This window comes from Microcaecilia unicolor, chromosome 10, assembly GCF_901765095.1.
Source record: "Microcaecilia unicolor chromosome 10, aMicUni1.1, whole genome shotgun sequence".
Lineage (NCBI taxonomy): Eukaryota > Metazoa > Chordata > Amphibia > Gymnophiona > Siphonopidae > Microcaecilia > Microcaecilia unicolor.
This window is the reverse complement of record NC_044040.1, coordinates 168,163,516-168,740,231: the sequence shown is the minus strand read 5'-3', so window position 1 is coordinate 168,740,231 and position 576,716 is coordinate 168,163,516. Positions and strand designations below refer to the sequence as shown.

Genomic DNA, 576,716 nt, shown 5'->3' with positions numbered 1-576,716 from the left:
TTAACTCAAGTTTTTTCATCTAAAGTAACTTTTCCTCATTTCCCTCTCCCCAGTTTCTCTCAATGTCTAAGCAACAGCTCTCCAAGCTTCTCTATCTTAGAGAAGGTAGCTCCAATATCAGTTTTTATAGCAGACATTGCCATTTTGAGGTTAGTGTCCATAGTTCTAATAATCTGCCAAACAGCCTCTAAATCCACATGGCTGGTCTCTTAATTTCCCTGAACAGTAAACTGTTACCTCCATAGGCTCCAAACTCTTCTACTCCACCCTGCAGCACAGCTCTTCCAACAGTCATGCGTGGCTGTCCCTCCTTGGAGGGGAACTCCACCAACCTCTTGGGATACAGAATCCCCATCGCATCTGGGCTAAGTGATGCTCAATCTGCACTGAGGTCTGGAGATTCATTCAGCACTGCTCCTGAAGCAGGTTCCGTCATCCCAGCAGGGTGTGAAACAGCTCCCATCAGCGTGGTCTGGATCAAACGCCATGGAGGAACCAGAGCCGGAGGGTACGTTCTGGCGGACCCTTTTGCCTCCCCATGCCAAACCACTGGTAGAAGCATCAGCATCCCAGCACCAAGCAGCAAGAAGGAGCAATGTGTTCACGAGTCTGCTCCTGATGCCATCTTGATTCCCCACGATTTTCAAAAGTTGTTTAGTTTCACACATTCTTAATATATTTTTAAATGTATGTTAGTACTTTTTACTGTGTGCAAATGATTCTGTGCACATTAATTTGAAGGTTAATGTACATTACATCAATTTCTCACACACTTAGGGGCCCTTTTACTAAGCTGCACTAAACAATGACCTGTGCATGGGTTTCCAGCGAGCTGAAGCCACTTACAGTGCAGCTGTAAAATGGCTGCATTTCTAATTTCCTCAATTAATGGCCACATGCTAATTTCTCAATGTGGAAGCCTTTACAGACACCTATTTTCTAGGCAGAAAGGTCTCCCATGCTAACCACGTGATAATCGGTTAGCATGTGGTGATGTAGCTGCGCTGATTAGCATTGGGCATGCATAACTACTCTCCATCCCCAAATGCACCCCTGCGTGGGAAGTGCATGTAGATCCAAAAACTACCCCACGGTAGTGGATTATAACCTGCAGGAAGCATGCGTTGATGCATACTGCAGCTTAATAAAAGGGCCCATGAAGCTCTTTAAAGCATGCTAAGAAATCAAATGTGTGCTAATAAATCCAAATCCCTTGCAACCACTGAAAATTCCCCAAACAAGAATGATTGGACTTTGCTTAAGTTTGTTCAACTATATCTGTGGTTTTCAATCCAGTCATCGAGACACACACGGTCAGTGAGATTTTCAGGACATCCACAATGAATATGCATGAGACAGATATGCATACAATGGAGATAAATTTATCTCGGGCATATTCATTGTGGATAACTTGAAAATCAGACTAGCTTTTTGTGTCCCAATGAGCTAGATTTATAGCAGTCTAGTTTTAGCATAAGCAAATCCAAGAGTAGGGGTGAACCAAAAAGACTTTCACAGTCAAAAGGGTAGTATATAAATCTTTAATAGGCATCACTCTTGCAGCAGACCTGACATGGGGCCATGTTTCAATGGGAAATACCCTTCTGCCCCAAGGATCATACACTCTGGAAGAGCAAAAATGGTATGGGTTTCTGCAGAAACAAAACAGTGAAATACCAAAAGTCTATACCACTATAAATACTATGGTATCTACAAAGATGCCATCAAGCCCACTAAATTTGAAATACAATAAGATATCACAGTGATGAAAGCCACGGGAAACATTTTTGGAAAACAGATTAGTCCTTCACTAACTTCTTAACCAAGAATTTACGTAACTATTTTAAAATGACCTTGGAAAGAAAACAAAACAAAAAAAATATTTAAACTCAATATGATCAGACTCTTGAGGGACAGTTCAATGGACTCAGACTTTTAAAAACACATTCCCAAAAACCAAATGTACTACAGAATTGTTCAACTATAGGCTAGATACAGTATTTATATTATTCTTGTAAAGTAAAGGCCTAATGTGATGGCTTGTTCTTAGAATTCCTTAGGTGGGAAGGGGAGGGACTCCTTCTTCAAGAATGGTTGGTTTCTAAAAGGGAAGTGGTTACATGACCCAACATGAACTTGACCCTGGTCAATGATTGGTAGATAAAAGGCAAGGGATAATAGGGTAAAACTGTGCACTCATAAATAATGGCCTGTAGTACCTCTGTCACATTTCTCTATTGTATGAGAAGAGTGTGGGGTTAGAAGTCACAAACATATTCTGCAAGAAATAAAGAAAGAGAATGTGATTAAAGAACCGTGCAATTGCACTAAGGACTCAAGGAAAGGGGATGGGACTTAGGGGACTGTGATTAGACCCTTTTTCCAGGCTAGAAAGCGCAATATAAAATGTAATATGTAACTGTCGCATTCCTACCATCTAAGAGCAAGTTTTAAGTCCAGTTTAAAACAAGAATCTCCCCTTCCCCCCAGTACTTTCTAATACAAAGAGAGAACAATTTTCAAAGAGGTTCTTTCTTGGTAAATGAGACTTTACCCATGGAAAAGGCTCTTTAAATTTGCTCTAGATCCTCTGCAAGGAGATGTGTGTGTGTGTGTATGTGTGTGTGTGTGTATGTATGTGTATGTGTGTATCCCTTTCTCTGAGACAAAACAATGTGGTGCTGAGGATGGGTCCAGGATGGGCCTTAGAAAATGAACATTTTATTTTGAAATAACCATGCCTGGTTTTCACAACTTTTAACCTGCATAATTTGCACCTGTAACATATGCAAACTATACATTTCCTGCTTATTCTGGCTAATGTGGACTTTCAAAGGGAAGCTGAAAATTTGCCTCCCAAGGACCAATGAGCTAAAACATAGAGGTCTAATGTGCTTTTTTAACATGCGCATTAAGACCCTCTTATGCCTTAGCATAGTAACATAGTAACATAGTAGATGACGGCAGAAAAAGACCTGCACTGTCCATCAAGTCTGCCCAACAAGATAACTCATATTTGCTGCTTTTTGTGTATACCCTACTTTGATTTGTACCTATGCTCTTCAGGGCACAGACCGTATAAGTCTGCCCCGCACTATCCCTGCCTCCCAACCACCAACCCCACCTCCCAACTACCAGCTCTGGCACAGGCACAGACCGTATAAGTCTGCCTAGCACTATCCTCACCTCTCCAGCCCTGCCTCCCAACCCCGGCTCTGGCACAGACCGTACAAGTCTGTCCAGCACTATCCCCGCCTCCCAACCACCAGTCCCGCTTCCCACCACCGGCTCTGGCACAGACCGTATAAGTCTGCCCAGCCCTATCCCCGCCTCCCAACCTCCAGCCCCGCCTCCCGATCTTGACTAAGCTCCTGAGGATCCATTCCTTCGGCACAGGATTCCTTTATGCTTATCCCACGCATGTTTGAATTCCGTTACCGTTTTCATTTCCACCACCTCCCGCGGGAGGGCATTCCAAGCATCCACTACTCTCTCCGTGAAAAAATACTTCCTGACATTTTTCTTGAGTCTGCCCCCCTCTTATGCCTTAGCATACAAGTTAAAGTGGTCTTAAGGTACTAAAATGAGTGTGTTTGCATATGTAAATGAGAGAACATCATATGTAAATGAGGCTTTAGTCTGTGAAAGGTAAATAGTGTTGTGTATTTATCCCTCATACTACCTAGCAAAGGCTTACAGTCAGTGTTAATTGATCCTTGCCCGAATTTGCTAGTGTTTGTCTAAGATAAGCTTCCTCACTAACTGCATGAATGAATGAATCATGAGCTCATATCTAGTCATCCAGTTGCCTAACAGATCATGAATCTTGGATCGGGTCGCCACTAACAGACTAGTATTATCATTTTATGCGTTGAACTTGTTTTGTGTAGTAATCTGTTAAATACCAGGAAATAACGTGAGAAAGTACATAATTTTGAGAGCACCAGCTACAGAAGAGGGCCTGAAAATGAAGGTTATGTACATGATGAATACATTTGAACAAATTTCTTTTAACCAAAACCAGACAACATATATATTGAAAATATTTCTTGCACCCAAACCCTCAAATTCTATAAAAGTCACTAAAATTTGCATGCAAACATCTGGTCATACACCCAACTTGCGCACACAACCGAATAATGAGCCAATTAGCACCGTTAATTGAGAGATATTAACAAGCAATTATTGGTGCTAATTGGATTTAATTAAAATTTGCATGTGTAAATTTAGGTATGGGTCCAGAAAGGGGGTACTATCAGGGGCATTCCTTTAATTTATATGCATTGTTAAAGGGGTTCTGCACCTAATTTGCCCCAAAGTTGTGCTGGTCTAAATGGTTGTGCCTAAATGTAGTCATGGTTCCCAGCGCTAAACACTATTCTATAAATGGTGCCTAACTTTAAGGATAGTACAGACAGAGAGGGTGATACAGTATACAATAAGAGAAACAAAAAAGAAAAAGCAACACTGGGCCTTCAAGAGTGGGACAACAGGAGTACTTTATTAGCCAAAGACCCGACACGGGCCGTGTTTCGGCGCCAAAAAGGCGCCTGCCTCAGGGGTCTATTAATAAAAACATATAAATACATCAATAAAATATATCAAATAGATAGTAAAAGTATCAAAGCATAAATGATATATAAAGAATAATAATAATAATAAAATATTGATATTACAAGTTTATTGAAACTGTACACATAAATACTATATGATTGTTGGAACAATATAACTTTACGCATTTTATTAAGTCAATATAATTGCTTGTAATATCAATATTTTATTATTATTATTCTTTATATATCATTTATGCTTTGATACTTTTACTATCTATTTGATATATTTTATTGATGTATTTATGTTTTTATTAATAGACCCCTGAGGCAGGCGCCTTTTTGGCGCCGAAACACGGCCCGTGTCGGGTCTTTGGCTAATAAAGTACTCCTGTTGTCCCACTCTTGAAGGCCCAGTGTTGCTTTTTCTTTTTTGTTTGCCTAACTTTAAGGGCCATTTATAGAATAGAGCTAAGTGCTATTTTTTTGGTGCCATTTATAAAATTTAGAGCCCTGTTTACTAAGCTGCGCTAGAGACGCATTAGTGTTTTTAGTGCACGCTAACCATTAGTGTGTGCTGTGTAGGCATCCACAATATTCCTATGGGCACCTACACAGTGTATGCTAATTTTGTGCATGTGCTAAAAAATGCTGGTGCACCTTAGTAAACAGGGCCCTTAGTCCAAAGAGCAATGCTATAAAGGATGCTAAGTTAGGCACCCAAAATCTAGGTGCTAAGCTAGTATTTGATAACAGCCTTTTCTGCTCCTGTGGTGATTTTTTTAAAATGGCCGAACGCTAATGGTAACATTAGTACAGAGCCGTTAATGAAAAAATAAAAAGTCAAGCTTTTTATTGTCACAGTAAAAATGGCCTTAGCGCATGGGAATGACCCTTGTTAGGATATGCGAAGGGCCACCTTTACCGCAGTTTAGTAAAATGATCTCTGAGAAATTATTCCCCTTTTTCAATGTCATAAATACATAAAAAAAAAAAATTGTACTAAAACTTGTGATAAATGCTGCTGAACTTGTTTTGCAGCTTGTGGGATTTTATCAAGAAGGTTCATATTCTTAATGAAAACTTTTACATTTGAGAAAAATAAACACCACCATTGATATCTCCCATGACCTTGATAACAAATTCCTGCCTGCACTGATCAGTGATAGGAAAGTATGAACAAGGTTTTATCATACCATCTTTTATCACTCTGCCTTATTAAATTTGAAGTGACAGAGAATATAAAAAGTTTTGCCTTTTAATAACACTCATGTGCACCTCCTTTCTTTCAATAAACTGTTTTATTTTAATACTCCCATTCAACACTTGACACTTTAATAGCATTTTACTTAACTATTTTTGTAATGGCCTGTAAACAGTAAAAAATGAATGGAGAATGGACATTGAATGCATGGTAGCATGCAGTTTAATACCACCTGAATAGGTATAAAGCACCATTTTAGAAAGGTCATTCAAATCAGAATTGAGGCATCTAGGTTAGGATGTCTCAAGTTCTGCTAGTAGTTTAGAGCGGAATCTGTTCTCATACAGCTTGTTATAAAACACATGAAGGAATCAGTGTTTAAGGGCCAGTTATGTACGGCATGATCATCCATTTTTAGACCAATAAATGTCTAAAATATGAACAGGTCAAAACAGCCACATAAGTGTTTGTATCTGTACATAATCAATCATTCATGTTATGGAACAGCAACATGAACATTTATGTGATTGAACTTAAATGTTTATCTTAAATATTTTTGAACCATAAATGTTTATTTTCCCCAAACTGTCACAATGCCCAGTATCCCTTGCCAGTTTCACTTTTATGGGTGACACCAAACATTGAGGGCATCATCCCCTAATCATTCCAGTGGAACTGGTAAAAAGGATGTCCTAGGTAGCTGGTGTAAATCTGACATTGATCTGTTAGGACATTGACGTTCATTTGCTTTCTGAAATAGGGAATAAATGTTCAATTTTTAGGCTCGCTCTAATTCCTCCCATAACATGTCGCCCTGCCATTTGCACATTCTTCAGTTTTAGATGTGTGTATCCTAGTTTGGCAAAATTATGTCTTAGGCATTTATGCAAAATGAAGTCCAGGTTTATGCAAAACACAAATGATGCTTCTAAAACAGTCAACATAACTTACTGCACTGTATTATCTGCAATGCAGTTAACACATGGTAAAAACAGTTCCTCTGTGCCAACTGGATGGAAAGATCAATGCAGAAGTTTTACAGTTACCATATTTAAATTTTGGCGATTAGGACACGGTAAATGCAAAACCTTACCTCACTTTAGTAAATTGATCCCAGAATTTTCTATGGAATGGCAAGCTCAAGAACAAAGAGTCATCATATGGAACTCAAGGCATGGAGGGAGGGAGAATAGAAGTTCAAAAGCAGGCTGAACACCTGAAGCGGATTTCTGTTTGTGGTCGTAGGAGTCGATTCAGTTCCGGCATTCAGCTTTTTGTTTTTTGAAATGCTGCTGTTCAACTCAATGTGAAAGTGGTTTACAATTTAAAGAACAATAATTAACTTTCCCAGATTCTATATAATGGTTGCTAAAGTTGTGCATGCAAATTAGCATGCGTAGCCAATTTGCATGTGCAACTTAATTACTTAACAAACCAATACGTGCCAATAATTGGCTGCTAACAACCAATTATTGATATTAATTGGCCATAGTAAAATTACAGAAATAAATACATCTCAAGACTGTCGTATACCCATAAAACCCTCCCTAGCCTGCCCCTACAGCGTGCATATGGGACTATACGCTGGCATTTATTTCCTCTTTAACAGCAAGAAACTCTTCTAGTTGCTTGGGCTCAAAAAATTGAAATGGTTTAGCCTGAAATATCACAAAACATAAGGAAATTTAAGCACAAAATTGGCATCCAGTGCCAATATCCTCAGCCAAAGGGCAAGGAAGGCCTTACGCCTAACCTGTGTCTCTCTTGAAAAAATCAGGAAATACGTGAACTTTTGAACCCAAGAACTGTGTGTCCAAATGTCTAAAGGAAAGTTTCAAAACAGCATTGTGATCCATTTCCAGAGCAAAGGATACCCCCATAGTAGTTCTCTGTGTAATTACTTCCAAAGAGGATTCCAAAAAGGATGCGAGATTCATATTATCCCCCTCTTGGACTTGAGGGGCCTCACCAACAGTTCTCTCCTGAGACCATTATATACTGGGCTCATGTGATAGGTGTCATGAATCGCCAGCCACCCCCAGAACCTCAGTTAAATATTTCTTGACCATATCTACAGGTGCAATAAGAGGAGACCTGAGAAGAGAATTAGGATTTATGCTCAGATTGTATTCTGTAACGATCTCTGCATAAATCCTAAAGCATGTACATTTTGGGATATGTGGCTAGGGTCATTTCAGGGGTGTTCGTAGGTGTTCTAAACTTTTATGTGTGAAAATACAGAATCCAGCCAAACCACGCTTAATTTAGTTGCCGGCATTTACACCTGCTTTTAGCAGGCGCAATTTGCTGGCACCTAAAGTTAGGCACGATTTATGCTCTAAGTGCTACTCTATAAAGGATATGTACCCTTTATAGAAAAAGCTCTCAGCACTGATTTTGTAGGTGTCACTTACAGAATTTACTCCTAAGTGGGCAATTAGGAGTAAATTAAGTGGCACCTAAAAATCTGCAATTCTATCAAAGGCGCCAATGGCTAGGTGCCAGCATGCAACACGCTATGCACTCTCCCCTAAATTCAATGTATGGTGTGTTAAGTTGTGCACACTAATTTGGCTGCATGGCCAAATTGTGTGCACAATTTAATTGCTTAACAAGCCAGTCAGCAATTAGTGGCACTATTTGGCTTTAATTAGAATTGACACACACAACTTTGGCACAGTTGAAAAAGGGGTGTGGTCATGGGTGTGGAATGGGTGGGTTGTGGGCATTTCAAAAAAACTATGCACAGTAAATACCCCCAATCTGCGCCTAACTTAGGCATAGGTATTTAGGCCCGGTTTTAGATGGCCTAAATGGGTGCGCCTACATTTTAGGTGCAAGAATGGCACTCGCTCATGTCTAACTTTAGGTTTAGTTTATAGAATTACACTAACCGTGTGGTTTTATGGCGCCGATTTTTAAGGCGCCATATATAGAATTTCCCCCTTATTCTATAACAACAGCATCTGGGTATCGAGTTTCCATTATAGAATACTGGCATAAGTCGGCATTTACATGCAAACATTTAAGTGTGCTTACATATGCTATGTCAACATTGTGTAAATGTTTGTACCTAAATGCAGCACTTTAATGCATGAGTTACAGAAGTTTGTAAGGTATGCATGCAAAAGTGGGACCTGACCACATTTATGTGCTAAACAGGTGATGCACTTATGTTATAGAATACTGCTGAAGATACGACTCAAATTTACTACTACTACTAATTATCTCTATAGTGCTACTAGACATGATTGGGCAGCAACGCATGCTACCCGGTTACCGCTTGGTTAGTGTGGGAGCCCTTACCAGCATCTCAGTGGGTGGCAATAAGTGCTACCCCCCTTGCATGGCCACGTGGAAAGAGCAATCTTACCGCATGGCCATGTCTTTTTTTCAGCCTTTAACCCTGCTGCGGTAAAAAGGACCTTAGCGTGTGGCAAAAATGGCCCTGCAGCTTGGTAAAAGGACTTCTGAGTAAGGTCTGTGGCACACTAGGCAAGTACACCAAGTGAAAGGAGTAGAGCAACGAAACTTCTCACAGATGGTGTTCAAATCAGCGTTTATTCAAACTTCTTCTGAAACATTGGGTCGTCACCAATGTTTTAGAAGAATTTTGGATTAATGCTGATTTGAACACCATCTGTGAGATGTTTTGTTGCTCTACTCCTTCCACTTGGTGCTCTTTTTCCAGTAGAGTATTTTGCCTTCTGTTTGTGACATGCTAGTCAAGTACAAATGGGTGAACCGAATGGTCTATACCTGCTAACTATGCTTGTAAATCTATCTTTTTTAAAAAATAACTGAAGCATTAACTCAAAATTAATATACTGTAACATACTTTTTCTAAAAGGAGAAAAAGGAGGGAAGTTATCAATGTTGGCGTATTTTACTGTTAACCCCAGTTATTAGTAGCTAGATCTCGTTGCATAAAATGGGACCTGTGCTAAAATAGTACGAGTTAGTGGTGAAATAACGCAGGTTAATGGTAGCCTATGTTGATAACTATGCACCTAACTCCCTTTCGGAAAACATTGAAAAAAAAATCACATGGTATTTTACAGAAATCCTGCTATAAACGAACAAAATCCATAGCAAAGCAAGACTTGTCAACTTATGCATGTCTCTTTGTATTTTGCATGAAAAACTACCTTAGCTACTCCCACACAATTCACAAAGGTTCACAAATGTGTCAAATTTAATTTTGATTCTTTTCTCAGTCTGACAATGATAGGTGTAAAGAAGGAAGGAGTAGCATACTGTTTTCAGTTTATTTAGTGGTATAGTGAAATGTGACAGAAAAACACAGTGGAAATAACCAAATATAAAAAAAGCGGATGATCCAAGAATTTCCAAGATAAAAACTTTTATTGTAAGGTGATGGTGCCTCTTTGAGGATCATTTCCACAGCCACTGCAGAGGTTCATTACTCAGTGATACATCTGTTGCCATATAGAGGACAATTGCTTTTATAACCATGTTGGCTTTATCATCTTCATTGGCTGATTACTGGGCTCCCGAGGAACACGACTGTGCCAAACATACCTCCCAACCCTCTGTACATCAGGTGTTTTACAATAAAAGTTTTTATCTTGAAAATTCTTGGATCATTAGCATTTTATATCTGGTCATTCCCACTGTGTTTTTCTGTCACTTGTTGTGTCTTGTGGGAATTGTATGGTTTTCTCCCTATAATGAAATACGAGACTCAAAGTTCTATTCATAAATTCTTGATGTCCAGCTACATTAAACATAAAGAAATAGTGAAACTTATCTGATATGCTAGTAACAGGTATTACGCTATTTTGTATAGATGTCTCTCTTTTTTTTTTTTTATTTAGGGTACATCATGTTAGTGAAACACGTGTGCAATTATTTTAGAAGCCCTATTGATGATATACATGTACATAAGTTGAATAAACCTAGGAAAAGCCAATTTTAGAAAGCTGGGATTTGTATGTTGAAATTCAAACAATGAACAATGTGCAAATTGTGTGTGTGTGGGGGGGGGGGGGGGGGGTGAGATTTAAACTTGCTCCTGGGTATATTTATATTTTATAAAGATGCCCATTTTGGTAGAACTCAGTATTCCCCCCCCCCCCCCCCTCAAAACTGACAGTGCCAAATGATTGCAAGATCTATAACTAATTGGGAAAACATAGATATGTAAGGTCTGATTTCTCAAATAGTAGACATACAGGTCTAAGTTTATTTATTTTTCAGCACTTAATATACCGCAAATGATCCCTGGGTGACACGTGGCTTAAAATTTCTATTACAGGTACTTTGCACTGTACCTGATGTGCTCACAATCTTAAGTTTTACCTGGGGCAATGGAGGGCTGATGTCCAGGGTCACACGGAGCTGCAGAGGGAATTGAACTTGCTTCCCTAAGATCTTAACCCACTGGGAATCGATTCTAATTCCCCAGGTCCACAATGCACTGCACTAACCATTTGGCCACTCCTCTATACATATGTACGTGTCAATATTTATATTTATATTTATACATGTATGTTTCTTCATTGTCAATGTTGATATTGTAGATGTTGACAATTGCAACATGGGTACTGCTTCCACACATAGCAAGCAGAAACATGGGCATTCCTGCATGTATTTTAGAAAAGACTTTACATCAGCACAATCGTTTCTAAAATGCTACTGGAATTTGACATGTCCCAAACTGGACATCTCAATTCTGTTTTCTACATTCTTTCTAAAATCTGCCGTTATGGTGTCAATGACCTTGGAGTTCACACTTTTACTTCTGGGGTGGTCTGCTGTTAATTTTGAATGTTACTTAATTAACCATGGAATACTGTTTGCTATGAGATAACCTACACATTTTATCTACATGAAGGCTCATGTTCAAAGCACATAGACTTACAAAGCTACATTGGTTACTATGGGGCTCATTTTTGAAAGAAAAAAACATCCAAAAAGTGTCTTAAAGCCCCACTTGGATGGATTTATTCTGAAAATGTCCAAATTGGTATTTCCGAAACCTGTTTTGAAGATGTCAATCTATGCATTTTGTCTGCAGTGTGTCCACAAGGAGGCATGTGCTTAGAGTGTGTCTACAGCCATAATGGATTAAAACAAAAACATCTAGGGTGAAAACTGCATCATTTTGGTCTAGACCTGTTGTCAGAATGAATAAGGCACAAACAGGTGCCCTAAATTACTAGATGACCACTGGAGAGAATGATGGATGACCTCCTCCCACTCTCAAAAAATGTTAATAAAAATAGCACTCACGAGCCTCTGTGACAGCCTTAAATGTTATAGCCAGGTCCATTAGAGCAGCATTCAGGCCTCTGGAATAGTGTAGTGGTGGGTGCAATGCACTGCAGACAGGTGACCCCAGTCCCATACCTCCCCTTGTGGTGAAAATTATGAGTCCTCCAAAACTGACCAGAAACCCACTGTATCTACATATAGGTTCCCCTTCACTCATAAAGGCTATTGAAGTGGTGCACAGTTGGGGGTAGAGGGTTTTGGAGAGCTCAGCAGACAAGGTATGGGAGCAACAGTAAGATGTGTACCTGGGAGTATTTATATGAAGTCCACAGCAGTGCTCCCAAGGTGGCCCCATTGGTCTCCTGGGATGTCTGGGGGACCAGTCTGCTAAAAATGCTGGCTCCCTCCTACATCCCAATGGCTTGATTTTCTACGTTTTGCACTTGTGCATTTTCTTTTTCCCAAAAATGGCCTGAAAAGATAACTGCACAGAGCATAAAACCCTGTTACAAATGGTATTTTCAAAAATAAAGACTTTGCTTTTTTTGAAAATGGTTATATTTGCTATTCGGATTTGGGACGTTTAGTCATTTAGTGCAAAACAATCTGTCTCATGCTTGCTCCCAAGACAAGGTGTACACCAGAAAATCATCAGAGCCTTTGCTGGTATGTATTGGACATGTCTGGGGATGATTTGTAAACATTTTCAATCATTCACACTATAAAAGAAACAAAACAACAACTGTGGTGCTTTATTGTAACAAAATACTTATTTGTCTCCTTAAGTGCTTGTCTGTAATTCAGTTTAACGATGCTGCACTTTTCTGTGGTCTCCTAGTGCCTAGAGAGCACTTTATATTGATTTAGCCATTGTGTTAGTCTCAGTAACAAACAGCCACATAAAACGTAGACTGGGAAGAATAGAAAGTTTCTCCAGGTAGAAAAATAGATTTATCAGTGTGATGGAAACTTTTGATGGATAACATTTAGGAAAATGAAGACTGCCAAAAATGACTTTCAGGGAAACGAAGAGCTTAAATTGGCAACCTCTTTCTAGGCAGCACACCCTATGGGCCCGTTTACAAAGCAGCGGTAAGGGTTATCCTGTGTATAGTGTGGGCCAAATCGACACTACCACGCAGTTAGCATGCCCACCTGGTGGTAATATCAAATTGGCGCATGCTGTTTTCCACAGTAGAAAATATTTATTTTCTACCACATGGGTGTTCCCGGTGGTAATCAGCAGTTCAGCCACATTGGCGTGCGCTGCATGAGTACTGCGCGTGAACCCTTACTGCTAGGTCAATGTGTGGTGGTAAGGGCTCAGGCAGTAAATAGCTGTGCACTACCTTTAATTCTAGTGAACAGCCATTAACTCTGAGCAAGTCACTTAACCCTCCATTGCCCCATGTAAGCCGCATTGAGCCTGTCATGAGTGAGAAAGCACGGGGTACAAATGTAACAAAAAAAAAAAATTACTGCCGCATTAAAAAAAAAAGCCTTTATTTCCAGCCATAGTAAATGGCCCAGTGCGTACCAAAACCTCGTGCCCACATTACCACAGGCCACTTTTTACCAAGGCTTAGTAAAATGACCCCCTTAATGCTTAAACCATTATACAATATTAATGTAAAGCTCCAGTTGGGAACTGAGTGAGTTAGGCACACTGTTTATACTATTGGATTCTATATAGCATGCCAGGCATATTCTATAACAATGCATGTAACTTAATTAGCTTAACAAGTACCAATTAGAATTTACACGCACAACTCACTAAGCGTATTCTGTAATAAACTGTGCCTAAATTCTGAAGCACACAGTTAAAAAGAGGCATGACTATGGGTGAGGAAATGGGCATTCCAAAATGTATGCATGTAGTTATAAGCATATTCTATATACCATACCTAAGTCTAGGCACCGCTTATAGATTACACTTAGGCAGAAATGTTTACCACATGGAATTTTTAGGCGCCTTATATAGAATCTGGCCCATAGCCCCTAATTCTATAAAAGTCACCAAAAATTGCATGCACAAATTTGCATGCAAAATTTTAATTGAATAATGAGCTAATTAGCACCAATAATTGGCTTGTTAACAAGCAATTATTGACATTAATTAGATTTAATTTAATCTTGCATGCATAAATTTAGGCATGGGATCCACACCTAAATTTTATGTGTTATTAAGAAAAAAAAAGGAGTGCAGAAATGGGAGGGTCAAGAGTGGAACGGGGGGTGGGGGGCAATTCTTGCTGATGTCTAATGCGTGGGTGGAGCCTAACGAGCTTTTCCAGTAGAGGGGATAAAATAGAATTCTAAAAACTGATACCCAGATAACCAAAGTGCATACAATTCACAGGTAGACTCGATGTTTCACAGGGTGACTTTATATAAGTAATGATAAGTAATCATGATATAAAATACTTTTAATTACACTTCCCTACTTCTAGAAGCTTGATATTATCTCTGATATTCTGCAGAGACAGCTCAGTCAACTTCATCTTTTCTTCTATTCCTATATTCAAAAAAAAGGGAGGGGGGAGCTTTTTTTTTTTTTTTTAATAAGACTTTTGACTTTGGTAATTTTATGAGTCAATTTGTTTGCCTTTACACTTTGGAGACTGAAACAAATAGGGGAGAGATTATTGGTAACTTGCTTCCGGGTTGTGTATTTTAACACGTAGCTTATAGTTTCCAAAAAATGATATCAGTGTATCAATGGTACCATTGATTTAAAACTGAATGCATTTCTAAATGCTCTGGGTATATATATACACAATTCTTTATTGCTCAGAAGTTGAGGTAATTGTGGCTTGCTGCCAGGGTTGCCATGATGTCTTTTACATGACTTCATTGACTTCAGTGAAACTAATTGTTTGACATGTTGCCACTGTTCCAAAGTATATCAATGTGTTATATGATCGTTTCACAATGTTTACAATGCAAGCCCTCTGGGGACAGGAAAATGCTTAACTCTACTTGATTGTAACTCACCTTGAGCTACCATGAAAAGGTATGAGCTAAATACTAAAATCAACATAAATTATAACAATACAAGAAAAATTTGTAATGCAAGCTGTAATGGCAAAACCTCATGCCAGGCAAAAATAAATTGTACTTTAGTATTTGCATTAAAATATTGTATTTGAGCTATGAAAGTTGCACTTAATACCCATGACTAGGTAAGAGCAGAGACGGGGAGACTTAGAAACAGAATGAGAACTGAAACAGAATGAGGACTGAAACTGTAAAGCCAAAACAAAGTGATTCTATAAGCTGGCACCTAAATTAAAGTAACTACTACTGAAATGCAACTAAACACAAATAATCAACTGTAAATGTGTTGCCAGATAAACCACACACTTGTTACTACTGTGATATTTTGCCCCACTACTGTTGCTTTTCTGAGGAGAAAAGACTTCTAGAGATCTCTACTGGGTGACGCTAGAGATGCATTGGCAGCACAACTGCATCTTCATAAGCAGCCAACTTTCAATCATTGGTCATAAAAGTCCTCATTTTTTAATTGTTTTTTTCCACTCCATTTAAATTTGTTTTGTGCAATTAGGCAACATCAAGACAAAGCAACACTTACCTTTTAAAGAGCCCGGCAGGGCAGTGCAGGTTACTACAGTGTCATAGAGTTATACAAAGACTCTGCTCCTGTTTCATCAGCCATGGGTTGGTAAGCATGGATGCAGGCAGGCTGTTTATACTTGTAAAAATATGCATGAAAAGTAATTATATAAATGGGCATGTGCAGTTACAAGCACCTTGCAAATGTAAGTACACAGATAAGCACTTACATATGGTTTTCAATGATGGTGATGCAGAGGAACTGAAAGAAATCATGGTGAACCTGGAAGACATGCTGAGTCAAATCGACAAAGCAGTAAATCACCTGGACTGGATGGCATACACCCTAGGGTACTGAAAGAACTCACACATAAAATTGCTGATCTACTGTTACTGATCTATAGCCTGTTATTAAAATTGTCTGTAGTACCTAAAGATTGGAAGGTAACACCATTAACAAAAAAAAAAAAGGTTTCCAGGTTGATCTGCGAAATTACAGACTGATAAGCCTGACTTCAGTGCTGGACAAAATAGTGAAAACTATTATAAAGAATAAAATTACAGAACACATAGACAAACATAATTTAATGTGAGAGAGTCAGCATGGAATCAGCCAAGGGTAGTCTTGCCTCACTAAGGTCCCCTTTTAATAAGCTCCGTAAGCATCTATGTGCACCCAACGCATGTCAAAATGAACTTACTGCCTGACTACTGTGTGGATCTTGTGGTAATTTCATTTTTGGCATGTGTCCGCTGCGCGCGTCTGAAAAATATTATTTTTTATTTTCTGGTGCGTGTAGTTGATGCGTGCCAAGTGGCATCTGATCTGCGTAGGTCATTACTGCACAAGTTCTTTACTGCTAGGTCTATGGCTGGTGGTAAGGTCAGAGACCCAAAATGGACACGTGGCAATTTTGATTTTGCCGCATGTCCATCTTCAGGAAAAAAAAGAGGGCTTTTTTACAGGTGCACTGAAAAATAATTCTGCCCACACCCAAAACCCGCACCTACACTACCGCAGGTCACTTTTACCGTGGCTTAGTAAAAGGACACCTAATTTGCTTCATTTCTTTGAAGGCATGAGAAAACATGTCTATAAAGGTGAGCCAGTTGATGTGGTGTATCTAGATTTTCAGAACGCTTTTAACAAAGGCCCTCATATGAGAAAATTACAGAGTCATGGAATAGAAGGTAATGTTCTGTAGTGGATTAGGAATTGGTTATTGGACAGAAAACAAAGGGTGGGATTAAATGGCTATTTTTCTCAATGGAAGAGGGTGAATAGTGGAGTGCAACAGGGAGCTATACTGGGACTGGACTATTTAACATATGGAAATCAGAACAAGTGAGGTGATTACATTTACAGATGAGACAAAACTATTCACGGCTGTTAAAACACATGTTGACTATGAAAAATCACAGGAAAATCTTAGCAAATTGGAAGACTGGCAGATGGAATCTTAATGTGGTCAAATGCAAGTGATGCACATGTCTAAATCATAGTTATCTGATGCTAGGGTCCACCTTGGGAGACAGCAACTAAGAAAAAGATCTAGGTGTCATGTAGACAATATTTTATTTATTTATTAATGTATTTATACTCCACATTATCCCCACAGACATGAAGGCTCAATGTGGCTTACAGAACCGGAGAGAGAGAGAGATAACTGAAAGCTTTTGCCCAGTGTGTGGCAGTGGCCCAAAAATGCAAATAGGATGCTAGGAATTATTAGGAAAGGGATGGTAAATAAGACCAAGAATACTATAATGCCTCTTTATCGCTCCATGGTTTGACTTCACCATGAGTTTTGTGTTCAATTCTGGTCACTGTATTTCAAAAAACGTATGGTGGAATTGGAAAAGGGTCAAAGAATGACCAAAATGATGGAACTCCTCTCATAAGAGGAAAAGCTAAAGAGGTTGACCTAGGAGTAAAAGGGGTGATCAGGGAAGACAAAGCCATAGCGGAGAGATTAAATGAATTCTTTGCTTCGGTCTTCACCGAGGAAGATTTGGGTGGGATACCGGTGCCAGAAATGGTATTCGAAGCTGAATCGGAGAAACTTAATTTTTTTTGTTACATTTGTACCCCACGCTTTCCCACTCATGGCAGGCTCAATGCGGCTTACATGGGGCAATGGAGGGTTATGTGACTTGCCCAGAGTCACAAGGAGCTGCCTGTGCCTGATGAATTTTCTGTAAACCTGGAGGATGTAATGGGGCAGTTCTACAAACTGAAAAGTAGCAAATCTCCTGGACCGGATGGTATTCATCCCAGACTACTGACAGAACTGAAAAATGAGCTTACGGAGCTATTGCTGGTAATATGTAATTTATCCTTAAAATCGAGTGTGGTGCCGGAAGATTGGTGGGTGGCCAATGTAACGCCGATTTTTAAAAAAGGTTCCAGAGGAGGTCCGGGAAATTATAGACCGGTGAGTCTGACGTCGATGCCGGGCAAAATGGTAGAGGCTATTATTAAGAACAAAATTACAGAGCATATTCAAAAGCATGGATTAATGAGACAAAGTCAACATTGATTTAGTGAAGGGAAATCTTGCCTCACCAATCTACTACATTTCTTTGAAGGGGTGAACAAACATGTGGATAAAGGTGAGCCGATTGATATTGTGTATTATTATTATTATTATTATTTGTATAGTGCTACCAGTGCTGAACACCTGATACAAAGAGACAGTCCCTGCTCAAAAGAGCTTACAATCTAAGTATCTGGATTTTCAGAAGGCGTTTGACAAAGTATCTCCTGGAAGACTCCAGAGGAAATTGGAGAGTCATGGGATAGGAGGTAGTGTTCTATTGTGGATTAAAAACTGGTTAAAAGAAAACAGAGAGTAGGGTTAAATGGTCAATATTCTCAATGGAGAAGGGAAGTTAGTGGGGTTCCCCAGGGGTCTGTGCTGGGACCGCTGCTTTTTAACATATTTATAAATGACCTAGAGATAGGAGTAACTAGTGAGGTAATTAAATTTGCTGATGACACAAAGTTATTCAAAGTCGTTAAATCGTGGGAGGATTGTGAAAAATTACAAGAGGACCTTATGAGACTGGGAATCTAAATGGCTGATGACGTTTAATGTGAGCAAGTACAAAGTGATGCATGTGGGAAAGAGAAACCCGAATTATAGCTACGTCATGCAAGGTTCCACGATAGTAGTCACAGTCCAAGAAAGGAATCTAGGTGTCGTCGTTGATGATACGTTGAAACCTTCTGCTCAGTGTGCTGCTGTGGCTAAGAAAGCAAATAGAATGTTAGGTATTATTAGGAAAGGAATGGAAAACAAAAATGAGGATGTTACCTTTGTATCACTCCATGGTGCGACTGCACCTCGAATATTGTGTTCAATTCTGGTCGCCGCATCTCATAAAAGATATAGTGGAATTAGAAAAGGTGCAGAGAAGGGCAACAAAAATGATAAATGGGATGGGATGACTTCCCTATGAGGAAAGGCTAAACCGGCTAGGGCTCTTCAGCTTGGAGAAAAGGCGGCTGAGGGGAGATATGATAGAGGTCTATAAAATAATGAGTGGAGTTGCACGGGTAGATGTGAAGCGTCTGTTTTTTTTTTTTTTAAATACTAGGACTAGGGGGCGTGCGATGAAGCTACAATGTAGTAAATTTAAAACTAATTAGAGAAAATCTTTCTTCACTCAACATATAATTAAACTCTGGAATTCGTTACCAGAGAATGTGGTAAAGGCGGTTAGCTTAGCAGAGTTTAAAAAAGGTTTGGACGGCTTCCTAAAGAAAAAGTCCATAGACCATTATTAAATAGACTTGGAGAAAATCCACTATTTCTGAGATAAGCAGTATAAAATGTTTTGTACTTTTTTGGGAACTTGCCAGGTATTTGTGACCTGGATTGGCCACTGTTGGAAACAGGATGCTGGGCTTGATGGATCTTTGGTCTTTCCCAGTATGGCAATACTTATGTGCTTACGTAGGTTAGGGCTCTTCAGCTTGAAAAAGAGACTGCTGAGGGGAGATATGATTGAGGTCTACAACATCCTGAGTGGTGTAGAATGGGTAAAAGTGAATTAAAGTTCTTTACTCTTTCCAAAAGTACAAGGACTAGGAAACACTCAAAATTACATGGAAATACTTTTAAAACAAATAGGAGGAAATATTTTTTAACTCAATGAATAATTAAGCTCTGGAACTCCTTGTCAGATGATGCGGTAGCAGTGATTAAGCATATCTAGGTTTATAAAAGGTTTGTAAACATTCCTGGAGAAAAAGTCCATAGTCTGCAATTGAGATAGACATGGGGGAAGCCACTGCTTGCCCTGGGATTGGTAGCATGAAATCTTACTACTGTTTGGGTTTTGCCAGGTACTTGTGACCAGGATTGGAAACGGGATCCTATGCTGGATGGACCATTGGTCTGACCCATTATCGCTATTCTTATGTAAGTGCACAACGCTCTGTTCTATAAGATAGATGTAAGTGTTATAGCCTGTAACAGCAAGGGGAGCACAAATAGGGTAAGTATGGACCATTCTTCCTTGCCCCATGTTCTCCTCTCCCCCCTCCCCCAACAGCCCAATTGAAACAAATTGAATGAGACTAGAACCTTCTGAAATGAATTTATTAACAATTGGCTGAAGCAAAGTTACAATATAATTAATCTAACATTACCACAACTAAACATAACATTTTACAACATGAGTACCTTTAACTTGCTAACACTTTCCACTGACATACTTAAGTGTCTTTGCACGAGGGAGCTATTGCCTCTGACGCTGGACCACGACTTGAATCATGCGGGTACTGCTGTTAAAGCAGGTTACCGCTCCATTGTATGCCTGGGCTGCCATATTAAACTCACCCAGTTCCATAGACCTGTTTGCCATCTTTTCCCTACCCGACTGTCCAAGTTAGGTGGGGTGGCAGTCCGCTGCCACATGGTGACTCATTTGGGCTTGAACAATTGGGCCCCATCCCTAGAAGACAGGTGCCACCCACATATTGTCAAGCCAGCAAGAAGACCCCCACTCTTACCTGTGATTAAGTGGCCAATGCAGTAGTTGAAAATTAAGCCAGTGCTGGGCAGTCATCTACAGTCTGTGCCCTGAAAATGGCAAGCTCAAGATTAAGTATGCTTATGTTGGGCAGACTGGATGGACCATGCAGGTCTTTATCTGCCATTACCTATGTAAGGCCTTGCAACTAAAATATAGGTACATATTTGACCAGTTATACTAGTATCCTATAAAGAAAAGGTGGTGTCTACTTTTACTTTGGGCTCCAAATAGGTGCATTCTTAGTAACTAAAAATAGACACACTGTTATAGAATTACCCTCCAACTGCATTGTGCAAATTATACTGTCTATTGAGATGGCATCAAATGATCTATGTTATCTGCTACAGTAATAAAACTCAGTAAGTTACCATGCGTTAACAGCAAGGCACTATCTGTGCCCATCCCTGCCTTTATACATGCTATGCATTTACCCCTGAATTCCATATATGGCACTCTCGTTATTCAATTGAGCACATGGTATTTACAATATTCTCTAACGTTGCACCTAACTTCTGGGAATGCCCCCTAATCCGGCCATCCTCTCATAGCCACATTCTGTTGGAGTAGCATACTATGAAATATAGGCATGCATTTTATAGAATAACACCTAGGGCAGATGCACACACAGTATTGCCCATTAACCACAATAATTGATTGTTATCACCTCATTAAGTAGTTTTGCTGTGGCTCTGGCCTCTGTGCCCGAAACTGCACACCCAACTTTGGGTGACCTATATAGAATCTGGGGGCAAGTGCCAAGCCACCACAGTAACTGCATGTACTTATTTGTATGTTAACTGCACAATGCACATTAGTAAAAGGGTCCCCCAGCTTTAAATGTATTAACTTGAAATGAAAGTTATGGTAATTTTATGGGCAATCATTTTCTGTACTTTGTACTAATATTTTTGCCTTTAGGTATAATTAACTTTTGTTCTAATATGCTCACAGTTAAATAACGTGACAACCATAATAAGGCATAGTAAAAATATTAGTTCCACAACTGACCAAACAGATCTCTAATTGTATTACTAGTAACAGGTAGGCACTGGCAGTCATTATCAAAGACAAGAAATGCCAATGATGTTTCCTCTCTTGTTTCTTGTCAGAAAACAAAACTGAATAGAAAAAAATTAGATATTATTTTTGTTTGTGAGTGCCAGGCTCAAACCTCCTCTGCAATCCAGGCCCTCCCCCAGCCTACCTGTATGTCCTTGGTGATCTGGGTGGGGGCTTGTTGGGGGAAAAACTGACACTCATTCACTCCTGCCCATGGCTGCACAGAAACCAATATGGTAGCTGTGACTTGTCACTATAGTATTGTGATACTGCTAGACGTCACAGTAGTATTGTATTGTAACATTTATACCCCACACTTTCCCACTTAATAGCAGGCTCAATTTGGCTTACATAATATATAATAGGTTTACAAGAAAACACAAAAAGGATAAAACATCTAAATATAGTAAATAAAGAGGTGAACAATAAAAGTGGGTAAGATGGGAAAGAGAGGAAGGTGGTAGAGGAGGAAGTGGGAAGAGTGTGTAAATTGGGATAGTGTGTTGTAAATTAAAGAAGAATGAATAATGATTTTTGAGAGAGGGATGAATTCAAAAGGATAAATGAGGAAGCATATTACAAGTTCTGTCATAAAAAATCATATCCGGATAATGCAGAAGGATTCCTAATTTAAGTTGTAATTTGAGTAGGCTTGCTTGAAAAGGTGAGTTTTTAGCAGCTTCCGGAAGGGTAAATGGTTATTGACTATTCAAATCGAATCGATCTTGGTAAGGCGTTCCAGAGCTTGCTGCCCAAAACGGAGACATTGGATGCATAATATGTTTTGTACTTGATTCCTTTACAGTTGTACAGTTCCTTTACATAGTACTGAGAGACTATGGTGAGAGCTTGTAGCTGCCATATTGGATATAGTATGGCTAGGGGCAGGAGTAAGTTAGCATTTCTCCTGCACCAAAAGACCATCAGGAATATTCAGGTAGGACCAGGGAACTACAGGAAGGGGTTGCCGTGGGAAGGGAAGGATTTGTCTGCTCTTAGAAAAGGGATGGAGGCCACTGGAAGGGAGGGTTGCCTGCTTTTGCAGGAGGGGAACCCAAAATGATATAGCACCCTTGAGAATAGAAGGGGAAAGCACTAAAGAAAATTTTCTGTAGATGGCATAGGAAATGAAAATTTTCTAGCTGCCCATCCCTAGTAACATGTAGTGCATAGTTCAATGGAGAGCCCCCCCCCCCCCCCCCAAAAGGATCTTGAGTCTTCATTTGAATTTTAACTCACTTCTTAAAATAATAAATAAATAATATATTACCAAGTTGTTTCAGTTCTATAAACTATTGTGGCTATATTTCTCAGTTAATGAAATGACACCCAAGGTAAACATATTTCTCCTCCAGCAAGAAATGGTACTCTACGAGGCTCAGAATGGAAGACATAAGGCTGATGTAGCTAACATTTTTCTTCCTTGTTTTGCTGTTGTGCAAAACATGTATTAGATGTATCAGTGAACAAAGTCTGATACATTCAAAGTGGGAAAGATTGGTGCAAAAACCACTTGTGCACTTTTTAATAAATTGGCCCCACCGTCTTTGCAACATAATTTGTCTTAGCAAAACACTAAAGACAAAAGTGAAAAGAACTCACATAATGGGTGGCAAAGGAGAAGGAAGGAGAGAACATTTTCTAAGTTAAGTGCAATTGCAAAAAAAATACAAACTTCAATTCAATCCCAAGATTTCAGATGATTGGAAATAAAATGCAATTTGAGGAAATGCAATGAGCGTGATCTGCCACAATTTTCTCTTTCTGTGCATATGTATGCGAAAGAGCATGATTTGATTTTAGAGATACTGCCTGAGGCATATTAATATAGCAAAAATATTCTCTCTTTCATCAGTTCAAATACATTTTATTGACATAACCAATGTCCATATGTTGCTAAAGATTATATTTACCAGGTACTGAAAGAGAAAAGAAAATGTTCGGGATGGTCTTTGATCATATCAGATATCTCTTCTGCAGTTGTAGCAACATAGGTATCTTTTTACTAAAATGCATTAAAAATGAGCTTAGCATGTTTTTAACATGGGACTTTCTTGTACATTAAGCCCATTTTAATTTTTGCAGGTCCCATGCTAGTTTTTCAATTAGTGCATAAGACCTGTAACAATATTAATGCAGGAAAACTTTGTCGTTCAGTCTGCACATTAGGTCTGCATTATCCAGTTAACACATGCTATTGCAAATACGCTACCTGGACAATGCTTCCACGCACATCCCCCACCCATGACATTCCTACCCCCCCCCCCCCAAATGACAAAAAAGCACAGGATTAGTTCTCACTGACAGGCAAATTATCATAAAACACTTAAACATGTTTTGTGGTAAGCTTTTGTTCCTGCGCTAAGATGTATTTTCTGGATCTGGATTTTCAAAAGATTTGACTAAGTGCCTCATGAAAGACTCCTGAGGAAATTAGAAAGTTATGGGCTATGTGACAATGTCCTATTCTAGATTAAAAACTGGTTAAAAGATAGAAAAAAGAGAGTACGGTTAAATGGTCAGTATTCTCAATGAAGAAGGGTAGATAGTGGGGTTCCCCAGGGGTCTGTGCTGGGACTGCTCCTTTTTAACATATTTATAAATGATCTAGAGGTGGGAATAACTAGTGAGGTAATTAAATTTGCTGATGACACAAAGTTATTCAAAGTTGTTAAATCGCAAGAGGATTGTGAAAAATGACAAGATGACCTTATGAGACTGGGAGACTGGGCTTCCAAATGGCAGATGACGTTTAATGTGAGCAAGTGTAAAGTGATGCATGTGGGAAAAAGGAATCCAAACCATAGTTATGTGATGCAAGGTTTCACATTAGGAATCACAGTCCAGGAAAAGGATCTAGATGTTATCATTAATGATACATTGAAACCCTCTGCTCAATGTGCAGTGGTGGCTAAGAAAGCAAATATTATATTAGGAATTATTAGGAAAGGAATGGAAAACAAAACTGAGAATGTTATAATACCTTTATATTGCTCCATGGAGCAATATAAAGGTATTATGGAGGAGTGGCCTAGTGGTTAGGGTGGTGGACTTTGGTCCTGGGGAACTGAGGAACTGAGCTCAATTCCCACTTCAGGCACAGGCAGCTCCTTGTGACTCTGGGCAAGTCACTTAACCCTCCATTGCCCCATGTAAGCCGCATTGAGCCTGCCATGAATGGGAAAGCGCGGGGTACAAATGTAACAAAAATAAAATAAAATATTGCTCCATGGTGCAACTGCATCTTGAATACTGTGTGCAGTTCTGGTCACTGCATCTCAAAAAAGATATAGTGGAATCAGAAAAGGGTGGTAAAAATGATTAAGGAGATGGGATGACTTCTCTATGAGGAAAGGCTAAAGCAGCTAGGGCTCTTCAGCTTGGAGAAGAGATGGCTGAGGGGAGACTGTTTTGGACTCCTATCAGGTACTTGTGACCTGGATTGGCCACTGTTGGAAACAGGATGCTTTGCTTGATGGACCTTTGGTCTGTCCCAGTATGGCAATGCTTATGTTCTTAACATGGTTTATTTATTTATTTATTTATTGCATTTGTATCCCACATTTTCCCACCTATTTGCGGGTTCAGTGTGGCTTACAATACATTGTATTGATGGAAGTACAGTTTGTTACAACTCGATTATGGTTACATTGTGAGGAGTAAAGTGAAAACAAAGTCTTTGTATCGCAAGGGGAATAGGACAATGGAACAGAACAATGGAATAGTGGAAGAACAATGGATACTGATAGGATTACAGAACAATAGCTAGAGAACGTTTGGTTGTTACATTATTACTTGTAGGTTAAGGTTTGAGTGTATTGGAATTTCGGGGGATAAGAGTATAAATGAGTATGTATTGATGCAGTATTAACAGTATGCGTGGGCTTCATGTGTTTTAATCCTTTCGATAGATTTCTTCGAAGAGATAAGTCTTCAACGATTTGCGGAAGTCGGTCAGCTCGTAAGTCGTCTTCAGGTTGCGTGGTAGTTTATTCCAGAATTGCGTGCTCATATAAGAGAAGGTTGATGCGTGTAGCACTTTGTATTTTATGCCTTTGCAATTTGGGAAGTGGAGGTTAAGGAAAGTTCGGGATGATCTTTTAGCATTTCTGGGTGGTATGTCTATTAAGTCAGACATGTAGGCTGGGGCTTCACCGTGAATAATTTTATGAACTAGTGTGCATACTTTAAAAGTAATTCGTTCCTTGAGTGGGAGCCAGTGTAGCATCTTTCGTAAGGGTTTCGCACTTTCGTATTTTGGTTTCCCAAAGATGAGTCTGGCAGCTGTGTTCTGAGCTGTTTGAAGTTTCCTCAGTATTTATTATTTACAACCTGCGTACAGTGAGTTGCAGTAATCCAGATGGCTGAGTACAAGTGATTGCACTAGGCTGCGGAAGACGGATCTTGGGAAGAATGGTCTTATTCTTTTCAGTTTCCACATGCTGTAGAACATCTTTTTGGTTGTGTTGTTTGGTGTTAGGTGGCGGTCAACAGTCGAGTGTTAGGTGGCGGTCAACAGTAACTCCAAGGATTTTTAGAGTATCTGAAACAGGAAGAGTTAGTTTCGGTGTGTTTATAGCGGTGAATTCATTCTTGTTGTATTGGGAGGTGAGTATCAGGCATTGAGTTTTTTCTGCATTCAGTTTCAATCGAAATGCATCTGCCCAGGTGTTCATGATGTGTAAGCTTTGGTTGATTTCGTTGAAGATTTCTTTAATGTCTTGTTTGAAAGGGATATATATTGTTACATTGTCGGCGTATATATACAGTATGGGTTGAGGTTATGGCTTGATAAAGGTTTTGCCAAGGGAATCATCATTAGGTTGAAAATGGTTGGTGATAGGGGTGATCCTTGCCGTATTCCACATTCTGGTGTCCATGCTGCAGACGTAGTTGAATTTGATGTAACCTGGTAGGAGCGCAGGGTTATGTGTAAAATGTTTTTACACATATGTTTAGTAAAAAGGCCCCCTACCAAATAAATAGCACATGATTAATGCATTCTGACAGCAAATTTCCAGAAAACGCTTTAACACACTTTGTGGTAAGCCTTTTTTCCTGCAATATATGCAAGTTAGCGCATAATACAGTTTATTTATTTATTTATTTTGATGCATTTGCACCCCACATTTTCCCACAAGAGCAGGCGCAATGTGGCTTACATGAATTCAAGAGGCTACAATACAATATATAGATGGCTCAGATACAGAATGTGACAGGAGGGGAAGGAACATGGGATAACACAAGGTGAATGACAGGAGGTGAAGCAACCGGCGAATAACCTATTCAGTCTACAGGAGAGAGATGTTAAACAGTGGAATTGCCAGTGCAATAAGTCTTATCGAATAAGTATGTTTTTAAGGACTTCTTGAACAGTTGATGGTCGACCAGTTGTTTTAGTTGTTTCGGCAGAACATTCCAGGTTTTTGGACTGATATAGGGGAAGGACGAAGCAAAAAGGGTCTTGTATTTAACATTCCTGCAGTTTAGTGAAAAGACCCCATATTTTATTGCTGCGGCTCTAATTCTAACTTTCCCATACGTTGAACAAAGTTTTCCCCTCATCATTCTATTGTGAAAAGTCTTTGATTTTATTTTTCAACTCAAGGACCTGTTATTGTTTTTGTATCTTGCACAGAGAAGACACCTTTTCTGGGGTTTCATTTGTCTGCAAGTTTCAAATTTACTAGTTTGTGATCACTCATTTTATAGCTAGAGATATTTTTTCTGTGGTTTGAAGTACTCAGTCTTTTTGTGTATGGTGTACAGCGCTGCGTATGCCTTGTAGCGCTATAGAAGTGTTAAGTAGTAGTAGTAGTAGTACTCAGTCAGGATAAGGATTTTTTTTTCCAGTAGAGTAACTAAGGTGTCCTTTTACTAGGGTGTACTGAAAAATGGCCTGCAGTAGTGTAGACACGTGTTTTGGGCGCACACAGAATCATTTTTCAGTTCACCTGCAAAAAATGCCTTTTAAAACTTTTTACCGAAAATGGACATGCGGCAAAATGAAAATTGCTGCGCGTCCATTTTTGGTCTGGGACCTTACTGCCAGCCATTGACCTAGTGGTAAAGTCTCACGTAGTAACCGGGTGGTAATAATCTATGTGCATCAAATGCCACTTGGCACACATAGCTGATGCACACCAGAAAATAAAAATGATTTTTCGGACACACACAGTGGACGCGCACCAAAAATTAAATTACTGCAAGGGCTACATGATAGCCGGACAGTAACTTGGGATTGGCACACTTTGGGCATGTGTAGGTGCTTATGTGGCTTAGTAAAAGGACCCCTTAGCTTGTTTTTGAATTTCAGTAAAGGGTTAAATGTTTCCCCAAGTTCTGTCTGGTAATGCCATTTGCTTTCCCAGTTACCAGAAAGAACCCTTAGAAGGCTAACTATATGATTATCTGACTCCATATTCATATGAGAGTGTGGACCTTATCCCTAATACCCACTCAAACCAAAAGGTTAGTTACAGAGTGAAATAAGGAGGAGAGAAAAGATTAGGTTCAAAGATACATAGCTTTATTTGTCAACTTACCAAAGTAATACAGGATGATTAGATACACGAGCAGGTGTGGAGGACCGACGGGCAGCATGGCACGCCTATGGCGTTCTCCACCTTGCTTACATTTGCTGTCAGTTTTTATACCCTTCTGCTTGCATTCAAATCAATAGGCTCTCATGCACTCCTATGATAACCTTGTTTATGCAGATGACCCCCCCCCCTTTTCACACCTAACGCAGATGCTCCTCAGGAAGATCTCCCTTCCTTTCAGACAGATGGTTCGACTCTGTCTCTAACCACAACCTTTCCACATTTCCCTGTTCTGTCCTCAACACCTTGTGATTTTGGGTACTTTCCAATTCTTTTTGTTTTTGAGTTAGGGACATTTCACAATTTATCAACTTTTTCCAATTAGGCCTCAGTCTAGGCTTTAGGCTGGGCCTTGCTTTTCCAGCAGGCTTCCGGCTGTACCAGCCATTTGATTTTTAGCTTGGCCTAAGTTTACAAAAGGCCTGGTCCTTTAAGCTTGGGCTCCCACCATTCCAGTAGTGGCCCTTAGCTGCACCATATTTCTACATTTTGTAAGCTGCACTCTGTGACAGGAGGTATATCAAAGCTTCCTGTAATGTTTAAAGTGCTATAGTTTCATATGTGGTGTTGAGTCCTTGCACCATTAAGACAAGGTACAGTTACTTTGATGTGCACTGCATTCAAACATGTGCTTGGCTTGCTGTTTTTTTTTTTTCATTTTTATTTTTTTACAAGTCTTTTATTCCACTAATTCTACAAACATAATCAATGTGGATTATAAAATCAATAAACAGAACAACATATTCAAGACCAATACAAAAAAAAATATTCAAACTCGTGAACAAACTACTGAAAACCCAGAACATATTGGCAACAATTGAAACACCACCAACCGCAGACGAGCTTGCACAATACTTCAAAACCAAAATAATAAACACAAGTTCAAAGCTAGAAGAAGTTAGGCATCACGTTTCGTGCCTTACTTTTGGCACATTATGCAGAATTAAGGGGAGCGTGCACATTAAAACTCTAGTGTGCATTAAAATATTTCTACTAACACAAACGTATGAAATAAACTGAGAAAAAAAACTCACCCTGACATTAGGAACAATTCATTAAAATGTAAACAAATCACCTTTTTTTTTTGCCTTTGCACATCCCTAATCAAAACCCCAGGTATGAATGGCATGATTGTGGGAGAAAAGTTCTGTCTAGCGAAATGGGTGACCTCTGATTTCCCTGGGTCTCCACAAAAGGGATGTGACATCTGAGACTGGGAAGCACAGAGAAAGTTCCAAGGGTGGAGGATCATTTCCTTTTTAAATGTTACTAGTGTTTTTTTTTTTCATATTTCCAAAACAAAAAGAGAAGAAAAGTAGAGGAATTTCAGATGCTTTTTAAATTTTATTTTCTAACAAAAGAAATCAAGGATTTTCACTGCGGCTTTTTTTAAAAATTTCATTATTTAAAAAAATGTTCCTAGCTACAAATCAGTAGCAGTTCGCTGACAACTGCGAATGGACTAATTTTTGCATGCAGCGACAGTAATGACCTCACTTTGAAGCTGGATGTGTTGGATATGATCTCCATCTCTCAAATTTACTAATAATGCTCCCCTTCATATTGGCAACCTGCCAAAGAGATCATCATTCTGGAGTTCATAAGATGCAATTTACATAGGTAACTTATCAAGGTTTTGTGTGCTTGGAAATTGCTTTGAATTAGACCTGTTTCGCTCAGCGTGATGGAACGTATTTCTATATCTTTCTGGCATATTTTCATGGTCTCTGGTTGCATTACAAGATGCTTTTTTTCTCTACATAATACATAGAATAGTCACGTGGCACTGACATTTCTATTATTTTTTAAAATTTATTACATTTTATCAATGTACAAACACTTAATCATGCATAAGAAATAAAGCTATGTTAGACACATAAAAGAAATAAGAGAATAACATTCTCAAAGTTATACACAAAAACAAATGAACAAGCTCCCTATTAATCTACAAAATAGGAGGAGGGACCTCATTAAGAAAAAGAGGCAGAAAACACAATTGTACAAAAATAAAGAAAAGGAAAATGCAAAAGGTGCCCAGCAGGTTACATGTAAAATATATAAGATTTCCCACATACATTTTTAACCCTCGCTTCCCCTAACTCCTAGGAAGTTGAACAGAGCGTACCATCATAGAAATGAATCGCACTCTTAAGTCAGGGTATGTAGAATATGATCTCTGTTTCTCACAGTTACTGCTAATGCATGCCATAGTACTTGCAGTGTGCCTAAAAGCTTCCTTCTGGACTTCATACGATGAACCATGTATAGCAGGGCTTGAAATTTCTGTTTAATCAAGCTTGTGGCACCAAAATCAATGAGGAACCCATGGCAGAATGTTTATGTTTAGTCCACATTTGATATACCACCTCTCTGTAAATACAGTCAAAGCTGTTTACATATACTATTTTTGCAGGTACTTTTCTGTCCTTAATGGGCTCACAATCTAAACGCTTTTCATAGCTTTTGCGAGGTATCCTGTTCGTGAGCAGCTGAGTACGTACTGTAATACAAAGAGATTGCTTTATGTGCCTTCACACTGTTTAATACGTGGTGTTTGTATCTTTATTTATTGGGATTTATTAACCACCTTTTATGAAGAGATTCACCCAAGGCGGTGTAACACAAAACTTACAATTTTATTAACAGCATAACAATACTAAAATAACCAAGAATAAACATAAATACAACAAACGAAGTAAACTCGAAAACAGTAAATTGAGACCTAATAATAGAACTACCATGAAACAATATCAAAAATATTGATATCGTTTCTCCAAACGGTCATCTTTTCTTTCGATAATACGGTTTGGCCCGGCCAAATGCCAGAGTTTACCGGGTTTGAGATGGCCGGTTTTGTTTTTCAGCGATAATGGAAAAAAATACCGGCGATCTCAAACCCGGCGAAATCCAAGGCATTTGGTCGTGGGAGGAGCCAGCATTTGTAGTGCAGTGGTCCCCCTGACATGCCAGGACAGCAACCGGGCACCCTAGGGGGCACTTCTAAAATTTTTTTTTAAATATACAAATACCTCCCAGGTGCATAGCTCCCTTACCTTTTTTTTTTTTTGTTATTATTTGTACCCCACGCTGTCTCACTCGTGGCAGGCTCAGTGCGGCTTACAAGGGGCAATGGAGGGTTAAGTGACTTGCCCAGAGTCACAAGGAGCTGCCGGTGCCTGAAGTGGGAATCAAACTCAGGTCCTCAGGACCAAAGTCCACCACCCTAACCACTAGGCCACTCCTCCACCATTGGGTGCTGAGCCCCCCAAATCCCCCCAAAACCCACTCCCCACATCTCTACACCACTACCATAGTCCTTATGGGTGAAGGGGGGCACCTATATGTGAGTACAGTGGGTTTTGGGGGGGGGTGGAGGGCTCAACACTTACCACCACAAGTGTAACAGGTAGGGGGGATGGGCCTGGATCCGCCTGCCTGAAGTTCACTGCAACCAACAAAAACTGTTCCAGGGACCTGCATACTGCTGTCAGGGAGCTGGGTATGACATTTGAGGCTGGCATACAGGCTGGCAAAAAAGGTTTTTATTTTTATTTTTTTAGTGTGGGAGGGGGTTGGTGACCACTGGGGGAGTACGGGGAGGTCATCTCCCATTCCCTCCGGTGGTCATCTGGTGAGTTGGAGCACCTTTTTGAGGCTTGGTCGTGAAAATAAAAGGACCAAGTAAACCCGGCAAAATACTCATTAACGCCACTTTTTTCTTCCATTATCTGCAAAAGTCGGCCATCTGGTAGCCACGTCCATACCTGCCCATGTCCTGCCTTCGCTACACTGCCGACATGCCCCCTTGAACTTTCACCGGCTTGGCGATGGGAAAGTGGCGATGGTGTCAAAAAAGCAGCTTTCGATTATACCGATTTCACCGCTTTTGAGAGATCACCGGCCATCTCCCGATTTGTGTCGGAAAATTGATGGCGATCACTTTCAAAAATAAGCCCGATAGTTGGCTATGGAGCTCATTTTCGAAAGAGAAAAATGTTTAAAAAGTGGCATAAAACAGAATTTGGGCATTTTTGCTTGCCAAAACATTCAAATTGCTATTTTCAAAACCTATTTTGCAGATGTGTATCTATTCAGTTCATCTGCAATGCATCAAAATCACAAGGATGGATGCCAGGAGTGTGTTGGAGGTAGAATTAGGATGTTCTTAACATGGATGTTTTTCTGTCATAATGGAACAAATCCAATGCATCCAGGGCTACAATTTCAATATTTTGGTCTAGACCTCTTTTATCACAATTAATTCAGAAAAGGACACTCTAAATAACATGATGATTACTGGAAGGATTAAGGCATCACCCTCCCCTCCATTCCCTCAGTGGTCACTGACCTCCTCCCACCCCACAAAGATGTGAAAGAACCAGTACAAACCAGCCTGTATGACAGCCTCAGATGTTATAGACAGTCCTATTAGAGCAGCAAGCAGGTCCCTGGAGTATCCTAGTTGTCGGTGCAGTGCATTGTAGAGAGGAGAAACTAGGTCCATATCCCACTTTAACTGGTGGTGGAAAGTGTGAGTTCTCCCAAACCCACCAAAAACCTACTGTACTCACATATAGATGACACCTGCAGCAGTAAGGGCTATTGTAATCGTGTACAGTTGGGTATAGCAGATTTTTGGTGGGTTTTGGAAGGTTCACCACACAATATAAGAGGGTAATGTTGAGAGGTGTACCTGGGAGCTTTTATGTGAAGTCCATTGCAGTGCCCCATTGCTCTGCTGCGATGTCTCTGTGGTTAGTCTACTAAGAATGCTAGCCCCTACACCTCAATGGCTTGATTTTTGTGAATGTTTTACTTGGACTTTTTGATTTTCCAAAAATGGACTAAAAAGATAAATGCACAGAGCACACAAACAAGTGGCCATTTTTGAAAAAACGTTTTGCTGTTTCAAAAATTGCTATATTCACTACTTGGATTCTGGATGTTTTGAGCAAAATATGCAAAGTCAGACTTAAACGTCAAATCAAAACTGCCCCTCCATGTGTTCCTATAAAATTATACCTAAGTAGGCACCTACTTGCCCTGTTATAAATTACCATCCACATGTACAGCCTTCATAGATGGCATCATCCAGGTGTTTCTGCCCCAAAGCAACTGGGTCTTTGTAGAGCATGAATTGTCACATGATGATGCCTTCTGGATACAGGGCTAGGGCATCATCAAAAGAATGTTTTTTTCTGTGGCTGGAAAAGGAAATATCTAATCCAATTCTTTCTCTTTGTAGGCTCTCTTGACTTGGTGTAATTTGAGGGTAAGGGTCAGCTATTCTCAATGCACACATCACAAGCTCCAGAATCATGACATTTTCTCTTTCCATTTATTTCTTTCACTTTGTGGCAGCTGTTGCATCAAGACGCATGGGTCATGTGCATGCAACACTATAGCGGGACCTCTGCAAATCAACTGGAACAACAAAAAGAAATACGGATGAGTAAGCTTTAGTGCTGGAACACAGTCATCCTGTTAAGCTCCAACCAAAAAGTTAGAAACTTATCCTGCAACTCTTCTGTTCTGAAGTACGTTAAGTGTCCTACCATATCTCCAGCTTTCCTTAGAGATCCTTTCCCAGGTTTGTCCCTACCCCTCCCAAATAGTACTAGCACAGTGAGCATGATAAAAAGAAACAGACTAACATTTTCTGTTGTTCTAGGGGAATCTTGTTTGCAAATATGCACATTGTCTATCATTATAATGTCTCCATTTGGAATCTGTATTAACACAGAACATTCCATTTCCATCAGAAAAAAGGAACTAGGCTAGATCTCTAAGGGTTCATGGAGTTTTGAAATCCAGACTGACAACAAACATACTTTTATGCTTCAAATTTGAGATTTTCGAATAATTTGAAGAACTGATTGTCTCAGTAACTTCATTTGTCATTTATGTGGAGAAAATCAATAATAAAATGACATTATTATCACTGTGAAAACCATCCCTCGTGCTACCATAAAGATGACACCTGGTAGCTGTTTGCTACAATCAAACAGCACATCTTCCTGAAATATTGAGATATGATGTATGATGACAAATACCATCTTAGCTCATGATTGCCAACTCCTTTATTTACTTCTGTTAATCCATTCCACCTTGCTTCTGGAAAACACAAGAAAAAAATTATTGGATGAATTTATTTACTCAGTTATAAGCAATGGACATGGTTAACTCATTCTAGCTGGTGATGCAAGGCATTATAACATGTTTTGTAATGAAACACTGAGGATGCTTTTTTTTTTTTTATTTTGGCACAAGTGTGGAACTGAATTGGCAGATCCAGGTGAGACATCTAGAGGCAGCTGTGGGAAATTATTTGCTGATATGACTTTTAATAAATGCTGCTTCTCTTTATTATCAAAGGACCAATGAGTGTGTGTGTGTGTGTTTTATTATCTCCACTGTGTTGTACTTATAAATTTTCTTTGTAAACACAATAAAAATGTTCTATCTTTCACTGCATTTTGCAGATGGGAGCTATATTTTACTTATGTATTCATTTTGCTTTTCATGAACACCATTTTTCTGTTCTAATTGTAGCTCAAGGCGAGTTACATTCTAGAACAGTATGTATTTTCATGCCACCAAAGGACTTACAGTCTAGGGGTCCTGTTTACTAAGGTGTGCTAGCGTTTTTAGCACATACTAAAATTTAGTGCGTGCTAACCATGTAGACACCATATTATGGACATCTACATGGTAAGCACGTGTTAATGCTTAGCACATGCTAAAAACACTACCATGCCTCTAGCATGGCTTAGTAAACAGGGCCCTAAATTTATACCTGAGGCAATGGAAAGTTAAGTACCAAACGTCACAAGCTAACACTTCTTACATCATTTAGGGCCCTGTTTACTAAGCTTATAGGCATGCTACAAAAATTAGCACACGATAAATGCTAGAGACACTCATAGGAATATATGGGTGTCTCTAGTGTTTAGCGCATGCTAAAAACACTAGCACACCTTAGTAAACAGGACCCTTAATATTTATCTTCAGAAGACACTAGTCATTTAACAAAAACTGATATCACAATGAGAGATACTGGGAAAGTATTATCTTAACATGGTACAATCTTTATGGAGCTTTGTGATCACAGCAATAGGTGGGTTAAAGTGAGATGGGATAATCTTGTATGTTTCAGTAATTTAGTAGACGATTAACAAAGACAGTATATTGATAAATCATGCAGTTTCCCTCTTGGGTGAACATGTTTACCTTTCCTTTTTTTTAACAATTCCTTTTTGCTCTAATTTTGCTAATTCCACAATATGGACTGAGCACATGAGCTTTCTACACAGTGTACCTAGGCCTGGATATCACAGATTACTTTAACAGTAATGAAAATTGCTAATCTCTTGCACTGATGAACAACATCTAACTACTGATTCCCTTTAATTGCAAAATATTCCAGGGTTTTAGTCTGCATTTTAACAGCAAAAGTGAGAAACGGGCCTGAGATGCAGTATTTTTAAAAAAGTTTGGTATGAATTTTGCTTCTAGTGTGTACTGCCTGGCTTTGGCAAAGCACAATTGTGCCCAGCGTTGTGAAGGAGGATTTAAATTATTCATATGGCCCTTGTCAAAGCTCCATATGGGTGTTAAAATCCCTGGTATCTGAATTAGTTTAAGAAACACTCCCCCCCCCCTCCCAATCTCCACCCCTAGAAAATATCTACTTGTATCCCCTCCTAAGAAGCTCTTTTCCATTTTGAGCTATTCCTGTTCAAAACAAATTGACCAGAAAAGCCCACCAGGCGTCTCATGCCAATCCTATCCCCCAAGATTACCTAAAGTTAGGAAAGTAATAATATATTGCATTGCTTTAGTAGCTTCTTGTCTAATACAAGGTATAGTGTTCAGAAAAGTGGTAATCTCTCCAATAGTTGGCATTCTGGCTGTGGAGTGCCACAGGGCTCCCCCTTGTCACCATCCTTATTCAATGTACTTCTGCAGCCCTTGGGCACAGTACTTGAAAAGTTTAAAGTGCCATTTTAATTTATGCGGATGACATCACCATTGTTTCCTATGTCCAATGACTGGGCAATGACATTGAAGGATATTACTGCCTGCGTCTTGCTAATTGGCCTATAGACTTAAACTGAACTGTGAACAGTTTCTGAGGTTGGGTCTATCTGACTTGCCTGGGTTTCCTCAGTATTTTACTGTTGGAACCAATGTTTTCATTTTTGAATCCTGTTCTAGGATTCTGGGGGTGGAGATTGATAATCTTTTGACCTGTACTCCCCATATTAATTTATTAATAAAAATATTTTGTATACTGAGGAAGGTGAGGGTGATTCACAAGTATTTTGTACCTCAAACATCTTGAATCTGGATGTTTGAGGCTTTAATCCTATCTAAAATGGATTATTGTAACATAGTCTATGTTGGCTGCTCTGAAGCCTTGATTGAGAGATTGCAACTCATTCAGAATGCAGCTGCACAGCTGATTTTTTTCAGTCAATAAGTTCAACTCAGCCATTCCATTTTTTAAGAATTGCATTGGCTTCCCATAAGGGCTAGAGCCCAGTTTAAACTGTTGTATTATCTTTAAAATTATGTATGGGGAAGCCCTGTCATATTTAGGTGACTGGTATATATTATTGCAAGGCAATGAGATGGGCTTTTCCCTCAGTAATATTAAGTCACGGAGAGTATTTGACTCTTTGTATTATCAAGTCGCTTCAGTTTGGAATCACTTGCCTTTATTTATTTGAGCTCTTCCAAATTACTGGGAATTCTGGAAAGCACTTAATATGTTATATTAGAGGAATAGAGTATTTCAAAGTACTTAACAGTATTTCAAATTACTTAACATTGCATTGATTAACAAATATGTTTGACTTGAGAGGTAGAAGATTCTTAGTTTTGTGATGTTTGTAATTCCTGGAATATTGTTTCCAGTCTCCTGGTAGCATTGTAACCCTCATTGACCAATGTTGGTAGTTGTGGGCTAGAAGACTTGTGTAGCAACAGTCAAAAGTGGCAAGAAAAAAATAGCACTGATTGACCTCAGCAACAGGAGCCAGTGGGAACTGGGTCAGACCCCTTCTGTTCTACCCATCTTTCACATAAACATAGAGATAAGGGTAACACAGAGATTTCTAAGGGACTTTCTCAGCCAATTTATTTTGAGAGGGTGGGATGAGGATACTTTCAGACAATTTCTGGCTGGGGAATGCAATGTGGTAGGAGGAAGGGCTTGTGACTAGGCAAGGAGGAGGACATCCTTTATGTCCATTGGCCATTAGGAATTTGCCCACCTGACGATGGCTATCACTGGTTAAATGCAGTCTCTTGATCAATGGTCTTTGTATATAAAGAAGAACTCTGGGGATGTCCAAAACCTTGACACTAGCACAGCATCCAAGTATTCTGCACCAAACCCTTAAAACCCAATGATTCACATGACAACTGTGGTGTTGGCCCTTGTCACGTCTGAATCTTCTGACCATAAAATAAATGGCCCTTTTTCTTAAACTATTCCTTCAAGCCTCATAACTTATCTCTAGTATGAGCAAAAGTTACCAATACAATAGCCCTAGAAGAAATAACATCATTAACGTTTTCAAGAACTTCAGTCAAGTTAAAACTTGCTCTACTATAATAACAAAAACAGCTTCCACCTCATTAATGACGAGATTTCACAGGAACATAGAAAAAACTTCAAATCACAATCTCTTCACACTTGGAGATATTCAACACCTCCCTAAAATATTTCAACAGGAGATGTTTAATTGTAAGTAATCTAGTGTAAAGAAAATTTAACAAATGTAGACTCTTACTTCTAAGGGAATTTTCATGCATCTCAAACTTTTGATGAACAATTTAAACTATTTTTAATTGCTGAAATACCTGATGACTGTAGGGAAAGAAATATTCTTTCAATTTCGTGGACACACCCATCAAAGGAAGAAAACTTCTTATCTATATCTTGAAGCTTAGAGACATCTAATAATGCCACTTCCCGGGGGAAGTCCCACTTCCAAATGAAATAGAATCAGGAGAAGAAACTGGTTCAGGCATCAAACATCCAGCCTCTTCTCCTAAAGGCTTCAGTACAACTGGAACATCAGTCACAGTCTATATGCCAAAAGCAGAATAATTTGAGGAGATAAGAGAGGTCCCAGCTGGAAGTGTGTGTGTGTGTACTTTACAGAATAAGCCTGAATTTCCATGCAGTTTATAGAATACACCGAGCGTGCGCCCACCCGCCATGGGTAGTTATGCTAAGTAAAACTTGGTGTAAATGCCAATACTGAAATTATGCGCAGACTAGTTGTATTCTATAACCATGCGTATAGATTTTAAAAATGTCCATGACCCATCCATGGCCATGCCCTCTTTTCAACTATGCGACTTAGAATTTACATGCATCATGTGATAGAATATGCTTAGACAGCTCTGCACATAAATTCTAATTAATACCTATTAGCATCAGTAAGCGCTTGTTAATTGGCAATTATCGGTGCTGGCCTGTTACTTAAGTTGAGCACGCAAATCCAGAATACGACTGGATCTGCATACACAACTTAAGTCATGCTACATAGAATTCAGGGGCAAAGGCCTTAAAACAATCGCTGGCAAAAAATCTGCTTAAAACAAATAATGGACCCCCCCCCCACCCCCCCCCCCCCCCCCACACACACACTTATCTCAAAACTGTGTCAAACTGTTATCTAGGTCCAGTGGTGGCCATTGTTTCACCAAGCTGCTTCAAGGACCAAAAGAATATGAGGTCAACGGTGCTCCCAGCTACCAAATTGTGTTTATACTTCACATTGTTCATTTTTTTTATTATTATAAGGTGCATTCTAAAAGGGATAGCATTTAAGGCTTCTTCTTCTCTCCCTTCACCTGAAGCTCCTCCAAAAACATCTGCCTTCCTGAAGACTTCCCAAACATAGCCCCTCTCACAAAGACCCCTTATCTCAAGCCCCAGCTCCCAAAGCCCCCCCCCCCCCCACAAATCACCCCTGAAAGCCCCCTCCCCTCCATCAAAGACTTTAATCATTAATAGGTCTCCTCAAGGTCCATCTGTCAAAATCTCTGGTGTCTAGGGGTTCCCCTGTCATTCCTGCCTCTAATGGTGCCGGGTTCAAATTGACACTGGCAACCCCTACCACTAGGGGTCAAATTACCATATATTATGTAAGAACTAATGCTAGCACTATTCAGTGTGCATAAAGAGGCAAATAAGTGTGTTATGGCTGAAATGCATCTTAGTAGCTACCCTCCTTAAAGGCGGTGGGGAGGGGGGTCAGCATTCTCCTTGTGCCATACTGTGCATTAATGAAGCATGTACATAAGTACATAAGTAATGCCACACTGGGAAAAGACCAAGGGTCCATCGAGCCCAGCATCCTGTCCACGACAGCGGCCAATCCAGGCCAAGGGCACCTGGCAAGCTTCCCAAATGTACAAACACTCTACACATATTATTCCCAGAATTGTGGATTTTTCCCAAGTCCATTTAGTAGTGGTTTATGGACTTGTCCTTTAGGAAACCGTCTAACAACTTTTTAAACTCTGCCAAGCTAATTGCCTTCACCACATTCTCTGGCAATGAATTCCAGAGTTTAATTATGCATTGGGTGAAGAAAACTTTTTTTCTCCGATTTGTTTTAAATTTACTACACTGTAGTTTCATCACATGCCTCCTAGTCCTAGTATATTTGGAAAGCGTGAACAGACACTTCACATCCACCTGTTCCACTCCACTCATTATTTTATATACCTCTATCATGTCTCCCCTCAGCCGTCTCTTCTCCATGCTGAAAAGCCCTAGCCTCCTTAGACTTTCTTCTGCATGATTAATGTAGAGTCACCTAATGCCACTTCTTGGAGTTAAATACATCCATGCTAGTTGCACATGTGACACTAATTACTGTATGCTTACTGCAATATACACTCCATAACCAATCTCTTTCCATGTCCTGTCCAGTCACCACCCAATCCCATGTTAAGGAGTTAGCACGGGATTTTATTGCACTGGCTATTACTAGTGCATGGCTATGCACTAATGATTAGTGTGTGTTAAAACCTGGACTAACTGCTTAGTGCATTTTAGTTAAAGAGCACCAATATTCTTCATTGTGCTGTTCCATATTAGTATAGCCTAGTTCTTATCTGTACCCTTGCAATAGGTACTCCTCTGAAGTGTGCAGTTCATCTGTTCTCACAGCACTTGGGGTGTAATTTCTTATCAGAAAGGACTAGCATTTTTTGCTTATTGGTATCATAAGGTCTCCTTTCCTGTCAGCACATCTAAAAAAAAAACTCCACGGTTGAAGTCTAGGTCTATTTAAACTATCAGGTGTTGTGGGATACTGTCAAGTGCTATGCATCAAACTGAGCTATATTAACTTTTGATAGTGTAGTGCTAACATTAGTTCTTACACCCAGGAAAAGGATCTAAGTGTCATTGTTGATGATACATTGGAATCCTCTGGTCAGGGTACAGCGGCAGCCAAGAAAGCAAATAGAATGTTGGAAATTATTAGGAAGGAATGGAGAATAAAACAGAGAATATTTATGTATTTATTTATTGGGATTTATGAACTGCCTTTATGAAGAGATTCACCCAAGGCGGTGTACAGCAGGTACAGTTTAACGCATTTGTGTTAACAGCTTAACAATAGTAAAATGACCAAGTATAAACCTAAATACAATGAATGAGTTAAACTTGAAAACAGCAGATTGAAACCTAATAAAAGGACTACCATGAAACAGGATCAAAAATACAGATCTAATAGCACTGAAATTCATGTACTAATGAAATACCCAATAAGCACTCAATTAGAACATTCAAATAACATTGCTATGATACTAATGCTTTTTGTATTATATTTTTGTATCACTCCATGGTGCAACTGCATCTCGAATACAAATATTGTGTGCATTTCTGGTCTCCACATATCAAAAATTATATACCTCAAGTAGAAAAGGTACCATCCAAAATGACTCTTCTATGAAAAAAAGGCTAAAGAGGCTAGGGCTGTTCAGCTTGGAGAAGAAAAAGCTAAGAGGAGATATGATAGAAAACTATAAAATCATGATTGGAGTGGAACAGGTAGAAGTGAATCACTCATTTACTTTTTTTCAAAAGTACAAAGATTAGGGGCCCCTGTTAAAGTTAAAATACTAAATAGTACATTTAGAACAAATCAGAGGAAATATTTCTCCATTCGATATGCAATTATGCTATGAAATTGGTTGCTAGAGAATGTGGTAAAGGCTGTTAGCATAGCAGGGTTTATAAAAGGTTTAGACACATCTCTACAAGAAAGGCCCATTAACCATTATTAGGGTGGATTTAGGAATATTAACTGTTTATTTCTGGTAGAATCAGCATGAAATCTATTTTACTCTTTTGGGATCATCAGGTTCTTGTGACCTGGATTGGCCACTGTTAGAAATAGGATACTGTGCTTGATGGACCTTTGGCCTGTCCCAGGATGGTAATACTTGTATACTTATATATATATCATACCCTTTAATGTTTCATCATAGTGTTTATCCTCAGAAGATACTAGTTATTTAACAAAATGTGACATCACAATGAAGGATATTGGGAAAACATTCTAAGATGATACATTATTTTATGGAGGTTTGTAATCGTGCTAAAGTGAGAGGGAAATACGTTGCAAATTGTCACAGTAATTTTAAAGATGACTCAAAAGACTGTAACTTGACAAATCATGCAGTTTCCTTTTCTGGTAAAAATGTTTACCTTTATTTTTCTTTTAACAATTCTCCTTTGCATTAACATTGCTAATGTTACAATTTGCTCTGAGCACTTGTGCTTTCTATACAGTATAACCAGGCTTGGCTTTCACAGATAACTTTATCAATAATAAAGAAAGCTTAACTCTCATACTAAATGAAAAGCACCTAACATACTGATTACCTTAAGTACCAAAACATTCCTAGATTTTTGTCTGCGTTCTATCAGCGAGTGTGTGGCTAAAAAAAAATCCACAGTAGTTAAAGCCTTATAGGAAAATCTTTCCATGCACTATGCAGGAAAAAAATCATTAACATATTTCGGATGCCATCTCTTGTGAGCTCTCATCACTGACAGGATCTAAGGACAGCTCATGCCTTCACTTCTGTTCTTACTTGTATGGGTTTGATGCTTCTTGCCTTAAAGAGTGTTCCATTGCAAGTCAGCCTTCATGTTGAATCCTGACACAATCCATATGTTACATTCCAAACCCATTAGCATTAAGGCCATGCTTTCCTGTTCATCAGTAGTTACACTGCCTTTTAAGACAATTTATTGAAGCCAGCTTAATATCGCTATTATGCATTTTTTTTGTGGCAGCCACAGGTGAGAATCAAGCTAATAATGTTATTGCTTACAATGGATTATTTCCTGACTCCTTAGTTTATTAACTACGCAAAGGTATTTCTTTAAGTAATCTCTGCAGGAACTGTCTAGGTTCCTTACCACTCTATCCCTTACCCTTCCACCCCAGCCTATAGTAGTGAGGTAGAGTTCTGATTTTTGCAGCTTTCTCCAACCGCATTGAATGGTTCCTATCCTCACGCAAACTACATCTAATTGTGAACTGCGTCTAGCTGCAGAGTTTAACTCATCCCACTAACAGTTTTATATAACCTTCTAGGAGTCCTCATTCCTTGCAATGTCACACATCTTAAGCAGCCCTTATCTTGATTAATCCTACCTATAACCCATTGGGTTTAATTCTTCCCTATCAGTTTCCCAGCTATCCCTGTCTCTTATTTATATATGTCTGTATTTACTTATTTCAATTTATTTGAGCTACTGCTTTTCAATAGCCATATCAAAGTGGATGTCTTCTCAGTCTGTCTAGACTAGACTGTAAACTCTAAAGAGCAGGTATCTGTCTGTAAAGCACTGAATTATTATGGTAGTGTTATACAAATGACAATAGCAGTAATAATATAAAAGCCCTTGCATCATTAACATTTCAGATTATTTAATTGCCTAGTGAACCATTTATTATCTAATATCCTGATAATTCCCAAGGAAGCACATGTCTTTAGGCAGGCTGTTTCAAAGCTTGTATGTCACACTTAAAAATGCTCGCTGACTAGAATATACACATTGGAGCTAGATTTACTGAAGTGTGGTACACATTATCATTCTCTAGTGTCGTTAAAATGCATCATTTGTCCGTTAGGGCCATTACATAAAATAAGACCTGTGGTTAAAACAAAACACACATTAGTGCATGATTACTAGGGGTGGGCATTTAGTGCACTATTAATAACTACAATTAAAATTTTTAATCATTAGCAAAAATTTTAATTCCTGTCTGTTGTCCAGCATTGCTTTTTTTTTTTTTCTCATTCCTATCCTATTTCACCTTGCCATAGTGTAGCAGAGGGAAGGCATCAGCGTCGGTTACAAATGGCATGTGGGAATCATTGCCGGAAAACCTATGAAGATCCAGATATGTGTTAAAATACATGCCGGGGGGGGGGGGGGGGGGGGAGATGCTGGACCTGTGTGCTGGAGGGGGGTCAGCAGCAGGAGGGGAGAGAAATAGGTGTTTATGTGTTAGGGGTAACAGGTTTAATAGCAGAAGGGGAGACACTTGGGTATATGTACAGGGGAAGGACGCAGCAGGAGAGGAGAAAGATAGGTACCTATATAGAGGGGAGGGTGAACAATGTGCTGTGGGAAGGAAATGTGTGAGCATGTGCAACTTTTCATTATATTCAGCAGGTTTGAAAGAATTCCGTTCAGTGGGAATTTATTAGTACCAAGTGATCCAGCCCAGAGGTATGACTAATCATATGATTAAAATTAACGTTGACCCATACACCTTTTTGAACAGATGCTCAGCATGGCTGATTATCCTTCACAACATGCTATTCAACTAGGGGTGGGCAACGATGAAAAGTTTGAATACCTAGCAGTATCATTAGTGCCAACATGGGTGAGCAGCACTGGATAGTGGTCAATAGGCTTGATGAGTCTTGGCAATCTTGGCAGTCAGACAGCACACCTCCCTGGACATCATGTCTGGTCAGCAGATGGGCACCTGAGTACCTCTCAGAAGAGAATTGCTAACAACCACTACCTTCCGTTTAGGTATGTCAATAGATATGATGCTAATGATTTTCTAAAATACAGCTTACTATACAGTTGAGCGGCCACGTGCAGGTATATAGATGGGGACAAGATGCATGGTTCAGAGTCAGTCGAGCTAGACTCAAGGAAGAGTTAAGGAACTGAGCTAAGTTACATTGTGTATAGCAAAATAGTCCAGGTGTTAGATGAACAGAGGTGATGGTACAGAATTTCATCACTGCTGAGATTTTAACTGGAACTACAAAAAAAAAAAAAAAAAAAAAAAGGTGAATGAGCATTTGTTCCATGAATAGATTCAGTGCTAACTGCAAAATAATTTACTTTTTGCATTGAGAAGACAATTTCTTATAATTGCAGCTTCCATGGTAGTGGTGAATAAATCAAGGTTTAGATCCTGTAGGGATAGTGTATGTTTGCCAGAAGCACTATTTGTTCAATTGTCAATTGTAAAAAGACAATGACACAGAAACCAGCTTTTAAAGGTATTAGATTTTACTGTACAGTATATATCTTAGGCATCTAAATCCAGCAGTAATATTAATCCTTTGTTTTTATTGCTTCTTTATACTACTGATTAACAGTTTCTAGCATTATATTTAACACTGAGATTTAACTTATCAAGAAAGAAATATAACTAGTCCTTCACAGTAGTAAAAACAAACTCATATTGTTTTTTTTCACAGTTGAAAAATCTAATTATTTCTTATTATGGACTTATAGTTCATATTAATTCATGATGATTTATTGGGGTTTAAGAAGGCCATCAAAACTGTACTTTTTACACTAAATTTTAATCTGTATTTACTAGGATTATTTTATTTATCAAACTGTTAAACTACTTCTATGTGCTGTGGGTTTCTTACAGTTTTATAATTTTATGTTATTAGTTTGTTTATTTTATCATATTTGTGTGGCAACTGATTGTATATGTTTGATTTTGTAACTTGTTCTGGGCTTAATTGGGAGGACAGACTAAATAGTGAAATAAATAAATAAATAAATAAGTGTCTTCCTCCATTTAGGTGCTTTGATGCCACATGGTTAGAGGGCCCAGATTCCATTATAATATAATAGCATAGACTTGGCATAATTCTGAATTAATAATACAGCAGGAACGTATATAACATTACAGTATTCCATGTGCTACATGTATTAGTGGAAGCCCCACCCATGTTCTACCCATGATCCACCTGTTTGTACCTTCCTTACATTTTGTGCTATGCTACTGATTTGACACCCTTCTGGCATTTCACAGGTAAGTGTAAACTTACACGTAGGAGTACTAGTATTTGTACATTTATATGCACATAAAGCCTTGGTTATAGAAATGCCCTTTAGGTGATTAATGAAACAATTAGCATATGCTAACAGTTAGTGCATTAATTCCCATAGTGGGAAAGACCAAAGGTCTATCAAGCCCAGCATCCTGTTTCCAACAGTGGCCAATCCAGGTCACAAATACCTGGCAAGATCCCAAAAAAGTACAAAAAAGTACAAAACATTCTATACTGTTTATCCCAGAAATAGTACATTTTCTCCAAGTCCATATAATAATGGTCTATGGACTTTTTCTTTAGGAAGCCGACAAAACCTTTTTTAAACTCCGCTAAGCTAACCGCCTTTACCACATTCTCTGGCAACGAATTCCAGAATTTAATTACACGTTGAGTGAAGAAAATTTTTCTCTGATTTGTTTTAAATTTACTACATTGTAGCTTCATCGCATGCCCCCTAGTCCTAGTATTTTTGGAAAGCGTAAACAGACGCTTCACATCTACCCGTTCTACTCCACTCATTATTTTATAGACCTCTATCATATCTCCCCTCAGCTGCCTTTTCTCCAAACTTAAGAGCCCTAGCCGCTTTAGCCCTTCCTCATAGGGAAGTCATCCCATCCCCTTTATCATTTTCATCGCCCTTCTCTGCACCTTTTCTAATTCCACTGTATCTTTTTTTAGATTCAATTATGCAGTGTAGTAAGAGGTTCCTAATCTAAAATAACTTAATAGCATCCCCTCCCTCCAAACCTATTATTTTAATAAAAAGGCATTTTAGAATCTCTTTTCTGCTGCTTTAAAATTCTTGTATTGTTTGTGAACAGATCCTTCCTACTTCATCCTCTCTCACCTCAGTGTATGGGAAACCCATGCACTCAAAATAGCGCAGGCCACTTTTTAGCACTGTTTAGTAAAAGGGTCTCATTATTTCTTAGAAGTTCGTATTTCTGGATGCAAATTACATTTCTTCCTACTTCATGCACCATGATATGAAATTCTAATTTTTTTATGAGAAATGAAAATCATAGCACAGACAGTAATTCTATAATCTTAATTCTGTAAAATCCCTCCATGTTCCTCATGGTTGTAAAATCCCTGAACTCTGTAAATGACTGAGTGTCTGAAGATAATTAGCTTTTGGTGCATTTTTTCTCATTCTGCAAAATAGATATTCTGAAAAGTGCATTCATTTGAAACAACATGAGAATGTGTATGACAGGTCTGCTGTTGTTCATGTCATTTTTAGGATAAGATGTGGAAAAACAAAAACCTGCTGGTTGATATTCAACATTATTTGACTGGCCAGAAACGACCGCTGACTGGTTAAGTTACTTGTTCAGGGCTATCTGCTAATTCTCAGCGGCACTTAATCAGTTATCTCTGCTGAAAATTAGTGGTTAACACCTAAGTGAAAACCCGATATTTTGGGGGGCATTCTGAGGGCGGAGTCAGCACTTGGCTGGTTAAGTGCTTGTCTTCAGTACTTAACTGTCCATGGTAACCACATAAATGGAACTGTATAAAACACAGTCCTATATTTATGCAGCAACCCATGGACGGTTAAGTTCTGAATATCGACTTAACTGTCTAAGTGTTAATCAGTGCCATATGAACTGGATATTCAATGCTGAAGCCCGGATGTGGCCCAACATTGAATATCTGAGAATAATGCTGGCAGCGGTCAGCAAAATGCTCACTGCCACTGGTTGAATATTTATCCCCTGAGGTTTTTTCTGTCAGAAACAATGCACATGCTTTGGAAAAACTGTTCACTATTCTGAAATAGTGTACCCTCTTCAGAAAGGATGTGCACTCTTCACTAATAGTGTACCCTTTTCAGAAAGGACACACACTATTCACTAATAGTGTACTTTCTTCAGAAAGGATGAGCACTCCTCACTAATAGTGTACCCTCTTCAGAAAGGACTTGCACTCTTCACTAATAGTACACATTTTTTTCCTGATAGTGTACTCATCACCCCTTGCAAAAAAAACCCCTGAAAATTCCCAAAAACAACATATGAAATTAAATGAAATTAACATTTTTAGGCTGCACACCACTGAGGGGGGTAGTTATCAAACTGCATTGCAGTTTCCTTCTTATCACATGTTAAAGGACACTAATAAAAGTTTTATTACCATAATGTATGTTTTTAAGTTGCTGTGGGTTGCGTATTAATGAGATGCAAAACATGTAAATACATGTAGAACAGCTCAGTGGTATATAAATCTAAAATATTATAAGATGTATTATTACCGGAAAAATCACAACAGCAAAACATTGGTGTTATTTCATCATGTGCAGCAAAGCCATGGTCCAATATTCCAGGTTAGCATCAAAGGAGCCATCCATGCTGTCCCATTCTCTCAATCAAGCCTCCCCCAATCAAACCTCCCTTGATCAACGACCCCATGATCAATGCCTCACTGATCAAGGCCCCTAATCCGGTCCCCCCCCCCCCCCCCCACAGAACCTCCTGGAGACCTCCATTTCCAGAGAAACCACCGATCAGGCTTCCCCAAGCATTCTTCCCCCTTGCCCTCTGACCCCCCTAGACCTACCTTCATTCTCCATGGTTGTCTATTGGGTCCCAGGCCAGGAGCAATCCCCAGTCGCTCCTGTCCTTCCCGGTGCCAGGTACAAAATGGCACCAGTGACCCCTAGCAATATTCTCATTGTACTACTACTAGGGGTCAAGTTGCTGTCTAAGGACCTTTTGCCCTTATACAGCAACTTGATCTCTAGTAGTAGTAATGAGTGAACCTGGCACGGGCAAGGGCAAGGGCAAGGAAAGCTGGGGATCATTCCTGCCCTGAGATCCATTGGACCACCAAGAACAAGTGAATATATACCTAGGGAGTGAGTAGGGGGTAAGGGAAAATGCCTGGGTGGTCTGATTTGGGTCACATCTGGAGTGGGGGTCATTGGGGAGATCTGTTGGATGGGTCCTAATTGGGGGGTTGATGGGATAGTTCTTAATAAGGAGGGCTTGATCAGGATGGGGCTTGATTAAGAGGGATCTTGATCAGGAAATAGGACAGCATAGATAGTCCCTTTAAGATGTCATCTGAGAACATTGGGCTATGACTTTGTGGCTCAGTGGTCCTGGGATAGAAGAATAATGTTGTTGTGAAGCTGCTCACAAGCAGAGTTATTCGTATACTACGGAAGTCAGTAACTTGCAGTACTATGCTGCTGCCAGTTTGTGTCTTCAGTGGTACATTAAGGTGCAGTAAAAGCTCAAATTTACTGCATCTTGATAACTACTCCCCTAATTCTGAATGGGTCAAGGGATATTCAACTTTGCAGTTCTGGCTTCACAGAACAGAGACCATTGTGGTTTTCCTGAAACATTAGAGTTCATACTCTCAGCAGCAAGAAAATATATGTGACCTGCTGAGCAAAAAGATAGCAAAAGTGGGGCATGTGACTTAATTATACCATAAGATAGAAGGATATCACTTGCCTAATTATGCAAAATTTCAGCCTCAGGTATGGACTAATTACGTGTGTAAAAAAATGAAGTATGTTGTTAGGGAAAAACGCATTTGAAAAACAGCAAACATCTTTATTTCTGTAATCCATAGGAAGTTACAGATACAATTTTGACCTTATAGCACACAAAACATTCAAATATGAAAGTTTCCCAAATTTATTCTCCAAACTTTAATAGCCTTTATCTCTGTTATTTGTAACTCCACTTTTGGTACCTTTTCACTCAACAGGTCACATATTATGGGCAGTTAAGTTTAAGTAAGTCAGAACTGTACCTTAACCAGCTAGATTCTCCCATTCCAACCCAGTAGGGACACCCATTTGTTTTTAAATAACATGAAATGCCAAGATTTCGTATGTTGTGTTGTGTCATTTTAAAAACAAAAGGACAGAACCCCCCCCCACCACAAAAAAGGATGGTTTTATCATGTTACCAGTAGCCTGCACTATTTTTCAATAGTGAATGTTCTATCAAAGTGGGCATACAATCACTATATACAAACATACCACAGGATGAAGCCTGTACTGACAAAAGAGCGCTTCTGTCAACATATTCCAGTAGAATCCATAGTTCAACTGGCAGCCATTGCTTTGCAAAGGAATTTCTTTTGTTATGTTGGTACCTTCTACCAACAAACAAGAGGCATCACGATGGGAGCAACCGTGGCCCTATCAGTGGCAAACCTTTATGTGGCAGCTTTTGAAGAAGAATTTTTCAAACAACCACAATGGAGTGAGCAAATTTTATTATGGTGACGCTACATTGATGACATCATCATGATCTGGAAAGGAACATGTTTTTATGCAACATTGAATGATTTTAATAATAATCTTAAATTTAAGAAGTCTTTTAATAAAAATGCATTCCATTCCAGGATATGAATATTATATATGAATATGGAACATTCCATAATGACATATACAGGAAACAAACAGATGCAAACAAGTACTTGGATTTTAACAATTGTCATAATCGTACTTTTACGATAAATCTTCCATACAGCCAATTCCTGAGATGTAAACGGCTATGTTCTAAGGACTCCTTCTTTAAAGAACAGGCTAATAAGATGACAAGGAGATTTTGGTTGAAAGGACATCCCATTGAAGCCATCGCAAAAGAGACTCACTACTGCAACCTAGAAAAAGAGAACCAAACAACCATGTTGCCATTCACATATCTCTCGAGAGGCATCATTAACATTCTACAGAAACATTGGCATATCATCCAAGGGATAGATCATTTTCAAAATTGAGGCATTATGATTGATCACAAAAAAGGGAAAAACTTGAAAGATATCTTAATTCATTCAGCACTCCCGCAATACACTAACTCAGGAAGCCAGAGACCTATGAGAAAATTGTCGCACGTCCATTTTCGGCAAAAATTTTAAAAAAGGCATTTTTTTTGTAGGTGAGTTAAAAAAGAATTCTGTGTGTGCCCAAAACATGCGTCTACACTACCACAGCCCATTTTTCAGCGCACTTTAGTAAAAGGACCCCACATTAAGGAGCAGATTCAGTAAGTGGCACCCAAATTTGAGCACGAAGCAGCTAGTAAATAAATTTAACTCCACTGACTATTTTTTTAAAATATAAAAAACAGTAGAAATAGATTTCAGATGCTCAGTTACCTGTACAATATGGACCCCTTTTACAAAGCGGCAGTAAGCCCAATGTAGGCTTGCCACTCGTTAAAAAGGAAGTACCGCCAGACCACCGCAGTAGCCCGGTGGTAGTTCCCACCCCAGCACACATTATATCCAGTGCTACCAAAAGGTTTTTATTTTTGTAGCACCAGTGTGGACCTGAATGTAATCGGACAGTGCCGCGCACTGCCCAGTTTATCGTTTATTGTTTATTTATTTACTAGACCGTCACTTATTACAAATGCAAATCAGAACGGTTTACAATATAAAATAACATTAAAATAAGTAGACATACTCTGAAATACATTTATGATAGAAAGCACTGCAAAAAGTCAACACACATACAGATTTCACAAGCTATAATCATAAAAACATTAATAAAAGTCGAAAAACTAAAAGTTTTTTCCCCCTTTGTTTCTATTTTAAGCGTTTATTTCAAATGACTCTCGAAAGAAATGTGTTTTTAAAGCTTTATGAAAATGAGTATAAGAATCTTCAAGTTTAAGTTCTTTAGGAAGACAATTCCAAAGTGAGGGAGCTAAGAAAAAAAATGCCGATGTTCGCGTTGATTCCCATCTAGATTTAGATGGAGATGGAATTACAAGTCTATTGTCTGTCAATGACCGAAGTGTCCAAGTTGGTGTATAGGGGATAGTAAGGTTAATAAACAGATATGATGGACTAGATAAATAAAACGTTTTGTGTGTCAATGTCAGAACTTTGAATTTTATCCTTAGCGCCACTTGAATGGGTGGTAGTAAGAGTCCCCCCCCCCCCCTGAAATGGCCAAGCAGCAAGTGCTTCACTTGCTGCAGGTCCATTTCCTGAAAAAAAAGAAAGACTTACCTTTACCCGCTGCAGTAAAAGAGGTCTTCAATGCCCGTCAAAAACACACGCCGTCACCTGCGCAGGCCCCCTTTTGCCACAGCTTGGTATAAGGGGCCCTATATGCACTATTTCACTGAGCTTCTTCATAAACCTAAAAAATCCCCTATTTAGTTTTATTATAATCGTATTTCAATCCAATCCTTTCTCCATATTGCTTTATATTTCCATTCCACATCAAATATTGAATTTTATACAGCTTAGAACACAGTCATTTATCTGGCAAAAACATGCTTTTATATAGAAGACCACTTATCCAGCAAAGACGTGCTCAACAGAGCATCCAAAGTGGACTTCTTATCCACATACGTATCTTGCAATTTCACTGCTTCCTACAATGGAAAAAGATTAATCACTCAGTGGCTTGTGAATTCCAATTATCGCTCCTTATATGCAGTACTTATGCATTTCAGCCCCAGAACAAGAAGACATTCACATCATGAAGAAAATGCTACAACATGAAGAAATCAATTTACCTTCAAAAACAAAGCAGCTGACATATTCTTCGCTGCATTTTCACTGCTGCTCAGTTAACACTTTCAAAATGGCGCCCACATTTTGTAATAGAAGCCATCACAGAGAGAGCCAGTCTTAGCACTGATAAGTGAATGCTTCCTAAGCTGTATAAAATTTAATATTTGACGTGCAATGGAAATATAAAGCAATATTGAGAAAGGACTGGATTTGACATATATTTATAATAAAATTAAATAGGAGGTTTTCTGGACTTATGAAGAAGTTCCTCAGTGAAATAGTGCTTATATTGCACAAGTAACTGAGGGCTCCTTTTACTTACTACTCGCTATACAGGATGTACTGCCGGGCTGCTGCGGTAACCCAGCGGTACTTCCCACACCTAGCATGCCGTCATTTCTGGCGCTACAATAATTTTTTTATTTTTGTAGTGCCAGGTTAATGTGGGAGCACTTACTGCCTCCTCAATGGGAGGCGATAAGGGCTCCCCCCCAAAATGACCGCACGGCAAGTGCTTTACTTCCCACACGGCCATTTCCTGCAGGAAGGTGAGACTTCCCTTTTACCAGCTGTGGTAAAAAGGGGCCTCAGCATGCAGCCCCCTTTTGCCGCAGTTTGGTAAAAGGGGCCCTGAGCATCTGAAGTCTTTTCCTCCTATTTTTTATGTATTTAAAAAAAATACTCAGTGAAGTTAAATGTATTTGTTTGCTGCATTGTGCCTTGATATTATTATATTGGCAAGTATTATGCCTTTTGTCTCTTAGACCCAAATTTGGGCACCAGAAAAAATTAGCGCAAAGCGCTATTCCCTAAAGAACGCTCAGAGTTGAGCGCTCTTTATAGAATAGTGCTTTAAGAGCTCATTTGCATGCCAAATTTGGGCACCGGTATGTACGCACTTGGCATTTGGGCACGGGAATGTTATTATTGTATACGTTTGTGCATACATTTTTGGAACCCTCCTACCACATCTCTGGCCACACTCTCTTTTGAGTTGCGCACTAGGGGTTATAGAATATCATGGAGGAAGATGCATGCACAAAATATAATGCCAATTAACTGCAATAATTGATGGTTGACATCAATTTATTGCTAGTTAATGGCTTGTGTGCACATCTTCGATCCTTATGCAAATTTCTGTGTCCAAATTTGGGTGCCATATATATAGAATCTGGGGGTAACTGTATATTGTAGAATAAGATGAAGGATGGGTATAAATGAAAGTGGACTGTGCTTTCCAGTTAGCATGCAGTAACTTAGGGACTTTGTTACCAGGCTGCGGGAAAAAGGGCCCTGCGCTGGTGGCGGAGGCAATTTTTCCTACTCACCAGGGCCCTTTTTACTGTAGCGGGTAAAAAAGCTCCCAGCACACATGACTATGCGGTAAAAGAACTCTTACTGCACGACCATGCAATGGGGAGCCCTTACCGCCACCCATTGTGGTGATGATAAGGGTTCCTGCTCTAACCTGGCAGTAACTGGGCAACACACAGCGATGCCCAATTACCGCCAGGTTACTGCTACACAAGCCATTTCCAGGGTTTTTGTTTTTCACCAGGAAATGGCACGGGCTCGGGGCGGGACTACCACTGGCGGGTTGGGCCGGTGGTAGTCCCAAAAGAGTGAGTGGTAAGCCCATGTTGGGCTTACCGCCACTCTGTTAAAGGGCCCCTTCTGCACACTGTTATGCGACAGATAGTGAAGATCACTTAATGCCACCCAGTAGGAGGTGGTAAATACATCAGTACTATCTGTCATTACTGTTAATATGGTAAAGATTTTGCCTCTGCAATAACTGCATGGGCAGCTGTTAAGAACATCCACAACACTTTATTCTTTTATGACTTAATAATTTTCAAACTTTGAAGTTCAGTTTACTATAAAGATAGATAGATAGATAGATATTCTATAAGGTGTCATTATCTCTCTACCACTATAATATATTATTTTCTTTATCATTTATAATCATTAATCTAAATCTCTAAACAAAAATTGTAAGCCACATTGAACTTGAACATACGAACATACTTTCATGATAATGTGGGATATAAATGTCATAATAATAACACCATGGGACTTTACGGTTTTTGTGTAGTAATTTGGTTTATGGTTTACGTGTGCATATATGGAGATAAATGACAATAATCTGTCCATGTGCTATTCTAAAGGTATGTGAGGGAAGGCTGTAGCAAAAAGAAGTCCCAAGTGAGTATCTAGATTGTAACTATAATATGGAGAGTTGCCACAATTTGGGTTCCTGCCAGGTACTTGTGACCTGGTTTGGCCACGGTTTGGAAAACAGGATACTGGGCTAGATGGACCATTGATCTGACCCAGTATGACTACCCTTATGTTCTTACTCCGATTTGATATTCTGGGTCAAAAGGTGTGAGAGAGGTTTTTTGTTGCATATTATTTCCCACCTATCTGAAAATCTTCTATTAAATGTCATAAAATAGATATCTGCTATTTATTAACTGAGAACTGTCTGCACCTTTAGCTGCAAGATATTGATCTCCTTGACTACAAACTCATGTTGTAAAAGAAAATATTCTTTGCTTTGGAGTGTGCTTTTCATTTTTTATGTAATTATCCTGTACAATATGAGCTACTTCAGTGGAGAGGAGGAAGAAAGGAGAAACAGGATTCCATATGAAGATGGTGCCAACCCAAGAGGAAATTCTACATATGTTGTTAAAAATTTCATCATAAATCTTCCAGATCTTGCATAGCAGAATAAAGCTGTTCCAGTGAGTGGGAGAAGAATTTCAGATCATTACTCTTTCAGAAACCTCATCCATTTGTTCTTTCTCTGGTTTAACATTTGCTGGAAAAATGCATAACTTGCTATGAATGGGGTGGGCAAAATGGAAATAGGAAACTGTGCTTTAGGCAAGGCTGGCTCAAGGAGTTGTAGTGTCTTGAACCAGCTTATGCTTTTGCAACCCCACCTTTGGACAACTGAGCCTCACAGATAGGGGTACATTTTCAGTCATCCCAGTCACCAGTTTAAGCAGTACCAGTAGTTATACAGGTAGACTTGCTGAATATATAGATACACCCAGATTCTGTATATGCCCTTATGCTTAGCTCCATAGGCGCCTATGTGCGCTCAACGTGCGCTCAATGTGTGCTAAAATTGAGTTACTGCTCAGTTACCGTGTGGCCCTTGCGGTAATTTCATTTTTGGCGCTTTCAATATGCGTGTTTAAAAAATATCTTTTATTTTTGGGCGCACGTAACGCATGCGCTCCAAGTGGCATTTGGTGCACGTAGGTCATTACCGCCCAGTTACCGCATGAGTCTTTACTGCTAGGTCAATGGCTGGCGGTAAGGTCTCAGACCCAAAATGGACACGTGGCAATTTTCGTTTTGCCACACGTCCATTTTCAGAAAAAAGGGCCTTTTTTACAGGCACGCTAAAAAATGGATTGGTGCACGCCCAAAACCTGTGCCTACACTACCGCAAGCCATTTTCAGCGCACCTTTGTAAAAGGACCCCTCAAATTTGAGCATGGATCCCTCGGTCATTAGTTGACCATGAGCATTTACACCAGCCTTTGGTAGGCATTAATATTAAAATTAGGCGTGAAATGTGTGCTAAGCTAGTATTCTCTAATGGATGCTCTGTGTAGAACACCTTTACAGAATACAAGCTTAGCATGGACCATCCTAGGGCCTAATTTTGGGCACCATTTGCTAAATCTACTCCATAGTGCAGTGATTGTGCAGGCACTAACAGGGCAATTCTATAACTAGGCACAAATAAGTGTAGAGAAATGTATCACTTACTGCACATGAGCACCCCAAGTACTATTCTACAAGGACACACCTAACTCCTATAGCACTAGATTCTATATATGACACCTAAAAAAACAGTGCCAAAATGAAATACGCCTAAGCATATTCTGCAAAGTACACCTAAATTTAGACATACTTTACAGAATAAGCCTAAATTTCCATGCAGCTTATTAAATATGCCAGTGCCCATCACACGACTAAATTCAGTCACTGGCAGTTACGCCAAGTAAAACTTGGTTTAAATGCTGATGCCTAAATTACATGTGGACCAGGTGTATTCTATAACCACACACATAGATTTTAGAAATACCCACAATCCACCCATTCCATGCCCATGGCCATGCCCTATTTTCAACTATGCGACTTAGAATTTACACGCATCACATTATAGAATATGCTTAGACAGTTCTATGCATAAATATACAATGTGGTTGATACAGAAGTGAATGGTCAGTTGAATATAAACCAGGCAGTTAACCCTCCATCGCCCAATGTACCATGAAAAACTCTTCTAGTTGTACCTTAGAAAGGTGGCATATCAAGTGCATTACGTTTATAAAATAGACTACAAGATATCATGTTGTACATACCTAACTGTTGGTGCCCCTTTATTGCCAGCTCAGTCACAGCCCTATTTCTAATCAGCTGGAAGAACGAAGGAACAGAAGGCAACCAACTTGCTCCTCCAAATTTCCTAAAGACATCATATTAACTACTATTACTACTAATCATTTCTATAGCGCTACTAGATGTACGCAGCACTGTACACATTATGGACAGGATTTCTACATATGATGCCTAGAAAATCTGTGCAGAAAATATTTCCGCCTAAGTGTAAAACTATACACCTCCATTTGCACTAACAAAAATGTGGCATAAATCCAGGCACATACATTTACGCACAGAAGACCACATTCTATAACAACGTGTGTAAATTTTGAAACACCCATTTCACCTCCCATAACCATGCCTCTTTTTGCCTGCATGCATTAAAATTTAGGTGCAATGCATTGCAGAATACGTTTAGGGAGTTGTATGTGTAAAATTCTAATTAATGCCAATTAGTGCTCATTATTGTGTGTTAAGTGCTGTTAACAAAAACTGATTGGTTTGTTAAGCCAATTAAGTTGCACATATTGTTACAGAATATGTTGGATTTCGGTGCAGGTCTCTAGGTGTGCTGTATAGAATCTGGGGATATGTGCAGGTACTTTCTCTGTCCCTAGAGGGCTCACAATCTTAGGACCCTGTTTACTAAAATGCACTATAGGTACGCTAACATTTTATGTGTGCACTAAAAATGAGCATACACTAACACTAGAGACAACCAGTGCTTTTTTTGTGCCGGTACGCAGCGGTACGGCGTACCGGCACCTTTTTTTTCAGGTCCCGCTCCCGTCCATTTAATTTTTCCAGTCATGATTCCCCTATCTCCCCTGCCCTCCCCTCCATGCCAGCAACTCTCTCTCCCCTGCCCTGCATGTCCGACATGTCCCCTTTCTCCCCTACCCTCCCCTCTCCAAGTCGCGACGAACCAGCCAGCGGTGAAGACAGTGGTACTCACTGATGCAGGCACGCAGAAAACGCAGGGCGTGCACAAGCAGGTTCGTCTTCTCCTCTGATCTCGCGTTGCTTCCCTCTCAGCCTTCGAGGGCAGGACACACTGAGAGGGAAGCAACGCGAGATCAGAGGAGAAGACGAACCTGCTTGCGCGCGCCCTGCGTCTTCTGCATGCCTTCGTCAGTGAGTACCGCTGTCTTCACTGCCGGCCGGTTCGTCATGATTTGGAGAGGGGAGGGGAGGGCAGAGGAGAGAGGGGACGTGTCGGACATGCAGGACAGGGGAGAGAGAATTGCTGGCATGGAGGGGAGGGCAGGGGAGAGAGGGGACATGTCGGACATGCAGGGCAGGGGAGAGAGAATTGCTGGCATGGAGGGCAGGGGAGGGCAGGGGAGGGCAGGGGAGAGAGGGGACATGTCGGACATGCAGGGCAGGGGAGAGAGAATTGCTGGCATGGAGGGCAGGGGAGAGAGGGGATATGTCGGACATGCAGGGCAGGGGAGAGAGAATTGCTGGCATGGAGGGCAGGGGAGGGCAGGGGAGAGAGGGGACATGTCGGACATGCAGGGCAGGGGAGAGAAAATTGCTGGCATGGAGGGCAGGGGAGAGAGGGGACATGTCGGACATGCAGGGCAGGGGAGAGAGAATTGCTGGCATGGAGGGCAGGGGAGGGCAGGGGAGAGAGGAGAATTGCTGGGCATGGATGAGGGGATGGAGGTGACATGCTGGGCATGGAGGGCAGGGGAGGGGAGAGAGAAATGCTGGACATGGAGGGGAGGGCATGGGGTAGAGGAGAATTGCTGGGCATGGATGAAGGGAGGGCAGGGGGAGGGCAGAATCGCTGGACATGGAAGGGAGGGCAGGGGGAGAGGAGACATGCTGACATGGGCAGGGGAGAGAAGAGAATTGCTGGGCATGGATGAGGGGAGGGCAGGGGAGGGAGGCGACATGTTGGGCATGGAGGGCAGGGGAGGGGAGAGAGAATTGCTGGATGTGGAGGGGAGGGCAGGGGGAGAGGATACATGCTGGACATGGGCAGGGGAGGGAGGAGAATCACTGGGCATGGCATGGGTGGCTGGAGGGGGGCAGGGGGAGAGGAGGGTTGCTGGACATGGGTGGATGGAGTGGAGGGCAGGGGGAGAAAAGAAATGCTGGACATGGATGGAGGCGAGGGAAGAGAGTGAGGAAGGAGATGAGATGAGGGAAAAGGAAGAGAGGAGAAAATCTGCACATGGATGTAGAAAATAGGCAGAAGCTGGATCCACTGGACAGTCAAGTCTGTGGAGGACCCAGCTTTTACATACGGATGTAGGGCAAGAAATGAAGAAGAAAGGCGAAAAGTAAAGAACTAAATAGAAAGGAAGCCCTGGAAACGGAGTTAAGAGGACAGATAGCAGCAGAATCAGATACTGAGCCAGCATGATCAGAAAAACAAAGTCACCAGACAACAAAGGTAGAAAAAATCATTTTATTTTCATTTTAGTGTCTGGAATATGTCCAATTTGAGAATTTACATCTGCTGTCTTATTTTGCACTGGGTATACTGGAACTGTAACAGCTTACAGAAATTATTTATAATGAAAAAAAAATCACATTATTGTTTTCTTCTATACTAGTATAATATTTTCAATGATGTCACAGTCTGTGCCCTGAAGAGCACAGGTACAAATCAAAGTAGGGTATACACAAAAAGTAGCACATATGAGTTATCTTGTTGGGCAGACTGGATGGACCGTGCAGGTCTTTTTCTGCCGTCATCTACCATGTTACTATGTTTATATGCGCTATGGCTGGTATAAGGGTGTGACTAATGTGGGTGTGGTTATAATATGGGTGGGGTCATATGTGGTGACTCCGCCCACAATGAGTACTGGCACCTATTTTTCTACAAAAAAAGCACTGGAGACAACCATAGGAATATATTGATGTCTCTGGCATTGGAGCATGCTAAAAATGCTAGCACACCTTAGTAAATAGGGCCCTAGGTATTTTGTACCTGGGGCAATGGAGGGTTAAGTGACTTGTCCAAGATCACAAGGAGCTGCAATGGGAATTGCTGTCAGTACTACCCTTAGCGTGTAAGGACCTCCAAGACAGTGACCACCTTGTAGCTCTCTGGTGCTACATCAGATATCTAGTGTTTTGAACTACATGGAGTTGGTAGATCCAGTAAAACTGATTTCCAGCACAGTTCAAACAATGAAAAGTCTGGAATGGAAATACAAATAATGTGAAGGAGTGTAAAATCTAACTCAATGGACTGCTCCATTTTCAGATTATAGTGCTATGTGTTCAGGAGATTTGGGTTCAGAGCCTTCATTCATTGAGACTGACTGAATCATAATGTCTGAGAGGGGTTAAAAATGGCTGCCTGATGGTGAGAGTGATGCTCAAGGTTTGCTTTAGAAGAAGCACTCCACCATCCTGCAGTCCATACAGGTTAATTAGAATCACATGCCTTACACATTAAAATAAATTTATGCCTTCCTACACTACTCTTTGCTGGTATCAACAATAGGACATGCTCATTATTATCCCTCTGCCCTTTTTTGCAGAAGGAACATTCATGGACAAAACAATATAAATGCAGGAAGGACTAAAATGAATTTCCTTCAAGACTGAGTGGTGTACATAAAGATGGCGCAAACCCACCTTATACCAAATTAATGGAGTGTAGGTTATCCTTCTGTCTCTAGGTTTAACTTGAAACACATATTTTTATATATTGTACACAAATCAATCCCCCCATCCCTGTGCAAGGTCTTTTACACACCTCTAATTTGCATTCTTTGTATAACTCCCAGCAAATCCTTAGGATAAGAAGAATCCTTCATGAATAGAGAGCAGATTTTACTGAAGTAAAGTAAAGTAGTAATAGGTTTAGTTCATCTTTTATTGAAATATTAGGATAATGACTAAGTGCATCATCCAAAGCAGTATAATTTTGATAAAAATTAACTGATAACTGGAAAGTTTTCTGCACAGTAAGAAAAGAAATATTATTATTGTTAAAGAAAAAGCTCAGAAGTGTGGGTAATAATATATGGTAAGTATAAAGAAGAAAGCCTTGTGGTGTCTATAAGTTGCAGAATAAATTAGACTGTAATTATCTAACTATTATAGAGAACAGTTGCATTATATCATAAAGGACTTAGAGTTCATTCTGTTTGTGAAGTATAAGAATAATTAAAGAACTTTAAATATAAATTAAAATTCTATTTTAGAAGACGATACAAACAGAATTAGTATCAACTGAATCATAAATGACTAATTAAATGTATTCAGTACAGGCAATTATTATAAAGGAACTAACACTAGAAATGACTCATTTATGTTATTAAATTAGCTCAGCATTAATGTCTCTAGTCATATTGCTATCCCATTTTATGTTTGGATTTCCAATTTTTTGCTATTTCATTAATATGTCTTGAGGTGCAGTTGGTTGAAATCTCCTGGTGCAGATGTTGCTGTACCTCTGGGTAATGCCATTTGTGAACTGGGGAAAATGACTGTTAAGGAGTGGCATTTTCGATAAGTCCAACTTTGGACGTTTTGCACAAAACGTCAATTTTGAAAAAAGAAAAACATCTCATTTCCCCCCCCCCCCCCCCCAAAAAAAAAAAATACTATTTCAAACAAGGTTTTGTGCTTTGGATGTTTTGTTTTTTGGTCCATTTTTGAAAACAAAAACAAAAACCCCGAATAAGTGTAAAACGTTGAGATTCATGCCATTGAGATGTAGGAGGAGCCAGCATTTTTAGTAAACTGGTCCTCCACCGACATCCCAGGATAGCAATGGGGCACCCTAGAAGGCACTTCTGTGTACTTCATGAAAATGTTCTCAGATGCATATCTCACTTTTGCTCCCTTATCTTGTCCCCTGAGCCCTCCAAAACCCACCCAAAACATGCTGTCCCTCACCGTACACCACTACAATAGCCCTTATGGGTGAAGGGGTTACCTATATGTGGGTACAGTAGGGTTTGGGTGACTTTTGGAGGGGTCATAGTTTCTATCACAAGTGTGACAGGTAGAGGGCGATAGGGATCTGGGTCCCCCACTGTGAACCACATTGCCAGAGAATGTAGTAAAGGCGGTTAGCTTAGCGGGGTTTAAAAAAGGGTTGGACAGCTTCCTAATGGAAAAGCCCATAGACCATTATTAAAATGGACTTGGGGAAACTCCACTGCTTAATTCTGGGAAAAGCAACAAAAAATGTTTTGTACTTTTTGGGATCTTGCCAGTTATATGTGACCTGGATTGGTCACTGTTGGAAACAGGATGCTGGGCTTGATGGACCTATGGTCTGTCCCAGTATGGCAATACTTATGTACTTATGACCACTACACTACTCCAGGGACCTGCATGCTGCTCTAATAGACCTGACTTTAACATCTGCAGCTGTCATTGAGGCTGGTAAGTCATATTTTTATTCATGTGTTTTTGGGGTGAGAGGGGTTCAGTGACCACTGGGGGGTATTGGGGGTCACTTCTGATTCCCTCCAGTGGCCATCTGGTCATTTAGAGCACCTTTTTGTGCCGTATTCATTCTGAAAACAGGTCTAGACCAAAATATTTTATTTTTATTCTTGGACATTTTTGTTTTATTCCATTATCTCTGTAAAGTGTTAGATATGTCCTAATTCCACCTTTTAAAATGTCCCCAACATGCTCCCTTGTGATTTGGGCACACTGCAGACAAATTGAACAGATAAATATCTGCAAAGTAGGTTTCAAAAATACAGATTTGGATGTTTTGAGAAAAGAAAATGTCCAAATGGTGCTATATGACACTTTTTGGACATTTTTCTCTTTTAAAAATGAGCCCCAAAGTCATGCAAAAACGTTTCACTTCATTTTCTTCTTTATTTGATATTTATTAAGTTGTAATTTTGTTTTGTTTCACTTAAGGTGTGGTAAATGCAAAAACTTACCACACTTTAGTAAAAGAGCCCCCATAGGTTTCTATTTTTATAAGGGTGAGACTGTAGGTTTCCTGCAGCTCATAAATGGCGTCTTATTCTAGCACTAAGAGAAACTGTTGTACTGAGTTTTTTTTTTTTTCCTGAGATACACAAAACAATTTATGCTTTTTAATCTACTCTGTTTCTGTGGATATAATAAATTATCCATATTTTTAATTCATTGGCATTTTATCCCTTCAGGTGAACACTGTTTTTCACTTTTTTTTAGTATCTGCAGCGGTTTCTAGGGGGTGTCTGACTCCAGGGCTGCTATTGGGGGAGAGGGCAACCAGGGCAATTTTTGTGCCCCCCCCCCCCCCCTATCTGAAGCAGAAAGAATTACAGCCTACTTTGGGCTTTGGGATTTCCTCTCAAATTTAAGCCCTGGGCTACTGAATGTCAAATCCTGGTCCTTCTATCTCCCAGTTTTTTTCTCTGTTTTATGTCCTGTACTTTGCTGGTTTTTATTTTGACTGAAAGTGTTGGGTACACACTGATGTGTGAAAGTTCACTGAGGAAATACTGTCAGCCTTGTAAACTGGTACACTGCATTTCAAGTCAGTCTTTGTATGAAAGATTTTGGTGTATGTCATGTGCTTCACCTCTACTTATTCCACTGGTTAAGTACCTTGGAATCTTGCTACATTTTAGGACTTTGACCAGTCATTGTTGGAAACAAGATACTGGGCTAGCTGAACCCTTGGTTTAAACCAGTGGGGCAATTCTTATGTTTTAACGTTCTTATGTGTGGAAGATATGAAGTCATGTCTTCAATAGGTTGTGTATAAACTGTAACACCCCAAGTTGTTGTTTTGGTAAATACTTTTTCTTTTCCACTTAATATTTTTTGTCTTCTATCAAACATATAAATGGCGAGTGACCGTACTCACTCGCAAATGCGCAGTAGAGACTTCCCTCTCTGTCCCGCCCCTGTTTCAAAACGTGATGACGGAGGGCAGGACAGAGAGGGAAACTGCGCGAAGGGGAGGGAATCGCCGAGGTCACCACCGCTCCCCCCCCCCCGAGGTTGCCGCTACTGGTGCCCCCCAGAGTCGCCGCTGCTGCCACCCCTCCATCCGGCCCGTCTCTTCGCTATTCAACTTACATCTCCGCAGCAGGCAGGTCAGCTGAGCTGCTGTTGGCCTTCCTTCCCTGCCTGTGTCCCACCCTCGCCGACGTTATGTCACACGAGGGCGGGACACAGGCAGAGGATCTGCCTGCTGCGGAGATAGAAGTTGAATAGCGAACATACGGCCGGGTGGAGGGGTGGCGGCGGCGGCAGCGACGGTGACTCGGGGGGGGGGGTACTGGCAGCGGCAAACTCGGGGGGGAGGGGGCAGTGGCGACCCACTAGCCCGTTTTAACGGGCTCAACGGCTAGTGTAAATATAAGAAAAAAGGTGTCTTTCACATAAGTGATTTCCAGGGATGTTTGTTTAGTCAGAAAGCAGGTATTCATTAATTATTTTATAGAGTGATGATGCAGACTCTTCAATAAAGGGCACAATTAGAATTAACATCTGAGTAGTCATTCGTAGCACCTTGCCTTTACATTGTGCTAATATTGCAGTCTGAGTATGCTTGCTATTGCCGTTCTGCCCCATTCCAGATATGCATTTAATATACCTTCTGGTGGAAATTCGAATCAGAAAAGGAGAAAGTGAGGCCAAAGTACTATATGAATCAGAACATGGAGCTAAGGATGGTTTAAACACAATTTATGAGAATCACATCCTCGCTGACCTGCTTATAAAATGCATTTGTTTTACTTCAGCCTTTTAGAGGAATGCTTTTTGGCTAAAATTTTTCCCAACTCACAATTTGGGTGAAACCCTGTTTTATAAGGTGCTTTATCTTCAGAGAGATCTGGCTCTCCTGATCTAAAATCTAAAGGTTTCTCCATTAGTATCTGTTTGACATACTTTTGTTTAACTGGGGAAGAACAGGGCAGTAACACTCAACCTTTTGAACCCAGCTCTTCAATGTTTGATTGTATAGTTGGTCTTTCAAGACAGCTTGTCAAGCAAGTCTGAGGGTCTTAACTGTATACATTTTAAAAGCTGTAATTGTACTTGAATCATTACAATTGATAAGCAGAGTTGCTCCAAACCGAAGAGAGCTGTTCAAAGGAAGACTCTCAGAGTTTATGATCTGAGCTAGAAGGAAATCTTTCTTCATCTGCCTTTTCACGAGATTTGCCTATATTAAGACCTATTCTGCATGATTTTTTAAAAACCAGGTACTATTAACCTTACTTTCGATTTTGTTGATTTCTATCAGTCTTATTAGTTAAGGAAGAGCAGATAACCAGTTCATGAGTTATTACATTGTAATCACTTGTTAGATGTTATCTGCCTAAAATTCTTCATTCGGGGGTCTTTTTACTAAGCTGTGGTAAAAGGGAGCCTGCACAAGCATCAACAACTGTTTTTGATATGCTCTGAGGCCTCCTTTTACCGCAGCGGGTAAAAGGCTGTCTCTTTTTTTTGAAGAAATGGCCATGCAGTAAGTGAACCACTTACCACATGTCCATTTCAGGGGGGAGAACTTACCACCACCCATTGAGATGGTAGTAAGGGCTCCTGTATTATTAGGAAAGGAATGGAAAACAAAAATGAGGATGTTATAATACCTTTGTATCGCTCCATGGTACGACCGCACCTCGAATATTGTGTTCAATTCTGGTCGCCGCATCTCAAGAAAGTGGAATTAGAAAAGGTGCAGAGAAGGGCAATGGAAATGATAAAGGGGATGGGACGACTTCCCTATGAAGAAAGGCTAAAGCAGCTAGGGCTCTTCAGCTTGGAGAAAAGGCGGCTGAGGGGAGATATGATAGAGGTCTATAAAATAATGAGTGGAGTTCAATGGGTAGATGTGAAGCGTCTGTTTATGCTTTCCAAAAATACTAGGATTAGGGGGCATGCGATGAAGCTACAAAGTAGTAAATTTGAAACAAATCGGAGAAAATGTTTCTTCACTCAACGTGTAATTAAACTCTGGACTTCGTTGCCAGAGAATATGGTAAAGGCGGTTAGTTTAGCAGAGTTTAAAAAAGGTTTGGACGGCTTCCTAAAGGAAAAGTCCATAGACCATTATTAAATTGGACTTGGGGAAAATCCACTATTTCTGGGATAAGCAGTATAAAATGAATTGTACTTTTTGGGATCTTGCCACGTATTTGTGATCTGGATTGGCCACTGTTGGAAACAGGATGCTGGACTTGATAGACCTTTGGTCTATCCTAGTATGGCAGTACTTATGTACTTATGCTATCTGGGCAGCGCATGGCACTGCCTGATTATCACCAGGTAAACACCAGTGCTATAAAAATATAAAATATTTTTGTAGCACTGGAAATGCTGCGCACTGGAGGTGGAAACTACTGCTAGGCTGCTGTGGTAGCCCAGCAATAGTACTTGTTTGGTGCACGGTAAGCCCACAGTGCGCTTACCGCGGCTTAGTAAAAGGGCCCCTCAAGAAGCTTTTTCTGGTAGACTGAAAATATAAGTTAAGTTTGGAAAGCATTATAAAACATCACTCAGGGAATAAAACAATCAGTGCAATAATTGATTGATGGGCTCATAAATTCCAACTAAGCTTGTTTTTCAAGCATAAAACCACAAGAAATGCATCTTAAAGGGAAATATACAGTAGCAAGTACATGAATTGACTGTACAGCAAGTTTTTATGAGCTTAGGCAGAAACATAGGAACATTCTTTATTTAGTCTATAGAGAGAAAGCCAATTATAATATCAAGGGGTCCAAGATGTATTTAATAATCTGCAGTAAATCAGTATGATTCATTACTAAGGGTACTGAAAACGCATCTGTTTCTCATATGTATAAACTTTTAGGGTATCAGTGGACCTAACCAAGCCTTTGTTTTCAGATAATAGGCCTCTAAAATATGACCAAGGTTTTGAGAAGAATATTTTTTTAAATTCTCTTTCATTCCTGCAGCAAGCTGTGAATGGTATAATGGTTTCAATGGCGGGTTTTAAATGGGGTGAGGTTGCCAGCACCACCCTAAAATAACAGAGGGTTAAATGGTTTGTCCAAGGCCACAAGGAACTGCTGTTGGAATTGACCCTGGGCCACCTGGTTTTCTAGCCTGCTGCTCTAAATATTAACCAGAGAGCAACCAAAGAGAGGGTCCAAAAGTACACAGAGTAAAGCAGCACAAAAAAAAAAGCACTAAAGGGCATCCAGAACTGGAACAATGGTACAATCTTTAATAAAATGGACCTGACAAGGGTGTTTCGGCGCTCAACCGCACCTGCTTCAGGGGTCAACTGCAATGAGTCTTTGCAGGTTTTAAAGCAAATTGTACCAAGCACCTTACAATCGCTGTCACCGGTCTTCTGAAAAAAAACGCCAAAAGAAGACATTCTGCCACGTTTCGAGAATCTCACAATGCTCTAAATACAATATCACTGGCTACCAATCAATTACCATATCAAGTTCAAAATGTTAATTCTGACACTCAAGGCCCTACACTCTGGGCTTCCCCCTATCTGTCTGCCCTCAATAATCCATATGTGCCACCCCGAATTCTCAGGTCTTTGAATGACCGTTGACTAAGCATGCCTCTGCCTTTTTTTCTGTATAGTGCCCCAATTTGATTAGAATTATCCTACCTGAAATTCCGTTCGGCTTTACAGATACATCTTTTTACTACAGCTTTTGATGGACGGTCGATCAGAAGTGATGCAGTGCCAAGAATACATAAAGCCAGTCTCCTTTTTCTTTCTCTTTAGTCTCCACTATGTTACCTTTCCTATTATCCAGGAGGAGTAACCTGGGGAAGTGAGTTTGATTCCCACTGCAGTTCCTTGTGACTCTGGGCAAGTCACTAAACCTTCTATTGCTTCAGATACAAATAAGTACCTGTATACCATGTAAACCACTTTGAATGTAGTTACAAAAACTACAGAAAGGCAGCATATCAAGTCCCTTTCCCTATTATTTAATAGCATTTATTTCCATTTTATTGGTTGTAAACTGCCATGAAATGCTATGCAGGAAAGGTGGTACATCGAAATGACTAATCAACCATAAACCATAAGCCATATGTTTCCTGTTGACAGGGACATACGATGATTCCCACATACATGTCATCATATTTTAAAAGCATAGACATTTATCTGCATGTTCACACCTGCTCTTCTGTAATAATGTCCTCGTTATGCACATTTTTTATACAGATGTTTATTTGGCCACATATACACCCTTTCTAAAATCCCACTCAATCTAGGCTTCTTCATATAAAATTACCTCCAAAAAGAATAGCAATGAAGCAGTATTAAATACGTGTTTGACTGTGAGAAAAATTAAGGAGATGCAAATTATATGTGTTTTGGTGGGCAATGGCCAGTAATGAACAAGTGGACATCTACAAGCATTTGTGATCATGATTTTTTTTTTCCAGTTTTGTCCTTCCTCGGTTTCTGCCAGGACCATAACAAGCTATAGCTGTGACTTGAACAATTTGCCTTCTGGTGCCCCTCCCCCCACAACCACTTCACCACTACCAAAGAGAAGAAATGGTTGACTGGGGAGCAATTTTTGCACCAGTCACACACCTTCGGTATTGCAAAGGGATGTCCAGCTGTGTACTCCTTATTTCCTCTTGTGTCTCAGGGAGGGGGTCATTGTTTGTCATTTTTTGGGACGTGGGGAGGGATTTCCAGAGCAGTGCCTGCTACCTACAAAACAGGGGCATTTATTAAAAACACATTTTTGGATGGTGTTACCTGTTTTATGAAAACACTAACGTATAATGAAACTATACCTTTCACTAAGTGTAAATGCATCTGGCCCTTAAAGCACACCTTTCCACATAATGGTCAAGGAAGCTTACAACATTCTTATAATTCACATACAGAAATTCCTATGCCAAAAAGTTTGAAATCTAAGGAGTCAATATTTAAAGTGATTAAACCAGCCAGAAACCGCTCCTGACCTGTTAAATGACTTGTTTGGGGCTGTCCGCTGATATTCAGTGTCAGTTAACCAGTTAGTTAACTCAAAGCTAACTATTTTGTAGGCAGTTTCAGCACTTATACAGTTAAGTTCTGATATTCAGTACTTCATGCCTAAGTGTAACAGTCAAATTGGACCTCATAAAAGTAAGTCCTATCTTTATGCAGAGTCACTTAAGTATAATATTCAGGTGTCCTTTTACTAAGGTGCACCGAAAAGTGGCCTGCGCTGGTGTAGACACGTGTATTGGACGTGCACAGGTTCATTTTTCAGCACACCTGCAAAAAAGGCTTTTTCTTGGCCGAAAATGGACATGCGGCAAAATGAAAATTGGCACGTGTCCATTTTGGGCCTCCGAACTTACCGCCACCCACTGACTTAGTGGTAAGGTCTCATGCAGTGATCGGGCGGTAATCAACGCGCGTACAATGCCGATTACCGCCCAGTTAGTGCCATGCACTGGAAAATTTCCGGCACGTCTACTTGATGCACGTACAAAATGTAATTACTGCCTTAGTAAAAGGGCCCATCAGCACTTAACCACATAACTGCATAAGAGATAGCTGGCCACATAAAACTGAATATTCAGTGTTGGTGCCTGGATGTAGCCTGGCATTGAATATCCAGAAGTAATATCATCAGCGACTAAAAGAATGCTCATTGCCACCGGTTGAATATTGACCCATAACAGGAAATAACTTGCCCAAGGTTAAATAAAAAAGCAGTAGTAATGGAGAAAGTAGAATTTGACTTTGGTGCAGTCTGGATTTTGGCCCATTGTGTTAACCACTGAACTACTTCTTCTCTCTTTTTTTTTTAAGTTCAACGTGACAGACAGCATAAATAAAACAGAACACTCGGAACTATACATTTCAGCAACGTAATTGTTACCACTATAAAGAAATCCTTTCAGAAGTCTGTTATTCTTTTAATTTTTATTATTATCCTGTAATCCAATACTGTGGGATAAAATAGAAAACATTTATGAAGGATAAGATCATGGGTTTTAGTTCCATTTAAAGTGCACGTTTTGTGTGTGATGATTTATTGCTGAAGGAATTAATGACATGATAAATTGTACATAGGGGTGTGTGTGTTAAGTGGGAACATTTTGCTGTCTAGGTCATCAAACAAGTAACTTGCAGATACCACAGGGACTTTCTAGTTAAGTTCATTTATTTCAAAGAGCTGTAAATAACCAAAAACAACTGAGAAACTTTTGACATCTGTTTAAATTGGCAGTTTTAAAACTAGCCTGATCAGCGCACCCTCCCAAACACATAGAAGAAAAATGCATAACTAGCCTCAAACCCTACATTCTTAAGTTCTGGATTGCTTCTTGTGTTATTAGCACAATACACCACGAGGCTGATATAAAAAAATACAGTAAAGTTAGCACACCTTACTACTTTTGCTTTAGAACACATTTCTAGTGTGCTAAAAGTACTTCTAATACAGGTAGGATTTTAGCACACCAAACGTGTATCCAGAATTTAGAACAGTGGTTCTCAAACCTGTCCTGGGGGATCACCAGCCAGTTAGGTTTTCAGGATATCCCTAATTTCCAGCGTTTGGAGAGCAGAGTGCCATTGTTCCTGGTACCGGATTGCGGCCCGCTTTGTTTGTGAAATGAAAATCATGTTAGAATCTTCAACAAGTTAAATCCCTGATGACACACTTGGTGAAATGCAGCAACTGCGTTGGGTTTGATGCCAGCCTTAATCAATGGTAGACTCAAAACAGAAGCCGAAAAGAGTGCTGTAATGTTGCATTATGACAGCAATGGATACAAGTTTATGGGTGTAAGTTTATCACGCAACCACTGAAGGAACTGATGATTACTGGACTCTTAATGTACAAGAATGTTATCATGAACTTGGTATTTGGACAAGTCAGTCACCATCAATTTCTAGGTAGTTTGTTGTTAAAGCTAGCAATTTATGTTTATGTCAGTTGTGGATGGTCTATAAATGGTGTTCATATATGAAAAGTAGAAGATAAGGTGTGAAGTTGCAGAAGAAAATCTTCCATAGATATATTGAGTGCAGCTTGCATTTGTGTATACATCATCACTTCAGGAGAACGAGTGAGATATCATTTTAGTATTAGTATGGTGTGTGAATGGTTAACGTGAGTGTGCATAAGTTTATATGGTATAATTAGCAAGGTGAAATATACTTATAGGATTTTTCAAAATATTTTGTAAGTAAATAAAGAAAATAGCTTATGTAGTTACTTTTGGGGGGAGGTAATGAATATGCATGAGAGAGATTTGCATGCCTATCACTTCCATTTTATTCAAATCTCTCTCATGAATATTCTTTAAGGATAACCAGAAAACTCAACTGGCTGGTGGTCCCCCAGTTTGAGAAAAACTGAATTAGAACACGTGATGATATCAGGCTGTCTAACGTCAAGGTGGTCTTCCTGCCACCAAACACTACCTCTCTGATCCAACCTCTGGATCAGGGCATAATAGCCAATTTCAAACAACATTATCGGGCTCTTGTGTTACGTCGTCTGATGAGCGTTATGGATGACCAGACTGGGAAGGATAAACGTGCTGTTGAACTGGCTCGTGATCTATCACTGTTGGATTCCCTACATATGCAGAAAGAAGCCTGGAATCATGTTACACAGGCAACCATTGTGAACTGCTACAAGTGGGCAAGCTTTGTTAAGGATGTGGAGAGGGACGAAACAGGTGCACCTGTTGCAAACGCGTCAGATGAAGAGGTTATTGACATCCCAGCCGGTTTTACTGAAGAGGAGTTCCATCACTATGTAGCTGTTGATTACGATCTACAAACAGCTGAAGACAGCACTGATGTTGAGATATGCTCCTACATGCAGGCAACAATGGCTGATGATGGAACAGATGAAGAAATGAGCAGCGAGGCACATGCTGATGAAATTCAACAACCTCCTCCTGTCACTTTTGCAAGAGCGCTGGAGAGTCTCAACACCATGCGGGAACTTACAGACCCAAGAGTGTACAGAGGACTATAACTGATTACTTCAAGCCAGCCTAATGTTAGTTAACTGAGACTGTATACTGTATGTATAATAATAAATAGTACTGTATATATGTTTATCAGATGTCAAGCTTCTTTGGGTCACAACGGTTAAGTGCACGCTCTGGTTAACTGCATGCATTTCTTTGGTCCCAGACCCTTGCACTTGAGCGGATTGCACTGTATTGTTACCACTAGAGCAAGAAGGCATGCTATTTTACTTCACATTTAGCACGGAATCTTTACTACAATGATGGAGATAAAGTAACTTCCATTTGCTTCTATGGAAAGTATATAGAATTTAAAAATCAAGGACCCATAGACTTGGGTTATCCCATGATAGAGATCCCTAGATGCAAGATCAATGGTTTTAAATTACTGTACCTGAGAACCCTTAAATCTGGGTCACCCACACCAGGAAAAGCAAAAATACAGAAGGCCTACACTCTACGAGTATCATACAGAAAAAAATCAAACAGCAGAGGTGACGAAACAAAAAAAGGGGGCAGTCCATACCAAAGCTGTTGCAAAGTTTTTATTGATCCAAAGAGGTGGATGCTGTTTGCAGCAATTTTAGATGAGTAACCTTGTGATTTCCTGTGGACATTTTTGTGAGTAGTTTGCCAATAGTTTATACAGGTCCAATGATACAAGGCACAGTGGGCTCATTTACAAACTTCTGTTAGGTCTTCAGACTCCTGATGCAGGCCTCTTATTGGGCTGAAACACAATCTGTATTGAGTCTTTTGAAGATCAATAAAAACTTTGCAGTACCTTTTCCTGGGTGATGATTCCTGATGTGGAACCTTACATCTTGTATCAATAGTTTGGATTCCTCTTTCCTATATACATCACTTTGCACTTGCTCACATCTGCCGTTTGGATTCCCAGACTCCTAATCTCATATGATCCTCTTGCAATTTTTCACAATCCTGTTGTGATCTAGCAACACTGAATACCTTTGTGTCATCAGCAAATTTAATCACCTCACTCATTATTCCCATTTCTAGATATGTTAAAAGCAGTGGTCCCAGCACAAACCCCTGGGGAACCCCACTATTTACCTTTCTCCATTGAGAATATTGACCATTTAACCCTACTCTCTGTTTTCTATCTTTTAGCCAGTTCTTTATCCACAATAGGACACTACCTCCTATCTCATGACTTTCTAATTTCTTCAGGAGTCATTCATGAGGTAGTTTATCAAGGGGTCCTTTTACTGGGCTGTGGCAAAAGGGGGCCTAAACATGTTTTTGACATGCGCTGAGACCCCCTTTTAATGCAGAGGATTAAAGGCTGTTTTTTTTTAAAGAAATGGCCATGCAACAAGTGAAGCACTTGCCATGTGACCATTTAAGGGGGCAACACTGCTCAATTACTGATGAGTAAACACCTGCACTACAAATATAGAAATATGTTTGTAGCACTGGAAATGGCATGTGCTGGGGGTGGGAACTACTGACGGGCTGCTGAAGTATCCCAGTGGTACTTCCTGTTTAGCAAGCAGTAAGCCCACATTGGGCTTACCGCCGCTTAGTAAAACACGCCCCCAAATGCCTTCTGAAGATCCAGATACACAATATCATCTAGCTTACTTTTATCCATATGTTTGTTCATCCCTTCAAAACTTCAGAGCTTACACTCTATGGGCTAGATTTACTAACATGGTATTGAAATTTATTATTTATTATATATTTAATGCAGGTTCTATTAGTGAGAATGAAACATATCTCACCTGAACAAATATAGCCCTAACTTTGTATTCTAGCCATACAGCCATAGTTTAATGGTTAAAATAACAAAGAACCTCAGGTGATGGGTTCAAGTCTCATTTTAGGCAAGATACATAGGAGCTGGATTGGCCACTGGTGGGAAACAGGATACTGGGCTTGATGGACCGTCAATCTGTCCCAGTATGGCAATTCTTATGTAATGGAGGATGAAGTGACATACACTCAAAGCCATACAGAGTATCAGTGGGAAAAATCAACACAGACTGCTTCCCTCATTCTCAGTTAACTAGTCCTGCACTCTTAAGTGCTGCACTTGGAACCATCTCAGTATCACTAACACTTATTTTCTAGATAAAGTTCACTGGGAAGATCATGGGACACCTACGATCTGGTTAGCATTATAGCATAGATTGTAACACAGGCCATTGTTTTGTTATTAAAATGAAAGTGATACCAATGAAGTTTCAAATAGCTAGGTATAACCATCTAAGAATTAATATGCATTGTAGAAACCTTCAAAGTAAGCATCTTAGGTCTAATTTAGCCAGCAGCCAGCTGAATATTGACCTGTTAATATATATATATATATATATATATATATATATATATATATATATATATATATATATATATATATATATATATATATAAGAAACCCACAGACAGATGCAGCTACCTCCACAACTCCAGCTTCCACCCTTCACATACAAAAAGATCCATTATTGACAGTATTTACAGTCAAGCCACAAGATACCACCATATCTGCTCGGACCCAGAGGATAGAGACAGACACCTTGAAACCCTGACTGCATCCTTCAAACAGAAAGGCTACAACCCCAAAATAATCTCCAAGAATATTGCCTCCTCCCTCAAAACACCCAGGGAAAATCTGCTACAGTACAAAGAAAAAAAAGCCACAGACAGAATTCTCCTTGTAGTGACATACAACCCAGAGCTGGAGAAACTGAGGAAAATCATAAGAGACCTACAGCCACTACTTCAGGAAGATGAATTTCTGAAAGAGATATTCCCATCCCCACCAGTGCTGGCCTTCCGACAGCCACCAAATTTAAAACACAAGCTGATCAGAAGTAAACTTCCAACACAGACGGAAAAAGAAAAGGGCACATTTCCGTGTAACACAGCCAGCTGCAAACTATGCCAAAACATTTCACAAGACCCCACAGTCATTCACAAAGGAAAAATATTCAACATAAAGGACTATTTTACATGCTCATCTTCCAATGTGGTATATATCATTCAGTGTAAAAAATGTAACGAAGGATGCTATATTGGAGAAACAGGCCAGATGCTTAAGACAAGATTCAATCTGCGCAGACATCACATGAAAATAGCCGGTCCCAGTCAGGCCCCCACCCCTGTGGGCCAACACTTCACAAGACCAGAACACGGCACCAGTGATTTCACAGTAAGAATACTGAAAGATAATTTTAAAACAATACAGGAACGTAAGACCTTTGAAATAAGAATGATTGAATATTTTGACACCCAACAAACAGGACTTAATAAGGATCTGGGTTTTCTAACTCATTATAAAACATAAAGCTGTATTTCTCTGTTTATAACCCTCCTCTCACCTACCAACACCCATTCTGTTAGAATATCAATGAAATGCTTTGATGTCCCCGTGCATACCCCCACCCTCCCACTCTGTCAGACTGTCAAAGTAATGCTTTGATGTTTCTCTCATATATACTATCTGCTACCACATTTGCTTATTTCCGATCTGAGGAAGAAGGGCAACCTTCGAAAAGCTAATCAAGAAATGTATTAAGTTATCTCCAATAAAAAAGGTATCATCTTATTTTCTTTTCCATGTTTTATTTTGTTTGATTTCTATTGATAATAAATAAATAAATAAAGAAAGAAAGAAAGAAAGAAAGAAAGAAAGAAAGAAAGAAAGAAAGAAAGAAAGAAAAGATCCCCAAATACCAATAAATGAAATCAGACCAATAATGTGTGGCAGAAAAATTAAAAAAAAATATTCCCCATTAGTATTGGGTGCCAGAAGCCTGATTAAAAGCAATTTCCAAGCACACCTTGATAAGCTGCCTATATAAATTATATCTTGTGAAATCCAGAAAGAAGTTCTCTTTGGCACAATGTGAGTGTGATTGATTTGAGAGACTGAGATCATAATCTACATACCCTGGCTTAGGAGTGAGGTTCATTATGGTCATCATAAGTGCTAACCTCTCCCATTTGAAGACATTGCCCCTGAGACAGACCAGGCTCCTTCATAGCTATGACAGCTCTGTAACCACAACAGCATCAGCTGAGCTCATACAGGGTAGAGTTGCAGCTCTCACTCCCTGTTAATCACAGTGACTGGAATGCAAATTAGTTTACATACACCCTGAAGCATTATCACACTTTAGACCAATTTAAAGTCTGCTTCATCCACACAGCTGCAATATGCAGCCACTTACAGCAAGATAGTTCAAACTTTGTTGTTCAGAGGTTATTTCTGCCATCTGTTATGGTTCTTTAACTACAGCAGCTGAAGCGCCACTGTGAAAAGCCAGAACACAGTACCTCGAATTTTTGAATCACAGCATGAATGAAATGTCTCAATTTCACTTAAAGTGACAAACTGATTCCAGTTTAAAATAAACATCGCACCTACGTACTAGTCAAATATAAAATTAGTTTGGGTCAAGAATTACATCAAAGAAATCATTTTTTTTGGACTTTTCTCATATTTACATTCTCAACAATTACTGTATTTTGGCTTTTCACGGCAGTAGGTTTCCCGTGTTCTAGTAATAAATAAATATATGTATATATTTTACAAATATAAACTGGTCAATATTCAACCTGCAGCAGTCAGCAGGTTTTTAAACATGGAATGCCATAGCATGATTTAGAACTGGATATTCAGGGCTGGACCAGCCTCAGATACTGTCGCTGAATACCTGGTTCATTGGTGGCCACTGGACATTATCAGGATACCACAAAAATTCAGCTCCAGCCCCCGGATACCTGGTGAGCTACTAGGACAACTTGCCCAGATAGTTACCTAGAAACTGGTGCTGAATATTGGCGCTGGTGCCCCACCTTAGCTTCACCCAGTGCATTTTTTCTAGCAAAAAAGGTGCGGGTACTCAATGTTAGGCCACCCTTCAAGGGTGGAGAGATCAATGAGGGACCCACCCCACAATAGCCAGGCCCCCTGCAACCAGTCACAGAATCTATGATAAGGCAGAATTGGTGTGTAGAGCCTGAGCTCTTTCATTAAAACTTGGGGTCCATGGGTCAATTTTAGCAGACAATGGAAAAGGTGTCGGTTCTCAGTACCCCCAAGTACCCCCTCAAGAAAAGCCCTGGCTTCACCCCTAGACTGCTCTGTCACCAAGAAGGTTTTGTGACTGGAGTTGACATAAGCCTATCTGGCCCATTCTGTAGGCTGAAGCCAGTGAGCACACCTAGCCACCATATTCTGCCACCCTCAAACATTCGCAGATGCTAATGAAAACAATAGCAAACTTGTGAGGTTTATGACTGTCTATATGTGGTTTGTTTTTTTTAATTTGGAAGCTTCCCATACATAATCTGAGGGGTTTTTAAACCTTTGGGGGGTCCAGATGCAGGTGTTCCAGAATAACAGATTTTTTTGGAGCCACGGGAGGCTCAAATTTTGTAGAGAGCATCATTAAGAAAAGCCCTGGCTCTGCCTGAGTTGTGGGGACCCCCCCCCCCCCCCCCAGGTAAAAAAAAAAAAAAAAGCCTCAGGTTACATATGAGAAGCTTTCAAATAAATAAAAAAGTGGTCACATTAAAAGAAAACACACACATGCATAGACAGTCATAAACCTCACATTTGCTATTGTTTTCAATAGTGTCTGTAAATGATGGTGTAACATAGTAACATAGTAGATGACGGCAGAAAAAGACCTGCACGGTCCATCTAGTCTGCCCACGATAAACTCATATGTGTATACCTTACCTTGATTTGTACCTGTCTTTTTCAGGGCACAGACCGTATAAGTCTGTCCAGCAGTATTTCCCGCCTGCCAACCACCAATCCCGCCTCCCATCACCGGCTCTGGCACAGACCCCGTATAAGTCTGCCCTCCCCTATCCTAGCCTCTCAACCACCAACCCCTCTTCCCCCCGCCACCCAATTTCAGCTAAGCTTCTGTGGATCCATTCCTTCTGCACAGGATTCCTTTATGCCTATCCCACGCATGTTTGAATTCCGTTACCGTTTTCATCTCCACCACCTCCCGCGGGAGGGCATTCCAAGCGTTCACCACCCTCTCTGTGAAGAAATACTTCCTGACATCTTTCCTGAGTCTGCCCCCCTTCAATCTCATTTCATGTCCTCTCGTTCTACCACCTTCCCATCTCCGGAAAAGATTCGTTTGCGGATTAATACCTTTCAAATATTTGAACGTCTGTATCATATCACCCCTGTTCCTCCTTTCCTCCAGAGTATACATGTTCAGGTCAGTAAGTCTCTCTTCATACGTCTTGGAGCGCAACTCCCATACCATCCTTGTAGCTTTTCTTTGTACCGCTTCCATTTTTTTAACATCCTTCGCAAGGTACGGCCTTCAAAACTGAACACAATATTCCAGGTGGGGCCTCACCAACGTCTTATACAGGGGCATTAAAACCTCCTTTCTTCTGCTGGTCACACCTCTTTCTATACAGCCTAGCAACCTTCTTGCTACGGCCACTGCCTTGTCGCACTGTTTCAGCGCCTTCAGGTCCTCAGATACTATCACCCCAAGATCCCTCTCCCCGTCCGTGTCTATCAGGCTCTCCCCACCTAACACATACGCCTCCCTTGGATTTCTACTCCCTAAGTGCATCACTTTGCATTTCTTCGCATTGAATTTTAATTGCCAAATGTTAGACCATTCTTCCAGCTTCTTCAGATCTTTTTTCATGTTTTCCACTCCCTCCGGGGTGTCCACTCTGTTGCAAATCTTGGTGTCATCCGCAAAAAGGCAAACTTTACCTTGTAACCCTTCAGCAATGTCACTCACAAATATATCGAACAGAATGGGCCCCAGCACCGATCCCTGAGGCACTCCACTACTCACCTTTCCCTCCTCCAAGCGAACTCCATTTACCACCACCCTCTGGCGTCTGCCCATCAACCAGTTCCTAATCCAGTTCACCACTTCGGGTCCTATCTTCAGCCCTTCTAGTTTATTCAAGAGCCTCCTGTGGGGAACCGTGTCAAAAGCCTTGCTGAAATCTAAGTAGATGACGTCCATAGCACATCCTTGATTTAATTCTCCTGTCACCCAGTCAAAGAATTCAATGAGATTCGTTTGGCATGATTTCCCTTTGGTGAAACCATGTTGTCTCGGATCTTGCAACTTATTGGCTTCCAGGAAATTCACTATCCTTTCCTTCAGCATGGCTTCCATTACTTTTCCAATAACCGAAGTGAGGCTTACCGGCCTGTAGTTTCCAGCTTCTTCCCTATCACCACTTTTGTGAAGAGGGACCACCTCCGCCATTCTCCAATCCCTCGGAACCTCTCCCGTCTCCAAGGATTTATTAAACAAATCTTTAAGAGGACCCGCCAGAACCTCTCTGAGCTCCCTCAGTATTCTGGGGTGGATCCCGTCCGGCCCCATGGCTTTGTCCACCTTTAGCTTTCCAAGTTGTTCATATACACTCTCTTCCGTGCTCTATCCACTTCATTCTCAGGTGTACTTTTGCCAGTCCCTCTCAGTCCTTCCCCAGGATTTTCTTCAGTGAAAACAGAACAAAAGTATCTATTTAGCAAATTGGCTTTTTCTTCATCATTTTCTACATAGTGTTTTGCTGTATCTTTTAGTCTCACAATCCCATTTTTAGTCTTTCTCCTTTCACTAATATACCTGAAGAAGTTTTTGTCTCCCCTCCGTACATTTCTAGCCATTTGTTCTTCCGCTTGCGCCTTCGCCAGACGTACCTCTCTCTTGGCTTCTTTCAGTTTCATCCGGTATTCCTCCCCGTGTTCCTCTACTTGAGACTTTTTGTATTTCTGGAACGCTAACTCTTTAGCCTTTATTTTCTCAGCCACTTGCTTTGAAAACCATATCGGTTTCCATTTTCTCTTGCTTTTATTTACTCTCCTTACATAAAGGTCTGTGGCCCTGTTTATTACTTCTTTCAGCTTGGACCACTGTCCTTCCACATGTTGTGCGTTCTCGCAGCCCATCAGCTCCTTCCTCAGGTATTCCCCCATTTTGTTAAAGTCAGTTCGTTTGAAGTCCAGGACTTTGAGTTTAGAGTGGCCGCTAACCACATGAGCCGTTATATCAAAACAAACCGTTTGATGGTCACTGCTTCCCAGGTGCGCAGCCACTCGGACATTTGACACACTATCTCCATTTGTGAGCACCAGATCCAGCATCGCTCCCTCCCTTGTGGGTTCCGTCACCATTTGTCTGAGCAGAGCACTTTGGAAAGCATCCACAATCTCTCTACTTCTTTCCGATTTCGCAGAAGGAACCTTCCAATCTACATCCGGCAGATTAAAATCTCCCAACAACAGCACCTCTCTTTTCTTCCCCAACTTTTGAATATCAGCGATCAGATCTTTATCCAGTTCCTCCAATTGTGTCGGAGGTCTGTAGACAACACCCACGTGGACCAAGGTTCTATCTTCTCTTGTTAAGGTGATCCATATCACTTCTTCCTTTCCCCACTTCCCTGTCATTTCAGTTGCTGCGATATCATTTCTCACATACAGAGCTACTCCTCCACCTTTACGTCCCTCTCTATCCTTCCTAAAAAGATTATAGCCTGGTATGTTTACATCCCATTCATGGGAACCATTGAGCTATGTCTCTGTGACTGCAACTATGTCCAAGTCAGTCTCCAACATCAGGGCTTGAAGGTCATGAATTTTATTGCTTAGACTGTGAGCATTTGTGGTCATTGCTTTCCAACTACATTTGGTTACTCAATATGGCAGCTGCACAGGGGAGATGATGTCATGCTGGTCTCCTGTTATAAAATGTCCTTACCTAGCACTACCCAGAGGGTGCTGAGGCATTCATACTTGATATTCAGTAGCACTCTCCGATTAAGTGCCAATGAATATCAGCCTAGTACCTATGACTTAACTAGGTAGGACCCCTTCCTACCTAGTTAACTCACACTGAAAATTAACCTCAAAGTACTCAAAATGAAATCAGATCACAAGAAATAAATGGTCATGCTCTGATAACAAGAAAACAAACAGAAAGTAAAAATAAAAAGAGGCCATATTAAAAATCTTATATGGCTTTTATGTGTGCAAAAAGTAGCATTTATATATGTAAGCACCCTAGATATGTAGATCCACAGAATGAAGCTTTCAAAGGGTCATCCTATAGGTGTGGTTTTAGTGGGTCAAAAAATACAGGGTAAATCTGTAAACTGGTGCCTAGAGGTAGGTGTCACTGGTGTCAAAGGCACAATAATTTGACAATTATTTTCTAACAGGGGCCATTACAGGTCACAAGGACTTGGGAGAATCCCCCAAAGTAGCTCGATTCTATGCTACCTACCCCTGGAATAAGCAGTAGCTTTCCCCAGGTCGACCTTAGTAACAGTTTATAGATTTTCCCTCCAGAAACATGTCCAATCCTTTTTTAAACACAGCTACATTAACTGGTTCTACCAAACTCTCTGGCAATGAGTTTCACAGCTTAACTATGCATTGAATGGAAAAAATATTATCTCCTATTTTTTAATATATTACTGTGTAGAGCCCTGACTTCTATAACTAGTTTTATAAAAGATAGGTAGTGGAGTTCACTTCAAAATAATACACAATCCTCACACTTAAATATCAAATAGAGGAAAACACAAAGAGGAAAAAGCCTCAGCTGGCCCAGACCATACTCCCATCTATAAGGTCTTTAAAAAGGGCCTCCTCCAGTGTCTATCACTGTCGTAAAACACCTCTTGTGTAATCTTATTTTTTATTTTATTTTAAACAAATGCTTTATATATAAATTGTACTTAGCTTAACCCACAGTGCTTCGCTCCTTGTCCACGGTGGCCAGCATTTTGTAGGCTGCTTCAGGGACTTGTGGTAAAAATTACTTATGGGTTAATCTACAAAAAAATAACAAAGTTTTCATAATATCAGAAGAACCAATATCAAAGCATTATTCAAGGACAAGGAGCGGAGCACTGAGGGTTAAGCTAAGTACATCTTATCTTCATGACATTTTATATGTAAAGCATTTGTTTCAAATAAAATAAAAGATTACACAAGAGGTTTTTTATGCCGATGATAGACACTGGAGGCCCTTTTTAAAGACCTTATAGAACACAGTATGTTCTGGACCAGTTGAGGCTTTTTCCTCAATAACCTTTACCCATGTGAGAATCATTCCATCTCTTTAATCATTTTGGTCATCTTGTCTGTACCTTTTCTAATTCCACTGTGGGGACAATTGCCTCCTTTTGGGCACCCCGATGCAGCATGGGTAATGCCAATTCTATAACAGAATCAAGGCACCCTGATTCCATTACAGAATACTAATGGAAACCTACATCAGCATATCCAAAAGGAAGGTGTGCCTGTTTAGGCTAAGTTAATGGGAGGTGTAAGTAGGAGTGCCTAAATGCACCACTCAACATGATCATCTGATCGTATTCTATAAGATGCACATGTTGATGGTGGACATGCCTATGGCCTACACAGGCCCCACCCAAATATACAACCTTTTTGCAGGTGTCTTTTTACAGAATAGTGCATAGTACATTAGACACATACTACTACTACTACTACTTATCATGTCTATAGCGCTACAAGGCATACACAAAAAGACAGTCCCTGCTCAAAGAGCTTACAATCTAGATAAGACAGGAGACAGACAGAACAATTAAGGGTAGGGGAATAAAGAGGTGAGGATAGATGCCCCTTTGCCCCCTGCTGTGAACCACTTATAGAACTGCCTTTTATATCTTTTTTTGAGATGCAGCAAACAGAATTGCACACAATATTCAAGATGTGGTAACATCATGGAGCGATACAGAGGCATTGTAATATTCTTTGGTTTATTCTCTATTCCTTTTCTAGAAATTCCTAAGATTTTGTTTGCGTTTTTTGGCTACCACTGTACATTGAGCAGAAAATGCCAATGTATTGGTCCATGATAACTACATGAATATTGCTGGCTACTCTCAGAGTTTATTGGATTGCCCATTCTCTATTCTACTCCAGCACTATCTGGATAGCACTCAAGCATTTAGTAAGAATTTTCAGCAACACCATCTGAATAGCGCAACTGAAAATGCATTTATTTATTTTATTTTATTTCATTTGATATACCGCCAATCACCATAAGCAAGCTAAGCAGTTAACAATAAAAGCTCAAGAGGAACAAAAATTGAAAATGATCTAAATTAGGAAGGAAAAGTTGAGTAAAAAGTCAAGGTTTTAAAAGTTTTGAAAGGCCGGTTCAGATTTAATGTGACGTGGCAAAGTGTTCCAGAGTTTTGGACCAGCATTGGCCCGAATACTGCCCAGTCTTATAGCGGTGGAAGAAGAAAGATGAAGAAGGGACTGCTGAGAGAAGCGTAGAAGACGGGGAGAGGAATGTGGATTGAGAAGTTTGTAAGGTTCTGCATTCAATGAGTCTTTGGTAAAATACTTGGGGAATTGTGCACATTCCAAACCTAGATGTCCCAGTTCTTACCTGGAAAACCTTTGTGAAATGAGGCTTCAAATGACATACTTAAAGACATATGTCTCACATTGCCATGTGCTGGAATTGTACATCATTTAATTCTCATTCCCTTGAAATGTCTAATATGATTCACATGATCTGACATTTTTATCACCAAGGATTTCGAAGATGATGATTTATTACTCTTCTGCATGAGAATTATTGAAGGAAAAGCCTGCCTGTATTGAAGTAGGCTTTCCGATTCATTTTCCCCAGTGGCTTTGTAGTGACTTGATGTTCCAAAATTTACTCCTCACTCTTTATCCATGGCATTTGACAAAAAAACATTAGGGCCGATATTCAAATATCATGGTCAGTGATTTGTTAAAATGCTGACTGTGGCATTTAAATCTAATCTGTATATTAAGTGCCACTGTATGGATAGTAATTAGTGTTGAATTCATGTGTACAGTAGTGACTGCCACTGGCTCTATGGTTAACAGCAATAGTTAGTCCTTATCCCCTAAATTTTATATAAGGCGTGGCAAGTTACTCACATTAAACTGGGTGCATGCCCAGTTTATATGTGCACTTTAACTGAGTAATGAGCCAATTAGTGATGATATTTGGCCAATAATTGGAATTTACGCACGTTTCTTTTTAGGCATATTATAAAAAGAGGCACATGTGAATTCTAACGTGTGTTGTTGAAAAGAGGGCATGGCTATGGAAGGAGTGTGGGAGTGTCAGGGACATTACTCAAATTTACATATGTTGTAAAATTCGAGGGAATGTGCCTACATTTAGGCACAGGTATTTACATCGGGTTTTCAGTGGCATAAATGGTCGTGCCTAAATGTAGGCATATTCCCTGGTCCTATGTGCTATTTTATAAGCCATGCTAACTTTAGGTGCAGTTTATAGAATAGTGCTAAGTGCTTTCCTTTGACGCGTCTATATTTTATATGCCATTACAGAATCTAGCCCTATTTGTGCAACTATGTTGTTTAACTTAGTGCAGCCTTCTTGCTGGCCTAAATTTATTCATACAGGCAAACAGTAAGGCTGATGGATGGGATTTCCAACACAATCACACTAATGAAAGAAGATACTAAATGGTGTGGCTTTATTGGTGATCAAAATGACCTGACACAGGACCATGTTTCAGCTAAAAAGCCTGCCTTAGGGATCTCTTGTAGATAACCAAATTAGAGTAATGTTCTTCATAAGTACATAAGTATTGCCACACTAGGACAGACCAAAGGTCCGTCAAGCCCAGCATCCTGTTTCCAACAGTGGCCAATCCAGGTCACAAATACCTGTCAAGATCACAAAAAAGTTCAACACATTTTATGCTGCTTATCCCAGAAATAAGCAGTGGATTTTTCCCAAGTCATTTTAATAATGGTCTATGGACTTTTCCTTTAAGAAGCCGTCCAAACCTTTTTTAAACCCCGCTAGTCTAACCGCCTTTACCACATTCTCTGGCAATGAATTCCATAGTTTAGTTACACATTGAGTGAAAAAACATTTTCTCCGATTCGTTTTAAATTTACTACATTGTAGCTTCATCGCATGCCCCCTAGTCCTAGTATTTTTGGAGAGAGTAAACAAACGATTCACATCTACCCGTTCCACTCCACTCATTATTTTATAGATCTCAATCATATCTCCCTTCAGCCGTCTTTTCTCCAAGCTGAAGAGCCCTAGCCACTTCAGCCTTTCCTCATAGGGAAGTCGTCCCATCCCCTTTATCATTTTCGTCGCCCTTCCAAAATGCAAAGGTACAAAACCACAAAGTAAACCAATAAGCAGTATCAGGAAAACACTCATGACACAGCTTATGAACTTTTGCCAGATCAAGCTGCATCTTGGCACCAATTAAGATTTACATGCACATCTGGCTGCGTGCTATTCTACAACAAAGGGCACTGGAATCCCACAGTACATAACCCAAAAAGGGGATGTGGCCATGGGAAGGGCATGGGAGGGTCAGGGGCATCCTGAAACGTTGTATGCCGTGTTTTAGAATTCCGGGAATTTGTGATCAACTTGCATGCCAGGATTTACACCGGATTTCTGCTGGTGTAAGTCCTTGCATTCAAAGTTGGGTGTGGGAATCAGTGCTAAACGCTATTTTTCAAAGAGTGCTCTTTATAGAATAGCATTGAGCGCCAATTTTTCCTGGAACCTAATTTTTGGTGCCATTTTCTGAATCCGGCCCTTAGAGGGCAATTCTATTACTGGGCACCTAGAATTAGGCATCTGGAGGGCATGCGGTAGAAGCTTATTCTATAAAAGAAGCTAGGCACCTACAATCCTCTCTAGAATATTAGCATGACCCGGTATTAATGCATCTAACATTTAGGTACTACTACTACTACTTAACATTTCTAGAGTGCTACTAGGGTTACGCAGCGCTGTACAATTTAACAAAGAGAGACAGTCCCTGCTCAAAGAGCTTACAATCTAATAGACAAAATCACTTACGCCAGCCATAAAGCTGGTGTACGTGTGAGCACCTAAGTGCAGCAGGTACCCATATAACTTACAGTATTCTGTAAACTACCTGCATAAATGGGAGCCCCACTTATGTCCTGCCCATACTCTGCCACTGTCTATGCCCCCTTGCAAATACACGTTATGTAAGTTAAACGGGTTTTTGCAGAATTGCACTTCAGGTGGCATACTGGCATAAATGCACATATGCTAGTATTCTAAACACTGTAACTAATCGCTAAGCCTCAAATGCCAGCTCAACAATGTTATTTCAATCAAAAGTTGCTAGAGTTGACACACTCGCAAATACGCACACTGCATGTTGCACATGCCATTTGCAGAATAATGCTTAGCCCCGGATTCTATATATGATGTCTAGATTTGGGCATGCTTCTGCAATATGCACGCAACCTAATTGTCTAATGAGTTGTTAGCCATCAATAATTGGGTGCAAACTATTATTGATGTTAATTGACACCTATTACGATTTGTGCGTGTATCTGGCTGTGCGCTATTCTATAATGCTGGGCACCTAAATCTCATAGTACGCAACCCAAAAGGGAGCATGGCCATGGAAGTGGTATGGGTGAGGCAGGGGCATTCCAAAAAGTTGCGAGCAATGTTATAGAATAATGGGTCTCCGTGGATATTCAGCGCCAAACCAGCTATGTTTAGCGGTTAAAATAGGCTACATAAATAGCCCATTCCCACGCCCAGATTTGGTTGCTGATATTTATGCCAGCTGAAACCTGGTATAAATGCCAGCACCCAACTCTTGGCAATTGGGCGCAAGAATGGCAGTATTCTATAACTCCACATGCAAACTTTTGGAATACCCCTACCACAACCCATTTTGAGTCGAATGCTAGGGGTTTTAGGCATGCAGGATCTATATAATGGTGCACAGGAAGATGAACACGCAAAATCTAGTTAATGCCAATTGACTGCAATAATTGTTTGTTAGCTAAATAATTTTCATATGCATCTTTGACCCATATGCAAATTTCAATGCCCAAATTTGAGTGCCATATATGAAATCTGGGGGTATACCACTTGCATGCACCTTTACAAAATAGATTGTGAGCCCTCCTAGGGACAGAGAAAGTACCAGTATATAATGTGTACAGCGCTGCGCATGTCTAGTAGCACTATAGAAATGATTAGTAGTAGTAATACGAATAAGTGCTGGTTTTCTCTACATAAATGCCTCCTGTATGTGCCCTCTTTTAGAATTGCTCTTCATGTAATTGGTTGCCGGAGAATCCTAATTCCCACTGCTATGCTCCAATTAGATCATTATTTATTCCATTCTACCTGATGTCATTTTAAAGCTCTACTGAGCATTAGTTATAAATTAGAGACTGTATTAGACTACATTGTAATATACATAAAATGGCTTTTTCAAGAAAAAAAAGCACAGTAAAATGCCCAAGAAAATGGTTTTCTGATTGAAGTGACTATTTCAGTGTTTTACATGCAATTAGGTAACTTTCTTGTTGGAGCTGCTGAGTTTCTGTTCAAACATTTACTCTCAGCTTTATCGAAGAGGCAGTTCAACCTGCATTATTTCTGAGATATTATCTCCCAGGGGCATTCTGTACCTAACTGACACATACAAGAAAGTTTTAATTACATCTAATAAGATTCAGATTGTAATTTTGAACAGCTTAATGTCAAAGTTGGCATGGTGTGCTGAGGAGTCTGCACAATAGACATTTTGGTAATTCATTCCGACTGCTTTGCTAATGTCAGTTTGACCCTATAGAGAACACATTGTCCTTTGAGATTTTAAAAAGCATAATCTAGGCCAGCACTCAGAACTGCAGCAAACTTTAACTTCAGCCTGCACAAACTATTTTTACCTTCCCTAAGATGTAATTTTAGCTTGTACAAACCAGCTGCACCTTATGGCAGGAATTAAAGAGATCTCTTTCCCCATTAGCTTTTTTTTCTGTGCCATCTAACTTTGCAGCTTAAGCATCTGATTTACTTCTTTGCACTTGGCAAATAATATGGAGTCGGCATTTGTGTCTTTAGGATCTCCCTAATGAATATGCATGAACTAGATTTGTATGCACACTTCTTCAACTCCATGCAAACCTACCTCACACATATTCATTAGTGATAGCCTGAAAACCAAAGCAAATTGGAGTCCATAGGGACTGGAAACTGCCTACGCTATGAAATGATTAAGGAACAATTTTCAAATCTGTTTCCATGTGGAAAACAGTGGCTTATGTATAAGAACAACTTATTCTTAAATTGCCTGGACTATATAAGAATACCGGGCTTAAAATCCACCAACTGAACCATGACTCCTGACCAAGCCACAATCTTCTCCATTGATTCAGTCGATGCACTGGATAGTCTAGTGGCCTTTCTCTCACTCCCTCCACTCCAAACATGAAGATCCTGGTTCCCACTTCTCTGGAACCTGTGTATGATTATGATCTTGGTTCTTTAGCAGCAGGAGGGGCTTGATCTTCCTTCTGTCCAGTGAATCGCACTGAATGATGTCATTCAGTATTGGTCAGCAGTGCATCCAGGAAGGAAAGCATGCTCCTCTCCTTGCTAAAGAACTAAGGGGTCCTTTTACTAAGCCGCGTAAGCATCTATGCACGTCCAACGGGCGTCAAAATGGAGTTACCGCCCGATTACTGTGCGGCTCTTACGATAATTTCATTTTTGGTGTGCATCTGATACGCGTGTCTAAAAAATATGTTTTATTTACAGAAGTGCGCAAAGTTGCATTTGATGTGCATAGGTCAATACCGCCCAGATTCCTTACCACTAGGTCAATGGCTGGCGGTAAGGTCTCAGACCCAAAATGGATTCGCGGCAATTTTGATTTTGCCGCACGTCCATTTTCAGCAAAAAAAGAGAGGCCTTTTTCACAGGTGTGCTGAAAAATGGATCGGTGCATGCCCAAGACCCACACCTACACTACCACAAGCCATTTTTCAGCGCGCCTTTGTAGAAGGACCCCTAAGGCTCTTCACCATTGTATTTGAAGATTCCAGAAGGATGGTGGAAGTTGGGGTTAGACTAGGATCTTTGTGGAAAGAGGGGGGGAGTCTTGCTTTAATCCCTCCAGTGGACAGCTGCTCAATAAGAGCACTTTACTGTAATCTGGACATTCCTTAACCAGGTCTAAATAAGGACATCCTTCTTTTTAGACATGGACGTTTCTTCCCCTTTGGTGCCATTAGATGTTCAGATTTCAGGCTCTCCCTAGTCCCGTTGAAAACATACCCAGAACATGCCTCCTTGCTATTTAGATATACTGCAGTGTTGGACGTCCCTATCCTGCCTTTTCAAAATTGGGATTTGGACATTTCTATCACATGGATGTCTGTCTATTTCAGCCTTTTCAGATGTCCATATGCTTTGAAAATGAGCACCATAGTTTGTTTATGCTGCTTTTGATGTAGAGAGTTGTACCTTAGACAAAACACTTTAAAACATTACAAGTTCTGCAGATTAAAGTGTACATTTTCTAATATCTGTCTTACTGACTGCTCAGCAGCTGTCTGTCTGCCGTGCCATGCTTCAGCAGATGCCAAGCCAGTAAATGAGGCGAGGGGCTGGGCAGTGAAAGAGCCAGGTCTGGAACTCATTGAGGTAAAATCTTTCTCCTAGCTAACATGCATCTTATAATTTTGCCCGGCTTGAAAAATGGAACCACAGGAGAAAGAAACAAAAGAAAACCTATGCACAAATTGTTTTCCTCTGAACTAACATAGCAGTAGGCACAGGGTTCATACTGAGGACATAAAACAGAAATATTTAAAAGATAGTTGTAGCCACTAGCAAATATAGGGGACCTTTTACTAAGCTGAGGTAAAAGTGGCCTACGGTAGTTTGGACACGTGAAACTGGCGCATGCTGGGCCATTTTTTACCATGGTTGGAAAAAAATACTTTTTTAATGGGACAGTAAATGGCCATGTGGTAAAATTAAAAGTAACAGGCAGCAGCTATTTACTGTCTGAGCCCTTACTGCCACCCATTGAACTAGCAGTAAGGAAATTGTGCATGCCAGTTTCGGAATTACCATCAGGTGCCCACGCTACCACAGCGGTAGAACCAATTTGGTGCACACTACCCACGCATTAACCCTACTGCTGCTTAGTAGAAGGACCCGTGGTGAGTGAAAAGGCATGGATTTAATTGAGTCTATAGAAAAGTGTTGATCTACTAACCTACATTAAAAAATATATTGTTACTTCATTATGGATGTAGAAGTCTTTTGTTAGACTATACAACTGTTAAGGATTCAAACAGATTGAAATAAATATACTCAAAGACCTAAGACAAGAAGGGTATGTGCCCTGAAACCACACATAAAACTGTGTGATGGTGACTAATGACTGTCTCTGGGTTTACCTCTGAAGGTCCGAAGAAATATAGCATTCAGTAATAACTAATTGAACTGTGCATTTTTCACGTTAATAATGACTAAGCCACAAAAAAATGCCTAAATAACCAGATGACCACTGGAGGAATAAAGGAATGATACTTTCTTACTTCCCCAGTGGTCACTGACCCCATCCCATCCCCCAAAGATGTGAATGGAACAGTACATACTAACCTCTATGACAGCTTCAGATGTTATGGCCAAACCTATTAGAGCAGCAAGCAGGTTTTCAGCAAAATGTCCAAAATTGGATTTAGGGAGTGGAGGAGTGGCCTAGTGGTTAGGGTGGTGGACTTTGGTCCTGAGGGACTGAGTTCAATTCCCACTTCAGGCACAGGCAGCTCCTTGTGACTCTGGGCAAGTCACTTAACCCTCCATTGCCCCATGTAAGCCACATTGAGCCTGCCATGAGTGGGAAAGCATTGGGTACAAAAATAAATACAATTAAAAAATTAAATTAATATTGAAAATTATCCTCCGGGTAACTTTGTAAGTCTATGTGCTTTGAAAATGAGCACCATAGTTGCACTGAGAGGAGGCATCCCAATGTCCATGTTTAGGACAAAGGAGGAAAACTACTGTACACAAATAGGTAGCATTTTCAAATGTATGCATGTTCTTTCTCTGCACAAATTTATCTGCAGAAAAAGCTGGCACAAGTAGTGACACATATTTTGTAATTGCAAAAGGTTTGTTAACAAATATACACGCATGCTTTTGTTTTGAGAGGTGGTGCAAGGTTCCTGGGTAAGAGATATGCCCCATCCTTTATCCCAATACAGACAATTTGAAAATTGCTCCTGTATGTAATACCTTCTTAGGAGCATCCATGGGTTTGGGACCCAAAATGGCAGGAGCCCCCTGGCCTTTCTCTTTGTATAGTCCTTGCATGTGTGGTGCCTGGTGCCTCCACCTGAGGTAGAAGGGTTTTACTGGTGAGATTTCCCTCCCTTCCCTTCAGGAAAATTCCAACAAATATTTCTGTAAATGTAGCTCTCAGGATTTTCTAATCCTTTGTGATCTGTGACCTGTACTATTCTGACAGGATTCACTCAGTATTCACTCTATTGGAACCTCAGCCCTCTTTTGGCCAAATCCTGTAACTGCAATTATGTTAGCTCTGAGGGAAACCCCTTCCCTCCTCTTGAGTACAGATAGAAAGAGAGACACCGAGGGGCTCTTTTACTAAGCCTCGTAAACGTCTACGCGTGCCTGTGTGTCAAAATGGAGCTACCGCCAGACTACCACGTGGCTCTTGCGGTAATTTCATTTTTGGCACGTGTCCGATATGCGCATCTGAAAAATATTTTTTATTTTCAGGCGCCCGTAATGGATGCGCGCCAAGTGGCATTTGGCGTATGTAGGTCATTATCACCCGGTTACTGCGTGAGTCTTTACCGCCAGGTCAATGGTTGGCGGTAAGGTCTCAGACCCAAAATGGACGCACGGCAATTTTCATTTTGCTGCACGTCCTTTTTTGGCACAAAAAAGGCCTTTTTTACAGGCGCGCTAAAAAATGGATTGGCATGCACCCAAAACCCACGCCTACACTACTGCAAGCCATTTTTCAGCGCACCTTTGTAAAAGGACCCCTAATATTTTTCCTGTATTTTAGCTCCTTTAGAATGCCAGCTCTCTTTCTCTGTGGGCTAAGCTCTACAATTGCAGCCTTTATGCAAACTGTTTATCCTATCCAATGTGATCCACACTCTACTTTCCTTGTTTTCAACTCCCACACCACATCACTGACACTCGCACGGCTCTCCTACCACCACTTTACTAGCTGCCTCTAGATATCAGTATAAGGCATTTGCCTGACACCAAAACCACTTGTGTTACACCTGCAAAGTTTGTGTATTTTTAAAAACATACTCTAATCATTTACTTTTAGCAGTTATACTCATTTTTATATGCAAAATTTGATTGCAGCTAATGATCCCTTTTCACACAGTCAGTAATTTGCATATAACTGTGACCCTTCTATCACACACACACACACAGAGATCAAATGAAGTTGCTAGAAAAAACAAGGGAAGACACATTTCAATGGCAACCTGTCCCAGCACTCAAATTATGTCCTATTGAGAACCTCTTTATAGAGGGGGTTTCATATAAGCATTTTATATAAGGTTCTCCTGAATACAACCAGGGAGCTGCCCTGGGCTTCCATTGCACAGGGGTCCCAACTCTGTCCAAAGTTGAAGGAGACAGTGAGCTTCAGGGCTCCCAAGCTACTGCCCTGGGTCCTGGCATATCTAACACCATCCCTCTGTAAAACATGTAGAATGATGCCAACAAATACACCTGTATGTACCACCAGGTCCAGTGGAAACATCAACTTATTAGTCTGAATTGCTCTAAAGGCAGAAAATCAAATGTCATAGAAATAAAATATGCAAATAAATAAAAAATAAAAACATATGTGGAATAAAGAGTGGCATCACATAGCAGCTTCCATATGTAAAACAGGCACTTACAAGGAGAAGGAAAGAAAAAGACTGTATCTGAATTTAAAAAAAAAAACATGGGACAAGGAAATGGGAACTCTTGGAGAGGAGATGATAATGGATAGGCTGACAGGATGGGACATTTGCTGTCATGTTTCTATGTTTCTATGTTTCTATTTTGCAATTTTAAGGAAAAATAATACACAGGGGATTAAGGGCATTAACCAATTAATCTCTTATATTAAGCCCTGGAACTTTTAAAAATGTTATATGCACTTCAAAGCAGGAACATAACCCAATGAGAATATATCTACACGGTGTCTTGAAAAAAAGGAACCCCTCCTCACCAACATTTTCCAAAATAACCCAAAAATGTCCTATTGTAGCAGAAACTTCTGCCTGAAATGCGAGACATTTCTGAGTATTTTATCATTTAACACAATGGAGCTCCAGCATATCAAGGGGGTCTTTTACTAAGCCATGGTAGCATTTTTAGCTTGCGGTAGAAATCAGCTGGTGGTAAACGCCATGGCTTTGTAAAAGACCCTCCCCCACAAGCTCACAAAACAGTTGAGCTCTTAATTAATGGAATCCCAGAATTCAATGAGCCAACAGCTCTGTGATGTCGAAGACTTCGTGAACGTGTCAAGGTTGAAGGAGGACACTTTGAACACAAATTATAAATTAATTAAGAAAAAAATCTCCATTATAGTAATGTGTTTTCAAAGTCATAGTAAGGGCCCTGTTTACAAAGGTGCGTTGGCGTTTTTAGTGTGCACTATAAATTAGTGTACACTAACCATGTAGATGTCCATAATATTCCTTTGGGCGTCTACATGGTTAGAACGCACTCATTTTTAGCACAGGCTAAAAACGCTAGTCCTAAGGGCCCCTTTTACTAAGTGGCGGTAAGCTCAACTCAGGCTTACCACACGCTATACAGAAAGTACCACCAAGCCACCGCAGCAGCCTGGCAGTACTTCCCACCCCTAGAGTACCATAATTTCCGGTGCTACAAAAAGTTATCTATTTTTGTTGCGCCAGACTGTACCCAGCGATAATTGGGCAGTGCTCTGCTTGGTTACCGCTGGGTTAAAGCAGGAGCCCTTACCGCCACCTCAAACAGTGGTGGTGGTAAGGGCTCCCCCCAAAATGGCCGTGAAGCAAGTGCTTTACTTGCCACTCGGCCATTTCCTGTCAGAAAGCGAGACTTCCCTTTTACCAACTGCGGTAAAAGGGGGCTTCAGCGCGCATGTAGAACATGTGCTGATGTCAGCACCGGCCCCCTTTTGCTGCAGCTTGGTAAAAGGGGCCCTAAATGTTTAAACAATTGCAAAGTATTTTGAAACTATGTAAGGAGTTCTGTTTTTTTTTTCAGACTCTGTGTATATTCTTTCTATAAAATAGGAAACCATGCAGAAACCAGACCTCCTTGAAAACCCTGGGGATGTGGAAGTATAAATAGCAGCTTTGTGAACTTGCTTTCTACTTGTGTAGCCAGTCTAAATGGACAGATACAGGTATTTGCCTGTCTAGGTGTTTCTAAAATGGCCTTCAAAGAGGGTGGGTTTTTGTTTTCTCATTCAAATGTATACAGTACAAATGACCTTGCTCTGTCCATATGTGCAGTAAATTTCCCTTTCATACTTCTTCCCTGAATTGCCTTTGTTTCTGTTTCTAGTGTTAGACTATAACACACCTGTTGAGCACAGCAGATTCAGTCTTATTTACACGTTTCATTATTTGGTTTTGTTTCTGGAAATAATGGGTAAAAACAGGAACAACATAGTTTTTGAAGACAAAAGCAATTTGAAAAAACAGCTCTCAGAATGAGAGATCTTTCAGTTAAAGTTAAATAAATCAATGTGTCCAATTACTTTTTGTCAGGGTGAACAAAGAGTTCTAAAAAGATGCTGTCAATATACACTTATTTACCCAGGACTGACTTGGATATGAGGAGAAATGGTACCAGAGTGCACGTGAAAGAGAGATAGCATCAGAAAGAGCCTGTCTGGCATACTCAGACTTTAATAAAGAACAGTGATATGATACTAAAAGTGTGCTGGAAAGATAAGTACCTTATAACATTTCCTTTTGACCAAAGTTCATTGTGCAATGGGAAGGGGCCTCTGTCTCCATTGGGGAAAATAAATAAAATTTTTTAAAGCATAGCCAAAATTAAAAAAAACAAAACAGGTCAGGCCATGCATAGACCAAATCTGTTTCAGTAAGAAATTATAATCAATTGAATCCTAAGTGCTGGCTTTTTGATATCAGACACAAAAATAAATGAAACTCAAGGCAGAAATAAGAACAGTAAATCATCCATATTAATGTGGACCAAAAGGGGGTAATTCTATAAGGATCCACTTGGTTTTAGGCAGCACGAAACAGTGTGTCTGTATTCTAGTCATCTATTTGAGCAGGTGGACACATAGGGGTGTAAATGACCATCTTTCATCTATGCAGTATTCTATAAATACACACCAAAATAAGATAGTGTACACTTTGCAGGTGAGCTTTCACATTGGTGGAGTTTGGACAGAGTGTGAGTGAGGCGCATACTTACACAGGTGGATTATAAAATCTTAGGGCCCGATATCCAGCTGGCGGCGATCAGCGTTTTGCTAATCACTGCTGGTGCTAAACTTGACAAATTCAATACCAGGCTACATCCGGGCACCGGCATTGAATTTCTGGATTTCCAGAGCTGGCTAACTGCAACGTTCATCACTTAGCCAGTTATAGGTTACTGCATATGTCGTCCTATTTATGTGGTTAGCCTGGCTTTTTAAGTGCTGAATAGTGGCACTTAAGTACTCAAATGCCGACTCCAACCCCAGAAAGCCACTAAAATAGCCAGTTTCCAGTTTGACACTAACCAGTTATTTTTAGTAGCACTAACCGGGTAAATGCCACTGAAAATTAGTGGTTAGTTCTGAACAGACAATTAACCAGCCAGGAGCCATTTTTTACCAGTTAAGGGGCCCTTTTACTAAGGGGCGTAGACACCTACGCACATCCAACACATGTCATATTGGAACTACCGCTCAGCTACTACATTCCCCGCGCGGTAATTCCATTTTTGATGCATGTCCAAAGCACGCGGTAGAACTTTTCTACCAAATGGCGTTTACTCGGCAGTAATCAGCAGTGTATGTGCACTGACGATTACCATCCGGTTAACGCGTGAGACCTTACCGCTAAGTCAATGTGTGGCGGTAAGGTCTCAGGCCGAAAATGAGTGCGTGCTTGATTAAATTTTGCTGCATGTCCATTTTTGGCCTCAAAAAAAGGCCCTTGCACAAGTCCAAAACACATGCCTACACCAGTGCAGGCCATTTTTCAGCATGCCTTAGTAAAAGGGCCCCTAAATTGCTTTGAATATAGACCTCTGAGAATCTGTATGCATTCTTTTGCAATCTATGCACAAATATTTACTCCAACTCTATAGCTAGTGTAAAGCAGGTTATGCTAGTTTTCTATAAAGAACAGTAACCTCCTAATTCAGTAAAAGTCACCACACATTGTGCATGCAATTTAATTAAAATATGAGTCAATTAGTGCCAATAATTGACTTTATGTCAAGCAATTATTGGTGCTAATTGAAATCAATGAATATGTACGCTTGTAAATTTAGGCGTGTGATCCGTGCCTAACTTTTACACATGTGCTGGAAAAGGGGGTGTGGAAATGGGAGGATCATGGGGGTTTTGGGGCAGAGCATGGGTGTGGATTTGAATTATATGTGCAATTTTAGAATACAGGGGTTCTGCACGTAAATTTAGGTAGGGGCATTTGTACCACATTTTCATTGGTGCAAATGGACATGCCTAAATTTACCTGGGACCTCTGCGCTTAAGTGTTATTCTATAAGCTGCACCTAACTTTAGATTATTTGCTGATTAACTCCTCAATAATTTGTCCTGGCGGTATGGGCACACATCAAATCTGGAATTACCACCAAGGGGTACGCTAGGCTGCCTGTAGTCTAATTTTGTTACATGCTGCACTTGCATAGAGCCTACCATGCTTTTGTAAAAGGGCCCCTAAGTTAATGGCGGTTAAAGATAGGCCTGCTGTTTAAGTGGCCTATCTTAACTGCTCAGCTTAACCAGTTTAGTGCTGAATATTTGTGCTTAGCTGGCAAACTGGCTTATTTTCGAAAGTGATCGCCGGGCATCTTCCGACATAAATCGGGAGATGGCCGGAGGTCTCTCAAAAGCGGCAAAATCCGTATAATAGAAAGCTGCTTTTTTGACAGCATCGCCGCTTTCCCGTTGCCGAGCCGGTGAAAGTTCAAGGGGGGCGTGTTGGTGGCGTAGCGAAGGCGGGACATGGGCGGGCATGGATGTGGCTACTAGATGGCCGGCTTTCGCGGATAATGGAAATAAAAGTGGCGTTAATCAGTATTTTGTCGGGTTTACTTGGTCCTTTTATTTTCACGACCAAGCTCAAAAAGGTGCCCCAACTCACCAGATGACCACCGGAGGAAATGGGGGATGACCTCCACATACTCCCCCAGTGGTCACCAACCCCCTACCACACTAAAAAAATAAAAATAAAAACCTTTTTTTCCCAGCCTGTATGCCAGCCTCAAATGTCATACCCAGCTCCCTGACAGCAGTATGCAAGTCCCTGGAGCAGTTTTTAATGGGTGCAATGCACTCCAGGCAGGCAGACCCAGGTCCATCCCCCCCTAAGTGTTTAGCCCTCCAACCCCCCCCCCCCAGACCCACTGTACTCACATGAAGGTGCCCCCCTTCACCCATAAGGAGTATGGAAGTGGTGTAAAGTTGTGGGGGAGTGGGTTTTGGGGGGATTTGGGGGGGCTCAGCACCCAAGGTACGGGAGCTATGCACCTGGGAGGTATTTGTATATTTTTTAAACATTTTTAGAAGTGCCCCCTAGGGTGCCCGGTTGCTGTCCTGGCATGTCAGGGGGACCAGTGCACTACAAATGCTGGATCATCCCATGACCAAATGCCTTGGATTTCGCCGGGTTTGAGATCACCGGCATTTTTTTTCCATTATCGTTGAAAAACAAAACCGGCCATCTCAAACCCGGCGAACTCTGGCATTTGGCCGGGCTAAACCGTATTATCGAAAAAAAAGATGGCCGGCCATCTTTTTCAAAAATACGGTTCCGGCCAGCTGTTGCGCCACCGCCAAAATAGATCACGGGCGATCTATTTCGCCAGTGATATTCGATTATGCCTCTCAAAGGGGCCCTTTTACTAAGCCGCAGTAAAAAGTGGCCTGCGGTAGTGTAGGCTCATGTATTGGTTGCGTGCTGGGCCAGTTTTTACCGCATCTACAAAAAAATGGCTGTTTTTAATGAGATAGGAAAAGGTCCTGCGCTAAAAATGAAACCAGTGTTTGCCCCAAACCGGCACCGATCTCTAGGCGCGCTATATATAATCCTTGGCAATGTGCAAACAATAATTCAAAGTATAATTAAAAGAGGTAACTGGAATGACTTACTTGATTCTGCCAAATTTAAAATTTGTTTTGTTTCTTGCCAACATACCATCTGTTCAGATAACAGTAAGAACACAGAGAACTGTGATCCTGACACCTGCAGCTATGAGAGCTATTTGAAAGTTCCCTATATTGTTTTATATTTTTATTATTTAAAGCTGTAGCCTTTTCTCTAATAGCTTAGAGGTAAAATGAGCCATGTACAAATGTGAATTCCTTCATGTACAATTTTTGGTATTCTTGCAACTATGAAATTACTTTATAAATGTGTTGGTATTGCAAATATATTTTGATTGATGAATTTAGTTGTATTAGTGGAATAACTTATTGCTTGATTTTACATAAATCCTGAAAATTAAGTAGGGGAAACACATGTCTGCCCCTAGAACATCATGTTTCCTCTCATCAGTCTGAAACAGCCAGATGCTGACTTGCATATACTTGAATCTACATAACCACAATGAGTAGACTGCTGGCATCTCAAACAGGTTTACAGTGCATTCCTTCCAGGTCCAGGATATCAATAACCCACTTACATTAAACCGGGGGTGGTGAATTTAATGCGAGCTCAGCATGATGTCTGGGTTTTAAGTCTGCTATGTCTGGGCAAACCTTACTAGGCATAAATCATTTGCAACAACAGTGTTTACAACAACCTCCAATCCAATCTGTGTTCTTCCCAAATCTAATTACTCTATAATCGAGCCTCCCCCTAGAAGCACTGGGAACAATTAAAATAGGGTTGTATTGCTTGTTTCTGCAAATTCATGTACATGTTACACTGTAGCAGTGTAGCATGCTATTCCTTTATTTGAGATGAAAAAAAAAAATCCTATATGATAGACAGTACCATTTGCAGATATTATTTCTTAGTGTTGCATAAATGAAGCCCATGTCCAGGTTGGGATGAGGAGAATTCCCATAGTATTTTACAAGATGTTTTGTCAAAGGTGGAGCCTGTTTTAAAATAGGTGCAGGACTGCATGTGTATCATGGAAGGACCCTCAACATATGCATGGAACTAGCTTTATAAAATTGTTGTTCTTGCTCTAAATGTGCACACCAGGGCAGCACCATTAAGGTTCCTCCAATCCCCACTCCCAACAGTGATCATTCTTTCATTCCTCCCCCCCCAACAGCGATCCCTTCCTGATCAGCCCCCTGATATTTGATCTCTCCTGAGTCATCAAAAGATACCCATACCCACCATAACAGCCAACCCTGCCTTAAAGTATCCAGTCCTCACATTGAAACCCCTCCTATCTGACCCCTCTGCGATATAAACAACCCTCCCCCAATGGATCTCCCACAAGACCCCTGACTCCCTGATCCCCCATCCCAGACTTTATCAGCACTCTCTGGTGACTAGGAGGAACATAAGCAATTTCCAGCCACTCCTGTTTTTTTGGTCTGAGTTCAGAAATTGTAACCGTGGCCATAAGCAATAATCTTATGGTATTGCCATTAGAAGTCGGGTTCCCAAATAAGGGCAGATCCTCTGGAAGAGGGCTTGTTGGTGGGGTATTTCGATCAGGGGTGTTTTTGTTGGGAGGGAATCAGGGATGATTGGGAGAATAAGGTACCCCTGTCTATTTAAAAAGATCAGGCCTGAGCTGGGGCATGATATCTGTATTACTGCAGCCAGGAATGTGTGATGCTCCAGGATAAAGCAAAACAGTTATAATTATTGTAGGAGTCATCTGCAGCTGAGGTTAGGGGCGTCCATGGTAAATATCACTGAGGTAAAATGTGTTATTATATTGCACTCTAGTAACATGTACTAGCTGTTAGTGCTTGAACACACTATGCAGTGTGAATGACTCCCAGGTCTACCTCTCCATACCAGAAATTTAACCAGGTATCCAGGCTGAAGTCTCAGCCTGCTTGTCTGACATTGCAAACTGGATGTACCACCACCATCTGAAACTGGACATGGCCAAAACTAAAGGCTTCTTTTACAAAGCCACGCTAGAGATTCCCATGAGGCAAATGAGAGGAAGCCCATAGGAATTGAATGGGCTTCCTCTCATTTGCCGCACCGAGAATCGGTAGAGTGGCTTTGTAAAAGAGGCCCTAAGCTTCTTATCTTTCCTCCTAAACCCATCTCTTATCTTCCCTCATTCTTTATTTCTGTCATCCTTCCCACTCCTCAGTTTGTAACCTTGATGTCATCTTTGACTCCTCTCTATCTCTTTCTCTACTCACTTGCAACAGATTGCTAAAACCTGTTGTTTCTTTCTCTATAGCGTCACTAAAATTAAAATTAATCCTTCCATTTTTTTAGCACACTACCAAAACCTTTATCCGCACTGTCTCCTGCTTAGATTACTGTGACTTGCTCCTCACAGTTCTCCCAGTAAACCAATTCTCTTCCCTTCAATCTGCTCAAAAGTCTGCTGCACAACTTATCTTCCACCCATGTTATTATGCTCACATACTCCCTCTCTTGAAGTCACTTCATTGGCTCCCTATCCATTTCCATATGCAGCTTAAACTTCTCTTAGGGGCCCTTTTACTAAGCTGCATAGGCGCGTCCTAAACTTCTCAATTTTGAACTACCGCCCAGCTACCACATGGCCTGGGTGCTAATTTAATTTTTTATGTGTGTCGACTAAGCGTGTCAGAAATTTTACGGCGCACAGCGCTAACAAGACAGTACTACTACTACTACTATTTAGCATTTCTATAGCGCTACAAGGCATACGCAGCGCTGCACAAACATAGAAGAAAGACAGTCCCTGCTCAAAGAGCTTACAATCTAATAGACAAAAAATAAATAAAGTAAGCAAATCAAATCAATTAATGTGAACGGGAAGGAAGAGAGGAGGGTAGGTGGAGGCGAGTGGTTACAAGTGGTTACGAGTCAAAAGCAATGTTAAAGAGGTGGGCTTTCAGTCTAGATTTAAAGGTGGCCAAGGATGGGCAAGACGTAATCAGCATTGTAAGCGTATAGACCATTACTTCCCGGTTATCATGTGAGACTTTACCACTAGGTCAATGGGTGCTGGTAAGGTCTCAGACCCAAAATGGACACACACCAATTTTTATGTTGATGCGCGTCCATTTTCCACCAAAAAAGAGGCCTTTTTTGCAGGCGCACTGAAAAATGGACCTGCGCGTATGTAATACACACATCTACACCAGCGCAGGCCATTTTTTGGTGCACTTTCGTAAAAAAGGACCCTCTTATTGACTACATGAATCTGTATTCTGCAGCTCCTCAGTCTCTCTTCTCTCTCACTACACCACTCCCTGGGAATTCCATTCATTAAGGGGGTCTTTTACTAAGCAGTGGTAAGCCAAATGCAGGCTTTCTGCTTGCTAATCCAGAACTATCGGCCCAACGTGGCTGCCTGCGGTAGTTCTGGCTAGAGCGCATGCTATTTTCGGCGCTACAGGAATTTTTTTTCCTAGCATGGCATTAACTAGGTGGTTATCGGGCATCACTGGGTTACCACAGGAGCCCCTGCCACCACCTCAATGGGTGTTGGTAAGTTCTCCCTGCCGCATGGCCATGTGGTAAGGGTTATCTTACCACTTGCCCATTTTTTGGGACTTTTTACCCACTGCAGTAAAAAGGGCCCTGGAGCGTGGGAAAAATGACCCTTGCTGCTATCTCAGGGCCCTTTTCCCTGCACCTTAGTAAAAGGACCCCTAAGTAAATTACACTTGCCTGTACCCTTCTCCTCCACCACCAACTCCAGACTCCATTCCTTGTATCTTGCAGCACTGTACACCTGGAATAGACTTCCTGAGTGGCTGATTCATGTTCTGTCCCTAGCCCAATTCAAAACAAGGCTAAAAGCCCATCTTTTTGAGGCTGCTTGTAATTCTTAATTCCTTATCCACCTGTTCATTTATCTGTCCTGTTTGTGTGTCTTGAATAGATTGAAAGTTCTCTTGAACAAAGACTGTCTTTTACATCTTTGTGTACAGTTCTGTGTATGTCTTAATGTGCTATAGAAATGAAAAGTAGTAGTAGAGCATGGGGTGAGGAATAGGCATAAAGGGCCAGATACTATAAATGATGCCAAAAATTCAGTCTGAATAAAATTTGGTGCTGGACACTATTCTACAAAGGACACTCTGGGATAAGAATAGTGTAGAGCACCAAATTTGGTGCATACACCAGCTGAAAACTGGTGTAAATCCTGACATGCAAACTGGGTACATATTCTTGCTATTTTGTAATACTGCATGCATCTTTTGTGAATGCCCATGCCTCTCCTATGGCCACACCCTCTTCTGAGTCACACGCAATCCGATATAGGTGCTCATTGTTATAGAATAGCGTATAACCAGATCGACACTGAAATCAAGATTCATGCCAGTTAAGTGTTTGATTAAATCATTGGAACCCATTAACTAATTATTTTGATGCTGATCCAGGATCTGTGCACAATTTTATATGTCCAATTATGGACGACCTTTATAAAATCTGGGGAAGAATGTGTCTTGCATTTAACATACAGTATTATAGAAGTTAACACCACCTCAGCAGTAAGTTCATGCATGGGTGTATTGTCTGTCTGTTAACTGTATGAGAAGATGCTAGCTGCACCGCCAACAGTTTAAACAGAGGCTTGGTATTTGGCATGCATTACATTTTGCAATTAACATGCTTCGACTGCAAAATGTTAACATATTTTAATAGGCAAAACATGTGGGGAGAGGTATGTTTGCACTGTTTCCTAATAATAGAGACGAGTGGTATATTTTTTTTACCTAAAGTGATGATACCCAAAAAGAGAAATTAAGGAAAAAAGCAATTGCTTGTGCGCTCCACAGGGGTGGCTTATTCATTAGGCACTGCACATTTTTACCCACAATAAGAGTGGGCAATTTTTGCATAACCCATTTACCCAGGCAAATAGACAATTACCCAAGTAAATGTTGTTCTGTCCTCCATTTGCATGGAGGCAGGGAATTGGGTCAGACCCTTCCACTTCAAATCCCTGAAATCCTGTAGATTCCTGTGATAAGCTCTTTCAGAGCACATGCCCAGCTCCATGTATCTTTTGAGACTCTTTCCATTTGTTTGCCTTGTTCTCTGTGCATGCTGGGCAAGTTACCCCCCTTCTCTCTCCATTAGGACTGGAAGAGTTAGTCTGAAGTATATCTTCTCTGTGAACTGCTTCTGCTGTATTTTGCTCTATGACCCTCTTGAAGCTACTGTAGTACTATCAAGATTCTAGCAGTGTAAAAGTATAAACAGCATTACTCTAAGCATGTTGTTGAATTACTCCTAGCTTCTCTCTTGAATGGAGAGAGAGCTGGTGGAGAACAGACTCACAGTCTGCAAGGCAAAAACTCTTGTCCACCAATCTGAACTGTAAGGTTTTTTTTATTTGTTTTTGTTTGGTTACTGCATTAGGGAGCCCTTTTACTAAAGGGTTGCCACATGGCAACCTGGAACTACCGCCAGCCTAACGCAGGTGCTGTTGTAGTTCCACTCCCAGGGCACACCATTTCCAGTGCTAGCAGAAATACTAAAAAAACATTTCCCCAGCGGGTTACTTGACAGTAATCAGACAGCATCATGTGCTGCCTGGTTACCGCTGGGTTAGTGCGGGAGCCCTTACCGCCACCTCGATGAGTAGCGGTAAGTGCTCCCCTTCCCCAAAATGGTTGTGCGGCAAGTGTGAACTTACTGCATGACCATTTATTTTTTTGACCTTTATACCCACTGCGGTTAAAGGGGCCCTGGCATGCAGTAAAAATGGCCACCGCTGCTAGTTCAGGGCCTCTTTTACGGCAGCGTAGTAAAAGGTCCCCTAAAGAAGATTTTGGTTTGAGAGTTCCGAGTCTTCTTATAGCGATGTTCTATACTCTGGTTTAAGCTGCATGACAATCGCACCCAGTGAGAGGGCAGAACAAATGTTTTTGGAATATTATCCACACCATACATTTATGAATGAAAGTTTAATATTTAAAATCTGAGGATCGACATTCAAAATTTACTTGGCCACAATACAGCTAAATATTGAACATGTAAGTCAATGATGGTCAAACCTTCTCTGTACATCAAAAGGTAAAGCAAGGAGTACTCTGAAGGCGAAGCTTAAAATTTTACAGATATCAGCAATATTTGATAGCAATCCATATAACTTTATGTGAACCACACAAATAGCAGTTCTAACTTTTATTTATTTGTTACATTTGTATCCCACCTTTCCCCACTTATTAGTAGGCTCGAAATGGCTTACATAGTTCCGGAGAGGTGGTTACAGACTCCGGTGTGAACAAATACAGTATAGGGGTACTATTACAGTGACAAGTACAGTAAAGAAGTATCGGTAAATAGGTTGGGGTGATTCAGACAAAACGTTAGGGTGTGATCATGTGTCGGGGTTGAAAACTGTCCGTTTCCTGATAAAAATGCCATACTTCATCAGGAAACGGACAGTTTTCAACCCCGACGCATGATCACACCCTAACAATTTGGCTGAATCACCTCAACCTATTTACCGATACTTTTAATGAATAACATATCCAGAGGAAGTTTATAGCATTTTCAGTAGTCCAACTTAAAAAATTCTATGAAAACTCTATGGCAGGCAGCAATAGGATGACTAAGTTGATTAACAGCTGGTCTATCTGGCATGCTGCAAGTACAGTAATAGTACGAAGGGAAATTTTCAAAGCTTTTGCTCTTTTCATGGGAATGACCCTTGGAAACAGGATGCTGGGCATGATGGACCTTCGGTCTGTCCCAGTATGGCAATACTTATGTATTAACCAAATCAGCAGCCCTATATGAAAGTAAAAGCATAAGCATAATAGAATTTCATGAACACTTATGTACAGTGAATGAGGCATTCCCTGATGAGGGTTCTGCATTTGTGCATAGATGTTCATGCACACAAATTTTCTCCAAAAATGCTCTTCACACAAATTAGTGGTGGGATAATTTATGAAAGCAAAGAGCTTCTCTGGAAATTGATATAGAGTACACATCTTAGGGGCCTCAAATCTATGTAGGCTATTACAAAATTAGCCTGTAGAAGTTCTAGCAGAAGTGCAGGCACCCATGTAGTCAGGTCTGTCTGGCAGGCTCCACAGGTGACCTAAGAGGTTAGATATTTGAGCAACAGTCATGCTGGTATTGGTAGCTATTTATACACTACTAGTGGAACCAAGCCCGTTTCATCAACAATGAAACGGGCCCTAGGAAGGCTCTTGTGTAAGCGTTTTTTTCTCTCCCCCCTGCCCTCCCCTCCATGTCCAGCGATTCTTCCCTCCCCTCCCATTCCATCCCATGCCCTCCATGTCCAGCGATTCTTCTCTTCCCTGCCTTCCCATCTGTGTCCCGTGATTCTCTCCTCTCCTCCCAACCATGTCCATCGATTCTCCTCTGCCCTGCCCTCCTCTCCCCTCGATGTCCCGTGAGTCTCTCCTCCCCTCCATGTCCATTGATTTGTACCTGAATGTTCTCTGGCTGGCTGGCTGGCTGGCTTCTGTTCCATTCGTAGCATCTTGACGTCAGCTCGCCTCCAGCGTTCCCTTCCATCTCACTGTTCTGCCCTCCTCTGACGTCATTACGTTGTTACGCAAGGGCGGGACAGTGAGAGGGAAGGGAACACTAGAGGCTTGCTGACATCAGGAGATGTTGCAAACCCAGCCAGCCAGCCAGAGAATGTTGGAGGTACAAATTACTATATAGGATTATGAACTGGAATTTCTGTACGAGTCTCCTTAAAAACACAAGAGTCAGTATTCAGTCGGCAACAGTCAATTTATTTTTGAATGATGACCATTGTCAGCTAAATTAGATTTGGATATTTAGTGTCGGGCAATATCCAGGCAGTTCTATTATTCAATGTTAATGTTCAGTGCTATTATTTATGTGGTCCAAAATGCCTGGTCAGCTGTGTGGGCACTGGCTCTGGCTATTGCCGGTGCCTGCCTAACTCTCAGCTCTGGTCTGACTCTGATCCTGAACAGTCCTTTTACAAAGCTGCGGCAAAAGGGGGCCTGTGCTGGTGTCAGCGCATGTTTTTCACATGCACTGAGGCCCCCTTTTACCGCAGCGGGTAAAAGGGAAGTCTCTCTCTTTCCTGCAGGAAATGGCTGTGCAGCACGTAAAGCACTTGCCGCATGGACATTTCGGGGGGGGGGGGGGGGGGGGAGCCCTTACTGCCACCCATTGAGGTGGCGGTAAGGGCTTCCGCTCTAACCCAGCAGTAAACGGGCAGAATGCAGCACTGCCTGATTACTGCCGGGTACACTCCAGCACTACAAGAATAAATATATTTTTGTAGGGTCTGATATGTTGGCGTGCTAGGGGTGGGAAGTACAGCTGGGCTGCTGCGGTAGCCCGGCAGGATTTCCTGTTTAGCGAGTGGTAAGCCCATATTGGGCTTACTGCCACTTAGTAAAAGAGGCCATAACTGAGCAGTGCCACAGCAGTCAGGTCCCGATGCTCAATAGTATACGTGGGCGTGAGAGGTTATTATCACTGGACTATTGCATTTATTTATTGTTCATTTGTATCCCACATTTTCCCACTCATGCAGGCACAATGTGGCTTACAGCAAAATTAGGACAAATTACAAATTGTGAGAATACAGTTAAAGTTCACAAGGATAGACAAGGGGAGCAGTAGCTAACAATGGGGAACTAAGCAGGATGGGGGAGTGCGGTGGGAATATTAATCAGCAGAGGGGAGTACGTTTTAACAAAGAAGTTTTCAGCAATTTTTTGAAGAGGATGTGGTCCACTTGCGTTTTGAGATGCAGCAGAAGAGCATTCCAGTATTTAGGCCTCCAGTAGCGGAAGGAAGAGGTGAAAATCAGCTTATATTTGACGCCCTTGCAGTTCGGGAAGTGTAGTTGGAGATTTGACCGTGCTGCAGGCGTGGCATTCCTTGGTGAAAGATCAATCAAGTTGAGCATATAGTTCGGAGCAAGGCCATAGATGATTTTGTGGGTTAAGCAGCAGATTTTAAAGATAATACGTTCCTTTACAGGTAGCCAATGCAGGTTGTAGCGCAGAGGCTGAGCATGCGCAAATCGCTGTTTCCCTAGAATGCACAGAAGCCCTTACCGTGGGAAAGAAGGAGCTCACAAAGGAACAGCTAATGTAGTCAAAAGGACACAAATAGGGGCATTTCCTATTCCCTCTGATGCTCAGAGAACAGCACTCTTCACAAGGGCGCCCTTACCACTTGAAACCTTATACCAGCTTAGAGCTGGTGTTAGGTGACTAGACAACAGCAAACCAGCAGCTTAAGTCAGAAGCAGTAGATTGGGAGTAAGTGGGGGATCTACCAGACCTGGACTGAAGTCTGGTGATTGTTGACTCACTCTCCTCCTCCTCCTCGGGGAAACTTTCCTGCCTCTTCTCTTTCACTCCTATTCACTCTTTCTCTGCCAACTCTAGGATGGGGAGGGATATTAAATCTTACCGCAGGTCAGGAGGGGTTTCTTCCTCTACAGCCAGGCTAGATCTCAGTCTTCTGTGCAAGAAGGATGTGAAGTTGCTAGGGTAGCAGTAGCCTAATGGTTAGTGCAGTGGGCTTTGAGCCTGGCAAATTGGGTTCAGTTCCCACTGTGGCTCCTTGTGACCTTGGGCAAGTCACGTAGGGGTCCTTTACTAAGGTGTGCCAAAAAATGGCCTGCGCTGCTGTAGACACATGTATTGTACACACACAGGTCCATTTTTCAGCACAACTGTAAAAAAGGACTTTAATCGGACAAAAATGGATGTGCAGCAAAATGAATATTGGCGCACATCCATTTTGGGCCTGAGAACTTACCGCCACTCATTGACGTAGCGGTAAGGTCTCATGCGTTAACCGGGCAGTAATCGTCAGTGTGTGTACAATGCTACAATGCCGGAAAACTTTCTGGCATGCGTAGCGGATGTGCATAAAAAATGAAATTACCACCTGGGCAATGCGGTAGCCGGGCGGTAGTTCAAAATTGACATGTGTAGGATGCGCGTACGTGTCCACGCAGCTTAGTAAAAGGCCCCTATACCCTCCATTGCCCCAGGTACAAAAACTTGGGGCTAGGTTTACAAAGCGGCGCTACAGGCGCATTAGCATTTTTAACACGCCTAAATGGTTTACGCACGTTAAACACTAATGTGCCCATAGAAATGTAGAGGCACTAGTGGCGTAGGAAGGGGGGGCGGTGGGGCGGTCCGCCCCGGGTGCACGCCGCTGGGGGGGTGTCGGCTTCGCTGGTTCCCTGCTGCCTCTGCCCCGGAACAGGTTACTTCCTGTTCCAGGGCAGAGAGAGCAGGGAACCAGCGGAGCCGGCGCAGCTCCCAGCGACGTGCACTCGGGGCGGATCACCCCCTCACCGCTTCCCTATGCAAGTACAAATGCGCTCCGGAGGGTGCTCACCGAGGGGGGGGTGTGCAGTGGCGACCCACCCCAGGTGTCAGCCGCCCTCGCTACGGCACTGATAGGCACGTTAGCGTTTAACGTGCCTTAAACTTACAGGCGTGTTAAAAACGCTAACACACCTTAGTAAACATACCCCTTAGATTTTGAGCCCTCTAGGTACAGAGAAAGTACCTGCATATAATGTGTACAGCACTGCGTATGTCTAGTAGTGCTATAGAAATCATTAGCAGTAGCCTTTTCCCCCTGGCCAGGGCTCCCCAGTTTGACTGCACATGTGCTGGGCATGTTTCCCCCTCATTATTATTAGCATTTGTATAGCGCTACCAGACGCACGCAGTGCTGAACAGCTGACACAAAGAGACAGTCCCTGCTCAAACGAGCTTACAATCTAAATAATACAGACAGACAAGACAGTTACTTACTAACAGTGTGCCTATATTTGCATATATTGAGCATTAGGAAGCTGATCTGGTGTTATTTTTCTGGTGCTGTTCTGTATAGCACCAGAGTTTTGATCATAGGGGTCTCAGAATGGATGTTCAGCAGCCCTGTCTGGGTTAGTGACACTGAATACCTGCTTCTGGGCCAGACAGCACAATTTCAGCAGAAAGGAATCTGTCCTGTCCAGTCAAATCGCTTTGACTTTCGACCCTGCAATGTGTCTCTTAAAAGTTTTGACAGGTCAAATGTTTCAAAAGGTTTAGAGATCTCTTCTGAACTTCTTTGCAATAGACACAGAATAGAAGCAGGGTAACAGAAGCCCCGGGGAGTCTCCCTAGAAAAAGATTTGCAACCATTTCCGATGTCTTGATAGTTCATTCCCACAGAATTTGGAATGCTAAATATTAGATAGATCCATTCAATTAGTCACTCGGTGGAATGACATTTTACTCACTTGGGCTACATCATTTTCAGAATAAAAAGAAAAAAAATGTATTTCCCATCTGTTGAGAAGCTCTCATATTTAAAAACCAAATGTGCTGTTTACTCACACTAAGAACAAAAAACAGCAGTGTTCAGTTGTGCTCAAACATTTTGCCTGTCTGTAAATTTATGATGTGTTTGAACCCATCTTTGAGTTTGTAAGAAGTTTGAATATAAAATAAAGTATTGTTTAGGACATTGTCTCAAACAGAATCAGTATTGAGAGTGGCTATAGTTTTTTTTTTTTTTCGGGGAGGGGGGTATATGAGAGCATGTTTCATTCTGGAGCACATTGGGTAAATTTGTCCCCTGTGGGGTTTTGAAATTTTAACTTGTCTATGCTATATATTGGAAGTTTTTTGCAAGATGCCTTAGAAGGAATAGAAAAATACAGTGTGAGCAACGTAGATTAGGCTTTATAAAGCAGCAGTGAGGTGAACCAGAAGAAATTAAAGAATTCAATTGATGAAAAACCCATTCAAAAGTATGGACATGAATTTTCAGTGGCATGCTGACTGCATAAAATTAAACAGAGGTTATGTGGATTTTCATGGATCCTGTCCATTCAAGTAGGCTCACTAAAAATACATGTATAATTGTTTGTAAATGGATGACCAAAATCTGCAAGATTCCCACTGACTGTAGCAGTGATAATTAACATGTAAGTGGTGGAGGCAGTGGTGTAGGCACAGGTGTGCTTGGGTGGGCCACCCAACAGAAGCACATGTTTAGTGGTAACTGGTGGGAATCCCAAGCTCTGCCAGCTGAAGATTTCCCCCTGATGGTAACAAAAACGCTACTCTCCACAACACCAGCACCTGCACATGCTCAGTTTTCAGTGCATTCCTGCTGCCAAGATGGAAAGAAGCGTTTTCCCACCAGATGAGATTTTTTTTTTGGAGGGGGGGGGGGGGGGGGGGGGGGGGGAACACTTGGTGCTCACCCAATTCTTGCATAGGCCCACCCAAAATCTGTTATCTGGCTACGCCCCTGGGTTGAGGCGCATGCCATGGGGTGTTACTGCTTCCCTTTGGACCTCCTTAACCTAGCTATGGCCTCAGCTTATATATGTCCTACACCAAGCCCTCCTGGCCCCACCCCTACCATGTCACTCCCCCTTTGGTTGGGACTATGGAGTTTAAGGTGGCTCTGATGCTGTGAGGGAGTGCTGTTAAGGGAGAGGGGCAGCATCCTATACACTCCCTCACATTTTGGCATAATTAGCTAAACTCTTTCTATTTAGAACTGGAAAAAATTCCTTAGTAAATCAGGTTTAATTTGTATCCATCAGAAAATGCTTTGAACATCTGTCCTATGATCCCCAAATCTATTTGTATCTCTCCTACTTAAATGTACAATTCATTTTCTCCAGATCTCCTTATTCATCATGTCTTCCAGGACAGTTAAACTTTAAACTAGAAATGACCTTTATAAATCTGAAAATTACCCAGACGTTTATGACTTACTTGCAATAGTAAAGGAATTACATCTGCACTACCCACTCACTCAAGTATGTAGGTCCTTCCCAAACTCCCAAATAAACTAGGAGGAAATTCTCATGTAGCTTCGGTAATGTAATTAACAGCACAAATGTTCAGGGGTAAAATACAGGAGGTTTGTAAAGCTGAAAGATGGAGGCATGCCAGCAGCAGACTATCCCAAGATATTTCTCCTATGAGAGTTAATACTATCAATTGTATCTACTTTTTTGGCTACAACTTCTCATCTGGGAGTTTGTAGTAGAAGAGAAACACACTGATTATATCCAAATGTATTTTTTGACCATAATAAGTTAAGTATTTTGTTTCATATTTTACTGCATATTGTCCTAATTCTTAATGAGCTCCTTTTTTTTGGTAGGACAACAACACAGTGTGAATCTTAAGAGGTATGCTGCATTAAAAAAATACTTATTAATTCTTTATTTCAATGAGAAAAAAGAATAACTAATATGGAGGGGCATAATCGAATGGCGCCGGCGAAATAGATCGCCGGCGATCTATTTTGATGGCGGCGCAACAGCTGGCCGTAACCGTATTATCGAAAAAGATGGCCGGCCATCTTTTGTTTCGATAATACGGTTCGAACCGGCCAAATGCCTTGGATTTAGCCGGGTTTGAGATGGCCGCTTTTGTTTTTCAGCGATAATGGAAGCTAAAAGCGGCCATCTCAACCCCGGGCATTTGGTTGTGGGAGGAGCCAGCATTTGTAGTGCACTGGTCCCCATGACATGCCAGGACACCAACCGGGCACCCTAGGGAGCACTTCTAAAAATTTTTTAAAAATACACAAATAGTTCCCAGGTGCATAGCTCCCTTACCTTGGGTGCTGAGCCCCCCAAATCCCCCCAAAACCCACTTCCCCACAACTCTACACCATTACCATAGCCCTTATAGGTGAAGGGGGGCACCTACATGTGGGTACAGTGGGTTTTGGGGGGGGGGGTTGGAGGGCTCAACACTTAGCACCACAAGTGTAACAGGTAGGGGGGGGGGTGGACCTGGGTCTGCCTGCCTGAAGTGCACTGCACCCATTAAAAACTGCTCCAGGGACTTGCATACTGCTGTCACGGAGCTGGGTATGACATTTGAGGCTGGCATACAGGCTGGCAAAAAAGGTTTTTATTTTTATTTTTTTAGTGTGGGAGGGGGTTGGTGACCACTGGGGGAGTATGGAGAGGCCATCCCCCATTCCCTCCGGTGGTCATCTGGTGAGTTGGGGCACCTTTTTGAGGCTTGGTTGTGAAAATAAAAGGACCAAATAAACCCGGCGAAATACTGATTAACGCCGTTTTTTTTCCATTATCCGCGAAAGCCGGCCATCTGGTAGCCACGCCCATGCCCGCCCATGTCCCGCCTTCACTACACCGCCGACACGCCCCCTTGAACGTTCGCTGGCTCTGCTATGGGAAAGCGGCGATGGTGTCAAAAAAGCAGCTTTCGATTATACCGATTTCGCCGCTTTTGAGATCGCCGGCCATCTCCCGATTTATGTCAGAAGATGCCCAGCGATCACTTTCGAAAATAAGCCTGATTGTGTCACAGAAGCAAAACAGCAAACCATCATCATATTTTCATATATTCAGTGTGTTTTGTTTTATGTTTTTTTAAATTAAACTCATGCCTTTTCAATTGTTGCTTGAGGTGAGCAACATTGTTGTACAGTAAGGTACTCCTTCCCTGCCACAAAGGTCTTACAAGCTATGGGGGGTCTTTTACTAATCTGCAGTAGCATTTTTAGCTCCTAGTAGAAATCAGCTGACGGTAAATGCCAAATCGCCCATTTGTCCTCTGAGCTCTAGGCCCCCGCTTCCTTTAAGTTTTTTTGTTTCTGGGGGCCAACTTTGTTAACAGTGTGTACTCTTCACAAGTAATGCACATTATTCATAAAAGATGAATTGTAATGAAATGTTGGGATTCTACTGTGTTTCTTTAAGAAATGATATGAAATGACAGAAAATGTTGATATTTCCTATGTCATTCAAATGACTGCGTATCCATACTAAATTCCAGGGCAGTTTTTGCCTCTACCACCTTCCCGGTGAAGCAGTTCTGTGCTTCTACCAACCTTTCTGTTAAGAAGTGGGGGGTTTTATGCTATCAGTTTTTAATGATTATATTAATTTGTGCTGTGGGGGTGCAGCCTTTGGGGATGTGAAGGGATGTAGGATCATGGCAGACATTCATTTCAGTGCCTCATTTGCATAAGTCAGTAAGGGCTGAAAGGCAAGGCAAGTAAAACAGGGCTATGTGCAAACTACATAGTCACTCCCAAATTCTGTGAAGATGGGTGCCCAACTTTACACTTACCCCGATTCTATAAAGGCTGCCAAAAATTACATGTGCAAATGTAGGTGCATTCCCGATTTGCGTATGTAATTTAACTGAATAATGACCAATTAGTGCCAATAATTGGCTTTTTAACAAGTAATTATTGGCACTAATTAGATTTAATTGGGGCTAATGTGTGTAAATGTAAGTGCGGGATCAATGCCTAAAATTTACCTGGGATTCAAAAAAGGGAGGTGTAGAAATGGGTGTTTTGAGGTGGATCTGGGTGTCGTGTTGAGTTACGCATGTAATTACAGAATAATGATGCTCCATAGACACTTTTCAGCGAAACCTCTTATCTCAAACTTAGTCCACAGCTGAAAACCTTGATGATCCTGTCTCTGCCCTTTGCTGGGAAGGAGGAAAAGACCTCAAAATTCCTCGCTCAGCAGCAAGCATAGAAAACTTAATGTCGGCTCATTGTGGACTGGGATCATATCATAGGTCGATGCATGACAAACCCACATGCCAATGCCATTGTAGGACCCTTTTTACCACCATTTGGTAAAAGGAGCCCTTAATTTTGAAAACTACATGAAAAAAATGAACATAATATTAATTTCTCATTTCACATAAAATAGCATTAGCATTTGCCCCTACTGAAAATCTAAAAAGAAAAAGGCCATGCTGGGGGGTCATTTATTCATCTGCCTCAGTCCCCTCACCTTACAGCCTACCCCATCCCTTGGTCTTCAGGAGTAGGAGCAATCCCCTGTCAGTCTGCATAATACAAGGGTGCTGGGTCAGCTGTGCCTTTATCAAATAGAGTGTCTGCTCAGTAAGAACACCTGGAGATTATTCCTGCTCTGAAGACTGAGGGATGAGGTAAGACATGAGGTGGAGCAGGACCTGGGTGTCTGGATTGGATCACATTAGGACTGGAGGGCCTTTGTTGTTATAACTGCATGCCAGAAGTGCATTTAGTTGGGAAGGCTGGTAGCTAATTAGTGGCTGTCATTGAAAAATAGCATTAACAAAGCTAAAACAAAATGAAAAAATAAAAGAAAAGAAAATCCATCAAATAAAAACAGATTAAAAAAAACAAACAAACCCTCTATAACTCTATTTTTTACCCATAGTCTTTGCACTAACTTTCAAGTATTCCCAAGGGCGTTCACTTTGAAAACTGCTATTTGCACCTGTAGCCAGGACATTTGCACCTTCTTTTTCTGCTGGTACTTTTCTAATGAAAAATAATATGCACAGCTTTGAAAATGAAGTTTATGGGTCCATGTTGCTTACTGTAACCTAAACATACCTCTGGTAATGTCATTCAGGGGCCCTTTTACTAAACCGCGTAGGCACCTGCACGCACCCGAGTGCCAATTCAGAGCTACTGTCCAGCAACCGTGTGGCTCGGGTAGTAATTTCAATTTTTATGTGCGCCCACTACGCGCACTGGAAAATTTGTGGTCTAGGCGCTAACCGGGCGGTAATTGGCATTGTACACGCGCTGACGATTACCGCCTGGTTAATGCATGAGACCTTACCATGAAGTCAATGGGTGGCGGTAAGGTCTCAGACCCAAAATGGACATGCACCAATTTTCATTTTGCCGCATGTCCATTTTCGACCAAAACAAAGGCCCTTTTTGCAGGTGTGCTGGAAAATGAACCTGCGCGCATCCAATACATGCGTCTACATCAGTGCAGGCCACTTTTCAGCACACCTTAGTAAACGGACCCCTCAATGAGGCCATAATCTATGTTGTGGAAGCCAGGTTAAAAGTGGGCAGTTTTCAGACAACCATTTTAACCATGTAGATCAATACTTATGGGGTAAATGGCTTTTACAAATTGCCCTCTTAAAGAAATTTCCATGGTATCCTACAATTTCACAGTCAGTTTATTCATATTGCACAGTATAATTCCTTCTGTGGTTACTGTCTTGCTAATGAAACTGACAAATGGCTGTGCTGTCACCCAGCCCTGGCAAATTAAGCTGTACTGTAAGGTCATCCACAAACCATATGCTCTGTGTTGATTTCTTCCTAATTGTAAGTCTGCAGCACAGCTGTAGGCAGATTTCAATAAACTACCTCTACTAGAAAAAAAAATATCTGAACCAAGTTATGAAAAATAAGCAAAAAGGAATGTTAGAAGGAAATATTTTCTATGTAATTGTCTTGCCGACCATTTTCGAGATGGAGGAAGGACCCTCAACATGAATGAACTGTTCAACCAGAAACCTGAAAATAAACAATGCAACATTAAATTCAAACAAGTGATAAAAATCCTTCTCTCTATAAATTCTTCAGAAAGCATTCAATTGCACATCGAAGAGGCCAAGAGGAAGTGGTAAACAAATGAAGTAAAATGGATAGACACCCTCTCTAGTGGACCAGGATTAGATGCCAAGTAATAAGTGACAGTCATGCTGTAAGGTAATTTTAAAGGTTAGCAAATCTAAGTGGGTCCTTTTACTAAGTTGCAGTAAAAGGGGGCCTGCGCTAGCATCAGCGTGTGTTTTTGATGTGAGCTGAGGCCTCCTTTTACTGCAGCGGGTAACGGGCTGTCCATTTTGGGGAAAAAGAAATGGCCATGCAGTGAGTGAACCACTTACCGCATTGCTATTTTGGTGGGGAGCCCTTACCGCCACTAATTGAGATGGCGGTAAGGGCTCCCGTGCTAACCACACCGACTATGGCCAAAGTTTTGCCCGTAGCTGTTTTATTCCTATGATTGGAACCACCCTATAATTCCTGCTATCAGGCAAAATAACTACTACTACTACAAATAATTTCTATAGTGCTACCAGTCGTACGCAGCGCTTCACAATTGAACATGAATAAAAGACATTCCCTGCTCAAAAGAGCTTACAATCTAAATCAGGACAGACAGACAGGACAAATAAGGGATAAGGGAAGGACAGACAGATAGGACACATAGGAAAAAGGGACTATTGAAGAGAGGGAGACAAGATAAAGGTTATGAGCAGGTGACAGGTTAGGAATTGAAAGCAGCATCAAACAGGTAGGCCTTTAGCCCGGATTTAAAGGCGGCCAGGGATGGAGCCTGACGTAATGGCTCAGGAAGTTTATTCCAGGCATAAGGTACGGCGAGATAAAAGGAACGGAGTCTGGAGTTAGCGATGGAGGAGAAGGGTGCAATTAGGAGAGATTTGCCTAGTGAACGGAGTTCCTGGGAAGGAGTGTAGGGAGAGATGAGGGTGGAGAGGTAGTGAGGGGCAGCAGAGTGAATGCACTTATAGGTTAATAAGAGGAGCTTGAATTGTATATGGAAATGGATAGGGAGCCAGTGAAGTGACTTCAGAAGAGGGCTGATATGGGCATAGCGACTTTGGCAAAATATTAATCGTGCAGCAGAATTTTGAACAGATCGAAGAGGAGAGAGATGGCTGAGTGGAAGACCTGTGAGAAGCAAGTTGCAGTAGTCCAAGTGAGAGGTGATGAGAGTGTGGATGAGGGTTCTGGTAGCTTGCTCAGAAAGGAGATAAGTGGGCAGGTTGGGTTCTGAGGCTTTTCCCCCTTTATTTTACTCATACTATGCTGCTGTATAATAGCTACATAGAACTATGAGTGTTATTTGTCAGCCTAAAGAAGAGTGTTTTGGAAATATTGGATAGTTCTCTTCTTTCCTCTTTTACGTGATTTTATAGACTATCCAGTTAACTGCCATTGCATATGTCTGGTAGCCAGGAGCTTTTTCTGACCATTTAAATTTTATTTATTATTAGGATTTATTTACCGCCTTTTTGAAGGAATTCACTCAATTCACTCAAATTGCTTTGAATGTTTAGCCCTATACTCCTGGGGTCCTGTTTACTAAGGTGCACTAGCGTTTTTAGTCCATGCTAATTTTTAGTGTGCGCTAACGCTAGACACCCATAAAAATTTATGGGTATCTCTAGATTTAGCGCGTGCTAAAAATGCTAGCGTGCATTCAGTGTACCTTAGTAAATAGGGCCCCTAAAAATTTAGGAGCATAAAAAGCGTAATAGGGGCAGATTTAGGGTTGGGAAAAAATTAAACCCCCTGTTTACTAAGCCGCACTAGTGGCTGCTATGCGGCAACACCTACACAGCCCATTCAAAGAGAATAAGTTGTGTCAGTATTAATGCACCACCATCTGCTAGAGCTGCCTAGTAAACAGGGGAGTAAGAGTTTAGCAATGATTTTCAGTTCTAGGCTCATAAATTGGATTCATAAATCGAGGCAAATGTATGGCAGGCCTAAATTTGTAAGCATAACTTTTAGACTCCTAAATTAAGATGAAGTTTCAGCTGAAAAGTTATGCTCCTAATTTGGCTGCAAATAGGGCATAAATTTAGGAGGCTACCTTAGGAGCATAAATTAGGAGGCCAGCATTTTCTGATTATTGACTCATAATTTTTTGTACCCGTCCAAATTTTGCCTAATAGAGGCAATAGACCTAGGATGGTTACCATGGCTAGCCTTCTCTCAGGCATCTTAAGCACACAACTTTGACAGCAAGCTGAAATAATCTCTGTTATGCTAAGAAAACAATACCCCCTGAAAAAATGTTAAGAATTCTTGCCTATTTTTAAGGGATTCTACCATGTGATACAGAAATAAACTGCAATTTTGCTACCCAAGCAGATAAGATATAACTGTAATAACCCTAATTTTAGTTATAACCCACAGATGTTCCCCTGTTTTTCCCTCTCCAGACAGACTCCTCTCACCTCCTCAAGATTCACTGAATCTTATTGTGGACACACTAACCAGTTCCTTGGACTGCACCACAATGGTCACTCCTTGGGGGGGGGGGGGGGAGAGTACTACAGTACATTGTTTTGTTCTTATCACTCCACTAGGAGGTGCAATTGGGGGAGGGGTGCAGACCCCTATATAGGTCAATACTGAGAAGCACTTATATGGATGGCAGCTCCTGCTATTTTTTTTTTTGGTTACATTTGTATCCCGCGCTTTCCCACTTATGGCAGGCTCAATGCGGCTTACATGGGGCAATGGAGGGTTAAGTGACTTGCCCAGAGTGACAAGGAGCTGCCTGTGCCTGAACTGGAAATTGAAATCAGTTCCTCAGGATCAAAGTCCACCACCCTAACCACTAGGCCGCTCCTCCACTCCAAATAAGTGTCACTGGCAGAGTCATCTGGTGATTTTCAGCAGTGCTATCTAGATAGTGCAGCTGAAAATCATTATTGACTGCCTTGGCACTAGCCAGATGGTACCAGGGCAGCATGTGAGTAGAGCATAGACATACTCAGCAGTTATTTGGTTAGCTCTGAATATCTGGATTGTTTTCTATCAAGCACTTAGTCAATCATATCTTTTAAATCCACACTTGTTCTTTACACCTTTTGATAGCGTACATTAATTTTTTGATATTGTTGATCAAATGGGTAATATTACTACAAAAATATGTTTGCAAAAAAAAGAAAAGAAGAAAGAAAAAAGCTTCTAAGTCCTTGCTTCATCTTTCTAGTTGTCATCCCTAGTCATTGATTCAGAGCATACCAATTGGTTGGTTTCTCAGTCATAGGAGAAACCATTTAAGCATGGCAGATTTTAATGAAACAATGACAGAACTCATAGGTTTATGGAATGAGAAAATTTAGTGATGGATATCGACGAAGCAAAGAACTGAGCAATAAAATCAAAAAGGCTAAAGTTAAGAGAAAGAACTCACTGAGAAGGTCTTGGATTTCAACAGGCCGATGCTCAATACCCTGGCACTGTACGGAACAGCACCGGGAAAATAGCGCTAGAACAGCGCAGCAAAACAACTTCCTAATGCTCAACACTAATGATATGCAAATACTGGTGTGCTGCTAGCATTGAGCATTAGGAGGTTAAGGGGGGGGGGGGGGGGAGAATCATGTCAGGGGCATGCGTACAAGAGCTGTGCAGTAAGCAAAGCTCTTGTGTACATGCCCAGTCAAAGAGGGGAGAGGAAGTGTGTCCATAGATGGGCAGAGCTTCAGGTAAAACATAAACGGGGGGGGGGGGGGGGGGGGGGGGATTACTTCTTTTTAGTTGTGCCATAGCAAAAGGAATTAGAAAGCACAATGTAAAACTATTGCAGGCAGGGGATCAAGCCACTAAAAAGATTAATTAAAAAAATAGAAAAAACCCTGCTGAAAACTCTCTGCCCAACTGTGACCAGCCATCATGCTGGTCCAGAAAAGTAACGGAGTGGCCTAGTGGTTAGAGCACCGGTCTTGCAATCCAGAGGTGGCTGGTTCAAATCCTGCTGCTGCTCCTTGTGATCTTGGGTAAGTCACTTAACCCTCCATCACCTCCAGTACAAACTTAGATTGTGAGCCCTCCTGGGACAGAGAAATATCCAGAGTACCTGAATGTAACTCACCTTGAGCTACTACTGAAAAAGGTGTGAGCAATCTAAATTAATAAATAAACCTTGCCAGAGACAGCTTCAGCAGTGAAGGAATGGTGGGAATCCTCTTTTTCAAAAACCCTACCTGCTGTAGGGTTTACAGCGGTAAGGGCAGTGGCGATCCTAGCCGGCATGACACCTGGGGCGGATCGCCAATGCGCCCCCCCCCCAGTGCAGCGCGGCCCCCCCGGCCAAATGACACCCTACCCGGGTGCACGCCGCTGGGGGGGGGGGGTGCCGCGGCGCGTGCCTGTCAGCTGAGTTCGCTAACTTCGCTGCAGCTCCCTCTGCCCCGGCCGGAACAGGAAGTAACCTGTTCTGGGGCAGAGGGAGCTGCAGCGAAGTTAGCGAAGTCAGCGAACTCAGCTGACAGGCGTGTGCTGCGGCACCCCCCCCCCCAGCGGCGTGCACCCGGGGCGGACCGCCCCCACCGCCCCCCCCTTGGTACGCCACCGGGTAAGGGTGCCCTTGTGAAGCATGCTGTTCTCTGAGCATCCCTGGGAATAAGAGATGACTTCATTTACATGCCTCTGTCTACATTAGCATACTATTTGTGGTGGTCTTTCCTGCGCTCATTGTTTTCTGCTGGTAAATTCAGGTACTAGTCCAGTGCTAATGGACACTAGCACCCGTGTTTACTTGTTGGCATTGGCCTGTAATAGCAAAGCAACGGTTGCAAAAACATCCATAAAGTACAGCTATATAAAGAAAAAACTGAAAGGTGTTGACATAAAATCTAGTGTTACTTTAAAGTGATTCAATCCAAGGTTAAATTTAGGCAAAATAAAACATTTGAGCATCTGGCAAAGACTATGGGTCATCAGCACTACAGGTTAGCGCACATCTTAAAGCCTTTGAGAGGGGGGATTCTATAAATGATGTTCAAAAATGGGCTTCAAAAAAGATAGACACTAAGGCCCAGAATTGATTAACAAGCCAATCGGCGCTGATAATTGGCCAATGAAAAGCAATTATCGGCACTAATTGGCACTAATTAGAATTTAAACGTGCAATTTTCTATGTGCATTCTGTAAAGTGTGTGTAAATTCTAATGAGTGGATCTCAAAAGGGGGTGTGGCCATGGGAGGGTCATGGGCATTCCTAAAAATTTAATGCAGTTGTAGAATATGCCCAATCTGTGGCTAAGTTAAGCATGGGCTTTATAGGTTTTAGTTGGGAGGCAGGGATAGTGCTGGGCAGACTTATACGGTCTATACCCTGAAAATGACAGATACAAATCAAGGTAAGGTATACACAAAAAGTAGCACATATGAGTTTATCTTGTTGGGCAGACTGGATAGACCATGCAGGTCTTTTTCTGCCGTCATCTACTATGTTTTTTAGGTGCTCGTATACACTATAAACCATGCTGCAAGGTTTATAGAATATTGCTAAGTGCATTTCAGTGATGATTTTTTTCAGTGCCACATATAGAATCTGGCCCTAAGCATGCTTCTATAAAGAGTGCACACCCTACATAGAATCAAACTTAGTGCCGATTCTTGTGCCCAAATGTTAGGTGCCAGACTTACATCCACGGAAATCTGGTCTAAATTCCGTCACCCAAGTCGGGCATAACTTTTTGGAACACCCCTGACATGCCCATGTCCCTCCCATGGCCTCACCCCCTTTTGAGATTTCTGTTAAGGGAGTTAGGTGCTCTATCTTATAGAACAGCACGCAGCCAGATGCACGCATACATTTTATCGGGTGCCAATTAACATCAACAGTTGGATGTTAGCACCAAATTATTGATGGTTATAAGGTCATTTGTCAATTAATTTGCATGCGCATCTCAGAAGCATGTGCAAATTGGACACACAAATCTGGGTGCCATGTATAGAATCTATGTCAAAGTAGTAACATACTATGCATTTATGGTCCTACCATCCATGCTAAACTAGGCTAAGATGACATTAGTATGTTCTTGCTGAATTCAATGTATACCTGCATGTAAATGAAAGAGTATCATGTGGAAATTATGCTTTAGCAGTGTCTTGAAAGGATATTTCAATCAACTCTAGGAACCACATAAATCTTAATGAGTATCAATTAACTTCAATAATTGGTTGTTAGCACCCAGTGTTAAGGGCACATTACTCAAAACGTCCATACAGCTTGGATACACAAATCCGGGTGCTATATTATTATTATTATTACTATTTGTTGCATTTGTATCCCATATTTTCCCACCTATTTGCAGGCTCAATGTGGCTTACATAGTACCGTGATGGCGAAAGCCAATTCCGGTGTCAGAAATACAGAGTGGTAAATTGTGTTAAAGTTCATGGGTTACAGAGTGTCTTAGGTAGATGGGGAGGAAGAATTAAGTGTCCTGTCCTGGTACAAGTTTCGTTGTGTTGCAGGGTTCGGGTGTTTAGGTTGGATCGTTGTGGTAAGCCTTCTTGAACAGATTGGTCTTTAATGATTTCCGAAAGGTTGTTAGGTCATGAATTGTTTTCGTGATGATTGGTAGTGCATTCCATATTTGTGTACGTATATAGGAGAAGCTGGATGCATATGTTGATTTGTATTTTAGTCCTTTGCAGCTTGGGTAGTGGAGATTTAGGAATGTGCGTGCTGACCTGTTTGTGTTTCTGGTTGGTAAGTCTATGAGGTCTGCCATGTAGATCGTGGCCTCGCCGTGAACCAGGGTGCAGATTTTGAACGAGATTCATTCTTTGATTTGGAGCCAATACAGTTTTTCACGTAGGGGTTTGGCGCTTTCGTATCTCGTTTTTCCAAATATGAGTCTGGCTGCGGTGTTTTGGGCAGTTTGAAGTTTCTTCATAATTTGTTCTTTACATCCGGCATAGATTGCATTGCAGTAGCCTAGGTGACTTAGCACCATTGATTGTACCAGGCTGCGGAATATTTCTCTCGGGAAGAAAGGTTTTATTTGTTTGAGTTTCCACATTGAGTGGAACATTTTCTTTGTTGTATTTTTCGCTTGGTTTTCTAGCGTAAGGTTTCGGTCAATGGTGACTCCAAGAATTTTCAGGTTGTCTGAGACAGGAAGAGTGTAATCTGGGGTGTTTATACTGGTGGGTTTGTATGTATTGTATTGTGATGATATGATGAGACAATGTGTTTTTTCTGCGTTTGAGTTTTAGTTGAAATGCATCTGCCCATGAGTTCATGATTTGCAGGCTGAGTTCGATTTTGTTTGTGATTTCTGTTAGATCGTGTTTAAACGGGATGTATATTGTCACATCATCTGCGTAGATGTAGGGGTTGAGGCCTTGGTTGGATAGGGATTTGGCTAGTGGGGTCATCATTAGGTTAAAGAGGGTCGGTGATAAACCATGCTTAACTTTAGGCACTGGCAATTAAGCCTCCTAAGACCAGGTGTAAATGCTGGTGCCTAAAATAGGTGTGGTTCAGCCGAATTCTGTATGTACGCAGGTAAAATTTTGGAACACCCTGAAATGCCCCTATCCACACACCCCAAATTTACGTATGTTAGGATTTACAGGTGGATCGTTATAGAACATGATCTGCACGTAGATCCTAATTAATGCCAATTAACCCCATTAATTGTTAGCAGCCAATTGCAGCACTGATTAGCTTGTTAATCAATTAAGTTTCATGCACAAATCAGCTCTGTTTACTGATTTGCATGCCAACTTTAGTTGCTGTTTATAGAATCCGGGGGCAATTGGAAATTCAATTTGGTGTCGAAACAGGAATATCAGAGGGAATAATAACACACAAGGTCGTTGAATGAGAACAGAATGCTTTGAAGTGTGAAGGGAGAGATGTTGGACTCGGGGGGGGGGGGGGGGATGACTGGGGGCACCATTTCATCCTTCGCTTCAGGCGGCTGATTGCCTTGGGCTGCCCCTGGTGTGCACCCTTTAAAGAATCATGTTTAGCAATGATTTTTTTCTGCCACCCATTTTGAATGTCATTTATAGAATTTGACCCTAACTGCATAGCCTGTTATGGGGTGGCAAATGGGCAGATTATTAGTTGAGAATGGGTTGAAGTATTTTATCATGTGTTGTCACTGTTGCTGTTAATATGGATGCGTTTACATTCTCCCTTTTATCCATGTTAACCGTGTATACATACCATGCAGTGAAGAACACTTCTTAGTGGTAATTGCATGGGAAGATGCCCCCAACAGTGGCACCCAGGTTCTGCATTTTCAGGGCATTAATTTTTGCATCTATCATGCAGTAACTGCAAAACTTTACCACACTTCAGTAAAAGGGTCTTTAGTGTGTTAACATTATTTTAATAAGAAAAAGTTATAATGCACCACTGAGCAAAGCATTAGAATATAATACAGATACACAGTTCTCACACTTTACAGAGGTGGAGATTCAGTGACAAAAATAAACCTAATTGACTATGCATAGTCTTCCGATCACAACTTTCCACTGATTTAAGCATTTGTAATTAAAAAAACACTATGCAAGTTCTTTCTGGAAACAACAGAAAAAGGCACGGTGTTCTGTAGAATTTGCAAAGAGGGTGAATCTATTAAAATGAAGAAAAGTAATTTCAAATCTACAATGCCAAGCTGAGATGTTTTTAGAAGTGTCAGTTGAAATGCCATGGAACTGTGTGTGCTGTATAAGCAGGTGTTATACACTGTGAGCACAGTGAAATGTGTTTACTCTGTACATAAAGGTACCACTCACACTCAGTCTGGAAACTAATAACGAGAGAAAGTGAAATTCTAGCTTCAGATGGATCAAGCTCTATTTTTTCTTTAACCTGTAAGCTGAAATAAGATTTATAGGGATCAATATTCAGAGGATTTAGGTTCCTAGCTTTGATGTCAGGCATCTAAATTGGTTAGGGCTGAACACCTGATTTAACGATCCTAATTTCACTAGGCATCTAAATTTCAGTACAATTTGCCAGACGCACACAGGTGCTAGTTTGATTCTATCATCAGAGCCTCAACTAAGTACTTATCATTATTACTGAGCCTCCTATGTCCCCTATATAACTTGCTAGAAAAACCTGACTATGGGGCTCATTTTCAAAGCACAGACTTAGAAAGTTCCATAGGTTGCTTTGAAAATATAAACACCTGATCATTAGGACATTTAGGGGCTCCTTTTCAAAAGAGAAAAATCTCAAAAATGGCATAAAGTGGCCAGAAGTGTAGCCAGGTTGTGACACCAGGGGGAGTGGAGCATGGAATACATAGGCGTGCAAGCGCACTGCATAGGCATGCCGGACCACCTGAAAAATAGGCACCGGCACTGTCAGAAAATAATTTGGGGGAGCGGTCACTCCCCTGGCAGCCCACCTAGCTATGCCTCTGAAAGTGGCATTCAGATGTTTTCTCAAAAAAACATCCATAATCAAAACTCAGATTTCAGACTTTTTCTCGGCAGTGCATCCAAACCACAAGGAGGCAGGATTTGGACATTGCCAAAACTTTTATGTTTTTCTGCTGTAATGGAACAAAGCAAAAATGTCCAGGGCTAAAAGTTACATGTTTTGGTCAAGACCTGGTTCAGTCACTCCTAAGTCACAAAAAGGTGCCCTAAATGACCAGATGACCACGGAAGGGATTAAGGCATGACTCCCCCAGTGGTCAATGACTCCCTTCCACTCCCAAGCCTCTATGTCAGCTTCAGATGTTATGGTCAGTCATATTAGAGCTGCAAGCAGGTCACTGGAGTAGCCTAGTGCCCTGTGCAGTGACCTGTAGAGAAGGGGATCCAGGCCCATAACCCTAACTGGTACAGGAAGTGTAATCCCTCCACAACCCACCAAAGGCCTACTGTACCAACATATAGGCGACACTTAAAGATATAAAGCCTATTATCATGGTGTACATTTGGGTACAGTAGGTTTTTGGTGGGTTTTGGAGGGATCACCATACAATATAAGGGGGTAACAGTGAGATGTGTACCTGGGACGTGCAGGACGTCAGTCTCACAGAAACAGAAAAAAGCCTTGCGCCAGAAGAAGAGGACCTCGGCTGGCGGGGGTTGGGGTCCCCCGCCAGCAAAGGTAGGCGATGGCGGCGGCGGGAGGGGGGTCAAAGTTGTTGGTGGTGGTGGCAGCGGCGGTCGGCAATGGCAGGGGAGGGGGTCGGCGGCGCCGGGGGAAGCTAAAATGTGTCCCCTCACCTCAGGCTGTGGACCCCCTACCGCCGAAGTCTGGCTACGCCCCTGATTGACACTCATTAATATTTGCACATGAATCTAGCTGCTCGCTATCTATGTGGAATGGTGCCTAACTCAAAAGAGGGCAAGGCCATAGGCATGTCAGGGGCATTCCCAGGACAGTGCCCAGGGTCTCTGGCGCCCCCTGCAGACTATCAGTTGGCGCGAGTGCATGCGCGCCCCACCCCCACTTTTAAATTTACCTCCCTCCGACGTCTGCGCAGCGTCAGTGAAAGCGCTGCCTGTCTGACGTCGCTCCACCAGCCCAGCCTTCCCTTCGATCATTCGTTCCCTCTGTGTCCCGCCTTCTTCTGACGACAGAGGTGGAGCGAGGTAAATTTAAAGCGCTGGGGAATTGTGGATGGAGGGGAGCGGAGGAGTAAGGCTTTTTTTTAAAAAATACAACGCGACAGCGCGGCGCCCTTGAAGGCAGGTGCCCCCCTGCAGCGCTTACCGCGCTTATCGTGTTGGCACGGCCCTGGGCATTCCTAAATGTTGTGCATGTAGTTACAAAATACGGCTTCAGTGTACCTAACTTGGGCACCAGCATTTATATCAGGTTTCAGCTGGCATAAGTCTGGTGCCTAATGCTGGGCATGGGAATCTGTGCTATGCGCTATTTTATAACTCTATTAATGGGCCCTGGCTGAATATTGGCCAGGCCCGCATAAGCTCCAGAAGCCTGCTCACCCACATTTAGCCTCCAAAATTCAGTGCCGGTGCCCGGACATGGCCCGGCACGAAATATTGGGGGGCTAATTCAGCCGGCACCAGTAAGCATTTATAAAAACGCTGACCGCCGCTAACTGAATATCAGGGGGAATATTCTTTAGGTTGGAGACCCCTTAATCATCTGCCCTGCATGTTCCTGCAATTGTCTAGTTATTACGTTACAGAAAAGATAATAACAGGAGGAACCCAATAATGTTGTTTTAAGTGCTTTGGTCATGGAAGAGCAACCTGAGATTGAAGGGAAAAAAAGCAAACCCTCTGTTTCAATGAACATTCAATCACTGATAACAAGGCAGTATGCACATAAAGATGAACTGATAGAAAGAATATTTAAAGCCCCAATTAGATTCACTAGTGCTCAATGCCACCCAGAGGAGCTTTTAAGAAACATCACTAGCAGTAAGTTTCACAATTCACTGCAAATCTGCATTAATAGACCAAACATAGCATGTGATTAACTTAATATATATACAGAAAAAAAAAATAAAAAAGAGAGAAAAAAAACCTAAATGCTTCCAAAACTGATGTAAAGATAATTGATGTTTCTCTGCACACAAATTTTACAGGAGAACAAAAAAAAAAGCAAAGTATAAGAATGGGCTCTTAGCTCTCTTTCACACACACTTGTTTAAAGTATGGTTCAGTGCAGTGTATTAGCACTATATTAATATTGTCATTGGATTTCGATTAGATTTATTATTTATAACCCGCCCTTCTTCAGAGCGGGATCTAAAAACTACATAAAAAATAAATACAAAATAGAAAACATACACAGCAATATCATACTCAAACAATAATTTGAAAAACAACAATCTATTCAACACATTTCAATGACATCCGTTGTGTCCCACAATAAAGAATGCAAGTGTCCCAAACAGTGAGTTATACATGTTCACCAGAGACATAATAAGCCAAACACAATAAATGTGCCTTCAATTGACATTTAAATGTCAATAAGTCAGGCTCATTTTTCAGTTCCGAAAGCTGCTTGGTCCATTCAGTTGGACCAGTAATTTCTTCATTCTTGTATGCTTTTAAACTGTACCTTTCTTAGGGCGTCTTTTACTGAGCTGCAGTAATTATTAGCACATGTTTACCGCTGCTTAAAAGGTCTTATTGTGGGATGCGCTGAGGCGTCCCACAGTAATTGTGCAATGTGCATACAAACCATGCACTCGCATAGGGGCATGTCTGGGGGTGGAGAGTGGGCATTTCTGTGCTAATCTAACAAGCCCCTCTGGTGCTCAGGTATTATAATGTGATTCCTGAAATCAGGTGGTTGTAGTCGGGCCAGTTTTCAGAACTCACTGTGTAACACCGGAGAAGTTGTAGACTCACCAACCTCGTTTTCCATCTTCATAAGGCGGAAGAGAAAAATTAATCTAATTCAGGATAAGAATGTTAGACTTCCCAGAATTCAGTGGCTCCAGAAACGAAGTGCTGAATATTTTCTTGTGCACTTTATTCAATATAACAAATAATTTAAGATAGAATGCGCATTACAACAGAAATTTGATTAAGAAAAATTTACTATATAAACTTTCAAAAACTACAATAGCATTAACTCAGGTTTTCTTTCTTTGCAGGTTAACCCAACATAACTTCAAACTCTTATGCATCAGATAAGTATTTTATAGTTATTACCCTTAAAACTCTATTCTAAATTAATATATTTAAGTAAGTGTCAATTGATATGTTTAATTAGAACCAATGCAAGAATTTGATTCTTTCTGTGTATTTTTTTCTTTTAGGATTCTCCCCACTGATGAAACCCAGGTTCTCAGGTAAGTATGTGTATTTAAATTGTTTTGTTTCCCAAGTCACTTAGCTGAAATCCAAACAGCTCTGCAGCTCTGAAGACTGTCTTGCGTTGGGGCCCAGCTGTATTCTCCGCACTCCGTCCAGACGTCTCTCTCTTCACCCTAAACCCACCTTAATAACTAAAAGGGTAAGAAACCCTTTCTCCCCACTGGAATTTTCCTAAAGATCTTCTAGGTGTTATTAGGAAAATACTTTGGCCATTTATATTTTCAAAAATAAAATAAATTAAATACCCCTACTCTTCCGGACCTGTTCTATTTTTTCATTTCCTGCACTAGAGGAGCACTAACGTCTTCCACTCATACCTCACTCCCACATCAGTCAATCCACTCTAATTCCTATTAACCCCCAATCCAACCTCTTTAAAATTTAACTTACATTTCCTATGACACTCACCTTTCACACAATTCCCCCCTTTCATTACCAGCATTCAAACAATTTTTATTTTTTCCTCAATTACACCATCCAATCACTTTAAGCACCTGTACCCTCTCTCAATACCCGACACACTGCAGAACACACCCTCTCTCCTCGGTGTCTTCAGCTCCTCTGATCAAGTGTCCACAGCCCCGTTGCCTAAGCAACGGAACTGTGGCCAGAGTTCCGGAGACCCCTCAGCCAATCAGTTGTACTCCCCAAGATTCCGTGCCTTCTCGCTGACCAACGGAACCTTGGGCAGCACAACTGAATCTCCATTTTATTTTATTTTTTCCCATAGGAAATAATGGAAAAAATATTTAAACCCAAATTAAAAAGTCCCAATTTACCCAAATTTCGCCAAAATCACTCCCAAATACTAAACATTACCTCCTCTTTTAAACCCTGTTTTTAAAATTTAAATCTAACATTTTTATCACGTCTGCCCTAATTTTTCCCCAAAAACACCCCCTTAAAAATCCCAAAATTATGTTAAAAATACCCCAAAAATTCACTCACCTCTCCCTAAATCTACCCTGTCGAATTTAAAAATGTAACCCTTTCATAACCACCTAAAACCAAACCCCTCCAAAAGACCCCTTAAAAATATCAAAATTCAAAAATTAACCCGGCAGAAAAATCAACAAAAATTCCCCGAACCTAAATCTGGAAACAGAATTTAAATTAAACAAATCCCTGATTTTTAAAAAATAAAAAAAACGCATTTCTACAATTTAAAAATAAATAAATTAAAATTTTGGGTCAACAGACCCCTTACCTTAATCAGGATTTTCTGCACACTCGACCTCTGTCCTTGGTTCTGGTCTCCGACGTCCGTAGGTGAAAACGGAGCCCAAAATAAAAAAGCTCCGAAGCCGGTCTAAAATTTAGGCCCCGGCTTCGGCCTAAACGGGAAACGCGCGCCGATGATTCGTGCATGAGGCGGCTCGCATGGCTCTCCCTCAACGTCTTCTCTTCACCGGAGCAAGCCTCACCTCAGCTTTCCCGCTGCTGGAACACCTCAGACTTTGGCGTCCCGCTCGATCGCGGTAAACGCCGGCGCTCCTCTCTCCCTCTTCGCCGCCCACTGCCCTGGACCCAGGACGGCCCCAAAAATGCCGGGAAGGTCTTTGCTCCTTCCTGGTACAGCGCCCTCGTTCTGGCGCTTAACTCTCCTGTTCCGCACTTTCCTGACGCCGCCTCATCCCTAAAGACGGCCCGAAACAGCCCAAAAACGGCCCCGAAAACCTCCAGAACCACGATGCCGCTTCCTCCAGTGTGGCGCCGCGCATCCAGCACTCCGATCCCCTCTTCAGGCCTGGGAACGTGCTCCATCGCTCCCGGGCCTCAAAAACCACAGTGCAGCCTTCCACCACTTCGCCCCGGATCCAAACAGCTCCCCTCTTACAAATATCAGCCCAGAAGCGGACCCTAAACCCCGAAGAAGTCCTGGACTCCACTGCCTCAGCCTATTGTCCGGCACCCTCTCCCAGCCAGCCTGCCCTGCCTCCCCAGGTAAACAAAAATATATTTATTATTATTTTTCCCTTTTTTTAACCCCCAGGTTACACTAATCAGCGTACTACATTGCTGCATATTAACTGGTAAGTGTAAGATTAGGGGGTGAGCCCTTACCGCCTACAAATAAGGGCTCATACACTAAGTTTTGTTAATGGCCACATGCTAATGGCAATATTATCACACGGCCATTAACTCAGAATATAGAAAATTGGCTATTTTCCAGCTGCGCTAAAAGTGGCCTTAGCACGTGGGAAAGACTTGAGTAAGGGTGTGATAAGGGCACGTTTTCTCACAGTTTTGTAAAAGGAACTCTTAGGCTTTGCAGACCCTGAATAGATTTAGTGTATCATTAATGTTCGCACTGATTGCTGGGTCAGGAGTTAAATATTATTATAAGAGAGCATTGGTGTGACATATGGACAAATATATGGAATTTGGAGCAGGAGATTATCAAAATTACTAAATGCTGATTAACAGCTGGACTCACTAATTTGCACGTGAAACCCCAAGCAGGGGTTGGGTATGGCCAGAGAAAATAATACAGCTCGACAAAAGGTACAATGGAAAGGTAAGTATTTATTTACAACAGTAGGAATTCCCAAGCCTGTTTCTTCACAGGGCCTGAGTTGTAGCGAGGGTAAACCTCTGCAGTTCAAGAACAGTTATTAGCAGGGCTTTTTTTGAGGGGGTACTTGGGGGTACTGAGTACCGGCACTTTTTCCACTGTCTGCTAAACTTGACCAATGGTTCTCGTATTTTAATGAAAGAGCTCAGGTTCTACATACAAATTCTGCCTTGTCATAGATTCTATGACTGGTTGCAGGGGTCCTGGCTATTGTAGGGTGGGTCCCTCAATGATCTCTCCACCCTGAAGGGTGGCCTGGCATTTGAGTACCGGCACCTTTTTTGCTAGACAAAATGCACTGGTTATTAGTATTTATGTTCATGTTCCCTCAGGCCTGTTTCTTCACAGAGCCCAAGGCATAGATTCAGTTTCGTCAAACAGCAGTAATCCGCCTCTGGCAGTAGTTTCAAACATAGTCCGCGGTTGCGGGTGTGCCATACTCCGAACACAGCCTTTCAGTTCTATTTTACTTGTCAGGTCTGGCTCCAGCCAGACCTCCAGAAAATTTGCAAAGTTCAAACAGCAACAAGTGCTTACCTCAGACTGATCACAGCATTGGGATGTCTTCAGTCAAGGCATATGCTGGGGCTTCTCCTCTTTCTCCCCTGGGCCTTCTCAACTTCTGCTTGGCCCTGTCTTTTAAACTCCCTTGTTGTGTCTCCGCCCCTTCTAGCTTGCTTCCTCCTGGGGCGGGATCTGCTTTCTTAAGGTGACCCGGGCTTATTAGTGATGGACTTCTCTTAAGGGTGAGAGACATTATCCTACACACCCCATCACAATGCACTACCCCCAGTGGTGTAGGAAGGGGGGGCGGTGGGGCGGTCCGCCCCGGGTGCACGCCGCTGGGGGGGGGGGTGTCGGCTCCGCTGGTTCCCTGCTCTCTCTGCCCTGGAACAGGTTACTTCCTGTTCCGGGGCAGAGAGAGCAGGGAACCAGCGAAGCCGACGCAGCTCCCAGCAAAGTGCACTCGGGGCTGACCGGCCCTCCCGCCCACCCCCTTTCCTACTCTAGTGGTAAGAATGCACTCCGGGGGGGGGGGGGGTGTGCGTCGTGCACCCCGGGGGGGGGGGGGGGGGGGGTGCGCAGCGGCAAACTGCCCCGAGTGTCAGCTGCCCTCGCTACGGCACTGACTACCCCATAATAAGCCTGTATTGGCATTATTAACAAGCACAATGGGATCTACTTACTAAAAAGGCAATTCTATAATAGACAGCATTCAGTTATGGGTGCCTTATATGTTTAAGTGCATAGAAAAGTGTCACATATAGGTAAATTCTATAAAAGATTAATATTTTGGCATTGTAAAAAATTGGTGCTAAGCGTGATTCTATAAAGGGCATGTACCCTTTCTAGAATCACGTTTAGCATCAATTCCCATGCCTAACTTTAGACACCAGACTTATGCTTGCTGAAACCTGGTGTAAATGCTGACACCCAAGTTAGGTGCACTGAGGCAGTATGGTGTAATAACGCACATAACGTTTTGGAAAGCCCCTCCCATGGTCACACCCCTTTTTGAATTACTTGCAGTTAGTTAGGCACCATTCCTTATAGAATAGAACACAGATAGATATGTGTGTAAATTTTAATGAGCACCAATTAACAAATACTTGGTTGTTAGAACCCAATTATTGATGTCAATTGGCTCATTAAACAATAAATTTGCACCCATATCTTGGGAATGCTCCCAAATTTTGGTGTACGAATCTAGGTAAAGCAAAGCAGACCAAAGGGAGGCAGCAACACAAACCAAACGGGAAGCAAAACATTGAAGTGGGTCGCAGATGGAGCAGCAGAGTCAAACATTGGAGGAAGTCGATTTTATTAAAGGACCCAACACGGCTCGTGTTTCAGCAAGTGCCTGTGTCAGGGATCTATATACATAAAAATACACAAAAATACACAAACATATTAAAAATATTTTAAAATTAAGAAGTAATTCCCAAAGCTAAACCTTGAAACATCAAAAAACAATACATACGAATCAAAAGTAAATACAATGTAATGTCAAAGACATCAAAAAAATAAATACCCAAACGATATGTTTCAATAGCATGTATTTGCATGTTTAGAATGTATTTGCATGCTTGTTGTGATCAGAGCCAGTGAGCTCATTATTTCTTTGCTTAGTTCATATAGAGATCCCTTTTTGCTATTGTCCTTCTTTTTTGGGGTACCATCAAAATAATGGGATGTAGGGGGTTGAAAATCCTGAGATGCATGTTTTTAAATGGTACTGGAGACATTTCAGCTGCGGTCACTTAGACATTTGGAAGATGGATGTTTCTTTTTTTGATTATGACCCACACATGGAAACATTTTGGGAAGAATGACAGCTAAAGCCTATCATTAAGACACCATTTTCAAACCTTAATGTTGGCTTACTGTTCATAAAGGGGAGTTGACTTCTCATCTGCTTGGAATCTTCCACACCTGGGAAACTAACTCATTTGCTCTCCATTCTGTCTCTGCAGCATCAGGCAGTTGAACCCTGGAAGCCATGAGCCAAATGGAGACCCCCTTTGCCACTGTCTCCAGGTAAACTGAGACCTCTGATCTTACCCTTCCCCTTCTGCTAGGGAGATGACCTAAGACCTGGTATGCCTTAAGCCTCTGCTAACAAAGAACTCCTTGCTTTTTGCAGGACCTGACTGCTGGACATGATACCGCAAGACATTGGTCAGTAGGAACACAAGGGACAGCAGTGGACTGTGATATAAACTGCATTCATGCTATTTACCTATTTATTGTTGACAAACTGATGTGATAGGACTGTGGGGATATGTGTATCTGTGAATGTCATGGAGACACTATTACACTATTTATGGCTGCCTGGTCAGCAGGAGAGGGGGAAGGAGGAGGTCCTGGGAATGGGTGTGTGCACCATGTTATCCATAGGCCTGAGGTTTGCGAGGTCCACATCTGGTAGCTTCTCTCCAGCCTTGCGCTTCACGTCTCTTTTCAGCAGGCTCCTACTTTTAGTGCCAGTCCTCCACATCTCTATTTATGTGGTAAACCCCATTCAGCTTTGCCCGTTCCCAAGGTTGAGGGGTGCCATTTTATTTATATATTGTAATTCCTAAAAGGTTCACTCACACCAACAAGCATCAGAATTCCAGCTTCTTTTAACATTATCCCTGACCTGCCCCTCATGTTCAGCAACCCAGAGGTAGGGTCCCTCATCTTCTAAAGGGCCGTCTGCAAAATCCACAGGGGGGGTTGTGGGTTCCTCCAGTTCCTGCTCTTCTTCCCCTGCAAGAGGCTCCTGGTTTGTACCTACACTATGCTCCCAAGCCTGCTGAACACTCTAGTCTCTTCTATGGTCAAGAAGACCTGCTGCTTACTACCTGAGTGGTTCCTATTGTGAGAGAGAACCCCGTGCATATATTCCTCATAGTTGTGTCTAGTTTGTTTCTCTTCCCTCATCTCCAATATCTACCGTTGCTGTAAATATATCAATATATGGTCACCGCATCTCAAAAAACATGTGGTGAAATTAGAAAAGTTACAGAGATGGGCGAAGAAAATGATAAAGGGGATGGGACGTAGGGCATCTGGAAATGGGGACAGGCTGAGTCCAGAGGCCAGATATTTCCCTGCCAGGTCCTGGGGCAGGCCGGCCCCTCAGTTTGTGAGGAGCTGGCCCAGGAATCTGTCAGAGTGACATATGTATGCACTGGCCACATTCCCTGCACATATCTCTCAGACGTTTGTCTTGACCATCTCTTTGCCAACTGAGAGACTGGCCTAACTTCAGAACCTAGCATGGCAATATCTGGCCTCATGAGTCAGTTGGAGAACGGCCCACTCCCAGATGCCCTACAGCCATGATCTGGAAGAAGGGAGTGGAAAGTGGGACTGCAGTCCTGCATGTTCCCCCCACCCCTCAGGCAACTAGGTAACTTCTTGCATAGACCTTACATGTGTGTCAAATGCTATGGTGGACAGCCTCAGTTCCACCTTTATAGCTGGCCTTGGCAGACCCTAAGACATTTGCCGTCACCTAATTTTGGCCTACTAGAGGCACAGCATGACAGTTTTGGGTGCGACCTGGGATCCGGTGGGGAGGGGGGGGGGGGGCGCAAGGGATAGGTTTCAGTCTCATAGGACCTTCTTCTACAGCAGGGCATATTAGATCCCTCTCCATTAGTGCAGCCCTCTGGTTGAGCACTTGACATTCAGGGGGAGCTGCTCTGATTAAGCAGTTTCCCTTTCCCAGGGCTTGCCTAGTCATGTTCTAACCACAGCACCTGTCAGCCTTGCATATTAGGAAATCAACAGACTTTTTACAGAGTGGAGACACAGACATTTGTATGCTAAAAACTGTGAACATTGTATTTGTAACAAATAAGCACTAAAATCTATATACATGCTGGTTACTGTTTATTGCCCTTATTGTGGCTAGCATTGCTCCTAATAGAGCATCCTGAGCTCTGCCACAATCTGGCCCAGTGTTTCCCATTGGGCCCCCAACTCCTGCAGCAAGTCTCTATGCATGGCTGAGTGTCTGGTTGGGTTGACCCACCAGCATTCATGGCAATCATTTCAGGGTGAAGGGGGCTGATCCTGTACCCCTTCTTCCCCCTCCAGTAGGGGTATGTTCCTCCAGGAGCCCTCCCCCCTTCTCAGCCTCCAGCTGTTGTAGAGGGATTGACACCTCCCAGGGTCCATTGTGACTTCTTCCCACAGTGTCTCACTGGCAGGCTGGCCCTTTGCAGGCTGTTCTGGGGCGTACTATTCCTGGATGCCCTGATCTGGGCCAGGTTAATCCTGGGCAGGCTGTTCCGCACATGGAGGGTGCCCTGTGTGTGTAAAAGGTTTGCAATTGACATCAAGACATCCTACATGGCTTGCACAATGGTGCAGCTGGCTATCTGGATGCAGGGACAGGGACAACTGTGGACAGTTGTTACCCAGGAGACATGTCTAAGGAGTAGCACCAATGAGATGACATAGCAGGAAACCCCAGCGGCAATGATAACAGAGGTGTTTGTCCCCTGACAGGGTGGTCTGCCTATGGGCATGCAGGATGGGCTCTAGACCTGGTAGAGGGCCTTGGGTGAGCAGGCACTGCCTGGGAGATGGCACTGCATGGATGAGGCCATTGTTACTGTATTTGTCAGGGATGTGGGTTTGTGTATGTCCCCATGTCTATGTGTCCTACAGCTGGTTGGGAGATGGCAGGGGACCCTGATAGAGCTGCCCATCCTTCTGGCCACCTTTGTTGGGACCCCCAAGAGAAAGGCAGATTCCAGACATCAAGGCAGGAAAGTTAGGTTTGAGAGTACCTATCTGTGGGGTATTGATGCTTGTGGGGTATTGATGCTAGCTGTTTTAAAGCCCTCACTGATGGCAGTGACTGCACACCATCCTATAAATAATGCCTATACTTTTGGGGTGCTGGGGGGAAAGGGGAGTTTTCACATAGGTGGGAGTTTCCATAGCGCCCAGGGTTGGGGACCCCACTATAATTTGGAGATTTCAGCAGCCCCCAACTTGGGTCTTGAAGATTGTGTCACAGGGCAGCATATTGACCTTTGGAGCAGACATTAGTATATCCAATGAGTATGGGTTTAGGGGCATGACAGACCATCCATTTGGGGAGGCAACTGATGCTATGACAGCCCTCTGTAGTCAGTGTACTGTCCTCCTTGAGCACTGCTTTGTCAAATGCCTGTTTGGTTTAGGGGTTAAGGCTGTGCGCCCTGAATGCAGCAGATGTGGATTTGATTCCCACAGTAGGTGTTTGGGGTTACTCTTTTATTTCCACTGCCATAGTGGCTGCAATGTGCTAGGTACGTGTGTGTGGCACGCTGAGCACTTTTCTATTGGTCGCTGGAGATGATGACCAAAGGCTTTCCCCCCTCATCCTTCCTTTCCATTGTCATCTCATAGGTTGGGGGTGGCTGCAACACGGTAGATATGAGGGTTTGGGGCACACTGTAATGAGGGAAGCTGCATACTCAGGCCTTGATTGAGGACAGAGCTATGTCTGTGGTACTTATGTTGGCGCTGAGGCATTTCCACATGCGCCAGATTAGGGCAGGGTCTTTTTGTGGACATTCCTGTACCAGTGTCAAAGCGACTCAAGTCCCGGTGTATTCCAAAGTGTCTGCAAAACAGAAATTGTCGGAGAAAGGATTCAGGTGATGGCCCTTCTTGGCATCATATACATTATTATTTTTGGCAACATTTTGTTCAATGCTCCTCACATAGCCTGTGACAGATGGCAACAGGCAGATGGGGGTAGGGGTGGGGGTTAAGGGGTTAGATATGCATTACACAGGCACAGGTACTGTGTGAGCTGAGGTAGACATGGGGAAAGAGGGTAGCCTTTCTGTAGAGCATGTGCACTGTTGCCAGGAGGTGGGGACGGGCAATGGGGCAAAGCAGGTATGCCTTTGGGAAGCTCAATATACTTTAGTGAGCTGCTGCCAATATTTCCATCAGTATGTAGGCATGGCCCAGGAAGCTGGGTAGAGGGAGGGGGAGGGAGATAGATGGTCAAGATATGTTCAGCTCCTCATTTTAGCATTAAATGGTTAGTGCAGTGGGGAGCATAATTAGTTGTCAATGGATAATCTGTATATTCTGGGTTCAGCAATTTTTTTTCTTTATTATGAAAAAAAAAGTAATATATATTGCAACCCTGCCTATGTATGGTGCTTGCACGTGAGTGGTGCTGTGATCCTGGGGGGCACTGCTTCACACTCACCTTTCCAAGCTGCTCCTTACTGATCTCCATGTTCGCATGGAGACATTGTGTGTGGGGGCAGGTGATGGTGGTGCTTCATGATTTGTCAGAGAACCAGGAGCTCTGTCTCCTCCACAGAGAAATTTGGCTCTCTTCTCAGAGATACAGATGGGCACTCTGAGGGATCATCCTGCCATTGCCGTGGATGTTTTCTCGACATAGGGACAAGTAACACCATTGCACATTTTGCATAGTGTATTTTTGATTGGCAGAAACGATTATCTCCGAACATCTATAACATTATTGGTAGGTCCTCTTTCATAATGTTTTATTTGTGTGTGTGTGTGTATTTTCAAATATCGGAAACCTTTTAGTTTTTTTTCCATTATGAACTTCAGATTTTAAATGTTTTCTGATAACATTTATTTCATTACTTCAACATCATATCAAAAATGCCCCTCTTTATAGCTTTCCAATTAGCATAAACAAAGAAAACATTAAACTCTGACTTGGATAAGAAACATTATCCTACTAGCTGTCAAATTTCTGTGGCTGAAAATTGGAGTGTACTGTTCCCTTAGCAGTCTAGATCAGAATTACTGAGTAGACTAAACAAGCCAATTGGTCTTTATCTGATATCTTCTATTGTGCTATTTGTAATAAAACTAGTCAAGCATTTCATTTTGTATTATAATCCAAATATTTGTTCCTAGGGTTGGGTTTTGCCAATCATGCTCCAAAATCGCAAACAAATCTCAACCCAAAGAAGTAAAAGAAAAATAACATCATTTTAAATTATTTTTCCGTGATTTTTGTGATAACTAGACCACACCATAGGGGGAAGCTCCTGTTAGTTTGGTGTTAGTTTGACATTGTCTTATCCATCTCTATGATTTATGTTACATATCATATTTCTGTACATATGCTGTTTTTGTCATTTTGTTTCTTTTGGAATACAGGACTCTCCAGCTCAACATAAAACATACATTAATTCTAAAATAGTTGAGAAGCTTTCCAAAATAATATTTTACAGAGTAGAAACAAACTATTCTACTAATAAAGCTTTACTCTTGGCAAATTATTACAAGAATCTACAGAGATTTCTGCCATTTTTGGTTTTATTAATCAACAATTGCACTTGTACAACACTGTAACATTGGTGTTAGTATTAATGAAATTAAATACAGATAAAACAATTTGAACACCTTTGTTCTTCATAAAGACTACAGTATATTATAAAAGGTCTAATCTGTATTAAGTGAGCTAGCGCACATTCCTTCATATAGAGGTGATGGAACAAATAATTGAACAATTGACTTGGCAGGTGACTCTATCTAGCATAGAAATACCCTCTTTTCCAGATTGATGAGTTGAATTAGATCTCTAGTTTATGAGGATTAACTTTCATGCTAAGTCACAAGTCTGCAAGGACCTAAAGGATAATGCACTGAGACATGTCTTTTCATATTTTACCCTGCATTCCTTCCTGTTTCCTGTATTTCTCAATTGAATACTGTGCAATTACATTCCTTCCTATTATGGGCACAATAGTCTTTGTGGTATTGTCAATACCTGTTGCCTGCTGGTCTTTGTTAATCCGCTGTTTATCACTGGTTATTGTAAACTGCTCTAATATTAACTTGAACAGTGATATATCAAATTCTTAAACAAACAAATGAATAAATATATAAACTACCTCATACAGCCAGTATATTACTGTTCATATACAATAGGGCAGGAGTGAGTTGTCTTGCTCCTCCTCCTCCTCCATTATAGACATGGAAGGCAGGGTGCAGGCTAATGGGAGGTAGGTAGGTAGGTAGGTAGGAGAGATGGGATACAAGGGGTACATTTTTGGGTTTGGGGAAGGGTGGGGACTGTGATGTGCGTAGGTGTGGGGGGGGGAGGGAGATGCTGTAACTTTGCTAAAGGGATCAAATAGGTATAGCTATCCTTTTGCTATTTGAAGGCCAGGAGTGGCCAGGAACACATACATTTTGTTTTGCCACTGGTAGTTTCCACTGCAGTATCCACTAAACTGTGGTATTCATCAATTTAGTGAATACTACAGTAATTAAAATCACATATCAAAAGTGTATTTTAAATCATTTCTGTAAATTGATCCCTAGATTTGCAGCTTATTAGAGGGTTACCTACATTCAATGGTTGTTATCTTTTGAATATCAAGTTCTCTGTTTAGGAGATTCTATTTGCATGTGTGCATGTCATTGTATGCATCTATGTAGGTAGGTGTATATATGTATCACCATAGTGAAATCTTGGGAATCATTTTAAAAATTATTATTATAACAATACTGTGGTTCTAACATAAATGAGCAAAATGATTCTATGAACATTCCGGAAGAAGGGCACTGGGAAGCATACTTGAAAGAGGCACATAGAAAGAAGAGGCACTTGAAGGGCAGAGGTGAAGGGTGAAGAATGTTCCATTAAGATGAGGCACAGAGATCGCTAAGGAGGCTTGAAAGGGAAGGCAACATTAAGATAAAAAACAATACATGATGGGTAATTACATAGCATATGAACAAAGATTGTAGAAAGAAGTGATTCAGGGACTGAGCCATGGAAAGTATAACCAGTAAAAATTCTGTGTCCTGTCATTTCCTGTGCCATTTTTGGGAATGCTCTTTTTTTTTTTTCATTTTGTCATCATGGGAGCAATGTCTTCCAAAGACATGCTCCCTTTTCCAAAGAGTGCATGTTAATCACAAAGATTGTGCACTCTTTTCTAATAGTCCAAACATGCACAATGGCACAATCTCAAGAGTGAATGCTCTTTCTGAAGACTGTACATTCTTAATTGCAGGTGGATAAAAAAACACAAAATGCTGTGTATTTCCTGCTTGTGTTTGTTTGTCAAAGATAGGAAATAACATTGCAAATGTCATTGAGATTTCCTGTGTCAAACAAATGCACATCCTTGTAATCAAATGGGATAGTGGAAGAGGCATGGAGGACTGGGAATAGTGCAGTCATGGTGGGACTAAGCAAGGAGGAAGCAGAGGAGGCAATGCATGAAAAGCAGAGGTACAAGTAAGAAGATACAAAGTCAAGGGATGAGGAAGTGTAACACACAAATAGGAAGGAGAGAGGCAGATTAGGATCAAGGCACAAGAGATCTATCTCAGATATCTATATTTTAGATGGAAAACATTTCTAATTTTACTATATGCCACATATGTGCAAATAATGCCATTTGTGATGTAAGGGCAATGCAAAACGATGCTGAATTATTGGTCATTGGAAATGTGTTATTTCAAAAGTGCATTGCATATTTGTAGTATTCGAATAGTATTGCTCCCTCAGTATGAATTTATAATTTTTTAAGGTTAAATTATTTATTTTGAAATGCTTTTAAGCAACTTTTGCTGAGCTTTGAAACAGTGATGTTAGCAAGAGTTTCACAAATCCCCTCACATTCATATCTTCTGAATGGTTCCGATTGACTTTATAAAGGCGAGCCACACAGCACTGAGCACGCTTGCTTCATACCACTTAACCCAGAACAATCTATCCTGTTGAGGAGTGCATAATTATTTACACACAGTCTTTAAAGACCACACTTACATTTGTCTACACAGCTTCAAAGGCCCTACTTTTTGCAGAAAAATTCTAAATAAACTCCCGAGGCAGGCATTTCTGTGTCGAAACAAGGTGCCATGTTGAGTCTTATGTATTGCAGCAATAAAATCAGTTTGCTTATCCCATTGTTGTTCAGCCTGCTTCCCTTTCCCACTTTTTGGTCTGTTCCTATTGCTGTAACATACACAGATCATCACACAAATCTCAGTCCATCAGGCAACTCGTGCCACTCTTCTAGACTGGGTAGGTTCCCAGGGAGAGTGAGTAGTTGCAAGTGAGCTGCTTAAAAGCATTCGAAAATGAAAACAAGAAGACATCTAAATGATGCAGCATGAATATGAACGTCCACTGAGGACCAAGTTCTATAAATGGTGTTGATTAATTGGCGCTGATAAAGATAACACTAAGCTGTTCTATAAACAGTGCTCAAAACTATAGAATAGTGCTTAGCACCAGGATCCACAACTAACTTTACGCACAAGGATTTATACCAACTGAACACTGGAGTAAATCTTCATACCTAAATTAGGTGCAGATTCCCCTTATTCTATAACAGTGTACATAGGGGCCCTTATACTAAGGTGCATCTAAAAGTGGCCTGCGCTGGTGTAGGTGAGTGCAGGTCCATTTACTCAGCGTGCCTGGAAGAAAGGCATATTTTTTGGGCAGGAAAATGGACAGGCAACAAAATTAAAACCAGCGCGTGTCAATTTTCGGGCTGAGACCTTACCTCCACCCATTGACTTAGCAGTAAGGTCTGATGCGCTAGCCAAGCACTGTGGCCAGCACACGTAAACTGCTGATTACCACCAGGTAAGCACCATATGGTAGAAAATAGAAAATATTTTCTACCAAGTGTTTTGGGCATGCATCAAAAATGGAATTACCGCCCAGGACATGCCAATTTGATGCATGTTGGACGCACATAGGTATCTACGAGCTGTCGTAAAAGGGGCCCCATAAATTGCAAGAACACCCCTGATTTGTCCATGACCCTTCAATGGCTGCACCCCCTTTTTGGAACCATGTGTAAATATGTACATTTAAATTAATCCCAATTAGTACAGATAATTGATCATTAGGGCCCAATTATCAGCACTAATTGTCTCATTGTTTAATTAAGTTGTGTGTGTGTGTGTGTGTATGTGTGTGAATTCTGAATGCCATATATAGAATTTAAGTGGCCATATATAGAATTTGTGCTTATATGGTACAAACTAGAACACTGTTTTCTTCTCCACCCTGTTTTTTTTGAATATTCACACAAAAGCTTGTGCCAAGAGCATGTGACAAATTTGTTCCTGCTTGGGCACTGGGGTTTTGTGGTACTATTGCATTTCCTTCTCAAAATATGATTTTATAAACTTCTGAAGAGATAAGTAGGCAAAGGTATATTAATGTGGTTATTTTGGGGTTACTCGTGCCAGTATTTATACAAGTAAAGCTGCAATGTATGCAGAGGCCAAGGAGGAGAGGTTTGGGCAGGGCCTAGATGGGATCAAAATCTACACTCGGGCATCTTAATTTATTAAGATCTACAGCTGCTTCCAGGCACCTAGAGTTTTCTAAAAGTGCTTCTCTTGATCAGCCTTGTAATGCAGGGTTAACAGCGTCTTCTCTTTAATCCCCCACTGGTTTCCCCTCCCCCCCAACCCCCCCCCCCCCCCCCCTGAAAGTATAGAAAGATTGCAGCTTCTGTACATAATTAGGAACATTACACAGGTAGGATTCTAAAATGGCTGACTTACACTTACACATGATGTCTTCCATGACAATTATAAACTGGATGCTACAATATACATGTGCATTCCTGCGTGTATTTTAGAAATATTCTAATTCAACAGGCTCCTTTCCTAAAATCCTACTGGAATTGTACTTGCACCGATCTGGATGTAACAACAGAAGGGCTTATTTCCAAAACCCTCTAAGTCCAAAGCAACTAGTGGGTTTTGGAAATAAGTCCTTCAGTTCCATTTCTGTTTTTTTTTTATTTTTATTTTATTTTATTTTATCATTTTGGACTAAGCATGAAAGTTTATTAATAGTATTTTGATAACTGGGGCATAATTGTACAACCTGTCTTCATGGTGATTGCTTAACTCTTTACTTCACTTTGTGGTGAGTTCATCTAAGTCACAGTGAACCTTGGTCTCCTTTAGCTTGCCAGGTGATAGAAGGAAGAGTGTCTCCTGTAGACAGTTTTATAGCAAATGTATTTTACATGAATGAGGAAATAAATTATAATAGTCACTGAACTAACTGCTTCTGAGGCAACAATTCAGACAGTGAATTCACAAGCTAGCATCACTGTAGTAAAACTCACAGTGTTAGCTCATTTTCTTAACAAAACCTTTCCTTTGCTATATTATGTTTACGTGCTTCATGAAAACTGAAATCACAAGGTGCTTGCAATGAACATTATTTCTTTCTATTATTCTAGTGTCAGATTTTTGTTGATGTACAAAAACGTAACATCCTTTTATTTTGTAAAGAAGCCCTAATCTAGGGAGATAAAATAAATAATGACAAAACTATTGATATTACGTATAAAATAGTTAATAAAACAGTAATTACATTAGATAGCAAATATGTTTTCATAAATGTGAGCTATATATTTTTATAATGTACTTCGCTATTGGTTCATAAAGTCATTAAATATTTACATTTACATATAGATTACAGCAAAAAAAATCCGTAATAAATATTTGTGTCTTCATTCTGTGAGCAATATTTGCTTTCTTTGATTCGTTCCAACTTAGAGACAGACCAGTGTTATGTTTTTCTAGCTTAGCTTTGCTAGAGCTATCACCCTAGTCATATAATTAAACAGTTATGTCTACCTGTATAATCGAAACCTTACAACCATGTAATTTGATCCTCGTTTCAAAGTCCTCTCATATGGCGGTATCCAGAAAACAGTTTGTTGCTTGGAGCAAGGAGTAGGGCTGTGTTTCTTGGACCCTGTATTTTTGTTCCAGCTTGGCAGGATAGGCATGCTCTCCTGCTTGCAAAGTCCTTTTTCTGTTTTTTGACGGGCCTTGATTTCTATGCACAAACTACGCTTTTTCTCGATTGTCTCCATCATCGTGTGGTCTCCATACAGCCACTGCATACCTGTCACCTGGCAAAAGAAAATGGAAGATGCACTTTAGCAGAGAGTTGCTTCCTTTCGGGTCTGTTAAGAAACGCAACAAGAGCCAATATTCAAAAACATGTACCCGGTTAATTACGCCTGCTGTCTGGATAGATGCAATTGACTGGGATACTCAGTGGCACTATCCGGATATTGTCTCTGAATATTCTTACAGACCGCCTTTGCACTATACCTCGGATTCTATATAGCATGCCTAGAGATTGGCGCCAAAATCGGCGCAGATTCTATAACAATGTGCGTAACTTAACAAGCTAATGAGCGCTGATAATAGCACTTAACAAGCAATAATGAGCACTAATTGGCACTGATTAGAATTTAGGTGCACAACTCGTTAAGCGTATGCAGGCAAAAAGGGGCGTGGTTATAGGTGGGGAAATAGGCATTTCATGGGCGTTCCAAAATGTACATGCCCAGTTATAGAATATGGCCCAGTGCGCCTAAATCTACGTGCTGGGATTTACACTACATTTCCATTGCTGTAAATGGATGCATGTAGGTTTTGGCGCTGAAATATAAGACTAAGCATATTCTATAACTGGCATCTAAATCTAGGTTCTAATTACAGAATGCACTTTGTCGGCACTGATTTTAGCGGCAATGTTTTAGGCATCATACATAGAACCTCCCCCTACATTAGTACTGGGGTGGAGCGTGGGGCAGATCCAGGGTGGTTTGGGGACGTTATCTGACTATTCACAATATTCAATCTGCTATCCAGATGACTTTACTCTGATACCATAGGACATAAGTTATCTGAATAATTTATCCAGCAGGAGGAATAAATATTACACCACTCAGATAAGTCCTGACACAGACCATCGTATCCAGATATTCAGCTCTTGACACTACCAGAGAGTGGTGTTCAATATCAAAATACATATTGACTGCTGTAGCTGGTGTTTACAAAAAAATGATGATCACGGTGGCATCAGAACAAAAGAGCTAGCATCTTGCATTGCACCATGGGATAACAATTCTTTTTGAGTGACATATTTCATTTCAGTGTTTCTCAAAACAAGGTTCTCAAATAATGACTGCTTGCCTTTCACATTGCCTGTATATCTCCACTACGATTTCTATAGCATGTGATTGGGTACTATTGTTTTACTTTTTTTCCTGCTTAATCTGCACACTATGACTAGAATAATTCAGAGAGAGAGAGAGACGAGAGGAGAGAGAGAGGAGCGAGAGGGAGAGAGAGCGAGAGGGAGAGAGAGAGAGAGAGAGTAGCAGAGAGTAATGCAATGAGGACTCAATGTATAATATAGAGACAGGCATTTTGCAGAATGGAAGGATTTGATTCCCATAAACAGAAGGGAATTTTAAGACAGTCCATGAAACACACACAACTAATTAAGTTTTCAGGATATTCACAACAATTATGGAGGAAATAGATTTGCAGACACTGTCTCCATTGTATATAAATCTCTCCTGCATATTCATTATGAATATCCTGAAAACCTGACTGGTTGGAGCTTGGATGTCAGAATGAACAATACCATTATTTAGCACAAAAGAATTAAAAAAAAAAAAAAAAACAGAAACAGTTTAATCAAGATGGCAGACCCACTGTTTTGGGGACTCTGGAGCCCTTTTACTAAGGCATGACTAAAAGTGGCCTGTGCTGGTATAGCCATGTATTTTGGACGCGCACAGGCCCATTTGCTCAGTGCACTTGGAAAAAAGGCATTTTTTTGTGTGCCGGAAAATGGACGTGTGACAAAATTATAACCAGCGTGCGTCCATTTTTGGGCTGAGACCTTACCATCACCCATTGACTTAGTGGTAAGGACTCATGTGCTAAATGGGCTGTAAGCGGCCAGTGTGTGTAAACTGCCGATTATCGTCGGATGAGCACCATGCAGTAGAAAATATTTTCTACTGCATGTTTTGGGCACGCATCAAAACTGGAATTACCGCTTGGGGCATGCGGTGATCAGGTGGTAGTGCCAATTTGACACGTGCTGAACATGCGTAGACACCTACGTGCCTTTGTAAAATAGCATTGGAGACAATGCGCCATTTTGAAATTGATTGACTCCAGTTTCAGCTTACTCTTATCACCGGGGTTCCTGAAGAAGATGACGAAATGGAGCTCTGTAGAACCATTGGTTGGAGAGTTTTGCATATCAATCTTTTGAACTTTCAGATAAGTGATTTTGACTTATCATCATTGAATGACTATTATGTTACACTGTATTCGTATTATTTTTCGAGTCATTTTTAGTTTGCTTGTTTTTTGGGGACATTTTTTCTATTTGGGGATGTTTTCACTGATTTCACATTTGCACACATATGGAAAGGTGAACTTAAGGATGTATCTGGGCACCAAAATACAGCATGAAATTGATGGCTCAAAGTTCTTGTTGCCTTAGAGGGGCATAATCGAACAAAAGCGTCTATCTCCATGGGCGTTTATCTCCGAGAACGGGTCCGTGAAGGGGCGGACCGAACCGTATTTTCAAAAAAAATAGACGTCCATGTTTTATTCGACAATTTGTGAGCTGGGCGTTTTTGCTTTTCAGTGATAATGGAAAATGAAAGCGCCCGGCTCAAAAACAAATAAATCCAAGGCATTTGTTCGTGGGAGGGGCCAGGATTCGTAGTGCACTGGTCCCCCTCACATGCCAGGACACCAACCGCGCACCCTAGGGGGCACTTTTACAAAAACAAAAAAAAAAAGGTAAAAGAGCTCCCAGGTGCATAGCACCCTTCCCTTGTGTGTTGAGCCCCCCAAATCCCCCTCAAAACCCACTGCCACAAGTCTACACCATTACTATAGCCCTAAGGGGTGAAGGGGGCACCTACATGTGGGTACAGTGGGTTTGGGGGGTTGGATGACTAAGCATTAAGCAGCACAATTGTAATAGGTAGGGGGGGGATGGGCCTGGGTCCACCTGCCTGAAGTCCACTGCACCAGGGACCTGCATACTGCTGCCAGGGAGGTGGGTATGACATTTGAGGGTGAAAATAAAAAGTTGTGAAACATCATTTTTTGTGGTGGGAGGGGGTTAGTGACCACTGAGGGAGTCAGGGGAGGTCATCCCCGATTCCCTCTGGTGGTAATCTGGTCATTTAGGGCACTTTTTGGGGCCTTATTCGTGAAAAAACAGGGTCCAGAAAAAGTGCCCTAAATTCTAGCTACAAACACATACTTTTTTTTCCACTATCGGCGAAAGGCGCCCATCTCTGTTCGGGTGATAAACATGCCCCAGTCCCGCCTTCACCACGCCTCCGACACGCCCCCGTCAACTTTGTACGCTTCCGCAATGAAGTGCAGTTGAAAACATCCAAGTTCGGCTTTCGATTATACCCTGTTATTCGTTTTTATGAGATAAATGTCCATCTCCCGATTTAGGTCGGAACTTGGGCGTTTTTCTCGTTCGATTATAAGCAGGATAGTAAGCTTTAGACGCTGGGTGCGTCATAGCTTAGATAACTGAGAGTCACCATCTTCTTCACATTATATTATATTTTAATTGTAATTGTATTTTCATCCCTATTTTGTTTGTGGGATATTTTCCATTTGCTATAGTTTATGTATTCCCTTACTTTGGTTTTGGTTTTTTGAATTTATCATTCATTAGAAGTAACATGGAAAATGTCAACAATATTTCCCATGTCATTTCACATTGTTCGTAACCTAAAACAGGTAAAACCTTGAAATTTGGTGGGGTTTCCTGTGCCTGTAATAGTTCACACAATTGCTCAATAGTGCATATTGTTGTGAGGTAGTGTTTAGCAGGCACCTATTGCTAAAAAGGTGGCTGTTGAAGTCTCCAGTGGATGCCTATTGAAGAATACTGTATATTATTAAGCGATTGAATGCACTGTTGATGATAGTGTGCATTATTAACAAAATTGCCCAGAAACAATAAAAACTGAAATAAATAATAATAGCAAATCAACAAGAACAAAAATACCATCTTCAAATGGTATGAAAAACTAAATAAAATGAAATCTTTTTGTTTGTACACCTCTAGTATTTATTCAATCTGAGAAGACCAAATCAGAGCGTATATGCGGTGCTCCTTTCCTCCTACTGAGCCATTTGGGTGAAAGAAGGGTAGATAACATTGGCCTACATGGGAGAAGGATGATTGGATCATAAAGAGATGAAAGAAATATAGAACTAAATCCCAGCCCCCCAAGAGTGCCTGTGTCCAGGAATTTCTTGGCTTTTGATGTCTTCTGTTGTGAGATACTAAGCTAAGAGGTATAGTTATTAACGTGGGCTACTGTTAAGATATGTTATTTTACTACTAACTCATGCTATTTTATGCAATGAGACCTAGGGGGCCTAAATAAGACTACCATCAGGCTACCGCTCACCCCTTGCAGTAATTTTACATTTGATGCAAGCTTATAATGCCTGGATCATTTATTTATTTATTTCCTCCCACACATGTTGTTTTCAGCGGTAATCAGCAGTTGGTGTGCAGTGACCGGTCACTGGATGTGTAGAGCATGAGCCCTTACCGCTAGATCAGTGAGTGGTGTTAAAGGGCTCAGGCTAGTTTTGGACGTGCGCCAGTTTCAGTTTTACCGCATGCCCTTTTCATGTCCCATTAAAAAAGCCCTTTTTTGCAGATGCAGTAAAAACTGGCCCGGCGAGCACTCAATACACGCGCATACACTACCATGGCTTAGTTAAAGGACCCCCTAGTTACTAATAACTGGGATTAACAGTAAAATAATATGTCTTAATGGTAGCCCATGTTGATAACTTCCTCCCTAAGATGCTTATTTTAGAAGCACTGATCGGGTTTTAGATGTCCATAAACTGGCATTTCGATATCCATATTGCATGGATGTCTAAATCCCAATTTTACAAAGCCTGGATGTGGACATCTAAAACTGAAGAATGTCCATATGACAAGAGGCCATGGACTGGGTGTGTTTTGGGCAAGACTAAAGTGAGCTCAAATTATAGACATCTATTCCCCATTTCAAAAAGGGTTATGTCTACATCCAAACAGATGGACATCAGCATTAGCTTGGGACATCTGGGTGTCAGAAAAATGCTCCCATTGAATAATGTTCCACTGAAGGGATTAAGGGAGGTCACACCTTAATTCTCCAGTGGTAGGATACATTACATTACAATATTTGATGACACGCCTCACCCAGAAAGTTTGAGGTGAGGTACAGAAACAATAATTTGCCTATCATACACCCTAATCACAGGCGCAATATTAATCTAAACCCCCCTTGAAAGCACTACCGCCAGGATAACGAGTGCGGCTGGTGGTAATTATGAGTTTGGTATGTGCCAAATCCATAGGCGGTCGGTGGCCCAACTGTTTGGGGAGGCTAAAGGGGGCGGGGTTAGGGGTGGGGCCAGGGGTGGAGCTTAAATCCATAATTGTCTGATCACACACAGAAAAAAAAAAAATAAATGTCACAATTAATACCTTTTATTAAATTTAGATATTAGTTATGTATCATATGTCAAAGAATAAAGTGGTTGCTCAAAGCATATACTAACCACATTCGCTCAACTGCAAAACACTATGCACAACTTTGTGCAAAAACACACTCTGAACCTTACTGTACCATAAATATTACACTGGGCAGAACCTAATACACCAATATACCACCCATACGGAAAATGCAGACCGTCAACAATATTGAAACAAGGGATCATAATATCACAATTCTCATGTAGAGCCACAAAACATCCTAATTCATGTTTAATGTGGGATAAAATGTCATAAATAAGTAAATAAACTTTTAATGTTGAACACCTAATTCTCAAAGTGGACATATTCCAAACACTATAATGAAAATAAAATGATCTTTTCTACCTTTGTTGTCTGGTGACTTTGTTTTTCTGATTGTGCTGGCCCAGTATCCAATTCTGCTGCTATCTGTCCTCTTAGCTCCATTTCCAGGGCTTCCTTTCCATTTATTTGTTTACTTTCCGCCTTTCTTCTTCATTTCTTGTCCTACATCCGTAAGTAAAAGCTGGGTCCTCCGCAAACTTGACTGTCCAGTGGATCCAGCTTTTGCCTATTTTCTTCATCCATGTGCAGTTTTTCTACTCTCTTCCTTTTCCGTCATCTCATCTCCTTCCTCACTCCACCCTCCCCTCCATCCACCCATGTCCAGCAACTCTGCTCTCCCCTTCATCCACCATGTGCAGCAACCCTCCTCTCCCCTTCCCTCCATCCACCCATGTCCAGCAACCCTCCTCTCCCCTGCCCTCTCCTCTCCCCTTCATCCACCATGTGCAGCAACACTCCTCTCCCCTCCCCTCCATCCACCCATGTCCAGCAACCCTCCTCTCCCCATGTCCAGCAACCCTCCTCTCCCCTGCCCTCTCCTCTCCCCTTCTTCCACCATGTGCAGCAACCCTCCTCTCCCCTTCCCTCCATCCACCCATGTCCAGCTACCCTCCTCTCCCCTGCCCTCTCCTCTCCCCTTCATCCACCATGTGCAGCAACCCTCCTCTCCTGTCTGCCCTCGTTTCCTTCCTGCCCCCCCGCCATACCTTTAAATATTATATTTTTGCTGGAGTCGCGGGCAGCGCCGGCATTGAAGGCATCAGCAGGCTCATCGCGCTTCCAGCAGCCTTCCCTCGCAAGTCGGATGATGGCTCCGCCCTCTTCTGACGTATTTCCTGTTTCTACGAGGGCGGAGCCATCATCCGACTTGCGAGGGAAGGCTGCTGGAAGCGCGATGAGCCTGCTGATGCCTTCAATGCTGGCGCTGCCCGCGACTCCAGCAAAATATAATATTTAAAGGTATGGTGGCGGCGGGGGGGGGGGGGGCAGGGCAGTGGCGGGCTGGGGAGGCTTAGCCTCCCCAAGCCTCTTATAAGGGGCGCCTATGTCCAAATCCCGTAGTAGAAAATATTTTTCTATTTTCTACCGCAGGGGCGTTCCTGGTGGTAATCAGCAGTGCGGCCACGTTGGCGCATGATGCATGGTTACTGAGTGTGTAGCGCCATAAATAGATGCACACTAGTTTTCAAAAATGGCGTTTTCCCCAGCAGCAGTAAAAAGTGGCCCAGTGCATGCCTACATTATCGCAGGCCACTTTTTACCATTGCTTTGTAAAAGGACCACTAAATGAACTATAGAAATGTAGATGTCCCCCGTGAAAGCAAAACTAGCAAAGAATATTGGGCTCTGTGACAATTTTGGGAAAAATGAACACTTAGGTTTCTAAAATGACTCACACAGACATTTATGTTGCTGCACATAAATGTCTATGTTACCATTTCATAAGGCATTCATGTGCTCCCACATAGACATTCATGTACCTGTTTAGACATCTATTTTTCTAAAATGGATGTCCATGCTGCTTGTAACCAGTGCACAGACATCCATTTCTCTATTTATTTTTGAATAGACTCTTTCGGTGGCGTAGCCAGGCCCACCCATTCTTGCTTCAGACCCACCCAGCAGCGGCACCCAACATCAACATCTCTCCTCCTTTGCGCCATCCTGGCATCTACCTGCCCATCGCTGAACCCCGTCCCTTCCTGGTGTGCCTTAAAGGCGTCCCCAGAACCTGCAGTAATTCAATTCACCGGGGTCAAGCTGGTTTTATTAAAGGTTGCAATGGTTCAGGTAACACTCGATTGTTTTGCCACAATCAATAACCTCCCCTATTCTAGATGCAGAAAAGGCCTTTGATCGGGTAGAGTGGAATTATTTGTTATTTGTTTTGTGTCAATATGGTTTTCCTGAATACTTCATTGATGCAGTAAAATTATTGTATTCCTCTCCTACAGCAAACATTGTAGCAAATTTTGTTCCTCCTCTTTTTTTTTTTTTTACAAAGATGCACCTGGCAAGGTTGCCCTATGACCCCCTTATTATTTAACAATCAGTCAGTCTGGGATTAATTTGGCTGGGAATCCTATAAAATTATCAGCATATGCCAACGATGCGCTCTTATATCTTTCAAATCCTCATCAGTCACTCACAGAGTTAATCAATATAATGAACATTTTTTTAACCTCTTCTGGCAACAAGGTTAACTGGGGGAAAAAACCAAACATGCCCCTCAATGATCAATGCATTCCATTTACTATACCACAATTAAATTTGCAATGGATTACTACTACTACTACTACTACTACTTAACATTTCTAAAGCGCTACCAGGGTTACGCAGCGCTGTACAATTTAACATAGAGGGACAGTCCCTGCTCAAAGAGCTTACAATCTAAAAGACAAGTGAACGATCAGTCCGATAGGGGCAGTCAAATTGGGGCCATCTGGATTTGCTGAACGGTAGGAGTTAGGTGCCGAACGCAGCATTGAAGAGGTGGGTTTTAAGCAAAGACTTGAAGATGGGCAGGGAGGGGGCTTGGCGTATGGGCTCAGGAAGGTTGTTCCAAGCATAGGGTGAGGCGAGGCAGAATGAGCGGAGCCTGGAGTTGGCAGTGGTGGAGAAGGATTACATCGGAAATATCTAGGGACATTTTTTATAGAGACCTCATGATATAATCTATACTTAATTTAACCAAGATATCTCAATAGGTTAAAACTCTCCTCCAATCATGGTCTCCCCTTTACCTATCCTGGTGGTGGGAGGCTTGATACCATTAAAATGATGGATATTCCTAAAACAACATATATTCTAAATATGTTTCCTATTCTTTTTCCAAAGAAATGTTATCACTCCATGGAGAGCTTGTTGGTAAAATTTTTATAGTCTAATAAATCTGCTAGAATAGCCCTTAACAAACTAAAGGGTCCTTTTACTAAGTGGCAGGAAAAAGCAGCCTGCAGTAGTGTGGGTTCATGTTTTGGGCGCACGCTGGGCCATTTTTAACTGTGTCTGGTAAAAAGGGCTTTTTTTAATGGGCCAGGAAATGGGTGCATGCTGAAATTAAAACTAGCGTGCGCTTATTTACGGCCTGAGCCATAAGCGGTAAGAGCTCATGCATTACCCTTGTGGTAACCATGCAGAGCACGCCAACTGCTGATTACCACCGGGAATGTCCCCATGGTAGAAAATAGAAAATTATCTTCTCCAGGGGTTTTGGCGCACGTCAAACTCAGAATTACCACCAGTTGCATGTGTTAGCCCAGCGATAGTGCCGATTAGGTATGTGCTACCCATGCGATAGCCCTCCCACTCCTTAGTATAAGGGCCCCTAAAGCTGACCAAGTTAGATGATGGAGTTAACTTCCTGGATTTATTGAGTTATCATAAGGCATTTATTTTAAGACAAGTTGCAACTTGGATGTCTTTACCAATATCCAATTATACTTCTAGATGGCTGCAGGTTGATGCAGCTGCATTACATCCTTATCCTCCTGATGAACTATTAGGTGTTACATTACCTTCACAAGTTTTGCATAAACCCATAATATTTCATTCTATTAAACTTTTGTCTTCAACTGAAAGAGAGCTACATTACTCATGGTTAAATACATATTATACTCATATTTGGAATAATAATAAGATTAGAATTGATTTAAAAAAAAGTTGTTCACTGGCCTTCTTAGTATAGATCCGGTATATGGGATTTAAAATCACTATTGAATGATAGCAGATCTTCTTGGTTAACCTTTTCAGAATTGCAAGTTAAGTTTCATTTAGCTGACTCTCAATTTCTCAGAAGGTTACAATTGAAATCAGCAGTGAAAAAAGGTATTAATCTTTCTTCTTTAAATTATAATGTACTTTCTTTATTGTCAATTTGTCATCTTTTCCTTACTGCAGGTCATATGGCGTCCAAATTTTACCTTATTCTTAAACAACTTTCTCCTAATAGTGTAATGTCCTTAAAAAATACATGGGAAAGCAATTTAAATTGTAATATCCTTAACGTGGAATGGAAGTCCTTTTGGTATAATACATTTCATACATCTCATTCAACCTCAATTTCTCAATCCTTATTTTTTATTCATCATAGGGCCAATTGGACTCCATTAAAATCTCATTCTATTGATTCCAATATATCTAAAGTGCTGGACCTGCACTGAAGCAATTGTTAATATTGTTAATATTAAACATTTACTATTGGACTGCAAATTTGTAAAAGCTTTCTGGAATGGCATATGGGCTACTATCACATGAGCTATTTTTCATTAAGATATACCAATTAGCTATAAAATAAAAGATTCTGCAATTCAACATTTTTTTTCCTCTGAGGATTCCTCAATTTTTGTTTCACTTGCTATTAAGATCAATGTTACACACTGGAAAGACTTGAAGGCAGCTGTGTATGACAAACGGTGGAATCTGATTTTACAAACCTACAAATTTGAGGCATATCTAGCGAACTGACAGAATAGATTACATTCTTTCTCTAATAAATGGCATTCTCTTAAAACTTATGTAGACCATTCTTATTCTACATTTCACCAGTGAATTGATGGTGTTTGTTATATTTGATGTTTGTTCTCTCTGACAATCGTAACTGTTTTATACTGGTTCATTTTCTTGATGTATTCTCATTAGTATGATATCAAGAAACAATATTGTACATGATTGATTATATGTTTTATATTCATTTTGCTTATGCAACCTTGATATGACTATTCTCTATAAACTAAAGACTTAAAAAAATGTTGGTTTATGTTTGCCAGAAATTATCTTCTCTAAAAGTGACAATATTTTTACAATGGTAACTAAGTAATACAAATCGTTTAATCGGTTTGTCAGTACTTGATATTTACCATCACAATATAATAGAAAAGCTGGTGGCAATTCCTAGTTGAACAGATTTATTGAGGAATAAACATTTGAGGACAAGAATCCAACCTTGGTCAGATGCATCTGATGAAGTGACCTCTTGTTCTCTGAAGCTCACGCCTCAATAAATCTGTTAGTCTATAAAGTGCCACTAGCCTCACACTGCTAGCCCTCTGAAAGTTTTAGGACCATAAAAAGTGAGGAAATGCCTTTAACAGTTTTAAAGCATCTGAACGTTAATAAACTTTGTTTTTCTCAAGCCTGCCTTACTTGGAAACCATAACAATGTCTTAGAAGAAATAAGACCAGAGAAAAAGGAACATCCATTTATTTTAAGGGTCAGTTTGAGCATTACAAATATACAATTTCTGGTGCCTTCTTTATCACATTTTGTTTGATGATATTAATATGGGATTACTATTATAGAACTAATGTAGTTTTTTACTTTGTTACTTAAACAGTGAGATTAGCTTTTTGCTCTCTTCTTTTAAATATAATAGATTTCAATTTAGAGGCTTTCATTCCCTCTCCCCCTTTTATAACATTTTTGAGCTTTGTATCAATTTTTTGTCCCCCTCCCTTTTTTATAGGACAAGTTTGAAATATTAGAAGCCCTATATAAACCCTATTGGCAGGAGCTTGACTCTCAGCTGGAAAAGAACACATGTTGGTCTTAGGCAGGGATGATAGGTGCAGCTGCAATCCTAGGGGCCCTACAGCCCCAGCATTTCCCCCTGTTTCAGAACCCCTCTGCCCCGTACCTTAACGTGCATCCCAATTTCTACATAGAGAATGTCGGACAGCAGCAATGATTTGCATAACCTGTTGGCCACTGGAGCCTGCTCTCTACTGCACCTCACCCCTTTTGATGTCACTTCTTCATTCCACAAGGGTGAGATGCTGCAGAGAACAGGCTTCAGGCTTGGTGGCCGATAGGCTATGCAAATTGCTGCTGCTGCTGCCCATCGCAGAAATGCAAATGTACGTTAAGGTATGGGGTAGGGTGGGGGTGCCAAGACAGAGGGACATGCTGTAGGAGTGAGATTATGGCAGAGTAGGTTAAGGGGGTGGGGGGCCCACAGAACTGGTCTGCACAGGGCCACACAATTGCTAAGATAAACCCTGAAAGGATACATCGGTCAGTATGTTTGCCTGTAAATCTTCTCTGTGCAGGATGTGTACTAGCAACAAGCAACTGAATCGAGCTGTGGGAAAGTATTTCAGAGTTTAACGTAAAAAAAATTGAAGGCATTTGAAACTTCTTGCCCAAGCAATGGCTTGCTCAACAACTGCATCCTGCAAGTGAATGATAGGCTTTGATTAATACTGTTTTTAGTCCCACAATAGAGCTGGGAAAAGGGATCATGATTGTCAATAGTGCAATGCATTAAGTTGCTTTATCATTTCCAAAGAGATTAATTTTAGCTCAGGGAAACAGTAGAAGAACTTGATGCTACTTACAATCATCGCTCTTAGATTTTTTCCAAGGAAGCAAAGCCAATTTGGCAGTGGAAAATGTTAGAAATATTTTTTCTTATAAATGTACATTTCTTTGTTTCATTAAACTGGGTCTCATAAATGGGGGTCTGTGAATTAAAAATGAAATATAGCCTTTATGCTACAGAGACTAATGTATTTATAGTAACATGCTACAATCATTTGTACTCTGAGAATCACCAAATTAATGCAAAGAAGACCTTTCAAAAATATATACATGCTGTATTATGAAATATTTTTTTTATCAGTACCTTTAAGTTTAGGTATGCTAAAATATACAGGGCAAAGTGCTCTTCTCAGTCTTCTAATATTGCATAGTTCATCAAATCTGGAATGCAATGAGAACTGTCATTCTTGATTGTGTTTATATAAGCCTAATACATATTATCTGGGGGTGGGGGGATTTTAGGGGGAATATATGAGGTCAATTATAAGTGGTGCAGCTGTCAGTTAACCTTAAATATAGAATTTGTTCAGTCAATATTCAGCCACCAGTTGAATGATATATGGATATTCAGCTCTGGACCTATCTAAGCACTGGCATGGAGTATCTGAGTACTAAGTTAACTAGATCGTTATCCAGTACCGCTGCTGAATAACAGCAGTGCCTAGGTAACTCCCAGTTAAATTGCTTTGAGTATTGATTGCTATGGGTCCGATATTCAGCCAGCAGTGATGAGCTTTTTGCTCGTTGCCGACGGTGTTATTCCCAGATATTGAAAGCTGTGACCTGTGTGACCTTTGGCTTTGAATATCTGGTTATTGTTAAGCCAACTAACACATAGCTGCTTAAATCGACATTCAGCATTTAAGCGGCCATGGGTTACCACATAAAAATAGGACAGACATTTATATGGTCCCATGTATGTGGTAAACCCGGCCGCTTAAGGGCTGCAGCTGATGTGTCTCATGTTTGTTTTTGCAGGTGGGGTTCAGGTGCCAGCGGTCCTTGTCAGCTGCAGATCTGTTTCACTATTGAAGAGAGAAAATCATGAAAGATAAGAAAAAATAGGAGGTAAACGTATTGGAGAGGTGGTAATTTTGATTTGTACTTGTTTCAAGAAAAACAAAAGTGTATTACTCATATTTCAACCAACTAGAATTGTGAATATTGTTATCTGCAATCATCCATTTCAACATTGTTGACTCCTGAAGCAGGTGCTCTTGCACCGAAACGCAGATCTACATTGAGTCCCATTTTAAGATTCTGTTTCGATAAACTTTTTAAATATACCCTCGTGTTGGAATTTGATTGGTCTTTCCCCACTTTTTCTTCTTCTTTTGTAGATATATGTTCAGCCACCTGAAATTTTTTTTAAAGCATCCATACCATTGGTGCCACCATCAACTATATGAGTGGTTTTCAAATATCAACCTTTCTGCCAAGTTAATGTACTGAATGATGCTACATTTTGGGCTTAATGCACTATTATACTGAATTTTAATTCATGGCAAGCCCAGAATTAATGCTGTATGAAGAAGGGGCGAGCTCCCAATTTTTTTTCACGTCTCATATCAACATTTGGAATAACACTTGGAGGGGCATAATAAAAAGGGGCACCCAAGTTTTCCTGAGGAAGTCCTCGCAGGACGTCCTGGTGAAGGGGCAGGGAAACCCGTATTATCGAAACAAGATGGGCGTCCATCTTTCATTTTGATAATACGGCCGGGGACGCCCAAATCACAAAATTTAGGTCAACCTTAGAGATGGTCGTCCGTAGAAATGGTCGTCCCCAATTTTCGGTGAAAATGGAAACCGAGGACGCCCATCTCAGAAACAACCAAATCCAAGCCATTTGGTCATGGGAGGAGCCAGCATCATAGTACACTGGTCCCCCTGACATGCCAAGACACCAACCGGGCACCCTAGGGGGCACTGCAGTGAACTTCACAAATTGCTCCCAGGTGCATAACTCCCTTACCTTGTGTGCTGAGCCCCCCCCCCCCCAAACCACTCCCCACAACTGTACACCACTACCATAGCCCTTATGGGTGAAGAGGGCACCCAGTAAAACTGTTCCAGGGACCTGCATACTGCTGTCATGGAGCTGGGTATGATATTTGAGGCTAGCATAGAGGCTGGAAAAAATATTTTAAAATTTTTTTGAGGGTGGGAGGGGGTTAGTGACCACTGGGGGAGTAAGGGGAGGTCATCCCCGATTCCCTCTGGTGGTCATCTGGTCATTTAGGGCACATTTTTGTGGCTTGGTCATAAGAAAAAAAGGACCAGGTAAAGCAGTGGTGTGCTGGTAAATGTTTAACAACAGGCTCTCTCCCCGGTCCCCCTCTGCGCCCCCCCCCCCCGTCCCCCTCTGCACCCCTCGTCCCCCTCTGCGCCCCCCCCCCCAGATTGCAGAGCTGGCTATAGCCGGGGAGAGAGCCTGGGGGGGGGGGGAACAATGCATTACTCCAGGAAAAAAAAATTAAATGATCCCAGGTTCCAATCTAATTCATGTTTAATGTGCGATAAAATGCCATAAATAAGTAAATAAATATAAACTTTTAATGTTGAGCACCTGATTCTCAAAGTGAACATATTCCAAACACTATAATGAAAATAAAATGATTTTTTTTCTACCTTTGTTGTCTGGTGACTGTTTTTCTGATCATGCTGGCCCAGTATCCGATTCTGCTGCTATCTGTCCTCTTAACTCCGTTTCCAGGGCTTCCTTTCCATTTATTTCTTTCCTTTCCTTTCCTCCTTTCTTCTTCATTTCTGGTCCTCAGCTTCTGCCTATTTTCTTCACCCATGTGCAGTTTTTCTCCTCTCTTTCTTTTCCCTCATCTCATCTCCTTCCTCACTCTTCCCTCCCCTCCATTCACGTTCAGCATTTCTTCTCTCTCCCCCCCTCTCCATCCACCCATATCCAGTGACCCTTCTCTCCCCCTGCCCTGCATGCACCCAGCGACCCTCCTCTCCCCTGCTCTCCATGCACCCATACCCAGTGACCCTCCATCCACCCATGTCCAGTGACCCTGCATGCACCCATGCCCAGCAACCCTCCTCTCCCCTGCCCTGCATGCACCCATACCCAGTGACCCTCCTTTCCCCTGCCCTCCATCCACCCATGTCCAGCAGTGACCCTCCTGCCTCCTCTCCCCTGCCCTGCATGCACCCATGTCCAGAAGTGACCCTCCTCTCCCCTGCCCTGCATGCACCCATGTCCAGTAGTGACCCTCCTGCCTCCTCTCCCCTGCCCTGCATGCACCCATGTCCAGAAGTGACCCTCCTCTCCCCTGCCCTGCATACACCCATACCCAGTGACCCTCCTCTCCCCTGCCCTCCATCCACCCATGTCCAGTAGTGACCCTCCTGCCTCCTCTCCCCTGCCCTGCATGCACCCAGCCAAACTCAGTGACCCTCCTTTCCCCCCCATCCACAAATGCCCAGCGACTCCCTTCTCTCCCCTGCCATCCCCTCCTGAGTTGTTGGCGAATTCTCCTCTCCGCTCCCTCCCTCCCGATCCCTCACGTCACCGACCCGACCTGTCTCTTCGCATTCTTCGGGGCAGGCAGTCTTGCCTGCCCGCTGCCAGAACTGACTCTCCCCCACTGGCGCTGCCGCTGCCGGCCGGTTCGCGCTTCAAAATGGCCGCCGAGACTTCAACAGAAGTCCCGCGAGGCCACCTCTGGAAGTCTCGGCGGCCATTTTTAAAGTGCGAACCGGCAGCGGCAGCGGGGAAGAGTCAGTTCTGGCAGCGGGTGCCCCGAAGAATGCGGAGAGTCAGGTCGGGTCGGTGACGTGAGGGATCGGGAGGGAGAGACAGGACCGGATCGGGAGGGAGGAGAAGAGCCGGCTCGCGTGTTTCAACAACCGGCTCGCAAGAGCCGAGCAAAGTTAACAACCGGCTCTTGCGAGCCGGTGCGAGCCGGCTCCAGCACACCACTGAGGTAAAGTCATCCAAATGTTCATCAGGGACGCCCTTCTTTTTTCCATTATCAGTCAAGGATGCCCATGTGTTAGGCATGCCCCAGTCCCGCCTTTGCTATGCCTCCGACATGCCCCCCTGAACTTTGGTTGTCCCCGCGATGGAAAACAGTTGAGGATGCCCAAAATCAGCTTTTGATTATGCCGATTTGGGCGACCCTGTGAGAAGGACGCCCTCCGATTTGTGTCAAAAATGGGCGTCCTCTTTCAAAAATAAGCCTGATAGTCTGATGGATTCTACATAGCGTGCCTAGAGATCCGTGCCGAAATCCAGGCATATTCTATAACAATGTGCGTAACTTATTTGGATTAACAAGCCAGTCAGCACTGATAACAGCACTTAACAGCAATAATGAGCATTAATTGGCAAAAATTAGAATTTACATGCACAATTCGCTAAACGTATTCTGTAATGAACTGCACCTAAATTCTAATGCGTGCAGTTCAAAGGGGGCATGGCTATGGGTGGGGAAATGGGCATTCCCAAATTTATGCTCATAGTTATAGAATGTGACGGGATTTATGCCACATTTTCATTGGTGTAAATGGAGGCACATAGTTTTAGGCACTGGGATATCAACTAAGTGTATTCTATATACTGCGCCTAAATGTAGGTGCTGCTTATAGAATACGCTTAGGTGGAAATGTTTACCGCACAGATTTTTTAAGCACCATATATAGAATCTGGCCCAGTATCTGCTCACAATTACTTCCAGAATCTGTATAGGTCATCCAAATCCTGATCCGAGCATAATATAGTCAATTAGGTTCTAACAATCAAATTATTGGTGTTAACAAGCACTTATTTGGCAGTAATTAGGAGTTACGTGCAGATCTGCCTTACACCCTGCTCTATAAAATGCATGCCTAACTTTCATAATGCACTAATCAAAAGGGAACATGGCCTTTGGACGTTCCCAGAAATTAGGTGTGATGTTGTAGAATATCTGTCATCAGTTAGGAATGAGCATTCACACCAGCTTTTGGCAGGTCTAAGCGTTTGTGCCCACAGTTAGGTGCAAGAAGCCTTTTACAGAATACTCTCTTATCACAGATCATAGTGGTACCTAACATTGGGGGCCATTTGCTGAATCTGCCTCTCAATGTGGAAGCACTTAGGACCAAATTCTATAAATAGTGCCTTTAAAAAACTGGCAATGAAAAAACCACATGTGTTAAGTGATTCTATAAACTACGCCTACAGTTAGGTGTAGTTTATAGAATATGCTCACGTGCTGTTCTTGCAACTAAAATTTAGGCGCACCGATTTAGGCCACCTAAACCAGGCCATATACCTGCGCCGAACTTAGATCGGATGTATTCCATAATAGTGCGCATAGTTTTTTGAAATGCCCACAACTTGCCCATTCCACGCCCACGGCCATGCCCCCTTTTCAGCTGCATGCATTAGAATTTACACACACCATGTTGTAGAATACAGCTAGAAAGTTGTGTGTGTAAATTCTAATTGAAGCCAATTAGTGCTGCCTGATAGAAAATTTTCAAAAAAATTCATGCTGCGCTCCTAGTGACCCGCTACGGACAAGCTTACCACGAAAGGTCTTTTTCAAGACCACTTTTGTAATATAGCCAATCACTTTACGTTTGGTTCGTCACACGGACCAAATCGTGTTTCAGGCATTTCAGATTCATATACGCTACGTCATAGCGGGAGACTCCTGATGCAGGCCTGTAGGCCGAAACACAACAGTTGTGTCGCGTCTTTTTTTCAATAAAGAAGTTTTTATGATATTGTCTCCAGGATTTGTATTTCCGTGGTCAAACATCCCACTTTTTACCTATTTCTGTGTTTTCCCGTGGGGCATTCGAGTTCTCCGCTTGATTGCGGATTTTTTTTAGAATTTACACACACCATGTTGTAGAATACAGCTAGAAAGTTGTGTGTGTAAATTCTAATTGAAGCCAATTAGTGCTGCCTGATAGAAAAATTTCAAAAAAATTCAATAATGAACGGTTTAATACTCAGAAACAAGCAAACTATTGTAAAACCTCTTAACGTGGTCATGCGGTAGCGTCTTTCTGTGTGTTAAACACACAATTCCTGGATTCTATAAATGGCACCCAAAATCTATGTGTAAATAAATGATTGCTAATGAGCCATTAACAATCAATAACATAATTATGGACTTGAAAATAAAGATTGGCAAAAATTATTTCTCATAGCTTTAGAATACCTACTAAATATTACTATAAATAGACCAGAGTCTTTTCTGCACTTGCTGTATAGAAACCCTTGACATTAAGCATGTTTATTTTTGGATTTAACTCACAGTTTTCAAGTAGTATTTCAAGGTGAGTTACATTTAGGAACAGTAGCCATTTCCCAGTTATCAGGAGGCTTTTAGGCACTGAGAAAAATTCATGCTGTGCGCTATTCTATAAAGGCACTCTGGGTAGGGCACTGATTATAGAATAGCATATAGTGCAGATTCCAGCACCTAACTTTCGATGCGAGAACTTACACCAACTGAAACCTGGTGTCATAAGTACATAAGTAATGCCACATTGGGAAAAGACCAAGGGTCCATCGAGCCCAGCATCCCGTCCCTGACAGCGGCCAATCCAGGCCAAGGGCACCTGGCGAGCTTCCCAAACGTACAAACATTCTTTACATGTTATTCCTGGAATTGTGGATTTTTCCCAAGTCCATTTAGTAGTGGTTTATGGACTTGTCCTTTAGGAAACCGTCTAACCCCTTTTTAGACTCTGCCAAGCTAACCGCCTTCACCACGTTCTCCGGCAATGAATTCCAGAGTTTAATTATGTGTTGGGTGAAGAAATATTTTCTCCGATTTGTTTTCAATTTACTACACTGTAGTTTCATCGCATGCCCCCTAGTCCTAGTATTTTTGGAAAGCGTGAACAGACGCTTCACATCCACCTGTTCCACTCCACTCATTATTTTATATACCCCTATCATGTCTCCCCTCAGCCGTCTCTTTTCCAAACTGAAAAGCCCTAGCCTCCTTAGTCTTTCTTCATAGGGAAGTCATCCCATCCCCGCTATCAATTTAGTTGCCTTTCGCTGCACCGTTTCCAATTCTACTATATCTTTCTTGAGATGCGACGACCAGAATTGAACACAATACTCAAGGTGCAGTCGCACCATGGAGCGATACAATGGCATTATAACATCCTCACACCTGTTTCCATACCTTTCCTAATAATACCCAACATTCTATTTGCTTTCCTAGCCGCAGCAGCACACTGAGCAGAAGGTTTCAGTGTATTATCAACGATGACACCCAGATCCCTTTCTTGGTCCGTAACTCCTAATGTGGAACCTTGCATGACGTAGCTATAATTCGGGTTCTTTTTTCCCACATGCATCACCTTACATTTGCTCACATTAAACGTCATCTGCCATTTAGCCGCCCAGTCTCCCAGTCTCGTAAGGTCCTTCTGTAATTTTTCACAATCTTCTTGCGAATTAACGACTTTGAATAACTTTGTGTCATCAGCAAATTTAATTACCTCGCTAGTTACTCCCATCTCTAAATCACTTATAAATATATTAAAAAGCAGCGGTCCTAGCACAGACCCCTGAGGAACCCCATTAACTACCCTTCTCCATTGTGAATACTGCCCATTTAACCCCACTCTCTGTTTCCTATCCTTCAACCAGTTTTTAATCCACAATAGGATGTTTCCTCCTATCCCACAACCCTCCAATTTCCTCTGTAGTCTTTCATGAGGTACCTTGTCAAACGCCTTTTGAAAATCCAGATACACAATATCAACCGGCTCCCCTTTGTCAATCCTGTGCACCAAAACATGGCCCATGTTATTTGGCTATAATTCAGATTTGTCTGTGATCTGACTGCACACAATTCTATAAATATCCACATGCAAATCCTCTCATGTTCAACCTAAAAGGGTCCATGGCTACAGCAGGGGCATTACAAAGATTTATGCGCAGTGTTATAGAATTTGGGGGCTGTGTGCCCAAGTTGCATGCCAGGATTTACACCAGGTTTCAGTTGGAGTAAGTTCTCGCATCCAAAGTTGGGTGCTGTTATCTGCGCTATGCGCTATTCTATAATCAGTGCCCTACCCAGAGTGCCTTTATAGAATAGCGCACAGCATGAATTTTTCTCAGTGCCTAAAAGTCCCCTGATAACTGGGAAATAACTACTGTTCCTAAATGTAACTCACCTTGAAATGCTACTTGAAAACTGTGAGTTAAATCCAAAAATATACATGCTTAATGTCAAGGGTTTCTATACAGCGAGTGCAGAAAAGACTCTGGTCTATTTATAGTAATATATAGTAGGTGTTCTAGAGCTATGAGAAATAATTTCTGCCAACCTTTATTTTCAAGTCAAACCTGTTAATTGCCTTTCTAGTCTGTTGCCACTAGAGGGTAGCAAAGTCACATGAAAGATACGACATACGTGTTAGCTTCCAAAGTATTGGGATACAGTCCTAGGGGGGAAATTAGGCAGATAATCTGTGAGATAAGTAGTGTCATATCCACAAAAACTAAACACGAAGTTTTCAATGCTGGGGTAAAAATGTATAAGCCAACTATTAGTGTTGGTATAATGGGAATCTCAAAACAACAGAAAGAGGGTTCAAACTCAAAGCACAGAACAAAGTCCCACGCAGAAAAAAAGTACCAAGAGCTTTTGAAAATGGGACAAGTCATTTTATTCCACAGTGTAGATCAATCTTGTATATCAAAGGCTCATTATTAAGTGCACATCAATGACCCAGCATGGGCCATGTTTTGGCGCACAGTGCCTGTGTCAGGGGTCATTTGATTTCAAAGGACCAATATGAGCATGCCCAGCATCTCAGCTGAAGGTAAAAAATAGGAATCTTGTCCTCCGAAATTTCCAGCTCTGCATCCGATCACCTTAGGCAATGAGGAAAAACCTATTTAAAGTAATTTCTATTGACCACCAACCTACATCTCCTGCTAACACCTCTTAAATGGGTCCCTAATGATGTTAGCTGGTATATACTAGAAGTGGAATGTATCAACATGTAAATAAACAAACATCATATGCAACTTATATCTATTAAGTGCTTCGTTGGTATTATGAACGAGGAAGGTGTTTGCATGGATAGGACGAGAGCTGATTGGAGGACCAGGATTGGGATTAATGTCCCCAGCGGAGAGCATACCCAATACAGTTAAATAAAGGAAACCTCAAACCTTGGTAGCTGCTTGTAAATAGCTGACACTCCCTTCAATTGAGCTTATCACCAGTTTCATTAGCCAAGGGGAAATCCACACAGCAAAAAAATCACAAAAACTTAGGCATTCTAAATTTACTTCATACTTCACATGTCACTATCAAAAATAGTCCCAAAATTTAAATGTCAAATATAAACACAGAGCTGAACAGAGAAAGGGGACCTTCAGTCTGCCCCAGTATGGCAATGCTTATGTTCTTATGTACTGCTATTCCTACCTCACTGTTGTGATAAGTAGTTTTGCAATTACTTTGCCATACCAAGATATGTAATTTTTTTTATTACCAAAACCTTGTAGTATATATTTTCATAACTTGTAATAATCTTATTATTTTTAGTTTTGGGACCACATAAGGGCAAAATCATACGCCAGACTAGATAAGCCACAGACTCATTAGCTAATTACCTCACCCCCCCCCCCCCCCCAAAGCCCTACACTGCAAGCCCTTCCTTTAACACATCAGAGCCTCAGTACAGTGCACAGTGGTCCTGATGGCTGCTCTGATGTCCAGGAAAATCCAGGTTGTGAGTACACAGTACTTTATCTCCTGCCTCTGGAAATAATCGACTCAATTAGCTCATGAGAAACAATTAGCTCTGAAGGGTAGAAACTGTGCCTGTGTCTCTATCTGCCTTTGTCTCTCTCTATCTATGTGTCTCCCTAACCTCATCTGTGTCTGTGTCAGGCTATCACGTCTCATTCCATCTGTATCTCTTCTCTGATATTTTCAGTCGTGTGTGTGCCCCTGTCTGTGCGTGTTCCTTCTATGTTTTTCTTGAGGGGGGGGGGATAGTGTCTGGTGGGTTGCACTGCCAGCTGCAGTTTTGGAAGTATTGAAGCTCTGCATTTCATTCTATTCAGTGATTGATTAAAGCTAATGAATACATCTTCTACATAAACTATTTCATTGCATACATTATTCATTACATATGTACATTTAGAATATGCGTACCTGTCTCTGAAGCAGATGTATACTGCCGTGTTGAGCAGTTTATCAGTTAAGTGTTCTTCACCACACTGCTACATATTTCTGATGCCCAGTTCTTTGTTTTGGCCTTTCATTTATTGGATCCTTGATCCTCTGTTCATGGGGACTATGTCCTATAAATACATCAGTTGATATTCAGCTCGTGGCGGTCAGCATTTTTAAAAATGCTGACCACGGTGTACAGAATTAGCTCTGAATATTCATTGGCACTGAATATATGGTGCTAATTCACACTACCCTGGCTGCCAGAGCTTATGTGGGTCTTGACCAGTATTCAGACAGGACTCATATAAGACACTTATGCGAGTTCAGGCTGACTATTTGCTAGGTCTCGCGTAAAAAAATTATTGGCCAGATCTGATCCCTCACTCCATCCCAATTCCCCTTCCACCCCCCTGGAATATAAAACATCCTTCAAGTTCCAATCCCCCCTCCTACCATCGCCTGAAGATTGAGCAATATAGGCACTGCCCCCTCCCCACCCCTGCTGGCCCCCTGGGTCTACCTTAATGAATTCCTGATGGTCCAGTGGTAAATGAGCAGGATCAATGCCCAATAACTTCAACCCACATAGGAGGTCACTTAAAATGGCTGCCGTGAATTCTGGTGGAACTTTAAGTACCGCAAGTACTTCAGGTATTTCTGTCAGCCATTTTGAAGCAACCTCCAACATTGGCAGTAGTGAGTGGGCATCACTCTTACCCATCTACCACTGGACCACCAGGGATTTGTGATGATAGGCCCCGTGGTGGCCCTGATCCATTTTTTCCTAGAGATGAGCAGCCAGAAAATTTTTTTGTTTCATGTTGTTTTCCATGCTTCCACAAATGTTTATTTTATTCATTTTTGTTTGCCCATTTTTTCATCACAGGAGCAAAGCTGTTGAGGTGCACTCTTTTGAAAGAGGCACACTATCTAGCTTATTTTCGAAAGGGAAGGACGCCCATCTTCCGACACAAATCGGGAGATGGGCGTCCTTCTCACGAGGTCGCCCAAATCGGCATAATCGAAAACCAATTTTTTTGTGTCCTCAACTGCTTTCCGTCGCGGGGACGACCAAGGTTCCCAGAGGCGTGTCAGCAGTGTACCGAAAGCGGGACGGGGGCATGGTTAAGAGATGGGCGTCCTCGTCCGATAATGGAAAAAAGAAGGGCGTCCCTGACGAGCATTTGGTCGACTTTACTTGGTCCCTTTTTTTCACGAGCAAGCCTCGAAAAGGTGCCCAAACTGACCAGATGACCACCGGAGGGAATCGAGGATGACCTTCCCTTACTCCCCCAGTGGTCACCAACCCCTCCCACCCTAAAAAAATTTAAAAAACATTTTTTTTTCAGCCTCCATGCCAGCCTCAAATGTCATACCCAGCTCCTTCACAGCAGTATGCAGGTCCCTGGAGCAGTTTTAGTGGGTGCAATGCACTTCAGGCAGGCAGACCCAGGCCCACCCCCCCACTCCATCTGTTACACTTGTAGTGGTAAATGTGAGCCCTCCAAAACCCACCTGAAACCCACTGTACCCACATGTAGGTGCCCCCCTTCATCCATAAGGGCTATGGTTGTGATGTACAGTTGTGGGGTGTGGGTTTTAGGGGGGGTGGGGGACTCAGCACCCAAGGTAAGGGAGCTATTCACCTGGGAGCAATTTGTGAAGTCCACTGCAGTGCCCCCTAGGGTGCCCGGTTGGTGTCCTGGCATGTCAGGGGGACCAGTGCACTATGAATGCTGGCTCCTCCCATGACCAAAGGGCTTGGATTTGGTCGTTTTTGAGATGGGCGTCCTCGGTTTCCATTATGGCCAAAAACCGGGGACGACATCTCTAAGGTCGACCATCTCAACATTTAGGTCGATCATCTCTAAGGTCGACCTAAATGTTGAAATTTGGGCATCCCCGACCGTATTATTGAAATGAAAGATGGATGTCCATCTTGTTTCAATAATGCGGGTTTCCCCGCCCCTTTGCCAGAACGTCCTTAGAGATGGACGCCCTTACAGATGGTCATCCCCGTTCAATTATGCCCCTCCATGTGCTAAGTGGGCACACTCTTTCAGAAAGAGCAGGTACTATCCTCAGGATTCTATATAGCGTGACTTAAGTTGAATGCGCAAATCCAATCATATTCTGGATTTGTGCGTACAAATTAGGGGTCCTTTTACTAAGGTGCACTGAAAAATGGACTGCACTAGTGTAGGTGCGTGTTTTGAGTGAATGCAGATCCAATTTTCAGCACACCTGTAAAAAAGGCCTTTTAAAATTTTTGCCAAAATGAAAGTATGGCAAAATAAAAATTGGCGTGCATCCATTTTGGGTCTGAGACCTTACCGCCACCCATTGACTTAGTGGTAAGGTGGCCTCCCTCCTCTTCCATCGGTGCTGCCTCAAAAATGGCAGTGCCCAGTCCTGCCCAGTGCATTCAATGAAGGTAGGGGGGTGGGGAAGAGGGCCACTAGACCACTAAGTCGGGGGCGGGGGGAGGTTGACTTGCTGCACACTGGGCCACTAGGGCTCTATTTGAGGGGATGCTAGGGAGGTTAGGGGGGCTGGAGACCAAGCGGATCTCCAGCCCCTCCTGAACTTGTGTTGATGGAGTCAGGGGACTGGAAATCTACTACCGTGTCGCTGGAGGGGTCGTGTCAAGGCTCCTGTTCCTGCGGAGGGGGCTGCTGCATTGGGGGAATGGGAAGCCTGCTAGCATACAAATGCATGGTGGACAGGGCTCACCATTCCTCCTCTATGGTCTGCAAGCCCTAACGCCAGCTCCAAGCTGGCATAGGGTTTGTCGCGGACAGCGTGCCGGTGTTTGGTGCGCTACTCATGGATCATTGGGGAGAAATACATTTAGCATGCATTTGCATGCTACTTGCATTAAGAGCCCTGCTTTGCATGCATTTGCATGCTAGTTGCATTCAGAGCTCACGAGCGTGGTGTTTCATGCACTCGGGGGCTCTGATCATGGGGTGGTAGCATGACGTTAACAGCCTCTAGCACCTGCATTTGTTTCTGATCATTGGCCCATGAGAACTGAATTCTACTGAATGAAGGCACATACATAGCACCACTCATTGATGGCATTCCAATCTCTCAATGCCAGAAGTAGGTGTAAGAGGGGGTTGGGAGTTTGGAGAGAATTCATCTGAGTCTGAGGGCATTTAAAACTTTGAGGCTGAGGAGGTGGTAGTGGGAAAGAAACTAGACTCCTAAGGACTTGCTGTAATGTTTGGGGTTTCATGAATGAGGATGGGAGGGAAGGGAAATGTTGGCTTTGGGGAAGTGGGTTCTTTGAGAGAACTTAGCTGCTTAGTACTGATTTTCAGTTCTATCTGGCTATTTTTCAGAGCTCAAGTTTGAGCAGCCTGGAGAAGCCTATTTGTCTTTATATGCTGTCACCTCCTGTGTTATTGTGAGACCAATGTATTAAAGTATTCTAAAACTGAATAGTAATGTGAATAAACACTATTTATCACAAGTACAGATGGCAGACGTTATATTCTGTAACATAATGTAATGTACTAAGTTTTTCTGCATTAGATTTGCATCTCATTGCTTTTCTAACATTGTGCATGCTGATTTACATGCATTAATAGTGGATTCAATGCCTATTAACACTTCTAATTAACACTTTGTACATTGGCCCTTGTTTGCAACAACCATGAAGTCAGTAAAATTTTCCTTAGAAATGAGTTGAAATGTAGGTTAGGAGCTCCCTCTTCTGGAACTCAAAAAGAATGAAGAAATATATAACAGTAACAGATTCTAAAAAATATATATAATCTTGTAAAATTTACTAATGGTCTAGTATGTAGAGTATTATATGTGAGTGATTTTCAACTTCTTCAAGCCAAGTACCCTCTAAGTCAAACAAATTTCGACCAAGTACCTTCGAGCTTCAATCAGCTCTTGCAGATGCACATTCCAAAAATTGTTATATTCTAATCATAAAATAGAAAATAAAATTACTTTTTCAACCTTTGTTGTCTGGTCATTTTATTTTTCCAATCATGTTGGTCCCAGTATCTAGTTTTCGCTTTCCTCTGGCTTTTCTGATTTCTCTTGCCAGGGTCTCCTGTCCATTTGATATTTATTGCTTCCATGTGTCCCTCATCCATCTCCTTTATCTGTGTCCCTATCTTTCCCCCATGTCTAGCCTCTCTCCTCTCTGTGTCACTATATTTCTACCTTGCCCAGTATCTCCCTTCTGTATCCCAATCCCTCCATGTGTCCAGAATCTCCTCTCTTTCTTTCCTTCCACCCCAACCTGCTCCAGCATCTCTCCCTCCTGCCTCCACCCTAAATCCAGTATCTCTCTGTCCTTCCATAGGTCCAGAATCTCTCTCTTCCTCTACACTCCAGTTTCAGCTTCTCTATCTTCCCTTCCCTCACCCCCAGGGTTAAGCATTTCCCCCACCATGCAACCATCTCCTCTCTCTCTCTCGCACACAAACACTCTCCTCTTCTGTTATGAAGCCATCTCTTCTCTCTCTCTCTTACACATAGCCAACTCCTTTCTCAGTCTCTCCTTCCTTCCATCCAATACAACATCATCCCTTCTCTGTCTATCTTCTCCCATTTAGCATCACCCTTTCTCCCCTCCCCCACTCACTTTCTTGCAGCTTCCTAAGTCATGAGCAGGCCAGCAGTGGTATCAGTAGTAAAATCAATGTGAAGATGTTCAGGACCATTTTCCTGCATGTGCCACTGCCAGCTTTGCCAGTCACACCCCTCCAACACAGCAAGTTACATAAGAGGAGAGAGGGTTCAGAAGAAGGCAACAAAAATGGTACAGAGTTCACACCAAAAGACATATGAGAAGAGACTGGAAGACCTGAATATGCATACCTTAGAGGAAAAGAAGGAGAGGGGAAATATATAATGCAGATACTTAAATAATTGAAATGGTAGACTTAGGAGCAACAACAGAAAATACTTTCTCATGGAAAGGGTGGTGGATACCTAGAATGCCCTTCCAGTGAAGATAGTGAGGCCAATAACACTGAAAGAATTAAAAAAACATGTCAGATAAGCACAGAGGATCCCTATATAGAAAGATGGTGGAATCAAAGCAATACTTAAGAAATCTTCACACTTTAAACTGACATAGAGGGGTGTAACCTGCATACAGTTGGGCAAACTGAAAGGACTATATAGGTTTTTTCTATACAGTGCCTTATAAGTACATAAGTAATGCCACACTGGGAAAAGACCAAGGGTCCATCGAGCCCAGCATCCTGTCCATGACAGCAGCCAATCCAGTATTTACACCCTTTTATAATTTTCTTCATTCTGCTATTTAAAAAAAAATGCAATTCAAATTGCATTGTATTAGGAGCTTGTTTCACTAATTGACACAACACACTCTATACCTCAGTGTGAAAGAACCAAAAAGTATTGATTGCATAGGTTTACACACCCCATTTTCAGCCACATATGTTTTTGTTTAATTAGGGCTAAATTTAAAATATGGCACCTATACGTACTGTGTGAGGAGGGAATCCCAGGAGATGGGAGTATCTGCAAAAGGATCCTGCACAGATACTCCCATCTCCTGGGATCTGCAAAAGGATCCCTGCACAGATCCCTTCACTTTTCTCTTTCCTCTCAAGGAAATTTTCAGCCAATAACCCCCGGATTCTATATAGTGTGCCCAGAGATCTGTGTCGACATCTAGGTGTATTCTATAATAATGTGTGTAACTTAATTGGTTTAACAAGCTAATCAGCATTGATAACAGCAGTTAAGTAAAAATGAGCACTAATTGGCAATAATTCAAATTTACACACACAACTTGCTAAGCGTATTATGTAATTAAATGTGCATAAATTCTAATGTGCGCAGTTAAAAAACGGCATGGCTATGGGTGGAGAAATGGGCATTTCATAAGCATTCCTAAATTTACAAACCTAGTTGGCCCAGTGCATGTAAGAATTTAGGCACACTGTCTTTGACTTAAATGGACGTGTGTTGTTTTAGGTGCTAGGATTTCTGCCTAAGCGTATTCTATGTACCGTATCTAAATCTAGGCACCACTTATAGAATACATTTAGGTAGAAATCTTTACCATGTGGATTTTTTAGGTGCCCTAAATGTCTTCTAGCTTTGCCCAGTCTTCTGGGCAGATAGCTCAAAGTCAGGGGCAGCTGCAGAACATCTGTTTGGTTGGAGGGGTGAAATAAGCAATCTTTAGCCCCCCCCCCCCCCCAACTCTTTAGTTGTTTTGCAAAATTTGGTGGCCCACTCCATTCCGCTGCTTATGGCTCAAGTTCTTTCAGATTGGCTGGGGATTGGCTATGGACCACTGCATTTAATTAATGCAAGAGATATTCTATTGGATTCAGATCTGTTCTTTGACTGACCCAATTAAGGATGTTCACTTTCTTCAAGGCTTCTTGATTCATCTCCCAAGTCTTGGGTCCATGGCAGACTGGAACAGATTTTTCCCCCAAACTCTGCCTGTACTTTGTACCACCCACCTTTCCCTTGATCTTTAAAAATCTCCTTCTTAGTAAGCTGCCAATATGTGTAACAATCTAGCTTATTTTCGAAAGGGAAGGACGCCCATCTTCCGACACAAATCGGGAGATGGGCATCCTTCTCTCAGGGTCACCCAAACTGGCATAATCGAAAGCTATCCATTTTCCCTTTCCCATTCAGGCCCACCAGCCCCAGCTCCCATTGCCGGCCACTGCTGCTTTTCCTGATGAGCAGCAGGGCCGGCGCTACAAAAAGAAGAAGCGCTCAGCTGACTGAGCTGAGCGCCAACGCTAACCCAATGAGAAAAAATGTTTTTAAAAAAATGCGGCACTGCAGGCAGCCTTGAAGCATTGGCTGCTGGCTCTGCAGGCTCCTTCCGTCTCTTACGTCACTGCCCCTGCTTCGCTCCAGGGGCTGTGATGTAAGAGACGGGAGGAGCCTGCAGAGCCAGCAGCCAATGCTTCGAGGCTGCCTGTGGTGCCGCATTTTTTAAAAAACATTTTTTCTCGTCCTTAGCGACGCGTTGGCGCTCAGCTCAGTCAACTGAGCGCTTCTTCTTTTTGTAGCGCCGGCCCTGCTGCTCATCAGGAAAAGCAGCAGTGGCCGGCAATGGGAGCTGGTGCTGGCGCTGGTGCTGGGCGGGCCTGGGCTGAAATTGGGTGGGCCTGCGCCCACCCAGGCCCACCCGTAGCTACGCCCCCAATCAAGACTGATATTTGTCAGCATTGCTGGGACTGTTACGTACTTAAAATTAAGAAAGTAGCACACCTGGCGGAGGTTCCATATATGGGGCCTAAAAAATCCACGTGGAAAATATTTTCATCTAAGTGTATTTTATAAGTGGTGCTCAGTGCCTACAACTATGCGCATCTATGGATGTGCATAGAGTTAGGTGCAGAGAGCCACATTCTATAACTACTCATGTAAAGTTTTGAATGCCTATGAAATGCCTATTTTCCCGACCATAACCACACACATTTTTGCCTGCTCATGTTAGAAGTTTGGTGCACTGTGTTACAGAATGCGATTAGTGAGTTGTGCATGTAAAGTCTAATTATTGCTAATTAGTGCTCATTATTGCTTGTTAATGCTGTTATCAACACTAACTAGTTTGTCAAGCTTGTAAAATTACTCACATTGTCATAGAATCCGCCTGGATTTTGGTGCAGGTCTCTAGAAGTGTTTTATAGAATCCGGGGGCTATTGTATAACAATCCTTATGTGCTTAATTGGCACTATACAATGCTAGTGTAAATCAGCATAAACATGCCTACATCTAGGTGTTATGGCTGGTGTACATGTTAGTGCATTAATGTGATAATTCATAAACTTCTGTTAGTTAAATATGCAAATGTTGGCCCCCACCTATGCCCTACTCATGCTCCACCCATGTGAAAGTCCCTCTGACAATTACAAACTATAGCATTTTAGCACATAATTACAGAATAGTGGTTAAGCACACTACTATCATTTATGCACATGAGTGTACACTTATAACGTAAAAGCTAGTATTTTATGCATTTAAATGTGCAACAGACACTTACATTTAGAGGCTCAGTTATAGAAAGAGGGGGATTATGGAACTATCCTGCTTATTTTCGAAAGAGAAGGGCGGCCATCTTCCGACACAAATCTGGAGATGGCCGCCCATCTCCCAAGGCTGGCAAAATCGGCATAATCGAAAGCCGATTTTCACCAGCCTCAACTGCAGTCCGTCGCAGGGGCGGCTAAAGTGTCACGGGGTGTGTTGGAGGTGTAGTGAAGGTGGGATGGGGGCGCGCTTAACACATGGCCGCCCTCGGCCGATAATGGAAAAAAAAGGCTGGCTCTGACAAGCATTTGGCCGTCTTTACTTGGTCCATTTATTTTTAGGACCAAGCCACAAAAAGGTGCTCTAAATGACCAGATGACCACCGGAGGGAATCAGGGATGACCTCCCCGTACTCCCCCGGTGGTCACCAACCCCCTCCCACCCAAAAAAAAACAAAACACATTTTTTTGTCAGCCTGTATGCCAGCCTCAAATGTCATACCCAGCTCCTTGACAGCAGTAAGCAGGTCCCTTGAGCAGTTTTAGGGGGTACTGCAGTGCACTTCAGGCAGGCGGACCCAGGCCCATCCCCCCTACCTGTTACACTTGTGGTGGTAAATGGGAGCCCTCCAAAACCCACCCCAAACCCACTGTACCCACATGTAGGTGCCCCCCTTCACCCATAAGGGCTATGATAGTGGTGTACAGTTGTGGGGAATGAGTTTTGGGGGGATTTGGGGGGCTCAGCACCCAAGGGAAGGGAGCTATGTACCTGGGAGCAATTAATGAAGTCCACTGCAGTGCCCCTAGGGTGCCCAGTTGGTGTCCTGGCATGTGAGGGGGGGCACTGCACTCCGAATGCTGGCCCCTCCCACGACCAAATGCCTTGGATTTGGCCGGGTTTGAGATGGCCGCTCTCGATGCCGGCCATCTCAAACCCAGCCAAATCCAATGCATTTGGCCGGCCCCAATCGTATTATTGAAACGAAAGATGGCCGCCCATCTTTTTCGATAATACGGTTCAAGACCGCTCTTTACGGCGCCAGCCAAATAGGTGGCCGCCCATATAGATGACCAGCGCCATTCAATTATGCCTCTCCACGTGTTCTATTACTTGCAAACAGGATTAGCAATTTTAAGAGAGCTAATGTACACTACTACTACTACTACTATTTAGCATTTCTATAGCGCTACAAGGCATACGCAGCGCTGCACAAACATAGAAGAAAGACAGTCCCTGCTCAAAGAGCTTACAATCTAATAGACAAAAAATAAATAAAGTAAGCAAATCAAATCAATTAATGTGAACGGGAAGGAAGAGAGGAGGGTAGGTGGAGGCGAGTGGTTACAAGTAGTTACGAGTCAAAAGCAATGTTAAAGAGGTGGGCTTTCAGTCTAGATTTAAAGGTGGCCAAGGATGGGGCAAGACGTAGGGGCTCAGGAAGTTTATTCCAGGCGTAGGGTGCAGCGAGACAGAAGGCGCGAAGTCTGGAGTTGGCAGTAGTGGAGAAGGGAACAGATAAGAAGGATTTATCCATGGAGCGGAGTGCACGGGAAGGGGTGTAGGGAAGGACGAGTGTGGAGAGATACTGGGGAGCAGACTGGGGAGCAGATACTGGGGAAAAGACTTTTTCCTTGTAAAAATGACTGTGGAAATTGCCTTCCCCACTAATAAAATTGAAGCAAGCAACAGGGCTACAGTGTCGGTCTTCTCTATGGTTTTGCATTTACCTCACTAAGAGTTCCATTGATTTAATTAAGATTCTGCTGCCAGTTTTGTGATGTACTGGATGTGTTTTGAATGCTGAATCTATCAATATCCCCCTTCTCTGATTATTTTTAGTGGTATTCAATGCAAGCTTCTTTCCAAGTTTCTGCAACACATCATGATTGTGGAGAATTGTTGAATATATATGAGAGAAAGGTCTTAACCCTGCAAGGTTTTAGTAGGTTGGCTGTAGACATCATCCCCCTAGTTCTTTAAAATTGTGCTCTCAACTTTATGCTAGCATGCTAAGTTGCACACACAAATTATAAAATTTGGTCAATTGCATGTAAAACTTAATGTAATAATGAGCTGATAACCGATGTTAACTAGCAGTAATTGGCAGAGCTACCAAGAGACAGAGCCGGGCCTGGGGCAGGGCCGCCACAGCTGCCACCTGCTGCCTCCTCCCACTCGGGACGCAGCCATTGCCCCCCCCCCCCACTCAGGACGAAGCTTCCGGCTCTGCCACCTCTTGCTGACTCGCTCAGGCTACCACCTCCTGTGGTGGCCTGAGAGAGTGAGCCCCCTCCTGTGTCAGTGCGTCTATATATATAGAAGGCCTTTAAGGCCTGTATTTTTATGACTCCCTGACTGTTGTGTATACATCCAGGGCCAGATTCAGTAAATGGCACCATTAAGGTCTGTGTTAAGCACCAATTTTACAAAAGGTTGCTTAGCACTAAGCAACCTTTCTAGAATAGCTCTGAGCCCCCTCCTGTGTCAGTGTGTCTGCTCCTCCACAGTCTCCAAGGGGGCCCAGCACCAGGGTCTGTCTCTCTCCAGCTCTTGTGTGCCAGGACCGGGTTATCACTTTAATGCAATTACCCGGCTCCTGACAGGAGCAGGAGAGACAGACTCTGGCCCCCCCTTAGAGGCCAGGCCTGATGAATTCCCCCCCCCCCCTTGGTGGCCTTGATAATTGGCAGTAAGTAGTGTTAATTGGCACTAGTTGGCACCAATTTACAGTAATGCACACAATTGACCATAGTCAGTATTCTGTAAAATGTCTGCACAAAATCCATAGCACGCAACTGCAAAGGGGCGTGGACTGGGAAGGGACATGGGCAGGTCAGGGGTGTGCCCAGGACTGGCACGCATATTTTATAGAATACATGCAGTTACATACCCAACTGTAGGAAGTTAGCCACAAGCACTTATATCAGCCTGTAAGATGGTGTGAGTGCCCATACCTAAAGTTTTGTGAATAAATGCAGACAACGCAAATATTCTATAATGAGATTTCCAGTTGGAAATGCCAACATAGAATTGATGCTTAGTGTATAAATATTTGGAGTCTAACTTTAGGCAACCTTTCTTGAATTTACGTCAAACTGTAGTATATTATTACTGATCAACACAAGAATGCAGATTGGTCACCTAGGGCACTGAGGGGCCCTTTTATTAAGCTGCAGTAAAAAGTAGCCTGTGGTAGTGTGGGTGGGTGTTTTTTGCATGTATTGGGACATTTTTTACCACAGCTGGGGAAAAAGGGGTTTTTTGTGGTGCGGAAAATGGCCATGCACTAAAAATAAAAGTAGTGAGGAGCTATTTACTGCCTAATCCCTTACCACTACCACCCATTGCGTGGATTTTGGTGCAGAATGCTTGGTGCGCTATATAGAATCCAGGGGTAAATCCTAATGTAGTAACTAAAGGACGCAGAACTTCACCACTCACAGCTCTATAAATCTGTTTGACAGGACCTAGGCCTAGGTCATTTCAAATAGATAAGTGCTAAATAAATCATTATTTTTTTTAAGTAAAAAAAAGAAATTTGGTAAAAATACTGATGATGATGATTAAAGCAAATCACAAGTTGCTACTAAATTCTGGTGCAATTGAGAGAGGAAGTAAAAGTATACTAGTGTTTATTTACCAACAGTGTCAGATAAACCAACACTTATTAAAACACTTCTGATTTTAATCATTTCACTATTTCTACAGAGCAAACATCCAAATAATTTGTAGACTTATTTACACATCCAATTGCTTTTTCTACTTGTTTCTGGGAGACTGGAGTAAAATCCCCCCTTCCCTCCCCATTTATTACCATTCTCAACATGACACAAAATCTCTCTTGGGAGTGAACCATTCTCAAACGTTTTTAAAATATTTTCTGTCTTCTCAAAGAATTTGTCTTGAAATGTCCTTATCAATATGATTTTCTCTTTGTTCCACTCTAGTCTTAGCTGAACTACTGAAAAAAGCTCTTTAGATGATGAATCAGCCCTTTCAATAACCTGATCATAATACAATTTACAATAACTCAACAAATATCCAGTGTACCTGAATGTAACTCACCTTGAGCTACTTTTGAAAAAGGTGCGAACAAAATCTAAATAAATAAACAAACAAACATTCATTATAACTCAACTGTGCAAAAAAACCTGGGTATTTTCACCAAGCCCTTTCTTTTCTTCGTAAAAGTTGTTTTTGCTCATTCAATTCACTAGAAAACCATGGAGCAACAGAATGTCTCCTAAGAACCTTCTTCTCCCAAGAAGCTATATCATCCAGACAGTCTCTCACTGATATAAACCAATTATCTGTTAACTTCTTAGCTGTCTTTAACTCTGAAGAATCATCCAGCATATGTAACAAAGCCATTGTAAATTTAGTAAAATCAGTCTCAGGTCTTCTTAAAACAATTTTTTTTTTCTTCATCCTATCAATCTTGCCTACACAAGAAAACCAACAATAGACCAGTGCATGATCTGTTCAAGGGGCCATTTTAACCTTATAAATCACATGATTCTCCCTTATAAAAAGTTATTAAAATATAATAAATCAAACGTATGACCAGCCACATGAGTTCGACCTACTACAATTGTGTCCATCCTAAAGATTCAAAAACTTCTAAAAAAAAAAAAAGCAACTCTATAATCTTCACCACTTTTATCCACATTAATATTAAAATCCCCTTAAAAAAGGCTATACTTACCTAATAAATCAGACATGAATAACAATTCAAATAGAGGTAAAGCAGAATTATATAACATACCTGGGCTACAGATCCAAAATCGATAATATGACCATTTTTGAAACTGCAAAACATCTATCTTTTATTTATTTATGTTTTTCAAAAATGCCATTTGTAACAAGGTTTTGTGCTCTGTGCATTTATTTTTACAAGCCATTTTCGGAAAAAACATGTACAAGTGAAAAATGGAGAAAATCAAGCCATTGAGATGTAGATGTAGGAGAAGCCAGCACTTTTAGCAGTCCAGTCCCCTAGACATATCAGGAGAGCAATGGGGCACCCTAGAGGGCACTGCTGTGGGCTTTAACAGTTTCCATCACAAGTATATCATGTAGGGGGATATATTGACCTGGGTCCACTTGTCTACAGTCCACTGCATCCACCACTAAACTACTCCAGGGACCTGCATGCTGCTCTAATGGACCTGGCTATATCTTCTGAGGCTGTCATAGAGACTAGTGAATACTATTTTTATTCACATTTTTGGGAGGTGGGAGTGGGTCAGTGACCACTGGGGGAGTAAGGGGATCATCCCTGATTCTCTCCAGTAGTTATCTAGTCATTTAGGGCGCCATTTTGTACCTTATTCATTATAAAAACAGGCGGACCAAAACGTTGAATTTTCATGCTAGACATTTTTGTTTTGTATTATGGCTGTAATACATCCAAGTGTTAGGCATGCCCTAAGTCCGCCCTAATCTCACCCTCAAATAAAATAAAACCAATAAGCACCAGAACTCCTCCTAATTCTGCATATTTAAATTTGAGATGGATGGAAATAAGCGAAACTGCTGCTACTTAGTCGAGGAAGAATTGCCAGCTATGGATAGAGTACACAAAGGAGTGTCACAAACTAAAATTTCGAAGGACATTCAAATTTCTGAATCAACACTCTGAAGTTGGCTTGGAAATGATGCTAAATTACATGTCTTCATTAAAAACATTAAGACTTCATAAGGAACAATAATTCAGTCACCTAAATAGATCTAAATGGAATGTAATTTATAAAAGCAGCAAAAATTCATGGATGACCAGTGCCTTGTTTGGCAAATGCTTTCACAAGTCAATTGTTCCATCTGTTCAAAAGCATTTGGGTTTAAAGAAGCCTAAGGAAAATACACTCCTGTTACTTGATAACTGCCTTGCACACCCTCCAGTGGAGTCTTTGATCTCTAGAGACAGGAAATTTTGAGTTCTTTACCTTCCCTTGAACACTACATCCAAAATCCAATCTCTAGACAAAGAAATAATTGAGAATTTCAAACACAGTTACAGACGAGAAGTAATTTCTGCCATTGTTTCATCAGAAAATCCGAACATTCCTGAATTTCTGAAAAAGTCAAATTTGAAAGAAATTATGTATATCATTAAGAATGCATGGGATGATGTTGGATGAGAGGCCTTGGCAATGCCTTTGTCAAAAGCAGTTTCATCCAGTGACTCTGGGAGGGATTGTGACTTTAAGGGCTTCACTGAAACAGATATCATCAATATGCTTAATGAACAAAAAGCTGCCTATATCTACAATATGTTAAAATACTTTGATAGAGAAAACTCTGCTGAAATGATTAGTGACCGGTTAGAGTAGGATGAAAATAATGATGCAGGCATTCCTAATACAGAATTTATGGCAGAGGAGGGCATTATACAGTCTGTTCAACCACAGCATGATATCCTAGAGAACAGTTCCAGTGACAACAAGGATGACGACAACGACGACGATGACGTGCCAACTATGAAAATTTTGCCTGTTGAAGCAATTATTGCTCTTGATCAAGTTATCAGATTTATGGAGGAACATGGAGCAAAACCTTTAGAAATCATGTACCTTAGGCAAATGACAGATTTTCTGAGAAAACAAAAACACCATATCATTAACTTAAAACTGCTAAAGATTACTGTCTTTAAAAAATAAGCAATAGCCTACATTTAGTTTTGAACTCAGACTTTATAATACTGTACAGTACTTTTATTTTTTGTTTTGTTTTGCAAATGTGGTTTGATGCAGAATTGACCCTTTCCTTTGTAAACGATTCTTGCGGAAATACTGTATATCATCTCTGTCAATACATACAGTAGTGTAAATAAACATTTTCACACTTGGTCTTTGATGCTATTTTATTGTTGTTCTGGTTATAAGTGCTCCATTTAAACGTGATTACATAATATTCACCCAACTAATGCAACCAAAATTTAGGCACAGTCATTTATGCCAAAGAAAGCTTGGTGAAAATGCCCACGCCTAACTTTAGGCATGGAGGAGGAGATTCTATATATGGCTCTAAAACGTTGGTGCTGAAATCAGTGCTGACAAAGCGTATTCTATAATCAGTGCTTAGATTTAGGCGCTGATTATAGAATACCCTTAGTTCATATTTCAGTGCCTAAATCTATGCACATCCATTTACACCAATGAAAACTCAGTGTAAATCCCTTGGAATGCCCACAAAACACCCAACCAAACTCTTCAAAAAGGCCTACCCCAACGACCGCACGTAACCCTCTTCACCTACCAACACAGCATGACTATGATCGCACAGGACAACACCCAATCTTCATCCATTTCGACCCTCCACTTATACCTCATACGATCACTATTCAACTTTGTATTTGTTATCCACCAACTGGGCAAACACCTTTGAAGGTACTATGTAAGCCACATTCAGCCTGCAAATAGGTGGGAAAATGTGGGGTACAGATGCAATAAATAAATAAATAAATAAATTTCCCCAGCCATAACCATGCCCCCTTTTGCCTGCATGCATTAGAAGTGCTCATTATTGCTTGTTAAGTGCTATTATCAGTGCTCATTAGCTTGTGAAGCTTGTTAAATTATGTGAATTGTTATAGAATTCATGCCGATTTAGGTGCTGATCTTTAGACGCACTATATAGAATCAGAGGGGGGGGGGGACGGGTTATTCTATAATGCTGTGCATACATTTTATGAATGCCCATGATCAGCCCATGCTTCTCCCATGGCCATGCCCCCACTTTGAGATCCAAGCAATGGAATTTATGTGAACTTTATAGAATATGCTTAGCGAGTAGTGCACATGTTAACTTCCAATTATCAGCGCTGATTGGTTAACCAATTGAGTTGCACGCACACATCAGAATACGCTCAGATTTGCATGTAAAACAAGTCAAACTATATAGAATTTGGAGGATAAGGGGTAGACATACAAGGTAAACTTCTGACTGCCCATATTAATATGGATTTGTACAGAGCTATTTATTCTTGGCACTTTTATAATATCACAATAATATCAAGCTCTGAAGATAATTTCCTTTCTGCATATATTTCCAAGGTTTTGACTTTTCTATCTCAATTACCGCATCAAAATTTTTCCAGTGTTCCTTTTCATTCCTTTTCAAATCATAAGCTTTTTGTCAAAAAAGGCATAAAAAAAGCATTGTTTTGTTTGTTTTTTTGCATTGCAGTTTGAGAGAGGCAAGTTGTCACTTGCTGTAAATGGCATGGATCAAAGGATCAGACTAATGATCTTTAAGTTCTTTGGTTTTCAAAGCTCAGTAATAGATTAATTAAAGATAATCATATTTACAGATTCATAGATGCATTTTTATCAAAGTATGCTGAATGTTACATTAAATCAGAAGTGCTATCAAAATCGATGTTTGTTTGCAAGTAAATTCAAATCCATTAACATCACTCATCATTCTTTTTATAACTGAGAATAATCAAAACCAGCTGAATGCCAGTTGAACCTAGAAATGTCTGTCTGTATCTCTAGATAGATAGATAGATAGATAGATAGACACGACTGATATTTTTTTTCTTTTACATGCCAAGAGGAGGGAGGTTGGGTCAACAGGGGCAGTGATGCCACTAGACACCAGAGACTGATGCAGAAATAATCGGGATGGGGAGGGGGGAGGATCTGGCAAAAAACATTCTCGTGTTGTGTGCACATCAGAAGTCATAATTTTTTCTGTGCATTATGGGGGACTAGGTAATGACCATATCACCATTCACTTTACTGCAGTATGCAGCCATGTTTACTGCGAGTTAACCACTGCACTCAACTGCTTTATGCATTGTTCAGACAGTAGCCATCAAGTAGAATGTTCATCAACCACAGGCTTCTGCCATTGGTAGCTTTCTGCATTGGTCTCCATTGATAGCAGCAAGACAGGCTGTTACTGCAGAAATTTAACTCCATCTCCAGGAGTGCTTAACTGCTTCTGTGGTAACTGCCACTGCATCAACAAGGGGTAAAGCACCTTAATATCCCATCTGTTTCCTGCCAAATGACAACCACACCCCTTTTAAACAGAAAACATTAACACAGAGGTTATTACTGTTAAACATTAACACAGAGGTTGCTGCTGATAACACATGTTAAGTATTGCAAGTAATGTGTGTTAATGGCTAAATATCGCCACAGTTTATTAAAGAGGCCCTTTAAACCAGAGACAAGCACATTCCTTTCTGTCACTTAGCTTCATTTATGCAGATATAGTTTTTGAACATATCGAATTGGTTTCCATGCCTGCAAGTCAATTGTAGGCTCATGTGCCTATTTTTGCCTTCTTAATAAGGACACAATCGTCTTTATAAAATAATAGCACAAATTCTGCAGATACAGTGGATAGATTTAAGCCACATGTATACCTGCTTGGGCTCAAGAGTGAATGTTATCATGTAGTAGAGTTAACACTGGAGTGGAAGAGAAGCCTAATGGTTAGTGCAGTGGGTTGAGGCTCTAGGGAACCAGGCTTGATTCCCAGGACAGCTCCTCGTGACCCTGGGCAGGTCATTTAACTCTCCATTGCCATGGGTATAAAAACTTAAGGGCCCTTTTACAAAGCTGTGGTAAGTAATAATGTGTGCTTACCGCAGGTTAAAAAGGTGCATCCCACGGTAGTTTTGGAATCAGTGTGTTCTACCCATGGGGGGCATGTTTGCAGGCAGAGAGCAGGCCTGCCCTGCGCTAATTGAGTAGTACAGGTATAGGGCCCTTTTACAAAGGCGTGCTGAAAATTGGCCCTCGGTAGTGTAGACTCATGTTTTGGGCATGCGCAGAATAATTTTTCAGCACACCTGTAAAAAAATGCCTTCTTAAAATTTTTGCCGAAAATGGACGTGCGGTAAAATTACTGCGCATCCATTTTGGGTCTGAGACTTTACCACCAGCCATTGACCTAGCAGTAAATTCTCATGTGGTAACCGGGCAGTAATGACCTACGTGTGTCAAATGCCACTTGGGATGCACCCAATACGCTCATTGAAAAATAAAAATTATTTTTTGAACGTCTGTATTGGACATGCACCAAAAATGAAATTAGCACAAGAGCCACATGGTAGCCGGGCAGTAACTCCATTTTGGCTCGTGTTGAGTACGCATAGACACTTACGCGGCTTAGTAAAAAGGCCCCTATGTGCTGCCTGATTAGTGCAGGGTTAGTGCAGGACCCCTCACTGCCTAGTAAATAGGTGTTGGTAAGGGCGCAAGTGCTAATGACCATGTGCTAATTGGGAAATTAGTGCATGACCTTTAATGGGAAATAGAAATTACAGCCATTTTAGAGCCATGATAAAAGTGACCTCAGCATGCGGGAAACCCACACATTAATAATAGCACAGGCCACTTTTGAGTGCAGCTTTGTAAAAGCGTCCCTTAAATTGTGAGCCTCCTAAGGGGAGTGAAAGTATCAGCCTATAATAAATGCAAACTATTTTGGATGTACCACAGAAAGTCAGTATATCAAGCACATGAGTTTCTATGTATAGTAAATGCATAAATTGTGACTCCGCCCACAATCATGTGTTCTCTAATGTTACATACACATGTACTTAACTTTTACACATGAGGTAGTGAAAGAAGACTTTTCCATGAGTATTCTAGCATTTATGCATAAAAGTTTCCTCCATAATGAAAGAAAAAAAATGAGTGAAGAGAAAAGCAAAACCAAATGAAAACACCGAGGACTAGGTGGGGTCTTGGATCATGATCTGAGATTTCAATTTTCAATTTCAACGTGACCATTTCCACAGGACCCTAATTAAAACAATGAATATTCTCAGTGCTTGACATTCAGGCTTTCCGTGGACTCAGCTCCTTTTTAAAGACACTCTCTCTCTTACTCATGGCAGATGTCATGAAGTGAACATATAAGGAATATACATATTTTATTATTTTAGAAACAGAAATTATGCTATGTGTCAACAATTTTCAAATCTGTGTGGTCGAATAAAAAGACTGGAGGCTGATCACAGTCTAGGCAGAATCTAGTTTTGTATTCCTATTCAAATGACTAATAAGGAAGGTGACCTCATTTTGACTCTTCATTTTCAATTTCTCTAATGGAGTGCTGTTTATTAGACCAGCCTACCGTGGCACATGACTTCTGTACGAATAACAAGTCACAGTCAATAAGTGAATAAGAAGACTGGATTTATCAATAAGAGCCCAGCTTTACAAACTTCTATATTCTAGCCATATTATTTACTTACCAATGAAACATATGTATTGTTAAACCACTAATGTGCTGTGGAAAAGGCTTCACTTTCAAGCAAACTACTTATAAGTTATTGATGGGTGACTTAATAGGTGAATTACAAACCTAGTATACCCCAAATAAGCTGTTTAAGTGATGGGAATCAATCAAATGAAAATATCCACTTGATATTTGTTGCTTACCTACGATGGCCCTCACTTCATACAAACAATTCACAATTGCTGTAGCTCAGCCCAGCTCTTTCAGTGCTGAAATATGTCTATTACTTTAAAGGACCTTTATGTCTAAGGCTGATGGCTATTGATTCGCCTAAGTGCCTTTGTTATAATCATCAGTCTCAAGTTCAAAATGTCTATTGTTTACAAAAAATTAATTGAATTTTAAATATGAGCTATTCTAGGCTACTCTGAACATGTTACCTAACTCCTAGTGTTTATTATTCCTCACAGGTCTCGCATTTTGGTGATATGTCTGCATCAAGGGTATATTCACACTCTTTCTGTAGCAGGGCTGCGTATTTCAGCATCATCATGAGGTGAGAGCCAGCAGGGCTAAAGCTACCCCCCATATTCTATGAAAAGCATCAAAACATATGTGCACAAATTTGTGTGCATGTCCAATTTGCGTGCATATTTTAATTGAATAATGAGCTAATTAGTGCCAATAATTGTCTTTTTAACAAGCAATTTTTGGCACCAATTGGAATCAATTAAAATGTACATGTTGTAAGGAATATGCCGAAAGGAAGAGGGACCCCAGCTCCCCACCAGAGAAAAGAGAGCCGGAGGGTAGGAGGGAAGACCCTAAGGTTGCTCAGCTTTTGCCCAAGAGGGACATACCAATAAGAAACTACAACTCCCAGGAAGCCCCAGGAGAACCCAGGGTAAGGAGAAATAGGGTGCAGAACCAAGAAGCTCCAGAAGGGGGCTACCAGAAAAGGGGAAAAGCTGAGTCACCACCCTGGTGGAGGAGGTGGCTGAACCGGTGGCAGGAGAAGGAAAAGCAGCCTATCAGAGTTAATGAAGAAAAGTGTAATCAGCTGGAAAAGGGGTGGGGAGAGGAGAAAATGGACTGGGCTCCTGAAGGAGAAAAGGAGAATGAACCAGAGGCAATGGAGCAAGAGGAGGCAGAGCTGGTCTTAGACGAACCCATGGAGCTCTTGGCTATGGCTCAGCCAGCACTCAAGGTATAGGGTGGAAGTCCTGGGTCAAGCGGGAGGAGGTCAGGAGAATAGAGACTGACCTAGAGGGTGGGACCCAAGGCTTTGAGCCCGCGCAAAGCCTGACTTAATTGAACTGTGCTGAGAGAAGCCTGGCTGTACTTGGACTGTGGTTAAAACAGCCTGACTTAATTGAACTGTGCTGGGAGAAGCCTGGCGGTACTTGGACTGTGTTTAAAACAGCCTGACTTAATTGAACTGTGCTGAGAGAAGCCTGGATGGACTTGGACTGTGTTTAAAACCGCCGGGGAGCTGTGGAGGAAAGGGGGTCGGGTTGCAAATCCCAAAAAACAGGCCCAAGAAAAAAAGAAGAAACACCTAAAGGAGGAAAACAGAGAGCTCCGGGCTGGTGGTGAGGAGGCTGCTCGGACTTAGCCAGTAGGAGCCTTGTTTACAAGTGGTGGCAGTGGTGGGATCTTTCTGCAGGACCTGTCGCTAGAGGAGGCCGTGACCCGACTGGACGAGAAGCCCCACGAGAGGGCCAACGCTGAGAAAGGCGCAGACCCATCTTGGGTTCCGGTAAGCGGGCCTAACTGGGGGGGGGGAGGTGTTAGAGGGATCAGAGAAAGAGTCCAACGTAAGTGAGGTAATCGCACTTGGAGGTGGTTCTCTGTTGTTTTTGTCCCTCCCCCAGGTGGCAGTGCCCGTGCCGTGATGGACCCCAAGGAGATCTTCGGGTGGATGACTCTCCAGTTCCAAAAACAGCAGGAGCTGACGGCCAAGATAGTCGAGGACTCTCTGATGGCGGCCCGGGATCAGCAGCAACCAGTACTAAACATGCTACAGGACTTCTTCCAGAGAGGGGCTACTGCTCCTCGAGATGGGGAACCCGGAGAAAATGGACAAGGGCCCGGAGGAAGCGGTGCGGTAGGACCTGTATCCATGAATGCACTTAATTGGGGAAAGTTGTCAGAGCAGGATAATGTGGACGATTTTTTGACTGCATTTGAGAGGGTGGCTGGGGCTGCTGGGTGGCCACAAGAGCAATGGGCCATGCGATTGGTGCCTTCCTTGTCAGGGGAGGCGTTGGCAGCCTTTAGGGATTTGTCTCCTGAGGAGGCTGCCAACTATGGAAGGTTGAGAGAGGCTATTAAGGACAGATATGGACTCAGTACCCAAGCTTACAGACGTAAGTTTAGAGCCACTAAATGGGAAAAGGGGACCCCCCCTAAAGCGGTAGCCCATAAGCTAATGGATTTAGTGAAAAAATGGTTGGAGCCTGAACACCACAACCTGAACGAGATACTGCAAGAACTGGTAGTGGAGCAATTCCTCCAGGGGCTGCCTGAGGAGACTAGGGCCGAGTTGATAAAGAGGGGATGTAAGACGGTAGAGGGAGTGACCGCGGGGTTGGAGTGTTACCTAGAAGCCCAGCAGTGGGGTGGACCCGATAGGGAGGGAGGAAAGGCTCGGGTGGTAGAAAAGGGGGGGCCAAAAGTTTCCCTAGTTAAGCCTGAGGCTCCCGCGGGGAGTAAAAAGACCGAGCTGGACGCCGGCCCAAGTAGAAAGGCTACTCCTTTTGGGGGCAAGGTGTGCTTTAAGTGTGGTAAAGCGGGACATTTCAAAAGGGACTGCCAGGGGCGAGAGGGGTGGATCTCTCAGGTGAACCAAGGGTGCAGGCCCCGGTACCTTACGCAGGTTAAGGTGGAGGGAGTACCCATCACAGCCATGTTAGACTCGGGGGCTGACCAATCCATGATCTCTAAGCGGCTGTGGCAACAGATACGAAAGCGGGGGACCCCGGGAAGGGAGACCTATGATGGAGGCGTGTCCATACAATGTATACATGGGGCCCGGACACGGTATGCGCTCCACAGGGTCAACTTAAAGGGGCCCACCGGGGAGCTAGAGATGGCCGTGGCAGTGCTGCCCAGATTACCCAATGATATGATTTTAGGGAGGGATTGGCCACCGTTTATAGAGTGTATGGGGGAGAAACAAGTGTTGGTTATGTTGGAATAATGTATTGTATTTTACATGCATTGCCTGTCAACAATGTTTTTCTCTGTGATTACTCTGTGACCTCTGATGTGAATTGCCTAGAGAGATCACACCCATGCAACTTCCTGTGGGGGTTAGGCACAGCACATGGAGCTCATGATCTCTCCTAAGCTGAGGATCTATGGTGTGAGCATCCATTACCATCTAAGCACATGGAAAGAGCTGATAATCCAAATGTATAGTATTATGTATATATATGCCTGTCTAATTATAAATCAAACTACAAACTGTGAGTAAACAGATGTTTTGTTACTTCAACTTTAAAGTGACTCAGCAGTGAATTATTCTGGGGTGTATGTGAGAGAGATGAAGAAAAGAAATTAACATTTCTAAAGCTGAAGCTGTGTGTATAAAATCTGCTAATTATTTACTACAAATAATCCAACAAAAGGGTTATGGGCCCAGCCCAGGAATTGAAAAGGAAGAGAAATATTACCAGGCAGTGAAAAAGCCACATTTTTTCTCTTAAGTTTTAAAAGAAAGATTCAGTCTGTCTCTCTCTCCCCCCACACACCAAACAGGCTAAGAAATGGCTGAGGGAGGAAATTCACCATTTTTCTACTCTCTCAAGGTGCCTAAATTAACTGAATTTAATTATCAGCAGTGGGAACTAAGATTCAGATGTCTCCTTCAAGCAAAGAAATTAAGTATATGTTTAGACCAAAACAGAACAGCTGAAAATATGGCTGAATGGGACAATGCAAACTATTATGTGAAGTGCATGTTTTTTGAAGCTCTCTCAGAGAAACAAGCCATATTAGTGGAGGCAAAAGATACAGCAAACGAAATTTTATATAAACTGAGAACTATGTATGCAACTACATATGCAAAACAGCAACCAATTTGGTTAGCAGAGTTGAATGAGACCAAATTAAGGGATAAAAGTAAATGTAATGATCACATTATGCATCTTATGTCTTCATTTCAAAAGTTAGAACTTTCTGGAATTCCCATGTGTGATGCATTGAAAAGAGCATTTCTTTTTACCTCACTATCAAAGAAGTTTGATGTTTTTAGGTCTGTAAATGAAGCCATTGAAGGGCAATCTTTTGAACAGGCAGCATCAAAACTGAGGCAGGAATGCATAATTAATGATTCTGAGGAGATGTGTTCTCAAAGACAGTCAGAGAGAAATGAAACAAATCTCTTGGCAAAGAATAGAGGAAGGCGGAGCTATGGGAAAACTCCACCCAAGGGCAAGCTGATTTGCTATTCATGTGGAAAGGAGGGACATGTATCTAAATGGTGTAAGGAAACACAAAACACCCCCTCTAGCTCACCTAAGCCAATGGAACAAAAGAATTTTCCAAGCAGAAGATGTATGAAAGACAATGATAAACATAAGGGCTTTCTAATGGCAGAAAAATCTTTGACTATGGTAAATAATAATTCAAATGAAAGTACTTGGATTTTGGATTTGGGGAGCACATGCCATTTAACCAATTGTAAGGATTTCTTTCAGGAAATGAGTCCAGAAGAAGGTATACTTCAAACTGCAAATGCAGGGACTACTCAGATCCAAGCAAAAGGCATTGGATTCTTAAAATGCAAAGTGTCTAATGAAGTTAAAGAAATTCCTGTAAGTGATGTCTTGTATATTCCCCAAGCAGTTTGCAATATGCTTAGTGTATCTACATTAGATAAGAAGGGATTTGCGATTCATTTTGAAAACAGTAAGTGCACAATCTCTAAAAATGATGAAGTGTATGCTGAAGCTTTTATGCATAATGATGTTTATAAACTGCGCATTTCAGGTGAAGCCTCACATCTGGCGCAAGTAAGGAAGAATGATGGTAAATGTAGTCTGGAAATCTGGCACCGCCGCCTGGGACATCGTGATTTTAAGGTGATCCAGGATCTTCACAGTGGGCAACTAGCCACAGGCATTCAAATCAGTGCAGATACTGGTAAAATGGAGAAATGCATAGACTGTGTTACTCAAAAGGGTGTGAGACCTTCATTTCCTGCATACACAGGAAATAGGAGTAATAAAGTACTGGACTTAATACACAGTGACTTATGTGGACCGTTTAATATCCCATCATTGGGAAATAACAGATTTGTGCTAATATTCTTGGATGATTTCTCTAGATATTGTGTGGCCTATTTGCTGAAAGAAAAAAGTCAAGTCACAGACATGCTGAAGAAATACGTAGCCATGGTGAGCAATAAATTTGAAAGAAAACCAAAGGTTCTTCAGACCGACAATGGTGGTGAGTTCACTTCACAAAGCATGCGCACATTTCTAGAACAAGAAGGCATTCAGCATATCACAACAGTAGCTTATACACCAGAGCAAAATTCTGTTGCAGAGAGAAAATTTAGGTCACTTGTGGAAATGACCAGGTGTATGCTGTCAGATAGCAATCTCCCTAAAAGACTATGGGGGGAAGCCATTCTCACAGCAGTGTACCTACAAAACAGAATGCCAACTAAAGGCGCTGAGCGCACACCACATGAGACATGGCATGGTAGGAAGCCAAACCTGTCACACATAAGAACATTTGGAAGTACAGCATATGCTCATGTACCAAAGCAAAGAAGGCATAAGCTGGATTCCATAACAGAAAGGGGCATTTTAGTTGGCTATGCTCCAGGACACAAAGGATATAGAATTTTGAATCTGAAAACTGGCATTGTTGGCATAAGACATGTTACATATTTTGATGAAAACAAAAGGGTTGATAAAGGCTGGATTATCCCAGATGAGCCTTATCATCCAGAATATGAAACTAGAACCATAATAGACATGCCAGTGTATATAAATGCCATACCAAGGCAGATGTCTGAAAGCAACTCATCTGTATCTAATGAGGAACAGGCAGAGGAAGCAGACACAGAAAGGATCATTGCAGAAGACAGTACAGTTGGAGAAGGGGAATCAATTGGAGAAGGACTCTCAGATTTAGAGGATGCGGAAAGGTCGGACCAACCTGTTGTCAGACGCTCATCCAGGGAAAACAAAGGTGTTCCACCCCCAAGACTGTCTTACCTAACAAAGTCAGCAGAAGCTCAAGAGCCCTTAACATGGGATGAGATTGAGAAAATGCCAGCAGAAGAAGCTGCTGAATGGCGTAAAGCTGCACAAGAAGAAATTGATGCATTGCATAAAAATAAGACTTGGATTCTTACAAAATTACCTCCTGGCAAGAAAGCTATAGGATGCAAATGGGTATTCAAGTTAAAAAGGAATGCACAAGGAAAAGTGGAAAGGTATAAAGCCAGATTAGTCGCAAAGGGATATCTTCAAAAATATGGAGAAGATTTTGATGAAGTGTTTGCACCTGTAGTGAAACACACGACAATTAGAACACTTCTGAGCATTGCAGTCTCAAAAGGCATGCAAGTCAACCACATTGATGTGAAAACAGCATTTCTTCATGGAGATATAACTGAAGACTTGTACATGGAACAGCCAACAGGTTTCACAAATACAAAACAAAGACAGCTAGTGTGTAAATTAAACAAAGGTCTTTATGGATTAAAGCAAAGTGCAAAATGTTGGAATGACAAATTGCATGAAATATTGACAAATTTAGGATTTAAGCAAGGTGAAGCAGATAAATGTTTGTACACTAGGAGGCAGATGCAGCAACCAAACGTAAAAAAATCTAAATCGTTAAAGTCCCTAACGATTTTAAAATAACGAAAAATGCACCAAAAAAAAAAGTCACACATGCTGAGATCGGTATTGAAACGTACAATGTATCAAAGAATCACAATACACATCGTTAATCGGCCCCCAAATCATGCGCAGAGCAGCCAAGCGTTATGTTAGCTGCTCTGCGCATGCCACAAACAGTCAAAACACAGTCAAATCACAAGCACATGGCTCCCAAATCAAAATAAAAATAAAAAAAAGGATCGGGAGGGGGCAAGGGCGCTCATCAGGAGCGTCCTGTACGGACGGCCTTGCCCCCCCCCCCCCGCTGCTCCCCACTTTCCGCCACTCCCCCCACCCCGAAAAAGCAAAATTCAAGCAGCCCCTGCCCCCCTCCCTTCCTCACTACTCTCACCTCAGCTCCGCCTCCCGACATCCTCCGTCCTGTGCCCCGCCCCCTTTTGGGGTCGTCGCCGCCATTCCCCTCCTCCATCGGGCCCCCCTCCCTCTTACCGGGCCCGTGCAGCGCCTCTCTCCTCTGTCCGAAGGCGCTGCACGGGCAAGAAGAAAGCCTGATGCCTGCCTTTGCCCAGCTTCGATGGCGCGTCTTTCTCCTGCTGGGCCCGCCCCTTTCTGATGTCGGTAACCTACGTAGGTTACTGACGTCAGACAGGGGCGGGCGCAGCAGGAGAAAGACGCGCCATCGCGAAGGCAGGCATCAGCTGATTCAGCTTTCTTCTTGCCCGTGCAGCGCCTTCGGACAGAGGAGAGAGGCGCTGCATGGGCCCGGTAAGAGGAAGGGGGGCCCGATGGAGGAGGGGAATGGCGGCGACGACCCCAAAAGGGGGCGGGGCACGGACGGAGGATGTCGGGAGGCGGAGCTGAGGTGAGAGAGTAGTGAGGAAGGGAGGGGGGCAGGGGCTTCTAGAAGTTTGCTTTTTCGGGGTGGGGGGAGCGGCGGAAAGTGGGGAGCAGCGGGGGGGGGGCAAGGCCGTCCGTACAGGACGCTCCTGATGAGCGCCCTTGCCCCCTCCCGATCCTTTTTTTATTTTTATTTTTTTATGTGTTTTCTGAGGTCCTTTGGACCAATCACAGCGCTTTTAGCTCTGCTAATGCGCTGGGATTGGCTCAAAGTTTGTTTATTTTTTCACTTAACACTTTTTCCTGGCACAGAGCTGTCCTAACGAGAGGTCCAGACCTCTCGTTAGTTTTCCTGCCTTTTTCCTGCGTAAAGGCAATCGGAAAAGGTTAGTGCATGTCGTTTCAATGGGGTTTTCACACTAATTGCTCATCTCCATTCCGTTTTCGTTAGCTGCTACTGTCGTCGGAAAATAGGCTTACGTGCATGGAAAGGATAGGAAATTCTTCCCTGAGGGCTCATTTAACGATGAAAAACATTTAGTGCATCTACCTCTTGGTGCAGAAATGGACAATATGCATACATTTTAGCTTTTGTTGATGATCTGCTCATTGCAAGCGAAAGTGAGCAAGAGTACAAGGACATTGTAAAATATTTAAACCTGAATGTTGAGATAAAAGAACTTGGTAATGTGTCATACTATCTTGGTATAGAAATTGAGAAACAAAATGATGGTTCTTATCTTCTAAGCCAGAAGCAGAAAATAAATGAGCTTATTGAAAGTTTAGGTATGCAAGATGCCCAAGTTGTAAGCACTCCCATGATCACTGATTTTCTGAAGGATGAAACAGTAAGAGAACCTTTACCAGATAACATCCAATATAGATCAGCCATAGGTAAGCTTTTATATCTGACTACCACATACAGGGCTGATATAGCAAATGCAGTAGGAATTTTGAGCAGAAGGGTCAGCTCACCTACCAAATCAGATTGGACTGCAGTTAAAAGGATGGTAAGGTATTTAAAAGGTACCATTGATTGTAAATTAAAGATTTCAGCCAATAGTAATCCAAAACTAATATGTTACTGTGATTCAGATTGGGCAGGGGATCATTCTGATTATAAATCCACAAGTGGATATGTGTTTATGTATGGAAATGTACAAATTTCTTGGGCCAGTCATAAACAAAGTATTGTGAGTCTGTCTTCTACAGAAGCTGAATATGTGGCTGTATCAGAAGCATGCAGAGAACTGATGTGGATTGAAAAACTTTTGCTGGATTTTGGAATAGCTGAACAGAGACCAATACAGATAATGGAAGATAATCAGAGCTGCATCAGACTGTCACAGAATGACAAGGTTCAGTCACGCACCAAGCACATCGCAACGAAATATCACAACGTGCGAGAGCTGGCGAAAGAAGGGGTCATCAGTCTACACTATTGTCACACCAGTGAGATGACAGCTGACATCATGACCAAACCGTTACCCAGAGAACGTTTTGAGAATCTGCGTATAAAGCTTGGACTTTGTATGAATTAATAATTGCATGACAGTTATGCATGAGAAGGGGTTTGTTGGAATAATGTATTGTATTTTACATGCATTGCCTGTCAACAATGTTTTTCTCTGTGATTACTCTGTGACCTCTGATGTGAATTGCCTAGAGAGGTCACACCCATGCAACTTCCTGTTGGGGTTAGGCACAGCACATGGAGCTCATGATCTCTCCTAAGCTGAGGATCTATGGTGTGAGCATCCATTACCATCTAAGCACATGGAAAGAGCTGATAATCCAAATGTATAGTATTATGTATATATATGCCTGTCTAATTATAAATCAAACTACAAACTGTGAGTAAACAGATGTTTTGTTACTTCAACTTTAAAGTGACTCAGCAGTGAATTATTCTGGGGTGTATGTGAGAGAGATGAAGAAAAGAAATTAACAATTCTAAAGCTGAAGCTGTGTGTATAAAATCTGCTAATTATTTACTACAAATAATCCAACAGGTTACTACCAGAGCTCAGTCACGCCGTGGGGCGGACGGGGAAGAGGAAGGCCTAGGGGGTGTTTTTCCTTTTCAGGGGGAGGTTTTGGGCGAGCCGGGCCGGGAGAAAAAAAGAAAGGCCGTGAAAAAAAAAGAACAGAAGGATAGAAGGGAGGCTTTTCAGCGGGTACAGAGGGAGAGTTACCTGCCGGTGGCTCCGGAAGAATTAAGAGAGCAGTTTCCCCAATTTCATAGGGAGCAGGCCACTGACCCAACTTTAGAGTATGCCTGGGAAAGGGCGAGCCAGGGAGAAGGCCAGGTAGCCCCGGGGTTCCTGATAGAAGGGAACATATTATATCGAAGGGTGCCTAGCTGGGAAAACTCGGGAGGAGGGAGACAGCTGGTGGTACCTCGGGCTTTTCGTCCGTTGGTGGTAAGGCTGGCTCATGATCATCCTCTGGGCGGACATAAGGGCTCCCAGGCTACCCTGACTCAAATATTGGCAAGGTTTTATTGGCCCGGTGTTTATGGGGAAGTGGAGAAATACTGTAAGTCCTGCCCCAACTGTCAAAAGGTATCAGACAGATTCCCTCCTAAAGCCCCGTTACAGCCTCTGCCGAGGGTAGAACAACCGGGGAGGAGAATAGCCATGGATATTGTGGGGCCCGTAACTAAATCACAGAGAGGGTTCCTCTATGTGTTAGTGATTATGGACATGGCCACCAGGTATCCATGGGCCCTGCCATTAAGGAACATTTCGGCGAAGGGTATTGCAAGGGAACTCATAAAAATTTTTTGTGAGATAGGTTTTCCCCAAGAAGTCCTGACAGATAGGGGGTCCAACTTTATGTCACATACCTTAAGGCAAGTATGGGAGGCATTTGGGATAAAACATGTACGTACGGCAGCTTACCATCCGCAAACCAATGGGATGGTGGAACGCTTTAACAGGACCTTGAAGGGTATGCTAAAAAAAGCCTTAGGGGAGGATAGGACCGGGTGGGACCAACTTTTACCATTTGTGCTATATGCATACCGGGAGAAGGTGCAAGACTCCCTAGGAGTTTCACCTTATGAGTTAATGTTTGGCAGGAGACCCAGGGGTATGTTGGATATCTTACAGGAACACTGGGTACCTCCGGAAACAGCCGATCAGTCTGTAGTTGAATATTTACATGATCTGAGGGGCAGATTGGATAGGATGCAGGAATATGCCCAGGACCGGCTAGAACAAAGCCAAGAACAACAAAAGGGCTATTACGATCGAGGGACTAGGGAAAGGGAGTTTGCATCTGGGGATAGGGTTCTTATCTTAATATCGGAGGATCCACATAGGTTCGCCTCTAGGTGGAAAGGACCTTGGGTGGTGAGGAGGAGACTGGGCCCCCTCACGTATGAGGTGGCGAATGAGAGGGGGCGGGTTCAGACTTTTCACGTTAATCTTATGAAACCTTGGGTAGCTAGGGTAGGGTTCCAAACTCGGGAGGAAGAAAAGGAAGGGGAGGAGTTGGGGCCGCAAATACGAGAGATTTTCAAGCCCTGCGAGCCCGGGGTTAACCCACAATTACCCCAGGGACAGAAAAAGGAGATACGAAGGCTCTTGGAGCGCTTTAAAGATGTTTTGACGGCATGCCCAGGGAATACCCATCTAGTCGAGCATGAGATTGTAACCGAACAAGGTAAGGTTGTCCGGCAAAAGCCCTATAGACTCTCCCCAATGAAAAGGAGGGAAGTCATTAAACAAGTGCAGGAAATGTTGGAGTTTGGGGTAATTGAGGAGTCCCATAGCCCCTGGTCTAGCCCCGTGGTATTAGTTCCCAAACCTGAAGGGGAGTGAAGATTTTGTATTGATTTCCGCCAGCTTAATGCTATCTCTCAAACGGATGCTTATCCTATGCCTTATATTGAGGAGCTGGTGGACCGGTTGGGATCAGCACAGTATCTTACGACCCTAGATTTAACAAAAGGGTATTGGCAGATTCCCCTTTCTTCGGGAGCCCAAGCTAAGACAGCTTTTAGTACCCCCATAGGCTTGTACCAATTTAAAAGGCTGCCCTTTGGCCTTAATTCGGCGGCAGCAAGCTGCCAGCGATTGCTTGACCGGGTCCTCAGACCACATCAGACATATGCCGCGGCACATATGGATGATGTGGTAATACACAGTGAGGACTGGAATACCCATTTGAAGCAGGTAGGGGCGGTGCTGCAAGCTTTTAGGGAGGCCGGCCTGACCCTGAACCCGAAGAAATGTTACTGTGCACAGTATAGGGTGAAATATTTAGGGTATAACGTAGGAAGGGGGGAGGTGCAACTCTTACTGAATAAAGTTAAAAGCATCCAAGAATTTCCCAGACCCAACAGAAAAAAACAATTGCGTAGCTTCCTGGGTATGGTGGGGTATTACAGGAGATTCATCCCTCACTTTTCCGAAATGGCCACTCCCTTAACGGACATGTTGAAGGGTAAGAGCCCGGACCATCTGAGATGGGGGGAGGCGGAGTTGCGAGCGTTACAGCAGATGCAGCAGGCCCTGTGCCATGAACCGGTGCTGAAGGCCGTAGCTTTCGAAAAACCCTTTATCCTACAAACGGATGCTTCGGGGAGGGGGCTAGGGGCAGTGCTGTCTCAGGAACATGAAGGGGCAGAACATCCCGTGCTGTATCTAAGCCGTAAACTCCTACCGCATGAGAACCATTACTCCACCATAGAGAAGGAATGTTTAGCTATTAGGTGGGCAGTACAAGAGTGTACGGTCTATCTAGAAGGGAGGCAATTTAAGCTAGTAACGGACCATGCCCCACTGAAGTGGCTAAACTTAATGAAAAATAACAACGGAAGGCTAATGCGGTGGTATTTAGCACTGCAACCCTTCCAATACACAGTGGAGCATCGTCCGGGGAGATGTTTGGGAAATGTGGATGCCCTATCCCGGGTAGGCGAGGATAAGGAAGAAAAGGGGGAAGAGTTGGGGAGTAAAAGCTTAAGGGAGGGGGTATGTAAGGAATATGCCGAAAGGAAGAGGGACCCCAGCTCCCCACCGGAGAAAAGAGAGCCGGAGGGTAGGAGGGAAGACCCTAAGGTTGCTCAGCTTTTGCCCAAGAGGGACATACCAATAAGAAACTACAACTCCCAGGAAGCCCCAGGAGAACCCAGGGTAAGGAGAAATAGGGTGCAGAACCAAGAAGCTCCAGAAGGGGGCTACCAGAAAAGGGGAAAAGCTGAGTCACCACCCTGGTGGAGGAGGTGGCTGAACCGGTGGCAGGAGAAGGAAAAGCAGCCTATCAGAGTTAATGAAGAAAAGTGTAATCAGCTGGAAAAGGGGTGGGGAGAGGAGAAAATGGACTGGGCTCCTGAAGGAGAAAAGGAGAATGAACCAGAGGCAATGGAGCAAGAGGAGGCAGAGCTGGTCTTAGACGAACCCATGGAGCTCTTGGCTATGGCTCAGCCAGCACTCAAGGTATAGGGTGGAAGTCCTGGGTCAAGCGGGAGGAGGTCAGGAGAATAGAGACTGACCTAGAGGGTGGGACCCAAGGCTTTGAGCCCGCGCAAAGCCTGACTTAATTGAACTGTGCTGAGAGAAGCCTGGCTGTACTTGGACTGTGTTTAAAAACAGCCTGACTTAATTGAACTGTGCTGAGAGAAGCCTGGCTGTACTTGGACTGTGTTTAAAAACAGCCTGATTTAATTGAACTGTGCTGAGAGAAGTCTGGCTGTACTTGGACTGTGTTTAAAACAGCCTGACTTAATTGAACTGTGCTGAGAGAAGCCTGGATGTACTTGGACTGGGTTTAAAAACAGCCTGACTTAATTGAACTGTGCTGGGAGAAGCCTGGCGGTACTTGGACTGTGTTTAAAACAGCCTGACTTAATTGAACTGTGCTGAGAGAAGCCTGGATGGACTTGGACTGTGTTTAAAACCGCCGGGGAGCTGTGGAGGAAAGGGGGTCGGGTTGCAAATCCCAAAAAACAGGCCCAAGAAAAAAAGAAGAAACACAAAGGAGGAAAACAGAGAGCTCCGGGCTGGTGGTGAGGAGGCTGCTCGGACTTAGCCAGTAGGAGCCTTGTTTACAATGTGTAAATTTAGGCATGGGATCCGCACCTAAATTTTATGTGTGAGTTGGAAAGGGGGGGGCATGGGTGGATCAGGGGCGTGACTTTTATTTACATGTGCATTTATAGAATAAGCGGCCTCCGTGCCTAAATACAGGCATGGGCATTTGCATCACGTTTTCGTTGGTGCAGATGGCTACGCCTAAATGTAGGTGTGATCCCTGGGCTTAAGCTCTGTTCTATAAATTGCTCCTAACTGTAGGTGTGGTTATAGAATTCTGCTATGCATTTTTTTCAGCAACAAATTTTTAGGCACCATTTATAGAATTTCTCCCCCTGTGAGGGCAGTTCTATAACTGGGTGCCTCTATTTAGGCATCCTGAGGATGTGTAGTGAGGGACTATTCCATAACGGCATCTGTGCACCCATATTCTGTTACAAAATACTCACGCAATCCAGTGTGAGCGGGCCTAACATTTACAAGCCTACAGTTACACCAACCGTGGACTGGCCTTCAAAGTTCCTAAGCTATGGAACTCCTTGCCATCTCGCTTTCATCAAATAACCTCACTATCTCTCTTTAAAACAGAACTCAAGACTTTCTTATTTCATGATGCACATACCTAATTTTATTGCAGAAAAGGCCACTCCATATCATTTGTCCCCCTTTCTCCATCTTTCCTATTAATATTGTAGTTCTACCCAGATTCCTTTTGTTTCAAGTAAATTGTGTATGTTGTTTTTTTCTTCTTGTCCTTTCTCCTGCTTTTAGACTTCTCTTGCTTTTACGCCACCAAGATAGCTTGCTCTGTTAGGCGGGATAGAAAGTTTTTAATAAATTTGAAACTTGAAACTAGATTCGAGCACCTAAATATGGCAGAGACACATGGAACTTTCAATAATCTTTTTATTGGCAGGGAAGGTGAGCAGACTGGTCAAATAGAGGACAAGAAGCCCAAACTGTAGTCCAAGCAATTAATTTATTTATTTATGTATTCTTGTATCCCAGTGTTATCCTTTTCAGTTCAAAGTGACTTACAATTTACAGTTAGGTGAAGTTCAAAGTGGCTTACAATTTACAGTTAGGTGAAATGACAAAAGTTAGGTAAAATTTCAATAGTGCTCTTCATTAAGGCCATAAATGAGGTTATTGGTATCTTAATTGGTTAGCTATACAGTTTTTTGTAGAGGTAGGTTTTCAGTTATTTTCTGAATTGAAGGTAGTTGGTGATACTTCTTTTAGCTTTTGGTATTGAGTTCCACCATTTGGAATCCAGATAGCTAAATCCTGCTATATAGATGAGTTTGTAAGTTTCTGCAGTTGGATAGGTATAGAAGTAGATAACCTCTGGTTTATGGGCTTGTATTTCTTAGAGATAATTCAGTCATGACTTACATGTATTCAGGTGCCATTCCAAATAGTATCTTGTAGATGAGAGTGCTAGCTTTGAAAAATAATCTTGCCTTGATTGGTAGCCAATGTAGTGTTTCGAGAAGTGAAGTAGCTCTTTCATATTTTGAATTTTTGAATATCAATCTTGCTGCTGTGTTTTGGACTGTTTGCAACAATTTTAGTGTGTTTTCCTTGCACCCTACGTACGCTGCATTGCAGTAGTCTAACTGTAATAGTATCATCAATTGTACCATTATTTGGAATGATTTTCTAGGAAAATAGTCTATCCTTCTTAGTTTCCATAGTGTTAATTGCTGATATTTGACTGTCCAGTGATAGATGTTTATCTACAATAATTTCCAGTATTTTTAGTTGTGTTTTGATTTGGTATGTTTGATGGTTGATAGTGAAAGTTTGGTGAGATGTGGGGTTGTGCGGCTGGATAGAACCGGCAATTTGATTTTGTCTCTGTTTAATTTGAGTTTGAAAGTTGTTGCCCAGTTTTCCATAAGGTCCAGGTCTATTTTGACTTTATCCAATATTTCTGTGATGCTTTTGTTAAAAGGTATGTTGATAGTGACATTATCTGCGTATATGAATGGGTTGAAGCCCACTGATTCCAGTTTTTTTCCAAGTGGTGCTATCATTACATTGCATAGTATTGGTGATCCCTGTGGTACCCCACATTATTAGCAACAATAGCAGCAAAAGGAGTAAAAACTGTGCCCGACTTAGCCAAGTTTCGCCCTAAGAGATTGTCCCATAGGTTAAAAAATGGCTTGAACCCAGTCGGTTAAAATGTTTCAAGCCGTTTGTTAACCTATCTGGTATTATAAGTCCAAAGTTCTCTTTACGTGAAATGTGGCCAAGTCAGACCCAGTTTTTACCTCTTATGCTGCTCTTTGTGCTAATACATTGTTTGGACTACAGTTTGGGCTTCTTGTCCCTGTTTTGCCAGTCTGCTCACCTTCCCTGCTGATCTACTACTACTACTTGGCATTTTTCTGGCCCTTGTAGACTGCCTGCCTGTTTGCTTTCTGGGACCTTTTTTTTTTTTTTTTTTACAGCTATGCCACTTATGTATGTCATTACAGAATAGCACTTAGGCACACTGCTAGGACTTTTTGCAGGTAAGTATACCCTTTTGAGTAAATGCTAAAATTCCAGAAATTAATACACACAAAGGGGCACATAAATCCAGGAGTCCAGCTACATAATTGCCCTTTAATACAACGAAATGACATACATTTGTGATTGTAGTAATACATACCACTTGATTAACTTAATACTTACATAATTATGATTATATTGATATATACCATTTCAAAATGTATGCTTTTATTTCCTTCATTAGATTCCTTGAACTTTTAAATGTATGTGCAGTGTGTGTGTGTGGGATGACTAATTACTAGGGATCTGCAATCATTTGAAACAACAAAGGAAAATTCAGCATTTCCCATGTCATTTGTTTTTGCTTGAAATGACAGGGGAAAACCAAAATGTCAATTTTTTTCCCTGTCATTTTTAAAGAGTGCACACTTTTGGGGAATGGGGTGCACTCTACAAATAATGGGGCCCTTTTACAAAAGGGTTGGCATATGGCAACAGGCTTGCTGTGTGCCAATCTGGAACTACCGCTGGGCTACCGTTCCCACCCCCAGTGTGCGCCATTTCCGGCGCTACAAAATTATTTTCAATTTTTGTAGCACTGGTGCTTACTTGGTTGTAATTCGGTAGCACCATGCCCTGCCTGATTACCACCAGGTTAGTGTGGGAGTCCTTACCTCCACCTGAATGGGTGGAGGTCAGTGTTCTCCTTAAAATGGCCACACGGCAAGTGGTTCACTTACCGCATGGCCATTTCTTTTTGAGGAAAAAAGACAGCCTTTTACCTGCTGCGGTAAAAGGGAGCCTCAGCGTGCATCAAAAACATGTGCATGTTTATACTATCCTTTTAAGTAAATCTCCCATCACATGTCTGGGCCTGCGTAGGTGTTGGGAAGAGGATATTCAGCAGCCCATTTCCGATAGCAGCTGGAGACAGGTATGGAACTCAATGTTTAAGTGCTCCAGGTCTGCGGCCATAACACAGTCCCTCTATTTTTTCATGCACAGATCACTATGGACGCCCCTCAGGTCGCATTCAATCAACCCTTCCGTTCCCAGCTTATGTTGGTCTTGTCATGATCAACTGGGCACTATCAAACATCTTATTTTTGAGTGTGTATGTATTAAACCATTTTGGGATGATGTATGGCTCACTTTAACAGATGTGTTTCATTTCACTGGTCCTATGTTATACAAATATGTGTTGCTTCGAGACCAGTGTTTTCAATCTATGTTAAGTCAGAATGGTTGCTTGCTTGTTAATACTTTACTTGCTTTAGCCTTGAAAATTGTATTCTGCCACTGAAAGACTCTGGATCAAGCCACACATCAAGGCTGGTGGAATTTAGTATTTCAGACTTATAAGTATGAATCATTCCTTGCTAAAAAGTCACGTCGCTATATTTCTTATAAGGAGAAGTGGTCTTTGTTGCTCACGTACTTTAGAGATGCATGTTGAGAAGTCCTTTCCCTCCTAGGTGGTTTTTTTTTTTAATTGCTTCTTTTTCTCTCTTTTCCCTCCCTCACGCTTTTTGGCATTTGTATGATGTTATATGCTTTCTAATATGCTATTCTGTTCTTAAATCAATAAAAATACTAAGACTTTAAAAAAAAAACCACGCGCTGACAATAGCACAGGCCCCATTTTACCGCAGATTAGTAAAAGAACACCAATGTGCCCTATATTTAGGCTGCACACTTCTAGTAATTGCGTCTGCTTGGATGATGAAAATACAGTGTGTGTGTGTGTGTGTGTGTGTGTGTGTGTATATATATATATATATATATATATATATATATATATACCTGTATATATATATATCATGTATATATTCTAAAAACTCAGTAGAAAAATATATGTCTTGCTGATAAACTGTACACAATGTGGCAATCTGAATTAGCAAATTATTTTTGGATGTATGAATTTCTCAGTTTTAAACTGGTAACACATTTTGGTCTGTTTTTATTACTTTGATCATGAATTATGGGGCTCTTTCATTAAGCCGTGTGTCTACGCGCACCCAACGCTCGCCAAAATGGAGTTGCCGCACGGCTATCGTGTGGCCCTTGCGGTAATTTCATTTTTGGTGCACAAAGTGGCATTTGGCGCACGTAGGTCATTACTGCCCGGTTACCGCGTGAGATTTTACCGCTAGGTCAATGACTGGTGGTAAGATCTCAGACCCAAAATGGACGCACGGAAATTTTGATTTTGCCGCACGTCCATTTTCAGCAACAATTTTAAAAAAGGGCTTTTTTTTACAGGCGCACTGAAAAATGGATTGGTGCGCACCCCAAATCCGCACCTACACTACCGCAAGCCATTTTTCAGCACACCTTAGTAAAAGGACCCCTTATGATATCTATACCTAGATCTATTTCTAGTTGCATTGTCCTGCAAATTAAAAAATGGAACATGAGCAAGGAAAGGCTGAGAGCGAGAGCACTATTGTGAATGTTTTTTTGTGGCATCCAGAATATATACATTTTACAAAAATAATTGTGCTAGGCTTTGGTTCATGCATACCCTGTATTTCAGGAACGAAAAATCCCTGAATGTGGCTGGGTCTGTTGAAATTAAATAGGGCCAACAAATGTGTAATATAGAAAATATCTGTTTTTGCTATATTTCCTCTTAGTGCTAGAGCCACAGAGGAATAATTAGTTATTCTATTGTTTCTTTGAGTTTTAAATGAATCACAGTGGTTGGAAGGAAAGGGAAACCACAGAAAAGTGAAAAGTATCTTCAACATATGTGAAATAAAACACACATTTACATGAACGAGTTTCCAAAAGGAAGAGTGATATGAGCACTAGGAATAATAAGATACAATATTGACTTCTGTTCTACAAATCAGTTATAAAACAACATATTGTTTCACAAATGTGCTTTAAATCATTCTTTTAAAAGAAGGCAGGATGGCTGATGATCAGACTAAGCACAGAAATCCTCCACACACAGAGCTCAATTCATAAGAGGATGTGTGTGTTAAAAATCCTAAAAGGTACTTATTTCATAAAGGCTACATACAATAGGTGCCTATGGGCCCCTTTTACCATGCTGCGGCAAAAGGGGGCCTGTGCTGGTGTCATTGCATGTTTTTTCTGCGTGTCAAGGCCCCCTTTTACTGCATGGGTAAAAGGTAGGTCTTTCTTTTTTCAAGAAATGGCTCTGCGGCAAGTGAAGCACTTGCTGCGCGATCATTTCAGGTGGGGGAGCCCTTACCACCTCTCACTGAGGTGGAGATAGCGGCTCCCAAGCTAACCTGGCGGTAACTGGGTACACATCAGCGTGTATATATTTTTGTAGTGCCAGATATGATGGTGCACTGGCAGTAGTTCCTTTTTAAGTGAGTGTTAAGCCCGCGTTGGGCTTACCGCCGCTCTGTAAAAGGGGCCCTTTGTGCTTTTATAAAATATGCTCCTAAATATAGCCATGAGAACGAAAAACAAAAGCAGAAGGAGCCTTCAAGGGTGGGAGTGTCACTTTTGAAAGGTTACTCTGTCACTTTCCCAGTAGGGTTCTTTTGTGCAGGATGCTACAGTGGTGGAAATAAGTATTTGATCCCTTGCTGATTTTGTAAGTTTGCCCACTGACAAAGACATGAGCAGCCCATAATTGAAGGGTAGGTTATTGGTAACAGTGAGAGATAGCACATCACAAATTAAATCCGGAAAATCACATTGTGGAAAGTATATGAATTTATTTGCATTCTGCAGAGGGAAATAAGTATTTAATCCCTCTGGCAAACAAGACCTAATACTTGGTGGCAAAACCCTTGTTGGCAAGCACAGCGGTCAGACGTCTTCTGTAGTTGATGATGAGGTTTGCACACATGTCAGGAGGAATTTTGGTCCACTCCTCTTTGCAGATCATCTCTAAATCATTAAGAGTTCTGGGCTGTCGCTTGGCAACTCGCAGCTTCAGCTCCCTCCATAAGTTTTCAATGGGATTAAGGTCTGGTGACTGGCTAGGCCACTCCATGACCCTAATGTGCTTCTTCCTGAGCCACTCCTTTGTTGCCTTGGCTGTATGTTTTGGGTCATTGTCGTGCTGGAAGACCCAGCCACGACCCATTTTTAAGGCCCTGGCGGAGGGAAGGAGGTTGTCACTCAGAATTGTACGGTACATGGCCCCATCCATTCTCCCATTGATGCGGTGAAGTAGTCCTGTGCCCTTAGCAGAGAAACACCCCCAAAACATAACATTTCCACCTCCATGCTTGACAGTGGGGACGGTGTTCTTTGGGTCATAGGCAGCATTTCTCTTCCTCCAAACACGGCGAGTTGAGTTCATGCCAAAGAGCTCAATTTTTGTCTCATCTGACCACAGCACCTTCTCCCAATCACTCTCGGCATCATCCAGGTGTTCACTGGCAAACTTCAGACGGGCCGTCACATGTGCCTTCCGGAGCAGGGGGACCTTGCGGGCACTGCAGGATTGCAATCCGTTATGTCGTAATGTGTTACCAATGGTTTTTGTGGTGACAGTGGTCCCAGCTGCCTTGAGATCATTGACAAGTTCCCCCCTTGTAGTTGTAGGCTGATTTCTAACCTTCCTCATGATCAAGGATACCCCACGAGGTGAGATTTTGCGTGGAGCCCCAGATCTTTGTCGATTGACAGTCATTTTGTACTTCTTCCATTTTCTTACTATGGCACCAACAGTTGTCTCCTTCTCGCCCAGCGTCTTACTGATGGTTTTGTAGCCCATTCCAGCCTTGTGCAGGTGTATGATCTTGTCCCTGACATCCTTAGACAGCTCCTTGCTCTTGGCCATTTTGTAGAGGTTAGAGTCTGACTGATTCACTGAGTCTGTGGACAGGTGTCTTTCATACAGGTGACCATTGCCGACAGCTGTCTGTCATGCAGGTAACGAGTTGATTTGGAGCATCTACCTGGTCTGTAGGGGCCAGATCTCTTACTGGTTGGTGGGGGATCAAATACTTATTTCCCTCTGCAGAATGCAAATAAATTCATATACTTTCCACAATGTGATTTTCCGGATTTAATTTGTGATGTGCTATCTCTCACTGTTACCAATAACCTACCCTTCAATTATGGGCTGCTCATGTCTTTGTCAGTGGGCAAACTTACAAAATCAGCAAGGGATCAAATACTTATTTCCACCACTGTACTTATCAAGTTTCTTATCACACCCGCGCTTTTTCAGCATCCTCTCAGCATTTTTGAGACTAAACTCTCCTGACCGATTTGACAATGTTGACCCCACATCTGTACTGATAGACCCTTGACACAGGCAGTTTCGCCGAAACATGGACCATGTCGGATCTGATTAATAAATATATTTTGCGTTGACGCTCCCACCCTTCAAGACTCCTTGTGCTTTCGTTTTTTTGCTCCTGTATTGGGTGTACTTTGGACTCCCTCGCCTGCATTCCCAAATGCAGCCACAACAGCAAACAAATGATGGCATATGCATGTACGTTTGCTTGAAGGTGTTAATGTATTTGTGCCCTTTATGCATGTACACTCATACGTCATAAATAGACCTTGCAACTTTACCTCTACTCTGCCCAAACTGTGTCCCTGGGAATGCCTACAATTGCATAAAAGTAGGTGAACATTTTCCGTGCATGTTTTTTTTGTGATCAAATGTGGTCACCCATTTTATAAAAATTATTTGTGGGGAAAGCAATGTTGCAAACCTGTAAAAGGAGTTTTTCATAGGCAGCTAGATTGATAAAGCACACAAGTGAGGTGATGTTATCTGACAACAATGTGATGGAACTTCTCTTCCAAAGCTCAGAACTTGACATTAGATTCTGATTATGCTCAGCACTTCTCACATGCAATGGTCCGCTCAACTCAGTTAGTTCCCTACATTTCAGACAATTCTAAGGGAAGTGGGAGGGACTCAGGGGTCCTACATAAGCGTCTACACGCGCCCAACATGCGCCAAAATGGAAATATCGCCCGACTACTGCATGTCTCTTGTGGTAATTTCATTTTTGGCGCATGTCTGCTATGTGCATCAGAAAAATATTTTTTTATTTTCTGGCAAACATAACGGATGCGCCAAGTGGCATTTGGCACACATAGGTCATTACGTGGAGGAGTGGCCTAGTGGTTAGGTTGGTGGACTTTGGTCCTGGGGAACTGAGGAAGTGAGTTCAATTCCTGGCACAGGCAGCTCCTTGTGACTCTGGGCAAGTCACTTAACCCTCCATTGCCTGCCGCATTGAGTCTGCCATGAGTGGGAAAGTGCAGGGTACAAATGTAACAAAAAAAAAAAATTACCGCCTGGTAACTGTGTAAATCTTTACCGCTAGGTCAATGGCTGGCGGTAAGGTCTCAGACCCAAATAGATGTGCGGCAATTTTCATTTTGCAGCACGTCCATTTTCGGCAAAAAAGGCTTTTTAATATAGGTGCGCTAAAAAATGGATCAGCATTCCCAAAATCCATGCCTACACTATCACAAGCCATTTTTTTAGCATGCCTTTGTAAAAGGACCCCCTTGTGCCTTATCAATTCTGTTGTCCAAAGAAAATACCTATTACATGTGAGCAAAATTGCTTTTTCCATCAGCAAACGGGACTGAGTAAGGCACACAAGTGTTTGACTCCGAAGCTTAGGGCTGCTCAGTCTTTGGATTGTCCTACTGTTTTGAGCAGTACACACAGGGGGTCTTTTACTTAGGTGCCCTGGTGTTTTTAGCGCATGTTAAAAATAGGTGCATGCTAAAGGCTAAAGACGCCCATAGAAATGCATTAGCGCGCGCCTATTTTTAATGTGCGCTAAAAACGCCAGCGTGCCTAAGTAAAAGACCCCCGCAGTTAGTTGCAAGAGTTGTTAGCTCATAGAGACAGCTTGGAATACCTGACTATATACTATTTTGCCTGCAACATAGTTAGTACATAAGTACATATAAGTAATGAAGATCGCTGCTATTTCCATTTGGGATGGATGTTAATCTTCTGAGTGAATGTCTACTTTTCTATATTTTTTAATGGAGTTCCTTTTCTTTATTTGCATTTATTTTATTGTTCATCACTTTGATTTATGTTTTATTAAAAGCAAGTTTAGCAAATGTTATTAAACAAACATATAGGCATTCTCCTATACTGAAGCTTGGTCCAAGCAATGATACACAGTGAAAGTATGAATAGATGACCATATAGCTGCTTTACTGATGGTAATTAGCAAGGTGTACTTCAAGAGGGCCACTATCCTGCTTATTATCGAAAGAGAAAAACTCCTATATTGCGACCCAAATCGGGAGATGGGCGTTTTTCTCCCATGTGCGCCCAAATCGGTATAATTGAAAGCCAATTTTTGGTGTTTCCAACTGCAATTCGTCGCGGAAACGGGTAAAGTTGACGGGGGCGTGTCAGAGGCGTGGTGAAGGCGAAACTGGGGCGTGGTTATCAGCCGAGGTGAGATGGGCGTCTTTAGCTGATAATCGAAAAAAAGGTGTTTTACCCGCGATTTTGGGTCACTTTTTGTGGACCCTTTTTTTTCCACGAACAAGTCCCAAAAAAGTGCCCCAACTGACCAGATGACCACTGGAGGGAATTGGGGATGACCTCCATGGACTCCCCCAGTGGTCACTAACCCCCTCCCACCAAAAATAAAACACTTAAAAAACTTCCAGCCTCTATGCCAGCCTCAAATGCCAGCTTCAAATGCCGTACCCACCTCCTTGACAGCAGAATGTGTTCTATCCTCTGACAGCCTTTCCTTGGTTCTAATGTGGCTCTCGGGTGAGTGTGACACCTTTTCTGTTATGCGCACTGCAGAGTCACATCAGCAATGCATTGTGGTGGGTGTAGGGTATTGGGCTCCGTGATTCCAGTAGCTTGTGGCAAATGCTCACGATGTTGGTAGTTGGTAGGCTCTACTCCCATGGTGCTTTTCCCCCTGCTTACTGGGTCAGAGTGTGCCCTGTTTTGTTTCCGGTAGTCCATGAGGTAGTGGCCATTTTTGTAAGCCAGTTTTAGATCCCTTTCACGTGTTAGCCACGTTACAGAACTTAGTTCTTACCTTGAATGTGGCTGAAAGAGGGCATTGTACACCATTCTGCCAGCTCTGACCTACTGCTCATCTCAGTACCAGCGAGACTCGTTGCCAGTGGGGCACAACCTCTGATCTGCAGTTAACTGTGAGTAAGCGTGCTTATTCCAATAAAGGACGTTTTCGAAGAGATTAGTCTTTAGGTGTCAACTGGTGTGCCAATGTTATATAGTAGCAACAAGTCCTAGAGGCCTGTGTGTACGCAGGTCTCTGGAGCACTTTTAGTGGGTACCGCAGTGCACTTCAGCCAGGTGGACCCAGGCCCATCCCCCCTACCTGTAACACTTGTGCTGGTAAATGGGAGTTCTCCAAAACCCACTGTACCCACATGTAGGTGCCCCCTTCACCCCTAAGAGCTATGGTAGTGTTGTACATTTGTGGGTAGTGGGTTTTGGGGGAGGGGGGCTGGGGGCTCAGCACCCGTGGTAAGGGAGCTATGCATGTGGGAGCATTGTCTGAAGTCCACCACACCGCACCGCACCGCACTGACCTCTAGGGTGCCCAGTTGGTGTTCTGGCCCCTCCCATGACCAAAGGGCTCGGATTAGGACGTTTTTGAGCTGGGCGTTTTTAGTTTCTATTATCGCTAAAAAAAACAAATGCCCAGCTGAAAAACGTCCATTTTTTCGAAAATGGGAAAATGCGGTCTGTTCCACCTCTTCACGTTCCCGTTTTCGGACATAGACGCCCATGGAGATAGGCTTTCGCATTCAATTATGCCCCGCCACGGCTACAATAGCTCTAATCTGATGAGATTTGACCTTGGGGCTGAGAGGAATATTTATTTGCTCATAGTAGAATGAATCTAGCCAATTTGCTAGAGCTCTTTTTTGCAGCTAACATACTAGTTCTATTTGTGTCAAATGAGACAAAATATTGAGTGGATTTTCTAAAGAATTTTGTCCTAGTAGAAGGTGAGAGCTTGTTTACAGTCTAAGGTTTGGAGGGCTTTCTCTCAAGCATTTGAATGGGGTTTTGGACAGAAAGTAGGAAGTACTATTTCTTGATTCAGCTGAAAAAATGATTAATGCATTAGACTTTTTGCTACTGGCCCCATGACCTGGAATTTCTCTTTCCTCCTCCTCCCTTGGTTTGTAATCTCTCACTCTTCCTCCTTCCAGCATTTCTTCCTCTCTTGCCACCTCTTCCCCCAGCATGTAGGCTCTGGCATTTCTCATGCTCTGTCTCACTCCCCTTGGTGGCCCTCTGCACTAGCCTTTAAGTCAAGCAGCACTAAATACACATTGCTTTCATCTGACCCAGAGCCCTCCTTCTATAGAATCCCACCTGTCAGAAACAGGAAGTTCTGTCAGAGGAGGTAGAGCACTACAGAGGGAGAGCTCCAGGCTAGACAGAAGCAGCATGTTTTTAATGTTGCTGGACTTAAAGGCAAGTTTGGAGGGTTGTAAGGGAAAGGAGAGTGAGATGCAGAGTGAAGTAGGAGGGGAAGGGAGAGGCAGGTAGGCAGAGATGCTCAGACCTAAGGGAAGAAGAGGAAGAGAGAGAGAGAGAGAGAGAGAGAGAGAGAGAGAGAGAGAGAGAGAGATGCAGGACCTTTGGGGAAGGGGCAGGAGTAGAGGTAAAGGGGAAAGGAGACTGAGAGATGCTGGAGTTTGGGAAGGAGGGGAGAGGCAGGCAGACAGAGATGCCAGGACCTGAGGGAGAAGATGGAAGACAGAGAGATGTGGGACCACAGGGGAAGGGTTGGGCCTGAGAGAGATAGATGATGGAAATAGGTGATAAAATTAAAAAAGAAGGGATATGCTAGACATTAATAGAGGAGAGGAGAAGAGAAAGGGGAAATGTACATGGATGGCAGGGAAGGGGAAAGAGAGGGAAGAAATGCTGGCACATGGATGGTAGGGAAGAAAAGATAAAGAAATGCTGCCCATGGATAGAGGAGAGGAGAAGAGAAGGGAGGAAATTGATGCCCAAAGATGGAGGGTAAGGAAAGGGAAGAGATGGAAACAGATAGATATGAGAAGCAGGCAGAAAAATGGATGAAAGTTGAATGTTAAATATGGATATAGGGCAGGAAGTGAAGAAGAAAGGAGGAGAGAAAATAAATAGTAAAATGGACAGGAGGCCCTGGAAACAGAGTTCAGAGAAAGTCAGACCCAGAGAGAGGGAACAAGTTGATTAGAAAAATAACATCATCAAACAACAAAGGTAAGAAAAATGATTTTATTTTCAGTTTAGTAATTGAAATATGTCACTTTTGAGAAATTGCACCTGCTTGTCTACATTCTGCACTGTGCAGGAGAAAATGTGAGGGGGATGCTTTATGCAATTAATCATGTGATTAAATATTTTAATCATGATTAACCAGGGGACTAAAATTTGTAATTGATGTGCAGCCCTACATAATGGTAAAGGTATGCAGCTGCTGTCACAAAGCACTTTGAGGGCTGAAGAGGGCTGAAGAAAGGCCAATAATAAGGACTTTGTACTGAAATGATTGGTTTTAAGGCTAATCTTAAGGTATATTTTATAGTAAGGGTGGATTGGAATGATTGTGTATGCATTCTTTAGATGAAGGTTATACATCCAATCCCCTTTGATGTGCAGAGGAAGAATGAAGGGAATGGTGGTCATCCTAAATTTCTTCTTGAGAAGAAATCCACTGAGAAATTGTTTTGAGTAGAAACCTTGGGCCTGATTTTCAGCTGGCAGCGGGCAGAGCTTTTAATATCCACCGCCAGCATTAAACCCAGATTTTCAATGCTGGGCATTTCTGGCAACAGGCATTGAGTATCCGGGGTTTTTGTAACCACTAAAAAGTTAACTGGTTATGTCAATATTCAGCGCTAATTGGTCAACTTTTTTAGCGGTCAAAGATAGAAAAAAAATTTATTCAGTCCTATTTGACTGCTAAACATGTCTGGATAGGTGCTGAATATCTGTGCCTAACCAGATAACTTGCGCAATGTAGCCTGTTATTCGCTAGGCGCTAAGTGGGCAATATTCAGTGGAGATAAATGGTTATCTCACACTGTATATTAATGGTTAGGCACCGATATGCTATTTAACCAGTCAGCAGCCATGTCTGGCCAGTTAAATAGCTTTGAATATTGGGGATGGGAGGGGGGTGGGGTTGCTTGATTCTTCTTCTATGGTTCTATGGCTTTGGCTTAGAGGACAAGGTGGCTTTCTTTTGGCAAAAAACAGAGGTGATTGGAAAGCGGTTTTGATTCCTGGTAAAGGATGATCCAGGGGACGACTGATGAATCAGAGATAATATCCATTTTCAATTGTAGATAGGACCCGTGTGTCCTCCTGACACACTGATAGGAAGAGTTGAACGCTGGTCTTTTCTTGTTATATAATTTAGATGGTCATTTTAGATACCTTGCATGAAATTTATATGTGTAAGCAGATGCATGCTCATATGTAAATGCTGATTTTACAATACCACTATTTACTTCAGTAAGGGGCCCTTTTACTAAGCCGCATAAGTGTCTAAATGCGCCCAACACACGCCAAAATGGAGTTACTGCACAGCTACCATGTGGCTTTTGCAGTAAATTCATTTTTGCCTTGAATCCGATACACACAACCAAAATTATTTTCTGCTCTGCGTATCGGACATGTGCCAAGTGGCATTTGGCACGCATAGGTCATTATCACCTGGTTACAGCGTGAGACTTTATCACTAGGTCAATGGCTGGCAGTAAGGTCTCAGACTCAAAATAGACGTGCAACAATTTTCATTTTGCCACACGTCCATTTTTGGGAAAAATATTATAAAGGCCATTTTTACAGGTGTGCTGAAAAATGATTCTGCATGCGCCCAAAACACATGCCTACACTACAGCAGGCCATTTTCAGTGCACCTTAGTAAAAGTACCCCTAAATGACAAATGATAGACAGGGAACTTGTTTTAGGCATGGTTTGGGGGGATCCAAAAACTTATATGCATAGTGCCAATTTTGCACAGGAATACACACATATATATTTTTTTTAATTTCCCCATTGGCTTTTGCATGTACTCTGGGTCTTGCATAATTGTGCTTAACCCCATGTAGCTACTGAAATCCAATGTCTACACATACAAGTGCCAGTAGATACATATGTGGTGGGCAATTTATTAAGTGGCATCTATTTTTACACACCAAGAAGGCAACTATTTGGAGCATATTCTATAAAGAAAAGTAGATATATGCTCATAGCAGCAAATGATAGTCATTTAAAATGACAGCCCATCCCTAGCCTCATCTCTGATTTTTGATGACATCAACCTGCATTTGACCATAGAGGTCCTAAGTGGACATAATAAAGCCAAACAGAAGATGTCTTTTGTAAATGCTCAAAGCGGAACAAAAGAACAAACCCCACACTCCAAAAGCAGACACAACACAGTGGAGACGACAACAAATCAGTGGAAATGTTCCTACTTTTGAAGAAGATTTGTATAAAATATGGGTTCCCAATTATAGTCAGACCAACTACTTATTAAATACATACAGTTCATTTTCATTATACTGATAGTCTCGTGAATGAACAAAGAAACACAATTTATGCAGTGAAATGATTAAGACATTGACATAACGCACACAACACAAACAAGTTGAATGTATTTTGGCTATGTCTTTATTTCTCATCTCTTTCCTCAAGATGATTATATAAATATGTTTTTACATGCACAAACACAATATTGTTTTGAGTGTATTCCAGCATTTGAGATGAGTTGCTCTTTTTAAAGCAGGTTTGTTACAATTTATATAAGCATAGCTGACTACCTAATAGTACCATGTGTCCTTTATGTCATAAGGATGAAGGAAACTAACTGCCATGTTGAAATAATATAATGCACTGGCACTTATAAGGACTAGGATAAATCACAAAGTAATACAATCATGCACCTAGTCCAGAAAGAATGTGAAAACTGACAAATATTACAGTACAACAAGAAGTTAAAATATATGTACATGTCATTAGGAAACAGTGATGCATATGTTTAGACAAGACATGAAAATCTACACCAAGACAAAATATAGAAATTTATCAAAATGTGATAAATTTTTAGGCCAGTAGAAAAATACACAAAACATGAAAAAAAAAAAATAAACCAGACAGTACAACCTTACAACATTTATATTACAGAATGAAGTCAGTCTGAGGCAGAAATAATTCTTTTTTTTTTCCCTGTTTGTTTTAAAATGAAGGCAAAGAAAGTTCCCCTAAGATCAGAGAATCAACTTTCATTGCTGATGACAGATACAAAAATCAAAACTAAACACAGTTAGATTACTGCAGGAAATGACAGAGAGAGACAGAGGTGAGAAATATTTGGCAAGTTGCATCATATGGAGTCATTCACGATTGGCTAACGATGGTACCTGGCTCTGTTGTACTTTGCTGGCTTGCTTGTGAGGAGCAACTGAAGGTGGAGGCACACCTGACGTGGAGGCTGAACGGCCTAGTCTGCAACTTACTTTTGTTTCTGCAGGAAGAAAGCAAAATGGAAACATATCAATAATTGTAACCTTATTGATCCTGGAGAAAACTAGATTCCTATCAAGCTGTCATAATTCTTATTTTAATCCAATAAAAGATATATGTGAACTTAGAGAACCAAGGTTATTTCTTTAGAAGTCGTATGAAGCTTTAAAAGTTCAAGGGTATCATCATCTTTAGATAATCCATATGTTTGTCCAATAAAAGGTGTTATGATCCAGGGCTTAATTCTTCAGGAAATAGCTAGTTCTGCTATTTCTTTTCATACTGCGGAGTAGTAGGGGTTTTCTGCTTCAACCCATTCCTTCTATGCAGCTTGTAGGGAAGAGCCAGGAAAGAGAAAAGCTTGGAGAATAGAGAACAATCACTTTACTCCATAATCCAGTACTTATTATCCTGTTGTTCCCCCCCCCCCCCCCCCCCCCACCACACACACACACCCTTCTTCCTCTGCAGGGACTGGGAAGAGAGAGTGAGCCCAAAGCAGATACTGCAAAGCAGAGATAATAAAGTCATTTTAGTATGTGTGGTAATATATGCAGCAATATAGTTCTTATAAAATGGTGCCATGCATACTGGTGGCATGCATAGAAACAGAGAAAAAATGTAAGTAGATAAAGACCATATGGCCTATCCAGTCTGCTCATTCATGCCATCTATTCTCACTATTACTCCCTTAAAGATCCTATGTACTTGTCCCAAACTCTCTGGAATTCAGATACTGTTTTTGTCTCCTAAGGCTGTTACACAAACTAACCACCCTTTCCATGAATAAGTATTTCCTCAGGTTACTTCTGAGTCTATCCCCTTTCACCTTCATCCTATGCCCCCTCGTACCAGAGCTTCCTTTCAATTGAGACTTACCTCCTGTGCATTTATGCTGTATAAGTATTTCAATGCTCTATCATATCTCCCCTCTCCCACCTTTGTTCCACAGTATACATATTGAGATTTTTAAGACTGTCCTCATATTCTTTATGCGAAGACTGCTGACCATTTTAGTAGCTGCCTTCTGGACCAGCTTCATCCATGTTTATATCTTTTTGAAAGTGCATTCTCCAGAATTGTACACAATATTCTAAACGAGGTCTCACAAGAGTCTTATAAAGGGGCATTATCACCTCAATGCATATGCATTCTTTTTACTGTAGGCATTACCAGGGGCAAGGTCTGAGCAGAGGACAGGCAGAGTCATAGTATACTCATGTAGATTATAAACCTTAACTTATGAATGTACTTCAATAACCCACCTGTGAACATTTACAGCTGCTCTCAAGCAGGCATAATATCCACACGTTCAATGTAGGCACAATCTCTGCAGCATTTATGCTATTATTTTATAAAGACAAATAGGCACCTATTTATCTTTGTAAAATAGATGTATAATAGCCACCTTCCAACCAACCTAACCTCCTTTGCTATAAAATTACCTTCAAAAGAGTTGTGAATTATTGCAAGTCTGAAACTTGTGAGGAGTATGAGAATCTTCAAAGCATCAATATGGGATGTAAGTTTAAAAACACAACTGTCCAAAATCTCCAGCCTGGGATTGGGTAACTTGGCACCTCTGGCCAATCTGACCTCCCTACCCTGACCATCTCCTAGGAATGCAAGCAAATTATCTATAACCCCCAACCAGTGTTCAACCCACAGCCATCCTTTGCCCACCAATACTCTTTGTGGACAAGGAGGAGGAAGACTATGAAGAATGTGTCTGTGTTATTTGCATGACTTTTTTTTAGAGTGCGACAGTTAATGTCCAGCCCTGGCCCCTCCCTCTTTCCTCCTCACTCTCCACAATTCCACTTCCTTTGTCGTGCACTGCCCAGTTACTGCTGGGGTAGCATGGGAGATCTTACCGCCACCTCAATGGGTGGCGGTAAGTGTTCCCATCTGAAATGGGCACACGGTAAGTGCTTCACTTGCTGCACATCCATTTCTTTAAAAATAACCCTGCCTTTTACCCAGGGGCCCTTTTACTAAGCCAGGTAGGCACCTACATGCACCCAATGCATGCCAATTTGGATTTACTGCCTGGCTACCACGTGGCCCTTGTAGTAATTTCATTTTTGGTGTATGTCCGTTATGCGCGTCCAAAAAATAATTTTTATTATCTGACACCCATCAGCTATGCGTGTCAAGTGGCATTCTACACACGTAGGTCATTACCGCCCAGTTAACAAGTGAGACTTTACCACTAAGTCAAAGGCTGGCGGTAAGGTCTCAGACCCAAAATGGAAGCACGGCAATTTTTATTTTGCCACGAAACCAGTTTTGGCAAAAATATTAAAAAGTCATTTTTTGCAGGCACGCTGAAAAATGGATCTGTGCGTGCCCAAAACCCGCACCTACACTACCACAGGCCATCTTTCAGCGCACCTTAGTAAAAGGACCCCCCACTGCTGTAAAAGGTGGCCTCGATGCCCATGACACCCATATATTCCATATGCATTCAGTTTGTTAGCCCATATTCATGTCATTAGCAGGCCTTAAAAATTATGTACCTATAATCTATAAATTAATGCATGTTTGATCTGCATGTGTTTAAAAGTGCTACATGAATTATTTATTTTATTAACAGGAATGCATAAAATGAATTAAAAAAGTCTGAAAAAAAAGTAAAAAATCTAAAAAAGAACCAATTTTTTTTCTCTTGTGCACATCTCCAATAAGTCCTGGTATGACCTGCCAAGAATATGTAGCAATGAAATGAATCTAGTACGTGTCAATTGTATGACCTGTCGGTTGAATGCTATGGCAGGTAATATATGAGAAACCTTGTGACCTGTGAAGAAATGCATTCCACTAAGGCAATGACTGGCAAGAAGCCAAATTGATGTCATTATTGAAGGCCTTCCTTTGCTTGAGGTTAAGTTTTACCACTATCCTTCATGCTGGTACATTTTAATTTTCTTTGAAAAAGAAAGAAGTTGTTGAACTTTGGAAGAACGTAAGCAATGGGGTCAATATTCAAAAGTATTTAACCAGGTAGGAGAGGCTCCTGCTCAATTAAACCCCTCTGAGCTGGCCATTTCCAGATATTTAGTAGTACTTAACTGGATAGTGCTGCTGAATACTTCCTCTGACCGCCAAAGCACTGACCGGCCAATATTCAAAGGGATTTAGCTGGCCGCTGACAGGTTAACTTGCTTGACTGGAGCTAGCTGCTAATTTTCAGAAGCTCTTCACTGGCTACTTGCTGGTGAAATTCATGGTTAATGCCTAACTCAAAGCTGGCTATGTTGGGGGTGTTCTTGGGGAAGGGGGAGCAGAGTCGGCCCTTGGTTGCTTAAGTGCTGATAATTCTAGATTTGATATAATGCACCTTCAGTGTTCTGCACCAAAATCCAAGCGTATTCTGTAACAACATGTGTAACTTAATTGGTTTAACAAGTCAGTCAGCGTTGTTAACAGCACTTAACAAGCAATAATGAGCACTAATTGGAAATAATTGGAATTTACACGCAAAACTTTCTAAACATATTCTGTAATGCACTGCGCCTAGATTCTAATGCGCGCAGGCAAAAAAGGGCATGGTTATAGGCGGAGAAATGGGTGTTTGTGGGTGTCCTGAAATTTGCACGCATAGTTATAGAATATGGCCCAATCTGCCTTAATCTACATGTCGGGATTTATACCACATTTTCATTGGTGTAAATGGAGGCATGTAGTTTTAGGCACTAGGATATCAATTAAGTGTATTCTATATACCGCGTCTAAATATAGGCGCCCCTTATAGTGGAAAAGGTACAGAGAAGGGTGACGAAAATGACAAAGGGAATGAGAAGACTTCCCTATGAGGATAGGCTGAGACGGTTTGGGCTCTTCACCTTCAATAAAAGATGGCTGAGGGGAGATATGATAGAGGTATATAAAATACTGAGTGGAGTGGAATGGGTAGACGTGAATGCTTGTTTACTCTTTCTAAAAACTGCTAGGACTAGGGAGCATGCAATGAAGCTACAAAGTAGTACATTTAAAACAAATCAGAGAAAATATTTCTTCACTCAACGTATAATTAAACTCTGGAATTCATTATTATTATTATTTGTTGCATTTGTATCCCACATTTTGCCACCTTTTTGCAGGGTCAATGTGGCTTACATATTACCGTTAATGGCGTTAGCCGGTATCGGTCTGAACAAATACAAGGTATGAATGAGTACAAGGTGATATTATGGTAGATAAGGTTAATTGGGGGTAGGTAATTGGGGGAGTTTATAGAGGGAGAGGGGGAGGAAGAGTCAGGTAATGTCCATTACGGTCTTTGGTTATATTGTGTCGCAGGTGTCCAGGTATTTTTTATGTTGGGTCGGTGGGGTATGCTCTTCTGAACAGGACTGTCTTTAGTGCTTTCTGGAAATTTAGGTGGTCTAGCGTAGTTTTTACTGCTTTTGGCAGTGCGTTCCATAGTTGTGCGCTTAAGTAGGAAAAGCTGGATGCATAGGTGGATTTGTATTTGAATCCTTTGTTGGATGGGTAGTGGAGGTTTAGGTAAGATCGTGCAGATCTTGTGGTATTTCTGGTTGACAGGTCGATAAGGTCTGTCATGTAACCAGGTGCCTCGCCTTAAATAATTTTATGAACAGTCGTGCAGATTTTGAAAGTGATATGTTCTTTGATTGGTAGCCAGTGCAGTTTTTCTTGGAGTGGTTTGGCACTGTCAAAACACGTTTTTCCAAATATAAGCCTGGCTGCTGTGTTTTGAGCGGTCTGGAGTTTTTTTTATGATTTGATCCTTGCATCTCGCATAGATTCCATTACAATAGTCTGCGTGGCTTAGTACCATTGATTGTATCAGATTACGAAATATTTCCCTCGGGAAGAATTGTTTCAGGCGTTTGAGTTTCCACATTGAGAAAAACATTGTCTTTATGGTGGATTTCGCTTGGGTCTCTAGTGAGAGGTTATAGTTGATTGTTACTCTGAGAATTTTCAGGCTGTCTGAGATAGGGAGGGTATATCCTGGGATGTTAATATTTGTGGGTTTGTATGTATTGTATTGGGATGAGATGATGAGGCAGTGTGTTTTTTCTGTATTGAGTTTTAATTGGAATGCATTTGCTCATGAGTTCATGATGTTTAAACTGAGCTCAATTTGGTTGCTGATTTCTGCTAAATCATGTTTGTAGGGGATATATAATGTAACATCATCAGCGTAGACAAATGGGTTAAGGCCTTGGGTTGATAAGGTCTTGGCTAGTGGAGTTATCATAAGGTTGAAAAGGATCAGTTATAGTGGTGATCCTTGCGGTACTCCGCAATCAGGTTGCTAGAGAATGAGGTAAAAGCAGTTAGCTTAGCGGGGTTTAAAAAAGGTTTGGCTAGCTTCCTAAAAGAAAAGTCCATAAGCCATTATTAAAATGGACTTGGGAAAATCCACTGCTTATTTCTGGGATAAGCAGCATAAAATGTATTGTACTGTTTTGGGATCTTGCCAGATACTTGTGACCCGGATTGGCCACTGTTGGAAACAGGATACTGGGCTTGATGGACCTTTGATCTGTCCCAGTATGGTAACACTTATGTACTTATACAATATGCTTAGGTGGAAATGTTTTTCTTTGTGGATTCTCAAGGTGCCATATGTAGAATCTGACCCTAAGCAGCCAGGTTTAGTGCATAGATGGGACCACAGAAAAGTGTGCCCTATTTTCATGAAGTACCCCATGATGACTTAAGCGGTTATACGTTAGTGGGCTTAAAAATAACTAGATATTCAAATTAAATGCTACAAAGACACAAATTCTGCTATTGGCCAGTTACTCATGTACCGATAAACCTGCTATATTTAAATTTGAATCTGATTCTATGCCAAACAAGATTCGGAATTTAAGTGTAATGATTGAAAAGTGGCAGGTCCAGAAGGTAATTAAAGATTTCTTTTTTAAATTACGCTTATTGAGAAGATTGAAGGATTTGTTAACACAGGGAAACTTCAGGAAGGTGATTAAAAGTAGTATAACACCATGCTTTGCTTATTGCAACAGCCTGCTATTTGGGATAAGAAAGAATCAATTAAGGACTCTGCAAGTGGCTCAAAATGCAACTGCTAGGGTACTAATGACCATTATAATCATATTTCCTCTGTCATGATGACACTTCATTGGTTTACCAGTAGATTTAGAGGATAAAATTTTAAATTTGTTGTTTAATTTTTTTAGGTATTGACTGGTCAGGCATCTGATGTTTTGGCAGCAAGACTCCATGACGCCCATTTTCAAAGCACATACACTTACAACATTTCTATAATAAAATATGTAACTTTGTAAGTTTATGTGCTTTGAAAATGAGCATCTATTAATTGAGGTGATGCTTAAAATCTGCAACTAAGGCTTTACAGGATGTATGATTTTTTAAAATATTGCAGGTCCAGTATTATAGAACTCCTTACCTTTGCGTTTGAGAGAGATTCAACGGTTAAGTGAGTTCAAGAAAGAACTTAAAACATTTCTATTCCAACAAACTTATAAAGGAATATGAACTCGTTGATAGGCAATGCAGAATACTACAATTTGATGTAACAGTCCTAAAGTCAGCTGTAGAGGTTTGAAGGTATTTGTAAAGAAACGCAAATGATATGAACTATTTGTGATTAGCTGGATTAATGTAATGTAATATGTTTTATGTCTGTTTTAATTGATATTGTGGATGTTAGATTTGTAAGCCGCTTAGAACTTTCAGGATAGTGTGGCATAGACATTTTTAAATAAATAAGTGGTTAACATCAATATTCAGTCCAGTTAGGTGAGCGGATAAAACTGTCCTAATATCCAAATAGCAGATGAAATTTAATGTGGACAAATGCAAAGAGATGCACGTTGGGAAGAATAATCTGAATCTCAGTTAACTGATGCTAGCGTCCACCTTAGGAGTCAGCACTCAAGAAAAAGATCTAGGTGTCATTGTAGACAATATGCTGAAATCTTCTGCCCAGTGTGCGGCAGCGGCCAAAAAAAGCAAACAAGATGCTAGGAATTATTAGGAAAGGGATGCAAAGTAAGACCAAGAATATTATAATGCCTCTGTATCACTCCATGGTATGACCTCACCTTGAGTATTGCATTCAGTTCTGGTCACTGAATCTCAAAAAAAATGTAGTGAAATTAGAAAAGGTTCAAAGAAGAGCGACCAAATGATAAAGGGGATGGCACTCCTTTTGTATGAGGAAAGGCTAAAGAGGTTAGGGCTCTTCTGCTTGGAAAAGAGATGGCTGAGGGGGATATGATGGAAGTCTATAAAATCCTGAGTGGTGCAGAACGGGTAGAAGTGAATCAAATTTTCACTCATTCAAAAAAATACAAAGATCAGGGGACATTCAATAAAATTACATGGAAATACTTTTAAAACAAATAGGAGGATTTTTTTTTTCATTCAAAGAATAGTTAAGCCCTGGAACTCACTGCCGGAAGATGTGGCATATCTGGGTTTAAAACAAGGTTTGGACAAATACCTAGAGGAGAAGTCCATAGTCTGTTATTGAGATGGACGTGGGGGAAGCTACTGCTTGCCCCGGGATTGGTAGCATGGAATGTGCTACTAATTTGGGTTTTGCCAGGTACTGCATATACAGTAAGTCTGTCCTGTCTTTATATGGTTCTTCATGGCCAGTTAAATGCCGAATACCGCACTTAACCAGCTATGGTTTTCGCTGGCTCCGTAAACCTGAAAATTCAATTCCAGTACCCGGATGTGGCCCAGCATTGTATTTCTGGGGTTAATGCCAGTAGCGGTCAGCAAAACCCTGATTGCTGCTGGCTGAATATCGGGCCCTTGAAAGCTAAGTCAGCTGAAGTATAATAGCAATAAAGAACATATATGGGGTGCAGATTTAAAGCAGAGAACAAACGTGAGTTATGAGCTGAAATCTGCTCCCACTTTACATATGTGCATGCTAAATGTTTTATGTTTATAATCCAGTTGAACTGTGAACTACCAGTTTGACAAACTTCCTGTAAGCAATACTCAGTAGAAGCAGATGGTGGCAGTGCTTGCCAATTTTCAGTAAGCCTTAGCTCTACTGAAGGGTCTCTATCTCGACCAAATAGTTTATGTATATTTTCCTTTTTGACCTCTGTGATAGTTCTTGGAACTATTAAGTCTGTTGAAGTCTACATGCTAAGAAAGGCTGGAAGTACAGAAGAATATCACTCTGCCTAATTAATACTACCAACCAATATGTACACATATTTTATTTCTACATTCGCCCAATAATGAATTTGAACAGAACAAATTTAGCAGTACAATAACTTACTTAGGGGTCCTTTTACAAAATGGCAGTAAGCCCAACTCGGGCTTATCGCTCACTAAAAGAGAAGTACTGCCGGGCTACCGCAGCAGCCTAGTGGTAGTTCCCACCCCCATTGCGCTGCCCAGTTACCACCGGATTAGCACGGGAGTCCTTACCGCCACTTCAATGGGTGAAGGTAAGTGCTCCCCACAAAATGGTCACGAGACAAGTGCTTCAATTGCGAAATGGCCATTTCCTGAAAAAAAACCCAAAGACCTGCCCTTTACCCACTGCGGTAAATGGGGGCCTTAGCATGCATCAAAACGTGCGCCGATGACAGCACAGGCCCCCTTTTGCTGCAGCTTTGTAAAAGGGGACCTTAAAGACATGTCCCATAATAGACTGCAATACCTGAAGGAGAGGGAAGCTATGGTTTCACTGGCTTCATAAACCTGAAATTTCAAAGATGAAATTCTGACATTTACAAGTATAACGCCGGCAGTGGTCAGCAAAATGCTGATCACTGCTGGCTGAATATTGGGCCTGAAAAAGAAAGAAAGAAAGAAAGAAAGAAAGAAAGAAAGAAAGAAAGAAAGAAAGAAAGAAACCTAGGAATGCCAAACAGAAAGTTTATTATAATAAAAAGTAGACCCCAAAACAGTTGAAGTTCAGAAGGACTTGACACAGTGCCATGTTTTGGGGTTCAATAATCTTCAAAAAGGAAAATATCTATGTAAATTCATTTATGGTTGTTTTGTATATGTTGTTGAACATATTTATAATTTTATTCATGGTTTGCAGTGTTTCCTGGTTCCGATGACATCATTTGCATCATTGGAACACATACAATATGGCTGCCTAGAACATTTAAAATTTTAAGATATTTTTAGCATTTCTGAGCTTTTTAAGTGGCATTTTTGTTCTAAAATTAGTGATTCCAGGTTGGCAGACACTGCTTTATTGATAATCATCGTCTTTTCAGCAAAATATGCTTTCAAAAAATGATCTGCTTTAAATTGGAATGGCTTGTAGATGCATTTTTTGAAAGTTTTGAGCATTAAACAGCACATTATTATGATCTGTTAAAGGGTCTGTTTACTAAGCCATGCTAGTGGCTTCTGTGCATCATTGCCGGCACAGCCCATAGAAAATGATTGGTCTGTGTCAGCACTGGCGGTTTAGTACTTTTCTTGCCAGGTATTTGTGATCTGATTGGCCACTGTTGAAAACAGGATGCTGGACTTGATGGACCTTTGATCTTTCCCAGTATGGCAATACTTATGTACTTATGTAGTAAACCTCAGGTATGTTTGTTATATGCAAGTTTTACAATTTTTACTATGGTTATAGTATTTTAAAAGTTTTTCTTAAGATTAGAACCTTTGACCTTTGGTGCAATGCATATAAAGGGAAAGAGGAGCTCTGATTCCCCTATAGATATGCTTTCTTTCCACTCTGTTTTATTCGCTTGTATTATATAAAGTTGTGCATGATTCCTTAGACTTTGAGCACGTTCCATTTTACCTCACAGAAGGCTTCTTTTACTAAGGTGTGCTCACGTTTTAGAACACACTAAAATTGTGGGCATGCTAAACATTAGAGATGCTCCTAGGAATGCATTGACGTTTCTAACGTTTAGTGTGCCCACAATTTTAGCGCACGCCAAAAACGTGAGCGCACCTTAGTAAAAGGCCCTCAGAAAGAAAAAAAAAATATATATATATATATATAAGGTAGTAGATTCAGGATCAGGCGACCCTCAGGGGGAGGAATGCTGTCTTCGGCCTAACCCCTGGTAAGCCTTTCCTCAGCTGAGAGGTGCCCAGCTCTACCACCGGCTGCCTTTCAGGTGCAGTGGAGGACTTGCAGCTCATCTGCATATCCTTACAGCCTTCTCCGAGGTGACACCCAGGTCTACTCCGATCCACTCAGGGCCTCCGCTCTAGGTGCCTAACGGCGAGTGGGGCATTTTTCTCTTTACATCTAATCTTCTTCCCAGTTGCTAAAGTACCTCAGTCATTTATGGCCCCTATTCACATTCTCTTCCTAGCCCTGTCCCTTCCTAATCTTTCCCTCACCCCCCTACCTCTCTCCGCTACAGGAACTCACTGCCCATCCATCGACTTCATCACCTCACCTTCTCTCCTACCCTCTTCCTCCCTCTTGGCTTTTAATCTCCGCCTCTTTCTTCCCTCCATTTTGCCTTCCCCATTCCACCTAAATACCTCTCTCCTTCGACGCCTTTGTGGCTACACCTCTCCTACTCTCCTCCGCTCTCTTTTACTCCTTCTCTTACTCTCAGCCGGTGACATCAATCCCAATCCTGGCCTCCCTCACCAACTATTATCCTAACTCTACAGATCTCACTGCGACCTCTCTAACCTCATCTCTATTTCTCTACTCCCCTCCTCTTCTCTGCCCTTCTCTTGCGCCCTATGGAATGCCCGCTCTATCTGTAACAAACTTGCCTATATCCAGGACCTCTTTATCTCGCGTCATCTCCATCTGCTCGCCATAACAGAAACCTGGCTCTGCCCTGATGACTCTGCTTCAGTCGCAGCCCTGTGCCAATGCAGTTATCTATTTTCACATACTCCTCGCCCTGCTGGCCGTGGGGGCGGTGTTGGACTACTTCTCTCTCCCTCCTCCAGATTTCAACCCCTTCTTCCACCTCAATCTCACTGTTTTTCCTCCTTTGAAGTCCACTCTATCCGCCTTTTCTCTCCTCTGCCTCTTCGAATAGCGGTCATTTATCGTCCCCCTGATAAGTCCCTTTCATCCTTTCTCAGTGACTTTGATGCCTGGCTTGCCTTCTTCCATGATCCTTCCTCCCCCTCTCTCATCCTTGGTGACTTCACGATATGGACCCTTCATCTCTATCCTCCCATGTTTCAAACCTCCTCTCTACTGTGGCACCATCCACGTCTGTCAACGAGGCTGTTTCTTCTTACAACAATACTCTATCCTCTGCCTTAGACACTCTTGCACCTTTGATGACCCGCCCTGTAAGGCGTACAAAACCCCAACCTTGGCTGACTTCTAATATCCGCTACCTACGTTCCTGTACCCACTCCACCGAATGCCTCTGGCGGAAATCTCGGGTCCTTGCTGATTTCTTACACTTTAAGTTCATGCTGACCTCCTTCCAATCTGCTCTTTTACGTGCCAAACAGGGTTATTATATCCAACTGACCAACTCTCTTGGCTCTAAACCTCGACTTCTCTTCACCACATTGAACTCTCTCCTCAAGGTGCCCCCTCCCCCAACACCCCCTTCATTATCTCCTCAGACCCTTGCTGAATTCTTTCACAACAAGGTTCAAAAGATAAACCTTGCTTTCTCTACCTCAACACCTCTCCCTCCACTAGTCCGTTCCCCTCTCTCTCCTTCCCCTCATTCCCTTTCCTCCTTTCCTGAAGTTACTATTGAGGAAACTACACTTCTCCTTTCTTCCTCAAAATGTACCACCTGTTCCTCTGATCCCATTCCCACCCACCTTCTTAATGCCATCTCTCCTGCTCTTATTCCTTTTATCTGTTACATTCTCAACCTCTCACTTTCCACTGCGACTGTCCCTGCTGCCTTTAAACATGCTGTGGTCACACCTCTCCCTAAGAAGCCTTCACTCGACCCTACTTGTCCCTCTAATTACCGACCCATCTCCCTCCTTCCTTTTCTCTCCAAATTACTTGAGCGTGCTGTTCACCGCCGCTCCCTTGATTTTCTCTCCTCACATGCTATTCTTGACACACTACAATCTGGTTTTCACCCTCTCCATTCAACCGAAACTGCGCTTACTAAAGTCTCCAATGACCTATTACTGTCTAAATCCAGAGGTCAATATTCCATCCTCATTCTTCTTGATCTTTCCGCTGCTTTTGACACTGTCGATCACAGCATACTTCTCGATACCCTGTCCTCACTTGGATTCCAGGGCTCTGTCCTTTCCTGGTTCTCTTCCTACCTCTCCCTCCACACCTTTAGTGTTCACTCTGGTGGATCCTCTTCTACTTCTATCCCTCTGCCTGTCGGTGTACCTCAGGGTTCTGTTCTTGGTCCCCTCCTCTTTTCTATCTACACTTCTTCCCTTGGTTCATTAATCTCATCCCATGGCTTTTCCTACCATCTCTATGCTGATGACTCCCAAATCTACCTTTCTACCCCTGATATCTCACCTTGCATCCAAACCAAAGTTTCAGCGTGCTTGTCTGACATTGCTGTCTGGATGTCTCAACGCCACCTGAAATTAAATATGACCAAAACCGAGCTTCTCATTTTCCCCCCCCAAACCCACCTCCCCGCTCCCCCCGTTTTCTATTTCTGTTGATGGCTCTCTCATTCTCCCTGTCTCCTCAGCTCGAAACCTTGGGGTCATCTTTGACTCTTCTCTCTCCTTCTCTGCTCATATCCAGCAGATTGCCAAGACCTGTCGTTTCTTTCTTCACAACATCCGTAAAATCCGCCCCTTTCTTTCTGAGCACTCTACCAAAACCCTCATCCACACCCTTGTCACCTCTCGTTTAGACTACTGCAATCTGCTTCTTGCTGGCCTCCCACTTAGTCACCTCTCCCCCTTCCAGTCGGTTCAAAATTCTGCTGCCCGTCTCGTCTTCCGCCAGGGTCACTTTACTCATACTACCCCTCTCCTCAAGACCCTTCACTGGCTCCCTATCCATTTTCGCATCCTGTTCAAACTTCTTCTACTAACCTATAAATGTACTCACTCTGCTGCTCCCCAATATCTCTCCACACTCGTCCTTCCCTACACCCCTTCCCGTGCACTCCGCTCCATGGATAAATCCTTCTTATCTGTTCCCTTCTCCACTACTGCCAACTCCAGACTTCGTGCCTTCTGTCTCGCTGCACCTTACTCCTGGAATAAACTTCCTGAGCCCCTACGTCTTGCCCCATCCTTGGCCACCTTTAAATCTAGACTGAAAGCCCACCTCTTTAACATTGCTTTTGACCCGTAACCACTTGTAACCACTCGCCTCCACCTACCCTCCTCTCTTCCTTCCCGTTCACATTAATTGATTTGATTTGCTTACTTTATTTATTTTTTTTGTCTATTAGATTGTAAGCTCTTTGAGCAGGGACTGTCTTTCTTCTATGTTTGTGCAGCACTGCGTACGCCTTGTAGCGCTATAGAAATGCTAAATAGTAGTAGTAGTAGTAGATTCAAGTGTAATATTGAATACACCACTGACTTTGCACCTTTTGTAGTTTCCTGATTTCTGTTTCATTATTTAGGTGAATAGCATTTTGCATGTGTTTTATTGATTTTATTATTATTTTATTATCATTTATAACTATGTGGAAATAGTTTTATATAAACTATTTATTGGTTTGTTTTTAAGTTGTGTCTAAATTGACAGCCTCTGAGGCAGCCTTTCTAAAGCAAAACGTGGCTACAATGAGCTTTGTGTTTAATAAAATCCTTATTCCTGCAATTTGTTGGTCTGCTTTGTTCATTTTCTGCTCGAGCATCTGCAGATCGCTGTCTCCCTTTGCTTATAATATTTAATTTCTATTTAATACATGCATGAACTAGTAATATCATGCATTAAAATATAGTAAATCTAGCCCTAAATATAGTATAGAAACAACTTTAGCCCTGGTTTTCAAACCTATATTCGTTCAAATTATTTTGATGTTACGGTTTCATTTCTATAAATACAATTTTACAGAACTCCTGTATTTTTCTGCAGCTGCTGACACACAGTTGTTTTCAATTCATAGTCAGCTTCATAAACAAAATACAGTTTTTAAATTTAAGGGACTATCAACCTACTAATTACAAAATTATATGGTTGTCATCCTGGAGAATGCTTATCATGTCCTAATTTCTCCAAGACAGATTAAAGAGAAAAAAAGGAGCTTATGTGCTCCTGTCTAGACACAAAATTAAGCATTCATAAATCTTCTGGACTAGGAAGCCATGAAGTGGTTAAAATGTTTTCACCATAAAGAAACAGAAAAAGCGTAATTTTCTAAGAGATCAGCTATGCGGGGAAGAAAAGTGGGAGATTACATTGGGCCTATTTTATGCAGACATATACTACCTATGGGGTCCTTTTACTAAGCTGTGCAAAAAATGGCCCTGCAGTAGCAACAGGGGCCATTTTCCCTATGTTTCAGTGCTTTTTTACCGCAGTGGGTAAAAAGCCCCTAAAAAATGGCCATGCGGTAAGAGTACTCTTACCGCATGGCATGCGGGAGGGGGGGAGCATATACCACCACCCACTGAGGTGGCAGTAAGGGCTCCTGTGGTAACCTGGCAGTAAATGGGCAGCACATGGTGATGCCCGATTACTGCCAGGTTAATGCTGTCATACTAAATTAAAAAATATTTTCTGGTGCGCCAGAAGTGGTGCATGCTTGAGCCAGAACTACTGCCAATGGCTGTGTTGGGCAAACGGTAGTCAGGGCTGGTCTTAGCAATTGCGAGGCACTGTGCAGACCAGTTCAGTGGGGCCCCCATGCCCCGTGCCCTTCCCTTTGTCCCACACCCGCACATCCTGCTCCCCACCTGCACACCCCCACCTGCCCCTGCCACCATAAGCCATAATTTATCAGAGTTTAATAGGAGGCTTAGAGCTCTCGGAACCCCATCTCACCCCATACCTTGATGTGCATCCACCACGTCTCAGTACAGAGTGGCAGACAGCAGCAGAGCGGCAGCGATTTTCATATCCGATCAGCTGCCGAGCCTAGAGCCTGTTCGCTGCTGCATCCTGCCCTTGTGGAAGCAGGAAGTGATATCAAAAGGGGGCGGGACACAGCAGTGAGGCTCTGGGCTTGGCAGCTGACGGGATATGAAAATCGCTGCCACTGCCTGATGCTCTCTACTGAAATGTGGATGCGCATTAAGGTACGGAGCAGGGAGCTCTTCTGAGACAAGAGGACAGACGTGCCATAGATGTGGGGCCCCATGGGGGTCCTGTTGTCCCTGCCTAAGACCAGCCCTGGCGGTAGTTCCGGTTTAGCATGTGGTAAGCCCGCGTTGGGCTTACTGACTCTTTGTGAAAGGGCCCCTATGTGTTTTCATCAAACTGCCAAGCAAAACATATACATTTACATGAGCTCAGAAGATGGTATAAGTGTACACACAAACTCCCTAATTCTGTAAAGGTCACCAAAAATTGTGCATGCAATTTTAGGCACATTCCTGATTTGTGCGTGTAATTTAATTGAATAACATGCAAATTAGTGCCAATAATGTTTTTACAAGCAATTATTGGCACTAATTAGATTTAATTGGGATCAACACATGTAAAGTTAGGTGCGGGATTCATGCCTAACATTTATGCGTGTTCCAAAGAAGGGGGCATGGAAATGCGAGTGTCATGGGCGTTTTGGGGTAGAATGGGGGTGTGGCTTTGAGTTACACTTGCAATTACAGAATAGTGGTGCTCCACACGTTTGGAGGCGGGATTTAGATGATTAGAATAGATATTCAGCCACCAACCAGGTAAGTACCTGGATAAAATTTGAATAGCAAAAAGGCTGACTTAACTTAATCCTGCCACTTAACCCAGTACCCGTCTGAATATCACTGGTATCCAGGTAAGTGTGGGCAACTGCCTATGACCCACTTATTCAATTTTGGTGCCCAGGATTCAATATTTGGGTCAAATACAGCTAGTGACAATTAGTACCTTCAAAAACACTGAGTGCTGCTGGCTGAATATTGGGGGAATTATTAACTATAAAAGTAACAAGCAAAATAATAAATAATAAATAAGCCAGTGTTGTGTGTTAATTTATGCAAATTGTTAAACAAAGGGAATCTATGGAGTAAACATCAGATTCTTCTTCTGGCCACAGATTCTTCAACCAGTGCATGCTTTAATTAATTCCTTTCCTCTTAGACACAAATTTATTTTTGAAAAAATATTGATTCCTTAGTACAATATTGTGATTGATGTAACAAAAATAAATCTTTTCATTGAATTGCTTCCAAAAGAAGATAGTTCTAACATTAAGAAATGTAATTCGCCAAACTGCAAGGTGTTATTCATGCAGTATTAGAACCGTTATCAATTTTCACTGATAAATTTCTACGTCCTCTGGTTCATAAAATTCCTTCCTATACACGTGATTCGTCCGATATTATCAATATGTTGAATAAAATCACACCAAGTAAAGATATGTTACTGGTGACTTTTGACGTAGAGAGTCTGTACACCAATATCCCACAGAAAGAATCAATAGAGATTATTAAGGAAAAACTGGTAAATCAGAATGTAAGACCTAGGATACCGACTCAACTCATTGTTGAACTTGCCACAATAGCACTTACAAAACATTTTTTTGCATTTGATGGTAAATATTACCAACAGATTAAAGGTACAGCGATGGGTGCTACATTCGCACCATCAATTGCTAATCTATATGTAGCCCAATTTGAAGAAAAATTTATTGTAAGGAATAAATATATAGATCATATATACATTTGGAAAAGATATATTGATGATATCTTTATGATATGGAAGGGCACAGAAGAGGAGCTTAAAGATTTCTACAATTGGTTAAATACTCTGGATACCAATTTAAAATTTAAAATGCATTTTGATGGAAGAAAAATCCCTTTCCTGGACATTAATATAAACATAATGGAAAACAAGTTCACTACTGACATTTACCGCAAACCCACGGATGTGAATAAATTTCTGCATTATGAAAGTTGCCACAGTAGAAGTTTGAAAGCTAATCTACCATATAGCCAATTTTTACGTCTAAGACGGTTATGTTCAGAACAAAGAACATATACACTTCGCTCTCAGGATATGTCCAGACGGTTTAAAGAAAAAGGGTACCCCTTAAAATGCATCAAAGAGGGATTCTATAAAGCATCCAATAATTCGAGAGAAACACTGCTCAATCCAATCCAGAGAACAAATGAGAATAAGATAGTCTGCACATTGCCATTTACCGGTATGTCTAGCTCCATAGTCAATATTATTAAAAAACATTGGCACTTGTAAGAGAGTAATAGTTGCATACAAACGAGAACGTAATTTAAGGGACCTTTTAGTTCCCTCTGCATTACCTGATGTTTCTACTACACTGAACAAATTGCCAACCGGCCATTTCCCTTGTGGTAAATGTTCGGTTTGTAAAGTTAATATTAAGACCAAGAATCTCTATGTACCATCAGCAAATAGAGACATTCATCTCCGACATTTTTCAAATTGCCAAACTAGTAATGTGATATATATTGCTATGTGTCCCTGCAAATTGACGTACGTGGGAAAAACAAAAAGGAAACTTAATACTAGAATTATTGAACACAGAAGTGCAATTAAACGAAAATTAATAGATAAACCATTAGTACAACACTCAATATCATTAGGTCATAAATTTGATGACTATAGGTTTTGTGCAATTTTTGTATATAAAAGCAAATGGAGAGGTGGACCGACTGATATGTATTTATTACGGAAAGAACAAGAATTTATCTTTGAATTAAATACCCTCCATCCACATGGTTTAAATGGTGAAACGGACTACTCTGTATTTTTATGATCATGTATGCACATTAGACATCCATCTTTATAATATATAATATATAATATTTATTTTTTATCTTTTTACTTTTTATTTTTGATCTTTTATCTCTAACTATGGCACCTCTTTTAGTGCCCCTCGGTTTATTTTTATTTTTATTCTCTATTTATTTATTTTTTCATTATCCATCAAATTCCATTGACTCTATACACATTACTCATCAATATAGTGATGTTACTCCGCTCTTACACTCATTATATTGCTTTTGGTTGAAGTGAACATGCGCAAGTGAGCAAGTGTCTGTTTAAACTAAGATGACCTTTGACCCTTATCTCCGTGGTTAACACACCACCCCCCCTTTTTTTCATTATTTTTTCATTAACTATTTCACTACATAAGGTTTCCATCATCTAATACACTTATTTCAGTTTATATATGGTTTTTTTCGGTCCATATAATGATTTGTTTGTTAGAGTTGTTTGCTTGTTTCGCCCATCCCGATTGGCTATTTTTCGAGCCTGTCTATACGTTCACATTCGCACGTTTTTATAATACAAGAACTTTCTATAATACAAGTACATTTTAACATTCTCATTCATTGATGATCATTATCCATCATTTGCATTGGAAATAATATATATCTCTGTGATAAACATGATATTTTGACTTTTGACCTCTACCTTCCTTTAAATAACTTCCGGTTTTTCGACATAGTTTTTTCGGCATACTCGGAGATTAGAGGCTGCTCATATGACCTCAGGTAAGTTTCGAGCCAAATTGATTGAATGTTTTATCTTCTCCACTATGTTGTCCTTTAATATAGTACGGTATTCACACCTTCCGATATTGAGCCCGAATCAAATAGAGTAACGCGTAATCGCGTCCTTATAACGGTCACCGTTTCAGAACAGGCTTTTTTACTACGTTCGTTTTTTACTTAGTATAGTCATTATACTCTCCGATAGTAGACGCTGTGATACAACCATAGAGGACTACGGCTTGGGATATATTTCCTTCCTTTCCATTCAAGTAGGTAGACCTATGTCCAATGATATAGCCTTTCATGTCATTCCTCTGGAGGAGTTGTTGTCCGTTTTTCATCAGATTTTCTTCCTCACATTTAAGTTTTACTTATATATAAATATAATTTTATGCAGGTCCATAACCTTTCGTTTTTGTATCTCTGGATGAGCCGTTTTTTTCAGGATATTGTCCATACACGTGAGTCTTTTTATATATATATATATATATAATTTTTTCATGATATCTTTTTACCATATGTTTTCCATATTTTTTCTTTTTATTTCTTTTTAATTATTTTTATTTCTTTTGTATCTGTAGTTGCTTTCACCAAGCATATCCTTTGCTTGGTAGTGAAGAACCACTTTTTAGGTGGGTGTCTTTTACAATATATTATTGAAGATGGCTGTCTGGTGTCTAGTGAACTTCTGTGTTCATAATCAGAATTATCTCTATGTATTTTCCATGTGTCCTCTCTAGATGTTTGTACAACATGTTTCAGGATTTCTGTAATATATATGTGTAATATGTGTATATATGTTGCAGATATATTAGCCACTTTTTAAATTTGAATACTGTGGGATTTTGATATTATACATTTTAATGCCATAGCTTTATTAATATTTGGCTCTCAATAATACAAGTTTACCTTTGACTGTATTTTAATGTTGTCTTTATAAATTTATATAATTTTTATGATATCCTTTTACAAAATTACTGTTATATGATTTTTATTTAGATGTTCAGATTTGTTATTATTTATTTATTATTATTTTCTTAGCCCCTGAAGCAGCCCAGTTGGGCGAAACACGGCCTGTGTCGGGCTATTCTATGTATACAGACTATTGTATGCATATTTTACTTTTATCATATTAATAAAATATCTCTTTGGTTTATCTACGATCTGCTTTGTACAGTTTCCTATTTATGAGGGGTATCCTGAAAACCTGGCTGGATGTGTCCCAATCATTGGGTTGAGAAGGCTGGTTCTGGACATTTCCATGCCACATTCTCTGCATGAGCATCTTTTGTTTTAAAAATTCTTTTTTGGCATTTTCTCTTCTCTTATAACTAACAAAGTTGCATGGCATACATCAAAAAGTAATTTTTTAATACAGGGCATTCACATTTACACCAGTGTGTAAATGTATAGAATACTAAAACAACAGTAATGGTTGCTATTTGCTCTGTATGACACATTACACAGCTTATGTATTCAAATAAGCATTTTGCTTTGAATTTGATACCAGCTTGCAGTTTTGTATTTATGTCACTCTTGACAGGTCCCTTGATGAAGGCTTATGTGCTGAAACATGGCCTCTATTTAGATTTATGTCAAGTACATCCTGTATACTGAATGCAAATATTGTATTTGATTTTAAGAATTAGACTTTGAAAACCTTGGACTTTCACTCATGTATTTTTTAATGTATAGAATACTGTCACTTATGTGCATAAGTGTGCACTTACCCGTGAAAGTGGCAGCGGAGCAACTAAGTGCTATTCTGTAAAACAGGAGTTCTCAACCCAGTCCTCGGGACACACCTAACCAGTCAGGTTTTCAGGATATATAGAATGAATATGCATGAGATAAATTTGCATGCAGTACCTCCATTCTGTGCAGACCTGTCTAATGCATCTTCATTGTAGGTATCTTAAAAATCTGACTGACTAGATATGTCCACAGGACAGGATTGCGAACACCTGCTGTAAAGGCATGCCTAACCTAGGGATCCTTTTACTAAGCCACGACAAAAGGTGGCCTGCGGCATGTTTTGGATGCACACCAGGCCAGTTTTTACTGAGTCTGCAAAAAAAGAGCTTTTTTTAATGGGCTGGGAACAGGGTATACGGTAAAACTGAAACAAGCACGTGCCTAAAACCGGCCTGAGCCCTTAACGCCACCCTTTGATCTAGCGGTAAGGGCTCATACGCTCCGCGCGCGGTCGGCACGTGCCAACTGCTGATTACCACAGGAAAGGCCGCACGTGGGAGGAAATAAATAAACCATCCAGGCATTATGGGCGCATGGCAAATCTGAAATTACCACCAGGGGCACGGTAGCATGTCGGTAGTATCATTTTGGCGCTTGCTGCACACGCGTAGAGCCTAATGTGCCTTTGTAAAAAAAGCCCCTGACATAGCATGTAAAAGAATGGGGTGAGTATACATAAGAAGAATATGGGCAGGGTTGTCACTTACATATTTAAGTTACAGAAAACTGCCAGTTACATGGGTCACTACCACATCTAAATGACTGCAATTATACCAGATTTATGGCTGCTGCAGCTTTAGGTGTAAGGTGTACCCAATACTGGGCTACTCTAGTATCCTATAATGAAATCTGGGCAGCCAGATGCCATTATAGAATAGGTTTCACCATGCAGCATTGGGGCAACTAAACGGAGGTGCCCACCTTAGAATTGTCTCCCAAATGACCAACGAGTCAATCTTCTTTTGATTGGTTTGTCCCAGGCCACTAATCCATATTTCACCCAGTATTTAAAACCATTTAACCATCTAGGAGCCATTCCTGGCCAGTTAAATGGCACTTAATTGGCTATCCAGCAACATTCATTGGGATATAGCCGTTATCTCCTGCTGAATCTTGCCAGTTAGCGCTTAGGAGATCACCAGTTATATCGTATCATATAACCAGCTAACCATCGATATTCCGCACATCACCAGCTGTTTGGTGGCCAAATTAGGCTGCCAAAATTACAGGCCTATCTTTGGCTGGTTTCAACTTAACTGGACAGCACTGAATATCAGCTTGGCTGATTAAGTTGTAACTGGCCAAAAAACAGCCGTATATTGAATGCCGGTCACTGGAAATTGCCTCTGGCACTGAATATCTGGACTCAGCGCCGACCATAGGAGTCAGCCCAACTGACTCCCGTGGTCTGAATATCTGAATATTGACTATTCAGCATTTTTCTGGAAATCAGTGTAAGTGCTGAGAAATATTTCAACTCTTACGCTGGTTGCCAGACTCCGCATTTTGTAGGACTTCATTTTAAATGTTATTTGTGTTGGCAAAGCATCATCTATGCCCATTTCTTTTCAAATTCAGAACTGAGTGCAGTATCTCTAACAAGCAGTAGATGGTGCAAAAATGACCTTGCTATGCTTCCTCTTTGCCCTTGAAAATTTCTCAGTGCAAGAAATACTTTCCGAAGTCTCTGTTGGGGTAAATAATCTTTAACATGCAGTGTGCTTTGGAAAGCTGTTAAAGAACTCCTTCAAAAAAACAGCAAATCAGTGTTTGATGCCTGGGGTACTATAAAGTGACGGTATTGCCCAGGAATTTAAAAGTTTAAAATGCATAGAAATAAAACAAATAAATTGCAGGGGATACCCTGTTAAATAAAAATGTAAGCACTTAACTGTGAGACCCACCCATGTCTCTGCCCATGTTCCACCTACTGTATATCCCTCTTGCATTTACTCACAATCCCTGGAATTCTTAATTTCTGCTCGGAAATCGAAGCATATTCTCTAACAATGTGTGTAACTTAATTGGTAAACTAGCTAATCAGTGCTGTTAATTGGATGGTGAGCAATTATCAGCACTAATTGGCATTAATTAAGATTTATGCACATAACTCACTAAGGGCCACTTTTACCAAGCTGCGGCAAAAGGAGGCCTGCACTGGCTTCGGTACTGAGGCCCCCCTTTTATTGCAGCTGGTAAAAGGGTAGTCTTTCTTTTCTGGAGGAAATGGTCGTGCAGCAAATAAAGCACTTGCCGCATGGCCATTTCTTGGGGGGGGAGCATTGAGGTGGCGGTAAGGGTTCCTGCTCTAACCCAGCAGTAACTGGGCAACATGCAGCACTGCCTGATTACTGCCGGGTACACCCTGGCACTACAAAAATAAATATATTTTTGAAGTACCGGATATGATGGGGTACAGGGGGTGGGAAGTACTGACGAGCTGCTGCTGTAGCCGGGCAGTACTTCCTGTTTAGCAAGCAGTAAAAGAAGCCCTGAACATATGCTGTAACGTGGTGTGCTTAAATTCTAAATCGCATAGTTAAAAATGGGGCATGGCCATGGGTGGGGCGTGGGCATTTCTAAAATCTATGCGAGTTGTTATAGAATACATTCGCTCTGCACCTAATTTTGGCATCGAGATTTATACCAAGTAAAACATGGCGTAAGTGGCGGAGACTAAGTTTGGTCACTTGGAAAGTTGCTCGGTGTATTCTATATACTGCATAGAAATTTAAGGCTAGTCTATAAAATATAGGCATACTTCATTGAATACGCCTAGGCGTTTTTTTTCTGCATGGAATTTTCAGGCTCCCTTTGGGCTAGATTCTATATATGGCACCTAAAAATCGGCACCAAAAAATGCTTAAGCGATATTCTATAAGCCTTGCCTAAAATGTGGCGCAATTTATAGAATAAAGCTTAAGTGGCGAGGTCGAATTGTAGTACTAATACGTTTTGTCCTTGGCATATCATGCTTCTGAATTTTGTTATCAGGGTGGTTATGACCATTTCAGTGCTGTGCTGTGGTCTGAAATCTGATTGGCATATATGAAGAATTGAGAATTTTGTCAAGTATTCAGTTAGCTGTTCCCATCCAATTAACTCTTCCTTAAGATATTCCCCCATCTATATTATAGTGTGTACTGTTATTAGAATGGCTCTTACTGCCTTAATCGCCTGTAGCCTGTATGAGGTTACTTTTGCTGTAGATTGCCATGAACGAAGTTCTTCTAAACAGGGGGTAAATAAATCCTAATTAAAAAAATGAAAATAACTAACTGTCACCAGTAAATGACACTTATTCAGGTAGGAGCCATACCTCTCTGATAAGTGTGCTGAATATCAGGGCCTTAGGTGATAACACCTTCAGGGACAGGCAAATATCTACTATACCTGCTGTTTGAATGGCCATAGGGTGACTTGTTTGTTTTTAGAGTCTTGGGTCTAATCTTATATATTAGGGGGTCCTTTTACTAAGGTGCGCGTGAAAAATGGCCTGCGCTAGTGTAGGTGTGTGTTTTGGATATGCGCAGATCCATTTTTCAGCGTGCCTGCAAAAAAGGCCTTTTTTTAGCTGAAAATGGACGTGCAGCAAAATAAAAATTGGCGCGTGTCCATTTTGGGTCTGAGACCTTACCGCCACCCATTCACTAAGCGGTAAGGTCTCAGGCGTTAACTGGGCGGTAATCGTCAGCGTGTGTACAATGTCGATTACCACCTGGTTAGCACCGCACGTATTTTCCGATGCACGTAAAAAATGAAATTACCACCCAGGCCACACGGTAGATGGGTGGTAGTTCCAAATTGATGAACGTTGTACGCGCGCAGGTGCCTACACACCTTAGTAAAAAGGCAACTATGTCTTCTCAGTTCAAGCTATTAATTGCTTCATGTTAGTTTAACTGCAGTATTCCTTGATGTTGTTTTTCTATTAAGGAGATAGAACTTCTGTTGATAATTAATAAGCATTCGGTTCAAGTTGTGCCTTCTATCTTTTCACAGTCACGGTTGGGTCTCATATATTTATGGGTCACCTTAATTTTGATTTTTCTGATGGAATGTTAATGATTATAAATATAACCAAATTGTGTGAACTGAGTATAATCCTGCAGCTAAGCTGGGTACTTCTGTTCTTTTATCTTTGTTTACTATCAATATTAGTACAACCTGATTGAATATCATTTTGAAAATAGTGAAAGTAAGATATTAAAAGAAAAAGCACAGGTATTGCATTCTCCTTTATCTCTGTGCATTACACAGCTCACTTCACATACAGTATATGGAAGTTTGACCCTTACTGGAAATACTGCAATACTATTGCTAGAAGTCTGGGCAGCCATTTTGGATGGCTTAAGCCTCAACCCCAGGGGCTGCCAGTAAGGAGTAGGTTGCTGGTGAGGCTGTGACTTGGATGGCGTGGGGGGAGGGGTTGGCCTAGGGGGAGGCTGGGGGGCTCAAATGGAGGGGGCTGTTTATGTGCTGCAGGTGCCTTCATTCCAGGCAGGTGCCTTCATTCCAGGCAGGTGCTTGTACCAGGGGAGGGTTAGATTTTGGGGGGAGAGTTTCCATCAGAAGTGGCTAGGTCAGGGGTGGTGTTCCAGCTGGATCAGGGAGTGTCTGTGACATGGAGGATGTCACCTGAAAAGGTGGTTAATGCTGGGATCAGAGCCCTCTAGTGATGGAATAATGGTTTTATAAAGCTGGTCCCGGGGGGGGGGGGGGGGGGGGGGTTCTACATTGGTTTTCACCACAGGCAGCTTTCTAACATTGCTGCTCCCTCTGTACGTGGTGGGACTTTAATTTGCTGCCCATCATCTAATTTTATGAGAGGCTTTACATTTTGCAGAGCCTCTTGTAAAATACTATGGGAATTTATCATGCATTTTTTTCTTGCTTTGTTTGCAAGTGTGCTGCACCATGCCTTTATTTTGCTTCCTTTATAAAATATACAACAAATTGGTGACTTTTTTCTCGCTCAACTGATGCAACCTATTATAAAATCACCCTACTGAAAATAATTGTGAAGTTTCCATGAAGAAACTTATCTCAGGTTTTCAAATTTTATCTCCATCACTATCATGATGAGTGACCTTGTTCAAGTCACATGATTTCAACAGAGCTCATTGACTGTAGCTCACATTCACAGTCTGATAAATGAAAGTGTTGTAGAGAAAAATTGAATTTTTATTCTAATTTCTGAAAATACAAATAACATTCCAATTTGTTTAAGTGGATTATATGGTTTTTGAGAGTATATCTCCAGCTTAATCATATTCCTACTTACCAGAGCCATTATTTCCTGCAAGCATTGTTGGACTGACAGACGATCTTCCCATCCTATTGGACACCATGGGTGGTCCTGGTGTTCCATCCCATTCCTGAGCTTTTATTGGCTCTCTGCAGGACATTGTCCCAGAATGACCTCCTCTTTCTTTGCTGTCCAGCTTTGGTAGTGGTTCAGAACTGTGGCTTCTAACTTTCATTTCATCTGTTGGTTCAACAAAATAATTAGGTAGTTAGTCCTGTTGTCATATCAGTCTATTAAATTCATCCTTTGTGATATTAGTCTAATGAGTTCAACCTTCAAGCTTAGTTTGGGTTAATATTTTCCACTGTGTCTCAAAGTCAGAAAAGAAAAAATGGGGTTCTTTAGCCAATTATGTTTCACAGCTCATAAAAATACTTCTTGACCTAAGAAAATATGCAGGACAATTTCCTTTTATTGGAACTAGGACTAAGCTGTTTAACAAGCATCTTTAAGGCTCCAGATCATTAGAGCACACCACCGAGCAATAGTGTACACAATCGCACAATAGAATGTACTATTGACAACATAGGGGGAAAAAACAAAAATTGCAGATTTTTCTGTTTTGTGTCGAAAATGATACAACACAGAACAGTTAAATATCTCTCCAGAGGTATCATTTGCTGCATTCTGTATTACTGGCTGTTCTTGAACATGCAGTAATGATCACTGATCTGTTTCAGTGGCACTGCTGCTCTCCCCTTAGGGTTTGGAAAGTTCCCTACGTTTACGATGGAGGGCTTGCACTTAACACACTTTAACACTGGCTGCTAACATATATTAATGATGGGATTCAGTAAATGGTGTTTAGAGTTAGGCACCCGGAAGATCTGTGCTAACACAGTATTCTGCAAAGGGCACTTCACTCTGAGTGTCCTTTGCAGAATACTATCTTAGAATAGATCTCATACCTAACTTTGGGCATGGCACTTATGCTTACTGAAACCTGGTGTAAATGCTGGTGCACTATTAATGGCAGTTGAGCATGTAAATGACCCTACTCTATAACATAGAGCCTAATTTCTGGAATCACCCCTGAACTACCCATTCCCCTCCCATGGCCTCGCCTCCTTGGTGTGCATATCTCACACTGCTCACAGAAAAATGTGTTTATGAACAACTTAAAAAGCTAAAAGTGAACAAAGCCATTGACCAGATGAGATCCATCCCAGGATATTGAGTGAGCTCAGGGAGATTCTGACAGGTCCTCTCAAAGATTTCTTTAATAAATCCATGGAGGTGGGAGAAGTTCCATGGAACTGGAGAAGAGTTAATGTGGTTCCTCTTCACAAAAGTGGTAACAGAGAAGTTGGAGGATACAGACCAGTAAGCCTCACTTTGGTGGTAGGAAAAATAATGGAGGCCCTGCTGAAGAAAAGAATAGTGAACTACCTAAAATCCAATGGGTTACAAGATCCAAGGCAACATGGGTTTATCAAAGGAAAACCATGCCAAACAAATCTGATTGATTTCTTTGACTGGGTAACCAGAGATTGAGGACATGCACTAGATGTAGTCTACCTGGATTACAGTAAAGCCTTTGACACAGTTCTTTATAGGAGGCTCATCAATAAACTTAGCAGAATGAAGTTAATACATAAAGTGGTGAACTTGATTAGAAACTGGTTGACTGACAGACGACAGAGGGAGGTGGTAAATGGAATTTGCTCGGGGGAAATAAAGATGAATAGTGGAGTGCTTCAGGGATTGGTACTGAGGTCAATTCTGTTCAATATATTTGTGAGAGACATTACTGAAGGGTTAGTGGGAAAAGTGTGTTTTTTCACAGATGACACAACGATTTGCAACAGAGTAGACACCCCAGAGGGAATAGAATATATAAGAAGAGATCTATGAACTTTAGAAGAATGGTCTAATATTTGGCAGTTAAAATTTAATATGAAGAAGTGAAGAGTGATGCACTTGGGGAGTAAAAATCCAAAAGGAGCTATATGCGCTAGGGAACGAGAAGTTGATATGCATGGACCAAGAAAGGAACCTTGTGGTGATACTGTCTGAGGATCTCAGGGCTGTGAAACAATGTGTCAAGAAGGTGACCATAGTCAGAAGGATGCTGTGTTGCATAGAGAGAGCAATCATCAATAGAAAAAGAGAGGTGTTAATGCTGCCCTTGTATAAGTCATTAGTGAGGCCCCACTTGGAATACTCTGTTCAATTCTGGAGGCTGTATCTTGCTAAGGACATAAGACTTGAAGCAGTCCAGAGGAAGGCATAAAAAATGATATCAGGATTACACCAAGAGACATATAAGAAGATATTTGAAGACCTGAATATGTATACCCTAGAGGAAAGAAGGGATAGAGGAGATATGATACAGTTAAATACTTGAATAGTATCAGTCTAAAAACAAATATTTTCAGACATAGAAGTAGTAAAACTAGAGGACATATCATTTGAAGTTGTAGGGTGATAGACTTAGGAGTAACATTAGAAAATACTTTTTCACAGTGAGGGTGGTGGATGCCTAGAACGCCCTCTCTGTGGAGGTGGCGGAGACAAAAACAGTGATGGGATTTTAAAAATGCATTGGATAGACAAAAAAGATCTCTTAATAGAAAGAGGATAGTATCAAAACAAAACTTAAAACATCAACATCTATAAGTTCATTTATGATGAGCAGGAGTGGTGCTTAGATGGCAGCTCCAGCTGTGTGGAAGTGCGGCCAATGCTGGACGGACTTCTACAGTCTGTGTCCCATATTTGGCAAGACAGATCAGGATGGGCTGGAGTGGGTTTTGATGGCAACTCCAGTAGTTGGAAAGTAGGGCCAATGCAGGGCAAACACCTAAAATGGCAAGGATGGATTAGGATGAAGTATGCATATTTTATACCAGACACATCGTATGCATTGAGTGCAGGAGCTGTATTTTTTAGGTTGGGGGAAGGGAAGAGATCATAAAATGGAACTTAGCAAGTAACATATTGTAGTAATACTATTGGATATTGGTTCAATCATAACTTGATAATGAATGTGACTGTTGGGCAGACTGGATGGACCATGCAGGTCTTTGTCTGCTGTTATTTACTACGTTAGTGTACATAGAATCTTGAAGTAAGTGCAAAACCTTCAGGTTGGTGATACAGAAATATATATCTGGTAAAACAAACACATTTGTGTCAAGTCTCTGATAGGGCTCTCCAATGAACCACAGGGAGCGCTCACTCTATAAAGACATCTGGGCTCCCTGGTTCTGTTATAAAATACGAGCATAAACTCCTATTGATGTAATTGGTTGTGCCTAAGTGCAACAGCCATCGGACATAACTTGCAGTACTCTGCAAGTTGCATGTGTAAATGACAACCCCTTCCTTGCCCTGTTCATGCTATGCCCACCTGAGGGCCCCTTGTAGCAACACACTATGGGGTCCTTCTACTAAGCTGCAGTAGCAGCAGGGGCCATTTTTCCCACTCACTAGGGCCTTTTTTACCGCAGCAGGTAAAAACCCCTAAAACAAATGGCCATGTGGTAAGGTTACTCTTACCATGTGGCCATGTGGGGAGGAGCACTTACTGCCACCCACTGAGGTGACGGTAAGGGCTTCTGTGGTAACACAGTGGTAAATGGGCAGCACATGGCAATGCCTGATTACAGCCTGGTTAGTGCCATGCTATAAAAAAAATTTTTCCAGCACACTGGAAATGACACATGCTTGAGGCAGAAATACCGCTGGTAGCTGCGTTGGGCCATAAGCCCACGTTGGGCTTGCTGACGCTTTGTAAAAGGGCACTTATAGCACTTATGTGTTATCTTATAGAACAGTGTGTAGAGCACTTATGTGCATAAGTGGCCCTTTTCTGTGCACCTCCTTGCACAAGACATGCATAACTGCACACACTTAGTTATAGAATTGCCTTGTACATCTACAAAAAAGGCAAAATTAATGAAAGAATAATATTTGAAAATACAGTAAAAAAATAAATCTTCAATGCAAAGAATTTCACAGGAAGAATCAACTTACTTATTTCCACAAGGAAAAGATCACTTCATTCTCACCCAATTTGAACTTTGCTCCACATGACTTGTTTTCCTAAGCCACATACTACAGCCTAGTTACACTCCCCTCCCCATTCTGTCGGAACACTGCAATGGGCTGCTTGGGTGGACAATGATGGAAAGAAACTTCAAGAAGTTTTTAGGAGGGGAAATCTCTGTGGTATACTTTGCTCACAAGGAACTAAATGAGAAGGTTAAATAATAAAGCCAAATAAATAATCATTGACAAAATGGTTGATTATTAATATATAAATAAATCATATCAGAAATTTAATTGGGCTTCATCTGTACATTCGAGCGTTCACATTTCAGTTTCACAAAAGAATGCCAAACTATAACAGAGGCTGAAATGATTTCTTTCAAAATCACAAGTCCTTTGGGCTTCTGTGCCAGTATGCCATTTTTTTGTGAAGCCGAAATGTGCACAGTTGACTGGACAAGTAAAGCCAGATAATAAATGGTTTCCCCTGAAGCAGCCTAATTAGGCAATGTGCGGTCTGTTGTGGGAGGTTATGTCAGCTGGGACCAACTTTGGCCACTTTGCTTGATTAAAAGGAGCAGATAAAGGATTGTTCAGCAGCTGTGTGATTTTAAGAGTCTGTTCTTGATTGCAAAGTTCATTCAATGCACTTTTTCAGTGACTAATGTAAAGTTTTCCCGTCTGCCAAATGAATTTGACAAATTTGAATGGACTTTCAGTTTCTACATTAAGGGATTTTGATTTTTTAATGTTTTGTAGGTATTATTGATGCATTTTTTTGTCTTTTGTAGTATCTATTTAGCTGTGTTTTGCTACAATGATAGTGCTTGTTATTTATTTATTTAGATGCAGGGTCTGTCCATCCATTAGGTCATATGAAGTTTTTACTTCAGAAATGTACATGTAATATTCATAATAACAATAATAAAAAATAATAATAATAACAAAACTTCAGGTAGTGTATAATTTGTAGGTATACCACTTTGATGTGTCTTTGACCTTGAAGGGTGGTATAGTAAATATGACATGGAAATAGAAATGGACTATATTATATGTACTGGTATTCCCTGTTCTCAGTGATAGAGGATAGGAGCATATGCATGACTTTGCCTTGCTCCCGGGTTATGGAAACAGCTAGAACCTAAACTGCATTTCACAATGCAAACATTTCATCAAAAAATGTAGAATAGATTATAGAATAGAATTCCTTTTCTTCTCAGGCTGTGACCTTCCTCATTCCTATCTGCAACATCAATCTTTTTCACTTCATTTTCATTTATTTTTCTTATTCACCCTTCTGGAAGTTTCTCAGAACATAAAAATAAAAAATACAAAAATAGACGTAATTCACAACAATAATTACAAACAATACTCTCCCCAAACTACAAACTGTCAAATAAATATCATGGAATAAATCTCCTTATGTCCCTTAATTCCACCCTTCCTACATTTCTAAAGGGCCCTTCCCACAGAAATAATTATTTTTCAAACCCTAAATCCTGAAAGTTATTTAACATTTTTAATAGTTTGTTTTTCCCTGTTTCGAAATTTGTATTTTTGTCATTTTTTCTGATCATCTTGGTCTAAGGAGGATTTTCTGGAATCTTAAGAGAAAAGTCATTCTAAATTTTGATTACTGCCTCTGTGATAGGAAAATACTCTTATGGAGGGTGTCAGAACAGATTCTGTCTCTACTGATGTACAAATTGTTATTTAGCAAAGATTTTTCCTATAGGCACAAAATGTTAGAAAAACTGGACAATCGAAAAGTCATGTTTATCAGTGTCATTCTGCAGAAATTATTATTAAGAAACTCTAATTGGTGCATGCTCCAACAGATACGTCAGTATCGGGAGAAAAGGAAATCAGAAGTTACAACCTATTCTGAGCAGCTTGGTATTTAAATGTGTAAACATAATTACAAATGCCCTGTATTAAGGAGATCCAAAGATATAATTGTCTACTCCATCAATGCTATGTAACATTACCCATTTAATACGGCAGATATACATGCAAACAAATAATGTTTGCTATCTAGAAAGGTCATGTCTCTGGAGACAGCATAACAGCTACTGTGAAAGCCTTGGCAATTAATAATGATAGAGAAATTCTAGTGATAAAGGGGGACCTATTTTTAGGAGCCATGGAGGCACCTCTCTGGAGCCTGTTCTACAAATGTTCACAAATAATTAGGCACAGCCGCTTACAACAGCTATAGAGCTTGTCTAAATGTTTGTGCCTAGATTGCTAGAAATCCTGCACAAATGACAGCATTCTATAATTTACTAAGGGGACCTTTTACTAAGCCATGTAAGCATCTATATGCACCCAATGTGCGCCAAAATGGAGTTACCGCACGGCTACCACATGGCCCTTGCGGTAATTTCATTTTGGGCGTGCGTCCGCTATGTGCGCCCAAAAATATTTTTTATTTTCTGGTGCGCGTCAGCTACACAGGCCAAGTGGCATTTGGCATGCGTAGGTCATTACTGCCCAGTTACCGCATGAGACTTTACCACTAGGTCAATGGCTGGCGGTAAGGTTTCAGACCCAAAATGGACGCGTGGCATTTTCATTTTGCCACACATCCATTTTCAGCAACAATTTAAAAAAGGCATTTTTTACATGTGCACTGAAAAATGATTCTGCACGTGCGCAAAACATGCGTGTACACTACGGCCATTTTTCAGCGCACCTTAGTAAAAGGACCCCTAATGTTGCTGTGAGTCCTGCCCATTCTTCACTCAGACTCCGCCCATGTGTACACTCACCTTCAAATTATGCAGAGTTGCCTTTAGGTACCTTTTTATAGAATAGCATAGATCCAGAATATTGGCATTTGCGTTCCTATGTGCACATATACACACATATACAGTGCAATCCGCTTAAGTGCAAGGGTCTGGGACCAAAGAAATGCATGCAGTTAACCGGAGCGTGCACTTAACCGTTGTGACCCAAAGAAGCTTGACATCTGATAAACATATGTACAGTACTGTTTATTATTATACGTATAGTTACAGTCTCCGTTAACTTGAAGTAATCAATTATAGTCCTCTGTACACTATTGGGTCTGTGAGTTCCATAGACTACGTCTGCCAGATGGTAAAAACTGTCATAGCACTGACATCCAGTGGCCTCCAGATAGGCCCGCACAGTGTTGAGACTCTCCAACGTTCTTGCAAAAGTGACAGGAGGAGGTTGTTGAATTTCTTCAGCATGTGCCTCGCTGCTTATTTCTACATCTGTTTCATCATCAGCCGTCGTTGCCTGCGTTTAGGCGCATATCTCGACATCAGTGTTGTCGGCAGCTGTTTGTATATCATAATCAACGTAGCGATGAAATTCCTCTTCAGTAACACCGGCTGGGATGTCAATAACCTGTTAATCTGACGCGTTTGCAAAAGTTGCATCTGTTTCGTCCCTCTCCACATCCTTAACAAAGCTTGTCCGCTTGTAGCAGTTCACAATGGTTGCTTGTGTAACATGATTCCAGACTTCTTTCTGCATATGTAGAGAATCCAACAGTGATAGATTACAAGCCAGTTCAACAGCACGTTTATCCTTGCCAGTCTGGTCATCCATAACGCTCATCAGACGACGTAGCACAAGAGCCCGATAATGTTTTTTTTTAATTGGCTATTATGCCCTGATCCATAGGTTGGATCAGAGAGGTAGTGTTTGGTGGCAGGAAGACCACCTTGACGTTAGACAGCCTGATATCATCAATGTGTGCAGCACAATTATCACAAAGCAACAAAATCTGACGCCTTTGTGCCCGAATTCTAGTGTCTAACTTCTTTAGCCACTGCTTCCAAATTTCCCCAGTCATCCATGAATTTGCATTAGCCTCGTATGACACAGGAAGTCACCTAACTTTCTTGAAGCAACGGGGCTGTTTGCTCTTTCCAATGATGAGGGGTTCCAACTTCTCACTCCCATCCGTATTGCAGCAAAGGAGGATCGTCAGTCGGTCCTTCGACATTTTACCTCCAGTAGTTTCGGCATGTTTGAATGCAAGTGTTCCATCAGGAATCACTCACCAGTAGAGACCGTTTTCATCAGCATTGAAAATGTCACGAGGTGCAAACTCGTTCAAGATGGTAGGAAGAACTGAAACAACCAAATTTTCAGCACGAAAGTCATCAGCGTCTTGTCTCTCACCATGCTGTTTCTTGAATTTTATGTTGTTCCTCTCCTTCCATCTTTCCAACCATTCAACAGTGACTTTGAATTCAGTTAGTCCAAGACTTTCAGCTAGATGATTAGCTTTCTCCATAAGCAGTGGACCACTGACAGGAAACTGTCTGCTCCTGACTCGAGAAAACCACCGAAGAGCATCTTCTACCTCCTCGACTTTCCTGCCTTTTTTAGTTTCCGTTGTGGATTTGTATTGTTTTTGCCAGTCTTCCAGAAGCTGGTCTTTCTGCTTCAAGACACGTGAAATTTGACTGGGATTGATACCAAATTCCTTAGCAATAGATGTTTTCTAATTTTTTAAGAACTCCTATTCGTTAAGCCAGTGTTAAAGTCTTACAGTTCCGCCATGACGACGACCCCAGTGTACACTCTAACAACATTCTTTCACTTATTCTGCCTGTGGCAGTTAAAGGGGTGGTAAATTTGAAATCTCGGTAGTTGTCAGGCACCAATCGGCTTCCATATTCCGTGCGCGTGCTTAGGCGGAGTCTTTCCTGCAGAGGAGCGGTCTTAAACCATGCATATAAGTGAATCTTGCACTTATCAGTGGTGCGCTAAACCAAAGTTTGTCCCCATAGAAATTGATGGCGCCAAAAACAGGACCGAAGTACGGCATGCAGTTAAACAGAGCATGCGCTTATCCGACGTACACTTAAATGGAGTGCACTATATAACCATATTCTGGCTATTTATGAGCACTCTTGGCACCTTAAATCAGAGCTTCCCAAAATGTGGAATGGGACCCCAAGTAGGGTCACAAAACCCACATTTGAGGTCACAACCCAGGTGGACTATCCATTCTGTGCCGCCAGGGGTCACACAGTTTTATTTGGCTGCTGTAATGGAGTCACAGCTACAAAATGATTGAGAAACACTGACCTAAATGTTGGCGCCCTTTTATAGAATTAACCTTATATTGCTTATGGTAAGAAGGTCATATGGATGGAATGGTTTGCCACTCTTCTTTCACTGCAGCTTTACAAAACATTGATGAGCTATGTTCTTTTATTTATTTTGCTTACACATTTTTCAGTAGTAGCTCAAGGTGAGTTATATTCAGGTACACTGGGTATTTCTCTCTCCCTTTATGGCTCACAATCTAAGCTCCCTGTTTACTAAGTCAAGCTGTAGGCACACTACCTTTTTAGTGTGTGTTAAAAGTTAGCATGGGCTCTTGATAGAGACACCCATTACATTCCTATAATGCACTAAAAGTTTGGGGCCTTTAGTAAACAGGGCCCCTAAGTTTGTACCTGAGGCAATAGAGGGTTCAGGGCCCCTTTTACCAAGCTGCAGCAAAAAGGGGCCTGCGCTGGCATTAGTGCACTGATGCCCCCTTTTACCGCAGCGAGTAAAAGGGAACTCTCTCTTTCCCGCAGGAAATGTATGATTACCATATGGCTCTAGAAAAAGGAGGACAGATTGAGCCAGTCTGGGTTTTACTTCCATTGTTTTCAATGGAAGCAAAACCTGGACTGGATCAATGTGGATCAATGTGTCCTCCTTTTTCTGGAGCCGTACAGTAACTCTAAGGAAATGGCCATGTTGCAAGGAAAAAACTTGCCACGTGGCCATTTCAGGGGGATCCCTTACTGCCACCCATTAAGGTGGTGGTAAGGGCTACCACACTAACCTGGCAGTAACTGGGCAGCATGTGGCACTACCCGTTTACCACCAGGTACACTCCAGCACTACCAAAATAAATATAAGGGCCTCTAAGTGACTTGCCCAAGATCACAAGGAGCAGCAGTGGGATTTGAACTAGGCACCTGTGGATCTCAAGACCAGTACTCTAACCATTAGGTCACTCCTCCGTCACTATGTAGCTTTCCCAGTTCTATCCTTGGCTGGAATAAAATCAAGTTTCATACAGCCGTTCTCTAGCTAACAATAGCATTTATACTGTTGATGGTCTTTGTAAAAGCATTTGGGCTTATATTATTTCACACAGTAAGTGATTCCTAACCAATAAGAGCAGTGCATTTAAAACAAAAGATCACATGCTTCAGATTAAATGTTCCCCAAGAAGTGCAATTACCCTCATAAGTTGCAAAGTCTGGAGAGTTTTATAGTAGCGGTTTTGCAGAATGACTGTAAGGAAAGAGTAATGATGTCATTATCTGGCACTTTCTGCTTTATATTAGCATGAATGAGCTCAAAGTTAGCCAGATCCATGGATTCCTGCTTTGAGTTTCAATGATATTTTTCATTGGGATGTGGGGTGATAAGCACTCATGCATTATGAGATATGAAGGCTGATTTCACGTTTCAACTTTATTTGATACACCACAAATAATGAAGAAAATATCTAAGCAGTTTACAATAAAATCATAATACAGGGCAGAAAAAGGATGCCAGATGAGGAAACATAAGATACCTTCAATTCATAATAAAATTTGAAGGGAAAAGATAAGCAAAAGGGATAAACATTACTCTAAGACACAATATGAAGAGAGTTAGTGAAAAAGAATACAAGACTGTGGAAGAAAAGTATCTGCAGTGTGAGGATATTGTAGTACATGGGCAATACTGAGGGACTTAGTCAGTGGCGTACCAAGGGGGGGGCGGTGGGGGCGGTCCACCCTGGGTGCCAGTGGGTGGGGGGGTGCTCCGCTCCCGCCGCCTCCCGTGGCCGTTCCCGCGGCGCCGCACATTTAAAAAACCGGCGAAGCAGCGTCGCAGGCAGCGCCTCGTGCCCTGCTTGTAAAAAAAAATCAAATCTCCTTCCCTCCTTCTAATCTCCTCCTCGTCTTGACGTCTTGACGTCGACTCGGGCCTTCCAATTGATTGGAAGGCCCGAGTCGACGTCAAGACGTCAAGACGAGGAGAAGGAAGGAGATTTGATTTTTTTTTACAAGTAGGGCACGAGGCGCTGCCTGCGATGCTGCTTCGCCGGTTTTAACGGGACTGAGGTGGGGAAGGAGAGGGGCGAAAGGGATTCGGGTGGGGGTGTTCAGAGGGGAGAAGGGGACTGGGGTGGGGATCTCAGAGGGGAGAAGGGGACTGGGGTGGGGATCTCAGAGGGAGAAGGGAAGGGGAGGGGAGAAGGGGACTGGGGTGGGGGTGTTCAGAGGGGAGAAGGGGACTGGGGTGGGGGCCTCAGAGGGGAAAAGGGGAGGGGAGAAGGGGACTGGATGGGGATCTCAGAGGGGAGAAGGGGACTGGGGTGGGGATCTCAGAGGGGAGAAGGGGACTGGGATGGGGGTGTTCAGAGGAGAGAAGGGGACTGGGGTGGGGGTCTCAGACAGGGGAGGGGAGAAGGGGACTGTGGTGGGAGTCTCAGACAGGAGAAGGGGAGGGGAGAAGGGGACTGGGGTAGGGGTGTTCAGAGGGGAGAAGGGGGCTGGAACTGGGGGCTGAAAAAAGGGGCAGAGAGAGAGAGGGGACAGATCCTAGATGGAAGGGGGAGCGAGAGGGAGGGAAGATCCTGGATGGATGGGAGAGGGAGGGCAAATGGTGGATTGAAGGGGCAGAGAGAAAGGGCAGGCAGTGGATGGAAGGGACGGCAGAGAGGGCAGACACTGGATGGCAGAGAGAGAGAGAGAGAGAGTGAAGACAGATGCTGGATGGAAGGAAGACGGTGAAAAGAAGATGAGGAAAGCAGAAACCAGAGACAACAAACTGTAAATAAAATATATTTTTTTATTTTTTTTGCTTTAGGATAAAGTATTGTAGATGTGTTAAATGTTTATAATAGAACATGTAAATAAGGTAATCTTTTTATTGGACTAATTTTAATACATTTTGACTAACTTTCGGAGAACAAAACCCCCTTCCTCAGGTCAGGATAGGATACTGTAACAGCACTATACTGAACTGACCCGAGGACGGAGGTTTTGGCCTCTGAAAGCTAAATGTATTAGTCCAATAAAATGGTATTATTTTACTTTCTATATTTGTTTTATTTCTATTTGTTAATTTGTAAAGTGGTGATTGGTACTTGTTAGGTTTTTTTTTCAAATTTACATCTGCTGTCTTTATATTTTGCACAGTACTAGGGGACAGTTTCTGTTTCTGTGGTGTTGCATTGTATGCAGAGTCTGGCATTGGGGGTTCAGTTTAATTTTTGTCTAAATAGAAAGTTTATGATTATTTATTCTATAGTGGATTAGGGTGTATCTGTGTTTGTGAAAAAGACATGGCTTTCAGTTGGCATTGACTGTGCAGGATCTACGATCTGTACTATTCTGTCTGGTTTTGTTTTACAATAGGTGAATTGATGTTCTAGTGCTCACTGTAGTGTTTAAGATGCTTTCCTTTTCCTTGTGTGACTCGTAGAAATGACTGCTTATGGTATGGTAGAATTGCTCTATAGGTCCTGAGTGTTTTGTATTCTCGGCATGCCTAGTACTGGATTTGGGGGAGGGGGGGTGTTAAAAAATGACCGGCCCCGGGTGATAGTTTTTGTTATACTGTAAGGAGTTTTCATTAAGGGAAATTAATAGTTTTAGATCTTATTCTATTCAGGTCTGTAAATTTTTTTATTCTTATCCAATTTTCATTCATACAAAAAATGATAATTTTCATTCTAGTTCTCCAGAACTAATGACCTAAAATTTTTGTTCTTATTCTTATTCTCATTAATGAAAACATCCCTGGTGCCTTAGGAAGCAGCATTACCTCTTCTTACCTCAGACATTCACTTAGGTTGTGAACTTTTTGTGACAGAGCCATATTATTCCTGAATATTTATTAGCACTGTACAGCGCAGCATATATACAGTAATGTGATAAAAAATAATTATTATTCTAAAGACATTTTTTACCTGCATAAAGGACAGCCAATTAATTAAAAAAAACTTTCCTTTTCTTGATTTGTTTTAACATGTAAAGTGTTAAATAATTATTTTGATTGAACATGTAAAGAATTAAGGGGCCCTTTTACTACAGTGTGTTGAGATTTGTTGTTAACTGCAAATCTAACATTGCACTTTTTAACATTTTTATTTCATTTTTATTTTGCTAACGGTGTGCTAAAATTCTTGTTTGTGTGAAGTACCTGCCTACAACCTCCTATTTAGGAGGCCCTAAGTACTCTCACATTAACTAAGTATAATATGCACAAGCACATGCTAAGTATAACATAATAATGCATTCATGCACAATCTTCTCCCATATCACGCCCTCTCCCAGAATTATGTTAGAAAATTCACTAACACATTGTTTACCACGTTCAAGCAAGCCAACATATTCATGTAGTAGCCTGTTTTCTATCACTAGATATGTGTTAAGGGCTTAGGACTAGATTCTATATCTGGCGCCTGAAAAATCAGCACCAAAAAAATTTCCACCTAGGCGTATTCTATAAACCAAGCCTAAATCTAGGAGCAGTTTATAGAATATGCCTAGCTAGTTTAAAGAATATACCTAGTGGTCATGCTAGTGCCTAACATTAGGTACATATATTTACGCCAAGTAAAACTTGTTGTAAATATCCGGCGTCTACACTATTTGGGTTTCTGCCAAGTATGTGTGAACTGGCTTGGCCACTGTTGGAAACAGGATACTGGGCTACATGGACCATTAGTCTGAACCAATATGGCTATTCTTATGTTCTTATGTAATATTTGATAAACTGTTGAATTCTCATTGCCTGATCAAACATCATCAAATTAAAACTTGATCTATTTTTACAACACAATTAGAAATGTATTGTTGTTTCTGGGATACGTGGAGGGGCATAATTGAACGGGGCACCCAAGTTGCCATGAGGTCGTCCTCGCAGGGTGGCCCCGTAAAGCGGCGGGGCAACCCGTATTATCGAATCAAGATGGGCGTCCATCTTTCGTTTTGATAATAGGGTCGGGGACGCCCAAATCATGAAATTTAGGTCGACCTTAGAGATGGTCATCCTTAGGTCATTTTTGAGATGGTCATCCCCAGTTTTCGGCAATAATGGAAACCGAGGACGCTCATCTCAAAAACAACCAAATCCAAGCTATTTGGTCATGGGAGGAGCCAGCATTCATAGTGTACTGGCCCACCTCACATGCCAGGACACCAACCGGGCACCCTAAGGGGCACTGCAGTGGACTTCACAAATTGCTCCCAGGTGCATAGCTCCCTTATCTTGGGTGCTGAGCCCCCCAAACCCCACTCCCCACAACTGTACAGCACTACCATAGCCCTAAGGGGTGAAGGGGGGCACCTACATGTGGGTACAGTGGGTTTTGTGGGGGTTTGGAGGAATCAACATTTACCACCACCAGTGTAACAGGTGGGGGGGATGGGCCTGGGTTCGCCTGCCTGAAGTGCACTGCACCCACTATAAACTGCTCCAGGGACCTGCATACTGCTGTGATGGAGCTGGGTATGACATCTGAGGCTGGCATAGAAGCTGACAAAAAATGTTTTTACATTTTTTGGGGGGTGGGAGGGGGTTGGTGACCACTGGGGGAGTAAGGGGAGGTCATTCCCGATTCCCTCCAGTGGTCATCTAGTCAGTTCGGGCACCTTTTCGAGGCTTGGTCGTGAAAAAAAAGGGACCAAGTAAAGTCGTCCAAATGCTCATCAGGGACGCCCTTCTTCTAAATCACGCCCCAGTCCCACCTTTGGTACAGTGCCAACACCCCCCCCTCCCCCTGTGAATTTTGGTTGTCCCCACGACGGAGAGCAGTTCAGGATGCCCAAAATCGGCTTTCCATTATGCCAATTTGGGCGACCCTGAGAGAAGGACGCCCATCTCCCGATTTGTGTCGGAAGATGGGCGTCCTTCTCTTTTGAAAATTCACCTGCTAGGCAGCTCAGATCTAGAACCTACAACATTCCAAACAGAACATAAAAAATACATTTTTTTCTGTATCATCATTAAAAAGCAGGCACTGAATTTCTGTAATATTAACTAGAATTTCAATGGAAGAAATTTTGTCAACTGTAAAGAACGTTAGCACTGATTCATAATATAGTATCATAAAGAAGAATAAAGTAATTTAAAAGACAATGTAGAAAGTGAAATAACTTTGGACTTTTCAATGTCAGTTCACAAGAATTAAATTCCATAGAACCGTTTCCACTAATGAGTTTCATCTCATGGCCTGTAGTCAATTGTAAGAAAACTAATAAAACCAAAAACTAGACAACTGATTGGATCAGGCTGTAATATCCTGAAGTACATTGTTCATACAACAGTCTCTATTATTATGAGATTGTTATCATCAATGGAGGCACCATGTATGAAAACAAATAATATGAAAGTATGAGGATATTTCCCAAGGCTTTCTGGGATATTTAGCTAGGAAGCACAAAGAACTCATCTAAACTGACACTAAAGCTGGCTAATTTTATATTATTCATCTGACTAATGGTTGATAAAAAAATAAAGTTCATTGACATGTACTCTAAATTATAGCATGATTATTTTAATTTTGTTGTGTGTGTGTGTTAAGAGAGGCATGCATAGTTGAATTATTTCCCTGGAAAGTATTCATTGAGAAGATTGCATATCTAGCAAATTGCTATCATGTGTCCATGGAAAACAAGAGGCGCCATCCAAAACTACTTCCAGAAGACACACATGTATGTGAATATTCAGGGATTACAAGATCCCCCAACACAGAGACTTTCCGCCTTATTTTCGGCCAATAATCAAAAAAAGAAAGGCATTTTTTAGCGCGAATTTGGGTCACTTTTTTTGGACCCTTTTTTTCACGAACAAGTCCCAAAAAAGTGCCCTAAATGACCAGATGACCACCGGAGGGAATCGGGGATAACCACCCCTGACTCCCCCAGTGGTCACTAACCCCCTCCCACCCCAAAAAAACAACTTTAAAAACTTTTTTTTCCAGCATGTATGGCAGCCTCAAATGTCATACCCAGCTCCATCACAGCAGTATGCAGGTCCCTGGAGCAGTTGTTAGTTGGTGCAGTGGACTTCAGCCAGGTGGACCCAGGCCCACTCCCCCCCTACCTGTTACACTTGTGGTGGTAAATGGGAGCCCTTCAAACCGCTCCCAAAACCCACTGTACCCACATCTAGGTGCCCCCCTTCAGCCATAAGGGCTATGGTAATGGTGTAGAGTTGTGGGGAGTGGGTTTTGGGGGTGATATGGGGGGCTCAACACCCAAGGGAAGGGAGCTATGGACTTCAGAGGTAGTTAACTTTAGTTTTTTAATTGTTACAAGTGCCCCCTAGGGTGCCCGGTTAGTGTCCTGGCATGTGAGGGGGACCAGTGCACTACGAATCCTGGCCCCTCCCACGACCCAATGCCTTGGATTTGTTCATTTTTGAGCTGGGCGCCTTTGGTTTCCATTATCGCTGAAAACGATACTGCCCAGCTCAAATCCACACAAATCCGATGCATTTGGCTGGCACAAACTGTATTATCGGAAAAAAGTTGGACACCCATTTTTTTCGAAAATATGGTTTGTCCCGCCCCTTCACGTACCCGTTCTCGGAGATAGATACCCATGGAGATGGGCGTTCACATTCAATTATGCCCCTCTTTGTATCCCTCCTGTTTTTCCTGAAAATTTGGTGTGGATTGGACACCAATGCCAAAAATATTATTAGGGACTCCCTTTCACTCTTTCTCTCAGGCCTACCCCTAAAAATACACAGATGGCAATTCTTTAAATTAACACCAAGCTTTAGGAGTCCCAATGCTATGCAATTAGCAACAATTTTCTAATGTTATATTGGTGGCAAGAGTCTGCTCTAGAATACTAGTGTAAGCTAGCATTGGTGCATCTAAAGTTAGGCGCCAACTCAATGGCAGTTGTAACTGTTGGTGCCTAATTGTGTCTGAAGCACATGTAACTTGTAGCATTTTGTAAGTTATGCGTGTATCTCAGAGACACGCCCATGACCCACCCATACTCTGCCGATATGTACATCCCTTTTAAACTGATGTGTTAAGTGATTTTTGACACATATGTTATTGAAGAGTTCCTAGAACTTATGCATGTAATTGCCAATTAGTGGCACCTATCACACATGTAAGTGCTATGATTCTGTAAGTTACATGTATCTTCCAAGAATTCTCAGTTAAGTACTTAAAAAAAATCTTTATCACAGTCCACAAGAAACAGCAAAGGCGTCGAAAGTGGCTAAAGATCTTTAATGACAATTCCACAATGACAATTTCTCTATCTGATGACACAGCCATTTTTCGGCGATACAGCCTACATCAGAAATCTGCTACTGTCATGAAGAGAATACAGATCAAAGATTGGGGAAGTCCTTTATCAACCAAAATGATTACGGGGTTGGAACTCCTTTTGCATGAGGAAAGGCTAAAGAGGTTAGGGCTCTTCAGCTTGGAAAAGAGATGGATGAGGGGATCCTGAGTGGTGTAGAATGACTAGAAGTAAATCGATTTTTTACTCGTTCCAAAAGTACAAAGACTAGTGGACAAGGAAGTTACAAGGAAATACTTTCAAAACAAATAGGAGGAAATATTTATTCACTCAACAAATAGTTAAGCTCTAGACCTCTTTTCCTGAGGATGGGATAACAGCAGTTAGCGTATTGGGGTTTAAAAAAGGTTTGGACAAGTTCCTGGAGGAAAAAGTCCATAGTTTGCTATTGAGACAGACACGGAGAGGCCAGTGGCGTAGCCAGACAACCAATTTTGGGTGGGCCTGAGCACAAAGTGGGTGGGCACAAAATTTTCTCTCTCCCCAACTCAAAATATAAATACTTTAGCTGATGAGGATCCCCAATCTCCGTCAGCTGGGGACCTCCACCAGAGATGGCCAGAACTCCTCCACGCCAAGCCTAGCAGGCAGTAGCAACTGCTCGAGCCACTGATGCCAGCATGCTTAGTTGTCAGTGGCTCCAGGATGCTGCCCCCATCTGCCAAGCTCAGCGGAAAGCAGCCTCGGAAGAGATCCCCAGCTGGCAGGGCTTGGGGATCCCCACAAGCTTGGCAGCGTACACTCTTCTCCACTATGCAAATTCTCCAGCTGACTTCTGGGGCCACTAAAGAGCAACTAGGCCTAAGGAGCTCAATGGAACATGTCTTCCAGGTCAGGTGGTGGTCTCATCTCTGAGTCAGGAGACTCGCCCATCAGTAAGGGCTGCAGGAATGGTATTTGCTGCCTTATTTGGGATGGTTTGCCTTGGCAGGGGGTTCCTTTACTCTCCCTTTGCACTTGGGCATATGCAGAAAATTCTCAAGGATAATGATCAAGGAGAGAGAGCTCCAAAATCACCAAGCTCCACACATTAAAAATGCTAGATTCCCCCCCCCCCCCACACCACCACAAGAATTTTTTGCTAGTTTTAAATAGTATGAAACTAGTTTAAAAAAATATATTGAGAGTTCTGCTGTCCTCCCCCCCCCCCCATCGCCATGCTGCACCTTTTTCCCCCTCCCCCGCCATGCTGCACCTTTTTCCCCTGCCCCCGCCATGCTGCACACACCTTTTTCCCCTCTCTCACCAGCCAGCCAGCCAGTCCAGCTCTTCTCTGCAACGGCGCCGCGTCTGTCAGCAGCAGCATGCTGCTATACGACAACTGCTTCCTTCCCGCTGCTACACGATGACTGCTTCCTTCTGGCTGGCCTCACCTCCGATACTCTTTCTGAAGAGGCGGGGCCAGTGCAGAGGAAGCACTCGTAGCGGATGGCGCCGCGCGGCTCGAGCTAGCTGGCACCGCTGCCGGAGTCCAGATGGGGATAACAGGGGAGGAAGGAGGGAGAAGGAGGGAACAAAACTTGCGGTGCACCAGCGGTTTGGGCATCTAGGTGCACCGTTGCTGGGTTAATTGCGGGGTCCTGCTAAGCTGTGGTAAAAGGGGGCCCTATCAGTTTCATGGAGTCAGCAATGGAAAGGATGAATGTGGAATATTGTCTAGAGGCATCTGTCTTGAAAAGAGTCCCGCTACTGAATTATTTGTTTTATTTATTAAGATCTATTAACTGCCTATAATGAAGAGATCCAACCAAGGTGCAATACTATTTTAATATGACTAATTGGATCCCGACAGATAGACTACAGAAATTCTTGTAATATTCCTGACTATTTAGAATCCTGCTTCAGCTTTCACGCAATACTGGTTTCCATCCCAGATATAGAAAAGTATGTCAGCCCCATGCAATCAATAATGTTTTAATGCTATTAGTAGGGTACTTAGAGTTGAAGAGACATTTAAGCATTTTTATGCTAACATTGTAGTGTTATTTTGGGGTTTGTTTTTTTTAGACGGGATTAGCTAAGTATTCCATCCAAATAACATTAAACAAAAAGTATGAAGTGGTCTAAATCTTTAAAACAAACAATACCACTCAACAGTCCTGTCCTCTTGACAGCAGTGAGCAGGGCAGTGACAGGCAGCCCAGCTGATTCCAATGTGCTAAAGCTGGAGCTGTTTCCATGGCTACCTACTTGTTTTAAATGGATGGAACTCTGTTTCTCTGTGGAGGGCTCTATTTTAACTTCCCCCCCCCCCCCCCCCCCACATTGCCATTTAGAAAAGAACATATGATGGATTTGATACAAATGAAAAAATAATCATGGCTGTCTTGTACAATAAATAATCTTGGTTTATTTTATTTGCAGCACAGATCCCACTGAAATGTCAAACGATTTCCACTGCTGGCTGTTGGATCTTTGCTCCCATTTTGCTGTTCTTTGGAGGCTTTCGCATGTGGTCAGCACATAAAAGGCAGCTTATCTCCTAAAACTGATGACTTCCTACTGTATTGCTAACAAACTCAGGGGACATTTTACCAAACTGTGATAAAACAAAAGGCCCTGCGGTAGCAGCAGGGGCCATTTTTCAGGTGCACCAGGGCCCTTTTTCCCACAATGGGTAAAAATCCCCTACAAAATTGGCCATGCAGTAAGGTTACACTTACTGCGTGACCATGCGGTAGGGATCATTTAATGCCATTCACTGAAGTGGTGATAAGGCCTCTCGTGGTAACCCAGCAGTAACCGGGCAGCGCCATTACTGTCGGGTTAGCACCGCAGTAAAAATTAAAAAAATATATTTTTCATTGCGCCAGAAATGGCATGCGCTCAAGGCAGAACTTCCGCCGGAGGCCGCATTGGGCTGACAGGAGTTCCAGGTTGCCAAGCAGCAACCCTTTGGTAAAAGGGCCTCTTAAATAAAAGTTCCTTAAGAGCTGAATAAGACATCAAATCACATGGATCTTTGGACATGCAACTTCGAGCAGCCTAAAGTATACAGTGGAGTGCATTTAGTTTAGTGCTCTGATACTTTGCAGTAGAAACTTCAATCACCACTGAACAAGCAGTTCTTGTACCAAGCTATATTTGTCTCTCAGAAATTTAAATTCCAAAGCAAAGCTCAGAAGGTACCAAATGTCTATACTTAAAACTAATTTGCCTTTCAATGAACATAAGTTGAATGACTGCATAAAAAAGGTTTATATTCTGAAATAATGTTTATCTGAATTAAAGACTGGAAATTAGTTAGCAATAAATTTTTAAGAGTATACATACTTCTTAGTTATTTACTCCATTATGGTCAAGGTTGCCTGTTACAAGTTCTAACGTGCTATAAGATGCAGCAGTGGCTTTATAGAGTATGGCTTTATAGAGCATGGACTTTTTTGGTTGCCATGTCAGAGAAGCAGAATATCTTTTTCTCCTCTTAGTTACAGTAGGAGATTAGACGGGGGGGGGGGGGGGGGGGGGATAAGGCCTCAGGTTTTTGAGATGCTGGATTTATGTAATGTAGTAGGATGGTTAGGTGCAGAGGTCTCGTTCTCTTCTTTGTCCTGAGTTATGTGTTTTTAGGTTTTGTATGTTAACATGCTTTTTGAAATTTTATTTTTATTGTAGGTTGTTCCTTAAACCACTACGACCATCCTTGGAGGATCAGGAAGCTGGATCAGGAAGTTAGGCACCAGGAGTATTCTATAAAGAGTGATCTGCTTGGACCATACTTTATAGAACAGAAGCTTAGCCCACATTTTCCCCCTGGATTCTCTATAGTGCGACTTAAGTTGCATGCATAAATTCAGGTCGTATTCTGTATTATGCATGCAACTTAATTATCTTAACAAGCCAATCAGCACAAATAATTGCCAATTAACAGGCAATTATTGATACAAATTGGCTTCAATTAGAATTTACACACACAAATTGCTAAGCGTATTCTATAAAGTGATATGCGTAAATTCTAAGGCACGCTGTCAAAAAGGGGCATAGCCATGGGCCTGGAATGGGTGGATCATGGGCATTACTAAAAATTATGCACGTTGTTATAGAATACACCCGCTCCATGCCTAACTTAGTTCCCAGCATTAACACCAATGGATGGGCCCTAGGCATATTCTTTTTTGGCACTAATTTTTATGGACCAATATATGTAGAGTCTAGCCCATAATGTGTAAATGCAAGGGGGCATATACATGGGTGGAGCATGGACGGAACATGGGAGGGGTTGCTACTAATGCAAGTAATGTAGGGGTCCTTTTACTAAGGTGTGCCGAAAAGTGATCTGCGCTAGTGTAGATGCGTATATTGGATGTGTACAGGTCCGTTTTTCAGTGCACCTGCAAAAAAGGCCTCTTTTTTTGGCCGAAAATGGACATGTGGTAAAATGAAAATTGGCACGTGTCCATTTTTGGCCTGAGACCTTACCAACACCCATTCACTTAGCGGTAAGGTCTCACGCATTAACCAGGCGGTAATCATCAGCATACATACAATGGCAATTACTACCTGGTTAGCTCTGTGCGCCGGAAAATAAAATATATTTTCTGGTGTGCATAGTGGATGCGTGTAAAATTACCACCTGGGCCACGCTGTAGCCAAGTGGTAGTTCTGAATGTGTGCTTACACGACTTAGTAAAAGGGTCCTTAACTGAATACTGTAAAATACACATGTCCTTGCTGCATTTAGGCGACTGCATGCACATAAATGTAAGGCATTCTTATACTAGGATATGCTTGTATTCTATAATGGAATCTGGGCACCTAGAAGCCATTATAGAATAGACTCTCACTGTATGACATTGGTGTATCTAAATGGATGCGCCTAATTGCATAATGAGCCAATTAGAGGTGATAATTGGGCACTAACAATCAATTATTAGCATTAATTGGCAATAACTGGAATTTACACATGCATCTTTATGGTCTCTATCCTATAAAGATGAACGTGTACATTTTTTCACGTGGATCCAAAAAGGGGACATGGTCATGGGAAGAGCATGAGTGGGTCAGGGGCATTTCAAAATTTGTGTACAGTGTTATAGATTGGCCGCTGTCGTGGACAGGATGCTGGGCTCGATGGACCCTTGGTCTTTTCCCAGTGTGGCATTACTTATGTACTTATGTACATATGGGGCTCTGCATCTAATTTAGGCACGGGGATTTACAGCAGGGTTCAACTGGTGTAAATCTTCAAATTCAAAATTGGCATGGATTGTGGCGCTAAGTGCAGCTCCTCAGTACCTCTCCACTCTCATCTCCACCTACACTCCTCCTCGGGAACTCCATTCACTGGGTAAATCTCTCTTATCTGTACCCTTCTCCTCCACCGCTAACTCAAGACTCCGTTCCTTTTATCTTGCTGCACCATATGCCTGGAATAGACTTCCTGAGCTGGTTTATCAAGCTCCATCTCTGGCCGTCTTCATATCTAAGCTAAAAGCCCACCTTTTTGATGCTGCTTTTAACTCCTAACCCTTATTCACTTGTTTAGAACCCTTATTTTATCATCCTCACTTTAATATTCCCTTATCTCTTATTTGTCCTGTTTGTCTGTCCTAATTAGATTGTAAGCTCTGTTGATCAGGGACTGTCTCTTCATGTTTAACTGTACAGCACTGCATACGTCTAGTAGCACTATAGAAATGATAAGTAGTAGTAGTAGTCTATAAATTACACCCAATTTGGAGCGCCCTTTATAGAAGGGTGCTTAATGTTCATTTTCTTTTTTACAGAATTGAGAGCCAGATGCACTAACTCCACGGAAAGAGCCCTTCCCTTACCGATCCCTTAGCGAATCGGTAAAAAACGGGCATGCATGAAGGAAATCGCATGCAAATGAGCTGCTCGCTCTTAGCTCATCTGCACGCGATTTCTTTCCTAAGGAGGGGAAGCCAATCAGCCAGCTGAGCACGCACAGAGCAGCCAATCGTTATGCTGGATGCTCTGCGCATGTCAAAGACGACTTCATACACGTCCTTCACTCAAAAAAAAAGGACGTCCCTGACGAGCAGTTGGATGTTTTTCCCTTCAGATTTTGTGATGGGTGTCCTTCTCTTGGACGTGTTTTTCTTACGTGCCCGAAATGACCACGCCGGAGAGAATCGGGGATCGGGACGTGCGAGGACGTCCAAATCAAAACTATTTGGACGTCCCTTTCGATTATGCCCCTCCAGGTCTCTCTCAGCCAATCACAGCGTGTTTAGCTGTCACTGGTGTCAGCTAAACGCGATGGGCGTCCTCCTCTGCATGGGTCCCGCTCACAACAGCCCCAAAGAGAGGTGCAGACCTCCCGTTAAGTTTTCCACGGTGCATGGGGTCGGAATGGTAGTGCATCGCATCGCATTCACATTATAATAGTAATTAGCTCATTTACATTCCATTTTCTTTAGCTGCTACTGTGACAGGAAAATGGCTCAGAGAACCCTTTTGTGCATGTCCCGGTTTACTACTTGCACGCTAAGCTGGCTAGAACCAGTTTAAAAACCACATTGCTGGCTCATTAAGTTTAGTGCATCTGGCCCTGAGTCCTAAGAGTGTACTAAGGTTAGTGTATCTGCTTTAAGCCTAGCATTTGGTTGCCTAGCATAATGCACTTTTCATAGAGTACATAGCTACAGTTAAAAACATATAAAAAATGGCACAAGCGGTATCCTACACATAGTGCCAGTTGTTTTATTACATGCAATTTGTTTGTTTTTTTATGTTGTATTTTATGCAATTTATTGTAAAAAGTCCAATTGATAGTAGGAGGTGGCATAGACATTTTTTATAAATAAATAAATGTTGCTACTTTAACACATTGGTAGTTGACATTTACCACTGGATTTTGTATAGGTCGCACAAATTTGGAAGTGGATCCCAGATCCACTCATTAATTAGCCAATTAGGTACTAACAATCAATTATTGCAGTTAACAAGAACTTAATTGGCAATAATTAGGAGTTATGCATGGATCTGCGATACACCCTATTCTATAACATGAGAATCTACATTTCATAGTGCACAACTCCAAAAGGGGAGTGGCATGGGTAGATCAGGGGCGTTCCCAGAAATTAGGAGAAATGTTATAGAATACCTGCATCTGTATGCCTAACTTTCATCAGTTGGATGTGAACATTTACACTAGCCTCTGGTTGGCATAAATTCTCATACCCAAAGTTAGGCACTAAGGACTAGATTCTATATATCACACCTAAAAAATCAGTGCTGAAACAAAACATGCCTAAATTTAGGCATACTTTATAGAATAAGCCTAAATGCCTGCATAGTTTATAGAATATGCTGAGCACCTGTCCGCACAACTAAATTTAGTCGTGGGTTGTTAAGCCAAGTAAAACTTGGTGTAAATGCTGATGTCTAAATTAGGCGTGGACTGGGTGTGTTCTATAACAATGTGCTTAGATTTTAGAAACAGCCACTACCCGTCCATTCCATTCTCATGGCCACGCCCCCTTTTCAACTATGCCACAGAATTTATGCGCATCACTTTATAGAATATGCTTAGGCAGTTCTGGGCTTAAATTCTAATTAATGCCAATTAGTGTCAATTGCTTGTTAATTGGCAATTATCATTGCTGATTGGCTTGTTAAGATTAACGACCTGAATTGCTTGCGCAACTCAAATCATACTATATTGAATCTGGGGGTATGCCTCTTACACACACCCTTACAGAATTGTTGCTTTATTTATTTTTTTATTAACCATGCTATCCACAGTTCTGGGAGGTGTACAGAATAAACATACATAAAATATTAATCGAACAAAAAAAAAAACAATTAAAACATTATTATACTTCACAATATGACTTCCTCAGCAAACATAGTGCTCCCAATACAATATTGTACCTAAGTACAGTAAACCAAATTAATCAAAGTGCTTTCAACAGTTTCCTGAATCATAACACATAGAGGAGGATAATCGAATGGGGGCGCCCATCTCTAAGGGCGCCCATCTCTAAGGACGGCCCTGTAAAGGGGAGGGCAACCCATATTATAGAAACAAGATGGCTGTCCATCTTTTGTTTCGATAATACAGTCGGGGACGCCCAAATCATGAAATTTAGGTCGACCTTAGAGATGGTTGTACCCGGTTTTTGGCGATAATGGAACGCGAGGATGCCCATCTCAGAAACGACCAAATCCAAGCCATTTGGTCGTGGGGGGAGCCAGCATTTGTACTGCAATGGTCCCACTAACTGAATGGAAAAAGCCCTTCCCTTACCGATCCGAAAAGGAACGGGCATGCATGAAGGAAATTGCATGCAAATGAGCTGCTCGCTCATTTGCACATGATTTCCTTCCTAAGGAGGGGAAGCGACGGCAGTTGAGGACACCTTTCCCTGTGGTCCAGTTGAGGACATCCTTCCCTGTGACCCACGTCCAAAATGTGGATGTTTGTGAGAAGGACACCCGTGCCTGCTATGCCTCTGACACCCCCTTTATTTATGTGGATTTTGGATCACAAGTAGCAGCTGTGGGATTTGAACCGGCCACCTTTAGATTACCAGCCCAGGGCTCTAACCACTAGACCACTCCCTTGAAATGTGGCCATCCCTGTGGGGGGCAGTTAGGACATCCAAACTGTTTGAAAGAAGGACGTCCTCACCTTTGTTATGCCTCCACATGGAGTGGAGGGGAGGAGTGGCCTAGTGGTTAAAGCACTAGTCTTACAATCCAGAGGTGGCTAGTTCAAATCCCACCTGTAATCCAAATAAATAAAAAGGGTGTCAGAGGCATAGCAAAGGACATACTCTAAAAAATAAAAGGCAAAAGTTTTTGAAGTTGTTTTTTTCAGGGTGGGAGGTGGTTAGTGACCACTGGGGAAGTCAGTGGAGGTCATCCCCGATTCCCTTCAGTGGTCATCTAGTCAGTTTGAGCACCTTTTTGATTTTTGGTCATGAAAAAAAATGGACCAAGTAAAGTCAGCCAAATGCTCATCAGGAACACCCTTCTTTTTTCCATTATCGGCCAAGGATGCCCATCTGTTAACCACGCCCCAGTCCCACCTTCTGAACACTGCCAACACGCCCCCTTGAACTTTGATTATCCCCGCGATGGAAAGCAGTTGAGGATGCCCAAAATTGACTTTCGATTATGCCAATTTGGGCGACCTTAAGAGAAGGACACCCATCTCCCGATTTGTGTCTGAAGATGGGCGCCTTTCTCCTTTGAAAATAAGCAGGATAGTCAATGCTTTGCAGCTCAAAGGCAATACTTCCAAAGTTGTGCGCCTTTAACTTAGACCATAGAAGCCCGCTAGATATCAAGTCTGATCTCCTTAAACATAGGTACATCCAACAATAGTTTGTCAACTGATTTCAAACTACTGTACATTTTCAAGGCAGCAGCAATTGCAAGAGATGTTTCATTATTCAAAGCTTTATAAATCATAGTAAGCACCTTAAATTGTACACAAAAATTAACCGGAAACCAACATAACATGTGTAATTCTACATTTACCTGTGAAAGTGAGCAAATGGAATGTAAATGTGTGTGCCCATTTATAAAGTATAACTGGCTAAACACAGATGTAAAGGCCTCCCTTCTAATGTTATATAACCCTGTCTCATGCAGGACCTTGCTGTTAGTTCTGTGATGCAGAAAGAAACTGTGTATTTAAGTGTGGAGGCTTTTGGAGAGGAGAGGAGATTTTAGTGGGTTTTTGTGATTCCTGAATGCCATACATTTCCCCCTTTCACTGTACTCCATTCTATCACCTTCTGCTTCAGTTTTGAGTGATTGCTCGTTTAAAAGTTCCCATTAGCCTCTTTTTGTCTGCCTTGTGTCCATGTCTTATGAGTTTCTAAGAGAAAAGTAAATATTTATTTATTTATTTATTGCATTTGTATCCCACATTTTCCCACCTATTTGCGGGTTCAGTGTGGCTTACAATACATTGTGAATGGTGGAAATACAGTTTGTTACAACTTGGTTATGGATTACATTGTGAGGAGTTATGCGAAAACAAGTCAAAGTATCGTTAAGGGAATAGAACAATGGAGAAGAGCAATAGAACAATGAAAGGAAATAACGGGAAACTGACAGGGCAGCTGAACAATAGTAGGAAAACGTTCAGTATAACCTTTTTCTGTGATTAGCGGTATAAATGTGGTGAAATTACGGGGGATGGGAAATTCAGAAGGAGTGTATTGTTGTATCACTAACAGTGTGTGCGGACTTCTTGTGTTTTCATCCTTGCAGTAAATCTTATGAAAGAGATGAGTTTTCAATGATTTGCGGAAGTTGGTTAGTTCGTAGATCGCTTTCAGGTTGCGTGGCAGCGCATTCCAGAATTGCGCGTTCGTATAAGAAAAGGCTGACATGTGCAGCGTTTTGTATTTAATGCCTTTGCAATTAGGGAAGTGAAGGTTGAGGAAAGTTCGGGATGATCTTTTAGCGTTTCTGGGTGGTAGGTCTATTAAGTCAGACATGTAAGCTGGGGCTTCACCGTGAATGATTTTGTGGACTAATGTGCATACTTTAAAAGTAATGCGTTCCTTGAGTGGGAGCCAGTGTAGCTTCTCTCGTAAGGGTTTGGCACTTTCGTATTTTGGTTTTCCGAAGATGAGTCTGGCTGCTGTGTTCCTGGCTGTTTGAAGTTTCCTCAGTATTTGCTCTTTACAACCTGCATATAGTGAGTTGCAGTAATCCAGATGGCTGAGTACGAGGGATTGCACTAGGCTGCGAAAGACGGATCTTGGGAAGAATGGTCTTATTCTTTTCAGTTTCCACATGCAGTAGAAAATAGGTTGAAAATAGTTGGTGAGAGGGGTGATCCTTGCGGTACTCCACATTCAGGTGTCCATGTAGCAGACGTGGTTGAATTTGATGTGACTTGATATGAGCGCAGGGTTAGGAACCCCTTGAACCAGTTTAGGACATTTCCTCCGATTCCAAAATATTCAAGTATGTGTAATAGGATTCCGTGGTCGACCATATCGAAGGCACTTGACATGTCAAATTGTAGGAGAAGTATGTTGTTGCCGGTTGCAATCATTTGTTTAAATTTAGTCATTAGGGTAATTAATACTTAATAAATACGTGTAGTGTATGGAGCATGGCAGAGGGGCTATGAGTAGGGAGTGGATGAGAGTGAGAGATAGGATGAGTGAAGACTGAGTAGTTAGAAGGAGTATGGAAGGATAGTGTATGGGAATGGGGAGGAGTCAGTAGGTTAAGATGAGCTAGCGAGCAAGAAGGAGGATGAAATTTGGCAGGAGATATAGGGGGAGAAAGGAGCATGAGGAGTTTAAGGGAAAATGGAGGTGGAAGAACAGAGGGTTCAAACTGGGAAGAGGAACTTCAATCAGGAGGACGGAGGGTCAGTGGCGTAGGAAGGGGGGAGCGATGGGGCGGTCCGCCCCAGGTGCACGCCGCTGGGGGGGGGGGGGTGTCGTCTCCGTTGGTTCCTTGCTCCCTCTGCCCCAGAACAGGTTACTTCCTGTTCCGGGGCAGAGAAAGCAAGGAACCAATGGAGCCGACGCAGCTCCTAGCGACGTGGAATCAGGGGCGGATCGGCCCTCCCGCCCGCCCCTCGCTTCTAAAGTAACAATGCGCTCCTGGGGGGGGGGAGGGTGCGCGCCGGAGGGGGGGTGCGCGCCGAGGGGGGTGCGCTGTGCTGCACCCGGGGAGGGGGGGGGGTGCAGTGGCGACCCGCCCCGGGTGTCAGCCACCCTCGCTACGGCACTGGGGAGGGTATGATAGGGAATACTACAGTATTTTAGTCCCAATGAAAATTCCCACTTGCCGGTTTTTCCCAAATGTATTTTAAACATAGTTTCTAGTGCAATATTGTAATAATCCACCCCTGTAGCAATCCCTCTGGGGGGGGGGGGGGGGGGGTAGGCTCCCTTCAGCAGTCCCAAAACAAAGCCGTCCAGACAACACAGCTTTTAATTCAAACCAGTTTATTCCTCCTCCTCCTCCTCCACAAAACTCAGTTCAAAGGGTTAATGTCCCATGCAGTTCAAAAACATAGCAAAAGAAAAACCTCTCCATTTAAATCCAAGTTCTCCCAGTTCCAACCTCCTTGGTTTCAATTTTAAAAGTCTTTCCTCTTGGAGGTTACAGGATGGCAGTACACCTCCCACAACACAGCTACTTGACTCCTGTGACCACCCACTGCCTTCAATCCCTGCAACCCTGCCCCAGAGTACAATTACAGTCCATGTCAATCGGTTCCTCCAAACCTGGTGAGCTGAGCCCTCCTGACTCTCCTTCCTCAAAACACTCCATTAACTCTTCTTCTCTGCTAGTTTGTTGGTTAGAGCCTTCCCCTTCCTCCCAGATGGAAAGAATCTTGTACTGATTTCTGACCCAAGGGAATTGAGCTTTGTCATCCCGGCTCCCCCTTCTGGCGCTTGTCTGCCATAGCAGCTGCTCTTTCCAGTCCTTACCTCCCTCCCTTCCACGTGGTGTCCCTAACGGGTTTTGGAACCTAACCCCCCCCCCCCCAATTCCTTCTCTCAGGGTCTTGTGGGGAATGTAGTCTGGCCCCACACCTCCTCCTAACCTGCTTAGACCCTCCAACCTCCTTACAATATGGAATTTTACGTAAGGAGACGTGCACATGAAATTGTATTCTTAGCAAACACTGAAGATTTATTTAAGCAAAAGTGTAGATATGTGTAGCAGCTGACTTATACAGGAATTGAAAACATGGTTTTGTGAGCCAACAGAAATAGTTGGTCTGGGGCATACACTTTTGGCAAGATACGGGTCCCATCTTCAGAACTCTGAATTAAGGAAATGATGTTAATATGGAGGAGAAGAAAGCAAAGCAGGAATCTGTATTCGTTATCATGCATTTGGTTAGTTAAGGTGCCTTAAAAATATTACTGCATGCTAAACTGATTTAATGCAAACTAACCTATACATTAATGCATTACTAATATGTTAAACACCTCTAATGCACATTAAAAATATTTTATTTCAACAAACGTATGAACTGAAACAAAACACCTCAAAATCAGGAGAAAGTTGAAAACGACTGAAAATTTAGAGGTCCTCAGCCTGCAGCAATTTTCCTCTTTAAATAAAGATATGACTAATCACAGATAACCTGCAGAATAAAGACTTCCATTATTTTAGAAACAGTTTATCTATGATTAGTCACATCTTTTTTAAAGAGGAAAAATGCTGCAGGCTGACAGCCTCTAACTATTCAGTCATTCCTGCAGCTCAGGAATGTTGGCAGTATTGAGGTCATGATGAACTTGCACATCTTATCCTGAATGACTACTGATTAAATAACTATATTGTTATGAAAATGTGTTTACAGTTCACAGTGTTGGAAGGGAAAACAGGAATAAATAAGGCTGGTCACATGAGTCAAGAACATAGCTATCTATAGAGACACTAGCAATTACATTGAAATTATGTCTTCTTCAGTGATTCCGTATAGCTACCCCCAGAGAACCTTATTGTACGATGAGCAGAAATTACTGGAAAAAAATGGAATCATAGTGCAAATTAGATGAAGTGTCACATTTTGCAGTTTACCTGGACCTTAGAATGGGGGGGCAGACTGTTTAACGCATCTATATATTGTGCTTCATAATAATTCTCAAGCATGAAGTGGACGAATAGCTTAGTGAGTAGAGCAGTGGGCTGAAACCCAGCAGAGGCCAGGGTTCAAATCCCATTGATTCTCTTTGGGGGGTCTTTTACTAAGCGCTCACTAAACCATAAGTACAGGTAAAAGGGAGCTTCAGTGCATGTCAAAAAAAGCACTGATGCCAGCGCAGGCCCCCTTTGGCCACAGCTTAGTAAAAGGACCCATTTGTAACTTTGTATAAGCTATTTAACCCGGCGCTGCCTCCTGTGCAAGCTTAAATTGTAAGCCTGCTTGGCACAGAGAAAACCCCACTGTATATGAAACTCACATTGAACTGCTGCTAATACTGAAAAATCTAATTTGAGTGACCTTACAGTTCTAGTGTGGGGACTAAATGTTTAAACTCAATTTGTTATGTCCCAAACACTCGCAATTAAAGTATGCATTATACAACAATGCTTCATCCACAGTCAACATTTAACATTTCCAGAGCTACAGTCCCAATAACATTAATTTCTCTTCAGAGAAGAGGTTCGCGTCTCACATCGCACTCCATTTTTTTCCCTATGAAGGAGTGCGATGTGAGATGCGAACCTCTTCCCTGAAGAAGAATCTCGAAACCTGACCATGTTGGCGGAGGTTTGTTCCTGGTGAAAAATCGCTGCCAAGGTTAAGTGCTAATACATGCGCATCTCTAATGTTTAAAGCTTAAAGCTATTCGGAATATATTTTTCTATGATTGCACTAAGAAGATAAAAAAGTTCAAAAAAACATGGGAAGATCTATGACGGTGTGCACAGCACCATGAGTATATTAGGGTGCTGTTCCCATATGGTGTATGTTGCAAGATACTCTGACGATCCCCGTTAAAAATTGAGAAATTAATGTTATTGGAACTGTAGCTCTGGGAATGTTGTTGAATGTTGACTGTGGATGAAGCATTGGTGTATAACGCATACTTTAATTGTGAGTGTTTGGGGCAGAGCTAATACTGCAAAGGCATGAGCTAACTACAAAACAAATAAATAAACCAAAAAGAGGTTTCATCCAGAAACCTACCTCATGAAAGCAACTCTCTCATATATGAAATAGATATCAGACTGAATGTTAAATGAATACTAGGGGCAGAACCACAGTAAACATATCTACTGAGTTATCCCTCCCTCCCTGTCAGGGCACGATTAAGGCATAAGCAAACTAGGCACATGCTTAGGGCCCTAATGTTTAGGAGGAGCCCTGTCAGGTATGCTAATACAGTAGTGGCCATGGTATATTTTTAACCTGGTAAGTGAGCTCCAGTTGGTGGGAAAAGCCAGTGAGCAGCATTTTCTTTATCTGACAGTTTTGATCTGCAGTCAGAACACCACAGAGCCCCGTTTGTGGAAATCCAAAACACTGGGGGAGTGGGGTGCAATCTACTTGTTTGCTTAGGTCCACCAAAGGTTAATCCTGCCCTGGTCATTTGGACGTGTTTGTGCCATATATATGTGGAGGTGACATCAATGTGAAGTTGTAACATAAGAAGCAATGGTGGATACAATGCATAAACTCAACAGCCCCCATGGCTTGAACACAGAACTAGATTAGTAAACAATGTTTGCATATGCAATTATCATTAATATGTGACACTTAGATGGGCATAATCAAAAGGGACGCCCAAGTTTTGATGAGGACGTCCTCGCAAAATGTCCCGGCTAAGGGGCGGGGAAACCCGTATTATCAAAACAAGATGGACGTCCATTTTTCGTTTCGATAATACGGTCGGGGATGCCCAAATCTTGACATTTAGGTCATCCCTAGAGATGGTCGTCCTTAGACTTGGTCGTTTCTGATTTTCGGCGATAATGGAAACTAAGGATGCCCATCTCAGAAACAACCAAATGCAAGCCCTTTGGTTATGGGAGGAGCCAGCATTCGTAGTGCACTGGTCACCCTGACATGCCAGGACACCAACCGGGCACCCTACGGGGCACTGCAATGGATTTCATAAATTGCTCCCAGGTACATAGCTATCTTATCTTGTGTGCTGAGCCCCCAACCCCCCCCCCAACCAAAACCCACTACCCACAACTGTACACCACTACCACAGCCCTTATGGGTAAAAGGGGTACCTAGATGTGGGTACAGTGAGTTTCTGGTGGGTTTTGGAGGGCTCACATTTACCACCACAAGTGTAACAGGTAGTGGGGGATGGGCCTGGGTCCTACTGCCTGAAGTGCATTGCACCCACTAAAACTGATCCAGGGACCTGCATACTGCTGCGATGGACCTGAGTATGACATTTGAGGCTGGCATAGAGGCTGGCACAAAATATTTTTAAAGTTGTTTTTTGAGGGTGGGAGGGGGTTAGTGACCACTGGGGGAGTAAGGGGAGGTGATCCCCGATTCTCTCCGTTGTTCATCTGGTCAGTTCGGGCACCTTTTTATGCCTTGGTCATAAAAAAAACAGGACCAGGTAAAGTCATCCAAATGCTCGTCAGTGACGCACTTTTTTTCCATTATGGTTCGAGGGCGCCCATGTGTTAGGCACGTCTAAGTCCCGCCTTTGCTATGCCTCCGACACACCCCCATGAACTTTGGTCATCCCCACGACAGAAAGCAGTTGGGGACGGCCAAAATCGGCTTTCAATTATGCTGATTTGGGCGACCCTGTGAGAAGGACTCCCATCTTCCAATTTGTGTCAAAAGATGGGCGTCCTTCTCTTTTGAAAATAAGCCTGTTAATGTCAACATGGTGTACATGTTGATGCCATCTATATGCATCATATGACCTGTATTGAATGAAATAACAGGTTGATGTGTTTACATCAGTAAAAAACTGATGACATAAAAGGTAATCATAATATGCCTGTGACTGAGCTTCATTTCGTCCTTTAGAGTTTGGCATAGTACCATGATAAACTTTATTCATCAATTATATGTAGTTGTTTGTGACATTACTTTTTTTGGTCTATGTTTGAATGTTCTAACGGTCAATCTATTTTTAGGTGATTGATAAAATCCAGATAAAACAATTCAAGCATCACAGCTCAGGACTGTGGGTGCACTTCAGACTCTGTAGAAGAGTGTTCAACTGTGATGAAAAAGCCCTGGAAGCAGGTAATATTGCCAAAACACCATAGCCTTGGAATGCAAGGTATTTCAGCCATCATGTGTAGGTGCTAGGTGGTTGTGAAGTTTTCTATCTGCACAACACTATTCCAGAGAACAAGGTGAAAGGTTCCGCTGCTATATTGGATGTGGACATGACCATGGGCAGGAGCAAGTTAGCATCACTCTTATAAACAAATTTCCCTGCCAGAGTGTCCTAATGGTTAGTGCAGTGGGTTGTAGACCTGGGGAACCAGGTTCAATTCCCACTGTTGCCTAATGGTCAGCAGTGGGTTAAGATCCTGGGGACCCGGGTTCAATTCTCTCTGCAGCTCCGTGTGACACTGGGCAAGTCACTTAGCCCTCCATTGCCCCAGGTACAAAATACTTAAGATTGTGAGCCCACCAGGGACAGTGCAAGTACCTGAATAGTTATATGTAAACTGCCTTGATTTGTGCTTCAAAAGAAGCGGTATATCAAAAATTGAGAAACTTAAACTCAAGGTAGATCCAAGGAGGGCCTGGATAGCCAACAACATGTGACAACTGACCATCCCTACTTCCACGTAGCCTGAAAGGAAGGAGTGAGAGGTGAGTCTGGAATAGGGCAGAGAACAGTCACTCTGCTCCCTAATCCAGCCCTTCTGCCCCTGTCCCACTCACCCCTCCCTGGCTCCATAGTTTCATTTCCTTTTTATCCACAAAACAAACAATATGTAGCTTTCACACAGATTAACAGCAAAAGCCTTAGTGAATCATGTTTGTGGGGAGCAGCCTATGCCATGTTAAGGGCCAAAATATGAAATTCTAGGGAAGGATTCTGGAAAAATTACAGCAAACCTTATTGTATAACCCTCTAATATCTATTCAATAAATAAAGGGCCCAATATTCAGCCCACATTGATCAATGGTTTTTAAGCCGCTGACAGCCATGGGCTGAATTAAATCTAGATATTCAATGCTAGAACAGGTCCAAAAATAAACAGGGCACCAGCTAATATTTAGACTGGTGCCCAGCTAGCTCAGCGGATAAAGTTAGGACTGACTATTTGCTGTCCTAACTTTATGTGCTAACTTAACTGGTTAGTGGACTGACTATCTCCAATAACTGATTAAGTGCTGGCTTCTCCCAAACTCTGTATCTTGCCCTGGCCCTGACCAGACAGTGCTGCAATGGTCACAGGCAATATTCAGCACTACTACTTGCTTAAGTGCCGTTGAATATTGGTGGATGTCCAAATCAGTGGGGTTTAACCAGGCAGGAGCCTCTTCTGCCCAGGTAAACTCTTTTGAATATTGACCCCATAAAGCCCAATCCATCCTGGGTCATGAGAGCCCCCAGTTACTGGATCAACTGATGATGTTGAAAGCAGCTCTCAAGAAATCTAAATCTCAAAAGGCAGAGCGAACACCTCTCTGAGTAAATATCCAAAAAAATCAGATGCAGCGGGTAGAAAATTTCTTCAGGCAGCCATGAGAATAGTGGTCTGTCTGGAACAACATCACATGTGCTTCAGATTATGCACAACCTTCATTCATTAATAGAACAAATGTCATGTGTGCTGAAAGAGATATCTCAGGAATACAAAGTTCATCTATTGACTTTTGTACATAATATTGAGGAAAGTAGGATGCTTCTCATCCAGTCAACCCATGATGCTTATGAAAAGGCCTTTTGAACAGCAGTAATAGAAACTGGTGCTGATACGACTTGATTCAGAATCTCTGACCTCCGTGAGGTGCTTGACTGATGCTCCATATATTGGAGACAACCTATTTGGCAACAAAGTTAGAGAAACAGTGACCCAAATAAAAGATCACTGTTTGACGGTTAGCAATTTATCTGTTAACCTTGGTGACCTTCCCATGACATCATGTAAAGCTACATCAGTATCAGCTTCAACATTTCCAGTAATACTGTCATAAGCATTTTGAATCTTATGAAAGAGTTTCACAACAAAGCCATCTTATCCCAACTTTTACTCTTCAACAATGCTTATATGAAAAGAAATAACTATCCACTGACATATTTGAGCCCTTAATTGTGACATAGGCTGGTTTCTACAGATCCCATGTCTTTGAAAATTTGCTGCACAATTCTGTTTTGAAACTAAATAACCTATACATACCTGCAAATTAGTGCTTCCATTCTGAATGTATTTGAATTATGTATACTCCTACCTATTATACTGTCCACTCTACCTTCAGATACTTTGTTACATATTGTATATTGGCTCCCAACTATTCACAACCCAATAATATTCACTCTCTTTATTAAATCATCCACTTTATTGCTTTAAATGACTGGTTTCCATGGATCTTGCTGTAATGAAGGTGAGAGGTTGGCAAAGACAAAATATAAATGACACTTTTCTACCTCCGTTTTCATTTATTTCTTTAGAGATAGGAGAAGTTCTGCAGGATTGGCAATGCATGGATGTGATACCTCTTCACAAAAACAGGGACTGTTGGCAGGCTTGTTGACCTGCCCCTGCGGCACCCCCAACCTCAGCCCTACTGGAAAGAACATAGGGAAGGACGAGCAAACAGCTACGGCAAAAATATCCTTAATTTGTGGGGAAAATCCATTCAAGAGTGCACTAAGGCCAATATTTGCAGTAGCTTAATAAAAGGACCTCTAAACCTCTATCTATCTATGTAGGAAGAATATACATTGCCTTCCATGCTGAAGTCTCAGTACATATGCTGTTTGCATATAATTAGTTTATCACTGCATAAACAGTACTATGATTATTAGTGCACACTGGTATATAAGTCTCCTTAGCTCTAGAGCTGTCAAGTACCAGACTGAGTAATACTCATGATATACACTATGGGTGGTAATAAAAATGTATCCAACATATGTTATTTTTATTACCAAGAATACAGCAACATTTTGTTTCATGAATCTCTGTGCTTCCTGCTAGGTATGTAAACCCTTAAAAGATTTTAAGATATTTTACATATTATATGGTATCATATCAAATTGTAGAGAATAATTATATTCAAAATATGTGTATATATTTCTTAATAAAAATAAAAAGTATAAGTTTAGCAAATAGAAATATATAAACTAATGTAAAATAAATCTAGAAGAACAAATGCTTTTATAAATCCAAAAAAGCATTTTCTCTGGCATTCATTGTAATCATTTTATTTTGTCTCACAATTAACTACAGTCATTGAGCCCGATATTGAAACTGCAGGATGGAGCCCAGCTAACTCCAGCGTACGGTGGTCAGCCCGGATATTCAATACTGGGTCGTTTTCAGTGACTGGCATTGAATATCCAGGTGTATTTTGGTTGGTTTAAATTTAACTGGCCAAGTCAATTTTCAGCACTAGCCAGTTAAGTTTAAACAGGCCAAAGATATTCAAACTATTTTGGCAGCCTAATTTGGCTGTCACACGTAGCCGACAATGTGCTGAATATCGGTGGATAACCTGTTATATCACACGATATAACTATTTATCCGCTAAACACTAACCAGTAATATTAGACAGCAGATAATCAGCTATCTTCTGCTGAATATTGCCGGATAGCCAGTTATGTGCCGTTTAACAAGCCAGGAGCCGTTCCTGGCTGGTTAAATGGGTTTAAATATCATGGGGATTGTTTTATCAATACCAAATTATTACTTCAGATAAAATGCCTCATTTCCAGATAAGTCTTCACTGACATCTACAAAATATTTATTCAAAATATTTTGCCCAATATTTTGTAGCATCTCATTAGAACAGAATATTATTGACATGCAGTACTACATGTGTCACTTAAGAAATAAGGACAATAAAAACTTTCTATGCAGGTGTTGCGAATGTATAGGGAAGCAGGTATAAATGGATGCATATAGGATTTGCATTCTATAAATAACACTGAGATTTTGGCACGGGAAAAAAATCAGCATGGAATGTTATTCTATAAATGGCACTCTGGGTTGAGCACCGTTTATAGAATAGTGCTTAGAGCCCATTTCAATGGCAAAAGTTGGGTGCCGGTATTTATGTCAGCTGAAAGGGAAATGGGACTTGATATACCACCTCTCTGATGTTTTTGCAACTACATTCAAAGTGGTTTACATATATTCAGGTACTTATTTTCTACCAGGGGCAATGAAGGGTTAAGTGATTTGCCCAGAGTCACAAGGAGCTGCAGTGGGAATTGAACTCAGTTCCCTAGGATCAAAATCCACTGCACTAACTACTAGGCTACTCCTCCGCAACGTGGTGTAAATGCTGGCACCCAACTCTGGGCATTTTGGCATGGAAATGGAACTATTCTATAAGCCCAAAGCAACTTTTAGGATTGCCCCTGCCACTCCCTTGACCATGCGCCCTTTTGAGTTGTGTGCTAGGGGTTTTAAGAAAACAGCAAGGCAAACAATCTGCAAACTCCAAAATGGAAGGACAAAAAAAAGCAGATCAATCAAAGAAAATAGTTTATTGAATGACAACCATTTGTTTATTTGGTTGTCATTCAATAAACTATTTTCTTTGATTGATCTGCTTTTTTTGTCCTTCCATCTAGGGGTTTTAAGTGCATAGGGTTATAGAATAGGGCATGGAACATGGACGTGTACATTTCAATTCTTGCTAATTAATTGCAATAATTGATTTTTAACAACACTTGCAGTTAATTGGCTCACATACTAATTAATTTGTGCATGGATTGAATTTTGGCACCAAAATCTCAGTGCCAGATATAGAATCCAGGGAATGCAGTATGCATGAACATCTGTATTTTCTAAATTATATGTGCAAATCATGACTCCACCTGTGCTCTATCCAAAATCCACCCCCAAGCATGCCTACGCCACAGTCACACATGGTAAGTTCAAAGACTGCACAACAACTATTAGGGAGTGTACCCAGCACACTCTCTTCATTTTCCGTGCTGAATTGTCCATTAGCGCATGTAAACCGGGCACAAGTAATGCGTACACACACCCTCAGATTCTATAAATGGTGCCCAAATTTGTACATGATCCCGAGATCTGTGTGTAAATAAATAAGTTAATGAGCCGTTAACAATCATTAATTGGCTGCTAATAATCAATTATTGATGCTAATGTGGATTTGCACATGGATCTGGCTGTGTGTGATTGTATAACAATCCATGCCCAAATCCACATTAGTGCCAATTAACATCAATAATCAATATGAGGCCATGAGAGGAGCATGGGCAGATCTGGGGCAACGTGGAGCGCCCTTTGTAGAATAGCACTGAGTGTTGATGTTTACCAATGCATATTTTTTGGCATCATTTACTGAATTTGGCCCTTTGCACCTCTTATTTAGGAGGCACTGAGTCAGCACTAACTGCAAAAGTGTCAGTTAGTATGATTGATGGTTTATTGGGATTTAGTGAACCACCTTTCTTTGGTATAATAACAAGGTGATGTACATTAAAATCCAAATAAGGTAGAGCGAAAGAACCACTATTTCATTATAGAATAGGAAAGAGGGAGGAAAATAGTAGCAGGAGATGAGTCACTTATAAGTATGAGAGATTGCAGTTAGTATCATAAAACAGCAGAATGCCATGAGTGTAGTACAAAGCATGAATACCAAGTTCTTGGATTAGTATTCAGTACCTACCCTGAGATAATTGCTGTTTGCTATCCACACCCATTCTCTACCCATTTCCTGACTAATTCCTGCCCCTAACCACTGTTCCCTCTATGCTGAGCTGAAGTCCTCCAACTGCATTGCTGCTAGTCAGTGCCGTAGCGAGGGCGGCTGACACCAGGGGCGGGTCGCCGCTGCGCACCCCCTCAGGTGCAGCATGACACCCCCCCCCCTCGGCGTGCACCCTCCCCCCCCGGAGTGCATTCTTACATGAATTAGGAAGCGAGGGGCGGGCGAGAGGGTCGATCTGCCCCCGAGTGCATGTCGCTGGGAGCTGCATCGGCTCCACTGGTTCCTTGCTTTCTCTGCCCCGGAACAGGAAGTAACCTGTTCCGGGGCAGAGGGAGCAGGGAACCAGCGGAGCCGACACCCCCCCAGCGGCGTGCACCTGGGGCGGACCGCCCCACCGCCCACCCCCTTCCTACCCCACTGTTGCTAGTGGGAGATGCTGCTTCAATATTGTATTTTCAATTGCTAGGGACAGGCAGGTTCCCTGGAGTCCTGCTGAGCTTTCCTGTCCCTCACTTTTGAAAATGTGATAATAAAACAGCACCCCAACTGGCAGGACTGTAGGTGGAGGACTCCTGCTCAGCTTAGAGTGAACAGTACCCCTAACATAAAATGCACTTAACGTGTGAATTTGTCCATACTAACTTGATAAACCACTGCAGAAACTTGTGTGGTAGCAGTTAATACATGTTAATTTATGCATAAAGGGCTAGATTCTATTTATGGTGCCTAAATAAATGGCAGCAAAACAAACACACCTAGGTACATGCTAAAAACTATGCCTAAAGTTAGATGTAATTTATAGAAAATGCCTAAATTTAGGCATAGTTTATAGAATACGCCCAGCACCCATTTCCTGGAACTATATTTAGTTGCAGCCATTTACGCTAACTAAAACTTGGTGTAAATGCTGATGCCTACGTTATACATGGAACATATATATATTCCTGAAAGAGAGCAAGGAGTAGAGGCGGAACAAAAAAATGCTCTCAGCCAAATACAAAATGCAGTAATCTTTATTCAGCACCACAGGTATACAAGACCCGACACGGGGCCATGTTTCAACAGGACTGACTCTTCTGCTTCAGGGGCCATACTCTAAATCTTACAGGATGCCGTAAAGCCCACCAAAAAGAACGTTCTTTATGGTGGGCTTTATGGTGTCCTGTCAGATTTAGATACTACACAGCGGCTTTAGCATACTCCTGTAGTTTTCTTCTGCACCTACCTTATTTGAGGTTTTCACATCAAGTGGTGCTGAATAAAGATTACTGCATTTTGTATTTGGCTGAGAAGATTTTTTTGGTCTCCTTCTAGATTATACGTAGAGGTTTTATCCTTTACCTTCGGGTTTGTTTTTTGTACTACATGCATATTCTAAACACTGTGCAGAAATGCTAAGAATACTCATAACCCACCCATGTCCCTCCCATAGCTGTGCCCTTTTTAGATCTGCATCTTAGAATTTATGTGCATCACTTTATAGAATATGTTTAGAAAGTTGTGAGCGTAAATTCTAATTAAAGCCAATTAGTGGCAATAATTGCTTGTTAAGTGGCACTGATTGGCTTGTTAAGCCAATTAAATTGCGCATGCAAAACAGAATACGATCTAATTTGCATGCGGAACTTAGGTTACACTACATAGAATTTGAGGGTAACTGTGGGTAACTGTCTAATGTACATTACTAAAAGGGCCCCGTAGAGGGGCATAATCGAACGGGGCACCCAAGGTTTCCTGGGGCCATCCTCGCAGGATATCCCCGCGAAGGGGCGGGGAAACCCGTATTATCGAAACAAGATGGGCGGCCATCTATCGTTTCGATAATATGGTCAGGGATGCCCAAATCTCAACATTTAGGTTGACCTTAGAGATGGTCGTCCCCGATTTTCAGCGATAATGGAAACCGAGGACGCCCATCTCAGAAACAACCAAATCCAAGCCATTTGGTCGTGGGAGGATCCAGCATTCAAATTGCACTGGTCCCCCTCATATGCCAGGACACCAATCGAGCACCCTAGGGGGCACTGCAGTGGACTTCACAAATTGCTCCGAGGCGCATAGCTCCCTTACCTTGTGTGCTGATCCCCCCAAACCCCCCCAAAAACCCACTCCCCACAACTATACACCACTACCATAGCCTAAGGGGTGAAGGGGGGCACCTAGATGTGGGTACAGTGGGTTTCTGGTGGGTTTTAAAGGGCTCACATTTACCATCACAAGTTTAACAGGTAGGGGGGGATGGGCCTGGGTCCGCCTGCCTGAAGTGCACTGCACCCAGTAAAACTACTCCAGGGACCTGCATACTGCTGTCATGGAGCTGGGTATAACATTTGAGGCTGGCAAAAAAAAAAAAATACGTTTTTTTTAGGGTGGGAGGGGGTTGGTGACCACTGGGGGAGTAAGAAGAGGTCATCCCTGATTCCCTCCGGTGGTCATCTGGTCAGTTTGGGCACCTTTTTGAGGCTTGGTTATAAGAAAAAATGGACCAAGTAAAGTCAGCCAAGTGCTCATCATGGATGCCCTTCTTTTTTCCATTATGGGTCGAGGACACCCATGTGTTAGGCATGCCCCAGTCTCGCCTTCGCTATGTTGCCGACACGCCCCCATGAACTTTGGTCATCCCCATGACGGAAAGCAGTTGAGGGCACCCAAAATCGGCTTTCGATTATGCCGATTTGGGCGCCCCTGAGAGGAGGACGCCCATCTTCTGATTTGTGTTGGAAGATGGGCGCCCTTCTCTTTCGAAAATAAGCCTGACAGTGTTTGCAAAGAATCACTTAGGGGATAGTGCATGCATATGGGAGAAGATTTTGTGGTTTAATGAGATCAGAGTGGAACCCCTTGGTCCAAGTTCTAAGCGATATATGTTTTGTTAATGTTTACTGTGTAAACCATTTGGAAATTTTAGTCAAATAGCCATATAGTAAATATGTAAAGAAAATAAACTAATCACCTTGCTAACACCATCCCTACAGTAGAACGTGATGGTGGCAGCATTATATTGTAAGGATACTTTGCAGTTGCAGGGACACGGAGGCTTGTGAATATCAAGGCAAAGATGGATGGTCAAATAATAGGCAGAGCCGATAGGAAGTCCTGTTCACATATGCCACAGACTCATGACTTGATTTACCTTTCAGTAGAACAGAGGTACTAAGTATAAAACATTGGAGTGACTGAGCAAGAAGAAAATGAATGTCATTGAGTAGCTCATGAAAGCCCAGACCTGAATCTTATAGACAAATCTGTTGCATGTCTTGACGACAAACCCAGAGAATCTCCTGCCAACTTCAAAGAGTTTGAGCTAATCTGCCAAGAGGAATGGGCAACAACTGCACCAACCCCTTGTTCAAAGTTAATATACACTTATTATGGGATAAAGCACACAAACAGGAAGAAGCCTCTACGTAAGTCCTGCAGGAACCAAGAAGTAGTAGAGGATGATGCAAATGATGACCAATCAGGGAAATGAATTTCAAAGTTCCGTATTGAAAGCACCAGAAAATATGGTCATAACAAGGTCCATGTTTCGACAGACACAGCTGCCTGTCTCAGGGGTCACAATCAAACTCTGACAGTCAAATCAAACAAAGTGTGCCTGGTGCAGGAGTGCAGCACAGCTTAGTGGTTCAGACTACTTGCTGTTTGGTATATCGATAATGTGAATGCAATGTACCCAACATTGACTCACTACTGTTTTTGCTGCTGAAGGGGCTTCCATCAAGGGTTGTGAAGACTAATGCAATCAAGACTTTTTTTTTTGTTTCTTATTCTTATTTACTTTTTGAATATTTCCGTAATTATTTTTTCACAATGCATTTGACTAGTGGGCTGTAAATGTTCTGAAAATAAATACATGCAAATATGGTAATCTTAGCATAGCAATACTAATTATCACTGTAGTAGGGCATGGAACCACTGACATAATTATTCTAGTGTAGTAAAGTAAATTAACACCTGTAATGGGCCATTACACTGCCATACATATTCAGGCCTAGGGTAATAGCATCCAGTTTCTTTATCAGTTCTAGTTCAGCAGTTTACTTTCAAGCTGAAACTTATCTTTGAAATTCTCTTGTAGAAGTATGAAAGCCTTAAGACAGCCCCAAGTTTCTTGCAATAGCTTAACAGTAGATTATATAACAAGAATTAGAAAAACTCTGTGGTTATTCTGTACTTGCAATACATATCAGAAAATTATTTTACTTTTATAAAGCAAAATAAGGTAATCAATAGAAATAAAACAAAATAAAACATGGAAAATAAAATAAAATACATTTCTTGATTAGCTTTCAAAGGTTGCCCTTCTTCGTCAGATCGGAAATAAGCAAATGTTGGTAGATGACAGTATATATAAGTGAAACATCAAAACATTTCAGTGACAATCTAATAGGATGGGGGTGGATGGATGAGAGACAGGAAGAATCGAGTGGATGAGGGACAGGGAGATATGCATGGAGACAAGAGGGTGACAAAGCAGTACAATTTTATGTTTTATAATGGGCTGGAAACCCCAGATCTTTGTTAAGTCCTGTCTGGTGGGTGTCAAAATATTTAATCATTCTGACTTCAAAGGTCTTATGTTCCTGTATTGTTTTAAAGTTCCCTTTCAGGATTCTTACCATGAAATCACTGGTACAGTGTTCTGGTTTTGTAAAGTGCTGTCACACAGGCGTGACATCTTTATTGGTACTAACATTTTTCATATGGTGTCCCTATAAATTAAATCTCTTCTTTAGCATCTGACTTGTTTCTCCAATGTAGCAGACTTCATTGCATTTTTTACACTGAATGATATATACCACATTGGAAGATGAGCACGTGAAAGATTCCTTAATGTTGAATATTTTTCCTTTGTGAATGACCCTCAAAATGTTAGGGGAAATCCAAATTAAGTTGCAAGCTTTGTGAAACTGTATCAAAATGCAGACATGGATTTTTCAGGAACAGGAATGGAGTACAGTAGAATATCACAGATCTAGGAAAAACTGTGCTGTGTTTATCTTCCTCCTCTATATTCAACTTAACATAGAAATAAGGGTGTGACAAAAAGTAGATACAGCCACAGCAGAGTTGCTTGCATCAGTGGGCCCAGGACAAGGCTGTTCTTCAAGTTCAAGCAAAATATAAATGCTTATCATTTACTCCTTATTATAAATAGGCAAATGCATGCATTTCCAGTTAATTTGATACTTCTATTAGAGAAAAGAGACCTTATTGATTGGTGCTGAAAAAGTAGAAGAGGACAAAGAAGGGTCATATGGGAGAGGGAGAGAGTCAAAGATGAACCCACAGAAAGGAAATGGTGATGAAATCACAGCTTTGAGGAGCAGAAGGTTCAGGGATGGAATTGGGATCTGAGGGATGGAGGAGGGTAGATTGAGGTACCAACAGAGGGAATTAGACAAAAGAGAGAGAGAGAGAGAGATGGGGAGGAAAGGGGATTGAGAAAGGGAAAGGGAAAGAAAAAGAGAGGAGCTGGATCAGAGAGGGAAATCCAGAACTTGAAGTTGGGGCAATTATCCATTCACACTCTTCTTCATGATATTGATCTTTTTTTCTCAATCATACTCCTCACTTCCTCTGTGATCTCATTGGGACCACATTCTATCTAGTCACCTCGCTCACTCTGTCTCTGCACATCTTTAGATCCCTTTACTCACAGTCTGCTCTTCCGGTCTCCTTACACTTTTCTTACTCCCCTTCCCGACACTCCCCTAGCAACCCTGGCCATCCAATCATTTTATTCTTTCAGGCTCCAAACTCCATGCCCTCACTCTTCACAGTGCCCTCATTCTCTCTGCTCTTGATATCATCACATCCTCTCAACCCCATCTTTGATCCTCTCACCCTCTCCCTACCATCTGATGTCTTTTTTCTTTCACCCCTTCCAATCCCCACTCTCTCTCCTGCAGCCTCCAATCCTGACTTGTTAAAAAAAGGACAGTAGCCTCAGGCCACAACCTCATTTACTGCTGTCAGAGCTCAGTGTCATAGTCTGAACCATGCATTTCAAAGCACAACACTGTCCTAAGCAAAAGGGAAAGATAATGTAACCTAAAGTGTCATGATGCAAGTGTACCTTACCAAGAAAAGATTGACATGGGGTGCAGGAGGCCACTGCTTTTCATTTCCACCTGGTTCTTGTAGTTTACTGGTGATCCCCTGGGGAATAGAGAATTTCAGTGGAAGGGCCAGATAGAATCAAGATTTAAGATAATTTAAAGAGTGTCCTGGGAGGCTGAAATATTCTATTACTAGTTTCTGGATGTCACCATTTCTGATATAGGGTCTATATGCACATTCTTATTCTTAGGGGCTGACCTATTTATCCTTTGTAAGTAACAGGGAATAATGTGGGCAAGTAATTACGCATATTACATTGACAACAGAGTAGGTGAAATGACCTCCAGATGGTGTAGCTGTCATTAGGTTCCATAATAGTGTTGCCCAAATGGACAAGAGGATGTAGAAGCACATGTGATATCTGGACATGTGGCAGGATCTGATACTTGTGCTAGTATCAGTGTTCAACAGCAGGACTGACTGGTAGCGAACAGCAAGAGATTTTGAACTGAACTGGTCTGTTCTTCCAGGTGTCCCTCTTACTCTCATCAGTTTGTAGGACATCAATCATTCTCATTTTCCTGGCTTCACCTCTTCATCAGCAATGACAACTGCAGACAATGTCACAAACACTAATGTTGCCTGCAGGCTCTTAAATCTAAACAACTGGATGACTGACTGGCAGAGAACAGCAGAGGTGTCCCAGTTGGGCATGTTCATTTTTCTGAGTGCTCCACTGCCAGCTTGCTATACTTCTGCCTGATTTTCTCTCCCTTATTTCCTGTCTCTACTACTACTACTACTATTTAGCATTTCTATAGCACTACAAAGCGTACGCAGCGCTGCACAAACATAGAAGAAAGACAGTCGCTGCTCAAAGAGCTTACAATCTAATAGACAAAAAAAATAAAGTAAGCAAATCAAATCAATTAATGTGTACAGGAAGGAGGAGAGCAGGGTAGGTGGAGGCGAGTGGTTACAAGTGGTTACGAGTCAAAAGCAATGTTAAAGAGGTGGGCTTTCAGTCTAGATTTAAAGGTGGCCAAGGATGAGGCAAGACGTAGGGGCTCAGGAAGTTTATTCCAGGCGTAAGGTGCAACGAGATAATTTTATAGATAATTTTATAGATAATGTCAATTGCAGTAGATGTCACCAGTATTAAAAGTCCACCTGGAAGTATGTCATCATCAAAGAGATGTACTAAAAGGGTATTCCCCTGTGTGTACCTCTAAGAAACACTGAGGTCATATCTGGATAGACCTTGCATGCCTGTGATGATTTGATTAATTTTTTCTTGTAGAGATTCTTGGATATACATTTGAGAATTTAGTTCCTTCATTTAAGAAAACGTGAGGGTAGAATCTTACGGGGAGTTAATTAATGGACTAGGGGGTTCTGTTACACCGGTTCTTGCATTCCGCCTATACTTATTTAGTTTTGCCCATTCAAGAAATAGCTAAGTTGAATTTTATGATTTATCTTTTAAGATTAAGTATAATAGTACATATAAAGCATTTGCAAAAATATTTAGAAAAAAAAATTGGACTGATTAAGCTTTTCTGAAATTGAGGCACTATGGGATCCTGCCTGGCTGGAGTAGCCTTATGATTAGTGCAGTGGCCTGAGAACAAGGGGACAAAGGTTCAATTCTCACTTTGCTCCTTGTGACTCTGGGCAAGTCACTTAACCCTCCATTGTCCCAGGTGCAAAATAAGTACCTGTATATAATATGTACAGTGCTTTGATTGTAACCATAGAAAGGCAATGTATCAAATCCCATTCCCTTTCCTTTTCCTAAAGCCTGTTCTTGCTCTCTTCTGATGGCACAAAATAATCATTATGCATTAAAGATTAGCTTTGATATGTGCTGTCCCTTTTTAAAAATATAATTTTATTTTAAACATAAGATGTATTGGCAATAATTTAAAAGCCACCCATCCAAAATAATTCTTGTGGTGTACATAAAACATAAAATAATTGCTCCACATACCATGTCCTACACCCTTTGCTTAGCTAAGCCTAATTAAAATGTCATGTACATATATCTGGTCCTGGTTTGTCACACCTAGCTGAGATCATTGTCTTGCACTTTTTCTGACTTCATGCGGAATTTTCCCCTTAGTTAGTCACCCTTATTTTCTGTTTACCTCCTGCCACTATCTCTTATCAGTTTATATATTCTACCTCCATTTATATCCTATGGTGTCTATTAAGATGCTTTAGGAGCAGAATCTATATAAGGCACCTAAAACATCAATGTAGTAAACATTTCCATCTAAGCATATTCTATAAGTGGCACCTAGATTTAGGCGTGGTGTATAGAACAAGCTTAGTTGATATGCCAGTGCCTAAAACTATGCGTGTCCATTTACACCAATGAAAATGTGGCATAAATCCATACACGTAGATTTACGTGCACTGTCTAGGCCATATTCTATATCTACACATGTAAATTTTGGAATGCCCACAAAATGCCCATTTCCCCACCCATAGCCATGCCCCTTTTAAAATGTGCACATTAGAATTTAGGCAGAGTTTATTACAGAATACGCTTAGTGAGTTGTGCAAGTAAATTCTAATTATTGCCAATTAGTGCTCATTATTTCTTGTTAATTGCTGTTATCAATGCTGATTAACTTGTTAAGCCAATTAAGTTACATGTTGTTATGGAATACGATTAGATTTTGACACAGAATGCTAGGCCCTCCATATAGAATGTGTATTATGTCAACATTATAAGTACTTGAATATTGTTATTACTGTAATTGTCTAGTGCCTATGTCCAGCTTATTCGTACTGTACCCCGGCCTGAGTAAATTTATTCAAAAAGGTGGTAAATAAATCCAAATATATAAATAAATATAGCAATTAATCCTAGGACAGGGGTTCTCAACCCAGTCCTCAGGAAACATCTAGATAGGTTTTCTTGATATCCACAATGAATATGCATGAGATAAATTTGCATACAGTGGAGACAGTGCATGCAAATTTATCTCATGCATATTCATTTGTAGATATCATAAAAATCAGACTGGCCTGGTGTGACCCAAAGACTGAGTTGAGAACCCCTGTCCTAGGATAAACTCTAAATAATGTTGTCTAATGATTACTTGTAAAATGGTCACGGTTGGCGTTTTCAAATGAAATACTTACGCTCTGCAGGTTCTTTTGATCTTCTACCACTGGAAGACTTCCTCAATAGACTCCGTCCTGAGGTAAACAGGCTAGTTAGTTCTTCTAAAGGACTTGTAGGTGTTCTAGAGCGTGATCCAGTTTGAGATGGCCCATAGGCATTGGCTGAGGCAGTTACTATCTTTCCTCCATCTAGTGATGTGTTTCTGACCACAGAATGAGGCACTGATGAACAGCTTCTTGATAGATTTCCTGTATGCACAGAGTCATATGGTGGAGGTCTTTTGAGGTTTAATGGAGTTAGTGACCTACCCATACTAACAGGAGAAGGACAAGAAGAATGACTTTTAGGATAACCATGTGGAGACTGTGTTCTATATAAGGTAGAAGGATGTGGAGGTGAGGAAGAATATCCAGCAGATGTAGTTCCATGTGGTATTGTCTGTTCCTTTTCCACCTTTTGATGTCCAGGAGGATGAGATGGCAGTGAAGATGGAGAAGCTCCAGCTTGCTGCTTGATATAAGATACATTTTCCAAAACAGGAAGTTTTGTGACCTCTAGTGGTGTTAAGGGAGACTCATCAGAGTTTGGTGAGCACTGTGCTGGTGCTGGTGGGAACACCAGAAGTGGAGGTCTATGAGAAAGTAAATTTGGGAATGGTGGTGGGATATCACAGAGTAAGCCCTTGGGGGTAGATGGCACTGAGGACTTGGTGAATTCCAGGTCAGGCACTGTGGGAGTAGCACACTGAGAAGAACAACTAGGATGATCAAATTCATATAAACACTTAGAATCAGAAACTACATCATCATAAGTAGGATACTTCATTTCTTCATAGACTGCTTCACACTGGTCATCTTCATCCTTTTTAAAGTCTCTTAATATATTTCCAACCATTTCTATATAAACAGGTTCCTCGTCCTCTGTGTCAAGGGCTAGACTGCTAATCTGTGATGAAGAAGCATCTCTAGATAGTGTTGTTGTTATAGATCCATGCTTTTTAATATATGTTTCATCAAAAGAAGTGCTGAGCTGAGTGTTTGGGTTTCGTCTTGGTTTGGGTGGAGGAATCTTCTTGGTGTATTCATCACTATGAGGCCTTGATTTCCCTGAAAGTAAATATGAAATAGAATATAAAGTTAAATACAGCATATCATGTTACAAACAACATCAATAATAAGTGTACTAATGTGTAATACGATATAGAATAATAATATCCTCGATGCTCTTCCATGGTCTACTATCAGTGATAAAAGTCTATTGTATTATATATTTTGATGTAATTATTTTTATGAAACACAAATTTAAAAATTATCACTCGCATGGCATCCTTTGAAATTCCATTCACCACACAATTATTCTTCTAAAACATATTTGAAATAGAAAAGGTCAATATTTTCAGAGGAGAAAGTCTTTACAGAGTTGCATGAGCAAGAAACTCAAGATGATCATTATACATTTGAATGCAATATATAAAACCTCACATAAAATATTTAAGCTACCACTTCACAGTGAATTCATCTATCCTGGATAGCAAATACTTTGGCATATTTAGAAGCTGCTTTAGCTCATAAACAATGAATAGTATGGATCTTTTACTGAACCCTCCAAGCATTCTGTATGGAAGAGATGGGTAAATGTTTTGATTTGAGGGCTATATTGAGAGTTGTGACTGGGCTGGGGGTGGGGGGCAGTACAGTCTGGAGAACACTCATGAATAGCCCTAATTATTTTGAGAATTTGGCTGGTATGATGGCTCCCCCACTCCAGAATATTCCCCCAGATAATCCTTCTCACGAATTCAGTTGTCTAGACAATGACCAAAAAAAAAAAGGAAAACAGTGAGTGAGCCCTTCTCATACATAGAGGGGCATAATTGAACAGGGATGACCATTTCTAAGGGCGCCCATCTCTAAGGACGTCCTGGCGAAGGGGCGGGGAAACCCGTATTATCGAAACAAGATGGGCGTCCATCTTTCATTTTGATAATACGGTTGGGGATGCCCAAATCCCAACATTTAAGTCGACCTTAGAGGTGGTCGTCCTTAGAGATGGTCGTCCATGGTTTTCGGTGATAATGGAAACCAAGTACGCCCATCTCAGAAACAACTCAATCCAAGGCATTTGGTCATGGGAGGAGCCAGCATTCATAGTGCACTGGTCCCCCTCACATGCAAGGACTTCACAAATTGCTCCCAGGTGCATAGCTCCCTTACCTTGGGTGCTGAGCCCCCAACCCCCCCCCCCCCAAACCCACTCCCCACAACTGTACAACACTACCATAGCCGTAAGGGGTGAAGGGGTTCACCTACATGTGGGTACAGTGGGTTTCGAAGGGCTCCCATTTACCACCACAAGTGTAACAGGTAGGGGGGGATGGGCCTGGGCACTGCACCCACTAAAACTGCTCCATGGACCTGCATACTGCTGCCAGGGAGCTGGGTATGACATCTGAGGCTGGCATAGAAGCTAGCAAAAAAAAAATTTTTTAGGTTTTTTTTAGGGTGGGAGGGGGTTGGTGACCACTGGGGAAGTAAGGGGAGGTCATCCCTGATTCCCTCTGGTGGTCATTTGGTCAGTTCGGGCAGCTTTTTGAGGCTCGGTCGTGAAAAAAAAATGGACCAAGTAAAGTCGGCCAAGTGCTCGTCAGGGACGCCCTTCTTTTTTCCATTATCGGCCGAGAACACCCATCTGTTAAGCACACCCTAGTCCTGTCTTCGCTACGCCTCCAAGACGCCCCCGGGAACTTTGGTCATCCCCACGATGGAAAACAGTTGAGGGCGCCCAAAATCGACTTTCGGTTATGCTGATTTGGGCGACCCTAGGAGAAGGACGCCCATCTCCCGATTTGTGTTGGAAGATGGGCGCCCTTCTCTTTCGAAAATAAGCCTTATGGCATTCTTCCTCCCCTCAACTTACTCTCTTTCTCATTGCTGTCCCTCCTCTCCCCAAAAATAGTTTCTCCCTTCAGCTGCTCCTGTTTCTGTAGATCATGCTGCCCTCCTGCTACCTTGGGCCGTTCAGGCCTCCTGCACCTGCAGAGAGTGCAGCCATCCCTATTCCTCAGACCACTTAGCTCTCCTGTTCCTGCTTTCATCCCAGCCCTACAAAGCTGCCATTATTGCTACACTGCTGATCTCCTGCTTCCTAGGGTTGCTGGAAATTTCGGGCCGATATTCAGTCTATGGCAGACAACGCTTTTGCTGTCCACTGCCGGTGTTGAACACGAATATTCAGTGCCAGGCTACTTCCAGTGACCAGCATTGAATATCCCGGGTTTCTTAAACAGCTAAAATGTTTACTGGATATGCCAATATTCAGCGCTAAATGGTTAACTTTTTAGCAGTCAAAGATTGGCCTACTAGTTATGCAACCTATTTTAACCGCTAAACACAGCTGGTTTGCCAATGAATAGCCATGCCTAACCAGCTATATTGCATAATGTAGCCAGTTAGTGGCTAGCTGCTAACTGTAGATATTCAACAGGAGATAACCGGTTATTTTGTACTGAATATTGCTGTTTAGGTACTAAAATGCTATTAAACTGGTCAGAGGCCATTCCTGACTAGTTAAATAGCGCTGAATATTGGGGGGATGTGGCAGATCTAAATACGCAGCAGGAGTAGCTGCGCAGAGTGGATGAAAGGTGTCTGTAGGCTGTTCTTAGGTAACAGGTTTTCATTTGGACACCCTAGACTTTCTCTGTTGACTATATCATTCTATATGCTTCACTATTTTATCAGTTATCCAGAGGCAGTTCTGCACAATGTCAAAAATGAGACTCAGGTTGAATTCCAAATCTAGGCTTCAGGCCCTAGGAAGGGAACACATTCTAACCAACGAGCTTCAGAATCAATTAGCAGCCAGCCAATGAGCATTCTTATATTGGGCTTTGATATGATTTAAGGTTTATTTCTCTCAGGAAAGGACATTCCCTTCAATGGCTAGTCTGGCAAAGATGGGGGAGGTTAAAAATATGAAAAAGTCTTGGCTTATTTTACTTACGCTCCAGTGTAGTAGGTGCAGCCTGACCCCAGATCCAAGAAATAGGCAGAAGATAGCTCTCAGTTTATTAAGACAATAATAAAATATATTAAAGTACGGCGGTTGACGTAACTTAGAGCTTCTAGCTAAAGGGGTAACCATTATTTTATCAATATTAATTCAATGACAATGACCTCCTTTCCTCTGAAAAGTGTTTTTTAAAACATCACTGTATTTCTTTACAAAATAATGCAATTTTGTACCCTGCACAAAAATATCATCCTTATGGGTCAGCAATCAATTAAGTGTTATCAGATTTGCTCCTGTCCAAAGACAGGATGCTTTATTGTTTGAGTGATTTAAGTGGTTTAAATCCATTAAGAAGGTTTTAGTTGTACAACAGCCACAAAACCATAATTCAGATGCTTTTGCCAAGTTCTAAATATTAAACAGGGCTTTTATTTAATGTGTAAGTTAATTTTGTAGTGGTACATCAGTCAAATAACCTGATGTGAACTCTAAAGGGATTCAGATTGGCATTACCCTATCAACCTTCCTGTAACACGAGAATTAAGAAAATCTGTGGCCATTTTCTGGCCACAGCAAAAAGGGCCTTAGTGTGCAGGAAACACCTACATAAGGGTATGTTATAGTCGTTTTTTTTGCCCAACTTTATGAAAGGGCCCCTAAATGTTTTCTCCCATTTTGTGGGTCATTTACTAATGATTCACGTTGCATAAAATGGGCCTTCCATAACATTAGCATGCACTAACCATTAGGAAATTAGCCTTTTTTGGACTTATAGGGAAAATACTTAATAAATAGGGCCCTAAGATTGCAAATAAATAATCTCTAGCTTTTTTATTTAAATATTTCTCTACTTACCTCATACATTAATAAGAAATCACTTGGGCTTTTAAAGTACTGTATTAATGCAAAAAGCATTAGCACTGACATGAAAGCCCCTGATTCATTCGCAAAGGCTTAGCCATAATGCTGCTATAACAGAAATGTTGCACAAATTTGTCATTCTGTCCTGCTTTGTTTAGTTTTTTTAAAACAGGAATCATTTTCTGAAATGAATTATTGTTCTAGTTCTACAATTATTTCTATAAACCAAATATACAGCGAGAAGATGAGAGTCTAGTAAATCAGAAAGATTAGCACCTGCCTCAGACCAGGTGTAAAATTTTTTTTTTTTTTTTTTTTGCATGCCCACTGTTACAAAAGTCATCAGTGCTAACTGGCCCAAAGTGAGATTGTTAGAAGGAAGGCCTTCTTCAGTCCAAATTCCATAAAGTAAGTGGCAACCTGTTCTCCCCCCACAACCAATGCAGATCCCACAGAAGCCATGCAAAGTTCCAGCATTATCACAACACAACTGAAGAAAAACCTTATGGTCCTACCCTATGTACCCTTCATCCTCCCCCTATGCAAGAATGATGAATTCTTTTTTGGCAACCTCCATACAAATCCCCTTGTAAGATTTGTGTTGCCTCCACAGGAGAACAACTTCCTTCCCAATTTCCCATTTCCACCAAAATTACAAAACTTCCTCTTGAGTTATACAACACTTCTCAACACCATAATGGGCACCTACTATTTTAGAAGTGCATCGTTCATTCCCTGGCTGGAGGAACTGTAAATCTCTCCTTCCAGCCTAGCTGCTAAACTCAGAATGACATTTGCCATGCTGTGGCTTAGAAACAATTGGCAGCATAGAATGAGTACAACAGCTGTACCTGAATGATGAGCATTTAGTCCCTCCTGCTAGGAAGAAAACAAAAAACACTTCTGAAATGGGAGATGCTGATCCTGAAGTAGTGGGGAGGGGGACAGGTAGGCCCCAGAAAGGGTTTTTTTTTAATACTTGTTTTGGAGGAACCAAGAAAGTGTGAATAGTCCTAAAGAGGACTTCTGAAGTTAAGTGGGGAGTTGGGACTTTGCATGAAGCAACAGAGGGTATTCTATTCTGTATATTTATTTATTTATGTGCTAATTTTAATGTGTACATGATAACATGTCGTATGGACGTCTCGATGAGCATGTTAACGCTGACACTTACACACATAAGTGATACTTTTCTGTACATTTACATATGAACAGGGCACATAAATGCAAGTAAGAATTGCCCTTCATATGGCTAGATCTAGGTTCCGAGGAGCAGAAGAGAGGGTCAAAATGTACGCAAGCATAGACAACACAAAAACCAGCTTATTTTCGAAAGAGAAAAACGCCTATAGTGCGACCTAAATCGGGAGATAGACGTTTGTCTCGCAAAGGCGCCCAAATCGGTATAATCAAAAGCCGATTTTGGGCGTTTCCAACTGCACTCCATCGCGGAAACGACTAAAGTTGATGGGGGTGTGTCGGAGGCGGAACTGGGGCGTGGTTATCAGCCAAGGAGAGATGGGTGTCTTTAGCTGATAATCGAAAAAAAAAAAGGCATTTTTACCGCGATTTTGGGTCACTTTTTTTGGACCCTTGTTTTTCACGAACAAGTCCCAAAAAAGTGCTCCAACTGCCCAGATGACCACTGGAGGGAATCGGGGATGACCTCCCCGGACTCCCCCAATGGTCACTAACCCCCTCCCACCAAAAAAAAACCCACTTTAAAAACTTTTTTTCCAGCCTCAAATGCCGTACCCACCTCCATGACAGCAGAATGTGTTCGATTCTCTCACAGCCTTTCCCTAGGTCAGATGTGGCTCTCGGGTGCAGTACAGGGTCACATCAGCATTGCATTATGGTGGGTGTAGGGTATTGGGCTCCGTGATTTCATTAGCTTGTGTTACAGTCTCACGATGTTGGTAGTTGGTAGGCTCTTCTCCCATGGTGCTTTTCCCCCTGCCTACTGGGTCAAAGTGTGCCCTGTTGTGTTTCCTGTTGTAGTCCATGCGGTAGTGGCCATTTTTGTAAGCCAGTTTTAGTTCCCTTTCCTGTGTTAGCCACGTTAGACAACTTAGGTCTTCCCTTGAATGTGGCTGAAAGAGGGCATTGTACAGCATTCTGCCAGCTCTGACCTACTGCTCATCTTAGTACCAGGGAGACTCGTTGCCAGTGGGGCACAACCTCTGATCTGCAGTTAACTGTGAGTAAAGGCGATTATTCCAATAAAGGACGTTTTTGGAGAGATTAGTCTTCAGGTGTCAACTGGTGTGCCTATGTTATATAGCAGCAACCAGTCCTAGAGGCCTGTGTGTATGCAGGTCCCTGGAGCACTTGTAGTGGGTCCCGCAGTGCACTTCAGCCAGGTGGCCCCAGGCCCATCCCCCCCCCCACCTGTAACACTTGTGCTGGTAAATGGGAGGCCTCCAAAACCCACTGTAACCACATGTAGGTGCCCCCTTTACCCCTAAGAGCTATGGTAGTGTTGTACATTTGTTGGTAGTGGGTTTTGGGGGAGGGGGTTGGGAGCTCAGCACCCGTGGTAAGGGAGCTATGCATGTGGGAGCTTTTTCTGAAGTCCACCGCACTGACCTCTAGGGTGCCCAGTTGGTGTCCTGGCATATCAGGGGGACCAGTGTACTACGAATCGTGGCCCCTCCCATGACCAAATCGCTCGGATTAGGACGTTTTTGAGCTGGGCGTTTTTAGTTTCCATTATCGCTAAAAAAACCAAATTCCCTGCTCAAAAACGTCCATTTTTTCAAAAATTCGGTTTGACCCGCCCCTTCACGGACCCATTCTCGGAGATAAACGCCCATGGAGATAGGCGTTTCCGTTTGATTATGCCCCTCAAAGTCTTTCAGGCCTGAAACACTCAAGACATATCTTTAATAAAAAGACCCAACTTGGGCCATGTTTCAGCATACAAACACCTGTGTCAGGGGTCAATTGGTAATAAAATTGCTCAAATAAATCACAAGTAAAAAACCTTCAGATAAGAAAGCAAAAGTCCAGTCAAGCAGAACTGTAAAATGCAGCTTGGAGCACCACATCTGTGTTCGTTAGCAAATACCACCAAAAAGATCTAGATTCCAAATTTCCATGGGTCTTGAAAGACCCCTTGTACATGGTCTTAGCTGCAATGCTTGGTCTAACTGAATTGAGGAGATCCTATAAACGAAGGGAAAAATCCCCAATGCATATTCATTGCAGGTAGCCTGAAAACCCTACTGGCCAGGTGGTCCCTTAGGACTGGGTTGAAAACCACTGCACTATACCCCGGATTCTATATAGTGTGCCTAGCATTCCATACCGAAATCCAAGCGGATTATATAACTGTGGATGTATCTTAATTGGCTAAACAAGCCAATCAGCATTGTTAACAGCACTTAACAAGTAATAATGAGCACTAATTGACAATAATTAGAATTTACGTGCACACATCACTGAGGGGTCCTTTTACCAAGGTGTGGAGGAGCCTATGCATGTCCAACGCATGCTAAATTGGAACTACCGCCTGCCCCGGGTGGTAATTCCATTTTTGATGTGTGCCTAAAACACACGAGACAAAATGTTTTCTATTTTCGACCGTGTGGCGCTTACCTGGCAGTAATCGGCAGTTTGCGCATGCTGGCCACTTACCACCCAGTTAGCGCGTGAGACCTTACCACTAAGTCAATGGGTGGCAGTAAGGTCTCAACCCGAAAATGGATGTGTGCTGGTTTTAATTTTGCCGCACGTCCATTTTTGTCCACAAAAAAATGCCTTTTTTTCCAGGCTCTCTGAAAAATTGATATGTGCGCATCCAAAACACATGCCTACACCAGCGCAGGCCACGTTTTGGCGTGCCTTAGTAAAAGGGCCCCGGAGTATATTCTGTAATGCACTGTGCCTACATTTTAATGTGCACGGGCAAAAAGGGGCATAGTTATAGGCAAGGAAATGGGCATTTCATGGGCATTCCAAAATTTGCATGCGGAATGATAGAATATGGCTCAGTGTGCCCAAATCTACATGCCGGGATTTACACCATGTTTTGTTGGTGTAAATGGAAACGGACACATGTAGTTTTAGGAGCTGAGATACCAACTACGCTTATTCTATATACCATACCTAAATCTAGGCACCGCTTATAGAATACGCTTAGGTGGAAATGTTCTCCACGTGGATTTTTTAAGTGTCATATACAGAATCCCCCTCCCATAGGACTGCTCCTAGGATGAAAAAAATGGACGACAAAAACAATTGAACATTCCTGGAAATGACACAGGAAGCAAAAGAAAACAAACATTTTCTGGCTGCTCATTCATACTGGAAACAGACGAGAACCTCCTCCACAAATAGATAAATAAAAATCAAATCTCTCTATCTACACCTCTTTAATGTTGCAGTGTGTATCAGCATACTTCACAAAAGAAGTACTGCAATCATATTAGCCTAAGTCTGTTTGTGTTCAGAAAATAATTGGTTAACAATTTCAGCTGTGCTGCATGAGAAAGCCACTCACCGCTCACTGCTTAAAATAGACTAATGGCTCTATCACTGAAGAAGCAGTCTATGACATTTTTTTTTAATCTGATATTTCTAGCACAAAGGTTATTTATAGCTTTCAGAAATCCTGAGTATCTGTCGCTCCCAGTTTACTCTGGAAATTCAGTATGTCTTCTTGTCAGCTTACTTTCCTGAAGTCTTTTATTTTCTGTTCAAGAATGGAGTAAATCAAAATAATGCATCTCTTTGCATTTTATATGTAAGGTAGATAAATGGAAAAATTATGACTAAATTAGATCAATGCATATTGCGCTCTCTGGACTTTGGGAAACTACTTAAATTAATGTATGTTAATTAACTCATTCAAAGAGCAAATTAAATTGAAAGTCCAAACTTAACATTTGCAGAGATGGAATGATAAACTGGACTTTTAAGAAAACCACTAATGTCTTAGATTAAATGATAGAGTACTAATTATTCTGAAATTGTCTAGGATGTTATTTACAAGGTGCAGATTTAAAAAGAAATATTGGGTTGTGTGGATATACTTAGGGGAGTAGTTACTAAGGTGTATTAAGACAATAATACATATTATTTACCCCTTAATATGCATTAAAGAGTAATAACATACATTATATTACCATTATGCATATTAATTTAGGTTACCATGGGAAACATAATAATGGAATTCAAAGCATGCAAACACCTCATTATTATGTAAATTGAACAATGTAGGTTGTGGTGAATGCTGTAAGCTGTGTTTTGGTCCAGGAAAAATAATGCTAGCTCAAAGCCAAACACCTCCTTCCCAAGCACCATCCCTAATAAAGAGCCCCCTCCCCAGGGCTGCCGAGAGACTGAGCTGGGCCCGGAGCAGGGCGGGCCCAGCCGCCGCTGCCCCCCCCAATCGCTACTGCTGTTGTCTCCACCTCCTGCTCCCAGGCCGCCGGTGCCGCAGTCCTCAGTCTCCACCTGCCTACCCTCAGCTCCCTCAACAGCCCCCTTCTGTCTGCCACCAGGCCCCCTGCATTAAAAAAAAAATCTCTAAATCGGCAACGCAGCACCAGCGAGTAGAGTGAAAGCGGCAGATCGCCTCGGGCCTTCCCTCACTGTGCCCTTCCCTCATGGAAATAGGAAGTTGGTGTTACATCAGACAAGGGCAGGACACAGTGAAGGAGGGCCCGAGGTGATTTGCCGCTTTCACACAGGCACAAGGCGCTTCTCTCTGATGCTGTGCTGCCAGTTTAGAGATTTTTTTTTTAATGCAGGGGGCCCAGTGGCAGACAGAAGGGGGCTGTCGAGGTAGCTGAGGGTAGGCAGGTGGAGACTGAGGACTGCGGCGCCGGCAGCCTGGGAGCAGGAGAGGGAGAGAAACCCTGGCTCTGGGCCCCCCTTGGAGGCCTGGGCCCGGGAAGTTTGCCCCCCCTGCCCCCCTTCTGAGTGGCCCTGCCCCTCCCTGAACACACCCACCCTCTCAGGCCTACCTCTCCCAATTCCTGGTGGTCTAGAGGGTTCCAGTAGTGGTATAAGCTGCAAAAGGTCCAAATTTGTCAGCTTGACCCTTGGCAGTAGTACCTGTTGTTGGCAGGGGCAGGAGTAACTGGGGATCACTGTTCCCTCTAAGCTGAGAGTGATCCCTCCAACTGCATTGCTGCCAGTGGGAGGTGGTGTTTCAATATTGTGCTCTCAATCATTAGGGACAGGTAGGTTTCCTGGAGTCCTGCAGATCTTGTCTGTCCATCACTATTTAAAATGTAATAGTGGAACAGCACCCCCCACTGGCAGGACTGTAGGTGGAGGATTCCTGCTCAGCTTAGAGGGAACAGTGTTGGGCATCACTACTGCCCCAGGACCTCTTAGACCACCATGGACTGGGAGAGATAGGCCCAGGAGTGCCTATGAGAGAATGGGGGGTCTTCAGGGCAGGGTCTACAGGGAGTGGGCTTTAGGTTGAGGAGGGAGTGTTTAGGTGGGGTTCTTCCGGGAGGGAGGGTCTTGTTGCTATCCTAAGTGAACTGGATAGTTACCTGGGTATCACCCCCGAATGTTGGCAGTGCTTGGGTAACTGATGGGTCTGCCCTGACTCCTCCCCCAACTGCCAGGACACTAACTGGATAGGGCCACAGTGGTCATAGCAGAAATTCAGTGGCATTATTCATTGAATATTTGCACTAGAACTGGTCAGAACTAGATGCCAAAACAATTTTCATACACTTCTGTAAACAAAGTACCATTTGCCATGAGTTTTGGTTTTCTCTGTAGTGAACTTTCATGAGTAGCCTGCTATGTGCAAAGAGCCCTATTTCACATAGAACACAGAGATCAGAACTGAAATTCTAGGTCAGGGTGTTCTCAATTCCAGCAGCATTTTAGAGACAGTTCTGCTTACACAGGAGCAGACATGTATTTGTCAGCACATGAGCCGTTTTACAAATATACACATTAAAAAAATGGATGGCATGAACACGTGTAAGTGTTTGGGGGATCTGCGCCAAACTTGTGCACCAGAATTTAGACCTGGTTTCAGTTGGTGTAACACCTTGTTGTCAAAGCTGAATGCCAATCCAGGTCACAAGTACCTGGCAAGATCCCAGAATAGGAAACAGGGCTTAACTACAAATACAACTGACTGGGACAATATGGAATTCACTTTAGCTTTTCCCATTTTTCCAAGCATTCAGGAACAAAGTCTCACAATGCCCTGATTATCCTTGTTGCTTTCTATTCAGTATGTCCTAATTCTCCATCTTTGAAAATCTGTATTTCTACAGATTTAGATAGGCTGGTGTCCTGGGGTGGGGAAGAGGGAATGGGGATTAAGGATGTCTCCAATCCCATATTCAGTGACATCACATCCTAATAGTATTAAGATCCACAGTCTGTCGTGACCCACCAACTAATACAAGCCTATAGACTTCAATATCAAGAGTACTAATGTGTCTGCATTTATTTAGGAGTAGCCTAGTGGTTAGTGCAGTGAACTTTGATCCTGGCAAACTGAGTTCGATTCCCACTGCAGCTCCTTGTGACTCTGGGCAAGTCACTTAACCCTCCATTGCTCCTGGTACAAAATAAGTACCTGAATATATGTAAACTGCTTTGAATGTAGTTGCAAAAACCTCAGAAAGGCCCATTTCCCTTTCTCCCATTATTTATTAGGATTTATTTACCGCCTTTTTGAAGGAATTCACTGAAGGCGGTGTACAGTAAGAATAAATCAAACATTTGTTTTCAGCTCCCCTTCCGTTTAGCCATATTATTCAGGTGCCTAATCTAGCCAAACAGGCACAAAGCACCTCAATGAACCAACTCCACCAACTCTTCAGTTGCTCCGAAGGGGCTCTAAAGGGACATTCCCTTTGGTCATGCACCTGTGGCTTCATACCACAGTCCCATCAACTTATTATTTGCTTCCAAAAGTGTTGAGAGATGACATTAGCACGGAAGCTGGTTCAAGAACAGGAGCTACACAGTGCAAGGTACCACATCCATGCTAGGTGACAATTCAGGTCCAAAATCAGATGGCAGAACGGAAACCCCTTCTTACCCCTGTGGCTCTACTTGTGGTACTTCAACAAGCTTTCTCCTCACAAAATAGAATTTTAAGAAAGCATACTATCCTCTTTTAGCTACTTTTATTGCTAAGGTGCTAATGCATACTATGCTATCATTTGTGCATGCTGCATGGCTTTAGCATGCTCACTAAGATTTAACGCGTAGGACCCATTGTGTCTAGACATTTTTAGTGCTAAGTGAAAGCATCATTTGCAGTTTGTAATTTGTGAAAGTACTTAAACAACAGTTAGCTTCATAGGAGGTTTCTAAATATATCTGCTAATCAGCTTGATTTTATCTCCTTTTAAGCTCTATCAAACAGTGTTAGAGCACAATAGATACAGGGCATGTACTTTAGGATTATTATTTTCTGCTCTGTTTACCTGCAATTTAGGACTTTGGATGCCTGGCAGAACATTAGTAAGGAATGAAATCACCTTTACGTAATGAGAGTAAGTGCAGAGACATGATGCACTAGTTCAGCAAATATAATGCAGGCCAGACTTCTGTGGAAATGGATGCACAGACCCATGCAAAGCAACGGAGTTTTGCTTAGTATTGTTCATAAATTTAAGACACTTTTTAATATCTTGCATTGCATTAATACCTCCAAATGAGTCAAGCTAAATTGATTTACCCCCTAATTCTATAAAACACGCTAAAAAGTATGCATGCAAATTTAGGCATGTGCTCTATTTGCATGTGCATTTTAATTAAATAACAAGCTAATTAGCGCCAATAATTGACTTTTTAACAATCATTTATTGACATTAATTAGATTCAATTAACATTTATGCACATACATTTAGGTGCGGGATCCACACATAAATTTTACACGTAAGTCAGAAATGGGGGCACGGAAATGAGAGGACCATGGGTGGATCGGGGTGGTTCAGGGTGTGACATTTAGTTACACATATGCAAATGGCTACACCTAGGCACCATTCCTGGGCTTAAGCACTATTTTATAAACCTAACTTTAGGCATGGTTTATATATGTTTTTTTTTGTGCCAATTTTTTTTGTACCATTTATAGAGTTCCTCCCTTAATGTGCATTAGCCTATGAATTATTTATTTATTTATTTATAGTACATTTATACCCCACATTTCCCCACAAAAGCGGGCACAATGTGGCTTACAAAATTACATAAAGTTACGTATCAATGAGGGTATTGACTGAATAACTGTTTGAAACAGGTTCAGTCAAGAGGAAGAAGGTGTGGACTGAATGATGTAGTTGGGATAAGCCTTCTCAAACAAAAATGTTTTTAAGGATTTCTTGAAAATTTGATGGTCGGCAATCTCTTTTAAGGACCTTGGTAGACTGTTCCAAGACTTTGGGCTGACATAGGAGAAGGATGAGGAAAAGAGCAATTTATATCGAGCAGATTTATAGCTTGGGTCGTGTAAGTTGAGGTATGATCGAGCTGTCAAGGAAGCATTTCTGGATGGTAGATCTATCAAATCTTCTATATAGGCAGGGACCTCCCCATAGATAATCTTGTGAGTTAACGAGCAGATTTTGAAGGTTAGATGATCTAAAATGGGGAGCTAATGCAGGTTGAAACGAAGAGGGTCAGCGTGTTCAAAGCTTGATTTGCCTAAAATGAGGCCAGCAGCTGTGTTTTGAGTAGTCTGCAGTTTAATTAATGTAATTAAGCCAATTACCCCCAGATTTGATATGTGGGCCCTAATATTGATAGACCAGCTAACTCCCACTGTCACCTGTGAACCTGTAAATTCAATGCTGGGGCCCTATCCGGCGACCAGCATTGAATTCCAGGGGTCTTTTTTTGGACCCACAAATATAGCTGGTTAAGCCGATATTCATCAGTTGACTGGCTAGGTTCTAGCAGCCAAAGATAGACCTGCTATTTACACAGGTCTATCTGGCCGCTAAATGTAACCAGTCAGCCGCTGAAAATCAGCGGTAACCGGCTATGTCATGCAACATAGCCAGTGACTGGGCTAGCCGCTGACTGGGATATTTCTGTGCCCTGAAAAGGACAAGTACAAATCAAGGTAAGGTATACACAAAAAGCAGCACATATGTTTATCTTGTTGGGCAGACTGGATGGACCATGCAGGTCTTTTTCTGCCGTCATCTACTATGTTACTATGTTACATTTGTATCCCACATTTTCCCACCTATTAGCCAGTTATCTCCTGCTGAATATTGGCGGATAGCCGGCTTGAGGATATTTAACCAGCCAAGTGCCATTCCTGGCTGGTTAAATACTTTTGAATATCAGGTGGATGGTGCCCAGATTTGAGCACCTAAATTTAGGCATGATCCAGAGATGCACATGTAGCCTAATTTGCTAGCGAGGGGTTAATGAGCAATAAGTGGTTGCTAACAACCAATTACTGACATTAATTGGAATGAATTTATGCGCGCCTCTGGCTGTGTGCTCTTCTATAATGCTTGATGCCCACATCCCATAGCGCAACTCAAAAGGGGGCATGGCCATGGGAGGGGCATGGGCATGTCAGAGGGCATTCTGAAATCTTGCGTGCATTGTTACAGAATAATGGGTCAGAATGCCCAACTTGGGTGCTAACATTTACACTTGGTTTCAACATGCGTAAGTCTGACACCCAAAGTTAGGGTGCAGGAATCGGCACTACATGTGATTCTATAAAGAGCGCACACCCTTTATAGAATCATGCTTAGAGCTGATCTGTTCCAGTGCCCATTTCTGAGCGCCATTTATAGAATCCAGCCCTTAGTGTGTATTAAACTTTTTATAAAAATGAATGCACGAAATAAACTGAAAAACAAATCATCCAAAAACTGAGGAAAAAAATCTAAAACAAACCAAACAATTTTGCCTTGTGCCCACACTTTTTTTGACATAGGTTTTACCCTCAGTATTTTGTACAGTTCAACTTACTATGCCAAAAAAAAAGCACACAGCGGTATTCTATACATCACGCTGTCAATATTCATGGTATGATATATTCATCCACTGATGAAAAAAGATTTGTCAGAGCTGGAAGAAAGCTGGAGTAGTGTTACATGGGGCATGATCCTCCCGGACTCTAGAAGAAGCTGTGTATCCATTCCTTCTGAATGTTTATGGGATAGGCTTGCCCTTTTGTTTCTTGTCTCGTCTGTCTCTGGATGACCTTGTCTAGGCTGGACAAACATTGGATGATTTTCTTTGCATCCATGCTTCTTTATTTGTGTTTCTGGTCTGTGTCCAGTCTCCAGCTGAACTGATTTTCTGTTATTGGCTATCCATATTACCTTTAGCCCAAAGATTTTCATTTCTGGAAATGTTCATGTTGATCATTTTTGTTGCACCATATATTCTCCCAAATTTCTTGAACAGAAACAGAAAATTGGAAGGAAAAAGCCTCAAAGAGCTCCTGGTACAACTACCTTGAAGAGCTATAGCATATCAGCAGCAGCATAAAAAAACCTTCTTTCTGCAATGTCCACTTTACTCAAAACTCAGTTCAACTTGTTAGTTCATATCCTTATAAAATTTTATAGATTTTATTTAGTAAAAAATAAATATGTGACTTAGCTTTGTTGGTACAGCTTAGGCATCTTCAAACCATTAGAACTAACACCCTTGATCAATGGAATTGAGTCCAAGAGAGTTTGTTCCATCCTAGTTGAAAATTCTCAAATGTATTCTTGTGATATATAATAACTCTAGGAATCACCTCCAGCATAGCTGCTTTAACAACAAATGACTAAGAAAGGAAAGAATTGCCACTCAGTAGGAAGATGCTGGCCACCCTTCCCTTAGTATCTTGTTGGCCCCATACCAAACAACCTCCATGTCTTGCAGAGCCAGGGACGCCTTAACATTGCCTCATGACTACATAGCAGAAGTGTTAGTCCCAGCAAACCCTTCAATCACTGTCACAGCAGACCCAGATGAAACTTCAAAGGGGTACTTGTCAAAAGATCATGCTATTGGTGAAGAAGGAAGTGATCCACAGTGAGAGCTCAGAGTTGCTTTGTGCTCACCAGGGGACTCCACAATCACCCCTCCTAATGCCTGAATTAAGACACATCCTCATAGTGGTAATATTCCCAGCTCTCAGCTCCCAGAACACTGCAGAGTTCAAAGACTTGCCTTTAGCTCTCTACTTAACCATCTTGAAGGTACTATTGGCCCTGTCCACTATCCCACATATTGGCCACTAACACAAGCGACCTCTCATACCACCAGGGCTTCTCATTTCTTTGCCCCATTTTAGGTGGGGGGGGGGGGGGGAAGTCCTTCTAGCCTCTTCCAGCTTCCTAGCTACAAGGGATCACAGTTCCCCCCACCCTCCCATGGGCCACCTCTCACTTATGCATACCAATTGACTACCTTAAAGGCTTACAGAAGATATACTATATATTATACAACTTTGTGCATTATTGATGCCATTCATCCTATGACTTTGAGTCATTCAGTATTAAAAAAAGTTCTTTACTAATGCAAAAGAACAATCAGTCATTGAGATGTTTGCCAGTATTTTCAAACCAGTGATTTGCCTGCCAAAGACATGGCCATTTTCATAATTATTTTGGACAGTATAATCCTGAAATAGTTTGAAATGAAACCAGCTGAACGTAATGAAGCAGCTGTAGTACATTTAAAAACATACTGAGCATGAGCAAAACCATTTATAGCTGTGAATATTAGTTGCTCCAGTTTCAGAGTAATTTAGTTTAATTATGATGGCACTGAATACTTTGAAAGGTACCTTTTGGTTATGACTTTTATTTATTTATTTATTTATTTATTTATTTATTTATTTATTTATTTATTGCATTTGTATCCCACATTTTCCCACCTCTTTGCAGGCTCAATGCGGCTTACAATACATCACGAAAAGTGGAAATATATAAGAAAATATACATTTAATATAATAGAAGGATCTTGAGTAACATGATAACGATAGAAGTTTGACGAGTAAATACTGTAAGGCAATTCTGGATATATGTATAGGAGTTCATATTTGTTGATCTTTGTGGTATGCCTTGTTGAAGCAAGCAAAACAACTTCTGCAGTGATTGTGTAATACACACCCTGTCCATTTGTGTACTTGTTGTTTGATAAGAATGATATATACTAAAATATTATCCCAATTTGTGCACCTATGTGGAATGTAAAAAATGCACTTTTTTGCCAATTATATAAAGTCAAATGCCACTTATTATGAAAATCTTTCTTCAAATTCACTAGCATATATAATTCAAAAAGAATCAATGTTATCTGCAACTGCAGACCAACTTCAAAAGAAGACTTCAGAAAACTGAACATCTTATTAGCACTTATAGACAGCTAGACTAGCTTACTGATTTCAATTGGCCTTTCTTTTTTCCCCCTTTTTTATGATAGAGACTATTCCACTTCAGACCATCTCACAAAAAAAAAACAGGCCAATCATCACTTAAAAATTATCTTGTGAAAAAATTCCCATTGTAATGTTTTTATATAATCAACAGTTGGACTATATGCCTTTAATAAAAATAGGCATTCAGAATCAGGCCAGGTAGCACAGCAATTTTCTCACACAAAACTATGGACTCCTTGTATGAAGCGGTGCTAACGATTAACATGCGCTGAATGTGAAGAAGCCCATTCAATGTGAAGAAGCCCATTCAAATGTTCAAAAAGTGGTATAAAAACATCCAAATTGGTATTTTCAAAACCAATTTTTAGATATTTTTCTATGAAGTCTGTCAGAAATGCATTTAAATCATAAGGGGGCATGTTAAGGGTGGGGTCTGGGTGTTCCTAACACTTGGATGTTTTTCTGTCATAATGGAATAAAACAAAAACATCCAGGGCTATAAGTTGGGTGTTTTGGTCTAGACCTGTTTTATTAACGGATAAGTCACAAAAAGTGCCCTAAAAGACTAGATGACCAAAGGAGGGAATCAGGGATGACCTCCCCTTACTCCCTCAGTGGTCACTGACACCTTCCACACCCCCCCCCCCCCCCCCCCCCCCCCACAAATGTGATTAAAAATGTTACTTACTAGCCTCTATGCCAGCTTCAGATCAGGTCCATTAGAGCAGCAAGCAAGTCTCTGGAGTATTGCAGTGGTGGGTGCAGTGCACTGCATACAGGTGGACCCAGGCCCATACCTCCCCTACTTGTTACACTTTTGATGGAATCTGTGAGCCCTCCAAAACTCACCAGAAACCTCTGTACTCATATATAGGTGTCCCCTTCACCCATAAGGGCTATTGTAGTGGTGTATAGTTAGGGGTAGTGGGTTTAGGGGGGGGGCTCAGAAGACAAGATAATGGAGCAATGGTGAGATGTGTACCTGGGAGTATTTATTTGAATCCCACTGCAGAGCCTCCCTAGGGTGCTCCATTGTTTTCTTGGCCGTCTGTGTGGCCAGTCTACTAAGAATGCTGGCTCCTCCTACATCCCAATGGCTTGATTTTGTGTGTTTTTCACTTGGACTTTTTTTTTTAATGAACCAAAAAGATAAATGCACAGAGCACAAAAACATCTAGCAAATAGCCATTTAAAAATAAAAAACTGTTTTTTTTCTGTTTTGAAAATGGTTATATTCCCCACTTGAATTTTGGACGTTTTTAGCAAAACATCCAAAGTTGGACTTAGACATCATATTGAAAATGTGTCAACTCTCATATTTTATAAAATATGCATTGTATATCACAACTCTGTTCAAATTCTGCTCAAACTATGCTCACAGGACTGGTTTGGTGACATTTCATCATCTGACAGCTCATCACTGAGACACTTCATCACTAAGCCAGTAAATCACGTGACACTTTATCACTGTGAACATTTCATCGCAGGCCTAACCAGGCATATTCAGCAGCACTTAACTGGTTAGCGCCGCTGAAAATATCTGGTTAATGCCCAAGCCAAAATCAGCTTGGCCGGTTAAGTGCCTACGTTCAGCATTTAATTCACCAAGGGGTCCTTTTACAAAGTTGCACTGAAAACAGGCCTGCGCTGCTGTAGACATGTATTGGATGCGCGCAGGTCCATTTTTCAGCGCACAAGCAAAAACAACCTTTTTTTGGCCGAAAATGGATGTGCGGCAAAATAAAAATTGGCGCATGTCCATTTTGGGCCTGAGACCTTACCGCCACCCATTGACTTAGTGGTAAGGTCTCACGTGTAAATCAGGCAGTAATCATCAGCGTGCCTACACTGCCAATTACCACCAGGCTAGCGCCATGTGCGTTTGACGCGCATAGGCGCCTATGCGCCTTAGTAAAATGGCCCCCAAGGTAACCACATAAAAGTCAGTCCTATCTTTATGCAGTTCACCATAGCCAGTTAAGTGTTGAATATCACAATTAACTGGTATTGTTGTTGTTGCTCATGTACAGCAGAAACTTCAATGCCAGGCACTGAATTTAATGCTGGTGGCAGTTAGCAAAACTCTGATTGCCACCAGCTGAATCCTGGGCCCCACTTTTTCAAGCTAATCTATTCAAATTATATGTTTCAAAACTTGCAGTGAATGTGTGTGTGGTGGGGGGGGGGGGGGGGGGGGGGGATGGGGGGATGCCAGCACACATCTGTGCTTCTTCTTTTTCATCTAAATAAGAGCCTCACTAAAACTTCCTACACATAACATTTTAATGAGACTCATTTTTAAGCGCAGGAGAATAGTGTTTTCATCAGCTGACACTTCATCATACACAGAAAGCTAAATGTACTCAAATTGCATGCATGGAAAAACTTGCATGGCTAATTGAGCAAAAATATTGAAATTTAAAATAGCATATGTCACATATTGTGCAAAAGATATGCATGGAAAAACTTGCACACAGCGGTGAGGAAAAGTCATAACTATGATAGCTCATCACCGACAGGCAATTATATAGCATGCATCATAGTTTTCCGCCCACGTAATTTGAATGCATTTATCTTGAATACGTGATGCAGTGTTGCGTGATGAAATATCTGTGTTGGTGAGGTGTCAAGTGCTGACACGGCAGATTAAGGTTATGAAAATTGTTGTTCTTCTGTGACTAAATCTGAGCCTCGTGAAAATTTTATGGGTAAGAAGTTTTAGTGAAAATCATATTTAGGTGTAAAAGAACAGGCATGGATGCTGAGATGCTGCTATGCTGGTGCAAACGGCCCCCGTTGGGGTTTTTATGACTGAACAAGATAATTCATTTTCTTTTTGCATAGTGGTTCAGCGCTTTATAACTTGCACTGCAGAATTTTGAAAAGTTTTGAAAAAAAGTAATAGAATTAAAATGTTTAAATTGGGTTTTTAAGAACCAATGAATGATAAAAGGTACCTAAGTTCTAACAGACAACAAACTAGGACCCTCTGTTTACTAAGGTGCATTGATTTGGGTTCATCTCTTTTTGCATTGCATTGACCTGGCATGTCTCTCCCCCATTTGCCACACGTTTTCCATGGATATCATTTGAATACATTTAGCTTGAATATGTTATGAAGTGTCACAGTGATTACAAGTCAGGTGATGAACTGGTTCAGTGATGAAGTATCTCCGGGGCCCTTTTACAAAGCTGCAGGAGGGCTAACGCGTGGGTAGCGCATGCCAAATTGGCACTACCGACGGGGTGGCACATGCGCCCGGCGGTAATTCTGAGTTTAGCATGCACCAAATCCTGAGGTAGAACATATTTTTCTATGTTCTACTGCAGGGGGCATTCCCGGCAGTAATCGGCAGCGCGGCCACATTGGTGCACGCTGCATGGTTACTGCACGGGTAGTGCATGAGTCCTTACCGCTAGGTCAATAGGTAAATAGGCACGCTAGTGTTAATTTTTGCGCACGCCCATTTCCCAGCCCATTAAAAAATGGCCTTTTTCATAGCCACATTAAAAAGTGGCTCAGCACGCGCCAAAAAGATGCGTCCACACTACTGTAGGCCACTTTTTACCATGACTTTTTAAAAGGACCCCTCAGTGATGAAGTGTCAGTGATGAAATGTCTGTACAGGAACACTTACATACGGTCTATGTAAATATTCTTTCCATCTGACTGTTTTTTTGCACTCATATACATCCCATATATAGTTTTGGAAGAGCCCTATTCTGCATATAGAAACTGCTTCACATGTGGAGAAAGCTTTATGAAATAATTCCTTTTATACCTGTAATTCTGAATCAAGCCAAACCTAATTTAGTAACACTTAAACTTTTCATACCATGTTGCTCTAGTTCAAACCAGAATGATATGATTACCATCAGTCCTCTCCGGGAGCTTCCCACTCTTGCCAAGCGTGCTGCCATTGACAGTTTCAGATGAAATGCTCAGTTTTGTGTTAGGATCTCTCTTAGGCTTTGGTGGTGGTTGTTTGCGGGCGCAATTGCCACTGCCATCATCGTCCTCTGTGCCCCCCACAGAATGAAGAGACTGGGACCTCACAGAAAACCCACTGGAGCAAAGGTGCGGCAGTCTGTCCTGAGGAGCAGGCATTGTCATAAATCCCATACGGAAATGCTTGCCTATGTAGTTTCCTTCATGTCCTCTCACTCCTTCTCCACCTATACTGTAAAGAAGAGATGGAAACTAATTATTTGTCAAGATCCATGCAGCAATGTTGCAAAACTGACAGCACAAACTTTGAATGTGCACTTTACAGAGTAATTTTGAAATGCATAGTTTTTATGCATTCAGGCACTTATAATTAATCCCTTTAAGGATTAAATTCATAATTAATCCCTTTAAGGATTAAATTCACTAAACACTTTCTCCCAATGCTACAAAATATAAAATAATACTTTAGTACATCTCATTCTTGGGGTTGATGAACTAGAGTGCTTAAACATTGGCTTAATGTCCTTTGAACAGTCTTTTTTTTAAATGCAAAGCATCTTAGTACATAAGCACATAAGTATTGTCACACTGGGACAGACCAAAGGTCCATCAAGCCCAGCATCCTGTTTCCAACAGTGGCAAATCCAGGTCACAAATGCCTGGCAAGATCCCGAAAAAGTTCAATACATTTTATGCTGCTTATCCCAGAAATAGCAGTGGATTTTCCACAAGTCAATTTAATAATGGCCTATGGACTTTTCCTTTAGGAAGCCATCCAGACTTTTTAAAACCACATTAAGCTAACCACCTTTACAACATTTGCTGGCAGTTAATTCCAGAGTTTAATTACATGTTGAGTGAAGAAAATGTTCTCTGATTCATATTAAATTTACTACTTTGTAGCTTCATCGCATGCCACCTAGTCCTAGTATTTTTGGAAAGAGTAAACAAACGATTCACGTCTACCTGTTCCACTGCACTCATTATTTTATAGACCTCTATTATATCTCCCCTCAGCTGTCTTTTATCCAAGCTGACGAGCCCTAGATGCTTCAGCCTTTTCTCATAGGGAAGTCATCCTATCCCCTTTATTATTTTTGTCGCCCTTCTCTGTACTTGGGAAAACTTATTTATTTTAACAGGCTTTCAATCCTCAAAGCCAACCATGACAGATGGTCCTGGAACAAGTTTCATAAGAACATAAGAATAGCCATATTGGGTCAAACCAATTGTCCATCAAGCCCAATATCCTGTTTCCCTTATCTCTTTACCTGTCCTTTCCTATTTGAATACCGTTACTTTTCTTTTCTATTTTTCTGTTATTTTAATTTGAACACCATGGTATATTGTTAAATGAACTATAAACTATAAACCATATTTATCATATACGCTAATAATTAACATTAATGAGATGCAGATGAGGCACATTCTAAAGAATTAACTAGTAAATATTCAGCCTGCAGCAGTGTTTTTGTAAATGCTGACCATCTCAAGCAGAATCAGCATTAGATATTCAGTCCCGTGCCGTGCTTGGGCACTGGCATTGAAGATCGGGGACTAATTCAGCATATCTTAGTTGCTGGGTCTTATGATCTTATGCGGGTCCCTGATGATATTCAGCCGGGACACACTTAAGACACTTATGCGAAGTCTGGCTGAATACTGACCAGGACCTACAAAAGGCTATCTGGGCAGGTCCTGAACCCTCCTCATGATTCCAATCCCTCTTCCTACCCCCCATGGAACATTAACAGATCCCCCACCCTCCTGCCCTCTGGATCCCCCTTGGTCTACCTTCCCAGTCCATGGTGGTCTGGCAGAGAATGGGCAGGAGTGATGCTCACCCGATCATGCCTGTCGCAGCTGCCATTATCTCTAGCAGCAGCCTCACCATACTAACAAAGTACCATAAGACTGCCTGTAGAGGTCACTGCAGCCTTTTTGATGGTATAGCTGCAATGGTCAAGAGTAACTAGGCATCCTCCTGCCTGTTCTCCACTAGACTATCAATATTCAGTATTTCTGTTCCCAGAGGGGCTTATAATTTTAGATCATACCTGAGGCAATGGAGGTTTAAGTAGATTGTCCAAGGTCTTTAAGAGCCGTATTGGGATTTGAACCAGACTTAGCCTTGCTCTCAGCCTATTGCTCTCACCATTAGGCTATTCCTTTTTATTACTGTAGTATGGGAATCCTCTTATAAAATTACCCCTTAAATTTGGGATTGTGCAAGTAGGTATAGATGTGGTCAAAGTCAGAGACAACAAGTCATAGAAGAGGGCGGAGAAAACAAACCACCAGTATGATACACACTTGCTTAGTTTGTTAAAAGTCACTGCTTTTACTGATACACCATTTATTTTATGCAATTATATTTTTCCAACTGTCATTTTGGCGACATACCTCTGACCCAGGCAGATGCCAAAACATGGCCGCATTGGGTCTTGTGTCTAAGAATTATTTTGTCAATAAAGCTGCTGTGTCAGACCTCTGTCTTTTCCACCCATTAATGTGGGCTTTTTTTTTTTTTACTGTTTGACTGTATTTGATGTATTGTTCAATAAAAATTAGTTTTAAAAAAGTCACCTTGCACCATACTGGTACTTTTGTTATCTCTGACTTTGACCACCTGTCTAGATTTAAACAGTATCAGAAAAACCTAACTAGAATCTTTCTGAAGTATAGTTATGTTTTTTGCATTAATGCACCTGCAAAGCAGTTTGCATGTGCACACTTGACCTGTTAGTATAGCAAATGAGCTAGTTTGCATCGTTTCACATCACATTACCCCAGTAGTATGTATTTTGCATTAACACCATTGCAAGAAACGTTTTGTGCATTAAAAGCTTCAAGATGTACAAACTATCTTGGTAAAGCTAATAGCTCTTATTGGTTACAAGAGTGTTAATGCAGTTCAGTACATTGGGCTTTAAGGGCCCAATAGTCAGACGACAGAAGGGAGCCTGGCTAACTCTTGCTGTCAGTGGTCAGCCCGGATATTCAATGTTGGGCCATTTCTGGCCAGTTAAAACTTAACTATCTATGATAATATTCAGAGATATTCCAGCTATTTACATGACCCAATGTGGCCACTTACAATAGCTATGCACTGAATATTCATGGTAAGCTGGCTATATCGTGCAATATAGCCAGTTATCTCCTAGCCGCTAACTGGGAATATTCAGTGGGGGACAGTCGGTTATCCCTCGCTAAATATCACAGGATAGCCAGTTAAGTGCCATTTAACCAACCAGATGTTGTTCCTGGCTATTTAAATGGTTTTGAATATCGAGGGGTTAGTGCTTTCCTATGGTCTTGGTCCAGTTAAGCTCTCTAGTTTGACATAAACTAGAATAGATCAGAATTAAGATGGAAAATTCATAACTGGATTAAATGGGATCCATGTTTACTGTGATGTTATTAAAGAACAAAGCTCTACGAAAAGTTGGTAATATACTCCCTAATTCTATACAAAGAACTCAAAATTGTGTGTGTAAATTTGGAAACACACCAATTTGCATGTGCAATTTAATTGCCAAATGGGCCAATTAGCACCAATAATTGGGTACTAATAATCAATTATCAGCACTAATTGGCATTAATTTAAATTTGCACATAAACGTTTAGCCACCGGGATTGGCACATACATTTTCCATGTGGATCTAAAAAGGGGGATGGTCATGGAAAGGGCATGGGCGAATCAGGGGTTCCTGGAATTTGCGTGCAGTGTTACAGAATAAGGGAGATCTGCGCCTAATGTAGGTACCAGAATTTATAGCAGGTTTCAGTTGGTGTAAATCCTCATGCCCAAAGTTGGGCACGGATCTAGGCACCACACACTATTCTATAAACTCGGAACACCGTTTATAGAATAGTGCATAGTGCTAATTTGTACTAGCACCAATTTTTCTGCAACATATACAGAATTTAGTCCATGGTGAGGAAAGTAAGGTAAAATAGAATAGTTGCCTTAAACACTATAAATATCTTTTCTATAGAAAGATATAGGTTTTGAGTCTGTTATAGTAATCACTTTAATCTCTGTACTGAAAAGAGACATCATTTCCCCCCTCTCTGTAAATAAATAATTCAAATGAAATTAGAAGTCAGAGATCTGTACAGATTCCATTCATTTCCTCTCAATTCCTCCTCAGAGCTCTGAGGTCAAAAGAAATCAGTGCTGCAAACTATAATGTGTATATACAGAATCTAATTTATCCAGGCCTTGTGCTTCAACAATGCCAGGCCCAGAATTTAGGCAACTGCCTCTGGCACCAGCTTCACATGACCACCAGAGTGTTGTCACTGCCGTGCCTCAATATGAGCAGGTCCCAGAGCAGCAGCAGCAAATAGGTCTCAAACATGCAGCATGGGGACCATAAACCGTCACACTCTAGATAGGCCCTATGGATGGTGCTCCATCCCCTCCTTGTACATGCAAGGAGAAGATGCTAGAAGAGGCAGGATTGAGGGTAGGGGAGCATTTCTTTCCTTCTGCCACCTTCCAATGCCAGAAGGCAGGATCAGTGGGAGTATGAGGGGGAGCAGAGCAACTGTCTGTGTCCTACTCCTTCCCGAGTACCTATGGTTACTCAGTCAACACAAAATGAGAAAAAAACTCTGACTCTGAGGGCTGATGTAAATGTAAAAGCACACTAGCCGTTTCTGGGGGTGTGCATCTGGGCTATTAGAGGCACAAGGCAAACCAAAGTAGAGGATGACAAGCGACTCTCAAGATGGGAGTTTCAGATGCATTGATTTATTAGGCACCAAAGGCTGGGGTCAGCTGTTGGTGTCTAATAAATTAATGCATCTCCAACTCCCATCTTGAGAGTCATGTGTCATCCTCTACTTTGGTTTGCCTTCTGGTTCTGTGTAGAGGTTGTTTCCTGCTATTAGAGGCACAACCAGGGTTTAGTAAAGGATTATAAGGGTGATCCTTTGATCACTGGCTGTCAGTATAATCCTCATGATAATCTACTACAAAGAAACGGAAATAAAAATGGAAACAGAGAATTTGTCCAGTTTGTTAGGAAAATAAATGTTTGGAGGTCTGACAGTTTCAAAGAACTGGTATGATACTTGCACTCTGTTTTACATTTTTGTGCCTTCAAGTATTAGGAAATGTATACTTGAGGGTTATGAGAGGATTTTGATAATGGGCCATAGATTTGATATACTGCTTTTCTGTAGGTATAACCAAAGCGGTTTATTTATATTATATGCAGGTACTTTTTCTGTCCCTAGTAAGCTCACAATCAGAAAGCACAAAACTTGTTTGAAATGGTATTAAAAAAAAAAAAAAAATAGATGTGTTGCTTTTTTTCAGAAATAGGTATATTTCCTATTCAGATTTAGTATGTTTAGAACAAAATATCCAAAGTCCGACTTAGACGCACTATCGAAAATGCCACTCCACATAACCTTACAAGTCTATGATGCTGATTGCTCAGGCTGTGGACTGAACTACTGCTGGGTGCTGATTCCCTCAGTAACTAAAAAGGTGTTCTTTTTGATTTTCAGCTATTCGTTTCTGGAATAGCCTTCCTATTGCAATTCGTCTTTTGTAGAATTTTTTGCTTTTCGAAAGGCCTTGAAGACTCATTTTTTTTCTTAAATAATGTCTATTGAAGTCATCATGTAACCTTTAAAATTTTTTATCTGTTTTACTTTTCTGTTAAATCCTGATGTATGTTCAGTTTTTAACTTTTTGTTACCTCACCTTGAATCCCTAGTGGGAGAGTTGGCAGGTTACCAGCACTTGATAACATAACATAACATAGCAAAATCTCAAATTTGACTTCACCATGATAACTTCCCCGTTTAATAGAGCCATGAAGATTACATAATTGTGATGCAAGGGAATATTCTTTTTTTTTGTACTCCATTCTGAAGCTACTCCCACTTAGACTATTTTTTTATTTTGGGACAATTGCTACCATACATCATTAAGACAGAAACAGCTAAACGAGATGGAAAACTAGAGGCTTTGGGAAAAAAAATCACATGCAGGAAAAGGAAAGTTATTTGCTACAGCTCTTCAATTTAAAATATCAGCACAATAACCCCCCTGTTTACTAAGCCGTGCGCTAATGCTGACATAGCCCATTCACTTTGAATGGGCTGTGTTGGCATTGCCTCACAGCTTAGCAAACAGGAGAGTCAGTTTCTTAGCACCCATGCAGGGGGTGATATCTATCTGTTAAAGGACACTTCTGAAAATAACAAAATTGGGAGATTACTAGTGAATTACTTAAAGAGAAAAAAAAAGCCAAGGCAAAAGTACAGACCCTAAAAATGCACTAATGTGGGGCGCACTCAGGGGCCTGGTGGTAGTTCAGGCATCCGCGCACACTTTCCTGGCGCTAAAAAATACTTTGCATGCTTTAGGGGGCGGAGAGTAGATGTGCCCAGCGCTAACTGGTTCGTGCAGCTACATTTGCCACACAGCAACCAATTAGCGCATGGTTTGTGCATGAGCTCTTTCTACCTACTAAATAGGCGTCAATAAGGGCTGACACGCTAATGGCCATGTACTAATTGGGAAATTAGTGTCTGGCCATTATTAGGAAAAATGGAAACGTGGCCATTTTACAGCCATGCTAAAAGTGGTCTCAGCGAGCGGGAAAGCCCACTTTCTAATCAAAGTGCATGGCCCTTTTTAGTGCAGCTTAGTAAAAGGGCCCCAGAAAGTAGTAAAACCTACACTAAATTTCAAGCTATAATACATCAAACAGAGGCTATCAACAAGGGCAAGTCTCGTTATTCTTTTCCTCAATGGTCTAATGCAGAAAAACAGTTGCTGCAAATACCAATATCTGTAACTGAAGTTCAGGGAATACACTTGGCCCAGATTGGCTGCCCACTAAGTTTTATAACATTTTCAACAAAACCTTTGTCTGGTAGAGAGCTTTTTCATACTTGGGAAAAAGAGGATATCCCCTTAGGACAGTTTAAGCAGGCAATTACTTTGGTACTTCCCAAAGCAAATAAAGATTCCATGGGCATACAAAACTACAGACCAATATGACTGCTTAATATGGATTACAACATGCATGCAAAGATACCAGCACACAGACTATCCTAGATTACTGTATGGGTAAGGCGATTCATAACAAACAACTAGGCTATATATCTATAATGACATATTATCGACAATGTACTCCTATTTTATCAGCTATTGAACTGAACTCTATAGTGAATCTCCTATATGCTGTATATACAGAGATAGTACCTGTTTATAATTGGATTGTAAGCCACATTGAACCTGAACTCTTTGGGATAATGTGGGATACAAATGTCATAATAAATAAATAAATAGATAAATAAATATTCAGTCAGCTTAAACCCAAGTATTCCACTACCAGAGAAGACTCCAAACTCTTACTCTAAATGTTCTCTTTAAGACAGTTGATCACAAAAATAATGAAAAAACATTCACAGCGAGATATGATGGAATAAGAGTTCTGCCATTACAGTTTGAATTCATTTTGTGACCAGCCCTTCTGTGACAGACAGAGCAGGGCCTGGGCAGGGGACAGCTTCATGCTGCCAGTAATGAGTACATATTTAAGGGTGAAAAATCATCATGAATTGCTAAGGCTTGAGAAATTAAGCAGTAGGATTACTGTCTCAGTATAGAGAAGTTCAGGTCTCTCAATATGCTGGCACCTGTACAATTGCCTTCCTTCTCTTCAGGAGAACTACACAGGGAGGCAGGCATTTGGTAGGAGGGGGGAATCTGCTCCTCCCAGCATACATAGGGCAACTAAGCAAACCAGAAGGGTCCCATAAGGTATTAAGCACAAAGCACAGATGCTCAGGAAGGGCCCATCACCTAAGGAATACAATCTCCAGGTAGTTCATTATATACAGCATATACAGACAGTTTAATTTGTTATACACATGCAGCACAAGCTGCCCCATGTAATGTGGGCAGAACAGCTATCACTAAATTTGGTAGTGTCCCTGGTTATATCCATGGATAACATAACATTCTATCCCAGCAATGATAATCATAGTTAATAATGTGTTATCAGTATCACAAGACTACTGCTAGAGTGCTAAACAGCTATTTTAAAGATGGAGCTGTTAGAAGAAGGAATGAATATGATTCACTCCTATCCAGCCTATCCCACTGGACCACTAGGAAGCATATGGTAGGCCCTGGGGAGGGGGCCTACAGGTACGTTGAGGAGGGGGCGCTGTGAGAGGGGTCTGTTCTCAGGAGTGTTTCAGGATCTGTTTAAGGGGTTTCATAAGGGGATCAGAAAGGGAGGGGGGGAGGAAGGGAAATGACTGATCCCTTTAAGAGGGTCTCAGTTGATATTCAGACAGGATACTTATGAAATACTTAAGCAGGTCCTGGCTGAATATTGTCTGAGACCCGCATAAGTTCAGGCAGCTAGCCCAAGTCTAGTGTGAGCTGGATATTCAATACTGATGTCTGGACATGGCCGAGTATTGAATATCTGAGGTTAATTAAACTAGTAACAATCAGCATTTAAAATAATACTGGAAACTGTACAAAGCAGATCGTTGATAAACTGAGATGTATTTTATTAATATCACAAAATTAGATTAAAAAATGTATATACAGCAACTCATATACATATACATATTATAGCCCGACACAGGCCGTGTTTCGCCCAACTGGGCTGCTTCAGGGGCTAAAAAATAATAATAAATAGATAATAAATTATGCATCTTATCATCTAAATAAAAACATAAACTAATAACATAGAAATTGCATGATTTGAACATAAATAATATTATAAAAGTATGTTTTAAAAAAAACAAAATGACATAAAATACAAATGTTTATACATCTATAATTACATATAAATCAATATCATTAAGATCTATAACGTCAAAATCCCACAGACACTTTATTTATAATAAAAATTGGACTATCAGAAATCGCGTGTGTTAGTCGCAAATAGGTAATATATCAACCACATATATATACAGGTACATGTTACAGAAGCCCACAAAGATAATTATGGAATATCACAAGAAACGCACAGAACGTATATACAGGAAAATAGATACAGACATAACAACATATTCAGACATCAGACATCCATCCTCAATAATATGATAAAATTCAATTCTATTCTATAATTCAAAAGGCACCCACCTATATAGTGGTATTCCACCATCAAACCAGAGATATTGCTGGAGAAACGGCTAAAAAGATACAGAAAGGGAATGTGACAAAACAGATAAAAATAAAGATAATAATAATGATAATAATAAAAATAAAAATATATATAAATAATAATGAGAATAAAAATAAAAATAAAAAAGGTATGATCAAAAGAGTAATGTGATAAAAATGATATAATAAAACTCACGTATATTGTCTATATTCTGAAAAAAACAACTCGTCTGGAAATGCAGAAACAATAGTTATAAACCTGTGTAGAAAAAATATATAGTGAAAATATGGAAATATATATATAAGAGAAAATGTGATAGAAAGAACCTCAGCCAATTTGCAGAGATATTCACAGGGGGGCCATGTGATCCACCGCAACGCTTCATTATTATGTGCTGTAAACAGTTTTTAAAGCCATTGTGGCGTTACTCTATATATGCCAGATACTAAGCTTCTGATACGATTACAGCGTCGCGCTATTCAATCTAAAGGAGTAAGGGAATCTATTTTTGTAGGTGGCAGACGTCATCCACAGCGGATAATTTAACTTTGTTTTGAATATAAACAGCAGGTTATATCTGATAATGGTAGTATCTCAGCTTTTGTGCCCTATCAAAGGCGCAATGGTTTGAAAAGTTTTCCTCTATGTAAGCCTAAGCTTATGACACGATTACAACGTCGCGCTATTTAATCTAAAGGAGTAGAGAAATCTGTTTTTGTAGGATGCAGACGTCATCCATAGCGGGCAACTTAACTTTATTTTAAATATAATCATCAGGCTATATCTAATAGTAGTAGTATTTCAGCTTCAGTACCCTATCAAAAGCGCAATGGTTGAGAATCAAACTTACCTGAGGTCGAATGAATAGCCTCTTACTTCCAAACGCGCTGAAAAAACGCTGTGGCGAGACCGGAAGTGAGTTAAAAAGAGAAAGATCAAAGGTCAACCATGCTTAGTAAAAATCGCCGAAAGAAACCCTTTTAATACAAATTTATTGGTGCTCGATGTTAAATATCGATTAGATACAGGTATTTTTGTTCTTAGAAAGTTTTTAATTGATAGAACAAACGTATATCATCATTGGAGAAAAAAGTTGATTGACAGCCACTCGGAATATACGATGCTGTGACGGATAGAGGCAAGTGAATATATAGAAAAGAGTAAAAGTGAGTGATTACTTGAAAATCGAGAGATAAACATATCCAGACTGAAAAAATAAATAAAATAAAAAAAAAATAAAAAAACAAATATGATTTTAAGAGGATAAAAGCGCAACCAGAGGTCAAAGGTTACCAGGCTGAAGTGAATGCTCGTCTTTTGGTATATATTTATTGCTACTCCAAGAAAGTGATATTTAAAAATAAAAATAAAAATAAAATGAAAATAGCTAAAAAAGACGTCATAAAAATGCTTATATGAATGGAAGTATTGTAAAACAATATAAATAAATATTAGATAAATCAAAAAAAAAAAAAAAAAATATAGGGAGGGTGCCATAATCTATAAAAGTGGTCAAAAGTAAGAATTATTATTGAGATGGATGTTTAATGTGTATACATGGTCATAAAAATACAGAATAATCAATTTCACCATTTAACCCATGTGGATGGAGGGTGTTTAGTTCAAAAATAAATTCCTGTTCTTTCCGTAATAAATGAGTATCAATTGGTCCACCTCTCCATTTATTTTTATGTACATAAATGGCGCAGAATCTGTACTCCTCAAATTTATGGCCCAATAATATTGAATGTTGTACTAATGGTTTTTCTATTAATTTTCGTTTAATTGCACTTCTATGTTCAATAATTCTAATATTAAGTTTCCTTTTTGTTTTTCCTACATAGACTAATTTGCAGGGACACATAGCAATATATACAACATTACTAGTTTTACAATTTGAAAATTGTCGGAGATGAATATCTTTATTTGCTGATGGTATATGAAGATTCTTAGTCTTGATATTGACTTTGCAAACCGAACATTTGCCACAAGGAAAATGGCCTGTTGGTAAATGGTTCAATGTGGTAGTTATACTAGGTAGTGTGGAGGGAACCAGAAGGTCCCTTAGGTTGCGTTCACGCTTGTATGCCACTATTACTCTCTTTTGCTGAAATGTGTCTAGATCTTCTAGCAAATGCCAATGTTTTTTTATAATATGAACTATAGAGTTTGACATGTTAGTAAATGGTAATGTGCAGACAATTTTATTCTCATTCGTCTTCTGTACTGGGTTAAGAAGTGTTTCTCTCAACTTGTCAGATGCTTTTTGAAATCCTTCTTTAATACATTTTGAGGGGTACCCTTTTTCCTTAAATCGTCTGGACATATCCTGAGATCGAAGTGTATATGTCCTCTGTTCTGAGCATAAACGTCTTAAACGTAGAAACTGGCTATATGGTAGATTATCTTTCAAGCTTCTACTATGACAACTTTCATAGTGCAAGAATTTATTCACATCCGTGGGTTTACGGTAAATGTCAGTAGTGAACTTATTATTCACCATATTTATGTTGATGTCCAGAAATGGAATTCTTTTTTCATCAAATTGCATTTGAAACTTTAAATTGATATCAAGAGTGTTAAGCCAGTTGTAAAAATCTCTAAGCTCTTCCTCTGTGCCCTTCCAGATCATGAAGATATCATCAATATATCTCTTCCAAATGTATATATGATCTATATATCTATTCTTTGTAATGAATTTTTCTTCAAATTGGGCTACATATAGATTAGCTATGGAAGGTGCGAATGTTGCACCCATTGCTGTACCTTTAATCTGTTGGTAGTATTTGCCATCAAACGCAAAAAAATTGTTTGTAAGTGCTATTGTAGCAAGTTCAACTATGAGTTGTGTTGGTATCCTAGGTCGTATATGTTGATCAGATAGCTTTTCTTTAATAATCTCTATTGATTCTTTCTGTGGGATATTAGTATACAAACTTTCTACATCAAAAGTAACCAAAAGCATGTCTTTGCTCGGGGTTATTTTATTCAACATGTTGATGATGTCAGCAGAATCACGTGTGTAGGATGGAATTTTATGAACTAAAGGACGTAAAAACTTATCAGTAAAGATTGATAATGGTTCTAGTAAAGAGCCACAGGCAGATACAATTGGTCTGCCTGGGGGTTTGGACAGAGATTTATGTATTTTAGGGAGAATGTATATGGTTGGTGTAATTGGTTCTTTTACCATTAGGAAACTAGCTTCTTTATCAGTCAGATATTGTGCTTTCCTGCCTACTTCGACCAATGAGAAAATTTCATTCTGAATATTTGTTGTGGGATCTTTGCTCAACACTTTGTAGAATGTCTGGTCATTAAGTTGTCTATGAACTTCATCTATGTAATCCTTTCTATTCATAACTACGATGGCTCCGCCTTTATCTGCTGGTTTAATGATGATACTCTGTTCTTTTTGTAATTTTTTAATAGCAGCATTTTCTTCCTTTGTTAAGTTGTTTTTCTAACATGGCTATATCTTTGAGTACGACCGTTTCGTAAGCTTGTATCAAATGATGCGTATTGCCAGGCGGGAGCCATTTGCTGTTATTCTTCACTATTGATTGGTCATTATAATCTGAAGTTCTTTTTGAAAAAAATTCCATAATTTTTAGTTTGCGTATAAATTTGAAAAATTCTATTCTGGTTCTGAAAGCATTGTATTTTGGCGTAGGTATAAATGATAAACCTTTACTTAGAACCTTCTCCTCTATATCTGTTAATTTTCTATCTGAAAGATTATATACTGTATTTAATACTTGTTGATGTTTTCCTGTCCATATTTTGGTTGAAAGGTACCACCTCTTCCTCTACCTCTACCACGACCCCTCCCTCTATATGATGAGTATCCACGTGGATACTCAGAGGTAGAGGTACCTATAGCAGATCTTTTCCTCCAGAGCTGGCCTAAATGGTGTACTTGCTTATCAACATTCATTCTCGGGGGTGTCGTGTAGAGGGAGGCTGATGGATCAAATACATCATCCTGATCACTTCTGGGTCTTTTTCTCTCTCTTATAGTTTGTGGACTTCTTTGGGTATTATTATCTATCACTTTATTGTATTGAGTGTTGTAATTTATTGTTCTACGGGGGTTATGCATCTGTTTGGTTGAATATCTGTACGTATTTCTATTCTTTTGGTTCTTTTGTCTATGCCATGGGTATATATTATGATACTTATAATCCTGATCATCTCTTCGAAATTTCTCAAATTTAATTAATCTCAGATCACGTTCGAATTGATCTGTACTCTTTTTGAAATCTTCGTGTAATATATCAAAGCAGGTGTCATTCTCTTTCAGAAAAATTAGTTCTTTATCTAGCTCTTCCTTAACCTTCTGTTCTTTCTCTTTACAGGTTTTAATGAGCAGGATCATAAGATCTAGTGAGCATTTGTTTAAAATAGCCTCCCATTGTAGCATAAATGTACTATCATCCGTAAACATGGTGGATGCCTTGTTAATACGTAACCCCCTCGGTATCCTTTTGTATCTACAGTACTCAAGCAACGATGACCCGTGAAGTTCTGTTCTTTTCCATCTTTTGCTTAGCTTCACCACTTCCTCCCAATGTTTGAGATAGTCCTCTAAAACATCTGGCTCTTTGAAGAAGGGATCTGGTGGTAACATGCTTTGTAGGCAATCGTCCTTAAAACTGAGAATATCCTTCCATGGTGAGAAGGACATGGTTCCTGTAATTACAGGTTCTATAATGCCCAAAAGGGAGGGTCCAAGAAAACAAAGGGGCAGACGATCTGCAAACTCCAAAGTGGAAACTGTACAAAGCAGATCGTTGATAAACTGAGATGTATTTTATTAATATCACAAAATTAGATTAAAAAATGTATATACAGCAACTCATATACATATACATATTATAGCCCGACACAGGCCGTGTTTCGCCCAACTGGGCTGCTTCAGGGGCTAAAAAATAATAATAAATAGATAATAAATTATGCATCTTATCATCTAAATAAAAACATAAACTAATAACATAGAAATTGCATGATTTGAACATAAATAATATTATAAAAGTATGTTTTAAAAAAACAAAATGACATAAAATACAAATGTTTATACATCTATAATTACATATAAATCAATATCATTAAGATCTATAACGTCAAAATCCCACAGACACTTTATTTATAATAAAAATTGGACTATCAGAAATCGCGTGTGTTAGTCGCAAATAGGTAATATATCAACCACATATATATACAGGTACATGTTACAGAAGCCCACAAAGATAATTATGGAATATCACAAGAAACGCACAGAACGTATATACAGGAAAATAGATACAGACATAACAACATATTCAGACATCAGACATCCATCCTCAATAATATGATAAAATTCAATTCTATTCTATAATTCAAAAGGCACCCACCTATATAGTGGTATTCCACCATCAAACCAGAGATATTGCTGGAGAAACGGCTAAAAAGATACAGAAAGGGAATGTGACAAAACAGATAAAAATAAAGATAATAATAATGATAATAATAAAAATAAAAATATATATAAATAATAATGAGAATAAAAATAAAATAAAAAGGTTGATCAAAAGAGTAATGTGATAAAAATGATATAATAAAACTCACGTATATTGTCTATATTCTGAAAAAAACAACTCGTCTGGAAATGCAGAAACAATAGTTATAAACCTGTGTAGAAAAAATATATAGTGAAAATATGGAAATATATATATAAGAGAAAATGTGATAGAAAGAACCTCAGCCAATTTGCAGAGATATTCACAGGGGGGCCATGTGATCCACCGCAACGCTTCATTATTATGTGCTGTAAACAGTTTTTAAAGCCATTGTGGCGTTACTCTATATATGCCAGATACTAAGCTTCTGATACGATTACAGCGTCGCGCTATTCAATCTAAAGGAGTAAGGGAATCTATTTTTGTAGGTGGCAGACGTCATCCACAGCGGATAATTTAACTTTGTTTTGAATATAAACAGCAGGTTATATCTGATAATGGTAGTATCTCAGCTTTTGTGCCCTATCAAAGGCGCAATGGTTTGAAAAGTTTTCCTCTATTTTTATTATTATCATTATTATTATCTTTATTTTTATCTGTTTTGTCACATTCCCTTTCTGTATCTTTTTAGCCGTTTCTCCAGCAATATCTCTGGTTTGATGGTGGAATACCACTATATAGGTGGGTGCCTTTTGAATTATAGAATAGAATTGAATTTTATCATATTATTGAGGATGGATGTCTGATGTCTGAATATGTTGTTATGTCTGTATCTATTTTCCTGTATATACGTTCTGTGCGTTTCTTGTGATATTCCATAATTATCTTTGTGGGCTTCTGTAACATGTACCTGTATATATATGTGGTTGATATATTACCTATTTGCGACTAACACACGCGATTTCTGATAGTCCAATTTTTATTATAAATAAAGTGTCTGTGGGATTTTGACGTTATAGATCTTAATGATATTGATTTATATGTAATTATAGATGTATAAACATTTGTATTTTATGTCATTTTGTTTTTTTAAAACATACTTTTATAATATTATTTATGTTCAAATCATGCAATTTCTATGTTATTAGTTTATGTTTTTATTTAGATGATAAGATGCATAATTTATTATCTATTTATTATTATTTTTTAGCCCCTGAAGCAGCCCAGTTGGGCGAAACACGGCCTGTGTCGGGCTATAATATGTATATGTATATGAGTTGCTGTATATACATTTTTTAATCTAATTTTGTGATATTAATAAAATACATCTCAGTTTATCAACGATCTGCTTTGTACAGTTTCCACTTTGGAGTTTGCAGATCGTCTGCCCCTTTGTTTTCTTGGACCCTCCCTTTAAAATAATACTGACCACCCCTGGCTGAAAACTGATCAGCACATATGTAACCTTTCATCAACTAGTTTGTGCTGGTCATGTAGGCAAGATAAAGATATAGCGATGTATTGTATATGCTATACTACTTTCTGAGGGGTCCTTTTACTAAGGTGCACTGAAAAATGGCCTGCGCTAGTGTAGGCGTGGGTTTTGGGCACGCACAGATTCACTTTTCAGCACCCTGTAAAAGAAAATGGACGAGCGGCAAAATCAAAATTGGCATGCATTCATTTTGGGACTGAGACCTTACCGCCAGCCATTGATTTAGTGGTAAGGTCTCATGCGTTAACCAGGCAGTAATGACCTACAAATGTAGAAAGCCACTTGACGCGTGCCCGCTACGTGCGTCCAAAATTTTTCAGATGCGCAAAGCGGACATGAGCCAAAAATGAAATTACTGCAAGGGCCATGTGGTAGCCGGGTGGTAACTCCATTTTGGCGCACGTTGGGCACACATAGGCGCTTACGCGGCTTAATAAAAGTGCCCTCTTGAATACAACATTTTGGTCAATACAGATAGAGTGCTCCTTTGCTAAAGTAATTTTCAAACATGTTGCTCTTGTTTTCTTACCGAATAACAAGCAAAGATGTTAGATATCTTGCCAACAATAGCACTCAAATCTATACTACAACATTGACAAAATAACTCTATTTTTAAATGCACACTTTTAGTGGAGGTCTGTTCTTTAGAAAAATATCTAACTGACACCAATGCAGATATTCATTAAACTCAAACTGAATAGAAGTCAAAATGTTGGGAAAAAAAAACACAGGTATCTCTTAGCACACAATAGTCTTCTCTTAAAGTTATATATTGATTTGAAGTATTTCTCTTTGAAGTATTATATTGGTTTTCTCTTTCTTCACATCTAGAATATTAAGAAATACTCAGTTTAATACTTTGATTCTAATGTATGGTAGATCTCAGCTATACCAAGACTTTGGAAATATCAATAAAAATATATTGGGGGGGGGGGTAAGGACCTCTATCCCTTGATCCTTTCCCCTTCCCCAACGAAGCACAGGACCCACACAGTTAACCAAAGCCTTAGAATAAATCCAGCTTTCAACCTCCTCTTAAAAGAAGGGTAAAACCTCTCAAAATGCAAATCCATGGGCAATGTATTCTATAATCTAAGGCCATGCACTAAGAGGAATATAGCTCAGTGGACTGTAATTTGACTTTATCCAGAAGCTGGAAAAAAATTATTGCAATAAACGTAAATCATAGGATGGCTCATAAATGAATCAATGATTCCAATAAAGCTGGAAAAAAAAATAAAGGATCTTAATTTGTATCCAGTACTCAACAGGCAGTCAATGTAGAGCAGCAAAAAAAAAAAAAAAAAAAAAAACACCAAAGGGCCTCCAAGGTTGGAACAATGGTACACAGGCCATGTTTTGGCGCAATGTGCGCCTGCCTCAGGGGTCAAAAGCCATGTCCTTAAAAATGAACAGATACCTCAAAAATGTCCTTTGTACACTTTCTATAGCAGATCGTAACAAACGCTGGAATCAGCTGCTACGCTCAAAAGCGTTTGGTTCGATCTGCTGTGGAGTCTACAAAGGATATTTTTGAACATCTGTTCATTCTTAAGGACATTGGCTTTTGACCCCTCAGGCAGGCGCATGTTGCGCCAAAACACAGCCTGTATCAGGTCCCTTTCAATAAAGATTGTTCCATTGTTCCAGCCTTGGAGGCCCTTTTGTGCTTTGTTTTGCTGTCTGGATATGTGTACTTTTGGACCCTCTCTTCTGTTACTTAGAGGGGCATAATCGAACAGGGCTGGCCATCTATATGGGCAGCCATCTCCAAGGCCGACCCCGGAAAGCAGCATACCAGACCATATTATCGAAACAAGATGGCCAGCCATCTTTCGTTTCGATAACACGGTCGGGGCCGGCCAAATCTCAACATTTGGGCTGGCGTTAGAGATGGCCGGCGTTAGAGATCGCCGCCATTGGTTTACCGCTGATAATGAAAACTAATGGCGGCCACCTCAAACCCGGCCAAATCCAAGGCATTTGGTCGTGGAAGGAGCCAGCATTTGTAGTGCACTGGTCCCCCTCACACGTCAGGACACCAACCGGGCACCCTAGGGGGCACTGCAGTGGACTTCAAAAATTGCTCCCAGGTGCATACCTCCTTTATCTTGTGTGCTGAGCCCCCCCAAATCCCCCCCAAAACCCACTACCCCCAACTGTACACCACTACCATAGCCCTTAGGGATGAAGGGGGGCACCTACATGTGGGTACAGTGGGTTTTTTTTTGGGGGGGGGGGGGTTGGAGGGCCTGGGTCCACCTGCCTGAAGTGCACTGTACCCACTAAAAACTGCTCCAGGGACCTGCATACTGCTGCCATGGAGCTGGGTATGATATTTGAGGCTGGCATAGAGGCTGGCGAAAAATGTTTGTAAAAAAATTTTTTTTGGGTGGGAGGGGGTTGGTGACCACTGGGGGAGCAAGGGGAGGTGATCCCCAATTCCCTCCGGTGGTCATCTGTTCAATTGGGGCACCTTATTGAAGCTTGATCCTGAAAAAAAAGGGACCAAGTGAAGCCGGCCAAATGCTCGTCAGGGCCGGCTTTGTTTTTTTTATTATCGGGCGAAGCCGGCCATCTCGTAACCACGCCCCCGTCCTGCCTTCTGTACCCTGTCAACACGCCCCCTTGAAGTTTGGCCGGCTCCGCGATGGAAAGCAATTCAACCCGGCCAAAATCGGCTTTCGATTATACCGATTTGGACGAGTTTATGAGATGGCCGGCCATCTCCCGATTTGTGTCGGAAGATGGCCGGCCTTCTCGTTCGAAAATAAGCAGGCTAGTCAATGTCGAGCAGCCAGTATTGGAGTAATGCGGTCAGACAAATTCAAAATTACAAACCAACTGTGGTAAGTGCATTTTGTGTAAAGGGTCATAACTAGATGGGGCATGGACAGAGAATGGGTGTGGAGAGTATATTGCATTTAGAACATGTCAGCTACTGCATGTTGACAATTTTACAGTTAGTGCAAGTCCACTTACCTCCAGATTCTATATAGGTCACCCAAATTTGGGTACCCACAGATATACATGCAAATTAATTAACTAATGAGGCATCAGCAATCAATATTTGGAGTTAATTGGCACAATTTGGATTTACACATGCACTTGCCCTAGTCATTATTCTATAACATCTGCACCTAAATTTCATAGCATGCAACTGAAAAGAAGTTAGTAGGGTTTAAAAAAGGCTTGGATAGCTTCCTAAAAGTCCATAAGCCAATATTAAAATGGACTTGGGAAAAATCCACTGCATTTTTCTAATATAAGCAGCGTAAAATGTATTGTATTGTTCTGGGATCTTGCCAGGTACTTGTAACTTGGATTGACCACTGTTGGAAAAGGGTGCTGGGCTTGATGGACCTTCAGTCTGTCGCAGTATGGCAATACTTATATTCTTAAGTTAAGTGCAATGTTATAGAATAATGTCATATCTGCATCTAACTTAAGCGCCGGCATTACACCAGTTTTCAACAAGCATAAGTCCACCATCCAACGTTAGTCGCAAGTTAGTATTCTGCAAATGTCACACACCCTTTGCCAAATACTAGTTTAGAGTGGAAATTTTTGGCGCCTAACCAGGGTACTGCAAACATATGGATGTTGACTAATAGGTGCCGTATTAAATTTGCACTTACTGGATATTAATTTCTTGTGTTAAGGCCCGATAATTCACTTTAAGAGCAAAAGAATATAAGAATAGCCATACTTGGTCAGACCAATGGCCCATCTAGCCCAGTATTCTGCTTCCAACAGTAGCCAAGCCACATCACAAGTACTTGGTAGCAACTTGCCCTGGGATTGGTAGCAACATTCCATGCTACCAATCCCAGGGCAAGCAGTGGATTCCCCCAAAACAGACTATGGACGTTTTCTCCAGGAACTTGTCCAAACCTTTTTAAAACCCAGATGTGTGGAGGAGTGGCCTAGTGGTTAGTGTGGTGGACTTTGGTCCTGGGGAACTGAGGAACTGAGTTCAATTCCTGGCACAGGCAGCTCCTTGTGACTCTGGGCAAGTCACTTAACTCTCCATTGCCCCTTGTAAGCCACATTGAGCCTGCCATGAGTGGGAAAGCATGGGGTACAAATGTAACAAAAAAAAAACAAAAAACAAGTGCTGTTACCACATCCTCCAGCAACAAGTTCCAGAGCTTTACTAAAAGGATCATTGTATTACTTATGAAACATTTGAACTATCTCAGACTACAGACATGAATAGCAATACAAACAATATGAATTAAAAAAAAAATAAAGAAAACGAAAAGGTGGTTGTTTCTGAACCCCAATTCCTCTTTCAAATACATAATAGTCAAAATTCTCAAAGAGAAGATACTGTGCTGCTGTAGCTATATCATTTACTTCTGGTCACTGAACATTAGCTATAGAGGATTTAACAGCCTTTTTAGAGAGATAACATTTTCTACACTGTCATCATTTCTGATAAACTACATTCTTCAATTAATTATTGTCAGTCAGATATGGGTCACTGAATGCTGTTGATCAGACTGTGTTTGCAGCAAACAGTAATGTAATTATTTCTGTGAGACGTGTGCATTGATTTTATGGTTAATAGAAACATAGTAGTAAACAAATAGAAACACAGTAGAAAGCAAGATATTACAACAATCTTGTCTTCTAAAGACAGAAGTAGGCAAAGTTTCTCAGAATTAAAAACGAACAAAGCTGTAACCTGACACTGTTTTCTGAATAATCCAAATAAGAAAGGTCAGGTATGACACACAAACACAGAAAAAAGGAAGGGCTCCTTTAACTAAGATGCAGTAAAAAGTGGCCTTAGCATGCCTTTACGTAGGTCTTTCCTGTACGCTACGGCTATTTTTACCGCAGATGGATTATTCCCATTTTTTGAATTAATGTCCATGCACTAATTTAGAATATGAACTAAACCAACAAATGAAGAAAAGAACCCTAGTAAATAGTCCAAAACTACACAAATATATATCAAGGGTTTTCTTATAGGGTCGAAATAATGTGGAATTGCGAGGAGCATAGGCGGTCGGTGACTCAGATGTTTGGGGAGGCTAGGGCGGAGTGGGGTGGGGTGGGGAGGGGATAGAGCAGAATGGGAGGAGCTAGGGCAGGGTGGGAATGGGATAGAATGTGTCATGGCAAGTTTCAATCCTTGGGGTGGCAACACCTGTGTCAGCAGTTCTGAACATAGCAAGGAAGGACCTCTTCACTATGTCCTTCTGCCTTTGTCCCCCCCATATCTCTGTTAATAATTGTAACATGCAAGCTAAATACACTGAAGAGAATTATCTGCCCCAAAAATATTGCCTCGTCTCTCTCCTCCCCTCAAAATCCAGCATCACCCCTGTCTCTTTCCCCTCCCACCATCGTCCATTCTCTTTCCTCCATCCCTCTAACAAGTACTACCTCATTTCATTTCCCCTTACCATACCATCCAGCAAAACTTCATCTTTCTTTGTGTCCCCATCCCAGTATCAATCAGCACAATTACCCCTCCTCCAATATTCAGTCCTTCACCGGCACCTCTGCCGGACTACTACTCAACAAGAAATACCTTCCTCTCTATGCATCCCACCCGTTTCCTCACTTGCTCACTCTGCCTGCCGGCTGCTGACTCTCAAACTTCGTACTTCCAAATAATGAGAAACCACGGGACCATAGCTCTTTGTGCGCCACTAGCGGCTCAGTAGGTTGCACGCACCCCCCTATGATGTAACTTCCTGTATTGGAGGGCAGGATCAAGATCTGTTGCGACTGGCACTTAGAGAGCTATGGTCCCGGGGTTTCACATTGTTTGCAGATACGAAGTTGAAGAGTCCGCGGCTGGCAGGCAGAGCGAGAAAGTGAGTGAGCAGGTGGAACATATGGAGGAGAAGGTTGTGATTTATTGTTGCCTTTCAAGGAGAGCAAGCGGCCACAGGGAGGGGAAGGTAGTGGTCGGGGCTGCAAACCTCTTATAAGGGGCGCCTATGGCAAGGAGGAAAAAGCCTCAAGAAGCTCCCGGCTACAATAAGCTGTGGGAGCAGGACTGCTTCATCATTGGCACAAAAAACCTCCTTGTCTAATTAAACAGCTCATACAAAAGTTCCTTTTCCATATCATAACAAAAAGATAGTATTGTTGTATTGCTGTACTTACAAAAATGTACTTAGCTTGTGTGGTTCTTCCTCTCTCTTCCTTTCACAAAAATCAGACCGTGACCTACGGTGGCCAGTGTTTCGTTTGCCTGCATCAGGGTCTATCGGTCTCAATATTTTTGATATATATTCATGCATAAATTTAGCCATTAGCACATAACGATTAAAAAAAGTAGCACATGAGCACTTACCAACATCTGGTTGTTTACTAAAGCTTAGCTTGAGTTATTTGCAGCAGGACTCATAGGAATAAAATGGGCCCTTCTGCAGATAACTCGAACTAAGCTTTAGTAAACAGAAGGGCTATTTTGTAAACAGTAAGGGCTCACATGTTAATCCTGCACACAGTAAGGTAGATGTGCTAACTGATTAGCACAAAAACACCCACTCTCTGCCCCAGACATGCCCCCTAGAAAAATTAATACATATTTTCTTAGCCTGTAGTTTGCACGTGGAGATACAAAATTCACAGAAGGACCCATGAGTGCATCCTGCAGTATGCCATTTTAACTTGTGGTGAGCACATGCTAGCGCTTACCTCAGCTTAGTAAATGGACCTTAAAGTGAGCCTTATTACCAAGCCACATTTATTGAGGACATAAATAGTAAACAACATTAAAACAGATATTTATTTACTTTTGTTATTAGGATTTATTTAATGCCTTTTTGAAGGAATTCACTCAAGGCAGTGTACAACAAGAATAAGTCAAACACAAGAAATAGACAATTGCAACAGTAAAAATATTTTTAAAAATACATGGAGGAGCATTTTTGATAATGTATCTAAGTCGGACTTTGGACGTTTTGCGCAAAGGAGAAGATTCTATAAATATGACACCTAAAAAATTGGCATTGAAATCAGTGTTAACTACGCATGTTCTCTAATCAGTGCCCAGATTTAGGCGCCAATTATAGAATATGCTTAGTAAATATTTCAGTGCCTAAATCTACACGCATCCATTTACACCAATAAAACTTGGTATAAATCCCTGCACGTAGATTTTGGCGCACTAGGCCATATTCTATAACTAGGCATGCAAATTTTGGAATGCCCATGAAATACCCATTTCCCTGCCCATAACCACACCCCTTTTTGCCTACATATGTTGGAATTTTGGTGCACTTCATTACAAAACACGCTTAGCAAGTTTTGAGTGTAAATTCTAATCAGTGCCAATTAGTGCTCATTATTACTTAAGTGCTGTTATCAGTGCTCATTAGCATATTAAGCTTGTTAAATTAAATGCATTGTTATAGAATCTATGCCAATTTTGGCACCAATCTTTATGCATCCTATATAGAATCTGAGGGTAAATGTATCAAACCAAATAGGAAATATACCCATTTTCAAAAAAAGAAAAATGTCGTTTTTTTTAAAAAATACAGTTTCGAACAAGGTTTTTGAAAAAAAAAATGCACGTTAAAAACACATAAAATCAAGCCATTGGGATGTAGGAGGGGCCAGCATATTTAGCAGATTGCCCCCCCCCCCCCACAGACATCCCAGGATAGCAAAGAGGCACTCCATGGGGCACAGCTGTGGACTTTATAAAATGTTCCAAGGTACACATCTCACCATTGCTCCCTTGACTGCTGAGCCATTCAAAACCCAACCAAATCCCGTACTCCTAAATGTACACCACACAATAGCACTTATTGGTGAAGGGGGCACCTATATGTGGGTACAGTAGGTTTCTGATAAGTTTTGGAGGGCTCACAGTTTTCACCACAAGTGTAACAAGTAGGAGGAGGTATGGGCCTGGGTCCACCTGTCTAAAGTGCACTGAACCCACCACTAAACTACTCCAGGGACCTGCATGCTGCTCTAATGGACTTGGCTATAACATCTGAAACTGTCATAGAGGCATATGGGTACTATTTTTATTCACATTTTTTAGGGGGTGGGAGGGGATCAGTGACCACTGGGGAGAGACTAAGGAAAGTCATCCCTGAATCCCTCCAGTGGTCATCTGGTCATTTAGGGCACATTTTTGTGTCTTATTCATTAGAAAAATAGGTCTAGACCAAAACATTGAAGTTTTCACCCTAAACATTTTGGTTTGTAAATGACTGTAAAGCGTCCAAGTGTTAGACATGTCTAATCCTGCCTTTGAAATGCCCCTGACACTCCCCCTTGTGATTTGGATGCATTGCAGATGAAATGCATAGATAGACATCTGCAAATTAGGTTTTGAAAACATTGATTTGGATGTTTTGAGAAGAAATCCATCCAAATGGTGCTTTATGACACTTTTTGGAAAAATTTTTTTTTGAAAATGAGCACCAAAGTATGACATTACAATGTCAACACAATATGCAATAAAACATTTTAATAAGCAGCATAGGGAGTAAGCAAAGATGGAACATATAGATAGATAAGACAGAGTAACAGGAGTTAAAAAATAAGAGGACTAATTTAAAGAAAGTTGAATATGAAGTCTGAAATGTGCTTGAATATTATCTCAGCTAGGGTAAGAGTGGATAAATAAGTCCTGCTACAGCATGCACACATTCACACATTTTTTTCCTTAACTATTTAGCAATTTGGTATTTGATAGAAAAGATCTTTTAGATCCTTACCTTCTAGAATTGGTGCCACATAGCAGGAGCGGACTGAGAATGGTCTGGGCCCCCCATGCAGCCGCTGCATGATGCCCCCCTACCACCATAGCCGACGCCCCTGCTGCCCTGGTCCTACCTGCAGGGCCATGGTGGTCTAGTGGCCTCTGTGGGGGAACATGTTCTTTCCTGCCCGCTGTGCGTTTGCTATTCCCCCACCCACCGGCACCTCCATGTTTTCAAAATGGCAGCTAAGACTTCCCACAGTAGTCTCACGGGTCTTGACAACAGTGGCGTTCCTAGGGGGCGGTGGGGGCGGTCCGCCGTGGATGCACACCGCTGGGGGGGGTGCCGTGCGCCTGTCTGCTCCCCTTGTTCCGTGCTCCCTCTGCTTCGGAACAGGTTACTTCCTGTTCCGGGGCAGAGGGAGCATGGAATGAGCGAAGCGAAGCAGACAGGTGCACGGCACTCCCCCCCCCCAGCAGGTAAAAATGCACCCGGGGGGGTGTCCTTTCGCCAGGGGGGAGGTGTGTCCTTTCACAGGGGGGAGGTGGCCTTTTGCCGGGGGGGGGGGGGGGGGGGGCGCGCTGCACCAGGGGGGGGTGGCCTTTCGCCGGGGGAGGGGGGCGCTGCACCCGGGGGGAGGTGCAACAGCGATCCGCCCCGGGTATCAGCCACCCTAGGAACGCCACTGCTCGACAATCTCAAGAGACTTCAGCAGGGAGTGTCGACCACTATTTTTAAAATATGGCGATGCCAAGCAGGGGGAATAGTGGCAACACAGCGGGCAGGAAAGAACATGTTCCCCCTTGCAGAGGCCACTAGATCACCAACAGTGCACCTTTCATAGGAATTGGGAGGGCTGTAGTGTGCAGCGGTAGCGGCGGGCATCCGGGCAGAGCCTCTGGGCCCCCTAGAGCCTCTGAGTCCTCGGGCATTGCCCGGTTGCCCGATTGGTCAGTCTGCCCCACCACATAGGTATCTTCTGGCAATGCTCAAAGACAACATAGGAGCCCTTTTAGTAAGCGGCAGAAAGCACTAACGCGTGTTTAGCCGCACACTAAAAGGCATTACCATGGGATGTGCTCAGACTTCCCGCAGTCGTTCTGAGATTGCCATGGTTTAATAAAAGGGCCCCTATATATTTTTTCCCCAGATCCTCACATCTGTCCCTTTATTTATGCACTTCTACGCTTTGAAAGTACAAGTGTTGCCTGATGTTAATATACCCACTACAGCTTGACAGACTGAGGTAGATTTATGAGTACTGTGCAGAATAGAAGAATGAAGAGGCGCCTAGTGGAAATGATTGTGCAGATGATCCTTCTCCATTACTTCTGACAAGAGAGCTTGTGCTTTTCACTGGTCTGATAGAGCCAACAGTATTATCTCATTTCAAAGCCCGGTTAAATCAATTCCACAGAATGAAATGTACTTTTATAATATATATGGAAATGAACAGTCTGATTATAGTTTTCCTTCAACGACTTCAAACTTATATGGGCTTCCATTGTTGTGCTTTTGTTGACAATGGTTTTATTTGAATTAAATATATGCTGATGCAACATACCACATATTTTTTATTTCTTAAAAATGATGCCATGCTGTAAACTATAACTTTGCAAAATATTCTTATTTTGTGTAATAGGCCTTCAGTCATTCACCCCCCCCCCCCCAAATGCATTTATTGCAATAGCTGTGCTCGATATGTTAGAGTCTGTTCTTTCCACCTGCATGTGCACCAAAAACTTGAAATTCAGTCACACAATAGCTTAAACAGCGCATTTGCAACTTCTGCAAGTGTCTTAGTCACTCTTCTGGCCAAATTTAAGCAGGAAATAGCTGCAGGCAAAAGTATACTTCTCCTCCAATTTGACATGTCTAGCGCATTTGATATGGTTTGCCATGACATTCTACTAAATCTTCTTGATCACTTTGGGATTGGCGGAAATATACTTAGATGGATTAAAGATTTCTTATCATCTAGATCATACCAAGTAAAATCGAATTCAAACATATCATCATCATCATGGAAAGCAGTCTGCGGAGTCCCTCAGGGTTCGCCACTATCACCAACACTCTTCAACATAATGATGATTCCTCTGGCTAAATCCTTATCCTATCTAGGCCTTAACCCATTTATCTATGCTGATGATATTACAATTTATATACCTTTCAGACATGACCTGACAGAAATCACCAATACAGTCAAGATTGGTCTGAACACAATGGACGCATGGGCAAACTCATTCCAATTGAAACTAAACACTGAATAGACTCATTGTCTCATCCTTTCATCTCAACACAATAAGTTTAAACCTACAACCTTAAACATCCATTCCCTCCTATTTCAGATAGCCTAAAACTACTTGGCATCATAATTGATCGGAACCTGACACTTGAAAGCCAAGTAAATTCCACCACAAAGAAAATGTTCAACTCAATGTGGAAACTTAAATGTATAAAACCTTTCTTCCCGCAACATGTATTTTGCAACCTAATACAATCAATGGTATTAAGCCATTTAGATTACTGTAACGGAATCTATGCAGGTTGTAAAGAACAACTAATTAAGAAACTTCAGATCGCCCAGAACACAGCAACTAGACGGAGCTTCGGAAAATCAAAATTTGAAAGTGCCAAACCCCTTCATGAAAATTTGCATTGGCTTCTCATCAAAGAACGCATTGCCCTCAAGGTTTACACTCTGGTCCACAGGATTATTTACGGTGTAGTTCCTGGATACATGTTGAACCTAATAAATCTGCCACCCAGAAACAGTACCAGTCTATCCCAAACTTACTTAAATTTACATTATCCAGACTGCAATGGTCTTAGATACAAATCAGCTTATGCATCCAGCTTCTCTTACATAAGTACACAACTGTGGAATACACTGCCTAAAACCGTGAAATCAATTCATAACCATCTTAACTTCAGGAAGTCACTGAAAACCACCTTGTTTAAGAAGGCCTATCCCTCAGACCCAACTTAATTTTCTACTTCCTGTGATACAGCAAAACTATGGACCGTATTGGACTTTTTATCATATCTTGGTTGCCTTATGTTATTTATAGGTTTACTACTATTTTGTGTATTTGTATTTACACAATATTTACAGAATAGATTTGCATAAAACTGAATCAGTGTGCATGCAGGTAAAGCATGCTCAAATCGTGATTTGCCAAAAATGAGTCTGGCTGCCGTGTTTTGGGCAGTCTGAAGATTTTTCAGGATCTGGGCCTTACAGCCTATGAAAATGCTGTTGCAGTAGTCCACATGTGTAAGTATGGTGGATTGTACCAAGTTGCGGAATGTTTTCAGGGGGAGATACGGTTTAACACTTTTCAGTATCCACATCATGTTGAACATTTTCTTTGTAGTGGATTTTGCGTGAGTTTCAAGCGATAGATGTTTGTCTAGTGTCACTCCAAGAATTTTCAGGTTGTTGGATATGGGGATAGTGATGTCAGGGGTACTAAGAGTAGTTGGGAGGAGTGAAGAGTGTTGGGATGAGAGAATTAGGCATTGTGTTTTCTCTTTGTTCAGTTTCATCATAAAGGCGTTGGCCCAAGAGGTTATGATGTTCATGCCAGTAGTTATTTTTTCGGAGATTTCTGATAGATTGGATTTGAAGGGGATGAATATGGTGACGTCGTCAGTGTAGATGAAAGGGTTGAGACCACGTCTGGATAGGGACTTAGCCAGGGGGATCATCATAAGATTGAAGAGGATTGGAGATAGAGGAGATCCTTGGGGTACACCACAAACTGATGACCAGGGAGATGAGATTGTTGAAGTTGATTTAACTTGGTAGCATAGGCACCCCATATAAGAGGCTTGGGGAGGCTAAGCCTCCCCAGCCCAGCTGTGACCTTCTCCGCGGCCCCGCCTACCTCCTTCTCTAAATGCAGCCGGACTTGGAGACAACACTCTGGACGAAATCTTCTGCTGCCCGCTTCTGTTGAGCAGTGCAGCAGCAGCCAGGAACGAGATGTACGATCCGCTGCCGTCGCTACTCTCCACAGCCAGCATAACAGAAGAAGAAAAAGAAGCGGGGCCGCAGCAGCCTTCAGACATGCGCTGTCGGCTCTGCCGGTCTCTGCCCCGTGACGTCAATTTCCTGTTCCGGGGGGCAGAGGACTGGCAGAGCCGACAACGCGTGTCTGAAGGCTGCTGCGGCCCCGTGCTTCTTTTTCTTCTTCTGTCAGTGCTGCAGCAAAGAGGCCCGGGCCGGAGGGAGAGAAGAGAACGTGGTCACTGGCGGGAAATGGTAGGAGGAGAGAGAGGGAGAGCAGAGGAGAGCCAGGGGGCATGGATAAGAGCAGTGGAGAGCCAGAGAGCAATAGGGAGAGAAAGAGGGGCCATGGAAAAGAGCAGGGGAGAGCCATGGACATGGAAAAAAGCAGGGGAGAGCCAGGAAGAGATGGGGAGAGAAAGAGGGGCCATGGAAAATAGCAGGGGAGAGCAGGGACATGGAAAAAAAGCAGTGGAGAGCCAGAAAGAGATGGGGAGAGAAAGAGGGGCCATGGAAAGAAGCAGGGGAGAGCCAGGGACATGGAGAAAAGCAGGGGAGAGCCAGAAAGAGATGGGGAGAGAAAGAGGGCCATGGAAAGGAGCAGGGGAGAGCCAGGGACATGGAGAAAAGCAGGGAAGAGCCAGAAAGAGATGGGAAGAGAAAGAGGGGCCGTGGAAAGGAGCAGGGGAGAGTCAGGGACATGGAATAAAGCAGGAGAGAGCCAGAAAGAGATGGGGAGAGAAAGAGGGGACATGGGCAGGAGAGAGAGAGAAGCTGCTGGGGAGAAACTGGGGGAGACCCTAGCTGTCAGACTGAGAAATGCTGGCTGGATGAAAGGAGGGAGAAAGAGGAAAAATGCTGGAAGGAGGGGCAGAATGAGGGAAGACGCTGGTAGGGAGGGAAAGAGGAAAGACACTGGAAGGATGGGGTGAGAGAGGACATGCTGAATGGGAAAGGGTCAAGAGAGAGAACTGTCTAGAAGGAAGGGGAGCTAGAGGGAGACAATGGACGGAAGGATTGGGAGAGGGTAATGGGTGGAAGGATGGAGAGAGAAAGAGGGATGACGCTGGATGGAAGGGTAGGAGAGAAAGAAGGAAGGTGCTGGACATGGATGGAGGGGAGGGAAGTATATGCACATGGATGGAGGGGACTGAGGAGAAATGCTGGATATGGATGGAGGGGAACTGTTGAATTTAAGAGCTGGATCAAGATACTGAAGGATAGGGACAGGGCTACAGATGGTAGACAGGACGCATAAGGACACAGGAGGATGGTGGACATGGTGAGAGAAAAAATATCAAATGGAAAGAAGACGCTGCATAAAACAGAAGACACTGGGACCAAAGCGAATAGAAAAACTAAATGATCAGACAACAAAGGTAGAAAAAAGTATTTTATTCAGAATTTATTAACTGGAATATGTCAGCTTTTGGAAATGTGCATCTGTAATGTTTTGCGTGTAAGTTTCAATTTTTCTAGTATTGCTGCATGCTGAGTCTGACTTCTTGAGGTAACTTTCCAGTTCAGTATTTTGCCTTCATATCTGTTGTGTCATGTGTTTTTCATGTGATCAAGGTGCAGTATTCTGCTAGCGTGTAGTATTTTCAGCCCTTTTTGGGTTTTTTTTTGTTTCACTAGGTTGTGCACTGGTGTTTTAGAGCCCGGTGTAATTACAGTGCTGCCTTTCCATGCATAAGGTTGTAGCTTGTCCTGTCCTTGGAATTAGTACTGTTATGGTTTGGTAAGGTTATGAGTGTGCTTTTTCACAAGTTTGTATATAGTGTTTTGCAGTGCAGAGATTGTGTATTGGCCTTACTGAGGTGGCACCAAATCATCAGAAAGGGTTTTAGAGCCAAAATCATGACACACTACCTCTTGAAGGATCTACATATAGTCATTCATAAAAGAAGCTAATTGTGAACACTTTCCACCCTAAAAGGGTGTTTTGTGGCTCTACATGAGAATTGTGATATTATGATCCCTTGTTTCATATTGTTGACGGTCTGCATTTTCCGTATGGGTGGTATATTGGTTTATTAGGGTCTGCCCAGTGTTATGGTACAGTAAGGTTTATGAGTGTGTTTTTGCACAAATTTGTGCATAGTGTTTTGCAATTGAGCAATTGTGGTTAGTACATGCTTTGAGCAACCACTTTATTCTTTGACATACGATACATATTTAATATCTAAATTTAATAAAAGGTATTAATTGTGACTTATTTTTTACTTATTTTTTTTCTATGTTGTCAGACAGTTATGGATGTAAGCCCCGCCCCTGGCCCCACCCCTAACCCCGCCCCTTTAGCCTCCCCAAACAGTTGGGCCACCGACCGCCTATGCTTGGTAGGATCTTGTTGCGTACGCAAATTGGGTGCATGCTTCCAAATTTGTATGCACAATTTTGGGTGACTTTTATAGAATTATGTTGAAGGCTTACATGCAAATAGTTGTTCTGTAATATACTAGCTGATAATCCTATATAATAATTCTCACCTCCAACATTCTGAGGCTGCCTGGAACTGTGGTCTGCTAGGTGCTGTAGATCAAACTGACGTCATGAATCCCACTGATTGGCTGCACCTCGGGTGAAGTCACAAAGCAAGCAAACCTATGAGATGCTGCAGGACGTTTAATAGACAGGAGTGGAAGTGAGCAAAGCAAGTCTATGGTAAGCAAGGAAGTCCATTGGCTAATCTCTATTTCCACTCCCCTACGCAGCCGTCATTGGTATACACTCAAAAACAAGCAAACCTAGGAGCTGCTGTTTCACATTGTCGTTTTTAAATTGTTGTTCTATCTGAAACAAGTCTAAAGTTTCAACCAGATAGACAGTGCCTTAAAACAAGGAGGACCAAAGGACGGGGGAGACAGACAGACCCTGCAACTGGGAGGGAGGGAGGGCAGCCAACCCTGCAACTGGGTGGGAGGAAGGGAGGGAGGGGGACCCTGCAACTGGGAAAAAGGGAGGGAGGGAGGGAGGGAGGGAGGGAGGGAGGGAGAGGGGACCCCCCTGCAACTGGGAGGGAGGGGGGAGACCCTGCAACTGGGAGACAGACCGGGGGGAGGGGGACAACGACCTTGGAACTGGGAGGGAGGAGGGACCCTGGCACATACTCTCATTCTCACACACACACTCGCACCCAGTCTCACTCTCTCTCTGTCACGCACACACACATTCGCACATTCGCTCTCTCACACACAGTCACTCTCACACACACTCTCTCAAACATACACACTCCGAGGAAAACCTTGCTAGCGCCCGTTTCCTTTAAAACAGAAACGGGCCTTTTTTACTAGTAAAATAATAATTAATTACCTGCAATAATTAATGTCTTCATAATGACAAACATTGACTGAAGAATAATACTAAAATCAATTTTCAGTTCTAACTTCAAGGGGGCAAGTTATCAAATGTGAGCTACCATTAAAATGTGTTAATTTGCTGCAAACCCCAGTTATTAGTAAGGAGTCTCACTGCATAAAAATGGGATCTTGCTAAAATAGTACAAGTTGGTGGTAAAATATCACGTCATAACAGTAATCCACATTGATAATTCCTCCTCTAAAATTCTTTCTCACTCATGAAATCAGCTGAATAAACAGTGAGGACCCAGTATTCATAAAAGCATAACTCATAAATTTATGCTCCTATTTTAGGCTCCTAAATGTGTACCCTTCTTCAGTCAAATAAAGGAGCCTAAGCAATTTCCTGAAAATTCATCTAACTTTAGGAATTCAAAAGTTATCTCCTGGTTTCTATTAGGGCACCTAATGCTCTGCGTTGAAATCCAAGCGCATTCTATAACAACATGCATAACTTAATTGGCTTAACAAGCTAATCAGAGTTGATAACAGGCCATAACAAGCAATAATGAGCACTAAATGGCAATAATTAAAATTTAAGTGCACAACTCGCTGAGGAGGAGATTCTATATATGGCGCCTATAAAATTGGTGCTGAAATTAGTGCCGACTAAGCATACTCTATAATCTGAGAAGCCAGGGCAGCAACTCATTTTCTGCCTCAGGAGGCAGATTGTCTTGGGCCGCCCCTGTCCCTTTATTTCCCCATACTTAATTTTATCCTTGTTGAAACACACTTTTTAGGCTCATAAATGTAGGAATTTAGGGGTCAATATTCAGCCCACAGTGGTAAGAGGCTGGTAAACTGCTTCTGGCCATGGGCTGAACTAACCCTGGATATTCAATGCTGGGACATGCATGGCTTCCAGCATTGAATATCTAGTTATTTCTGCTGAACTGGAAGTTGACTGGGCTCTGACTGATGTTCAGATTACTGCCTTGCTAATTTATCACATGAAGGGGTCCTTTTACTAAGGTGCACTGAAAAATGGCCTGTGGTACTGTAAACGTGTTTTCGGCGCCACAGAATCATTTTTCAGCACACCTGCAAAAACTGCCTTTTTAAAATTTTTGCCAAAAATGAAAATTGCTGTGAATCCATTTTGGGTCTGAGACCTTACCACCAGCCACTGACTGGGCGGTAATGACCTAAGCATGTTAAATGCCACTTGGTGCGTGCCCGATATTCACATCCAAAAATTTTTTTTTTCAGATGTGCGCATCGGACACACGCCAAAAATGAAATTACCGCAAGAGCCACGTGGTAGCCGGGCGGTAACTTCATTTTGGCACTCGTTGAGCAAGTGTAGACGCTTATGCGGCTTAGTAAAAGGGCCCTAAATTTAGGATAGCTTTTTTATTGTCCTAACTTAGGGGTCCCTTTACTAATCTGTGGTAAAAATTGGCCTTCAATAGTGTGGGTGGGTGTTTTTGGCGCGTGCGGGACCATTTTTAACCCTTCTGGGAAAAAAGGCATTTTTTAATGGGTCAGAAAATGGGCGTGTACTAAAATTAAAACTAGAATGTGCCTATTTACAGCCTGAGTCCTTACTGTCACCCATTGATCTAGTGGTAAGGGCTCACATGTTACACGTGCGGTAACCATTCGGCGTGTGCCAACTGCTGATTACCGCTAGAAATGCTATGTGTGGTAGAAAATTAAAAATTTACTTCTACCACTGGAATGAGTGCATGCCAAATCCAAAAGTACTGCCAGGGGGCATGCTAGCTGTCAGACTTGTGAGTTTTTGTACCAAGTAGAGCACTGCTGAGCCCGGTATTCGGACCAGGTTCTGCTTGGCGGCTGGACAACCCCGGGTTTCACCTGCGCTGACTGCCGTTCCTCAGAGGTTGAGCCCCTAGGTGCGGGCAGCCTGCAGGACTTACAGGACGGAGCTGGAAGTGGGGTGATGAATGTATCGGCCAGGTAGGCAGCAGGCAAGAGAGTAATCCAGGTACAGGTAAAGTCAGCAACGAGGGACCAGTAGATAAGAAGCAGACTACAGAGTTAGAAACACCTACCAAAGTAGAAGCCGAAGAATGGAGTCCAGGGAGAACTCAGCTGATAAAGTGCTGGCATCTGACATCAGCAGGGAGAAGGGGCACAGCCATAGGACAAGAGCAGGGGAAGGAGGAACCAGAAGACCAATAGGAGAGAAGCAAGGGAAGCCAGGCAGAGGGAAAGCAGACCCAGGTGGGTGGAAGCAAAGCAATCAAGGAGCCTGGAAGCCAGGCAGAGAGAGAGAGAGAGAGAGAGAGCAGAAACAGGTGCATGGAAGCAAAGCAATTAAAGAGCCTGCAACCACCGCTCTACTACTACTACTACTACTACTCATCATTTCTATAGCTCTACTAGACGTATTCAGCGCTGTACACCTGAACATGAAGAGACAGTCCATGCTCAACAGAGCTTACAATCTAATTAGGACAGACAAACAGGACAAACAAGAGGTAAGGGAATATTAAAGTGATGATGATGAAATAAGGGCTCTGAACAAGTGAATAAGGGTTAGGAGTTAAAAGCAGCATAAAAAAGGTAGGCTTTTAGCTTAGATTTGAAGACGGCCAGAGATGGAGCTGACGTACTGGCTCAGGAAGTCTATTCCAGGCATATGGTGCAGCAAGATAAAAGGAACGGAGTCTGGAGTTAGCGGTGGAGGAGAAGGGTGCAGATAAGAGAGATTTACCCAGTGAACGGAGTTCCCGGGGAGGAATGTAGGAGAGATGAGAGTGGAGAGGTACTGAGGAGCTGCAGAGTGAATGCACTTATAAGTCAATATAAGTCTCTGAACAAACCCAGAGAGGACTACACACACATGGCTCAGGAAGTGCCAGTCAAGTGTGCGTGTCGACCGGACCCCGCGGAGCCCGAGGACGCTGCTTGCGTCGAGGTAGGGGACATGACACTAGCCTGGCGGTAGGTAGTCTTGTTTTGGTGTACGCTGCATACTCATAGGCCCTATTGCAGCTTGGTAAAAGAACCCCTAAATGTGGTTACCTAGAGGCCCTTTTACTAAGCTGTGGTATGGCTACCACATGGGTAGCATGCACCAAATCGGCCCTACTTCTGGGATAGTGCAGGAGTCCGGCAGTAGTTCTGAAGTTGGCACGCGCAGTTTCCTGTGGTAGAAAATTATTTTCTATTTTCTACCGCGGGGGGGGGGGGGGGGGGGGGGGGCATTCCCGGTGGTAATTAGCAGCATGGCCACATTGCTGCATGTTTCCTAATTACCACATGAGTAGCGTATGAGCCCCTACCGCTTACTAAATAGGTGGCAGTTAGGGCTCAAGCAGTAAATAGCCACACACTAATCTTAATATTAGTGCACGACCATTTACTGCCCCATATTTAAAAAGACCCTTTTCTTGCTGCAATAAAAAGTGGCCCAGTGCTTGCCAATTTCACATGCCAAAACTAGCACAGGCCACTTTTTTACTGCAGTTTAGTAAAAGGGCCCCTTATCTGGTTAACAGACTGAAAATTGCTGCTAACTGGATAAGTTTCTGTTCTACCCTGACTCCAGCCCTGGATCACCCACAAACTAGCCATTTTCTGCGTAGGCAGTTGGAGGGGATTTTTGGTGGCCTTTCTGGTTAAATGCTGATGAATACCCCTGGATAAATTTTCATAAATGATTTAAACGGCCAGGGCCCTCTCCTGGCTGTTTAAATAACTTTGAATAACGACCCCTTTGTGAAATTTTGAACATAATTTTAGGAACTGAGCCCTAGTAAATTTTTCAATAGCTCAATTCAAGATCTTAACTCTCCAAAATTAGAAGCATAGGTGGCCAGTTCAAAGCCCACTGATGCTCCTTGTGATCTTGGGCAAGTCACTTAACTCTTCATTGCCTCAAGTGCAAAATTAGATTGTGAGTCCTCCAGGGACAGAGAAATACCCAGTGTACCTGAATGTAACTCACCTTTAGCTACTACTGTAAAAGGTGTAAGGAAAATCCCAAATAAATATATAAAAAAATAATAAATAATATGGCACCTAAAAAATCAGTGTGGAAATGAGTGCCGACTAAGCGAATTCCCTAAGCGGCGCCTAGATTTAGGCACAGTATATAGAATATGCTTAGCTGATATCTCAGCACCTATAACTATGCACATCCATTAACACCAATGAAAACATGGTGTAAATCCCAGCACGTAGATTAATGCGCACTGGGCATACTATAATTACTTGTGTAAACTTTGGAACGCCCATGAAACACCCTTTTCCCTGTCTATAACCACACCCTTTTTTGCCTGCATGCGTTAGAAATTTGGCGCACATTGTTACAGAAAATGCTTAGCGAGTTGTGCATGTAAATTCTAGTTAGTGCCAATTAATGCTAATTATTTATTTATTTGTTGCATTTGTACCCCACATTTTCCCACCTATTTGCAGGCTCAATGTGGCCTACATAGTACCGTCAAAGGCGTTTGCCCAGTCGGTGTATAACAAATACAAAGTTGTATAGTGATCGTATGAGGTATAAGTGGAGGGTTGGAATGGATGAAGATTGCGTGATGTCCTGTTCGATCATAGTCTTGCTGTGTTGGTAGGTGAAGAGGGTTACGTGGGGTCGTTGGGGTAGGCCTTTTTGAAGAGGTTGGTTTTTAGTGATTTCCTGAAGTTCAAGTGGTCGTGGATTGTTTTCACAGCTTTTGGGAGTCCATTCCATAGTTGTGCGCTTATGTAGGAGAAGCCGGCTGCGTAAGTTGTTTTGTATTTTAGTCCTTTGCAATTTGGGTAGTGTAGGTTTAGGTAGGATCCTGACGATCTGACTTTGTTTCTTATTGGTAAGTCTATAAGGTCTGTCATGTATCCTAAGACTACGTCGTACATGAGATTATTGCTTGTTAAGTGCTGTTATCAGCTCTCATTAACATGTTAAGCTTGTTAAGTTACTGTCACGTCTGTGGCCGTGACCACCCTCATACTTACCCTGTTTCTGGGAGTCAGTGGCTGTGCTGGCTTCTGCTTGTCTCTGTGTCTGTCTCTGTCTTAGTTTCTCTCTGGCTCTGTGTGCTGATTGCCCTACTGAATCTCACCTGTGTGGGCTTTGCCTCTTCCAAGATGGCTGCCGCCTCTTCGTCTCTGCCAGTATCCAAGATGGCTCCCGCTGTTACTTTCTATGGGATGCCTGCTCTGAGTGTCAAGCCTCTGTTTGGTTGCAAGGTGATTGCTGCACCTGTGGCTCTGGTGTTGATGGGCTTTATTAGTGACTTGGAACTACAGTCCTGCCTTTGCATTGCCATTCCCTCCGCAGTGCCTTAGGTCCGAGGTTAGTGTGCTGTTAGCACCGTTTTGCTTTCCTTGTCTTTTGCTCTGTGGGCTTCTTACCCTTCTGTAGTTATTTGTTCTGTGGGTCTCCTACCCTTCTGTGGGTTTTCAGCCTTCTGTGTTTATCGCTTTGTGGGTTTCCAGCCCTTCTGTATTTATTTGTTCTGTGGGTCTCCTACCCTTCTGTGGGTTTTCAGCCCTTCTGTGTTTATCGCTTGTGGGTTTCCAGCCCTTCTGTGTTTAGTGCTCTGTACTCAGTTTCAGTGTTTGCTCTGTGTGAGTTTCTTTGTTTGACTAGCTAGCTTAGGCACCGTCTGGCTTGTTGCCTGTGCTTTGCTCTGCTAGTTCTCTGTGTTTGTTCCTAGTGTATGACTTGGTAGCTTGGGCACAGCTTGCATTGTCTGCCTGTGTACAGCTCTCCTGTGTTTTGCTTTTTGTATGTTTCGTGTGTATGACTGGTTTGCTTGGGCTTGCTTTCCTACTAGCTTGTACAGTGACTAGTCTTCTTGTGTTTAGCCTGCTGGTTTTCTGTGTGTGTGTCTTTTTGCTTCTGGAGCTTCAGCCCTTGTTCTATCTGTTGCCAGTACTCCTTGACACTGAGGCTCCAGCTGTAGTCTTGTTCCTTGTCCTGACCCTTGCTTTGAATCTGCCTGCTGCCGGAACCCAGACTTTCTCTGCCTTGCCTTCGCCTAGGTGCCAGGGGGCACCCCTGGACCTTTATTCCTGCTGTTCCTGTAAGTCCTACCGGCTGCCAGAACCTGAGGGCTCAACCCGAGGGGGAAGGCAGTCAAGTGTAGGTGAAGCCTAGGTCCAGGGTGTTCCAGTCCGCGGGTTCCGCTCCAGTGTGTTCCAGTCCAGCGGGTTTCACTCCTGTATGTTCCTGTCCAGTGGGGCCACACCAGTGTGTCCAGTCCAGCGGGCCCCACTCCAGTGCGCACCCGTCCGGTGCGTTCCAGTTCCGAGTGTTCCGGTGTAGAACTCCAGTCCGGAGTTCCGGTCCAGTCTTGTCTCATCTCTACCTTATAGGTGATCTTGCCTGCCACTGCCGCTCCACGGTAGTGGCCCAAGGACTCACGAAACCAGTGCTCCCGGAGAAGAAGCCTGACAGTGTGCCAAGGTCCTCGTGCACGTGACAGAATGCAAAGGCCATGAGTCCGGCAAGATCATCCGCCCAGCGGGGACTACCGTCCATGTCCGAGTTCCTCACGAACCATCCGGAGGTAGTCCTTAATTTGTGGTCCGATCCCTATATCAACCCAAATTTTTCTGTGAATCGTTTTTTGACCCTCCGCGACTACCGGAAAGAAACTTTTGTCTGATCCAACCCTGAGAGATACTTTGGAGGCGGCAGCTGAGCGAAAGCGTCTCCAGAGGTGGAGGGTCCGTCATAGCCCAGTTTCGGATATTGATCCGTTGACTCAGCTTTATGAATACCGCTACAGACTCCTCGAGGAGCCAGCCCTGCGGGATACTCCAGAAGCGGAGGCTGACGAATACGCTGTGGAAGGCCCATGCTCGGGGCTTCCCAGCGGGTGGTACAGAACAATCGGGGTGCCCCCTCGCAGTTCAGCTCCTATTCGGGATGTCAAGTCCAGCCAAGCTCCTCAGCCGGTCGAGGGGTACTTCCTACCAAGCCCCTGACCCCAGTTCAAGTAGCGCGGGCCGCTTAAGAGCCTGAGTCCAGTCCAGGGGATGCTTCATACTGAACCTCCAATTCAAGTCCAAGTAACGATGCCACTTAAGGCTCCGAGTCCAGTCCGTGGGGTGCTTCTGATGGAGCCTCAGATTCCTATGCAAGTGGCGCTCCAGGTCGAGCCTCCAGTCCTCGTTCAAGTGGCACGCTCTTTGAAGTCTCCGAGTCCAGTCCGAGGGAAGCCTTCGATGGAGCCTCAGATTCCTGTGCAAGTGGCGCTTCGGGTCAAGTCTCCGGTTCTTGTTCAAGTGACCCGTCCAGTCAAGCCACTGAGTCCAGTTCGAGGGGGGCTTCTAACCAAGCCTCCGATGCCAGTCCACAGGGTGGTTCAGGTGGCACCTCTGCTTCCAGTCCAGAGGGCACCTCCTATCAAGCTCCTAAGGCCAGTTCGAGTGGTGCTTCAGACCGAGCCTCAGTTAAAGTCCAGTTCGCGGGGCGCTCCCAGCCAAGCTCCTGAGTCCAGTTTGAGGGGCCCTGCCAGTCAAGCTTCTGATTCCAGTCCGGGTTCCAGTCCCGGTTCAACTCCTGTTCAGAATTCCTGTTCCAGTCAAGACTCTGATTCCAGTCCGGGTCCCAGTCCCGGTTCAACTTCTGTTCCAAATTCCAGTTCCAGCCAAGATGCTGACCCTGCTCCTAGCTCCAGTTCCAGCCAAGATGCTGAGTCTGTTCCAAGTTCCAGTTCCAGCCAAGATGCCGACCCTGCTCCTAGCTCCAGTTCCAGCCAAGATGCTGAGTCTGGATCGAGTTGCAGTTCCAGTCAAGATGCTGAGTCTGGACCGAGTTGCAAGTCCAGTCAAGATGCTGAATCTGCATCGAGTGCAGTGGTCAGCCAAGATATTGAGTCTGCTCTTGAAGATGAGATGACGTTCCAAGAGGACTGTGATAGACCTTGTTTGATTCAGCCTGGGAGAAGACCTCCGAAGCAATAGCTGAGAGAAGGTGTGTTCAACGGCTTGGGGCCCGGAGAAACCCATTTTCTGCATTTCAGCCTGCTAGCATGCTCTGGGGATACCAGGGCCGTCTCCTCTTGAACCCTGCTCGGCGGACGCCGCCTGAAGCTAATGCTAGAGAGACGTCCCAGTCCGGCCAGAGGGGTGTGTCCAGCTCTGCAGCTGAATCATTTCCAAGTTCCAGTTCCAGCCAAGATGCTGACCCTGCTCCTAGCTCCAGTTCCAGCCAAGATGCTGAGTCTGTTCCAAGTGCCAGCTGCAGCCAAGATGCTGACCCTGCTCCGAGCTCCAGTTCCAGCCAGGATGCTGAGTCCGTTCCAAGTTCCAGTTCCAGCCAAGATGCTGACCCTGCTCCGAGCTCCAGTTCCAGCCAAGATGCTGAGTCCGTTCCAAGTTCCACTTCCAGCCAAGATGCTGACCCTGCTCCGAGCTCCAGTTCCAGCCAAGATGCTGAGTCCGTTCCTAGTTCCACTTCCAGCCAAGATGCTGAGTCCGTTCCTAGTTCCACTTCCAGCCAAGATGCTGAGCCTGCTCTGAGTTCCAGTTCCAGTCAAGCTTCTGACGCCCGCCGGGGTCCCAGGCCCGGTTTGCTTTTTGACTCTAGTCCGGGTCCCAGTCCCGGTTTGCTTCCTGAGTTCAGTCTGGGTTCCCTCGGAGAAGGGTGCCTTTGAATGTGGTTCCTCTTGATGCATCCAAGTTCCTGAGTTGGCCCAGCGGTGATTGGAAGGAGCCTCCTGTTGACAAGTTCCGCTCCTGTCTGCCAGTTTTGAACTTCTTTGTGACTTCCAGTCCAGTGATCCATGTCTGGGGGTTTGACACCGATCAGAAGGTTTCACCACAGTTACCCCTGGACACCTGACCTCCTCAGGGAGACCGAGAGGGGGGTCTTGAGGAGGGGGTACTGTCACGTCTGTGGCCGTGACCACCCTCATACTTACCCTGTTTCTGGGAGTCAGTGGCTGTGCTGGCTTCTGCTTGTCTCTGTGTCTGTCTCTGTCTTAGTTTCTCTCTGGCTCTGTGTGCTGATTGCCCTACTGAATCTCACCTGTGTGGGCTTTGCCTCTTCCAAGATGGCTGCCGCCTCTTCGTCTCTGCCAGTATCCAAGATGGCTCCCGCTGTTACTTTCTATGGGATGCCTGCTCTGAGTGTCAAGCCTCTGTTTGGTTGCAAGGTGATTGCTGCACCTGTGGCTCTGGTGTTGATGGGCTTTATTAGTGACTTGGAAACTACAGTCCTGGCCTTTGCATTGCCATTCCCTCCGCAGTGCCTTAGGTCCCGAGGTTAGTGTGCTGTTAGCACCGTTTTGCTTTCCTTGTCTTTTGCTCTGTGGGCTTCTTACCCTTCTGTAGTTATTTGTTCTGTGGGTCTCCTACCCTTCTGTGGGTTTTCAGCCCTTCTGTGTTTATCGCTTTGTGGGTTTCCAGCCCTTCTGTATTTATTTGTTCTGTGGGTCTCCTACCCTTCTGTGGGTTTTCAGCCCTTCTGTGTTTATCGCTTTGTGGGTTTCCAGCCCTTCTGTATTTATTGCGCTGTGGGTTTTCTGCCCTTCTGTGTTTATCGCTTGTGGGTTTCCAGCCCTTCTGTGTTTAGTGCTCTGTACTCAGTTTCAGTGTTTGCTCTGTGTGAGTTTCTTTGTTTGACTAGCTAGCTTAGGCACCGTCTGGCTTGTTGCCTGTGCTTTGCTCTGCTAGTTCTCTGTGTTTGTTCCTAGTGTATGACTTGGTAGCTTGGGCACAGCTTTGCATTGTCTGCCTGTGTACAGCTCTCCTGTGTTTTGCTTTTTGTATGTTTCGTGTGTATGACTGGTTTGCTTGGGCTTGCTTTCCTACTAGCTTGTACAGTTGACTAGTCTTCTTGTGTTTAGCCTGCTGGTTTTCTGTGTGTGTGTCTTTTGCTTCTGGAGCTTCAGCCCTTGTTCTATCTGTTGCCAGTACTCCTTGACACTGAGGCTCCAGCTGTAGTCTTGTTCCTTGTCCTGACCCTTGCTTTGAATCTGCCTGCTGCCGGAACCCAGACTTTCTCTGCCTTGCCTTCGCCTAGGTGCCAGGGGGCACCCCTGGACCTTTATTCCTGCTGTTCCTGTAAGTCCTACCGGCTGCCAGAACCTGAGGGCTCAACCCGAGGGGGAAGGCAGTCAAGTGTAGGTGAAGCCTAGGTCCAGGGTGTTCCAGTTCCGCGGGTTCCGCTCCAGTGTGTTCCAGTCCAGCGGGTTTCACTCCTGTATGTTCCTGTCCAGTGGGGCCACACCAGTGTGTCCAGTCCAGCGGGCCCCACTCCAGTGCGCACCCGTCCGGTGCGTTCCAGTTCCGAGTGTTCCGGTGTAGAACTCCAGTCCGGAGTTCCGGTCCAGTCTTGTCTCATCTCTACCTTATAGGTGATCTTGCCTGCCACTGCCGCTCCACGGTAGTGGCCCAAGGACTCACGAAACCAGTGCTCCCGGAGAAGAAGCCTGACAGTGTGCCAAGGTCCTCGTGCACGTGACAGTTACACGTGTTGTTATAGAATCTGCTTGGATTTTGGTGCAGATCTCTAGGCGTGCTATATAGAACCTGGGAGGAAACATTTGAATAGCAGCCTCAGAGTTAATGTTAATCTTTTGCTTTTCCTGTGGAACTGTGTAAACTGTGTACTGTGTAACTCTGAAATATGCAAGATGACCTAGAAGAGCCACATTTATGCCTGTCTATCATTTAGCAGCTGGGGTTACAGCTAGGATGGAGCAGAGCTGTATGAATAAGCAATAGGCATAAACTAATATTTCCAGCTCTTTTTTTTTTTTGTACAAAGGAGACTTCACATCAATTCAGAATGGGAGAAACATCAGAGAAAGGTCCTGCATATGATGAAGTCAACTTCTGTCCTGGAAAGCACATGCCTCAATAAATCAGTTACCCATAAAGAGCCACCAACCTCTTTGTCATTTTTATGCCCTGCATGTAGATGTAGCTGTGTCTTTCTATTACAGCCTACTTCTCTTTTATTCCCAGCACAGATCTCATTTCCAGCCATTGTCAGGGGTGTCTGCTGCAGGCAGGAGGACTCTGCAGACTGTCCAAACAGCCTCAGGAAAACAATGAAATATGTTGACAGCTGCTCACGCCCAACTTTCCAGGAGGTAGAAAGGAGATTGAATGCATCTATCTACTCAGACTATAAAGCAGTAAGATAGAAAGTCAAGGAGTTTTTCTCAATATTGGGGGTGCTCAAGCACCCCCAGAGCTGATTCCTACAGGAGACAATTGTTATATAATGGGAGAAAATTATGACGTTAATATTCAGCTAAGTAGTGAGCATGTGATTTAAAATGTCTATTTTAGAGGGGTTTGGCTTATCTCCCTAATTCTGTAAAAGTCACCAAAAATTGTGTGCACAAATTTGTGTGTGTGTGTGCATGCCAATTTAATTAAATAACACGCTAATTAGCACCAATAATTGGCTTTCTTAAGAAACATTATTGCCACTAAATAAATGTAATTGAACTTTATGCACATATAAATTTAGGCACGGGATCCATGCCTAAATTTGACATGCAATTTGAAAAAGGAGGCGTGGAAATAGGAGGGTCGTGGGCGGATCGAGGTTGTTCCTAAAATTAATGTATGTTGTTATAGAATTTTATTTTATTTTGTTGTAGATTACAAACTGCACATCCACAATATCATAGTTAGACATACATAATATCACAAAACAAATACCAACAACTCATAATAGACCTCTATATAGCTTCAAATATAGGAATAATGACATCTTTTGTGCTTTGCCACTTCATTAGTCTACTTGGTATAGGCATGTACATTTGCACCACGTTTCAGCTGGTGCAAATGACCAAACCTAAAGTTAGGTGCGACTCCGAGGTATAAATGCTATTCCATAAACCACATCTAACTTTAAGCGTGACTTATAGAATAGCACCTTTTTTGTGCCATATACAGAATTGACCCTTATCCCCAGGATTCTATATATGGCGCCTTAATTTCCATGTGGAAATCAAAGTGTATTCTATAACAATATGCATAACTTAATTGGTTAACTAGCTAATCAGTGCTGTTAATTGGCTGTTAACAAGCAATTATCAGTAGTAATTGGCATTAAGTAAGATTTATGAGTACAACTCACTAAGTGAATTCTGTAACATGGTGTGCCTAAATTCTAAGTTGCATATTTGAAAAGAGGGCATGGGCGGAGCATGGGCATTTCTAAAATGTATGCACATTGTTATAGAATACATCCACTTTGCGCCTAATTTAGGCAGCAAGATTTATGCCAAATAAAACATGGCATAAATAGCTATGACTATATTTGGTCACATGGAGATGCGCTCGACATTATTCTAATATACCATAAGGAAATTTAAGCCTCTTCTATAAAATTAGGTGCACTTTACAGAATACACCTAGGCGTATATTTTTATGCATGGAATTTTCAGGTGCACAATATAGAATCTAGCCCTATATGTATACTTAGTGGCCCTATCCATTGAGGGAGAGCTGCTGAATGTACAAATATAATCTAGGTAGACTAAATTAGACATAATTCTCAATAGATCATAACATTAAGCTCTGGGACAATGCGTACAAATCGCAGATTATATAATAGTAAGTTTTGTATGCAATTGCCATTATAGACTACTAGCATAAGTCAGCATCTACATGCCTAACTTTAGGTGTGAGCACTTATGTCAGCCAAATGGTGGTGCCTAACTGTAGGCAGTTAGATGCGTAAATGCTAGTATTCTATAACTCACATGTGTAATGGCCTGACACATCCTTGACCTGCCCCTGCCCCTCCCAAGTCCACAGCCTGTCGAAGTTGTGTGCTGTAGAATTTGAGCAACAACTTACAGAATACTGACTAAGGACATTCCGTTCTTCTCAAGATCATCTTCTTCAGGTTCCTTCCTGAACTTCAGTCCATTTTTCCACTATTAGTAAAACTTTGTTTAGTGTGCAAGGCCCTGTCTTATGGGATTCACTCCCTCTGGATAGTGTAGGCGCAGGCCTTTTTTAAAATTTTTGGTGAAATGGACATGTGGTAAGTGAAATTGCCACGTGTCCATTTTGGGTCTGAGACCTTACCGCCAGTCATTGACCTAGTGGTAAAGTCTCATGCGGTAACCAGGCGGGTAATGACCTACACACACCAAATGCCACTTGGTGCACATCCGATACACGCAGCAGAAAATAAAAATTATTTTTCAGCCGCACGTATCGGACATGCACCAAAAATAAAATTACCGCAAAAGCATATGGTAGCCATGCGGTAACTCCATTTTGGCGCTCGCTGGGCATGCCGTAGACGCTTACGCGGCTTAGTAAAAGGACCCCTTAATACATTCTTTGGCTGACTTCAAGGTCAAACTTAAAACCTATTTGATTCTAAAATATTTGGATCTTAGGTTGCCCTTTGTGGCTTGATGGAGATATGGGGGTCTGGTGTGTGCAGTGTCAGTTTTGGTCTACTGTTGCTCTTTTTTACTATTCCATTTCTTTTTTTTTTCCTTTTTTTTTGCCTATGGAATGTAAACCACTTTGATAGTTTTCTCCTATGCCGTATATATTTTTTAAAATTTGTATTTATCACCATTTAAATTTAAACAACAAGTATTCTACTTCTGCAGAACAGTGATACTATCACTTAACATAGCTACAAAGAAAAATAAAACAATTTAACATAAAAATCAATTAAGGAAGTTACACTCAAATGCACATAAAAATGGATCCAAGACCTTCATAGAGTGGAACAATTTTTCAAGAAAGAGTATCAGGAAAATATACCTGATGTGAGGTGGCATTCTAAGTTTCAAATATGAGCATATAATCACAAGAGTTCTATCTAAACCTCCGCAAGAAAGCAGTGAGATGAGAAGGTTCAAAACACCCATTTAACAGACTGGAATCTAAGTACACATTTACATGGATACTGCAAATAGAAGGCAGCCCCAATCTGAAGAGCACAGTAGCAAGCAAAGTTGACGCTGTTGCTACTTCAATGTCCGAGGATTCTAGAACAGCTGAAACATGAAGAGGTGGACTCTTCTGGTCTAAATTTTGCTGACTCTCCCACAGGCTTAGATGGAAGATATTAGACTTGTGAGAAAAGAAGAATAGTTTCCTCAGGTACAGCAAGAATTTCTTTAATATATTTTCTAAGCATGTCCCTAGGAGTCACAGAAAAAAAACCCTGGGAAAATTTAGAAAACACAGATTACTACTTGTAACAGTATTTTCAAATGCTTTGGCTTTCCTTCTCAAACCAACTATATCCTTGATTATAGTGGATTGAGTTCTCTGAATGCTGTCCAAATCTTCCTTCTATTTATCCTACCTGTTCAGTAAGCTTTTAACTTCAGAGTTAACAGTCTCCAGTTTCCCTTCAAGCTCATGTAGATCTTGCTCCAGTTTTTAAAACTTGGGGGCACAGAGCCTTACCTAGGTTTGCAATTAGAGCCCACAAACTATCAAGGATTACCTCAGATGGTTTGGCAAAAGAAAGGAAGGAAGGAGATGGTGAGGAAGATGTCAGCTCCACAGTTAAGGAAATTTCTTCTCACTCATTCTCTGCTGCAATCAGTTCTCCGCAGTTAAGTTGAACTCAGAGCAACAACTTGGGAACCCGAAGAGTCCAATATTGGTTGAATAGCTGCCTCCCATCAAACTGACTCTGTAGCATTTCCTGGATGTAGGGTCAAAGACGCCGTAAGTAGTGAACTAGTGCTCTGTGACTGCAGAGGATGATCAGGGCATAAGGTGACATCTAGCCTGGGGACATCCCGGGGTTTCCACTCACTGTGGGCATCCCAAGCAGGCTGCCTTCCAACCTAGGTGGAATCCCATATCTCTGAACGAATGAATCTATAATGCCAGCCATCTATGGGGATGGTCGCTGAGAGGCTCCGGCAGCAGACCTGCCTCTACACATCGGTATGGCTCAAGGAATACAGCAGCAGGAAAGAAAAGAGACACCGCACATCAGGTATGGAGCACCATCAAGAATGTCTAATATACCCTAAGCAGTATATTATGTTTTAAATGCACTTGAAACTTGTGCACATAACTGCTAATTGGTACCAATTGTAGCCTATTATTGCTCATTAACACCAATTATCAGCTCATTATTAAATTAAGGTACAGGTGCAACTGACCTTTTTCTATAACTTGTGCAACCTAATTTGTGACAAGCATGTGCATTTGAGTGTGCAACTTTCTAGAATTAAGGCGTTAAACAGCAACTTTATAACAGGATACATAATTGGCCAGGAAGCAGGAAGGCATTGAGGGGTCCTTTTACCAAGCTGAGGCACCCTTAGATAGTATGGAGCTTTTTAGACCTACAAGCACGTGGAGGAGGCATTTTCAATATGACATCTAAGTTGAACTTTGGATGTTTTGTGCTAAATGTCCCAAATCCGAATAGAAAATATAGCCATTTTCGAAACAGCAAAACGTCTGTCTTTTTTTTTTAATGGCCACATGCTAGATGGTTTTGTGCTTTGTGCATTTATCTTTTTGATCCATTAAAACAAAAGTCCCAAGTGCAAGTTCAAGAGGGGATGAGGATCAGTTAAAACAATTTATGATTTATTTGAATGAGCAGGACCCCAATATTAATTTTGACTATCATATAGGAGGTGAATCAGTAAATTTCAGTAAATTTCCTGTCTACCCAATATCCATGATTGAGGTGTAATCAACAATTGTAAGTTGGGAGATGTTATATTAGAAAACGTTTAAAGTGTGAGATAAGCAGATACATATGCATTTTGTTGGTCAATTTCATTTTAGGAATCTGACCCCTGATGACGCTTATGTAGTGAAACACAGACTGTGTAGGGTACAGGAAACTATGTGCGATAAAGGGTTTGAATTTGTGAAGACCTGTTTCAAGGATCCAGACGTTACAATTGAATGCCTGCCAAGTTAAAGAGAAGTTTGTCGGTACTGAGCAGCTAAATGTGGAGTTGAGGAGGACACTTCGGAAGTAGCAACAGGAATAGCAATAACAGTGTTGGCTGATAATATGGACTATTAGTGAAACTTCTGAGAGCAAGTTTTATGAAGAAACTTTCAAGTGGAGTGGGAGTTTACTGCTACATTTTAATACTGTAGGCAGGCATGTGTAATGTATAGATAGTTAGGTGTAAGGTTTGGATGAATGTGGGTGTGGGTGTGTGTGTAGCTGCTTTACATTTGATATGTGATTTTAAAGGTTTGATATACTTGTGATATATAATAAAGTGCAATTAAAAGAATAGTTGGTACATGGTTGAATATTGGTATACAGGTTGCAACTATTATTATATTTTATCCAGTCTAGTCAAATGTATTCTGGGGATACCCTCACTCCCTTTAGCAAGAGGTGGTCTTACAAGCCCTACAAGATTCCTTTATCTGTTCCTATTGACCATAATCCAGAGAAGCATATAACGAAGACCTTGTAAGATATGCCTGTAAAAGCATTAATTAAGGATATTGCTGGTTGATTGCTTACAACCAGATATTCAAAGCAATTTAAGTGGTCAGGAGAGGTTTCTGCCCCCTTCAATTGTGCTTTGTGGACAGCCACCAATATTCAGCAGCACTTAACTGGGCAGTGCCACTAAATATTGGTGCTAACCAGCCATTTCTAAAGTGGGCAGGAGAGAGGCGTTCAGAGAGAGGAGTCAGAGAGAAGCTGGCAATATCCAGTGCTGGTGCCCACATAGCTAAGTGACTACATTAGTCTGCATAAATAGTAGCCCTAACTTTGATCAGTTAGCTATGCGGGTGCCAATACTGAATATCAGCTAACACCCACATAGCTTTATGTAGCAGTCAAAGATGTGGATGTGCTCCACTCTTTCCTGCCCCCTAAATGGTTCTGAGCCCCCCCCCCCACATCAACTCCCCCTCCCAAATTCCCTGAGAGATCAGTTCCCCCCAGAGATCTACTATCCCCCCCCCCCCCAAAGCCTACCCTACACCCCAGGTGGTCCAATACAGTAGCATGGGCAGCAGTGATCCCCACTTGCTCCTGCCCCACAGGATCCATCAGGTAAAATGGCTGCCATGAGCTCTAATGATAGTCTTGTGACACTACCATTAGAGGTCAGTTCTGATCTATGGGTGTTCAGGAAGGGGTTCTAATCTTGGGGGGATTTGGAAGGGGGAGGTCTGTTTAAGAGAGGCCACAAAAATGGATTAGAATTAGTAATAGGAGGGGGATAAATACTGACAGATGCACTTACGCAGGTCCCAGTCGATGCCTATATAAATATCATATGCGGGTCCCGGCCAAATATTCAGTTAGACCTGCATATTCAGTGTCGGTGCCCAGCCATGGCCTAGCATTGAATAGCTGTGTCTTTCTCAGCTGGCGACAGTCAGCATTTAAAAAAATGCAGATTGCCACCAGTTGAATATTGACTGGTTACTGTTTATTTCTCTGATTTTTCTTCCTTCAAAATAAATCTACTCTTTAAGTGATGGACTAATTATGCAAGTCCATCTTTGTCTTTTTGCTTTTATAAGGGCCCTGTTTACTAAGCCACGCTGTAGGTGGGCTAGCATTTTTAGCAGGCACTAAAAATTAGCACACACTAACACTAGAGACACCCATATATTCCTATGAGGTCTCTAACATTAGCACATGCTAATTTTTAATATGTGCTAAAAACACTAGCGCACCTTAGTAAACAGGGCCCTAAGTTTACTCAGTTCTTTATGCTAGGCATTGCATTGCTTAGCTATAATGTTAAGATGCATAAAAGTAACATTTAAAACATATCTAGAAGTTTTTGGAATGCATCCTTAAACAAGCGATAGAGGTAAAGTACTTCTGTGAATGAAAGAAATGTGGGACTTGGCAGGGCCGTCGAGAGGGGGCCGGGGGGGGGGGGGGGGCAAAATTCCCCAGCCGGCACCGGGGTCTCTCTCCCTCTCCTGCTCCCAGACCGCCGGTGCTGCAGTCCCCAGTCTCCACATCCCTACCCTCAGCTCCCTTGACAGCTCCCTTCTGTCTGCCATCGGGCCCCCTGCATTAAAAAAAATCTCTAAATCGGCAGCGCCTTGCGTCTGTGTGAAAGCAGCAAATCACCTCGTGCCTTCCCTCACTGTGACCTGCCCTCGTCTGATGTAACTTCTTATTTCCGCGAGGGTGGGACACAGTGAGGGAAGGCCCGAGGTGATCTGCCACTTTCACACAGATGCGAGGCGCTGCTTGCTGGCACTGCGCTGCCGATTTAGAGGAGTGTGATGATCACTGAGGGACCCACCTCACAATACCGAGGCCCCTTCATTAAAACTTAAGGACCATGGATCAATTTTAGCAGACAATGGAAAAGGTGCCAGTACTCAGTACCCCCTCAAAAAAAGCCCTGGACACTACCCCAATCACCACAACCAACTCAGACATCCCATCACCACTGTATCAGTTACACAAGCAATCCACAGATTTGCCAACACCCACTGTAAACTGGATACCTGCCCCAGTTATCTACTTAAATCCGCCCCTGACCGCTTCATAGCAGACCTCATATTCCACCTAAACTTCATGCTACAACAAGGCCTCTTCCCCAAGGAATATGGTAACATCCTACTCACCCTAATACCAAAAGACACCAAGAAAAACACAAATGATCTCACCAACTACCACCCAGTCGTATCCATCCCATTAGTAGTCAAACTGATGGAGAGCAAGGTGCCAAACAGCTCACCAACTACATGGATAAATTCTCAATATTACACATCTCACAATCAGGATTCCATTCCCACCACAGTACTGAAACTGTCCTAGTCACTCTCCTGGCCAAATTCAAGCACAAAATAGCTACAGGTAAAAGCATACTTCTCCTCCAATTCGACATGTCGAGCGCATTCGACATGGTAAACCACAATATACTAATAAGACTCCTAGCCCATTTCGGGATTGATTGTAATATACTCAATTGGATCAAGGGATTTCTTACCTCCAGAACATACCAAGTTAAATCAAATACAAACATATCATCACCGTGGAAAGCAGTCTGCGGAGAACCTCAAGGATCACCACTATCACCAATGCTCTTCAACATATTGATGATCCCACTGGAAAAGTCTTTATCCAATCAAGGCCTCAACCCATTCATCTATGCAGATGATGTTACAATGTACATTCCCTTCAGACATGACTTGTCAGAAATAACCAATGAAATCAAAGCAGGTCTAAACACCATGGACTCTCTCATCTCAACACAACAAGAACAAACTCACAACCATAAACACCCCAGAACACACCATCCCTATCTCAGACAGCCTCAAAATACTGGGTGTCATAATCGACCTTAACCTCACTCTTAAGAGCCAGATAAACTCCGTAATAAAGAAAATGTTCTACTCAATGTGGAAACTTAAACGTGTAAAACCTTTCTTCCCAAGGGAAATATTTTGAAACCTAATGCAATCAATGGTTCTAAGCCATGCAGATTATTGTAACGGAATCTATGCGGGATGTAAAGAACAACTTACAAAAAAAAACTTCAGACCGCCGAAAACACTGCGGCCAGGCTGATATTTGGTAAGACACGTTTCGAAAGTGCCAAACCCCTCCGAGAAAAACTACACTGGCTCCCAATCAAAGAACGGATCACCTTCAAAATCTGCACCCTGGTCCACAAAATTAACTACAGTATAGTCCCAGGTTACATGATAGACCAGAAACAGATCCAGATCATCTCGCACATACCTAAACCTCCATTATCCAACTTGCAAAGGACTCAAATACAAAACAACCTTTGCATCAAGTTTCTCCTACATAAGCGCACAAATATGGATCGCACTCCCAAAAGCTGTGAAAACAATCCACGGTCACTTAAACTTCAGAAAATCACTAAAAACCAACCTCTTCAAAAGGGCCTACCTTTTGAAATCTCCACATCCAGCCACACAACTATACCAAAGAACGAACTGGACAATAAACAACTCCCCTCCATTCAACCCTACTGGAGCCTGGAAAACGCCAACCTTATTCGAACACAACATAACCTTGTATCTGCTCTCTACCGGATTGGCAAATGCCTCTATGGTACTGTGTAAGCCACATTGAGCCTGCAGATAGGTGGGAAAATGTGGGGTACAAATGCAACAAATAAATAAATCAATTTACTCTGAATGAAATTTACTATTTCATCTCTGTGACGAATCAGTACCCATGATCTCAGAAAGTCCTGTAAGTGACTTTAAACTAATGCAACTTTTACTGATTTCTCTTTTATTAAAGTCCTCTAAGGACAGGGTGTCACTCGCAGTTCAGTTCCCCTGAAAAATGAACAAAAACTGATATAGAAAAAATGGTTTCAGCATGAGACTGCAACGGAGAGGAACACAATCAGCTGTATCCAGCCCATGACATATACTAAGAATTTGAAAGTGAAGCAAGAAACCTAGCTTAAGGAGATATTTTTGGACCAAAATTCCACACTTTTCCTTTCTACTTAACTACTATAATCCAAAACTACCAAGTTTATTAAAACCAGGTCCAAATCATACACATTTTTGGTACCAAAACCACTTAGGGCTCTGTTTACTAAGCCGCACCATAGGCATGCTAGCGTTTTTAGGACATGCTAAAATGCTCAAGCACCTTAGTAAAAAGGGCCCTTAATCTGGTCTTTGTATACATTAATGATGAACAATAAGTAAATTGTATATTGCGTTAAACATTTATAGTATATTAAAATATATCCTTGACTTGTCAGTTCTCTGCTTAGTAAAAATAGAAGGCCCTATATTTTAATCATGCAACATAAATTAAAGCCCTTTGAAGTGAACAAATTTATTCACTGGCTAAACTGGAAATAGCAGTGTGAGATTCATTAAGTAACATTTATAGCCATAATCTGCACCAATGGGATTTTCTTCTTTAAACTGTACTGCTGAATTGGATTTCTTTTAGCAGCAGCAGCATTTACGGACAGAAAAACTCATCTTTTTGATATACAAAAGATGACAGGCAATCAATGCATTCCACAGCTTGGGAATGCCATCAGGGCGAAATGAAAGACTTATGAAACCTGAGTTAGAAGATTATTCTTTTGAATCTTAATAGGATCTTTTTAGAAGCAAATAGTAACTGAGAGCTTAGAAGCAGAGCACAGCATTTTAAATAAAGAATGGCCAGCCTTACCTTCAAAGTAAATGATTATACTTTTAGCATCAGGGCCACACCTACATGTTCAGTGACTGATCTACCAGAGAGGGTATTTTCCACAGCCAGTAATCCTCTGTAAGCAGAGCAGTCAAGCTATCTCATTACGGGATGGACATTTGATCAATCCTGGATTTTTGACAGCCCTATCTGGGATCTACAGAACTGAGCTCAACCGGTGGAATCAAGGCTGCAAATACCACACTGTTTTAGGGTATAACTCTAAATCTAGGACTGGAATCAGGTAACTTGGTGGCTCTGAGGCACATTTTTGATGTGATGCCCAAATCCAATTGTAGACTTTGCTGAAAATGTCTAAAAATTTCATCCCAAACATAACAATTTTCGAATCAGAAAAACGTCTATTTTTTTTTGTTTCAAAAAAGTCACTATTTTCCAGATGGTTTTTTTTGCACTAAAAATGCTAGCACAGCTTAGTAAACAGGTCCCTTAGTGTCCATCACTATACCAAGACTGTCCTATCAAATGAGAAATCATATGGCACTTCACCTTCCTTTTTGAAAAAATATGTGAGTCTTTAGAATTATTAATTCAACTTTCTCTATCATAGGGGTTTCTTTTTGAATTCCCTTTCTATTTACATTAGATCTGAACAGAATTACTCAACTTTTTGCAAAAAGATTAAAACGTGCCTGTTTGGTCAATGATAAGATATAACTGGGTGATAACTACATTTTTATGGTGTCTTTGACAGAATTTTGTTTTATTTAGTTTTGAGGGGAGCCTTTATTCTTATCAGCAATAAGGACAGCTCCTTTTACTGCATATCTATCCATGGGACCTTTAAAATTAAGTGTTAAAAAAAATTAAGTGTTAATATTGTCACCTGCCAAGATCTTACTTTCATCTTTCCAGTTTTCTAGTGTAACATTGAGATATTCAGCAGGGTAAATCTGCCTGAATTCTCACTGCCATTCACTAAGTCCATTTGGCTTCAGTGTTATCACTGCTGGCTGTGGTAGTAAGGAGAGATCAGCCAGCCAATAGGAGAGAGGTGCCTGCAAGTTATTCCAGCACTGTTTCTGAGGCCCATTCTAACCCTGGCCTTTTGCTGAACTCTGTACATCCTGCACCTGCTAGAAATGGCTTTAGCTAGTCTAAGGAAGGTTCCAGTATAGGAAATCTCTGGAATTGACAGTTTATAAAACGCTGGAATCTGGTAGAAGCCTGGCAGGGTCTTGCCATATTCAGAGAAAAGGTTCTAGTGGTTGTAGAACACTCCATCGCTGAGTAATTAAGCCCACTCCCTGCTATCCCATTTTGTCTTAGGCAGTGGCGTAGCCAAGGGTGGGCCCGGATGGGCCCAGGCCCATCCATTTTGGGCTCAGGCCCACCCAGTAGCAGCACACCTATGATGGCAAGGATCCCCAAGCCCCACCAGCCAAAAACTCCCAACAACTGTTCCTTCTGCATACCTTGTAAATAGCAAATCTTCACCTGCAGTGAGTAGCGACTGATACCTACTGCTCAAACCAGCCCCACAGCCTTCCCTCTGATATACTTCCACCTATGCGGAAACAGGAAGTTGCATCAGAGGGAAGGCTGTGGGGTCAACATGAGTAGTGTGTACTAGTTGCTGCTCGCTGCTGGTGAAAAGCTGCTATTTAAAAGGTATGCAGGAGATGGGGGGGATGTTTGAGAGACCATATGGCATGCAGGTGAGTGAGGGAGAGACCAAATCACTTGTGGGACAAGGCGGAGCTCTTCTGCCCACCCATCTTGGGCCCAGGCCCACCCAAAATTGAGCATCTGGCTGCGCCCCTGGTCTTAGGTCCATATCCTGCCTCTGACCTTGCAACTACAGGGAGAACTGTGCAGATTTGATACAAATCCAAAAATGACATACCGTATTTTTCGGACTATAAGATGCACTTTTTTCCTCCCAAATTTGGGTGGAAAATGGGGGGGTGCATCTTATAGTCCAAATGTAGCCTCCCTCCCTCCGTTACAGGTACCTCCCTCCCTCTGTTACAGGTATCTCCCTCCCTCTGTTACAGGCTCCCTCCCTCCCTCCGTTGGAATTTTAAAACTCCTCACCTCGTCAGTGTGGCTCGCGGTAGCAGCCGCGCTTCAGCATACACGTCGCTCTTCACTCAGCCTTCTCGCTCTCAGCTCTCTGGTCCCACCCTTGTGGGCGGGACCAGAGAGCTGAGAGAGAGAAGGCTGGCTGAGTGAAGAGCGACGTGCACGCTCAAGCGCGGCTGCTACCGCGAGTCACACCGACGAGGTGAGGAGTTTTAAAATTCCAACGGAGGGAGGGAGCCTGTAATGAAGGGAGGGAGATGCCTGTAACGGAGGGAGGGAGGTGTCTGTAATGGAGGGAGGGTGCCTGGAACAGGGATGGGGGCCTGTAACTATTTTTCGGACTATAAGATGCACTTTTTTTCCCTCCAAATTTGGGAGGAAAACCTAGGTGCGTCTTATGGTCCGGTGCATCTTATAGTCCGAAAAATACGGTAGCTTGAGATACCAATGTAGGTTCCATTAATTTGGCTAGCCATAGAATACTAGCCACAGGAAGAAAATTGGCATCAGACAAGTCAGTACCTAGAGATTTTAGAACTGGTATCAATATAATGTTCCCCATTTCTTAAGGAAAATGACCCTCACTAAGCATATCATTTAATAGTGATGTTATCCATTGAACCAACTCTGTGGGAATGTTTCTTAATAAGTAAGAAGGGCAATGATCTAATGATCTTACTCTGTTCATAGTTATACCTTTTGCAATATAATGTAAGCCACATTGAGCCTGCAAATAGGTAGGAAAATGTGGGGTACAAATGCAATAAATAAATAAATAAAATATTCCTGCCAGCTTTTTTAACTTAAAGTGGACTTCACTCGCTTGAACTTTATTAAAAGTAAACCACTTCCTTTGGACATGCCCTTTCCATTTATGTCGAAAGATGGGTGTCCTTCTCTTTTGAAAATAAGCGTGTTAGTACCATAGATTGTACCAAGTTGCAAAATATTTCTCTCGGGAAAAAAGGTTTCATATGTTTCAGCTTCCACATTGAGTGGAACATTTTCTTCATTGTAGTTTTCACTTGGCTCTCTAGTGTGAGGTTTCGGTCGATTATGAGTCTGAGAATTTTCAGGCTATCTGAGATAGGGAGGGTGTAGTCTGAGGTGGTTATGTTCATGGGTTTGTTCGTGTTATATCGGGATGAGAGGATGAGACTGTGTGTTTTTTCTGCATTAAGTTTTAGTTGAAATGCATTTGCCCATGAGTTCATGATGTTTAGGCTGAGATTGATTTCTTTGGTGATTTCTGTAAGGCCATGTTTGTAAGGGATGTAAATTGTGACATCATCTGCGTATATGAAAGGGTTGAGGCCTTGATTGGATAAGGACTTGGCTAGTGGGGTCATCATTAGGTTGAAAAGGAGTGGTGAAAGTGGTGATCCTTGAGGTACTCCACAGTCTGCTTTCCATGGTGATGATATGTTCGAATTTGATTTCACTTGATATGTTCTATTGGTTAGGAAACCCTTGATCCAGCTAAGTACGCTTCCACCAATCCCAAAATATTCTAGGATGCTTAATAGTATGTTGTGATTTACCATGTCGAATGCACTAGACATGCCGAATTATTGGAGAAATACGCTTTTGCCTGTTGCAATCTCTTGTTTGAATTTGGCTAAGAGAGAATTAGAACTGTTTTGGTGTTGTAGTTGGAGCGGAATCCTGATTGTGATTCGTGCAGTATTTTGAATTTGTTTATGTAGTCAGTTAATTGTTCAGTTACCATGCTTTCCATCAGTTTGACTACTAGTGGGATTGATGCTACTGGGCGGTAGTTGGTGATATCATTTGTTTTTTTCTTGGTATCTTTTGGTATTGGGGTGAGTAGGATGTTGCCGTTTTCCTTAGGGAAGAGACCATGCTGAAGCATGTAGTTTGAGTGGGATGTGAGGTCTGCTGTGAAGCGGTGGGGAGTGGATTTTAATAGGTGACTAGGGCAGATGTCCAATTTACGGATCTTGGAAACTTATTAATCGCTTGGTTGACTGCTTCCGTGGTGAGTGGAAGGAAGCTTGTCCAGAATCTGTCCGCTGGATATTCGCCATGGACTGGGTCTATTCAGTCTATGAAATTTCCGATATCGGTATTATTCTGAGGTAACGTGCTGCGTAGGTTTACAATTTTTTCATTGAAGTATTTGGCAAGTTTATCTGCAGGTGGGATATCTGTGTTGGTTGTGGTGACCACGGTGGTGTCTAGTAGTTTGCCCACTAGTTGGTATAATTTTTTTGTGTCTTTATAGTCAGGCCCTTTTTTGGTTCTATAGCATTGCCTTTTGGCCTGTCTTATTGCGTATTTGTATTTTCTTTGATTGTGTTTCCATGCAGTGAGTGTTTGTGCATCTTTCATTTTTTTCCATGCTCGTTCGAGTCTCCTGGATTGTGTTTTCAGTTTTTTTAGTTCTTAGTTGTATGCACACTTAGGACCAAAATCTCTATATATGACACTGAAAAAAATGAGCGCTAAGCACTATTCTATAAACAATGCTCCGAGTTGGGCACCGTTTATAAAACAGTGCTTAGTGTTAAAATCTGCACCTATCTTTTAGGCATCAGGATTTATGCCAACTGAAATCTAAATTAGGTGAAGATCTGCCATATTCTATAACAGTGGGTGCAATTTCTTGGAATGCCCATGCCCCACCCATGCCACTTCTATGGCCACACCTTTCAGATCAGTGTATAAGAATTTATGCATGCTTTTTTATTGAATAATGCCTAGCAAGATGTGTATGTAAATTCTAATTATTGCCAATTAATGCCAATAATTGATTGCTAGCACTCAATTATTGGTGCTGATTGGCTTATTGCTCAATTCATCTGTGCATGCAAATTGAGCATGCACCCAAATTTGCATGCACAATTTTGATCGCCATGCATAGAATCTGGGAGTTAACATTTAGATGTGAATAATTACAACAGCCATGGAGCTGGTGCAATGGATGTCAGACCTCGTATTTTGGAAGGGCCTAGAGTTAATGTAGATGGGCCCTCCATGACTACAGTGCCTTCGCTGGCCTCATAGGCTTCCATTGGCCAGGTCTAGCCAGACAGGAAACAGGAAATGACATCAGCGAGGACAGGACCCGACCAACGCAGGCAGCAATAATGAATCACTGCAGGCACCAGGGATGCCTATAAGGTACACTGGGGAGGGATGGGGTTCAGCGATGGGCAGGCAGATGCAAGGACACCGCAGAGGAGAAGAGATGGTGATGTGGGGTGCCACTGCTGGGTGAGCCTGAGTCAAGAATGGGTGGGCCTGTGCCCACCCAGGTCCACCCATAGCTATGCCACTGGTGTAAGTGTGAGTACCTACATTGTATTCTGTAAGTAACACAAACAAAAAAGTGGGCACAAAACCAGGAGTCCCAGAGACTGAATCACAGTAAAGCTAAAACCAAATTTTATTAATTAGTATATTTGACTCGTATATTTGACTCGACACAACCGTTGTGTTTCGGCCAAAGGGCCTGCATCAGGAGTCTAAATACTAAGGTAGTCAGCTAATGATGATCCAGAATAAGAAATACTGGCGAATAGTGTATAAATGGTCTTAAAAAAGACCTTTGTATTGAATTGTGGAACGGATCACTTGTGTGAAGAGTTCAGCAGTAACATACATAAATGGGAGCTCCACTTATGTCCTGCCTAAGCTCCACCCCTATCTAGGCCCCTTGTAAATATGTGCTATATAAGATAAGCAGGTATTTGCAGAATAGTGCTTAGGCAGCATGCTGGAATATGTACATGGAAGAGTGCACATATGCACATGTATGCTGGTATTCTAAACATTTCCATGTGTAATGTGCATGTAAATCTTAGCATCTAGTTTATAGAAATGCACTGAAAAGCTACTGAAAATTCATAGATGAGGAGTTTATACATTTAGCAGCTGCCACTAAATATAAAACAAACACATTTCAATATTTCATTTCATTTATTAAAACTTCCATACCACCATGTTTATATTTGGCAGTTTTACTCTTATGCTGTTAACAAAATTGTACATTTTATGTTAAACTGTACCTGCTGTATACCTCCTTGGGTGAATCTCTTCATAAATGCAGTTAATAAATCCCAATACATAAATAAATAAAAGTTATTCAAGGCAGTTTGCAACTTAAGTAGATTCCAGCTAAACCAGCTAATTGGGACACATTCAGGGGCATTTTCGACCGGGGACGCCCATCTCCGACCATATTATTGAATGAGATGGGCATCCATCTTTTGTTTCGATAATACAGTTGGGGGTGCCCAAATCTCAACATTTAGGTCAACATTAAAGATGGTTGACCTAAATGCTGAGATCGCCGGATTTAGAGATGGGCGCCCTCGGTTTTCGCCGATAATGGAAACCGATGGCGCCCATCTCAAAAATGAACAAATCCAAGGCATTTGGTCATGGGAGGGGCCAGGATTCATAGTGCACTGGTCCCCCTCACATGCCAGGGCACCAACTGGCCACCCTAGGGGGCACTACAGTGGACTTCGCAAATTGGTCCCAGGTGCATAGCTCCCATACCGTGGGTGCTGAGTCCCCCAAACCCCAAACCCCAAACCCCACTTCCCACAACTATACACCACTACCATAGCCCTAAGGAGTGAAGGGGGGCACCTACATGTGGGTACAGTGGGTTTCGGGTGGGTTTTGATGGGCTCCCATTTTCCACCACAAGTGTAACAGGTGGGGGGGGGGAAGGGCCTGGGTCCGCCTGCCTGAAGTCCACTGCACCCACCAAAACTGCTCCAGGGACCTGTATACTGCTGCGATGGACCTGAGTATGGCATTTGAGGCTGGCATAGAGGCTGGAAAAAAAGTTTTTAAAGTTGTTTTTTTGAGGGTTGGAGGGGGTTAGTGACCACTGGGGGAGTAAGGGGAGGTGATCCCCGATTCCCTCTGGTGGTCATCTGGTCAGTTCGGGCACTTTTTAGGGACTTGGACCTGAAAAAAAGGGACCAAATAAAGTGGACCAAATTCTTGCCAGGGACGCCCTTCTTTTTTCCATTATCGGGCGAAGCCGGCCATCTCAAAGCACGCCCCTGTCCCGCCTTCGCTACCCTACCGAAACTCCCCCTTGAAGTTTGGCCGGCTCCACGATGGAAAGCAGTTGAGGGCGCCAGCCAAAATTGGCTTTTGTTTATATTGATTTGGCCGGTTTCAGGAGATCATCAGCCATCTCCCGATTTGTGTTGGAAGATGGCCGGCGATCTCCTTCGAAAATAAGCTGGATTGGGACTCCTGTACTTTGTTCCAATTAAGCGGCTGCCCCAAATAAATAAAGTTGTCAGACAAAAGTAAAATGTTTCATTTATTCTGGACCACAATCCAGCGAACACAAGTTGAACACAACCCAGACGATTAAAAAACAAAAGTTGCAAAGCGCTAATAAATACAAGTACCGTACTCATTGAAAACAGTATTGATGTCTGGGAGTGTTAAATCTATCTTTGGCATTTTAAATGCATGCGCTACAGGTGGAACGTGACACACCCCACAGTAGCATGTGTATGCAAATGCAGCTACACATTTATATTTAATGGGAAGTGATGCAACAGTTATGTTCTGTGGACGCTAGTGGCCCAAGTAAATGGTGTGATGTCCCAAATAAGCAAAACTTTTACCCCTTATAATTATGCTTTGTTTTTTTCTTCCAGGTTTGGACCAAATAAACGACAGCCCCAATTAATCGGTGTCCCAATTAACCAGAATCTACTGTATATCCACTATCAGTCATCCTAGAACACCCATATCTGGCTTAGTCTGGTTTGGTTCAGACAGCATTCAGAATCTAAGTCACTCATAATCAAAATTCCAACTGTAAATTCAGTTCCATGCCATAGACACTCCTGTTTTTTAAGTGTCAGGTGCGGCAGCCACCTTCCCCGGTCATTAAAAAGAAAATCCTCCTGGTCTCTCCACCGAAACAGAGCTTCCCCTACCCTTTGTCTCATACCCCATCTGTCAGATCTGCATGAAGCAGAAATAATCCCCAGTTGCTCCTGGCCACTGCTGTTTTTTCTCAGGATGGTGTAAATGACTTGAGGCTGTACTGACAAATAATGTTAGCTCTATTTTGAAAAACAACTTTGGCAGGGCAAGAGCAACTGAGGATTACTTTTGTTTCATGAAGCTCAACAGATGAGTTGAGAGACTGAGGGGGCTCCAGTTGGATATTGGAGGCCCTCATTAAACATTTTTGTGTAACACTTGATGTTCTATTTTAGCATTTAGTATTTTAGTTGCTCAGTAAAACTCTGTTATCAAGAGCATTATTGCACTGGCCCCATGGAGTTAAACAGCATAATATAAAACAATGCTGAGACAAGGCTATAAAATGTATGAGATTATATTCATGCATAAATGAGAAAATGAACACAGGTTGGCAAAGCATACTAAAAAAGCTACCAACACGACTTACAAAGGATACATTTCAAATATAGATGGATCGACATATTAAGACTGTATGAATAATTATTTCTCACTCTTAAGCATTGTCAGGCAGCAGCAATCAAGAGAGATTGCTGGCCACGTATGCTTCTTCCTGCCACATCCCACCTATGCGACAGGAAGAAGGACCCATGGCCAGCAGAGCAGCCTCTTTCGATCGCTGCTGCCTGCCATTCAATGAATCCAGGAAAATAGAGGACCGGGGGGCGATGGCAGTAGCAGGGAGTGGCAGTGGGCCCCTTAACATTGTTAGCCCTGGGCCCAGCTTTGTCTCTCAGTGGCCCTGTTCTCATCTGCCTGATTTGGTGGTGTCTCTGCTGGGTGTCATTCCAAAAACGGATCCGGGGAAATTTTGCCTCATCTATAACTTGTTTTACTCTTTGGGGCAATGCGTTCATAGAACTCAGCTTGTGTACAGTGCAGTATGCTTCATTTGATCAAGCGATAGATGTGTTACGGCAGTGGGATCAGGTGCGGATATGGCTAAAAACAGATATCAAATCATTTTTCAGTTATTACTGGTGCATCTATTAGGTTTCAGTTTTGAGGGTGTTATTATTTTGACCGCTGCTTTCTCTTGGGCTGTTCTATTTCCTGTGCTTACTTCAAGGCTTTTTCCACCTTCATGCACTGGATTGTACAGCAGGTTATGGGTTCATGTGTGAACTGTTTTGTGTTGCGAGAAACATTTACTGGAAGTTCTGCATGTGGGTGGTCAGTATAGATGATTCAGGCTTCCTAATGTAGTTGAGCAATATCTCCACTGTCCTGGGACTTCAAAATAACATAGATGGTTGCTATGTATTTGAAATTATAAAAGACAAGAATACTGGAAAAGGTTTGCATACATGTAAAAAGCACCTGGGATGTAATTTTGTGTATGGTATGTCTAAAAGAGCGGGTGGGAGTAGAGATATAAATGCAAGGAAAACTTAAGCTAGATTTACATTCCCTTGAAATTTGCAGTGTTGCATATTTTTGATCTCACACAAGCTAAGCTCACTAAAGATTAAAAAGTATGTTGAGGTGATTAAAGTGATGGTGGCTTAATTACACGTCTTGCTGGTACTCCATCAGGCAAGTAAAATGGGAGAAGAGCATGTTCTTTCATACAATTTGTTCAAGGACATGAAAACTGGTGTCTTTTCAGTCAATTCTAAGCGCCTTGGCTTTCAAGACACTTTCAACTGTCTTTATTTTAAGCTGTACAAGCCAAAGAAATAATTATTTTGAAACATTATTTCAGAAATAAAAAACGTAGATCTTCCTTAGCACTAAATGTACTGTTCAAAATACTCAGCAAGGGGTTTAATTAAGTACTCTAGCTTTTGTGCTATGCATGTGACATGCAGACATTGATTATCATAGCAGTAAATTACATCTATCCAACGGAATACTAAAAACCACTCCCTGAAGACCAACAACAGTGCATATTGCTTAATGGAGTTATCTGTCCAATTCTAATAATTATTGTGTGCATTAAAGGAGTTGAAACAAGTGGATAGACCATTGGATAGAGTACCCATCTGAAATAAGTGGTTAATTTGTATATTTTTCACAAACCTGGGTAAAAACATCATTAAGCAATATAACTAATTATACTTTAAGTTGCAGAGGAAGGAACTATGCATGTCCTTGAACAAATTCTACCACCCATTTTAAGTTGCAGTAAGCATATGCTAGCATTTATCCCAGCTCAGTAAAAAGGGCCTCACAGACAACTGAGGGTGTGTCCAGGATTTTTTAAAATCTATCTATCTATCTATCTATCTATCTATCTATCTATCTATCTATCTATCTATCTATCTATCTATCTATCTATAAAAGGAATCCCAGACACACCCTCAGTTGTCTATGAGACCCTTTTACTATGCTAGCATATGCTTACTGCAACTTAAAATGGCTGGTATATATATATATATATATATATATATATATATATATATATATACATATCAATTTTATGTTGGAACTCTTTTATTTTGCCTATTTTATTTACGCCCTAATTACTGATAATCATACCCTGTCCTGATATCATTATATCCATGTATCCTAATTACTGACAATTATACCTTGTCCTGATATCATTATATTATGTTGTTATCCATTTACCCACTTCTTAATCAACATAATTTTTGCATGAACCTTAATAGCAATAATTCTGAAATTCTTCTCCGTTAATATGATTGCCATAATATTCCTATGCACCTTATCTGCTATATATACTCTGATTCTCTATTCCTTCAATGTGATTGTAGTTGCATTATATTGTAAGCCACATTGAGCCTGCAAATAGGTGAGAAAACGTGGAATATAAATGCAGCAAAATAATATATATATATATATTTATTTATTTATTTTCTTTTTACATTTATTTCAAAGAATTGGAAATAAGCCGTGTCCTAAAACTGGGAACACATCTTGCAGAGCTGATTCATCTGTTTGAGTCGTAAGAGCATGGGAATGTTTATTTGGGTCTATGCTTTTCCTTAGTTGCCTCAAAGACTTGTATATGAACCAAGGGATTCATGTTCAGTTGCCATGTAACTCATGTTCTCTGTAGAAATTGCTTGTTTTCACAAAATAATGGTTGCATAACAATTTAGTGAATAGGGCTCTAAGGTATTAATTCAATTTTGAGTTCTGCAGGTGGTTGCAAGTTCTTTGGGTTATGGCAATAAAAGATGACTTTGACAGTATTACAGTCGTATTATACACAATAGTATTCTTGGTTCTTGGGTGGTAAATATAAATCGAGGGCACTAAAAGTGTCATCTAGCCAGAACACAATTTGTCCTATATGTTGCGGCAACAACATTATTACACCATTTTTCGGCAGGTACTAGTCTATTTCTGTATGTTGGGAACATACTGTGCACTATAAAGAACTTAATTACTTTCACCTTGCACCAACCTGCACTTCTATCCTGCCAATTCTTTCATTGTGTTTTGTGGTTCTTTTTATTTCATAAAAATGACCGAAAAAGTAAGACATTGCAATCAAATTCGTGTTTAGTGCTTCATGATTTGCGTCAAATATCTAGAGTCTCAAAGTAGAGCAGTTAAAAATACAGCAGCTATTGTCTGGTTTGTAAATCCACAAGAAAACATCATACAACAAACTGTTAGAGATCTGCTGAAAACTAGACCAGACAGACTATAAAAATACAGCACAATGAGAATGAAAAGGCAAAGATAATTCACATTACTTGAGGGTCTCTTTACTAAGTGGCATTAAGAGGGCAATTCTATAACTGGGCACCTCCATTTTAAGCGCCCTGAGACCACAAAGTAGGAACCCATTCTATAAAGGAAGCTGGGCTCCTAGGTTCTGTCATTGAATGCTGGTGTAACTCAGTAGTGGCATACCTATAATGTAGGTGCTGGCACTTACACCAGTCATAGAGCTGGCATCTAAATGCAGAAGGGATGCGCACAACTTACGTTACATGCTTAAGTGGGAGCCTGGCCTATATCCTCCTGTGCCCCTGGTATGGGGTCCATTTACTAAGGTGTGCTGAAAAATGGCTTACAATAGTGTAGGTGCGGGTTTTGGGCATGCGCCGATCCATTTTTCAGTGCCTATAAAAAAGACCTTTTAAAATTTTTGCCAAAAATGGACAAGCGGCAAAATCAAAATTGCCAGGCATCCATTTTGGGTCTGAGACCTTACCACCAGTCATTGACCTAGCGGTAAAGTTTCAGACACATGTATCAGATGTACGCCAAAAATGAAATTACTGCAAGAGCCACGCAGTAGCCATGTGGTAACTCCATTTTGGCATGCATTAATCGTGCGTAGATGCTTACGCGGCTTAGTAAAAGGGCCCCTATGTAAGTTAAGTGGGTGGTTGCGGAAGAGCAGTTAGGCAGAATTTTGGCATTTACGTGCACAGGAACATAGATATTCACACATATGCTAGAATTCTAAACATTTATGTTCGTGCATAACAAGAACATAAATATGAGTGCCTACTTTAGGGAAGTGCCCTTTAAGGGTTTAACTTGGCTTTTAACATACACTAACAACATGGCATCACATTGGAGTCACCTTGTGCTAAATGCCACACTAAACATATGAGGGGAGGGGATTCAGTAAATGGTGTCCAAAGTTAGATGCTGGGAAGAAAAAACTCCACAGCAGCCAGACTGATTTATGGTAAAACACGATTCAAAAGCGCTAAACCCCTTTGAGAAAAGCTGCACTGGCTCCCAATCAAAGAACAGATCATCTTCAAAATCTGCACATTGGTCCACAAAATCATCTACGGCATAGTCCCAGGATACATGACAATAGGGTGCAGGGCAGGTCCGTGTGTAAATCATAATGACTGACAATTAACACCAATTATTGATTAATGGTTCATTAATTACTAAGGGACCCTTTTACTAAGATGTGTAAGGGCCTAAGTGCGTTCAGCATGTGCCAAATCAGCATTACCACCTGGCTATCCATGCCCTGGGTGGTAATTCTGGATTTGGCGCATGCCAAGAACACGTGGTAGAAAATAATTTTTTATTTTCTACTGTGGGGGTGTTCCCGGAAGTAATTGGCAGTTGTTGTGTGCAGGATGGCTACCACACAGGTAAAGCATGAACCCTTATGGCTAAATGAATGGATGGTGTTAAGGGCTCAGGCCATAAATAGACGTGCGCTGGTTTTCGTTTTCATGCACATCCATTTTCTCACACCCCCAAAAAACCTTTTTTCCATATGTGGTGGAGAAATGGTCCAGTGCACATCCAATACATGTGCCCACAGTACCGCAAGCCACTTTTTGGCGTGCCTTTGTAAAAGGGCCTATTTGTGTGCCCAACTTTGGGTGACTTATATAGAATCTGTGGGATGGAGGATAATTTTATAACAGATCAACAGGATTTGAAGCTGGAAAGGGCACTTTTTTATAGCCAATTTTATAAAGACAAATTGAGGGGCATAATTGAAAGGTACGCCCAAATTTTGCTGAGGACGTCCTCGCAAAACGTTCCGATGGAGGGGCGGGGAAACCCGTATTATCGAAACAAGATAGATGTCCATCTTTCATTTCGATAGTACGGTCGAGGACGCCCAAATCACGAAATTTAGGTCGTCCTTAGAGATGGTCGTCCCTTGGCTTGGTCGTTTCTGATTTTCGGCGATACTGGAAACCAAGGACACCCATCTCAAAAATGACGAAATGCAAGCCCTTTGGTCATGGGAGGAGCCAGCATTTGTTGTGCACTGGTCCTCCTGACATGCCAGGACACCAACCGGGCACCCTAGGGGGCACTGCAGTGAACTTCATAAATTGCTCCCAGGTATATAGCTCCCTTACCTTGTATGCTGAACTCCCCCCCCCCAAAAAAAAAAATCCCACTACCCACAACTGTACACCACTACCATAGCCTTTACGGGTGAAGGGGGAACACCTAGATGTGGGTACAGTGGGTTTGTGGTGGGTTTTGGAGGGTTCACATTTACCACCACAAGTGTAACAGGTAGGGGGGATGGGCCTGGGTCCGCCTGCCTGAAGTGCACTGCATCCACTAAAACTGCTCCAGGGACCTGCATACTGCTGTGATGGACCTGAGTATGACATTTGAGGCTGGCACAAAATATTTTTAAAGATTTCTTTTGAGGGTAGGAGGGGGTACTGACCGCTGGGGGAATAAGAGAAGGTCATCCCCGATTCTCTCTGGTGGTCATCTGGTCAGTTTGGGCACCTTTTTGTGCCTTGGTCATAAGAAAAACAGGACCAGGTAAAGTCGTCCAAGTGCTCGTCAGGGATGCCCTTTTTTTCCATTATGGGTCGAGGACGTCCATGTGTTAGGCACACCCAAGTCCCGCCTTCGCTACACCTCCGACATGCCCCCATGAACTTTGGCCATCCCTGCGACGGAAAGCAGTTGGGGACGTTCAAAATCAGCTTTCGATTATACCGATTTGGACGACCCTGTGAGAAGGACGCCCATCTTCCGATTTGTGTCGAAAGATGGGCGTCCTTCTCTTTCGAAAATAAGCCTGACAGAGTCCCTGTGGCTTTATAAAATGCTAGGGGTAAACCATTACTAATCATGGTTAGAATGAAGCTGTGGTGTAAATGTTAGCATGTACAACACACACATGAATTGTGACTCCCCCTGTGCTCTACCCAGATTCCATCCCAGAACACGCCTACATGTGAGTCACATAAAAGTACAAACACTCTTGACACAACACATACTTTTATGTGTGTACCACCTAAGGTCATTTTATTAAAAAAAAAAAAAAAAGCCTTTAAGCATGAGAAAAACTTATAAAATTACCTCTCTAATGCATAAAAATTGCTATTAGAGCACATACTATTGGTGAGGAATGGTTGGGCGCTGTGTCTTGAGGAATACAGAGCTTAAATTTATGCAGTTACCCCCTGATTCTATAAAAGTCACCAAAAATTGTGCATGCAAATTTGTGTGCGTCCCAAGTTGGGAAAATGTGGGATATAAACGTAACATAAACAAATAAATAAATAAGATCCAAGCTAAACTAGCTATTCTGCAAAGGGCACTCTGTGCAAAACAGAGAATACTGGCTTAGCATAAATCTCTTGCCTAATTTTGGGCATGAGCACTTACACCTGCTGAAACCTGGTGTAAATGCTGGTGCACAACTAATGTCCCAATTTGTGTGCACAATAGCATAATGAGCCAATTTGTGCCAATAATTGACTTTTTAACAAACAATTATTGGAACTAATTAGATTTAATTGGGATCTGCACATGTAAACTTAGGCACCAGATCCACACCTAAAATTTACACACAGCCCAAAAAAGGGGTGTAGAAATTGGAGGTTCATGGGTGTTTCGGGATGGATCGGGGGCATAGTTTTGAGTTATGTGCATAATTATAGAATAACAGTGTTCAATACACAAATTTAGCCATGGACATTTCATTGGTGCAAATGGTGGTATCTAAATGTACGTGTGGCCTCTCTACTTAAGCGTCAATTCTATAAACCGCACCAAACTTTAGGTACAGCTTATGGAATACCACTTAAGCAGAGTTTTGGGCCCTAAATGCATTTCCAATGCAAAACCTTAGCACAGGTTAATAAATAAGCCCCTTGATTAATGTTTGAGTCTCCCTATTTCATATTTTGTTTTCAGAATAATAGCAGACATTTGAGGATATTGGTATTGAAATAATTGTAACGTGAGAGATTATGGCACTTGGCTTTGCTTCATACCATTAACTGCAGAGTGTCTAATTTCGTAATAGAGACCATTATGTCTAATTGCTCAAACTTTTCCAGCTCTGCCTCCTGCTCTGCTCTGAGGTTTCTCTCCTTCTGATGTTTTTCTGGCTTTATGTCAGGTTTACCTCATTCCTATGCGGAATCATCTAGCAGCATCCGATGTTGATAAAGAAATGATCTTTGCAAAGTCTCTGGGTCTTTTTCTAACAGTATAGTACAGTGATTGGTTAGAATGCTAACTAAAATGCCAGCAAGTGCCTGTTTTCATAATGGTTTTGGTAATACCAGCATCTGGCTTCAAAGCTACTCCCATTGTTAATATAGAGCATGTAGTAGACCATTATCATAATAGTAGGGACTCTCCTCTTCAATTAGAAGATTATTCATGATCCTTTATTCATGTTGCTAGCTGAAGTTCAGTGTTGAATCAAGATCACTGACTTGACAGTATTCAGTGTTTACTGGACCATGAGGATTTATAACCTTAGTATTTAATGATGTGACACCAGTTTGAAGAAATAGAATGGGATAATGATAAATTATGGAGGTCATTTTAGAAGTCTTGTATGGGATTTGCATATGTAAATAATGACATTTGCATGTGTAAATGCTCTATACATAGACATGCTCTATAAATAGACACAAGACTCGAGGACACGGAGCACGTTTCGTCCTAAGGCCTGCGTCAGGAATCAGTAGATAACTTGTCTAAATGCGCAACTTATCAATACATACTGCCACAAGGCAGCAAATGCCAGCACGCTGGCCACAGTTCTCTGTGTACAAAACTGCACACTTAAGCTGGAACTAATGTAGCTCAAGGCTCCAGTATCAAGCACTTCAGAAAATTATCCCCGGAGAATTGAGGGGGCAGCAACTGACTCCCTTTGGATGTCCAGTTTTATAAAATCTGGCATTTCTGTAAGTTCTAGTACTTACACATGTGAAGGGCAATTCTAAGATCTGATCTAGGGCTCACACTTACATACCCCTTGCATGTATAAATTATTAGAATATTATGCATGTAAGTGTACACTGAACTGTGAATGTGCCAGTAGGGTGCCTAAGCACTATTCTGTAATGGTTAACCTAATGGTGCGTGTACATGCAAGGGTTTGTACACATGGGCGAGATATGGATGGGATTCCCAGTTATGTGCATATTGTACAGAATACTGCAAGTTACATGCGTCTCTGCCGCATTTAGGTACTTGCATTTATGCCAGGTCTTTGGGTTATGTTAGTATTCTATAACAGATCCTGAGTATCCAGGTGCCATTACAGAAAAGCTTCTAATGTGCATTCTTGAGGCACCTAAATGGAGGCATCCAATTGTACAATTGCCCCTGTAGATTGCAAAATCCCTGCATGCACATGTTAAGTACCAGCATGTACATACTGAAAACCCCGAGCGATGCTGCTCTTTTTTGAACATGTTCCCTTCTAAAATGGCTCTTCTCACTATACATGTTTACAAACCGTATGCCAGATTCAGTAAATGGCGGGCAAAATTAAGCACCCCTTCCAATTCTAAAGCCAAATGCTGGCAAAAAATAAACCCTACCACTCTAATCCTTTTATATTTCTGCAGAATTAGCACAAAGTCAAATCCTAACAACACAACTACATTAAAGAAATGATGTCCCCTTCCTCAACCCATATTTCTGTAACATAAACATACCCGACCCCTTCTCCCCATTCAAATCTTTCACCATCACAATCTTGAATAAATCCATCAACCTGAACAGATTTCTGAATGAAAATTCAGAGAACTTCCCAGAATACAGGGGCATAATCGAACGTGAACACCCATCTCCATGGGCGTCTATGTCCGAGAATGGGTACATGAAGGGGCGGGACAGACCGTATTTCAAAAAAAAATGGCCGCCCATCTTTTTTTTTTTGATAGTACGGTTTGTGCCCGGCAAATGCATCAGATTTGTGCGCATTTGATCTGGGTGGTTTCGTTTTTCAGCGATAATGGAAACCGAAGGCGCCCAGCTCAAAAACGAACAAATCCAAGGCATTTGGTTGTGGGAGGGGGCCAGGATTCATAGTGCACTGGTCCCCCTCACATGCTAGGACACCAACCAGGCACCCTAGGGGGCACTTGTAACAATTAGAAAAAAAATCAAATACCTCCCAAGTCCATAGCTCCCTTCCTTTGGGTGCTGAGCCTCTCAAATCCCCCCCAAAACAAACTTCCCACAACTATACACCACTACCATAGCCCTTAGGGATGAAGGGGGGCACCTACATGTGGGTACAGTGGGTTTTGGGGGCAGTTTGGAGGGCTCCCATTTACCACCACAAGTGTAATAGGTGGGGGGGATGGGCTTGGGTCCACCTGCCTGAAGTCCACTGCACCCACTAACTACTGCTCCAGGGACCTGCATACTGCTGTGATGGAGCTGGATATGGCATTTGACGGTGGCATACAGGCTTAAAAAAGATGTTAAAGTTTTTTTTTGGGTGGGAGGGGGTTAGTGACCACTGGGGGAGTCAGGGGTGGTCATCCCCGATTCCCTCCAGTGGTCATCTGGTCATTTAGGGCACTTTTTTGGGACTTGTTCATGAAAAAAAAGGGTCCAAAAAAGTGACCTAAATTCGTGCTAAAAACGCCTTTGTTTTTTCGATTATCAGCCAAAGGCGCCCATCTCTCCTCGGCCGATAAACACACCCCAGTCCCGCCTTCACCACACCTCCGACATGCCCCCGTCAACTTTGTTCGTTCCCGCGACAGAGTGCAGTTGAAGATGCCCAAAATCGGCTTTCGATTATACCGATTTGGACGCCTTTGCAAGATGGGCGCCTCTCTCCCGATTTGGGTCGAAATCTTGGCGCCCATCACTTTCGAAAATAAGGCTCAGTGCACCATTCTCTTGGATTTTATAAATAGTGCCCAAATTCATGTGTGTGTGTATGTGTTAATTAGCTCTAATTTGGATTTTTGCACAAATCTGGCTGTGCGTGGTTCTATAAAGATCCATGCCCAAATTGTCTCACATCAAGTGCAGTACATTTTTGCACTTACCACACCTTAACAGCAAAGGCTTCGGCATGGTACCTACAAAGCCTGTAGGATAAATGCAAGGGGAGTGCCCAGCATCTGCTCTGCATTTAGCACACAGGGCAGATACTTACCACACATGCAACCATGGTACATACACCTGCAGACAGCACGAGTGTACATGCAGCGCCTGCTGGTGCATATAATCAGGTTACCCCAGTGCTGCTCGAACTGTTCAAAAATAGATGAAGCCACAGCAGTAGCAGTTTATCCACCCCCATCCCCATCTGAGAAAATCCTCTCCATCTAAATCCCCCTTCCCCTTATGGTTCAAGTGCCTCACCTTCTAATCCCATCCTCCCTCCATCCAGTGCCACAACTACAACCTTAAAACTAACCTCCACTAACATAAGACCCTTGTTGCAGACCCACTATCCTCTGCACACCCCATTGTTCAGCAGACCACATCCTAGCCACTCAACAAATCAGCTGTCTGCTCCTGCTCCATCTACTTCCAGATGTCAAAATGGCAGAAATGAACCCTAGAAGTAATCTTGTGGTTCTGGAGCCAGACAAGGCAGGAGAAGAGACAGACTGCTCCTATCTCCTCCCACTACACTATCTACACCAGTGTTTCCCAAGTTGGTCCTTGAGAACCCCCTTGCCAGTCGGGTTGTCAAGATATCTACAATGACAGACTTATTACTGTGATCTGGTTTCCAATAAAAATTTAAAGTTTAAAAAAATGAGTATGCATGAGATTGATTTGCTTGCACTGCCTTCTTTGTATGCAAATCTCTTTTATGCATATTCATTGTGGACATCCTAAAAACCTGACTGGCAAGGGGTACTCCAGGACTAAGTTGGGAAATACTAGTCTACACTACTAGGGAACCCCTAGGCAGGGCCACCAAGAGACTGAACCGGGCCTGGGCAAGGCCACCCCCGGGACCCCGCCGCCGCAGCCCCCCCTCAATTGCTATTCAGTCCGCTGGCGCCACAGTCCCCAGTCTCCACCTGCCCACCCCCCGCCCTTGCAGAAACAGGAAGTTACATCAGACGAGGGCGGGACACAGGGAGGGAAGGCCCAAAGGGAGGCGATCTGCCACTGCACTTTCACACGGAGGTGAGGCGATGCTGATTTGAATGCAGGGGCCCGGTGGCGGATGGAGAGGGGCTGTCGATGGAGCTGAGGGTGGGTGGGTGGGTGAGACCAGGGACTGCGGCGTTGGGCCCCCTTGGAGGCCCGGGCCTGGGTAATTTTGTCCCCCCTGCCCCCCCCCTCGGCGGCCCTTCCCCTAGGTAAGTCCTGAGGAGAGGAGGGTTAGGGTCTGTTCAGAGAGTGTGGTCTGCTGGGGGTTCTGATGTTGAAGGAATTTAATATTGGGGTTATAATTGTGGCACGGGGGGGGGGGGGGGTAAATGAATGCAGGGGATTTGTACCAGGGGGATCGGAAAGGGGTATACATGCACCGAGGGGAGGGAGGTCAGGAGGGGTGAACTGCCACAACAGCAGCTTCACCTATTTTTGGACAGCTTGAGCAGTGGCCACATGACTGGACAGTTAGTATCTCTGCTGTACTTTCTGACATCTCTTGAAATGACATTAAGTGCAGCTGCAGTTGTGACAGCTAGCAAACAACACCAACCCACATGGCTAGCTGTCACAGCGGGCCATGCCTCTACTCTGTCTCCTTCATACCTTGTTCCTGCCCCTTCCTGCATTAAAAAGCTAGCAGGGGATTTTTACAACACTGATTGGTTTTAATGCATGATAACCATGAATGCGGGTCCATGGGTAACATCTACTCAAAGAGCTTAGTAAAATAAGTTAATTTACACTTGATAAGAGCACTTTTAATGAGCATAAATGTCCTATCTGCATGCTCATAGCATTTTTTACATGCGATATCACTTGGCAAAAGCATTAATGTACTTTAATATATTGACTCCCCATCCCCACCCCCTAGAGTTTAAAATGGCATCTATGTGTGTTATTTTCCAAAACATTTCCCTGGAAAAGCTTTTCAAAAATGCAGCTAAAATCACATGCTTTGCTCTTTGTGACTGTGCATTTTCCACTCTACTAACAGGTTTTCTGGTTTCAAGATTTTTAATTTCCAAGGTTTGGAGCCCGGTGGAGGTTCTGAGTGGCTGGCGTTGGAAGATTTCTTCTGCTGTCAGTAGCTATGGCAGCACAGTGGTTTCCACAGGGTTTAAACTGATAGAAATAGCTGAGATTATGGCAACAGCTGAACTGTGCTTCAAACATAAAAGCTGCTCCAGTGCAGTTCTACTAATGCCTGCTGCTGAAAATTAACTGTCATTATAAAGAAAGGATGGGGAGAAGCAAAACGCGCAGAACATTAATAAAGGGTGATCCAGCTTTGGAGGGGTGAGCGTAGCAGAGGGTCCAATAGCTCAGGATAGAAGAGATTTTACGGCGGGCCATGTGTGTTCCTGTTTCAGTGGCGTAGCCAGAAGACAATTTTTGGGTGGGCCAGCGGGTTGGATGGGTGGGCACTACAACCCCAACCCCCCCCCCCCCACGCAGCGCACAGCACCTTTAAAGTTATCGACGCTGCCTCCAATCACCTTCTCCCACCGTGGCGCTGACTCGTCTCCTGCACTTCATGGTCTCCGTCTCCCACTGCCGCGGCAGCGCTCTATCGGCGCTGCCTGCCTGACAGCTGACAGACGCGGCGCGACGACGTCCTGCTCCGGGACCTTCCCTCTGCCGCGTGCAATCCACCCTGCGTAAACAGGAAGTTGAATCAATGCGGCAGAGGGAAGGCCCCGGAGCAGGAAGGCGTCGCGTCTGTCAGCTGTCAGGCAGGCAGCGCTGATAGCAAATTGAAAGCGCTGCCGTGAGGGTGGGAGACAGACACCGCGAAGTGCAGGAGAGGAGGCAGCACTACGGCGGGGGTGGGAGAAGGTGAGGATGGGCCTGAGACGAAACTGGGTGGGCCTGGGCCCACCCAGGCCCACCCGTAGCTACGCCCCTGTCCTGTTTATTTTATTATTGTCATCATTATGAAGACATCCACTTTTTCAAAATCAAGGCTTACGTATTGGGCTCTCCAGAGGGCACCATTTAAAACAACTATTGAATCCTGCTGCTTTATCTGTTTTGAAAGAATTGAGTCTGGAACATAACAATATAGGGCATCATAAGTGTACTGGGTATAGCACGTGTGGCATTATGAAGCAATGTGTGGAGTTTGTGAACCCAGCTGATGAGAAGAATGACATGATTAGATCATGGACAGCTTTTCTGGTTTGTGTCCTACAACGTCCCTGCAATAAATTGTGGGGAAAACCACTAGACAGTTACATAATTGATTACTGGAACATAAATCCTGCATTTCGCGGCTGAAACATGGGGCTTTATTGATAGCACATTGTGTGGCCATGAAGCACACACCTTCTCACAGTTTGTCTATTTTGCTATTGATCAAATTGAAGAAAACATTTGAGGAGGCAAGAGAGCACATCTTTTGTTACAACCAAAACGTTAGAACCAGTTGGTTTGAACAGCATGATTGAAGGGGGCAGCTTTTTTTCTGAAAATCCACCCCAGGTTTTGCTGAGTTACTATGAAGTTGGGATTTGGCTGCACTCTAGTTTTTTTCATGAGAAGCGCTGATTGGATATCATCGTGGCAGTGTTCTTTTAACAAGCAGTAAAGAGCAAGTGCTGTGATTATGAGCAGAACTGCAGCATAAAATGTTTGCTATGCAGACAGCAGCTGAGAAGAGAACACATTTTTTAAGAGCTTGGTCATTATTTATGTAAATGTTGCTTATATAATTTTGTTTTTCACAGGATCAAACACAAAAAGCGATAGCAAAAGGGGAACCCGTTGGGTTTAAAGCTATAAGATAAGTGTGCTGTTTATATTTTTAAAGTTTTTGAACATGTTATATTTATAAAAATAAAAAGTTGGAGGTTATTTATTTTATTTGTTACATTTGCATCCCACATTTTCCCACCTATTTGCAGGCTCAATGTGGCTTACGTGGAGGGGCATAATCGAACGGAAACGCCTATCTCCATGGGCGTTTATCTCCGAGAACGGGTCCGTGAAGGGGCGGGCCGAACCAAATTTTTGAAAAAATGGACGTTTTTGAGCTGGGCGTTTGTTTTTTTTAGCGATAATGGAAACTAAAAACGCCCAGCTCAAAAATGTCCTAATCCGAGCCATTTGGTCATGGGAGGGGCCACGATTCGTAGTACACTGGTCCCCCTGATATGCCAGGACACCAACTGGGCACCCTGGAGGTCAGTGCGGTGGACTTCAGAAAAAGCTCCCACATGCATAGCTCCCTTACCATGGGTGCTGAGCTCCCAACCCCCTCCCCCAAAACCCACTACCCACAAATGTACAACACTACCATAGCTCTTTGGGGTGAAGGGGGCACCTACATGTGGTTACAGTGGGTTTTGGAGGCCTCCCATTTACCAGCACAAGTGTTACAGGTGGGGGGGGGGGGAATGGGCCTGGGGCCACCTGGCTGAAGTGCACTGCGGTACCCACTAAAAGTGCTCCAGGGACCTGCATGCACGCAGGCCTCTAGGACTGGTTGCTGCTATATAACACTGGCACACCAGTTGACACCTGAAGACTAATCTCTCCGAAAACGTCCTTTATTGGAATAACCGCCTTTACTCACAGTTAACTTCAGATCAGAGGTTGGGCCCCACTGGCAACGAGTCTCCCTGGTACTGAGATGAGCATTAGGTCAGAGCTGGCAGAATGCTGTACAATGCCCTCTTTCAGCCACATTCAAGGTAAGAACTAAGTTCTCTAACATGGCTAACACAGAAAAGGGAACTAAAACTGGCTTACAAAAATGGCCACTACCGCATGGACTACAACAGGAAACACAACAGGGCACACTCTGACCCAGTAGGCAGGGGGAAAAGCACCATGGGAAAAGAGCCTACCAACTACCAACATCGTGAGACTGTAACACAAGCTAATGAAATCACGGAGCCCAATACCCTACACCCAGCACAATGCAATGCTGATGTGACCCTGTACTGCACCCGAGAGCCACATCTGACCCAGGGAAAGGCTGTGAGAGGATCGAACACATTCTGCTGTCATGGAGGTGGGTACGGCATTTGAGGCTGGCATACAGGCTGGAAAAAAAGTTTTTAAAGTGGGGTTCTTTTGGTGGGAGGGGGTTAGTGACCACTGGGGGAGTCCGGGGCTTACTGCTCGCTAATCCAGAACTACCACTGGGCTATTGCAGCAGCACAGTAGTAGTTCCCACTCGTCACTTCCGGTGCTATAAATATATTTTTATTTTTGTAGCGCCGGTGTTTACCCGGTGGTAATCGGGCACTGAGTGGTGGTAAGTGCTCCCCCCAAAATGCAGCAAGTGGTTCACTTGCCGCATGGCCATTTCTTTAAAAATCAGTCTTTTACCTGCAGCGGTAAAAGGGGGAACCTCAGCACATGTCAGAAACACATGCTGACACCAGCGCAGGCCCCTTTTTACCGTAGCTCGGCAAAAAAAACCCTAAGTGACTTGGCCCAAGACCACAAAAAGCTGCTGTGGGATTTGAACCTAGGCTTTCCAATTCCCAGCCTACGACTCCTCCCTCTCCTTCTCTGCACGTATTCAGCAGACTGCTAAAACCTGTCATTTCTTTCTCTAAAATATCAGCAAAATTCACCCTTTCCTTTCTGAGCACACTACCAGAACCCTCATCCACACTCCTATCACCTCTCACTTAGACAATTGCAACTTGCTTCTCATAGGTCTCCCACTTAGCCGTCTATCTCCTCTTTAATCTGTTCAAAATTCTGCTGCATGACTAATATTCTGCCAGTGTCATTATGCTCATATTAGCCCTCTCCTCAAGTCACTTCACTGGCTTCCTATCCGTTTCCACATACAGTTCAAACTGTTCTTATTGACCTATAAGTGCATTTACTCTGCAGCTCCTCAGTACCTCTCCACTCTCATCACTCCCTACATTCCTCCCCGAGAACTCCATTCACTGGGTAAATCTCTCTTATCTGCACCCTTCTCCTCCATTGCTAACTCCAGACTCCGTTCCTTTTATCTTGCTGCACCATATGCCTGGAATACACTTCTTGAGCCGGTACGTCAAGCTCCATCTCTGGCCATCTTCAAATCTAAGCTAAAAGCCCACCTTTTTGATGCTGCTTTTAACTCCTAACCCTTATTCACTTTGTTCAGAACCCTTATTTTATCATCCTCACTTTAATATTCCCTTATCTCTTGTGTGTTCTGTCTGTCTGTCCTAATTAGATTGTAAGCTCTGTCGAGCAGGGGCTGTCTCTTCATGTTCAAGTGTATAGCGCTGCGTACGTCTAGTTGCACTTTAGAAATGATAAGTAGTAGTAGTAGTAGTACTCTAACCATTAGGTTACTCCTCCGCACCTCTAATGTATATACATTACATTATTTTAGTCCCCCTATTTATTTATTTATTTAAAAATGTATTACCCACTCAATCTCCTATTCATCAAACATACATAATAAAACATAAAAGCATAAGATAATAAAAAGACATAAAACTATAAAACAAACATATATAATATTGCATTTGAAGATATGGAATAGCTGTTGCTGAAGATGAGATTCTGTCATGACATGAATGGCACTTCTCTCTTCCTTACTGTCAACATAGACTTAACATCAATCATCAAAGTCTGCTAGCATAAATAAGGAATATTTCATGTCTTTTGCTACTCTAAATATATGTCTAAACAATCCAGGTATTCACTAGTGATATCTGATGGCACTAAATATTTGAGTCTATATAAGTGCTGCAGCCAGCATTTAAAAGAAGCACTGACTAACCATGATTTTAAATATGAACCTGTTTGTATTTTGTACAATGCAATATGAAATACATTTATTTGACGTTGGCTTCTTGAACTTTCCAGATGTTTATGACTGAGATGAGGTATTGTGCTAGTATGCAGTTTGTATTTAGAAATCTATAGCAGTCCATCTTGTTCTGTTTTTCAATCTGCACTTCCCAATATGGGTAAGGGGTGTGCATTTTTGTGTTTCCTTTTATTTTATAATATCATGAACTATTTTTATTTAGTTTGTACTACATAGTATATTCTATTACACAATAGTGTGCCCTGTTAGCTCATCACAGCTATTTGCCATTCCTGCACAAAATAGGAGATTCAATGGTTAGCATAGTTCAGCGAATCCTGAGTCTTAAAAGTCATTCTAGATGCACAACTGACTTTAAAGCCTCAAATCTGTGCAGTGGTGAAGTCCTCGTTCTTTAAGCTATGCTTATTCAATAAGCTGAAACCTATGATACTGTTAGAGGATTTCAGAACAGTAGTACAGTGTATTGTCTTATCTAAATTGGATTACTGCAATGTTTTGTATCCAGGTCTCCCTGCTTCCAGTATAAAATCATTACAAATTGTTCAGAATATAGTTGCATGCATGATTACAGGGTTTTCTCATTTTCCAGAATATTACTCCACTTGTAAGTAAGTTACACTGGTTTCCAATAGATACGAGGATTAGTTTTATCATTTTATTTTTGATACATGGAGAATGACATTATCTGATGTCTGTCTTGAAAGTGCACAAACCAGCTAGATCACTGAGACTGGAAGGCAGCATTTATCTATCTATTCCTGCTATTAGTAAAATTCATTTTGAAGAGACTAGAAAATGTTCTGGCTCAAGGGAGTGAAACTGACGTCCAGTTGAGATTAGGTTGATGACTGTCATTATCATCTTTAGAAAGCAGCTGAAGGCATTATTATTTATGAACACCTTTGGAGATTTGGTACAACCTGTATCTTTGTAATGTTGGCTTCACTGTAAATAGTGTGGGGCATTTTGATGAATATGCAGTGTACTATGGTTTGAGTGATTGTGACTATGGTTGTATCATCAATGTTTGGTGAGTGGGAAGTCCTTAATATATCTTGGGATAATGAAAATGTATATTAGCTATAATTAGCCATTTGTTTGGCTAGTGAAAATTCATACCATTAGCTACATTCTGGGTTAGTGAAAACATACGATATCAGCTAATGTGTTGTATTATTTATTTTATAGCTGCTTTTTATGTGTGTGTTTTTAAAATGGATATGGTAATGTATTCCACCTTGGAAAAGCAGAATTATACAAAAATATAAACCATAAAAGATATTAATCATTTTTAGTGCATAAATTCAAATTGTGAGACCCTGAGGAAAAATTTTACTAGGGGCCACTGGAGCAGATGGAGGGAGGAGGAGGAGGCAGCTGTCACCCTATGATATGGGAGCAATCTGAGCATTCTAGAGTGGGGATAGGGAAAAGGATGGTGCCTTTCCCTCATCTCCTCATTTAGAAACATCTGAAGAGGGTGGCTTTTGGGCCAGTTCTCTAACTTAGGCACCTCTTGTTGATGTTTGTTGATAGACATCTAACAGTAGAGCTCCATTTAATACTGATCTCACTGTAAGCTACACAGAGTAGAACATATTTTATATATATAGAAATAGATATAGATATGTAGAACACTACTTATTCTAAGCTGTGCTAATGAAGGGTTAAATAATAAGAATAGTAATAACAATGAACAGTCAGAACTAAGCATATACTCATATGCTCATATGAGTGGAAGAATAGCCTAGTGGTTAGTATCATGGCCTGGGGAATTAGGTTTGATTCCCTCTGCAGCTCCTTGTGACTTAGAGCAAGTCACTTAACCCTCCATTGCCCCAAGAAAAAAAATAAATACCTGTATATAATATGTAAACTGCTTTGATTGTAACCCCAGAAAAGCAGCATATCAAGCCCCATCCCCATATAGACAGACATGGGCATGGATGCTTCTAAGCATTTTTTTCTGTTGGCACAACATAAGTACATAAGTACATAAGTAGTGCCATACTGGGAAAGACCAAAGGTCCATCTAGCCCAGCATCCTGTCACCGACAGTGGCCAATCCAGGTCAAGGGCACCTGGCACGCTCCCCAAACGTAAAAACATTCCAGACAAGTTATACCTAAAAATGCGGAATTTTTCCAAGTCCATTTAATAGCGGTCTATGGACTTGTCCTTTAGGAATCTATCTAACCCCTTTTTAAACTCCGTCAAGCTAACCGCCCGTACCACGTTCTCCGGCAACGAATTCCAGAGTCTAATTACACGTTGGGTGAAGAAAAATTTTCTCCGATTCGTTTTAAATTTACCACACTGTAGCTTCAACTCATGCCCTCTAGTCCTAGTATTTTTGGATAGCGTGAACAGTCGCTTCACATCCACCCGATCCATTCCACTCATTATTTTATACACTTCTATCATATCTCCCCTCAGCCGTCTCTTCTCCAAGCTGAAAAGCCCTAGCCTTCTCAGCCTCTCTTCATAGGAAAGTCGTCCCATCCCCACTATCATTTTCGTCGCCCTTCGCTGTACCTTTTCCAATTCTACTATATCTTTTTTGAGATACGGAGACCAGTACTGAACACAATACTCCAGGTGCGGTCGCACCATGGAGCGATACAACGGCATTATAACATCCGCACACCTGGACTCCATACCCTTCCTAATAACACCCAACATTCTATTCGCTTTCCTAGCCGCAGCAGCACACTGAGCAGAAGGTTTCAGCGTATCATCGACGACGACACCCAGATCCCTTTCTTGATCCGTAACTCCTAACGCGGAACCTTGCAAGACGTAGCTATAATTCGGGTTCCTCTTACCCACATGCATCACTTTGCACTTGTCAACATTGAACTTCATCTGCCACTTGCACGCCCATTCTCCCAGTCTCGCAAGGTCCTCCTGTAATCGTTCACATTCCTCCTGCGACTTGACGACCCTGAATAATTTTGTGTCATCGGCGAATTTAATTACCTCACTAGTTATTCCCATCTCTAGGTCATTTATAAATACATTAAAAAGCAACGGACCCAGCACAGACCCCTGCGGGACCCCACTAACTACCCTCCTCCACTGAGAATACTGGCCACGCAATCCTACTCTCTGCTTCCTATCTTTCAACCAGTTCTTAATCCATAATAATACCCTACCTCCGATTCCATGACTCTGCAATTTCTTCAGGAGTCTTTCGTGCGGCACTTTGTCAAACGCCTTCTGAAAATCCAGATATACAATATCAACCGGCTCCCCATTGTCCACATGTTTGCTTACCCCCTCAAAAAAATGCATTAGATTGGTGAGGCAAGACTTCCCTTCACTAAATCCGTGCTGACTTTGTCTCATCAGTCCATGTTTTTGTATATGCTCTGCAATTTTATTCTTAATAATAGCCTCCACCATCTTGCCCGGCACCGACGTCAGACTCACCGGTCTATAATTTCCCGGATCTCCTCTGGAACCTTTCTTAAAAATCGGAGTAACATTGGCTACCCTCCAGTCTTCCGGTATTACACTCGATTTTAGGGACAGATTGCATATTTCTAACAGTAGCTCCGCAAGTTCATTTTTTAGTTCTATTAATACTCTGGGATGAATACCATCAGGTCCCGGTGATTTACTACTCTTCAGCTTGCTGAACTGACCCATTACATCCTCCAAGGTTACAGAGAATTTGTTTAGTTTCTCCGACTCCCCCGCTTCAAATATTCTTTCCGGCACCGGTGTCCCCCCCAAATCCTCCTCGGTGAAGACCGAAGCAAAGAATTCATTTAATTTCTCCGCTACGGCTTTGTCCTCCTTGATCGCCCCTTTAACACCATTTTCGTCCAGCGGCCCAACCGACTCTTTGGCCGGTTTCCTGCTTTTAATGTATCTAAAAAAGTTTTTACTATGTATTTTTGCTTCCAACGCTAATTTCTTCTCAAAGTCCTTTTTTGCCCTCCTTATCTCCGCTTTGCATTTCCTATGTCTGAAATATCAGCATATGAGCAATATCTCCAGTTTCTATAAAGGTCGCCCAAAATAACTTGTTAATGGGCATCAATGATTTAATTATTGGAGCTAACAAGCACCTAATTGGCACTAATTATGATCTAGGCACCATACTGGCTTCCCACTATTCTGAAACAATTGGTGTCAAAATTGGATCCCGCGTAACTCAGCGTGGCCATGATAGGGGCATGGGAGTGTCATGGGCATTTACAAAAGATGCACACAGTGTTACAGAATAGTGGGGCTCTGCATCCAGTTTGTGCACCAGAGTTTGTACCAGGTTTCAGTTGGTATGTTCTTGTACCAAAAGTTTAGTGCCAAATTCAGTGTCCAGAGTTCAGCTCATCCCGAAGCACCAAATTTTCAGTGACATTTATAGAATCTAGCCCTATATGTCTTATTTCTCCCTGTCTACCTTTCCTTACCCAGTAGCCTATAGCCAGTTTATTCTACCCCACCCAGCTGCAGCCCTTCTCCCTCTTCCCCCATTTCCTGCCCAGTAGCAATTCCCTGCCCAGCAAAAGCTTCCCTCTCTCTATCTCGCTCTCTTCTACTACCTCCTCTGCCTATCTAACAAACACTCACCCTTCTTTCTATGTATACATTGGCATTTAGATTGCCCATTAATATTATGATGTCATATTTTGGGACTTGGTTGATGGTGTCTTCTAGCATGCAGTAGAATTTGACCTTCACATTTTCTGTGGGTTCTGTTTGTTAGTAGCACTGTATAATTGTGATGTTAGCATGCTAAGACATATATCTTGCTATAATTAATATCTTATTTTCTCATTGTTTTACTGCAGCTGCAGCTGATGACATAAAAATTACAACACCTTGTTATCTGTGCTCCATCTTTCCTTCTGGACTATATTATTGCTATCCCATCGATAGCCCTCTTGTTAACATCTATCCATCTTTTTTCACTTACATTGAAGATGTCAAGGTCATGCTGTATGTACATTGCAGCATCCAATCTTGGCAATGGACTGTGTCATGAATACTGAATTCCACACTAAGGTTTCACTTCAGCTTTCACCTTGGCCCCTCATATAGCATGCCTGGTGTCATCCTTTGACATTCAAAATGCTTTCCTCACTGCAAGGTCTTGCAGTGGTAGCACATTTGATATTGTTGACTAACTTGTGTTTCAATGATTCCTTATTAAAAATAAACTGTGAGTTTAGAGGGTTTCTATCCTAAAGCTTATTGTACATTCAGATGTTGTTAAATAGCATACAATGCATTAACACTAGTGTAGATGCTAAATGAGTTCCATAAGATGTTAGCACGTGTGTGTTAAAATTACCAGAAACACACATTCCACTTTTATCTATGGTTGTTTTTAATAAAATTGAGATTCAAGTTAATTGATACCTGTTTACATTGTACTGTATTTTACTGATGTTATGCATGGTGTCATACAGTATAAACAGTCTGGAAAATGCAAATAAGGGCAAAGCCACAATAGTTGTGGCCAGGTCCCTCATAGAAGGCATTAAGAGGAACTAAGAAGAATGCCACTGGAAAGCCCCTTCCCATCCATGTTGGATGCCCCATTTCAAGTCTTTTCACTTCTGGTCTGTGACCCTCTGATATGGTTGTTGCTGTGTGATGTGGATGGAGTAGATGCTGCTGTTGGGATGGGAGTATCTTCAGGAGATGAGGCACATGTAGTGTTGTTTCCCTATGGTTTATGCAGGCATTCTGAGGCTTCAGTATGCCACATTAGGACATGGATGGCTTACCTGATATCAATCATTCTCTATGTTTGAATTTACAGATTGTCTTATAGTTTTGAGATCCTTTCAGACTGTTTCATCATATCCACCTGATTCAGTGCAGTCAGATTTGCTCTTGGTGAATGTGACAGGGCTACCTGATGTTCTGTCTGAGTCCAATCCTTTGCCAGCTTCCAGAGTTGTGTGAGAGAATGAGTTACTCATCCATGCTGAGCACTGTACAGTCCCCAAGATGGAAATATCACTTGCTTGCACCAAGTCATGCCTGTCAGGGCAGGAAGTTGTCTTCTAAAATGGGTCCTACACATCCAGGAGTTCAACCTGCTCTTCACAAAGCTGTTGTACCTACAAAAAAATGCAAAATGAATTCAACTGCATTGTTGGAATTCATGTGCTCCTTTTGCTTCTATCTAAAAACTTGGATGCCTCTACAGCAGAGCAGCCACCAAGTTATTCCCTTGCAACTTCTGAATAACTGTTTGACCATGCAACTTCTCTACCATGTAGTGCTCAACAAGTCCCCAATTCCCTAAAAAGTTATCTTCTTTATTTTCCCCCACCCATGCCAAATGTTCCTACACATCCTAGGCCTACAATCTCCTTCAGGCTCCAAAGACATTTTTGAGACTATTAAAAATTACAAAATGGAATATTAGCATTCCTTATATTTTTTTCTTGTAAAGCCAGTTACTTACCAGCTGAACCCACTGATGTATTGCTGATGCTATATCCATGAACTCTGGAAGACTGGCTGTGATAACTGGGCCCACCTGTTTAGTAAGGTGTTGTTTCATTGATGTAAAGCAGATGGGACAGGCAAGTCAACTTCCCATCTTCTATTGGAAATATATCTTGCCAATTTTTTTTTTCAGAGGCCTCGCTTGATGTCCTGATGGTGATCCTATGCCATAAGGGTGCCTTTGAAGCTGTTGATGTCCAAAGAATTTGTTTCCGCTAGATATTTCCTAGTAGACTTTCTCACTAACAACACACAGTAATTCTCCAGAACAGGCTCCAGAGTGAGGTCATTTTCTTATGGCAGAGCATGCCACACCTTTGTGTAGATGAGCTCCTGATGTTGGAATTTTGTGGTCCAGCCTCTGACTCCTAATCCCCCTTCTGCATTTCTTCCCATACCTTCTCTTAATGTGCCCTGTATCCTAGACAGACAAGGGAGATGTGTGTACTAAAGAGTCCCTGTCTTCTGTGTCACTGCCCTTTCCCTTATCACATTCCTCCTTCTCCTGCTATAGGAAAGGAATTTAAATTTAGCTCTCATCTATTCAGTAATAGTTCAAGGGGGACAAAAGGTAATTCTCTTTCTCCAGTTCCTCATAATTTGAGTTTGTACCTGAGGCGATGAAGGGTTAAGTGCTCAAGAGCACATGAAGTATCAATGGAATTTGGGCCCCTGGCCTCTAATCATTAAGAAAAATGCTATGCAAGGTCCTTCTTCTGCCTTTCTGGCCTTGGCCCTTTTCCTATAATCACTAAAACATGACAGGAAATAATCTGAAGTAACACACACACACACACACCCCCACAGAGCATCTACTAAGGGGCCTTTTACTAATGTACAATAGCACATGCTAAATTGTGTGTATCCTATTTTATACCCTTGGGCCACGTGGCACTTAGCACACATAAATGTCTATTAGTGCATAACTAAGGGCCTCTTTTACCGAGCTGAGGCAAAAGGGGGCCTGCGCTGGCATCAGCGTGTGTTTTTCACGTGCACAGAGGTTCCCTTTTGTTGCAGCAAGTAAAAGGGAAGTCTTTCTTTCCTGCAGGACATGGCCATGCAGCAAGTAAAGAACTTGCCGCACGGCCATTTTGGTCGGGGAGCCCTTCCTGCCACCCATTGTGGCGGTGAGGGCTCCACAGCTAACCTGGCAATAAATGCATGCAGTAGTAACCAATATTCTCCTCCTGATAATCCCATCCCTCTCTATCCTCCCTGTTGTAGCAAAGCACATTTTAACCTTATAACACTTTCCATAGTTGTGTACCTGCAGAGTCAAACAGCCTTTTCCACGGTCCATTCTCTAGCTAAGTATGTTCTCTTTGTTCCTTCTTAAAGCCCCTTACAGATGTAGAAGACTGATGGAAAAAAAAGCATACTCAATTATTCACTTAGTCTCTTAGCCACAGACTAGGAATAACGAACACATAATATTCAGTTACTAGAACAAATGTGTACATGTTCCAGGATTTTGTTATATAGTCTGCAAGGAAGAGAAGCAATAAGGAAAAAAAACATCAGCATGCTACAGTACAGGGGCCTCAGGCAGCACACTCCAGGAGTGGCACTCTCCCCTTCCCTCTTCAATCCAAGTGTGTAAGTGCTTGGCACACTCCTGCTACACCCATGACCCTCCCACATCCACTTCCCTCTCCAATATCCATGCTATTGAATTTAGGTGCTTACATTATACCATGTCTCTATGAGCTGTCCATGACTCTCCCTTGTCTTCATGCCCCTTACATGTCCACACTATAGAATTTAAGACGCTAACATTACAGAATAGTGCCAAAGTGCAGTTATACATGCAACTACAAATTAGTGCTAATCAGTACCAATTAACTCCAATTATTGCCAATAATTGGTTGTTAATGTCAATTTACTTCTTATTAATCTACTAGCCTTTATGCCCGTTAAAACGGGCGAGATTTCCAGCTACCTTCCTCGCCAGGTCATCGCCACCGCCCCTCCCCCCCGAGGTTGCAGCTACCGTTCCCTCCCCCCCCCGGAGTCGCCGGCCCGGGCCCTCTCTTCGCGATTCAACTTACAGTGCCGAAAACGCAGCAGGCAGATCAGCTGAGCTGCCGTTGGCCTTCCTTCTCTGCCTGTGTCCCGCCCTCGTGTGACATAATGTCGGCGAGAGCGGGACAGAGACAGGGAAGAAAGGCTGACGGCAGCTCAGCTGATCTGCCTGCTGCGTTTTCGGCGCTGTAAGTTGAATTGCGAAGAGAGGGCCCGGGCCGGGTGGAGGGGGGTGCAGTGGCAGTGACTCCAGTTGGGGGGGGGAAGCGGTAGCAACCTCGGCGGTTCCCTCCCTCTCTCCCCTTCACGCAGTTTCCATCTCCGTCCCGCCCCCATCATCACGTATTGACGCGGGGGCGGGACAGAGAGGGAAAGTCTCTACTGCGCATTTGCGGGTCAGTACGGTCACTCGCAATTTATATGTTTGATTAACTTGTATGCCTGTCTACCATAATTCTATGACCTACGTGTGCAGTTTTTGCTAGTACCACAAGGCTGGTGCTAAAGGTTGCAGTGAATATTTTGAACCATCATAGACTGAAGTGGGTATCACTCTTGCCCAATGGACCTTTAGACCACCAGATATATCAGAAGTAGTCCTGCGGGGTCTACAGGAAGTTGGGGGAGTGGGACTGTTTGGAGGATTGGCCTGTCTTCAAAGGAGAGTAAGGGGGTCAAGATTGGTGGAGGAGGGGGAATTGGATGGGGTGAGAGCACCTGCCTCACTTTCTGGAGGTCCCAGTTGAATATTGCTTGTTTACGCTTTCCAAAAATAATAGACTAGGGGCACGCAATAAAGCTACAAAATAGTAACGTTAAAATGAATCAATGAAAATATTTTTTCACTCAATATTTAATTAAACTCTGGAATTCATTGCCAGAGAATGTAGTAAAAGCAGTTAGCTTCACGGGGTTTAAAAAAGGTTTGGATAGCTTCTTAAAAGAAAATTCCATAAGCCATTATTAAAATGGATTTGGGGAAAGTCCACTGCTTATTTTTAGGATAAGCAGTATAAAATGTATTGTACTGTTTTGGGATCTTGCCAGGTACTTGTAACCTGGATTGGCCACTGTTGGAAACAGGATGCTGGGCTTAATGGGCCTTCAGTCTGTCCCAGTATGGCAATACTTATGACCTGCATAAGCTCTGATGGCCAGTACATGCCTCCATGACTCTGGATATTCAATGCCACTGTCTGGGCATGACCCAGCATTGGATATCCGGACCTTATTCAGTCCATGACTGAATATTAGCCGGTTAGTGTATTGATGATTTTGTGTGAGATTTAATGCATAGGTCCCAAGTAGAGTGAATACAAATCTTTTGCTGATGATGTATTAAATGGAAAATAAGTTGGAATGAACTCCCAATACTATTGAAAATAGCCTATAAATTTTTTTTAAAGGATATACTTTTTATGTATAAAGCTACATTGCTTTCTGTTTTACTCTATATTCTTTTATTAAACACAGCTAGTTTACCAATTACTTATTCTATTTCTTTCCTTTTTTTTCTCCTAGTCAACATGGATTGAATTAGTAAATTAACCAATTCTATTTCTCATTTATTTAAAAGCAAACATTGAAAAAAGAATTTAGGTAATTACTCAGATTAGTATTTATAGCAACAAAAAAATTAGATCGTTATTAGCAGAATAAAATATGCATGAACACTCTAATGAGATGCAATTATGCACCATTCTGTTAATGCAATTTTGCAACTTCCACGTGCAGCTGTTCAATTCTACAAACCTAGATGTGTGCATGCAGACAATTTACTCTGATAACAGACTATCAGCTCCTCAAGTAGATGGCCTGCCATAAAGAATCCAATGACCAATTTTGCAGTGGTTCCTGAGTCTCCAGCCTTTCCAGTTTGATGTTTATCACCAGGCTGGCAGGTGCTCAAATAGTTTATTTATTTTGATTTTGCTCACACATTTTCAGTAGTAGCTCAAGGCGAGTTACATTCAGATACACTGGGTATTGCCATGTTAGGCACACAATTTAAGTTGGTACATGAGGCAATGGAGGGTTAAGTGACTTGCCCAAGTTCACAAGGAGCAGCAGTGGGATTTGAACTGGCTATCTCTGGATGTTAAGCCTGGTGCTCTAACAATTAGGCCACTCCTCCATTTGACAATAGTTGAGCAGACGGCGAGGGTATGTGATGGAGTATATAGAAACACCAATTACACTCAAGTACAGTGCCTCACAGAACCACATTAAGAAACCTAGCTGTTGAGGGCTCAGTGGGAAGGGCATGGTTAAGGCCAGAACAGTTAGTTAGGCCTAGGAAGTACAGGAGCAGCCTTCCAGCATATGCTGGAATCAGAAGACTGCCTAGGGTATGAAAAGCTTTATCTTGAAACCTAGCGAAAGTCCTGATTCTTTATGGCCTGGCTGGAGCCAGGCCTGGGTTTTTTCAATACTGAAGTTAAGCTGTGACCATGGGACCTGGCAGAAGACAGACCTGTGTGAAGATTGTAACTGATTTTCAAGAGACCTTATTTACAATTTACCCCATCAGTATAGTGAATAAGCTTCAGCATACCCTTGTTGAAGTTAATAAAGAGTTTTGTTTTAGTTGTAAACCTTAGTGTAGCTGTGTCTGTAGATGCTCCACACCCAATCCTTGCTCATGCTATCACAGGGTGATTGTATCTGATGATCTTCAGGTGGCCAAACAAGCATGAAAAACTGAAGGCAAGAGCCAGAGGGATGCTTTGGAACATAGGGAGAGGAACGGCCTGCAGAAAAAGGAGGTGATAGTGCCTCCAAGTCTCTGGTGAGCCCTCATTTGGAGTACTGTATATATTTTTGAGAATTCAATGTCAGAAGGATATAAGTAGGGCAGAGGCAGTCCAGAGGATGGCTACTAAAATGGTCTTTGTCACAAAGCATATGAGAACAGACTGTCAAGGACTGTATCTGAATTCATGAAAGCATAGGTCAAGCACAGGTGAGGTCACCACTCCCATTGATGTACCCACAAAAACTCACTCATTCTAATTAAATGTACTTTTCATTTGCCTTCCTAGTGTTTGCACCAAAATATATTTGCTGCTTTTTCATATGCTATGAATAATCCATGCTACTTATATGGAAGAAATTAATAATAGTGCTGAGTTCAGCCTGCAAGTGAAATTTGTTCTTACCTAACCCTTGAGTCTTGCTAGACCAGTCCAGACGAGTGGGTTATGTCACCCTGTCAGCAGATAAAGGCAGAGAACACTAGCATTTCAGTGATATCATCACCTGTATAAGGAGTGGTACATCCCTGGAATCTAACAATATACTATTGACAAAGCAAATGTAAGGAACTTGAAGGACCACAGCAAGTCACTTAACCCTCCATTGCCTCAGGTACAAAATTAGATTGTGAGCCCTCCAGGGACAGAGAAATACCCAGTGTACCTGAATGTAACTCACCTTGAAAAAGGTGTACTACTGAAAAAGGTGTAAGCAAAATCCAAATAAATAAATGTAATTACTTTATAGATCAATCATATAAACGAACAACACTGATGCACCCTCTTCAATATATTAAACAATGCATCCTGTATACCCACACAGCATGACATTTTATGACATGACCACACACTTGTATGATACAACTACTCAACATATCCACATTCAAAAGTGCATTCCAACAGCAAACTTAACACATCCACTTTTTGCCTTTGCATGGCACATCCACCACGTGCATCCAAAGTTTACCTCTGTATGACAACCCTAGGCATGTATAGTTTAGCACCTGAGAGCCAGCCTTAGATACCTCCAAGACTGAAAATATCACTGTAATAACCCCATAATGAGAAGCCTGAGAGAGAAAAAGAAAGGAACTCAAGGCAACATCTTCTTGAGCAGGTCCTGGACTGGTCTAGCAAGGAAACAAAATTATCAAGTAAAAACAAATTTCACCTTCATTATCATCCTGCTAGACCAGTCCAAATGAGTAGATGTACTAGAGCTTTAAGGATCCCAAATGGGAGGAAGACAAAGATCCTAAACATAGCCTTGACACCATCTTTGGATGTAGCATTACTTATGACAAAACTCAAGCAGCTCAAATGTGAGGATCACAGTATCAAGAAGGGCCCCAACACCTAAATGCAGGAAATAATGCCCTTTATCATACAGGAAGAATGACCATGGTAGCAACAAGGGGTTCTATAGGAACAGGACCTCTAAGGAACTAGGCCATCACAGTCTTCGATCTCCCTGAATCCCAGGCTACAAGTGACCCTAGGCCACCAATCTGGTCACCAGTCCTTGAAGAAGGAACCAGAAGAAGCCATTAATCCGTCTGATACTGATAAAATATTTCTAAGTCATTAGACTAGGTTGTGCATGTCAAAACTACAATTCTCAGTTGCCTGAGCCTAGCATACAACTTATGGGCCTATGAATCTAGGATCAGTGGCTTAGGCAAAAGGCAGTTAGAATCAAACAAATTCAGACTAAGAGGCTGCAGGTCATTCATAACCATGGGAGATACTGACACATTTATGTGCATATGTGCCCACATACATGTGCTTAATGTCTAGAATACCAGCGTTCACCTGCATTTTTGCCTCCTAAATCTCTGTGTCTCCTTATAAAATTACCTCCTATCTGCCAGTTTTCCTGTCAACACATGTGAAGTAGATGACTGCACAGAACAATGGAGAAGGAAAAGCCTCATGTAGTCTACTACAGAACAGAATAGAGAGAAGATGTAGTCCAAAACAAAACTGGCAAAGAATCACCCACCAGATTCTATACATGGTGCCTGAAAATCTGAGTGGAAACCGAAGCGTATTCTATATAATGCGTATAACTTAATTGATTAACTAGCTAACCAGTGCTGTTAATTGAGTATTATTTATTTAGATTTTTGCTCACACCTTTTTCAGTAGTAGCTCAAGATGAGTTACATTCAGGTACTTTGGATATTTCTCTGTCCCAGGAGAGCTCACAATCTAAGTTTGTACCTGAGGCAATGGAGAGTTAAGTGACTTGCCCAAGATCAAAAGGCGCAGCAGTGGGATTTGAACTGGCCACCTCTGGATTGCAAGACCAGTGCTCTAACCACTAGGCCATTTCTCCACTATTAACAAGCAATTATCAGCACTAATTGGCATGAATTGAGGTTTACATATGCAACTCGCTAGGTGCATTCTATAACATGGTGTGCCTAAATTCTAAGTCGCATAGTTGAAAAGGGGTGCATGGGCCTTTCTAAAATCTATGAGACCGATATTCAAGGTGATTTAAGCAGGCAGGAACCTCTCCTGCCTGCTTAAATAGCTTCCCAGCGCTCCTGGCTGGACCACCAGGGATGTACTAAGTCCAGGAGGGCTTACCTTCACCATTGGGAGGTTGGCAGGAGGTGGGGGGGTCTTGCAGCAGGGGGCTCTTAATGCACAGGGGGAAGGAAAGAAGGAACGGGGAGACATTGGGATGGGAGGGGGCTCGAGGGCTTTATTTAAAAAAAAACAACAACAAAAAGATTATGTGGGCCGGAACGGCCCAATATTCATCCGGGGTCACATAATTACAGCAGCCTGTCTGCCCCAAATTATCCCCCGAAATTCAGTGCCAGAACCCGGACATGGCCCGGCACTGAATATCGGGGGCTAATTTAGCCAGCAATGATCAGCGTTTTAAAAAACACTGACTGCCACCAGCTGAATATTGGGAGGTATGTGCTTTGTTATAGAATACACCCGCTCTGTGCCTAATTTAGGCATTGAATTTACACCAAGTAACATGTGGCCTAAATGGACGCAACCAAATTTGATCATGTGATGAGCTGCTTGACGTTTTCCATATACCACACGGAAAGTTAAGTCTATTCTATAAAATTTAGGCATACTTTAGAAAATACACCTAGGCATTATTTTTTCCATGCAGATTTTTCAGCTGCCAAAACAAAACTTTTCTGGCTGCCCATCTCTACTAAAGATAGACAAGACAGAAAATTGCATACTTGCAGTAAAAAAGAGCATGCTCTGTCCTCTTTTCCTCATTTCTCTACTTTCTTGCTTTTGAAACTGTATAAAATATAGCCTGATACACTCAACTGTTAATGCTGAGGACAGACTTGAGAGAGCAATTGTAGGAAAGGAGAGTTAGGGATTATAGGAATAGAAAAAAACAGATGTTAATGAGGCTTATGTTTTATGTTCTATTCCTTTGTGTTGTCATTCCTTTGTTCATTATGTGAGGTCTATTGGTAAGAGGTTCTGGGAGATAGCATCCTCCACCTAGAAGACCCAAACTCTACTAACACACACGAATGCAGAGAATTCCTCCATTCATGGGACCTCAAGTGGCCACACACTCAGGCAACCCATGTTAAAGGGTACACACTGGACCTTATCTCTCACAAACCGTCCTCAGACCAGAACCTAATAATATCAGATATGAAATGGACAATCACACCATGGTCAGACCACTACAAACTAAACCTAACCCTACTTTGGCGGATAAAGGTTTCACACCATACACAAGAACACACAACCTACAGCACAAGAGGCCAAATATATTCGGAAACATACTGGCAACATATGTACAATAATGAATGGACAGCACAAACGGACTCTATACACAACCTCTCAGACTGGGATATAACATGTAAAAACATGCTAGACGAAATAGCACCCTTACAAACAAGAACTTCACGCAGGCATAACTCAATACCATGGTACAATGAAGAACTGAAAAAACTAAAAACACAATCCAGGAAATTCGAACGAGCATGGAAAAAAGCAAAAGATACACGAACACTCAATGCATGGAAACAAACTCAAAGAAAATACAAATACGCAACAAGTCAAGCCAAAAGGCTATACTACAAAACCAAAATAGGACCTGACTACAAAGACACGAAAAAATGATACCAACTCGTGAACAAACTAGTAGACATCACCTTGGTCACCGGAACCATCATAGACATCCCACCTGCAGACAAACTTGCCAAATACTTCAATGAAAAAATAGTAAACCTACGCAACACGCTACCTCAAACCATCACTGGCATCGAAAACTTCGAGTGTCTGGACCCATCCCCCAGTGAATACCCTGTGGACAGACTCTGGACAAGCTTTGCTCCCCTCACTGCTAAAACAGTCAGCCAAGTGCTTAATAGGTTCTCTAAGACTCACTTTAAACTGGATACCTACCCTAGTTACCTATTAAAATCCACTACCCACCGCTTCGTAGCAGACCTCACATCTCACTTAAACTACATGCTCCAACATGGTCTCTTCCCTAAGGAAAACAGCAATATCCTATTCACCCCAATACCAAAAGACACCAAGAAAAAAAACGGCGATATCACCAACTACCACCCAGTGGCGTCAATCCCACTGGTAGTCAAACTGATGGAAAGTGTGGTAACCAAACAACTCACTGACTACCAACTACCTAAACCACTCCAAAAACTTCTCTCTCTTGTCTCTGCTGCCCAGAAGCAGCAAGCTGTAAGTGACTTATAGGGCTATTGCACATGTGGCAGTTTCAATAGAAGGCCCTAGATAGGTGAAGGTGCCAGTGACACACCTGGCCATTTCAAGGCAATAGAGGTTAAGTGACTTGCCCAAGACCACAAGGACCTGTTGTGGGTTTTGAACCTGGGTCTTTGGGTTCCCAACCTGATGCTCTATTAGGGTACTTACTCTTCAGCCCTAGTTCCTTCTAATGCATTCAATTTATGCATGCCATGCAGGAGCTGCTACTCTAGAAGGCTCCAGATCAGTCATAAAAAGATTGCCAAGTGAAATCCAAGCTTTAGTTAGAGACTGCTGCCTCCTCATCATCCCTAATGGCTTCTGCTTGATGCTTTCTACCCATCTTCAAATCTTTGCTCAAAGCCCACCTCTTCAATGTTGCTTTCGGCACCTAACCTTTATACCTATTCAGGAAATCTAGACTGTCCCAATTTGACTGCCCCTATTTGATTGTCTGGACGTTTGTTCTTTAGATTGTAAGCTCCTTGAGCAGGGACTGTCCTTCTATGTTAAATTGTACAGCGCTGCGTAACCCTAGTAGCGCTTTAGAAATGTTAAGTAGTAGTAGGAACCTACCTTATCCACCATTTCAGCTGTGACAACTATCTTCCAATTTGTGAGAATCATCTAAGATTATTCCAGACATAGAACACATGCAGTGAAATGTTTTTGCAGAATCATGGCAATGAATAATGACACTGTTGCACCTTAAATATTTTATAGAGCAAACCTGTAAAAATACCTTTGTCCTCTGTTAAACTTTTGTTTGGAAATTCTTTGGGTTGTCTAAATAATAGCAGATTTAGTATTGAAATGATCAATTATGAATTGACTTCAAATCTCCAATAACTCTTCTGGTTGTAGTAGCCTTCTGTTGTCCACCTGTAACCTTTCATACATCACAGCCTCTTTACACCCATAGCACTGATGCCTGAAAGAGATCTTCCAGTCATGATATAAGAAGGCACTGGCTTTCCATAATTCTTCCCCCTAAAAGCCTTCTTTTCCATCTTTGGTGCCCTAGTTGGGAATTTCAAGATATCGGGAGGTGGGAGGGGGAATCTTCTTACCCAGAAAGTAAAACCTTTGAACTCTACTACATTCACCAATAACATATTTCAGACTTGCTCATTTCTATAGAGCCAATATTCAAAAGGGTTTAACTGGACAGAAGAGACTGCTTCCCGGTTAAACCCCATTGAGCTAACTGGTCACCAATACTCAGTGGCACTTAACTGGTTAGTGCCACTAAATATCACCACTAACCAGCCCACCCTTTAACTGGTTAGTGACTATCATCAGTCCATCAACTGGCTAAGTAGGTGCAGAAAGTTAGGACAGCAAAAAGGCTGTCCTAACTTTATGTGCCAAGTTAGTTGGGCACTGGTTTGAATATCTGCTAGTGCCCAGTTAACTTTCGGGTCAGTGGACATACCTGGATATTCAATGCCAGGAACTGTGCATGCCCTGGCACTGAATATTCAGTGTTAGGTCAGCCTGCAGCTGGAAGTGAATTAAATGCTTTTATATACATGTCTGGAAGGACATTTGTAAAAGTGCCGTTTATGCACATGTGTACATAGCTCTTATTTTTTGACTTTCCAATTAATCACAGCCTTTGATTATTTTTAACAAATATTTCATCCTCGAACAATATCCTTCTATGTTTCAAGGTCCAAAATCTATGAAATGACAAAGATTGTTCAGCAGTCTACAAATCAAGCTCAAACACTTTATTATTATCATTGATACTGTGATATAGCTGACAGTAGATGAGCAAATCCCAATGCAGTGTTTCTTGTTGATTTGGAAGAGACCTCCCTGCTCCACTGGAGGTTGTTGATTAATTACAATTTTTTCAGTAAAGCATTCTGTGTTCATGCACTAAATGATACTGAATATTGGCACCCAGTCATAATAGCCCTGACAAAACAGCCTTGTAACAAAATAACCCTTGACATTTCACATCCTAACAAAATAACCTTTGACAAAATGGCCCCACCCACAAAACAACCCTTGGCAAAATAGCACCTACACAAAATAGCCCCCTAAGAAAAAATAACATCACAAAAAATATAATAAACCACAACTGAAATCTTCACTGATAAAGACTCCTACCAGCATTCAATTGAATAAAGCATATGTAAATAAACAAAATTCTATAGCTACAAACTGGTATTCATGATCTGTTCTGCTATTTAAAGAAACTATTCTTCCATCAACATGCTAATTTAAAAAAAATAACAACAATATTGTCATCATTTTCATAGTCTTACCAACCTTATCCTGTTTGGCAAGGTAAGATTATTAGGAAAAAAATGCAGTCCCATATTTTGGGCAGCGTGATCGGGCCCTTTTGTCAGGGGGCTAACTTGTTAAGGGTTATATTGTGGGCAGGCCATTTTGACAGTGGCTGTTATGACAGGGACTATTATGTTGGGAGCTTTTTGGTTTAGAGCTTTTTTGTTGGGGTCATTTTGTCGGGGCTATTTTGACCAGGTACCCTGAATATTATTTATTATTAAGGAGCTAGAGTGATGTCTACTCATTTGGAATAATACATAAGTTGAGAACTGCTGTCTGAAATTGTGTAACTTACCAGCTACATGACAAGACAGAAACCAAGTGTTCTATGTTTACAGCCTGCGAGAAGCTAGGCATTGATATCATGGAACCTTTTGATAAGGGGCCTTCTAATTGTTGTTAGGTTTTAATTCTTATAGATTAATTTTAGTACATGACTTGAAGTTACATTTACATCAGAGGCTACTTCTAGTATCTTCTCTTTCCCTTCCATGGTATTCAGAAGGGAAGGAAACTCTAAGGAACTGATTTCAGATAGTATAACTCAGTTCACTGCCATTGATTTGGAGATTGTCAGAACAAAATTCCTAATTGTAACAGCCTAATGGAGAAATTGAGTGGTTTGGCAGAATTTTGAAAGGAAATATACAAACTGTCAATCAAGAAAGTAATGCAAGGAAAACCTTCATAAAAGAGTGGTCAATATTTCAACATTGCCGTCAGTGTGTTTTTAAATGCCTGCTGAGGTGTTTAAATCATTCTCATATATTCAGTGTCGCTATCCCCCTAATTCTGTAAAATTTGCCAAAGCATGTGCAAAATTGGGTGCGCCCAATTTGCACGCACAATTTAATTGAATGAGCCAATAAGTGCCAATAATTGGCATTTTAACAAGCAATTATTGGCACTAATTAGATTTAATTGGAACGTATGTGTATAAATTTAGACATGGGATCTGCGCCTAAATTTTGCACGCGAGTAAAAAAAAGTGGTACAGAAATGAAAGGGTCATAGGTGGATCCCAGCATCTATGTGCAATTATAGAATAATGGGGATATGCACTAAATTTAATGGGGATACACATCTAATTTAGGCATATAAATTTGCATCATGTTTCAGTTGGTGCAAATGACCATGCCTAAAGTTAGGCGTGAGTCCCATGCATAAGTTCTATTTTATAAACATGCCTAACTTTAAGCGTGACTTATAGAATATTGTTTTTTTCAATGCTGATATTTTAGCTGCCATATATAGAATCTAGCACTATATGTATAGTGAATGGCACTGAGTATGCATTTGACCTCTTAGCCACACATAAGCTAGCAATATTGAGCCTCTATGAAGTGAATTCTATAAGTGGTGACTAAAAACTCAGCACCAAAGAAACCCTCTTAAGCAGTATTCTAAAGTTTGGCACAGTTTAAAGAATATACACTTAAGCAGAGAGTCATGTTTAAGTTTTGGCCCGGCCACTTGCACCAACGAAAACATGGTGCAAATGTCCACACCTAAGTTTATGTGCAGAGCACCATTATTCTATAATTACTTATGCAACTCATAGCCACACTCCCGATCCACCCTAAAATGCCCATGACCCTCCCATGTCTGCACCCCCTTTTTTGGAACATGCGTAAATTTTAGGCATGGATCCTACGCGTAACTTTATATGCGTTGGTCTCCATTAAATCTAATTAGTGCCAATAATGCTAGTTTAAAAGCCTATTATTGGCAACTAACTTGCACATGCAAATCTGAAACATGCGTAAATTTGCACACGTAATTTTTGGCAACCTTTACAGAACCAGGGGGTATCTGTATAGCTAAGAAGTTCAATTTAAGACAACCATTACATTGACCTATGTTAAACCACAGAACTTTTGTCCCATATTTGAAGGCTCTTTGTGCTTTCTTCTGATATTTGGACTTTGTTCTGTACTTTGAGACCTCTCTGTGCTGTGCTATATCTTTTTCCACCTTATGAATTTGGATAACCTGATAGAGCACAACTTCTCAAGCATGAAAATACTCTCCAAAGAAAGAAAAGCTTCTGTCTATTCTTGTGCTACACTTTAGTAGGAGTGAATATGTTTGGGTCTGATGGTTCTTGGCGGTGAAGAAAAGGTTTTTGTATTTGAATTAATCATGTAGGGCATTAATGGTGTGTTTATCGGAGGCCCTCTTATAGAATGCCAATGCCTTTTTGTAGGTGGTATTTTGATGATACTCTTCTAAATACAGCTTTTGTGAGTTTGAGTCTATTTGTCTCCAGAGCCTAAAGGAAATGTAGATATATTGTAACAGCACTTATATCAGGATATATTATCATCAGTACTAGTTATAATTTTGACTTCTAAATTTAACTAATAAACACTGACAAAACACCCCTAATGCAAAAAATACATAAATAATTGAATAAAAGGTCTGGTTGATATTCAGCCAGTGGCATTGAGCAAAATAGACCAAGATATTAAATGTTGGGGGCAAGTTTGGGAACTGGCATTGAATATCCAGATGAGTAGTAATACCCAGAAGTTATATGGGTAACAGCAATATTCACTACTATACCCATATAGCTAAAGCAGGCAAAGTTAGGACTTCTATTAAGCAGTCATATTGGCTGGTTACTTACGTATGCACCATCACTGAATATTGCTGGTACAACTTCTAGGACTTCATAACTCCACCTCTGAAACACTTCAGCAGTGCCCAAACAGTGCCACGATAGTCATAAGAACATAAGAATAGCCATACTGGGTCAGACTAATGGTCCAACTAGCCAAGTATCCTGCTTCTAACAGTGGCCAATCCAGGTCACAAGTACCTGGCAGAAACCCACATAGTAGCAACATTCCATGATACCAATCCCAGGACAAGCAATGGATTTCCCCTTGTCTGTCTCAATAGCAGACTATGGACTTTTCCTCCAGGAACTTGTCCAAAGCTTTATTTAAACCCAGATATGCTAACCACTGCTACTATATCCTCTGGCAACAAGTTCCAGACCTTAACTACTCTGAGTGAAAAAAGTATTTCCTCCTACTTGTTATTAAAATTATTTCCAAGTAATTCCATTGAGTGTTCCCTGGTCTTTGTAATTTTTGAAAGAGTGAAAAATTGATTCACTTTTACCCATTCTACACCACTCAGGATTTTGTGGACCTTGATTATATACCCCCACAGCCATCTTTTTTCCAAGCTGAAGATTCCTAAACTCTTTAGCTTTTCCTCATATGACAGGAGTTCCATCCTCTTTATCATTTTGGTCGCTCTTCTTTGAAACTTTTCTAATTCCGCTGTATCTTTTTTGAGATACGGCAACCGGAATTGAATGCAATTCTCAAGGTGAGGTCACACCATGGAGCAATACAGAGGCATTATAGTATTCTCGGTCTTATTTACCACCCTTTCCTAATAACTCCTAGCATATTGCTTTTTTGGTCAACGCTGCACACTGGGCAGAAGATTTCAGCATATTGTCTACAATGACACCTAGATCTTTTTTCTTGAGTGCTAACTCCTACGGTGTACCCTAGCATCAAGTAACTATGATTTGGATTATTCAGAGGAGATATTCAGTAGCACTGCCTTCTCAGTATGGTTGATTAATCCAAATGCAAAAACTTTGTATTCATCTGCAAGAACCCTCAGATCCAAATGCATTCTCTCCTACTCAAGTCTAGTACAAACATAGACTGGAGCTTTTCTTTCTATGGAAAGTATTCTGATGCTTACCTGGTTCAACCCTTTTGAATATCAGGCCCCATATTTATTAGACATATACCAGAATACCACCACTTCTCTTAGTTTTCTTATCCCACCCCTGGCTTTCCTTGTATCCTCCAGTAATTTTTTGTCCCTTTTCTCTGCAAATGACACCTACAGTAAGTGACACAAGCATGCATATTTGTTTCTGCTGGATAAACACTGTTTGTTTGTTTTTTTGTAACCTCTAAGAACCTTTAAAGTGGCTGGAAAATAAACAAATTTACAATTTATAAACAACTAAGAATACCTACACACCTACACAAAATAGCCCCCTAAGAAAAAATAACATCACAAAAAATATAATAAACCACAACTGAAATCTTCACTGATAAAGACTCCTACCAGCATTCAATTGAATAAAGCATATGTAAATAAACAAAATTCTATAGCTACAAACTGGTATTCATGATCTGTTCTGCTATTTAAAGAAACTATTCTTCCATCAACATGCTAATTTAAAAAAAATAACAACAATATTGTCATCATTTTCATAGTCTTACCAACCTTATCCTGTTTGGCAAGGTAAGATTATTAGGAAAAAAATGCAGTCCCATATTTTGGGCAGCGTGATCGGGCCCTTTTGTCAGGGGGCTAACTTGTTAAGGGTTATATTGTGGGCAGGCCATTTTGACAGTGGCTGTTATGACAGGGACTATTATGTTGGGAGCTTTTTTGGTTTAGAGCTTTTTTGTTGGGGTCATTTTGTCGGGGCTATTTTGACCAGGTACCCTGAATATTATTTATTATTAAGGAGCTAGAGTGATGTCTACTCATTTGGAATAATACATAAGTTGAGAACTGCTGTCTGAAATTGTGTAACTTACCAGCTACATGACAAGACAGAAACCAAGTGTTCTATGTTTACAGCCTGCGAGAAGCTAGGCATTGATATCATGGAACCTTTTGATAAGGGGCCTTCTAATTGTTGTTAGGTTTTAATTCTTATAGATTAATTTTAGTACATGACTTGAAGTTACATTTACATCAGAGGCTACTTCTAGTATCTTCTCTTTCCCTTCCATGGTATTCAGAAGGGAAGGAAACTCTAAGGAACTGATTTCAGATAGTATAACTCAGTTCACTGCCATTGATTTGGAGATTGTCAGAACAAAATTCCTAATTGTAACAGCCTAATGGAGAAATTGAGTGGTTTGGCAGAATTTTGAAAGGAAATATACAAACTGTCAATCAAGAAAGTAATGCAAGGAAAACCTTCATAAAAGAGTGGTCAATATTTCAACATTGCCGTCAGTGTGTTTTTAAATGCCTGCTGAGGTGTTTAAATCATTCTCATATATTCAGTGTCGCTATCCCCCTAATTCTGTAAAATTTGCCAAAGCATGTGCAAAATTGGGTGCGCCCAATTTGCACGCACAATTTAATTGAATGAGCCAATAAGTGCCAATAATTGGCATTTTAACAAGCAATTATTGGCACTAATTAGATTTAATTGGAACGTATGTGTATAAATTTAGACATGGGATCTGCGCCTAAATTTTGCACGCGAGTAAAAAAAAGTGGTACAGAAATGAAAGGGTCATAGGTGGATCCCAGCATCTATGTGCAATTATAGAATAATGGGGATATGCACTAAATTTAATGGGGATACACATCTAATTTAGGCATATAAATTTGCATCATGTTTCAGTTGGTGCAAATGACCATGCCTAAAGTTAGGCGTGAGTCCCATGCATAAGTTCTATTTTATAAACATGCCTAACTTTAAGCGTGACTTATAGAATATTGTTTTTTTCAATGCTGATATTTTAGCTGCCATATATAGAATCTAGCACTATATGTATAGTGAATGGCACTGAGTATGCATTTGACCTCTTAGCCACACATAAGCTAGCAATATTGAGCCTCTATGAAGTGAATTCTATAAGTGGTGACTAAAAACTCAGCACCAAAGAAACCCTCTTAAGCAGTATTCTAAAGTTTGGCACAGTTTAAAGAATATACACTTAAGCAGAGAGTCATGTTTAAGTTTTGGCCCGGCCACTTGCACCAACGAAAACATGGTGCAAATGTCCACACCTAAGTTTATGTGCAGAGCACCATTATTCTATAATTACTTATGCAACTCATAGCCACACTCCCGATCCACCCTAAAATGCCCATGACCCTCCCATGTCTGCACCCCCTTTTTTGGAACATGCGTAAATTTTAGGCATGGATCCTACGCGTAACTTTATATGCGTTGGTCTCCATTAAATCTAATTAGTGCCAATAATGCTAGTTTAAAAGCCTATTATTGGCAACTAACTTGCACATGCAAATCTGAAACATGCGTAAATTTGCACACGTAATTTTTGGCAACCTTTACAGAACCAGGGGGTATCTGTATAGCTAAGAAGTTCAATTTAAGACAACCATTACATTGACCTATGTTAAACCACAGAACTTTTGTCCCATATTTGAAGGCTCTTTGTGCTTTCTTCTGATATTTGGACTTTGTTCTGTACTTTGAGACCTCTCTGTGCTGTGCTATATCTTTTTCCACCTTATGAATTTGGATAACCTGATAGAGCACAACTTCTCAAGCATGAAAATACTCTCCAAAGAAAGAAAAGCTTCTGTCTATTCTTGTGCTACACTTTAGTAGGAGTGAATATGTTTGGGTCTGATGGTTCTTGGCGGTGAAGAAAAGGTTTTTGTATTTGAATTAATCATGTAGGGCATTAATGGTGTGTTTATCGGAGGCCCTCTTATAGAATGCCAATGCCTTTTTGTAGGTGGTATTTTGATGATACTCTTCTAAATACAGCTTTTGTGAGTTTGAGTCTATTTGTCTCCAGAGCCTAAAGGAAATGTAGATATATTGTAACAGCACTTATATCAGGATATATTATCATCAGTACTAGTTATAATTTTGACTTCTAAATTTAACTAATAAACACTGACAAAACACCCCTAATGCAAAAAATACATAAATAATTGAATAAAAGGTCTGGTTGATATTCAGCCAGTGGCATTGAGCAAAATAGACCAAGATATTAAATGTTGGGGGCAAGTTTGGGAACTGGCATTGAATATCCAGATGAGTAGTAATACCCAGAAGTTATATGGGTAACGGCAATATTCACTACTATACCCATATAGCTAAAGCAGGCAAAGTTAGGACTTCTATTAAGCAGTCATATTGGCTGGTTACTTACGTATGCACCATCACTGAATATTGCTGGTACAACTTCTAGGACTTCATAACTCCACCTCTGAAACACTTCAGCAGTGCCCAAACAGTGCCACGATAGTCATAAGAACATAAGAATAGCCATACTGGGTCAGACTAATGGTCCAACTAGCCAAGTATCCTGCTTCTAACAGTGGCCAATCCAGGTCACAAGTACCTGGCAGAAACCCACATAGTAGCAACATTCCATGATACCAATCCCAGGACAAGCAATGGATTTCCCCTTGTCTGTCTCAATAGCAGACTATGGACTTTTCCTCCAGGAACTTGTCCAAAGCTTTATTTAAACCCAGATATGCTAACCACTGCTACTATATCCTCTGGCAACAAGTTCCAGACCTTAACTACTCTGAGTGAAAAAAGTATTTCCTCCTACTTGTTATTAAAATTATTTCCAAGTAATTCCATTGAGTGTTCCCTGGTCTTTGTAATTTTTGAAAGAGTGAAAAATTGATTCACTTTTACCCATTCTACACCACTCAGGATTTTGTGGACCTTGATTATATACCCCCACAGCCATCTTTTTTCCAAGCTGAAGATTCCTAAACTCTTTAGCTTTTCCTCATATGACAGGAGTTCCATCCTCTTTATCATTTTGGTCGCTCTTCTTTGAAACTTTTCTAATTCCGCTGTATCTTTTTTGAGATACGGCAACCGGAATTGAATGCAATTCTCAAGGTGAGGTCACACCATGGAGCAATACAGAGGCATTATAGTATTCTCGGTCTTATTTACCACCCTTTCCTAATAACTCCTAGCATATTGCTTTTTTGGTCAACGCTGCACACTGGGCAGAAGATTTCAGCATATTGTCTACAATGACACCTAGATCTTTTTTCTTGAGTGCTAACTCCTACGGTGTACCCTAGCATCAAGTAACTATGATTTGGATTATTCAGAGGAGATATTCAGTAGCACTGCCTTCTCAGTATGGTTGATTAATCCAAATGCAAAAACTTTGTATTCATCTGCAAGAACCCTCAGATCCAAATGCATTCTCTCCTACTCAAGTCTAGTACAAACATAGACTGGAGCTTTTCTTTCTATGGAAAGTATTCTGATGCTTACCTGGTTCAACCCTTTTGAATATCAGGCCCCATATTTATTAGACATATACCAGAATACCACCACTTCTCTTAGTTTTCTTATCCCACCCCTGGCTTTCCTTGTATCCTCCAGTAATTTTTTGTCCCTTTTCTCTGCAAATGACACCTACAGTAAGTGACACAAGCATGCATATTTGTTTCTGCTGGATAAACACTGTTTGTTTGTTTTTTTGTAACCTCTAAGAACCTTTAAAGTGGCTGGAAAATAAACAAATTTACAATTTATAAACAACTAAGAATACAAACCCTAGTTATAATTCAGAGACAGTAGCACAGGGTTTCTCAACTTGTTTTGACAACCCCAAAGCTAGTCAGATTTTCAGGTATCAACAATGAAAATGACCTGTAACCAAAAAACGCAAATTTATTTCATGTGTTTTTATTGTGGATATTGTGCAAAACTGATCTGGCTGTGGCTTTCCAGGGCAGGTTTGGGAAAGCTCCGCAATAATGACTCTTGTTGTATAGTTCCTCTTAAGTGTATGAAGACAGCCTTGGATTTTGACCACATTTCACGGAAAAAAAATTGGTGGTTTATTTATGTTATGTATTTTTGCTTTTTATTTATTTATTTATTTATGATCTATTGCTTATTTGAACCAAATATATCCAACCTACATTTCACAAGTTTTCCTAGGATGTGATGACATACAGTAAATGATGGCAGATAAAGACCTGCATGATCCATCCAGTCTGCCCAACAAGGCAGCCAGAGCCACACTCACCATTTAGTGTGGGTTATAGCTATTCACCAGCTGACTTTATACAAGGAAAAGAGATGCACACAAAACTGCATATGGCTGGGCTACAAATGCCTAAACAGTATTGCTTAAACACTGGCTGGCAGTTTACCATCATGCCAACCACATATAGGCAATAAATATGATGGACTCTTAGGACAACATATGTTATGACCAACATATTGTTAACAGTATTTAACTTGCTATTTAAGATTTCTTCCCCTCCCCCCTTGAGTTGTACAGCCCCCTCACTCACAGCATATGATAATAAAATGATATACAACACTGGAATTACTGAATTTTCATCTGTCTTTTGCCATTTGCAGGACACAGGACTGTAGAAGTGTGTCCAGCTTTGACCTTAGTTCTCCAATACTGGAGTTGCCAAAAATGGGCTGCACCTACATTCCAAAAATGCAGTCAGTAAAAATGTCTGATGATGTAAGGCGTGCAGAGGTGCAGGGTTATTTCCTAAGTTTGTTTGATGTCAGAGTACCTCTGTTAAATGGAAAGAATACATCTCTTGAAGTCAGCACTGGAAATATCCAGCCTTGCTATTAGATATGGTAGCACCATGTGGTCAATCTTAATTCACTCTGAGGGGCATTTTTCAATATGATGTCTATGTCCAATTTAGGACGTTTTGCTGAAAACATCCAGAAATCGAGTGACGGACATAGAGGGGCATAATCGACCAGAAACGCCTATCTCCATGGGCGTTTATCTCCGAGAACGGGTCCGTGAAGGGGCGGAGTGAACCGTATTTTCAAAAAAAATAGACGCCCATGTGTTATTCGCCAAGGTGTGAGCTGGGCGTTTTTGCTTTTCAGCGATAATGGAAAATGAAATCGCCCAGCTCAAAAACGAATAAATCCAAGGCATTTGTTCGTGGGAGGGGCCAGGATTCATAGTGCACTGGTCCCCCTCACATGCCAGGACACCAACCGGGCACCCTAGGGGGCACTTTTACAAAAACAAAAAAAAAGGTAAAAGAGCTCCCAGGTGCATAGCACCCTTCCCTTGGGTGTTGAGCCCCCCAAATCCCCCTCAAAACCTACTGCCCACAAGTTTACACCATTACTATAGCCCTAAGAGGTGAAGGGGGGCACCTACATGTGGGTACAGTGAGTTTGGGGGGGTTGGACGACTAAGCATTAAGCAGCACAAGTGTAACAGGTAGGGGGGGGATGGGCCTGGGTCCACCTGCCTGACGTCCACTGCACCCCCTAACAACTGCTCCAGGGACCTGCATACTGCTGCTTGGGAGGAGGGTATGACATTTGAGGGTGAAAGTAAAAAGTTGTGAAACATCATTTTTTTGTGGTGGGAGGGGGTTAGTGACCACTGGGGGAGTCAGGGGAGGTCATCCCCGACTCCCTCTGGGGGTCATCTGGTCATTTAGGGCACTTTTTGGGGCCTTATTCGTGAAAAAACAGGGTCCAGGAAAAGTGCCCTAAATTCTAGCTACAAACGTATCCATTATCGGCGAAAGGCGCCCATCTCTGTTCGGGTGATAACCACGCCCCAGTTCCGCCTTCACCACGCCTCCGACACGCCCCCTTCAACTTTGTCCGCATCCGCGACGGAGTGCAGTTGAAAGCGTCCAAAGTTCGGCTTTCGATTATACCGCTTTATTTGTTTTTGTGAGAAAAACGCCCATCTCCCGATTTAGGTCGGAACTTGGGCGTTTTTCTCGTTCGATTATAAGCAGGATAGTGATCTTCGAACCAGAAAATGTTTAACTTTTTGTTTCAAAAATCACCATTTTCTAGACATTTTTGTGCTCAATGCATCTATCTTTTGGCACCATGTCTGAAAAACAAAATCATCTGGAAAAGTATTCAAAAAATAAGCCAAGTGTCTGGGGCACAGAAATTTTAGTAGACTGGCCACACAGACATCCCAGCAAAGCACCAGAGCAGCCTTAGGGGCACTGTAGTGGACTTCACATAAAAGGTCCCAACTACACATCTTATCTAACCCCTTTATATTGTATGGTGAGCCCTCTAGGAATAGCAAAAAATGTACTATACCCAACTATACACCACTACAATAGCCCTTATGCCTGCAAGTGTCACCTATATGTAGGTACAGTAGGTATTTTGTGGTTTTTGGAGGGCTCACACTTTCCACCACAAGTGTACCAGTTACAGTAGGATGTGGATCTGGGTCCCCCTTATCTACAGTTCATTGCATTGACCACTAGGCTACTCCAGGGACATGCCTGCTGCTCTAAGAGGAATGCACATATCTGCTGCGGTCATAAAGCCCAGTATGTACTGTCACTTTCACTTCTTAGGGGGGTGGGAGGGGATCACTAAACACTGGGGGATTAAGGGGGATTATGCCTTCATCCCTCCAATGGTCATCTGGTCAGTGTGGACACCTTTTTAGCACTTAGATGTTATTAAAACAAGTCTAGACAAAAATGTCCTATTTTTTGTCCAGACAAAAAAAACAGCACCACGGGCCTTTAAAAATGGAACACAGTTCTTTAATGAATGAGCCTTGACAAAAAGACCCGACACGGGCCGTGTTTCGGTGACTAGCACCTGCGTCAGGAGTCACAGTGATGACGTGGAAAACTTGGGGAATAACTCGAATATATTCCTCTACAATATATTATTCCTTACCCCACGTCTCATGTAGTAAAAGCTACAAAGCACCAAGGCACTTTCACTTTCTGTATCAAAATGGATGAAAAGTGCCTTGGTGCTTTGTAGCTTTTACTACATGAGACGTGGGGTAAGGAATAATATATTGTAGAGGAATATATTCGAGTTATTCCCCAAGTTTTCCACGTCATCACTGTGACCCCTGACGCAGGTGCTAGTCACCGAAACACGGCCCGTGTCGGGTCTTTTTGTCAAGGCTCATTCATTAAAGAACTGTGTTCCATTTTTAAAGGCCCGTGGTGCTGTTTTTTTTTTGTTTGGACTTTAGTTTGTACTTTGTTCCCTCTCTTTTGTTATAACCTATTTTTTGTCCAGGACATTTTGTCCATGTTCCATTATTGCAGAAAAATGGCCAAATTATAAGCCCTACTACTAATCAATATTGGAGCTATAGGTAGTCAAAACTATAAGCAATAATCTAGATCCAGACTCCTATATATGGTGTCGCGTCAAATGTATGTTGGTGTGTCTATTAGGGGAAAAGCCTCAATCCCGGCGTGCACTCCTTGTGTTGTGGAACAACGAAAGGGAGCACCGCCCGATCATCACTGGCTGAAAAACCCCTGTTGTATTTTAAGTAACCCGCTTCTATTTTCTATGTTTCAAAACAAATAAGATTGACGGTTACTTAGCTTCACTGCTGCAACATTTCTTAAGCAGTAAACCGGAACACAGTGATCTGAACCCAATCCACGGCCCGACTCGGCCCAAGTTTCGCCTACTTCCTCAGGGTCCGTGGGTCAATCGCCTGCATCTAACAAAACATAAATCAAATTTGGCGCTTATTTGTACAAACAGTCTCACCTCCAACCCCAGCTCGATAATTCTTACTTCAATCGGCTCTTCGCATTCATTAATGTGAACTATTCAAGATGGCGTCCATATTTATGACTTCAGACCCTATGTTTTGGCTCCGCCCAACTTCCTGTTGGGCGGGGCTAACTTACGTCAAATCTCTTACTATTGAATCAAGGATATCTCATTTATTTATAAAAGTTGCTGAAAAACAGAACCTATCAAAAGAACTGACTCCATTCAATTCGAATGTTTAAACCTTCCGGTTCTAAGGAATGTAAACGATATATCCATCTCTGTTCTTGTTGTAGGAGGACCAATTTTCTGTCCCCTCCCTGTATATCCCACTTGATGTGTTGTAAAATAACACATCTAAGCATATCAAAAGTGTGATTAAATTGGATACAGTGCATAGCTAAAGGAGCGGTTTTCTTTTGCGTATTAATGTTACTCTTGTGTTCTGTGAGTCTCGTGGTAAATTTCCGTGATGTTTGTCCCACATAGATTTTCCGGCAAGGGCATATAATGGCGTAAACCACCCATTCTGTACTGCATGTGGTATTATGGTGTAAAACATGTGATTTATTGGTCCTTGGATCTAAGAACTCCTTTGTATTAATCATTACATCGCACATGTTGCATTTTCCGCAGCTTCTATGTCCCACTATCTGGGAATCTGGTATGTAAGGTTTTCTAGGGATGGCAGGTGCCAGTATTTCTTTAAGATTCCTGCCTCGACTGTATGCCAATCTTAGATTGATATCTTGCAGTACCGGCAAAGTCTGAACTATATGCCAGTTTTTCTTCAATAATTTGGCGAACTGAAATGTTTCACTTGTATATTTTAATACGCACGTGACATTGTCCTTTTCTTCCTCTGCCTCTTTCTGTCTGGGAAGAAGAAGATATTCCCGATTATTGTATTTTGCTCTTCTGTATGCGCTCTTGACTTTGCCGGTACTGCAAGATATCAATCTAAGATTGGCATACAGTCGAGGCAGGAATCTTAAAGAAATACTGGCACCTGCCATCCCTAGAAAACCTTACATACCGGATTCCCAGATAGTGAGACATAGAAGCTGCGGAAAATGCAACATGTGCGATGTAATGATTAATACAAAGGAGTTCTTAGATCCAAGGACCAATAAATCACATGTTTTACACCATAATACCACATGCAGTACAGAATGGGTGGTTTACGCCATTATATGCCCTTGCCGGAAAATCTATGTGGGACAAACATCACGGAAATTTACCACGAGACTCACAGAACACAAGAGTAACATTAATACGCAAAAGAAAACCGCTCCTTTAGCTATGCACTGTATCCAATTTAATCACACTTTTGATATGCTTAGATGTGTTATTTTACAACACATCAAGTGGGATATACAGGGAGGGGACAGAAAATTGGTCCTCCTACAACAAGAACAGAGATGGATATATCGTTTACATTCCTTAGAACCGGAAGGTTTAAACATTCGAATTGAATGGAGTCAGTTCTTTTGATAGGTTCTGTTTTTCAGCAACTTTTATAAATAAATGAGATATCCTTGATTCAATAGTAAGAGATTTGACGTAAGTTAGCCCCGCCCAACAGGAAGTTGGGCGGAGCCAAAACATAGCGTCTGAAGTCATAAATATGGACGCCATCTTGAATAGTTCACATTAATGAATGCGAAGAGCCGATTGAAGTAAGAATTATCGAGCTGGGGTTGGAGGTGAGACTGTTTGTACAAATAAGCGCCAAATTTGATTTATGTTTTGTTAGATGCAGGCGATTGACCCACGGACCCTGAGGAAGTAGGCGAAACTTGGGCCGAGTCGGGCCGTGGATTGGGTTCAAATCACTGTGTTCCGGTTTACTGCTTAAGAAATGTTGCAGCAGTGAAGCTAAGTAACCGTCAATCTTATTTGTTTTGAAACATAGAAAATAGAAGCGGGTTACTTAAAATACAACAGGGGTTTTTCAGCCAGTGATGATCGGGCGGTGCTCCCTTTCGTTGTTCCACAACACAAGGAGTGCACGCCGGGATTGAGGCTTTTCCCCTAATAGACACACCAACATACATTTGACGCGACACCATATATAGGAGTCTGGATCTAGATTATTACAAATTATAAGCCCCCCATAACCTTGCCCAATACATGCCTCCAACATGCCCCCTTGCCATTTAGACACACTGCAAAGAAAGGCATTCCAAACATGAGTTTAGAAAATCATGATTTGGATATTTTTCCCAAGAAAAACATCTATCTGTCTCTTTGGATGTTTTTCTGTTTCGAAAATGAGCCCCTTTATTTCACCTGCAACAACTGATTTGGCATGGAAAATTTTGATCACGAAGGATCTAGATGTAATTTAGAGTAATGCAAGTTAAATCAAAGAGAGAAGGTTCTTAAACAGCAATAACGTTGATACCCTAAATTACTGGTACTGTCTACTTTTTCAAATTACATCCCATATGACCTCATTGAGCAACCTCATTATCATCTGAAAGTTCTGCAGCAGTATGGAGGGATCTTTAGAAACTCTTTGCAGTTCTAGCCTGCTTTTCCCATAATAGATGGACTTGAAAGTGAGTCTACAGAGTGCAATAAATGCTGCTCTACAGTTCTATCATGTTCATTTTCAGTAACTTTTTATTTGTTGTGAACAACTTATAATGCCATTTTGCTGAGTAGAAATATTAGTAAATCAATGGTAGATCAACTGACTTTTTCTCATATGCGAAGTCGAATTTGTTATCACTTTCAAAATAATATCTATCAATAACATTTTATATCATTAACATGTTTCAGTTTTAATACAGGTGTGTAAATCAGTGCGTGATCATGTTTTGTTTGCAGAGTTCACGTGTAACTACAATAGTGCTGATAATTATTGTAAAACAGACCTGCATTTGAGTGATCCAATTAATTTACAGTTTCCCCACTACAAATCTACAATTGATTCTAAGCATTCTTTGTATCAAGAAACATAATATGTTTAGCTGACTGTTGGGTATCTCAAATGGGGTAAGCTATAGAGCTTTTACTCAACAGTAGGCTGAAAACAAACAAATACACATTATCACAAACAATTCAAATCCACCTATGTGTGCTTTTCAGTACTTCTGGATTTTTATTTTGCTGGATGCAAGCCATTGTGACTCATTACATTAGCAACTGGGAGGAACAATATAGGCAGCATGTGCTTTATACTTTTTTGGTCTGTAGGTATTCCCAATAGCTAGGGGATTTACACATTAAAAGACAAAAATCACAAACTAGGTTCAGCTTTTACGGAGAATAAAAATCTCTCTATGCAGATGCCCTTTATTCTATAACTTGGTGCTTACATTTAAGCATCATTTGTGAACTTATTTTATAGAATACTATCATTTGTAAGGGTAAGTATACATGTGTGTGGAAGTGCTAGGTGTGTGCTTAGCACTATTCTATAAATGACAAGCTTAACTCTCTTAGTAAAGGGGTATTCACAGGGGAGAAGCATGGGTGGGACTAACATTTGCATGCTTAACTTACAGAATATTACTAAGGGCCCTGTTTACTAAGCCGAAATGCATTTTTAGCATGCACTAAACACTAGATTCGCCCATATGTTTCTATTGGCAACTTAACGTTTAGAGCGTTCTAAAAACACTAATGCACCCTTAGCGCTGCATAGTAAACAGGGCCCTAAGTTACATGCTAAAGTGCCGCTTTTTGGCACATGCATTAACACCTGCTATTGACATGGCGTACGTGGGTTTGCCTAAATATAATATTCTATAATAGAATCTTGGTGCCCAGATGCTGTTATAGAATTAGAACTCAGCAAACCACATCTAGGCATTTAAGTTGTGGGGCCCAGTAATAGATTTGCCTTCATGGGACCAAATTCTATAAAGAGCACTGAAAAACCAGCACCAAAAACCCCCCAAACACACTAAGATCTAGTCTATAAGAGGTGCTGAAAGTTAGGTGCTGTTAATAGAATAGCACTTAGCACTGGGTTTGATGCCTAACTTTAGATGAAAGGATTTGCACCAATTAAACAGTGGTATAAATTATCACACTTAAATTAGGCGTAGATCCCCCATATTCTATAATAGCATGCATAAATTGCAGGAATGCCCCTGATCCACCCATGGCCTTCCCTTTTGGAGTTCAGCATAAAATTTACACGCAAATCCCTGTGAATAAAAATGCGCACATAAATGTTAATTAATGTGAATTAGCACCAATAATTGAGCATTAGCACTCAATTATAGGCACTAAGTGGCTTGCTATTCAATTAAATTCCATGCGCAAATTGGGCAAATGCCCAAATTCTCGTGCATAAGTTTTAAGCACCATTTATAGAATATGGGGTATGATGTGCAGTGGGTCAAAATGATAGAATTCATTCTAAAATTATTTTGCCCAAGGCCTCAATTTCTTATATTCAATTGCTGGGTATGGTATTAATAAATCATATATTTACAGGCTGATAAGGAAACCAGAGATCAAACCATTTACAAACTGCTTCTGAGAAGTTCACACATTTCACTCCGAGCTAGTCTGTAGTCTTTTGTGAGGAGATTCTATATATGTCGCTTAAAAAGTCAGCGCTGAAATCAGTGCCAATTAAGTGTATTCTATAATTGGCACCTAGATTTAGGCGCTGATTATAGAATATGATTAGCTAATATTTTAGCGCCGATATCTGTGTGCAGCCATTTATACCAACAAAAACCTGGTCTAAATCTCAGCACATAGATTTAGGCACACTGGGCCATATTCTATAACTAGGGGCCTAAATTTTTGAACGCTCATGAAAGACCCATTTTCCCACTCATAACCACGCCCCTTTTTACCTCTGTGTGTTAGAAGTTCAGCGCACATCAGTACAGAATACGCTTAGCGAGTTGTGCACCTAAATTCTAATCAGTGCCAATTAGTGCTCATTATTGCTTGTTAAGCTGTTATTAGCACTCATTAGCTTGTTAAGCCAATTAAGTTACATGCAGCGTTATAAAATCCATGCTGATTTTGGCACCTAAATCTAAGCGCACTATATAGAATCCGAGGGTTGATGACTTTCTAAGTCTGTCTTCCCATATCTAACTACTTAAGGGGGTCATGTACTAACAGTGCATGCTAGTGCCATTAATACTGATACATGTTTGCCTCAGAGGCCATTGCATAAAACGAGCCCTGACGCAAATAATTCATGTTAACAGCATTAGCATGTGCTGTTAGTTAATGACTTGTTTAATTAATTTATCTGGGAGGTCAGACTAAACTCATCCTAACTGAATGACAAGTTAAGAAGGTATTTGCCAGGGTGATGTGTAAAATCTAGTCAGGACTTTCAGCTGGAAATTTCATCATTGGAGAAGGTGGAAGAGGAGAGGACAGAATGGTTTTGATAATAGAACCACTTGAGAGATTCAAGTGAAAGATGATATTAAGCACTTCAGTAACTTGTTACATACCCAGCTCTCTTCCAGGTCAAGAAAGGTGTTAGAGAGGCGGAGAGGCTGTGAGTTGGAGTAGATCCTGAGAGTAGTTGGGGGAGGGGGGGGGGGGGTTAGGATTTTGTAGAGGTTTTGAGCTTGTTGTGGCAAAATGTCTTTTATGTTTGCATGTGTTTATTTTTGTCATATAAAACTGTTATGAAAAAGCAGTACTAAATAACAGTCAATAAATTGTAAATAAAAATAATGGAGTGTTACTGTTTTGTTTTATTTTTGTTTAATGTTTTATTTGACTTATTAATGTTGATTGTGTACCACATTGGATTTGTTTAATCAGTGCTGCAGAATATAAATGTTTTTTTAAATAAATAAATATGTATATTTGTTGAAAATTCTTATATTATTGTGTAGACACAGAAACAGAATTTAGAGGGCCTGATTCACTGAACTTATCTCTTATAGGCACAGAATAGGAGGAGAAAAGTCTTACTATATAAAGCCCATAGAATGACGTTTAGAAATTATTCCTTTCAAAGTCATGAAGAAGACAAATGCTTCTAGTTCAAGATACCATCTCAGCACTGCATAACCCATATAGATTGAAAGCATTTAAACACATTCATTGCATACAATTAGCAATTAGTTCTGCAAGCAACTAGATCTGTACAAATTCCATATAGATAATAGATGATACAGCACCAGATTACTAGGATTATTTAGGAATACAAATAGGGCAACTGATGTATACAATGAAATGACGTCAATAAAAACTGTGTTCTTCACTAAATATTAAGTGAGGTTGTTTTTTGAATGGAACAGCCTGCTTTGAAGTGCACTTTTTATATTTACCGTCTTATTGCTTCTCCTTGTTTGCGACGTTTTTCATCCTTTTCTTTCAAGTAAGCCAGATTAGTTTCATTTCTCATACGGTCATTCTCTCGGGCAATGTCTGATGCATTCTGTATAACCAAGCCATCATAGGCCTTCATCCCCATGTCTTCAATGTATTGCAGAAAAGTGTTCAGCATGTCTTCCTCCTGGTTAGAGTTCATCATCTTGCAGAAAGATGAATGAATGGAGGAAGCACCACTTCCTGAAAGTGAAAGAAAGAAAACACATTATAACTTCTCTTAATGGAAAAAGCATTTATTATTACAGCAGTTATCATGGCACTTGTAAATTAGTTATTTCCATCTAGTCATCTATTGCAGGATATTCTGTACCAGCCTATTGTCCAGAGTTACCGCAAATAAAATCATTAGTCATGCTGAGTTGGTGAACGGAGAGGAACTTGGGACAGCAGATCATGTGGATATTGTTAGTCCAATAAAAAGCTAACACTGCCATTCTGAAGAGCAAATTGATATTAGATACGGAACTTTGATTATCTAAGTATCTATTTATCAAAAGAAGTAGGGGGTAAATTCTATAAATGGCGCCTAAAAATCGGTGCTGAATAAAACCCCATTTAAGTGGTATTCTTTATGCTGCACCTAAAGATCAGCATGGTTTATAGAATAAATGCATAAGCCAAAAGTCATGCATAAATTTAGGTGCAGCCATTTGCACCAATGAAAACATGGTGCAAATGCCCATGCCTAAATTTACATATGGAGTGCCATTATTCTTTAATTACATGTGTAAGTCAAAGCCACACTCCCATTCCACCCCGAAACGCCTATTTCTGTGCCCCCTTTTTTGGAATGTATATAAATTTTAGGCACGGTACAGGTGTTGGTCCTAATGAAATCTAATTAGTGCCGATAATTACTTGTTAAAAAGCCAATTATTGGCACTAATTGGCTTGTTATTCAATTAAATTGCACATGCAAATCGGGAACGTTTTTAAATTTGCACACACAATTTTTTGCGACCTTTACAGAATCAGGGGGAAATGTTTCAGAACTGGTAAGTCCACTGTTTTACACTGTTGTACTGTCAAAAGCTGAGCATTCCGAGGATGCCTTTCAAAAGGATCAAGTCAGCTAAGAAGTTACCTGGCTAGATCCCATGGGATAAATATTGTACCCCTCAGGACAGATCAATCTGGCTGCCCATTTCCCACTGACTAGATTTAGCTGCAGCAAATATGGGCCATCTTGAGTGCAAATAAAGGTCACGAGAAGGAGAATATTGATTTCCCAATCTCCATGTATATTTTCAAGTGCACAGAGACAGTAAGGCATGCTCTGTGGATAGTTTGCTTATAGCTAATTGTTTAAGGGAAACAACCACATGAAAACTCAGGGTCCTGTTTACTACGATGCGCTAGCATTTTTAGCATGCACTAAACACTGGAGATGCCTATATATTCCTATGGGCATCTCTAGCAGCACGTGCTAATTTTAGCATGTGTTAAAAATGCTAGTGCACCTATAGCTTGGCTTAGTAAACAGGGCCCTAAATAACTTATCTTTATTAGCAGACAAACTACATAACTAGACAAACAGGTACAAAAGTATTTGTTGACATTGCAATTGCATGGGCTACTCAAATGGCCATTTTTTCACGGACCTTTTTTTTCATGGAGCAAATAGCTTGAATTCCTCTGCCTCACAGGTTCAGACCAGTGTCTTTACATCTGTGCTCTGTTCATTGATATTTATTCCTTCCTCATTCTCATTCAGGTTAGTAGTACAATAGCCATCTCATTTTCCCTCTAAAGTTAAGCATTCAGGAGTGCTTTTAGGTGTGCTGAAAAATGGCTTGCGGCAATGTAGGCACGGGTTTTGGGTGCATACCGATCCATTTTTTAGCGCGCCTATAAAAAAGGCCTCTTGCCGCGCATCCATTTTGGGTCCGAGACCTTATCGCCAGCCATAGGCCTAGCAGTAAAGAATTTAGGTGGTAATGACCTATGTGCATCAGATGCTATTTGGCGCACGTCCATTACACGTACCAGAAAAAAAATATTTTTCAGACACACGTAGAGGATGCACGCCAAAATTGAAATTACCGCAAGGGCCACACTGTAACCGGGTGGTAACTCCAATTTGGCGCGATTGGGAGCATGTAGGTGCCTCAATTATTCCATCAATGTTTTTTTAAGGTTATATTACCTAAAAAACTATTTGGCTTTTTTACTAAACCTTAGCATTTTCTAATGGGCCTTAGCGGGTGCTAAATGCTGAGTGTCCTATTTTATACCTATGGGCCACACACTACTAGTGTCCATTAGCACACTCTAAGCTTTAGTAATAGGACACATTTTTTAGCAGCTACAGACTGCATTAAAGTTCTGGGAAGTTTTTCGCCAATAATTGAAAAAAAAGACTGTTAAGACAGGAACAGAAGTGTATTACTTGTCCACAGACAATTTCTGAGGTCTTTTCCTCCCCCTTTTTTGCACATTTTTGGTCCATTCGTGTATATTGGCTTGACTATTGTTGTTTTTGAATGAACCCCTTAATCTAGTTGCATTTTTCTGTAGGACAGTTTTATTAAATGGAACCTAAAGAAATATGTACTGAGCACAAAAACATCTGAAAAATATTTTTCTGAACTGAAAATTGCTATGTTCAGGATGAGAATTTTAGATGGTTTCAGCAAAATATCTACAATTGGACTTGGACGTCATATAGAAAATGCCCCTCTATGTCTTCATTTTGGTTCTCATCATTATCACAAGGGTCTTGGACACAGTAGATCATTTGCTATTACTGGACAGTTTGTTCAATCTAGGTATCAGGGAATGGTCCTTCCTACCAGAAAGAAGTCAGAAAATCATGATTGAGAAAGTAGGCTCAACCAGATCACCTTAAATTGTGGAGATCCCCAAAGCTCAGTCTTGTATTTCCTTCTTTTCAATATCTATCTTTAATCACTGGGAAAAATATAAAATGGATGATATTAAGTATCAGTGTTTGGGCTGAATTGTGGCTGACTCTGAGATTTCTATCCATTGGCCAAATCTTTGGATAGGATTGTTCTATCAATGAAACGTATGCATTTTTAAAAAGTTGATATTCAGACAGTGGCCCTCAGCACTTTGCTGACCGCTGCCAGGGTTATCTCTGGAAATTCAATGTTGGCCCATGTCTGGGCTTCAGTATTAAATTACTGGTTTACAGAGTCGGCTAAAGCATAGCCAGTTAAGTGCGATAGTCAGCACTAAGGTCCCCTTTTACAAAGCAGCAGCTCGCTAAAAAGGAAGTACCACAGCAGCCCAGCGGTAGTTCCCACACACAGTGCTCCATCATATCCAGTGCTACAAAAATATTTTTATTTTTGTAGCACCGGTGTGTACCCGGCAGTAATTGGGCAGTGCCACATGCTGCCTGTTTACTGCCGGGTTAGTGCGGGAGCTCTTACTGCTACCTCAATGGGTGGCAGTAAGGGCTTCCCCTGAAATGACCACGTGGCAAGTGCTTCACTTGCCATATGGTCAGTTCCTGAAAAAAAGAAAGATCTACCTTTTACTCACTGCAGTAAAAGGGGCCTCGGCACACATCAAAAACATATGCTGATGCTAGGAAAATGTGGGGTATAAATGAACCTTAAATAAATAAATAAATAATATGGAGATGAGTACTTATCACAGAGAAAGAAGGACAATTAAGAGGGATAAAAACAAACAAACCATACTTAACTCCATTGTATTTCTAAGTACATTTACAAGGGAATATTAAAAGAACACTGCACCATTCTGGAGGACCTGTGGTCTCATCAAACCCCACAAAATATTTATATCTCACATATTGAAAACCTCCTATGTTAATTACACTTTAATACATACAGGAGCCCCTTTAATTAAAGCATAGGGCATGCTAATGGAATTAGCACATGCTAAATGCTAAGAAACCCATTTTATTCATATGGGCTTTTAAGCATTTAGTGCACACTAAGCTTTAGAAAAAGGGCCCCACAGTAATTCAAGTACATAGAGACATTAAAATTTCAAAACAGAAATCAACTAAAATACCAAAATTTTCCCCATGACATGTACCCTAAAATACAACCACCACCAAATAAAATTAACAAATACTATAAATATTCCATATTCCATGGAAATATGACGCCAGCTTTAAGCAGACAATATCTTCCCTTTCCTGTGAGCATTGGGCCATTAACACACAGTCTGATGCTCATGGGGTCTCTCTTAAAGAGGCCTGTGATATAGGATATAATCTCCCACCCACAGTCAACCCTCCCAACTGAAAGCCCCCCACGAGATCCCTCTCCCTATTCCCTTCCAAAGGGAACTCCCAAATGGGAACCATTGTTCTCCCAGTCTCTGCAACATGAAACTCCATCAAACAAGAACCTCCCAAAAGGAAGCTGCTCACAACAGGAACTCTCACCCCCCCCCCCAAAAGGAACCTCACAAACATGAACACCAGCATCCAATCTCCCCAACAGGATGTCTCCCCCCGAATAGGAGCCTCTCACTTCTTATCTACCCCCAAACCTCTGCCACCTACCAGGGGTTTACCTAGTGCCTCTTGATGGGACAGAAGTTATACCCAGTCAGTTCTGCCCCGTTAGTCCATGAATTCAAAATGATACCCAATGGCAAATCTCCCTAATGGCAGTTTTACAGTACCACCATTAGGGTCAAGCTGCCAAATAAAAGACTGTTCCCTTATTTGATAGCACAACCCAAAGCAGTAGTGCTGTGAGATTACAACTAGGAGGATTTGGGCACCATTTTGATCCCAGGCTATGATGGAAACACTGGGGATTCCTCCTGCCCCCACACTAACCACCAAGGAAGCTCCTGGTAAAACTACATTTTACCACAGCTTCATAACTTTTCTTGTAGGTTATTTGTTCAAGACCTGGGCAAATCACTAATCCCTCCATTTCCTCGAGTGCAACTATCCGATTGCAATTTGCCTTGTGCTGCCTTTTGTAATATGCAGTCTAAATCCAAATTGGTCTATGTAGAAAAAAGAATGATGCAATTTGTACATGAACAGCAGGAAGGTATGAGTGAGAAATATAATCAGATAAAGAAAATCCAATCAGATTTAAAAAGTCTTTAATTAATATTGTGTATCTCTATAATAGTTCATGGCACAGAGATAAAAGGCTCCTTTTATCTCTGTGCCACGGACTATTGTAGATGAACATTTTAAAGACTTTTTTTTTATCAGATTGGACTTTCTTCATCTGTTTGTATTCCTCACTCTTTTATCTTTCTAAAGTCAAATTGGGTTAATATTTAAAAGCACTTATATAACTAGTAGCTGACCATATAATTCTTAAAAAAATATAGGCCATTTGAATGAATAACTTTGACTGTATAAATTGTTATATGGACAAACCCATCTGAAAAGGGGGTGAGATTTGGAGGTATTCAGCCACATGAAAGTGTAGCTTCATAAGGGAGTGCCTAGTTAAAGTGCTTTTTAAGACACCTACTGTAGGTTGAGTCAGTTTTATAAAGTGAAGTAGGTTTCTACTTGTCTTTATAAAATATTACCATATGTGATAGGTGCAGACATTTACAGCAGCCCAAGAGCAGGTGTATATGTCCATGCCAAAATTTGCCAAGTATGCACACAAATTATAGTATTTCATAATCTATGCACATTGATGCACACTCTATCCATACTCTACCCAAACACCACCCCTGTGCATGTCCATTGGGAAAGTACATATCTTCATTCTAAAGTCTGCTTTTCTTTCGCTTTCCCATGCATCCAGTTTGTACTACACAGTACATCAATGGCTAAAAGATTTGTTTGTTAGTGGATCTAGGAGACATGCTTTTAGTGAGACCTTTAAACTACCCCTGAGGTAGACAATTTGCCAAAAATGGGCCATATAGGGTCCCAGTTCTGAATACACCTTGTCTCCATATCTACTTGTGGCTAACTGTGCTTCCTTTTGGCTTTTGTTTACACTTCTGTGCAGGTATTTCCCTGTGCTCTGTTGCTTCATAAGAGGTATTTACACAATCATGCAGCCATATCCACACATAAATACCTAGAAAACCCCAAAGTAAATAAGTAGCTTACCAGTTAGGGGCCCTTTTATAAAGGTGCACTGAAAAATGGCATGTGGTAGTGTAGACGTGTGTTTTGGGCACACACAGAATCATTTTCTGCGCATCTGTAAAAAATGCCTTTTAAAAATTTTGCCGAAAATGGACGTACGGTAAAATGAAAATTGCTGCGTGTCCATTTTGGGTCTGAGACCTTACCACCAGCCATTGATCTAGCAGTAAGGTCTCACGTAGCAACTGGGTGGTAATGGCCTACTTGCGTAAAATACTCATTACTGCCCGATTACCACCCGTGTGTCCGAAAATAAAAATATTTTCAGGTGCACATAGCAGACACGCGTCAAAAATGAAATTACTGCAAAGGCCACGTGGTAGCTGGGCGGTAACTCAAAATTGACACACATTGGACGGCTTAGTAAAAGGGACCCCTAATGTTCTGTTTTGTATTAGGAATTCGTTGATGTATAGAAAACAGAGTAGGGTTAAATGGCTAATGCCCTCGTGGAGGAAGGTGAAGAGTGGAGTGCCCCAAGGATATACACTGGGACCAGTAATATTTAACGTATTTATTAATGATCTGAAAATGGGAACAATGAGTGGGGTGATTAAATTTGCAGATGACAAAAAACTATTCAGTGTTGTTAGAATGCATATGGATTGTGAAAAACTGCAGGAAGACCTTAGGAAATTGGAAGACTGGGCATACAAACAGCGGATGAAATTTAATGTGAACAAACGGAAAGTGGAGGAGTAGCCTAGTGGTTAGTGCAATGGACCTTGATCCTGAGGAAATGAGTTCAATTCTCACTGCAGCTCCTTGTGACTCTGGGCAAGTCATTTAACCCTCCATTGCCCCTGGTACAAAATAAGTACCTGAATATATGTAAACAGCTTTGAATGTAGTTGCAAAAACCTCAGGAAGGCAGTATATCAAGTCTCATTTCCCTTCCCATTTATTTATTTATATTGGCATTTATTTTCCGCATTTCTCCAAACAATGTTTAGGTTCAATGTGGCTTACAAATACAAATATTTAGAGAGACACATATTGGGAAGCATAATTAAGCATTGGGAAGAATAATCCAAATCATAGTAACTTGATGCTAAGATCCAACTCAGAAGTCAGCAACCGAAAAAAAAAAAAAGATCTAGGTGTCAATGTAGACAATAGGCTGAAATCTTTTGCCCAGTGTATGACAGCGGCCAAAAAAGCAAACAGAATGCTAGGAATTATTAGGAAAGGGATATAAAATAAGACAAAGAATATTATAATGCCTCTGTCTTGCTCCATGGTGTGACCAACCTTGAGCATTATGTGCAGTTCTGGTCCCCCGTATCTTTAAAACAATACAGAAGAATTAGAAAAGGTTCAAAGAAGGACAACCAAAATGATTAAGGGGGTGGAACGCTTCTCATATGAGTAAAGGCACTTCAGCTTGGAAAATAGATGGTTTGCAAAATACTTAGGACCCTGTTTACAAAGGTGCACTAGTGTTTTTAGCGTGTGATAACTGTGTAGACACCCATAGGAATGTTATAGGCATCTACATGGTATTTTATAGCATGTGCTAAAAAATTATTTATTTATTTGTTGAATTTGTATCCCACATTTTCCCACCTATTTGCAGGCTCAATGTGGCTCAATGTGTGTTCTGTCATGACAATCGCCATTTCTGGAGTGAGAGATACAAGTGGTATAAAAATTAAAGATCATGATTGACATAGAGGGGCATAATCGAACATCGCCGGCGAAATAGATCACCAGCGATCTATTTTGGCGGCGATGCAACAGCTGGCCAGAACCGTATTATCGAAAAAGATGGCTGGCCATCTTTTCTTTTGATAATATGGTTTGGCCCGGCCAAATGCCAGTGTTCGCCAGGTTTGAGATGGCCGATTTTGTTTTTCAGCAATAATGGAAAAAAATGCCGGCGATCTCAAACCCGGCAAAATCCAAGGCATTTGGTTGTGGGAGGAGCCAGCATTTGTAGTGCACTGGTCCCCCTGACATGCCAGGACACCAACTGGGCATCCTAGGGGGCACTTCTAAAAATTAAAAAAAATATACAAATACCTCCCAGGTGCATAGCTCCATTACCTTGGGTGCTGAGCCCCCCAGATCCCCCCTAAAACCCACTCCCCACATCTCTACACCACTACCATAGTCCTTATGGGTGAAAGGGGTCACCTAGATGTGGGTACAGTGGGTTTTGGGGGGGTTTGGAGGGCTCAACACTTAGCACCACAAGTGTAACAGGTAGGGGGGAGATGGGCCTGGATCTGCCTGCGTGAAGTGCACTGCACCCATTAAAAACTGCTCCAGGGACTTGCATACTGCTGTCAGGGAGCTGGATATGACATTTCAGGCTGGCATACAGGCTGGCAAAAAAGGGTTTTATTTTTATTTTTTTAGTGTGGGAGGGGATTGGTGACCACTGGGGGAGTACGGGGAGGTCATCCCCCATTCCCTACGGTGGTCATCTGGTGAGTTGGGGCACCTTTTTGAGGCTTGGTCATGAAAATAAAAGGACCAAGTAAACCCGACGAAATACTGCTTAACGCCGCTTTGTTTTTCCATTATCCGCGAAGCCGGCCATCTGGTAGCCACGCCCATGCCAGCCCATGTCCCGCCTTTACTATGCCGCCGACAAGCCCCCGTGAACTTTCGTTGGCTCGGCGACAGGAAAGCAGCGATGCTGTCAAAAAAGCCGCTTTCGATTATACAGATTTCGCCACTTTTGAGAGATCGCTGGCCATCTCCCGATTTATGTCGGAAGATGCCCGGCGATCACTTTCGAAAATAAACCTGATAGTAGATTAAGCAGTCAAGTAAAAGAATACATATTCAGAATAAGGGATAAAGTGGTATTGCGTTAGAGTTCATTTGTGATAGAGTAGACCTTGATAGTCGAGTATAGAGAGTTAGGTTTTATCCAGTTCTGGCTTGAGGTTCGTTATCTGGTATTAGGATGGATCAATGTGGTATGCTAGCACACCTTTGTAAACAGGGCTCTTAGTAGTCTAGAACAGGTAAATGTAAAGTGATGTTTTTTTCTCTTTCAAAAAGTACAAAGACTAGGGGACACTCAAGGAAGTTACATTGTACTACTTTTCAGATGAACTGGAGAAAATATTTTTTCACTCAACAAATAGTTAAGCTCTGGAACTTGTTGCCAGAGGATGTGGTATTAGCAGTTAGTGTATCTGGGTTTTAACAAGGTTTGGACAAGTTCCTGGAGGAAAAGACTATACTCTGCTATTGAGACAGACATGGGGAGTGGGATCAGTAGCATGAATCTTGCTACTATTTGGGATTTTGTCAGGTACTTGTGACCTGAATTGGCCATTGCTGGAAGCAGGTTACTGGGTTAGATGGACCATTGATCTGACCCAGTATGGCTATTCTTATGTTCTCATAAAATTACCCTTTAGGTGGGTAATTTTAAAACCAGGACACCTTTGGAAGGTGTTATTTTATACAGAAAAGTAGGCACCTGCTTTTCTTTATAATGTATTAGCGTGCATTGTCTAACACATACCAACATTTCAGGCAAGGGCATTTCTGTATCTACATTATACAACTTTGTACATAAATTATAGCTTTTTATAATCTATGCGTATACTTGCTTATACTGCCCATACTTTACCCAAACTCCACCCATGTACACACCCACCAGCAAAATACACACTTTGATACCAAAGCTTGTACTTCTGTTCAGTTGGTATCCTATATAAGGTTATGTACAAGTGTGTTTGTACACATGGGTGGAGGGATGACTTTATAGAATTGCATCCTAAATGTTCCACCTAATATTTATAGCAAATGGCAGTACATCAAATAAGCAACTAGTATGGTTATAAGCTATTCCCCTAATACCACAAATGCCGCCAAAAATTGTGCACATAAATTTGGGTGCATGCCCAATTTGTGTGTGCAATTTAATTGAACAATCAGCTAATTAGCACCAATAATTAGCTTTTCAACAAGCAAGTATTGGCATTAGTCAGATTTAATTGGCATTTACATGCATAAATGTAGGTGAGGGATCTGTGGCTCAAATTTACACATGATCTGAAAAAGGGGGAATGGAAATGGGTGGGTCATGGACATAATGGGGATGTCCTAAAATTTACATGCATTGTTATAGAATAAAGGATATAATCCTAATTTAGGCACCTATATTTGCACCACATTTCAGTTGGTGCTAATGGCCATGCTAAAATTAGGCACAATTCCTGGGTGTAAGTGCTATTCTTTAAACTGCACCAAACTTTAAGCATGGCTTATAGAATAGCACTTTTTTGGTGCTAATTTTTTGGGCACTAATATTTTTTTGCAAGCCACACAAATAACTGGAATAACTTGAGCCATCTAACTTACACGGTTCAGGTTATATGAGTATATTAGCCGTTCTGCCTAAATGGATAGCACCACTGAATATAGACGTGATTTGAAAATGTCTACCCCCCTGTTTACTAAGTCACACAGCACTGCTGACACAGCCCATTCAAAGTGAACGGACTGTGTCGGCATTACCACATCAGCAGCTGCTAGCACGGCTTTGTAAACAGGAGCCTAGGGGCTTTTTAGTGTGCGCTAAAAATTAGCACGTGCTAACAATAAGGACAGTTATTATATTCCTATGAGTGTCTCTAACAATAGCGCACGCTAATTTTCAGCACGAGCTAAAAGTGTGTGGCCTACAGTGTGACATGGAGGGGCATAATCGAACAGGGACGACCATCTCTAAGGGCGCCCATCTCTAAGGACGTCCCAGAAAAGGGGTGGGGAAACCACTATTATTGAAACAAGATGGGCGTCCATCTTTCGTTTTGATAATACGGCCGGGGACACCCAAATGTCAACATTTAGGTCAACCTTAGAGATGGTCGACCTAGATGTTGAGATGGTCGACCTTAGAAATGGTCATCCACGGTTTTCAGCGATAATGGAAACCGAGGATGCCCATCTCAAAAACGACCAAATCCAAGGCATTTGGTCATGGGAGGAGCCAGCATTTGTAGTGTACTGGTCCCCCTTACATGCCAGGACACCAATCGGGCACCCTAGGGGGCACTGCAGTGGACTTCACAAATTGCTTCCAGGAGCATAGCTCCCTCAGCTTCGGTGCTGAGCCCCCCAACCCCCCCAACCCCACTCCCCACAACTGTACACCACTACTACAGCCCTAAGGGGTGAAGGGGGGCACCTACATGTAGGTACAGTGGGTTTTGGGTGGGTTTTGAAGGTCTCACATTTACCAGCACAAGTGTAACAGGTGGGGGGGGATGGGCCTGGGTCCGCCTGCCTGAAGTGCACTGCACCCACTAAAACTGCTCCAGGGACCTGCATACTGCTGTCATGGAGCTGGGCATGACGTTTGAGGCTGGCTTAGCGGCTGGCAAAAAATTATTTTTTTAAGTTTTTTTTTTTAGGGTGGGAGGGGGTTGGTGACCACTGGGGGAGTAAGGGGAGGTCATCCCTGATTCCCTCCGGTGGTCATCTGGTCAGTTTGGGCACCTTTTTGAGGCTTGGTCGTGAAACAAAATAGAGCAAGTAAAGTTGACCAAATGCTCGACAGGGATGCCCTTCTTTTTTCCATTATCGGCCGAGGACGCCCATCTGTTTAGCACGCGCCCGTCCCACCTTCGTTACACCTCTGACACGCCCCTGTGAACTTTGGTTGTCCCCGCGACGGACTGCAGTTGAGGATGCCCAAAATTGGCTTTCGATTATGCCGATTTGGGCGACCCTGAGAGAAGGACGCACATCTCCCGATTTGTGTCGGAAGATGGGCGCCCTTCTCTTTCGAAAATGCCCCTGTTAGTAAACTAGGGGTTAGGTATTTCAAATCATCTGTTCATTACATGGTTGAATATTGACCACAAATGTGGTTTGTATTATTGCCAAGGTCATTCTTATTACAAGGATTTTAATTAACTTGCATTTGGCAGTATAGGTTCCTTACAACTGTATTGGTTATGTACTAATTTATGTTTGATTATTGTGTTCTATTCATGTGTGTTTTTAATGGGTGTATAGTCATTATGTTCTGCTTATCATTGAGAAATTGACATCATTGCTGACAGTGTATTTATGTTCAAGTATTGTTGAAAACACTACATGTGTGCTAAATTTAGTGATAACAAGGTCCATAAATAAAAGATGATGATGCAAATACACAGACAGCATGCTGAGAAGATCTGTGTAAAATTTAAGGGCCAGATTTATGAACAGGGCAAAAGAAGAACAATTACTTCCTCCAATAAAAATAAAAAATAGTAATTTTAAAAAGTGTTCAAGTTACCTTATGTGCTCAGTTTTGTAACAACATATCTTTAGTCAATGGATTTCATTTCCTACAGTTTAGGAAGGGAAAATAGCCTATAAGAAAAATGTAATCAAACATAGAAAACCTGCTTAAATGAATGTGCAGGAATATTCAGGGCAATATTCACAAGCACTTATCTGAATACAAGCAGCTGCTACCCAGATAAATGGCCTATCCCAGCCCAAGCTGTGAAAATTTAGTGGCACTATCCAAATAGTCCAGAAAAAAGCAGAAAGGGCTCTCAAGAATGGAACAAGTGTACTTTAATGGTGACCCAACACAGCCCGTGTTTCGGTGTAACAAACGCCTGACTCAGATGTCAATTCAAACTGCAGTAGGTGCATGAATTACAAATCAAAATACACATGTAGTGGCAGAAACACATCAATATTAGTCTGTTCAGAGAGAGGACACTATCCAAATAGTGCCACTGAAAATTCATACAAACCGCCCTGCCTCTATCTGAATAGTGCAGGGCTGGAGCGAGGGCACAGTATGGGCATTCCTAGTGGTCTAGTAGCCCTCTGACACACCAAGTCTCATACTAGCCTGGTGGCTCAGTGGGACCCCCTGGCTAGGCCTGGCCCAGACCCCCCTAAGTCACAAGATAGCCTTGGTGGCCTAACAGAGGCCCACCCCCATATGTAAGAAGCAGGAGCAATGCCCACTCATTCCTGCTTCTCTGGACTACCATCCTGGGGACACAATGGGCAGGGATTAACTACAGTAGTACATTGTGATTTGAGGGAATCTGGGCCGGGCCCGACCTGGCTAGAGTGGCCCAATGGACCACCAAGCTATTTTGAGTCTGGGAGGGTCAGGAGGGTGTCAAGGGGGTCAGAGGGATCATAGACCACCAGAACTTATTTTGTTTTAGGAGAAGGGTGCAGGCAAATGCTTGGGGGGTCCACTAGATCACCAGGCTTTTTATGGGGGGAAAGTGGTCAGGTTAGAGAGAGAGGAGGGGTGCCATAAGACACCTCTTCTCTCAAACAACCTTTCTAACGCTGCCCCAGACATGGCAACCAGTTTCCCACACTAAACACGCTTGGGAAATTCTTTTTTTGAGCATTGGTTCAGAGTAACTAATGGCCACTAACCCAGTGCTAACCCCATTTTAGTGCCGGTGTTAGTTTTGAGCAGTGGCCGCTAATAATCCCATGCTAACTGCATTCTATGCATTCTGTGCATTCTGTGTAGAGAATGGATATGGACTACACATTGCAGTTAGCGTATGGTACTTACCATGCACTAAGGGCCCCTTTTATGAAGCTGTAGTAAAAGGGGGCCTGCGCTAGCATCAACACATATTTTCCACGTGCGCTGTGGTCCCTTTTTACCGCAGCAGGGAAAAGGCTTTTAAAAAAAAAAGAAATAGTGTATGGTAAATAAACCACTTACTGCGTGGTCATTTCAGAGGGGAGCACTTACTGCCACATGCCACCCACTGAGGTGAAGGTAAGGGCTCCTGCGCTAATCTGCTGATAACCGGGCAGCATGAGGCACTGCCTGATTACCGCCGGGTAAACACCACACTACAAAAATATTTATTTTTGAAGCACCGGAAATGGCATGTGCTGGAGGTGGGAACTACCACCAGGCTGCTGCGGTAGCTTGGCAGTAGTTCTGGAATAGCTGCTTAGTAAAAAAACCCTAAGTACGTCTTTTAAAAAGGCGCCCTAGCATTTTTAGTGTGCGCTAAACACTAGAGATGCTCTTATGAATATGTGGGTATCTCTACCATTTAGCCATGCTTATTTTTAGCGCAAGATAAAAACACTAGTGTGCCCTTGTAAAAGGGGGTCCTTACTCACTTGCGCAGTTATTGCAGGTATACGTACCTCTTCTGCCTCAAGTGAAGGCAGTACATGCATCTGCATTACTTGTGAGTAAACAATGCACAGTAAAGAACATTTTTGTGTGGTAACTGCAGAAGACATGTTGGGCACACCCCCAACAAGTACTATACAGCCTTTGCACTTACCCTGTGTTAGTTTTTGCTGTTAAGAACAAAAACTTACAATACTTTAGTAAACGGACCCCTTGGCCTTCTGATATCAGCCTTAAAATGTACTTGCAAGATACAAAGCATTTCAACAGCATACTAACCAGGGGCGTATCTGCATGGGGCCACGGGGGCCTGGGCCCCTGTAGATTTGGTCCTGGACCCCCCTGCCAATGACCCTCTCCACCCCCTCTCCTGCCGCCTGCCGCCAACCCGCCGTCGCCTATCTTTGCTGGCAGGGGACCCCAACCCTCCCCTAGCCGAGGTCCTCTCTTCCTTTGCAGCAAAGCTTCCTGCTCTGAGTCTGATGTCAGACTCAGAATTTGAAACTGAAGAAAGCTTTGCTGCAACAGAAGAGAGGACCTTGGCTGGTGGGGGTTGGGGTCCCCCGCCAGCTTTGGAACGGAAGGACCTTGGCTGGTGGGGGTTGGGGTCCTCCGCCAGCTTTGCAACGGAAGGACCTCGGCTGGCGGGGGTTGGGGTCCCCCGCCAGCAAAGGTAGGCGATGGCAGCGGGGGAGGGTTGGTGGCGGGAGGGGGGTGGAGAGGGTCGTCAGTGTGGGGGGGTCAAAGTTGGCGGTGGGGGGGTCTGGCAATGGTGGGGGGGGGGGGGGGGTCAGCAGCCGCTAAAATGTGCCCCCTCACTCTGGCTCTGGTCCCCCCTCCTGCTGAAGTCCAGATATGCCCCTGATACTAACACTGTGTAAAGTGTTATGGCAAATATTGTTAATTAAATACATTATTATATGCTGCTTTTTAAAGTTGTTTTATGGTTTTAATATCTCTATGGTTAATGTGAGTGTGCTTGTTTTCTGTATACTCTGGAAAATATGGAACATGATCAAAATGTCAATTTTCTTCATTTGCCAACTTTCAAAAAATATTAAGTTGCATATGTGTGTTCATGTTGGACTTTATTCCAACATTCTGAAATTCTCCATTTCCTTATGCATAGGGTCATCAACACTATGATCTGTAATCAGGTGTCTCTAAATTACAACATTTTCATTCACTTGCTAATTGGGGATACAGTCAGCCCCAGGACACATGAAGGTAGCTTTCGCCATTCTAATGTCATCCAAATTCAGCTGTGCAGCACTGGAAAATTAAAACGTTTAATACAAGCTGCAGGTGCTCATCAGAATCTGACAATGCTGATTTTTAAAATACAAATGCATGGGGGTTGACATATTAATTTCCATATTAGAGAGCAGAGAATGCCATTGCTTACAGGTATGTGTAGTAAACATGATAATTGTGCCAGGCCACTATTTAATTTAAACGATACAGTATCCCTATTCAACCTACTTTAGTAAAGATCCTTTTCCTACAGGCACACAAATGTGGTTTTGATTCTGGTAAAATTGTATGCTTCTAACTAGTAAGTGGGGCTTTATTAGTTTGTAAATTAATTTTTGAAGGACAATTATAGAAGTAAATTAGCCATATCCAATTTTATTAGCCTGCTGACTCTGTAGTACCTTGGTATGGTGGTGCATAATGTAAATAATATGTATTTTTTTATTGAATCAATATAGCACTCATTCAAATAGCTCAGAGCCAATGAGATTTCAAGACCACTCAGGCTCCTTCTTCATAGACATTAACCATTGTCCTTATGTTGATTCAATAAAAGTGTTTCAACTTTCAAAAAAAGTACTATTGACCTCAAGAAATACGTTGCAATAAAAGGTTCATATTGGGGTTTTTTTTAACCAATATTCTCCAAATATCCCCAGAGTACCTGCTGTTCTATAGTGAAATTTTTATTGGTCAATTTTTATAGAAACTTTTCAATGTAGTATAGATGTTACCCTTGGCATCAAACCAGAACATGTTTTTCAAGGCGTTGATGTGCTTGTATGCAAACAAATGACATGCAGTGTCTTCTACAGCCAAGAAATGCATTTTCAAGGGCAGCAGCCTCAGTGTTTGACCCCATAAAGCAAGCTATGATTTAATCATTCTCTGAACTATGTTATTTTGTTTACCTTTGATTTTTAGAAGACAGTCTTATAAAAGTATGTTTGAATAAATCTCTTACTTTGAATCTCATTCTATCTACAATCTTTTTGTTGTTGTTTTTTTTCATACTACAGCACAAATAGTGGCACCTGAATGATAGATCTATAATGCTGCTTACAAGTGCTACCTTGTCCATCTCTCAAAGAAATTAGGGTGAAATTTGCAAGAAAGCAACTTGCTTCTAAAAATATTGGCAGTTTATCATTGCATACAAGAAAGTCAATTCCTAGAATGACAGTTTTCAGAATGTCAGGCTAGGTGAACTCAAGAATGTCTCCGTTAAAATGTAACATCTCTGTTGTGTAATCAGGCAACCTCAATACTCTAATACCATAGAGATTAAAGTATGCCACACCAACACATAAAAGGCTGAGGAAGAAGAGGTCCCAGACTAGCAAGAAATCTGAGTTATTCTAGCTTTAGAAATAAGCTAAGCATGTATTCATGATATTCATAATTTAGGAGGTTTGGGAACAGGTTTTCAAGTTTCCCTCATTTATTATATTTATGTTTATTGATGGTTATTTATTATTGTTACGCTGTAACAAAATTGTAAGTTGTACCTGATGTACACCATCTTGGGTGAATCTCTTTATAAAGCCGGTTAATAAATCCCAAATAAATAAATAAACATTACCTAAAGGAGTCTTGCTTCTGGATGGAATACCTGAAGCAAAGCTGAAGGGCAGAGCTAGTGTTTGTGTAAAACTCAGAAGGAACTAGCAGTACTCTGATTATGTCTGTAGCATTTTCCTTGAGAAATCCTTTCATTTATGTGGAAGCAATCAGCTGAATTGGAGTATAGTGTAAAATGTGAGAAGCAAATAAATAATCTGGCCAAGTAACAAGGATATCAGGCATATGAATACATGTATCAGGTAGAAAACAAAGCAAACAGTGCTTTTTATGGATAAAACATATAATGAGAATGTGTCACACATATTCACAGGCAACAAATACATTAGATTGTGCATAAAAATATATCTTATCTTCCTTCTAAAAATGGCTTTGATTGAGCTTCTTAAACATGTATGAGAACTTAACTATTGCTCATTGCCAGCTAAAATACAGGATCTTTGTGCATGTACATTATTCAACCTGGTTTATAAATGACATTGAAGAATGCTTACAGAATTTAACAAAAAAATGTATGTACATACCGGAATATAAGCCTATGAAGACTGCTAAGTGCAATAATCAAAGGTGACTTTTGTCTGTAAAAACCCTTTCCTCTGGCTGATCTCAGTGCAGTCTTAAGTATTTCAGCACCATTAGAAAAAGACTTGCAGTTATACACTTGTTTTCTTCATTTAAAGTGCAAGGTGATTTTATAGCAAAGACGTCCAAACTGCAGAATTCTGCATTGCTAGAAATCAAAATCCTATATATCTTCAGAAACCAGGAGAATATGACATAAAAGTTTGACTAAAAATGTAGTAGCAACAGAAGGTGTCTGCTTCTTTAAATCCACATTCAGAAAAAAGAGGATGGGTGCGTAAAAATAACACCCTTTGCTGAGGTCCAACAGAGAAGAAACTGGCTGATATATACCCACTTCACCACACAAAATATTACAGCACCATCAAATACAATCACCCTCTGCCTGCTAAGGTGATTCATTTGAACATATTCTGTGGAGGCAAACACAAATAAAAATGAAGAATAAAAAGCAGCCTATCCAAATGGCTTCTTTCTGCAGAAACGATGTGCTTTCTCACTGCTACTTAGATACAGGAGGTTTGAAGCGAGCTAGCTGGTGGCATCGCCCTCCCCCTTGACTACTGGCAGGCTTGCTCTCTACAGCTGCTTTAGTCTGTTGATGCTGCTGTAGATTAATCAGGGATTCTGAAACAAAGAGCAAGCCTACCTTCCGAAACAAGAACAATCTGCCTCGCCACTGTTTCTGCAATCCACTTGTATCCAGCAGCCAGACCGTCAGCATCTCCAGCACCTTGGACAGTTCCTACTAGCTAGGCCCATTGAAAATCAGAGAAAAATGAAACCGCTGAAGACCGTAGAGCAGCATCATTGTGCCTCAGATTTCAGCTCCCAGGGGTTCAGGTCCTCATTAAAGTCTCCTATCTAGGCAACTGATTCTCACTCTTTCATCTCCACTGCACTGAAGCCTGATTAACAAGTAATTCGGTGAAAAATAAAATCTGCATTAATAGCCACCGTCTGCCTAGTGTATACTGGTAGGAGAATATAATCTCCCTCTAAAAATGCTCATCCACTACAAAGAATGTGCAAGTTGACCTCTAGCCCTTGTTATGACTGAAGTAAATGAGCAGACACTTAAATGGAGCATCAAGATCTCAGTTTGATATCTCCTATTGATATTTCTTTTGCACTATTGCTCAGGGTAGGGCTGTGCAAAGCACACATTTATGCTGACGCAGACTGAGTTTCTGCTTGGGGGAAAAGTGGGAGGAGCTTCCTAAACTCAGCAAAACAAGCTTCTACCACCTGCTTCCATGGCTGGCTATCAAAACTGGTCCAGTCTGAAACACTATATAGTTCATGCACGAAAGAAAGGAAGGAAGGAAGGAAGGAAGGGAGAGAGGGAGGGAGGGAGGGAGTCACACCAAACTAGATCTGAGTGCACATAAAAATGTATATTTGTAGATATGGAGATCTTTCATTTATTTTTCTTACTTCAGATGGGAATTCACTTTTCTTGAAATAATGAACTAATTTTCCCCTGTATTAATAAAATGTGGAATTTTGTAGGAAAATAGATTATTTAACACATAATGGATGAGATTCTATATATGGTGCTGAAAAATTTGGGCTAAAAAAATAAGCACAAAGCGCTATTCTATAAATGGCACTCAGAGTTGGGCACCATTTATAGAACAGCACCTAGTGCTAGGAGACATGCCTAACTTTTAGGCACAAGGATTTACAGCACCTGAAACCTGGTTTAAATCGCCACACCTAAATTAGGTTTGGATCAGGCGTATTCAGTAACAGTGCAGATAAATTCTTGGAGTGCTCCTCCCATGGCCATGCCTCCTTTTCAGATGCACTAAAATTTACATGTGCATTTTTATAGAATACACCTAGTAAGATGCATGAATGTATGCCAATTAGCATCAATAATTAACACCTAATTATTGGTGCTAATTGGTTCAATATTCAATTAAATTGTGTGTGTGTGCCCAATTTCCTTTGTGCAATTTTGATGGCCATATATAGAATCCAGGGGAATAAGCACTTCCTTTGAATCATATTGCCTTTCATATTCAAAGTAATAATAATTTCAGAATTTATAAGCTGCCTTTCCAACTGATGCTCTGACTTAGTCACATTCTCCAGGTATGACACACTGCTCCAAAGAACTTATAATCTAAGTGAGTACCTGAGGCAATGTGAAATAAAGGAGTAAAAATTATAAGTGCCTACACTGGTGAAAAGACTTTGTGGAGTAATTATATAAAAGCAAAAAATGATTCCTTTAAAATTGTATTGCCAAATAAGTACACCAACTAGACCACATAGACAGTCCCTGGGGTGTAGTTTAGATGATGAAATGTAGAGTTGCAATGTATGCCATTATTTGATAACATAGAGGGGCATAATCAAAAGAGGTGCCCAAGTATTCCTGATGATGTCCTCGCAGGATGTCCCAGCGAAGGGGCGGGTAAACCCGTATTATCGAAACAAGATGGGCGTCCATCTTTTGCTTCGATAATACGGTCGGGGACACCCAAATCACAAAATTTAGGTCGACCTTAGAGATGGTCGTCCTTAGAGATGGTTGTCCCCGATTTTCGGTGATAATGGAAACCAAGGATGCCCATCTCATGACAAATCCAAGCCATTTGGTCATGGGAGGAGCCAACATTCGTAGTGCACTGGTCCCCCTGACAAGCCAAGACACCAACCGGGCACCCTAGGAGGCAATGCAGTGGACTTCAGAAATTGCTCCCAGGAGCATAGCTCCCTTACCTTGTGTACTGAGCCCCACAACCCCCCCCCCCAAACCCACTACCCACAACTGTACACCACAACCATAGCCCTAAGGGGTGAAGTGGAGCACCTAGATATGGGTACAGTGGGTTTCTGGTGGGTTTTGAAGGGCTCACATTTACCACCATAAGTGTAACAGGTAGGGGTGGACCTGGGTCCGCCTGTCTGAAGTGCACTACACCCACTAAAACTGCTCCAGGAACCTGCATACTGCTGTCATGGAGCTGGGTATGACATTTGAGGCTGGCAAAAATATTTAAAAAGTTTTTTTTAGGTTGGGAGGAGGATAGCAACCACTGGGGGAGTAAGGGAAGGTCATCCCCGATTCCCTCCGGTGGCCATCTGGTCAGTTCGGGCACCTTTTCGAAGCTTGGTCGTAACAAAAAATGGACCAAGTAAATTCGCCCAAGTGCTCTTCAGGGACGCCCTTCTTTTTTCCATTATCGATCGAGGACACCCATGTGTTAGGCACGCCCCAGTCCTGCCTTCACTATACTTCCAACACGCCCCCATGAACTTTGGTCGTCCCCACGATGGAAAGCAGATGAGGATGCCCAAAATTGGCTTTCGATTATGCCGATTTGGGTGACCCTGGGAGAAGGACGCCCATCTCCCGATTTGTGTCGAAAGATGGGCGCCCTTCTCTTTCAAAAATAAGCCTGATATTAACATAGTAAATGACAGCAGATAAAGATCTGAACAGTCCATCCAGTCTGCTAGTATGCATATAGGAGGAATTCTATAAATGATGCCCAAAGTTAAGCACCAGGAAGATATGTGCTAAACTAGTATTCTGCAAAGGGCACTCTGTGTAGAGCACCCTTTATTGAATACTAGTTTAGTGCAGATCTTGCACCTAACTGTGGGTACAGCCCTTACGCCTGCTGAAACCTTGTGTAAATGCTGGTACACAATGAATAGCTGGGCACATAAATGACCCTATTCTATAACACTGAGCCTAATTTCTGAACCACCTGTACCCCTCCCATGGCTATGCCCCTTTTAAGTTATGCATTTTAAAATGAAGGCACACATTTTATCAAAAAGGGTGCAGGGCAGATCCATGTATTAACCCAAATAACTGCCAATTAACACAAATTATTGATTGCTAATGGCTCTTTAACTAATTATTTTATGTGTGGATCTGAGACCTGAACCCAATTTTGTGTGTCCAACTTTGGGAGACTTATATAGAAGCCAGAATATAAAGAACAATTCTATAACTAGGTGCTCATGGGTAGGCACTCCTTTGTGCGCATAAGTGTAGAGAAAAGTAATACTTATGAAAGTAACCACCCTACACACTATTTCATATATATATGATCGGAGGAGAGGAGAGAATTGCAGGACACGGATGGGAGGGCAGGGCAAAGGACAATCACTGGGGAAGGCAGAATCATGGGACATGGATGGGAGGGCAGAGCATGGTCAATTGCTGGACATGGAAAGTAGGACAGAATCGCGGGACATCGAGGCAAGGGGAGGGCAGGGTAGAGGAGAATCGATGGACATGGATGGGGTGGGATAGGAGGAGAGGAGAGAATCGTGGGACACAGATGGGAGGGCAGGGCACAGGACAATCGCTGGACATGGAGGGGAGGACAGAATCACGGGACATGGAGGGGAGGGGAGGGCCGGGCAGATGAGAATCAATGGACATGGATGGGATGGGAGGAGAGGAGAGAATTGCAGGACACGGAGGGGAGGGCAGGGCAGAGGAGAATCACTGGACATGGAGGGGAGGCCAAGAGGAGGTTAGAATCATAGGACACAGAGGGGATAGGAGGGGATAGAAAGAATCACTGGACATGGAGTGGAGGGCAGGGTAGAGAGGAAAAATCACTTAGATGAGAGCCTTCCTAGGGCCCGTTTCATTTTGGACGAAATGGGCTTGGTTCCCCTAGTATATATATATAAAGTGTGTAATTGCAAGGGAAGCATATACATGGGAGGAGCATAGGTGAGTCATGTGGGGCTGCAAGTTAGAAACATAAAAGTGAGGTTCAAGCCTCATAAGTGTGCAACAGCAAAACAAAAAAGTGAGGTAACAGAAGGATTCCCAAGGTGTACTGCGAAATCTTGTATTCTGTCATCAGATCTAGTTGCCTAATATGGCAATGTTTTTTTATGCTGGCGCCGTCAAGAACTCAATGCTTTTACTCAATTCCTCTGTATGCACTGATCACATTTCACTCGCCAAATGTAAAGTTATTATGACTCCTGAAGCAGGCACACATACTGAAACATAGCCATGTTGCGTCTCTTCCACATTAGGCAATTGGATTTGATGACAGAATAAAAGATTTTGCACTACGCATTGAAAATCCTCGTCTTCTGTTGCCTCACTTTCTCATTTTGCTGGGCCTGCAAGTTACACAGATAACTCATGGAAAACTGTAAATTACATGTGTCCTTGCCACATTTAGGTGCCTGTAGTTATGCTATATATTTGGCTGGTGAAACTGTCTTTGGCACTACTGGGTTATGCTAGTGCCTAGGTGCCATTTTAGAATAGGCACTCATTGTGCTGCTTTGAAAGGAGGTGCCCACTTATGGAATGGCCCCCATAAAGGGACATTTTATAATGAGGCACCTATATTTAGGCAACTAGAAGGCAAATCTATACAGTGTGCCTGTATTTAGGTGCCTAGAGGTCACCTACCAGCTTATTTTCTAAAGAGATCGCCGACCATCTTCCGACACAAATCAGGAGATGGCCGACCATCTCCTGAACCCGGCCAAATCGGTATAATCGACAGCAGATTTTGGCCGGCGCCAACTGCGTTCCATCGCGGAGCCGGCCAAACTTCAAGGCAGGGTACAGAAGGGGGGACAGGGTGGGGGCGGGGCAGGGCGTGGTTACGAGATGGCCGGCTTCGCCCGATAATGGGAAAAAGATGGCTGGCTCTGATGAGTATTTCGCCGGCTGCACTTGGTCCATTTATTTTTAGGACCAAGTCTCAAAAAAGTGCCCCAACTGACCAGATGACCACCGGAGGGAATTAGGGATCACCTCCCCTTACTCCCCCAGTGGTCAACAACCCCCTCCCACCCAATACAATTTTTTTTTGCCAGCCTGTATGCCAGCCTCAGTTGTCATACCTAGCTCCCTGACAGCAGTATGCAGGTCCCTGGAGCAGTATTTAGTGGGTGCAGTGCACTTCAGGCAGGTGGACCCAGGCCCATCCCCCCCCCCTACCTGTTACACATGTGGTGATAAATGTTGAGCCCTCCCAAACCCCCCCAAAACCCACTGTACCCACATGTAGGTGCCCCCCTTCATCCCTAAGGGCTATGGTAGTGGTGTAGAGTTGTGAGGAGTGGGATTTGGGGGGGGGATTTGGGGGGCTCAGCACACAAGGTAAGGGAGGTATGCACCTGGGAGTAATTTTTGAAGTCCACTGCAGTGCCCCCTAGGGTGCCCGGTTGGTGTCCTGGCATGTCAGGGGGGCCAGTGCACTACAAATGCTGGCTCCTCCCACGACCAAATGCCTTGCATTTGCCCGGGTTTGAGATCGCCGGGTCCGATTTCCATTATGGCCGGAAACCGAACCCGGCCATCTCTAAAGCCGGCCCAAATGCTAACATTTGGCCGGCTCCAAACATATTATTGAAAGAAAAGATAGCCGGCTATCTTTTTCGATAATACGGTTCTGCCACCGCTTTTCGGCACCGGCTGTATAGATGGCCGGCCATCTATTTAACCAGCACAGTTCGATTATGCCTCTCCTAGGTGCCTACTTTCACTTATAAAATATTAGCAAAATAGGTCAAATAGGCAACTATAATTTAGATGTGGGCACTTATGTCAACCATAGAGTCGGTGTAAAAACTCACACTTAAATAATATAACGTAACACTTTGTTTTTATAGCCCTGGGATGCTCACAGTTCTATGCTGGTTACACACAAAGAGTGTGAACAAAACAGGACATTCAGTAAAACTTAATAATCAATTAAAACTAATATATTAATTTCCTTCCATTATTCTGTAACAAATATGTCTTAAGTTAGCATCTAAAATATACATAACTTGATGCCTGAACTATCAAGGAAGAAACTTATTTACCTATTTTAGCAGTCTGATAAGAAAGCATAAATTATAGTATTCTATAATTTATGCATGTAACTGGATGTCCTTTGTGTGAAGGAGAAACGCTGCTGGTATGTCCTAGATGCATGCCACAATTGTTAGATATATATATATTTTTTTTCAATGTTTTGGCCTCCTCTTGAGATCTATGTGCATAGTGGACTCCTGAAGCATGCATTACTGCCAAAACATGGCCTGTGTTGAGTCCTTCTTAAAGGTCATGTATTTTGTTGCATGATTTTATGTGAACTTGTTTATTAAAGATTTTTAAGATATAATCTTGGCTACACCCTGGCCTTTGGTCACCTCCACTGTTTGGTTGTTGTTCTTCTACTCATGGATATTTGTCCCTCTTCTTTGCTTCTGTTAATCCATGCTCTGCCCATGTACACACCCTACTTCAAACTATGCACCTTCACATTTAGGTGACTATTTATAGAATAGTCCTTAGGCAGAATTTTGACTTTTACACACATATGTGCACATATACATGCATAGATGCAGGATGCCATTATAGATTATATTTATTTGGTATCTAAGGTGCCCTTTTACTAAGCTGTGTAAGCATCTACACATGCCTAAGGCGCGCCAAAATGGAATTACTGCACTGTTACCGCGTGGCTCTTGCGGTAATTTCATTTTTGGTGTGCATCCGATATGCACGGCCCAAAAATAATTTTTATTTTCGGACACGCATATCAGACGCAAGCCAAGTGGCATTTGACGTGTGTAGGTCATTACCACCCGGTTACCGAGTGAGACTTTACCGCTAGGTCAATGGCTGGTGGTAAGGTCTCAGACCCAAAATGGACATGTGGCAATTTTCATTTTCTCACGTCCATTTTTGGAAAAAATTTTAAAAAGGCATTTTTTGCAGGTGCGCTGAAAAATGATTCTGCTCACGTCCAAAACAATACGCCTACACTACCAGAGGCCATTTTTCAGTGCACCTTAGTAAAAGGACCCCTAAATGTTAATACCTTCTCTATGGATTACTCCTTAAAGAGCATCTATTTGGAGCCTATTCTAAAAAGGAAAATAGACACCTACTTTCCTTTATAGAATGCTAGCATAACCAATTTTATATGTGCCTATGTGCTTAGGTAAGAGGACTTTTGTGTTGCGCAAGGGCATGGTGAAGTTCTGGTAACCTTTTTTAGCTGCTCTAACTCCAGTATTGAGAAAAAAAAGCAACAAAAAATCCAGATCCTAATCTGGCCCAATGCTTCCAATTCTCCAGCCAAAGGGTTCAAAGCCCACAATGTCTAAAAACGTGAAGGCCTTTAATAACAAGGAGCAATAACCTAGTTCAATAATCCTGTTTGTTTGTATAAAGTCTCTATGGCAAAGCCATAAACCTGTTCTTGTGCCTTTTTTTCTTTCTCCTTCCCCTACAGCTGAGCCCGGTGCAGCTCGTCAGATTTCAGGGAAAAGTCCAAAACAAAAAAAAAAACACAAGTTTTCCCAGCACACTGGCACAAAACTCAGAAGAGAAACCCCCAAAACAAAAGTAAAAGTTCGTATGAATAAATCACCTTCTCTTTACAGTCTTTCATCACAATTTTGCAAACCCAATACTCAGGCAGGAAAAAGATGTGAAGGGTTTAAAATCATTCACAATAGAAAGTTACAGGTTAAGCCCATGGCAATTCATGCCTTTTCTATAGCTTGAGAAACACAGGTCTCAGGACACAGCTTAGAGCTGAGTCCTTAGCTCACATCCCACTTGTTCAGGTATTATGATGCCTGATACCACACGCTGGGCTATGTGTTCCAGGCATGATTCCTGTGCACTGTTAACTTGGGGTTCCAGCTTATTCTGCCGAGACTTCTATCTTCTCTCTCTGGAAGCTGTTCTCATTCCTCCTAGAACTCCATCGGCTCTGGCGGGCTTTCTTCATTGGCATCTTCCTTGAGATTAAGGGCTGGCCCACCCCTTCCCAGGGAAACTAGGCTTGATCTAAATCCTGGCCCCTCCCTAAGGAATGACATATTCTCTCCCAAGAATGCATTGCAGGTATGAAGCCCCTCCCTTCCCAAGGAAGTGACTGTTTGTTCTCCTTCATAGGGGTTCTGTGCATGTGCTGGGGAGGCATTGGTCCCAATACCTTGAGGAAAAGTTTAGTGTCCTGGGATTAACCTTCTTGATAATTACAGCACTTATGCAAGCTATATGTAACTTAGAGTATTCTACCTACCTACTCTCCATCCAGACTCAACTGGTGTGAACATCCACCTGTTTTTTTTTTGTTGTTGTTTACTGTCAGACTAAGCAGGATTCAGATCAATTCATTTCAGAATTTGAATGAATGATAGTGTGACTAAATTTATTATTTTAAAGATATGTATTCTTTCTTTGTTTAATTTTTCATATATATATTTCTTTCTTTGTCTTGTAGTTAAATCCTTTTCTGGGAGTATAATTCTCTGACACTGAGATTGGTAGCTCAAAACATGATCATGTTGGTGTTTCCTATTGACAGCTCCTTACTGCAATTTTGAAATATTTCCTCCATGAACTTGTGAAATGTTTTTGGATGCAATTGCAAGATTATAAGTCATATTTGTTTGTGTCTTGGGACCAAAGATTGAATTGCCAGAAGATAGTTGAGAGAGAATGAATTTAATTACCCTCATGCCTATTCTGATGATGCTCTTTTTGCAGCAATTTTATTTATGTAATATTGTTTTCACTTTGAAGATATTCTATTGATTTCTTTAGGCAGCATTAGAATTTGTTTATTAATTGCAAAATTAGGGATTTTTCTGATGCAGCTAAGGCCACACAGAAAAAGAATATTGGAGGGTGAGGGTCATGGCAGGTTTTTGGGAGGGGCAGGGGTTTGGGGGGGGACTCTGGGGGACGGATTATTTGAAACATATCAGAAGTTTGTGAAGGTGGGTGAGTGTTGTTGCTACAGTGGTCTCTTGAAGGACAAATCTATAACTGGGCATCCATACTTATTTGCCACTTGCATGCATAAATGTACTGAATAGCAGTACTTTTGTGGGTAAGTGTAGACATGCACATAAATGACGACAAAAAGACTAAACACTATTCTGTAAGGGTGCATGTAATTTACATACTGCCAGATTCTGTATAGGCTGACCAAATTTAGGCATGTAATTTTGGGTGTGGATCACAGATCTGCATGTAAACTAATTGGCGAAATCAGGAGCATAGCCAGACCTGCTATTTCAGGTGGGCCCTAAGTTAACCTGGGTGGGCCCTTCCCACCCTCACCCTATATATACATATAGTTTGTTTAAAAACTTTCCCTCTGCTCGTATCATCTTTCTCTGCCTCTGCCCAGCATCTGCTCCTCCCCCTCCCCCATCTAGCATCTGATCCTCTCTCCCTCCATGATTTAAGTCCAAGCTGTTGCAGCAATTCCAGTAAGCAACCTGCACCAGCCCTGCAGGTTTCCCTCTACTGCATCCCCACCAGTGAAGAAACAGGAAGTGATGTCCTAGAGGGCAGGATGCAGTAGAGGGCTGCAGGCTGCTTTCACAATTTCTGCCAGTGACAGCTCAGTAGATGGAGGCAGAGGTTTCAGAGAGGCGTGCAGCTGCCATGAAAGAGGGGGAGAGAGAGAAAGAGAGAGAGAGAGAGAGAGAGAGAGTGAGGCACCTCCAATGAGGTGCTTTGGGGGCCACTAGATTGGGTGGGCTTAAGGCAAGAATGTGTGGGCCTGTGCCTACCCAGGCCCACCTGTAGCTATGCCACTGGGCTAAATAGATGAAAATCAATTATTATTGATAACAAGTGCTAATTGCCAGTCATTAGTAGTTATGTGCGGATCTGCCCTACACCCCTATTCTATAGCCTCTATGCCTAACATCTTGCATACAACTCCAAAGGGAGCGTGGTCAGAGGAGGGGCATGGGTGTGTCAGGTGCTTTCCCAGGATTTAGACGCATGGTTATAGAATACTCAAATTTTCATGCCTGACAGTAGTTGGGTGCAAGCGTTTACACCAGTCTTTGTTTAGAATAAGTGCTCACGCCCAAAGTTAGGTACAAAATTATGCACTAAGCTAGTATTCTGCACAGAACTGTCTTTATAGAATTCATGCTTAGCACACATCATCCCAGCACCTAACTTTGTGTTACCTTTATTGAATTCGCACCATAGCATGTAAATGAAAGGGGGTGTTTTCATAGGTGGAGCATGGGAGATACATGGACAGTGCTGCCACTTACACATGCACCTTGTAGAATATTGTAATTTGCACATGACCTTGCTGTATTTAGGTGTTGATAGTTATGCCCTGACAACTGGAAGGCAGCTACCATCTACTTCTTAATCAAAGATGTCAAACTATCTGCCAATGACCATACAAATTATCGTCCCATTTGGAAATCTTTATTTTATCCCAAAACTCATTGAAACTATTGTCACTCATAGATCACAGACTTCATCACAAAGACGTATGCACTATACCCAAATTAACCCAGATTTCACCAACATCTAGGCCTCACCACATTCATCTATTACCACCTGGACCATTAGAAATCTGTTTTGCTTATATCACTAGACTTTTCTGCTGCATTTGACCTGGTTAATCACTCTATTCTTTGCCTGAAAGACATAGACGTAATGGACATAACACAACTCTTCTGTTGTACGATTCCCTAATGTGGCTGTGCCACATGAACTTTATCTTACCACAATATCACTTTATTTGTTTACACTGGAGTCTGCAAACACATCTCCGGTACTATGTAAGCCACAGTGAGCCTACAAATAGGTGGAATACAAATGTAACAAATAAATAGATAAAATAAATAGACCTCTCTGGTATCGTACATGACTGGTTTAGATCTTACTTGAGCAATCACAACTACATCATTAACTTCAATAATTCTCTTTCCAGTCCATTTGACCTATTTCAGGTGTACCTCAAGGATTTATCTTAGACCCTATACTGTTCAGTATCTTTGTCGTCCCTTTGCTAACATTAGCGCAGTATCTAGGCTTCACTATGTTTAGTTATGATGATGATATAGAAATACTTTACCCTGTAAATATGATAGACTCCCATCAGATCAATTATATTAACATTAAACAGGAACAAACTGGCTCCATAACAATCAGCTTGTATTGAACCCACATAAATCTAAAGTTTTGCTCATCATTGCACATAATTAAAAATTCTTATCTTCATCTATTCTTCTCTGTAACACTCCTATCCCCCAAGTAGACAACACATAAATTGTGTAAGTCATTCTCGATATAGAACTCCACTTTAAACTGCAATTATCACTAGTAATATAGTGCTCCTTCTATAAGCTCCATCTCATTCATTCCATCTGCTCTCTACTATTCACTACTGATTTACTCCCTCATAATCCTTTCCTTATTGGTCTTTTTAAAAGATTCTTTGTCTGGTTCACAAAACTTATCACAATCGTCTTTCTTCTTTTCTTTCTTCTTTGATTATTCCTTTCACTCCTTCAAGACGTTTACATTCCTTGGATTCTCACCTTTAGGTCATCCCAGCACCCAAACTAGCTCATCTTCAATCTACAAGGCACTCTACTTATTTTCTTGGTCCAACGCTCTGGAATGATCTAGCCATGTCTATCCATTCTGAACCTTCTTTTTAAGAAATTTAAATCCTTACTTAAATACCATTATTTTTCTGTTGCTTTTGGAATATCTCAGTGGTGATATTTCCTGATTAGGGTTTCAACCGTTTTAATTGTAAGTTATGAGTGCTCTTGGTTAGTGTGTTTTCTTTCCTATCATAATGGAACTCCATTTTCTGTGTGTTTTTAGCTTGTATTATTTAGTTGTTGTTTTTTTGTAAATCGCCCTGACCTGTCTGTTAAGAAAGGGTGGTATAACAAATTTTAATAAACATAAACATAATGCTTTGTTCTATTGGCAGCATTAAGGAATGGACTGTACATTTATCCTCAGTTTGTCTTTCAGCTACTCATTTTCATTATTTGGATTAATTGTAAACTGTTTAGATATATATTTTTTTGACTTTATGGTATATGAAATAAAGTTGATGATGATGATGAAAAGCCACTGAGGTGGCGATAACGGCTCCCACTCTAACCTTGCGGTAACCGCTGGGTTACTGCCGCATAAGCCATTTCTGGGGGTTTTCTTTTTCCCCCAGAAATGTAGCGCGCTTGGGGCGGGACTGCTGCCGGTGGCAGCATTGGGCTGGCAGCATTCCTGAAAAAGCAAGCAGTAAGCCCGCGTTGGGCTTACTGCCAGTCTGTAAAAGGGCCCCTCAGGGATCCTTTAACTAATCTGCAGTAAAAGAGGCCCTGCAGTAGCAGTGGTGCCTGGATTTACTATGTGCCAAGGCCCCTTTTACCACAGTGAGTAAAAGTAATGAAAACTGAAATGGCTGTTCGGTAAGTATGCACTTGCCATGCGGCCATTTCAGGAGGAGCCTTTACCACCACCCACTGAGGTGGTAGTAAGGGCTCCCGTGCTAACCTGGCAGTAACCAGGCAGCGTGCGGCACTGCTTGATAACCACCACCAAGTAACTCCCTGTGGTAAAAATTAACAAAAATTTCCAGTCATGCCAGAAATACCATGTGCTGGGGCAGAACTACTGCTGGTGGCTGCGTTGGGACAGTGGTAGTTCTGATTTTCCATGCAGCAAACCTGTTGCTGTGTGGCAACCCTTTAGCAAAAGGACCTCAAATATTTGGCTGCGATTTACCTCATGGAGAACAAAATGACTAAGAAGGGGGAGGGGAGTAGTACAAAACCATTGATATGGTATAGAAAGACAAGCCCCACAAAATACATTTTCATGATAGCTATGGATGAATATTTTGCAATTAATCTTTAAATACAATCTTGGCAAATATCCATGAAGTAATTCTTCACATCTACATTTGAATAAAATAATTGACTCCAATTATTATGAACAACAGGACAAGCAATATCACAAAACTCTATTCAATCACTGGTCCCATACCATCAGCAACTAGCATACATATTTATGCTGAAATATTAAGTCAGGCGTACACCTATAATTTATACAGTAGCTGTGCTATTAGCAAAGCTCCTGCAGAGCTAATAGGCATTTGAGAAGACCTCTAGGCTTATTATCCAGAAGAGCAAAAGGTAGAAATGAAAGCTGTTTCTACATTGTACTCCACTCTATGGTATTACATCACCTTCTTTTGTTAATCACAATTAGTCTATGTGGGAGACTTTTATTAGAGGTAGTCAAAGACAGATAGCTTAATTCAACACAGGATGACAATTTAGGGAAGGATGATATGTATTTGTACAGAGTAAGCAGGGATAAAAACAGCTGCACTTGCATTATTTTAGAATGTTTGTTGCATGCTATTGAGCAATGCTATGTGAAACACTTTGGCCCCTATTAACAAAGGCATACTAAGGTTTTTGCAGTAAGTGTACATTAATTGCCAAAATAAAACATGGTAACTGCAAAAGTTCTGTATTAACTTTTGAGGTACTTGCAGCATTTTTGAGAGGGCCAAATCAGTTAACACAGAGAAAAGTTCATTACCACACATTAATGAACAGCAGATACATATGATGCAGTTAGCCATACTTCTTGAGGTAACATTAAATATTCTGCATTATTGATTGCTTTAGCAGTTGAGTGGTAATGACCTATGTGTCAACTGTGAGGCACAGTCCCCATTCGCTCCTCACCCCATGTGCCATCGTATCTATTTTATGCAGGAATTGATAACAATTAAAAAGTACAGGCCCATGCTAACTGTTTCACAAGTGTAATTCCCATGTTAAATAGTTACCAGAGTTTAGTGATAGGGGCCTCTATGTATTAACATCTTTACATTTTTATTACAAATATATTAAGGATTCTCTGGGCTTTTGTTGTTATTCCATGATGAAATAAAAGATTTAAAAACAACACCCAGGTACAATGACCATTGAGTTTCAATAGTAATTTTCTTTACAATATTCCATTCAACAAAGTTACAGTGATTCTTTGCTTTTATTGCAAGCATGTATATAAAAATCACATTCCATTATAAAAAAGCAAAAAAAAAAGTTTTTTGCCTAAGAGGTCCTATACTAAGCTGCGGTAAGAAGTGGCCTTAGCATGCCTTGATACGGGTTTTCCCTGCACTCTAAGGCCATTCTTAGTGTACAGGGAAATGGCCGATTTTCCATTTTCCAAAGTAATGGACGTGTGCTAAAATTGCCACTAGCATGCAGCCAAAAATTAACACGCGAGCACATAAGTGCACATGTAAATTATAAAATGCTGTAATTTACATTCATACTTGAGAAATATTGGCATGGACATTTACACTAACTCTAGGGCTGCAGTACAATGCCTATATCTTCCACTTACACTAGTATTATATAAACACAAATATTTATTTATTAGGGTTTATTTATTTATTTATTTAATAGGCATCTACTTGTCTTTATAAATTTGGCTCAGTGTTAAAAGCTGTTTGACTAGGTATCCTTATAAAATTACTTTCTACATGTTCAAGTAATATGTTTATAATAGTACACCTATTTTAAGGCTGGTAATGTGGAGGGGAATAATCGAACGGCGCTGGCAAAATACATGGCCGGCCATCTTTTGTTTCGATAATATGGTTCCAGCCAGCCAAATGCCTTGGATTTGGCCGGGGTTTGAGATGGTCGGCTTCGTTTTTTAGCGATAATGGAAAGTTATGTCGGCCATCTCAAACCCTGGCCAAATCCAAGGCATTTGGCCGTGTGAGGAGCCAGCATTTTTAGTGCACTGGCCCCCCTGACATGGCAGGACACCAACCGGGCTCCATAGGGTCACTGCGGTGGACTTCAGAAAAGCTCCCACATGCATAGCTCCCTTACTTTGGGAGCTGAGCCCCCCAACCCCCCCACCCAAAACCCACTACCCACAAATGTACTGCACCCACTAAAACTGTTCCAGGGACCTGCATACAGCCTCTAGGACTTATTGCTGCTGTATAACTTTGGCACACCAGTTGACACCTGAAGACTAATCTCTCTGAAAAAGTCCTTTCTTGAAATAAGCACATTTACTCACAGTTAACTGCAGATCAGAGGTTGTGCCCCACTGGCAAAGAGTCCCCTGGTACTAAGATTAGCAGTAGGTCAGAGCTGGCACAATGGTGTGCAATGCCCTCTTTCAGCACCATTCAAGGTAATAACTAAGTTCTCTAACATGGGTAACACAGGAAAGGGAACTAAAACTGGCTTTAAAAAATGGCCACTACCGCATGGACTACAACAGGAAACAAAACAGGGCACACTCTGACCCAGTAAGCAGGGGGAAAGCACCAGGGGAGTACAGCCTACCAACTACCAATACCTACACCCACCACAATGCATTGCTGATCTGACTCTGCAGTGCAAATAACAGAAAACGTGTCACACTCACCCCAGAGCCACATCACAAGCAGGAAACGTCTGTCGGAGGACAGAACACATTCTGCTGTCATGGAGGTGGGTACGGCATTTGAGGCTGGCATACAGGCTGGAAAAAAAGTGTTTAAAGTGGGGTTTTTTTGGTGGGAGTGGGTTAGTGACCACTGGGGGAGTACGGGGAGGTCATCTCCGCTTCCTTCCGTGGTCATGTGGTCAGTTCGGGCACCTTTGTGAGGCTTGGTCGTGAAAATAAAAGGACCAAGTAAACCCAGCTTAACGCCGTATTTTTTTTCCATTATCGGCGAAAGCCGGCTATCTGGTAGCCATGCCCATACCCGCCCATGTCCCACCTTCACTTTGCCGCCGACACGCATTTTTGAACTTTCGCTGGCGAGGCAATGGGAAAGCGGCAATGCTGTCCAAAAAAGCAGCTTTCGATTATACCGATTTCGGCACTTTTCCCAGATCGCTGGCTATCTCCCGATTTGTGTCGGGAAATGGCCGGCGATCACTTTCGATTATGAGCTGGATAGGTGCCTATCGAGCTCATTTTCGAAAGAGAAGGGCATCCATCTTCCGACACAAATCGGGAGATGGGCGTCCTTCTCTCAGGGTTGCCCAAATCGGCATAATCAAAAAATGATTTTGGCCGTCCTCAACTGCTTTCCGTCACAGGGACGGCCAAAGTTCAAGGGGGCGTGTCGACAGTGTACCGAAGGTGGGACGGGGGCGTGGTTAACAGATGAGCGTCCTCGGCCGATAATGGAAAAAAAGGGCGTTCCTAATGAGCATTTGGCCAACTTTACTTGGTCCCTTTTTGTTCATGACCAAGCCTCGAAAAGGTGCCCGAACTGACCAGATGACCACCGGAGGGAATTGGGGATCATCTCCCCTTACTCCCCTAGTGGTCACCAACCCCCTCCCACCCAAAAAAACTAATTAAAAAACATTTTTCCCAGCCTCTATGCCAGCCTCAAATGTCATACCCAGCTCCATGACAGCAGTATGCAAGTCTCTGGAACAGTTTTTAGTGGGTACTGCAGTGCACTTCAGGCAGGCCCACCCCCCCTACCTGTTACACTTGTGGTGATAAATGTGAGCCCTCCAAAACCCACCCGAAACCCACTGTACCCACATGTAGGTGCCCCCTGTTACCTTTTAAGGGCTATAGTAGTGTACAGTTGTGGGTAGTGGATTTTGGGGGGGCTCAGCACTCAAGGTAAGGGAGCTATGCACCTGGGATCAATTTGTGAAGTCCACTGCAGTGCCCCCTAGGGTGCCTGGTTGGTGTCCTGGCATGTGAGAGGGGACCAGTGCACTACGAATGCTGGCTCCTCCCACGACCAAATGGCTTGGATTTGGACCTTTTTGAGATGGCCGTCCTCGGTTTCCATTATAGGTGAAAACTGAGGTCGGCCATCTCTAAAGTCAACCTAAATGTCGAGATTTGGGCGTCCCTGACCGTATTATCGAAATGAAAGATGGCCGCCCATCTTGTTTCGATAATACGGGATGCCCCGCCCCTTTGCCGGGGCACCCTTAAAGATGGGCACCCAGTTCGATTATGCCCCTCCACATGCCTTATAAAATAAGATCCCAGAACTAGCCCCAACAATGCACAAATACCGCCACACAAATTTACACCTGCTATGAGAAAGGCATAAATGTGTGCATCTGCTTCGCAAATGTACCTGTTTGGCTGCAAGACAGGACATAGAAATTAATCAGTATCTTAATTTTTTAGAAAAATACTAAAAAATGCGTGAAGGGCACATTAGTTAGTTTGGGGGAGAATGCTGATGAATAGAGCATTCAAGTAAGTAGTAATCTACGGCATTGTTCTTTGAAACTTGACTCTGCTGCAAGGTGCAGCTTATACTGAATTCTCCCTGTTTATACACACAATATTATAAAATTTAAATACTTAAAAGTTTTCATCAATGGTGTTAGTGAAACTTAATTGAGAAGCTGTTGGGCATTTACATTGGGATTGGTTCTTTTTGGACACTAGTTAGATTACCTCTCCCTAGTGGGGTCTCATTTTTGTAGAGACTCAATTAAGTTGAGCACGCATCTTGACACACAACCAAATTGGGTGTGCAGTTCTAGGCACCATATATAGAATCTGGGGGAATGTGTGTTCGAGAATATTTTAAAACCTATTAATTGAATTAGAACTCCATTTTACATGGGGAGTCTTTTACTAAAGCTTAGCTCGAGTTATCTGCAGCAGGACCCATAGGAATAAAATGGGCCCTGCTGCAGATAACTCGAGCTAAACTTTAATAAAAGACCCCCCACAGAACACAGAGATTAATTGAACCATCCATTATCCAAACTGCAACGGAATAAAGTACAAATCCACGTATGCTACATCCTTCTCCTTCATCAGCACACAACTTTGGAATTCTTTGCCGAAATCCATAAAAACCATCAACAACCACCTAACTTTCAGGAAATTACTTAAGACCACGTTATTTGGAAACACTTATCCCAAGGACTCAGCATGTGTCCCCACTGTTGGATGCGCATCAATCTAGAGACAATTTTGGACACATTCCCCTTCCCTCCTCTCTCCTGGTTCCCCTACCCCCCCCCCCCCCCCCCCCCGTCCCTTCCTCGTCCTCCCCATTATTTTTTGTGTAGGTTTTCTGCTGTATTAGCTTCTTTTTACTGCATTGGTGTCTGCCTCTGTGGTGCACTGTAAGCCACACTGAGCCTGACGCTGTTGGGAAACTGTGGGGTACAAATGAGATAATAAAATAAATGTACATGCTCAATTCTACTATATGAAAAGGGTCTGGCAAAACTGAGCCAGTTCTAAACTACTTGCAGGAATGAATGTTTATGTGCTGGTATATGCAGCAGGAGCAGCCATTTCACAAATACACACACTGAATAATGAACAGCACAGACTCAGCAGTTTCTACATGGAACTTTCAGCACTTACGCGTGGCATAATTTTTACAAATTCCTTGTGTAAGTGACACCACCTCCACATGTAGCTGCCCCATTTTACAAACCCACATGTGTAAGTGCCACCAATTAAATAGTGAGGCTGCAATGTTAACTTGGATTCCTTTTGGAGGTAAAAATAATTAGATGGGGTTAAACAGAATGTCTTTCTTAATTTTGCATGTGTGGAACTAACTGAAAGAATATGTTTTAAAAGGCTATGCGTGCCTATGAGCTAGTGTAAACCCCAATTGTGGGTACTTTTCCACATACATATATATGTTCAATTCTGGTCCCCGCATCTCAAAAAAGCTACAGTGGAATTAGAAAAGGTGCAGAGAAGGGCAACGAAAATGGTAAAGGGGATGGGATGACTTCCCTATGAGGAAAGGCTAAAGCAGCTAGGGCTCTTCAGCTTGGAGAAAAGGTGCCTGAGGGGAGATATGATAGAGGACTATAAAATAATGAGTGGAGTTCAATGGGTAGATGTGAAGCATCTGTTCACGCTTTCCAAAAATACTGGGGGCATGCGAAGAAGCTACAATGTAGTAAATTTAAAATGAATCGGATAAAATTTTTCTTCACTCAACGTGTAATTAAACTCTGGAATTCATTGCCAGAGAATGTGGTAAAGGCGGTTAGCTTAGCGGAGTTTAAAAAAGGTTTGGACGACTTCCTAAAGGAAAAGTCCATAGACCGTTATTAAATGGACTTGGGGAAAATCCACTATTTCTGGGATAAGCAGTATAAAATGTTTTGTACATTTTTGGGATCTTGCCGGGTTTTTGTGACCTGGATTGGCCTCTGTTAGAAACAGGATGCTGGGCTCGATGGACCTTTTGTCTTTCCCAGTATGGCAAAACTTATGTACTTATGTAGATTTGAGTCCTGCCCACGCCTCCCCCAAACATACTCCCTTGAAATCTCCATGTGCTGTGACTCTCTAACTCTAAATAATGGTTTTCTAAAGTCACTATTTACAAATGTATGTGGATATGTATTTGTAACTCTCACCATTTGTACGTGGATATGTTTATTTTGTTGGGTTTTTTAAATAATAATGGCCTTAATGTGCATTGATTCATGGTTTAATGTGCATTAAATTGATTTAGCATACATTGAAGGATGTAGGTATCAATGTAGGCTACTGTTAAAATTTTTTATTTTACCGCTACCTCAAGCTATTTTACCACAGGCCCATAGGCGTATCTGCGTGGGGCCACAGGGGCCTGGGCCCCCACAGATTTTTCCCTGGACCCGCCTACCGCCGCCAACCCTCCACCGCCATTGCCATGGGTACCTTTGCTGGCGGGGGACCCCAACCCCCGCCAGCCGAGGTCTGCTTCCTCCTGCCGCTTTTAAGTTCTTCTTCGTCCTAGGCTCCGTCACTCCGTTCTGTTCTAAGAAACTGGCGCTGTTACCTCAATCCACTCTGTGAGTCTGACGTCCTGCCCCTTAGTTATTAATAACTGGGGTTCAGTAAAATAACACATCTTAACAAGAGTTGATAACTATGTTGATAACTTCCCCCCTAAATTTTTAAGGTGCCTTAACAAAACAAATGCATACTAGACAATACAGACTGTTTTTTAAATTGTATGATGCCTTAAGCTTGGTGAAATTAGACATCAAATAAATGCAAGTAAGTAAATACAGTAACTACACATCCTGAAAGACACACTATTATGAGAAATGTAATAGAAATGTGCCAGGGCTATGAACACATAAGTGGGCAAGGTCTTCACTTCCCCAAGATATTCACTTGCTTTAAATTTTACGGCTTATCAATTAGCTATAGAAAGGTGCTTCCATCTATTTATCTTAGAAATATGACTACATTTGAAGACTGAGCTGTTTAGACTTCTATTGATATATTGCACAAATACTTGCAAGTGGTATTATTTAACAAAAAAGTAATCCACGAGATAAAAGCAGGCATATCAACAATGGTTTCAGTCATTTGTGAGGGTCTCTCTTTTATAGTGCTATACAATTAGCTCAGCAGCATCTATAAAGCCTCTTCTGAACACCTTGACAAATACGTTTCAGCTAGTTGCCTTCGTGATAAGATCAATTTGATGTAACATTTCTTTGAAAATTAAATCTCATGACTTCAATCACACTCCACTGTATATTTTACCCTTAGCACCTGCAATTCTTAGATGAGGAACAATCACTGTTTATTGTTTGCTGTGAATTTCAAGAGGATACAAGATAAACTGTTGATACTGGATAGATCATTACTTTTTATGTATTTCTTCCAACATGCACATTTGCCAATTTAAATTAAACTGTAAGCCTTTTTACTAAGGGTTCAGATTTATTTGATATAATTGAAATACATGAATCTCAAAAGTTCTAAATGATTCAACTCCTGAACTTCTACTGTGCTAGAATAGATGCAAAGGTTGGGACGGAGTCTAGCAGGCCCATTTTGAAAGAGAAGGATGCCCATCTTTTGACACAAATTGGACCTATTAAGGTCCCAAAAGACACTTACACCTAATAGTTATTTTCTGGAGTGGACCAAATCATAATTTGTGTGGTGAATGTTGGTTGAGAGTGTGTGGCTTTTGTTATGTGGTTATGGGACTATGGATGGGATGGGGGAGGGAGGGAGGGGAAAAAGAGAGTGGGCATACTGGGAGGGATATGAGATGTGACAGTAGTTGAAGTAGACCAGCAGAGCTGTTCACATGTTGAATGTGATAGTTGTAATGTTGTGCCTCTAGTAAATAAAAAAACAATAAAAAAAAGCAAGGTTTACGTACCATTTTACAGCAATACAGTGTCAGTATATATTGGGAGGAAAAAGCCACAGAGAAATTCAAAGGTTCTACACCCATAAATATTTGGTGTACAAATTCCATCTAATCATTAGCATAAAAAAATTACTGTTTAAAAAAAAATGAAATACCAAGCTACAAAAACAAACTGGTTTTAAATCCTATTTAGAACCACTGTTTCAGGGATGTCTTTGTGGCCATATATTTAAAAGATTTCAAAACTGATTGATTACTTTCCTGGGCACTGGTGTTACATGTGCTATGTGACTTGCCTTTGTTTTATTCTGGAGGGAGGAGATCTTGACTTTCTATGAGCTACCTGTCAAACCATGCCGCAAATATGTGACATCAAGTCAATAAATATTGGGGAGAAATGTAAATAAGTGAAGCAGACTCCCAAAGCAAATGAATTACAAAAATCTTTTTGTTGACTGTATCGAGAAGGCAAGTTGGTATCAGACATATAGAGGAACAAGCTATAAGACCTCTTATAGCACTCAGCTATTTCAGAACACAGCTGATGAGAAAGTGTCAATCATTTGCCAACATGTCTCTGTCTCTACTACTACTACTATTTAGCATTTTTATAGCGCTACAAGGCATACGCAGTGCTGCACAAACATAGAAGAAAGACAGTCCATGCTCAAAGAGCTTACAATCTAATAGACAAAAATAAAGTAAGCAAATCAAATCAATTGTACAGGAAGGAGGAGAGGAGGGTAGGTGGAGGCGAGTGGTTACAAGTGGTTATGAGTCAAAAGCAATGTTAAAGAAGTGTGCTTTCAGTCTAGATTTAAAGGTGGCCAAGGATGGGGCAAGACGTAGGGGCTCAGGAAGTTTATTCCAGGCGTAGGGTGCAGTGAGACAGAAGGTGCGAAGTCTGGAGTTGGCAGTAGTGGAGAAGGGAACAGATAAGGATTTATCCATGGAGCGGAGTGCACGGGAAAGGGTGTAGGGAAAGATGAGTGTGGATAGATACTGGGGAGCAGCAGAGTGAGTACATTTATAGGTTAGTTTAACCTATAAATTGTTTTACTTTTATTCAATACTTGACAAAAATAATAATATACAAAAATATATGTAACACAAGCGACTACTTATCTTCAAGAGTGCCCACCGCACTGAATGCTAGCAACCAAATATAATACAGCTTCTTGAAGTAATGCCGTTTCGGTCAAACAAAGACCTGTGATATAGTAGGGGTCAGGGATACAACATACATTCAGCCAAGCCTGCCAGATAAAACTGTTGGCCTGAAGATCTGTGTGCTCAATACATTCAATGCGTGTACTATGGAGTTAATAGATAGCATGTAGATTAGTGGGGTGCCAATCACAGTCCCTTGATACTATCCTACCTTTTGGAATAGTTTAAGAATTGAATGAAGCACAGAGAGTTTTGTACTACTACTCACTCCCTAACTTAGGGATATTTTCCACTGTATAATATCCTCTGGTTTGTTTTTTTTTTTTGCCACAGTGCTTTTTCTCGACATTGGAGTTTTGGGGGGTAGGTTGGGAACCTATGATATAATGAGTCCAATAAAGGTTAGATCACCTCTGTAGGTCACCTGGACTCGTGAGGTTTCATTTTAATAATTTATTATGATGTTGGAAAGTTCCCTACCTAATAGAATCATTTGAGAGAGCTTTTCTTTATTTAGTTTTTAGTAGTGGATATGGGGGCCATCAGGGAATATCTGGGTCAGAAGGTGAAACTGCAGAGGGAACAAGAGAACAGCAAATAATCAGCTGGCTGGCCAATAAAGTTGTACTTGATGCCGGCCACCTAGGAATCTATCCTGCCCCTCAGCCTCTCAGGCTGCTAAGGTTGCTGAGTCCCTGCCTGAACTTTCTGGATGGATGGGGAGAATGAAAAAGAACTGGAGGGGAGCACTACATCTGAGATTGCATCACTGAGGAGAAGAAGCACATAGATGGGGAGACAACCACACTGGGAGGAAGGGGTCTGGGAAAGGGGAGACAAAATTTTGTTAGGGAACTGTACACAGATCCTGCACATTTGCACCTTCCAATCACCAGTAAATAAAATCTCACTTTTCAACGTAAAAGGCGTATTGAATTAACCTGTTCTTGGCAGCAACATCAGCAGCAGCAGTGAGTGCCTGGTTCTGGATGAATGGTGCATCAGTTGCTAAGGCAGAGCCCCTGTCCATGTCTTCTGCTATTTTTTGCTCTTGGAGAACAATCCCTCTTTGGAAGTTGTGAAGTATGCAACTTGCTATAAATATGTTGTATACTTTTTTTATTAGGACTATACAAATACTCATCTTGGATCCTGTCCAGGCAAGTGAAATAGCTCTTCAGAATTCTAAAGGTGAACTCTATCACAGAGCTTATGTGCTGTATTATAGCGCTCCTCTTGTAGGTTTTGTGGCTGTCTCAGTTGAATTAGTAGCCAGGTCTTCAGGGAATAGCCCCTATAACATTTGGTGGAGACAATAGACAGTAGTCCATTGTTAAGGAAGTATCATTACACAGAACAGAACACACTCCAGAGCAGTTTCCTGTAACAGAGCTATTACAGGCATTCCATTGTGATAGGGATATTCATATGTCTTTCTGCCCTTGACCCTTTAAGCTTGGTACCAGACACATTTGGAAGGGAGAGACAACGGGGTAATTCTTAAAAGGTCACCTACAGTTAGGCACCAGACTATATTGGCAACTACATGTGTACTTGCTGTTATAAAATAATAGTGTAAATCAGAAGTGATGCATACAACTTTAGGTGCAAGCACATATACTGTCTCAAAGGCTAGTGTAAATGCTCACACTTAATTGCTGTTGGTTATGGGTATAACATGATATTGTATAACCCATGCACGTAAGTGCTAGGCCCCTGACACTCCCATGCCCCTCTCAGGTTCATGCCCCCCTTGCAGTTGCGTGCTATGGATTTTGCATGCATAATTTGTATAATAAGGGTAATTATATGTGTAACTGCCAATTAACGTCAATTAGCACCAATTAATACTAATTATAGTCAATACTTGGTTCTTAATACCAGTTAGCAGTTAATTATTAAATTACTTATGTATGTAACTTGACACTATTCAATAACATATGTGTGCAACTTTGCACACTAAGAGTAGAGTTGTACGTGCAAGTTTATAGAATTAAGGGGAATGTGTGTTGGGTGGTATTTGGCATTGTATGCATGTAGACCATTACCACCCACTAGGTCAATCGGTAAGGTCTCAGGCCCAAAATGGACACACACCAGTTTTTATTTTGCCGCACATCCATTTTCGGCCAAAAAAGGCTTCTTTTGCAGTTGCGCTGAAAAATGGACCTGTGTGCATCCAGTACGCACATCCACACCAGCGCAGGCCATTTTTCGGTGCACCTTAGTAAAAGGACCCCTCAATGCAGTGGCAGGTGGCTGACAGTGTGATACTTGTGCTAACCCTGACAACACGCTAAAATGCTTCCTCCTTTGTGAGCTGTAAAAATGACATCTTATGGGGCCTTTACCTCTGACTCCTTCACTGGGCCTGAAGCAGTGGCTGGGCCTGCACTTGAGCCTGCTGCTTTCTCACCTGCACCATTCTTCCCTCCTGCATGGCATGTTCAGCTAGTGCCTCCATATGCTTGGCATAGATGGCTTGGAGAACTGCAGAACTGTGGTGAAAATATACAATGGGATATACGCTTCAAACCAGCAAAGTAGTCTCTGGATAGTCAAAGCAGCCAGCAAAAAATGCCAAAAAAAGCAAATCTATTTATTTCCAGATAAACATTATAAACTGACTGCCATGCTGGCACTGAATATTGGCATTATCCACATGCCCTCTGACTATGTCTCTGCAATGCCCTAAATTGTCCCAGAGTTTATTTGGGATATCAGAAAAGATATTCATAGAGCTGGATATGGTGCACTATCTGGATCAGAGTGGACTTCATCTGGATAACTACTGTCTAAGGGGTCCTTTTACTATGCTATGGTAAGTACTAACATATGCTTACCACAGCAAAAAAAGGCCTCAACACAGGGCACACTTGTGCAGGGTTATCCAGGGATATTCAGTGGTACTTAACAGGATAGTGCTGCTGAAAATCCCCTCTAACCACCTATGCAGAAACCAGCTAGTTTGTGGGTGGTCTGGGGGCTGACTTAGGGCAGAGTGGAAACTTAGCTGGTTAGTGGCGATTTTCAGTCTGCTAATTGGCTAAGTAACCACATAATAGGTAGCTGCCATACAAAAATTAGCTTGTGGTCACTACTTCAAAAATAGAAAACAATGGCCATTTTACCCATGCAGCAAAAATGGCCTTAGCATACGAGAATGACCTGCACAAGGACGTGCTAAGGCCAATTTTTACCACAGTTTAGTAAAAGGGCCTCAATTTTTTTTTTAAATATTGACTTGTTAGAGTTTAGTTTCTTATGTATGAAAGATTAAAATTATCCTGCATATTGCCCTGCCATATTTAAATGCATTGAAAAAGTAGAATCTAGAGTTTAAAAATTGCTGCTTGCACTATTCTCAAGCAGTGTTGCACCAGAAAAGCTTGCTTAGCATACTTAATTGATTGTACCCTTAAAAAGAAATCTGAAAAGATACTGCTATTAAAAAAAAAAGATAAACAAAATTGTAAAGAAGCCTTTCTTATTGTGTGTTTCTTCATAATGTTTTCCAGTCCCTAATGACCTGCAATACACCAGCAGGGGAAGGCAATATTGCTTTCCTTCTGATTGCCATCTTCACCTCTGCATGATGTCATAGATTCTGCCATTCCAGACAGTTACTTAATACTCTTAAGGTCACAAAATGAATAAAATAAAACATCACATGTATTAGGAATAAATAAAATATTACTCTGCCTGTCGTGTTATGTGAGATTTATTATCATGAGTTCAACTGAGTGTTTTTTCTCACTCTGATGCAAGGACATAAATCATATATAATATTCTCTCTCTCTCCTTTCCACATTCAAATATGCATTAGAATATTGTGGCTTATACAAATTAGTTCCTTATAAGTCTTGGATTTAATTATGGACAGTTTATAAGCAAAGATAATATAATACAGCTCGGATCCTTTTCAGTTCAGGATGCAAATTTCTTCAATGGTTTGTAAGTGATGCCAGAATTTATTGTACATGTTATAACAGATAGCAAGAAACAATAGGCCTATGTTAATACATATCTATCTACCTATGCACAGAGTGGCATACAATCCTATTTGAATAAGGTCCAATAATCCTTCATGCAAGAAATGAGTGTGCTTAAAAAAATGTGTTAAAGTAGACATCTATTATTGAGCAGCTGGCAAATCTCATATGAGATCGTTTTAATTAGTTTAATTTATAAGGGCCCTGTTTACAAAGACACGCTAGCATTTTTAGGTTGTCCAGGTAGAAAAAGGGGCATCTGTGAAGGGACATTTACAATTTGCATACAAAGCCATTTGTAAAATAGTTTAAGGCTGTAGGAAAAGCACATGTATTTAGTGGTCCATAAAGCAACAGCAGTCATTTAAAAAAAATTAAGAAAAATGTGACAACAGGAGGTAGATTTTACAAGCTGTGTATAAGTGCTGGCATTCACACTTTTAAGTATTAGATTTTACATAATTGTATGTCCAAGTGGTGCCAGTTAAGGAGCTAACCTAAAAAAATGATTTTGAGGTTGTTTTAAATGCGAGAGAGATAGTCACAATTGTCCTGGCAACTCCTCCTTCAAACTCTGGCTGATCTTCCTCTTTTTTGTATTAATGACCATGCGCTAATGTTCCCTGGTTCAGAGAGGGGGGAATGACTCCAAACTATATTCTGTCAAACTCAATTTATATATCTACATAGTAACATAGTAGGTGATGGCAGAAAAAGACCTGTACGGTCCATCCAGTCTGCCCAACAAGATAAACTCATATGAGTTACTTTATATGTCTACCTGACCTTGATTTGTATCTGCCATTTTCAGGGCACAGACCGTAGAAGTCTGTCCAGCACTAGCCCCGCCTCCTAACCACTAGCCCCACCTCCTAACCACTAGTGCTGCCACCCAATCTCTGCTAAGCTTCTGAGAATCCATTTCTTCTGAACAGGATTCCTTTATGTTTATCCCACGCATTTTTGAATTGTGTTACCATTTTCATCTCCACCACCTCCCTCGGGAGGGCATTCCAAGTATCTACCATTCTCTCCATGAAAAAATACTTCCTGACATTTTTCTTGAGTCTGCCCCCCTTCAACCTTATATATACCATGTATAACATTATGTGGTTACTAAACCAATTAGCAGACTGAAAATTGCCACTAACCGGCTAAGAAGTCCTTTTACTCTCTGACGTCATCTCATTAGTATTTGATGACATCAGTTCCATTTGTTTTTTGGCGCCAATCTGAACTATTTAACAGCTGATGTGTTTGACATACGCCTTTCGCTCTTCATCGATGCAGAGAGATATACTCAGCGCCTCACCGCGTTTTCCATTGGCTAAAGGTCTTTTTTAAGGTAAGCCCCTTTTGACATAAATTTATACAGTAATTATGCACCTATCAGGGCGATATACTTGTCGTTTTTTCTGTAGAGTCTCAGCGGACATTAGGATGTCGGCTGTACAAGACCTCAGTTTTTTAATTTATACATATTTTTTTCTATTTTTACGTTCCATAAGTCACATACTATTATCTCAGTGGATATTGTTTTTTGGGTAACAACTCAAGTATGGCATAATACTCATACATCGTCTTATACTTTTACATTTCACTTTTTAAAAAAAGACAACGGTTCGTCTTTGTCCACGCAGCACTCGAAAACATCGCAGTAACAATATAATTGTTTAGATAAGACAATCCCCATTTTTTTTACAGAGGGTGTCGCTCTTGCCAGGTCCACACTCTTTTAATACCTTATTTCTACCATATTATTTGCGCACACATTTCTTTTTTCATAGGTCTGTGAAATTTGATTTTACCGTAATTTTATCTCTCTTTTAGACCATTACATATCAGGACTATATACCGAAAAAGATCACCAAAGGATTGTTAGTCATATGTTTTCATCTACTCACACTTAACATCTTCTCTAGCCCACAGCACAACCCTCCTTATGATCGGTACTTTTTGTACCTTTCGCTATATGCAGTGCTATTACTCCTTGGATTTTTCATTACACACCTTTCATATTAATTTTTTAATTTTTTATTGCATGCCTGTTATAAATAAGGCTTTACATTCATTTATATAAAGACCATGAAAATATTTTCCAATGTTTCATCAGCAGAACTGCACAAAACATTTTGGGGTTTGAATCCTGGATAACCGAGTCCTGTAATCCCTTAATTTTGTTTTACACAAGTTGATAGATAAATGAAGTTTTTGCAGATAGTGTTATGTTAGCTCCATATTATTCATTCACAAATGCCTAATTAGAGATTTCCCTTGTTGGTTCTTTTAATGTTGTTTTTTATTAATATAAATTATTTTACCTGTTTTTTTGCCTTGCCTTTATGCAGAAAAGTCTTGCAACTTTTACCTATTCATGTCTGTTTTTACATGTATTTTTGATGGTTTTGTTCATGTCAAAATTGTTTAAGCTTTTGAATTAGTTCATTTCAGCTCCTGTTCTAGTTATATTTTTTCTGTGATTATTGATTTTTTTACTCTCATATATACTGTATCCTTTAAGCTCATTTTTCTAAATATCTATTTGATGGTACTATGTGTATATTGTTTGTTTATATGCTTATTATTTATATACTTTTTAAATGTTTTTAGACTCCTGAGGCAGGCCTGTGGCCGAAACACAGTACTGTGTTGAGTCTACATTAAAGTTTGTTTATTGTACGCAACCACGTCACAGTCTCTTGGAGTCATTGGTCCACTTCCCACTTCTTGTTTTATGCTTTGACTTCGTGGGATTTGGTGTTCATCCACTCAGGTGGACTACCTACCCCACTCTTTTACTAAGCCATTGCAAAAAGTGGCCTACAGCATTGCAAGCATGTCTTTTGGGTGCAAATTGGGCTAGTTTTGGCTGTGTCCTGGAAAAAGGGCCTTTTTAAAGGGGCCAGAAAATGGACGTGCAGCAAAATAAGAACCAGCACGTGTTCATTTTAGCCCTGAGAGCTTACCACCACCCATTGACTTAGCAGTAAGGTCTCACTTGCTACCTGGGTGGTAGACATGCAGCGCGCGTCCACTGCTGTTTACCGTCAGATAAGCACCACGCAGTAGAAAATAGAATATTTTCTACAATATGTTTTCAGCGCATACTAAATTCAGAATTACCATCCTGAACACTTAAATCATTTTGAATATTGATTCCCATATTAAACTTTTTTAGCACAAATTTTCTTGTATAGATTCATTAGCCAGAAATGATTGTCCACACGTCAATCAACCACTATCTCATGTAAATACAGTGGAAACCCCATTGCTTGATCCAACCCTATAGGAATCTGTTTAAATAGATTGCCAGCTCTGTCAATCAGGGACTTTCTCATATGTGTTAAGTGTTCAGTATTGTGTATATCTAGTGGCACTATAGAAATGATAGGTAGTAGTAATAATAGGACACCAAGAAGCAAAGACAAAGAGTTAATTATCCCTAGGAGAATTTTCAGCTGATCTCAACTGCCCAGCTTTTTGGCCAAAAATGTTCCTAAGTCCAACCAGTCAAAATTTGACAAATGAAATGTAAGCCTGCACTTCATTTGTCTCATATTTTTCAACCAGAAGTTCACTTGTAATCTTTTGTGTTTCTAGCTCAATATTACAGTGAAGTACTTATGGGAAAGAGAGGACCCTGTATGATTCCAGTAATGGTTCAATAGCACCATCAGCAAAAAAAAAGAGATAACCTTTGCCCTCTTACTATCAAGCATTGAGGCTCTGCTGTTTCTATCTCTAGAATCAGGCAGTGATGGAAACCATGTGTAGGATAAAGTCTGAAAGCCCGTGTGCAAATCACATAGCTAATAACAGATAATGGCATAAAATAATTCACATAGCTAATAACAGATAATAACATAAAATATATTTGGAAAAGCCTAACACTATAATGAGAGAAGAAGATGTGACATGATTTTATACACATTTGTATGTGGAATGATTATGTTCTATTAGACATATGCATTTGTTGTCATGCATTAAATAATTAATAGGCTCTCTTACCAAAGTGTTGTAAGTTTTTGCAATTACTGTGAGGTCCTTGTCCTAAGCCATGGTAAAAAGTGGCCTGCGGCAGTGCGAGTGCGTCTTTTGGGCGCACGCTGGTCCATTTTTTACCGCGGCTAGGAAAAAGGGCCTTTTCAAGAGGCCGGAAAATGGATGTGCACTAAAATTGAAACCAGCACATCTCCATTTTTGGCCTGAGACCTTACCGCCACCCATTGAACTAGTGGTAAGGTCTCACGCGCTACCCACACGGTAAGCATACAGCACGCGCCAACTGCTGTTTACTGCCAGGTAAATGGCCTGTGATAGAAAATAGGAAATTATTTTCTCATACAGGATTCGGTGTATGCCAAATTCAGAATTACGGCCCGGCTCACACACTAGCCGGGTGGTAGTGCTGATTTAGCGCAAGCTCTACGCACATAGGCCCTCCCATGCCTTTGTTAGGAGCAAAAACTAACACCCAGTAAGTGCAAAGCCTGTGCAGTAAATGCAGGGAGTGTCGGCCCTGCATTTATTGCACAGAGCACTCAGCACATGGGCACTTGTAACATGCAGTGGCAGATAGTACAGGAACACTCACACTGTCACAGTGTGTAATGCAGTGCAGACGCACTCCCAAATAAACTAAAGAACAACTGCCACTGTGCACACCCTTGAAACTCCCCGCTTCTGATCCCCAAGACACATCCACCTTCTGACCCTGAAACACATTCCCTGCCTTCTGATCCCCCCAACATATCCCCTTTCTGATCCCCCTAGAAGTAATATACCCCATCCTGTCCAAACACACACCCCATCTGCAAACTCTTGCCCCCCAAAAACATGTCCCACGTCCTAAAGCCCAACTCTCTCCCCATCTGCCAACCCCCAAGGACCTACCTGGAGTTTGCAGTGGTGATCAAGTGGACCATGATGGGAGTAGTCTCCCTCCACTGATACCTGGGATAGCGTCATGATCCAAAATGGTATTGCTGATCCCTAGCAGTAGTCTCACGGCATTACCACAAGGGACCATCCTTCAATATAAGGAGGTAAATAAATTATCTCCTTGTATGGATGAATATCCCTTAGCGGTAGTACTGCAGGTCAATATTTAAAGTCAATTATCAAAATATTGGCTACCATTACCTATATAAACAGCTTAAACATAAGAACATAAGTGTTGCCATACTGGGACAGACCAAAGGTCCATCAAGCCCAGTATCCTGTTTCCAACAATGGCCAATCCAGGTTATAAGTACATGCCAAGATCCCAAAAACAGTAAAATGGATTTTATGCTGCTTATCCTAGAAATAAGCAGTGAATTTTCCTCAAGTCCATCTTAATAAGGGAGGAGTAACCTAGTAGTTAGTGCTGCAGACTCTGATCCTGAGAAACTGGATTTGATTCCCACTGCAGCTCCTTTTGACTCTGGGCAAGTCACTTAACCCTCCATTGCCCCAGGTACAAATAAGTACCAGTATATACTATGTAAACCGCTTTGAAAGTAGTTGCAAAAATCACAGAAAGGCAGTGTATTAAGTCCCATACCCTTTCCCATTCTATTATGGACTTTTCTTTTAAGAATTTAGCCAAACCTTTTTTAAACCCTGCTAAGCTAACTGCTTTTACCACATTCTCTGGCAACAAATTCCAGAGTTTAATTACATGTTGAGTGAAGAACATCACTCTATATTTGTTTCTTCACCGGAGGAGGCTTTCACCCCTCGGCGCTATGTAAGCCACATTGAGCCTGAAAATAGGTGGGAAAATGTGGGGTACATATGTAACAAATAAATAAATAAATATTTCCTCTGATTTGTTTTAAATGTACTACTTAATAGCTTCACAGGCCATAGATATTTAGCAGCCCTATCTGGATATTACTGCTAAATATCTTTATAGGCCACCTCAGCATTATCTAGATAATGTCATGGTGGTATTTAGATGAAGTAAGGACAAATCTGGCAGTAATCTGGAGAGTGGTGATATTTATGAGTGCAATTATTAATTGGGCTACCATTGAGATGGGTTATTTTAACTCTAACTCATATTATTTTAACACAGGGTCCATTTTAGGCAGAGACCTAGCTAGTAATAACTGGGATTAACAATAAAATAACCTGTCTTCACAGTGGTCCATGTTAATAAATTCCCCCATAAGATGTATTGTTTTACCACTAACTCATGTTGGGCAGGGAAGGATCATAAGGAGGAGTGGCCTAGTGGTTAGGGTGGTGGATTTTGGTCCTGTGGAACTGAGGAACTGAGTTTGATTCCCACTCCAGGCACAGGCAGCTCCTTGTGACTCTGGGCAAGTCACTTAACCCTCCATTGCCCCAGGTACAAATAAGTACCTGTATACAATATGTAAGCCGCATTGAGCCTGCCATGAGTGGGAAAGCGCGGGGTACAAATGTAACAAAAAAAATGCAGAGAGGTAATACAGCACAAGGAGTGGATAGGCACAGTGGGAGGGGCATTGCTGGAAAAAATGGAGATGCAGGTACAGGGGTAATGATGAAAAATATGGAGATGGGGGGCACAAAGGGGGACAATGCTTGAAAAGGAGGAGATGGGGCATGAAGACAATATTGGAAAACTACTACTACTACTTATCATTTCTATAGTGCTACTAGATGTACGCAGCCAATGATGTCGCTAACATTTACATGCCCTAAATATTAGCACATGATAAAAATGCTAGTGTGCCTTAGTAAAACAGGCCTCAAATTAGGCATGTATCTCCATTATTCTATAACTACTCATGTAAATTTTAGAAACTCCCCGGTTCCCCCCGTGACCCTCCTATTTCATTGCCACCTTTTTGAACTTGCATATAAAATTTAGGCATGGATTCTGCACCTAAATTTACGCATTTCTATTTGAATTAAATCTAATTAGTGTCAATAATTGCTTGCTAAAAAGCCAATTATCAGCACTAATTAGCTCATTATTCAATTAAATTGCATGCGCAAATTGGCCACATGCTCAAGTTTGTATGCATAATTTTTATCAACTTTTATAGAAGTCAGGTATATGTGCAGTCCAGCATGCCCAGTTCGCTATTAGTAACAAAGTAGATGATGGCAGATAAAACCCAGTATGGTCCATCCAGTCTGCCCAACATGATAAACTCATTACATATGCACACCTGATCTTGATTTATCTTTGCCATTTTTAGAGCATAGACCGTAGAAGTCTCCCTGGCACTGTCCTTGTTCTAAAATGTATGTAGTTAACATTGAAGTCCCTGAATAGTTTCAGTCCAGCACATCCAAATCTTTTCAGACTTGATCAGGGCACAGGCCGTTGAAGTCTGCCCAGCACTGGCTTTCCTACTTAATCTCCACTAAGCTTCTTTGGATCCAATCCTTCTAAATAGGATTAATTTGTGTTTGTCCCACGCATTTGCACCAGCTCCCACCTACTGCTAATATTAAGCAGCAATAGTCAACAAAGTGCAGCAGAATATTAGTGGCGGGAATGACCACAACAAATAAACCAGGCAGCAGCATCTCTTGCCTGGTTAAATCATTTTGAATAGCAGCCCCTTTAATTATTACTTTCAACATTAACATTTGTGGCTATCTTCCATATCTTCTTCATATCATTTTGAATTCTGGGTTCAGAAGATAGAAAATTATTAGTGTTTCTTTTATTGACTTCAGGCTCAGATATTTGAAATAGAGGACAAAATGCCCTGTGTCATATTGCTAATAATAGTATAAAACAGTTATATTGCATTCATTTTGAATCATTTCAATAGCATGCAGAAAGTGCTAAATTGAATTCAATCTGTGGAAATTACCAGGACAGAAGGAAGAACATTATGGACCACCCCGACTAAGTGGCAATTATGTCTTGCAATGCCTATTATATCAAAGCATTTGTTTTGACTCTCTTTCCAAACTATTCACAATGATACTGTAGCTTTCATCATCCTGATGAGCAGCCCATTCCATGGAAAATAAACATATTCTTAAAAGCTCTCCGCCCAATATTCAAAGGGATTTAAGCAGGTAGGAGAGGCTTCTGCCGCTTAAATCCCCTGGGGCCACCTAACCCCCAATATTCAGTGACACTAAACTGGACAGTGCTGCTGAATATCACCTCTGACCGCACAAAAAAAGTGGGCAGGTCAGGGGCGATACAGGGGGCAGCAGTGGGGAGGAGCCCAAGGTTATGCAGATGTTGGCAGTATTTAGTGCCAGCACCCCACATAGCTAAGCGGCCTAAATTAGGACAGATCAAAAGCTACCTTAAATTAAGCCACTTAGCTATGCCAGTGCCGGTACCTACATAACTTTTTTTTTAAGATCTCCGTACCCCTTACAAAACCCCCTCCTTCCCTCCCCCCAGCTTGCCACAATAAATACGACCTCTCTCCCTTCCTCCCACCCCTTGGGAGGCCCCCCCGGGGTATAGGTAGGTCCCCCCCATGGGCCTACCTTATGTCCATGGACATCCGTGGGGGTCATTGGGGTCAGGAGTGAAGGCCACTCACTCCTGCCCTTTGCAGTCACTAAAAGAAAATGGCTGCTGCAACCTCTCGCAGCAGTTTGCTGTACTACCAAAATCACAGCAGCCATTTTTTTTAGTGGTCACAAGGGGCAGGAGCAAATTTCCTTTCCTCATGCCCCCAGTGACCCCACAGACCACCAGGGACAAAAGGTTTGCCCAGAGGGACCTACTTATACTGCATGGGGATAGGAGGGAGGGAGGGAGGAAGAGAGGTCATATTCATTGCAGTAGACTGGGGGAGGGAAGGAGGGAACTTTGTCTGGGGATATGGGGGCTTTGACCAATATAATTGTCTTATGCGGTCCCAGCTGAATATTGGTCGGGTCCACATAAGCTCTGACAGTCTGCCTGCCCACATTTAAACCCTAATATTTAGTGCTGGTGCCTGGACATGGCCCTGCACTGAATATTAGTGGCTAATTCAGCCAGCAACGGTAAGCATTTAAAAAAATGCTGACAGCCACTGGTTCAATAATGACTGGTCTATGTTTTTACATCTAATTACAGTGCTGCGTAACCCTAGTAGCACTCTAGAAATGTTAAGTAGTAGTAGTAGTAGTTCTACTAAAGAAATAGTTATAAAAGGATGTTTTCAGAAATATAAAATAGAAGTAAAAAACGCTAGCACACTTTTCTAAAAGGACCCCCTAGCTCTTAATACAGAACTACTGATAATGGGTTCCAAGCCGAAGGAAATGGCCCAAAGAAGTAGAAACTGTTGGAATCACAAGCTGGATTTGTATTGGCTATAGCACTGAAACAATGATGAGGGCATTAATATCTAACATTAGAGAGGAAATAACTGAAGGAAAAAGAGTTCTTTTGATTCAATTTAATATGTCATGTGCATTTGACTTGGTAGACCATCAAGCTTATTTTCGAAAAAGAAGGGCGCCAGTCTTCCAACACAAATGGTGAGATGGGCACCCTTCTCTCAGGGTCGTCCAAATCGGCATAATCGAAAGCTGATTTTGGGTGCCCTCAACTTCTTCCCGTTGCGGGGATGACCAAAGTTCATGGGGGTGTGTCGGCACCGTAGCGAAGGCAGGACTGGGGCATGATTAAGAAATGGGCGTCCTCAGCCGATAATGGAAAAAAGAAGGGCGTCCCTGATGAGCACTTGGCCGGCTTTACTTGGTCCATTTTTTTTTGCGACCAAGCTGTGAAAAGGTGCCTGAACTGACCAGATAACCACCGGAGGGAATCGGGGATGACCTCCCCTTACTCCCCCAGTGGTCACCAACCCCCTCCCACCCTCCCAAAAAAACTTTTTTTTTTTTTTTGCCAGCCTCTATGCCAACCTCAAATATTATACCCAGCTCCATGACAGCAGTATGCAGGTCCCTGGAGCAGTTTTAGTGGGTGCAGTATACTTCAGCCAGGCGGACCCAGGCCCATCCCCCCCCCACCTGTTACACTTGTGGTGGTAAATGTGAGCCCTCCAAAACCCACCCGAAACCCACTGTACCAACATGTAGGTTCCCCCTTCACCCCTTAGGGCTATGGTAGTGGTGTACAGATGTGGGGAGTGGGTTTTCAGGGGCTCAGCACCCAAGGTAAGGGAGCTATGCACCTGGGAGCAATTTGTGAAGTCCACTGCAGTGCCCCCTAGGGTGCCTGGTTGGTGTCCTGGCATGTCAGGGGGACCAGTGCACTACGAATTCTGGCTCCTCCCATGACCAAAGGGCTTGGATTTGGTCGTTTCTAAGATGGGCATCCTCGGTTTCCATTATCACCCTTCGCAGGGCGCCCCGTTCAATTATGCCCCTCCATGAGATATTTTTTATATTGATGGATTATATTGGGATAGGTGGATCGATCTTTAGTTGGTTTAAAGGCTGTTTAACTAATTGATCTTACCAAGGGAACATGGCTGGAACAGTGTCTTTACCTTGGGCTCCTAGTTGTGATGTACCCCATGGGTCACCTATATCATCTATACTTTTTAACATACTGGCACCATAAAGGTGAAAGCTTTATGAGTTGGGATTCCATCCATTTATCTATGTTGACAATGTTACAATTTATATTTCCTTTAAGGATGATCTTCAAACAATTTTACCTAGTATTAAACAAGACTTAAACTTACTGGAGACTTGAGCAGCAGAATTTCAATTAAAATTAAACAGAGATAAAACCAAATGTTTGGTTTAATCCAATTTTAATTAAAGAAATTAATATAGAAAGCACTAAATACTCTTTCACTTCTCAGCGTACAATTTTGGGAGTCATTGTGAATTGTTTGAGCCTCAGACACAGGCTGCTATTACAAAAATATTTAAGCTCCTTTGGAAACTGTGATGGATAAGATCTTATTTTGAAACTAAGATTTTTTGGCTTGTTGTTCAGACATTGATATTAGCTCATATTAACTATTGCAGTATTATATATATGGGATGTCAGGAATCAATTCATAAAAGATGCAGAACACTGTTGCACGTTTGATTTTTAGGGTACCGAAATGTGAGAGTGTAACACCATTATTTGTTGAGCCATGGTTCGTCTTTAAGTTATGTTCCATGGTCTTTCTTATTCTTCTAGCTCTAGTCCCAAGCTAAATAACACATCTTGTTCATCTATCTGTAAATAATTGTGACATCCTGGTTAGACACTATTCCCTGGATCCTATATCACACTGAGATTTCCACATGGAAATCGAAGTGTATTCCATAATAATACACATAATCTAATTGGTAAATAAGCCAATCAGTGCTGATAATTGCCAATTGACACTAATTGGCATTAATTAGAATTTACACGCGGAACTGTCTAAGCATATTCTATAATGTGTTGTGTGTAAATTCTAAGTCATGTGGTTGAAAAGGGGGCGTGGCTATGGGCATGGAATAGGCAGATCATGGGCATTTCTAAAATTTATACACATTGTTATAGAATACAACAGGTCTGTACCTAATTTAAGCATCAGCATTCACACCAGGTTTCACTTGGCATAACTGCCTACAACCAAATTTAGTCACATAGACCAGTGCTCAGTGGATTCTATAAACCATGGAGAAATTTACGCTTATTCTATAAATTATGCCTAAATTAAAATATACTTTACAGAATGTGCTGAGATGAATTTCATTTTGGCACCAAAGTTTTAGGCATGATATATAGAATCTAGTACTATTTGACTCTTAACTTCCCCTCTATTAAAAATGTAGTATCTAGTCTATCAAGGCATTTTTGCATATCAATCTGCAAAATGGTGGAATTCTTTACCCAATCATATAAGATGACTTACCAATTACAAAGTATTTTGTAAACAGCTAAAGATGTTTTTGTTTTGAAAACTTGTTGCTTAATGAGTACTGCGTGGGAAACTAGATGCTGTAATATAATGGGGATATCCTGGCTTCTTTTATCATGTCTGGTGGCATTTAATCACCTCTTTAAAGAATCATTTTCTATGTTTGGCTTATCGTGTCCCTACTGAACATGGATTATTTTGATTATTGCTGGAAGACTATTGTCTGGCTTTGCTGATTGCTGCTTTGTTTGATATGATTATTCTATGTGTATTTTAAGTATGTTTTTCAACCACACTGAACTCAGGAGGGTACACCAATGTAAATGTACCCCCAATGTAAATGTAAATCAATTCTAACTGCATAGAAGGAACTCTACCCTAAGGCATCCTGCACATGTTACCAGAGTAGCTGAGCAGTGTTTTATTAAGCTCCCCATCTCCCAGGCTCCCTGGTCAGGGCACGGGCATCAAAGAGCTCTTAAGGCTTGTTGTTGGCACAAAGCCAAACACCAAGAACCAGCAATCAGATTCAGCAGCTACATATTATGTGCATTGCTTGTTTATTGCTACACACTACCTTAGCAACAAGTATGTCAGGCAGAAGCAAGGTCAAAGTCTGGCTGAAGTCAGGAACCAGAAAATACAGAGAAATCAGAATGCAGACAGCAACACAAGACTTTTAACATTTAAACAAAATTGTCTCCCTAGTTCCCTGGTTCGATCACTCTTTCATTCACTTCTCAACAAGTATCCTGGTAAACTGTAAGAAAAAAAATCAGCATCTAGGCAGATTAAGGCCTCTTTTACACATTGGAACTTTAAACCAAAATGTGAACATTTAAAATCAATCACTGATGTCTCTGGAGGTGTAGGAAAGGCAGTTGCTTGTTTGAGAGCTATATATATATGAGATAGCACCAGTAACTCTATCTGTTGTGAGGGGGAAAGTGTTTCTTGATATTTGAGAGAATGAATAAGGAGGAAGGAAATAAAATACTACTACTACTACAAATCATTTCTATAGCGCTACCAGTCGTACGCAGCGCTTCACAATTGAACATGAAGAAAAGACAGTCCCTACTCAAAAGAACTTACAATCTAAATCAGGACAGACAGATAGGACACATAGGGAAAAGAGGACTATTGAAGAGAGGAAGACAAGATAAAGGTTACGAGCATGTGACAAGTTAGGAGTTAAAAGCAGCATCAAACAGGTAGGCTTTTAGCCCAGATTTGAAGGCAGCCAGGGATGGATCTTGATGTAACGGCTCAGGAAGTCTATTCCAGGCATAAGGTGCGGCGAGGAACGGAGTCAATAGTGATAAAGTAATTGGGAAGGAGGAAGATGAAGGGGGGAAGATATTAAGGTGAGGTGAAAAGCATGCTTTTACTGCACCTTGATTTACCACGGGAATCACCAACTTGAAGTATCTCACAACTGCAAGCTGATGACTCCAATAGTAAATAAGGGGGTCTTTTACTAAGGCGCGCTTACGTTTTTAGCATGCGCTAAAAATAGGTGTGCGCTAAATGTTAGAGATGCCCATAGGCATACATTGGCGTCTTTAATGTTTACCACATGCCTATTCTTAGCACGCGCTAAAAACATAAGCACGCCGTCGTAAAAGACCCCCTAAATATGGAAACTTGACTCCTAGACACCAGAGATTCCTCAATGGTAAGGGAGTGTGGTCTGGGTGGTATTAGAGTGGTCCTACAAAATAAATGTGTATTTAACTTCTGGGGGGAGGAGGGTTGTTCAGACCCTAATTATCATCAACTGATCTAAATGTTATCATTTTTAGCAAGTTGTTCCAATATGAAATATACATTCGGTTGAAAGACCATCCTAAGGCCCATGTTATGTTTCAACATATATTTCGCAAATGATATAGTGCTGAAACATTATTGGTAACTATGATGGATCACTGGTTACACATCCTTGAAAATAATCTAGCTATGCTGGTTGTGTTTTAAATATTTCAGCTGCCTTCAGCAGTATGAGATACAGTGTCCTCCTGCAGTGTTTTCAGGTTATGGGAGTAGCAGATACTATTTTGATGTGGTTTGAATCTTATATGAAAGAAAGATTACAGAGTATGCAGAGAGGTTCAGATAGCTCCAGATGGTTTGATGTGATACGTGGTGTCCCTCAGTGATTGATATTATCTGTCTCCTCGTTCCATTTATATCTGTAGCCGCTCTGTCTTAAATTAGCCAAATATGGAGTTTCATATAGCGAATATGATTTATCTTTCTTATACAGATTATTTATGAACCATCTTAAGTACTTAATTGGTTATCTTCTAATGGATTTAATTATAAGAAAACATAGATTGTGGTTTTTCATAAATAGGTTCTTTTTGAAGCCCTAAAATTGTTCACAGTACAAGGTCATATGATATCAATTGTTCCTGAAGTTAAATATCTGGGACTGTTACTAGATTTAAAGTTAACTTCACATCGCATATAAAGCCTTTTATAAAGTTCAATTATTACATAGGTTGCATCATTATCTTTCATGAATTTCCATGCAGCGTTATACTGCTGTGTTTTATCCTCATTAGATTAATCTGATACATTGCATTTAGGTCACCCCAACTGTTCCATCAGAACACTCTACATGGGTCAGAATGCTGCCCCGGGATTGGTAGCATGGAATATTGCTACTATTTTGGTTTCTACCAGGTACTTGTAACCTGGATTGGCCACTGTTGGAAGCAGGATACTGGGCTAGTTGGACCATTGGTCTAACCCAGTATGGATATTCTTATGTTCTTTACGACACTAATTTTTATTGGCACCCAAATTTTGGTGCCATTTATAGAATTGAATCCTAAATGTGCATACTGCACACTGTTAACCACAAACAATATTCATTTTAAATGACTATACATCCCTAATCTGAACTGGAATGCCTTGGTTGTTGGCCTGGTGTTCTAACCACTAGGCTACTTCTCCATTCCATAAAATGATCCCCAAGTAAATCAGTGTAATAACAGACACCACATTTAACATGTATAGAATGTTTGTACGTTTGGGAAGCTTGCCAGGTGACCTTGGCCTGGATTGGCCGCTGTTGTGGACAGGATGCTGAGCTCGATGGACCCTTGGTCTTTTCCCAGTGTGGCATTACTTATGTACTTATGTAATGTGGTCTTTGACATTTTTTCCTCCGTTTTTAGATTATTCTTATGGAAACTAAGATCCATGATCCATTAAATCCAGATCAGCACAAAATGTTTGAAGAAAAAACAGTGTTTAGTATTTTTTTAAAACTTTGATTATTTTACCCTTCTCTAGATATGATAGTGATTGTATTTGCATAGTAAAAGGGAAATTTATGTACTTAGCATATTAATCTTTGAGGCACACTAAACATAGCTTTAAAAAAACACTGAGAATGAAGCATATTATCCAGAAAGGAATCAACACAACTGGAACAGATGAATTACTCTTCAACATAATATGCAAAATACTTTTCCCATGGGCATGAAAAGCTATGGTGTATAATACTTGAAAGGAAGTATTTGCTTTTCTGCTATATTTTCATGATAAACTGAGAAAATGGCATAAACCAGTAGAGCGTTACAAGATTAGAGACAGAATAAATATGTTTATGTGTTTATGAATTTAAACAAAAGCTGTGCTATTGTTTCTGTAAAGGAAAGGTCTCAAGTTTCCATGTCATTAAAAATGGCAGGGGTGTTGTGAATCAAATATGATCTGACTTTGCAGAGGACTCTTCGGTTCTGTATGAATCTTCAAAAAATATGTTCGGTGTTAAAGTCAGTGACACAAATCTGTATGTGTGAAAACAGGAGAAGAAAAACAAAAGAAATGAAAGTTTAAGGAAACTCACAGTTTGTAACTGAAAAATAGCTACGTCATATCCCTATCCCTACTGCAATCATTCCTGTTTTTAAAAAAGAAAGCCAAACAACTAATCAGTAGGTAATTAGAAAGAATGCAAAAGTGAATTGGGGTTAGATATAAGAGTGAAGACAAAGAAAACTGTTCACAGAACTCTCAAATCGGGCACTCGGCACTCACTTTTCACTGCTCATGAATCAGATAACAATAGACTCCTTTCGATATAATGTGGAATTTTATTAAGGCCGCAGCCAGGAGCGCAAATTACAATGCTTTATATATTATCAAACAGTGACAATAACTTTAATAACTCAACTTTTACTTGATTATCATACTTTATACATGATCTGCAAACTCATAACTAGCGTTGGGCTGTGTACCCAGCTCTGACTGCGTTAAATTAACCGCCACAGCCCACGACAGCAAAGCCTCACTAGTCGTGGGCTCCCTCAGAATCCCTAGCTACGACCTACTATGAAGATGTGTATGAAGGTGTGTATAACATGAGGAGTGACTTAGTAAAGCTTGAAGAATGGTTCTGAATTTGGCAACTAAGATTTAATGCTAAAAAATTCATTACTTTTTAGTCACCTTCTGTGAAGCTTTCTGAGTCCTGGGACAATATTTGTCCTATCTGCATTCAGGCCTCTCCCTAACCCTTCAGCCACCGCGAGACAAAGCTTGACCCTTTCCCCAATCCACTCCTCTACAACCAACTAACAACACACTGGGGGGGGGGGGGGGGGGGGTAAGACAAAGATTCAAAGACACTGACTGCACATTATAGGAAAATGAAGTTATGTAGCACAAAAACGTATTGGAGTGAACCTTTAATCACCTGTGCATAGAAAGAGCTGCCTTGTACTCACTCTTTTGTCTGCTGTCTGCTGCTGTGGCCTAGTATCAGTAACTTCTGCCCCCTCAGTCTGTTCCTGTGTGCTGGGACCTGGGTTATCACATTAACTTAGCTCTGCCACTCACTGGTCAGGTCTTTCTTCCTGCCTTGTCCTGTCACAGAAAGTACATCACACAGGAGGTGGAACAAGGCAGGAAGAAGGACCTGACCTATGGCTGGTGGCAGCAGGGGTGTAGCTACGGGGGGGGGGGGGGCCTGGGCCCCAGCAAATTTCATCTGGGCCCCTGGTTAGGCTGGTTTGGTTGACTGCCCTGCTCTTCTTGCTCCTCCTGTGTACGCTGACGCTCCTTTACGTGAAACTGAGAAGGAGTGTCAGCGTGCACAAGACAGGAGGAGCAAGAAGAAAGAAGAGCAGGGCAGCGAACATGGCTGCACCGGAGACCGGCGCTGTAGAAGGCTTCGGCTGGTGATGGTTGGGGACCCCCTCCAGCAAAGGTATTTGTTTGCAAGGCGAGGCGAGGGGGGCAAGGAGGCAAGGCGGTGGGGGTCGAGGAGGCGAGGCATGGCAGTGGGGGGGGGACAGCGGGGCGGCACTCAAAATGTGCCCCCAACCTCGGGCTCTGGCCCCCTCCCACCGTAAGGTCTGGCTACGCCGTTGTGTGGCAGAGCAGAGTTAACTTGTTAACATGCAATAACCCAGGTCCCGGCACACAGGAGCAGGAGACCAGTCATCATGTGGTTATTCTGCATCTCCCTCCATAGTACCCCTGGGACTTTGATATGGTGCACCAGGGCACCGCAGCACACAGTTTGGGAAACAGTGCATTAGGCTACTCCTCTACGCTGAACCAGATGGAAATTGCAAAGAGTCGTGTTTCAATAAACATTGAAATATTGAGCACATTTTAAATTATCAGTGTGCCTGCCACAGAGAGCTACAGCTACCATCAACCAGAGCTTCTTAACAGCACAGCTTGCTCTGAACAGCAATTACAGTGCTGCCTCAGTGAGTTATTGGAACCTTTTCATGCTTTTCCATTTTAAATTACTATAGCAGTTAGTGACATCATCACATAGCATGTTGCACTAAAGGGGCTTGCCAAATGGACAGGTCATGCCCCTTTGTGTGCCCCTTCAATTGCAACTTTGAAAGCAACGCCGAGGAATTTATCTTTTATCCTTTACCTTCTTAAGATTTGTCTTAATTATAACATTGAAAATATTCACCTAGATTCCTTTATTCAAGGCAAATTTAAAGCATGCTACCCTATACTTAGTTGGCAATGTTTTCCATGCAGATTTTTTAGGTGCCATATATAGAATCTCCCCCTATATGTGGTTTTGCTTATTATTGAAGCAAACACAATGCAGAGGCAATCAAACAAACAGAGACACGAAATACAACAGTATGAGACATGAAATGCCTTAGATGCTAGTATGAGGTCTTTATTAGTTTGTAATATTTTATGCATGGAAATCTCCTGGTTGACACTTTATGGTTTGATCATTCTATCTTCATGTTGTTTTTTTTTATTATTTATGTGTTTTATTTTATTTAGGACCCCTGACACAGGCATTTTGCCAGAATACAGCTGTGTCATGTCAGCCTACTAATAAAGACCTCATGCTAGCATCTGTGTTTCACATCTCCATTTACTTGGTTGCCTCCGCTTTGTATTTTGGGTTGGACTATCTGTGGAGATTCTTTTCTTCTTCTTTTTTTTTTGGTATACGTAATATTGAAAACATAAACCTTCCAGCAGTCTAAAGCCTATGGACCTTATTGATGAAAACATGTTTGGTTGCTTAAACAGATTTAAATGCTCTCAGTTTCTGAATCAGTCAGTCTGATTGGATAATTCAGGATTAAATACCCACAAATTCATACAAACAGGCAGTTACTTTCTGTTGACACTGGTAACTGAGTTTACCCCAATTTTAAATGATTTTCCAACAAGAAGTGTTAAAGTGTTAATGCAAAACAATTCTGTACAGCTCAGTCTGCAGATCCGTAGATCACTTTTATGTTGCAAGTAATAGGTCTAAGGCAATAAACAATAAAACAGGTTAGCTCTGGGCTACTTGACACCAATAGTTCAGAAATCCTAGTGTCAATAAATAACACAAAAGGAAAGTTTACAAGGAGTGTGGCAAAATCCCTAGTATGTTTCAGCTAAAGAAGATGTCATTTTTTTCTAAGAGATGCTGACATGCACTTAACCCACATTGACAAAAAAAAAGCTATATCTCACTAAGTCCTGCAAATCTCAAAAGTTGTACTACTTTATAGTACTTATGTAGCAGGTCGATAAACAACAGGTTCTTACCTTGCCACTAAACACTAACTTCTGTGAATTGTCTGTTAGATACTACAACAACTATAAATCAGAAAAGGACTTTTAGCATGGTAGCATTCAACTCAGAATTTAGTTCCAAATGGGCTCAAATACAGTCCGACTGATTTTCAAAAAGCACATATCCGGGTCACAGATGCCGTTAACTGGAGATGTGCCAGTGAACAGCATATTCAGTGACACTAACTATATAAACAGCATCGAAACTTGGGTGACAAAAAATTCAGCACTAAGCACTATTCTATAAAGGGTGCAAACCTCATATAGATACTGCCCGATATTTAAAACAAAAAGCCCACTAAAAATGGTACTTAAGCGGCTATATTCAGTGCTGTGTAGCCAACTATCCAATGCTAAATATTGCCAGATAGCGGCTTAAAGATAGCTGGTTATATCACATGATATAAAAAAAACTAGCCCTGATTTTCAAAAGCCAACCAGCCAAGTTTGTTGGAATAACTTTGGCCGGTCTCATTTTAAGCAGCCAGCACCGCTATCAACGTGGCCGGTTCAAATCAGATGGACCAAAGTTAAACTGGATATTCAATGCCAGTCACTGGAAATGAACCGGCATTGAATATCCAGGATTAGCACCGGCTGCAGGAGACAGCCTGGCTCTCACCCATGGTCTGAATATCGGGGCCATAATGTTTAGTGTGGATCCCAAGCTTAAATTTTAGGTGGCCTACCACAGGCTTACCATGCGGCAATCCGGAGCTATCTTCAGTCTAATGCAGGCATCAGTGGTAGTACCACCCCCAGCACATGGCATTTCCAGAACGAATGGGAATATTTTATAAATATCACCACAGGGCATTATCCAGCGGTAATCGGGCAGTGCCGCACGCTGGCTGGTTACCATCGGGTTAGCATGGGAGCCCTGACCGTCACTTCAATGGGTGACGGTAAGTGCTTCCCCCCACCTGGCCACGTGGTAAGTGCAATCTCACCGCATGGCCATTTCTTTTTTCAGCCTTTTTACCCACTGTGGTATAAAGGGCCTCAGCGCATGGCAAAAACAGCCACTGCCACTACCACAGGCCCCTTTTACTACAGCTTAGCAAAAGGGCCCCTGACTGCATTGGTTCGACTGCAGTATCTTTTCTCAGAACATCGCCTCTGCATGTTGAAGGGGATGAGTACAAACTGATATACTATAATAAACCAGAATTTCTGAATCCCTTTTTATCGGGCTTTATTATCCACTATTCCAAACAGAGCTAGTTGATGAGATGGGCTAAAAGTTTACCATTTTAGTTTTGGACTCGTGGAGGGGCATGTTTGAAAGAAACGTCCAAGTTGCGATTTGGACGTCCTTGCACAACAGCGAAATCCAGGGGCGGGGAAACCCGTATTTTCGAAACTAGATGGACGTCCATCTTTTGTTTTGAAAATACCGTCAGAGACGTCCAAATCCTTAAATTTGGACGTCCCTAGATTTGGACGTCCCTAGACATGGACATTTCTGACTTTCGGCGATTTTCGAAACCAAAGACGTCCATGTCAAAAATGTCCAAATGCAAGCCACTTGGGCGTGGGAGGAGTCAGCATTTGTAGTACACTGGTCCCCCTGACATGCCAGGACACCAACCGGGCACCCTAGGGGGCACTGCAGTGGACTTCATAAAATGCTCCCAGGAACATAGCTCCCTTATCTTGTGTGCTGAGCCCCCCAACCCCCCCACCCCACCCCCAAACCCACTACCCACAACTGTATACCACTACCATAGACCTTACGGGTGAAGGGGGACACCTATATATGGGTAAAGTGGGTTTGTGGTGGGTTTTGGAGAGCTCGCTGTTTCCTCCACAAATGTAACAGGTGGGGGGGGGGGGGTATGGGCCTGGGTCTGCCTGTCTGAAGTGCACTGCAGTACCCACTAAAACTGCTCCTGGGACCTGCATGCGCTGTCATGGACCTGAGTAGACATCTGAGGCTGGCATAGAGGCTGGCACGACATATTTTTAAAGATGTTTTTTCAGGGTGGGAGGGGGTTAGTGACCACTGGGGGAGTAACGGGAGGTCATCCCGATTCTCTCCGGTGGTCATGTAGTCATTTTGGGCACCTTTTGTGCCTTATTCATAATAAAAACATGTCCGGGTGAAAACGTCCAAGTGTTCATTAGGGAAATCATTAGTACCTGAACTAAGATGGCCGACAGGTAAGGAGCTCAGGTAAGGAGCTCCTGAGGTCCAGAACGAAAAGACCTACCTGACCATCCAACGCCGTTCACGACCGGTCCGGAATGGACCGGAACTGAAACGGAACTGATCAAAAGCCGACTGGGAAGCTGCAGGAACACGGGCTGAAAGCCAGCACGAGCGAATAACCCGAAACGACCTGCCTGCTGTTTGCCACGAGGTCAAAACGCATACCCGGCCGACAAGGACCACCACAGCACATCTAAGCCTGCCTGGATCAATCTGATCAACCCCGGCTACGCTGAATCTGGAGCTGAGACCGCAGCTGAAACCGACCGGTGGAACACCGGCGGTCCGATCGGTCTGAAATCCAGCCGGACCGAGGCCGATCGACGGACTAGCGGGAGACCGCCACGAGGCTGACCACGAGGTTGCGCCCCCGCGATCCGAATCCGGAGCACCGAAGAGACCATCAAAACCAGTGTGGAGAGGGAGAGCCCAGAAGTGGAGAGCCCAGAGGTGAGCCGCGACTACATCTTAAAACTCCGTGCGGCCACTCAGTGAGCTCGGGGAGCCGTGTTCGCGGCACCGGGGACGATCTAGCCGACCACGCGACTGGTGGAGAATCGGCCAGAAAGTGGTTCGTTGCCCGAAAGACCGCGGAACGAGCGGAGCGCCGACCGGCCTGGTTGGCCTGAAGTCCGGAAAGCAGGAGCAGCCTATCCCATATGCGGCGCGCTCCTGAATCGTCCGACTGCTGCCCAGGAAGCCACGAGCGGATTGAGGGAAGCGGGCGCACCCCGCACCCGACTACTCCACGCTTCGGAACGCCGACAGACAGGAGTTGATCAGCTCGAGGAGCGGCAAAACGACGACGACTCCTGAGCCACACGCAAATCATGTGGTGGCTGCGTTAGAGACACCGAGCACCAGACAACCGAGCCACTGGTCCTCTGGCCGCCGTTCGGGACATCAAGGCCGACTGCTGACAACCAAGATCGACTGAGAGGAACAGGAGCCGCCTGCCGAAGCTGAACAGAGTAATAAAATACCTGCTCATCTTATATGCATGCATTGCTCTAGCATGATTTAAAAATCCTCGCTCTACTCTGCTGTGTCTTATGGCAATATAGCACCTTTAACTGTTGCCATGCTTTAACTTAAATTGCTGCTAAGACTAATGCAAATGTAAATCTTACCTCATTGCATAACAGCGAAATGTTACCAAGCAAGCTAGTATGCACTGCTTTAATTTAAATTGCTGCTAAGACTAATGCAAATGTAAATCTTACCTCATTGCATAACAGCGAAATGTTACCAAGCAAGCTAGTATGCACTGCTTTAATTTAAATTGCTGCTAAGACTAATGCAAATGTAAATCTTACCTCATTGCATAATAGCGAACTGTTACCAAGCAAGCTTGCATGCACTGCCTTAGCTTTTACATAATTTGAAAAATCCTTGCTTTACCCTGCATTGCTCTGCTTACTCTAAACTGAAAGCCACAGCGTCCTATGCCAAATTAGCACCTTTAGCTGTTGCCATGCTTCAATTAAAATTGCTGCTAAGACTAACGCGAATGCAAACACTACCTCATCTGCCTAATAGTGAACTGTTGGCAAGCATTCAGAGTAGGCTCGCCCAGCAATAAACTGTTGACAAGCTCTAAATTAAATCATTGCCATGCTTAAATACAAAGTTAAGTAACACTGTTGCTGCCAGCTTTGAACTAAATTGTTGCTAGATTAACTGAAAAATGTTAGCACTACTTCGCTTAAATTGTAACCAAGCTCAAATGCAATTGTAACGTAGTATTGCTCAAATACACACCAATCACTTATTTGCCACAACACCCAACACATAGAAATGAACACCAGCAATACACTCATAACCATCCAGTGTCTCATTATATTCTCATACGCAATCACAACACAAAACCTAGACAACAACTCCACTACTCACAATCCGCATGACACTCACACACACACCATGCACACCCAAAACAACAACCACAACAATCCACTTACATATCACCAAGCCCATGCACAACCTTTAAACAACCTACCAAATCAAAGACACAACAACCAACCAACAGGATCAAACCCCGAATATTTACGAGAAAACAGGGAAAACAATGACAACAACAAATTCAACCATCGAAGACACAGACAGTTAATAAAAATAAACACATCTAACCCCGCCTTGGAACCACATCACCAAATCAAACTAGGATACGTCAATGCAAGATCAGCAGTAAGCAACTCGATAGACATACTAGATTGGATCACCACAGACAAACTAGACCTCTTATTTATCACAGAAACCTGGTTCCATAGTCCTACGGACCCCGCCATCCTACTAACGTGCCCACCAGAATACAAAATCACGCACTGGACAAGAAATAGAGAAAAAAGAGGAGGCGGAATAGCTTTAATATACAAACCTGAATTCACCATCACAATCACAGGCGAATCTACCTCACCACAACTTGAAATTGCATCGACAAGAATCAACCATCCAAGTCTAATAGGACACCTTAACACAATCCTATTCTACAGGCCACCAGGAAAATGGCAAGATGCCCAAGCACAACTCATGGATTTCATCTCGAATACCTGCGTATCAACCTCAAACATCCTCATACTAGGAGACATCAACTTACACCTAGAAGATGACACCCTACCAAGCACACGAGAATTCAAAGAATTCCTACAACTCTGGGATCTGCAAACACCCGACGTACAACCAACACACGAAAAAGGACACACACTAGATATCATAACAAATAGACTCGAACCAAACTCAGCTATCACACTCACCAACACAAGATGGACACCCACACTGTGGTCAGACCACCATAAAGCAAATGTCACACTTTACTGGCAAAAAACACAACCGAACACAATCAACAAACATGAGCGAACAACCTACACAACAAGGGGAAAAATAGACCCCACAACATTCTGGCAACAGATCTACCAGAGTGAATGGACTGCAAACGCTGGCACCATCCAATTCCTCCAAGAATGGGACGATATAAGCACAACAACATTAGACAAAATCGCCCCAGTCCAAACCAGAACATCACACAGGAAAAATGCAAATCCATGGTTCAACGAAGAGCTGAAAAAACTGAAAACACAAGTCAGGAGACTTGAACGAACCTGGAATAAAAAGAGAGATGAACAAACACTAAACGACTGGAAACAACTTCGGAGAAAATACAAATACACCATCAAACAGACAAAAAGACTACACTATAAAACATTAATAGGACCAAACTACAAAGACACACATAAACTCTTCAACCTCGTGAACAAACTGTTAGACACCACACCAGTTACAACCAACGGCAAAGATACACCAAGTGCTGACAACCTTGCAAAATACTTCAAGGAGAAGATTGTGCAACTACGACAAAAAATACCCGCCAGCACTACAGAATACACCACTCTCCTAGACTGTCTAGATCCAGAAGAAGGAACACACCCAGCAGACAGAACCTGGACCGAATTTGAACTATTACCAGAAGAACTCATCTCTAAAACTCTCAAAAGATATGCCAAATCCAACTGCAAACTAGACATATGTCCAAATAGCCTCATGCAAACTGCTCCTCAACAATTCATAACAAACCTAACAAATCACATAAACTACATGCTACAAAATGGACTCTTCCCAAAAGAAAAAGGAAAAATCCTACTCACACCAATTCCCAAAGACACAAAGAAAAACACAAACGAAATAACCAACTACAGGCCAATTGCATCCATACCACTAATAACCAAGCTAACCGAAGGTATGGTAACCAAACAACTCACAAACTATCTAGACAAACATTCAATACTGCATGATGCCCAATCAGGATTCCGTTCGAATCACAGCACAGAAACAGTATTAGTCACCCTAATGACCAGATTCAAACAAAGAATTGCAACCGGCAACAATATACTCCTCTTACAATTCGACATGTCCAGCGCCTTCGACATGGTTGATCATGAAATCCTAATACACATACTTGAATACTTTGGCATCGGAGGAAATGTCTTGAATTGGTTCAAGGGGTTCCTAACCCTGCGCTCATATCAAGTCACATCAAATTTAACCACGTCCAAGGCATGGACACCTGAATGTGGAGTCCCACAGGGATCACCTCTCTCTCCAACTATATTCAACCTAATGATGATCCCTTTAGCAAAACTCCTATCAAACAATAACCTCAACCCGTACATATACGCCGATGATGTGACAATATACATCCCATTCAAACAAGACATCAAAGAAATCTCCAGCGAAATCAATAAAAGTCTACACATCATGAACACATGGGCAGATGCGTTCCGCCTGAAACTGAACGCAGAAAAAACTCAATGCCTGATACTCACCTCCCAATACAACACAACAGAATTCAACGTGATAAACACACCAAACCTAAAACTTCCAATCTCAGAAACACTAAAAATCCTTGGAGTGACCATCGACCGCCACCTAACACTCGAAACTCACGCAAACAACGTAACCAAGAAGATGTTCTTCAGCATGTGGAAATTGAAAAGAATTAGACCATTCTTCCCAAGATTCGTCTTCCGCAGCCTAGTGCAATCCCTCGTCCTTAGCCACTTGGATTACTGCAACTCATTATACGCTGGCTGCAAAGAGCAAATACTAAGGAAACTTCAAACAGCCCAGAACACAGCAGCCAGGCTCATCTTCGGAAAACCGAAATATGAAAGGGCAAAACCACTACGAGAGAAACTACATTGGCTTCCACTCAAGGACCGCGTTACTTTTAAAACTTGCACACTAGTCCACAAGATCATTCACGGTGAAGCCCCAGCGTACATGTCTGATTTAATAAACCTACCACCTAGAAACGCCAAAAGATCATCCCGAACTCACCTCAACCTCCATTACCCAACCTGCAGGGGCTTGAAGTACAAGACGATACACGCGTCAACCTTTTCCTACAAGAGCACGAAATCTTGGAATACATTACCACGCAACCTAAGAATGATCAATGATCAAGCCTCCTTCCGTAAACTACTGAAGACACACCTGTTCGAACAAACTTATGGAAAGAGCCAAAACACATAGAGACCACGCATAGTCCACAATGCAATACACATCCGCATCTGTTCCATCATCCCTTTATCCAGTCATCCATACATTCGTCCACGGAACTATATACACTATATGTCTAGGCGCCTAATAACGCCTAATAATGTCCTTTTTTCCCATTGTTTCCTTCTAATGTTTCTATGTTTTGTCCCATTGTTATACTACCAACGATATTCGAATGCCTCGCACAACTCTGTTCAATGTAATCCATAACTTATTTGTAACAAATGTATTTCTATTATTCAAGTCTTATTGTAAGCCACACTGAGCCCGCAAATAGGTGGGAAAATGTGGGATACAAATGCAATAAATAACAATAACATCCTTGTTTTTTTTTTATTATGGGTCAAAGACGTCCTTGCGACGGACTGCAGTTGGAGATGCCCAAAATCGGGTTTCAATTATACCGATTTGGACATCTCTGGGAGAAGGATGTCCATCTTCCGATTTATGTCGAATGATGGACGTCCTTCTCTTTTGAAAATGAGCCTGTCAGTGGCACTCTCCAAGTTCCGACTATCACCCGAACAGCAGTCCTTCACTGACTACTTTTCATACAGTCTCACCATGGCTCACATTATTAGCAGTACAAGTTCCCTAGTCCTACTTCTCTATGCATGAACTCAAGATATAATTTGGTCTACAGTGGTGGTTCACAAACCTGTCCTGAGTACATTCTGCTAGTCAGATTTTCAGGATATCCACAATGAACATTCAAAAGATAGATCTGCCTTCACTGCATTCACATTTCTTTCATGCATAATCATTGTGGAAATCTTGAAAACCTGACTGGTTGGAAGTCCCCAAGACAGATTTGGGAATCACTGGCCTACAGTACCTGACCTTGGAATATTAATTACGGCAAGGCGGTATCCTGCAGTTTACATTTCCCTGCAGCCTTCATTGATTTGGTCTACTTCTGATTTTAAAAATCTTTCACTATTTTTAAATCATTGCCTTCTATTCCTGCTATATTTGAATCATATTGAATAAAAAAAATCAATTGTAAATCTATATAGTAGCATTTTCAAAACAATAATCAGAATAGATTTTATTTAACCATTGTATACAGCCTTGAAAATAGAGCTAATTGACCCCCCCCCCCCCTTACTATCTTTCCATTAAGCAATCCTTAACAGCTGTCATAAAGACTAAATAGATGTTATATGCCCCAGAAGGCTGATAAAAACAACTTCCCATTGGACATTTCAGTGTCAATATTCAAAACCACAGTTGCCACATGAAGACAAACAGATGATTGTCTGCTTATATTTATATACGATAGGCAGCAGTAGTATTCATTTAGGAAGGAACAATAGGATGCAGACCCAAACTTATATAACTTATATATGTGTGGGGCAATTCTATAATTGGGTGCCTCCATTTAGGGAAATGCAGGGTGGCAATATAAGCGTATTTTATAAGGGAACATAGGCACCAATGTTCCAAATAAGCATAAATATAGACTTTAATACATAATCAGCCTTATTTTCAAAAGTGATGGGCGCCCATATTTCGACCCAAATCGGGAAATGGGCGCCTTTCTCCGGTGGGTGCCCAAATCGGTATAATCAAAAGCCGATTTTGGGCGCCTTCAACTGCAATCTGTCACGGGAACGAACAAAGTTGACAGGGCGTGTCGGAGGCGTGATGAAGGCGGGACTGGGGCGTGTTTATCTGCCGAGCAGAGATGGGCGCCCTCGGCCGATAATGGAAAAAATAAAAGCGTTTTTAGCGAGAAGTTGGGTCACTTTTTCTGGACCCTTTTTTGTCACGACAAGTCCCCAAAAAGTGCCCCAACTGCCCAGATGACCACCGAAGGGAATCGGGGATCACCTCCCCTGACTCCCCCAGTGGTCACTAACCCCCTCCCACCAAAAAAAAAGAACTTTAAAAACGTTTTTTGCCAGCCTGTATGTCAGCTTCAAATGTCATACCCAGCTCCATCACAGCAGTATGCAGGTCCCTGAAGCAGTTGTTATTGGGTGCAGTGGACTTCACCCAGGTGGACACAGGCCCATCCCCCCCCTACCTGTTACACTTGTGGTGGTAAATGGGAGCCCTCCAAACCGCCACCAAAACCCAATGTACCCACATCTAGGTGCCCCCTTTCAGCCATGAGGGCTATGGTAATAGTGTAGAGTTGTGGGCAGTGGGTTTTGGGGGGGGGGGGATTTGAGGGGCTCAGCACCCAAAGGAAGGGAGCTATGGACTTGGGAGGTATTTTACTTTTTATTTTTAATTGTTACAAGTGCCCCCTAGGGTGCCCAGTTGGTGTCCTGGCATGTGAGGGGGACCACTGCACTACGAATCCTGACCCCTCCCACGACCCAATGCCTTGGATTTGTTCATTTTTGAGCTGGGCACCTTCGGTTTCCATTATCGCTGAAAAACGAAACCGCTCAGCTCAAATCCGCACACATCCGATGCATTTGCCCGGCACAAACCGTATTATCAAAAAAAAGATGGCCGCCCATTTTTTTCAAAAATACGGTCTGTCCTGCCCCTTCACGTACCCGTTCTCAGACATAGACGCCCATGGAGATAGGTGTTCGCGTTCGATTATGCCCCTCAATATATAATACATTCTGCACCTGGACCAGCTTGCTATACACACTGTAACTTAGACCAGTGGTAGCCGGGTGGTAACTCCATTTTGGCACATGTTGGGTGCACATAGATGCTTATGCGGTTTAGTAAAAGGGCCCCTTAAACATTTAGACCTAGATTCTATATGTGGCACCTAAAAAATTGTCTCTGAAAAAAACCCACTTAAGCAGTATTTTATAAGTTGTGCCTAAAGTTTGGTGCTGTTTATAGAACTAACACTTAAGTGGAGAGATCACATATAAAATGTGGTGCAAATGGTCCATGCCTAAATTTACATGCAGAGCATCATTATTCTACAATTGCACATATAACTCAAAACCCCGAAATGCCCATGACCCTTCCATTTCTGTGCCTCTTTGTCAAGTCACAAGTAAATCCCATGCCTAACTTTAAGTGCATAATCCCCAATGAAATCTAATTAGTGCCATTAACTGCTTTGTTAAAAAGTCAATTATTGGCACTGATCAACTCATTACTCTATTAAATATTGTGCACAAATCATGCCCATTCCTAAATTTGCACACATAATTTTTGGTGACCATTATAGAATCAGGGCATTAAGGGGCCCTTTTACTAAGCCACGTTAGGCTGTACGAACATGCAGCATTCACCCAAATGAGTCTACTGCCAGGCCAGCGTGCCCCCTGGTGGTAATTTCAGATTTGGCACACAGCCATAATGCCTAGATGATTTATTTATTTATTTCCTCCCATACACACCATTTCCGGCAGTAATTGGCAGTTGAGGAGTGCCGACTGGTCACCGTCCGTGTAGCGCGTGAGCTCTTACCGCTAGATCAATGGGTGGCATTAAGGGCTCAGGCCGATTTTAGACGCATGCTGGTTTCAGTTTTACCACACGCCCTTTTTCTGTCCCATTAAAATCTTTTTTGCAGACGTGGTAAAAACTGACCTGGCGCGCGCCCAAAACACGCGCCTACACTGCCGCAGGCCACTTTTTACTGCAGCTTAATAAAAGGGTCTCTAAGGTTTTTGATACTTATTATATTGCATATAACTCTACCCTCCTATCTCCCTTCTGCATTGGCAAGCCCCAAAATAATAATAAGTAGAAATGTTAAAAAGCAATATTAACCTAAGAAACTGAATAATACTTTTATACACACTTAATTTCAGTTCAACCACAAGTTGCATCTTCCAACTGTTATGTACTTTTCAGATATGAATAAAACATGAAGCAAATTAAATGTACACTACAAGGAACAATAACTTTCATAAGTATTTAATGTCCCCTTGCATCGTCTCTTTGTTTCCAGTGAATGCCAGGTACCAGATGACAGGACATAAATAATTTATAGTATTTACAAAGATACAAAATGCTGAGTTTTGTTTTGTTTTTTTAATCAATGTCAGTGCTTGGGTTATTTTGCAATATATTATTTTATTTTGTGTACCTACTTTCCAGAGGTCTTTTTTTTTTTTATAAAGGCACATAGACATATATGTAGTTTTTATTTAAAAAAAGAAAAAAAAAATTGCATTCCAAACAGTGGTAAAAAAAAAACAGCTTACTAAAGGGGAGGGTCCAAAATGACTGAAAAACCAAATCTACCCCCAAACTCATCCTCCAGACATAAGTAGGATCATCAGAAGGTATTGCTCAGCTAACAGTTGTTTTGCTGATTCCTCACCAAAATTAATCATAGATCCTCCTTTATCTTCCCCCTTCCCAATCTTGGCCCCCCCCCAATTCTAGTTTCTCTTCTGTCCTATTGATTGAACTGTAGCTCTTTTCAGTTTTTCCTTTATTAATTGTAAACCTCTTGCATTCTATTTCTAAAAGGCACTCATTGGCTTAACCATCAAATTCAAGATAGTAGCTAAAAGCAGGTACTTCTCTGTCCCTCAAAGGCACACAATCTCAGTTTCTGTAAGCGCCAGAGTATACCCTACTACTACTACTACTACAACAAATCATTTCTATACCGCTGCCAGTCGTACGCAGCGCTTCACAATTTAACATGAAGAAAAGACCGTCCATGCTCAAAAGAGCTTACAATCTAAATCAGGACAGACAGACAGGACAAATAAGGGATAAGGGTAGGACAGACAGATAGGACACAAAGGGAAAGGGACTATTGAAGAGAGGAACACAAGATAAAGGTTACGAGCAGATGACAAGTTAGGAGTTAAAAGCAGCATCAAACAGGTATGCCTTTAGCCCGGATTTGAAGGCGGCCAGGGATGGAGCTTGACGTAATGGCTCAGGAAGTCTATTCCAGGCATAAGGTGCGGCAAAATAAAAGGAACGGAGTCTGGAATTAGCAATAGAGGAGAAGGGTACAATTAGGAGAAATTTGCCTAGTGAACGGAGTTCTTGGGAAGGAGGGTAGGGAGAGATGAAGGTAGAGAGGTAGTGAGGGAAGCAGAGTGAATGCACTTATAGGTTAATAAGAGGAGCTTGAACTGTATACGGAAACGGATAGGGAGCCAGTGAAGTGACTTCAGAAGAGGGCTGATATGGGCATAGCGACTTTGGTGAAATATTAATCTTGCAGCAGATTATATATACATAAGATCATTGTGTTAGTGTGTATAACACATAACATGTCAAGTATACAATTGGTGGTATGGTTGGATATATGAGTGTGGTTGATGGTGTGAAAGGCTGACAAGTTAGAGTTCCTTTGGAAATATATTAATGATATATGCACATCTATTTTTCATTAAAAATATAAGTAGAACAGTTGTTTTGGAGTATTTCTGTATTGACTATTAAATTTTAACTGCCAGACCCTCAACCATTTTTCTAAGGTTCGGAGATCCCTTCTCATCATTTCTGCTTCCTCCAGGATATCCACTCTATTGGCTATTTTCGTATCATCTGCAAAAAGGCACACCTTTCCTTCATACCCTTCAGCAATATCTCCCACAAATATATTAGACAGAATAGGCCCCAGAACCAACCCCTGAGGAACTCCACTGCTCACCTTCCTTTCCTCCGAGCGGATTCCATTTACCACATTTACCACATCTGCCTGCCTGCTCTGATCTATCTGCTCCATCTGCTTGCCTGCTCTGATCCATCTGCTTCATCTGCCTGCTCCAGCTCGCTCCACTTTGCTGACCCAGCTTTTCCCTGCCTGCTCTGATCCATCTACCTGTTCCAGCCCATCTGCTGAATCCGGACTGTTGTTCAGCTTGCTCCAGGACATCTGACCCAGTTTCTCCCTACTGTTCTATCCAGTCCGCATGATCCAGCTTCATCCTGCTTGTTCCAGCCCGCCTGCTCCAGCCTCCCCGCTTATTGCAGCCATCTGCTCCAGCTTGGTCCAGCCCGCCTGATCCAGCTCGTCCAGCTTGTTCCACTCCATCCTGCTGCTCCAGCCTCCGTCGGATCCAGCTCTTCCTGCTTGTTCCAGCCACCTGTTCCTGCCGTTCCAGCCCACTTAATCCAGCTTGCTCCAGTCAGCCTGATCCAGCTCTCCAGCCATCTGCTCCTGCTGTTCCAGCCCGCCTAATCCTGCTGCTCCAGTCAGCCTGATCCAGCTTCTCCAGCTTCCCCTTGCTCGTTCCAGTCCATCTGCACCAGCTTGCTCCAGCCCGCCTGATCCAGCTTCCAGTCCATCTGCACCAGCTTGTTCCACCCTACCTGATCCAGCTTCTCCTGCTCGTTCCAGTCCATCTACACCAGCTTGTTCCAGCCCGCCTGATCAGCTTCTCCCTGCCTGCTGCCTGCCCCAGCTGTTCCAGCCCGTTTGATCGAACTTATCCCAGCCCGCCTGATCCAGCTTGTTCCAGCTTGTCCAACTTGCCTGCTCACTCACTCCCTATCTCTCTCACTACCTATGGCCCCCATTCACATTCTATTCCTCGCCCTATCCCTCCCCAATCTCTTCCCCCTCCCTCCACTGTATACCACATGAACTCACTACCCATCCCCCCGTCCTGCTCACTACTGCAATACCCTACCTACCCCTATCTCCCACCACCTCACCATCCCTACTGTCCTCCTCCTCCTTCCTAGCTCTCAACCTCCAACACCTCCTAACTGCCATGAACCCTTCCCCATTCCTCCTCAGCGCATCCCGCCTTCGGCGCCTTCGTCACCCTACCTCCCCCACCCTTCTTCGCTCTCTCTTGCTCCTTCTCCTGCTATCCGCAGGAGACATCAACCCCAACCCAGGTCCACCACACATGTCCTCGTCTCATCTATGCAAACGTTCCCGCGATATCTCCAATCTCATCTCCATTCCCCTCCTCCCCCCTTCCTCCCTCCCCTTCTCTTGTGCCCTGTGGAATGCCCACTCAATCTGCAACAAACTTACCTTCACCCATGATCTATTGATCTCCCATTCCCTCCATCTGCTCGCCCTAACTGAAACCTGGCTCACCCCCGACGACTCTGCCTCAGTCACAGCCTTCTGCCATGGAGGCTACCTTTTCTCCCATTCGCCCCGCACAGCTAGCCATGGTGGCGGCGTTGGCCTACTACTTTCGCCCTCCTGCAGTTTTCAACCCCTCCTCCTACCACAGTCTCACTGCTTCTCATCCTTTGAAGTCCATTCCATCCGTCTATTCTACCCACTGCCACTCCGAGTTGCAGTCATCTACCGCCCCCCTGATAAGTCCCTCCCTTCCTTCCTTACTGACTTTGATGCCTGGCTCTCCGTTTTTCTTGATCCCTCATCCCCATCCCTCATTCTTGGTGACTTCAACATATACACTGATAACCCATCCAATTCATACACTTCTCAATTCCTCACCCTAACCTCCTTCTTCAACCTCCAACTGAGCTCCACCACCCCTACTCACAAATCTGGTCACTGTCTTGATCTCGTCTTCTCTTCTACCTGCTCGCCCTCTAATCTCTGTGTCTCTGCTCTTCCCATTTCTGACCATCACCTGATCATATTCACACTTCATCACCCTCCCCCTCAGTCCCGCCCAACACTAACCACTACCTCCAGGAATCTCCAGGCTGTTGACCCCCCCACCTTATCCGCTACTATCTCTGATCTCCTCCCGTCCATCACGTCCTCCGAGTCTGTTGACAAGGCTGTTTCCAATTACAATGCCACTCTCTCCTCCGCCCTAGACACCCTTGCACCATCTGTTTCCCATCCCACAAAGCGCACTAATCCCCAGCCCTGACTTAACCCTTGCACCCATTACCTTCGCTCCTGCTCCCGATCGGCTGAATGCCTATGGAGGAAATCTCGCACCCATACTGACTTCATTCACTACAAATTCATGCTATCCTCCTTCCAGTCCTCCCTATTCCTCGCCAAACAGGACTACTACACTCATTTGACTAATTCCCTCAGCTCTAACCCTCGTCGTCTCTTCGCCACCCTCAACTCCCTCCTCAAAGTGCCCTCTGCTCCCACCCACCCCCCCCCCCTCACTCTCTCCTCAATCACTGGCTGACTACTTCCGCAACAAGGTCCAGAAGATCAACCTCGAATTCACCACTAAACCTTCTCCTCCTCTTCATCCTATCACTCACTCCCTCAACCAATCAACCCAGGCCTCCTTCTCCTCTTTTCCTGATATCACCGAAGAGGAAACCGCCCATCTTCTCTCCTCCTCGAAATGCACCACCTGTTCCTCAGACCCCATCCCCACCAGCTTACTTATCACCATCTCTCCTACTGTCACCCCCCCCCATCTGTCATATCCTCAACCTCTCTCTCTCCACCGCAACTGTCCCTGACACCTTCAAGAATGCTGTTGTCACACCTCTCCTCAAAAAACCTTCACTTGACCCTACCTGTCCCTCCAACTACCGCCCCATCTCCCTCCTACCCTTCCTCTCCAAAATACTTGAACGCGCCGTTCACAGCCGTTGCATTGATTTTCTCGCCTCTCATACCATCCTCGATCCGCTTCAATCTGGCTCTTGCCCACTTCACTCGACAGAAACGGCACTATCCAAAGCCTGTAATGACCTGTTCCTCGCCAAATCCAAAGGTCATTACTCCATCCTCATTCTCCTCGACCTATCCGCCGCTTTTGATACTGTCAATCACAACTTACTTCTTGACACACTGTCCTCTTTTAGGTTCCAGGGCTCTGTCCTCTCCTGGTTCTCCTCTTATCTCTCCCATCGTACCTTCAGAGTACACTCTCATGGTTCTTCCTCCACCCCTATTCCACTCTCTGTTGGAGTCCCTCAGGGTTCTGTCCTTGGACCCCTTCTTTTCTCTATCTACATCTCTTCCCTGGGCTCCCTGATCTCGTCTCATGGCTTCCAGTATTATCTTTATGCTGACGACACCCAGCTTTATCTCTCCACACCTGACATCACTGCGGAAACCCAGGCCAAAGTATCGGCCTGCTTATCCGACATTGCTGCCTGGATGTCCAACCGCCACCTGAAACTGAACATGGCCAAGACCGAACTTCTTGTCTTCCCACCCAAACCCACTTCTCCTCTACCTCCACTCTCTATTTCGGTTGATAACACCCTCATCGTCCCCGTCTCATCTGCCCGCAACCTCGGTGTCATCTTCGACTCCTCCCTCTTCGACTTCTCTGTGCATATCCAGCAGATAGCCAAGACCTGTCGCTTCTTCCTCTATAACATTAGCAAAATCCGCCCTTTCCTCTCTGAGCACACCACCCGAACTCTCATCCACTCTCTTGTTACCTCTCGCCTTGACTACTGCAACCTACTCCTTACTGGTCTCCCACTTAGCCACCTTTCCCCCCTTCAGTCCATTCAGAACTCTGCTGCACGTCTTATCTTCCGCCTGAACCAATACACTCATATCACCCCTCTCCTCAAGTCACTTCAATGGCTTCCGATCAGGTACCGCATTCAATTCAAGCTTCTGCTACTAACCTACAAAGGTACTCGATCTGCAGCCCCTCCTTAACTCTCAACCCTCATCTCCCCTTACGTTCCTACCCATAACCTCCGCTCTCAAGACAAATCCCTCCTTTCAGTACCCTTCTCCACCACCGCCAACTCCAGGCTCCGCCCTTTCTGCCTCGCCTCACTCCACGCGTGGAACAAACTCCCCGAGCCCATACACCAGGCCCCCTGCCAATCTTCAAATCTCTGCTTAAAGCCCACCTCTTCAATGTCGCCTTCGGCACCTAACCTCTACACCTCTACCCAGGAAATCTAGACTGCCCCAACTTGACATTTTGTTCTTTAGATTGCAAGCTCCTTTGAGCAGGGACCGTCCTTCTTTGTTTATTTTGTACAGCGCTGCGTAACCCTAGTAGCGCTCTAGAAATGTTAAGTAGTAGTAGTAGTACCATCACCCTCTGCCACCTGTAGGTCTACCAGTTTCTTATCCAGTTCACCACTTTCGATCCTAAGTTCAACCCTTTTAATCTTATTCATGAGTCTTCTGTGGGGGACCATATCAAAAGCTTTGCTGAAGTCCAAGTAGATTACATCTAGCGCACATCCTTCATCCAGTTCTTTGGTCACCCAGTCAAAGAAGTCAATAAGATTTGTTGGCAGGATTTTGCTTTGGTAAAGCCATGTTGCCTCGGGTCCTGTAACTCACTGGCTTCTAGAAAGTTAACTATTCTTTCTTTCAGTAGTGACTCCATTATTTTTCCTATCACCGACGTGAGACTTTCCGGTCTGTAGTTTCCCACTTCTTCCCTGTCTCCACTTTTATGAAGAGGGACCACATCCACTCATCTCCAATCCCGCGGAACCTCTGAGCTCCTTCACTATCCTGGGATGTATCCCATCGGGCCCCATAGCTTTGTCCACCTTCAGATTCTCAAGCTGTTTATAAACTCTTTCTTCCATAAACAGTGCAGTATCCACTCCATTCCCAGATGTTCCCTCGGCAGCCAACAGTGGTCCTTCTCCAGGATTTTCCTCCGTGAAAACCGAAGAAAAATAATTGTTTAGTACATTTGCTTTATCTTCATTACTCTCCACATAGCCATTCTCATTATCTTTCAGTCTCGCAATTCCATTCCTATCTCTTCTCCTTTCTCCAATATATCTGAAAAAGGTCTTGTCACCTCTCTTTACATCTTTACCCATTTTTTCTTCCACTTGCATTTTCGCGAGCCGTATTTCCTTCTTTGCTTCTTTTGAGTTTAATCCGATAATCTTTTCCGTGATCCTCTCAGTGTGTTCTTTTGTATTTCTTGAGCAAAGCCTCTTTTGGTCTTATTTTTTCAGCTACTTGTTTGGAGAACCATATAGGCTTCCTGATTCTCTTGTTTTTGTTTACTTTCCTCACAAAAAGATCAGTCACCATATTTAGAGCAGACTTTAGCTTGGACCACTGTTTTTCCCACATCTTCTGCACCTTCCCACGCTAACAGCTGCTTCTTCAGGTATTCCCCCATTTTATCAAATTCAGTACGTCTGAAATCCAATACTTTGAGTTTTGTGCGTCCGCACTCCACCTTCACCCTTATATCAAACCATAGGGTGTGATGATCACTATTACATAGGTGGGCACCCACCCGGATATTGGAAACACTACCCCCATTCGTGAGCACTAGATCCAGCATCGACCCTTCCCTTGTGGGTTCCGTCACCATTTGTCTAAGCAAGGCACTTTGACAGGCATCCACAATCTCCCTACTTCTTTCTGATTCCACAGACGGGACGTTCCAATCCACGACAGACAAATTGAAATCTCCCAACAGTAGCACCTCCCCTTTCATGGGAATTGTTGAACCACGTCTCCGTAATAGCAACAATATCCACATTTTCTTCAAACATCAGGGCTTGCAAGTCTTGAACCTGAACATATAAGCCACCTGCAAGCCTGAAGGCTATTGAAGTGGTGCTCATTCAGGTACAGTAGGTATTTTTCTGTTCCTGGAAGACTCACAATTAAAAAAAAAAATCACAAACAACTGACATGGGATTTGAACCTAGATATCTGCCTGCTCAACCCATTGCTCGCACCATTAGGCTACCCCTCTTCTCTGCATGGACATCTGTGTGGCCATTTTATAAGATGGATGTTTCTGTGCTACCACCCAGACATCCTTGTCCCTTATTTTCCCTTTTCATAATTTGGATGTTTCAATTGGTAAACTGGATGTTTACGCTGAACGTTTCCAGCACATGGACGTCCATCTCAGGTTGTGTCCTGTTGTAAAATACATGTGAGATGGCATCTATTTGTGGTATATTGACTTCGATTTCTGTCTTCTGAGTGGGTGCTTAGAATGAAATGACAAAGCTGAGCTAATAAGCTAGAAAGCTAAGTACCTTCCTTATTAAGTAAGTTCTTATTTTTGATGAAAAAAACTTTGATAAAAATCTATTTTTGATAAAAAATTTAAAAAATTATAATATGATATTGAGAATAAAAGATGGACTAAAAGTTAAATTTATAAAGATTCAACGTTTTCTAGCCAAATGGATGTGTGCATGTGTATCTGATGATCCTACAAAAATTTCTGCTCTTACTGACTGCTACAGAGTAAAATTGTAAGTATATAAAAAAAGAAGTTGGGTGTATTTGTGAATGTCTTCTGAGTTGGGCATCCTTTCTATAATGCCGCTCTATGGTGACTTTTTACAAAGCCACTGCAGGGCTAACACATGGGTAGCGTATGCCAATTGGCACTACTGCTGGGTAGTGTGTACAGCTGGCAGTAATTCTGAGTTTGGTGTGCTTTGAATCCCGCGGTAGAAAATATTTTTCTATTTTCTACCTCGGGGGCGTCCTCAGCGGTAATTGGCAGAGTGGCCACATTGGCGCACACTGCATGTTTACCACACGGGTAGTACGTGAGCCCTTACCACTAAGTCAATGGCTGGCAGTAAGAGCTCAAGCTGTAATAGGCACACAGTAGTTTTAATTTTTGCGCACGCCCATTAAAATTACCTTTTTCCCAGCTGTGGTAAAATATGGCCAAGTGCACGCCCACACTACTGCAGGCCACTTTTTACCATGGCTTTGTAAAAGGACCCCTATGTGTATTGTCTCTGTTAGCTATATGGGAAAATACTGGGAATGCCTCTAACACTGAGATTTTGCAGTGACTGCATAATAACCTTGGCAATTACAATGTGGTAAGTGCAAAACCTTACTACAGTTTAGTACATGGAGTGGAGGAGTGGCCTAGTGGTTAGAGCACTGGTCTTGCAATCCATAGGTGTCTGGCTCAAATCCCACTGCTGCTCCTTGTGATCTTGGGCAAGTCACTTAACCCTCCATTGCCTCAGGTACAAACTTAGATTGTGAGCCCTCCTGGGACAGAAAAATATCCAATGTACCTGAATGTAACTCACCTTGAGCTACCACTGAAAAAGATGTGAGCAAAATCCAAATAAATAAAATACATGGATCCATATAAGATAATGGATCTTAATCTGAATCAGGCAACTATCAACAAAATTGTGCAATATTTCAAGCCAAAACAAAACCATCTGAGCTGAAACTAGAAGGAGGATGGAACTAATTCACCCGTGCCTTCTCTCATTGCTTCTCCTCCCACTTGAGTCTCCACTGGCAAATTTATAAATCTCATCGTTCCTTTTTCAACCTTCTCTGCCTTTTCATGTGCATGTTATATGCTCATTAACATCCATCTGCTCACTGTTATATTTAGATATTTAGTTATGAAAGCAATATTACAATGTTACAAAAAGATGTGCTTTGTTGTATTCTGATACATGGAATACTAAAAAGATTTTTTTTTTTTTTAAGTGATTGAGATCCATCTGTTAGAAGGCACAACAACTCTTCAAAAAAATTGGGAAGCAGAAAGAAAATGTAAATATCTCAGATAAATTTGACATTGGATCTGCATTTTCAGAGAATTTAAACTATTGAATTCTCTGAAAATGCAGATCCAATGTCAAATTTATCTGAGATATTTACATTTTCTTTCTGCTTCCCAATTTTTTTGAAGAGTTGTTGTGCCTTCTAACAGATGGATCTCAATCACTTAAAATCACTATTGAATGTTGAGGCAGCTCATTCCAAAAACCCCTCTCGTCAATCTTCTAGCACTTTGATCCATAGAAACACAGCTAGACAGAGATAGGAAAAAACAGCAAGTAACTGGTGAAGAAAGGTACTAAAAAGTCCCTTCTAAGCCACTTTCCCATATTTCAAATCTCTCTCTCTCTCTCTCTCTTTCTCTCTCTTAATCTTTCTCTCCCTCCTCCCAAAACATACCTCACTACACACACACTTATCCCTATATACCTCTACTAATCTGACCCCATACATCCCTTACATACTTCCACCCACCTGGTTTCCTACTCCTTTAAAATACCCTATATTCCAACATACCCACCATATACAGAAGAATTTATACACACAATCTCAAAGTCTATACAGTACTATACCCCCCACACACAACTTCCTTATCTACAAATGCATACCCTATCACACAGACACATACCTTTCCCTCTGCATATCTTTCCACACCCCATCTATACTACCTATAAATACCCATATCCTTACTTCCTCATCAGAGACCCCCCCACAACCCTCCCATATCCACGTGCCATAAATATATTTCTATACTCATACCAGTACTTTGATCCCCACAACTCACAAACGTCTATAGCACTGCAGAGTAGAGGAATAGCCTATCAGTTAAAGCATGAGATTAGCAACCAAAAACACCCAGTTCACATCCCACTGCTGCTCCCTATAACTTTGGGCAAGTCACTTAACCTTCTATTACCTCAGATACAAGCTAACCGCCCCTCCCCCTTTTACAAAGCCACGCGGTAATGCTGACAGCCTATTACCACACCAGCAGCCGCTAGCGTGGCTTTGTAAAAAGGGGGGGGGGGTAAAATTTTCAAGTTCTCTGGGGACAGGGAAACATCTAATGTACCTGAATGTCACTCACTTCAAACCACAACTGAAAAAGGTGTGAGCTAAATCCAAATAAAACACTATATTCACACATGTACTGTTCAAACATATACCCAAAACCCTTATCCCCACACACTCACCCCAGCTGGGCATACACCCCCATTCGCCTACCATCAACATACAAATATGCCATAAATACCTCCTCTACATGCTCTTTATACCCACAGTGATTTTCATCACACGGTACACTGACAAGGTGCAAAAATTGAAAAGGCACACCATCAGATTTTTTAAAGATATATATTTTATTATTTAGCAAACAAGGATTAAGATTGTGTTTAAAGTTCAATAATTACATTTTTAATTATTGTGTTATCTTTGTATTTGAAATTTTTTTTATTGATGACACAAGTTGGCAAAAGGGCAACAATACACTTCAAAGGTAGCAAAATTAGCCACAAATTGCAAGCATTCAAAAACAATTTTAAAGCAAATACTGCCCCCCACCCACCCACCCACCATAGTGCTGGTGGTCATCACATTCCTTCACTGCATCCAATCTGTAAGTCTGTAGGCCTATATTCCCTTATAATAGACTCCCACCAGGCACACATTATAGGACTACCCCTGTAATGAAAAAGTTATGAGATCATACCAAATTGACACAATCTGAATGTCACACAATTTTCACTATGTAATAAACTGGTTAAAATTTGTGACTAGAACTAGCAAACTACCATAGGAACACACACATAAAACCCAAGGACTCACTATAACTGAGCCAGTTAACATATATGGCCAAATTAAAGTAGATTTAGTATGAAGATTCCATTAACTTCCTCGTGGTATCAGGGTACACAAACTGCTGTCTTTCCCTGTAGCGTTTTGCAGCAGTGGTCAGTGGCAGCAGCAGCTGCAGGCAGTGATTCAGACAGCCTACTCATGCTAACCTGAGCCCTTCCTCTGACACTTCCCGCCTATGTGAAAGCAGGGATTTATGTCAGAGAGAAGACTCGGGGGTTGGCACGAGCAGCTTGTCTGAATCGCTGCCTGCTGTTGTCTACTGCTACAGAAGAAATCTTATAATGTTGGGTTGCTGGCTGGGGATGGGACAGAAATCTCCCATGGCACACTTAGGGAGTGGCCGCAGCACACCGGTTGAAAAACTCTGGTCTATAACCTCACACATATGAACCCCAACTACCATCACCAAACACAAACACATCAACTCACCATAATCCTGAGAGGAAAAGCAAGTCATGGATCAGCAGAATAGGGCAATCCAATATTTACATTGTATAGGAATCCAGAAGCTTGATGGTCAGATCTACAACCAAGTTTTTATTGGACACTGCTTCTGTACACCAGATTTCACATCTATGATTCTCAGCATCCAGACATTTTGGTGATAATTGGGGCACATTTAAACTGTAAGGTTTCTAGTTCTGATTTCTATGTTCTGTCTAAAATGGGGCTGTATATGTGCATTGTTTTACCTAGACCGAGCACCTAGCATAGAGTGAATAGGGGCTGAGTAAGAATTGGGATTTATGTACATGGGGTCTTATTTACTAAAGTGAACTAAGCAGTTACCCCCAATTCTATAAGCGTATATGCTCAACATTACACTTAGCATACAAATTTGCACATGCAATTTAAAGAATATGGGCAGTTAAATGCATAACTTAATTCACTAATTAGTTGATAATTGATGCTAGTGAGGAATAATTGCCATAGTGTCTGTTAATTAGTGCTAGTTAGCACTAATAAGCAGTTATAAACCTTTTTGTTGGTATTCTACAAAATGTACATACAACTGCAAGAGGGGTTTGGGCCTGGGAGGGGCATAGGCAGGTCAGGGGTGTGCCTAGTGCTTACTCACACAGGTTATAGAATACTCTCCACTCTTGTCTCCACCTACATTCCCCCTCGAGTAATCAGTTCTGTCGATAAATCTCTCTTCTCCGTCCCTTTCTCCTCTACTGCTAATTCAAGACTCCGTTCCTTTTATCTCGCTGCACCTCACGCCTGGAATAGACTTCCCGAGCCTGTACGTCTAGCCCCATCTTTAGCCGTTTTCAAGTCCAAACTCAAAACCCACCTCTTTACCACTGATTTGACTCCTAACTCACTTACTCTGTCCTTTATCCTCACCTCTTTATTCCCTTACCCTTAATTGTTCTGTCTGTTTACCTGTCTTTTCTAGATTGTAAGCTCTTTGAGCAGGGACTGTCTTCTGTGTATGGTGTACAGCATTGCGTATGCCTTGTAGCGCTATAGAAATGATAAGTAGAAGTAGAGATAGATAGACTAGCAGCTTTGCATCTAACTGCCTACATTTAGGCACAAGCATTTACACCAGCCATTGAGCTAGCTTAGGTGCTCACGCCTAAAAGTAGGTGCGTAGCTGTGGACTTATGCTAGTATTCTATAATGATATTTATGCACTTAACTGTCATTATAGAATTCAGGCTTAGTGTGCAACATTCCAGCACCTAACGTTATGTGACCTTTTGAGAATTACCCCCTTAGGGACTTATTCTATAAAGGTTATGCTCCTAAATTTCTGCTCATAAATTTAGGAGCGTAATTTGTGCTCCTAAATGTATGCTAAATCTATGAGCGTAATAGGCCCTAAATTAGGAGCATAAATTTAAGAGCATAGATTACGCTCAGAATTTAGGAGCATACATTTAGTAGTATAAATGTATGAGTGTAAACTTAGGATCATAACCTTTATAGAATAAGGCTCTATGGGCTTCTTTTACAAAACCGTGCTAGTGATTCCCACATGCCAAATGAGAGGAAGCCCATAGGAATTTTAATGGGCTTCCTCTCATTTGCCACACCGAGAATCGGTAGCGTGGCTTTGTAAAAGAGGTCCTTGATGTGGGAATTAGGGTATGTCGTTGATAGAAGCCCATGCTAATAGAGCAGCAGCCTCTCAGTTACCATAGGCTAAGTCCCACATTATCTGCCTCTTCTGGCTCTGTTGTCAAGATGTCTGCTGCTACTTCAAGCAGCAGTCTTGCAGCAGCCATTTTGAGATTGGAGCCAGCAGAAATAGGCAATCACTCCTACTCATGCCAGCTCCAATCTCAAAATGGCTACCTCAAACTTTGGTGACAGTCTTGCAAGACTGCTGCTTGAAGTCATGGCAGCCATTTTGTCAATGGAATTTAACCAGGAAGGAGCTTCTCCTGTCTGATGAAATCATTCTGAAAACAGTTGAATGCTACTTAAAGCATCTGATATTCAGCTCTTATAGCATATAGCATTATCAAAATGTATAGATTAGGCATTTCAAATTATTTGCAAAATGTCCTGCTGAATATTGGGCCCATATTATCTATACAGTTATAAAATTGCCCCAAAATAAAAAACAAATACATATATAGGACCCAAATTTAAAAAGAGGTCCTCCATTCTGCATTATGTTGAAATGATATCAAAATAGCTCTGATAAGCATAGTTCCTAATAATTCCAAAACTCATTTTCTTAATATTTTCTAATTTTTGTAATACTGAAGAATTTATTGTTCTAATGGTGAAACAAAATTGTTTTTTTTTGTTTGTTTTCTTTGCAGAGTGTGCACACAGCAGTAATACACTTAAACAAATAGGTGACTGACATACAAAGCCAATGATCCATTCAGTCAACCATCATTGCTTCTGATAAAATGGTTTTGCCTGCTAATTCGCTTCATTTCTGGTAATGACTGCTATTATTAAAACTAAGGATAAACAAAAAGCTAGTAAATTACATTTCCCTTCTTCCATTTACTTGATTGTGTAATAACAGTGCTAACAGGAGAATGCTCCTGGTTTGAAGATACTGAAAGACACGCTTCCTAGTTTTTCTTAAATCAAAAACAAGCCCCTGCTTGTTACTGTATTGTACTTATTACCAACGCACTGTAAATATATGTTTAGAATCATTGATTAATTTATTCTGAATTCTACTTGAACCCTGCACGCTCACACACACCAAATTGCTATTCTCTTCTTAGCTGATTCTTCAAAAAAGAGTTACAACCTTTTGTTATTTGCACAGGACAACACCTTCTTTACTGTGACAGTCAAGAGTACAAAATTTATTACATTCATTAATTTATATTAAATTAAATTACTTTTAAATAACAGCTCGTGATACTATTGAGGAAGCAAAAGTATGTAAGAAGTTTGTTGACTGCGGACCTTGCGTTTATGTAGCCTATTGGAATTGGAACATATTTATTATGTTTAATGTTGGTGTGCTTGATGGTTTGTAATTATCTGTGCTTTCTTTCTTTCTTAAATTTTTGCTCCAGTTGGTTATTATTCGCTTTCGTCTTTTTGATATTGGTTGACGGCTTGGTCTCTGGTGAGTTTGGGGGATGGTGATTTGGGTCATCCAATTAGTATTGGGTATGTCATCTGCTGGAGATCAGTATAGAGAGTTTGTTCCTTTTGTTTTGTAAGATGGCTTGTAATCCAGTTATCCACATTGTGATCATGTAGTGGAGTAGCCATGCCCTTATATTAGCCATTTCAAAATACTATATACTGAGACTCTCTTGGGGTGACAGCAATGTTTATTTATTGGACTTTGGATCGACACTCACAGGTCCTTTTACTAAGGCATGCTGAAAAATGGCCTGTGCTGGAGTAGACACATGTATTTACATCCCATTCAAACACGATCTAAATGAAATCACCAACGAGATCAACCAAAACCTACAAACCATGCACTCCTGGGCGGATGCATTCCAGTTAAAACTCAACGTGGAAAAAACACAATGTCTTGTACTCACCTCACAACACAACAAAAACAACTACTCCACCATAACCACACCATACTGCTCCCTCCCCATTGCACAAAATCTAAAAATTCTCGGAGTTACCATTGACCGAAACCTCACACTCGATGCCCACGTGAAGAACACAACAAAAAAGATGTTCCACTCCATGTGGAAACTCAAAAGAGTAAAACCTTTCTTCCCGAGATACATATTCCATACCTTAGTACAGTCAATGGTAATAAGTCATCTGGACTACTGCAACGCACTGTGCACTGGCTGCAAAGAACAAAATATTTAAAAATTCCAAACAGCTCAGAATACCACCGTCAGACTCATATTTGGAAAAACCAAATACGAAAGTGCAAAACCCTTAAGAGAGAAACGTCATTGGTTCCCACTCAAGGAACGCATTGCGTTCAAAATCTGCACGATTGTACACAAAATCATTCACGCAGACGCCCCAATCTACATGCTAAACCTTGTGGACCTACCTCCCAGGAACGCCATAAGATCATCCCGCAAATTTCTCAACCTGCACTTCCCCAGCTGTAAAGGACTAAAATATAAGCTGATACATGCCACCACCTTCTCTTACATGAGTACGCAGCTGTGGAATGCATTGCCTACAACCCTGAAAGCAATTGACGAAATAACTAGCTTCCGCAAATCTTTGAAGACTCATCTCTTCAACAAGGCCTACTAAGAGAACCCACAGCCTCACAACATTACCTCACCAATATTCCCAATTATTACAACATTACCTCACCAATATTCCCAATTATTAAAGTCTACCTTCCATACCATCCGAATAACACCTTCCTTCTTTCTTCCTTTACTTAATCACTGTACAATACTAAGTGTTTTTGTTATCATGAAATGACTATACCATAACAAACTATGTAAGCCACATTGAGCCTGCAAATAGATGGGAAAATGTGGGATACAAATGCAATAAATAATAATAATAATAATATTGCATGCGTGCAGGTCCATTTTTCAGTGCTCCTGGGAAAAAAGGCCTTTTTGGGGCTGAAAATGGACTTGTGGCAAAATAAAAAACAGTGCACGTCCATTTTCAGCCTGATACCTTACCGGCACCTATTAACTTAGTGGTAAGGTCTCAAGCGTTAACTGGGCTGTAATCATCAGCGTGCGTACATTGCCGATTACAGCCCGGTTAGCACCACGCAGTAGAAAAGAGAAATTATTTTCTGCCGCGCGTTTTGGATGTGCATCAAAAATAGAATTACTGCCCAGGGCATGCGGCAGCCGGGCGGTAGTTCCAATTTGATGCGCCTAGGCACCTACATGCTTTAGTAAAAGGCCCCTCAGATTGTTAATATTATTATTAGTTTGGGGTTTTTTTGACTGAATGTTCCCAAGCAATTCGGGTTAACTTGTTAGGGTGTCTATTTTGGCGAGTGTGTTACAGTATGTGTGTGTGATTCTGGGTTGTTACTAAAATGGGGTCATTTTTTGGCACTTTTATTAAGCTGCAGTAGGGCTAACACGCAGATAGCATGCGCCAAATCGACTCTACCGCCGGGGTAGAGTGGGCGCCCAGTAGTAGTCCCGAAGTTGGCATGCGCCGTTTCCCACAGCAGAAAATAATTTTCTATTTTCTACCACAGGGGTGTTCCCAGCGGTAATCGTCAGAGTTACACATTGCCGTACACTGCCTGATTACCACACGAGTAGCACGTGAGCCTTTACTACCAAGTAAATAGATGGCTCTGAGGGCTCAGGCAGTAAATAGCCACACGCTACCTTTATTATTCGTGCTTGACCATTTACTGCTCCGTTTTAAAATGCCTTTTTACCCATCATGGTAAAAAATGGCCCAGTGCACACCGATTTCACTTGTCCAAACTAGTGCAGGCCACTTTTTACCGCAGCTTAGTAAAAGGGTCCCTTAAAGCACTAATTAATGCATGCAAAGTGCAAAATCTGTGTACTAAGTGATGGAACATGTCTTCTGAAGTAACCACCCATGAAGCTGATTTGCCAATTGGTATGGATGCACTCTTTTTAAGGAGTTAGTATGTCTACCCTTGCTAATTGCAGAAGGATAACACGGCATGCTAGGGGGGCAATTTTATAAGGAGCCACCTAATTGTATGTGCTAAGAATATAGGCAAATGCAGATACTTAAGGGTCCTTTTACTAAGGTGTGCTGAAAAATGGCCTGCGGTAGTATAGGTGTATGTTTTAGATGTGTGCAGAATCATTTTTCAGCACACCTGTAAAAATGCTTTTTAAAATGTTGATTGAAAATGGACGTACAGCAAAATGAATATTGGCACGCATCCATTTTGGTTCTGAGACCTTACCGCCAGCCATTGACTTAGAAGTAAGGTCTGATGCGTTAAGCACATAGAATACCTTTTACCGCCTGGTAGCGCCACGTGCCAGAAAAGAAAAAGTATTTTCTGGCGCGCGTAGGGGACACGCATCAAAAATAAAATTATCACCCGGGCCATGCGGTAGCCGGGTGGTAATCCCAAATTGGAGTGTGTTAGGTGCACGTGGAGGGATATAATCGAACGTCGCCGGTGATCTATTTTGGCAGTGGCGCTACAGCTGGCCGAAACCGTATTATCGAAAAAGATGGCCGGCCATCTTTCTTTGTCGATAATACGGTTTAGCCCGGCCAAATGCCAGAGTTTGAGATGGCCGGTCTAGTTTTTCAGCGATAATGGAAACAAATGCCGGCGATCTCCAACCAGGCGATATCCAAGGCATTTGGTCGTGGGAGGAGCCATCATTTGTAGTGCACTGGTCCCCCTCATATGCCAGGACACCAACTGGGCACCCTAGGGGTTAGTGCGGTGAACTTCAGAAAACGCTCCCACATACATAGCTCCCTTACTTTGGGTACTGAGCCCCCCAACCCCCCAAAACCCACTACCCACAAATGTACACCACTACCGTAGCTCTTAGGGGTGAAGGGGACAACTACATGTGGGTACAGTGGGTTGTGGAGGGCTCCCATTTACCAGCACAAATGTTACAGGTAGGGGGGGATGGGCCTGGGTCCACCTGCCTTAAGTGCACTGCGGTACCCACTAAAAGTGCTCCAGGGACCTGCATACACACAGGCCTCTAGGTCTTGTTGCTGCTGTATAACCTTGGCACACCAGTTGACACCTGAAGACTAATCTCTCTGAAAAAGTCCTTTATTTGAATAAGCACGTTTACTCACAATTAACTGCAGATCAGAGGTTGTGCTCCACTGGCAAAGAGTCTCCCTGGTACTGAGATTAGCAGTAGGTCAGAGCTGGCAGAATGGTGTACAATGCCCTCTTTCAGCCACATTCAAGATAATAACGTTCTCTAACGTGAATAACACATGAAAGGGATCTAAAACTGGCTTACAAAAATGGCTACTACCTCATGGACTACCGGAAACAAAACAGGGCACACTCTGACCCAGTTAGCAGGGGGGAAAAGCACCATGGGAGTAGAGCCCAGTACCCTACACCCACCACAATGCATTGCTGATGTGACTCTGCAGGGCACCTAACAGAAAAGGTGTCACACTCACCCAACAGCCACATCGCAACCAGGGAAAGGCTGTCGGAGGATACAACACATTCTGCTGTCATGGAGGTGGGTACGGCATTTTAGGCTGGCATACAGGCTGGCAAAAAAGGTTTTTAGTTTTATTTTTTTAGTATGGGAGGGGGTTGGTGACCACTGGGGGAGTATGGGGAAGTCATCCCCGATTCCTTCCGGTGGTCATCTGGTCAGTTGGGGCACCTTTTTGAGGCTTGGTTGTGAAAATAAAAGGACCAAGTAAACCCGGCGAAATACTGCTGAACGCCGTTTTTTTTTTTCCATTATCCACGAAAGCCGGCCATCTGGTAGCCAAGCTCATGCCCGCCCATGTCCCGCCTTCTCTTCGCCGCTGACACGCCCCCTTGAACTTTCGTCAGCGAGGCGACGGGAAAGCGGCAATACTGTCAAAAAAGCCGCTTTCGATTATACCGATTTGGCCACTTTTGCGAGATCGCCGGCCATCTCCCGATTTATGTTGGAAGATGGCCGGCGATCACTTTCGAAAATAAGCTGGTTAGCCACCCACAAATGTACTATATTATAGCAATCCAGTTTACTCAAAATTAGAGACTGAGCTACCAGTTGAAACTGTTCACGATTAATATATTTATTTTCTAATTCTTCTCAAATTCTGTACTACCCAAAACCAACTCTTTGTCAAATGATTTATTTGTTCCATCATGGTCATATTACTATTAATGATGACACCAAAAATCTGAATTGATCTTTCTAGTGTATATGTTGTATTATTCACTATAAAGTGTGAGTGTATATATATATGTGTGTGTGTGTGTGTGTGTGTGTGTGTAAAGTAGACACTAACATTTATACTAGTCACAGAGCCAGTATATGTTCTAGTGCCTACATTAATGTGTGTTCCTTCACATCTATGCAAGTATTTTCTACAGTCAATTACGTCCATGCTTGACTTTTCAAAATATGCATATGAAAATACACATGAGTAGTCTATAAAAGGCGATCCATGCCAAGTGTCTTTTATAGAATAGTGCTTGGCACCAATTCCTGGCTAAGAAAACAAATGGAATATTAGAAATTATTAAGAAGGGAATGGAAAACAAAAAATGAGAATATTATAATGCCTTTGTAATTGATCCATGGTATGACTGCACCTCGAATACTGTGTGCAATTCTGGTCACCGCACCTCAAAATAAATATAGTGGAATTAGAAAAGGTACAGAGAAGGGCGGCAAAAATGATAATGGGGATTGTACGACTTCTCTATGAAAAAGGTTAAAGAGACCACGGCTCTTCAGCTTGGAGAGGAGACAGCTGAGGGGAGATAGGATAGAGGTCTATAAAATACTGAGAGGAGTGGAACAGGTAGATGTGAAACTCTTTTTCACTCACTTCAAAATTAAAAGGACTACAGGGCATGCAATAAAGCCACTAAGTAGCACATTTAAAACAAATCATAGAAAATATTTCTGGAATTAAACTCTGGAATTCATTGCCAGAGATGTGATAAAAAGCAGTTAGCTTAGCAGGGCTTAAAAAAGGTTTGGATCATTTCCTAAAAGACAAGAAAAGTCCATAAGCCATTATTAAGAAGGACTTGCGAAAATCCAGTACTTAGTTCTAGGACAGGCAGCATAAAATCTGTTTTACTGTTCTGCGATCTTGCCAGGTACTTTTGACCTGGATTAGTCATTGTAGGAAACATAATACTGTGCTTGACAGACGTTCAGTCTGTCCTAGTATGGCAACGCTTATGTTCTTATGCTCAACTTTGGGTGCAAGAATTTATGCCTACTGAAACCTAGTGTAAATCCTTGCATGCAAGTTGGGCGCGCAACCCAGGAACTCTGTAACACTGCACCTAAATATTTAGAACACCCCTGTCCTACCCATGCCCCTCCCATGGCCATGCCCCCTTTTGTGTTGCACACCAGGGGCATAGCCAGACACCTAATTTTGGGTGGGCCTGGGCCCAAGATGGGTGGGCAGAAGAACTCCACCTTGTCCCACAAATGATTTGGTCTCTCCCTCTCTCGCCTGCATGCCATATGGTCTCTCAAACATTCCTCCTCCCCCGTATACCTTTTAAATAGCAGATTTTCACTTTCAGCGAATAGCAACTAATACACACTGCTCATGCTGGCCCCACAGCCTTCCCTCCGATGCAACTTCCTGTTTTCGCATAGGCGGGAATACATCAGAGGGAAGGCTGTGGGGCCAGTCCGAGCAGTATGTAACAGTCGCTGCTCGCTGTAGGCAAAGATCTGCTATTTACAAGGTATGCAAGAGGAACAGTTGATGGGAGTTTTCGGCTGATGGGGCTTGGGGATCTCTGCCAGCCACATCATAGGTGTGCTGCTACTGGTTGGGCCCGAGCCCAAAGTGGGTAGGCCTGGGCCCACCCAGGACCACCCTTGGCTACGCCACTGTTGCACACAAGACACTTCGGGCACACAGCACTATAGAATAGTGCATAGGCAGATACACATGTAAGCCCAAATTGTTAATGGTTCATTATCTAATTAATTTGCACACACATCTATTTTGGAGCCTCAGATACTGACTGCTAGGACCTATGAGTATATACCAAATCCACAAATTTCAACATATACTGATGCCCAAACCTTTCCCTTAACAGTACTCTTGCAATGTTGAGGTAATACGTTGTATTAGGTTTACATCTCCTACAATGATTGTATATTACCCAGCTTTAATACCATGGATTCTGGGAAGCTTATGAATGGTATTGTGGTATTTTGCTATGAGCTGAATTCATCAGATAAAGAAACTGCTAGAAATGAAATATGTAGCTAAATCTGCAAAAAAGTTTATCGTCACAAGAAATTCTAAAATAAATTCTAGCTTAGTGTTTCATATATTATAGAGTTACAATCCAAAGCTGATGTTTTTAATGGCATTTTTCGCTCCATTGTTTCCACTTCTTTGAATTTTCCAGTAACTGGAGCAGAAAGAATTATACCCTACCTTAATGCATCTTTGGGAATACTTTTCTTTTACCTTTTTTCAGTCAAGTATTTCTAAGTGTAACCCATAAAAAATTGAAATCACTGGTATTTCCAGAGCAGAGAGACATATGATATAAAGCATAATTGGTGCAGGTTTTGTACATAAGCCTGTCCATGCATTTGACCCCCGGATTCCATATAGTGTGCCTAGAGTTACCAGCGGTTCTATGCATAAATCTAGGTGCATTCTATAACTATGAACATAGATTAATTGTTTTAACAAGCTGTTAAGCGTTGTTAACAGCTCTTAACAAACATTAACGAGCACTAATGTACAAAAATTTGAATTTACACGCGTATATTGCTAAGCGTATTCTGTAATGTACTGCACCTAAATTCTAACATGCGTAGGCAAAAATGGGGTGCTTAGAGGCATGGAAATGGGTATTTTGTGGGCATTCCAAAATCTACTTGTGTTGTTATAAAATATGGATCAATGCGCATAAATCTAGGTGCAGGGATTTACACCAGCTTTTTGTTGGTGTAAATGGACACATGTAGATTTAGTCGCAAGAACTATGCCTAAGTGTATTCTAAATACCGCATGTAGATTAACACACAGTATTTAGAATATGCTTAGGTGTAATTGCCTAATGAGCGTTCATTTTAGGTGCCATATACAGAATCAGGCCCTGAGGGAACCCTTTTATAAAGCAGCAGGAAAAAGTGTCCTTAGTATGCCCTTACACTGGTCTTTGCCATATGCTAAGGCCATTTTTAGCACTGGTATTATTATATGGTCATTAGCGCATGGACCCCTGATGTCACCTAATTTGTAGGTGGTAAGGGATTATGAACTAAGCCCATGCTAATCAGTTAGCACACAGTAATGCTGATGTGCTACCTAATTAGCATAGAGACACCTACTCTCTACCCCAGACAAGCCCCATTGGTGAAAAAATAAAAATATTTTTAGCATATGGGTAGCGTGCGCACATTTGAATTAGAGAGTTGCACGGGGGCAGAAATCTTACCCATCCCCGCCCGTCCCTGCTGGAATCTTACCCGTCCCCACCCATCCCCACTGGAATCTTACCCATCCCCACCCATCCCCGCAAAGATTTAAACCATCCCAACCCATCCCCACCCGTCCCCGCAAGAATTTAACCCATCCCCACCCATCCCCGTAAGAATTTAATAGTACATAAAAGAAAGTTCCAGTCAGCTCCCTCAGTCTCTTTCTAGATTTGAGCCACAGCACTTTAGGCAAGGAAGGAATGGAAGTTGGAACTTGGAACACTCTGGTGCGCACATGTAAGATTTGTCTCTGATTCACTGGCAGTGTGTGCTGAGAGGCCGCCACATGCACGCGCCAGTAGGTCAGGTGACATCTGATTCTCGTGCCTGTCTCAGAGCTGAGGTCTGTGCACCAGCCTGGGAGCAAAGAGGATTAATAGTAACATAGTAAGTGACAGCAAATAGACCTGAACGGTCCATCCACTCTGCCCAATAGTCACACTCATCATCAATTCATCTTTCTTTCGTGTTTCTGGAACAAAAACCACAGAAGTCTATCTGGCCCCATCCTTATGTTCCAACTGCTGGAGTTGCCATCGAAGCCCACTCCAGCCTATTCATCTTCTCATTTGGAGGACACAGACCATAAAACTCTGTCCAGAACTGTCCTCATGTTCCAGCCACTGAAGTTGCTGTCTAAGCCCTTTCCAGCCCATCCTACACCAGATTGCCATGTATGAGACACAGACCATACAAGTCTGCCAGGTATCAGCTCTAGTTCATCACAGCCAGAGTCGCCATCTAAGTGTCACTTGACATATCCACACACATGCAGCCATTTAAGGTTAGCTTTTATATAACTTCCATTTTCTAATTAGAGATCCTCTGTGTTCATCCCACGCCTTTTTGAATTCCGTCATCATTTGTGACTCTACCACCTCTTTAACATTGTAGCTTCATTGTATGCCCCCTAGTCCTAGTATTTTTGGAAAGCATAAACAGACGCTTCACATCTACCCATTCAACTCCACTCATTATTTTATAGACCTCTATCATATCTCCCCTCAGCTGCCTTTTCTCCAAGCTGAAGAGCCCTAGCCACTTTAGCCTTTCCTCATGGGGAAATTGTCCCATCCCCTTTATCATTTTCATCGCCCTTCTCTGCACCTTTTCTAATTCCACTATATCTTTTTGGGATGCGGCGACGGGAGTCTGTCTGTGGCTAGTAGTGGAATAGGAACTAGCCCAAGAAAATTCTGCTCTATCAATGTCCAGATTCAAAATGGCAGTTAAATCCCCCTAGTCTCATGGTGATACCACTAAAGGCCAAGCTGCCTTAAGGAGAACCAATAGACAGAACACCACTAAACTTCATCTGGGACCTTGGCGTCCCATCTTTTCAAAGGGGACTTCCTGCACAAATGACTAGTCAAAACTGTGTGGGACATTGGTGAACTGATGGCAGATCTAGGGGACTGAGAATGGCAGTATGCTATAGACTCTGAGATGAAGGACTGAGGATATTACCTCTGCCCTAATTTAATGGCTAGCATTTTGTGAACATAAAGACTTTATAGTCTATCAAAGTAATATTATGCACTAATAAATTCATATTTTATTTCTATTAAAGTTTGATTTTCTCAAATATGCAATTAAACTAACAAGATAATGAACACCAGATGCTGGCATTTTTAAAGTATAACATTATAGTTCTGGCAGATGTTTCAAAACTAAGAGGCATGGTTTTACCTGTCCATTCCAAAGTCACACACAGCCAAGACATTTCTCCTGATAGTTCTTACCTGTCAAAGTAAACCCACAAATTAAATGGGATTTTCTATATGTGTTTAACATAAATCATTTACAAGCAACATCATAGCACCTGCCTCCTCTGACAAATGAACCATTTTCAGTCCTTTGGAACAAGATTTGACACTAAAAGCTCAGCATGATTTAAGAGAAATAACAGGCTCAGAATTGCTATGGTGAAGACTGTGCATTTTAGAAAGAAACTTTCATAATGGGAGAGGCCAAAGCTCCATCAAGCCCAGTATCCTATTTCCAACAGTGGTCAATCCAGGTCCAAGTACCTGGAAAGATCCCAAAACAGTAAAACAGATTTTAGGCTGCTTATCCTAGAAATAAGTAGTGGATTTTCCCAAGTCCATTTTAATAATGGCTTTCTTTCTTTTAGGAATGGCCTGAACCTTTTTTAAACTCTGCTAAGCTAACTGCTTTTACCACATTCTCTGGCAATGAATTATAGAGTTTAATTATATGCTGCATGAATATTTCCTCTGATTTGTTTAAAATTTACTACTTAGAAGCTTCATTGTGCGTCTCCAAGTCCTTGTATTTTTGGAAAGAGTAAGCAAGTGATTCACATCTACCCATTCCAGTCCACTCAGTATTTTATAGATCTCTAACATATCTCCCTTCAGCCGTATCTTCTCCAAGTTGAAGAGTCCTAGCCTATTTAGCCTTTCCTCAAAGGGAAGTTGCCTCGTACCCTTTATCATTTTCGACACCCTTCTCTGTATCTTTTCTAATTCTGCTATATCTTTTTTGAGATGGACTGACCAGAATTGCACATGGATTCTCTATATTGTGCACAAATTTCTATGCCCAACTTTGTGAGTGCATCAGAGCTAAGCAGGCAAATAAATGTACTAATCAGCAACAATATTTGGGTGCTAACAAACAATTACTGATGTTAATTGGCAGTCTTAAATATTTGCACGCACATCTCGCTGCAGCTATTCTATAAAGCATGGTGCCTAACTTCAATTATGCATATCTGAAAAAGGGGCATGACCAAGGGTGTGTCAGGGGCATTCCAAAACGTTGCATGTGGATTTACAGAATTTGCCCAAAATGCACTTAAGTTAGATGCAAGCATTTACACCTGATTTTAGCAGGCATAAGCATAGCATCTAAAAGTTATGTCCCGGATCCACACTGAACGGTATTCTATAAAGGGCGGGCTCCCTTTATGGAATAGTGGTTACCCTAAGATTCTAGATAGTGCAAATTGAGTTGCACTCGTAATTCAGGTTGTCTTCTGATTTGTGCACACAACTTAATCATCTTATCAAGCCAATCAGTGCTGATAATTGCCAACAAGCAATTATTGTCACTAATTGACTTTAATTAAAAATTATGTGCATAAATTCTAATTGCAGCTGCCAAAAGGGGGGCATGTCCATAGGAGTGGAATGTGTGGATTATGGGTATTTCTATAAATTATACACACTGTTAAAGAATACAGCCGCTCGGGGGGGGGGGGGGGGGGGAATCCACACAGAAAACATTTTCTTAGCGTATTCTATATGCAGTGCCTAGATTTAGACATGGTAAATAGAATATGCTTAGTTGATATCCCAGTACCTAAGACTACGCACATCCATTTACACCAACAAAACCATGGTATAAATCCTGGCATGTAGATTTAAGCACAGAGGGCCATATTCTATAACTATGTGCATAAATTTCAGAACACCCATGACATGCCCATTTCCCTGCTCATAACCATGCCCCTTTTTGTCTGTGCATGTTAGAAGTTAGGCGCAATGTGCTACAGAATATGCTTAATGAGTTGTACATGTAAATTCTAATTATTGCCAATAAATAAATTATTCCCAATAAATAAATAAATGGTGCTCATTATTGCCTGTTAAGTTCTGTTATCAACGCTAATTAGCTTAAGCCAATTAAGTTACACGCGTTGTTATAGAATCTACCAGGAGTTCGATGTTGAACACATAATTTCTAATTATTGTCAATAAATAAATTATTCCCAATAAATAAATAGTGCTCATTATTGCTTGCTAAGTTCTGCTATCAGCACTAATTAGCTTGTGAAGCCAATTAAGTTACATGCATTGATATGGAATCTGCCTGGATTTCAGCGTGGATCTCTAGGTGTGCTATATAGAATATGGGGTTCTGTGCCTAATTTATGCCAAGTTTTGCTTGACGTAAATTCCCGTGACTAGTTTATAGAGTACGCCTAGGTTACCTAGATTGTAAGCTCTTTGAGCAGGGACTGTCTCTCTATGTCAAGTGTTCAGCGCTGTATGCGTCTGGTAGCGCTATATAAATGCTATTAGTAGTAGTAGTAGTATATTTTTGGCACTGATTTTTAAGGCACCATATATAGAATTGAACCCTTAGCGCTCAATTTTTTCCAACGATGAATTTTTGGCTCCATTTATTGTATTCCCTCCAATATTCGAGGTGTGGTCACACCATGGAATGATACAAATACTTTATAATATTCTTAGTTTTGTTTTCCACTCCTGTCCAAATAATTCCTAATATTTTATTTCTTTATTTAACTGCTGCTGCACACTGAGCAGATGTCTTGTCCACAATGTCAGTGAGCCCTTAGGTCCCACAAGGCCCAAAGGACCTCAGGGGACAGCCACGCAACCCCGAATCTTCACCCGCGGCGACCGCCGTTCACCAGAGGTTGAGCCCCCAGCTGCAGGCGGTCAGCGGGACTGCTGGAACCGCGGGGTCGCGGACTGACCTGGCTGGAGTCAAGGAGTGTGGGTACTAACCCCAGTAGTCAGGGTCACGCAAGTCTCTGGATAGACGGCTAGCAAACAGTATTCAAGTTCCAAGCAAGTCTCTGGATAGGCGGCTAGCAAACAGTATTCAAGTTCCAAGCAAGTCTCTGAATAGGCGGCTAGCAAACAGTATTCAAGTTCCAAGCAAGTCTCTGGATAGGCGGCTAGCAAACAGTATTCAAGTTCCAAGCAAGTCTCTGAATAGGCGGCTAGCAACAGTATTCAAGTTCCAAGCAAGTCTCTGGATTGGCGGCTAGCGAACAGTATTCAAGTTCCCAGCAAGTCTCTGAATAGGCGGCTAGCAAACAGTATCACACGGAACTACGGAGCGGCTTCGGTAAGGGAACCTGAAGCAATGTGCCAGCGTGAACTCAGTCTTTAAATATCGAGCCCCCTAGCCGCCCCGCCCACGAGGGAGTGATCCACCAATCCGACCTCGTGCCTCGACAGAGCTCTTTGGATTGGGGCGGCCCGGTCTCCCAGGCGGAGCCATAGCCTCGGCCGCCGGCCCAAGCGTGCTAGCGCCGCCATCTTGGGCGGCGCGGCCCTCGCTCCCACCACCGGCGAGAGAGAACCCGGTGGTCGCCATCGCCGCCCGCCGGTCTCGGCCCGACCCGTAATTCCTGCGGCAGCACCCGCCCCCATACCGGAGTCCTTGGCTCTCCATCCCGTGCCACGGAGGACGCCGGCACTCGCCTCCTGCGACGGAGGAGCAGGTAGGATCGCGGGACGCGACAGCAGAGAATTTCAACATGTCATCAACAACGACACCTAAATCCGTTTCCAGGAGAGTGGCTCGTAATGTGCAACCTTGCATCATGTAGTTATAGTTTGGATTCCTCCTTCCTACATGCATCACTTTGCTCAGTCTCCCAGTTTCATAAGTTCCCCTTGCAATTTTTCACAATCCACTTGTGGTTTAACAATTTTAATTAACTTTGTATTGTCAACAAATTTAATTACCTCACTAGTTATTCCCATCTCTACTTCATTCAGAAGGTTGCCAAAATGAACGTGTGGTAACTGAAAAACCTCTGTATTAAGTTATGGGGCTCTTCCTGTTTTTTTTAGGAGGGCTGCCATGTAGTTAGTGCAGAGAAAATGTTGACAATTTCCCCCGGATTCTATATAACGCATCTATAGTTACGTGTGGTTCTTTGCATAAATTTAGTCATATTCTATAACTATACACATAGATTGTTTTAACAAGCTGTTAAGCATTGTTAACAGCTCTTAACAAGCAATAGCGAGCACTAATTGGCAAAAAATAGAATCTATGCCCGTATATTGCTAAGCGTATTCTGTAACATACTGCACCTAAATTCTAACATGCACACAAAAAGTTGTGTAAATTGGGGCATGGAAATGGGTGTTTCGTGGGTGTTCCAAAATCTATGTGCAGTTATTAAATATGGGCCAGTGCACAAAAATCTACACACAGGGATTTTTACCAGCTTTTTGTTGGTGTAAATGGAAGCTCCTAGATTTAGTTGCATGAACTACGCCTAAGCATATTCTAAATACCATGCATAGATTTATTTTTATTTGTTACATTTGTACCCTGCGCTTTCCCACTCATGGCAGGCTCAATGTGGCAAGCAATGGAGGGTTAAGTGACTTGCCCAGAGTCACAAGGAGCTGCCTGTGCCAGGAATTGAACTCAGTTCCTCAGGACCAAAGTCCACCACCCTAACCACTAGGCCACTCCTCCACTCCACTTATTTATTTTATTTATTTATTTGTTACATTTGTATCCCACATTTTCCCACCTATTTGTATGCTCAATGTGGCTTACATAGTACCGTAAAGGCATTCGCCAAGTCCGGTAGGGAACAAATACAATTAGATGTTAGGGTGGAACAGGGAAGATAAGATTCAGGCACGTAAATACATGCAGTATTTAGAATACGCTTAGGTGTGATTGCCTAACTTGTGCTAATTTTAGGCGCCATATATAGAAGTGGGCCCTATGGGCAGAATTCAGTAAATGGCGCCCAAAGTTATGCACTGGGATGGTCTGCACTAAGCTGGTATCCTATAAAGGGTACTCCGTGCGATTAACACCTGACCATTAAAACAGTTTAGTGTGTGAGCCCTTACTGCCACCCATTATATAGGCGGTAAGGGTTCACGTGTTAAGCGTGTGCTAATTAGTTAGTGTGCGGCAATGTAGCTGTGCTGATTAGCACAGAACTTGCCCACCCTCAACCCCCAGACATGCCTCCTGTACAAAAAAAAAAAAAATTATATATATATATATATATATATATATATATATATATATATATATATATATATATTACTTAGCTTACTACAGCTTTGTAAAAAGGCCCCCCCAAGTTTTGAGAAGAAATCCGCCGGAAGACGGAGAACTCAAAACACCCCACGCATAGGCGGTCGGTGGCCCAACTGTTTGGGGAGGCTAAAGGGAGTGGGGTTTGGGGTGGGGCCAGGGGTGGAGCTTAAATCCATAATTGTCTGATAACACACAGAAATAAATAAATAAATAAAAATAACAGTCACAATTAATACCTTTTATTAAATTTAGATATTAGATATGTATCATATGTCAAAGAATAAAGTGGTTGCTCAAAGCATATTCTAAGCACAATCGCTCAACTGCAAAACACCATGCACAACTTTGTGCAAAAACAAACTCAGAACCTTACTGTACCATAACTATTACACTGGGCAGAACCTAATACACCAATATACCACCCATACGGAAAATACAGACCGTCAACAATATGAAACAAGGGATCATATCATCACAATTCTCATGTAGAGCCACAAAACACCCTAATTCATGTTTAATGTGGGATAAAATGCCATAAATAAGTAAATAAATATAAACTTTTAATGTTGAGTACCTGATTCTCAAAGTGGACATATTGCAAACACTATAATGAAAATAAAATGATCTTTTCTACCTTTGTTGTCTGGTTGTCCGATTCTGTTGCTGTCTGTTCTCAGTGCAGGTCAGGAAGTCATCCTTGTTAAATATCTCCCTGGCAACCCAGCCAACCCCCCCCCCCCCCCCTGCTCTCCCAGCAGTAAGGTAAACAAACCATAAACCAATTTCTACAATTGGTTACACAAGGCTAGAGGGCTTTCACTGCAGCTCCTGCTGTGAGGATGGAGGTAAATAAACAATTTAAACCTCTCAGAGCACAGCAGGGGAGGCTTAGCCTGTCCAAGCCTCTTATACGGGGCGCCTATGACCCCACGGTAGACAACAGTGCAACAATAACAGTGGGAGGGCGACCAAGGATACCAAAGACTAGAAGATGTATGCTGATTGAGAAGTTTATTGAAGTATAGAGACTCGACACAACGTAGTGTTTCGGCCGTTAGGCCTGCATCAGGAGTCTACAAAAATGTATGCATACAAAAAAAATGTTTTAAATAAACAGGTCAAATACAAAATGAAATACAGATAAACTTCACGCATATACATGGTTGTATGGAAACACAAAAGTGTATATCAATATAAAACAAAACCACACCTTAATTTTCTTAAAATAAATAAAACAATAATAATGAATGAATATTATAATATAACTTGAAATGTATATAAAGTAACGTTTATGTTACTATGTAACTGGAATTCATATAAAATCAACTTTATTTTACTGTCCTGATTTACACACAATCACATACTTTGAAAAAAAATAGCAAAAAAATGGCTAAAAATCAGCATACATCTTCTAGTCTTTGGTAGCCTTGGTTGCCCCCCCCCCCCCCCCCCATGTTTTGAGCATTTCACCTCAAAACAGGAGTGAAATCACTTTTTTTACACTGTTGAGAAGACATGGGAGATAACTGTATACAGTGCCAGTTATAAAGGGAAATGGGACTTGATATATCACCTTTCTGTGGTATTTTGCAACTACATTCAAAGCAGTTTACATATATACAGGTACTTATTTTGTACTGGGGCAATGGAGGGTTAAGTGACTTGCCCACAGTCACAAGGATCAGCAGTGGGAATTGAACCCAGTTCTCCAGGATCAAAGTCTGCTGCACTAACCAATAGGCTACTCCTCCACTAAAGGTAGATTAGAGGGAGGAGGGATTAACCTGTATGAACCAACACTGGGCAGACTATATTGGCCATTTCAATCTTTAACTGCCATCATCCACCGTGTTGTTAATCTATTTTTTCTCTTTCTTCCCCTCCCTCCCTTCTTCTTCTGTGCCTTTTTCTCTACTGGCATTGTAATTGTTTCTTCAGTTCTTTGTAAGCCACTTTGAGGCTGCTTTCCATAGGCGTAGACTGGGGGGGGGGCGAGGGGGGGCAATGCCCCCCCAAACAACGCGAGGCGCTGCCGCGCCATTAGTTAAAGCCTTCTCTTCAAGTTCCTGTTCCCGCATAGGTGGGAACAGGAACTTGAAGAGAAGGCTTCCGGGGCAGACCGAAGGCAGCGTGTACATCGCTACCGCTGCCAGGAACGCTGAAAAAGCTGAAGACTGTTGCCTGCACCGGAGGGAGGGAGGAAGAGAGGGGGTAAATGGAGTAATGATCTTGGACCTCGCGGGGGGGGGGGGCAGTAGAAGGAAGATGGATGAAACTGGGAGGGGTGGGGAGCAGAGGGAAGATGGATGGTACTGGGAGGGGTGGGGAGCAGAGGGAAGGAGCAAGAGATGGTTGGGACTGGGAGGGGTGGGGAGCAGAGGGAAGGAACAGAAGATGGATGGGGACTGGGAGGGGTGGGGAGCAGAGGGAAGGAGCAAGAGATGGATGGGACTGGGAGGGGTGGGGAGCAGAGGGATGGACCAGGAGATGGATGGGATTGGGAGAGGTCAGGCACAGCAGAGAGAAGGAGCAGAAGATGGATGGGACGGAGGGATGGTGAGCAGAGGGAAGGAACAGAAGATGGATGGGACTGGGAGGGGTGGGGAGCAGAGGGAAGGAGCAAGAGATGGATGGGACTGGGAGGGGTGGGGAGCAGAGGGAAGGAGCAAGAGATGGATGGGACTGGGAGGGGTGGGGAGCAGAGGGATGGACCAGGAGATGGATGGGATTGGGAGAGGTCAGGCACAGCAGAGGGAAGGAACAGAAGATGGATGCGACTGGGAGGGGTGGAGCAAGAGATGGATAGGACTGGGAGGGGTGGGGAGCAGAAGATGGATGGGACGGAGGGATGGTGAGCAGAGGGAAGGAACAAGAGATGGATGGGACTGGGAGGGGTGGGGAGCAGAGGGAAGGAGCAAGAGATGGATGGGACTGGGAAGGTGGGGAGCAGAGGGAAGCCTACTGGAAAGAAGATACTGCATAAAACAGAAGACACTGGGACCAAAGCGAATAGAAAAACTCAATGATCAGACAACAAAGGTAGATAAAAGTATTTTATTCATAATTTATTAATTGAAATGTGTCAGCTTTTTGAAATGTGCATCTGTGATATTTTGCCTGTAAATTTCATTTCCTTCCTCCATATTAGCATATTCATTTGCATACGTATTATGCAAATGATATGCTAATATGATCCGCCCATTCTTTGCCCCCCCCAAATGAAACAGTCAAACTACGCCTATGCTGCTCTCAGTGGTATAAAGCGGGATATAAATGTTCGGAATAAATAAAATAAATAAAATAAATTATGTTACATAGGCATAAAGGCTTTAATACATTAGCTTTTCTCCTGGTCATGGTATTTATTTTGGGGCTGTCAGGTAGAAGAATTATTATGCACATACTAAATATAAACTTTCACTGTATACACAGTGCAGAAGCCCCCCCCCCCCCCCCCCCCCCCCCCCCGCTAGTATTGCACACCCTCTTCTGGGATATGCATGAATTGGCATTGGATCTGACTAAGAACGTCTATTAATGAACAGAAATAGAAGAGCTGACACCTGCACTCGAAGAAGTGGCACTTTACCGGCCGAGAGTCACAGTACTCAATTTCAATTTGCTTCAAGTTGGAGAGAGCTTATATAATGAGCACTTCTAGATTTTCCCTTTTGATGAGCTCATGGTCTGACTCATTTTTGTCTTTCCATTTGTCATCACTATTCTGTTTCACTTAGTCACCATTGTCAGTATCATTCTTTTATGTGCACGCCACGGGATCTCATTCATTCTTGCTTCTTGCTCCTTAATATATATACACAAATGACCTCCTGACATTCAGACACTCACACTTGTGGTCCTCACTAAAATCCCAAATCTTTAACCTTGTCTGTCAGGATGTTTTAAATTCCCCTTTATTTGGTCTTTATAAGATTGTTTTACATTCTGCCGCTTTGTGATTTCACATTCCCATTTTTGCTGAGTCATTCTTCTAAAGCATCACTAGTGGTATACATTTATATGACTGAATAGACAATGCACTATAGAGTAATAACAATTCATTCCTGAGAGTGACTTGGTGCAGAATAGACTGGAGAAACACAGTGGGACCATGAGAAGACATGTTCTTTGCTTGCACAGTTGCTTAAAAGCTCTGTAAAAAATATACCACTAAACAAATATAGAATTAGCATTTATAGGGGATCTTTTACTAAACCACAGTAGCGTTTTTAGCTCATGGTAGAAATCAGATGACGGTAAATGCTGAGACGCCCATAGGAATATAATGGGCTTCTCAGTGTTTACCGCCAGCTGATTTCTACCGCAAGCTAAAAACACTACAGCAGCTTAGTAAGTCCCCGTTAATATTTTAATTGCCTTAAATCAATACAATATACTCATTAGTTATGAAGCACAGTAAAAAAAAATAAAGGCTTTCCATAACAAAAGCTATATTTACTCACTTTTATAATTTGTGGATAACTGCATTGCTCTTTTCACAAGGTTACTGGTGGTTGATTCAGACAATTGTTGCCCCAGTGGCCTGGACCCATTTTGCACTTTTGTTCATATTTTTCTGCCAGGATTAGTTGGCTGGTTGAAATCAAAACTCAAAGCTTTGTGACTGATTCAAGTTTTTCTTTAAGTAAGACAGCTGTCATGTTGGATGCAAACTAACTGATTTGCTTAGCTTGCCAGGCAGGTGGTGGGTAGGAACATTTCTTACGATGCAAGCAGCTTTCCCACTAGAGTTGTAATTTTTGGCAACAACTTACTATAAATGAAAAGAACATCCAAATGAGAGATATTCTTGTCCTGGCTTGAAGAATCAGGTTAAAAACTGAAATTAGAAATCAGTCAGAATTGGTCTGGTATTTGTCCACACAAATATGCAAGCAGAACTCCAGTCAGAGGTGAAAGGAAATAAAACATTTAGCAAAGAGAAACAAAATAAACAAAATATGTTCCAGTTTTATATGCAGAAATATGACAATTCTATCTATTTTGGACTTCTTGCTTGTGTTTCTGTCTTTATCATCAGACCTAGTTTTATGTACAGGCCTATTAAGTTTGTATCCACAGTGATGAAATTCTGTGCGGAGCAAAGTTCCTCAAACTGGACTACTGATATTTTCCCTCCTTACATTGCTGCCTCCCTGTGAACCTCATTTCAGACCTTTCTGATACTTCCTTCCCTCCTGATAGGTCATGGAAATTACAGCATTTGAGTCCAGTAAACCCAGTAGGTGATAGGGCAGGAGTGGACTGACCATTTGGAAAATAGGGCAGGGCCCACAACAGAAGGGGGTCCACTCTCCCCTAGCTTCTATCTAGTTTAATTATTTTTGATAGGTTAGGGACCCATGACTCTTGGTTTATGAGGGCCCAGATCACCATCTGTCCATCCCTTGCATAAGGACTGATTCGGCTCACAGCCCATCCCTCAAGAAAGAGGGATTGGAGATCTGCTCCAGGAGGGGGGAGGGCAGATTGAAGGGGGTTCATTGACATGTAGATCAGTAGGATAAAGGAGACAATCAGAATGAATGTCTAATGAGGTTTAGTAAAGCACCAACAGGGTGGCAAAAATTTGAATCTGTTAAGGAAATCAGTACAATACCAATGTTCTACAGAATATATTTGTATGCAATACATTAATTATAATATAGAATAATATAATTAATGGATGATATGATGCAGACTTCCCTTGAAATCATTACAAAAGTATACAATGTAGGGATGTGCATGGAAAAAACTTCAGTTCTGTTCATTTTCAGATCAATCACCCATTCAGTTTGTTTTTGGATACAGGAAATACATCATTGAAAGAAGGCGGGACACTGTGAGGGAAGGGAAAGGCTGGAGGCGAGCCTGCTGCGTTGTGTGCTTCACTGCCATCGCTGCGAGGAAAATAAAACGTTTAAACGCGCGCGAGGGGGGGGGGCAGGAAGGAACGAAGAGGAAGCCTCTCCTGGAGCTGAGGGCGGGAAGAGCTGCCTGCAGCATTGCGCCAGCCCTGTTTTGTATGTTTCATGGCTGAATTTTGTTTTTAAAAAGGGTTCTGAGTTTGTTTAGAGTTCCAAAGCAGACGGAAATTGAAATGAAGGTGAGAGAATTTGGAATATGGAAAGAGTCCTGGGAAATTGTATGAATGGTGTGTGAATGATTGGGAGAAAGTGGGTGTTTTGTGATGTTATTGATAATTGTCATTATTCATGGTAAAGATGTATGTATTTTCAATGTGTTTTGGTAGTTTTAAATTGTTGCTGAAAAGGTCACTGCAAAATGGGAGCAGTACTGGAATATCTACATGTTAAAGAATGGGGGGCCCTTTTACTAAGCTGCGTAGGCACCTGCACATGCCCGACATGTGTCAATTTAGAGTTATCACCCGTCTACCACATGGCCCAGGTGGTAATTTTGTTTTTTACGCACGTCCGCTACGCGCATCATAAAATAATTTTTCTTTTCCTGCGTGCGGCGGAAACCCAATCATCATTCTACGTGCATAGAGGATTACCGCAAAGTTACAGCATTACACCTTACCGCTAAGTCAATGGGTGGCGGTAAGGTCTCAACCCAAAATAGACGCGCACCAATTTTTATTTTGTTGCATGTCCATTTTCGGCAAAAAGTTTAAAAAGGCCTTTTTTACAGGTACGCTGAAAAATGGATCTGTGCGCACCCACAACACACGCCTACACTAGCACAGACCATTTTTCAGTGCACCTTAGTAAAAGGACCCCTGAATGGGTAATAAAGCCAATAGTGCAAATGTGTAATGAATGAGTGTTAATAATAAGCAAAAATATTATTTTAATTTTTGAAATATGAGAAAATTGGAGGTTTAATATGCAATGTTGCAAAGTGAACTCTCCTTGCATGTGGGAGAGGGTGGTGTGTGCAGGTAGACAAGTATGTGGCTGTTGAGAAAGTGAGAGATAAGTATCTTTTGAAATAAAAAAACGGTTGGTTGTTTTTGAAGCTGGCAAAAGAAATGAACGGCTGTGGAGAAAAGGGCAGCTGAATCTATGAGAATTATTTGTCCAGAGTTTAATTAATAGCCATAAATGTATGAGGTGTTATGAGTTTTAGACTCTATAAGAGCAAGTTATAATTGTAGTTTTGTTTGAGAGAGCTTTGTTTTCAGTGCTGATACTGAAATGTTGGAGAGAGTGAAACCCGAAATGGATTTGATTCTGTTTAATTGAAAGAAACTAAGAATTGCTCTTATTATTTGAAACTACTCTGTTTGAGTGAGTTTAAGAAATATTTAAAAGAAATTGCTGAATTTTTTTGAAAGTGAATTGTGAGATTTTAAAATATTGATTTGATGATCTCAGTGATCTGAAAAAAAAAAAACACCTTATGCTGAGGCATAAAGTATCTCCTTTTCAGTCCTGTGGAGGTAAAGAAAACCCATGTCTTTTCAGTGTGAAAGGATGAGATTATACTGAATACAGAGACAGTTCAGCTGTTTGTTGAGATCTTCTGAAGGTTGTTTTCAACCTGGTTTGATCTGAGGTTGTGAATCTTTATGAAACAGTGTTAAACCGAATCTCTGCTGTGTTGAATTTCTGAAGTTTTGTCCCAATCCTTATCCTATTGGGAACTTCAAAGTTGAGAATATTTACCTAAATTTGAAGGAAATTTAGTTATGCTGGAGAGTTTTATTTTGTCATTGCTGCTGTTCTAATACTGACAGCAGTACAACTTTAATAGACCTTGGGTGAGTCCATTGCTAAGAGTCATTTCAGGACTAATTATTTTTGATTATTTAACGTAACCCTTTAACTGAGAAGAGAGTTTTGAAGGTGCTCTGGTTAGTAAAAGTGCATTGGTGAATTTTGTGAGCTGCTTCCTTAACAGAAACCTTTTTTCTGTAAATGGGGGCCTGGCTTATTACTATTGCTTATCTGTTATTTTTTTTAAAAATAGATAGTTATACAGACCATTACCACCCTGCTAACATGTGAGACCTTACCACTAAGTCAATGTGTGGAAGTAAGGTCTCAGACCCAAAATGGACAAGCGCCAATTTTCATTTTGTCGCAGGTCCATTTTTGGCCAAAATGAAAAAAAAAAGGATTTTTTTTACAGGTGTGCTGAAAAATAGATCTGCGTGCGTCCAAAATATGTATCTAAAACAGCGCAGGCCATTTTTTGGCGTACCTTACACAAGAAGGGTATGTTTTTTCTTCCATTCATTTGGTTAAAAATAGCATAGTAGCTAACATTAAATTCATCAAAGAAGTTGCTGGTTTCTGACTGCGGACTGAATCATACTACATTGGTACCCAACGCAAGAAAGCAATGACACTGATGAAGAACAGGTTTTAGTTTTGCAAGTTTTAATATTTTTGTTGTGTGCACACATACTTCATATATCTTACACTTATTTTACACCTGTTTCCATTTTTTTATGTATTGGAAATGGACAATAAACCTGGGGATCCTGATTAACTCTGAGGGAGTTCTGGTTAACTGAAATTTGTACAGGAGCAAAAGTTTAGGAAAGAACCTATACCACAAATCTGAGATATGAGAAACTTTTGGCAAAGGTATTGATTGTTAATACTTATCTGATTCTGTGGGAAAGTATGTTCTGAAGATATTGATAACTGGAAAAAATTTTTTATTACATTTCTACCTCGCGCTTTCCCACTCATGGCAGGCTCAATGCAGCTTACATGAGGCAATGGAGGGTTAAGTGACTTGCCCACAGTCACAAGGAGCTGCCAGTGCCTGAAGTGGGAATCAAACTCAGTTCCTCAGGACCAAAGTCCACCACCCCAACCACTAGGCCACTCCTCCACTGCAAATATAACATACTTGAAGGCTGTTATTCGGTATATATATTTGTGTGAGCAATATAAATTTGATTGCACTTAAATAATAACTTTAACTTGTTATTCAGAATTCTTCTATTACAACTTATTCCATCTGAGTTGTTATAACATTATAATATACTGTTTATGTTGAGCATCTTGATTCTATTTTAATTATCAATGCACAACTATTGCAAACTAATAAATAAATATTTAATAATGTTAAACCTCTGTGTTGATGTGAAATAAAAGGGAAACCATTATTACATCTAGCCGTGACTATATTAACATCATATGCAATTAGATATAACTGTTCAATTGTTATGCAAATGCATCATCATCGATTGGGGTTGACATTATCTTGAACTATCACTGAAAAGGTGTGAGCTAAATATACATCTGGAACAGTGGTAACAGCAGTATAAGATATCAAGATGGCCCTAGGTAAGGGGGAGCTGGAAGGGAGGCCTTGGATCACAAGAGGGCCTGTTGTTGCCAAACCGGCCATTGACAAAGAAAACCCTGCCTGTTTTTATTTGCCAATGACTTGATGGTTAAATAAACTGAAAATGTCACAGAAATGTATTAATCATGCTGACACATTCTGTTATATTTACTGTGAGTTCTGTCTGAAGGTATGAAGAACAATGAGTCTACTAGTGAAGAAGGCCTATAAACTGTTTTTTTTAATATAAAGTTGGTGATCAAGACAAAAGTTGGGATCCCCATATTTGTACAGTTAATTTACTTTTTAAGTTTAATTAACCATCAGGTCCTGCAATATCTACCTATTCATCAACTTCTAGTAGCAATACATATAAATAGGGTTAAATGAAGTCACATTTAAATGAAACAGCATTCGTTACACTAGTAATGTTGTGTTGACACACAGATGTAACAACTTTCTGGAAAACCATATATTATAGAATAACTAGTAAAAAAGGCCCGTTTCTGGAGCAAATGAAACGGGTGCTAGCGAGGTTTTCCTCCCCAACCCCCCTCCCTACCCACCTCTTCGTCGTTGTGAAGGCACTGACGCCATTGCTCCGCACCTCATCAACGCACGCCACCTTCATCTCCTGAGTCCTTGTTCGTTGTGAAGCCACTGACGCCATTGCTCCGCCCTCAACGTCATAACGTTTGACGCGAGGGCGGGGCCCAGAGACAGTGATTTCGGTGGCTTCACCACCACAAACCCTTCGAACCCGAAGGAAGTGCCCGAAGGAAGTGACACTGACGTCAGTGTCCTCAGAATGTTGAGGGTGAGTTTTATTATATAGGATGGTAATGTCATTTCTAGGATCAGCATCCAAAAATCTATAAGAAACAGTCTCATTATAGAAACAAAAAAACATGTTTGTCAAATGTAATATGTTGAAGGCAGGAACTTCAGAGGCCTTGTTTACCTATAGCATCTTGGTTTTATCTCTATTTAACCTTAAATAATGATATTTTGACCAATTTTGTACTTTCTCAAAACATTTCTGAATGGTTTTCATTCTTTTTTTTTCCAGGATGGCAAAACAGGAATCAATAGAATTATGTCATACGCATGAGTACAGCAACTAACCTCTAAATGCAATAAGTATGGATTAAGAGTAGACATCACAATATTTAATAAAGTTGGAGAAAATGGTGATCCCTATGGAACCTCATATTTAACCTTCCATGGATCTGAAATGCAATTAGCTAATTTCAATCTATAAGTTCTATTTCTTAGGAAGCTCTCAAACCAATCAAGGGCTCTTCCAGAGACACCCACTCCACTCAAATATGTTGTGATGTTCAATAACAAAAGCTGATGACAGATCAAATTGTAACAGTATGGCCTGATGCCCTCTAGATATTAAAGTTTTAATCTTGGCTGTCAAAGCACCTAAAGGAGTTTCTGTTCTGTAACCTTTACAGAAACCAGACTGTGATTCATGAAGTACTTGATGTAATTCTAAATAAGCAGTTAGTTGCTCAGCAACTATTCCTTCCACTATTTTTGCAAAAATGAGTATATTTGCAATCAGTCTATAATTTTCTATTTCATTTTTCCCAAAGATGGATTTTGGGAGATTGGGGTCATTAATATGTCTTCTGTAGAGTGTGGAAATTATCCTAATTTAAATAGATTCTCTAACATGGTAAGGAGCCATAATATCAAGTTTGGAGGAGCCAAATTCAGGGGGTCTTTTACTAAGCGGCGGTACGCCCAATGCGGACTTACTGCTCGCTAAACCGGAAGTACCGCCGGGCTACTGCAGCAGCCGAGCAGTAGGTCCCACCCTAAGCATGCACCATTTCCTGTACCTGGTGGTAATCAGGCAGTGCCGCGTGCTGCCGGGTTTGTGTAGGAGCCCTTACCTCCACCTCAATGAGTGGCAGTAAGTGCTTCCCCCAAAATGGCCAAGCGGCAACTGCTTCACTTGCCAAACCGGCCATTGGCAAACAAAATCCTGCCTGTTTTTATTTGCCAATGACTTGATGGTTAAAAAAAACTAAAAATAAATACATAAGTATTGCCATACTGAGACAGACAAAAGGTCCATCTAGCCCAGCATCCTGTTTCCAACAGGTGCCAATCCAGGTCACAAATACCTGGCAAGATCCCAGAAATGTATTAATCATGTGGACACTTTCTGTTACATTTGCTGTGAGTTCTGTCTGAAGGTGTGAAGAACCATGAGTCCACTAGTGAATGATTGCTTCACTTGCCGCATGGCCATTTCTTACAAAAAATAGCATTTTACCTGCTGCAGTAAAAGTGGGCATTAGCACGCATCAAAAACACGCACTGAAGCCAGCACAGGCCCCTTTTTCCGCAGCTTAGTAAAAGGATCCCTTAATAAGTAAGGTGGACAAACATCTAAACTACAATGTGAAGTAGAACATTTATTCAACAACTTCTGTATTTTATAAGATCATAACATAAGGGTTACCATCAAGCCCTATATCCTGTTTCCAACAATGGTCAATCCAGGTCGCAAGTACTTGGCAAGATCCCAAAAGAGTAAAACAGATTTTATGCTGCTTATTCTACAAATATGCTGTGGATTTTCCCAAGTCCATCATATTAATGTCTTACAGACTTTTCTTTTAGGACCTTGTCTAAACCTTTTTTTTTTAGTATATATATTTTTTATTTTACATTTATATATAACATAAATGTTTCAGCAATATCACTACTTAAAATTATTCAGGAAAAAAATCCAATGATCATTATTGGGATACAAAAATCTTCTTCAACTTTGTCCACATTATTTGGATTCAAGAACAAGGAAATTAAAATAAAAGAAAATTAAGTCATCAATAAAACAGTGGGCAAATTAACACATGCAGCCGATATACAGCTAATCAAATAATGGGTGCGACCAGGGTATCCCTAACCACTTCTTTGGAATTCTATTAGTTTTTTAGGATCAAAAAACATAATTAGTTCAATTCAGACTCACTAAACACCTACAAGTAAATTTCAAAACAAAGGAAGCACCAACATTAAGAACTCTGGTTTTTATAGCCAGAAATTAAAATCTTCTTTTCTGTTTCCCTTGCTAGATCTGGGAACCCTTGTATTTTAGATCCTAGAAAAACTTCATTCATATGACGAAAGTACATGCGGAAAATGTTATTTCTATCCGGTTCTAAGGCAAATGTCACTAGGAGGGTTGTCTTTTCTGTAAATACTTCCATAGAACTCTCTAGGAATTCCGTTAAATTTAAATTAGGTTGAGACCTCACAGTCACAGATCTAGAAGTTCCTGTAATGTATTGAGCTCTAACAATAGGTGGATAGCTTTCTGAAGGAATTCCCAATACTTCCCCAAAATATTTCTTCAGCATGTCAAGAGCAGGTATAAGAGGAGACTTTGGAAAATTTAAGAATCGTAGATTGTTTTTCCTCCCCTGATTTTCCAAGTATTCAAGTTTTCTCACTTGAAACTCTCTGTCCCTGGCTGCTGTAACAGCAAAACTCTGCAAGTGAACAACCCCATCCTCTAGGGTAGTAATTTTTTCCAAATTCCTTTCTTTTCATTTTGATTATTCAGAGTTTGGCATGTCTGTTTCAGTTCTGTAATCTCTCCCCTAACAGAGTTAAATAACTGAAGAAGAGAGGAATTCACCCCGTGTATTGCATCCCATAATGATTCCATAGTTACAACAGCTGGTTTCAGTATACCTCCATATTCTCTAGAAGCAGCGTCCTGGGCAGCAGGAGAAGAGAGCAAAAAACTTAGACTTTCTTCAGTTGACAACCTTCCCGGGGTCGATATCACGATGGGTCCTCCTCTCACAGGCAGGGAAGATTAGCTCCTCTCGGGTGCTTCTCCACGCTATAACCCCGTCGACACACTGCTACTTCCTGGTCTTGGAGGAGCTGTATCTGGTTGTGGGCTTAACAAAATGCCCTCTATGTTGCGGTCCACCTCCGAAGCTGTGGATTACGTCGAGGTGTGTGTCCTCTGTCCCAGCGCATGGACCACAAAACTCTCCAGGGTGGATTGTCGGGCGGTTGGGGCTTCAACCAAGCCCGAGGAGGTAAGGGTCTTGGGTTTTCCCCTTCCTTTTCCTCATTTCCAACACGGGGAAATGTCCCAAAGAACACTCCACTCACTGGAGTTCAGGAGCTCCACCACGCCATGACTGCTCGAACCGCCTGTCTAAGCCTTTTTTAAATACTTCTGGGCTGACTGTTTTTACTACGTTCTCTGTAAATGGTCGAAAAGGAAAAAAAAATCAATCAGCAAGTATACCTAAAGCCTTCTGAGGTGTTAATGTTGTATCAAACTTCTTTTTCAAGGGTTTCTGAGATCTTATTTTGAAAGTAATTAGCTTAGTTCTGTGGGTGATTCTTATATTTAAGTATTAAAAGAAATTAAATCTTCAACAAATTAAGGAGCTACTTAATGAATACTTTTTTCATGGAACAGGTAATGAATGCATGGAAAGAATGGGTACAAGAATGGTAACAGAATTCAATAGAGTGTAAGATATATAAAAAGGATCCCTTATTGATAAGAAGATGGTAATTTGGGGCTAATCTAAACATGAAATTGTATTTTTCCAGTATTCTTATCTGGTAACTCTTTTCTGATCTCCATTGAACCACTTAGGTGAAATCCTGTGGAATACAAGTGCAAGTTCAATTCAATTCAATGAGATAACCTGGATGGTTCAGCTCAGAAGAGCAGTGTAATGATTATACAGAACAGAGTGGCAGTCATAACACTAAACGGAATGGCACTGAGTGTAACCAGCACAGTGTCAGTTATACCCCTAAGCAGAATGGCACAGTAACCTGTACAAAGTTGCAGTTACACCTTGAGATACCCCAGGCAAGAGTTATGAATAACTCAGCCAGACAAGGTATATAAATGTGAAAGTAAATGTTTTATTTATCTGAGCCCTGGGACCTGTTCCTTCACAGGCCAGGAACATCAGATGCAACAGTTTCTCTTATTTAGTAACAGTCTTGAGTAGGCAGGCCTCTGGCTAACAGGCCAAGCACTCTATGGCTGGTGGGGCTGCCCCTCCCCAATCACAGCCTGTAAGGTCTTCTGAGACTCAGGTATGGCCCCGGCCAGACCTCAGTAAGCCTTGCAAGTCTTAACAAGAAGCAAAGTTGGCTTACCTCATCCAGGTCACAGCAGCTAGAAGCATTCAGTAAAGGCACAGACTTGGGCTTCAGTTCTTCCTTCCCTGGGCCTTCTTAACCTCAGCCCGGCCCTGTCTTTTAATCTCCCAAGTATTGACTCTGCCCTTCCTTGCTCACTTCCTCCAGGGGCGGGACCTGTGCTCGTAAGGTGACCTAGGCTAATGGAGGGACTACTCTTAAGGGAGAGGGCAGTGTTCTATAAAGTCCCTCTAAACATGTTGCTGGATCACTTCTGTCTTTATCTACTGTCATTTACTCTGTTACTATGTTGACATGTGTTATCCTTTTGTTTTCAAAGAAAATTTTCTTGCATCAATACACGTGGATTAGATGTGTTGGTATGTGAAGATGTGTTATAGCACAAATGCAACAAGTAAGCTTTTACAGTGTCATTTCTTGCACATGATCTCTATCCATAACTCACAATGCATCCTGCTAGTTGAACCCTATAAATACAATGGTGAACAAGTAGATTTTAGAACTTAGGAAATCTATTCTAAAATCACATATCACCACACCATGCTCTTTAATAAACATCCAGTACAGCTTAGTTTATAATGGATATTCCTTTATTCACATGCACATACTTGCTAAATTTAACAGTTACATCCTAATATATTCAGGATCTAGTTTAGAGTGCATACTAACTCATTATTGTATAGTACCATAGCAGTCTAATAGAGAAACCATTGAAGAACTGAAATAGTTTTGTTATAGTGAATTCACAAGCAGACTCCAGTTGATGTAGCTGTTAAAATAGTATCTAAATACAGATCCTAGTATTACTACTACTATTTATCATTTCTATAGTGCTACTAGACGTACACAGCACTGTACAATGAACATATAAGAGACAGTCCCTGCTCAACAGAGCTTACAATCTAATCAAGACTGACAGGACAGATAAGGGATAAGGACAGAGAATAGCAAGATTCTGGAGTCCCAAAGATTAGTAAGATTCTGTGCAAAATCTCAAAGAGTAGCAAGATTCCATGCAGAATCCCTAAGAATAGCAAGATTCCGGAATCCCAAAGAGTTCAAGATTCTGTGCAGAATCTCAAAGAGTAGCAAGATTCCATGCAGAATCCCAAAGAGTATCAAGATTCTAGAATCCCAAAGACTACTACTACTACTTTTCATTTCTATAACGCTACTAGACATACACAGAGCTGTACACTAAATATGTAAGAGACAGTCCCTGGCTCAACAGAGCTTACAATCTAATCAAGACAGACAAATAGGGCAAATAAGGGATAAGGCAATCATTTACAGACATGGGAGTGAGTAGGAGTTAGATGTTAAAAGCCGCCTCAAAAAGGTGGTCCTTTAGCCTAGATTTGAATACAGCCATAGATGGAGCTTGACGTACTGACTCAGGAAGTCTATTCCAGGTGTACGTTGCAGCAAGATAAAAGGAATGGAGTCTGCGGTTGGCAGAGGTGGAGAACAGTACAGAAAAGAGAGTTCCTGGGGAGTAGTGTAGGTAGTGAGTTTGAATTGTATACAGAAACAGATAGAGAGCCAATGAAGTGAATTGAGGAGAGGGATAATATGAGCATAGCGACACTAGTGGAATATAAGTCATGCAGCAGAATTTTGAATGGTTTGAAGGGGAGAGAAATGACTTAATTAGGGGACCTGTGAGAAGCAAGTTGCAGTAGTCTAAGTGTGAGGTGATACCGGTGTGGATAAGGGTTTGGTAGTGTGCTCAAAAAGGAAGGGATGAATTTTGGTGTCAGGTTTTAGCAGTCTGTTGTATATGTGCAGAGAAAGAGATAAATGAGTCAAAGTTGACCCCAAAGTTACGAACTGATGAAACAAGGAAGGATGAGAGTTTTATCCACAGAGATAGAGAATGGGGGAAGAGGAGAGGTGGGTTTAGGGGGAAAGATAAGAAGCTCATTCTTGGCCATGTTTAGTTTCAGATGTTGGTGAGACATCCAGGTAGCAATGTCAGACAGGCAGGTTGAGATTTGGGCCTGGATGTCTGCTGAAATTTCTGGTGTGGAGAGGCAGATCTGGGAGTCATCAGCATAAAGGTGATACTGAAACTGTGGGAGGAGATCAGAGCACTAAGGGAATAAGTAGAGATGGAGAAAAGAAGAGGTCCCAAGACATAGCCCTGAGGTACCCCAACTGATAGGGGGATAGAAGTGGAGGAGGATCCACCAGAGCATACACAAAAAGTGTGATGGGAGAAATAAGAAGAAAACCAAGAAAGAACAGAGCCCCAAAATCCAAATGAGGACAGTGTATCAAGTAGCAGGTGGTGATCGACAGTGTCAAAAGCAGCAGATAGATCAAGAAGGATGAGGATAGAATAGAGACCTTTGGATCTGGCCAGGAACAGGTCATTGGAGACTAGGATATGAAATCAATATATGTTACTGTAGGGGAAGAGGCAATCCTGTTTCATCATTTTCTTATCATTAGATGTGCATATTAGTACCATAAAGAATTGTTATAATACAATATGTAGCTTAATAAAATACTGAATATCTGAAATGAGTGCTGAGAGGATAGTTTTTAATAATGCCATTAACTTGAATATACATATTTGAAATTCATTTATACAGCGATCACAGTTCTCCAATAAACAATGAATTTAAAACGCTTAACACCAATATATTAAATTCCCTCTGAGAAATTCAATTATTGGCTTTATTAAATGCATCCTAGTTAATTCAAATTAAATACTTACATAAATAGAATTTTTCCTTTGCCATTTACATTCATAATACTGGTATTGTAATGGTGTTTTGCTGAAAAATGTATAAAAGCATCATCTTTTAAAATCCTTTCAACCAAATGAACATATTCCCTTCCAACTATGCTATATTCTTATAAAGAGTTATTTTAGCTACGTAATTTTGTGGACAGGGTCAGGGCAGGGATAAACAGCAGGAAAGCAAGGGGGAGATACCAGACCCAGAAGTGAGGATACCAGGAAAACCAAGGGGAGGTGCCAGATATTCATGTTTCTGTGGTGCTTGTCAGTCCACCATCATTCCTACCATTGAGAGTGGTGCAGCAATATTACAGTTTCAGTCACAAAGGGAAGCAAGTTCTGCAGGATTCCCAGAGAGAGAGAGAGAGAGAGAGAGAGACACACAGTGACACACACACAGAGACACAGAGAGAGAGAGAGAGAGAGAGAGAGAGAGAGAGAAAGAGACAGAGAGAGAGACACAGAGAGACACAGAGAGAGAGACACACACACACAGAGACAGAGACAGACAGAGAGAGAGAGAGAGACACATACACACACACACACACACACACACACACAAAGAGAGAGAGAGACACCATGGGGGTTAGGGTTGGCATGCAGATTAGTGAGAAGGAAAAGGGGTAATCAGAGACTGGGTAGGGAAAAAAGAAAAAGGGACCGAAGGCAAGGAAGGAATGACCAGCATGCAAAGAACCTGGGTTGTTGAGACGAATAGAAGAAGAGAAAAATAGTTGAGGTATGGGATGTAGAGAGCTGCTGCACTAACAGTTAGGCTACTCCTCTACTGGAAAGGTGGCTGCAGTGACCAATTCTGAGCTTATAAGTTCTTCCAGAACAATGACATAGGTTGGGTTATTTTAGTACAGGGGACTGGCAGGGATGGAGGAGATTACTTGCGGGGACGGGCAGGGATGGGTTAGATTCCAGTGGAGATGGGTTAAATTCTGGTGGGGATGGGTTTGATACCAGTAGAGATGGGTTAGATTCTAGTGGGGACAGGTAAAATTTCTGACCCCATGCAACTCTCTAATGTACACCAGGTTTGAGCAGGTGTAAAGCTGGGGTGCGGGAATCGGCATTAAGCATGATTCTATAAAGCACAAATACAGGTTGCATACTAAGGGTGGGAGTTACTAATGTGTGTTAAAGGAATATTAAAACATTTTAGCCAAATAATGTACATTAACCTCCAAATTGTATAAATGGTGCTAAAAATTGCATACACAAATTTGGGTATGTGCCCTAGCTGTGTGCACAATTTACTTGAATAATGAGGCAATTAACGCCAACAGTTGGGCTGAATATGGGCTGGGATCCATGTAAGAGGAAGCAGCCCCCCCCCCCCCCCAAAAGAACATAATTCTCTATCAAGACCCCTAACCCCTCTAGGTGTTCCCAGCTACCTTTAAGATTCCTGGTGGTCTGGCGGTCCAATGGGCAGAAGTGATGCCCATTCACTACTGCCCTTCATGGCTCTGGCCTAAAACTGGATACCACAACCTCTAGTGGCAGCCTTGCAGCACTAATGCTAGTACTTTGAGGCTGCAGTTAGAGCAGTAGTTCCCAAAATTGGTTCTGGAGATTTTCAGGATACCCAGAATGCATGCAAATTTCTCTCATGAATGTTCATTGTGGGTATCCTGAAAACCAGACTGGCTGGAGTGCCCCGAGTACCAGGTTTGGGAACTACTGTGTTAGAGGTTATGTCAGTCATTTTGAGACCCAAGTCACAATAGGAGGAGTATGCATTGCTCCTGCCCATTGGACCCCTAGACCACCAGAGATCTACAGGAGGTAAGGATGAGTCCTAGGGGATCAAGTTCTCTTCAGGGGGAAGGGGAAATCAAAATTGGGGGAGTGAGGGGGATTAGAATTGAGAGGGAGAGTGGACCAGATAACCCTTCAGAACATACTCAGAAGTTATCTGATATTCAGTGCTGGTGTTCCAATAGCTAACCAAGCAAAGATAAGACTGCTTTTTTGTGGGGTCCTGTCTACCCAGTTAGGTAGCACTATCGCTGGTGGTCTGAATAAGTGCTATCTCCATTTAGACTCCAACCCTGTATCACTCCTCTCCTGCCTGGATTTGAATGGATGGTTAGTGGTGATATTCAGTAATACTACCTGGTTATGTGCCACTGAATATCATCAAATACCCACCCATGAGCAATTTAACCAAGCAGAAGACTCTCCTATCCAGTTAAATCACTTTGAATATTGACACCATTAATTTTATATTATATGATTTATTATTTAAAACTTGAGCAGTAGTTTGGGAAACAGTTAAGAAACCGAAATAACTGAAATTAAATCAGCTTTCAAAATCTTAGGGGCTCCTTTAGCTATGATCAAATGTTTTCAATGAACAATATGAACCAGAAAATTACAGACATTCAGTCACTAGGCAGATCACAGCTTTTGACAGATGAACCCGTCTTTTGCTATCCCCTATCTCTAACAAATATACTGTTGGTATTAAAGGATTCGTACATGCTTACATTTTTACAGCAGGTTTACGGTGCCATTTTTCTATAAAATCCACTTTCAATAATGTCATCTATCAAAAAATCTTATGTTCCTCAATCAGGTTTTCTTTGCTTTCTTCTTCTCCATTTCTGAAAACATACAATAGAAACTCTAGTTTGATGGTGCATTGTATCAGCCAATGTATACGACCCTCAGGCAAATAGAAGTTCAGAATGTGGTAGTCACTTGGCAGTGGCTGATGGTCAATACCATTAGCACCAACTACTGATCAGCAAGCTATGATCATTTATTGGGTGTTAGTTGGCACAGCCCTCCACTGCCCCCACCCCCACCCCGAAATCTTTCTAACAAATGCTTTTTAGCTTAATTTAATTTAATACAGCATTATAAGTTGCCTTTCTAACCAACAATAATATAAAACACAAGACAATAATTATAAAAACATGAAAAATACAGGACTGATTTTCAGCAGCTGCAGCTTCTGAATAAAGCAAAGCATTGACTGCAGTGTTTTACTTTATCTACATATATTCTGAAGCTCCAGCCATTTAAATGGCACTGTTGAATATACCTGTAGGTAAAAACTGTCCTCTGCTTCTATGCATGTAAGGCCTGCTTTTTTGCAGACCTCACCTACATACTGAAGTTATAGAGAGAGTGGCTGACCTATAGTTAATCTCTATGTTAATTTTTGTAGCTTATTGGCCCATCTTTATGCCACTGTCTGGTTAATTCATATTTTCATGCAAGTAATCTGTGCCTGCAGGGCATATACATAAATGTTATAAGTGTAACCTAACTTAATATTTTTAAAAAAGACTTATGCAATTAGCATCAGCATTGCATTGCACTGCATTTCAAATATCAAAACCATAATATACAAATTGTAATCAATTTAATAAATACATTAAAATAACAGTTCAACACATTTTTAAGAGGTTCTCCAACCTTCTTTTAGAGACACACCTATCCAGTCAGTTTTTAGGATTGCTACAATAAAGATGCAAGAAACACAGCTGTGTCAGATCTTGATTGAATGCTAGCAATAAAGAGTTTCCTGGTTCCCATATGTCTTTGTGGACTCTGCTGCTTTTTTTGGTTTCATGGCTCATTCATTTGTGAAGCACTTTTCTTGTACAAAATACAAGGTCACAAGAGGGAGAAAGAAATAGCTGAGGAGGAAAGGAAGAGAGGGGAGGTGAGAAATTATCAGAGAGCGAGCCGTGGGTTAAAAGGGCGTGGCACCAGAAGGGTCCACGGCATATGCTCTGCCAAATAGGAAGGTCTTGAGCTGCTTCTTAAAGGTTGGGTGATCAGGAGTGAATTTAACCTCTCGAGGCAACCCGTTCCACAATTGAGTGCTGAGATAAGGGAAAGAGGAACCATAGATGATCTTATATTTGAGGCCACAAGGAGCCGGGTAGTGGAGACTGAGGTGGCCGACCGTCGGGAATTCCTGGGTGGCAGGTTAACGAGAGAGTCCATATAGGAAGGGGCTTTTCCATAGATGATTTTGTGCACCAATGCGCAGGTCTTGAACGTGATGCGGTCCTTCACAGGAAGCCAATGCAGCCGCTCACGAAGTGGTCTCGAACTGTCAAATCTCGATTTGACGAAGATGAGTCGAGCTGCTGTATTCTGAGTGGTTTGTAATTTTTTTAGGAGCAGGTTTGTGCATTCCCCATAGATATATATATATATATATATATATATATATATATATATATATATATATATATATATATATATGATGCCTTTTCAGTTGTAGCTCAAAGAGCGTTACATGCAGGTACAGTATATCCCAGTGCGTCGAATGAGAGGAAACCTGTTCAATTCCTATGGGCTTCCTCTCATTTGCAAAGCGGGAATCAGTAGCGGGACTTTGTAAAAGAGGCCCTTGACTGTTTTAATCACTTCCCTTTTCTGTGTAATTCATCAACCTGCCTTACTTCTTTTAATGTAGTTTTTAAAAAACATGTTTGTGTTTTTGGAACTATCTTCATTACGTACACACATTTTGAGAGGCTTTATATCAGTACAGCAACTGGGCAGTTGTGATGGCTGCAGTGCACCACAGGGATATAATCTCCTTAAAATTCTGTCCTCAGTGAAATAGCAGCAGTGGCATTGATTTTTCTTACTTTTGCACAAAAGAAAGGGGACCTAATCAATGCTGCAGCAGCTACCAGTTTTAGAGTACAGGAAAATGATTTCTGTTCCATATTACAGAACTCTACAAGTTAAGCTGTGGGGTTAATAACATTGGCTGTGGGTGAACCACCAGAGTTCAATAAGGTTTGGGGGGAGGGGTTAATGCGGGGAAGGGTGCTGAGAGATGGGAGTTGGATATAGGACTAGAAATGGTAGGGTAGGATGACAGGTTAGCAACAGAGGATCAGAGAAAGACTGATCGGAAAGGTGGTGCAGGATTGGTGGATAGGATATGGAGGTGGAACAAGGCGGGTGAGAATAATCTTCCACCTAATATTAGGATAGATCTTTCCGTGCCCCAATTCAAGACTTTACTAAAACATATTACTTTTAGATTGCTTTCAATCTCTCAATTACTTAGATGTGCTGTGCATGGTATGTGTATAGTCTCCTAGAGCAACCATATCTTAATTGTATGTTGTTGTTATGTCCTTTGAATGCATTTTTCCTATTTTTAATGTATTTCCTTTAGGGGCCCTTTTACTGAAGGGTTGCCGCACGGCAATCTGGAACTCACTTCAGCGGCCAGCAGTAGTTCCATCCCCAGCATGTGGGGTTACTCCTGGTTTATCATGGGAGACCATACCGCCACCTCAATGGCAGTAAATGGTTCCCCCAAAATGGTTGCAGGGCAAGTGCAAACTTACCGCATGGCCTTTTCTTTTTTCCACCTTTTACTTACTGCAGTAAAAAAGGACTCTGCATGCAGCAAAAGCTTGTGCTGTCACTAGCACAGGGCCCCTTTTTCCGCAGCTTAGTAAAAGGGTCCCTTTAATTTTATCACTTATTCTATAAATTTTGTAAAACCACCTTGGCCTATTATTAGTAAAGGTGGTATATCGAGTTTTAAATAAACAAATATACAAAAGTCTCTACAGGAAGCTGTAGGGGAGACATGGAGCCAGGCTGGGAACCAAATGTATCCAAAGAAGATGTACATGTATGCATATACTCTAGTGGATTCTATATAGGTTGCCAAAATGTGGGTGCGGAAGTTGGGTGCAGATCACAGATCCACATGCAAACTATTTAGTTTATTAAGTGTTAACAATCAAAAATTGGTGTTAACAGGCAATTAGGGACCCTTTTACTAAGGCACGTAGGCACCTATGCATGTCCAACACACTCCAAATTGGAACTAATGCCCGGCTACCACATGCCCTGGGCGGTAATTCCATTTTCGACGCGTGTCCAAAACGTGGTAGAAAATATTTTCTATTTTCTACCGCGTGGCGCTTACCCAGCAGTAATTGACAGTTGGCATGCGCTGGCCACTTACCGCCCAGTTAACAAGTGAGACCTTTCTGCTAAGTCAATCTGTAGCAGTAAGGTCTCAGCCTGAAAATGGACACGCGCTGGTTTTAATTTTGCCGCATGTCCATTTTCAGCCACAAAAAAAAACCTTTTTCTCAGGCACGCTGAAAAATTGACCTGTGAGCATCCAAAACATGTGCCTACACCTGCGCAGGCCACTTTTCAGCACGCTTTAGTAAAAGGGCCCCTTAATTGGGACTAATTAAGAGTTATGCATGGATTTGCTCCATGCCCAATTCTATAATAGCACATCTAACTTTCATAGCAGGCAATTCAAAAGGGAGTGCGGGTCATGAGCGTTCCCAGGATTTGGGTGGAATGTTATAGATAATGTTATTTGCACGTGTAACTGACAATAGTTGGGTGTCAGAATTTACACCAAGTTTTTCCCATATCCAAAATTAGGCACAAGATTTGTGCTAACGTAGTATTGTATTAAAGTCATACGCTCTTTGCAGTATATTGGTTTAGCGCGGATCTTCCCGGTGCCTAACTTTAGGCGTCATTCACTGAATTCCCATCACTCCATAGGGGCAATTTTATAGAGGATTTTTCATGCATACAGACCAGTACACATGCATAAACCCCGGGATTCTACATTTATTTATTTATTTGGATTTATTTCCTGCCTTTTTGAAGGAATTCACTCAAGGCAGTGTACAGTAAGAATAAATTAAACATGAGCAATAGACAATTACAGCAGTAAAAATATTCAAATAATACAAAGTATGGCATAGTATACTACTTGCAATGACAACACAATACATAATAGAACATTTTAATTGACAGTGTAGGGTATAAGCAAAGATGGTCTTGAAATAAATGAGTTGGTGTCCTGGTGCATCTCATTTATGAATGTCTAAATCTGCAGATTTTTTGGACTGGTATTTGGCAGATGAAGGACATTTTTGATATTAACATAGACAGCTAGTACTTTTGGAAAGTATGAGATAATATCAATCCTCATTAATCTAAAACATTTTGTACATGTGATAAACCGGATTATTATATATCAAATGCTCTGTGAGAGTATAATTATCACTATATTTTGTATTAGTTCATGTGCTGTACTGTTTATATTACTGTTTTTGTACTTTTGTTACTTATTATTAAGTAATAAAATAGATTTGACAACATAAGAACATGCATCAGTTGGTATAATGATTCACACATGCACTTTATAAAATACGTGTGTTTCCATGTATGTTACATTTGAACATTTACAGCTGCTCGGGAGGAGGTGAAACTGTCCATAGCTTCATCATAGCCATGATTTCTGCAGCTTTTCTGCACCTCTGTGTTTTTAGAACATAAGTGTTGCCATACTGGGACACACCAAAGGTCCATCAAGCCCATTGCCCATGTGTAAAATATGTTTTACACTCAGAAAAAAACATTATAAAATGAACCACTTAGTGGCTGTACTCAGGGTTTATGATTGCTGGGCTTTTGATGACACCTTGATGCAGGGTCTTCAATCCAGGATTGTCACTAAAAGGACACCAACCACAGAAGCCTGAAAAAACTATTAACCTGCATTATTCGCTGCATGGTCTATTTTATGCAATGGGCCATGGTACAAGTAAGGAGCGTTAATAGAATAATTGCAAGTTATTATAAGTACATAAATAATGCCACACTGGGAAAAGAACAAGGGTCCATCGAGCCCAGCATCCTGTCCACGACAGCGGCCAATCCAGGCCAAGGGCACCTGGCAAGCTTCCCAAACATACAAACATTCTATACATGTTATTCCTGGAATTGTGTGGATTTTTCCCAAGTCCATTTAGTAGTGGTTTATGGACTTGTCCTTTAGGAAACCTTCTAACCCCTTTTTAAACTCTGCCAAGCTAACCGCCTTTACCACGTTCTCCAGCAATGAATTCCAGAGTTTAATTATGCATTGGGTGAAGAAATATTTTCTCCGATTTGTTTTAAATTTACTACACTGTAGTTTCATCGCATGCCCCCTAGTCCTAGTATTTTTGGAAAGCGTGAACAGACGCTTCACATCCACCTATTCCACTCCACTCATTACTTTATATGCCTCTATCATGTCTCCCCTCAGCCGTCTCTTCTCCAAACTGACGGCTGAGGGGAGACATGATAATCACCTTCTGCTATTAATGTTTTTAAGGGAAGTTCCAGCTTCCCCCTTCTCTCCCTCCCAGTTCCAGGCCCCCCCTCCCTCCCAGCTCCAGGGCCGTCTTCCCTCCTTCCTCCCTCCCTCCCTCCCTTCCATACTGGGACAGACTGAAGGTCCATCAAGCCCAGTATCCTGTTTCCAACAGTGGCCAATCCAGGCAGTGGCGTTCCTAGGGGGGCAGACACCCGAGGTGGCGCCCCGCCCCCCCGGGTGCAGCGCCCCCCCCCCCCGATACAGCAAGGACCCCCCCCCCGGTGAAAGACACCCCCCCATGAAAGAGCCCCCCCCCAGGTGCATGCCGCTGGGGGGGTGCTGCAGCGCGCGCCTGCTGCGAGTTTACTAACTTTGCTCGTTCCCTGCAGCTCCCTCTGCCCCAGAACAGGAAGTAACCTGTTCCAGGGCAGAGGGAGCTGCAGCGAACAAGAGAAGTTAGCAAACTCGTGCAGCAGGTGCGCGCCGCGGCACCCCCCAGCGGCGTGCATCTGGGGCGGACTGCCCCCACCGCCCCTCCCCCCTTGGTACGCCACTGAATCCAGGTTACAAGTACCTGGCAAGATCCCAAAACAGTGCAATACACTTTATACCTCTTAAGCAGTGGATTTTCCCCAGGTCCATCTTAATAATGGCTTATGGATTTTTTTAAACCCTGCTAACCTAACTGCTTTTACTACAGTCTCTAGCAACAAATTCCAGAGTTTAATTACATATTGAGTGAAGAAATATTTTCTCCGATTCATTTTAAATTTATTACTTTGTAGCTTCATTGCGTGCCCCCTAGTCCTAGTATTTTTGGAAAGAGCAAACAAGCAATTCACGTCTACCCATACCAATCCACTCAGTATTTTAGCTGTCTCTTATCCAAGCTGAAGAGCCCTAGCTGCTTTAGCCTTTCCACATAGGGAAGTCCCACCCCCTTTATCATTTTCATTGCCCTTCTCTCTATCTTTTCTAATTCCTTTTTATCTTGTTTGAGATGCAGTGACCAAAATTGCACACAGTATTTGAAGTGCGGTTGCACCATGGAGAAATACAAAGGTATTATAAGGTCCTCATTTTTTTTCCATTCTTTTCCTAATAGTACCTAACATTCTATTTGCTTTCTTAGCTGCTCCTGCACACTGAACGGAGGGTTTCAACATATCATCAACGATGAAACTTAGATCCCTTTCCTGGTCAGTGACTCCTAATATGGAACCTTGCATCACGAAAATGAGTACCTTAATGTGTTGGGTTGTTGGGGACTCATGGCCCTTGTTCCAATTGAGCTGGAAGCATAAAGAAGCAGGAGAAAAATTATGAGTGCAAAAAAAAAGAATGTATACATGAACACCAACAAGTATGCACAGTAATCCCTGGATTGTATATATGGCACTGAAAGATCACCTAAATTTAGGTGCAACGTCAAGGTGCACGTGCAACTAAATTGATAAACTATCAAGTATGAATTAATGAGCCTGAACAATCAATAACTGCATTTAATTGGCACTAATTGAAATCTGTCCATGCTTCGTCTTGCACGCTATAACACCCCAAACCTAAATACTCTAGCGCAGAACTCAAAAGGGGGCATGGCCAGAGGAGGGGCATGAGGTGCTGTAAAATGTTGCATGCACTGCTATAGAATATCTCCATTTATGCACTGAAATGCTGTGAGTTTGGTGCCGGCACTTATACCAGGTTTCACTAGAGTAAATTACAGCACGCGACTTTAGGCCTTGGAATCAGCTCTAAGCTATAATCTATAACATGCAATCATCTCGGAGCACCCTTTATAAAAAAGCACTTAGTGACAATTTTTTTCTGGTGATGACGTTTGAGTGCTGTGTACAGAATTCACCCATAATTTACCACCAAGGGTCATCAGTACCATTTTGAATCTCAGCACTGACCTAGGAATCAATGGCAAAGTGGACTACTACCCCACCAATGCTGACCCCCAGGTAGGTCCTAGGGAGATTGGGAGGTGAAGGGAGGATAGGGCTCTGAAAAGGGCAAGGTTTTCTGTCTGAGGCAGGGCATTCTGTTGGGGGGGTGGTTTGTGTCTGAAGGGTGATGTATCGGGGTTAAGGAATATAATGTCAGGGAGAGGGATTGTGGGGGGGGGCTCCAACTTGGGGAGTGTGAGAGAGAAATTGGAACTTTGGGGGGGAGGAGAGATTGGAGAGGGCTGGACCAGATTGGGGATGAACATGTTCCCCAGAGGAGGGGAACAACCTCGCATCATGGCTGGATATGCTTGTGAGCCTCCACTGTGTTACTTGCAGTGCCACTGCAGGTAACAGGCTGCCCCTTTTATACTCCACCCTTGTGTATGCCCCCCTTGCATTTACATGCAATTCACTTTTACAGAATAGCATTAAGGAGCCCTGCTATCACTTATGCACATAAGTGTACATTTACCTGCAAAAGTACTGCTATTCTGTACTTTAAGGCAGTGGTTCCAAAACCTGGTCCTGTCAGGCACCACAGCCAGTCAGGTTTTCAGGATACCTACAATGAATATTAATGAGAGAGATCTGCATGCACTACCTCCGGTGCATGCAAATCTGTCTCATGAATATTCATTGTGGATATACTGAAAACCTGACTAGCTAGGGTGCCTCTAGGACTAGGTTTGCGAACCACTGATTTAATGCTTGCAAGCGGTATGCAAATAGAGGTGTCCAGTCATATACTGCAAGCAAAAATGTTAGCTTCCCTGATGATTGCAATCATATCTTTTGGAGGAAACTGAATGTGAATGTCACTGCACATCAGTAGAAAAGGCACATCAATATTAGCAAAGATCTGTAGCTCATAAAAGCCAAATCAAGAGAAGGGTTTATAAAGCCAGGAAACCTCACTTTCATCAATCAAATTTATAAGGGCACAAGAAGAAGCTTCATATATATCTTTATGCTTTAGGACCAACATAGCAACAAAGTGGATCTTAAAAATATGTTTTTCCCTGTCTTGGGCAATAAGTCACCTTGTAGGCAATGGTGATGGGTACAGTGTGTTTCTGGAAAGGGGCCATACAGCAAATGGTGGATAGCAAATTCTTGCTGGCACACAATCACACGTAATTGCAGTGCTGTCATGAAAATAACAGCACATGGCATTGAGTTTCGTTATAAAGCTGTAACCATAGTACACATAAAATTGTTCTTTAATACGTATTCCAAATTAAAGATCAGCGTGCACTCAGTAGGCTAGAAGGCCTTTAACACATACATTTACTCCCGGATTCTATATATGGCGCAAATTTCCATATGCAAAGTTGTGCATTATTCTGAGATGCATGTATAACTAAATTGGCTAATTAGCCAATCAGCACCAATAATTGGCATTAATAGGCAACAATTTGGATTTGCCTACGCATCTTGCTATGTGATATTCTATAAAGATCCACATGCAAATCTTGTAGCGTACAACTCAAAAGGGGGCATGGCCATGGGATGGAGCATGGGCGGGTCAAGGGCATTCACTGATTTTCAAATACCACCATCATAATTCACAGGAAAAGCAGATAAATTTATGTACATTTTGATGTCAGCCAAAAGACATCTGTATGCCACTTGATTTGTATGTAGAGTTCTGGACATTCCCCCAAGATGCCTCTGAGACTATATATATTTCATTCACCATCCAGCGGGAATATTCGTACAGGTAGTGCCTGCACAAGAATTAACTTTCAACCTACATATGTGTTATTTCAATGTATACCACCCAAATTTTTATGTTATAAGGTGCATATCCCTGTCAATATTGACTCCACTATCTGAAAACCAATTCTGAATCACAAGACTTGGCTACTGTGATACAATACAAGTCTAAGCTGGCATAGACCATTACAACTGGGCACAATGATGGCCCATCCAACGCTATCCCCTTCCAAATCTGTAGCCCTTAGCACCTCAGAAGCTCAAACTCCTGCCAGAAGAGTAAGCAAGGTGTAAAAAAAAAAAAATAATAAAGAAGATATTAACCCAGAATCTAACGCATCTCAAGCTATAGAATAAGGGAGTTGTTACTAACGTATGATAAAAATTGGTCTTTTACCGGATCTTAAGTTACCATAGCATTGACTAAACTGTAATAGCTCAGCACTCCAGCTTAGTCACTTCTAGGGTGTATGCAGAACACTGCTTGCACTGAACGTTATAAAGTGTTATTATACTGTCCCAGGAATATTGGGCCGCTAAGCTGTGGCCCAAGGATCCTGTGAAGGGGCCTGCAAAAGAGGCTTTGATCTACCCAAACTCTTTCCCCCACCCCAGGGGCGTATCTGGACTCGGGCGGTGGGGGGGGGCCAGAGCCAGAGGGAGGGGGCACATTTTAGCCCCCCCCCCTGGCGCCACCGATCCCCCCCCCCCCGCCATTTCCGGACCCCCCTCGCCACCAATGACACCCTCCCCCGCTGCTGTCACTTACCTTTGCTGGCGGGGGACCCCAACCCCCGCCAGCCGAGGTCCTCTCTTCCATGCAGGCTGCGCCGCTGCAAGTTTCAACGCTTCCTGTTCTTCTGAGTCTGACGTCCTGCACGTACAACGCGCAGGACGTCAGACTCAGAAGAACAGGAAGCGTTGAAACTTGCATCCTGCACGGAAGAGAGGACTTCGGCTGGCGGGGGCTTGGGGTCCCCCGCCAGCAAAGATCGGCGACGGGTTGGTGGCGGGCGGGCGGGAGGGAGGGGGAGGTGGAGAGGGTCTGTGGTAGGGGGGTCCAGGGCGAAATCTGCGGGGGCCCAGGCCCCTGTGGCCCCACGCAGATACGCCCCTGCCCCACCCCACCACCACTGATACCCATCCCAATCAGAATCCCTTTTTGAAGACAACCACCCAGAAGCACTCCACCAATAGAAGCCCCCCCCCCCACACACACACACCTGGAAGGCCCCTTGCCCTCCCATAAGCCTCACCAAGACTACCTTGAACTATCACTGGGCTCTAGTGGGGTCAGGACAAGCGCGATCCCCAGTCCTGCACTTTCTGACACTGGTGATCCCTTGCGGTAGTCTCACAGTACTAGCACTAGGAGTTAAACTGATGTCATAGGAGGGTTTCCAAGTGACGGTATCAATTAGGGGCAGGGCCGTGCCTAGGGTCTCTGGCGCCCCCCTGCAGACTATCAGTTGGTGCCCCCCCTCCCCGGTGAAAATGATTGCTCACCACTTGCCACACTGACAGGAATTGTCAGCAATATTCTTAGAAACAAATTGCTATACATTGCAAAATAAGATAGCAGATGTAAATTCTCAAAGTGGACATATTCCAAACGCTAAAATAAAATGATTTTTTTCTACCTTTGTTGTCTGGTGACTTTCTTTTTCCGATCATGCTTGCCCAGTATCTGAGTCTGCTGCTATCTGTCCTCTTAACTCCATTTCCAGGGCTTTCTTTCCATTTATTTCTTTACTTTCCTCCTTTCTTCTTCATTTCTTGCTCTATATCCATTTCCAGCAATTTCTTCTCTCTCCCTGGGTCCTGCCCTCCCATCCATGTCCATTCTTGTCCCTCTCTGCCCTTCCCTCCTCCATCCATAGCCAGCAATCCTCCTCTCTCCCCTCCCCTCCATTTCCAGCAATTTGTCCTCTCCCTGGGCCCCCATGTCCATCCTTGTCCCTCTCTGCCCTTCCCTCCTCCATCCATAGCCAGCAATCCTCCTCTCTCCCCTCCCCTCCATTTCCAGCAAATTGTACTCTCCCTGGGCCCCCATGTCCATCCTTGTCCCTCTCTGCCCTTCCCTGCTGCATCCATAGCTAGCAATCCTCCTCTCTCCCCTCCCCTCCATTTCCAGCAATTTGTCCTCTCCCTGGGCCCTGCTGCTGCCCTCCCATCCATGCCTCTCTGCCCTCCCATCCATGCCTGTCTCTCTGCCCTCCCATCCATGCCTGCCATAGGTGGTCGGTGGCCCAACTGTTTGGGGAGGCTAAAGGGGGCGGGGTTAGGGGTGGGCCAGGGGCGGAGCTTACCTCCATAAGTGTTTGACAACACAGAAAAAAAATAAGTAAAAATAAAAGTCACAGTTAATACCTTTTATTAAATTTAGATATTAGATATGTATCATATGTCAAAGAATAAAGTGGTTGCTCAAAGCATATACTAAACACAATCGCTCAACTGCAAAACACTATGCACAACTTTGTGCAAAAACACACTCAGAACCTTACTGTACCATAAATATTACACTGGGAAGACCCTAATACACCAATATACCACCATACGGAACATGCAGACCGTCAACAATATGAAACAAGGGATCATAATATTATGATACGTGTAGAGCCAAAAAACACCCTTTTAGGGTGGATAGTGTTCACAATGAGCTCCTTTTATTAACGACCATATGTAGATCCTTCAAGAGGTAGTGTGTCATGATTTACGCTGTACACCCTTTCTGGTGTTTTGGTGCCACCTCAGTAAGGCCAACACACAATCTCTCCACTGCAAAACACTATATACAAACTTGTGCAGAACACACTCATAGCCTTACCAAACCATAACAGCACTAATTCCAAGGACAGGACGAGCTACAACCTTTATGTGTGGAAAGGCAGCACTATAATTACACCGGGCTCTAAAACACCAGTACACAACCTAGTGAAACCAAAATAAAACAAAAAGGGCTGCAAATACTTCACGCTAGCAGAATACTGCATCTTGATCACACATGAAAAACACATGGCTTAACAGATATGAAGGCAAAATACAAGAAGTCAGACTCAGCATGCAGCAATACTAGAAACATTGAAACTTACATGCAAAATATCACAGATGTACATTTCCAAAAGCTGATTAATTCCAATTAATAAATTTTGAATAAAAAATGTTTTCTACCTTTGCTGTCAGAGCATTTAGTTTTTCTATTAGCTTTGGTCCCAGTGTCTTCTTTCCATTTGATATTTTTTTCTCTCACCATGTCCACCATCTTTCTGTGTCCTTATGCGTCCTGTCTACCACCCTATCCTTTCTCCAGTTTCAACATCTGCCCTCAAAGTGTTCCAATCCAGCCTTTAAATTCAGCAATTTCCCCTCCATCCATATAAAGCATTTCTCCTCACTCCCCTCCATCCATGTGCATCTACAACCTTTGTCTTCTCTCCCCTCCATCCATGTCCAGCATTTCTCCTCTCTTCCCTCCCCTCCATCCATGTGCATCTCCTTCCTGACGTCCCTCCCCTCCATCCATCCATGTCCAACAACTCTCCATTCTCCCCTTCCCTCTCCTCCATCCATCCACCCATATCCTGCAAATTTCCTCTCTCCCCTGTCCCCATTCATCCATCCATGTCCAGAATTCTCCTCTCTCCCTTGCCTTCCCCTCCATCCATCCATCCATGTCCAGGAACTCTCCGTTCTCCTCTGCCCTCTCCTCCATCCATCTCCAGAAAATTTCCTCTCTCCCCTGTCCCCATTCATCCATCCATGTCCAGAATTCTCCTCTCTCCCTTGCCCTCCCCTCCATCCATCCATCTATCCATCCATGTCCAGGAACTCTCCGTTCTCCCCTGCCCTCTCCTCCATCTATCTCCAGATAATTTCCTCTCTCCCCTGTCCCCTCGATCTATGCCCAGCAATTCTCCTCTCTTCCCTGCCCTCACCTCCATCCATGTCAGCAATTCTCTCCCCTGCTCTGCCCTCTCCCCTCCTGTCCAGTGATTTCTTCTCTCTCCCTGCCCTGCATCCATACATGGCCAACAATTCTCCTCTCCCCTGCCCTCCCCCCTACATGTGGCAGGCTGCAGCGTTTTTGCGAGGCAGCTCTGGCTCTCCCTCCTTCCTTCCTTCCTTGGTTCCCGCTCTGGCTCCCCGATCAGCAGCCCCCCCCCCCCCCGCGTGTTTTAACCTTTACTCTCTGACGTGGCAGCGATGTCAATCAATGAAAAACGTACAACAGACTCGCTTCCAGCTTCTCTCTTCACAGTGTCCCGCCCTCGCGGGAACAGGAAATGCATCATCGCTGACGCTGAAGGCGGGACACTGTGTGAAGAGAGAAGCTGGAAGCGAGTCTGTTGTACGTTCTTCATTGATTGATATCGCTGCCACGTCGGAGAGTAAAGGTTAAAACACGCGGGGGGGGGAGGGGGGGGCTGCTGATCGGGGAGCCAGAGCGGGAACCAAGGAAGGAAGGAGGGAGAGCCAGACGCTGCCTCGCAAAAGCGCTACGCTTGTGAGGGCAGCAGGGAAGTCCGAAGTCCAGATTGGGCTGGGGCGCCGGGGCGAGGGTAAGCACCGCGGCGGCGCCCTCCTGCGGCGCTTACCTCGCTTACCGCATCGGCACGGCCCTGATTAGGGGGGCCTTCAGGAAGGGGGATTCTGATTGAGATTGGTATCTGGGGGTGGGTGTGGGATCAGAGGTCTCTTTGACTGGTCCCTTTAAGAGATGTCCATAAGCATCAGGCCACAACTTTGTGGCCTGATGCTCCCAGGATGGAAAAATAATTCTAGCCATTTGCTTATAGTAGTTTTCCAAGAATAAGACAGCTTATGATATTCACTGCAAGCCGTGTTATTGGATTTATATACTAATGAGCTATTTTGCCTCCATTTGCAAGTTTTGCATCTCATTAGTATTTATCTAGTGGTAATTAAAAATACTGCACAATATGGGAATATAGCCTGTATGCGTTAACTGGCAAATAACTATAACACAGCTTAATAAGTACTACCCCTAAGAATCCAGACCATTTAAGCAAAATATGAAACCCCTCACATCCTGTACCAAATATAGGGCTCATTTTACAAAGCCACACTAGCAATTTCCAAGTGGCAAATGCAACAAAGCCCACAGGAATTGAATGGCTTTCTGCATTTGCCACACTAGAATCGCTACCGCAGCATTGTAAAAGGAGCCCATAGAAAGTAAACTGCATTCTTCTAAAGACCACACAGCTATGACAAAAGGATTACATTGGTGAATTGTAGTCAGCAAACGAAGGGTGTAGAAGACATTTTGCAGCCCATTTTGAATTCCTTGCTGGCCCTCCACAGTCTTCTGCAGACCAATTGGAAAATTAATTGGTGAGCCACAGTACCTCCCCCTGCATAAGCCACATGTCAATTAGTAGTAATGCTGGCTTCCCAGTCTTTTCCTGTATGGATGAGCACCTAACAAAGGGCCCCTTTTACCAAGCCGCGTAGGCGTCTACGGGTGCCCAATGCACGCCAAAACGGACTTATCGCCCAACTACCACGTGGCTCTTGTGGTAATTTCTTTTTTGGCGTGCATCTGCTACGCCTGGCATCTGACACGCATAGGTCGTTACAGCCCAAATTCTTTACCACTAAGTCTATGGCTGGCGGTAAGGTCGGAGACACAAAATGGACGGGCGGCAATTTTGATTTTGCCGCACGTCCATTTTCGGGGAAAAAAAGAGGCCTTTTTTATAGGTGTGCTGAAAAATGATTCTGCATGCGCCCAAAACCCGTGCCTACACTACCGCAAGCCACCTTTCAGCACGGACCCCCCCAAAAAGTAAATTTGGGTAGAGGACCAGGGGGCATGGCACAATTGGATGTCCTATTACTAGTGACATGTTCCTTCCATGTGGGAAGCATGGGGAAATGCAGCTGGCCACAAATCCTCCAGAAAAACTGTTTTTATTTCTTGTAAACCTCCTTATACGTTAATAACTTGGATGAGAGCTGCCATAATTCCATGGAAATTATTTAACATTCAATTAATTCCAAGACAAAAGGAAACTATCCTGTGCGCAGTAAAGAGAGTTGCTGGAAGCAATACACGTAATATCTAAACATTTCCAGAACATAATCCATTCATAGTCAGAAAAGTAAACATGCATTTTTTTCTTTTGGCAATTTCACATTCAAACAAGAAACATTATTCTAACTGAATTCAAACATTTTATGAGATACATGAACTGAGCGAATAATCATATGAGTTTTCAGTATCGCATATCCTGGGAAAAAAAATCTCCTTACTTCAGAAGATTTCTATTCACTAGAGACCATATTGTTATGCATGAGTGAGTAGTTTTGTTGGAATTTCATCATGCAAGAATATATATAAGAAGTTTTAATATCCTTTCTCAGACTATCTCCTTGAATGTTTATTATTCACACATCTTGACTTTAGTTTTGATATAAATGAGCAAATAGCCCCAGCTGGGAATCATGGTGGTCCTTTTATTTTAAAAGCACCAGCTGTTCACATTCTGCTGCAGACTGCTTTATTCTTACAGTTTTAGCTTTTGAGATTCTGCTGTCTCATAATAATTATTTTTGAAATGGAGAATAGCATGCTTCCCAATACTCAACCATGAGTGGAGAAGTAGGCTAATGGTTAGTACAGTGGGCTTTGATCCTGGTGAGCAGGGTTCAATTCCCACTGCAGCTCCTTGTGACCTTGGACAAGTCACTTAACCCTCTGTTGACCCAGGTACAAAAACTTAAGTGCCCTTTTACTGAGCCGTGTAGGCACATACGCATGTCCTACACACGTCAATTTTGAACTACTGCCTGGCTACCACATGGCTTGGGCAGTAATTTCATTTTCTATGTGCTCCCACTACTCACTCTGGAATATTTGTCTGGCTTGGCAGTGTATGAGGCAGAGCTGAAACGGACATTAGCTGCAGATGCGTTCCTTGCTAGCGCCCTGATGGTTGGAGCTGCGGAGGAGGACCGTTTGAACCGCCATCTTGGATTCAGCACCATTGACCCCGTTGCAGAAGTTGCCTGGCTCCAGCTTTCGTCAACTCCTGGCTGCATGTTGCTCCTGTTTTTCTCTGTGCCCGTTCAAGGATCGCCTTGCCTGGACCTGTTCGAGCCCTCTGACTTGCTTGGATCTCCATCATCCCTCTTGACTCATCTGGATTTCTGCCAACCATCTTAGTTTCTCTTCCCTTTCCCTTCCCTTCTTACCCTGTTTTACATCCCCAACTATTCTAATGTAACTGTATTTCACTAGTTCATTGTAAGCCGCTTTGAGGCTGCACAACTGTGGCAAAAGGCGGGTATAAATGATCTAAATAAATAAATAAACAAAATATTTCTGGCATGTGTCGTTAACCGGGTGGTAATCAGCATTATATGGGTGCTGACGATTACAGCCCAGTTAATGCTTGAAACTTTACCACTAGGTCAATGGGTGGCGGCAAGGTCTCAGGCCCAAAATGGATGTGAGACAACTTTTATTTTGCTGCACATCCATTTTTAGCTAAAAAAAGGCCTTTTTTGCAGCTGCGCTGAAAAATGAGCCTGCGCGGGTCCAATACAGGCATCTACACCAGCGCAGGCCCCTTTTCAGCACACCTTAGTAAAAGGACCCCTTAGATTGTGAGCCCTCTAGGGACAGAGAAAGTACTTGCGTATAATGTGTACTGCGCTGCGTACATCTAGTAGTGCTATAGAAATGATTACTAGTAGTAGCACTTGTTTTAACTGCCAGCCTCTGCAGCCAATATATACCTAGATATTCAGTAATAATATCCAAATATTCATTGATGCTAAATATCTGGGTATAGGACAAGATTATATATATGGCACCAAAAAAAACGGTGCAAAAAAAAAGCGCTATTCTATAAGCCACACTTAAGTTAGGCACAGTTTATAGAGTAGTGCTTATGCCTGGGAATTTTGCCTAACTTTAGGCGCAGCCATTTGCACCAGCTGAAATGTGCTGCAAATGTACATGCCTATATTAGGTGCTTATCTCCATTGTTCTATAACAACACATTCTGCTCATAAACCTCCCATTTCTGTGCCCCTTTTTAGATCATGTGTAAAATTTAGGCGCAAATCCCACACCTAAATTTATGCAACTAAAGTTCAATTAAATGTAATTAGTGCCAATATTGTTTGTTAAAAAGCCAAATTATTGGTGCTAATTAGCATGCAATTTTTGGTGACTTTTACAAAATTAGGTGGTATAATGGACAAAATATATCATGCTGAGCATTTTGGAAAACACGTGAAGGTGGATTTTAGAAAGAATATTTAAATTGGAATTGAGATGCCTAGGCAGGCAGACCTCATGTTCCAGTAATATTTTGGAACAGGATCTGCTGATGTGGAGCCTGTTTTAAATCACATGGTGAAATGGAAAAGACGGCTGAGTGGAGATATGATAGAGGTGTATAAAATAATGAGTGGAGTGGAAAGGGTAGACGTGAAGCATCTGTTTACTCTTTCCAAAAATACTAGGACTAGGGGGCATTCAATGAAGCTACAAAGTAGTAAAGTTAAAACGAATCGTAGAAAATGTTTCTTCACTCAATGTGTAATTAAAGTCTGGAATTCATTGCCAAAGAATGTGGGAAAGGCGGTTAGCTTAACAGGGTTTAAAAAAGGTTTGGACAGCTTCCTAAAGGTAAAGTCCATAGGCCATTATTAAAATGGACTTAGGAGAAAATCCACTGCTTATTTCTGGGATAAGCAGCATAAAATGTTTTGTACTTTTTGGGGATCTTGCCAGGTATTTGTGACCTGGATTGGCCACTGTTGGAAACAGGATGCTGGGCTTGATGGACCTTTGGTCTGTCCTAGTATAGCAATACTTATGTGCTTATCCTATTTAGATTCATAAACATCTAAAATATTACCGGTCAACATGGTCACAATAACATTTATGTGCCGGGCACAAGATCATAGGGTGGGGAGGAGAACAGTTAGTTTTTCTTTGTTGACCCCTTTAACTTTCTTCCCTGGGAGCATCAGCTTGAGTGCTGGAAGGCCAGTTTGCCAAGGAAAAAGTTAACCTTGTCTTCTTAAAAAGTTTATTGCAAGCTCTGATAAACATATACATAACATTATTTAACATATATTGTGGTAAAAATAAATCCCAAATTAAGCTTTATTATTGGAAAATAACTGATACTAGTGCCATAATGCAACTTAATAAACAGGGGTCTATGTTATGAAGTGACTGAGACCCCCTGTACATCTGGATAACCTAGTAAGACTCTTTAGGTTTAAAACAGATCTCACTGTAACACTTCATCAGTTTGACTGTAAAATGCATAATCCTCATTATAACTTATCGAGAAGAATATAATAATTGGAGAAGCTGAGCCTGAGGGAAATCCTAATGCCACTCCTTATGATCTTGGCCAAGTCACTTTACGCCAAAGGAAAATGAGAGTGAAGGTGCTGAAAAATCTGAAATACATTTCGATGTTAATAGTTTACATGCCAGATTCTAACATCTGAGGCAATGAAGGATTAAGTGATTTACATGTCCACTGCCTCCATTGTGTACATTTATTAAGGATACCCTGAAAATATGATCGCAGTCCTCAAGGGCTGAACTCAGACAAGACATCAGTATATACCAGTGGTTCCCAAACCTGTCCTGGGGGAACCTCAGCCAGTTAGGTTTTCTGGATATCCACACTGAATATCCATGAGATTGATTTGCATGCACAGTAGGTATTTTGTTCTGTTTCTGGAGGGCTCACAATAAAAAAACAAATAAACAAAAGACAAAGTGATTTAATGTCCACCACACTAACCACAAGGCTTCTCCTCAGACTTGCTTGCTTCATTCTTCAGAATGTCCATAGTACCTGAAGCTATCACAGAGCCTGGTATCACCTTTCAGTTTCATTTTCTGGGGAGAGGGATGGGGACAGAACCACTGGAGGGTTGAGGAGATGTCATACCTTAATCTCTACAGTGGTCAGCTGCTCAATCAGAGTACCTTTTTGTACCCTAGATATGACTGAAACAGGCCTAATTTAGGACATCCTCTTTAGACTTCGATTTTTTGTTCGGTAATCACTGTTGGATGTCCTGATTTTGGACCCTCCCTAGTCCTGCCCAAAACATGCCCACAACATGCCTCCTTGCTATTTGGACATACTGCAGTACTGGACATTCTTGTTCTGCCTTTAGATATAGAAGAAAGTGGGATGTTTGACCACGGCAATACAAGACCTGGAGACATGGATCTTAAAAATACTTAAAAATATTCTGCCTTTAGACATTTCAAGCACATGAACATCCATTTGGGCATTTTGAGATGGCCATATGTTTCGAAAAAAAAGATCCATAGCCTATTTTATCTGTGTTTCATAGGAAAACTACCCACAAATTTCCCCTTTGAAAATTAGCTGCAAGGTATATGAGGTAAAAGTGTCCACACATTTTGCATTTATGTAGAATCCTCAAAATTGGCTCCTTTTGGGGGTCATTCTTTGTTTGTAAACCAGGTTTTACATGCAGAAAAGGGCTCATAATATTTTGTGGCCAAACATGTGAGCATAGGTATGTGTGCTGAAAATCACTCATAAAAAGTTCACAGAAGTGGAGGTACACAAAACACTACAAACGCAAACCAAACCAATGGAGTAGTGTAGTCAACATGAAACTTCCAAAAAGGGCAGAAGAATGATATAGATGTAAGCAAAGTACTGTATTCTATAACAGACCTGACACTACTCCTTTGGTTTTTAAATCACTCATACTCATTTGTGCACTGTGCAGAGGTGTTCCTGGTGGAGCCAGGGCAGAGTTGTGATGTACAAGTGTAATTTATAAAATATATGAATGCAAGCATAGAGCATATGCAAATTACTTAACATATACCAAACAATAGTAAGAAAAATTTTACATTGCTCTAACATAGAGGGGCCCTTATACAAAGGTGCGCTGAAAAGCGGCCTGCGGTAGTGTAAACACGTATTTTGGGTGCGCACAGATCCATTTTTCAGCGTACCTGGAAAAAATGCCTTTAAAAAAATTTTTTGCTGAAAATGGATGTGCAGCAAAATGAAAATTGCCGCTTGTCCAATTTGGGTCTGAAACCTCACTGCCAGCCATTGATCTAGTAGTAAGGTCTCACGCGTTAACCGGGTGGTAATGGTCTATGCACGTAGAATGGTGATTACCGCCCACGCCAGAAAATAAAAATATTTTCTGGCGCACCTAGCAGACGCGCGTCAAAAATGAAATTACCACAAGAGCCACGCAGTAGCTGGGTTGTAATCAAAATTGACACATGTTGGGCACGCATAGGCTTAGTAAATGGGCCCCAGAATTTTTAAGACTGGCACTTTCAGGCTCATTCTAACATGGAATCAACTATTACTACTCTGTCAAAGTGTACCCCTGAATCACTCAAGAAAACACTGAGAGTTATATTCGTATTAATAAAATATCCTATGACATTCTGAATGCAGTAATAAATATACATATATTCTTTGTATGCTGAAGAGGAAATTTGTTTATTCAGTTTCTACAGCACATTTGTTCCTGTCTTTGGTTACAACGCAGGGATCATAAATGATGCACTTAATTTATTTTTCTGCTTGAATGCTGAATGTCTGTTTGACTAGAGGCTGTATTTTACTCACAGGGAACTGCTTTCTTTGTGCTGCCTTAAACAATTTAGCAAAACAAGCATGATGCACTCATGGGCAGAAATAGATATGAGAAGCACAAAAGAAATTTGCTGTTACTATAAAAAGTGGCATCTAGTACAGCATTTTAGTGCCAGCAAAAAAACAAAACAAAACATTGTCTTGGCATGCACATGAAGGATAAAGAAAAAGCAAATGAACTGATCTTTTTGGATTGTACTGGGAAGAAACAAAGAAGGGACACGTGTGACTGAAAAGTATTGTGCAAAATGAATCAACTACAGGAAACTTCTCCTCAAACTTTCTAATGAAAAGAATGTCAGATTGGTTTTGTGATGTAAAAACCCACTGGAAACACTGCATATTATGATAGTTATTGAGGGGCCCTTTTACTAAGCTGCATAGGTGCCTACGCATGCCCAACGTGCATCAAATTGGAGTTAGCACCCGGTTACCATGTGGCCCTTGCAGTAATTTCAATTTTGGCGCGCATCCGCTATGTGGAATTTGATGCGCGTAGACCATTTCCACCCGGTTACCACATGAGACCTTACCGCTAGGTCAATGGCTTGCGGTAAGGTCTCAGACCCAAAATGGATGCGTAGCAATTTTCATTTTACCATTTTTTATAGGTGCGCTAAAAAATAAATCTGTGCACTCCCAAAACACGCGTCTACACTACCGCAGGACATTTTTCAGCACACCTTAGTAAAAGGACCCTTAATGTACAATAAAAATTATCCATAGTTGTTGTGGTACTTCAACTTTTGTGACATGAAGGATTGTGGGAATGTAATTTCCATCCAAAGGTAAAAATCATGGAAAGAAGACAGCATTAAAGGGGGGGGGGGGGAGAAGTTATCGCACCCTGACATAATAGCTCCAACAAAAAAGCCCCGACAAACAGCCTTGTAACAAAATAGCCCTTGACAAATCAGCCCCTAACAAAATAGCCCTTGACAAAATGGCCCCTCCCACAAAATAACCCTTGACAAAATAGCCCCTTTAACAAAATAGTCCCCTAGAAAAAAATAACACATCAAAAAAAAGCTGATAAACTACAAGTGAAGTCTTCACTGATAAACGCACCTACCTGTATTGCATTGTATAAAGCATATATAAATAAACAAAATTCTATAGGTACCAACTGGTATTCATGATCTGTTCTTCTGTTTAAGGAAACTATTCTTCCATCAACATGCAAATTAAAAAAAAAACAATATTGTCATCATCCTGTTTGGCAAGGTAAGATTATTAGGAAAAAAATGCAGTGCCATATTCTGGGCAGCCTGATCGGGCCCTTTTGTCTGGGGTTAATTTGTCAAGGACTATATTGTGGGCAGGCCATTTTGACAGTGGCTGTTATGTCAGGGGCTATTATGTCGGGAGCTTTTTTGTTTGGAGCTTTTTTTTGTCGGGGCTCTTTTGACCGGGTCCCGGAAGTTATTAATGTGGTCTACCATTAAAGGGGTGTGTTTTACTAAAGTTTAGCTTGAGTTATCTGCAGCAGGGCCCATTTTATTCCTATGGGACTTGCTATAGATAACTAGAGCTAAGCTTTAGTAAAAGACCCCCAAAATGTTGTATTTTACTGTTAACTCCAGTTATTTGTAACTAGAGGACGTGGTTATCAATGTGGGCTCATTGATCATTTGAACATTAAGGTGTGTTATTTTACCTTTAAGGTGGGAAGTTAACAAGGTGAGGTAAAAAGCAGACTTTTACCACATCTTGATTTACCAAGGAACTCACCAACCTGCGGTATCTAAACTGACTTTTTAGTGTATGTTAATTTCAATAGTCATCAATTTTCAATTTTATTTCATTGTTTGTAAGTTCCCAGGAATGCCTGGTATCTTTTATTTGTAAACCACACAGAACCTGTATGGTTGTTGTGGTATAGACATATTACATTACACATTATTATTATTGCAGGTTGCTTACTGCCACGGTAAATGAATAACATTGTTGGCAAGCCACCTCACAAGCAATGTTTTTAAACCAACCCTGCAGCATCGGACTGCCAGGTCTCTTATAGGAGCCACCCTCTCTAACTGGAAGAGGTGGCTAGAAACGAAAGAGCCCTAACCTGGGTGACTGATGTTTAAAAGGAGCATGGCCTTACTATGCTACTATATAAACATTTACCCCAGGATTCTATATGGCACCTTAATTTCTACGTGGAAATCAAAGTGCATTCAATAACAATATGCATAATGTAGGGGTCCTTTTACAGAGCAGCAGTAAGCCCAACGCAGGCTTACCACTCACTCTTTCAGGGCTGCCGCCAGCAGTAGTCATGCCCTAAGTGGTTGCCATTTCCGGGGGAAAAAGAAAAACCCCGGAAATGGCTTGCATGGCAGTAACCCAGTGTCACGATGGTGACATTTTCCTTGTCTGTGCTCACCTCGCCCTCTGGTGGCCAGAACCAGTGGCTGCTATGAACTGTCACCCGTTCCAGATTTCAGCCTAGTCCGGTCCAGATCTTCCAGGCTGTCAGACTTGCTTTTCTTGTTTGTGCCAGAACAGCACCCGTAGCTGCCTTGTGATTCTTGCAGTGAACTTCAGTTGCTAATGGGCTTTATTAACCACCTGGAAACTTCTGTGTTTGCCTTTGCATCATCTAAAGTCCCTGGTAACCTGGTGCACCATATATAGAATCTAGCCCTTAAGGTGGAGCTGGAGCATGTCTGTGACAGAAGAGAATTAAGGTACAATTTTATTTTTCTTTTACAGTTTCAAGAGGGATTCAGAGACTGGGTCAAGTATGGAAGTAAACATATAGATCTATTGCATGCAGGTAAGTTTATCTGTATGCTGAGTGAGCAATCTTGCAACAGGCCACTTCTGCAGGTAAAATGTTTCTTCTTCTGTTGTGAATCCAAATACACACACCTTTTTTTCCCCCCCTAACACAAGGAAGTCGGCACATGGGAAGAGAAATTTAATAACCTTATATTTTCTCCATTTTTTAAAAGATTCATTTACTTTCTTCTACTATCTGAAAATATATCCACATATATACAATTTTCTGTTCTTTTGGTGAACAATATTTACTTCACCTTTTTGTGCCTCCCAATCAAATTATTTGAAAATATGATTGAAAAGCAGGCAACCTATCATAGAGTGCACACAAGCACCTCAGATTTTCCTCATTTTCTCTGTGCACTGCACAGTTAATTTAGTCTGGCTGAATTCATAGAACATCCCATGCTTCAAGGTCTCTCACACAGTTGCCTCAAGTTTATTCACAACTCAGTAGTCCCTAACTTATGGTGAGTGTACACAAGAAGACTAAGGGATCCTTTTAGAAAGGTGCACTAACAGATTTAGCACATGCTATCGATTAGATTTAACACGAGCTATGCATACACTAATTGTTTCTCATGCGGCAATGTAGCACAGAACACACCCACTCTCCACCCCCAGAGATGACCCCTGCAGCAAGAAATAAATTGCATTTTTTAGCATGTGGATAGCATGTGCATATCCTGAAACTACTGCAGGATACCTCGGTTTGCCCTGTGGTACACCATTTTTTGCTACCTTAAGCACATGCTAGTGCTTACTGCAGCTTTGTAAAAGGGGCCCCTAAGGAGGGAATTCAATAAATGGTGCTGAAACTTAGGAGCAAAAAGATAGTGGGAAAAGGAGCACGGACTCCAGAAATGAGGGAAACAAACTTATTGCTTCAAGAAGATTTATTGATCATGGACTCAACATAGAAACTGTGTTTCGGTCTATGGCCTGCTTCAGGAGTCTTTTAAATAGATGACAAAATCTTTGATGTCTTGTTTTTCCAATCTTATGACACTAAACAAATTCTGCACTAAGTGCTATTCTATAAAGTGTGTATGCCCGATAAACAATAGCGTTCCGCGCGGATCCCACGCCTTACTTTTGGGCCCAGAGTTATGCCTGTTAAAACCTGGTGTAAATGACAGCACCCAAGTTCGGTGCAGTTAGGCAGTATTCTGTAATTTCACATGAAACTTTTTGGAATGCCCCTCACATGCCTATGACCATGCCCCCTTTTCAGATACACACCATAGGAGTTAGGCGCCATGCTTTATAGAATAGCATACATCCAGATGTGTTCAGAGCTCGTTATCCAAGTTATTTGCGTGTGCATCTCGGAAGTGTACCTGGGCATTATATATAGAACCCGGGGATAAGTGCCTTTGAATATCAGCCTGATACAGTTCAATTGGCAGATAAAGGGCCCTTTTACTAAGCTGCACTAAAAAGTGGCCTGTGGTATTAGTAGTGTGGGGCTTTCCCACGCACTGAGGCCACTTTA

The 576,716-nt window shown here is 41.8% G+C and overlaps 1 protein-coding gene and 1 long non-coding RNA gene across 2 annotated transcripts; one reads left to right on the top strand and one right to left on the bottom strand.

Annotated features, from left to right (window-relative positions):
- Positions 1-142,792: 142,792 nt before the first annotated feature.
- On the bottom strand, positions 142,793-427,547 carry NYAP2 (neuronal tyrosine-phosphorylated phosphoinositide-3-kinase adaptor 2). Its single transcript, XM_030215654.1, has 8 exons — positions 427,342-427,547; positions 311,542-311,849; positions 298,822-298,827; positions 289,457-290,551; positions 240,617-240,826; positions 214,959-215,062; positions 143,545-143,805; positions 142,793-142,873 (listed from the first exon to the last, which is right to left on the bottom strand). Exons 1-8 carry the CDS (start codon positions 427,545-427,547, stop codon positions 142,793-142,795), a joined length of 2,271 nt encoding a protein of 756 aa, XP_030071514.1.
- On the top strand, positions 370,433-381,088 carry LOC115478991. Its single transcript, XR_003943603.1, has 3 exons — positions 370,433-370,516; positions 379,093-379,097; positions 381,077-381,088. It is a non-coding gene; the product is annotated as an uncharacterized LOC115478991 (long non-coding RNA).
- Positions 427,548-576,716: the final 149,169 nt, after the last annotated feature.

Bases quoted from the DNA above. Each gene is read 5' to 3' on its own strand.
- NYAP2 (XM_030215654.1), bottom strand. From the start codon at position 427,547: ATGATGAACTCTAACCAGGAGGAAGACATGCTGAACACTTTTCTGCAA. The intron at 240,827-289,456 runs ATTTCATTTGAA...ATTTTGTTGAAC, and splicing joins AGAACCTGCAGAGCGTAAGT to CAACAGATGAAATGAAAGTT. The intron at 142,874-143,544 runs GTAAGGTTTCGA...AACTGTCTACAG, and splicing joins GAGGATCAAATTACATGGTT to GAGACACTCTTCCTTCTATC.